Source organism: Girardinichthys multiradiatus, chromosome X (assembly GCF_021462225.1).
Source record: "Girardinichthys multiradiatus isolate DD_20200921_A chromosome X, DD_fGirMul_XY1, whole genome shotgun sequence".
Taxonomy (NCBI): Eukaryota; Metazoa; Chordata; class Actinopteri; order Cyprinodontiformes; family Goodeidae; genus Girardinichthys; species Girardinichthys multiradiatus.
Window position 1 is genome coordinate 36,193,389 of NC_061817.1, and position 576,716 is coordinate 36,770,104.

Genomic DNA, 576,716 nt, shown 5'->3' on the forward strand with positions numbered 1-576,716 from the left:
AATAGTTGCAAAGAGCAAGTGCATGTTTAGACTTTGATAAAATTAGCTTTCAATCTTCAGAAAAGATATATGTCAGTGTCATTTTCTTGATTCTTAATATATGAACTGGATTTAACTACAAACCGTCTTTAGTTTTTTACATTATGTCTGGGTTTGATAATACAAGTCCTTCTCAAAATATTAGCATATTGTGATAAAGTTCATTATTTTCCATAATGTCATGATGAAAATTTAACATTCATATATTTTAGATTCATTGCACACTAACTGAAATATTTCAGGTCTTTTATTGTCTTAATACGGATGATTGTGGCATACAGCTCATGAAAACCCAAAATTCCTATCTCACAAAATTTGCATATTTCATCCGACCAATAAAAGAAAAGTGTTTTTAATAAAAAAAACGTCAACCTTCAAATAATCATGTACAGTTATGCACTCAATACTTGTCTTAATACGGATGATTTTGGCATACAGCTCATGAAAACACAAACTTCCTATCTCACAAAATTAGCATATCATTAAAAGGGTCTCTAAACGAGCTATGAACCTCATCATCTGAATCAACGAGTTAACTCTAAACACCTGCAAAAGATTCCTGAGGCCTTTAAAACTCCCAGCCTGGTTCATCACTCAAAACCCCAATCATGGGTAAGACTGCCGACCTGACTGCTGTCCAGAAGGCCACTATTGACACCCTCAAGCAAGAGGGTAAGACACAGAAAGACATTTCTGAACGAATAGGCTGTTCCCAGAGTGCTGTATCAAGGCACCTCAGTGGGAAGTCTGTGGGAAGGAAAAAGTGTGGCAGAAAACGCTGCACAACGAGAAGAGGTGACCGGACCCTGAGGAAGATTGTGGAGAAGGGCCGATTCCAGACCTTGGGGGACCTGCGGAAGCAGTGGACTGAGTCTGGAGTAGAAACATCCAGAGCCACCGTGCACAGGCGTGTGCAGGAAATGGGCTACAGGTGCCACATTCCCCAGGTCAAGCCACTTTTGAACCAGAAACAGCGGCAGAAGCGCCTGACCTGGGCTACAGAGAAGCAGCACTGGACTGTTGCTCAATGGTCCAAAGTACTTTTTTCGGATGAAAGCAAATTCTGCATGTCATTCGGAAATCAAGGTGCCAGAGTCTGGAGGAAGACTGGGGAGAAGGAAATGCCAAAATGCCAGAAGTCCAGTGTCAAGTACCCACAGTCAGTGATGGTCTGGGGTGCCGTGTCAGCTGCTGGTGTTGGTCCACTGTGTTTTATCAAGGGCAGGGTCAATGCAGCTAGCTATCAGGAGATTTTGGAGCACTTCATGCTTCCATCTGCTGAAAAGCTTTATGGAGATGAAGATTTCATTTTTCAGCACGACCTGGCACCTGCTCACAGTGCCAAAACCACTGGTAAATGGTTTACTGACCATGGTATCACTGTGCTCAATTGGCCTGCCAACTCTCCTGACCTGAACCCCATAGAGAATCTGTGGGATATTGTGAAGAGAACGTTGAGAGACTCAAGACCCACCACTCTGGATGAGTTAAAGGCCGCTATCGAAGCATCCTGGGCCTCCATAAGACCTCAGCAGTGCCACAGGCTGATTGCCTCCATGCCACGCCGCATTGAAGCAGTCATTTCTGCCAAAGGATTCCCGACCAAGTATTGAGTGCATAACTGTACATGATTATTTGAAGGTTGACGTTTTTTTTATTAAAAACACTTTTCTTTTATTGGTCGGATGAAATATGCTAATTTTGTGAGATAGGAATTTTGGGTTTTCATGAGCTGTATGCCACAATCATCCGTATTAAGACAATAAAAGACCTGAAATATTTCAGTTAGTGTGCAATGAATCTAAAATATATGAATGTTAAATTTTCATCATTACATTATGGAAAATAATGAACTTTATCACAATATGCTAATATTTTGAGAAGGACCTGTACATAAGAAATCTTAACATCATGGGGAAAGGAACGTGGAGAACGTTTGAAAACTAAAGTACATTGAAGCAAAATCCTCTACAGTTACTAACCTCGCCAGAGAATTTCTCTGGGTTAGGTGAGGTGACGTCACGTGAATGAGGAAGTTGTTGGGATGATGGTGGTGCAGCAGCGCCATCTGCATGTCCGGAGGACTGAGAACTCAAGGTTTGCTGAAGCATGGAAGTAATCTGTTCTAACTGTTGATGTGTATGGCACTGTTGCTCTGAAAGGGAACGAAGAGAGGTGTCATGAAAATGGATCTGTTTAGCATGTTCAGATAATGTTCTTTGGAGTGCTTCTGCTGGGTCTTGTTGGCAAGAGTGTTCTGTCATTTTCTTCGAGATAGATCTGACCCACATACAGAAGAACACTCAGAACAACAACAACTGAATCAGTAAAAGGTGTTTTATTTACAAGAAGTGAAACTGGAACATGAACGGTAGAATCATCAACTGTATGAAAAGAGGGGGAAGAGAACTGGTGAAAACAAGAACTAAAATGTTGCGGAATAAATGAGAAGTAACTATGATTAACAGTTGAACGGCTTACTAGGTGAGTGTAGTCAGGTCGTCAGGGGTAAAGGGAGTCAGGACCCAGGTGTGCAAAGCAGAGAAATCCAGATGGTTTTACTTGAGCTTTAGAGTGAGTTCTGGTGAGTTCAGGAGTTAATTCACTGTTCAGGTACTTGCGTTGGAGGGTGGACAGGGTACGCTTCTTCCTTGGTTAAGGAGACGGAGGATAACAGGAAGCTGCCAGCTTGGTACTTGGAAACGAAATCCACCAAACATAGGTAATGTTGATCGTCAAGAAACTTCTGGAACCGAAGTCAAAGTTCAACGAAGAATGATCAAAAGGTTTAGGTTTCTGCCTGCGAAGGAACATGAACAACATCAGCTTAGAGACAAAGAACGAAGCCTAGCTTAGAAGTGGCTGAGCTTGTTATCACTGAAGGCAAACACTCTGGCATCGATGTGCTGGCAGCCTCCTGGTTAAATACTCCTCCAATGCAATCAGCAGATCAGTTGCACCTGTCACCCAGCACACCTGAGAAACTCCAGCATCATCTGGAAACTGAAAACAAAAGTGCAGACAAAATACAAACACACACACAGAAACCAAAACCCAGACAGTCTGCTGGACAGTCGTTGGACACTCCTGAGCTGTTCTCCACAAAAAAAGCTTAGATTAAACCAGAGGAAGGATCAAATATGTTCTGCAAGATAAGCCTTCAATGACTGAAAGATGTGTTTGTTTGGAAAAACAATTCTTTGCTAGTCTACTAGAATTGGTTCTAGCAATAGTTGATTGAGTAGTGGTACCACTTTGGTTGAAAAAAGTTGGACTGTTTCCTTATTTTTATTTCAAGATTAAAAGTAAAATCTATATATTTTTACCAGATGGGTACCAAAAAAAGCAGCATGTCTCGGGAACCAAAATAAGAAACCCTTTTATTTGAGGAACGTTTTCAGAGTTTAATTCTATTGAAACACACATGTATTCACCACCATTAAGGCAAACCAGGTTTAAGCTCTTTCTCAGCCTGCGTTGGGGTTATAATATTCCAGAATAAAATAAAAAAATCTAATCTTTCTGAGACTGAAGTTGGGTCATCGTTCAGTTTTAACAAGCACCACTCATGTCAGGACACAGCTTAAGACATTCCTTTCATAATTCAAGTCATTATTGGCTTCAGGATATTAAAAGTAAATGTTATATTGACATTTCAGTAGCTGTGCTTTATTACCTTCACCGGGAAACTCAGAGGTTATCTTTAGACTTTTGTTTCAGGGATGCAGGAGAAACGCAGCCTATGAATAGAGGTGGAAAACTTCCTAATAAGACTGCAAATTACATACACAATGCAGAAACATATAGATTTCTTCTGTTTTTGTTTCTCATTTACACTTAAATGTTTTAGATAATCACATCAATTATGATTTCATCTATTAAGGGAAAAAGCTATCAAAGCATTGGGCTAATGTGTGAACCTAATTTCTGGTTGTACCATCCTTGGCAGAAGCAGCTGCCATCAAGCCTGAATAATAACTGGCAATGAGTCTTTTACATCCCTGTGAAGGAGTTTTGGTCCACTTTTACTTTGTTGACTTATTATAATTTAGCCATGTTGGAGGGATTTGACCCGGCCGGGTCGCTCCTCGTGGGACCCGGAGACGCGAGGCCTTCCCCCAGTGGGCCCACCATCTGCAGGGGGAACCGTGAGGGACCGGTGCATAGAGGATTGGGTGGCAGACGAAGGTGGAGACCTCAGCGGCCCGATCCCCGGATTTTTAGGCTGGCTCTCGGGACGTGGAATGTCACCTCGCTGGGGGGGAAGAAGCCTGAGCTTGTGCGAGAGGTCGAGAGATATCGACTAGAAATAGTCGGGCTCGCCTCCATGCTCAGCGTTGGCTCTGGAACCCATCTCCTTGAGAGGGGTTGGACTCTGGAGTGGCCCACAGGGAGAGGCGGCGGGCTGGTGTGGGTTTGCTTGTTGCTCCCTAGCTCAGCCGTCTCGTGTAGGGGTTTACCCCAGTGGATGAGAGGGTCGTATCCCTGCGCTTTTGGGTTGGGGAGAGGTCTCTGACTGTCGTCAGGGGACGGCCCAGGACACGCTGGAGGGACTATGTTTCTCGGCTGGCCTGGGAACGCCTTGGGCTCCACCCGGAGTAGCTGGAGGAGGTGTCTGGGGAGAGGGACGTCTGGGCATCTCTGCTGAGTCTGCTGCCCCCGCGACCCGGTCCCGGATAAGCGGAAGACGACGAGTACGAGTACGCCTTTTCAGATCATATCACAGCATCTCAGTCAGATTTATGTGGTGTTTTAGGGGCAATTTTACAGTTAACTTTGAGGTCATATTTGCCCAGCTATCAAAATCATTTTTCTTGGCAAATGTCGTAATATACATAAAATCATACCTGAGTTATACAGATAAGTGTGTTTGCATGTATGATAAATATTCTAAGATGGTTGATCTCAGGTTAAATTCAATTAAATTCAATTCAGTTTTATTTATATAGCGCCAATTCACAACACATGTCGTCTCAAGGCACTTCACAAAAGTCAGGTACATACATTCCAATTAATCCTAACCATTGAACAGTGCAGTCGGAGTTAGCTTTTTATTCAAATTGGATAAAACGTTTTTCTATCTAAGGAAACCCAGCAGATTGCATCCAGTCAGTGACGTGCAGCATTCCCTCCTCCCGGATGAGCAGGTAGAGACAGTGGACAGTCACTGGCGTTGACTTTGCAGCAATCCCTCATACTGAGCATGCATGTAGCGACAGTAGAGAGGAAAAACTCCCTTTTAACAGGAAGAAACCTCCAGGAGAACCAGGCTCAGTGTGAGCGGCCATCTGCCACGACCGACTGGGGGTTTGAGAGAACAGAGCAGAGACACAAAGAGAACAAAGAAGCACTGATCCAGGAGTACTTTCTATGGGAAGGAAAAGTAAATGTTAATGGATGTAGCTCCTTTAGTTGTTTCACCTTGAAAGAAAGAACAGATAAACTCTGAGCCAGTTTTCAAGGTTAGAGTCTGAAAGAGAGCACATATAATTAGTTACAGTTAAGCTCAGTCAATCGCCTTGTCTAGGAGAGAGAAAGGGTTAAACACTGAAAGACAGGGCTATGTGGATCATCGGTAGAGGGTGAGCAGATGTTTGGACGATTCCCCTCTCCAGAAAGGTGTCACGGGTAGACACAGAGCCAGGCCAGGTGTAGCTTCTAGGAAGAGAATAGAGATAACAATGTTGAAAGCTGAAATAACAGCAAACAATGCAAAATTGGAGAGTAGTGTGAGAATGTAGCGAAGAGGGTGAAAGTGGTCGTTATGTCCTCCAGCAGCCTAAGCCTATAGCAGCATAACTACACAGATAGTTTCAATTCAGATTATTTGTTGGTGAACCTCAGGGTTCTTTGGGTCCTTTGTTTTGTTTGTAGATTAATGTCTTCCCTGAAGATTGTCCTTTTTATGTTACTTGTCAGATGTATGCAGATGACACTGTTGTATATTTACATGCAAACGTTAGATGTCAGGTTAAAGAAAAACTATCTCCTATAAGAATTAAGATCTCTGCCTGTTTGTGTAACTATTGTCTGCATCTTAATGTTAGGCATATTCTTTTCTAGGTCTGTAAGTAGAGACCCAGTTGTTACAGTAGCAATAGTATAGGATCATGAATACCTTGGTCTCAATGTGGATTCAGTGCCTGAGTAGAAGGCAACTGGACTTCTGTTGTTTTATAAGGATGTTTCGCCTCTCATTCAAAAGGCTTCTTCACTTCTGAATATGGTTGGATGTAAGAGGCTCATAAGTTGGAGTCAGAGCAATCATACTAATAGGGCCATTAAGGTCACTAATGGGGCAATTGGGACACTTGAGCCGATGGCCCTAACCTCAATGTTTGGGTCGTTCTGGCCTGACCAAACCTGTCCCTAACAATACCATGTGAGTTATTATGGTCTCATGACCCTAGGTGTGAATTACTGCAAAACCACCTGAGAGATGAGACAGGGCTTCAGAGTATTCAGAAAGATCAAATCTGAGGCCACAGGGGAGTACTCCTTTCCACTGTCGCCACTTGCATGGGCAGGATGCTGCTGGGTTTCTTTACATTTAAAACTTTTAAATCAATTTAAATAATAAACCGAACTTGACCATATTATTCGATGACTAGGACCAATTTGGAATTTTGGAGTGCTTGACTAGGAATCTGTTTGTGATGATGTGTTGTAAATAGGTGCTATATATACAAACAGATTTGAATTGTATTGAAGTGATGGAGCAACAGATGGCTGGCTGGCTGGCTGGCTGGCTACCTGTCCAGTCCTGCAACATGCCAAAGTCAGAATCCATTCTTTTTTACCCTTTTCCAGACCTAAACCATTATGATATGTATGATAACTGAAGGTTATTTAGGTACAAGATTTACGTTCCTTTGATAAAATGCTACCAAGCTGCTGAATGCTTTTAACCTGCAGTTAGAAGAGTTTACAAAAATCCAGCCGGTGAGATCAAAGCAAGGTTTTATTGTGAACACAAAGTTTACCAAAATGACGTGACTAGGGAATTTTTCATTTCTTGTTTTCTGCCTCTGCACTACACATCCGAGCATAAGATGATTGCTTTATTAGAAAATATGTCATTTTTTTGTGCTTGTTTATGGAGCCCTTGGTTTCTCTTCCATCCTTAATAAACCAGCAGTTCCTCTCAGTCTCTGCCCAGTGACAGTTTCCAAAGCAGTGACATTTATATCCAAATGGTAATTGATTCACAGGAAGCTGTTAGTATGCAGCTACAATTTAGCAACCCTCCTTGTGGGAAGGCGGAAGACTCAAGCTCTGGAAAAACAGAAAGAAAATCCATGTTTTGCTCCCTAACTGGACACACAAACACATGGAGATTGTGTGAAGGAACGCCGCTGAGGCTCTTATTGATTGGATGACACAGACAGAATGGACTTTGTCACAGGCAGTACTCCCCACTCAAGCTGCAGGCTGTGTTTACTGGTGCGTTCTTTACCTTCGAAGTCAGGGCACGAACATCACCGCAACAAACAAGCAGCAGTAATCCTCCTCAAATACTGCAAAGCCTGCTGAACAGAAATAATGGCACCACATCCTGGGAGCCAACTGCATGCAGGGCCTTGTAAAATTGGCAGAGTTGTCACTCATGATTAGAGCTCTGGCCACGGACAGTTACAATTATGACACACTTAACGAGAACAAATGAAGCAATGATTGGCCATATAATGTGACCTCTAGCAACTGCCAGCAGAGCTCATTGTGCGTCCTCGTCGTGCGTTTGCTTTCAGCAGCTGCTAACATGAATGAAGGTAATCGCTCATCATGAAAGACTCTGCAAAACCACACACATACCGAAAACTTAGGAGTGTAAAAGGATCCACTGAAGTGCCCAAGGACTGTTGTGTTCATTACAGCAATCCAGGGCTTCTCAGGAACAGAAGCAATTTGGAGCTGTGCTTTTGCAGCAAAGGTGAAATGAGTTTAGCTCTACAGTCTTACAGCTAAACAAGACGAATGTGTTCTGCAGTTTACAGCCTGCAATTTAGCCTGTCCGTCATGTTCGCAGAAGATAGGTGATGAAAAGGAAGCAATTCTCCTGCTATTCAAGTTGGGAAGTTGTTTTCTCTCCATCTTTCTTCACATTTACAACACGAATGATGCAGAACATAAAATATATCAGCAAGCAACAACATCCATTTTTACCTGCCCTCTAACTGACAACCAGATGTTGGTTTTCATATAACATCTGCTTGTACAAGGCTCTCCAACATGCACAGTCTGCTTCTCTGCTTTCAGCTTTAATAACTGCGCTGCAAGCATCGATCTTCACAGAGAAAATTTGAGTTCTACTCATTGCTTCTGTACCAGCCTGCTGTTATAACAAATCATGCCTTAAAGCTTTCACTTCCCAGGATCTCACTCTGTGTTCTTCAAGAATTTACCAGGTATTTTTTAACATGCAAGTTATCTGGTCAGTGTGGTCCAAACCGTGTGTTTCAGTGCTGCCATCGATCCTTTTCTGTTCTTCCTCAAGCTCTGAGGTGTATCAAACTGATATAAATGACCAGAATCAAAAAGCAAAGTCCTTGTGGTCCTTCAGCTTTAAAATGTTTCATGTGAAAACAAAAATGTCTTTTGTTTGGTATGATGTGTTTGTTCTGCTTTATTCACTTCAATTCAATTCAATTCAGTTTTATTTATATAGCGCCAATTCACCACACGTCATCTCAAGGCACTTCACAACAGTCAGGTACAAACATTCCAATTAATCCTAACCATTGAACAGTGCAGTCAGAGTTAGCTTTTTATTCAAATTGGATGAAAAGTTTTTCTATCTAAGGGAACCCAGCAGATTGCATCCAGTCAGTGACTTGCAGCATTCCCTCCTCCTGGATGAGCATGTAGAGACAGTGGACAGTCACTGGCGTTGACTTTGCAGTAATCCCTCATACTGAGCATGCATGTAGCGACAGTGGAGAGGAAAAACTCCCTTTTAACAGGAAGAAAGCTCCAGCAGAACCAGAACCAGGCTGAGTGTGAGCGGCCATTTGCCATGACCGACTGGGGGTTTGAGAGAACAGAGCAGAGACACAAAAAGAACACAGAAGCACTGATCCAGGAGTACTTTCTACAGGAAGGAAAAGTAAATGTTAATGGATATTCACGTGTAGAATATGTTGCTCTGTTATTTTGATCATTTTGTGGGGAGCCGAGGAGATAAAATTCTTAGTCTTTGTACAAAAATGGATGTTTAGCAATGTCTTAAATCCTAAAATGTATGTGAGCTAAATCTTTTAAAGACCAAGTTATGAAAATGTTTGATTCCTTAATTACTTTAGTTTGAAGTAAAACGTCTGACAACTCCTTTACCCTCTACCTTTTTCTCTGTTCATTCCTTGTTGTTTTTGTCTATGATGGGGTCTGGTGAATATTTTTAACTGAAAGAAAGTCCTTCACACTCCTATACTCCTATAAATACTAGGCACTTTTATTCAGTATCCACATGTTCTCCTTAGCTGACATTATAGAGCATTGCAACATCTCTTGCATTATATGTAATGTCTAAAATGTATTTAGATTATTTTAATATATCTCTTATTTTTATCTATTTAAAATTGTTTTTTGCTCTGTTTAAAGCTCTATTCACAGAGTTAGTCACTATGACTCTTTTAGAAAATGTTTGACAGTTGATTGGGAAGATTTTGCACTGAGGCTTCACATATTTAATTATTCCCTGCAAGACAGAAGAAACACTTTCAATGAAAAAGGGCAAGAAATCAGATATCTTCTCATTTTCATAAGATTTAGTCAATAATTCATCAGATCGCCAAGCTCTTCTTCACATGGGAATATGTCTGTGTGACATGTGAGCCGAACAGGCTCACTTAAAATGCACCAAGAAATGTATCATTTAAATTATAAATTAATGCAGGGCTTTGTTTTGCATCAGCAGGCACTTGAAAATACCTTTGAGCAAGTCAATGGTCAGTCTCAGTTTTATTTCAAATACATTCCATTCATGGCTAAAAACAAAAACATAAAACAGGAATATAAAAACTGCTTGAAAACATTGTATGTCCCTGGGAACCAAACTTCAAGGAAAGAGAGACAAGGCAGGTATAGTTAAAAAAAAACAAGGCAGAAACAATGCAGACAGCATAGCATCTCATCGACAACAAGAGGAGAACACGTTTGACTTCAATATCCTTTCCAGTGGCCTTGAATACAAGCTTTGAGAAGTTTTGCCCAGCTTTACGATGCCGTTTTACATTTCAACAGTAGTTTTTAATGTTTTCCAAGCACAAAATAAAGCCACTAAGAAATCGTTTAGTGAATAATAAAACTGAAAAAGTATCTGAAAAAATGAGTAACAATTTAAAACTGCTACATTTTCAAATTCATTTTTTTAAATTACTAAAATTGGGATGGATGGATGGATGGATGGATGGATGGATGGATGGATGGATGGTTCTGTGTTAAAAAATGTCTAAATCTTAGGCCTGTCAAATCTAAAGTGGATTATTGACTAAAAAATACAGATTATCATAATTTGTTATCTGATATCTTAATTTGTTAGTAAAAAATCCATAAATTAGGAGTATCAGAGGTTTGTGTGGCTTCTAGGCCAGTAACAGTTTAGTTTAAGGCTCCAGTTTGAAACCCAAACTTAGAGGTTCCAGAGACACAAAATAAGGAAAATGGACCTTTTAAGTTAATTCAATTCAATTCAGTTTATTTATATAGTGCCCATTCACAACACGTTTTCTCAAGGCACTTCACAACAGTCAGGTTCATACATTCCAATTAATCCTAATCATTGAACAGTTCAGTCAGATTTAGTTATTTATTCAAATTGGATAAAAAGTTTTTCTATCTAAGGAAACCCAACAGATTGCATCCTGTCAGTGACTTGCAGCATTCCCTCCTCCTGGATGAGCAAGTAGAGACAGTGGACAGTCACTGGCGTTGACTTTGCAGCAATCCCTCATACTGAGCATGCATGTAGCGACAGTGGAGAGGAAAAACTTCCCCTGAACAGGAAGAAACCTCCAGCAGAACCAGAACCAGGCTCAGTGTGAGCGGCCATCTGCCACGACCGACTGGGGGTTTGAGAGAACAGAGCAGAGACACAAAGAGAACAAAGAAGCACTGATCCAGGAGTACTTTCTATGGGAAGGAAAAGTAAATGTTAATGGATGTAGCTCATTTAGTCGTTTCACCTAGAAAGAAAGAACAGATAAACTCTGAGCCAGTTTTCAAGGTTAGAGTCTGAAAGAGAGCACATATAATTAGTTACAGTAAAAGCTCAGTCAATTTCCATGTCTAGGAGAGAGAAAGGGTTAAACACTAAAAGACAGGGCTATGTGGATCATCGGTAGAGGGTGAGCATTAAGTTGTTGCCAGCAGAAGCTCGGACGATGCCCCTCTCCAGAAAGATGTCACATGTAGACACAGAGTCAGGCCAGGTGTAGCTTCTAGGAAGAGAAAAGAGAGAACAAGGTTAAAAGCTGAAATAACAGCAAATAATGCAAAATTGGAGAGTAGTGTGAGAATGTAGCGAAGAGGGTGAATGTAATCATTATGTCCTCCAGCAGCCTAAGCCTATAGCAGCATAACTACAGAGATAGCTCAGGATAACCTAAGCCACTCTAACTATAAGCTTTATTAAAAAGGAAAGTTTTAAGCCTAGCCTTAAAAGTAGACAGTTTGTCCATCTAGAGCCCACTGATGGTCATTGTTATACTAAAAACCACAATGATTGGGATACCTCTCTCTGTCAGACTGATTATAACCATTGGAAAAGAGAAGGGGTCATACAGGTAGCAGAAATGGAGGGTGTGTTTGCACCTCAACCATAACTGAGCCAGTTTAGGCTAAACCTGACTCCCCCTTACTCCAACCAACAGGGAGGGAGGAAGATGGAGGTAAAAATAAGGAAGATAACTCAGGATAACCTAAGCCACTCTAACTATAAGCTTTATCAAAAAGGAAAGTTTTAAGCCTAGCCTTAAAAGTAGACAGGGTGTCTGCCTCACGGACTAAAACTGGGAGCTGGTTCCACAGGAGAGGAGCCTGATAACTAAAGGATCTGCCTCCCATTCTACTTCTAGAGACTCTAGGAACCACCAGTAAACCTGCAGTCTGAGAACGAAGTGCTCTGTTAGGAACATATGGACCAATCAGATCTCTGATGTATGATGGAGCTAGATCATTAAGGGCTTTATATGTGAGGAGGAGAATTTTACTGGTAAAGTATCTAACATAGATATAAATCAACATGAAAATCAGTGCTGTTTTTCTAAAATTCACATTTTTACATTTTATATATTAGGATTAAGGATAAAATTAGTCTATTTATTTACTATAACCACTTGTCCTAGCAGCATCTTGGAGGTGCTGGTACCTATCTGCAGCGTTCATCGGGCGAGAGGCACTGTACACCCTGGACAGGTCACCAGTCCAACACTGGACGACACAGAGACACACAGGACGAACATCCAGTTATATACACTCATCCCTAGGGGCAATTTACACAGACCAATTAACCTAACAGTCATGTTTTGACTGTAGGAAGAACCTGGACTACCCAGAAAGAACTCACACATGGATGAGGAAAAAAACTCAAACTCCATGTAGGAAGCCCCCAGGCCAGGATTCAAACTCAGGACCTTCTTGCCGTGAGGCAACAGTGCTACCAACTGTGTCCAAGAATAAAGAGTAGAGACAGAAACCTTTTTAATTTTTTTTATATTCCCATGAAGACTTGGAAAATGATAATATCAGGTATCATATTTTTTTCTAAACTGCAGAATGCTTTAGGTAGGTCATTGGTGGTTTTCACCACTTGGGTCAAATCAAATAACAAAACAAGATCATGGTGAAAGCTCATTTATGCTATAAATAGTAAAAACAATATATGCATATATTAGTTCCCTGTAAAAACTGACAGCCCCCTTAGCTTAAATGCACTTATTTTATCTGATAATCTCCACTTGTTATGAAGAGGTTTTTACACAGAATGTATGTTTGTATGTTTAACTTATAGTTAGTAAATTGTCCTGACTGATCTTAAGCTTGTCAGATTTGAGACCATGCAAATCTTAAAGTTGACTTTACTGATATTTTTGAACTTTCGTTTCAGAGTTAACAAATAAAATGTATAACAGTGATGCTGTTCATCGCCTTTTTAACCCAGTTTTCAGGAGTATATTGACTTGAAAGTAGTAGCTGTATTCTCAACCAGTAGGTGGAGTCACAAGTCTCTTCCACTGATACTTTCTGGGTTGGAAAGTGAAATGTGGGAAACAATGCTGTAGCTAATATGGAAGATAAATAATTGTCAATAGTTTACTTGGTGCAAAAAAGGCTTTTTTCACTAACACGTACAAAATAACACCATCTGTTTTTATTTAGCACTGCATTTTCTCCTATCATTCTTTTGACACCATGTATGCAGTTTCTGCTTTTGCATCACGGCCGAATGTATAACTTAAAATCAACCAGTGTTTCCAAAGTTAACTTACAGGAGATTTGATAACTTAATAAAGTTTTTTTCCTGATTCTTCCATGGCTGATTATAAATCCACACCTGCTCTATGTTTGCCAGATAAATGAAAAATGTTCCCAGCAGCTCAAAATCACACAACCAATGGTGCAATTGCATTTGTATTCATCACAGAGCTTTTAAACCATGTTGACGCTGCCTGGCTCATTAACTAAGACAACAGAACGGACCCTTGAACAGGGATGATGTCAAAGGAGAGTAATTCCCCTCTGCACTTGAACTGGGGCAGGCACTTTGGTTGGCCGAGCAAAATCTAGACCCAAATAAAATCCCTGATTGAAAGATGAAATATAGACCAGCCAGACATAAGTGCGGGAATGTGGGGCAAATATCCTTGATGATAATCAACATGACAATTACAAGGCGGGTGCTTTCAAGAGCTTTCCTTCTGTAAAGCAGGAGGCTGTAATGCATTCCCAGCATGTTGTTTTGTGATGTCTGATGTGGAAAAACAAGCCAGGAGCTCAAGATTTCTTCATTTATTATGTTATTTCTTTGTGAAAATAGGGCTTCATTAGTCTTCAGCCCATTCCAACCCCATTGTTACCTGTCAGAGCTTTTTGCTGAGACCAGCTTTACACATTCAGACCTGTTTAACACTCATCGACAATCCTTCTTTTTGTCTCCAACCTGCTTTCTGATGTGCTATTTTGACTGACAGAGAAATTTAGAGACAATTTGCAAATACTGCCTTCCAGGGCATCCACAGTGGAAGGAAATTTGTCAAATGCCTTTTTTCTTGTCTTCCTGTCATATTATCAGGTTAGTGATATGGACCTAGACACATTTCTCTCAAAGACCTGCAAGGTTGGATTCCTCTAATGATGTACTAGCTGGCGATTAACGTCCAGTTTCTATTCTTCTTCTGTCCAGACAGAAAGGCTTTGGACAGATAAAGTCAAGTAAGAGTGTACAGTCAAGGTAATACTTATAATTATGATGATGTTTAAATTCATCTGTCAGGAAAGAATTGTTAAGAACAGGGATGGACTGGCCATCAGGACATTTCCTGGTGGCTTGTCCCACTTCTGCGATCGCTGAGGGGCGGGTCATGGTTCGGTTCGGGTCATGCTTAAAAAACAATCCATGCCGTTCATGTGGCTCACTCGGTTATCTGCCTGGCTAAAAACTCCCACAGACTGCAGTAGCGACAGATAAAGACAGACACACACACATTGCTTTTTTACTCAGGCTGTCTGACACAGCAGTGCAGACACACAGCAGGCGGCGCGCCGGATGACTAGACTATGTAAAATGGAGCGAGAACAACAGTTAAAGGAGGGTAGCTCCACTTTGAGGAACCAAGGGAGTCAAAACTGACTTAATAAAACATTTCAACTGCAAATTTTAAAATATGGTTAACGGAAAGGATCTGGAAAAAATATTTATTTAATGCTAAAATGTCCAGGAATTCAGTTTTAGTGTTTCCTTCATAAACTCCACTAAGAAATTATATAAATGTTGAAAACTTTTATTTTATTTAACCTTTATTTAACAAGGTAACATCATGTTGAAATTAAGAAAATATTTGTTGTTATATAAATATTGCCAATGCATAAAAATAATCAGTTAGTGAATTTGAATAGCTGGGAAATTATGGGTGGATTTTGGATTTTTCTTTGCAATGGTGGTGAAGAAAGCAGCGTCAGTACAGTGAGCAGCACTAGAGCTGCAAGAGCTCCTGCTGCCATGGAGGTGGTGGACAGCAGCTGTAAGGAGTGAGAGTGGGAACCTTTAGGTACAATTTAAGAGCACAAAACACACCTGCAGGCTCCGCTTTTAGAAAACTTTGTGACTCACTCATATTGGTCTGAATACAACTAACTTTACAAGCATAGATTATTTAAAATGTTTCATTTTGCAGAGCAGCCAGAAGTACGAATAATTCCAAATCATTTGTTGTATGATACTATGATTGACTGTCCTATTAGTGAGTTTGAAAGGGTTTATACATAGCATAATGTAGGGAAACATAATTTCAGGTCATGTTATGTGAGTACATGATATTGTATCACAGCAGAAACATTTATTTCGTAGGTATTCAGCTGATGATGTGTACAAACGTTGTGCTCAATTTAACTCAGTCTTGGTGGTTTGCCTTAATTGGCTGGTGGTGGCCTGCTGGGATGGTATTAATTTCCTAGTCTAGATTGTTGTCCCAGTCCACCACTGGTCAGGAGGACCTTTTTCTATCATCTAGTTTAATGAACTATTCAACTATCTTTGACAGATTCATTTCAGCAAAACCTGATCTGTGATTTTGTTTTACTGCACCGACATTTCTTTACGCACTTCAGTTTGTTATCTGTAAATTGCCACAAAAGCAAACCTGTAAACCTGCTTGTTGCTTAAGAAGCAACCGGCTGCATTAGGATCACCAAGAAGAAAGCACGGTACATTAAAAATGGGAAAATATGTTCAGCACAAGTGATTCGTATCATGTGCAGTCATCGCAGTGCTCGGCAAAGGCCCTTCAACTTTTTCATAGTTGTCATGTTATTACAACAAACTTTAGGCTACTTTATTAGCGTTGTATGTGGTGTTGTAAGTGGAGAAATAATACACAGATAACACGAAAACATGGTGTTCATTTGCAATTAGCCTCTCTGAGTCAATACTTTGCAGACCAGACTGGCGCTGACCTTTCACACCAACTACTGCTGCAAGTCTTTTAAGATCTCTACAAGCTTTGCACTTCAACAGACAGAACATTTGGCCCATTCTCTACGTCAAGAACAGTTGGATTGGATGGAGAATCTGTCAGGTGTGCCGCAAATTTTCAATTAGATTCAGGTCTGGACAGATATGCTCCAATTCAGACCATTTTATCGTAGCTCTGGCTGTATTTAGGGCTCTTGACCTGCTGGAAGGTAAACCTCCACCACAGTCTCATGTCTTTAGCTCCATTCCCCTTGCCCTCACCTCTGATCAGCTTCCCTGTCTCTGCCTAAGGAAATAATTCCCTCACCATGATTATGCCACCACTATGTTTCACTGTGATGATGGTGTATTCAGGCTGATGTGAAGTGGTAGTTTTTTGCAACATGTATAACTTTGTATGTTAGACAAAATGATAACTTTTGATCTCATCTGACCAAAGCGCCTTCTTCCACATGTTTGTTGTGTCCCCTGCATGGTATGTTGCAAAATGCAAGCAGGAGCTTTATAGCTTTCTCTCAACAATGGCTTTCATTTGCCACTCTTTCAAGTCTAATAAAGACTAATAGTTGTCTTGTCAACAGGTTCTCCAATGTGAGCTGTGGATCGCTGCGAGTCCTCCAGAGTCGCCTTGGACCTGTTGGCTGCTACTCTGGATAATGCTCTCCTTCACCAGCCTTTTCGTTTAGGTGAATGATTAGTTGATTTCTCAAGGCGATTTGTTTACTGTTTGAATTTTAAATAGCTTTTTTCTATTCATTCTGACTTTACACTAGAGCCTCATTCACCCACTCACAAATGCGCAGACATTCGTACACTGACACAGAGGCAACGACAAGTGCTCTGCAAAGGATATTAGAGTAATGGCAGCCCACTTTTCAGATTCTTACTGGTAAAGAGTTTTCAAACCATGAGACATTTTCCTTCAGCTTCACAATTATGCTACTACTTCGCGGTCTTACACCTAAAGTGGCAACAAATACAGAGGCATTTGTGGTTGCAATGTTCAAAAGGTATTGATACTTCTGCAAGGCTGTAACAACCCAAAGTTTGGACTCGGCTTTATATTGATGGATAACATGATAAAAATAATGATCTTCATTTAAAAAAATCAAAACAAAGTATATAAATGTTCTTACCTGAAAATTCAGGGTTCATAATAAAAACAGGCTCTCAGAGTTGGGCAACATTTTCTTTCAGAAGAGAAACGTAAACTTAAATCCTGTTGTTTAGCTGCTTGTTCTCCAAACACATCTCAGATGCGATATTTTAGGACTTACCTTCCATACAAAAAAAAAAAAAAAAGATTTGTATTTGCTTGCTTGTTCAAAAAAATTTCTTCCTGAACACAGCGGTAATGGAGATAAAGTAGAGATAAATATGTCTAGAATATGAAAATTAGATAATCATTGCTTTGAGAAAAGGAAAATAGCTTAATAAGTCCTGACATTGGTAAGTGGCTGAACCTTCACTTCAACATTTTTTTTTTTTACTTATTTTTAATGGTTTCTGTTCTGGCATTCATGGCATTTCACTAACTGTAGTCAGACAGCCTGGGCAGATAATAGTCTGCAAGGAGAGGTCCAACGACAGGTCCAAAGGCACAGACTGGACTGCGGGCCAGCTAAGCAGTCCAGTGGCCCATACTGTCATTTTTTAAATATAAAAATTGCAGATAGACCAAGACAAAGTAGTGCATCATCGCGATGTGGAAGAAAAAGGTTTTTCAATATCTTTTACATATAAAAATCTAACAAGTGCGCCTTGCAAAAAATAACTTTCTTCTTCCCGCTTGTCCATAAAGGCCAGATTTGTGGTCTGCATGATTAATATTAATGTTGTCCTGCCAGCAGCTGGATTTAAAATAGAATAGAATAAATATCAAATATAAACATAATCTGAGAAATAAAGCAACAGCTACTAATACGAAGGTATTTGGGATGTAAAACAGACCCCTCCCACTCATATTGGTTCATAACATTTGCTTCATTTCAACAGAGTTTAGTTAAAATAAACACTGATTATTTTAATATTTGCCTGTTTTAAGAAAAATCTACATTTAATAAAATAAATAGTTGACATAAAGTAGCATAAAACATTTGTCTAAAGACTGAAAGGGGCTGGTATTTTAACAGGATAGCAGGTAAAATGTGGGCTACTAGGGTGTGGGGGAAATTTGTTACCCCATCCCTGAATATATAGGCTATAAAGAGCAAATAATTCTGATTTTGTATTCATAAAATCAAGAAAAAAACTGTTTTCAACACTATATTATTTACTATTTAGTATACAGGGCTACATTATTTATAATATTTGAATTTTTCCAAATTTTACATGGATTATTAAAATTATTTACTCCAGTCCATCATGACCAAGTGACACAGCAGACAGGTCAGGGAGAAAATTGTGGAGAAGGGAAGTTTAAAACAGGGTTAGATTATAAACAATATACTAAACATCTCAACAAATATCTGGAACAGGGTTCTCTATCCAGACTGAACTATTTGGCCTCAATGTGTAGCAAAAAATCTAAAACTGCTTGTTAACCTGAACAAAAAATCACCTGGGTAAAATTGGCAAATTTAAGTCTCTGGATGTGCAAAGCTGCAGAGACACTCCCCAACTCACAGTTTAGCACTACTTTGTGTTGGTCAATCAAATGCAATCTAAATGAAATACATTAAAGTTGGTCTTTGTAATGCATCATCATGTGAAAATGTTTAAGGTTGTAAGAAACTGTGGATAAAAACCTGAATGTTTTTGCTTATGATGTTGTGCTCACTGTAAAGTTTTAACTAGTGATAATTTATTGTACCTGCATACAGATAATGCACTCCTGTTAATTGTTTATTTCATTTAATATTTTAACTACAAAATGGTGAGTTAAAACAGATTTAATGAAGGAAGCTTTATTTAAATTTGTTTTGAAGAAAATACTCTGAACCTCTTACCTTCACAAGACACCATGCAAGTCTTCAAAACAACTCCTCCTTGCTGAAGGACCTTTATGAGGGTTCTAAGTTTGACACATTGAATGTTGGAGAACATCTTATCAAATATTTCCTCAGTTCATCAGTGCGGTCAAAGTAGAAACTCTGCTCTGTGAAGTAATAACTGCAGACCTTGGTTCAACAGCATTCACCTTGCTCAAAGAGCGCTCAGGCTGGCTAAAACAAATAAATCTCAGCAGTGGCTTCAGTCGGCACACCAGATGGATGAGCTTTGACACGTCGCATAATAACAGAGTGAGTGAGGGCGCGGACTTCAGAACAATGACAGCAAAGTATTTCAAAGTCAATTTGAAACAACTTCCTTTCTCTGTCAAAATGAGCTGTCTGAGTGTTTTAATGTGGTCATTTCTACCATCTGGTGCAGCAGGTTTTACCAGATTAAAACATATTTGTGGATGTCATTAAACCTCCATCAGAAACTGAAAAAAAACTGCCCTTTATTAACTCGTTTACCCTTCAGCTACAACCAGCAGTTCTCCAGGGTTGGCCATTAGGGCATGCTGTGGTATATCAATGTAAAGTACAGAAGTTTTTAAATATATACGATATGACTACAAACCATATTGAAACATACACTTCTAGGAAAACATCCACAATTGTGAGCTAAGCTTAAAGTCACGGTACTGATGCCTATTAACAATCCTGGTGTGAAAAATATCAGTTACATTGAAGCTGTGGGAGGATATTTGGCTGGGGAACCTCAGGGTCTTACCTATGGATCAAGTGGTTCTACTATCTTCAAGCTAAGACCTTCACTGTGCACTGAAGTAAAATAAAACTGGAATAAAAAACAGCTCTTCTAAATCTTAGACCTTTTTTCCTAAGTCTGAAGATGTTGGAGTGCTGCTTTGGTCTGTTGTGATGAAGAATGAGCTGAATCAAATAGTGAAACTCTTTATTTACAGGTCCAGCTACATTCCAACCCTCACCTACGCTTTGGAGACATGTAGCATGAACAAAAGACAGAGATCCTGGATACAAGCAAATAATTTAGCTCTTTAGCTCTGTGAGGAGCATAGGGTAGAGCTACTGCTCCTCCACATCAAAGGGTGTCTGGTAAAGGTGATGCAGGTATCTGATATGTGCACCTCCTGGACAGCTCGATTTAAAGGTTCTCCACGCACATCCGTCATGGGGGAAACCTAAGGGCAGACCAAGAACACACTGAAGGGACTATTTATCCCTTCTGGACTGGAAATGACTTTGGATCCCAGAAGAATGAGCTGCAGTGTTGTTGGGGAAAGGGATGTATAACTTCCCCTTGATGCCACCATCTGATCTTGGAAAAGTCGAAGGCTATGTAGAACTTTTTTAAGAAAGCAGAGCAAGATGAAAGCTCCTACACCACACTAAGGTCATTTTCCCGAAGGTTTTTAATGAATTCTGGGACTCATTCAATATTATGAAATTAATCAAAAATGCAAAAAACAGGAGTCTGGATGCTTGTTAAAAATTAAAAGTAGAGCAGTTTAGGAGCCACTTGCAGCTTTTGCAAAATTTTATTTGAAACAGTAGCAACAGAGCTGCATTCACTATCAACACCTTTTTTTAAAAGTTACATTTCTAAGTCTCTGGAGAATTAAATAACTTCACCCAAGCTTTTTTCTTTGCTAATAATAATAAAAGGAACATCATGAACATGTTTTCCTCAAGGTAAAGTGGAGCTAATAAGAATTTAAATACACAACATTTTTTGATTACTCTAATGCAAATGAATAAATCATGTTTCAAATGGAGACATTATGCTGGCAAATACTTAATCTAGAGCTACTCAGATCAATGTTGGGAACAGAAAATCTTGAATGGGATTTAAATCCCGCAATCCAAAAATGCACCAATCAGGCCTTAACTGGCTGACACAAATTTTTGTTCTTCCATCTAATATTTCTAATGCATAAACTAATTTGTGTAAACGTTGTTGCTTTTCTATGATAACATATAACAAATATTGATTATATAGCAAGAAATGTGCATTAGCTTCTTGATAGAAGTAATGGAGTAAAGACGGAAATTCAATCCGGGAGACTCACCCCTCCTCCAGCTTCACCCAATGGCTTCTCCGTGGGTCTCCACGCCAACCAATCAGCTTCAAGTCTACAATAATGCTCAGCCAATGATCCTTCAAGGCTCCGCATTTAAAGTCTCCCATTCATGGATCTCTCTGCTGTCAGTCGAGCTTCGACCCTCCTCCACCCCATCGCCTCCATCGGATTCTCAGTTCCATTACCATCAGGCCTCCTCTCCATCACCAGTACCAGATCCGGGGGAAGACAATTCTAATTCTTGTCCTAAGACGTTCATCAGTTCATGCATTATCAGCATTCATGTCTTCCTCTGTGGTCTGAGCGCCAAACAAATAAACATCCACTGTGTAACTTCTCTAATCGCATTTTGTGTTTCTTATTGTGAGTCTCTACAGGATTGAAATAGTTATCACTCCTACAGGAAATGATTTCCCCAATAATGAATTAAGTTCCTTGTCTGGCAAGGGCCCAAATGCAGTCATGAGGCAGGCAGGAGCATAGATATAAGGTAAAATGTTTATTCAAAAGGGAAAACTTAGAAAAATCACAGTCCTGAGCAGGAACAGGAACAGAAATTCGGTCAGGGAGAATAATTACTGGGACAACAAACAGGTGAGACTGATGGACTAAATATGGATCAGCTGTAGAGGAGTATGACCAGAAAGGACTAAGGGAGATAAATGAAAAAAAACAAAAACTGCATTTTCAACTAACTACACAGGCCAATTGCTCTGTGCATCCGTCATAAAAGAAAGAGTGATGGTTTGATTTGTGTTTAGACTGAACGATATGAAGTTAGAAAAATGTGCTAAGCCTCAAATATCGTTTGGGTAACACATCAGGGACAGCACTTAAGAAAAGGCAAATAAATCCACATCCTATAATTATTAAAAACGATAGGTTTCAAAGGGCAGAAACAGTTTTTTTAAACTTTGATTTCACTGTATATTGCTGGTGTAGATATAAGTTTGTGTCACATTTAGAAAACATGTCAGCTTGTCTTAAATTTAACCCAACCACATTATCTGTCTGCAGCATGTTGCAAAATTTGCATTTTCTAGATACTCATTTATCTGAAAACAACAGCAAACTTTCTGTAGGCACAAAAGGAAATATGCCTCCTACTTAAATACATTCATTTAAAAGTTGTGTAACAAGCTACATGAATAAAATCACTGGTTCCAAACTATACCCAAATACATTTCCCTGGAACGTAGGCCTAGTCCTGCAACTTCAGATTTTGTCACATCAGAACTATTGATCCGACTCAAACCTGATTCCTAAACTTCGACAGTAACCAAATGCTTTTCGCGAACCCCTCTGCCCTCACTTGGAAAAGTATTGATTTATAATTTCCAACACACACAAACTGTGTGTGCACCCAGATGAACGCCTCCTCTCTTCCAAAACACTTTTCTTAAGCACAGCTATTTTCCTGTTTTTTCCACCTCGTCGAGTTATCGAGTAAAACCTGCAGGGACGCGACCGAAAAACCGCGGAGGTGGATCCTGGGGTGAGGGGGTGATTGGGTAATTAACGGGGGTAACTGAACTGGTGACGCTGGCGGTGGGTGGAGGGAAGACCGCAGAGAGAGAGGAGGCGGGCCGGAGAGGAGGGAGGGAGGTCTTGGCTCTTGTCTTACGAAGGCGCTTTGATTCAGTAGCTGAGACGGCGCGACGCTCACCGGCCACTCCGAAGCTTGTAAGTCTTCTTCTACTTTTCATACATCTTCAGCTTTTTGTCTTTTATTAGAGAATCGATAAAGATAAGGTTCAGTTGTTTCAGGAAGTCTGCAGAACTGTAAAAATCTGAAGTTTGTGCGTAAAATGAATTACGCGCAGTTTTATTCCTCATGTACTCCATGCAGGAGTTTTGTTTATTATCGAGTGAGATGCATAAATTACAAATTTTAGGATGAATTAAGAGGAAACCGAACATTTAATCAGATCATGTTGCGATCCAACAAGCGTAATGGGGACCTGTGCGCTATCCGTGGTGCTTAAAGTACTCGGAGTGTCATTTTACAGTTATTCTTTCTTTAACAGCCTCCAATGAAGTTAATCTTAGCGACGTTTTAATAACAAACCTCTCACCCTTTTCCACAGTGTAACCCCGAGCCTTTACAGATTCGGACAAAATAGTTTTCCCCAGTTGACATCTGCTCATTTTCGCCTCTGTGCGCACAGTTTCCAAAAAGAGACTTGCCAGAAATTAACGTCCATCTAAAAACGTCCCATGTGTTGTGATCGCCAAAGTGTCAGAAGATGCCTAATGAAGGAAAAATCAACCACTCAGGGTCCGCGAGTGTGAGCTTGGCACAAACGAGAGCACATAAGGTGAAGAAAAGCGCAAGAGGCTCCACTCGATAAGAAGTAGAAGAGTGAATATTCAGAGCAGAGAAACCAAAAGAGAGTGGAGGTCAACAAGCCAACACCAGCGAGTCCTCAAATGATGGGGGTAAAACACCTCCTGCTTCTTTTGATTTACTTAGACCCGCTAAATGTCCTGTGCGCCGCTGCCACCGCCAACAAGAGAAGCAAACCCCCTCCGAGGAGGAACCCGAAGGCGAAAGAGGAGAACGCAAGCACCACTGCTTTCCCCGCCGCCATCCCGCGGAAAATCACCCAAGTTCAAGCTCCCTCGGTGGGTCAGCACGATACCTGCATGGGCTACTACGACGTGAGCGGCCAGTACGACAAGGAGTTCGCCTGCAACAACACGGACCACCGCTTCTGCTGCGGCAGCTGCTTCCTGCGCTTCTGCTGTGCAGACCGCGGCAAGCGGCTGGAGCAGAAGAGCTGCACCAACTACAACACCCCGGACTGGATCAAAACCCAGTCTCCCTCACCAGCGCCCACGGGGGACACATACGACCCAGAGCTGGACCAGACCAACACCACGGTGTACATCACCTGCGGGGTCATTGCGCTCATCATCGCCATTGGGATTTCTGCTAAAGTTGCCTATGATAAAGCCACGAAGCCCCCTCAGGAGATGAATGTGCACAGGTAAGATTGTTCTGAGTATTCCAACTCATTCTGAGCGAGTGCATAGAGTGTCTTGCAAAATATGAACCTTTTCGTATGTTGCAACATCAAAACAAACTTTAGTGTAGTTCTCTGTAATGTTATGTGACACACCAACAGAACGTAGTGCAGAATCTTTAAGCGAAAGAAAACGGATACATGGTTTAATTTTTCTTACAAACAAAAATCTGAAAAGTGTGGCATGCATTTGTATTCAGCCCCCCTGAGTCAATACGTTGTAGAACCAGCTTTTGCTGCAATTAAAGCTACAGAACATTTTGTTTCAGCCTTGTCAAAGATTCACAATTCGATTACCACCACGCTATTCTAACACATGCTTAGTCTAACCCATATCATTGTAGCTCTGGCTGTAAGGTTGTTGTTCTGCTGGAAGTTGAACCGCCACCCGAGTTTCAAGTCTTCTGCAGCCTCTAACAGCTTTTCTTCCAGATTTGTCCTGTATTTAGCTCCATCCATCTTCCCATAAACTATGACCAGCTTCCCATTCCCAGCTGAAGAAAAGCATCGCCACATCATGATTCTGCCATCACCTTGTTTTATTGTGTGGATGGCGTGTCAGGCAGTTGTGAAGTGTTAGTTTTCCATCGTACAACGTGGCAAAGTTTAATTCTCATCTGGTGAAAGCATATTCTCTTACTTGTTTGTTCAGATGTTCAAAACTAAACCTGCTTTAAACCTCTCTACAACATTCTCCCTGACCTGTCATTTCTTTGGTCTTCATGATGCTGTTATGCTGAGAGTACTTTACAGATTAGGTGCATTTTGTTTACTAATTATGCGATTTCTGAAAACAGTAGGTTGTAGTAGATTTTATTTAGATGTAAAACAATAAAGGGTGCCGAATATAAAAAGGTGCCACACTTTTTAGTGTAAAATATTTCAAAACCATGTATGATTTGGTAAATTCATCATGTTGTGTTTCTCAAAATCCAAATAAAACACACTAAAGTGGGTGGCTATTACAAAATATGCCTTTTTTCTTTATCTTTGCAAGCAAAATCAGAATAACTAACAGATACAATTGTACCCACACCTTTAATGTTAGGTCCACCTAACTTATTTGAAACCAGTTTTAATGTATAAGGTAAGGATGAGTCTGTTTTCCATGGTTTACATTTATATCTGTCCTAATGTTTAGTTTGTGTGATTTGACAGCAAACGAGCTTCAGAAGAATGAAAAAAATGCCACAGAAAACAGTATGAGTGAAACTCCCAGATGGGAGTGGTCTGTTCTACATCGAGAAAATCTTCATCAGCAGCTGAATCAACTAAACTGTCGAAGTGATGCTGTGAGCAATGCTAACGCAAATATTTGTCCCCACTAGTTTTCATCGTAAATCAAACCTTCCAGGACCCTTTCAGTTATTTTCTTGAGATCTTGCAGGTTGTACAGCAGTGTTTCCTGAAGAACAGGGTCATAAGACCTCTGTACATTTTATTTAATCAATAGCTAAATACCCTCTGAACTCATTGAAAGACAACATTTTGGAATAGCTGCAAACTGCACATACCATACCTCCTTCTACACAACTCCTTCCATTCTTATTTGCACCCCTGATGTGTGTACTAAAACATAAAATTAATTAATATTTATTGCAGAAGCCTGATCTCACACTGAAAAATGGTGAAAACAATCTAACCTTTAATTTGACTACATTTCTTCAGTGGGGGAAATCCCATGTTAGGAAATAATAGGTTATTACTATTGAAATTAATACTACATAATGTTATGAATAATGATATATAATATTTTAATAATATCATCCTGTAATTGTAACTGATGATAAGAGTATCTTGATGTTCATAATATATGAATATTATTATCAGTATTGTTAATGATATATTGATAATTATATGTTCATTTTAATATCAACAGTTAAAATTATTATCCTTTAACTATAACTGCAAAAGCTCTTTTTGCCAATAGGATAGCACTCAGTGTCCTATAACCGTTTAGTCAGTTAGAGCATACAGAGCGAGGGGATCTTTGCACCATTCGTCTCTTTCAAACTCCACCCCTGAAGGACCACTGTTCCAGAACGTTTAGATGGTGACTCTGACTCAGTAGGAAGATTAGTCGTCTTGCAATCTGAAAGTTGCCGTTTTGATTCCCTGGGCAAGGCACTTAACCTCAAGTCGCCTACTGATCCACATACTGGTGTATGGATGTGTGCCTGTTGGGTGAATGCAGCTCTGGTGTAAAGCACTTTGAATGGTTGGTAAGACTGGAAAAGTTCTGTAAACATTTTGTCCATTTACCATGTTTATCTGCTTGAAAACACCTGAGTTAAATGAGTTAGTCATTAGCAGGTCTCTGTAACTGCATGCTGAGGGAATATTTTTGATTTTGTTGCGTTGGACCAGGGATGCAGCAAAAAGTTGCAGAACAGCGGCTTTCTGAGGACTGGCACCTGAGACCTCTGCTCCAAATGGTCCAGAGTCCCGGTTCCTCTTTCTTGGTCTCTTCTTGTTAACTCAGCCCATTAGGTCTTTGGACTGAGATGGCAAAAAGAGAGGGTTGATATTGTGTCCGCTGAAGCATTTCTGTGTTGATCTAGTCTTATGTTTTGAGTCCTTGAGTCTCACTGAAAGACCTGGGATCACACGTTTTCAGTTATTAGGCCAGCAGATTTTAATTAAATGTGGGGATATTTTAAAGAGTTTCTGATGTAATGAACTCTAAAAAGGTTTCCATTGCATTTAAAAAACAAACTGAAGGCATTACAGATCCTTCATCATGCTTAACAATGGGCATCAAATACTTTTCTACATATTTATCCTTGTTGTATGCCAAACTCATCTGAAGTCTTTGTTGCTTGAAAGCTCAATCTTAGTCAATCTGACCAAAGCTCTTAGTTCCAGTTAAAGTCCCAGCAGAGTTTCCACATGTTTATGTCTGTGATGGTAGGACAGAAAAGGCTTTTTCGTGTCCTCAACAACTGCTAGCCATATAATTGGTGTCTAATTTTATAGAGACTTAAAGACCCTAAGATGCCACTCTTTGCAGTTCTGCCATACTTACAGTCCTCCTCACTGTGCATTTTGGTGAGTTAAACATAGGTCAACACCCTGCCTTGCTAGTGGCTATGAAAAATCACATCATTTTTTATGACATAGATCTTTTTCCTCATTCAGGGACCCCAGCTTCCTGATATTCTGTTGCTTTTCAAATCAGCTTTAGGCAGAGGGACTCGTTTATGGGCATAAACTTGTGCCACCAGAAATTAAATTTGAGTTGCTCAGACTGAATCTCTATTTGTGTAATTTGAAATCAAATACATTGGCTTGAAAATGAATTTCACTAAATCAAAACTGAATTTAATGGTTTTAGATCAAATGTATTTGCCTTAAAATGTATTTAAATTCCAGTTCTATTCTTCAATTTCAGTTCTGAAATTCAGTTTTTGTTGTGTCACACATCCAGGTCCTTGAGAAAGCCAGAGTAATCCAACACAGATTCACTGATTTTCGTTTACATCAGGTAAAACTTCCTTTATAGCATTTTAAGCTGGAGCAGTGCAGCGTGCATGAGGTTAGCAGATGTCAATCACCAAGTCGAATCACCATCTATAAGGAGCGTCATGTAAACCAAAATGATGGACTAATTGTAACAACTTTGCTACTTATAGCTATCATGTTGTTGTGTTACATCACTCTGCGTTTCCCCATCGATGGGGAACTACAGATCTAATGGGATTTTAAAACTGGGTTTGTTTTATTTGTAATGTTTTGGTTTGTTCTATGATTTTAAATGTTGTCTGTGGCTTGGTTAAAGATTTTCTTTCTCAAATATGTATGAAGATACTACAAAATCACCCAAGTCCAAGAAGATACAAACTAAATCGAAATAAAAAGGATTTTAATTGTATAATTTTAGACAAAATCACACAAAGGTAAGAAAGAACATCAAAACTACAGGCCCTCCACAATTACTGGCATTCCTGGTAACAATGTGTAAAAAGCCCTTAAAATGAATTCACTTTTAATGCAGGAGCATAATCTTAAACTGAAAATCTTAAACATCAAACCTTTTATTTTAGTAGTTTAACTCATCAGGAAAAAATGTTTCTTTAACAAATTCATTGGTGCCACAATTCATCATCGATGATAATTCCCAAACAATACTCGCCCGTATAAAAAGTAGAGCAATAATAAAAATGTTAAAAAGAGCTGAAGATGTTGCAAACAAAGTTAGATCAAGACCAAAGATTATCTTATCACCACTCACAGAGAGTTTTTTTTTTTGGCAAAGTTCATTGATAGAAAGTTGCTGGCATTACCAAGTCTTCATAAAATCATTAATAAAGTATCAATATGACCGATGGTTGTTTGGGAGGCATACCAAGAAAAGGCTTTTTCTATCCTACCATCAAAAACATAAAAGTGTAGCTTGCCAATCTCTACTCAGAATTTTACTGAAACTGGGCCATGGTCAAATAGGACAATGACAAGAAATACTCCATGTGGGTCTGGTCGAAACAGAGCAGAATATGTGGAAAAACCACCTTTATGCCCAAAAGGATCCATGATGCTGTGGACCTAATTCTGCATTGCATCATGAAATGTTTGAAATACCAGAACATTTTAAATAATAATAATATGAGGATATTTTATATAAAGATCTGGTGGCCTTTGTCTGAAAACTGAAAATGGGTCATTGTTGGGCCTTTCAGCCGCACAGTGATCCAAAGCATCTCGCCAAATCAACAGAGAAAAGGTTTACCAAACACAATGACAATCCCCATCCACAGACCAAAAATCCTATAGAAAACCTGTGGTGACCCAGGACTCTGCAAAGATGAATGGCGATGATCCATCTCTCTGTCTGCTGCAAACCTGCAGAAATGTTTTAGCAGAAGACTAAGTGCTCTACTGCAAATAAAAATCTTTTATTTTGTTAAACACATTTTTTAAACATGGTTTTTTTTCCCATGCACTCAAATTAAACATTGGGTTTTCTTTACCAGGGGTGCCAATAATGTGTGGGGGGTTCTGTAAGTGTTAGTCATGTACTTCTTGCTTTTATTCATGAGCCATTAGCGTCATCTCGTTCTCTGGTCCATTTTGTGAGAAGCAGGGGAGGACTCAATGCTTCTCAGCCGGAGCCTAGTAGTTGACTTAATGATTTAAGGACAATCAAACATTGTTACGCTGCGGTCATGAAACTCGCTGCCTGCTGTTCTCAAAATGTCAAGGAGATTACTCAGCCTTCTCTCTACGAAAAACAGCTAGAAATTCAAGGATTCAAAACTAAGTTTGGAAATTCTTCTGGTGGTTCGGTTTTGGATTTAATGCAAGCTTTAGAAATACAAATAGCTTTGAAATAACCTCATGAGGATTTAAACTAGAAAAACAAAAAATGTGTTTAATTATTAGTAACTATCCTTTTGTCTTGAAATGGGGTGGATGACAAAGTGGATGTGCTTTTATTGCTTCATTTTGAAGTGAATTGACTGTTCCACTTCAAGAAAAGCTCCATCCATCCTACTTCAGAGTGGAGGTAACTTGCTGGCTTGTTGCTCAGCGAAATTTCATTTTTTATTTTAAGTTAAACATTTTCAGTTATGGTAAAGATGTGTAGGAAAAAGACCTCAGATGCTGACAGCAGACATTCAGCACAAGTCCTGAGACACAGGATTAGCTTAATATTTGGCAAGGATCAGCTCGTAAAAAATGGGATCGTCTCTGTTAATTTCCGGTGCTTTACTAAAGCCATTTAGACTCCCACCTCTGTGACTGATGGAGGACTGTGAGCAGAATACTGAGCTGCTGGCAGACCTTTGTTTGCTCTGTGACCTTCACTGAAAACACAAGAAATGTGAGTGAGCCTCCAATTCGAAAGGGTTGTATTGATCACTTTCTGCAGAGCAAACTGAGATGCAATTTATGCCTGGCAGGTGGTGAGGAGGGGGCTTTTGTTCCCTAATTGCAGCACGAAAGAGGCTCCACCAGTCTGCTAAAAATGAAAGATCTGAAAGAATATGAGTCATTTATTTATTATTTTTTGTTAGAATCACATTTCATAAAAACAACAAAACTAAATGTTTTAGTTTCATTCTTTGAAGCTCCAGGTCTCTTTGTGGCTTGAAGGCAATTGAGTGAAACAGACATAGTTAAAGATTGAGCTTAAATCTTAATGTTTAGCATTTCAAAAAGAATGCATCTTCTTAATCTGCTTTTATAAAAGTTGGATTATATATCAATAATTGTTCCATCATACCAGTCCTATTATTTATAAAGTCCTTTTAATGGAACAGCAGAGAAAGTGCAGAGTGAGTGGAGTATTCTGCTGCTGCATAGAGCATAGTGTAGCATCAAGCTCCTCCTTCGCATATCTCTTGCTGTGCAAGACCAAAGGGACTTAATGCAAAAGATTTTTATTTGTAAAAGAGTTTGGAAACCATGCATCTTTTTACATCTCTTTAAAATTATATTCTACTTTGTGTTGGACTGTCACATAAAATCCCAATAGAATACATGGAAGTTTCTGGTTTTAATGGGACAACATATGAAAAAGTTCAAGGTGTATGAATACTTATCCTATGAATGGCATCTATTTGAATTGGTGTTTGAATGGTCAGTACAAAGTGCCATACATAAAAAAAAAAAAATCTTTTTATTCAGTGAAAATGTCCTTACCTTCATATCAAGGTCATGTTAATGGGTGAAAAAAACATTATATTTCATCATTCAAGCCTTTTCAACTTAGTCAAACAGGCTTATTGTGACCTTAGGTCTTATTATGTATTCCTCGAGATGTAATAAAACTTTCTATCAAATGTAATCTAGATGGATAGACACTGCAACAAAAGGACAAGACACTCTTAGGTCTAGAATTAATGCAATTATTGACTCTAATTATTGCAAGACAGATAAACTACATTTTTGCAGAAAGCAATACAATCTAAGTTCTAATGTTAACCCTGACTGAGAAGCACTCTTAAAAATGCATAAATCCTTAGTACATAATAATCTCAGCTACAGCTGATGTTTGACCCAAACTGAGTCATCAACAGGGCAATGAACTGAAACACAGCTGGAAATCTACCACAAAATGGCCGAAATAGAAAAAAAATGAAGCTGTTGCGATGGCCCAAAGTCCAGACCTCAACCTGATTTAAAAGCGATGGTGGGACAAGTACTGAGCTGATACGAAGCCCTGCAAAATTCAGTTAACTGAACTACAGTAGAAAAATGTTGTATATCTTGTTTTCTTGCTTTAAAAGTGTGCTTAACCTTTGTTCTACTTTTTTACCGTTCTTCAAAGTTATTAATGAGTTTACTTAGAGAAGTGCTCTGAAGATTAAGTTTAGCATGAGAAAGTAAACTGCAGGAAATATTTTATACCAAAGACTTCACAGTTTCCAAGTAGCTCGGCATTGATGAAAAGTGGTTTTGTATCTTTTTCAGCTTTATAATTTGTTGCCATTCTTTTCCAAGATATATGGTGAAAGCTGCTTCTGCTGCACACGACGAGGCAGTCAACTGGGACGAGGCAAAATCAGGTCGTCTCTGTCTGCAAAAAGGAATCGGCAAAAGTGTGCTCGCCCTGGAAGGGAAATGCTATTAATATACCGCATATCTCCCAAAGTCACCAAGTTATAGAAAGTGGACTGTGTGTTTGCATTAGGCTGACATTGACACAGTTAAAGTGACCTTTTATTTCCTTTAAGAAAATGCTGTGCCTGTCACCGTGGCTTTGGAAATCCGGGTGTTATTTTCCCTCACATCACGCTTAATAAATGGGACGAGAGGATGAGTCCAAAGCAGATGATACTGAAAACCCAATTCCACTGAAACAGTGGTTGTCTTTAGGATTTCCTTTTCATTATGCTTCCTAATCTCTGAGTCAAGTTATAACATAAAGTAGTGGAATCATTACAGGTTTGACAATGATTCATATTTTTGCGATTTCCTTTCAGAGCTCTGGCGGACATACTGAGGCAACAAGGACCAGTTTCCGCATCGCAGTTTGAACATGAAAACATGGCAGCCATTGATGGTTCTCCTAAAGATGAGACACCAGTCAGAACCTCGAAGAATCACTACACACCCGTTCATGCAAAGACATCGAACCACGGTAGGCGACTCCACTCTGATTTTATACAAATTAATGACTCTTAATGTGAGAATGTTTTTGATTTTGAAGGCTAAGCAACCAGCTCATCTCTAGATAAATGAGGCGGACATATAAAATCCTGCTTGATACTGTTCTGTTACGTTTTGATTTGCTGCCTCTTTTTCCACTTAAATAGATGCATTTTTCTGTCTTTCTTATGGGAATTTGTAAGAAATAGTATAGAGTTCTTCATTTCAGTCCCATAGGTCTACTTAGCATTGGTTTAAAATTGATACACCAGCTTTTACCTTGAATGACCAACAGAAGCTTTTAGTCCGGAGATAATTCAGCCTTTTACCCTACTTTGCTCCGGTGGGTCTGCAGGTCCCTGCTCCAGGGATCAGCTCACTTTCTAACTGACCCAGTATGGTGTCCCAGATTCATCGTCATTCTTCTGTTCATCAGCAGCTCCTTCCAGCATTGATTTGAGGAGTTGATGCAATACAGCCTCTGATCTTTCTGATATGTTTCTGGAGCAAAATGAATTATTTTACTGGTGTTAATAGTTAAACTAAACTAAACTGGTTCAACTGGATGAAAACAATGGTGCATCTCATTTATAGGTATCTGTCAGCACAATTAATGTCCCCACCATGCATAAGACAAGAAAAGAAACCAATACAGCATAAAGCACAATCATCAAAATAGCAAAAACATAATAACCCAGTATTAGAGTGGGGTAATGGGCTCGTTCCAGTCCCAGGATTTAAGGGAATAAGCCCGTCTGATGTGATCCTGTTGGTGTCTTCAGGCAATGACATTCAGCATGCACCGGAGCAGTACTGAGCCAAGTAAGTGGATGGGATGCGCGTTATCCTAATTCTTCCTAATCCAATGTTAACATTAATTTGAAGTCAAAATAGACCAAAGAAGATCAAGCGAGAAACAAAAATTATTGAAAGAATCGTACAAGAGGTGGGCCATGACCCAACTTAAACCTGATTAACAAAAACCAAAGCAATGTTCTTTAAGTTTATTAAATGAAGATATTGACCAAAGTTCCTAAAAAATAAATACCCCTTAATTTAATAAATTAGCTTCCTAATAAGGGCACGGTGGGAATACCAGAAAATGAATGCGCTCTTTTTGCTGCACCACCATGCCTTCTATGTTTTCTTCAGTGAGTCGTTCAATGTCCAGCTTGTCACCTGGCCCACCAATTACAGCCTGATTATAGCACGTTAGCGTACAAACATCAATTACACACTAAGTTTGACAACATTAGTCATTAAAGAACAGCTAATTCAGCAGGAAGCCAGAAAAACATAAATATAAAATACTTAATATTGATAGGGTCAAGGGAAAAAGACTTAAGAAGATTTTAAAATGTTAATGTTATTGTTCTGTTATGGTTTAAAAAACAGCAGGACGTCACACTGAAGTGATGAGTGTCTTTGAATCTGAGGTGTTAATGGCGAGACGTGACTCAAATCACACATTTGGACAAGAATCTTATCAACAAAGTGAAGAAATATTCACTTTATCACAGCTTATTGCCTTTCCCTGAAACACTCCAGCTACTGTAAGTGGATTTTTCAGAGGAAGTTGGATTGAAACATAAAATATGAATATTTAGAGTGGTTTAACTTAGACTACCAAACACATCAGAATAAAAGCACATTTATATTATTTGAATATGTAAAAATACTGGAGGACATAATATAGATTCAGCAACTATTGATAAATTTAACAAGAATATGGAAACACGTTTCTGGGTGTAATAACAGACCACAAAATCTGCTAAAACCCTCAAACAAAGTAAAGTAAAATTAAAAATAGAAAAAAGTATTGCTGTTTTAGGGAATTCCACATATTTGCTGGATTAGAGGTCAATGAATATGCCTTATAATTTATTTGTACTACCGGATCTTACTTACTGTGCAAAAGTCTAAGGTAACATAACCTCAACAAACATAAAATTATTAATCATATTTGAAAAAGGAGCGACCATGATAGTAAATAACGTGAGAAAGAGGGAACTCACAAACACTGAGATGGGTCAACTGGATCAAATCTTAAATTATGTTCAGGCAAGAAACAGTTCACATCCAGGTAATATTCAAAAGTATTTAGTGACAGAAATGTGGGTTACAATTTAAGATGCAAGTGGATTTAAATAAAATATGAGCTAGCTTGGGTGATGCTTGAATCAAAGCCAAAATAAACACATAAAAAAATTTATTTAGGGCAAATATACAGCAGAGGATGGGTGGCAGTGAAGTTTCATCCTTGTACCTTTCTGTCATGTGGGATTTAAACTTTGGTTGTTATAATTACAAAACTTTACTGTGTAATATTGAAATTGGAAACTTGGGATGGCAGTGTTTATGTTTTATTTGGGATGTAGATGATTTAGGGAAGTGATATAATTAAAAGGGGTTGAGCAATAATATGTTTTTAATTCGACCTATTCCTTTAATTCGACCTACGTCTTTTATTACGTTTTGTTTTTGCTTTATTTTTGGCCTTTAACTTAATTTGTTTGAAACAAATTAATAAACTAAATAGGAGTTTTACACCTATGTTTTTACATTTACAATATTTCTACATTTCTACACCTCCAGAAACTACATTCATGTATTTATCTTCTCCAATCTCGTTATGAGCTTCTCCTTACGTAATAATTAACCTTTAAATAACTGTATTTTTACACAAGATGGACAATTTTAAAGTAAAAGTCAATCAGAAAAGATCAAGATACTCACCTGGTGACAGGTAGCCCTCATGCTGTACCTATTTATATCATATTTTGTGTTCTGCCTGATGCTGATGAAACCCATCTTCTGCTTCGGATAGGATGGCGCTTCCTCTTAACGTTCCCAGAGTGAACATAATTTCCCAGAGTCCTAGTCTGTTCTCTCAGCTTGTCTCCTGCAATTTTTATTTTGCTGTGAAATAAGGTGATAAATGTCTTCCACACATTGCCGACAGTGAATGAAATCTTCCCTGCAGGACTTTCACAGCAGCTGAGCTCATATTGGTTTCTATGGTGCAACACTGGGATCAAGTGTTCAAATAATAAGATCAAAATGAGTCATTTTGCCTGTTAAACTGGAATTGGAGACTTTTCGTCTCTGTGTTGTCTCTGAAAGCTTCTATTATTACAGCCAGAAGAATATTTGTGGTTTTTAGTTACTATTTTGGAAAGTAACCCAGTCTTTTCCTCGGATCCTTTCCCAAATAAAATTCAAAACATCTTCTGTAATCTGAAGCAATAATCTCCACATTTAGAATGGGAAATAACCAAAGATGAATTTTAGTTCACTCTTGCCTACTTTCCACCTTCTCTTGGTGATGTTATTTTATTTTTAGTACTTTTACATTGGGCATAAAAAAATGTGGGTCATGCATCTTAAGAGGAAACAAATTTGTAGTTAGGGAGAGAGACGTTTAGGGTTACTACTGCCCTCCCAGTTCTCCTCCCAGTGGGACATGCCGAGGAGGCATCCAAACAGACGCCCGAACCACCTTAGCTGACTCTGTTGGATCTGGAAGTACATCCAACACTCCGACTCCCCAGAATAATGGTGAACCTCACCTTATCTATGAGGTTGAACATAGCTACCCTGAACATGAACGAGCATGAACAAGCTAATTTCTGTGACTTGTATCTGGGATCTCGCTCTTTCGGTCATGAACCAAATCTTGTGACCATATATGTAGGTCAGAACATGAACAGATCAAAAAATGTAGAGCTCTGTTTTTAGGCGCTGTTCATTTGTCATCACAACAGACTGGAGCAACTCCAGTTTTACTCCAAACAGGGCCCAGATCCATCAGTCCTTCTCAGGCTCCACCCTATCATCACTTGTGAGCAAGACAGCAAGATATTTAAAGTACTTCACTACGACCTCTGAGGGATCAGCCAACTATTCCCCGGGTACCTTCACAATGGCTACTTCACCCTCAGCTGAAAACTCTTCCAATGGATGGTTAAAGTACATAAAACATAACCAGATCTACAAAAAGCACGAGTGACCGAGGTTCCCTCTCTTATGAGGTTTCTGGAGGTTCGAGATCATGATCATGAACATCTCGAACAGGATTGGTAGCAAACTTGTTTATATAGGAACTATATAATCCTTCAAAGCATCCCCAGTACCCCATACTCCTGCAGCATCCGGCACAAAATGCTCTAAGGAACACAGTCATCATCCTTCTCTCATCCACAAAACACATGTGGGGCAGACTACCAAACTTTTACGAGTGTCACAGAACCAGCAAATAGCATAAGCTCTATTGGTTATCATGAAGCACAGCTTACATCTACTCATGAATCCAGCTTTGTGACTATTTCAGAGGTGTTGCAGTTGCAGGTTATTCTCAACCAGCAGTCCCCACATAGACCTGAAAAACATGTTTAGATTGCAGCTTGAAAGTACCTTCAAAAACATGCTATGGACAGTTAGCCTGAGTTCATATATATATACATACATATACAGTTCAGTTGTTTTTGCGGTTTTTATTTAAAAGTCTGTAGATGGTAAGTGATTTATTGTTCGTCCCGTCCTAACGAGTGGCGTTTTTTTTAATGTCAGTTCACCACCTGTTTAAAATCTCCCTGTCCATTAAATCGAACGCACCGATCCCCTTGGCAACCGCTCCGTTTTGGAGGTAAGCGCGTATAGCGCTCTCGTGTAGTGTATGTGAAATCTCTGGTCATAAGCGGTGTTTTCGAGCTGTACTGTGTTGCTGTAATTCAGCAGAATTACATGAAACACAACTAGTTTATATCCCTTTGCTTTTAACTGGGGTATTTATCAGCAAGCAGACAGACATTAAACGTAACAGTGCTCATTTTAAAGGCTGGCCGTTCACAACAGCCTCGAGCTCCGAGGGGAGAGAAGCAAAGCAGGAGCATTGAGTGTCCAGCATAGCAGAACAGTTCAGAAACTATTTCAAATGAGGGGAAATAGCTATATTTATAAACAGATTAAGTCGTGTTTTAGACTGCCTATTGGTAGCGGATCTGATCTTCTTTGTTTGCTCGTAAATTTTTGCAGCCGTAACAGGTTCTGGCTGATGGCTTCATACCAGACAGCCGTTCTTTTCTCTTCCCGGTACTGCATACCGGCGCAGAATCTTTTAGTGGTACGCAGTACCGGACCGTACCGGCTCACTTTCACCCCTGTATAATACGCTTCTTCTACATTAGTTCCTCTAAGAACATTTTATTTTAAGAGATTTCACTGACTTGTTCGAGTCCTCCATTTTGCCTCTCTGTCTCTCCAACTCCCGCCTCTCGATCTGTCAATCAGCCGGGCTTCAAGTCATTGCCCCCATGTGGTGGTGGTATGTAAACGACGCTGTGGGTGCAAGAAAGCTAAGCCCCTAAAATATCCTATTTTTGTATTGAGGAGGAGCTACGGCTCATGTAAAACATATAACAGCAGCCCATGGGCAATGGTTTCTGCGCCCCCAGAGCAGAAATACGAACCAGACAACATCCATGGATGAAACGAAAGTTTACTCATCATTAACTATAAAATACTTATTTTTCACATCTAAAAAAATAAACATATTATTTTGAGGTAATTTTAATTTAATATTTAATTTGTATTACTTTTTGTTTTTTTTTACTTTCACTGAATTGTGGTGGGGCAGCACGGTGGCCTGTTGGTAGCACTGTTGCCATGCAGCAAGAAGTCCTAGGACTCCAGGCCGGGCGTCTCGCTGCATGGAGTTTGCATGTTCTCCCTGGGCATGCATGGGTTCTCTCCAGGTACTTCGTCTTCCTCCCACAGTCCAAAAACAGTCTCTATAAATATCCACTGAGGTGTGAATCACTGGTTTTAGTAAACAGTGCTCTGTAGCGCCACCTGAAGGTAAAACTCTAAACAGTTTATGTGCAGGGTGTGTGGGGTCTGCAGAGATTTTAGCAGCTCTTTTCTTGACCCTAGACCTGTATAAGTCCTGGATGGAGGGAAGGTCAGCCCTGATTATTCTCTCTGCAGTCCTGATTATTCGTTGCAGTCTGGACCTGTCCTGTTTTGTGGATGATCCAAACCACACTGAGATGGATGAAGATAGGACAGACTGAATGATGGCAGTGTAGAAGATGACCAGCAGCTCCTGTGGAAGGTTGAACTTCTTGAGTTGCCTCAGGAAGTACAGTCTCTGCTGGGCCTTCTTTCAAACAGTGTCTATGTGTGAAGACCATCTCAGGTCCTCAGAGACGGTGGTTCCTAAGAACCTGAAGTGGTCCACGGCCGATACAGGGTTGTTGAGGATGGTGTATGGGGGTGGTGTTCTCCGAAAGTCCACCACCATTTCCACAGTCTTGAGTGGGTTCAGTTCAAGGTAGTTCTGACTGCACCAGTGGACCAGCCGATCCACCTCCTGTCTGTATGCAGACTCATCACCGTCCTGGATCAGTCCAATGACAGTGGTGTCATCTGCAAACTTAAGGAGTTTCACGGACGAGTCCGATGAGGCGCAGTCATTTGTGTACAGAGAGAAGAGGAGTGGGGATAGAACACACCCCTGGGGGGCACCAGTACTTATTGATCTGGATCGGGAGAAGATGCTCCCCAGTCTCACCTGCTGCTGTCGGTCTGTCAGGAAGCTGTTGATCCACTGACAGGTGGAGGCTGGGACGTTGAGCTGGGTGAGCTTCTGGTGGAGGATGTCTGGTATGATGGGGTTGAAGGCCGAGCTGAAGTCTACAAACAGGATCCTGGCGCCCTGGGTGGTCGAGGTGTTGCAGGATGAAGTGTAGACCTAAGTTAACAGCATCATCTGCCGACCGGTTTGCTCGGTAAGCAAATTGCAGGGTGTCCAGCAGGGGGCCTGTGATGTCTTTCAGGTGCTTCAACACCAGCCGCTCAAAGGATTTCATGACCACAGACGTCAGGGCTACAGGCCTGTAGTCATTTAATCCTAGGATGGTGGGTTTCTTGGGAACCGGGATGATGGTGGATCGTTTGAGGCAGTAGGGGACCTCACATTTCTCCAGTGATTTGTTGAAGATCCTTGTGAAGATCAGAGCAAGTTGATGTGCGCAGGCTTTCAGACATGATGGGGAGACGTTATCAAGTCCTCCAGCTTTCTTTGTTTTCATGCGCTGAAAGAGCCTGTTTACATCTTTAGTGCAGACAGAGGATCTGATGGTGGGGGGTTGGTAGCTTTGTGGGAAGAACTTGTTCCTGAATGGGATGTGGAGGAGATGATTTGAGGTGTGAACGGATTCCTGTCATGTCTGCAGTAGAAGCCATTCAGACGGTTGGCCAGACGAGGACTCTGTTCAGGATGGGTGGAGGGGCTCTTGTAGGCAGTCAGGTTTCTCAGACCAGTCCATACAACTGAAGTATCACCAGTAGAAAGGTTGTTCTTCAGTTTCTCACTGTAGCTTCTCTTAGCTGCTTTGATCTCCTTTGTTAGTTTGTTCCTGGCCTGCCTGTACCGCGCCCAATCTCCACTGGTGTGAGCTTCTTCCTTTTCTCTGCGCAGATTCCTGAGGTGTGGAGTAAACCATGGCTTGTTGTTCCCAAAGGTGCAGAAGGTCTTGGTCTGCACACACATGTCCTCACAGAAACTGATGTATGATGTCACCACATCAGTTAGTTGGTTTAAGTCAGTGGCTGAGGTTTCAAAAACAGTCCAGTCTGTACATTCAATGCAGGCCTGTAGCATCTGCTTTGATTCCTCAGTCCACTTCTTAACAGTGTGAACCTTGGGTTTGGAAGCTCTTAGTCTCTGTCTGTAGGTTGGGATGAGGTGGATTAGATAATGATCTGAAAAACCCAGAGCAGCCCTGATAACAGCATGATATGAGTCCTTTAAAGCTGTGTAACAATGGTCCAGTGTGTTTTTGTCTCTGGTGGGACACTTAATATGCTGTCTGTATTTGGGAAGTTCATTGGATTTGCACTGTTAAAATCTCCCAGTATTATGATGAAAGAGTCTGCATTTTTTCTCCACGTCTGTAATCAGCTCAGCAAGATGTTTTCCAGCAGCAGAAGTGCAGCCATGCGGTGGAAAATATGAGCCGATTATTATAAACGAGGAAAACTCCCTTGGTGAATAAAATTTACAGTTTATATAAAATGACTCCAGATCCGGACTACATGTTTTTCCAGCACTTTTACGTCTCTGCACCAACTTTCATTTATATAAAAGCAGATTCCGCCTCCTCGCTTCTTCCCCGATAGCTCCGCGCTGCGATCCGCTCTGAGCAGCTGGAAGTCCGGCATCAGCAGTGCTCGGTCCGGGATGTTTTCACTCAGCCATGTCTCGGTGAAGCAGTGTTTTTATCGGTGAGAAGAAGCAGCTCGTCCATCTTGTTGTTGAGAGAGCGGACATTTGCCAGATGGATTGAAGGCAGTGGTGTGCGAAGTCCTCTTTGGCGGAGCTTTGCCAGCGCGCTTTCCCCTCCGATGCTTTCGGCGCAGTATCCCATGGAGTGCTGCGGCTCCGCTCGCCAGAAGCTCAGTGAAGCTCGGATCGTTGAAAGATGGTGAAAAAATCCCAAGAGAGGACTCTCTGATGTTGAGAAGTTCCTCTCTACTGAATGAGACCACAGAATTGTGGCTCGAAAAACATAAAAACACACAAAATACAAAAACAAAGAGAGAGCGAAGCTCCGAGGCGGCCATCATCGGCGCCATCTTGGTATTTAGTCCAAAAACAATCTCTCTAAATATCCCCTGAGGTGTGAATGGGTGTGTGCATGGTTGATTGGCCTGTGTGTCTCTGTGTAGACCTGCGATGGACTGGCGACATGTTGTACCCCGCCTCTCAGCCGTAGACTGCTGTAGGCGCCAGCCCCCCACGACCCTGTACGGAAGAAGCGGATTTAGAAAATGGATGGATGAATTGTGGTGACTGGTTGTGCGGTGCCCTAGCACCTTCTATGGGCCAGCCGCCACTGCTCTAAACTAAAGTTAAACAGAACTGACAACAATCTGAAAAAAGCAGTCAGTCAGTCATTTTCTACCACTTATTCCATAGTGGGTCACAGAGGAGCTGGTGCCTATCTCCAGCAGTCTATGGGCAAGAGGCAGGGTACACCCTGGACAGGTTGCCAGTCCATCACAGGGTAACACACAAACAACCATGCACACACTCATTCATACACCTAAGGGCAATTTAGAGTTACCAATTAACCTAACAGGCATGTCTTTGGACTGTGGGAGGAAGCCAGAGTACCCAGTGAGAACCCACACATGCACAGGGAGAACATGCAAACTCCATGCAGAAAGACCCCAGCTGGGAATTGAACCCAGGACCTTCTTGCTGCAAGGCAACAGTGCTACCAACTGCGCCACCGTGCAGCCTGAAAAAAAGCAACATAAATTTAATAAAACCCTTTAATTCATGAACATATTTTCAGCCCAAATACAACACTGAGGGTGTTTTCACACCTGAGGCATTTAGTCCGTTTGAAACAAACCCTGGTTCCTTTACCTACTTGGTGCAAGTGTGAACACAACTGAACTAGGGTGTGGACCATTTTGCATTAAAAAGTACCCAGACAATACTAATCAGAGGATTACATTCTCCATGTTTCTGACCAGCTTGGAAAACAGCATCTGCTCTCTGTATTTACATTTGGTACTCCCGCCCTAAATATCCGACCAATTGGCAGACTCAGCGTTCTCCCTTGGCTTGTAGTGCCAGGTTTCATTCATTTGGAGATTTTCTGTTTGAAAAGAAACTAAACCCCAGAAAAGCTACAAATCAACAAACTCAACAACTGATTTTCACACTTAGTTTGTGAAAACATTTGCTGTGACCTTCTCTTTTCATTGTGGAGTGTGGACAAGGTTGTTCTGATGATCAGCCTCCAGCGATGAGAAGCTATGGATTCATGTTTCCACCTGGGAACAATTTATGTAGCAGACAGTATCTCCAGCAACATAATTTTAGCCCCATGTTTTATCCTGTGAGGATACACAAGTTATGAACAATAAGCTATTTAAGCTGGAAATGATCAAATGTTTTTATTATTATTATTTCTAAATTAAAAGTTATGGTCACGACGCAAATAATTTTTAATCATACACTGGGTTTTATTAAAAAAGAAAATAAACAAAGGAGCCGTACTGCTGAGGTGTAAAATTGTGGTGTGATGAAATCCAGGCGTTATGGTCCCCAGGTGTTTCTTCTCATTATGATAATTTGGATTGCTGTTCGATCTCAGCTTCCCCAGGCACAGAGGTATGAGTGATGTTATTGACTCTGAAGTGGTTCCATGGAGATGGAGGCATTTAACTGTTGACTGGTTAATATAGAACAGGTCTCACGGAGAGCAGAATAGAAAAAAGAAAGGTGACTTGTTGGACCTTCTTCTCACATTTTTTTTGTCCTCTTTTAGTCTGCTGGATGCTGCATTCTTTAATTTCCTTACAAGTCTTGCTTTGTGATGGACAGCTCAATTGAGTGCTTCTATTGTAGAAGCCAGCACCTTGTCTTGCCTTTGTGTTTATACTGGCCTTTCACAGTTACAGCACTTTTTTAGAGTTACAATGCTATAGTGCAAATTGCAATTCAGACATTTACACACAAGGGAAGTCCAAAAGAGGGGCACTTATGTGTAGTCAGTTTTTACCAACTTGTAATCTAACAAAAAAAACCTCATGAAATCAAATGTATCTATAAGCTAAAAAGCTGTTAAAATATGAGACAAAAACTGACAAATAGGAATATGGCAGCTGTGAAATATGCTGATGGTATTTCTGGCATCCTCTGTAATAAATATTGATGATTCAGTATTTCCACCTAAGACTGAATTTCATCGGTAATGCCACTTTAGTCCCGTTTAGCATACTTATCATTATCTTTGGATATTCCTAAAATGGCAGAACGAAGAGGGGATTGAGAAAGATTCTGTTTACTTTAAGAAACCAGCTTTTAGAAATGCAAGTAAATCTATATCTTAAAAAGATGGATTTGTCTGATGTGATAAAATCCAACCAGTAAATAATCTGTCTCCAACATGCCAGAGCCTGTCTTAACATGAAACTATAATTCTTTAATTAACTTTACAACTTTACCAAGGCACTGGTACCTCAGTTGATGCTGCACCTATGTGTAAATCAGGGGCTTTAGGTCAATTAATGCCTATTTGTACCCCCAACTTCCCCACCTTCATATTTTTAGGCTGTCTTTATTAGTATACAATTTGTTGCCAGGATCTGCTGACACAGTTTGTGTCATTGTAAGTTTTAATGATTTTAACCCATCACACTACTCCATATGTGACTTGTGTATCAGTTGTGTAAGATTATAGTTTAAGGAAATAATGCTCCCATGTATCTTTTCTACACATCTGATGCTGCAGCATTTTCATTTCCAGCTAGTGATCCAGGTGCCATTGATATTTTTTTCAGCAAAAATCCAAAATTACAGGGTGTAGTAGCTCAAAGACACCATAAATGCAACACTGCTATAATTTTTGTTAACTCTACAAATGTTGCAGCAAACACCTGTTCACAATAATTAAACTCATGCTACTTTATGCAGACCCTCTGTCTGCACTGATAAAGATTTCATTCACATCTACATATTTAATGCTTGACGTGGCTGACATGGCAGGAAGGCTTGTCTTATTTTCTGATTTATTCAGCTATTTATTTTACCACTTGTTGGCACTCAGACAACAAAACAAGACAACAAATGAGTGAAAAGTAACATGACCTGACCTAATGTAGTAGAACAATGTGAATTTGTGAATTTTCCAATACACACGCACTATACAAAATGGGATTGCATCATGAGGAATAAACATACTTTACAGTAGTGACAGGACATGATTTTTTGCTACTTTGCTTCATTTCTTCATGTTTTGACTCATGTAAATTTTATTTTCTGAACCAACATATGTGGTAAAGTGAGATACTGTGAGAGCAGCTGCAGTGGATCACACCTTAGATTTTAGATAATCTGCATCTAAAGCAGGTTTAGGGGAGAATTATGACATCATCCCATACTTTGTGCTTGGAGTCAGTTGCTTTGTGTTGATATTGAGTTTTGTTTGTCCTGCCTGGTTTGTCTTCACCTTTTTTAATATTACATCTGTGTGCTGGAAAATGTAATTATACTGTAGATAAAAAAGTCAGACAAGAATGCATGTTGTTTCTCTGTAATTTAGTGCTGTTAATCTGGCCACCTACTGGTACAAATTCTTAGCTTTCCTTTTTAAATATATTATTGGGAAATATTGTTCCAAAATGCATACAGTGATACTTCATGAAATAAAAAAATTTATCTAACAATGTTCATTTACCACCCTTTGTATCTCACCAGGTCATTACGGGAAGGAAAATCTGCGTACCGGAGGACAAGACATGCACAACTTCATCTCTTCTGGGTTTGTCACACTGGGACGTGGCCACTTGAAAGGTAACCCATCCTCTTCTTGTTTTTTCACTTCACAGCTTTATGTCTAAGTTCAGAATAATGATGACTTCACTGTGTCATGCTGCCATCGTCTTTCTGCCAAATGACTGTGTACAGCACTGTGGCATAAGGAAGAAAAAAAAATTAAAAGAATGTGACTTTTGTTTTCGAAAAATGAAACTTGGACATTGCAGTCCATAATGGCTTACAGTGACATCTTGCAAAGTTCTTACACATACTTCTAAAGACAAAGTAACACGTCCACACGTTGTGGGTAGACAGTGTGAAAGGCAGCATGGCGTAGTTGTAGATTTCCATGTTATTGTCCTCTTTATTTTGAATGTATCAGAAGTTGTGTGAGATGTTGAGTAATGCCTAAACAAGAGACCTGTTTGTTTTTCAACAGCGCAACAATCCATAGACGAATCGGGGCAGATGTCCTGGCAGGGTGACCTGGACATTCCCGTATCCTACGGTATGTTATCCAAACATTTCCACCTGGTAACTGCTCGCACCCGATAAGGGAAGTTGTTCGCATTTCACACACACAAGCAGATCAGCGGAGTGCCATGGTCAATGGTCCAAAATGTTTCCACTGGTGGTCGCTTGGCTAAAGGTCTGAATGAATGCATGAATCTGTCTGGAAGGATTTCTGAAGCTAAGTGAGGATGTCAGACATAAACAGCACTACTTTAATTCGGCAAGGTGAGGATTAAGGCCGAAGACAATTACGTGTGCAAAGCAGACCTACTCTAAACAATGGTAATATTTAAAATAGTTTTAAGAAAACCGCAGGTTAATAATAATTCCCAAATGGTAACATTTGAGCTTATATCAATATATTTACACCTGGGAGCAAATATCGACCAGCTGACTTAGAAGATGTTTCTTTTTTTATAAACCAAATAAATTTAGATTTTCCAGACATTTTACGAGACAAGCAGTCTGTTCTGACTGTAGCAGTCTCCCCACTTCCTGTCCCTCTCAGCTGACACATATTAGTGCCCTGATTACAGAAGCTGTCTCTTCAAAGCGGAGGTCTTGTCAGCTTCTTCTGTCGCTCATGTCTCGGTTTAACATGGAGCCGCTGGCGACCACGCTGACCTCACTCAAACATCTCCTGGCATGAGGAAGGAGACTGACAGATGTGCACGGAGTCACAGAGGACAGCATCCTGCTCGCCACATCTGCTCTACAAACATTCAGTGACTCTAGTGCTCATCAGTCATTAGGGTTCATAATTTAGATTGTTTAGTGGTGGGGTGAGCTGCCCTGCAAAAACTATTCATACCTCATAACTATTTCAAAGGATCGTGATGCATTTTATTTGGATTTGTTGTGATAAATCAACAAAATGCAGTCTAAACTGTAAAGTGCAATAAAAAGGACGGTTTGTAATATTTATTTTTACAAATAAAACTATGTAAATATTAGATCAGTGCTCTACATAAATCTAGCCTTTATGTGGTGGCAAGAAGAAGAAGCATTGTTGAATGAAAAGCCATAATACGTCGTATTTGGAGTTCAGGCCATGTAGGGGATGGAGCAAACATGTGGGAGAAGGTGCTCCGCTCAGATGAGACCAAAATTAAACTTTCTGGTCTACATGCAAACTTTTCTATGTGCCAAAAAACTAACAAAGTACATCTCCCTGAGCTCACCATCCCCATTATGAAACATGGTGGTGGAAGCATCATGCAATGGAAATGCAGCAGGGAAAGGGAAGGTAGTCAGAGTTTAGGAGAAGCAGCAGCTAATTATAGGACAATCCTGACCTCCAAATGATACAGCAGGCACAGCAGATAGAAAAAAAGATTAGAACAATGAAGCTGGTGAACAAAGAAAAAGCTTCACTTTAATATAAACTGTGTTGGTGTATCTTGGTTAAAACATGATTGTCTTTCATCCAGTGAACTTACTTGTGGTGGATAGAGTAGACAGAAACTTTACTGAGGTAAAAGTAGTGTTACTTCATAATAATGTTACTCAAGTAAAAGTGAAAAATGAACCAAAGGTACTGATGATTTTTTTTTTCAAAAAGTCAGTGAAGTAAATGTAACTAAGTAAATGTAACTAATTACTACCCACCTCTGATTTTCACTTTCCAAATTATTAATTATGTGATAATTCGCATCAAGAACAAGTTGCAATTCAGTCTTTAACAGTTTGTTAACAAATATTTACACCCCCTCACAATTTTTCTGATGTTCTCACATTACGACCACAATTTTCAATGCATTGTAAGAATCATTGTGTTTATTAAGGCAGCTACTGCTGCAAAAAAAGTCATAGGATGTCATGTTTACAGTTTGCCTCGAACCATGTTGGGAGCAACACAGGGAAGAAGGTGCTTTGGTCAGAAGAGACAAAGATGAAACAGTTTAGCCTACATGCAAAGCCCTTTAACCCTGCACGTTTCCATGGTTATACCATCTCTGTTGTTTAATATGGTGGTGCCAGCATTATGCCGCAGGGTTGCTTTTCTTCAGCAGAGGCAAGGAAGCTGGTTGGGGTTGATGGGAGGATGGATAGAGCTAAATACACGACAATCCTGGAAGAAAACCTGCTAGAAGCTAAACATACAGCCAGAGCTGCAATGGGTTGATTTAGATCAAGAGATATTCATGTCACATTTCTGTCATAAGCCTCCTCTGAGCTGCTTCTGGCTATTCCTAAATCACAAATGGAAATGGAGGTATCCTGGACAGTTGTGAGCTTTTAAAAGTGAAGCTGGCAATGTTTGATGACATGAAGTGAAGAGCAGCATTGACGTCTATGCATAAAATCTGTTGGAAGTGACCCCCAACCGTTCTTTTCAAAGGTAGGAGCAAATGCTTTAAATTTAAATTATATATCTGGCCTTCTTACTCTCCTCATCGGAAACAATTTATTAATCTAGATCAACTCTTTAGATTTGCAAAGCTTATAAAGACATACTGCAAAAGACTTGCAGCTTCAACCACATCAAAAGCGGGTGCTACAAACTGAACAGCTTATATGCTATGTTCTGTTGATCTGTCACATGAAATCCTAATAAAATACAGCGATGTTTGTTGTGGTCAGGTACAAAAAGTATGAAAACATGTTCAGAGCATCTTAGATTCCAGCAGGTTTTTTTTTTACAACAAATACCAGAGCAGAACTATTTGTCAAAACTGGAAATTTACCCTAAAGGGGTGGAGTATTTTTCAAGGCTCATTTTTATTAATTGCAGGGTATTCTGTCTTTTTCCTTTTCAAAATAAGGAACAGTAGCCAAGGAAAAAAAAATAAAAGGGAAAATTGTCTTAACAGCCAAAGGTGACATCTTTGTTTGATTACACGTTCTAAATCAAGTTTATCTTAATCAGAAAAATGTCCATTTATGAGTTTCCCAGAAGAATCCATCATTTTAGTCGATTTAGTTTAGCCGCTGCACCTCAAGGCAAATCAACTCCATTTAAGTTTTCCTAATTTACTAAAAGTTTCTTCAGTGGACCCAAGACATAATATTTTACATATACATTTCTAAAATGTCACCTTTAGCAGTTACAATGATGACATTGTGGCTGAAAAAAACAGAAAAGTATCTGGAAAAATCTTTGAGGTTTAACATTCCCACTGTGCATGTTTAGAGAACATCTCTCAGGCATCTTGTATACAAACAGTTTACTCAGCCTCAAGGCTTTTTCTGCTCTCTCCTCGCTTTCCCTGCTTGTGGCGTCCACCGATGTGCATCCTGCTTAATTACTTTTCATGAGTTGTCCCCCTGGTTTCCTCTAAGGGAATAGCATCAACCACTCCTTACACACAAACATTCCCCCAAACCACTTAGGGTCACCTTGTCTTATTGGAAAGCTCTGCTCTCCTGCACCCTACCCATGCTGTAATCCCCTCGGGCCACAGTGTCTGTCCATGTAGCAGAGCATGGGTGCAAATGGAGGGGTGTCAAAGTGTGCCAAGAAGGTATCACTTGCCCCTTTTAACCTCCATTACTGACTGTTTTTGGTTCTCCATCTTCGGTTTGGTACGTGAACTTGAGGAGACTGTAACTTTAAACTTTGAAGATCACAGATCGATGAAATCATATCATGTGAAGTCATCAGCTCTCTGCAGCTTCATGTTCACCAACCTGACTGTGATGCCTCATATTGATTCAGTCTAAAAGAGGTGAGTCACACTCTTTGTTTTGATCTAGAAACTTTAAATTGCAGCTGCCTAAAAGCCACTTTGATATTTTATGATTTTATCTGAAAAAGAAAAAGAAGATGTCAGATTTATCAAATTTAGACACGGGTCTAAATTGAGTCTTTCATGCAGCCTTTGCAGTTTGTGCATCAGCATTTTGTAAAGTTTCAAACAACTTTTGGGCAAGTATCCAAGCATTCGTCTATCCCTGCTTATTCGTGGCAGGGTCGCAGTCTCATGGAGCTGTCATTGGGCAGGAGGCATTGTGAAAGCATGCAAACTCCCTGCAGAAAGACCCCAGTTTAGGAATCCTACACAGGACCTTCTTGCAAGGCGACATGACTGTGACACCATGTAGCTCGCAAATATCTGAAAGGACATTTAATTTTTACTAAATAAAACCATATTTGCAAAGTCGTAAGTCATGGTTTTATGCAGTTAGTTTACTAAAACAAAAGTTAAAGCAAAGCCCCCTTGGTTGTGGCACTGCACAAGTCAAATCACTGGAATACTGAATAAATTCAGATATTTCTGCAGGTTTTCCTCCATAAAACCTTCAAAAACTTTGACGTTTTTGAAGGAATTCAGGGTATTCTAATGCATCAGGTTAGTGTGTGTTTCTTTTTATTTTTACGTTCTTTTTTTTCCAACTCCATGATCTCCTAATAAAAGTTAATGCTTTGTGAACAGTTTATGAGGACACCCATGTGCAGAAAATAGGATAAACTCCCCAGCAATGTCAACAACCCCAAGCATACAGCATCCTGAGGTGAGTTAATGTTCATCAATACAGACAAAGCCTGTCTGTAGCATTACCAGCTATTGCTGGTAAATTTAAGTAGAACTGAAGTCAGTTCTGTTGCAGTGGCTCATATGTAAAGTATGTTTGGCATCTTTTGACATGCCCAAATAATCTTATCCGAAATGTCTTTGATAGTGTGATGAGATAACCTGTTTTTTCTTCTTGTATATGGACAGATCTACAATGAATATAACTGTCATGGCAAAAAAAGAATAAAACAGAAAACTCCACAAAGTGAGAGTCTCACTGTCAGCAGCCCCTCCAGATAACTAGAAAGTGACTTTATACTCAAGACACTTTCTACAGTTTTTAAACCAATGGTGCGAGTTGATGGTCACAGTTGTTGGTAAGAGTTGATGTAACCCAAATTACTAATTGGTGAAGAAATTCCATTTTGTTATTTTGAACTATGTTTACAACAACTGCCTCTATTAGAACATCTCTGATAATGTTTATACTGGATCCTCTGAAACCTGTTACCTCTTCTGGTAACATTTTCTGTAGCAACTTCACTGCAACATAAGCTCAGCACTATCTGATAAAAGTGTGTTTAGTTTGAAAGAAATAAGAACAAGTTAGGGTGGCCTTTTTTCCTTTTCCTTTTTTTTTCTTTTTCCAATTTGTTGCCATCAGATTGTCTCAAACACCACAAAGAACATCATCCTGAAGGACATCTTAGTCAATGTAAGTCATAATACAGAAAGTGTTATTCTGCTTAACGAACGAACACAGGCCTGATGTCACAAACACACATGGATCTCTAAGTGTTAGCAAAGTAATATGATAAATATCTCAGACAAAGACACCAAACAACAAAAATCTAAAATATTAACAAAACCTTTGGTAAAAAAAAAATAAAAACCAAACCTAAATAAGAACCATACAGACATGAGTTATAAAATGGTCATAATAAAATGCACTGTACCCAAAAGAAAAAAAGAATGAGTAAAAATATGTGCAAAAGGACCAAGATGATGCAGAAAATCAAATTACACAGGACCGGACACCCAGAATATTCAAAAATAGATTTCATTCACAGAGCAGTTCACACCCTGTGGCTGTTCTGAATCAGCAGCACAGAACTCACCATGCGAGAAAAACAGAGGAGCAAACACATCTTATTGGTCATGGAGAAAAAAACTTTTATTTTGTGAACAGCTGATTTACTTACAAACACCGCAGCAAATTTACAACAGAATAGCTGAAAAACTAAAGAACCAGAGATGTTGAAATGGTCCAAAAAACTGGAAAGCATCAACTCTAGGCTTTTCTAGGATATAATGCAAAACACTACAAATTATAACAGAATGCATGTTTAAACTTCTGTAAATTCAAAGAATTTGCTGTTTGGATAAATTAACGTAAAACTTTCATATTTCCAAACTCCAATAATAAGATTTAACCTTGGACGTGACCTTCCTGATCTGGGAGTCTATGTAAACACTTTGTTGCTGCAGTTTTCAGGCCTCATTAACACTGTGATTGGCCTTTATCAGGTCATTTTAAGTCAGTGCAGTATTTGCCAAAGTGGCAATTTCCGCCTCTTTCTCAATGAGCTTGATTCATACCAGCGGGGAGAAAGTCCTCTCACGGTGCACAAATCTGCAACCACCAAATGCACAATGTGAACTGATTCGTCTCCTCATCTCCTCTGTCCGTTAAATAGCGGGCTAATGAACCTGATTAGGCTGGTTACATGAAACTCACACACTGAGAGTCCCACAAGTCTTCCAATCACACAGGCACGTCTGATAATTGAAATTCATTCATTGCATCCTGACACACACGGAGATAGCCTCTTAACACTCTGTCTCATCCAGTGTCTCCTCATGCATTATGTAGAGCATGTTTACCTTTAGAAATCTCATCTGAAGATTTCACTGTAAGGAAGGTCAGCTCGTGTTATCTCCCTATATTACACACTCTTATCTTAAACTAGAAATACATACAGTCCATTTATATTCAGCCATTCATTTAGCTGTCTGCAAATACTTTTGTTTGTGCTGTATTAGAAACTCATGAGAAAATACCAACTCTGCTACTTTAACCTTCATATGACAACATTTATTTACAAATATTACATTGTAGCCGATTTTTACTTAATACACTTTTGGGTTCAAAGCTGGGTTTTTGTTGCATTAAACTGCTTCCAATCAAGATTTAATCCTTCAAACAAATAGTGTAATGAATGTGGAGAGTTGAAAGAAAAGTGAACAAAAAGATGGAGCATGGCAAATTTGTTTACCAACCAAAACTGTTTCAAAAGTGCTGAACAGAACAAATATGAGTGTGAAGAATTACGCAATCTTCAGATGTGCAAGTGGTAAAATTGCTTTTCATGGAGCTGTAGATGAGTGTTAGCATCACTTATCTCTCACAAAAGTTAGCTCAGAATAAAATCCTTTAGTTCTCCATTTGATTTTGTGAGAGGATCTATGATTCGGCAAGCTAGGAAGCTTTTCTATCACTGCAGTGCCTTGCAAAACAATTAATTAATCTTAACCTAGTTTACATTTTGTCATGTAAAAACCACAAACCTAAATGTGATTTTCCCTTTGAAATTAAAATCTCAAAATTATGGTTGCAGCCTTCCTCACTCTCATATTCCTAAATAAAATCTAGGGCAACCAGTTGCATTCAGAAGTCTCTTAATTATTAAACAGAGTCCATCTGTGTGTGATTTAATCTCAGGATGTACCCAACTGTTCTTTGAAGGCCTCAGAGGTTAATTAGAAAACATTAGAGAACAATCAAATCATGAAGACCAAGGAACACAGCAGATAGGTCATAGAGAAAGTCGTAAAGAAGTTAACTCAGAGGTTTAATTAGTCATCTAAAAATGGGAAGGCACAAGGAAAAGGAGAGCACTAATCAGTGAAGCAGTCAAAAAGCCCGTGGTAACTCTGGAGGAGCTGCAGAGATCTACAGCCTAGATGGGAGAATGTAAACAGGGCAGCTGTCAGACGTACATTCTACAAATCTGGAAGGGGCAAGAAGAAAGCCATATTAAAAAATGTAATAAAAAGTCCTGTTTGCAATTTAGTTACTTATGAAGGTATGTGATCTGGTCCAATCAGACCAAATTGAACTTTGAACTGGTTCACATGCAAAAACGTTGCATGTAACACACCATCCAACCATGAAACATGGTGGTGGACGCATCATGATGTGGGGGCAGAGACAGGAATACTGGTTAGACTTGATAGGTTAATCGATGGAACTACATGAAGAGAAAAGCTGTCGCAGACTTCAAAAAACTTCAGACTGGGGTGAATGTCCACCTTCCAACAAGTCAAAGACACTAAACATGCAGTCAGACATACAGTAGAATGGTCTAGATCAAAGCATATGCATGTATTAGAATAGAGTGGCTAAAGTTCAGAACGAAATCCACAAATTGGTAAAATCGAAGTTGACAGATGCTTTTTTATCCATTCTGACTGAGTTTGAGCTGATTTGCAAAGAAGAATGGGCAAATGTTTTAGTGTCTATATGGTATGTGCAAAGCTGGTAGAGACACACTCCAAAAGGCTTGCATCTGTAACTGCAGTGAAAGGGTGAGTATTGATTCAGACTGAATACAAATACCCTCCACCCTTTTCAGTTATTTATTAAGGAAGCATTTTAAAGCCATGAAGAATTTCACTTAAACTCCACAAGCACTTTCTGTTGGTTAATTACATAAAATCTATGTGTTTGTCGGGTTGCAAAGTTTAAATGTAACTGAACAGCAGGTAAGATAAGATGAGGTGACTAAAAACAATAATGGTTTATAGCTAAAGTAAGTCCGTACAGGTTGGATGATAAATTAGTAGCTCTAGTTTCCAGTTTTACAAACTTCCTATCAACTTTTGGCCCACTGATTGGTTATTTTACAGTGTACAGTCCTCTCACCACAGTCTGTTCCCTCGAAATTCACCTTCCAGCAGCAAACAAAACTGTAACTTGTCAATTTGAGAAACTTCAAGAAACGATCGTGTGACAATTTCCTATTTTTATAGTCTTTCTTGACCACTACAATGTCCGTCACATAATTACTGAAAACTCAGGGTGAATGCAGACTGTTGAATCCGTATGTTATGAATCTTGCATATTTACCAGTTTATCCCACTATCTTTATTAAAACAAGTTTCCTGCTGCTACTGCTTTATTGGGGCAGCCTGAGACTGTAGATCATTAAAACTTTTACCAACAAGCCGGTGTGCTTCACCACTTCTATGCTTCACCACAAATAATGATGACGGGTAAAATTTGACCTTTTTCCGTTGGTGACTCAGGGTTGTGTTTGACAAGAGCATGGAGGAATGTTAGTCTCTTTAAGCAGGCATGTTAGAGAAGAACATATCAAAATAAACATTTTAACCTTTTTTGTGTGTTTTGGCTACAGCACTTTTTTTTACACTGGCCCAAAAGATCAAAATGTTTAAGAAATAAATTAAACTACTCGGTGTGGGCCGCCTTCGTTCAAGACTGGTGCACACACACTCATTTAGAAAGACTAATTTGCCTAAATGTCATGTTTCTGGACTGTGAGAGGAAGCTGGAGTATGTGGAGAGAACCCACACAATCATGGGAGAAACTTGCAAACTCCGTGCAGTGTAATACATTTCATGTCTCTTAACTTAGAAACAAAACTTGAAAAGCTGCGTTAAAACTATGAGTAAAGGGAACTTTTATATTTGCATGGTCTAAACTCTCACAAGCTTAAGAACAGTCAGGACAATTTACAACTATCAGTTAAACACTGAAAAACACAAACTTACATTCTGTGTAGAAAATGGATTATAACAGGTGGATTTTAAAAGAAAAAATAGTGCATTTTACCTAAGGGAGCTGTCAGTTTTTACAGCTTGCAGAAAAGCCCCTGGCTGGGATTTGAACCAGGAACGTCTTGCTGCAAGGCAGCAGTACTAAGAACTGCACCACCTAAAAATTATGAGCATAATTTACTCCCTCAACAATTTGTTCCAGTATTTGTCACCCAACATGTTGCCATTTCATTCCTTCCTACATCCCTTTCAAACCGTTGTCTTTAAACTGTTGTATTTCAGCTCAGGGTTTTTTGTAGTTTATTATTTTTGGATTGATTTACTAAGAGAGAGAAATATGTAAATGGTAAAAACTTTCCGTTTTTTGACGTAGCTGGTAGACACATACCCCAACTAAATACATGCTGCTGTAATTGCAGCAAAAGATAAAAGCGTTGACTCAGAAGAGCGGAATATAAATGCACAACACAGTTTTCAGTTTCCAGGCGTATTAATATAGATGGCACAGAAGATGAAGACGTTATACAGAGGAATTTTGGACAATAAAAGGCTTCTAATGAATCACAGAAGGCATTATACACGATTTCAAGAGGCTGTGAAAAGTTCAAACAGCATCTCCAGCATCTTTATTGAAAGAATAATGGAGTACTTTAATTATAAATGTATTTTTATCCCATGTGCTAATGAACCATATGCCAAGTTTAATACGCATTAGTTCACCTGCCCAGCTGCAGCTCAGAAAGCGGAGGCATGAATGAGTCAAGCTGCACTTTCACGTCCTTTTCTGTGAAGACCGCGGGCTAATGCACCATGAAATGCTGTTAGCAGCATAACAAAGTGGGGAACTGAATGGCAGAGCCATGAGAAAGCACAAAGTAACGTGTTAAATCCGTTTAGGATGCAGATTGTCTTTTTCTGTGCTCCACCTGTCAATACCTCTCATATCTCAATATGTCAATACCTCCAATCATTGGAGGGAAAGGATGAAGCAGAGCTGGACATGGAAACGCCGCACAGCTCCCCCAATCACAACCAATGCTTGTATTGGGATGAGGAGAATTAGTAAGGAGGCTAGATTCATGCAAGCCTGAGGCAGAGAGGCATAGTGTTATTTATTTGGAAAAGAGTCTTCTTTGATTATGCAGAGGGATTGGATTCAAACCAGGAAACTTCCAGAATGTAGTAAATAACGAGAGCTGGCAACGGAGATGATAACTGGAGTCTAGAACATGGACTAGAATTGAGACTTGACAGTGACTTGCACTCCACTGATTTCTTTAACCTTTTTTTTAACCAGATCAGAAAAAAGAGAACTAGTTCTCATTTCAAATCTGTACTGGGCAAGAGGTCGGGATGTAAATCCCAGATTTGACTTTGACTTGAGGTCAAGGACTCAAGTTTCATGAAATACCAGTAAATGTTCTGGATGGGTTGCGCAGATTTTTCTGTGAAAGAAAGCCTTTGATTTTTTAGCCAAAGATTTTTGCAGAATCTGGGCTTTTAGCACTCATACCAACCTGTTTACAGAGGTCCCTCAAACTGAACGTTGTATTAAATGACTTCCGGCCAGTTAAAAGATCTGTAAAAGATCTTTAGATCCTGCAAGGTACTTCATATGAAGGAGTGGACATGGCTGCATTGTTAAAAAATTACCCCGTCCGGATACCAGCTGGAACCAAAAAAGAAGAAAACTTTGACTCGTTCATAGCCTGACAACTCCTTCCAACTCAGATAGTTTAAATATTTAAGATATTTTCTCAAATCTGTACCTTTTCTCGTCGGAAAACACAGATTTGATACAAAACTCTGATTACAAGTAGACAGAAAGTCTGTCTCTCATTGCCTGATGGAAACGATATTTTAATCAATCCTGCCGCCTGTGCAGGCTGTGCGATGACTCATGCCTTATCTATACTATACACGTGACATGAAGTCAGTGCCTTTGCATCAGTTTCACATATTTCAGGCAGGCATCAGCAATTATCTCAGAACACACAACATGACACTGTAAACACATCTTGCAGAAATCCACTCAGAAGACCAGATCACGCCCTGGTTTGACCACCACGAGTCTAACATTTCCTTAGTTGGATGTGATGAGTTTTCTGGAATGATTTATTATGATTTCTGTTATTAATGCGGACAGTCTTTCTTCATAAAATAATTTTTTTCTGTAAATAGAAACCCAAACTCAACAAATTTTAAAGTATTAATACCCCATGAATGTTTGCACATTTCGTCACATTACAACCACAAAAGTCAGTGTATGTTACTGTCAGGTTAGGTGGACGTCTTGGTTGGTCTGCAGGTGGTTCATCCTCTCTCCATGTCCAGATGATGGATTGAACAGACCTCTGGGATAAGTTGAAGCCTTGGGATATTGTTCTAGAACCTAACCCTCCTTTAAACGTCTCCACAACTTCCTCCCTGACCTGTCTGCTGGGTTCCTTGGGCTTCATGATGCTGGTTGTTCTGTAATGTTTTCTAATAAACCTTTAAAATAACATTTCTGTTTATAATTAGATTCAATTACAGTCAGGTGGACTCTATTTACTGTTTCATGTGACTTCTGAAGGCAATAGTTTGGATCTAACTTAGTGATGTCAGAGTAAAGAGGACTGAATACCAACAGACACTAAATGTTTCTGATTTTATTTGTGAAAGATGTTGAAAACCGTATATCAGTTTGCTTCCACTTCATAATTATTCACTACTTTACAAGTAAAACTGAAGCTTTTGAAGCTTAACAAAATATGCAAAAGTTTAAGTAGATTAAACACTTCTGCAATGCACTGTCAGAAAATGAAAACAAATTAAGAAAAGTGATTAAAAAATGGGAAATTCTATGCAAAATGTGTTTAAAAAACCATATACCAGATAAAAATCAAAACGCTCAACTGAAAAGAGAAAACCAGACTTGTCTTGGTAAAAGACTTAGTAATCATTTATTCAATTCAATTCAGTTTTATTTATATAGCGCCAATTCACAACACATGTCGTCTCAAGGCACTTCACAACAGTCAGGTTCATACATTCCAATTAATCCTAACCATTGAACAGTGCAGTCAGATTCAGTTATTTATTCAAATTGGATAAAAAGTTTTTCTATCTAAGGAAACCCAGCAGATTGCATCCAGTCAGTGACTTGCAGCATTCAGTCCTCCTGGATGAGCATGTAGAGACAGTGGACAGTCACTGGCGTTGACTTTGCAGCAATCCCTCATACTGAGCATGCATGTAGCGACAGTGGAGAGGAAAAACTCCCTTTTAACAGGAAGAAACCTCCAGCAGAACCAGAACCAGGCTCAGTGTGAGCAGCCATCTGCCACAACCGACTGGGGGTTTGAGAGAACAGAGCAGAGACACAAAGAGAACAAAGAAGCACTGATCCAGGAGTACTTTCTATGGGAAGGAAAAGTAAATGTTAATGGATGTAGCTCCTTTAGTCGTTTCATCTAGAAAGAAAGAACAGATCAACTCTGAGCCAGTTTTCAAGGTTAGAGTCTGAAAGAGAGCACATAGTTTGTTACAGTAGAAGCTCAGTCAGTAGCCATGTCTAGGAGAGAGAAAGGGTTAAACACTAAAAGACAGGGCCATGTGGATCATCGGTAGAGGGTGAGCATTAAGTTGTTGCCAGCAGAAGCTTGGACGATGCCTCTCTCCAGAAAGGTGTCACGGGTAGACACAGAGTCAGGCCAGGTGTAGCTTCTAGGAAGAGAAAAGAGAGAACAAGGTTAAAAGCTGAAATAACAGCAAATAATGCAAAATTGGAGAGTAGTGTGAGAACGTAGCGAAGAGGTTTGAAAGTGGTCATTTTGTCCTCCAGCAGTCTAAGCCTATAGCAGCATAACTACAGAGATAGCTCAGGATAAGCTAAGCTACTCTAACTATAAACTTTATCAAAACGGAAAGTTTTAAGCCTAGCCTTAAAAGTAGACAGGGTGTCTGCCTCACGAACTAAAACTGGGAGCTGGTTCCACAGGAGAGGAGCCTGATAACTAAAAGATCTGCCTCCCATTCTACTTCTAGAGACTCTAGGAACCACCAGTAAACCTGCAGTCTGAGAACGAAGTGCTCTGTTAGGAACATATGGACCAATCAGATCTCTGATGTATGATGGAGTTAGATCATTAAGGGCTTTATATGTGAGGAGGAGAATTTTAAATTCTATTCTGGATTTAACAGGGAGCCAATGAAGGAAAGCTAAAGTAGGAGAAATATGATCTCTCTTTTTAATTTTCATCAGAACTCTTGTTGCAGCATTATCATTCCATTAATGTAAATTTGGATGTTTTCAGGTGAATAATAAATAATCTTAATTACTCATTAAACGTCTGTGTATGTTTCAAGTCGAAGAACACTTTTGTCGGCTGTAGCATCTTTCTGTAGTCTCAAACATCTACAATAAGAGCTGATTCCAGTAAAATAAAGGTCTTGGTAAAAGAACAATAAGCTTCATCAGAATTTCTTACATGTAAACAAATCTGCATCATATTATATATGGACCTGATTTTGTCTCTTCCCCTTACATGAAACTGAAACTCTTTCACCGGCCTCTCCACCCAGCACGGGTGCTGCTTGAGTGTCAAATTGCGAGCAGCGGCGAGAGCTTTCGCGGCAGGCACAAATGGATGATAATTGTATGCAAAAATTACAACCGCAACTTGACGACACAGGTGGGGACTCCTGTAAATGCTTCATTAGTGAGCGCCTCGGAGTGTTTATCGTGAAAGGGAGAAGCTAAGCCGCCCACAGATTTTCTGTGACCCCTCGAGCTGACCGGCAATCACTTGCATCCTACATTCACTGAAAGTCATTGATTGAAGCTTTACAAAGAAATAACCATAGATGGAAAATAAAATCATCTTCTGCACGATGGTAAGCTGTGACATAATGATCTGAGGCTGCAGGCTTTCTGCAGAGCAAGTCTGAATAGGCCAGAGGTGTGAGAGCTGAAAGAGTGTCTCTGTGATTAGAGTCGTCCCATGTGTGTTGTGCTGGAAAAGCAACCAGCACTCACTGGCCTGCTCAACTGAAAAGACATTAAAGATGTAAAAGCAAACGGGAGCATGGCTTTTCTACAGCCGGCCATCCATCAGGGATGTTACAACAACCTGTGCGAGCACATTTCGTAGCGCTCATTAGAGGCGACGCCAGCTGGGCGGAGGCAGGAATGCAGCATGGTTCATTATAATACCAGCAAACATTGCTCTCATTGTGTGTAATGTTGGCAAAGCGCGATCAGCGTCAGATGGTTTGTGTAAATTTAGAAGATTGAAGCTCACAGCAGCTCTGCTGCCTCACACTGAAGAAAACTGAGCTTTTCTGCCTGTCTTTGAGGATTTCTGTGACATACTTGTGCTCAGATTTGTGCCAGTGATCCAGAAAGTTTTTACACCACAGCAGTGTCCAGGTCGTTCTCCTGCGCCTTCATGGTCAGGCTCCAGTAACACTGAATGGGATAAGCAGTATGGAAAATGGACGGATGGATAGACAGCAGGAGTCGGGAGGTCATATCTGCATTTTGTCACTAACCGGCTGTGAGGATACGCCACGCACAAGTGAAACCAGGTCACCCTTGAAACAAAGTCAATCCCAAGAGGAAGGCCAGCAGTTTGAGGATATATGACCAATAAGTTTGATTTAAGCAAGTTTTTTTTTCGTCTGTGACTTTAGAAAAGTTTTGGCTTTTTGACACTTTGTTTTTCCCTGTCGTCTACTGTCTGTGTTTAAACTCACAGAGCTCTGATTTTTAAATATTACTATATCTATCTACACAAAATGTGTTTTAGACAATATAACTTGATTAAAATATCACGCATAAAAATAACAAGATACAGCAATTTAGCATATGGAACCAAACAATATGCAAAGCACGATGTCGGACAGAATCAGATTGTTAAAGTTTATTGCTAATTTAGTTTATGTTTATTTTTTTATACAATATCCTACATCTAAGCAATTATCTAGTCAGTTATTTTAAGGACAGATTCAAAAAGAAGGTATTGAACAAGATTTCAAATCATTAGATAAAACTATTTAAGTCATTTTGAAACAAAAATCTTGGTTATCGTCTTTTGCCCTGACTTGAGGTTTGATTTAAACATTTTGAAAACCTGGTAAAGACAAGATCATTTTTGTAATGAACAGATACATAAAATCCAGGAATTAAAAGAAGCTGTACATTTATTAACCTAACTTTGTACGTTTTAAAAGGTTAGCATTTAATGACAGATTAAAACAATAGTTACAATTTGTCCTGTTCTGCAGAACAGAAAGGTTTCACACAAGCTTCAATTTTTTGCTAAACTTAATTTCTCATTTATTTATGAAATACCATGTTGTCCTACATCATCTCATCATATCTTTATAGTGAGGTAGAAACTATAGGTTACAGGAATGTAACAAAAGTGATAAAAATCTGTTGCTCCTGAAGAAACTACTTTAAAAGAAACACATCAGTCTATAAAAGCTACTGAAGCTGAATATTAACCTCTTTATCCTTTTTGTGATGAAAATGTTTATATCCACATGTTGACATGAGCTTAACTTTGGCTCATGTTTGAATCACTTCTGTATGAGATTACATCTCATTCCTGTAACAGATCTGCAGAGTGTGAATTAGCTCCTTAATGACCTCTACTTCCTGCTAAATTCCAACATTTCAGCTGAAGGAGGTGGAAGAGAGGCATCTTCACACAGCAGTAATGATGCATGCATCCGTCTCATCTCGCCTTATCGTCATGATGTGAGTTTTAATATGCTGCAGAGCCATGGCGCTATCAGATCGGCTGTGGCTCCGAGCTATTGAAGCCTTCATGAGAGGAGGGGATGAAGAGGAGGAGCAGCCAAGCGGTTGTAGCTCTGGTTGCGACGTATTCTTCCTATTTCTCTCCACTTCCAGACAACAGGCCCCAGTGAAATGACTGCGGGTGCTGCCAACTGTGAAATTAATTGAACTTGTGATCCAGAGGGTAGAAACCAGTATCCGGCCCAAGGAGGCGAGTGTGCATCCGTGCTTACATTTGGCTGTGACAAAGGAACAACGGAGCCCGGAGGCGCTGACCGGATCTGCGGTCAGTTTCCTCGACAAGATGTCTTCAGACGCGACTGAGCTTCACTTGACTTGTGTGACATTGCAGCTGATTGCGTGAGACGTGCTGTCACACTGTTGGCTCTTGTTAGAGGCATTATTTTGGAGAGCAATTGGATCTGTTCACAGATCCAAGATGCCAAGCTGATGATAATCATGTTGGGTAACAGAATTTCAGACTAGAGCCTGGGCACGAGTTTGCCAACATCCTGAGCCACTTTACATAAATATTAGTGCTTCTCTGTAGTAACACTGTTGCTGATGTTCATTAATGAGTCATTTTAGCTGTGTTGCCAAAGAAAGTCACCGGAAGCAATAAGGCAGATTAGAGACAAAGCTCCAAGTCAGCCAAACTTCTTTACAAGCAAAACAGAGGCAAACGTCATTTTCTTGCAAGGTTTTCGTTTTATACACCGCAGTTTTCTTGATGATTCATCTTCCACCTACTTATACAGTGTATCTGTTAGAGATTTTTACAATTCAGGGGTGTATGAACCAGAGTGAGGTCAAAAGTTAGAATTAATTTACACTCAATGCATTTAGGCTGACTCACTCTTCAGTGGTTTGCTGTTTTCTTAAGACTGCAGGTGATTCCAACACAAAACACTCAATAAATTTAAAATCCACTGTCAGAAATGCAGCATAGAAAGAAATAGCAGACGGATGGCCATCTTGAAGAGTAGTAGAGTAGAAGGAAACTAGACTTGTTGTTTTAGCTCTTGAAGATGTTTCTCTTTTTATTTAAAACATTTTTTCAGGACAAACAAAAGGTTATAACTCTCAGTAGTTTTGATGCTTTGAATCTGGTACTGTGCTCAGTTTGATGCCATCTATGATTCAGGAGGCATAATCATCATCCTGTCTGCGTACACTGAATATCGTTCTATGACCAAGTTCAAAGCACAGGCCAGCTGAGAAATACACTCACAGACTACTTTATTAGGTGTACCTGATAAAATGACAAATTATATGTCAATCATATGGCAACAACTCCATGCATGTTGAAGACGACTTGCTGAAGTTCAAAGAGAGCATCAGAATGAAGAAGAACGAGGATTTTAGTGACTTTGAACGTGACATGATTGTTGGTGCCAGATGGGCCGGTCTGAGTATTTCAGCAGCTGCTGATTTTCAGGGATTTTCACGCACAACAATCTCTGAGGCTAAAATTCACACAGGCCCATCAACATTGTACTCCAACTGATTGGAAAAATAATGTTTGCACCAATAAGGTTTGTTTTCAGCTGCAGCAGTCACACGGTAGGGTCAGGATTTGGCTTAAAAACATAAAAGCACGGATCCATCTTGTCTTGTATCAACAGCTCAGGCTGCTGGTGGTGGTGTAAGGGTGTGGGGAATATTTCTTGGCAGACCTTGGTCCTGTTAGTACCAGTTGATGATTGTTTGAACTCCCCCCCAGACTACCTTGCTGACCATGTCCCTCTCTTTATGACCATAATGTAATCCAACACCTTCCACAGTCTCCAGATCTCATCCCAATAGAGTATCTTTGGGATGTGGTGGAAGATGAGTTTGACATTATGAATGTGCAGCAGGCAAATCTGCAGCAACTGTGTGATGATAGCATGTTGATATAAACCAAAACCTCTGAGGAATTATTCTGACAGCTGGTTGAATCTGTGCCTTGAAGAATAAATTCAGTTCTGAAGGCAAAGGTGGGATCGGACCCAAGAGTAACAATACCTAATACAGTGGCCGGTGAAAGTGAGTGATTCAACACAATGTTCACTTGAACAAAAGGTCATCCATTTGATGATTAGGATGATGTCCGTAATGTGTCCTTATGTCTCCTAAAGTTTCATTGTGATTGTTACTATAATACAGCCTGTGTTTCCTTTCAGCTTTAGTTAAACATTAAGACATTAAGACCCACAATGGTGCAGGTGGTAGCAGTTTTATCCTGCAGCTAGAAGGTCCTGGGCTCAAATCCAGTCTTGACTTTCTGCACAGAGGTTGCATGTCCTCTGGCTTCCCCCTACAGTCCGAAAAACATGCAGAATTGATTAACTGGCCACTCTAAGGTCACCTTAGGTCTAAGTTGGTGCATCCATGATTTATTTTTCCTGTGTGTCATTTCGTTACCATGTAACAGACTGGCGACCTGTCAAGGTACCCCGTTACTCATCCAATGACCTCTGGAGAAAGGTGTCAGCATCCTATCCACCCACAAAGGAAATAGATGGATGTTGTCCTTTGGGAAAAAAAAGTACATGCTTTCTGGGTTTTTTTAGGATTAAAGAAAGTTAGCAACAGCCAGATAATCAAAGGCATTTCAATCATTCATCATTAGCAAATGTTACCAATTAAAAAGCTGTAGTTTTGGGAGTTTGGCTTTATCTTTGTTTAAGGGTGGAAGTATAACTATGGCTGTACCAATTCTCTTTCTATGCCTGTCACAGATAATCTTGTAATTAAGATCTGTATAGTCAACTCTGCTGCCTAAATTAATCAATAAAATCTTATTTTTACTGCTCACCCTCATGCCGATAACTGGCATTTATTACTGCTCTACCTGCACAAAACCTTGAGCTTCTATGTTCCTCTCTTGCGATTTGGTTTAGGCTGGTGTGCTCACTAAAAGGGACAAAAGTGGATGCAGGTAATTAATCTCATTTAGCCTGGTTTGCAACTCTAGTCAAGGAGGAACAATTACAGATTTAGAGTGTTTTTGTAAATTACCAATATTAACAAGTCTTGCCAATTTAACTGCAAGATGTTAAACCTATAAATACGCAGGTTAAACCACATCTGGGTTCATGCTCTGAGAAGCTGTAATCTCTGAGTGCTCCTGAGTTTTGATTTGATTTAATTGTTGCAGAGTGAACATGAAGTAAATTTCTCTAATTTTCCTTTTTGGTTCTGGCTGGAAGCCGAGTCAAACAGACCCGAGGCTGTCAGGATGTGACAGAATAGACCAGCTCTTTAAGCGCTTTGGGTCCCTGAAGTACAGAGATACTCAGCCCTGTGGATACAATGCAATCTGTGCTGCCCCACATTAGATAAGTATCCTCCAAGTTTCATCCAGGTCACATTGCATCACACAGCCTCCTACATTCAGCTGCTGCTGCTCAGGTGAAGACAATCCTGCACACGTGACTAAGAGCCTGTTGTTCAGCCAAATTACAACAACACAACTCCTAATCACCGATTCATTGGGCAAAGATTTTCTTTCTGCAAGCATCCAAAATCATTTCTAGCATGTCTGTCTCTGCTATACTCAAAGTTCTCCATCTGTTAGATGTTGTCTTCTGTTTCAAGCTCATTAACAATTATTATTTCACATTGGCAGTCATCAAACCGAGTGTTTCTGAAAGTTTAGAATTAATAGCATGAAAAAATATAATTGTTTGGATTTTTGCTCTTAACATATTTTTTATATTTTTTGACAATAATCAGCTGAAATGCAGCGTTCACTTAGTCATGGCTCATTAAAACTGTTTGATTTCTTTGAACTCACATATCCAATATTGTTTAGTGGTGTTTAATAAACAAGTCTCTAAAAAGAAGCGAGATGTAAAAAATAGATTGACAGAAGAAGAGCTATTAATGACATGACTTTGTTTTGTACTGAAATTAATGTTTTTACTTTAAAAATGCTACACAGCAGTAGCTGAGTTTATTGTGGTAAATATTCTATCCATGGCACCCTTCACATTTACTGGCACTGCAGGTAAAGATGCGTAACATAAATTCATCCTGTTTTACAGTAGCTTAATGTGACACCAAAACATTAAAACATCCAACCTTTAATACGACTACATTTATTCAGTGGAGAAGATAATCCCTTGTTATAAAATAGTTGTTTTTATTGAATCACTAGTGCTGCACTAATTGGATAATCAAGAAAACTCTTGTTAAATAAATAGGGGTTAATGAACTTTAATGTAGTAATCCAGAACTTTTCCTGGGGTATAAATATGATGCAACTCTGGGGCCCATTTCTACCAGCCACCCTTCAAAATGAGCAAGACAAGGCAACATGGCTACAAAACCACAGTTATAAACTGCATCAAAGAGAGGGATGTTGGGGTCCACATCACAATGGTTTATTTGAGAAGCATCCACCCATCCATCTAGTCTAAATCCATTAATCAATGTCAGGTCGTGGGGAGCCTTAACCTATCTTCAACACAGAGCTAAACAACCATGCAATCACACACTTACCTCCTATGGACACTTTAGAGACCAGTTGACTTTACATACATCTTTTGGGACTGTGGGAGTACCTGGAAAGAACATACGCATGCACAGGGAGAACATAAAAACTTTGTGCATTAAGATCTCAGGCTAGGATTCGATTCATATAGAAAATCTGTAGGGTCAGCTGAAATAAACAGTCCAAAGAGGAATAGTCAGTTTTCCACTGAGTAAACTCTCATTAAAGAATGTATTTTTTCTATTTTTTTCAGTAAAAGACTTTGCTACTGCAATAAAAGATTATTTAAAAGATTAATGCCAATGAGAGTGCAGGATGCTATAAAGATGCTGTTACACAGAAGTCCTAACAGCAATGCTGGTAGCTTGAATATGTTTGGCTGTCTACTAAAAACTTAACTTACTGTGAAATGCTCCAGTATTTGTATTTTTTGTAATTTATATTGAAGCTACATTTACTCCTTTAGCAACCACAAACAGGAATCAAGATATGTATACACCGGCACTATTAGCACATAGGAAATGAAATAAAAACTCATAAAATGGAGCCCTTTTCAAGGTTCTCTGTTTCGCTGCTTTGTTTAGGTTTTTCATTGCATATAGTTTGACATGACCACAGGAACCGTTCTGCACCATCTTCAGGAGAAGCACGTGAGGGCATTTAGTAGTGAGCACGTTTCACCACAGAAAAACTCAGAAAAAAATTCTTGCATCAAACCCTGAAGTGCATGAAAACCTTTTCCAATAGCTGTGACAAACTACTTCTGTGGAGGTTGCATTGCATTTAGGAACCTCAGCATGCCCAAGTATTGTTCTATTTAATTAGAACAAGCCGGATACGTCGTTCAAATATCACGACCTTCAAATAAAAGAAAGCGCCGTCTGTGTTACAAAGCGGCGTGTCGGCCTGCTCGCCTTAATCAATTAAATCTGTAAGCTTATAAGCTCATTCCTCTTGATATCTGTGATATGCATAATAATTACCTCATTACTGCAGGCATCAGCTTTGTGTTGGGAGAAGAGCATGCACAACACATTTTTATCATTTGTAGTTTATCCTTCAGTTGGTATGTGGTGGAAAAACCCCAAATGGTTGGGACTGAGGGGCTGAGATGTAGGAACCAGACACCGTGTAAGATTGAAACTGGTCGGAGTTATTCCAGGCATGAACTCACATCCAACCACATATAGCACCGCCTGAGTCATCAGCCCAACACTGACAGCAGGATACACAAAAACACTCTTGCTTCAAAGCCCTGCTGTTATCCTACATGGAAAACCTGCCACCTGCAACCTTTAGACAAAAAGGTGCCTAAAGGAAAAAGAAATGTGACCTTTCTACAGAAAAACAGACCTCAGGTGTGCTTTTTTTTTAATCTGCACTTTATTTTCAGGTGTTTCTTTAGTGGTTATAGTGACCTGTCAAAGTGCAATCTGCTTGTCTGTTGTTGTTTTTTTTTTAATTAGATGGTGATTTGGAATTTGCCATCCTTAAAGGAGGCATGACTCAGACAGCTTGTCCTTCAGGAGTTTGGAACAAAAAGTCAGGAAAACTATTAGCTTTTTGATACCTGGTGAAAAGTTCGCTAATTGTTTTATTTGATGATAATTGCGCTGAACATGTCCTGCATTTGAAAGCATTTTGTAGACTGACTCATTCATTGTGTAATAGTGAACAGACTGAATGTCAAACATAGGTGTAAAAATCATTGAGGGAAAAAATGTTTCCGTTTGTTTTTATATTTCTGCAAATAGTAATTGTCGTCATCCCTAGATAATAAATGAGACCTTTGACCTCTGAGGTTGTCTTATCCCTAAAGAAAGTTGCATGTTTTTTCTTGTATGTTTTCTGCACAAACAAAATCCAAAACCTTTTATAGAAATAATTTTCAGTTCAAAAATAAACATATTTAAAATATAGATTGAGCATTTCTATTTAGTTCAATTCAGTTTATTTACTGAACACCAAATTACAACAACGTCACCTGAAGGCAGCTGACAAGACAAACAAGTCCAAGTCATTTCCCATTACAAATCATTTAAAACAGTTCAGATCAATCTGATTCATGCCAATAAACTCCAGCTTTATAGTCAGATTCAGATGTAATAAGATTCAGTCCAATTCCATCATAACTACAGTACAGAGAATTCCAGGTCAGCTGATCATGGTAACTGGTAAAAGTTTTTTTTTTTTTTACCAAAGGATGCAAATTCAGTTGCATGAAGTCAATAAGCAATTCCTCATCCTGAGCAAGCATGTGGCGACAGTGGAGATAAACCATTTAGGCAGAGAGAACCCTCTAGCAGAACCAGAACCAGTATGTGTGACCATCTGTTGTGGCCCTCTAGGGGAATAAAATATTCAATAATTCTTTGATCTACAGAGGATTTCATGGTTTACTAAATGAATGTGAGATGCCTGCAGTTTAAAACCACCATGTTTGACAGTAAGTGGAGGATGTTTTTGATGTTAAGCTGTTCTTTGTTTTTTGCTGGACTTTTCTACTTTACACTTAAGTCACACACAACTTACACATTCAGAAATATGTCTGAGCGTTGCAGGTCTAACATTGGGGTGGATTTTCTGGGACATCCGTTCCTGGGAAGATTGGAATGTGTCTTAAATTGTTTTCCATTTAAAAAAAATCTTTCTCACCGTAGAATAATGGACTTTAAATCATTTGGAACAGGTTTTATAATGTTTCCCAGATAGTTGGGCTGCAGTATTTTCCTTACTTGGGTGTTTTTGTCTTTGTGTTACTGGACATGTTTAAGGCCCAGACCAGCAAAACCAAATAGTGAAATTCATTTGACTAGCAGCTTCTGGACGCTTTTTTCGCTCTTTGATTCTTCGGATGCAGCAAGGGTAACCTTTTTTTTCACATGCTTCTCCATTTTGGCTTTGTTTCAGTTTAATAAATTATGATGATATGGAATGTGTTATGTGTTTTTGTACATTTGAGATTTGAAAAGACCAGAACATTTTTATTTAGTCCATATACCCAACATACTAGAATTTAAGGGAGCTATATTCTTATCTCCTGCAGAAAGACAGCCACATCTTGCAAGGAAAAGATAGAAAAAACTGTTTGTCCAAGATCTTCCTCTGCTGTTTCCCTTTTGTTGCTGTGGTTACAGAATTTAAATGTAATCGTGATCTTTCTGAGCACTGCAGTTGTCCCGTCAGGATCGACTGCAACACACAGATGGTGTTTCCTCTCTGACACCTTCCTCGTTGGCTTGGGAGACGCTTTTGTTTGTGCAATGCCAGATAATGCAGGCTCCACCTGCTGTTTCCGACACAACTTCCACTTTGTGCATGCAGATGAAGACCATGGCTCCTTATTAACCTCAGCTTTTGAATTCTCTTCGGTCTTGAAGAGGAGAGATTCTGGTTAATAAGTGTTTTCTAAAGAAAACAAAGACTTAATGTCTCTCTTTTACCTGCCAGTGGGAACTTTGCTCTCCAGACATCTCCAGACAGGTATTTCAAAATCAAAATTAAACTGTGGCAAACACAAAAAAGCACTCAACATGCTGATCTGTTAAAGCTTTTAAAAGTTTACTGAAAGTGATAGTTTCATGCCGAGCATTTAAAATCCAGCTCAATTTATATCAGCATATAAACCACTAAATTACCTTGGTAGAAAATTTAATATTTCCTACCAAGGAAATATTAAATTATATGTTGAAAGAGAAGCCCAGTCTAACTTGCACTGTCTGCGTATAATTATTTCCTCCCTGCTTTATTACAAAGGGCTCTGCAGAAAGTGATGAGGGTTTTGTGTTACCAGCAGCCATGCATACCACAGCTGCACTCTATCATCATAGATGTCATTTGGACTCATGTTTGTGTTTTCTGCAGCAAGGTGGAGGGCCAAGGACCTGCACATTTATCTTTTCAGATGAACCAAACCAAAGAAAAGTCTGCTTACTTCAGAAAATCTTTAAAAATCACTTTGTATTTTAATGCACGTGGGTTGTGCTAGGCAAACAATAAATCCCCAATGTGAATTAGAAAACCAGAACATCAGCAGACAGACTTCAAAAAAGGAAAAGCACAGTTTCCGTGCTAAATGGAAACAATTCAAGCCAACCACATTTAAGAATCATTTCTACTGGTTCATTTAACAGGAAGTTAGGTCATGCATCTTTTATTAGCTTTAATCTAAATGTTCAGTACTGGAAAATCTCATCAATGACCTGCCAAGATGCAACACATTTTCATTTAAGTGTGGCTGTGAGACTAAATAATTGAATGGAAGATTACAATGCATGATATGCAATGACAAAGGCTCCACTTTAAAAAGCCCATTTGCTAATAACTAGAACATGCTCGTTTCATCAAATGCTAACATGACAAACTGTATTAGTTATGTTGTGGGAATTACAGAAGAAGAATTAATGAAAACCGAGTCATGCTTTATCATTTATTGAATTTTATGGATGTCCATAGCATTTAAAACTTTTCTATCTATCATTTTGTTGGAAAATAATTGAGCTCATGTTTGTAGTTTACCAGATCCCAACTAGTTCAAACACAGTTTTTCAGATAAAATCTTCATAATATACGTACATGTCAAACTAATGACACGATTATTGGGTGTTAGGTTTTGTTTGTGTTTTCACTATCTCCCTGTGGTTTATTAATGTTCTTTAGTTTTTGCCATTTTCAGTGTTCATTAGTGTTAGAAAGGTGTTGCCTTATTAGTTCATTCCTTCGTGTTTAGTTTCTTAGTGTATTATTGTGTTCTGTTCTTTGTCCATTTGGATTTGTTTCTGTTAGATCCCTGTTTGACTTCCTGTTGGCTTTCTTTGTGGCTCAGTATCCCTTCTGCCTCAGTTGCTCCACCTATGATCAACACACCAGTATCCAGCTATTAAGTGCATTTTAGGTTACACTCTAACAGCTGCAGAACTAGCCATTGAGACACAACTCCACATCCACTTGCAGGTTTGATGGTTAGGGTCTTCTGTTTTTATGGTTTAGTTAAAATGGTGGAGAAAGCCATTTATTTAATCAATAATGGGCCGACCCAAATATCAGGAGTGTGTAGAACAGCTCTGATTACATGACCAGATCTTGCCCTCAAAATGAAGTCGATCTTCTACAAGAGGTGACATATAAACAAATCTTATTTTGTTTTTCAGCAGCAATTCACACCTAAACAGAACCCTGTTTTATGTTGCCAGTGTGAGCTGTGCTCAATGCAAGTTCCTGAGTTTCAAAAAGCTATGTGAAGTTGAAAGGTTATTTAAATTTTAACACCACTTATGAACCTGCTTATGCTAGTTTGTTTAATTGATGCCAGGTCCACACGTCAGGATTTTATGCAGATTTTTGCCCCAATCGTCCCCTTCCGACATGCCCCGATAATCGTGATGGCTTATAAAATAATCTTATGAGATAATCCTGGTGTGTGTGGTGTGCTAAGAGTGATCTACTCTGCTCGGAAGGACCGCTCCAACCTCAAATCGGGATATTCAACATGTTGGATTGTCTTGGCCTGATATCCTGAGTAAATGGCACCTTTAGATCTCCTCAAACACCCCGCCCTCTCACCTTTGTTATGTCACTGTAATGCTCGACTGCATTCTCCACAAAACAGGACTTATCATCTGTTAAAATCAATCTTGTGACACCAAAGTTCAGTCAGGTTGATTGCACAGGCTTGTTTGAGGTTTAGCAACACTTGAGTGTATTAAAACCAGATGAGATTCATTAGTTCAACACGTATCTTTAATGGAAAACCACCCTGAGACAAAGAGCACAGGAATCATACTGCATCTGGGTTCACTCTTGACACATTTTCCTTCTTCATCTTGATGAAGTGCTCAGGAACATCTAATTAAACTGAATATAGCATGCCTCATTTGCACACAGATCAGTTGCTATACATCCCCAGTCAGCCTGGCTGGCTTTGCATCAGCCTCTGTAAAGATTCAAACAAAATTCCCTCCCTGCCTCTTGAAGGGCATCTAAAGTACATTACATTTTAATCAAACCTTCAAATAAATATTTTGCACTTCTTACTTTTTTCAGACACCTAAAACACTGTTTGAACAGAATAATGTGATAAATTAAGTTGTCAGCAGAGGTTATTAATATAACTTTACATTTTTATTAAATTTCAAAGTATTTGCCTGTAGAGGAATATATCAGAACAGAACTGGTGTACAAACAGAGCAACATCCTAAAACTAGGTTAAAATGTAACTGAAGCAGAAGCTGAAGTAATTTTTTTATGTTTTACAAATAATAATTTGAGATGTTGGATATCCTGCTTCATAATTAGATCAAAGCTTCTCCTACTGCAGTGTCAGTTTTCATTTATTTGGTTTGCTGATGCCTTTCATGTCCCTGTGTTGTGGATACTTTCAAACTGGCTTTTTTTGCTGTGACGCATGTGCGGTTATTGTAGTGGCAATTAAAGGCATAACAAAGAGAGAAAGGGCTTTCAGACCAGCAGCACAAGGCAGATCAGTGAGCCATCAGAAAGGAGATGAAATTCACTCCGAGAGGTGGCACATTTAACACTTGACCCCAATATGGAGAAGAAGCAGGGAGGTGTCTTTCACTTTTATTGCCCATTTTGCTCATGCTGTTAATTTCAGAAGATTACATGATATTTGGTTGGCCTACTTTCTGCCTTGATACCAAAACTGTCAAGGTCAAACTGAAATCATAACCTGTGCATTTTTTCCACTGCTTCATTGAAACCATCATCCTGTATGTTCTGTCATATTCAATTCAATTCAATTCAATTCAAAAATACTTTATTAATCCCAAAGGGAAATTAAATGTTGTTGTAGCTCATATTATGAAGGTTTCTTCAAAGAGCCGTTGTAGATGCTGATGGTTGTGGGCAGGAAGGATCTCCTGTAGCGCTCCGTCTTACAGCAGATCTGAAGAAGCCTCTGACTGAAGACACTCTGTTGTTGTAGGACAGTCTCATGAATATTCTGTAATATTATAATAATAATAATATTCTGTAATCTATCCTGAAAGCTTTCAGGAAATCAATTATTATCAAGAGTTGAAATACCAATCTGTTGGTAAATCAAGCATTAGAAGTTAAAGAAAGATCATAGTGTTACAGGATGTTGTACTAAAATTTCAAATGTGTTTTTGTTAAAGAGCTGCACTCCTTGAAGTGGCCATGCATTTAAATACGCAAGCAGAAGTTTTTAAAAATAAAACTTGAGACACCGGAGTTTCAAAGCTAAAAATTTAAATGCCTGTATTTTCTCCTTCAATGGGAACTGAATTATTTGAGCTCAGATATGGCCTCACTGACGTAAAGATGTCGAGTCCATCTTTTTACCTACTTTTCATCCATTTAAAATGCATTTTTTTTTCTGAAATCAGAAAGAAAGAAAGAAAGAAAGAAGATTTATTTTTTTTGTTTTGGGATATTTTTTCAAAGATATAAAATATTTGTATGATGGAAATTTGAACTTTAAAACACTTTCAATAATTTATTGGATATCTGGGGGGGAATAAAACTGGAGCTTCATAAGTTGACTCGATCCGCCTAATTTGTCTTGGCTTTCATTATAGCAACATATTTGCTGGTCAGCTCTCTTGGTGACAGTGAACAGCTGTGGTTAGCAAAACTTTGGGACAAACCTTAATACAAAATGAGCCCCAATATTTTCCTTTTGAGGGCAGATTCTTGCTATCTGCCCTGAAAATTCTGCACGCTACAACACACACATATTTTCTTTGTGAAGGGCCTGTTCTTAATAAAATGCTTTCATAAAAACTGAAGGTTCTTGCATGCTGCATGCACCTTCTCAGAGCCCAGCCACAGAATGAGTACAGATCTTAGAATGTTGAGATATTGATCCTTGATTACTTTTTCTCCTATTAAATATTTCTGAAACATCATGACAAACAAGCTTAATTTAAGTGGAAAATTTGGATTTTATTGAAGAACATCAGCCTTGCAGTGCTTTTAAAGTGATTTGTTTAAACAAATTATACAAACATGTAAATCCTGCTGTATTTAGCCATTAAAAGCATTGTGATCATAAAATAGTGGAGATGACCGCCAACAATACTCAGGCAGGCTGCAGTGTTTAGATAATGCTCAGTTGCTAATAAAGACAACTGTGGCAAGATAATATCCCCCACACCATTATACCACTACCACTTGCATGAACTATTGATACAAGGCAGGATGGATCCATGCTTTAATGTAGTTTACACCCTATCATCTAAATGATGCAGCTGTTATTGAGACTTATTGGACCAGTAAAGGTTTTTCCAATCTGTTATTGCTGATGAACTTGTGTGAATTGTTGCCTCATTTTCCTGCTTCTAGTCGCCTTTCTGTCATCTTGAACCAACTCATTCTCCTCTGACCTCGTTTGATTTTGTCTTCTTTTAGGACAGTTCTCTGTAAACTTCAAAGATCACCATGTCTGGATGCCTAAATGCATTCAGTCGCTGCCATGTGATTGGTTGATTCATCATTTGTGTTATAATTAGCAATTAATCAGGTGTACTCAATAACATGACAAGTGAGTGTGTTCATCCACTATATTGCAAAAAGTATTGGCAATATCAAAGAATTCTGGTGTTCCAGTCACTTTCATGGCTTCAGGTGTGTAAAATCTGGTGTGGAGGAACCTGACTGGCCTGCAAAGAGTCCTGACCTCAAGCTTTTTTAACACCTTTGGGCTGAATTTAGAGCAGAGGCTGCAGTTCTGGTTTTCTCATCTACCTATGAACACACTCCTAAACCTCGTGGAAGATGTTTACAGAATAGTTAAAGTTGCTTTTGCTGACAACGGTGCATCCATCAACAAATTGGACGTAGAAGTAGAAGTACTTTTGGCAAAATAGTGTATATTAGAATTCAGTCAGGGCCAATTCATCCCATACTTCAGCTTCTTTACTCACCTAACACCAAAATATATGTAATATGTAATTTTTCCATTTTGTAAAATTCCCGGTCTGGGTCCACAGAGAGAAACAGGGAAACACGTGTAAATCATCAGGATCAGACTGCAGATCAATCTGATTGGGACCAAAAAAAACACCTGACACATTTACTAATTATAGCGGTTCTTTACAAGTATTTGCCTCGTGACAAATTTAAAAAGTAACATGAATTTATTTCTTTTAAGACTGTGAGTTTAGGTCAAAATATTTAAGAGGTCAACCATCAGCTGAAACTTTTTGTTTGTCCTGTGAAGGTTGAACTTGAAGAACTGTGCCTGTTTCAACACTTCCTGTTAACTCTGGCATATTTATGTCTATCCTCCTTCAAATTCCTTCTTTTGTTCTATCTGACATGATTTTTCATTTCCTTGTGCTTCTCTGAACATCCATGTAATTCTCACACTTTCTAATAAAAGTATTTTGCAACACGATTTAGAAAAGTACATTTAAAACTTTTAGATGTTTTTTGTAATTCATGGGGAAATACTGAGAAGCTTGTCTATCTTATAACCATGGCAACACAGCATTTGTTGTAGAGCTGGGGGAGGAGGTTAGGCATGATGCACACGGAGGGTGAAATATGGACATAGGCTTCACACTGTGCATCCATCCTAATGTCTGAGAGAAGCTGAGCAGGCCCCGAGGCATTCTCTGTCTGTTTCAACTGAAATCTCTCCATGTTTTAGATTTTTATAAAGCCGAAAAAAAAAAAAAGAAACAGCTAAACAAAGGTGTGGAGGTGGTAACAGCGCCCTTCATGCTGCTTGAGAAAGTAAACACTTTATGGTCAGATGGTTTTTGGTTGTTTATGCCTGGATTTACTGGGTCTGAGGGGAAAATGTGAGGAAACAAGCTGATTGACTGAACTACCTCTGAGGGGAGTCTGCTTGAAATTCCTGTATTTTTCTGGGTGAAGAAACTACCTCTTGGCAACATTTTTAACTGTCAAAATAAGGTGAGATCTTTCCATGTAATCCATGCAACATTTACTAACTGCTCACAGTTAACTCCATAAAAGTTACAATAAATATCCTTATGTGTAATCCATGCAATAATTAGTAAAACACACAGTTGAAGCAGTGGGGAGTGAAACGAGCATGTTCTCATATTCTGGAGCTGAGAGACTGGAGAGGCCTGTGTGGAGCCACATATTATCTGCCACATGTTATCTGTATTATCTTTTGCAAAAAATATAAACAAGTATATTCAAAGAAATTATGTATGATGATTATACATTCTTTCACATGTATTAAATGAAATTAGTAATTTTGATTAACAAGTTAAAAGATGTATGATTGAAATGTGGTTAAGAACTGAGAATTAGAGTAAAAAAAAAAACATTAAGGTTTGACATTCTCAATCAGCTTTATATGAAAGAGATATAACGTTAATCATTTGTGAGGCATGAATAAAAAGAATGAAGGGATGGTTTTGTAACTGTGTTTTAAAGTAAATGCTGAAAGCTGAAGAATGAAATGTGTAATACTGTGTAAAGTTTAAAACTGAGCAGATTAGGGAAAGAACTGGAGGATGACTAGGAGTGACGAGAGCCGGCTGCATGCTGACAGCGACGGGAGGATGCGACTACAGACCAGCGTGGCTATTATTGGGCATCTCCAAGGCTGAGAAACAGAATCAGTAGGTCACAATGACCATGACTAAAGTATTGAGCAATAATCAAGAAGCTGAGCTGAATAGGTTGCGCAATAACTAAGAAGCCTAACAAGGGGCTGACTGGTGAAAGCATCAAGCACCATAAAAGCAATGCTAAGGAGGGAACGGTGGTTGTTTCCTCGCAGAAAGACCATCGAACGAGAGTCGACAGAGAAAAGAAGCTTAGATGGAAAAGGAACAGAGACACACCCCAACTGATCGACTGCATTAAAGAGGATCAACCCGTGGGATCAACCCGTGGGCCCAGAAAGGACTGTGCCTCAAGATTAAGAATCTGATTTCATCTAAAGCCTTTTTATCCAGACAACAGAAGTGAACTTGATCGATGAACAGCTGATTGCTCTAAGTTTCCGGCTTCTGGAAGTCCTGAATCAACTTCATTTATGTCTCCGGATTTCCTTCAACTGTTCAGCCTCTGGAAACTACTGTCTTCTGAGAAATATGACAACAAAGATCCTGTTTAACCATCAAAGCCTGGAGCATCAGTGCCTGCCACTTAAAGGAAGAAAACTGAAGATTAAGTCGTATTCCCTTCAAGAAACCTCTCGTTGTTACCAGAAGAATTTTCTCCATCAGGTGGATGGATGAGCCTCCGTCTTCAAAGCCTCTCCAAACCCACTAGTTTCAGCATCAGGGACAGGTTGAGTTGATTGATTCATTTCTATTATTGAAATTATTTTGTGTTGCCGAATTTAAGCTGTTACTGACCCCTGCAAAAGCATTACTAATTAAAGAAAGTTTATAAAATTCTAGTTAAATTGTGGACATTCAATTATTTAAGTCACTGTATTGATGGTTTTTCATCGGTGGTAAAAAGTATTGTTGCCTGGTTCTAAGATATTTTAGGAGGTTTTTATAGGTTGCCTTAGTCAAGTTTGTTAAAACAGCGCCCTTGAGGCTCATGCCGAGCCACTAAAATTAACCTAGCCCATATACCAAGAGCCAGTTGTAAATTAGGGAATGAGCAGCCGTGAACGAAAGTGACTGTTGGAAGTGTGGATGACTGCAATAGGCTACTCAGTCGTCCAGACCACCAGTTGAAGAAGGGCGAGACTTTTGGATGAAAGCTGTCAGAGGCTAGGCGAGTCATTTCCCGACACCAGCTTAAACAGAACTTTCAATAAACCTGCTTAGTAAGACCTTTCAGGTTTAGGGAAGTCCGGACCCGTTAGATGGAGAGCTGGATTGAGCAATCCCTTTAGACATAGGGAAGTAGGAGGGAGGGGTTAGCTCATTGGACAACAAAGAAAGCCTTAAATCCGGTTGCAGGCATTTCAGTAAAAAAGAACTTCATGAAAAAGCTACTTGATTTTAGTAAACCCATTCAGAGTGAAACTCATTTATTACACACAAAGACACATTTAAAAAGTTCATTTGTTAACTTTGATGATTCTGTCTTACAGCTAATGAAAACCCAAAACACAGTTCCTTGGAAAATTTGGCTTTTTTACAATGAAAAAGTATTTTGAATATATAACTATAGGTCTACTGAATGTTCACAAGGTGTACAGTGTATGCACTCTATACTTAATCAGGCCTCTTTGCCACACCGCATCAATGCGGCGTGGTATCGAGGAAATCAGCCTGTGGTTCTGTTGAGGTATGACAGAAGTTCAGGTTGCTATGATGACTGCCTTCAGGTCATCTCCATTGTTGGTCTGTGTGTCTCTCATGTTCCTCTTGACAGGACTCCATAGATTATCTGAGGGCTTCAAGTCAGGCCAGTCTGCTGGCCAGTTAAGCACAGTAACACCATGGTCATTGGACCAGCTTTTGGTACCTTTGGCAGTATGGGTTGGTACCCAGTCCTGCTTGAAAATGAAATCAGCATCTCCTCAAAGTTTGTCAGCAGAAGGAAGCATGAAAGAATGTGACAGTCATTGCCAGTTATAGACATGGATATGTCTGTGTATTGCTTGCTCTTGAAGCTCTGACTCCTGCTGCAGTCCACACCTCATGAATTTCCCCTAACCCTCACCCTAACCCTAACCCTCCACAATCCTCTCAAGGCCTACAGTTATCTCTGTCACCCATGCACCTTTATCTACCACACTCTTTCCTTCCACTCAATTTCCTATTATATTTTCCTATTATGCTTAGATACAGGACTCTATGAACAAACCAACGTCTTCAACACCAAATGTCTGCTGGACGACCACTAAGTCTTCACCATGACTGTGTTGGCGGTAACATAACATTACTGCATTAAAAAATTAACTTTATGCGGGCTGCTCAGTGGCACAGTTGTTAGTACTAGTACATTCCAGCAAGAAGGTGGTGGATTCAAATCCCGGCCTTGTATCTTCTATCATGGAGTTTGCATGTTCTCCCGGTGTAGGTTTTCTTTTGGTACTCTGGTTTCCTCCCACAGTCCAAAAACCTGAATGTTTGCTTAGCCGGTGTATCTAAACTGGTCTTAGAGAGTGAGATTGCACGCATGGTTGTTTGTCCTGTGTGTCTGTGTTGACCTGTGATGAACTGCTAACCAATGACCGGTGGAGATAAGCATCAGTGACCCTGAACAATTAACCGGGTACAGACAGTAGATGGATGGATTGTTGAATTTTGGTTTGTCATTAACTAAAAGCCATAATCATCAAAATTAACAGGAATAAATGTTTGAAATGTTTATTACTCTTTGTTAATAAATCTATATAAAATATTAGTTGAAGTAAAATCGATTTTGGGAGAGCTGAACCCTATCTAGATAACAAATCTTTTTTAACCCAGAGATAATTAAGGCATCCTGATGATCCTAAACTACGGATAAAAACTATCTGGAACTGTCTGAGGCAATGCAGAAACCTGGAGCAGAGTCTGTTCCTGGCCCCATTTTTTCTCCTCTATTGGTTTTGATATTGTCAAGCTGGGACAGCTGAAAATTGCAATGCAAAATTAGTTGTTAGTTGTTCCTGCGAGCTGCACACCCCTGGATGTAAAGAGGATTGTCACTTTGTTTTGATGCTAAAAAAAAATTGCTGCATTCCACCGCGAGTTGTGAAAAGAATAAACACTGATCAGAAGAAATAAAATCGAAGAGAAAACTCAAATTTTTAAACTAGTTTTGGAGGTGAGTCTAATATTTTAGTGTAAGAGGTCAACGAGTGGTACACAGCAGCAGAAAAGCCCCTTATTAAGAGATCAGAGGTTTAATAAATCAATTCAACCCCCATAATTCTCATTTGTTTAATAATGTTTCATATCCTTTCATGCTTTCAAATGGCTTAATATCAAGCTCAACACATCTGCTTCAATTAGTCTTCGTACATCTAAAAAATATGCATGTCATTCTCACCTCTCTTACTCATCCACGTCTCCCTACAGCTACAGGGCTGCCTGCACTGCTGTCATTATGAGATTAACCTAATGCCGATTTTTACTGAGAAACCTCTGATTTATTTTCCAGAGGGACAGAAAGACCCTAATTTCTGTTTAACGTCAATGTGGAAATTCGGGAAAATGAGGAGAGCCCTATTTGTGGTCATTAATTTTAGTTAATTAACGTGGCTTTTATCCATTTTTTCTCTGCATTACAGTGACCTGTCAAGCATACTGGCTTGCAAAAGTGTTCCTACCCCACAATTATTGGGATTTTGTATAATATGCGCACACAAAATAGTCCATTATTGTGATGTGAAAGGAAAAACATATTTACTGGTCAAAGGTTTTAGATACACTTTCTCACTTAATGGGTCTCTTTATTTTCATGACTATTTACACTGTAGATTCTCACCAAAAGTAAAAACAAACTGATGAATGAACAGACATGGAATGATGTAGTAAACAAAAAGTGTGAAATAACTCTAAATATTTTTATATTTTAGATTCTTCCAAATAGCTACCCTTTGCTCTGATTACTGCTTTGCTCTCTTGGCGTTCTCTCCTTGAGCTTCATGAGGTGGTCGCCTAAAGTGGTTTATCAAGGAGTCTTGAAAGGACTTCCCAGAGGTTCATTGAGAGACGGCCAAAGGTTAATATTTCAGTCACTACAGCAAAGGCCGCCTACTTTAAGGAATCTAAAATATAAAACATATTTAAAGTTCTTTTACAATTTTTGTTTTCGATATAATTCCATATCCATTCACTGCTTTGAAGCCTTCTGTGACAAGCTATGTACAATATAAATAGTCGGAAACATAAAGAAAACCATTAAATGAGAAAGGGTGTCTAATACGTTTGACCAGTAGTATATCATTTTAAAAGACTTTAGAACAAATTTTTAAATATTCATCTCCCCCAAGTCAATACTTTATAAAACCACCTTTTGGTGAAATTACAGCTGCAAGTATTTTGGGGTCTGTTTCTACCAGGTCTGTACATCTGCAGACTGTTCAGTTTGATTTTATGGTGAGCATCTGTGGACATAGATTTTCAAGTCTTGTCAAGTCAGACTCTGACCTGGATTTAGGTCTGAACTTTGACTGGACCATTCTAACACATGAACATGGTTTGATCTAAATCATTCCCCTGTAGATCCAGCTGTGTGTTGAGGGGGCTGGCAGGTAAACTGCCGCCCTATATTTGTAGAGTGTTGGACTATTAGTTGTTCTGATTGATTGCCCCACCTGAACAATGGATCTTCACAGCTCCTACAGAATTGCCATAAGGCCTCTTGGCTGTTTCTCTGAAAAATGATCTTTGTATCCGATCTATCAGTTTAGGCGGACGGCCGTGTCTTGGCTATTTTGGAGTTGTTCCATCCTCTTTCCATGTTCAGATGATGGATTGAACAGAGATGAAATTACATTCAGAGACTGTTTACTTATTAGTTACCTTCTGAAGGCAATTAGTTGCACTGGATTGTATTTTGGGTTACCACAGTGCAAAAGCAGGCCACACTTTATATATATTTTTGTAAGAAATGTTGAAAACGATTCATCATTTCCTTTCACTTCTAAACTATGCACTACTTAGTGTTGGTCTATAGCATAAAATACCATTAAAATAAAATATAATTTGTGGTTGTAACATGACTAATTCTGAATCTCCGTCCCTGAATGTCAAACATTAAGGAAATTAAGGAATTTAAGATTTTGATACATTGGTCAAAGACAAGTTAATAGAAGCAACATTTGTTTTATGCAGGTTGGAAGCAATGCAGTTACAGAACAATACTACTCCATTTAAAGTCTCCAAATAGATAAATTGATTTCCCGTTAAGCTGAGTCACCAGAAGCAACCTGTACAAATAGAAAGGGTGGTATTTGGGTCAATCTTACTGTAGAAATATGACACGTTGCTTGAACCCTACACCTCTTGTGTTAAATTATATCCATAATACTCATGTTTTTCTATAAAAGATAATGCTTTTAAGGTGTTATATATGCAGAGAGGCATCAAGGGGAGGTGACAGGAAAGCTTGTGCTGCATTGTATAAAACAGACCATTACCTGGGCCAAAAGGAGCCAGAGACCTCCATGACTCACGTTAGATTAGAACACGCTTCTTTCATTGGTCCCTGGGGCAACATTCATCTTGTGGCAGTCACCAGATATTGACTGTAATGGTGACAAATGTGGTCTGCATAGTACAACTCTTTACTGCTTACAGTCTGCCCAACCCCCTCCTGTATAAGGCCAGTTCATTACTTGATTTCATTATATGTGCAGGACAGGCTGCTGCAAGATTTGAAAGACAGCAATTTACTTTTAACAATATGCAAGGCTCCCCTAATCCCTCACTGCAGCCTTCATTAGTGAAACGTATGGCTGTGAATATAGAGCCCATGAATCTTTAACCATTCTGCTCCATTCAGTTGTTTTAACAACCTGGCTGAAGAAGTTGCTTCTGCTGGCAGAGCTGAATTTCAAAGTTGAAGCTCTGGAGTTAATCCCTGTGCTTTGTACTGTACCTGCTCAGTCAACTGGGTCGCCTGGGAGCAGGTGAGAGATGGCAAATTCAAACCTAATCACTCAAAGCCCCTCAACAGGAGTTTTCTTTATCAGAGGCTCCAGTTAGAGGGAACCTGCAGTGCCTCATTTTGCTTTATGTAACTGGTGTCCCCGTCTGTGTGGACAGGTTCTCTATGTGGCGTGCAACACCCTGAGCCTTGAGCATTGGCCTAGTTAAAGGGGTATTTTAAGACTTCCCACACGGGTTCATTTGCCCTTATCTCCTTCTCAAGTTCAGCTGTTTTCCTCTCACAGCTCAAGTGTCAGGCCACAGGAAGGAAACCAAGCTAGATGCACCAATGTGAAGGTGAATTTCGTCCAACATGTTGCAGTCTAAATTGTTTTATTATTATTTAAGGACTAAGTAGGTCAATCAGCTTCTGAAGGAAAACAATTGCCTGGGTTTATTGTAGGCACCAAAAATAAGGAGAAGATGGATTTCATGATGTTAACTAATCAGAATTATATCCAGATTATTTAAAAGGTTATGTAAAATATAGGTTTCTGTTCTATTTTTCTAAATCCGCAATTTTTCTGTTGAGTTTCTTCAAATTTTGGTGGCTAAGATCAAATAAGCTTGACTGTGTATAAGTTCCATTATATCACGTTAGGCCAATCAAATAAGTGGTTTAAATGTAAAAAGGATTGAGCAGTTTACATCTAAAATTTGCTGTTGTCCTGATTTGTACCTTCGATATGAATACTGTTTCTGAAGGACTGGTTAATAGTTATCAGCCGCTGTGAAAAAACCTTCTGGCGGATCGACCACAATCTGTCAGGATTGGCTGCCATTTTTCCTCCATCATCAGTCTCAGTAGCGGCGTTCCACAGGGCTGTGTACTGAGCCCCCTCCTTTACTCATTATAGACTCATGACTGTATTCCAGCACTACCAGAAAATCGTATAAAGTTTGCCTATGACACCACTGTAGTAAGACTCATTTATCAAGAAGATGAGTCTACCTACAGAAATGAGGTGCACAATCTGGCTGGGTGGTGTTCAGTGAGCAATCTCTTAATATATTTGGAAACACAGCTCAAACCTGACACTCCTTTATATCAATGAACAGTGTGTGGAGAGATTGGAGTCATTTAATCAGTAACAATCTCACCAGGTCTATAAACACTCCAGCAGTGATGAGAAAGGCCCAGCAGCACCTGCAATTCCTGAGGATCCTCAGAAAGAACAACCTATGTGATGAGCTGCAGGTACAGGTCATCACACAGCTCATAACTGCTATTTTTTTCAGGTTCCTGTCCTCTTTTGCAAAAGGTTTTTGTAACTTTGCCGTAATTATTTGAATATGAGAGGATTTTCCCCTGAATGGGTATATACTTCCACAATAAATTGTGAACAAATGGTGTCAGAAAACCTTTAATTTGCAGCACTATTTGAGGAGCAAGTCCTCCTTTGTGAGGACTTTGTGGATTGGACAGATGCTCAAACTTTGATTTTTGGAAAAATGCATGAAGGAAGACAATGTTATGTCAGTGAGCTTGTTACCTGCTATCTATAAATATATTGAGTGACTTTGTAATATTTCCATATTCTTGGTCTGTTATACAGGAATGTCTTTGTTTGGACCTTCTGCATCAGTACTGCCAAATTGGAGCGTTGCATTATCATAGTGTAAACGATTCATTGAAACAGGACTGTTTACACACAAAAACATAATTTGCGATGATGGGACAGTTTTGTGGCCATTGGTAGCTTGCATGTTTTTTTGTTTTTGTTATTTTTGGATAACATCAAATGTCTGGAAGAGATTAATTTTAGTTTAACACAGAATCAATGAAAACATAAGCACAACATTAATGAAAAATAAATTATAAAACAGCCCTGGATGCTTGGGCAAGCATGGTGCCCCACATTCTGCTTTAACACCCAATAAATGCTTCAGATTCTGCAAGAGAAACTGGAGTATCATCAGGAACAGCTTTATAAATTATACATCTGTCCTCTTCTACAGCACAGCTATCTGGATCATTGCTAAACATGTAGAAAAAATGAGTGAAGAAGTGAAGATTGTGCTTTGAAAGAGAGGATGAGTTGGTTCTGCAGGAAATAAGAGAAGATGCTGATATAATGACGTGACCCAGCAGTGGCTCCCTCTGTTTCCGCTCCGCACCGCTTTTATCATCCGAGGTGATTTAAACGAATGCAATCACAATATGGCTTCACTCAAACAGTACCAGAGTCGTTTTAATGGCTTTTAGATGAATTTAATTAGCAGCGTATCATTTGAGATCGTCTTTCCCTTGGCGTTCTGTTATTTGTGTCTCTGTCTGCACGACCGTGTAACAACCTCTGCTCCCCTCTTCGAACTGGTTTCTGTCAGATGATGATCTCCAGTTGAGCTTCATTCATCAGATTCTCACTTGAAATGAGAATTAAATGTGCATTGTTTATGCTGAATTGTTTTAATCTGCTGTGGGGTGGGGGTCTGGGAGGAGGATAATGGGTTTTGATTCCCATCAGGAGAAAGAGGTACCAGCTAGTAAATAATGGAGGCTCATTATTTTCCCCAACTCCTAATCAACTTTTCTGATTGTGATTAAATTGAAATCCGCACTTTCAACTGCGAGAGGAAACATGAGCTTGTTGCTTTGTTACCAGGATCAGATTAAAGGTTTTGTTCCGCTGCTGAGCAACGACATTAAAGAAACTGCACACAACCTTACAGGCAATCAGCTGGAGTAACAACATTTCTAGTTCAATGGGTCGATACAAATATACAACCTATTCTGGGAGAGGAACAGAATTATTATTTTCATTTTATTTATTTTTCACATTTTATGCATCAAAACTAACATCTCTGGGTTGTTTGTGAACCAACAAGCAATGCTGGCAAATGTTTTGCTGAAAAGCTCAGGCACGTTTACAGTGCAAGTTTCAACATTTTGCAATGTTACAACCACAAACCTTTATGTATGTGATACACCAACACAAAACAGCACATACCTGAGAAGAAGAAGATAACTAATACATAGTTTTAAAAATATTTCTGCAAATGAAAATCTGAAAAGTGTGGCATACATTTGTATTCAGTCCCCTTTGCCCTGATATCCCCCCAAATAAAATCCACCAACACCAATTTCCTCATGAGACACCTAATAGGTAAATATATTGCACCTTTGTGTAAATAATTCTCAACCAAGAGGTCTACAGCAACTCTTGAGGAGTTGCAGAGATCCACAGCTCTGGTAGGAGAACCTGCTGAAAGGACAACTGTTAGACATGCAAGCTACAAATGTGATGAAGAAAGAAAGAAAGAAAGAAATGGGGGAGCTCCTCAGAGTTTATGGGAAGAAGGATGGAGCTAAATCCACGACAATCCTGGAAGGAAACCTGTTAGAGGCTGCAGAAGACTTAAGACTGGGGTGAAGGCTCACCTTCCAGCAGGAGAACAACCTGAAACATACAGCCAGAGATACAATGGATGGTTTAGATCAAATCATATCTTGTCTTAGAATGGCCCAGTCAAAGTCCAGACTTGAGCCCAACTGAGAATCTGTGGCAAGACTTGAACATGATGTTCATAGACACTCTCCAAGAAGTCTAACTGAGTTTGAATAACTTAGCAAAGAAGAACAGGCAACTATTCCAGTCTTCATGGGTGCAAAGCTGGTGGAGATATCTCCCAAAGACTTGGGGCTGCAACAGCAGCAAGAGGTGGTTCTACAGAATGCAAATGTACAGCCCACTTTTTTATTGTAAAAAATGTCAAAAACTAAATATCCTTCAAAATAATGTATTATATTGGGTCGGTCTGTCACATAAAATCCCAATGAAAACATAACTTTTTTGTTGTAACGTAAACAACTCTAAATGGGCAGGAACAGTTTTATTTATTTAGTTATTTGGTCTTTGGTCTCATTTTATAATCTGTCTGGATGTTCTTTGCAGTTGCTGTACTATTGTATATCTTATCTTATCTTATCTTTTTTTTTTTTCTTTTTTGAGGTGAAACAAGTCAGCTCTGCATTACGGACTGTGGCAGCAGTACAGTCGTTTGTGGATTATACGGTTCCTTTTGGCTCACTAAAACACTCAGTTATTCCGAATTCCCATGGACTCATTTTCCGATTTTCTGTTGTTTTGCTTCCTAATTTTGAGTTCAGGAGCAAAAGTCAGAAAAGTGGGAGGTCTTGAGACAATAACGAAATTAAAGGAAAATGTAGAAAGTTTTGCTTTTTGCATACTTTCACTATATTTGCATGTGTAAGAAAACAATAACAAGACAATAATGTCTCTATGTTATGTTATAAATCTCTGCTTCTCAGAAGTTATTAACTAATTTATTTTTTCAGATTCATGGCTTTTGAGAATTTTATGACAAGTTAATGGTTTATTTAAGCACCCTGTATATGTAAGGACCTCTCCGGAATTAAAGGACATGCAAATATCATTTCTAGATTTAAAATAACTTGAAACTCAACACAACATATCATTATGCACATGTTGCAACAAGTTTGCACAGGAAATTATTCAAAAATCACACAAAGAGCAGACAAAACAAAAGATTTAAAAGGCTCCCTGCTGTTATCAGGCATCATCAGCAGCTGGAAATGTGAGTCAGGACTTCATTGAAATCAGACCCTCCTGATTTATGTTTGATATATTCATTTCCTGGTTATAAAAAAAACAACACATTTGCTCCTGTCTTCAGCCTGTCGTTGTAATTTTAACGAAGTGCTTGTTTTGTTATGTTCCACTGTCAGGAGCAACAGAGACAGACACCTAGATCAAATGAATTCCAGTCATGCAATGCCCACCAGGATTTCATCTCTACCCAGTCATAACCTTTGCGAACGCGCAGACAGATGTGTCTGGCACCCAGAATGAACAGAAACGGCAAGAGGTGGTAAAAACGAGCCACTCTGAGGGCTTGTTAAAGCATCACTCCATTTTGTGAGAAAAGCTAGGATGTTGTGTGTTTTTTGTAACTCACCCATAACCACATATTCCAGAGCATATTGCAGAGTTTTGGCTCACTTTTAATTTAGTTCTTCATCCGTCAGATCCTCAAAGCGCAATTTCCCTTGTTTCTGTTTTTGTAATTTATAAAATGCTGCCTGTGTGATCATCACAGTGTATTAACCATGGGCCTGTGTCTGCAGTAAACACAGAAAATTCTCATCTAATGCTATAGTTGCATCTTCTGTTAAGATTACAAATTATTCTATACAGAAATATATGCATCTATGCCTTGGGTCTAATTAAAAAGGAGATCTTTTTAGTCAAGGGGGAAAGAAAGTGGTGAAAAACACGAAAGCAAAGATCAAAATGTCTTCCAGGAGCTCAGACCATTTGTTCTGATACGTTTTTGTCAGCCAGTGCTTTTGTTTTTGATTTACTTAGATGTACATTCATTAATATTTTACCAGCCTTCCTCCCACAAGCTTTTATGTAAGTCGCATAATCACCCTGAATGAGACCCGCTGCTTGTGAAAGAAGCCAACCTATAGAAAATCTGAGAAAAATGTTCCTGAAGTCTTTTGTGACCAGAGTTTCTGTTTCTTTGGGTTCTATGACATAGGAAATGTGGCTGCTAGATTTTACTTCAGCACCTGCATCGTAGGAATTTCAGACACGCAGCCACATCTAAGAAATGTACATAAAACGCCTTTGTTCACCTTTCAACTCTTCTTTCAACCTTCCAGCATGTATTTGCTATCTAACCACTCATTTTAACCGGCGTTCACCTCACCATCTGAATGCATCAGGCTTTTTTTTTGTCCCTTTTCCTGATAACAGAAAAAAAAGTTATCGACCAAAAAGCTCTGTTGAAGTATAAAATTTCATCCTCATATAAAGTGACATGTATCATGTTTAATTCAATTCCTAAAAATTTAGGAAATAATTTAAATAAAAAAACTGCAATAACCTGGTTATAAAATGTGCACACTTTTAAACTAATACTTGTTGTAGAGCCAGCCACCAATAATTTGAGAAAAAAGGGGGACACAGAGACACTACAAAAGCTTTAAATTTCTGAAAAAGATAAGAATGAAACTGGACTGCGAGGCTGTCAGCAATGCTGCAGGAAGGACACATTCAAACAATATTTGAGGGGATCTTTTGTTTTAGTCTTTGTCTTGGATGAGTTGAGCTTAAATCCTTGGAGAGATTGACATCTTGACCTCTCTGATGGACCCACATTCAGAAAATGTCATGCAGCAACAGAAGGGATGTGTTTTTCTCTTCTCTTTGTTTGGTATTGTGGGATTCCTGCATGTGTGTCTTATGACAGACAACCTATTCTTACCTTAGCTCCTTTCTGACCCGTCTATTTCAATCCACCAGACAGCCCTTCAAAAGATCTGATACAAAGCTTGACAATCACTTCAGCGTCTCGTCCACAGTCATTCTCCATCAGTCCTCGCTTTCATCCCCGATCAACCGTTCTATATTGTTTTCTTTTGAACTCATCTTATCTCATCCCTTCAGATTTTGTCACAGGACTATTTTCTTTATTATTCAGCAATGTTTGCTAAGCATGTTTGTACTTGTTGCCTTAAAATGAATCTTTTCTGCTCTGAAATCTCACCTTCATTTCACCTTTATGTTTAGCTTGAACAGTGGGTCTGATCGGTCTTGAAACGCCCACCTGGCTCAGGTCAAACATTACAAGACAGCCTCTGAGATTGGTTCCTCTGCTGATGTAGAATTAGCAGTCAGTCCTGCAGGCTGAACTGTGGGGGATGTTTTCAATGAAGGGGCTGACAACCAACCACTGGGCACACACAGAGAGAAGAAAAAGACCTCCCTGAGAAGTGAATCAATTAACCTGTCTCATAAAAGATATGCACTCGCCACCGTAGGTATACATTTGTTTTTACTCTTTTACCTTCATGATCAGACTTAAAAGAGTTTTACAGGAGGATGCATATAGTAAAAGCACAATTATTGGTTTTTTTAGCAGAAAAATCCATATGGTGTCTCTTTTTGGACAAAACAAGGAGTTTAGAGTCATGGGACAAAGAAAGTTTCCATAACTGTGAATTTAATCATTCAGAAACACACTAAAATTTACTTGTACCACCTTTGGTATCAATAAGTCTCAATAGTTTTGTCTGCTTGACTTCTGCTTTTCTTTCTCATGTTGCTTCAATTCATTTAGCTTTGCAGACGTTGGTTTCTGCACAGCTCTCTTATAGTCCCACCACAACATTTCCATCAGGTCAAAGTCTGGACTTTGATTGGGCCATCGCAACACCTAGCATGTTTGTCTTTTCAGCAGTTCTGTTGTAGATTTGCTGCTGTGTTCGGGATCATTGTTCGGTTGATGACCAAGTTTAGACCAAGCTTCATCTGTTGGACTGATAGACTCATATCAGACTCTGGGTTTGGTTTTCAGAGGACTTCATGGTTGATTCAAGACTGAAAGGTGCGCAGATGCTGTGGTTGTGAAACAAGCAACTCATTATCCTTATTGTTCTGTCATGACCTTTGACATTTAACATGTTAACTAAAACCTGTAGTCTAGCATGGAGCTCTTTTGTTTTTTTGTAATTGTTCTCAACGTTTTTCGATCTGAATTTGCTGAGGATGTCAACCGGACGTTTGACAGCTATCTAAAATGTTTCTATTTGTAAATAATATTTCTAACTGTAGAATAATGACTTCAAATGAAAACCACCTTATAACTCTTACAAGATTGCTTAGCTAGGGTCATTGTTGATGTATTTTTACCTTGCTATTTATTTGACACACACCTGTTTGTTCCAGAGCAGCAAGCTGCTGTGGTTACAGTAATCCAAGTAAATTATTTGCAGCACCTGGTACCCTGCCTCTTAGTTCCCAGAGAAGTGGTAAGTCAGCTTAGCTTTTCCACTTAGATTTTTTCAATTTCATCTTCACCTTCACTTTCTAAATAATCCCTGTGTGGTGTCTGTTGTGTGTTTTTGTTCACTTAAAGTTAGATTTAAATTATTTTAGATCCTGGGAAAAAAACATCATAGTTATTGTCCTGACACAGAAAACCCAAGGATTAAAAGAGGGTTAGCTTTGTTTTTTTAATGACTGTAATCACATTATTCACGTATCTTAGCAAGCTAAACTTTGAAAGCATGCTTAATACACATGCAGAGTGGAATAAATATCCCGACAAGTTTGACAACACGTACCTTTATACAAAAGATTGTGAGAGATAAGGTGATATATAGATTTACACTAACATTAGAATCCAGAGACCTGTTGAATTTGTAGTTTCTGATCCTTTGACATGTGCTGCAAAGCCATGTGTATTTATTTCTCTCCAAGTGGGTTGAGGTAGACAATACATAGTATTTTTAATGTATGCCAGGGTATTCGGTTTTGGACTCATCTGACCAGAACACCACCTTCCATATATGTACAGTGTCCTCTTCATGGTTTGTGGCAAACTCCAAACAGGAAGTCTTACGGCGTTTGTTTTTTTTTGCCACTCTTTTATAAAGGCCAAATTTGTGGTGTCACACCTTATAGTTGCCCTGTCAACAGATTCTCCCACTTGAGCCGTGGATCTCTGCAGCTCCTCAGGAGCAACAAGGGGCCTCTTGGTTTTGTTAGACGTCCACTTCTCGGTAGAACCGCAGTCGGTCCATCCTCTCTCCAAGTGCAGATGATGGATTGAACAGAGCTCTGGAGGGTGCTGTTTTAGACTCTAACCTGCTCTACCACTTTGTCCCAGACTTGTCTGCTGTGTTCCTTGGTCTTCATGGTGCAGGTTGTTCTCTAATGTTCTAACAAACAAAACAGCTGTAGTTAGACTCAACATAAATTTCACACAGGAGAACTCTACTAAATAGGTGAGTACTAGATTTTATTTATGGCTGTCAGAGTAAATTGAGCTCATTAAATATGCAAGCAATTGATTTTATCTGTAGAAAAACCCACCTTTTCACAAATTATGCAGTACTCTGTTTGTATATCACAAATAAATTCAATACACTGAAGTTTGTGGTTGCAATGTGACACAACATGAAACATGTCAAAGGGTCTATACCTGCTGTCCACTGATAAGCTGCTGTCCTGTAAAATCCGGGGGTTTTGTGGACTTCAAGGTATGTTTGCCACAAGGCTGCAAAGGGTAAACAAATTTTATCAGCACTTCAACCCAGGGGCTTCAGGAAGGGCCTGTAGATATTATAAAGCACAGTGGGAAAAGGGACAAAACATTGATTATATGTTTGAATCATAAATGCACATTAAAGACCTTTTCGCAGTTGTTATGAAAATGGGGTTCGTGGCATCTATTTAAAAAAGATTCCCTTGTTTTAAAACCCTTCGGGCTTGTCTTGACATTTCAAAAAGTCCCGCAGCGATAAAATTTTAACGAGTGCTGACATTATCACTCAAGTGTTCATTTGAGATTCTTATGAGGGAGGTCGATATTTTGGATGACAGCACCTAATCAATTAAGCCTGTGGCCTCTTAGCATGTGGTGCTGCAGTCATTCTGAGTCTGCCACCAGGAAAAAAAAAAACAGATCTAACTCTGACTTCCTATGAAGTCGAATTAATCACAAGCCTTCTAATAAATACTGTTAGATGCAGTTGTAGTGTCTCTCAACACGTAGTGCCTCACGTTGTTCAGCCACTGTTAATTACCATCATCATCCACAATTGTTTACTTGTTGCAAATGATCATTTAATTAAGTAACTTCAGAACGAGGATCCAAATATTATGGATGGATCACAACAAGATCAGACGCAAGCAACTCCGGCAGCCGCTTAAGGAAGCTAAACTCTGTAGGACAAGTATCAATCACATTTATATGGAAATAGATGTAATTATCTGTTGTAATCGTTACACATCGCTCATGAGGCCTGGGGAGAAGGAGGCTCTTGTTGCTTTGAGTCTGTGAAGTGGAAGTTGAGTGAATGATACAAGAAAGGAGCAGCTCAACAAAAACGGCCATTTGAAATTCCAGAGAAAAGAGTTTCAGCAAATTAATTGGTGCAACTCTTAGTTCTTCCTCCTCAAAGGAGTGTGTCTTTTGGGAATATTGTGATCTATGAAAACAAGCAATGATACATTTTATTTTGTTTTTTTTGTTTTCCACTTATAAATATTCTTGCTAACTGTAGAATAATTTGCTCATGTTGTTTATAGATGGCCTTATATCAGCAATAGTTGCTTTTCTAAGTTCATTGCTAAAATGTTTCCATCTTGGCATTGTATTACCACAGTCTGGATGTCCCAACGCAGCGAACTGACAAAACTGACTAAAATCAATTAATTAATTTTAATAAACCAATGTATTGAATTGACAAACATGAACAATTTTTTTTTTGGTAAGACCTATGTGTACAATGGTCATTAAATAAAGCAAAAAATTAGTTAATATATAGTTAGATTATAAATTTGTATATAGTCAGAAATTGGACAAAGTATACTATAGGTAAATGTTTGTAACAGCCTGACCATCGGCCCAGATGACGTCCCAGAGGAAATATGTCGTCATTTTTTTCACAGTTCAGCTTCATGCCCTTTACAGAAAATATAAAAGCCACACATGAACACATTTTTGCAGAACTTTCTTCAGAACTGATTTTGAATATAAAACAAATGTTTGTCAAGATAAATTATTATCCGACATGAACTCAATTAGTATCAGGTAAAAAAATAACACATCTGAAGCTTAGACTTAATTGTTTATTCCAGCTGAACTGTGAAAAAATGACCCATACGGGTTCACTGTAGAGAACATGAACAACCAGGAAAACTATTTTTTGCAATAACAACAATTCAGGCAATTAAACAACAGATGTTTTTTTTTTTTAATCTTGTTTCAAAACTTCAAAAACCTACATAATACTGGCATATATATATATATATATATATATATATATATATATATATATGTACATTCCTCATTTGTAATTGCTGTTTTTTAGCCTGCTGGGTTTTTATTCTAGTTAGGATATCACAAGGTCATCTAAGAGGGGAAAACAGCAGACTGTGTCTTGTCTTGACTGTAAAAAAAACATGCCAGGCATGCATGATGCATTCAGGAGCTGTGACATACTATCCCTAATCAATACTAGAAAAACAAAGATCCTCTGCCTTGGGGGCCACTACTGGGAAGTTGATGTGTAATGCCAAGAAAGTCGTCATGGTTTTCCTCCCTTTGTTTTTAGTTAGAGGAGGACAGGAGATATCTGACCTGAACAAAAATGTCACAGAAAGTGAGAAACAAGAGAAAAAATACAGAGGGCTAGAAGTTTCATAATTCAACGCATTATTAAATTATTATAAAATAAATAGATGTATTAAAGGTGTCAATAATTAACTAAATATAAAATGAAATATTTAAATGAGAAATGTAAAACATTTTCAATTGATACTATGTAAAGTTATATATTCATAAAATTTATTTATTAATTTTATTAATGATTAAGAAGATAACTGAGAAAATATTGATGTCAAAATTGAAATTATTATATATAAAACTGTGTTTAGTACTTTATTGTTCCTGTGCTGCAAGGCTAAATTAAATCATTTAAACCTCTCAATGGTTGATTGCTTTTCCTGCACAGCAGATCCAGTTTAGACCAATCATCTTGACCGAAGCAATGTTAGTCCCGCCTACTGACTTTGACAGTTGAATGATCAAATAAGCTCATGATGTCTTGAAATAATTAATGAATTTGAAAAATAATTACACTGCTATTAATTATTTTAAAATGTTTTAATGATACCTTTTTCTGTTTAGTTTTTAATAATGAACGACTCATTTAGGCACTAAGCTCTAGTTTTATTTATTTAAATAGTTGAGGCACATTTGACCTTCCATAAAACAACTCACTGAAAGACAACCTCTTTTCTGTTATTCCAGATAATTCGCACATTACAGGCTTAAAAAATATGCTTTTCAGCAATTGGTTCAGGGTGGATTCCTAGTTCTTAATCAATTGAGCTGCACCTAAAGTGAAATTTCTTCCCAATATTGGATGTAAACAATAAGCATTAGCATTCTAAGCACTCTCCATGAAATGCCACCAAGCAGCAGAGCTTGACTCATAATTACAAAGTCATTAAAAGATCTCAGTTGCAATTTTCCAGTTTGTGGTGTCTTGACAAAGCCCGCCTTTTCTCCTCCATTTAATCGCTCCATCACCCTGCTTATCTACAGTTGCTATATGCCAAGCAGCCAGTGTAATTATGGGAAAACATGGAGCGTAATTATAGAAAATAACTAACGGGGTAATTCGTTTTAGAATACTTGGCTGCATTTTCTTCACGCCCATTAAAAGAAGATGCCCCAAGAACGATTAATATGCCTTTATTTAATTGCTCCTGATCAGCACTGTGTTCTACTTCTGCCCTGAGCCTTATTGGATAAAGGTTTGACCACAAATGCAATTAATGTTGGTTTTCAGCAAGAGCACCAATGTAGGAATAATTTCCACCAATTTGTTCAATGAGGTAATATTATGGTTTGCAAAGGGGAAAGGAAACGCATTAAAATAGTATTTTAATTTTTTTATACTTTCATGAATGCATTTAAATGTAAGTTGTTTTCTAAGCTGATTCATTCTCATGGAAATATTAACTATTATTGCCCAAAAAATGCATTTCAACACATTTGCCATTAAAAAATGCATTTATGCCCGTTTGTTAAAATATAAACTCAGGAATCCACTCCAGCTCCCTGTTTAGACTCTGAAACCTTCTCAGGTGAACTTTTTCTGTGACTTTATTTTGTGCAGAGCTCAGTGTTTGTTTCTCTGAGGCCGGAAACAGCCGCTGTAAAGGAATCCAGTGTTGTGTATGTCGTGCCTGACAGCGCCTCATGTCCAGAGCTTTCACCTATGAATGTTTTAATACAGCAGTCCCTCCTGGATTCAGTCTCCGCAGATTGACTTGACGCTACATGCTACACAAGCCCTTTATGATTTTTCTTTTTTTTTTTTTTTTAGCCTTTCTGAAATTCTCTGAGTTTCTCAAAAAGACAGGAGGCTGACTGGATTTGTTCATGCAGAAATGGGATATGTCGCGATAAGTTAGAATATTATCTAAAATGTAACTTATTTCTGTAATTCAGCTCAAAAAGTGAAACTCATACAGGAGCAGTACATACCGTTATGTATTCCAAGCATTTATTTGTGTTTATTTAGATGATTTTGGCTTACAGATACAGTTACCCAGATAATTAGAATATTAGATCTGACCAACAAATTAGCATTTTTTTTACGAATAAAGAACAAAAATGTCCATTTGCCATAAAGAAATGTAGTGTTCCTCAAAAGTGTCCATGTGCTGTACATGCACTCACTACTTCATCAGGGCTCATTTTGCATGAATTACCAGGACTCTGGGACTCTAATTTTCAAATGAAATGCAAATTTTACTTTCACCTGATAAGAGGATATTGGACCTCTCAGCAACAGTCCAGTCCTATTTCTCCTTAGTCCGGGTAAGAAGGTTTTTATATTGGTTCATGAGTAGCTTAATACAAGGATTGTGACAGGTGTAGTCCATTTTCTGAATATATCTGGGTGTGGTGGTTCTTGAAGCTCTGACTCCACTTGCTGTCCATGCAAATTGTTGAATGGACACTGCTTCACTATGCTCTCCAGGCTGCTATTATCCATGTTGCTTCTGCAGCTATTTTACCATTCACTGAACTTTCCATCAACATACTTGAATACAGCACTCAGTGCTTCTCACGATATGATCATTTGTGTCTTAAACTCTATGTGGAGGGTTTCACAGACTGTTGGAAAACTGTTGAGTCAGAGGTCCTCCCCATGATTGTGAAGGCCATAACAGAACATTTCTGTGTTAAAATCCCCAATAATCAAACTTAACAGAAATCAACATGTGAAATATATCATTCTGTGGGTAATGAATCTTTAGAATATACTGTCAAAAAACTATCAAATAAATTCACCTGTTCAGAATATTTTTTACTGAGGTGGACCTGTTTATTATGCATAAAATAGGTTTAAAATAAGCCGATTTCACAAGTCATAACATAAAACGTCTTAAAGAGATTTCTAATTCTGATTGTGGTCTCCGGTATTTATTAAGCAGGTTTCTTTCTTCTGGGAACCTTCACGTTATACCTACTCTCAGCTGCTTACTCTTCAGTCTTCCTGTTTTCCGGCCAGCTGATCCATGGTGTCCAGTATTCCACGGCAAGGATAACGGCAGCTTTGTGTGATGTTACTTCTGAAGTATCGAAGAAGACATCAGATAAATCTGTGCTTATCCTTGTTAGTAAAACGCAGATTCCGAGAAGCTTCCCGAGGCAACGCCGTCAGAGAAGATTGTGACAGTTCACTGGTAAGACTCAGAGAGACTCTGTGGATCATTGCTTTCTGTTGCACATCTGTGGAAATGTCAGGTTGTCACACTTACAGCAATGAAACAAGCATGGTGGAGTCTCGTCCACATCTGGAGTCCATGAGGTGGAAAATTAACAACTTTAAAACAAAATAAATAAATCACAGACTGACAGTTCTATTTGTTTTTCTTTGTTAGAAGTTTTTTTACTTATTGGCAGAATTGGAATGATTTAGTATGCACAGAGGAGGGCCATAATTAAGCTCAGTGCACAAAGGGGAAAATCCAACTAACAAATAAAATGTTTTTAAATACCCAGAAATTTGACATTAAGAGGCTTTGAAATGTTCCACTGAAGCAGAGAAAGCAGGAAATGCTCAATGAGAAACCAAAAAAAGTAGAAAAATGATCATTTAAATCTTTGGTCTTCTCAGTATTTAATGATACATGTGAGATTTCTGCTCATAAAACCAGAAGTCGTGTTACATATATTTATTTGTGCCTCAGGATTATGTTTCAAAGACGCACAGAAATGTACATCTACAAGCATGCCTATCCAGTAACTCTGGAACAGGACTTTTTCTTTAATGTCTGCAAGAATGTTTTTTGTTTTGTCGTCATACTTAAATTATTAAGAACATCAGACTAGTTTCTATATCAGACAAAGAAAACCCAAGTAAAGTCAAACATTTGTGGTAACTGCCAAGGAGTCTTACACATTTCTGTGGAGGAATTTTGACCCGCTCTTCTTTGCAGAATTGTTTTTAATAAGCTACATTGGAGGGTTTCACAGCATGAACGGCCTGTTTAAGCAACCGATTTAGATTTATTATTCAATTTCATTAGTCAAGAAATAACTAAGATAGAACCTGTAAGATAACATGCCCTAAATAAATCAAAGAATGGATATGAAAAAATGCCAGCAAGAGAGCATCATACTGACAGTCAACAAGATGCCAGTAATGCAATAGTAGAGTTTTACTTTGCTGCTTCAGGACCTGGACAAATTGCTGTCGTTCACGGAACCATAAATCCTGCCCTCTTGCTGAAAAACCCGAAGAAGAACGTCCATACATCAGTTTGTGTCCTTAAGCTCAAGAACACTTGAGTAAGCTGTTCATTCTTAAAAACCCTCCTGGGACGACCAGTTGTTGGGTTTAGGGGCAGGTACTTCTACATAGAGCCAGGTTGTAATAAATAAAATCATAATTCGAAAGATGTTTTTTGTATTTGCTCAGATTATATTTGTCTGATATTAAGATATGATTGATGATCTGGAAGATTTAACTGTGTCAAAAATGCAAAAACAGAAAAAATGCATTTTACATCACTGTGCATAACCCTTCTGGACTGAGAACACTGTGGGATAACAATTGATGAGCTGGACTGTCAGGAAGAGGAACATCTGGCTTTCATTCATGTTTATGCAGAGAGAGAGGATGGGTGGTATCAGTATGAAGCCACTTTAATATTAGGATCTAGTTCTGAGTTATAAAAATGCTGCTTTGATTTTGTGCTTTTAACTGTATGACATGCAGCATTTGGAATTTATTTGTGTTTTTATGCTTTCTAATAGTTTGCTTGGACACTCTTGATAAAAACGGCCAAACTGTTTCTTTTTCAACTTTGCTGAAATATTCTATGGTTGTGCAGAATTATAGCTTCGATATGAAAACCGATGGTGGCTCACTGCTTCCTCGTGCTGATTGATCTCGTGTTGAACCTGTGGTCATGTGATGATAAATCCACAGACATGATTAAGGGCTCATTTCCACTGAATGTGGCTTTGAGTTCTTGTTCTTTCTGCTCTCTCCTCTGTTATATTTATAATCACCAGTCACCATGAGGATTCTGTTCTGTTCTGAGACATCAGTAGGACTAAAAAAATGTCTAAAAACTTACATTTTCTGAGGTGTTGAATATGTTTTTTAGCAAGAGCAAAGTGCACAGTTCCTTCTACAAATTATTTCAGCTCTCAATTCCAAATGCTCCACTCTGATGCCGCTTCCCTTCTCATAACTGGTAAAAGGTGAAAGAAGCTGCAAAGTGAGATTTTCTGTCAGGCGCACTTCTGCACAAGGGCAAAATGAGGTGATCTGTTGCACGATGCTTACATGATGCCTTACACTGTGCCAGCAGAATGACCGCATGGGCTCTCACCGTAGCCAGCATCTGTCTGTCAGCTTCCCCAGAGCGAGGCGTTTAAAATGGATCTGGGTCACAGTGGGATCCCCCTCTGTCCACCGGCTGGAACCTGAAAGCACTTCATTTGTGACATTGCTGCTGACAGTCAATGCGACACACTCTACTATCAGCCAGGGCTGCTGCATTATTCATTAATACATAGTAGGTTGTTGCTGTTGCAAATCTGCTCTATTCTATGACAACTGGGAACTCGGAAAGTTCAGTGTTTTGAACAAATTTAGAAGAAGCTGCACCAGACGTCAGGTTTGTCAGAGGGAGATTATTACCAACAAATGCAGCTCATAAGGTGAGATGGATTGATCCAGATTACTGTTAAAGTCATTTCATACACCGATCCGTCCGTCCATCCATCCATTCTTCTTATTTTTACTCTACCTTCCTATTTCCTCTACACTTGCTTATCTGTGTAGGGTAGCTGGTGCATCTCTTAAGTAGAAAAGACTCTGGAAAAATAAGGAAAACAAAAGCTCCACATACTCAAAGCTACAGTTAGTCCCAAAACTATTTATACTCCTGGCAGATTTCGGTTTAAAGTAATCTTTTAATTTGATCAAAATTTGTAATCCAGCTTGAATTACTATTTCTGTTTTGGAGTGGCCCAGCTAGAGTACTGACTTGGCTCTGATAGAGAAGCTGTGAAGGGAGCTAGGGATTAAGGTGATGGCTGTTAGGCCTCCCAATCTCAAAGATTTCATCCAAGAGTTTATCATCAAAGATGAATCATCAAAATCCCAGTAGAAACCTGCAGAAAGTTGCTCAGCAGTTATAAGAAGGCTTTAGTTGCTATAGATAATGCCAATAAACATGTTTCCATTGGTTATGGAAAGGAGTAGAAATAAGTTTCATCATTTTTAACAAAAGATAGGTAAAAACATAAATAATTATTTTCCAGAATTGATACTTGCATTATCTTAAGAGAGCTGCCTAATTACCTGTCAGAAACAAACTGAATAATTTTGGGTTTAACTGTAAATTAATTCATGTTTAATGTTCACATCATAAAACATATGAGCTAAATTCATGTTCACATAGATTTCACATGCTTTAAACGTCTCCACTGCTTTCTCCCTGCTGTGTTCCTTGGTCTTACGACCATCAAGTGGAATCTCTTTACTAACTGGAAGAAGGCAGTTGCTTTGTTCTGGATTTATTTAGGGGGGGCAGGGTAAAAGGACACTGAATACAAACGCACACCTAAACAAAATTTGAAAACCATATGTCATTTCCTATCACTGCACCATTATGTGCTTCCCCACAAATTACTTCAAATTTCGAGGTTATAACTTGACAAAATGTATCAAAAATGTAGGATTTTTCTAATTGAACGCTAACTTTCATAACTTCATGACCCAAATAACAGTTAAAGGTTTAAAGCATGAAATACTTAAAGTGATCTGGAGCATAAAGAAACATATTTTCACTGCGTTGTGACCTTACAGAGAGAGTTTTAAATGTGAATGCATGCCCCCATGGTCAGTTCAACATTTTCCACTGTGTAACACCTTTCCTTCCGCTGCTTCTCAATTGTTGTAAATGTGCATCAGATTGGCTTCATTTCATTTTTCCTCTCTTGTAAGTACTCCCGATCTGGGATTCAGTCATTCCCATCTGCTTTAGGTAACAATATCACACATTCAAGCATACTACTGTTGGTCTTCTCAGATGTCTTTGTCCTCCACTGACCGAATAAGAGCTAAGAGTGAATGTGTTTGGCGTACGTTTGCTCCATCTGACTGATTTATGTTGAGACTGTTTACTCTGCGATGTCTAAACCTTTCCTGAAATCTTGTGTTGAATTCAAGGATTAGAATATTTCTCGTTATTTATTGGCCAAACATTTTATTTTGTTTTGTGGTCTGTTGAGCATCACAAATAAGCCACATACTGTGAAACAGTTGATTAAATCAGGTATAAAACCACAAAACTGACATTTTTCCAAACAAAAGCATCCTCATCAGCTTCTAAACGTTGGGTTTGCTCTTGTGGTTAATTTTATAGAGCTACATTTATTTTTGTTTCCGTGCCTTTTTGCAAAAAAAAAAACAATTGCTTCAAAGATCCAATATTTACTTAATCATAAAGCATCTGCAGGGAGAACAAACCAAAACTGTTTGTTCATCTGTTGTGGCTGCTTTAAACTAGTTAATGATAGGAGCGTTCACATTTTAGCAACATATTTCCATCTGGATCTGAGCAACACTCAACATTTGTCAGAAATGTCACATGCACCCAGAGGAAAATAAGCCTGGTGACATACAAACACTGATCTTTAACTAAAGCAGAACCCGGCCCCTTGTCATCATTTCAAAGCTTTTTAAAGAGCTCACGCAAAGCTCTCTGGGGCATTCAGAGTACACTTTCTTTTGTCTTTCTGCTCTTACTGGGTGACAAATGAACATAGTTGAATCCAAACTGGGTACAACTGTCACATGCTTTGTGTGTTGTTTAGAAAAAACAGTTTTCACACTGGAGAATATCCCTCTGCAACTCAGACGCTTTAGTCTTCAGTGAGTCAGACCAAACATAACAATATTACAGCAGAAGCAAATGACTTGGAGCAACAATGGATCGCAGTGAGCCGAAGCTGCTTCCATGTTCCTGTTAAACAGGCGATGATCAATCATTTCCCTAAAGCAGTGGAGAAAGGTGGAGGAAACAGTGAGTTTCTAAAGGAGTAATGGCTTCTTGCCCACTTGAAACACTGAAAAAAACAAATATTTCATTTAGAAATGCTGCAAACCTCTAATAGACTGAAGGAAATTTGTCTGATTGTCTGAAATTAAACATACATACATACAAATTAAACGACAAGTTGTCATCATTATGGCAGACATCATCTGAATTTCCCTGGATTCCCACTAGTGAAATGTTATCACACAATGCTGAGCATCTGAGGATTGGAGTCTTGCATTAAACATGACCTTTTTCTGTTGCATCTAATACAGTAAAATATCATCAAAAAGTTAATGTATTTTAGTAATGGATCCATCCATCCATCCGTCCGTCCGTACATACATATGTACGTCCGTCCATCCGTCCATCCATCCATCCATCCATCCATCCATGGTAATAGTTGCTCAACCTGTTTAATTCTTTTCTAAAGGGAGATGTTGGAGATCACACTTCTCAGCCTCTCAGGGGATGTCTGTGGTGCTACAGAAGGAAATCCCAGTGATAGTCCAGTCGATATTCTTCCTGTCAATAAAACACCGCTTCTTCTCACACTCATCATGCACTTTATTGACTTCAGGAAGGGTTATAACCATGTCCCTCATGGTGTCCTGTGAGGTGTATTTCATTTGTAGCATTTTGGGCTTCTCATTGAGGCCCTTTTAGTCTTTAGACAACAAAAGAGGTAATAGATGAGAAGGGAATCCCAGACATGATCCAAATCTGACTCCTTTTGAGAAGCATCTGCTAATGACGGAACTCCTTACCCTACCTTAAACCCTGGTTCCAGCAACTCTATGGAGGAACCCTATAACAAGTGGCTTGATAAACAGCTTTTTATGGCTGAATATGGTTCCTGATGAGTGTTGGGCTCTGCCAGGGTTGCTCTTTCTCACTGATTCTGTTCCTACCTTTGAGGGACGGAATTTCGGGGTGAAACCACTGGGCTCCAGTTCAGGGGATGGTTCGGATTTCTGTGGAGCTCTTTGTGGATGCTGTTCGCCACATACCTTCAGGTCCTTCAGTAGACAGTACAGTAGTATGTAGCACCTCAAAGTCTGGAAAATTTCATCTTCTGGTTCGGAATGAGCTGTTTCTCCCTGTTTGACTGGAACGGGTGATTGGGACACTGATTTAGATGCTGTACTGATCCATTGTAATGAAGAGAAAGTTATGAAACATTAAGCTTTAATCTAGCATCCATCCCTCCTGAACTGTGGTTAATGACCATGAGAAAGAAATGAAAAATACATCCAAGAGGGGGCTTGGATCACCCTTAGATACATACTGAGGGGTTTGGTTGTTTTGACACACTCATTATAGAGTCTTTCCACATTTTCATGGAAAACAGTCAATTGAGGTAGTTGGCACATCTTTAAAGATGCCTTTTGAATATCTTACAAATACACTTTCTTCTGGGAAGCTGTTGCCTCTATGACCTAGTCTTGGATATGTGGTACAAACACCAGTCCTTGAGAGCCAATGTCCTACAACTTTTAAATGAATCCCTGTTCCAATACACCTGAATTAAACTAATGACCCATTACCAGGCTCCTGCAGAGTCTGATGTCATGCTAAGGAGGTAATTCAGCCATTTCATTCAGGTGTGTTGGAGCAACAACGCATCTAAAACCTGCAGCCTCCAAGGACTGGATTTGGAGACAACTGAAATACATGTAGTCTTTCAACTGGCAGGAGTACATGTTATATGGCATTAGCCTAAGGTTGTCTTCTTCAAACAGACCACTAAGTTGAGGACACCTCATCACAATGGCAAGGATATCACGTAGAGTCCAGATTTGCAGGTGAAAAACAATGTGTTCCTGCTTTAAAATAAGTACTTCGCTCTAGATGATATCGTCTGGGGTTGTTTTCTATTAAAGTTGCTCAGGGCATCAGAACAGATCAAACTGACCAAGTTTGCAACGTCATGTGTTGTCTTTATGTCTGAACTTTCTTGATTCGCATGGGAAAAGAGATGCAGGAATCTTTTAAAATATTGGATTTCTTGTCAACTGATGTGTAATTATTGTAAGCAGAAGAAAACCTGTGGCTGTACTGAAATTGTCTTTCCACTCCATTATATAAAACACCTCAATAAAATTGAGGTACATACTTTAGAATCAAAGCACAACAGTATAACAAAAAACAGTTCTTCAAAAGTGACCTTAAACACACTTTATGTCCTTTTATTTTCAAATACTCTTATTATCTGTGATTTATTCGCTAACACATCTGACTGGTGCCTTATGTGGTTGCAACCAGGGTATCTTAGCACCAACATCAAATAACACCCAGTCCATATCTCTGAGGTGCAATAGCCTTCAACTAAACAGCAGTATTTGATATGGATCTGAGGGATGTTTGGTTAGCCTGCATCATATGTAATTACTAACAATGCTGGATTAATTACTACTCATTCCATGAAGATTTGTTCATAAGTCAAACATAAATACCTCTTTTTTAAACATAAGAGAGTAAATCTCTAAATGAATTATATCTGCAAGAAGGGAATAAATCAGTAATTTTCTGACTCTAATTGTTGTAAATAAATAAGCACGGGGAAAGGTAGCGACAGCAGATTTTCTTCCCGTCTGCCATGTCTTGACTGAGTTTTATTTGTCTTCTCTTTTTGTCTAATAATAGGAAACCACCACCATGACTACCAGCACAGCCACCTGGATCTGACTGCGCTCACACCCAAACTGGGTGAGTAAACACAGTAAAATGATCCTGCACAGGTGATCTTAAATCCAAACTGGTGCAAAAATCCATTTTACTGGATGTGATTGTTTTCATTTCCTGAAGTGATTTTCCAGAAAGCAAAATGATATCCTTATCAGACTCCTACTAATTTCATAGACAGCAGTATCTTTCTCACAGGGAAATAAGAAACAGTATGATAACCAATGAATCATCTGTGCAGTTTGTTCTCGTTGTTTAAACCCCAATTACTGCTTCCAGTCTATTTCTCTAAATGTGATTTTGTGTGAAAGTGGATCTTTTAACATGGAACTATACTGACTAGTCCTCCATCTCAGTCACAATCTAATGAAACACCATTAAATTGATAAACCAGTGAAGTCTGATATATTTTCCACCACAAAGATCCCCTTTTGGATATTTTTGATATTCTGGCCATGCTTTGGAGGTTAGAGCTAAGAGATCGTCATTGGGTCTTTGTAGAAATGGAGCGCTGCAGTGCACGTCCTGCATTTGCTTGTCTGCCACTTAAACAGGATGGCTTTTCTCTGGGAAAATGGGTTTCAAAAGTACTTTCAGAGCCAAATGAAACTCTTCAAACAGCACTTTTGAAGTCTGTTTAGCTCCTGATGAGGTTCATGGCCTCGATGCATTATTCAGATTTTGCTCTTTTGGACCTTGTGTTAACCCTTAGCAGCAGTCTTGGCATTTTCCAAGGGCAAACTCTTGTTTAGAAGCTTTTGTTGAAGCATTTATTGTTAATGGTCCTCTCTTTCTCACTTGGATTTGTTAGCCCACAGACAAATGGGATACGGTAAGTGATACACATAGTGTTTGTGTGTTTTTTGTTTTATCCCTTTTTGTTCAACATCTCTCATAAGCATAAAGATTCAAATTAGTTTTCTGGGGGGATCATTTTTGTTCTCATTTTAGTTTTTTTTTTTTTTTGAGTGCTTGTGTATTCTTTGCAGTCACAAAATGTCAAGCTGCTGCATTTCAATACATGACCTTTAGTCCAATCACGAAATCTTTTCTTTATTTTGCCTGTTTCACTCCTCCCTGCTGGCTCTATCTTCCCCACAACCACCACACAAAATTTCCTCCTCTGAGTGCCTCCCCTCTGCACCATATGTTCTTTAACACAGCGTCTCTCTTGCTGCTGCAGTGGCCCAGCCCTATTTTTAAAATCGCACCCACTGAGCCTCCTGACCCATGACTGGTCGTCCCAAATAATGAAGCTGCAGGAGCTTCGCGCAGTGCAGAGAGTTGTAATGGTGTCATAAAATGATTTCCTGAACTGAACCGCACAAGGCGACGTGCTCTAAACTGTTGCTTGAGCTGCTTTGTGGCAGTTTTGTAATGCAGTTTTAAAATGAATTAAAACTGCAGTGAAGATAAACTCATCAGCGATGCAACAACTTCTAACAACTAGTTTATGTGAGACTTCGGTCACTTTGTAAACTGAGAGGGTTTGATGTTTCTAACAACACTTGATGGCAAATTTAGTTAGAAAAATAATAAATATACAGCAAGTCCTAATACAGGTCCTTCTCAAAATATTAGCATATTGTGATAAAGTTCATTATTTTCCATAATGTCATGATGAAAATTTAACATTCATATATTTTAGATTCATTGCACACTAACTGAAATATTTAAGGTCTTTTATTGTCTTAATACAGATGATTTTGGCATACAGCTCATGAAAACCCAAAATTCCTATCTCACAAAATTAGCATATCATTAAAAGGGTCTCTAAACGAGCTATGAACCTAATCATCTGAATCAACGAGTTAACTCTAAACACCTGCAAAAGATTCCCGAGGCCTTTAAAACTCCCAGCCTGGTTCATCACTCAAAACCCCAATCATGGGTAAGACTGCCGACCTGACTGCTGTCCAGAAGGCCACTATTGACACCCTCAAGCAAGAGGGTAAGACACAGAAAGACATTTCTGAATGAATAGGCTGTTCCCAGAGTGCTGTATCAAGGCACCTCAGTGGGAAGTCTGGGGGAAGGAAAAAGTGTGGCAGAAAACGCTGCACAACGAGAAGAGGTGACCGGACCCTGAGGAAGATTGTGGAGAAGGGCCGATTCCAGCCCTTGGGGGACCTGCGAAAGCAGTGGACTGAGTCTGGAGTAGAAACATCCAGAACCACCGTGCACAGGCGTGTGCAGGAAATGGGCTACAGGTGCCGCATTCCCCAGGTCAAGCCACTTTTGAACCAGAAACAGCGGCAGAAGCGCCTGACCTGGGCTACAGAGAAGCAGCACTGGACTGTTGCTCAGTGGTCCAAAGTACTTTTTTCGGATGAAAGCAAATTCTGCATGTCATTCGGAAATCAAGGTGCCAGAGTCTGGAGGAAGACTGGGGAGAAGGAAATGCCAGAAGTCCAGTGTCAAGTACCCACAGTCAGTGATGGTCTGGGGTACCGTGTCAGCTGCTGGTGTTGGTCCACTGTGTTTTATCAAGGGCAGGGTCAATGCAGCTAGCTATCAGGAGATTTTGGAGCACTTCATGCTTCCATCTGCTGAAAAGCTTTATGGAGATGAAGATTTCATTTTTCAGCACGACCTGGCACCTGCTCACAGTGCCAAAACCACTGGTAAATGGTTTACTGACCATGGTATCACTGTGCTCAATTGGCCTGCCAACTCTCCTGACCTGAACCCCATAGAGAATCTGTGGGATATTGTGAAGAGAACGTTGAGAGACTCAAGACCCAACACTCTGGATGAGCTAAAGGCCGCTATCGAAGCATCCTGGGCCTCCATAAGACCTCAGCAGTGCCACAGGCTGATTGCCTCCATGCCACGCCGCATTGAAGCAGTCATTTCTGCCAAAGTATTCCCGACCAAGTATTGAGTGCATAACTGTACATGATTATTTGAAGGTTGACGTTTTTTGTATTAAAAACACTTTTCTTTTATTGGTCGGATGAAATATGCTAATTTTGTGAGATAGGAATTTTGGGTTTTCATGAGCTGTATGCCAAAATCATCCGTATTAAGACAATAAAAGACCTGAAATATTTCAGTTAGTGTGCAATGAATCTAAAATATATGAATGTTAAATTTTCATCATGACATTATGGAAAATAATGAACTTTATCACAATCTGCTAATATTTTGAGAAGGACCTGTAGATACATCAGTGACCTAATCAGTTAATCAACAAATTCAAATGTTTTAAAAAAAACATCCTCACCCAAAATGCATTTGATTCACCTCTAAATGTTCAGGTACAGCAGTTCTCAAAAATCCAGGTATGTGTGACATGAAAAATGAAACCATGATAAATCTTTTCAGAGATTTTTCCACCTTTGATGTGAAATTTATTCTGCACAATTCAACAAACAAACAAATCTGCTGGGAGATCTTCAGCTTTCTTCAAGGTTTTGGACCAGAATTGACTGATGTTTGGAACTGTTCAAAAACCCATGTTCTGTTAGAAGAAATGTAACCCCAGGCCATGATGCTGCCACCACCATGTTTCATTGTGGTTATGTTTTTTGTTGTTGTTGTTTTGTCATTTTTGTGTGTGTTGTGCAGTGTTGTTTTTGCAACACACCTTCACGTTGTCACCTGAAAGTTCCAGTTTGAGTTCATCAGCTCAGAACACATTCTTCCCCAAGGTTTTTGTGTGTTTTTTTGTCAGGTCTGAATGTTTTTATGGGAGCAAAGGCTTCTGTATTATAACTACTCCACACTGTGGAGAATACAGATGGAAACTGTTGTCACATGTAGATCCCAACCAGTAATTGGTGGAGATTTGTTCACCATTTCTTCTCCATTTGCTGATAACTCTCTTAAATGTGCCATTATAAATGACTGTATATACAATTGCTGTTGTATTCTTTTGTATTTTCTCCTGACTGATACATTTGCAAACTGAGATCCTGTAGATTCAAATGCTAATGAGCAAATGTCAGGAAAATCCTACCAGGACAGCTGAACTTTATTTGTGGTTAATCAGATTCCCCATAATTGATGCTAGGTGCAAACTCAAGAAGACTTTGTTTTTAAGGATCTTCATGTGTACAACAAGGTTATTCGACCTTTAATATTTTGTTATATTTTTCCCCTGTAGCAGATTTTTTAGTTTGTTTTAAATCAAACCTTGACCCAGCTTCAAAGTATGCAGGCTGTATTGATGTAATAGTAATAGCAAATAAATCATTATAGGTTTCTGTTTAGGAGAAACTATTTACTATATTGTGAAGAATCCTAATACCAGAAAAATAGAGTCACAGAACAGAAAATGTCGTCGTCGTCTTCCGCTTTATCCGGGACGCGGGGGCAGCAGACTCAGCAGAGACGCCCAGACGTCCCTCTCCCCAGACACCTCCTCCAGCTCCTCCAGGGGGAGCCCAAGGCGTTCCCAGGCCAGCCGAGAGACATAGTCCCTCCAGCGTGTCCTGGGCCGTCCCCTGGACCTCCTCCCGGTGGGACATGCCTGGAACACCTGCCCAGGAAGGCGTCCAGGATGTCATTTTGTTCATATTTAACTTCCAACCAAAGTGTGTCTAACGATTTAACATGCAGCAAACGCATATAAAATCTATTTCTACAGTAGCGTTTCAACACCCCTATTAAAATATTAGGGTTCATTAGTACTAATTCAACTGAAGAACAAACACATCTGCCAGGTGGAAGAAATTTACAAAATAATCAGATTGTAAAAGTCTTCACACCCTTAAACTGACTTTCTGCTGCAGTCCTTCTTCTGTTGATGTAGATGCATGTTTGAACACACTGCCATGCTGAAAAATAAAATCACTCTTCTTATGCGTTCTAACAGACAACTGAAGGTTTTGGGTCCGAACTGATTGGTATTTCCAAAGTTCGTAATTTAATCTACCTAGAAAAAAACTAAGATTCTTTTGAAGAAAAGGAACTGCAGAGCATGATACTGCCACCACCATGTTTTACTGCATGCATGGTGGTCGTTTGGTGATGTTCGTGGCTGTGGAAATTGCTGCAGCTCATCAGTCATACTGTCAGCCTCTTGGTTTTCTCCCTCACCAGTTTTGTGCAATTACATATTTTTGATCTTTTATAACCTCTCTGCAAGTTATGGCTAAATAATGCAAACGAACATGAATTAAAGGCAAGTGTAAGCTCAAGAACAATAGTAAAACTAGCAGAAAGGTGCTTGAACCAAGTATTAGTTTAAGGACACTCATCCAACCAGGTTATTGCTGCATTTTTTATATATACAGTATTTTCTCCATCACGATGTGGTTGTTTTTCAGTTGACTCGTATATTATTTTTGTTCTGCAAGATAATTGTCCCATTAAAGGTGAAAAGGTTGGGAATGATTTATCACGGTCTCTATGTCTCTTAACATGCTCAAATTTGACCTCAATTTTCCCTCAAAAAGATAAAAAATAACAAACTGTTAACTACTGGAACTTCAACCTGCATTAATTTATTTGGTTCAGAAATGCTGATATTACAACAGCTTCACAGGAATGTAACATATTATTAACATTACTGTTTTACGTATTTACATATAGCTTTAAAAACTGTGTAAGTTTTAGTTTAAAATGTTACTTCCTGGTTACTTCCTGTTGTCGAGCAGCCTGGGTTCCTGGAGTCTTGCTTGGCGACATGATTTTGAATTTTGCACAAACGCCTTCTGGCTGTTGTGTAGATCGATTCAATCACAGAAGGAACCATAGTGGGTCAGAGGAAAACAGAGTGCCAATATTCACCTGACAGCAGCTCGGTCAGCCGCTGGTACCGCCTCCAGCCTTGGATATAAAGAGCTTTTGTGACTGGTTTAGAGTCCAGTTGTAGTCAGTTGTATGTATTTCACTGTCTCTCCAGACAGATTATTGTTAGTGGTAAACAAATGCAAACCTCCCACACAAGTCACACCAAATGTAAATGTGCAAACTGTGCAAGCAGAAGACTGTAAATAAATCTCAACCTTTTTGGTTACTACGTGTTTAAAAGCAGCTGACCACTGCTAACATGTAAGAAAATTAAAATGTACAGCTGTTTGATTTAATTTAACACATGCAGGATTAGCCATGGATTGTATTTTAGTTTCATGTTAATCCTAATTTAACAACTCAATAAGTACAAATTGTTCTTTACAACACCAGCCTGGGAAGAGGCCAACTTTTTTGAGGGTAACTGTTACATTAAAGACATGACTGTTCTGTTTTTAAATCAGATCCATGTTCACTCAAAGTCCTGCTTCTGTTTGAGCAAGTAGAAAAAGCAGGAGCTTCTCAGCTGTTTTCCAGCTAAGGGACATTTCCTGCTGCATCGCTCTTCTTCCCGAACCTCCTCTCCATCATTAAACACTCTTGGGGTATAACTCATCCTTTTTGGCTGATTGCAGTGCACCACTTCTTCCCTTGTCCCCTGCAGATAGGCCCCAGCGGATGAACAACATCCTGACCTCAGCCACAGAGCCATACGACCTGACTCTGTCCAGATCCTTCCAGAACCTGAGCCACCTGCAGCCTTCATATGAGCTGCCTCTCAAGCCTGACTTAAGTAAATACTCTCCTCACAGACTAAGTAGGTGATCCTTCATTTGTCCTCCATCGCTGTCTGAAATGAGCGACGTGGAATGGCGTCACCTTCATGCGCATTAAAGGGTTTCCACGTTCACTGCATGCAGCCTGATGATACATCTCCATGTCCATTACAGAGACATGCCTTATGATAAGTACAGGTTCATCTCTTGCAAGTTAGAAAGTAATCAAATTCATGTTTGCACACTAACAGACTTCGATGTTTGGATCAGCAAATACATTTTAGCATAAAGTAATTGAAAGATAACATGGGTAGATACCAAAATACACTTAATTTCTAAAATTGTATTTATTAAGGGAAAAAGTTGTCCGCATCAATTTGATTGTGTCACTGGTTGTGCCACTAGCTGCCATCAATCGGCTTTAAGTTAAGACTTTGACTAGGTCACTCTAGAACCTTTATTTTTATATATTATTTATTTTTGGGGTTTATTTTGGAGATTTTCCTCTGAGCGATGATGGTTATCTTAGCTGACTTTTTACTGTGAATTTGGTCAATTCTCAGTTTCAGGTCTAAAGAACTACAGGCTAGTTGTTGAAGTGGATGTTGTAGGCTGCACAAGTTGATCTACTTCCCCGCAAAACAAACGTCTGTTTTGGTTTTGTATCTTAGCTTCAAACACAGCCTGCAGCCAGTCAACAGGTCCATAGCATCTCCACTACAGCCTGCAACAGAGAGCAGGGTGTTGTGACTATGAATCTGAATATATTATTTAATATTAATACTTTAATATTTTATCAAATAATATTTCAGTCTGTTAAGGGTTGTCCTGTGAATACCAGCCCAGTAAGGCGATGGTTTTAGGACAAAATCGAAAGGGATGAGCCAATCTCTGACATTATTGAACAGCATAAACTCTGCACACACATGGAATGAATTCACACAATTTCTTAAAATACAAGAATTTAACAAAAATAAGTCAACTCAAAGTCAAACATATTTCAATCAACAAACTCTTTACTTTGCTAAAACAATCCAACTAAACTACCAAGCAGAATTAAAGAATAATGAAGACTAATGGACTATGTACAATATAAACAAGTTGATTAAAGATGATTAGAAATCATGACCAAAAGAGTGATGCAACATTACCATGCAATGTTTATGTTTGAGAACCAAGGATTATCTTGAAGAATCTGGAAGTGAAGTTAAGTTAGTCTTGGAACTAATTTAGGAATAATCAGCAAACGTTTAGACAACCATTCACAATGCAAGATCAGATCATTTAAAGAATGATCTGCTGAATAAAACCAACCTTCTGGATGACTAATTCTCAACGCTGCCTTTACTTATTAAAATAATATTCAAAGAAATATTATTAAAGAAATGATAAAATATTTAAGGAAATATTTTGGAAAAGAGCCTAATCTTTCTGGAGAAATGGGGCTTAATGGTATTTACTTAGTTATCAAGTCTAGCAAAATAATGTTTAGGAAAATATTATTTACTGGATTGAAAACTAACAACCTTTCTGGATAAATATTCTTTAGGAACAAGCACGTGTTCTTAGCTGTTAGCAGTGAAAGCTAACAAAGCAACTGATAGCTTAGCACCAGAATCAAACACACACCTTTAAAATACCGTCAATAAAAGGGTTAAAATGCATAAGCACGGACGGCGCGTTATGATCAATCTTCTGTGTTTAAAATCACCCTTAAATAGTTTGTCTTAACTTTAAAAACACACAAACACAGAACACAAAACTGAGCACGTGGTGAGCAGATAGCCTGCTAGCAACAAGATAGCTGAGTTCAACACAAACAAAACGAAACTTCACAAAATAAAAAACCTTCAGATCATTTCACCCTAAATCTTTCTCTGCCCAAACCCTAACCTCGTGTGAACCGTATTGAGGAGGAGTTGTCCGGGCGACGACGAAGTTTGAAGAAAGCTCGGTGAACAAAGGGTTAGCTTCAGCTAACCTCCATAGCTGTGGGTGAAAGACGGCTCGTTCTGTCCGCCAACCAACTGCACAGTTACTGTAACCACCGTGATGCGGTGCCGGTGTCCTTCCTTCAGACTGGGAAAATGGCTCCACTCGGCTTCGTGGAGACAGCGTCTCTGCAGGGAACTCTCTGGAACACAGTTTGCTTCTGCAGGCCTCAGAGAGAAAATCAGGCAATTCTTGTACCTTAATTATTCCTGTTCTTGAATGAATACCGGATACACATACAGCAATTCATCCGTACTTAACTTTATGTAAATGATCGATGATCGTATCACACCCTTGGATCCAGTTGAAGAGTTATGTCTGTTTGCCGACAAAGAGACATTAGCGCGCTGTCTCTCCGGCCAACCTCGCAGCAGAGTCTGGATGGAAGAGGCGACTGTGGCTCAGTAGGAAGAGTAGTCGTCTTGCAATCAGAAGGTTGTGGGTTTGATTCCTCCTGCCATAGGTCAATGTGCCCCTGGGCAAGGCACTTAACCTCAAGTTGCCTACTGATCTGCATATCGGTGTGAGCGTTAGTGAGTGCAATTGGGTGAATGTGGCTCTAGTGTAAAGCGCTTTGAGCGGTCTGTATGACTGGAAAAGCGCTATATAAGTTCAGTCCATGTAGCAAGAGCAGTGCTTTTATTTGGACAGTGACGTCACAGGAAGTCCGCAGTTACCCCGTTTCCTGGCTGTGCCGAAAGTAGGTTAATGCAATTTATTTTGAAAGTCTGTACTGGCCTATCACGTTGTAACCATGGCTATGGTCCCAACAAGGGCATCACTGCGGTGACACTTTGCAGCCTGTAGAGCACATATGGGTGAAGACAAGGTGCTCAGTGAATGTGCAAACAAATAAGCTTCTGTTCTCAACCAGATAAACAAAACTATCTGTAACTATCTGTGACCATCTTCTTGAATAACCATCTTATACTTAAGACTTACAACTAATAAAGACCCATGAGAATTTAAATATTACATGGACCAATGAAGAACAGTCCGGATTTAAAACCAGTCCAGCAGGTAGTCACTGGCAACCTCCACAAGGAGGGCATGCCAAAAACGGTAACTGCTAAACATCCTTACTATTCACAGGGTTCTGCATCCAAGCATGTTAGTGGAAAGTTGAGGGGAAGGAAAGTGTGCATTTTATTTGCAAATCAAGGTCCCAAACTCTTGGAGGAAGAATGAGGCGGAACAGAAACTAAGCAGCTTAAGGTCCAGAGTGAAGTTGTTAGTCAGCAGTGGTTTTGCGGAGCCATGTCATCTGCTGGTGTTGGTCCACTGTGTTTTATTCAAGTCCAAAGTCTGCACAGTTGTCTACCAGGAAATTTTAGAGCAATTCATGCTTCACTCTGCTGACAAGCTTTATGGAGATGCTGATTTCATTTTCCAGCAGGACCAGCCCACACTGCCAAAAGTCACAATGCCTGCTTTAATTGCCATAGTGTAACTGGGTCTGACTGGCCAGCACAATGGCCCGACCCAAACCCTACAGAGACTTTATGAAGTATTGTCAAGAGGAAGATGAGAGACACCAGAACCAACCGAGCTGAAAATATTAAGGCAACCTGGGCTTCCTGAACACCTCAGCAGAACCACAGGCTAATCTCATCCAAGCCATGCTGCATTGATCCAGTAATTCATTCAAAAGGAGCCCAGGCCAAGTACTCAGTGCAGATACTATACAGTACATGGACATACTGCTCAGTAGGACCAGAATTCTTCATCAAAAACCCATTTTTTTATTGGTCTGTTGTAATATTAAATTATTTTATTTTTGTTTTCCATCACCCGTGAGCCATAATCAATAATATTAACAGAAACAAGCAATTGAAATAAATCAATGTATGTAATAAATCTGCATCTTATGAGTTTCACTTTTAGGAATAAATTACTGAAGCAAATTAACATTTAAATGAGATTCTAATTTACTGAGATGAACCTGCATTTGCACGTCTGCTGGCTGATCATGCAGAATGTCCCCTCACCTTTTCCCATTTTTTAGAAAAAACAATCCCCTTGAAATGCACGACGAAACGCTTGAAGCCTCCATGCTTGTTCCCATCGACTCCGTTGACTTGTCTACTGGCTTACATATAATTGCCGTGTAATTTGTTCCCATCTGCAGCCGATGTTATGTGACTAATGTCTGTTAATGACATATTAAGAGCTTTTTTTTTAGCAGAATATACTTAATATGTCAACGCAATGGCACCTTAATATAACAGCAATACCACAGTCCATTATCCTCAATGTGAGATTAGCAGTTTTATTGTGATGTGGTTTGACCAGTGCATGCTTCATGTCTTTCCTCTATTGATTTAATTTTATTGAAGCAGCAGGTCGTCTGTATAGCAGAGCAATTATGGTTGCACACAGTAGCAGCAATGGCACCCCAGTAATTAACAGAACTTACATATAGCCTAATAAGGCATTATAAAAGACATTATTTAACATACCGCTTCCTAAACGAAATGTGTTTGAATAAACTGAACAAGGACAGACATGATGGTTTAAATTATTCCATTTCCGATCACTTTTTACTATAGAACCCGGTCATCCATTGTGTTTTGTTTGTTTTTGGTCTGACAGTTGTCTGAAATAGTTGAAATTTATCACAACAAATGTTAAAATGAAATAGGGTTGAAAATGATCACATGGTTTGTAATCCAGGGGTCAAAAGTCAGCACACTTCTCTTTCAAGACTGTTTGGTTAGTACAACTGCTGTAAATTGTATTTTGATCTAGACTAATTTGTAAAAATTGTAAATGGCCTTCACTTCATGAAGTCAGACAATCCGAAAGCGCTTTACACTACGATCAGTCATCCAGCCATTCAAATACACCTTCACACACTGGCAGTGGTAGGCTACCCAGTGACAATCAGCACCACCATGGCCCTCTAACCACCAAAACCATTACCTCCTGAGCCACCATTGCATCTTGACTAATTTAAAATATTTGACAAGTGTAGCAATTGCAAAAGCTTTGGAGAGATTATTCTTACTGTAGCATCTTTTAACAACTTCAGACTGTCATCGTTTTACCAAGCTTTTTGATCCACATGCTGAAACTTTCAGGAGACCAAGGAAGTTTAAGATATTTATTTTAGAAGAGGCAATAACATGAATGAGGAATTCAGGACTGCTCCAGTGGTTCGTCCTCTGGGGAAGGAAAGCAGACGGTGAGCAAGGTTTCTTGAACGTGGAGGCAAAGTCAGAGTGACGAAAGCGTACTGTTGCTGGAGGATTTAGGAGTCCGGGAGGGGAGGTCAGCTTTGGTGGACAGGTCTGTGTTTCTCCAGAGGTAAGCGGTTCATTGGAGGGCGGACAGGATTTGGTGGCTGAGCGTCTAGAAGCCGGTGGCAGTCAGCCTGCAACCCAAACGGGAAACACAGGAGGTAAACGGGATCAGGCTGCACCGGAACCACCGGAAGGATCCAGGGAGGCACCACAAAGGACGACACTCAGACGTCGAATGCTCAGCAACCTTCTCCTTAAAAAACTTCCTTAACGAGCCTAATGGGTGACAGGTGTGAGACGGCAGCACACAGCTCCACCCTCCAACTGAACCTGCTAAAAAAAACAACACAGAAGAGACACACAGACAGATCCTGACACAGACTAAATAAACTGAAAAAAACATTTGGAGACGACGGTCAACATAACGGCTGATCATGACCTCACCAAGACCTACCTAGGTTTCTATGACAGTAAAAAAAAAACATTACAATCTCAAAAAATTCATAGCAATACATTCAAACCTCGAGCTTTACATCAGACCGTATATGCATGGAGGTTTATAGTTAATACCACTGAAAATTGTGTTGGACCGTTAGTCATCGCTGCTTGAAACTCTTTTTGCAAAACAAAAGATGTTTTGAAGCATCCGACTGCAAGCGCCACTGACTTCAAACATCATACAGGGCTTGAACATGTCATAGTTTGTTGAAGAACCAAATGACAGCAGGACAAACAGATGTGCATGGCTGAGTGGAGGTTTTATTTTACAAAAATGACAAAACCAGGGTGAGACCAACAGTAGAATCCAGCAGAGAATGACAGAAACTGAGAGACTTAACTGGGGAGTGTGAACACAGATGGGTCTAACTAGTATTATACATGTCAGCTGTGAGGGGAACATGCAGAGGTTACCGAGATAAAAATGAGGAAATAGGAGAAAATGGCTGATGGAGAACAGAGAGAACCAGAGAAGCGAAGACCCAGAAAGCAGAAAAGAACAAACCAGAAACAGGGCACAACCTAAAATAATGAATCAAGATTCAAACCAAGGGGGACAAAGAAATTCATAAATAGGAGCAACAGGAAACATGAATTAAATACGGAGTTCATGGAAAGATTTGAAAATAAAACAGGAACTAAGATGTACGAACCTAAATACTGCAACTCAGAGCAGAAAATAAATACAGAGAAAGACATGAGGAATCTTAAAACTAAGGAATGAACTGAATGACAAAAGCAAAGAGTGACTGACACCACAATAAAGCAAAACACAAAACCACAGTCCCAAAGATTATGACAGCACTTGGCACAATGAAGTCCTGATAGTAACTCCGTGAAGAAAGGTGCCAGATTGCACAATTTGATGCTGCAGCAGGATTCTGTTAAACAGGTCTAACAGAGATATCAGTCGATCAGAAAATGGACGGCTAGTGTTGGGTGTTAAAGGCTCTTATCATTAGAGAGACACTGAGAAGAGGAAGGACAGCTGTGGAAGAGCTCATACCTGGGAAAAACTGGACAGTCATCCGAGGTATGAAGATGAGACCAGCGATCACACTACATGACTTTCCCAGAACATTTCTGACACTGCTTCATATTTGTTTCAGGTTGTCTTTGGTCGATACTAAATCAGCTGTGAGTGTTTGAGTCACTCTGAACAAGCAGAGATCACCAGTTGTCCGATAATCACACAGTGTGATCCCAGCTCAAGGTCTTTTCAAGATTCACTCTTGAGTTTAAATATTTGCTGTCACATAATAACCACTAATTTAGAGACCATAAGATTATAAACAATTTTTCTTTAGTGTGTGTTTGAACCGAAAGGAACTTCTGACTGGCAGGGCTTAAGAGCGGCGTTGAGTCTTCATCTGCAGATGATCAAACATGTTTAGTCAGGTTTAAAAGTGATTAACATGAAATAAACTAATATTGTATGCCATTGATTGCGTGGTTTAAAACCTGAGACTGATATGTTATGCTCAAAGTTCTCAAAAACAGATTATCTTAATGTACATATAGCTTCAGTCTTTGTTGTCTGGTCCTCCCAAATTCAACTCTTTGTCTTTCCGACATGTACAGCACTTTAGCTTTACGAGATAAGAGACACTAACTGTAACTGTAACAAAAATAAGTCTTTTACTACAGGAGTAGGTGCAGCTTTTGAAATAATTTCAATATAGTCCCAGCAATGGACGAAATTCCAGCGATGCATGATATCCCCTTTAGGGGAGACAAATTTCAAGTTCCTCTTAACATAAATTCAAATTCTTAAAATTTTTGCTTTCAGGCGCAGCATGTGGTGTAGAGCATGTGCACCATATACAGAGGCTATGAGTCCTCGACACAGCTGTCCTGGGTTCAATTCCCGACCCTGGGACCCTTGCTGCATGTCTCTACCCCTTTCATCTCTGCCCATTTCCTCTCAATATACTATGAAATAAAGGAAACTACTGCCACAAAAATATAAAGATATATATTTTTGCATTTACTGAGTGACACACTAGAGTCCAATGAATTAGCTTCATTGGTTTTTAAATGCAAATCCATGAACGCCCACACACATGCCAGAAAACAGCTTGTGGTGACTACTAGGCATGAAAGGGTTAAAATTGATTTTGGTGCAAAGCACACTAACAATAACTGTGTGGATGTTTCAAAGTATGATCATTACTTTTTTGTTTGGTTCGTCTTCACCTTTTAACTCTCCTTGAGAGGATGGCGACTTTAATCAACCACACATTTTGTTTTGCCCTCAGCTTTTATCTTAAACAGTTCTGCTTTCAGATGCACATAATTTATCAGACTCTAAAAACAGATAAGCAGAGCTGCTGTTTGCCATATTGTTGCTGATTTATCAGTCAAGTTATGCAAGCACCGCAGTAGAAACACATTTTGCTTATGTTGTTATCACATTTAACAGACTTGTTGAGTGTAAATCTTTTATAAAACCCTCTTCAGTCCAAAAAGTAATTTAGCATTCAGCACGATTTTTCAGCAGAAACATTACCAAACTCTTTATCAAACACTTCAGTTGTACTTTCTCTTAAAAGCATTCTTTCACTGGACTGAATCTAGGGTAGAAAAGGTTTTTAAAGCCTCCCCTCTACTCAAGGTCTGAATGCAAAGAGACGTTGTACACCGACAGAAAGCTATTTAAACATGTCATTGGTCATTTATTTTTTTCACTTCCTTGTTGTTTGAATGAAAAACGTGCTTTGGTCAAATTCCCATTTTCGTGCCTTGCCGTTTCTGTCTCTTATCAACTCAGGGCTTCGCTCTTATCTGGTTTGAGGTGTGTTCAAAACATAACATATGTACTGGGCTAAACTACAAAGGGGCAACAGCTATGGCAAAAAAAGTACACCCTCTTTCAGCTTCCAAGGTTTTTCATATCAGGACATAATAAAAATTATTTGATCATTTCCAGGTTGTAAAATTATTAAACCCACAAAAACACACAACAGATCCCACACTTTCATTATATGTAGAAGAAAGAACACGCAAATGAAAAAGCTGTGTGAAAAACTAAGCACAGCCACATTCACCATTTTGGAGGATTTTTGGCTCCCTCTCCTTTGAAGTGTTGCTTTCTTTCTTCAACGACTCTATACCCAAATCACCAGATAGCCATCGTCGTGCTTGACAGTTGGAAAGAGGTTTTTCTTCCAATATGATGTTTGATTTTGTCCAAACACAATGCGGTCCAAACAGCTCTTCTTTGGTCTCATTTGCCCAAAGAACATTTTGGCAGGACTCTTGTGGAGTCTGACTTGGACCCCCTGGGCTTTTTGCTATTTCTTTCACTCTTGCATGATGTGACCTGGAGACTAATTTGCTTGGATGTCCAGTTTAGGAAAGAATCACAGCTGTCTTAAATGGTTTTCACCTTTGAATAGTTTTTATTTATGCAGAATGATGACCTCAAATAGTTCAGAAATAGTCTTTTACCTCTTCCCAGATTGAAGTTGTCACATTGATGATGATTAGTTTATAAGTGCCATTTAATTAACAGGACCTGCCCGCTACTTTTCTGAATCCCTGCAGAAGTAGCAAAGGTATACTTAATTTTTCAGACACTGCGTTTCCATTTTTGAAATTTTTTATACAGTCTTTTGTGTGTTTTCTACAATTGAGTGTAGTGTTGGTGAACTAACATAATCAGTCGAAAATCTGGCTGAAGGATGGACTCTGGGCTCTGAACTCTAATTATTTCATTAAGTAAACATAAACACACCCAAATTAAAAACCAAAATGCTAGAATAACTCTACAACCATAAATGAAAGGTTAAGCTTTTTGAATGAGAATTTTAAACATTCAGAAAAGTAGTTTATTGGTCTCTCTGGAGTTTAAAAACGTGCCTTGCAGCGTAACGTCTGAGCTACCTATACCTAAAGGTAATATCATGGGAAGGTTTGTGTGAAGGAAAACAAGGAGGAAATATTCAAAGTTTTAGTACAACCTTTAATCTGACTGCTTTCAACACCAGAGCCACCAAATTTTAAGAAACAAAACATCAGAACCGCCCACAATATAACAGCAAATAACAACGTCTTCTTTGTGGTCTGGAATCCGGCCATTGCCTCGTGCACGAGACCGACTAAATCACTCCTCTCTCTTGGCTCAGTGAGCCGGATAAATCTTCCCAGTTAGTTTGTTAGTTTGTTCAGGCCTAAACATCACCAAGACTGTAAGCCTCTTGGTTCTGGTTCAGTTCACTAAATCTCTTTGCAGTTCCTCAGTGAAGGTTCAGAACCATGAAGTACAAATGAAAAATGAAATGACATTTTTGCAGGAATTTCACACAAGATCAGACTTATGTAGCAAAATCTGGACAAATTAATCAGAAATCTTGTTCTCTCAGTGGGTCAAAACCTCTTCATGGTTCTGATTCCATTTGTATCTCCTGAGTTAGTCAGAACACGGGTCTGCTCAGCTCTCGGCAGCCAGAGCTTCCAGGTAAGGAGTCATCATGAGGTGTGAATCAACCAATCAGAAGCAGACTTGGTACTAAACTGCTAATAATTAGGATAAATTCTATTATTTTAGATGAAAAACATAATTGCACATAAACATATCTCCAGGCTGAAGCTGTGTCAAAGTTTTAAACATGCAATCATTCTACTAAACAAAAAGGCAAGTTCATGTTAAAGGTTTAGGATGATAACCAAAATTTTCAGTTATGACTAGTCAGTCATTTTCTACTGCTTATTCCATAGTGGGTCACAGGGAAGCTGGTGCCTATCTCCAGCAGTCTATGGGCAAGAGGCAGGGTACACCCTGGACAGGTCACCAGTCCATCGCAGGGCAACACACAAACAACCATGCACACACTCATTCATACACCTAAGGGCAATTTAGAGTGAACAATTAACCTAACAGTCATGTCTTTGGACTATGGGAGGAAGCCAGAGTACCCAGTGAGAACCCACACATGCACAGGGAGAACATGCAAACTCCATGCAGAAAGACCCCCAGCTGGGAATCGAACCCAGGACCTTCTTGCTGCAAGGCAACAGTGCTACCAACTGCACCACTGTGCAGTTATGACTATTAATGGATTATTTTAAAAGCTTATGAGAGACTCATATGAGAGACCATTACAGTGATTGGCAGGCATTCAGACAACTTCTTGAGGTCAAGAAGAGGTCAATATGTAAACATTCATACTTTGAAGATTCAGGGCATCAGTTGCGAGGCACTAGAGCTTGTTGAGGCTAAATCCAGCAGGTCCATAAAGTACATTTTCAAAGGCTTTAGAGGAAAGCAGTTTTTGTATGTCAGAAGAGGTAAAAAGAATGTACTTCTTTTAATGTATTTAAATCTTTTAATGAGGAAACATGCCAAAAATGATTATGATTAGTTCTTTATTTAATAAAACCATCTGGAAAGATAATGATTACCAAATTAAATTAGTATGGTTTATTTCCAATGTATAAATTAGCAGATTTAAATTACTGTGTGTGTGTGTGTGTGTGTGTGTGTGTGTGTGTGTGTGTGTGTGTGTGTGAAAGAGAGAGAACACCAGAGAAACTTTTCCTCCTTTTTGCCCTTCGCCGTTAACAAGAGAGAGATAGAGCACGCTGCAGAAATGCTGCCTTATAGCTGTGATGTCACCTTAAACACCCTAAAAGGGATTAAAACACCAATCTGGATACTGAAGGTATTTTTAATCCCGACCCCTCCTCTCAAATGCATTTAAATTGCAAGTCTGCTGTTCCAAACCTCTAAAGATCACTTTATAATCAATGTTCCACCAGTTTCATAAGTGTTAGTGCATTACATGATTACAGTGTTTTGTGATCAACATCTGATATATAAATATACTGGATGGACAGAATGTAATTTAGTAAAGTGGGAGCTCGAGTTTAATTAGCTGTTTGTGGCAATTTAGTGTTTGCAGCTCTGATTCCAATTTGGGAGCCTAATAGCAAAGTGCGGTGCTGTGTTTTATCATTGTTGCTGGGATGATATATGAGCATAGTCATCCTTTAATTATCTTAGTTGTGTTAAGTGTATCTTGCATGGCATTTGTATGCTCATTACAAATAGGATATTAATCAAATGGCAGTTCACTCAGACAACTCACATGTAAGTGCTTAAATATATCAGCTGATATAGTAGAAGTTTTTGGACGAGATTTAGGCTTCGATTTCACCACTCCATGCCCACGCTGCTTAATATGTGTGTCATGGAGTAATGAGTGCATCTTTACCCCCTAAATGTGCTTTCTGCATGTCAGGTAAAGAGGGAGGATCTCTGACCTCTGGGAAGGGTGATGGAGTGGGGGAGGGAACAAAGACAAGCAAGCTGAACCTGGCAGACTCAGACGCAGCCAGTCAAGGACCAGTGTATGAAATGCAGAGTGCAACTGAAGTTTTTGCAGCTTAAATAGACCAGCTAGCTCATCAGGGTATGCTTGACATATTCTCCAGAGTGTGAGAATGATCATGAGTGGAGCAGCAGCGTAACTTGAGTTCACTTCCTGAACTAGCTCAGGTGTTGTCCATTAAAGTGCATTCAATGTAGCATGCATTTGTAGGTAAACTGGCCCAAATATGAATACATAAACCCAAATGATTCATACCCCTGGCAGATTTGGGTTTAATGGTGTTTTCATTCAACCAGAAGTTTGTTTCAGATAGGAAATAACAGAGACATCAGAAAGTAACAAGACAAACTGCAAAAAAATATTCTGGTTTTATTTACATTTCAAGAAAAAACAGCATGTTGAAAATATTTGATCACTTATTCTGTAATCAATTAAAAAAAAAGCCTTTAATGGCATTACAGCTAAATGCCACTGGGCAGCTTCAAGCACGTTTCCAGTTGCATTTTTGACCATCATTTTTATGCAATAAGTTCCAAGTCTTTGAGGTTGAAAGGCCTCCTTGCCATCACCCTAATCTTTAGCTTCCTCCAAAGATTCTCTGTTGGAATCTAGTCAGGATTCTGGCCTTACCAATCCTAAATATTAATATTTCCAGACAAAAGAAACTATTGGTAAAATTAAATATACTTAAAATTACTTATCTATATCTGACAGAGGTATGAATATTTTTTTGTTTTTACTGTATTAAGAGATCATTTAAAGTCTATATTTTCCTTCCTCGTGTGAGTACAGGGCTATTAAAAATGCTTTAAAAATGAATATCTCCCTCTGACCAATCGCTGGAGCCGAGGGCCAACGATTGGTTGGTTCTCTCTCCCCTGCTGATGTGCATCGCCACAGGTCAGAGTTGGGTTGTCTTCATTAGAAATGCACAGGCAGATATGGTGACCTATGTCATCCAAGCCTGCCATCTGTGAGAAAACAAAGATCATTTCAAAAACAAAATAAAATATTATTTTCTTTATTATTTTTGCTGTCAAGCACGCTTTGAATCAGTCATTATCACCAGCATGTCTTAAAAGCAACAGAAAAATCTACCAAGTTATTAAATAACTTGATTAAGAATCATTTCTTTGGAAGCCTAAACTTACAGGGGAGTGGTGGCCTAGTGGTTAGAACAGGAGGTTTGTGTTCTGGAGGGGACACAAGGGGCCAGGTTCCAATCCCACAGATATCCACTTTAGGCCCCAGAATGCTCCCCAGGTGCCACACAATGGCAGCACACTGCTCCCTATAAGGGATGGGTTAAATGCAGAGGACAAATTTTGTTGTAATGTACATGTGCAATGACCAATAAAGATGATTATTATTATTATTATTACTGTAGGCCAACGAAACAAATTAAACTGCAGTTACCAATTTAGGTTTAATCCCATTAAATAACACATTTAACGAGATTAAACATATCTGTAAATCTGTAGCTTCACATAGCTATAGCTGTATAAGCTATTAATAGGTGTAGCTGTCAAACTAATAATCCAGGACATCAGAAAATATTGGAAACCTAAAAATGAACTGTAATTATTTTTATATTATGAACAAAACAATGCTGAGTAATACCTTTTTTATATCTAGTGCTGCTTTACAAACAGATTATAGCTGTCAGTATAATTCTGTCTAAGTCCATGTTCTTTATACGGAACCAGTGTCATTTCAAGGGACTTTACAATCCAAAAGCAAACCCAAGTTCAATTTAAATCCAATTCATACCTAATAAAATTCAAATTATGCTGCCCTGTATCCTTTTGATGTTTCAAATGTTATCTGTATAAGGAAGCCGACTGCATCAAGTCATTGACTTTGCAGAAATTCCTCATCTTCAGCAATAGGGCAACAGTGGAGATGAACCATTCTCTTTTAAAAGGAAAACAACAAATCTGCCATGAGCAGCACGTGACTAAGAAGACAAAAAAGCGAAAAGGAGCACTAAAGCAAGGGGCACTTTCTTAGTAACCATGGTTTTTGTTGTATGTCCTGATCTGAGAAAAACTTAACTAAAATAAGGAGCTTTTCCTGTACTGTCCAGTCACCTCCACCGTGGGGGTTAGAACACTTTTTAAGAATGCTTGTCAATGACTCTTTTGTTGTTTCTTTGTGTTATTTAACATGATGGATAGATTTAAAATGACCGTTTTGTCAAGCCTGAAGATATGGCTTTGTTGTTGCTTTTAAATAATATTTGTGTAAATAGTTTTGATTAAAATCAAATCCACTGTCTCTTGTGCTGGGAAGGTCTTAACATCATTGTCAATTAAACTCATTCTAGACTTCAAATAAAACTGTATTTAAGCCAAATAGCCTCGAAGCAATAATGATATATATCATACTGGCTGTTACGACCGACCAAATGTCAGTGCATGGACAGTGTGTAATGAATCCAGATTCTGGACTTTTTCAGGGAGAATCTATGAATGACTTTATGCATGATCGCAACCTATTTGAGGCATATATTTAGGATATGTCAGCCACTGGAGAAGTGGCTAGTAAGTGGTAGTAAGTTCAATATGAACTTATTATAAACACTAAAGCACATCAAATCCTCAACACAGAACTTGTTGGTATGTGTCTTCTAGTGTGCAATATTTTACTTACAGGAGACATTTTGTAGGAAAACTGTGGGTGCCTTGTTCTGTCCCTTAAAGATTCCACAAAATGTGGAACTTCTAGTTTTTAGGGCTAAAATGTTATTTCCAACAGGTTCTAACACCATTACAAAACAGGTTTTTTTATTTATTTTAACCAAGAAAATCTTGCGTGTCTCTTTCTGACAAATTGATATCTTTCTACTACACAGGTGACAAAAACATGGATGATTACTACCCAAGAAAACATCTTCATCCTGACTTTGGTGGCCGGGGTCCAACCCACATGGTGAAGCTGAATGCTGAACCCCACCAGCACCAGCAACACCAGCAGCGGCAACGTCCCCGACGGGTACAGAGGGCCATGTCCCAAGACCACGTCCTGTCTCCTCCCAGGACACCACGACGTGGAGATTACAGCTTATCATCATATGGCGCCATGGCAGCTGCAGCATATGGAAGCAGCCGCAATCTCTCAAATGAGCAGCTGCTTTCGGCAGACCGCCTACACTCCCAGGATCCACTGCTGTCCCCGGCGATGAGGCGTGACAAGTTCCGGGAGAAGGCCATGGCACGGGCAATGTCACATGCTGACATGCTAATGCCTACCACACCAGTCATGGACCGCCACAAGGTGACAAAGATGCACTCCCAACCCAGTGCCTCCAATGACTCGTACAACACGCTGATGGTCAACCATCATGCTGGCACGTCCACGTCTAAGAGGCAGGCGTTTGCTTCTCGACGAACACACACGGTCGACCACCTACAGTACATTCCCGGGCACCACCACACATACCGCACTGCCAGTAAGAATGAGGTAACTGTTTAACGACAGTGTTAGACGATTCTTGAAAGGCAACACAAATGTGAACGAACAATATCAGCATCTGTCATTAAAACTATTCTTGTTGTTTTTTAGCACAAGCTTTCTGTTTGATCCAGAATTTGGATGACTAGGAAAATCCTCGGCAAATACTTTTTTCACTGAGAGTATCATAAGGGCTTTGCGCTTTGACACAAAGATCCTTCTTGCCGGACATATGACAGAGTGAAGAAAATATTTTTTAAACTTGACATAGGACTCGAAGGGAATTGTATGACCTTTCTAACTATATAAATAAACTATATTTACTATTTGTATTTTCAGTCTTTGTTATAGCTTTAGAGATACTCATTATCTGATGTAAGCACTTCGATTGGTGCCTCTTAAAATTGTCCCATTTCAATAATGAAGGGGATTTGTGGGTTGAAAAGCACAATTAATGAATTCCCATTTTTTGGATTAAGTTTTCTCTTCTTCTTTTACAAACAGCCAGAACATATCAGCATAGACTAATAGTGAAAACAGGCTATTTTGTTGCACATTATAGATCATTGTAAATAGGCTATTTTAGCTGCATAATACAATAAAAGTTGGCCCTCTGGACTTTTTTCCAAAGTGAAATTTTCTGGGCGTTTCCATTTATTAATTTTTATTTTAGATAAGGAAAATTCCCAGATTAGTATTATTTCCACCGATGTCTACAAATTATGTGGATATAATATGTGCATTGGGAGTATGTTTTTGTTTCTTTTCAAATCCTGCTTGTTGAATAGAATGACTCTGTGTGAAATGGCTGATTGAATTTGCTTGACGTTGATTCTTTGCTCTGTTCTTAATTGGCCACTTGATCCATCTCAACAAATCAGGCCTTCAGCGTTGTGAATTATATAGGCCGAATATTCGTATTCGGTATTGAGTTTGACAAAACCAATCAGTATGAAGATGGCGTCACGCTTGATTGACGAGATGTCACTTGCCAATCAAAAAATTTATTAAACTGTGAAATGTTTGTCCAGTGTTTTTCATTAAAGCAATGCCTTATTGTATAGAATGCCATAAGCTCTTAAATCAACAATCATGCTTTGTCATGTTTTGTTGTCTCAGTTTCTTTGTGCAGTATTATTGATAGGAGCTACCAGCAGAACCAACAGGCAAGTGAAGTTTCTTATTGAGTGTAGTAAATTCAGTTTAAGACAACTGAAAACTGTAAGCAAAAATAATCATTAGTTGAGTCATTTCTCCGACTGTTTTTGAAAATTTGTTCAACTGCACACATTATTTGAATCATAGCTTTTGTCAAAAGCAGATGTTTGAAGCGGAACATTGAAAAATTCCAAGCTTTGGTTCATATCACAGTTTTAGGGTCATAGTCTTCAGTTTGGTAGATCTTTTTCTGTTTTCTGTCTAGAAATAGCATACCTTAGCAATAGATAACCGACAGTTTACAATCCATTCATCTAAACATATATCCATTTATCCATTCTGTTCTGCTTATCCAAGATCAGGCCACGGAAACAAAAGGTCCAGGGTGAAAACTACCTATCTCTCTCCCCTGTAACACTCTCAGTCTAATTCTGAGACATCCCCAGCTGTTACCAGGCCAGAAGAGATAAATAACTACTCCAGCATGTTCTAGGTCAGCCTCCTGGGAACCTTCTATTAGAATCACCTCAGCTAACTCCTTTTGATGTGGAGCAGTTTTATAACAGTGTCTACCCAAGCTACTTGACCTTCTAAGACTGAGCCCAGCAGCTCTATGGAGGAAGCCTTTTTCATCTGCTTGTATTCAGGATTTTGTTCTTTTGGTCATGATCACAGTGAGCATCAAGATGTGGGTTGACCAGCAAATCAAGCACTTCTCCACCCAAATCCGTAGTGCCCTCATAACTGCTGCCATGGCCTCAGGTTTAATGGAGCTGACTCTCATTCATGCTGTTTCACACTAGCCTGAGAACCGATTCAGTGTATGCCTAAATTCACGGATTGAAGCTGCAAACAGAATCACATCATCTGCAAAAGCAAAAATACAGCCCTAGGGATACCCAAACCAGACATCCAGATCTGGTCCACGAACCAGAAACAGAGTTACTGCCATCTGCAATTGGATAGACCCTACAATAACACAGCACTGCCCCTCCCCCACCCATTGCCATGCACTCAGTGAGCTGTCTAAAAGAAGGTTCCTACACAAGTCTTATTTAAGGGCAAACATGATTGGCAAAAACATGGATAGTCATGGAGGGAAATCTAAAATAACACCATCTACTAACATTATAAAGATTTTTGTTACCTATTGTAAAAAAAATATTGCCTGAATCCTGTAAAATTGTGCTATTGTTGCTTAAGTTTGTCATAGCATGCAATTCTCAGACCAGCCCATTGCATAGCCGCTGGTTATAACCCTATCACAATATTGTGTAGCTTTTTTTCATATCAGTGGTGTAGAAAGACCTAGTACCATAGAAAAATAACACCTAGCTATGCATTTAGAACTGTTGCATCATTATTTTTCTAGGTAAGCCAGACTGTCACTGATTCTTTGGACATATGGAAAAGATGTTGCTACACTTGTAATTCAGCTTTCACATGCCATGTATACCATGCATGTGCACCACTGATACAGAACCGACAGAACCAGGACTCAAATATCAGAGCAATTACACAATAATGACATCACTTAATCTTACACTATGCGATCTTGTCCACACTGGTGAAGGTTCACTCAGCCCAGCATGCCAGATTCTTGAAACTGAAAGTGAAACTGGCAACTTAACCTACTTTATAACTATCTGACCAATTCGGGGCAGTAATACTTGACATTTATTTATTCCCAGATGGTCAATTAATCCTTATACGAAAAAAAAAAACATAAAAAATATTGTATGATGATTTTATGACAGCTTTAATGTATCCGGATGCAAAAACACCCTGTGAATTCCTAATCCCTGATTCCAATATAAATGTCCTATTTGGAACGAGAGAGCATTAAAAGCAGCACATTCTTCTAAGAGGGCTTGACATTCCACAAAATCCCATTCATTTCCTCACATTTCAGTATGGCATCATTCTTGGCAAGATAAGTTACAATGTTAGTGCAGCTTTGATGACAACAAAGATAATCTAACCCTGGTTTTAATAGTCAAGGGGATAGAGATGAAGGTGGAAGGAAATTGGTGAACTAGGATTTGTCCAAAGTGATATCCTCAGCAGAAGAAACATGAAACTAAGAAAACTGACAAAAAATGCTAAAAGAATGAGTGATGATATCTGGCTCAGGATTATTTCGTCCCAGGTCATTTAAAATTGGGCATGAATCAATGCCAAGTTACAGCCCAATGCTTTATTTAAGTTAATAAAAACAATGACATGAATATGCTTGAAACCTTTGCAGCTTTAAGGTAAAGTAAAACATCTCATCAGTAAAAGAGATGTTCAGGATGATACAGTCTCTCCTATTCTTATACAATAGATATTTTATCCCAGCCAGAGTTTATGCACAATGGTTAGCACAGTTAGGACAACCGATATAGTGTTCTGAAAACACGGTATATTGTGTTTCTAAGTATATACCACACTTCACACACACACAGCTATACTCTTTAATAAAACCCGTCCTGCTACTGCCGTTTTTTATGTTGTGCAGTTTAGTGCTAGGCTGGCATTAGCATGTTTACTCCCTGTTTTGATATGACTCATTGATCATTTAGTTTGTAACATTTCAATGCAGTTTCAGTTGTGTGCAAACAAAACTTGCATGAAAAAGAGTTCTTTGGAAATCTCACTCTTGAATTTTGTAAAACTTAATGACTTTTGCTTCTGCAGTGCACAGCGAGTAAAACAGGTCACATGACGCAGATAGGTTATTGTAAAGTGTGAAAAAAGGCTTATATTCTCAGTGGGACACCAAGAACAACAAAATAGTATGCCCAAAATGTGACCTTGCATCTCGCTGGGGATGCCATTGCCGTAATCACAGAGAGTACACCAACAACAGGTTTCAGGAGCTGAGCTTTGTAAGGGACCACTGGGACCTGAAAATACTGTGACTGGAACCCTGGGGAGCCTTAGCAGATACTGAGATTGGTTTGGGACATTCCTAAAATACACAAGTGAGGGAGGCTCCACAATAAAGCCAGATTCCAACTCTGGTGTCTGGCATGATAAGTTCAAATGGAGTGTATTTTATATGTGCTCCTGCTTGATTTGATGTTTCACTCAAACATCAGATTTGATGTTTGAGTGAAAGTAATTAATCCTGAATGTGCACATTTGTCCAGTGTTATTATAACCCAATCAAATACAGTATCTGTTGCTTTAATCCTGGCATATCCAAAAATTGGAGACTTAATCAGTCTTGAAATCTTCAAACCTTTGCAGTTTCTACTCCCAAAATAACAGGATTATAGATTTGGGCTTACAGATGAAAGTAAATCAAAAGCAAATACTGCTGTTTTGTTACTACCTAGCTTCTGTATATACTTGAATAAAATGTTATTTGTGATTTGAGCATTGTAATTTTAGTGGCAGAAGAGCAATCTATCGTGACATATTATTTAAAGGGTTGCTCATCATTTATAGAACTGTTTTTTTATCGACCTAACTTTTGAAAAACCAATGAAGAGATTATCATTTTTAAGGATTTGGATTGTTGGCCAAATGTACCTTGAGTTTAATAAATGTATTTCTTAAACTTGATGTGCCACATTACTTTTTATGCCAGGTTTGCATTCAATGATGTCAGTTATACAGGTCCTTCTCAAAATATTAGCATATTGTGATAAAGTTCATTATTTTCCATAATGTAATGATGAAAATTTAACATTCATATATTTTAGATTCATTGCACACTAACTGAAATATTTCAGGTCTTTTATTGGTCGGATGAAATATGCTAATTTTGTGAGATAGGAATTTTGGGTTTTCATGAGCTGTATGCCACAATCATCCATATTAAGACAATAAAAGACCTGAAATATTTCAGCTAGTGTGCAATGACTCTAAAATATATGAATGTTAAATTTAGATTATGACATTATGGAAAATAATGAACTTTATCACAATATGCTAATATTTTGAGAAGGACCTGTACATTGTTTTCTGTGAAATCATAATTTTTGTGCTCATAATTGCTTCTTTCTTTCTTTCTTTCTTTCATTAGTGTGCTTGCAAAAAATTTGATCTCTATGGCCAACGAAAGGTGTTAGCTGGTCTGCGGTCTGTCATAGGCAAATATCCGCATTCACTTAATTTGAGCAGCTAATCCCTGAACCTTCTGCTCCTTCCTTAATAATGATGTCATCTCAAAAGCCTTTTCTCTATGTGCAATATTTTGTTTTCATACTGAATAATTCTGCTGCCACTTATTTCTTGTTGAAAATTGTGAGATTCTTTTGCTGCCATGAAAACTTTCTTGTCCTTTTAAATAAATAAGGACTGTTCTGTTTCTTTGTAATTTTTTATAAGAAATACAAATTTGGTATGAATGGAAAAGGTATAAATGTTACTGCACAACTAACTATAAAACTACAACATATGACTGTTCTTGTGGATTTTGGTTGTTTTTACAAATAATTAAAGATCATTATGAGTGTTATACAGACGTATTCATTCACTTGTGCATTTCATTTATCATGAAAAACTGTGTTATCTCGTATTTAGTGTTGACTTGTATGAAAAGACATAACCACTTTTCCCCATTGCTTGACATTAATAAGACTAAACTTTTCTTATTTTTTGTAAGTTTGGGTTAGCAAAATTATTAATATTTGCTACATACAAGAATATTGACAAATAAAGTTTTTTAATCATTCTCTTTAAATCAGAAGTCCACATACAACAAGATTGCTATGCCTTTAAGCAATCTGGGGAAAAAAAGGTCACGTGTCTTTTTACAGAGTGTATGTAAACGTCTGGTTTCAGCTGTACATTTCATGTCCAATTTATCAACAGAGTGAAAAAGAAAATCTGATCTGTTTACTTACACAAGAGTTTCACCTTTCATTTAATGAAAGGTAACAGTGGCCTTTATTCTCCTGGATTTGAGGAAAACAATAATTTAATTTTATTCCCAGTTTGGTTCTTCTGTTCCCTTCACATAGCTCCATCTATGGTTATTATGGTTATGAATGCAGGTCGATACCTGTGACCTTCTGAAATGACTGTGAGCTTGATGCTGAACGGAAAAAATAAGCAGCCGTCTGTCCAAGAAGAGGTCTCATTATTGTAGAGGAGCGCTTTGAAGGCCGTAATATCCCCCAAATGTGTTGCGACATTGGAGCAGAGGTAAAGAGCAACGGTGTATGGCAGTGGTTTCCAATGGTGGTTCCTGGGGGCCAGTTTCATTAATATCATTTATGGGGTTCTGCAGAAACTGATGGGATGTTGCAGAAGTAATTCAGCTTTTTGAATGCATTGTGTTAAAGCAAGGACACATATGAAACATGGAGGACAGTGAGGACCATATGTAGGACATGGTTAGTAATTATCTACCAAGGCAGAAAATAAAAACAGAAAAAAGGATCATTTAGATGGTCTAATAAATTCTTTAGATTCTTTCTAATAAAATAAACATGAGATGAAATACATCCAAATTAAATATTTTCTCTCAGATTTTGTTCTAGAGATTAAATAATCAATGAACTAATGTTTATTTACAGCAATAAATCATATTTTGAGGAACCAGCCAAGGTTGAAAAACTTTGCCAGATTTATTGACTTGCAAAACAAAGTTCTTTCAACTATTTTTAATTTTTGTAACACTGAACAACCAGATTTTGTCTGTTCTTCATCAGTGCTTCTTTGGTTCTACTTCTCATCCCTTTAAGGTTTACCACAACAGAAAGTTCTCCTATCCCGACCATTCTTCCCTATCATTACATCCATTAACCTTGTTTTGTGATCTTCCTCCAAGCGGCTCTAAATTCAACATCATTTGTCCAATATATATGCTGTCCCTCCTCTACATGTGTCCAAGCTTAAAAGCTCACCTCTCTCATCTTGTCTCCAAGCTGCTCAACCTTCGATGTCCCATGTCCAATTTGGTCCCTCAACAGGCCATGCCAAAGGCAAAGCAAACATGTGAAAGAACAGAATCTATTAGTGGTTGAACATGTTATTGGCCTACATGCAGTATCAGTATCACTTCATTATTGTCCTCATAGCGAAAGTTAATTGCAGCCGGAGGAAACACATAACAACACAATCACACTACAACAGTTGCCAGAAAACTAAAGAAAACTCAATGGAAACTATCAGTACAAATATCAATGAAATTTTAGGGTGGTGTTTGGGTATCAAACCCCACCTCCTTGGGAATTCCCTGTGATGTCATTGTCTCAATCGACAAGCACAGGAATCTGTGCCATCTGCCATCAAATTTTTTAGGTGATTGTAGAACCTGAATTACATTTGTGGATTAAATTATTTTCTAAATGAAGGATTGGTGAGTCTCACAGAGGTGTGTGTGTGTGTGTGTGTGTGTGTGTGTGTGTGTGTGTGTGTGTGTGTGTGTGTGTGTGTGTGTGTGTGTGTGTGTGTGTGTGTTGCAGCAAAAGGTCTTTTGAAAATTAAAGCCCAATGACGTGATGAGGATGTAGACCATGGCAGAGATCGTGGACGCCACAGTGGAAACACAACTATAGTCCCACAAAATATACAATAAGCTGCTCCAAAATAAGATGATTCTGTCCTGGGGATTCGTTGTAGTCTCAAATAGTTCAGACAGTAAAGAAATTAGGGTGAAACTTCCAACAACTAATAGATATACCACACAAACGTACAACCCCACACACAGTTTTCCACCTGTCGTCGGTCACTACAGGAGCAGCACCCTCCTTCATGCATGCCACACTTTTCTGATTTTTATCTGTAAAGCATTTTAAAAACAATGAATCCTTTACTCTTCACTTTATAGGTTTAATCTACTCTGTGCTGGTCTATCAACCATAGTCCCAACGAAATACATTTAAGTTTGAGGGAAAGAGCATTGTCTTTATTCAATCCTAAAATTGTGAAATAACCATAATCGCTGATACATTTTCCAACCACCTTGTATCAGACGTCCTGAGGACTGTAATATGATGACCTTTTCATTCTGGCCTGAAAGACAGAAGCAACTTTTAGCCAGGAGGATGCCTACAGTTTATTTTGTTTTATTTTGTTATTCCTGAATTCTGTCAGTGGGGTTGACACTCAGAGTCCAGCCTTCCAAAAGTCTACAGCTGACCTTATGTATCACAAGTACCATGATTCAATCAGAAAATCTGCCACCTAAAGGGGGCCAGCCTTCCTCCAACTGACTGAGGAGGATTTAGTGGAATTGAATGACTCGGAAATGGAAAAATGGATTCTCTCTCTTTTCAGTGCAGGATCCTGCTAAACACAATGGAGGGGTTTGCAGAGTGTTTGTGAACGGAGGAGACTGCTTGTGTTTACCCTTTTCAAAACAGATAAAAAGGGTAAAGATGTTTTGGTGCAACACAATTTGTAATTTTGTAGTTTAAATGGCTGAAAAGGTCTACAATTATTGAAGAGAAGGTGGCTTGTATTGAAGCACAAAATATTAATGATGTTGTGCTGAATTTTGAAGATGGACATTAAAAGGCTGTTTCATTGTTTTTCAAAATGGGTCTGACACTCCATTAACATGAAGTTGCATCCCAGATCCGACCATCACCTAAAACACATTTACTAGATGCATCCAAATGAGCCCATTCACGGGTTGTGTTAACGTTATAGAGAACTTTGAATTTAATCATACCGTTTGTGCATAATGAACTTGATCTACTTTCCCTGGTGTAATTAAACAATTTTTTGTTTGGAGGTTTATAAAAAAATTAACCTGAGTGTGTTTTGAGGCAAACTATGACTACTTTATGCAGGAAAAGCCACAGCATTTCCCCCCAGACGCAATAAACTGTGTGTGCACACACGCTGCAGATCAGGCTTTATGTTATCTGTGTAGGGACTTTGGGATATTGATAAGATATGCCTCTCCTCTAGATTTTGACTTGTCTGTACTGCCTTGCTCTTTGCTTTAAATTTAGTTATTTAAATTGAGTAAAAGTGATCATACTAAAGCTGCAGTTACAGTTTCCAATCTTGTCTTTATGCACGTAACACCAGTTACGTGGCTGTAAACATGAGGAAATAAAAAATATTTAGTAGAGCAGCAAGTCCTTTCACATCTTTGAAGTCTTTGTGTTTCTATTTACGTCCTCCCTTTCTGAACTGTGTGTGTATACATAGATCAGTAGGGTTGAATTCACAGTGTCCTGCTGTGGTATGACTCTGTATGAAACTTTTTCACGATATAACTTTTTTTTTTTTTTTTTTCTCATGAGTGTCTCATGAGCTCAGATAAATATTGGCCAAATTAATTAGATACATTAATTAGATACAAGTCTGACTTTTAGTTTTAATCATCCAGTATCCTGATGTGAGTAAAGCATCTGCACAACATAGTGTCATATTAAATAATGTTATCACTGGGTCACTGCTGCAATAGTCACAGTTGCACTGATTCTTCTTGTGAAGACTGCAGCGCTCATTCATCATGGCTGATTTTTTCTTCTGTCCAAAAAATCTGATTCGGCTTATGTGGGATCAAATTTTGTATGCTACAGTGAAAAGTGCGTAGGAAGGTGATGAAGGTATTTTCCTGTGGCATTATGGCTTCCAATGCCATTGAAACACAAGCCTGATATGCCTTTTGTTGATAGTATGATAAGGGCATACATTTTTTGTTGCTGTTGTTTGTTTTTAGTGCAGTCCAGTTTTGTTATTACTTGACAGAGCCTGCTTCAGACAAGGACTTCACAAGACTTGTTGCAGATGAATAGGAATTAAACGAAAGTTTTAATGAACTCAATTCACATCTAATTTTTCTCTCTGACAATTGTAAAGGCAAGGATAGTTAAAATAACAGCTCAGGTGTAGCCCTTAATTCCCTCAAGAAAGGATTTTGTTTTTCCGACATGCTTAAACAAAATTAAGACTTTTGTGGCCACAATCACAAATGTAGTCTTAAAATGCCACCGTTATAATTGCAAGCATATTTTGCTTAAACCTAAGAGCTAATGCAAGGAAATATAAAACAGAGAGCAGTTTTATTGGGAATCCAGGCAAAATCATATATAGTTTCTGTTAGCAGGAAGAACAGGGAAGATAATTTACTGACACACATAAGCTGGCAGAGACCAGGTTGCAAATCCTGCATGAGATAATAGATATGCCAACTGGCACCTGACATCATTGATATATTTTGGACAAAAATGGGGAATAAAAAACAATGGTTCATGTTGTTTGTGTGAATGTAGTTAAAAAAATGTAGGTGTGGAATAATGAACAGGAGTTTTTACCTGTGTGAATCGAACTTAGAACTGATTCTTGTTAAGAGGGAATTTGCACAACATTGCATGGATCACTGTGAGCTGGGCGCCTTAATCCAGGGAGGAGCTTTGTGTGTCATGTTTTTTATGTCCAAGTGGCCTTTTGTGGGTTAGTGGGTTATTTATTCACATTAAACGCTTGGGTTGTACATTCCAGCTCCAGGGTGACATTCTGTCGTTTACAAGCACAGCAGCAGAGACACAAGGCACATAGCAGCTTAATGTGGAGTGCTGTCCACCCAGGCTTGGGCATGATGAGGTTGTAGCCTCAGCATGAGGACACTGGTCCAGGTTCATATTTTCTGATAACTTAGCCATTCAGGTGCCCAACTGCTACATCTGCTGGTGATGCTGCCACTGCACCAACACCACACCCATGATACGGATGTACTGCCCCCTGCGTCATTTAATACCACTATCTCAAAACTGACAAGAAACTATTACCCTCTATCACATATAATGCATTTTTTTGTTGCACTCTATAAGAACTCTCCAAGACCTTGCAGAAGTCATCCATGGTCTGGCTGATTATTAATGTTGTGGTGAAGGTTTAGTCAGTGTAGGAGTGCAGGAGGCCCAATCAACTGGGTTAAATTAAACAAGTTTTACTTTTTTTTTTTGGTTCGTTTTTTTACAGTTAGTTTGGCTTTATTCTTCAGACACCTCAACATGCCAAGAGCCATTTTCCATGATAAAACATTTTTAACATTTTGTTTACTGAGTATTTCACATATCAATGTGCTCAAAAATACATTGGGTACTAATGCTCTCTCTTCACTCAGCAACCACTCCCATGCACGTGCTGTTTATAACTTTAGATGAATAAAAAACACATTTATAATATTATATGTCATTATATCTCTGCTCCATTGTACCAGCCTTTCATCCTGTTTTTTCAAGTGTCTCAACTTTTAAATATATTAGTAACTTTTCTCAGACTTGTTATTCTCATTCAGTCTCTTTATTTGTGCAGTTTCATTCAGCACTTTGAGACTTTTCTCCTTCTGACTATTTGCATTCTGCAAACCCTCAATTTGAATGTATCATATTTAAAGCTGAACAAAAAAAATCTAGTTTTAGGATGTACAGAAGTTTCAACAGCAGTGAGATAATTATTAAATAGCCAATATTTACCCCTGAAATTAGCAGCAGTACAATAAAGAGGAAATGCTTAAATGATAAATGTACTTTGCTCCTTTCCACTGCTGACCATTCACATCGGTGTAAACAGGAGCCATTATCTGAGCTGCAATTACACCAGCAGCATCCAACCTGAGCAGAAATTGGACAATTTGTGCAATATATGGTTCACTGCTAGAGCTCTTGCCTCCAGGGAGAAGTGAATGGATGTGAGCATCAAGTAAATGCAGAGACTTAATAGAGCAGGGTGCTTAAGGAGGCTCTGTAAACACCGTGGCATTGAACGGTGACCGTACCACTGTGGGAGCATGATGATGGCTGCAGCTAATAGGTGAACGCTGGTCTCATTGCACCCTACACACACACACACACACAAGCACACAGAGGGGGTTCTTAGGAGGCTGGTATTGATCCGTCAGGCATACTGCCTCAACTTTGCCTAAATGAGAACGGTCAATAGCAGAGTTGTAGCCAAAACAACTGAGTGTTTTAGCAGTGGAATGGAAATTTGTGGAATGAGGAAGGGAAAGAAATATTTAAGTGAGGAAGTTTATACATTGGTGCAAAGAAAACAAGTAGGATCAGTTGTGTCTCCTTATAGATTTTAAACGTCTGATTTGATCTTATTACATTTATGAGCTACTTGACTTTTATGGGTTTTACAACACCCTTTTTCATTTCACAGGAATAATTCAGAATTTATGGAGTGAAGTGTTTTTTATGCACAAATATACAAGCATAATTTGTACATTTTTTCATTTATCCTTCTAAGTGTCACATTTTTAGAGCCTGGGTAAGCTATTTTTAATAAGCTTATAGTAGTTTTTCTTATGTTTTAAATTCGCCCTGACTGTATAGTCTCTTGTTTTTTTTGTTAGTATTGCTTTTTTTATGAGAATCTGCATGCTTCCGTTTTTCTGTCACTTTGCTGCTGGTATACGTGAATTTCCCCACTGAGGGGCAATAAAGGGTATACTGTACCTATTCTTTTCTACTCTATTCTATTCTATTCTACTCTATTCTGTGAAGAGGTTATAAGCAGACAAAATCAGAACAGACCAGGTTTGCCTTGCCTGGCTCAGATTGGTAATAAGCAAATCAATAACTCAAAAATCTGAATTTAATAAATGTATTAAAACTAAGAATCTCAACATTTTTAGTTCATGAACCAACAGCATTTAGTATAATGCACCATTTTCATTTTCTTTTAACAAAAATCAGATAAAGTTTAGGTCTTTGAATCAAAATGGGGATATTCTTGTAAGTTTTTATATTAATATAACCTTCAGCAAATCTTATTGTTTTATTTATTTGATTCCTCAGAAACATAGAAATTGTTCCAAATCTAAATTGGCAGGTCAGACCTCAAAGAAAACAGAAAATGCCTGATCGGTGCAACTCTAGTTATAAGTAGTTAATACCTCATTGGTATCTTTGTTTAGTAAACAGTTGAACCTCTAAGTACAAGCATATTTGAACATGATTTTTTTTCCAAATGTGATTGGTGCGTGACTTTTCTGAACATAAATTCTCCTCTGCACACAAACATGCAAGATGCCTGCAGGAAAGTGTGAGACATTGCACAGAAAACAGTTCAAGCTTAAACATTTTTACTAAATAAAGAGTCACTTCCACGCTTCCTGCAAACAGACTATATTTAACCATTTTATAGGCAAAAGACAAAAAGGGTAAATTCTGCAAAAGATGATCTGTTATCTCTGTAAGTAAATAATGATCTTATTATCTTACCCTGATAGTATTAATAATTACCTACAGTGAGGCCAAATCGCACTGCATAAACTGACAAAAGTCAGAAAGATAACTAAAGTATAAAAAACAGAGAAATCTTGATATTTTACCAAATGTTTCTCAGAGATACAGCTCTGGTTTTCTTATCACATTTCATCCTGCCTAAAGCCACTCCTATCTCAGCTGTCATCAGGTGATATAGACCCTGGAATTTGTCACCTCCTGGGATAACACAGCGAGAGACTCGACCGTGCGCGTTCGCAGCAGCTGTGAGGCTGGTTTAACATCACCAATTAGTCTGAAGGCACATCTTTAGATTGTTGGAGCACCTGGAGGAAAAACACACATGGAGAAAACCTGAAAGCTCCACACAGCTTCTCCTTTTACTGAAGAAATAACGTACCGGTGTGACACATGAATACAATGAAGTCACAAAAATTAGGCAATTTACAAATTTTTGCACTTTTTTGATTCATGCTTTTACATTATTTTTACTTTTTTGCTTCACTGTTAGATGCTGCTGTTTTTTTAAATTGAGTTAAGTTTGTTTATTTTTGCACAAATTTAGTGCTTTAGGTATAATAAATTCAGTTTATAATGCAGACTAGTAAATGTTTATATGTCTAAGGTAGCCGAGGCAGTTGCATTGGGTCATTGACTTTCCCTCCATGGGTTGTCAGGGCTCAGCCTTAGAGTTAGGGTGAAGAGCTCCATCATCTAGAGCCGCTTCTCCACCACATTGAAACAAGTCAGATGAGCAGATTCAGAAATCTGATCAAGATGCCTCATGGGCACCTAATTTTGTAGTTTTATTACACACATCCCACTAGGAGGAGACCCTGGCGAAGACCTGGAACACACTAATAAGACAATATATCCCTTCTGGCCCAGGTAACACCCTGGGATCCCCCCAGATTGAGCTTTATGCTGGCGCCAGAGAGATGGATGGATGGATGGATGGATGGATGGATGGATGGATGGATGGATGGATGGATGGATGGATGGATGGATGGATGGATGGATGGATGGATGGATGGATGGATGGATGGATGGATGGATGGATGGATGGATGGATGGATGGATGGATGGGAATTTAAAGCAGGATTAGCTATGTTTTGCTTGGGGCCACCTTTTAGCACGTCATTGCATCTTGACATAGTCCAAGAGAATAATGCAAGACTAAAGCTTGTGACCACAGTTTTCCCCTCCACTCAACCTTCTATTAATATGCTTTGGTATAGCACTATGTGAACAGCCAACTGCTTTGACAATGACCTTTTGAGGTTACCCAAGTCAGCAGAGATTCCTATAAGCGTCTTGGACACAACGCAATGTGCATTTGTATTAAAAAGCCTTTTTATTGGTCTCTTGCAATACTCACATTTTTTGAGAATTATAACCATGTGTTTTCATGAGCTGTAAGCCACAATAATGTGTCTAATGAATCTATAAATGAATCTGTATATGAATCTGAAGTAACATAACTGTTTACAGAGATTCTAATTTACGGAGATACACCTGTATACAAAAACGTCTGTCCTATAAAGATAAAGCGTTGCTCTGTCTTAGTTGAATATCCTATTGTTAAAAGTAAAAGGGTACATTTATATACATGCACTATTTTTGATATTTATTAATTTTTCAAGATCAATCCACAACAGCAACAAAATGTCAGAAACGCTAACAGAGTTAAAATGATTTGTAGACATTTAAGTCCCTACACTCTTGTTTATTTTAATTGCAAACTTCTCTGAGGTTCCTCGAAATTAGCTCTTTCTGTCCCTCTAATCTGCAGCCAGTGCATGGGTATGAAGTGGCTACCTGCAGGTAATAGCCCATAACTTCAGCGTGATTAGAGCAATTTCCTAATGAAGCTTAACAAAACACTGCTGGACCACTGCTGATCAGCTGTGCACCATGAATGACCTCAGAACTCATCACCTTGGCCATTTTACACACCTAGAGAAGCTATGAACATCAGAAATAGGGTCTCTGTCTGGAAAGTAATGATAATAACCATCATAACAGTTATCACATCAATTATGGAAGCTGTTCTGAAATCTTCCTCAAGTATCAGAGAAATGCTCCAGTCTGGGAACTATGTATTACTAGGAAAGTCTGTGTCTTGTCTGATTAGAGTATTTTCCACAAGATTTTATTCTTCCTGTTTATAGATTCTTTAAATCCGTTTTCTTTGTTCTTTGTTAAAGCAATTAAATTTTACGGCTCTACCATAAAAATCTGCATTGCCTTATATGGGTCTTTTGTTTAGACATGCTGTCTTTTAACCATTCTCTAAATCAACATTAAAATTTAATTATAAAAGGTTAAGATGCTCAAATTGAAAGTAACAATTACAACGAAATGAATAAGGCAAAGTTTAGTAATTAAATAAATAAGCGTTAAACATCTGAAAGAACAGAACAGGAAGTGCTTTTATTTTGATAGTTTTAGCCGGAAGTGTCCTTCTGCGAGAGAATGTCGCAGGTAGATTTTGTCCCGAAATGATCCAAAGCCATTTATTATAGCTTTCAGTAGGAGAAACATCCATGTGGTCATTATGATGAAGCTACAGCTAACATGAACAGGCTGTTATGAGCCATTAACATCCCATAATAATCCACCAACATGGCTAATAGTCAAACTCATCCTACAGTAAAACATGCAACAGCTGCAGTCTGGAGCTCACATACCGGCTTCTGTTCACTCTTCACTACAGGAGATAAAAACTGGTACTAAGGCTCGAGTCTCGGACCGCAAGTCCAAGTCAGGTCTCAAGTCTTTAGGGTACAACTCTAAGTCGAAGACTTAAGTCATTCCTGGGTAATATGGCTTTATGTTTTATAATCCTGTTTCTTGCTCCGTTTTAGATGAGCTTAAACCTCCAGAAGGATGTGGACATGCACAAAGCTCTATTTCAGTGTGATATCAAACACCTAAATGTTTAGATTAACCACTATAATAAGAGTGAGCAGTTGTTTAGGCTAACCTTGGTTTAGAGGAATTGTCCTTGATGCTGAAGTATTCAGTGGGTTAGCTGCAGATCATCTTGTGTAAAATGTATTTTTCTTTGCTGTTTCTGACATTGAACAAACTTTCAGCTGCACGCTTTTCTTTTTCTACGTGTTCCACATCCTGAGAAAACCCTCTCCAATTATAGACAGAGCTTCCTGCCAGACTGATGAATTAATATCCCACCTGCATTGTCTTACCAACACTCACCTCCATTAATCACAACCCTGCACACACAATTCCTTCTCCATCTGCTTCAAAGATAACAATGGCAGAGTTTTGTTAAATTCACTCACTCTGGATTCTCACTCTTCTGTCATTCCTCGCTGCCTTTCTTCCATACTGATGTTTTCTCCCTACATGTTATATTCAAAGTCACTTTCAGGTTTTATCTTTATTTCTGTCCCCCAAACTGGACTCCAAGCAGAGCAGATACTCCACATTTTTAGACGGTTCAGTTCACAGAGCAGATCAGAGCGCGCCTCATAAGAGATTAGGTCAACTCCAGAGACAGAGAACGAATCCTGGGTCCATTTGATGGAATGGCAGCAGAGATATAAATAAAACAATAAGAGAGAACACCTTTCAAAGCCTGTTAACAATAAAAGCAGTCAGGGTTTTATAAAAAGTGTTCACGGTTTATTTGCTGTCAAAACACAAGGTCTACCTTTCAGTTTAAGGATAAAACAGCAAACAGCTTAAATCTTTACTGACAGTTCAATTAAACTGAACTGAAATTTGATTTCTGATGTTAAATTTACTCTAGATTTACTAAAGCAAATCTGTGAAAGTTTGCATATGCAAGGTGAGTATACAGCTCCTTCAGTGACAGACTGCTGCATCCTAGGTGCACAAAGGAGAGTTGTCACAGATCCTTCCTCCCAGCAGCTGTTAGACTTTATAACAGTCACTGGTCCCAACAAACTCAATAAGTTTTCACACCCCTATTGTTTTTGTGCAGTTTTTACATGTATTATAAATAGTCTGTTGTTTTTATGGACAAATAAATACATGCACATATTGTACAATTGTTAAATGAACTTACTCAGTCATTTTCTTTGAATCTTAGTTTGGCATTTTTTAAACTGCACAGTATTTTTTACTGATGCTGTAAATTTGCTCTTACTGTACAGTCTTATTCTTACTTTCTGTTTTTATATTGTTCACCTACGTGTGAATCTGCTTGCTTCAACTTGCCTCCCTGTTACTTTGCTGTTGGTGCACCTGAATTTCCCCACTGAGGGACAATAGAAGCTATTTCTATTATATCCTACAAAGACAAAACACATGGTCCATGGTGCACTCCGCCTCTCAACCAATGACCGCTGCTAGGCCCCAGTGAACCCTGCAAGGATAAGTAGGTATAAAAGATAAGCTGAATATAGCATGAGAGTCAACTTTCTCCCTGTGTCTATTCCTTACCCATCCTCCTGCACATGACCCATTTAGAAACCAAGAGAGGTTGTAAGAGAGGTCTATCCCTGAAGTTATTAACATCTAATTTATTATATAATTTACTGTTGTAAATACAAAAACAACAGTTTAATGTTGGCAACAATGCTGTTATTTTTATATTGACTATATGGTCGAAGTGGTCAGACACCGCTCTCTCTGCTTTTTCTGAATGGGTCATCCAAGGTGTGCATTGACTTGTACTGTACATTGACATGTAAATGATGCAGAGTCAGTAGGTTTTAATCCCGTTGCAATCTGATTTTCTTTCTGTCAGTCAACAAATCCAGTCTGGCTTAAGTTTGGGTCATAGTACCAGAACAGCAGCTATGTTGGTAACAAATGATATTAATGCTTTAGAAAGAAAGCAGTCATGTGCTGCCCAGTTCATTGATCCATCTAAGGGATTGGGTTTAAAAGTTACAACAGTAGCTCAAACAATTTCTTGTTACAACAGAATACCATCTCTGAATGCACAACACGTCCAACCGTGATACAGATGGGCTACAGCAGCAGAGGACCACATCAGGTGCTACTTCTTTCAGCTAAGAACAAGAAACTGAGGGTCCGATTTACAGAGGCTCACAACAATGGACAATAACAGATTTGAAAAATATTGCCTTCATTAATCAACAGCTGTCCTCATGGTCTCTTCATGTTAATAAGTAGATCTGTTATTAATTGCTTAATGCATGCGTCGGATTTAACTAAAGCTCCATTTACTTCTTAAACTGTGCAGATTGTTATGAACTGGTTAATGTGATTGAATCTGAGAGAAATTGATGAAACTGTTAGCAGTAGAGGCACTAATGGTGGCTTACTTTGTAGCTATGGGTCAACCACCCAAAGCTGCAACACAAGAGAGGTGAAGCAGTGAGACTTTTAGATCAATGACATCTTCTCACATTTTGCAGAGAAAATGTCAATGTTTTTCTCAGTAAATATATTTCTACTCATACTTGTACTCGTACTCGTCGTCTTCCGCTTTATCCGGGATTGGGTCGCGGGGGCAGCAGACTCAGCAGAGACGCCCAGAAGTCCCTCTCCCCAGACACCTCCTCCAGCTCTTCCGGGGGGAGCCCAAGGCGTTCACAGGCCAGCTGAGAGACATAGTCCCTCCAGCGTGTCCTGGGCTGTCTCCTGGGCCTCCTCCCGTTGGGACGTGCCTGGAACACCTCCCGAGGAAGGCGTCCAGGAGGCTTCCGGTATAGATGGCCGAGCCACCTCAACTGGCTCCTCTCAATGTGGAGGAGTAGCGGCTCTACTCCGAGCCCCTCCCGGATGGCCGAGCTCCTCACCCTATCTCTAAGGGAGTGCCCGGCCACCCTACGGAGGAAGCTCATTTCAGCCGCTTGTATCCGGGATCTCGTTCTTTCGGTCATGACCCAAAGTTCATGGCCATAGGTGAGGGTAGGAACGTAGACCGACCGGTAAATCGAGAGCTTCGCTTTTCGGCTCAGCTCTCTCTTCACTACAACTGACCGGCACAGCGCCCCCATTACTGTGGCAGCCGCACTGATCCGTCTGTCGATCTCAAGCTCCATTCTTCCCTCACTCGTGAACAAGACCCCGAGATACTTAAACTCCTCCACTTGAGGCAGGAACTTCCCTCCAACCTGAAGAGGACAAGCCACCCTTTTCCGGTCGAGAACCATGACCTCGGACTTGGAGGAGCTGATCTTCATCCCAGCCGCTTCACACTCGGCTGCGAACCGCCCCAGTGCATGCTGTAGGTCTTGGCTAGATGGGGCCGGCAGGACCACGTCATCTGCAAAAAGAATAGACGAAATCCTCTGGTCCCCAAACCAGACCCCCTCCGGCCCTTGGCTGCGCCTAGAAATCCTGTCCATAAAAGTTATGAACAGGACCGGTGACAAAGGGCAGCCCTGCCGGAGTCCAACATGCACCGGGAACAGGTCCGACTTAGTGCCGGCAATGTGAACCAAACTCCTGCTCCGCTTGTACAGAGATCGGATGGCCCCTAGTAAAGGGCCCCCAATTCCATACTCCGGGACCACCCCCCACAGGGCATCACAAGGGACACAGTCGAATGCTTTCTCCGGGTCCACAAAACACATGTGGACCGGTTGGGCAAACTCCCATGAACCCTCGAGTACCCTGTAGAGGGTATAGAGCTGGTCCAGTGTTCCACGACCGGGAGGAAAACCACACTGCTCCTCCTGAAGCCGGGGTTCGACTATCGGCCGGACTCTCCTCTCCAATACCCTGGCGTAGGCCTTACCAGGGAGGCTGAGGAGTGTAATCCCCCTGTAGTTGGAACACACCCTCCGGTCACCCTTCTTATGTAGGGGACCACCACCCCAGTCAGCCAATCCAAAGGCATTGTCCCCGTCTGCCACACAATGTTGACATCCAAAGACTTGAGGTACTCAGGGCCGATCTCATCCAACCCCGAAGCCCAGCCACCGCGGAGCTTTTTAACCACCTCGGTGACTTCAGCCTGGGTGATGAAAGAGTCCAACCCCGAGTCCCCAGCCTCTGTTTCCACCATGGAATGCGTGATGGCAGGATTGAGGAGATCCGCGAAGTACTCCTTCCACCACCCGATAATGTCCTCAGTTGAGGTCAGCAGCCTCCCACCCCCACTGTAAACAGTGTTGGCGAAGCACTGCTTCCCCCTCCTGAGACGCCGGACGGTTTGCCAGAATCGCTTCGGGGCCAACCGGTAGTCCTTCTCCATGGCCTCACCGAATTCCTCCCAGCTCCGAGTTTTTGCATCTGCCACCGCCCGGGCCGCGGCACGCTCGGCCCCACGGTACCCGTCAGCCGCCTCAGGAGTCCCACAAGCCAACCACAGCCGATAAGACTCCTTCTTCAGCTTGACAGCGTCCCTTACTGCCGGTGTCCACCACCGGGTTCGGGGATTGCCGCCGCGACAGGCACCGCAGACCTTATGGCCGCAGCTACGGGCAGCAGCATCGACAATAGATGCAGAGAACACGGTCCACTCGGACTCTATGTCTCCAACATCCCTCGGAATCTGGTCAAAGCTCTACCGGAGGTGAGAGTTGAATACATCCCTGGCCAAGGGGTCCGCCAGACGTTCCCAGCACACCCTCACTATGCGCTTGGGCCTGCCAAGTCTGTCCGGCTTTCTCCTCCCCCAGCGGATCCAACTCACCACCAGGTGGTGATCAGTGGACAGCTAAGCCCCGCTCTTCACCCGAGTGTCCAAAACATGCGGCCGAAGGTCTGATGATATGACAACAAAGTCAATCATTGACCTCCTGCCTAGGGTATCCTGGTGCCAAGTGCACTGATGGACAACCTTATGTTTGAACATGGTGTTCATTATGGACAATCCGTGACTAGCACAGAAGTCCAATAACAAAACACCGCTCGGATTCAGATTGGGGAAGCCATTCCTCCCGATCACGCCTCTCCAGGTGTCACTGTCGTTTCCCAGAGCCCACGCTGTGTGTGGAGGCGAGCCCGACTATTTCTAGTCGATATCTCTCAACCTCCCGCACAAGCTCAGGCTCCTTCCCCCCCAGCAAGGTGACATTCCACATCCCTAGAGCCAGCCTCAGCATCCGGGGATTGGTCCACCTTCGTCCGCCGCCCAATCCTCTTTGCACCGGTCCGTCATGGTTCCACCTGCAGGTGGTGGGCCCACTGGGGGATGGTCTCGCGTCTCTCGTTCGGGCTTGGCCCGGCCGGATCCCGCGAGGAGCAACCCAGTCACCAGGCGCTCTCCGACGAGTCCCGACCCCAGGCCTGGCTCCAGGGTGAGAGCCCGGCTCCGCCGTACCGGGCAACGTCACGTGCCTCGATTTTGTAGCCGTCATGAGGGGTTCTTGAACCGCTCTTTGTCTGACCCGTCACCTAGAGCCTGTTTGCCATGGGAGACCCTACCAGGGGCATTTAGGCCCCAGATAACATAGCCTCAAAGATCATTCGAGTACTCAAACCCCTCCACCACGTTAAGGTGGCGGTTCAATATATTTCTAATGTAATAAAAAGTCAAAAAGAGTCCGAAATTGGTCAGTAATTAGAAAGCAATCCTGATCCCTATCAATGTAATTTAAAAACCAGCTAGTTTAGTCCTAATTGATGGCCAGTACAAAAGGTTTCATGTTGGGTAAAAGCAAAGAGCTCCCTTTTTAATCTTACTGATGCAAAACTTACTGATTTGGTGTTTTGGTTACAAATATATTTCATAATTTCTGAATGTTCCAGTAAGTTTGGCCACAATATTTACATAGAAAGGAGCATAATGTTTCTGGAAAGCACTCATGACCAGGTGCTGCTTGCAAAACGTTTGGCAGAGGAGTCAAAGAGTAACCACAACAACCATGGACTACTCACAGAGAGCTTCAGAAAGAACTGTATTAAGCAGGCACAGGTTGTCTGTAAAAACTATAAGTAATGATCTCAGCTGCAATCGTCTTTATGCACGCTCACTGTGCAAAACTCCACTGCTGAAGAAAAATAACGACGAAGCTCTGCAGATGATTTGGACAGGCAGACCAAAGGTTTATATGGTGTCAATACACCTGACTGATAATGTATAGAAAAAAGTGAATATCAGAGTATCAGAAACTTCAAGATTTGAACTGAGGAAGAGTGGGTCAAAATCACTTTCAATTCAATACTGATTCTCTCAGTTCTTCCATTTTTTATGCAGAACTTCATTTAGTGACTACTTTGAATTATTTTTCTTGTTACCAAAATATGATGTGAATTCAAGTTGCCTTATTATATATCTATTTAATGATAAAAACATTAACATGTTCAGTGCTTATTTTCCATGCTTTATGCAAGTCAAGAATGCACTGGGAACTGATTCATCCCAATACTTTTACACTTCGCTCAGGAAACAAGTTAAAAAAACAACCTATTTTGTTCTCAAAAAGTGATTGTTAACACAGAGTTATTGGATCAAAACATACACCCACTGTCTTTCTGTCCAACTGAGATGAGCTCCATGCCTAGGCATCTCTGTGTTGTTTCCTTTATCGCCTTATCTGCAGAGAAATAATTTTCCTCCACAATGAAAGTTGCATTTGAGCTCCAGCTGACCGCTCACAGGCAGAGACATAATCTGGGCAACTCTGCTGAAGTTTGCTTGTGGGCTACCGAGTAGGGAAACAAAAGCAATGGAAATACTATGCTCTGTGATTTGCACAGTAGTAAACAGGACCAGTTGGTTTGCTGTGCAAGAGTTCACAAACATAATTCATCAATCAAAAACACCAGTTCTGCAGTCGCAGCCACACGGGACTCAGGGTCAGATCACTGCTTTCGGGGCTGTTTGTTCATAGATGTCAGGATTTCTGCTTAAACAAATTTAGCTTCTTTTAACTTTTTTAACCATTCTGTTTCTTGCCTGTCCAGCTATGAAGTTTGTAACAGTGCAGTTTTATTATAAGACAGTGGAACAGCTTGTCTCACGAGGGGAGCTGTCCTAGATTTAAAAGACGCTGCATGACCTTCATTTCTAAACCTGCTGATTTCCTTAATTCCAATAGAAAAGCCTTACCTTTTGTTTAAGCAGCACAGTGTTAACTGGTTCAACCTGCTTAAGCATGGGAACAGCAGAGAACATCTTTATTTACACAGACAAGGAATCTGTTGGACTCTGAAAGTAAAAACAATTCTGGCATATTTGCATGTGTAAGATCTAGCGAGCAAACAAACTCTTTAGCTCATTAACCCTCCTCACTAAGCGGAGTCTTTAGTCTTGTCTTAATCCTCTCATCTGTATCAACTCAGCCACAGGCACACAGCTTTTCCTCTGAATCAGTGCCAGCCTCTCTGCAGGAGTCCCGCTGAAAACAGAAAAAACACACTGTTCAAGTGTAGCAGCATTTTTCTTATAGGGTCCTGAATTTAAAAAAGTAAAAATGAAAGCATCTGTTCTCCATATAAGCAATTTTAAGCTTCTTTCAGTAATAAATTACTCATATATTGAAAACCTCGCTATAGATGTAAGGAGGGTCACAAGAACTCTTGCTAAAAATGGATGATTATGGCTGAAATTTGGGACATGAAAACAGGGTCACGAGAGATAAAAAATTTAAAGATGGGGTATAAAATCGTTTCGCATAACGAGGCCTCACAATTTGTTGAATGACAAACTCAGTTTTTGATTTCTCCTAGGTGGAAACCAGGCTAACTGCTAACCTAATTAACAATGTTTTCCCTGATGTGGGGTTGTCTAATCAGAGGCTTATAATTTCACCCAGCATTGCAAAGAATAAAGCCAAAGCAGAGTCTTTTTTTCATTGAACTAGTGTGTATTTATGAACAGGTCCCAGTAATGTTCAGCAATGTTGGATGAAAATATTCAGCATGAAGACAGCTCAATAAAGGAGTGTCAATTTAACTTTTTTTACAGATGTGTGGAGAAAATAAGATTGATTTTTGTATCGTTTGAGAGTCCGTTGCGGTGCTTCAGGGATTCAGAGACTCGGTTCAGCTACAAGAGCAACCTAAAGGTTTACAAGCTCAATACTAGCCTCCTCCAAAATGTTCCTGCTGCAGGTTAAGAAATAGTGGATTGACAGTTTATATCGATTATTATGACAGGTTAACATTATAGTGTGCAGGACTCTCTCTTGCAGCCAAATCAACTCTGATTTGTTGATGCATTGATCTCAGAAGATGTCTTGTCCTGTTTGGTGCCTGGATGATGGAGTTGTGCAGTGGGACCTGCACTGATCAGGCTTATTTTATAACAACCCACAATATGCTTGATCTGTTGGAGATCAGGAGGGTTTTGAATGCTGCATTAGCATTTTTATCATGTACCTTTTTTGCAAATGATGTGCAGTGGCCTATCTTTGGCCACACATGAAAGACAGGATACACACTATGTATTCCTAGAGTCAAAGAATAGAATAGAATAGAATAGAATAGAATGCTTTATTGTCATTGCATTGTCAATACATATTTGTAATGTAGACTTTATACATGTGCAAAGCAGACCCAGGTCAGTTCATTATGTCTTTTCAGTGTGTTTCAGTGTTTGTTCAGTGCAACCATGGCTCTGGGGAGAGAACAGATTTTTTGTGTGTGTGGAGGGCTTTGTACCTCCTGCCAATGGCAGCAGTTCAGATAAGTGGTGGCATGGAAGAGTATGATCATTTTAGATGCTGTTAGCTTTCCAGAGGCATCAAGCATTGTAGATATCCTCCAGCTTTGGGAGCTCGGTGCGCTGGAGACGATGCGCAGAAGGGTCTTTCCATGTGGAGATGCAGCATGTTGAAATCCTCTCAACAGACCAGCGGTAAAACGTTATCAGCATCTCCTGTGGCAGTCCAGTCTTTTTCAGCATCGTAAGGAAGAAAAGTCGTTGTTGCACCTTCTTCAACTGAGTAGTGGTGTTGATGGTCCATGTTCTGTACGCTCCCAGGAACCTGATATTGGACACCCTTAAGATGGAGTTAATTTTCACACCACTGGCAGATTTATGTTTAAAGTAATCTTTTAATTTTACTAACATTTTTATTCTGACTGGAGGTATTATTAGTAACTGAGAGTGTTGTAATTAACAATTAACAAAACTAAAGATTATAACAGCCCACTATATTCCAGTTCAACTCCAACATCCCTAAAAGCTCTTTGCATGTTGGTATTTCTCAGTCTATAAAATATAGTATGAAAACATTCTATATCTATGTTGACAGATTAGCACTGGAAGCTCTGCTCTGCTTTGCTATCTTGTCTGATTCCACTCACTGCGGACTGGTTGGGGGCTGTATACCTGATACTATCACAGTTTTGATTCTTTGCCCTCGGATTTCTGGCTTTGCAAGAATCTCTCACAGTCTCACATATTGATCTCAGTGTAAAAAGAAACGTCCTAAAATTCTTGGGACAGTTCTTGTTCAGCTTGATAACACACTCTTGACCTTAACCAGTGTGTTGCAAAGAGTAAAGGTAACAGTGTGAAAAGAGCAGTCTCCTTAGTGATTCAGGCCTTTTAACTGTCCTGCAAAACCCAGCGGTTTACCCTCTAGAAAATAAGTAAAGAAAAGCATGAATGTTTTGATTTTAAACGGCAAGAGGGCTGAAGCGTTAAGGTCAAACCCCTTTGTGTTTCTTCCATAATCTGGGGAGGCTGCAGAGCAATTAAAATGCAGCGTGACAGTTTGGAGAAAGCAGCAACACATTCAGGATGAAAACACCACACTTATGAATAATTCAGATCATTTTTCAAGCGTACAAAAAAGTAAAGCTGACTACAATGTTTAAGCCAATTACAAAATAAAGGCATATTCCAACATATCTAATTATGTAAAGAAATATGTACATACTATATGCATTGAGATCTTTCTAAATCAATGGGTGTAAATAGTTTGACGATTCTCATCAGATCCACAGGCCAAGAGTCTAACTGCGCGATAAATATCTTCAGGCAAACAAGCATTTTGAGAGGAAAATTTGTAAGTTCTCCTCTGAGACAAAGAAGAACCTGTAATTATAATCCTGTTCCTCTTCTGAAATGAAGTGAGTTAAGAAAAAAATCAATGGCTGTCTGGATAGAGAGATGAAAATGAAGGTGCAAAAATCAATTGTATTGATGCAATCTGTGAGAGTAAGTGTTTGTCTGCTTGTTTGTCAGGGAAGAACTGAATGAAATCTTTAAAGCTAAAAAAGCACAGAGGAGGTGAGACTTCCACCAGCAGACAAATAATTCGGTAAAAACTTATATCGACTGAGGAAAACCAGTCGGCCAGGAAACCATCTGGTCTTCAGACGTGAGTTAAGCGGGAACTCTGTCTACAGCTGGGATAATAATCTACTGTCTCCATCATGAGCTGTGAACGCTGCACGAGCATTATGGAGTGCTGACTGTAAAATTTGAGCCGTTTATATGTGAGAAGGGACAGAGGTCTGGCTGTACAGCTTTTATCCCTTTGACCCCAGATAGATTGCTCTTATTTCCCATGGTTCAGGAGGCCAGACCCCCTTGATTTCTGAAATTAGATGTCAGTCCCTCTTGTCATAACTTGCTGTACATTGCTCCATTTGAAGTGCCCTTCGACTGTTTCACGGCAGATATCATTAGAGTTTTATTGCCTCGAAGAGAAATAAAGGAAAGTTCGGCTTGTGAGGGATTTTTAAACGACAAACTGTGTGCAAATATGAAAGGTTCTGTTCTATAAAAATGTTTTTTTCCTATATCAATGAAAAATCCAGAGGTTTATAAGCCATGTTCATCATGTTAAAAAATAAAATAAAATAATATAAAATATCATCCTTCTTTCAGGCATTCCATCTGAATCCAAGCTTGCAAGTTCAAGCTGGTGCATCCGTGCAGAAAAAAGGAGAATCACACTCCAACAACCTGACGGGATCTGAGATGACAAGCTGAAAATTTGCTATTCACAGCGCAGGTTCAAGCGTCTGCTGCAATTTTCCTATAATTTCTGCTCCAGGTAGCCTCAAATAATGGCAATTTCCAAATATTTGTTAAGAAAACGAATCACAAGTGAAGCGTCTCATCTTCTTCGTCTGAAAGGTCTCATCAGTTTTAATATTTTAATTTATCGTTTAAAACAAAAGCATTTCTCTGAAGCTCAGCTTGCTTTATCTAACTATAGTCATACAATCAGCACTGAAGCAGAATCATGCCAGAACCTCAAGAAAAATCCTGTCCCAACGTCGTCCCACTCAGTAGTGCCCGGGCCCAGACTGCAGTCGTTTTGTGTCCTATAAAGTCTGATAAATGAAGACAAAAAAGGCAAGTGCTCCTTAATACAGGAAGTAGTCTTATCTACATGAAGATTTATGTGGATGCATTTTTTGGCACAAAAAGCTCATTTTAAACCACTCTTCCACCCTTTCAAATGTGCTTCAGATACTTTTCATCAACAGAAGGACCAACAGAGCACTTCCATATGGCCCAGATTAAAGTGATTCTTCATATTAAAAACACTATCCTCCACCCCAAACCAGGAATGTTAGGTGCGCACCAAAAGATGACGTCCTAGTTCTCCATACATAAAATATATCTTCTGCTCTTTGATGAAATCTGCAATGGAGTTCAAGCTTAAAGCCTGAACAGAGAGGTAGCGGCTGCTAATTTTAGATGGAAAGTTTCATCATCCGACACTCTGTTGGCAGCAGACGTCCAGCTATGATGAAATCAGTCTGACAAATATCGAGCTGTGAAAAAGAAAAAGTTAGTGTTTGCTCTTCATTCAGCATCTTAAATCACATTTCTCTTCATAAAGAAGTTCTCAGTATCGTGCTTTTCTCTACAGGCTAGCAGATCTCTCTTAAGTGTCTTCCTCTGAAACAAAATATTGGACTCATTATTAGGGAACATTAAATTATTAATTTCAAGTGTAAAACTGCCTTTGAGTGGATTCATCTGGACTTGAGGGTTTTCCAGTCACATAAAAACTGCCCTGTTACCAGAAACACAGCAGACTGGGGTGACACTTTTAAGATTTCCATCCTAATTTTACATTTTGGTAGCCTTTATTTTCTTTTTTCTGTTAATTCGTCTTGCTCATTCCATTGTATCTCTGGCTGTATATTCAGGGTGGTTGTCCTGCTGGAAAGTGAAGTTCTGTCCCAGTCTCAAGTCTTCTGAAGCCTCTAACAGGTTTTCTTCCAGGATTGTTCTGTATCAATTCATCTTCCAATCAACTCTGGCCAGTCTTTCTGTTCCTGCTGGAGGAGAGCATCCCCACAGCAAGATGCTGCCACCAATCTTTTGCATAAAATCTCAATGAAATACATTATACAATTTGGAGAAGTCCTAAGGGTGTGATTATCTTTTCAAGACTTGCTACATTTATGTGAATAATGCATTCAAACTGTTTGGAATTCTGTAATAAAAACAAAAATCATTTGAATGCCTCAATCCTCTGTTTTTTGTGGCAGCAGCAGATATTTCTCAGAAACAACACCCTTACTGAATGAGTGTATTATGCACCATGAATTCACTCAAAACTGTTGCAAATTTCTTCTGGTAACAGGTTTGATTGAAAAGTGTCAAAAAAAGATGCTGATATTTTAGCATTTGCATGCAGCTTAATTTCATCCTACGTCCATCCATTTGTCCAGTGGGCCTATGGGAAATTGTTCAGGGTGACATTAGAATGGAGAGGCACAAACATACCATGTTAAAAACAAAAAAAAAAACAAAGCAGAAATCTGAAGAAATTGTATTGTTACAAACTTGGGCCATTAATATAGATGTTTGTATCATGGAAGCACCTGGAACCCAGGGCACCATTTATGCTGGAACCACCACTCTGTTTATCTATAACATCTAGCTCTAGATGTTATAAACTAAAGCTGCTTTCACGTTCATTGAATTTAATACATGTATGTTCAAAATTCTCCAAAACGTTCATTAATTTGTATTGATGATGACCTCTTATTTTTCTTTATGTGTGTATACACTCTTTTTACTTTCAAGCAGTCCTTCTCTCTATATGTTTTTATGGACAGTCATGGACAGCAGAAGCTTAGCTGCCCAGGTCATGAAATCTTAATGTCAGCCTGCAGCAGATCATGTTTCTCTTAGCATTATTTCCTTTTATATTATATGAATTTAGGTAATCCAATTCGTTTTTGATGATTTTGGAAGCACACTGACAAAGACTGGTACATTTCAGGTGACTCAAATCTAGCTCAGAAATCTTAGCTGTGTGTCTACTGGCCAGTTTCAACCTATTTCCACTGAGAGCTGAAAGAACTCCAGTGAGCTCAGGGAAACCACCAACCATGAAGCATCAGGTTTGCAGGAGCATGCCGCTCTTTGTACTTTGCCCAATTATCGGACTGGGGGAAGAAATCTGTCCGAAATGAGACGTGGCTGCGCTATTGATCTGTTTATGCGGTCCACATTTTTTGGCTTTCCCAGAGCATCCCTCCATGCTTCCTTTCTCTGTCTCTTACATGCCACAGTAGGGGAGGAAACCATGCAAATCATTAGCAACATGAAGGCAGAAGGACCCTCGGAGAACAGCATTGGGCTGTGAATCCTGGGATTCTCACCTGCCTGTATCCTGTTTTAGGGTTTTGAATAAACTAGATGTGCCCCAGTATTTACAGCTGTTTTAATTTTAAAAGATTAAAGATGCATTGAGAATGAGCAACTGTTAAGCTGCTGCAAAGAGAACCAGACAGATTAAACATACTAGATGAACTTGCCAAAACGCTCATCAGTTTCTTTTACTTAATCATAAAACATTGCTTCATTTAAACACTACAGACTTTAAGAAATGAGTGCCAGTGCTCTTTGCAGTTGCCTTTTGAATGGCTGATGTTCATATTGTCTGCAAAACTGACTTTAAATGTGTTCACACCATAAAAATGTGTGATCAAACAACCAGCCAAGTATAAGTGGTCAAAGACCAGAAGATCAGGGCTTGATGTTGTCAAGAAAAATAGCACAAACATATTCTTTGAGAGCGCTTTGTTAAAAACAGACTTCATGTAAAGCTCAACACTGCAGCACCAGCGTGGACAATGGTTTGTATCATTGTGACGTCCCAACGCCTGCCTGCATGTGAGCCTCAATCTCCATCAATATACCTACAACAAATGCCACTCTATGAGTATGTGCGAGCGAGATTAATTAGTATGATAATAACAACACTAGAATAAAAATTAGATTAGATTAGATTAGATTCTGCTCTTCCTGGAAAATCAATGACTCGGTGCAGTCATCTGGGCTTCCTTAGATAGAAAATATTTTTATCTTTCGGCATTATTAACTGAATCTGACTGCATCGCATTAAAACTGAACTGGAATCTGTCTATGTGACTAAATTGATGTTATTGTATATTTCTGTATACAGATTGGATCTGTTGGTCTTGATCTTACCATGAGATGACATCTGTTGTAAACTGGCACCAATTAAATCAACTATTAGTCTGCTTTAAATGTTACCTAATGCTACGTTTCTTTAACAAATCACTGTTTCCCATTTAAATTATTTTATCACTATACAACAGTGTAAAAATATACAGCTTATATATATATCTTTTAAAACTAAAAATCTATAAATATAGATCTCTTTGTTCCAATTTAAATATATATGTTAAATCATGGCTGTAAATCTTGAAACATACAGGTCCTTCTCAAAATATTAGCATATTGTGATAAAGTTCATTATTTTCCATAATGTCATGATGAAAATTTAACATTCATATATTTTAGATTCATTGCACACTAACTGAAATATTTCAGGTCTTTTATTGTCTTAATACGGATGATTGTGGCATACAGCTCATGAAAACCCAAAATTCCTATCTCACAAAATTAGCATATTTCATCCGACCAATAAAAAAAAAGTGTTTTTAATACAAAAAACGTCAACCTTCAAATAATCATGTACAGTTATGCACTCAATACTTGGTCGGGAATCCTTTGGCAGAAATTACTGCTTCAATGCGGCGTGGCATGGAGGCAATCAGCCTGTGGCACTGCTGAGGTCTTATGGAGGCCCAGGATGCTTCAATAGCGGCCTTTAGCTCATCCAGAGTGTTGGGTCTTGAGTCTCTCAACGTTCTCTTCACAATATCCCACAGATTCTCTATGGGGTTCAGGTCAGGAGAGTTGGCAGGCCAATTGAGCACAGTGATACCATGGTCAGTAAACCATTTACCAGTGGTTTTGGCACTGTGAGCAGGTGCCAGGTCGTGCTGAAAAATGAAATCTTCATCTCCATAAAGCTTTTCAGCAGATGGAAGCATGAAGTGCTCCAAAATCTCCTGATAGCTAGCTGCATTGATCCTGCCCTTGATAAAACACAGTGGACCAACACCAGCAGCTGACACGGCACCCCAGACCATCACTGACTGTGGGTACTTGACACTGGACTTCTGGCATTTTGGCATTTCCTTCTCCCCAGTCTTCCTCCAGACTCTGGCACCTTGATTTCTGAATGACATGCAGAATTTGCTTTCATCCGAAAAAAGTACTTTGGACAACTGAGCAACAGTCCAGTGCTGCTTCTCTGTAGCCCAGGTCTGGGGAATGCGGCACCTGTAGCCCATTTCCTGCACACGCCTGTGCACGGTGGCTCTGGATGTTTCTACTCCAGACTCAGTCCACTGCTTCCGCAGGTCCCCCAAGTTCTGGAATCGGCCCTTCTCCACAATCTTCCTCAGGGTTCGGTTACCTCTTCTCGTTGTGCAGCGTTTTCTGCCACACTTTTTCCTTCCCACAGACTTCCCACTGAGGTGCCTTGATACAGCACTCTGGGAACAGCCTATTCGTACAGAAATTTCTTTCTGTGTCTTACCCTCTTGCTTGAGGGTGTCAATAGTGGCCTTCTGGACAGCAGTCAGGTCGGCAGTCTTACCCATGATTGGAGATTTGAGTGATGAACCAGGCTGGGAGTTTTAAAGGCCTCAGGAATCTTTTGCAGGTGTTTAGAGTTAACTCGTTGATTCAGATGATTAGGTTCATAGCTCGTTTAGAGACCCTTTTAATGATATGCTAATTTTGTGAGATAGGAATTTTGGGTTTTCATGAGCTGTATGCCAAAATCATCCGTATTAAGACAATAAAAGACCTGAAATATTTCAGTTAGTGTGCAATGTATCTAAAATATATGAATGTTAAATTTTCACCATGACATTATGGAAAATAATGAACTTTATCACAATATGCTAATATTTTGAGAAGGACCAGTATTTCTAAGTTTGACAGAAGCAAGCCAAATATTTACTAAATAGAGACTGTTAGTAAGAGAAAGTGGACTACCAAAATAAAATAAGGGTGAAGAGAACCCCTATATAGGTTCTAGAGAGCAGGGGTCTCTAAACGCAGTCCTCTAGGGCCAACAACGTTTAGAAGGGAGTCTGCTTCATCCCACCTGAATGAAATAATTGGGTTATCAATATGACTTTGCTGAACTTGGTGTGTTCTGGATATGTTTTATTTGTGCTTTTTAAGAGGGTTATTGGATGGGGGGACCTGTTTAGTTTTTAATCTGTAAAGCACTTTGTGCTGCTGTTATTAGAAAAAGTGCCATTCAAATACAGTGTTATTGATTAATTGATATTTCATGAACTAAAAGGTGTTGAAACCAAACCTTAACCATTTAGTTCTGCATCAATCATACACACATTTAAAAAGATTTAATCACTACAAAAACCTTTTAAAATATTAGCTTTTTAAAGTTGCATGAAAACGCAACCAGTTATATTCGCAGCAATATTACACCGAATGACAAGGGGAACAGTCAGAGGACTGCAAACATCATCTTACCTTGATTACAGAGGGAGCAAGAACCTGCATGCTACAGCTGTTTGAATGCCTCCACCTCTGGCTTTACTCAATAAAAAGCTGTAAATATGCAAAGCAGATTAATTAGTTTCCCAAGGTCATCTGTGCAGAGAAGTGCTCTGTGTGTCAATAAATCAGCAGTATCTCAGCTGCGACGTAACCACACGAGTTGCTGCAGAGGTTTTATTGATATTTTCCCACAAGTTAACGAGGCTTTCTGTAAGGCTTCATTTGGCCAAAATGCATTTGCCTTTAATCAACGGCCTTGAAAACTCGCAAGGGTCTGAGTTGTTAGAGCATCTTAGTTCTGGTGGCTTTAACTGGAGAGTGTGTGCAGTGCACCTCAAAGTCCACAGCTCATTTGAATCCAGGCCTAAACCCTCATGCCAAACCAAAGTCATCATTCTGAAGCAAGCCAAGGCTTATTAGGTCTAATCCCTGGCAGCTTTCCGTGTTTGTGTCATCAAATAGGATTAGACTAACACCTGGATCTTAGTTTACTAATATATTTTATGTTTTAACTTTTAAATGATAAGACATGACGGAATTTTCTTTTTAATAAGGACTCAGCTCTTTTCCTTCTTATCTTTGGATCTATAGGATGGTGACAAATAAGGGGAATGAGATGATTGCTCATCATGTTTCTCACAATGCACCAACGCCTCTGCATGACTTTTATCAAATTATTACAACTGAACACAATCTGCAACCAGTTACACTACATACTGTTCTTTGTCACAATCATTGTGTGTAACTGGTCACTCAGAAGGTTTTTTTATAGGAAATCGTCAAACGTTTTCCAGCAACCAGCAAAGTAGACTTGTGGGCAACTTGGAGGCGTGTGCGTTCTTCCACACCCAAACTTTCTCACATGCTTTTTTCCAGAGGTGGGATCAAGTCACTGTTTTACGAGTCACCAAAACGTCTCAAGTCTTGAGTCAAGCGCTAAGAAAAGATGTGCAGATTCCAAGTGGAATCAGAAGTCAAAACATGCATGTTCTGAGCCAAGTCGTCGAGCCAAGAACTTTTCATTTCAACAACTATTGTGAGCAAGTATATGATTTAATGACTTACAAATCATAAATGTTTTCCAAATATTTTTAATTATCCCTAAAAGTTATATTTATTTATCAGAATAAGCAGTAACAATACTCGATTATAAAAACAAGCCATGATGTTGCATTACACAGTAAATGTTAATCTATCACTACAATAGACTAATTTTCTGTCCTTTTCACTTTACTTTACTTGTCTATTGTTAAAAACAACATCTCTTAAGGAAAGTACAGTGTTTCGTGTTTTATGTCTACAGTAAGCAGAGAACAATAGATGATTTCTTGGAATATAAACTCACGACAGCTTTCAATTAACTCATCATTTGAAAACTGAATTTCACTCAGTTTATCTTTGCTTCAAATTAGTATTTTGATTGGAGACAAACCAGAAAAAATCTGTAGGGGATAAACCCTATTTCACAGCTCTGAAAGAAAGCTACAAAGAAAGACGTTGGATGTTGTTGCCTTTGCCCATAATTCTATCAACCCTCCCACTTTGAATCCCACTGTTCATTTCTTATGAATCACAGGTAAATTTATGGAAACCAATGAAATTATGTCTGTTTTTTTCTTCTAAGCCTGACGGTCAGTAACATCTTGTTACCTTCTAATGCTTCTCTTCTGTATCTTGAGTGCATGTTGGGTTAGATCTCCAGATTCTGGGCAAAATCTTTAGGCATGGAGGGCCTGAATTGTTCCTTCCTTTCTGCTTGGTGAAATTATTTTGATTGCAGCTACAGCCGTGGCGGACCAAGATGAGGATAGCTGCCCGTGTGCCGGGTTGTGAAATTGTAGGGTTTGTTGCATGTTTGTGTCTTTTATCTGGATTTATTTGAATGCTTTTAAACTTCAGGTCAGTATTTTTAAGTTCTCCCTGTTGATCACCCACTGATGAGTAAAACCTGGGGACTTGAGTAACCAATGGGGAGTCAGCAGACTGGCAAAAACCAATTGAGTTATGATAAAGATAGGGATTCAAGAAGGACCAAAAAGAGACATCTCTCTCCTTTAGTTTGTACTTTTAGGGTTTTTAAAGGACTTTTAGCTGCTAGACTTTTATTTTTTATTTTCTTTTGTATTGTAAAAAAAAAACGTATTTTTTTTAAACTGTGGGGCTTGCATTGCTTTCTCCACCAGATTAGGAATTAGTAACCAATTATAAGGCCTCCCAGCTCCACATGGATAACCCTGATACGCCCTACCACAACAATAAACCACCATGATCTCTATATGAAAGTTGGAGATGTGATTTTGCAATCTACTACTTTACATTGGTCTAGCACATACTGTATAAGCCAATAAAACTTTTTGCTGCTCAGACTCTGTTGATGGTGTTAAAAACCACCTTAAGACTTGTCTTAACAGGCTGTTACTACCAACAACTGTTTTTATTGCTTTATTTATTTTCAGTGATTTTCACTTGTGTTTTATGTGTTTTGTATTTCGCTGTGAAGAACCTTCTGACTTTGTTGCCTAAATCGCATTCAAATTTGTGGTTATAACATAAAAAATGTTTTTTAAAAACAACCCAACTCTTGTTAATTGCTGTAATTCCCATTTTATTTTATTTTCCAGAGCTATCTGATGAAGTTTAACCTACCAAAATGTCTTTCTCTGGGTAAAAAAACTCTTCTCATTTCAGACTGACTTGCAACATAAGATGTTTACTTGCCCTGAGTAACTTCGACCTTAACCCAGAATGAGCATCGAAATGACTGAATTTGTCCAGCAGCCATTAAAGAGCATCTGCTGCAAAAGTCCAAAAAATCTCAGACGCACACACACACACAGAATCAATAAGGCCAGCTGCCTTCAGGCTAAAGACACATGCCTCCGTCCTTCAGGACCGAGTGGGCCGTGTCGTGTCTCATTCCCACATCCCTCAGACTCGGAGCCTTAGCCAGCCTGGGGCTTGGGATCTGTTTTCAAGCAAATGTTACCACATTGCTTTATATTTTCCCCTATGTAGACTCTTTTAAGGCAGACATTTTGAAGCGGAATGGTATCAGCTGATCAGGTTAATTAAAAAGGAAAGAATAATACTTCACTAGTTTACACCAGTTTATACTGTTGATGTAGAAAAATGTCACAGTGCAAAGGTTCAACTTTCATCTGATGCTTTAACTGTTGACTCTGCGTGGAGGTTTTATTTGTTTGTTTTTTCAGCCCTATTTCTTTATGTTTGTGATGCTGCACAGACCATAAGTATGGCACGAGAGAGCATTTTTCTCAGTCCAAGCTCTGCACAGTTCTTCTGAACTCTGCAGGTGGTTCACAGCTATGAAACATAGAGGCACTGAAAAAAAGATCTGCAGTTATCTCTATGCCTATGAATTATTTAATGTTCATAGTTTTCATTCATTCATTCATTTTAGTACTTTTAACTTTAGAAAACAAAAGTGAAATTTCGACAAAAAAGCAGTCTATTCACGCTGTTTGTATTTGCAGTCCCTTTGGAATGAATTACTCACATTTAGTGAGAAGGGATATAGCAGGTGTTCTTAGTTTTATTATTTAAACTTTAATACACAGTAAAAACATTTTATCATACTTTCATACTGGATAAAGATAACTGGAGTAAAGACAAGAAGCTGTTTTTAAATGAGGATTTCATTTATATGCCCCACACTTAATCAACACTGCATTTTGTATCTACTTAGGTTATCTTTGATAGTAAAATATGTTTGATCATCTGAAATGTTTAAGTGTTATGAAAAGCAAAAACAGAAGAAAATTACTTTTAACAGAATAGTACATCTACTCTAGAAGTTGCCAAACATTGTGTGAAGAAAACAGTTCTGTCAGAAATACAGTTCTCAGTATAAAATAACATTTTATCACATGAATCAGGGTGTTTTCTTATGAGCCATTACTTTCAGTTGACATAAATAAAAATCTTGTAGAGAAAAAAAAACATTGACCGGCTTATTACGTTTGGATCAAAATTAGCAACAGTCCAACTAGTGGACATTTCAAGAGAGATACAGGCAAGAAACCATTACATTCAGATTTCATCCAGCTGTATAATGAGCAGGAGAAGGAAGCAAACCATGTGAAAGCATGAAAATAACTGATAAATTAGTTCATTCAGCATTAAAATAGTCCACTAAAGACTGTTTTTTTAACAGAGAAAAGATGCAGGAGCAACTGTTCAGTTAATAAGCCACAAGTTGATGCTCCCCTCTGCTGGATAATAAATGGCATCACAAGTTCAGACATTATTCTGCTGCACAGGAGTACAATGTCTGACATTGTGCACACTTTCAGAAAGTGTGTACAACTGGTATCTAAGTCACAGCTGTAATGTCAGAGCTGTTTAGTGCAAGCATAAGTGTCATATTGCATTAACATCCCACAGATGGATTCCCTCTTGTGCATCTATGGCAGGAAATGTCTGAGGCTGAACAACAGGATCTGAGGAAAATAAGTCTCTTTTTAAGAGTTAACTTTGCACCACAGATCTAATTGATTCCACGTTCACTGAACAAAAGTACAACTTGCAGATAATTGCCAGGGGCTGCTTTGGGATCAATGAATGCCAACATGTTGGAAAGTCTGGGTGTGGGTGGCTGCCTGCTGCATCAATCTGGATGTAATACGGAGTCATTTCCTGGTCATTGCCCTGCTCTGCTCTGCTTCTGTCTGTGTGGAAAAAGTTCCATGATCGAACATAAAGAAAGCTCTCAAACTGTTGGGGCGTCTGTTTTAGAGCTTTGTTTTAGACTCCTTTGGGTGGAAACGGGGGTCTATGGGTATCCTCTGGAGAGCCAAGCTTCTCAGCCTGGATGCAACATCAGGATGGAGCGCCCGTGATGGTGTGTGATGGTAAGACTGTGGTGGTCACAGGGTTTTCTTGGAGGAGGTGGAGAAAACACAGGAGGGTGGGCAGTGGATTGTTCAGGGAAAATCTGTGGTGATGCTTTTTACTGGTTTCTCTGGTCAGGCAGTGGGAGGAAGATTTTCTCAGCTTATTATTTAGCTTTCTGAGTGTTTTGCATCTTTGTGACTCTAACCTGCAAAAACAAGAAGACTTGATCCGGATCTTAAGGGTAAGTTTGTCTGTTTATTGCATCTTGTTTGACTGAGCTAAGGCATCTGACTGTAATTTGTAAGAAAAATTAAGATTTTTTATAAAGATGTCAATTTTTATTTTTAGTTACTGTTTTGATACAACTAAAATCCTCTTCAGATCTTCGTTAACCTTACTATTGCTAAGATGCAATAATTTTTCATCCATATGTATTTTGTAATGGAGGGTGGATGGTGTGGCCTAACAGGATCAATAGGTCTATCAAAGACTTAATAATTGATAGGGAGCTTCATTACCTCCAGTAAAATAAGCCTGTCCAAATAAGCCAAGCACAATTTAAAAATGATAAATTATTTAGAGGGATGCAACACTCCTAAAATAGTTGATCTGCCTGAAATATAACGACCCGGACAAGAGTCAACAAGCGAAAAGAAACACATAAAATAACTTCAGGTTATTAGCAAACTAGAAAAACAGACTCTGATTTCTCGGCGATCATCGAGGATTAGACAGTATGGAACTTTTTGGGAAGGAAATTGACTGGAAGCCATAGGCTGCTCCAAACAAACGGATGTAGCCATCATGATGTCATTCATTGATTCGTGGAATCACATTTCAAGCAGTCTTCTCCTGTTTTGACTGGAAACTGTAAGTGATCTGCTAATCTCATCATGAATGAGCTCAAAAAATAACTTTGAATATAACATTAAGTCTAATTGGTCCAAAATGTAAAAAATGTTATATTTTATTGCAGTGGCTCTCTCAAGTATGAACACCCCTGTTACAATGCCAGATTTTGTGATTTAACGTAATTTGACTTTAATAAATTCTTTTTAAACATTTTCCACCTGTAATGTGGCATATATACTGTACAATTCAACTGGAAACCAAGCAAATCTATTAGAGGAAGAATCTAAAAGTAAAAAGCTGCAATAACTGTGTTCTTTAGATGTGCACACTTTAAACTAAACATTGCTGAAGCGCCCTTTAATTCAGTTCCAGCAATCAGTCTTCCTCAGTTCACACCTGTCATAAACTATATAAAATCCAAATTAATGTAAAATAAATTTCTGTTCCAGCTGGATTCTCCTGAGATTTACCCAGAGTTCACTGAGATGGTTACAAAGCCTCAAAGGATCTATTTGTGCAAATGTATCAGTCAGGATAAGAAGACAAAGAAAGTCCACAGAATTATAATAACACCGTGACAAAGTGAAGTCACTTGCCAATATTTTTTAGAAAATATAAGAGATACAAAAGCTGGACATTTCAAACAAAAAGATAAGACAGAGATTGGTCAGGGAGGCTTCCAGGATGCAGCACTGTAGGAGCTGAAGGAATTTCCACCAGGTACTGGTTTGGTTCTACATGTAGGCTTGAGAGACAGAATTAATTTATTCCAAAGAAAACATTCAGGCCTGCCTAAAGTCTCTCAAAACCTTGTAGGAGAATGTACGTATGTCTGCTGAAATCAAACTCGGACATTTGGGCCACAATTTCAAATGATTTGTTTGGCACAAAGATAACACTGACCATCACTTGATGAACACTTTGCACACAGTGAAACATGGTGGTGGCAGCATCATGCTTTGGGATTGCTTTTCTTCAGATGAAACTGGGTTTTTGCCAGTGTGGATGAAGTTCTGAATAGCTTCAAGTACTATTCAGTTTTAATCCAAATCCTGCATCAAAGTGAGTCCAAGCATACATACAAATCAACAACAGAATATCTTCCTCTGAAAAGTGTGGCGTGTATTTGGATTAATACCCTCTGACATCCCTAAATAAACTCCAGTGCAACCAGCTGCCTTCAGTAAATTGAGTTAACCTGTGTGTTATTTACATTCATTACGCAGGTGCATATCAGTAAGTTAAACACTGTACATAACCCTGAACCCACCAGGCAACTGACAACCCTAAACATACAACCAAGGCTTTAGTGGAACGGTTTAGATCAAAGCATATTCATGTGTTAGAGTGGCCCAGTCAAAGTCCGGGCCCAAACCCAATAAAGAATGTGAAAAAAAAAAACTGGAAATGGATGTTCACAGACACTCGCCATCCAATCCGACTTATCTTTAACAATTTTATAAAGAAGAATTACGTTTTCAGCTACAACTGCAGTGAAAGGTGATTCTACAGATCGTTGACTCATGGTGGCTGAATACAAATATTTACCACACACATTCTTTTAAAAACATTTTGGAACTACAGACCAACAATATTGTTCATCAAAAAGCTAGAGAGGATCTGTCTTACAGAATAGCATATTCATGGATTAAAAAGTTATCTAAATAACCAAATTCATGGTTAGATAAATAATGTTGACTTTGATTAATGGAAATTTTCTTGGTGTACCATAGGGTTCTGTGCTTTGTCCTATACTTTTTTACTATATTCCATACATGTAACAAAGAAAAGTATAAAGTATGTAACAAAGTGTAATACAGGTCCTTCTCAAAATATTAGCATATTGTGATAAAGTTCATTATTTTCCATAATGTCATGATGAAAATGTAACATTCATATATTTTAGATTCATTGCACACTAACAGAAATATTTCAGATCTTTTATTGTCTTAATACGGATGATTTTGGCATACAGCTCATGAAAACCCAAAATTCCTATCTCACAAAATTAGCATATCATTAAAAGGGTCTCTAAACGAGCTATGAACCTAATCATCTGAATCAACGAGTTAACTCTAAACACCTGCAAAAGATTCCTGAGGCCTTTAAAACTCCCAGCCTGGTTCATCACTCAAAACCCCAATCATGGGTAAGACTGCCGACCTGACTGCTGTCCAGAAGGCCACTATTGACACCCTCAAGCAAGAGGGTAAGACACAGAAAGACATTTCTGAACAAATAGGCTGTTCCCAGAGTGCTGTATCAAGGCACCTCAGTGGGAAGTCTGTGGGAAGGAAAAAGTGTGGCAGAAAACGCTGCACAACGAGAAGAGGTGACCGGACCCTGAGGAAGATTGTGGAGAAGGGCCGATTCCAGACCTTGGGGGACCTGCGGAAGCAGTGGACTGAGTCTGGAGTAGAAACATCCAGAGCCACCGTGCACAGGCGTGTGCAGGAAATGGGCTACAGGTGCCGCATTCCCCAGGTCAAGCCACTTTCGAACCAGAAACAGCGGCAGAAGCGCCTGACCTGGGCTACAGAGAAGCAGCAATGGACTGTTGCTCAGTTGTCCAAAGTACTTTTTTCGGATGAAAGCAAATTCTGCATGTCATTCGGAAATCAAGGTGCCAGAGTCTGGAGGAAGACTGGGGAGAAGGAAATGCCAAAATGCCAGAAGTCCAGTGTCAAGTACCCACAGTTAGTGATGGTCTGGGGTGCCGTGTCAGCTGCTGGTGTTGGTCCACTGTGTTTTATCAAGGGCAGGGTCAATGCAGCTAGCTATCAGGAGATTTTGGAGCACTTCATGCTTCCATCTGCTGAAAGCTTTATGGAGATGAAGATTTCATTTTTCAGCATGACCTGGCACCTGCTCACAGTGCCAAAACCACTGGTAAATGGTTTACTGACCACGGTATCACTGTGCTCAATTGGCCTGCCAACTCTCCTGACCTGAACCCCATAGAGAATCTGTGGGATATTGTGAAGAGAACGTTGAGAGACTCAAGACCCAACACTCTGGATGAGCTAAAGGCCGCTATCGAAGCATCCTGGGCCTCCATAAGACCTCAGCAGTGCCACAGGCTGATTGCCTCCATACCACGCCGCATTGAAGCAGTCATTTCTGCAAAAGGATTCCCGACCAAGTATTGAGTGCATAACTGTACATGATTATTTGAAGGTTGACGTTTTTTGTATTAAAAACACTTTTCTTTTATTGGTCGGATGAAATATGCTAATTTTGTGAGATAGGAATTTTGGGTTTTCATGAGCTGTATGCCACAATCATCCGTATTAAGACAATAAAAGACCTGAAATATTTCAGTTAGTGTGCAATGAATCTAAAATATACGAATGTTAAATTTTCATCATTACATTATGGAAAATAATGAACCTTATCACAATATGCTAATATTTTGAGAAGGACCTGTATTTATATATTAATAACAGTATAAAGTATGTACTCTTCTGATAAAAGTAGCAAAACAAAATCTGTTAAATAATAACAGGCAAATAAAAAAGAAGGTATGATGAATACTATTGAAAACTGGTGTGGAGAAACCAGTTCTAGTATGAAACTAGTTTCTTTGAGAGAATTAATTGACAAGTTATTTTGAAAGCTTCATATCAACAATTTCAGAAGTAAAATGTCCAATACTACGTAAAACCAAAGTCATTTGGGAACATGTTTTATGCATCACATATTGTTCCCTAATAGTCCCATACATGTGGTGCGAAAACAGGTGAAAATACTTATAAAACTAACAATTACTCAGGTTTTTAATGCTACAGACAAAATCTTTAAGTATTATAAATAGTTCAGATTACTATGATCCTGCTAAAAGAATATTCTTAAATGCATGTCTTAAAATGTTATAATAGAAGTCAATACTTATCTCAAAATGTATAAAGCATACAATAATCTTATTCAGTAGTTTCTAGAAATAATAGTTTTGAAATAAGTGATGAGAAATCAAGTTTTGCTTATAATGAAGATTAGAAATATAAAATAAAACATGTGGTTAATAAATATAAAGGTGGGGTTCGATTATTACCGTCAGTGAGACATGATCTGTCCCAAAGTTATGTATGCTCTCAGTACTATATCTGTTAATATTTTGTTATTGGGTTGTTTTATTTAAAAAAAATATTCTGCTATACATGTAAAACAGAGTAGCTGTGACATATGTCTTGTATTAAATTTTATTTCTGCAAAGGTAATAGTGACCAAAGTAAACCATATCATATCTAAATACTACATTCCTGATCAATGCAGAAAGATTCTGTATCATTTATGGTCCTGTTAATATTTTCTCTGGTACAGAATCAGCCACATTGTCCCTGACAGATTGATTTTTAAACTTCTGCAGAGTCACCCAGGAGGTCATGCCAGGCAGCCCAGAGAACATCCCCCTGGGAGAGTGTACACTTTCCCAGTCCCAGGATCAGCTGACACCCCCGAGCCATGCAGCGAGCACAGTTTTCACTCTGTCGAGAAGCGAGTCCCTCTGGACCACGGACCCCCCACAGAAAACATGTGAAGTCTTCTGGTTCCCCATTCACTTCATGTCCACCGGGGGAAGCTTCCTGGCCTGTGGCATCATCATCAGCGGCCTGTACTTTGCCGGCCAGTGCAAGAAGGTCACCAACATCCTGGGACCGGCCCTGCTCTCCATAGGCTTGATGATTTTCGTGGTGGGAATGGTCCTTATCCCAATCACCAAGGAGAACAAAAAGCAGTCGAACATGAAGAGGCCCCTCAGTTATTACAATCCTCCAGTCTTTAATGTGTGATGCCATGAGTGATTTCCCAGGAAACTTCCGTGTTTGGGAAAACAACTTTCAGCATGGGATTATATCCAGAAACAATGTATGATGTAACTCAACGTGGAGACATTTCTGTTTGCTTCCTGGGTCAACAGGACTGACCTTGCTATCTTGAGTATGCATGACTACATCTGCATCAGCTGTTGAAAAAAACATGAGCGCCAGTAGACAATAATGTGAAGTTTAAAATGCAATTATTCACACATTTACTAACATTTTAGCTCAGATGACAGTGAGCAAAGAGACTTTTTTAAATATTTATGCAAGGAAGAATTACACAAGCAAAGTTTTCTAAAGTTGTACTGAACCTGCTGACTCATGAATAATTAAACTGTTTCATAATTATCTCTTTCCATTTTTTGTCTTGTTGCATCCATGAAGATGCTTGCTGTTAAACAGAGGCCTGAAAAATAATATAGCAAAAGAAATGGATTCTGTCTTGAATTATGCAAATGATTAGACTTTGACTAGAGCAACTCAAGAGCACAAGATTCAAAAAAGATTTAAAATAGTGACAAAAAACACATGCACTAACACTTCCAGGCCTATTTTCAACTGCAATAAGCATTCAGTAATATACAGAATGTACCCTTTCAGCAGGGTTGTTTATAAGAAAAACTATTAATATTTATGGATGAATGAGTAAAATAATGAATAATTCACACAGTCACAAAGTGAAGTACAATATAAGATATAAAAATAATAAAACCCTTGTCCTAGTTTTTTGGGAAAGGGGTCCAGAGAGTCATAACAATCAACAGATAAATTTTCTCAGCGTTCCCGGGGAACATCAGAAGTGAAGAGTGTGGAAAAAGAGGCTGATCGAATCTTGAATTCAGGAATCATCTGGCTTTTTCTAGAGTTGCTGAGAGGGTCATGGGAGTTCGGCTGTCTGGCCAACATGTGTTTTCTGCAGAAGGCTAATGGCTTTAGTCCCCGAGGTTTTTGTGTGGAGGTGCTGTAAGAGTTGCTTTTTAAAGGGGCCATCTGGTACTCAATCCATGAGCTGAGCAGCCCTTTGTCTTGGATCAGGTTTGTGGTGTTCATGGACGGGATCCAAGGCATAGATGTTGGAGTTGTCTGGCTTGTGAACCTTAGGGTCTCATCTTTACTTGTTGCAGATGATTTGGTTCTGTTGGTGTCATTAAGTCATGACCATGTCACATATCCTATGGAAAAATTCATTTTAATGCTGCATGTTCTTGGACCCTGGATGAGTCTAGTGCACCATAACTTTATGGCAAATCATCTTTATGTCTGGATCGCACCGGAGGAGAGCTTGTATATAGCCCAGAAATGTTGGTGCAGATTATGGTTGTATGCTGTATGTTCCACAACATAATGTCCTGAATGTGGGGAAAAGGATCTCTGCACAGGACAGAATAATGCAGCGGTGCACCACATACTGGCCAATCTGATTCCAAGCACTTTCTCTTGAGCTATTTGAGGTATGCCTTTTATTTAAAAAACAGGTGTGTGCCTAAACATTTTATATTTCCTTCAAAATTCCTTCTGGGATTCCAGAAACATCGACCTGCTGGTCTCATGCAGGTCATGAAAAGTGTAGCGGCTGGAGCCGCTGGCCCTGCACTCCACACTGCATGACGGCACAGCGGAGGGAGGGGCGAGGCAGTGGCTTGTGCTTGCCATGGGCGGTGCAAGGTTGTTGCACTCAAATGTCCGTGAAATTTTATTTGGGGGGTAATTAATGGCAGAAAGGGATACTTTTTTTTTTTATATATTGAAGAAAAAAAATGGGCTCAGGCAAAAAGGGCACTTTTCTCATCCAGGTCAAAAGGTCAGGTGCTTGAGCATCACTAGGGGTTTGTCTGTGCCTGAATGTATCTAAACTCTCCATGGTGACAGCAGCACATGCAAGATCCTCATTTAAATAGGGCTGTCAGCACCATTTGTGCATCTTAAAAGATCACCAGCAACATGCCACTAATTAAATGCAAATTTTTTTGTTTGCACAAGCAATTTAGGGCATCTCATTTGGGATCTTAGATTAGACCCAGAATAAGGAGCTCCATGGTCCGGAGGGAGCCAAGAGAGGAGCTGTTGCTCATCCACATTCAATAGAGTCCGCTGATGTAGTTCTGGCATCTGATCATAATGCTTCCTGGACAACTCCCTTTGGGGGTTTTCCCGGCACATCCCACTGGGAGGAGATTCCAGGGCAGACCCAGAACTTAAAAATACTGACGGGCACTGGCCTATTTCAAATGTGGACCGGGACCCGGACTGGATAAAGGAAGAACAAGTGAGTGCTGAGGAACAACCAGACAAGGAGGGGGATTCACACGATGTTTGATGGTTGTTGTTACATAATAGTCCACAGTGACAGATTTGGATTATTTATATCAGCAGAATATGCTTGAATCTAATACTGCTACTCTCCTTCCCTGTGAAAGAAGCTTTTCATTATTTAAATGACTTAAACATACCTGAGATCCACCATGTTACAGGACAGACTGCCTTCTCCTGCTCGCATTGGCACTGAACATGAGGTCAGGGAAACAATGGACATGGATGCACTAATAGAAAGGTTTAGAGAGGCCAAAGCCTGAGGGTTAAATTCAAATACCGATCACTAATACCAGTTAAATAAACTAGAAACATATCTTGAAGGGGCCATGAAGAAGAGAAATATAACAGTAACAAGAGCATAAGGGAAAACCATAAAGGAGAGGTAGAGGAAAGAAGAGACAGCAAATAATTTCACAGTACTTTTCTTGTAATGTAGGTTTTTCCTTTGCTGCACAGTCTATTGTAAATGTTGCCACCAAGGGATGATAAAGTAAATTCAGTAAAAACAAAGTACACCACGGTTTTTTTTTCACATCAGTGGACCAGTAAGAACTAACCATTATCCATACTAACCTGCTAACTACATGATTATTATCTGCCAACTCCATTTAACTTTATCCTGTTATTCCCATGACTCTTATCATACTTTATGACTTTCATTTTTATCTTTACATTTCTGACCATTCTATAATTGCATTTCCACTTATTCTCTTTACTCTCTTCAGATTCATATGTTGTGTAAATAGACAGTTAGGGGTGCTGAACTTTATTATAATAAAACAACGTTTTTTCCAAAGTACTTTAATGAGTAGTTGTGTTTTATTATAGTAGGAATTTGGTAGTGCCTGGTTCACAGTATTCCAGTATGAAAAATGCCTCTTTGGCCCTCTTTCACCCTCTTGGGGAGGGCCCCTTTACTAAGATATGCCTGGGGCCCCCACTGACTGAGACTCTGCTTGATCACGTGGGGCGTGAGAGTCAGGTTGGTGGCTGCAAAACATGCTCCTCTTCAGTCTGAGACTTGGAGCCGTTGGCGGCACAAACTTTCTTTTCAGGTTTAATCCATAATCCAAAAACAATGTCAGTAATGTCAGCAAAGGACATTCACAGGGAGGCAGAAAAGGCAATACTCACACTGTCCTGTTATCAGATTTGCAGAGAAGAGCCGTCATGGACAAGGCAACAGGGATAATATCCATGGCCAACAGGCAAGGTTGTTAACAAGGTAACGCTGGACATTGGCAAGTGTGGTCAATAATCAAGCGAGGAGGCAGAGACTGAGGGGAGCATATATGCAGCAGATGACAGGTGTGGCTGGGAGGTGATCAGGTGAGGTGCAGGTGAACTCGATCTGAGTAATTACAGCAGAGGCAGGCATGGTGATGCCTCCCATGCCTGAGGCTGACATGGGAGGTATGGCGATGATTCAAACAAAAACAAAGCATAGCTGGAGCGTGAATCATGACAGATTTTGAATTAAAAGAATATTGGTAATTATCAGCCAGTCAGTCTTTTATCAGAGTAACACAGTGACTGATGTGGTTTAAAAAACACACACAACTGAATATCATTTGCATAAAAATAGAAAGATGTGATTAAAAGATTGAATACTACCTTCAGAGGGATGTGCATGTCAATAAATTATCACTGAAATGTCAATAATTCAACTGAAAAAGGAGAACTCATAAAGTCACACAGAGTGACTTCTAATTTATATTATTCATTGATTACTTGAATAGTTGAATAATTCTGTTTCTAAGACCATCATGGGGAAGAAGCTGTCTGTTCTTTTTTTTTTAAAACAAGGATACTTAAGGAAAGTTCAGTGGAAGAAAAAAATGTGGTAGAGAAAGCTGCACAAGCAACAAGGATAAACACAGCCTTGAGAGGCTTTTGAGGTAAAGCCCAATGAAGAGTTTGACGGAGACACACAACATGGACCACAGATGGAGTCAGAGCTTCAAGAGCCACCGTACACTGATGTATTCAGGACACGCGAGATAACTGTCACATTTCTCCACTACTTAGCCAAGGAGGAACAGAGGAAAAGGCACCGAGTCCAAGCTGCTTGAGGTTCAGTCTAAGGTCAGTGATGATTTGGGGGAACCATGTCATCTGCTGGTGTTGGTCAACTGAGTTTTATCTAGTCCAAAATCAGCGCAGCCATCTAAGAGGGATTTTTAGGCGCTTTATGCTCTTTTCAGTAGGCCAACATTTCTGTATTAAGAATCTTTTTCTATTGGTCTTATGTAATGTTCCAATTTTCTGAAAAACTGATTTTTGGCTTTTCATTGGCTGTAAGTTATAATGATCAAAATAACAGAAATAAATGCCTAAATTACATCACTGCATGTTTTACATCTATATAATATGGGTTTCTTTGTTGAACTGAATTACTGAATTAAAATGAAGTTTAAATAAATTCTACTTTATTGAGATAGGCCTGTAAAAGAATGTTGGGAGTTATGATTATTGATTGATAAATCTTGATCAATAATTATAATTAAAAATCACAATTTGACAAAATCAATTTCTTAACCAAAATCCTCATTTATGAATCGAGACCAGAGATGTTTCTGGTGTTGTAATTGTGGCTCAACGCCTTTGACAATTACAACTGTTAAATATTCCGTAATAATTAATAAGTATTGCCGGAGATGTCACTGTTTAATCGACCGTTTCTGTCGAAACGTGTGGAACTTTAACCTTATCTTGACTGACGAATCACTTTCGCACACAATGAACACAAAACGCTCTCTTTTTATCTATGTGAATATTTATTAATCTTCACCTACTCAACATGCAAAATTCTACATAACAAGGGTAACACATTTAACTAAGCAAAAATAAAGAAAACAGCAGTGGGCGTGTATTGAATCAACCAGCAGTTATGGCAAAAAGAAGGAAAGAGAATATGAAAAAGGGGTGTGGTGGTGAGAGGAGAGTGGGGGGCGCAGCTCCAACTGTAACTCAGTTATTCTGAGTCATAAAACTTCCCCCAACTCCTGAGCGGACAAAGAGTTATAAAGCTTTTGGCGGCAGCTAGCCAGCAGTGATATTGGAGACAAAGGAAAATGGAGAATTTCACCATGAGGTTATTTTAACAGTCCAGTCTTACCGCGCACCTGCGTTGACTCTCAGATGGTAAAACACGCACAAAGCTAGGAACGCAGCGGCTCCAGATATCAAAATAACACATCAAAGTTTCAATAAGCAAGGTTACATGCACATATCGTTCAGAACACATGAGATCCTAACTAGCGATTCTGATCGCTCTACCACCTCTGACCCTGCCCAGGCCTTCTAATAAAGAAATAAAAGATTAAAATAAAAGATGGGTTTTACTTGGTGAAGCTTCCTTCTGGGGCAGCGAGCGAGAACGGGGGGGGGGGGGGTGTTTGAAGCGTTGCTGCGCGTCCGCAGTTAAACTCCAAGAAAGCGGTCAGTCCCCGTCCTTTGGCCTTCTTGACGAAAAGGAAAAATAGAATCTGACCATCAGCAGTCGACTAGAACCAAGCAAGGAGGGAAAGTTGCGTCTCCTTGAAACTCCGTGGTTTTGGTTACGTGTTAAACTCACGTCTTCGATCGGCAAAGTGAAATTTCTGGCCTTCTCATTCCAGAAACCTCTTTCATGAATTTTTCGTTGGCGAACGAAGGAGAATAGATGAAGACTCCACGTGGGACCTCCTCTTCTCCAGAGGATTCTTCAGTTGCGTGGTAACCGTGTCAAGGTCTCCAGCTGAAAGCGTATGTTCAAAATGGGCGCCTTCATATATAGCGTCCTGTGACGTCAGACTTGGGACGCCCAGTTATATCAGTCGCAGTGCTCGACGGGATATGTAGTAGCGGGCTGTCCTGCATACAAAATGGCCAATGCCATTGAAGAGGCACAGTGACGTCCAACAACGTGCAAATAGTCCAATACTCAGCAAACAAGTGGTCCAACAAGAACAATGGGTCACGTATCTGTCAGGATCAGCCATTTTGTTCTTTGTTTTTGTTTACTTTGCCGTTAAAGGTTTTCCCTGTTCCTTTGATTAGTAGTTTACTTTTGTTTAGTTAATAGCTGCTTACAGCCTTGTGCTTTTACATGTCCTTAGATTTAGTTCTTTCTAGAGTTACTATTTATGTTAGGCTATGTTGAGGTTTCTTTTCCCTGTTCCTCCCAGTTAGTTTAGTGTTTAGTTTCCCCTCCTGTCTCAGCGTCCCCTAGCTCCCGTTGCCATAGTAACTTATTCCCTCAGTTGCCTGCAGCCTGGTCCACACCAGTTACATGTTTCCTCTGATTACCTTCCTCCCTGTCTCATTGGTCCACACTCCACTTCCCTCAGTTTATAAGCTCTCTAGTTTTCATTGTTCCCCGCTGGTTCCTCACGTCAACTACCCTTCTTGTCTTCCCGAGTTCCTCCTTGTGGTTTGTTTTTCTGTTTGCCTCCTGAACTTTGGACTTTGGACTTCCTGCCTGACCTCTGTACTGTGCCTACCTGCCTGTTAGTCAGTGTTCCATCATATTAAAACTTAATCTACTCACCACGCATCCTCCTCGCCATGTTCTGCTTCCAAACCCGCAAGCCTGACAGTAAGAACCAGCCAACATGAGGACCAAGCAGCAGGCAAGGAAAGAATCACGCTTTGGGACTATCTCCGGCGTGAGGCGGAGAAAAGTGCGCGCCAAGCCAGAGAGGCGAAGGAGCAGCAATCCCCGGTCTGGGGCACACAACTGGCGTTCCCTCTGCCTGGTAGACGGAGACTGTGTTGGGCGCCGCACACTTCCTCTGTCCGGTTCAGGACAGACCTACGCATCCGCCACAGTCTTTCTGCCCGCTGTCTGACTCCGGGCCTCGACTTTGCTTTGTGGTTCCCAGCCTTGCTCCAGCGATCACCCAGTGCCCCCCAATGGCTCCCGGGGGAAGAATTAAGCATCCTCTGCTCCCTCTGTGCAGTTTGGAGCAGCTGTACAAACTGTTTCACGTCCCCAACGTACGTCCGCTGCCCCTTCATGGATTTACTCCTGTATCACTGCTGCACCACTCATACCAGGTCCCCAATGTACTGCGGCACAGCCAGCAGCCTTAACCGCACACCATAGACGACGTCATAAGCCTATCGCTCCAGCTCCAGTCTCCGCTGGGGGTCAGCCTGTCACCCCATCTCCAGGGCTCCACTGCAGATCTTTAGGACTCAGTTGCAGATCTCAGGGCTCCGTTGCAGCTTCTCAGGGCTCACCGGCAGCTTCTCCGGGCTCACCAGCTGCATCTGAGGAGTCACCGGCTGTATTCCCTGACTCTAGTGGTTTCTGTACCACCTCCCAGAGTTTCAGCAGTTCCCACACCGCTTCCCAGAGTTTCAATGGTTCCAAATCTCCAGTGTCTCAACCGGCAGCCAAGGCTCTTACGTCCTTAACCCTCTCAGCTCCTGTTCCTGACTCCACTGAGGGTTCTGCAGACACTCCAGCTTCGGTCTCCGCTGGGGTTCAGCTAAACGCTCCAGCATTAGTCTCCGCTGGAGGTCAGCCGGAAGCCCCAGCACCTGTCTCCGCTGGAGGTCAACCAGACATCTCAGTGCCTGCTTCAGTGCCATCTCTGTCACCATCTTCACCTCCTTCTTCAGCTGTCTCTAAGGGTTCTGCAGACACTCCAGCTTCTGTCTCCACTGGAGGTCAGCCGGACGTCCCAACACCTGTTTCCACTGGAGATCAACCAGACATCCCAGCATGCAGCTAAGCCTCCAGAGCCCCAGCATGTGTCCAAGTCTTCAGACATGCAGCCTGACTCCAAGTCTTCAGACATGCAGCTTGACTCCAAGCCTCGGAGTTACACCGAGGTCGACTCCCTGACCTAGTTCCTGGAGGGTCCTCTACGCTCTGCAGCCGACCTCCAGACCCGCTGTCCCGAGGGTCCTCTACTCTGCTCTGCCGCGACAGACCTTGAGACCTCCTGCTCCGAGGGTCCTCTACGCTACGTGGCAGACCTCGAGACCTAATGCTCCGAGGGTCCTCTATGCTGCTCAGCTACCGGAGGCCCCCCGACAAGCATCTTTGTGGGTCCTCCTGGTCTAGGCGCTGGCCTCCCATACTCCTGCTTTGGTGACTATGCTCTGCCAACCTCCTGACCGAGGGTCCTCTACTCTGCTTGGCCCCCACTGGTCGTCCAGGTTACTGCCTGGTCGTCTCTGATCACCTGACTGCCGGCTCCTTCGCCGCAGACCTCCAGGCCGTCAGCTCCTTCATCGCCGGCCTCCAGACCATCAGCTCCTTCGTCGCCAGCCTCCTGGAATTTGTTTAGTTTGGACTTTGGATCTGCCCTTGTGGACTCATGGACTCTAGTTTTTTCCCTATTGAGTTGTTTTGTGTTTTTGGACTCTTGCCCTCCTTCCGAGGCCCCCTCCGCCCACTCTGGTTGGGTTGTTTTGTGTTTTGGACTCTAAAGGTCATCTGGTATCCGACCTTGAGGGAGGGGTGATGTCAGGATCTGCCATTTTGTTCTTTGTTTTTGTTTACTTTGCCGTTAAAGGTTTTCCCTGTTCCTTTGATCAGTAGTTTACTTTTGTTTAGTTAATAGCTGCTTACAGCCTTGTGCTTTTACATGTCCTTAGATTTAGTTCTTTCAAGAGTTACTATTTATGTTAGCCTATGTTTAGATTTCTTTTCCCTGTTCCTCGCAGTTAGTTTAGAGTTTAGTTTGCAGTGTTTTGTCTCTGCGTCCCCTAGCTCTCGTTGCCATAGTAACTTATTCCCTCAGTTGCCTGCAGCCTGGTCCACACCTGTCACGTTTTCTCTGATTACCTTCCTCCCTGTCTCACTGGTCCACACTCCACTTCCCTCAGTTTATAAGCTCTCTAGTTTTCATTGTTCCCCGCTGGTTCCTCACGTCAACTACCCTTCTTGTCTTCCCGAGTTCCTCCTTATTGTTTTGTTTTTCTGTTTGCCTCCTGACGAGAAGACAGGGTTCGGGAGAGCCCGCTTGCCCGGACGGGACATTTTTCTCCGGATACACGATGGACTCCTGGCAGAAGTGGAGGATTGTGTGTTTGTCGATAATGTCAGTCGAGGATGTGGAAGATGTGTATATAATTGGATGTTTGATATCAGGATTTCTGCTTTTTGGAGTCGGCGGTTACCTGGCATATCGAGAAATTCGGAGAATGTCAGCAGCTGTTCTGGCCATTGTAAGGCTGCCTGGCATGTGTGATGGGATCTTCAGAGCGATCAACACTCAGACTGAGATGTTACGTGAGCTGAATCGCAGACTGGATGTGATCCTTATACAGGATGGCAGGCAGGTTGTGGTTCCTGGACTCAGGGGTGAAATGGTATAAATCTTGGAGAAAGTTGTTCGCTTGGATCTGGCAGAAAGACCAGGAATTTGGCTGTTTGGATTCGCCTTTGAGAAGCACCAGCAAGACTCTCAAGGCTGACAGAAAATTAAGAGTCAGCCTAACCCAAATAATTATTGTTTTTGTGAATCTGGCTCCCCTGCGCGGCCTTGATGGCTGGCTATCTTCAACTTCTCCTGGAAGTTATGTAAACATGACGCTCTGCTCCCTCTGCCCCCTCCCTTCCCTGAGGACATCTGTGGACCTGCTCAGAACTTTGTGGCCGGTTGATGAACCTTCCAACGTACCATCAAGGACAATGGCCTCGGTGACAGTGCTTCATGGACTTACTTGCACACACTCACTCACACACACACACATGCTCAAGATAAACATATGCACCCCCTCACACCACCTTCACCGTTCCCGGCATGATGTTGTTTTGTCAACTGTTGCTTCTTTGTGCTGAGGTTTTTTGCAATCTCAAACTGTATCCTGCTAAGGATAAAGTGTGAAATATGATTTTTTTCCCTCTACTTACCTAATGTGGCCTCTTTTCTCATCTAACAAGGGCAGCGCCTGTGAGTGGGCAGCAAAGCTTCGGTGACCCGTGTCCCTTGTCTTGTGTCATGATGTATGTTTGGATGGGTTGTACTGGAATTCTAATTTCCCCTCGGGGATCAATAAAGTATCTTTGAATTGAATTGAATTGAATTGAACTTGCATTTTGGACTTCCTGCCTGATCTCTGTACTCTGCCTACCTGCCTGTTAGTCAGTGTTCCATCATATTATAACTTCATCTACTTCATCTACTCTCCATCACGGACCTGCTTCCAAACCCGCAAGCCTCACAGTATCGAACCTTGGGGATCCCCAGAGGTTAAAGGTTTCACAGAAGAGTCGCTACCATTTACACAGAAACTCATATCTTTCAAACAGCAGGAAAACCAAAACAGAGCAAGAAACCTCAGCCAGATTATTAAGCCTGGTGAATAAAATACTGTACTAGACTGAGGTCGAGCAGCACAAACACAGAACAACCCCCAGCAATGACAGCCATCAAGAATGAATTCAATTCACATGCTAACTCAAGTCTCCTTATATACAAGTCTAATTCTTTTGCAGTTGTATAAATTTCATTCATGCCTGAAAACCAAATTAAAAAGGATCTAAACTCTATCCTCTAAAATCTTTTCTGAGACTACTTTTAACAGATCTGCTCCTGGTAATGAAGGCCCCTCCTCACTATTGCCTTAAGTTCTCTGGAGTATTGTAGCCTCTCTGGTTACCACATAACATTATTTTTTTCTCTCACTGAAGGGCTCACTCAGGCACCATTAGAAGCTCATGGTAAATTTCCCTTGGAAATTTTAATGCAAATCTAGGACTGACATCACTCCCAACTTCACCATGCTGCATGGCTGGGCTTACTAGGGCAATTCCAAGTAAAACAGTAAATAAAAAATTTTTATTTCTCAGTGTTTTGTACATTTAAACACAGATAGTGTTTCTATTTTTGCTTTATTGTCCCCTTAAAGGTTTTCAGTTTTTAATATCACAACAACCCAAGTAAAACAATTTTTAGAAGATTTCATTTATTTAAGGAAAATGCTATTCAAAAGAACCTGTCCATATGTGAAAAAGTAACTAAAATAATAAAATAAATCTAAGTTCATTTCACAAGCCACAACCAGGCCTGATTACTACCTGTCTGGCAGAATGAAGTAGGCAAAAAGATCTCAAAAAGCGAGACATCATGCCTCAATCTAAAGAAAATCAGATTAGAAACAAACTCACTGGCATCAATCAGTCTGAAAAGAGTTACCAATCCATTTTTAAGGCTTTTGGACTTCAGTGAACCACAGTTAGAACCACTATCTACAGAAAATCATGTCAAGATCGACCAGCAGATCATAAAAGAACACAGAACAACATTTAAAGCTCTGCAGGCCTCACTGGCCTCAGCTAAGATCAACGTTCACAATTCAGCAGTGAGAGACTGGGCAAAATGTCGTCCATGGGAGAGTTCCAAGGTCAACACCACTGCTCACCAGTGCTTGTATGTGTATGTAAACAGGATCGGCAGACAGCATTAGCATCATATGAACATATAATTTGCTTGTCAAATACTAATGTAGAAACGGCACCTGAAAACTTGAAAAAAGGGAAAGAGCTATATGTCTCTTCCTCCTTTCAGCTATATTTCCTCTGAAATGAATGCACACACTCACAAGCTGGGCCAGACTTTAAATAGGCCTTGAAGGGGCAGTAGCCCAGCGCCCCGAGTTTTGGGGTGCCCCAAAGATTTTTTTCTTTTTAATTAATGCATGTTTTGCAAACATTTTACTTTATATAAAACTCATAGGCCCATATGAGGTGAGGCGTTTGAATATTGTTGGATTGTTATGAATATAAACAATAAAATTAAATCAATACCACTAGAAAATCATGAAGTTAGAGCAAATCTTTTTGGGAACAGCATGAAGCCATCTGCCAAGAGTTTAATCAAGCCGTGCTTCAGTTCATACCCACTGATGTGTAGGCCTGCCAATATACTGTAATTTGCATAAGTAAAATATTTTTTGTGGATAGGTCACCAAAAATGGCTCCAATTTAGCAGGCATGTTTGCATATCTAACCATATTAGTACTACTGTGTATTGACTTCTACTCATTTTACTAAATCCATGTGTGCCCAACCATGGAATGTCAGCCATGCTTTATATCATTCTCAATAATTCAATGAAATATCTATACTGGCGTTACAGAAATCAGAACTACTGAGCAGGTTTTATGTGTTTCCACTGATATTTTAATAATTTATTTTTGCAGATGAACTCCAAGGTTGAATGGCCTCCTTGCCTTCATTGATTCTCTATCAGATTCCCGTCCAGACCCTGGATGGGCCATTACAAAATGTTATTAATACTTCCAGAAATGTGCTGGTTAAATTAAAAGATTACTTGCTAAACTGTGTGTATGCTAATAGATGTTTGCATGTATACACACAAACATAATCATTCACAAAAATGACCTCTTTTATTTAAACACAACAGCTGTTCCTCCCACCGGTTTTCTTTAGGATTTATTTCTGTGGACAGGGGTGGGAATGAAAGGCTAGTTTTGTGTCTTTTGAGGAAAGAATAGCTGTAACATGGCTGCCAGAGAGGTGTTTCCCTCCTGCTGAATCATTTGACAAGCAAATAATATGTTCATATGTGCGCAGCTCCTTGTTTGCATCCTGGAAGCCACGCAGCTGACTGTTGTTTTGGATGTTCTCAGGCTTCAGTGGTGTTGTGTAAAATAAAGGAGCTGCCTTTAACAAACTGCGCTCCGTGCGGGTGTCGCTGTTTATCTTAAGGTGGGGCGTTTCTCTGCAGGTGCGCAGCCCCGATCAGTTCAGGTACAAAGGATGGAGCGTCCTGCCGTTACTAAAGCCTCCTTCAGCTCTGATGTCCCCACGATGGATCTCATCAAGCGCGTCGGAACCTGCCTACCATTTTTTTTCCTCGCCGTCACTTTTGACATCCTGGGCCTGGTTCTGCTTTTCGTCGGGATCTTCGGCGACCTGCGCGTCAACGGCCTCTTCTATGGCGACTTCTTGATCTACTCGGGCTCCCTGATCATCTTCGCCAGCCTGGCCTGTTGGCTCATGTGGTACGTGGGCAACATCCAGGTGTCGGAGTTTGGCGGGGAGAAGAGGAACAGCATCGTGCAACTTGCCAGGAAAATATCGGAGAGGTTGAGTCAGAAGGTGAAGGGGGAGGACTGCATGAAATGCGTCGTGGAGGATGAGGACTGCAGCCGGGGGGGGACACCTCCACTGAAATCAGGCAAGGTGACTTGGGGCAAATCCACTACTGCGTACTTCAATGACGGCTATGACAACTCTATGGACTCTCCTTCTGCAGAGCAGCCAGTGAACTGATCGATCCTCTGATTCAGACAAAAACACCCGGATCCGTTTTAATTTAGCTGCTTTAATAGGATCCACCCTCGGCTTCAGATATATGAGGGAAGAGCGGTTGAACTCTACGATGACTTGGAGGTTTATAAGTTAGACCTCCAGGAACATGACTGAAGACAGTTATTTCATGAATGCATTCATGCAGCTTAAAGTTGTCGAAGGCTTTAATAATACCTCATATTTCAAAATAAGGGAGATGTACAGTTTTTGGTTAATAATTTCAAATGATGCTTTAACCAGATTTCTTTTGGGTCACCACTGAACTAATTCTGGCTTTATTAGAATAAATAATATATATTTTGTCGTTTTTTCTCATTATGTCAACACTTATGATAGTGAAACTGACACTGGTCCAAGCTTTTCTGATCTAACAAGGTATATTTTGTTTGACCTCAGCATAACATATATAATGACAGATGTGGGTTAAGTTAAATTTACCGTGAGAAGAAGATTAGGGTGATGGCTTGGAGGCCTCCCAACCTCAGAGACCTGGACCTTGTAGCCAAGGATAAATCATCTAAATAACAGTGGAAACGTGGAAAAAGATGAACAGCAATTGTAGGAAGACTTTGAATCCTGCAAACCCAAAAAACATGTTTCAACTGATAAATGAGAAGAAAATTAAATTAAACTTTCAACATTCCATTTTTATTCAAATGTAAATAAGAACAGATAAATTATTTTTTTGTGAAACGATATATGCCTTTTATATTGTTTAATAATCTTTCATTTCAGAAATAAACTTATTGGTTGAAAAAATGTGATCTGAATCTGTCGCTGGTGTAAATAATTTATTTTCTAACAGAATATTTTTGGCTTATTTAACTGTTTCTAGATTTGTTAGCCCCGTATATTTCAGTTCATTTGTTGAGTATAAAGCTGTATGATGGGTCTGTTTATTTCTTTCTTATACACCTTACATGTACAGATTATGTAATTCCAGACACACCCACGGTTTAACTCACAAAAGACAGAATAATCTGGTTTAATTCAAATAATCAAGCTGAAGAGATGGCTTAGACTCTGTAATGATTTGTTCTCGAATTAATGGGATGAAATTTAATTTACAAAACATAAAGTCTTCCTTTTTTTTTTTTTTACTTTCATTTTAAGTGTCTGTGCTCCATGACACAGAAAAGGCAAGTTATGTTTCCTGCTTGGTCTCAGTCGCAGCTACTGGTCAGACTGGTTTGACTTCTTGGTGTGCTTTTGTTTGTTGTGGCCTACACTGAGGCCTGCTGACCATATGGGAATGTTCTCTGAAACTAAAACTAAGAGTCAAGGTGTGTCCGTATTTTAGAAATCCTGTAAAACAGTGGTTTCGATGTTTGACCTCCGACTGAAGGAAATGCCACCTTTTTCTTTAAAATCAGAGCCAAGATGTTGTTACAGTAAATAAATTGTCGTTCGTCTCTGACGTCTCACTTCTTGTAAGAGAAATCAGAGTAAGGAGGGACAGATAGCAGTGGTTGGACTGGTCAAACAAGGTGTCTGCGGATAACTTTTCATTGCATCCATTTCCTCTTTGTGACATTCACCTAACAAACATTATCATGATGGTGGTGAAGACCTGATAGTGACTTGTTAAAAAATTCTCAAACTCAGTAAAATAAATTTTCAAAGACTTAAATATGTTCCTTTTGTTTTTTTATATGCCATGAGGTTCTGATTAATTGTACCATCTGATCTGTGTGGCACAGAATGAGCTAGAATACATAACTCTGTTCCCCCTCTCACAGACAATAGGTTGCTGGTTCACAACAATGAGTTTAATAGATGCAAAACAAGTCAGTCAGGCAGGAATGAAACCGGACTTTCAGCTGAGAAGTACAACCCATAGATGTTGCAGGCTACCGGTCCTACGACTGAGTCTTCAGCTATGAGAGAAATGTAAGGCGTGCTTTCAATGAATAACAATGTTCCCTAAGACCAGAAAAGCGCTTTTCTTGAGAGACCGGCTCTCACTCTTGTCACACCATCAGCCGACGTCCACCTGTCCGAGTCACCTGGCCCATCCATGGAGCAGGGCAAGTGCACCACCTTCTTCATAGGTCTGGCTATATGTTTGGACATCGTGGGCCTCCTCCTGCTCCTTATTGGGATCTTTGCTCCACTACCTTACTGGGACTTTTTTGTTTTCTCCGGGCCTCTGCTCATCTTCCTCAGCCTGGTCCTGTGGATATTCTGGTACCTTGGGAATCTCACTGTGTCGGAGGAAGAGCTCAACCTCATTAAACCGGACATATTGTGACCACCCCGGTTTGCCCCAGTTTGGATGAAGGCAGACTGTGTTAAATCGGGTCTGAGGCACCAGGTTCCTGCAAACCTGTCACCTCATGATGAGGAGAGGAATGAAGCGCCCCGGAAATGATGACTTTGTCAGCTATCGCCTTTCTAGAGTCTCATTAAAGGATGTGGGATAAATCCTTGAAGGACCAGGAACACAGCTAATGAAACTCTTCAGAATAAAAACATGTTGCCTTCAAATTGGACCGCTGTGATTCTCGGACATTGGTGGAGTGGGAAAATGACTTTCTCTGCACTTTTATTTGTAGGAAGCTTTAAAGAACTGAACCTGGTTGTAGAGTTCTGTCTTTTGATCCAAATGTTGTGAATTTGTATTTAAATTTCAGCATTTCTTTGCACATGTATGTATGAAGGACAATCTCCTGAAATAAGTAATTAAAAATGGTTTTAAAATGACTTCTTTGTGTAATTTATGATGCTGTTTCTCAAAATAAACCAGCCAAACTGGATCTGTTGGTTCTTTTGTTGAGCTTAAGGTTAACTCACCAAAAGGCATTTGGATCTATTGAGGTACAGTTCTAGTTGCCAGTTTACATCGACTGATATTATAGGCATAGACGTCTTACTCTATTTGGGCTTTTTACTGATTTGTTCTTTCTCATTGGTGACATTATTAAGCAACAAACAGCTGCAAAGGTTTTGTAATTTAAAGCAGGAAACAGGAGCAGAAGTTTGAATTTATGGTGGATTTTTTTTATTCTATACAAGGTCAAAATTAGACAAACAGGCTCAAATATATACATACACTCCCATGACTATTTGGTTAAATGTCCATTACCAAGTTGCACCATTTTAAGCTGTCGGCACGGATCTAACATGGTTCTGGGAGGTTATTTGACCTCCCGTTTAGGCAGAATTGGTCAATAAAATTTCAACTGTCTGATATCTGGTTTGGCATGCAGGCTTTCAACAGGGTTTAGATCAGGTGTTTTGGGAAAGCCATTTCAGAAGCTTGGTGCTGGCCTGCTTTATCCATCCCAAACCCAGTTTGGATTTGTGTTTGGGATCAATGTCTTGCTGAAACAACCAATTGTGTCCACATTTTAACCACATACCTGCTGATTTTCTTTGTGAAGTGAAAGAGTTTTGAGTTGGTCCCTCCTCATTATTTCATTTATATCACTAGCACTGAGGTAGCCCATAGCATGCTGCTGCTAATGCCATGCTGAACAGTTAGTCCAGCATTCCTAGGCTTAAAGGCCTCATCTTGACAGCTCCGAACACTTTTCTTGTCCATGTGAGTAGCTGCAATTTACAGTCCTGCTTGAGGATGCTGATTTTGAAGTAAGATCTTCTTTCTTGGTCAGCGCCCATTTAGTCCATGGGGATGTAAAACTGGCTTCCGGGTCATGGTGGGCTAAAGCCTTGGCAGTTCCTGTGTTGTTCTTGAGCATCCTAACCAAATTCTTTCATCTGAGAGAATACGCTTTGGGTCAGAAGGTTGAAAGCTGGACACAGATAGCTGTTGAAACAATTTGTTGATCCCAGACATACATTTAAGCTGGCATTTTAATGGATAAATCAAACTAGCATTTCACTTCTAGGATGGCCTTACAAAGGTCACGACTTCAGTCATGTTGAAATTTTATTTGCTATGCATAAAATCTGGATCAATCAACTTATTTAAATCAATTCTACAAGAAAAAATAAATAAATAAATTCTACTAATTCTGCCATGAAGAGAGGTCCAAATATCCAGCCAGTGTTATGCCAAACCCTCAAACATTCTGCACCCGGATACTGTTTTTAAAAATCCCTGCAGTTGTATGTTGTATAATTCTGCCACCCTGGAAAAAGAACAGGTGAAATGCATCATCGAAAGCCCTTAAATTAATATGATGTTTAATGATGAGTGCATCTAAACTTCTAACCGCGATGGTTTGTAGAGAAGCTGAGAACAATTACAAGCCAGCATCTAGCTGCAATGTTTGGCCAATTAAGCACCCCTAACAGAGCTTCAGTTTGAGCACCATGAAAGTCAACAAGGAGACTGAAACTAATACTCCTCCTCCATGCCCAAATCTCCCCAGCCTTAATCAGCACTCAAGGCACCATTAGCTCCATCAGAGATGGGGTAAGTGTTATTAATGCATCCATTTGGTTGCTGCTCCTGAGAGAGGAAATGTAGAAGAGGAATAATGGACCTCTCTATGCAAAGAGCTCCAACCCCTGCTGTTCAGCCCAGCAACTCCCACAGGACGTCTCTCCCTCTCAGCTTGCATTGATTCTAGATGTCGTTACAAATATTAATCACAACTGTACACGTTTGTGCCCAATAGCTGCTCTCGTGAGAGATTCAGATCACGAGAGGCTTCTCTGCGAACAATAAGGCTCAGATTTCCACGCTGCCCTCTTAGCAAAGCATGATCAAGCATATACTTGGTGAATCCCAATTGTGTGGTTGGAAAGAGGTTTGACAAGTGGGATGAGAGCAATTAGTGGTGGTTACTTCCTGGACTGGGAGGGAAATGGGATTGGCTGTCACCACAAGGCAGAATGAAAAACATGAACAAGAAGAAAAAATTGGGATATTTTTGGGGGGTATTTAGTTTTTGGAGCAAAGGAGCTTCTTTTAATGATCTTTGTTACTTTGGATTTTATTTAAACAACACAACTTGTTTAAATCACACAGCTGGTAGCAATAAGGATATTTACTAGCTCAGAAAACCTGCATGCTGCTAAATATAATAAGATCATAGATGTATATTTTAACTGTAGACCCATAAACCGGTATTTATGTTATAACTTCTCTCATTAAGCCTAAAAGCTTAAACACATGATGACCTTATGATAGCTTAAAGCACAGAGGTTGTGGAAAGATAAATGTCTCCCTCTAGTGGTTGCTGTTTTAGGCACAGAATCAACATTTTATTTCCTCAAGTTCAAAAGTTAAAAAAGGAAGAGAAATGGATGGATGGATGGATGGATGGAACCCAATCTCTTCACTAATTCAGTCGGTCTGTATTAAGAATCCTCTTTTTTCCACACATTTCTGTAAAATCAGGTTAAAATATTTATTTTAAAGTGAACTGATTGTTTTTAAGATATTAACAGATTAGGAAGAAATGAAATAATGTAAAGTATGACCTTAAAATCAATGAAGATGTAAATTAACCTTCAGCTCTGCTCTGTGCAGGATGACATGAAATGTGTTTATGGGTTTATCGGCCGGTTAAAGTATGCAGTCAAGAAATCCAACATTAGTAACTTTTCCATCAGCTGATAGCACTGTTGCATTGTGGTAGGATTGCTCTGGGTCCAAATCTGTGCTGGCTTCTTTCTTTCTGGAATGTGCGTGTTCTCTTTGGGTTCCTCAGCTTCCTCCTACAGTATAAAAACATGCGTGTTAGGGTAACTGGCCACTCTGAACTGCTCTTAGAGGGGTATGTGTGCGTTCATGATTGTTTTTGTCCTGTGTGTGTCTCATAGGTGTCATCAGCTGCGATAACCACGTTTCCCAGGATGTGCTATGTCACGTTTTCCACATCAAATGTTCCAGAACAAACGATCAGATTGATGCATCATCCTTTGGTGAATCATCTACTGTATGCTAAGTTTTACCCAGCATGTCTGGGTAATGGGTTTTAAAACGTTTCTGTCGCCGTTCCTGTACAAATGAACAAACTGTGGAAACTTATTGTGATGGACCAAATCAGTAGAAAAATGGGACAGATAGAATACATAGCATAAAGAAAATAATACATAAAATATAAAAGAATAAGCAAAGACTGCCCCTGTATGTTTTTATGTCTAGCAACCCCTCTGGTGCCTCAGGGTTGCCCTGTGATGGACTGACAACCTGTCCAAGGTGCACCCCTGCTCATGTGTGTTCTCTAGAGATACAGTGCCTTACAAAAGTATTCACACCCGTTCAATTCCTCATATTTTGTCGCATTAGGACCACAACCCCAATGCAAACCAACAAAAATGCGCTGCTGCCTTCTCATTAAAAACTATACAAAATTAAATGTTTCCAGCTTTGTACATTTATTTCATGTTTTTACATAAATTCCCTTCTAAAATGATCTGTCAGCTATAAACTGATAAAGAGCAACATTAAAGGGAGTCTTCAGGTTACTTTTCAAACATTTATTTTAGAATCCTTTGAGTATTTAAATCATGTTCTGTCTGGTAGGAAAACTTACTGTGTTTCATTCAGACCTACAAAGTACATCAGTCCTTCCCATAATCCCTTTCTTTCTTTGCCATTACACAACGTCCTCACCACTATCCCTGAGCTTTAGCATCTGGTGTGGACGTTAAGGGCAGTTAAACTCCATCGATCTGGACTGATATGTTACAGATATATTCTACCAAAGCAGACCTTTGAGATTGTGGTATTGCATGCAAAGATATTGCAATAAATATTGTGATTCGATTTATTGTGTGCAGTTCTTAAAGTGCAGAACTATCTTTTGTCAAATTCAATTTGCAGTTTACTGTAATGTTTCAAACCATTTTGCTTTTTATGGTGTTTTAAGTCATGTTTTAATCCTCAAAAGCCTTGTCAAGGGTTGCAAATTAGCCTTGTGTGCATGACCTTGACTTTTTGTGTAACATATGAAGCAGCTCTCACTACATTTGTCTCTGTTAAATAAAAAGTTCTATAAAATGAAATTTGAGGAACGGCTGCGTGGTGGAGCAGTTGTTAGCACAGTTGCGCTGCAGCTATATGGTCCTGGGTTTGAATCCCAGCCTGGAGTGTGCATGTTCTCCTTGTGCATGTGTTGATCTCTCCAGGTACTCCAGCACCTTTCCCTAGACCAAACCCATGTTAGATGTTAGATTCGTGAGTCTATCTCAATCGTCCTTAGAATTTGAATGCATGTATGCATGGTTCTTGCCCTGTAAATTACAACTGACCTGTCCTGGGTGAACCCTGCCTCTACCTGCATTAGTAAACGAGATTAGGTAACAGGAAGATAGAGAGACTAAAATGCAATGCGACATCTTTCTGGTTATTTTTCACAAAACCTGCAGCTGAATCATGGAGTAATTGTAGTGGAAGTGGCCTATAGATGACGACAGTTTTGTGTTGATTATTAAGATGCTGCAGAGATTTGTTTAAAACCAGACATGGGTTCTGCAGTGGAGTGCCGTCATGCAGCGTGGCTATGCAAAGCTGTGCTGTAAAACACGAGGAGAGCCTTATCACACACACTCCCACAATCACACACAATTTATTAGATGATAGCAGAGCGAATCTGGCGCTGCTGTCGAGACACGCTCTTGGATTATCGGTTACCTTTAAGTGTAGGCTGACAGCATGTGTTAAAAAGTATCGATCCACTCTTTTTCTACACCGTTTGAGTCCGCCTCTTACCTCAGCCCAAATCATAGACATACAAATGTAGACGCTATGTGAGTAATCCCTGAAGACCTGCAGTGATTAGATACAACTTTTAACTTTATGTCACATATTAAACAAGCTGGCTCGACAATAATCCCAATAATGATGATCAATAAAATTATAGGAGTTATAAAATAATAATAACAATTCTTGTTTTTTGTAGTAGTATAACAAGCATCTGAAAAACGATTGAAGGGTGTCACCTCGAGCCTTTAAAAAGTCATCTTTGGAAAACAAAATAGGTACACAAAGTACAGTTTATTATTATAAATGAAAATAAATGAAATGTTATGAGATATTTAAGAGGTAAATTAAGGTATGTCTAGGAGAATTTCAGGCATATAGTGTTTGATTTATTGCTCTGTCTTTTCCTTAGAAGATATTTTTTAGTTTTTATTTCAGTGGTCACTATTATCACTACTATTATGGACATGAACTGTTGAAAACCATGTTTCTAATCTTACTGATATCGGTTTTCAAGGAGGTTTGCCACTAGCAACATGGCGGACGCGCTGACGGACCGTCCCTGCTGGGCAACGAAGCAGAGCGACGTCTACTCCTCTACGTCTATGGTCCCAATAGCATATGCACGTACAGCTACACACCAACCGACCTTGAATCTGTCCTCTGTTTAATACTTGCAGATGATTGGCTGTAGCGCCGGGGCTCCATCGCCCTCCTGCATTTTCATTGGAGAACTCCGCTGACAGTTAAGCCATATCCGCCTCTGGCCTCATTTGATTGGCTCCCTCCGCTCCCCTTTCTCTCGGCGGTGGGTCGGAGCCGCGGTCCCTGGCCTCGCATGTTTCCCTCTGGATGCCTGTTTTCAGTTTGATGCCCCTCTTGTAGATGTGCTCCATTTGAACGCCTTTGAAGGGCCACAGTCGGGCGTCCGTGCAGTGGTGTCAAATTCCCCCAACCATTTTATTTTTTTTTAGACATTTCGAGGCTTCAACCCCGAACATGGCTGTTCAAGTTAGCGGATCGTCTGGGCCGATTGCCCGGCTCGAGGGCCGTGAATTCGAATACATGATGAAGAAGCGCTCGGTAACCGTCGGCCGGAACTCTTCTCAGGGCTCCGTGGACGTGAGCATGGGCCACTCCAGCTTCATCTCGCGGCGTCATCTGGAGGTCTTCACGGCCAGCGACGACGGCACTGGCAGCGGGGACTTCTACCTGAGGTGTCTGGGTAAAAACGGGGTGTTTGTGGACGGAGTGTTCCTCAGACGGGGCGCCCCTCCTCTGCAGTTACCACGAATGTAAGTGCCCCTCCAGCACCGCCACCACTCAGGGGAACATGTGGGGGATTAGCCGGAGCATCCGGGTAGCTGAAATTAACATTTGATTACATTAGGTTTATATTTGCGAACAAGGGTCGAGAGGACCACGTGTTTTAGCATGTTAGCAAGAAGTCCGCATCCTGTTTCCCTAAAGCCCTTCTCTTTGTTGACATTCCTGTTAGCAACCGTGTTCACGAGCCTCCCGCCGTCATTCCACGCACATTCCACAGCCCACCCGTGGGTCAGCTTAGGGTGTCTCTCCCCCACCCCTCCGCGCTTATATTAGATTAGCTAGTTGGTGAAATAACACACCTTCTGGGGTTTATGCGGCTTTTCTCGATCATATCATTGTTTTTTTACACACTTACAACCAGAAATATGCTGTCACGATGCTGCAGTCTTCCCAGTTTGTGGGTGTTTCCCCAGTATGGATTGTGTGTATTTGTTGTGAATGAAGCTCTTCTCGACCCCTGAACGTAAACAAACCAACCGGTCCTCGCCCTGCACAGCACAAGCCATGACCTCCAGTCCCATCTCCTGGTGGTCAACACGAATTAACGCCTGATGGTTACATTTAAGATCCACAATGCACTTTCTGAGCAGTTTTGTCCCGTTTACAGATGAAGATGTATAGTTGTGAGATCTCTACAGAAAATCTGAGGAATCTGGTTCTCTTCACTTTTAGATTGAAACATTTTGTTATTTCACCGTAATATATGTGTGCTCATAAATAATATAGGATGAGGAAATATCTCAACCATAAATGATTACTCCATTTTATTCATCTTCAAATAAGAAGAAGAATAAAATGTTACTTTTTTTAAATTTTTTTTTTTTTACTTTGGATAGCTGTCAATAAAGAATCTTTTTGAATTTCTGACATTAATTTGATTTTGTTCTAAAATGTAAAACAACTGGAAAGTATAGAACTGACTGGAGATTTGATTGTATTATTTCCAATGAATAAAGTAGTATAAGCAGGCATAGCCACTACCTGGATTGATGTTAAGACATCTTTAAATAAGACTGTGCCCATATTAAGACGTGTTTTAATATCCCTCGAGCTGATTTGATATTTACTTAACTTAGTGTACCAGCTGGACTTGAATGCACCACGTCCATCCATTCCCCTCTCGCCAACGGGTTTGGTCTGATTGGATGTCACAGGAAGCCGTTTGGACGTCAGCTGATTTTTCTCCATGACCAGTGATGATCGCATCCAGCGTGACGTTGAGAGCTAACTACATTTTCGCTGTTGAAAGATGTGTATGCCAACCATAAAGTTCTGGTTCGGTCCACCTTTCTTTCTCCCATGTAGCTTCTTAATGATCCCAAATAGTAGAGCCCAGTGATAGCTGAGAGTCCTCTCTGTTTTGTTTTGGTGCCCCTTTTTAAAGTTGCCCTACAGAACGGTGTGTTGCCCAATTAGTTCCACACAGAAACATTCTGCATGTGTTCGTTCAGTACACAGAACCGACCGGGCGGTACGGATGTTGTCCGTATGAAAACCGTTACACTCGTAGTAGTTACGTTTTTTTCTTGACTCGTAAGTCATTAAAATGTTGATTTTTAATTTTTTATAATTTAATTGTATACTATGTTTTTTGCTAATATTCTATTGATCAAATTCCAGTGGTTATTGAGGTCAGTAGTTTCTTTTAAGAGTTCCAGATTAAACCAAAATAACTCAGTGACTCCCTGCTGATAGATATTATCGCCATATGGCAATAATATTGGTATATGTTGCGATGACGATCTCATCTGTGCTTCCGTCACTCTGTGACCTTTAGCATTCTGGGTAATGTCACCTGTGTCTGCTGTGAACATCTGCTGCTGTGGGCCTCTGTCCAACTAGCTAAATATGACATTAGTTTGAAAAATGAAAGTAGGAATAAATTAGCCAACCATTATTGCACTGCAAGCAGACGTTTACGATTTGAATATTGGATAAACTGATATTGGGATGGAGATATTTTTGTGGTATATTGTGCAGCCTTATCTAGGGATCAAAAAAACCACATCTTCTTACTGTAAACGATGACTTGGGGTTCTGGGTTGTCATTAGGTACAAAATGTCCACCTGGTGGTTATGAAACGATGCACAGTTTATTATTATTTTTCTTGATGTTTAACTATTTATTGGCAGTAGAGGCCGGTGTTAAATCTTGCAAAGAAATTACCTTTGTTTATTTAACCTCTTTTTTTTTTTTTAAGTGCAATTATTGTAGGAGGTTACATCATTTTATAGTTCTTCTCGTTTTTTGTGCTTCTAGGTTTCTATCATTCCCTACCTGTTAACCACTGGTTTAGTGGGTTTTAATGAACACTACAATAAGCTAAAATAAGTTTATTTCAACTCAAAACATTTGTATATTTTATGACTAACTTGTCACTCTTCCTCCATTTTGCTATTTTATTCAACTCTTTTGCCCTGTACTCTACGTTTACACTAAATGTTTGTACAGCGTAAAAAAATGTGAAAAATCGTTGAAATCCGGGTGTGGAAAAGTCTGGAATATTGACGTGACAAATGGGTGGAAAATCTAGAAAATCTAGAAAATCCCAGGACTTAAAGAAAGTGCACGATAGTCTTACAAGAAAAATCTAATAAGATGCGTCAGATGAGATGAGTAGAAAATGCTGCGCACTAAATATCTACATAACAGAACATTTCTAATTGAGATCAAATGACCAGTTGAATGAAATGAAACATCACTCTGTGTTGCATAATTGAATACATGTTTAACTACAGCAGCCGATGTTTGTGGGATCACTCTGCCATCAGCTTTGCTTGAACTATTGGCAACACAGAGGCTCTAATGCAGCTCAACATGCATCTATTACTTTGCTTTGGTTGCAAATGAGCCAATTTTCATTTGTCGATCTGAATATTTGCAGCATTTCCAGCCAGTTTTCCTCGGATTCCAACAGCCTTATAACTCCAGCAGCGTTGTTTACATTTTGTTCCGGCTGATTTGTTTGGAATCCCGTCGTGCCAAAATAATGGTTGCAGTTTATTCACAGAAGTGCCCTGCCATGTAAACAAGCCTAGCAGCTCCTGCCAGCACTATTCAGACTTTGCACACTGCTCTCACATGTTGCACAATCTCTCAACATGAAACCATTTTCTTACACGGAGAAAACAGCGGCTTGTTTTGACTTGATGCCGTTTCCGTCTCGGGTTAATGTTTCCCTGCATAAACTCTCCTGGTTCACAAATACACATGCACGAGTCCTCAACCTGCAGGTACAATAAGTGCATTTTAGATTCGTTTATCAGCCAGACTGAGAGGAGCTTTTAAGCGTTTTATTTAAAGGAAGCGGCTCTCAAACAGCTGAAGAAGCTGATTGGCAGCATGAGGGAAGTCAGGCCGGTCGTTTTCCTGGGATGGATTCCTCTCCGGTGATGTAAACTGGAGCCTGCAAAGAGGAACGACCCTTTTCCCATTCCCTTCCTCCCTTGTACCCCTATCCTCTCCCACACCCACAAATTCTCTATAAGCTGCAGCTCTTCCTATCTGTCTGTCCTCTTTTGTTTACATTCTCTGCAGCACGGTGGGTGGGGGTGAAATTCAAGTGAAAGCTTTCAGTTGAACAAGCTTTGTTTGTTGCCGTCCTCACGGCTTAGCAGCGTAGCAACTGTGTTTTCTTTATCCTAGTTTTTTAGTTTGTCTCGTTGTTCTGGTGAGGGGAAGAAATGGGGTTATAAAGAGGGTTTTGTGTTGCAGACGGGAGGGTGTTCAGAAACATCCTGAACTCCACTTTGATTCTGTGGTCCTCATCCAGACACTGAGATCTACAGGCAGAACTTAAAACCAGCAGATTCTTCCCCATCTGGACTTTCCTAAAGCTTACAGCCTCTGTCTTCATTGGCAGACTTTATAGCAACTTATTTTTGCTTGTAAGAGCAATGTAATGTTTTAAACGTTGCTGTTGTTCTGCACAGTATTTTCACATCTGATATTGGAGTCCGGGAACGGGAAAAGTAAGGATCTTTCCTTAACTTTTTCCCAAACATCTTTAACAAACATGTAATTAAACTTCCATTTCATAACCTTAAGTTACTTCATGTAGTTTGATAGAAAATGAACAGTTTAAATCGTTTTATTTAACAGAAACGTATTATTAAAGATGCAGCAGTCAGATGTTTTGGCCGATTCAATGAGGAAAGACAAACATAGACCATAAAAGTTAGAAGTGTTAATGTTCCTCTTCTGTTTGGCTTTTTATTGATCGATTTCCGGTTTTCTTTGAGGTCCGATTTGCTGATTGTGATGAGAAAAATTATCTGTAGGTTCATTAAATGAATTAAAATGTTAACCCAGTTTATGCATCAGATCATAAATCCCTAACATGATATCTACCAAACAGGGCATCAAAGAACATGCTGTTTGTTGGTGCATTCACAGTCTGAAAAAAGTAGGATAATTCAGTTTTGAACTGGGTTAGAGTCATTTTTTTCCCCCGGCAGATTTTTGAGTGACTGGTGCATCGCTACTTGGTCGTTTCACACCATTGACTGTAGGGCTGAAACAGTTAATTGGATTAATCAATGATTGAAATAATCGTCAACTAATTTAGAAATGGAAACATTGTTCACTGGAGTATACAGACTCTAAAACCTGCTATTTGCAGAGCAATAATTAAGCCGAAACTGTATAAAAAATCTATACGTTTTGCATATAAGATGAAAAAAACTTTTCTCTGTAAATATGCGCTATCCAGAACTCCTCGAGTAGAACAGCCTAAACATCACCTGGTCAAAATTCTGTAATCTCCGATTAACCACCTATTTCTTTCTGATTATTAATCGGTTAATCAAATAAATGGTCAACAGAGTAATCGATTTAGCAAATAATCATTATTTGCAACTCCTAGTTAACTGTAAGATTAGGCATTTAAAACAGGATCCCAGTTCGATGAAATGGCCCCGATCTCCTGTGTTTCTCATACTCTGAAAGCATTATGTCAGGATTTTTCTCAAGCAGCACAAAGTAAAAAGTTTTTCTGACAGTGATGCACCAATCAGCCGGTGAGCAAAATCAACCAGTTTTTCATTGATCGGCAGGTCAGGCCCTAAAAATCAGTATGCATCAACAATGCGCATGTTGTTTGACATCGTTTTAAGTTCAATGAAAATAAAAACAAAAGTTGGGTAAATAGGATTTGATGCATAAATGGGGATAATCTTTTAATTTCTGTACTGTTGGCTTCAGATCTACTGCCTGTCTGTTAGGGAACAAACCAGGCAGCAGATTACATTTTCTTTTATGGTCAATGATTGTCACCAGGGCTACATTTATGTTCCTCACAGTATCAGTGAATGCATTACCAGTAATGCAGGAAGCTGCCTGGACTGCAGTAAATGTGGGGTAGTAATCCTCCCATCAGCCAGTGATTGAAATGAGACAGTTTCTCCTTGATCGGTTCTGACGGCTGATTATCTTTATCAGCCAGTAGACGCTAGATCTGTGCACTTTTAATTAGAGCTAATCATAAATGCTCTACGCAATAAAGCCCCGCCTGCCAATAATGGGGAATGCTAAGTATAGTATTATGTTTTAAAGAGGCAGAAGATGCTTGTTTTGATGAAACTATGTTGCCATTCTGCTGGGTCCCTTCGTGGTTTAGTGGGGTAAGTCCACGCCTTTGATTCGGGGTTCCTGGGTCAGATTCCTGGTCGGGTCAGGAAGGCATCTGGCATAAAAAAGCTGCCAACTCTGTGTGCAGGTTGTACCGACTTGTTTCGATACCTGAATGAAGAAGCAGCCAAAAAAACGTCCCCATGTTGCCACTCAACTAAGTAGTTTTATTGCCCAAACAGCAACTTTAAAATGTCGGAATGGAGAAAATGCATTGATCGATTGATTGAATTTTGATCTTAGCTCTCGTAGAGGAAAATCTTGAGTTCCTAAGTTGGATCAAAGCAACATTTGTCAATTTTCTTGATAATTTGACAGATTTTAGTTTTTTCTGTCAAATTAACATCAACCACTCCTAAAGCGTCTAAAACCATTGATATATTTAAAAAAAAAAATGTTAAATTCACTTTCAGCCACATGATGTAAGACCTGGTAACGTCTAAAACAGGCTAACTTAAAAGATTTGACCTTTTTCATTTTAAAATTACAGATATTCACAGTGGTAAATGTAGAACAAACACCTAAATTTAGCATATATGCTTATTGTGCATATTATCCTCGTTGGTTTTTCTTCTCTTTATAGAGTAACACTGGTGGTCCCAATAAGCTAATGTTAGCCGGGCCATCTGCTCATGTTGTGACCGCAGCCTGCTGCCCAACACTCCGACCACTTGGCACGCTGAATGTACTTTCAGAAAGCACGGCTTTAATTACAGCGATGGGCGTCACGCCTTTAGTGTCCACAGCTGATCTTATGGTAAACCTGAGAAATGACATGTGGTGTGCAGAAGCAGGTAGGGGAGGGGCAGCACGGCCTGAATCTGGTCAAAACGTTCCCATTATCAGGGCTATCAGGACTTTAAATGGTAGCAGTTTGACAAACGTTGAGTGGATTTTACGCCGTAAACCAGCTCATGCCTTAGGAACCATGTTGGAACCTTAAAACGTTACGACAAACAGCTTTTACGTCTGTACACTGCTACCAGAAACCCTAAACATGGCAAAATAAGGGAGAAATACCCCACCACACACTTCTAGTGGGTCATAATGTCTGAGAGGGGTCGGTTCTGAGTCCAGTTTTGTCCTGCTTTTCTGAATATTCCAGATAATCTGCTGTGAAGCAAACAGCTTACATGTGTTACATGATCCTTCTGATTTTTAAAGATAATAAGTTTAAACTGGCAGTCTCTGTCTTTTTCCTACCAAACTGTGATTATTTCCAGTACTCCAGTATTTTTGTGTCTGCGTTCATTAACAGCAGGGTGACATAAAGAAGCTGGCAGTTTATTGATGTATATTTAGATTTCATTGTGTGCTGACAGTTGTTGGATAAGTCTGGTGTTATTTTTATCACATCTGCAGAGAAGACTCGAACCTTCCTGAGTTGCTGCAGACTTAATGAAAACATGTGACTACAGGAAGTGCTTCGGGCCCCTCCTGTGAACACTAGAGCTTATTTAAGACGAAGGTGGCGGGGATACTGTACTCACAGCTAATGCTGGCTTTGTGAAAGCCTGGCACAGGAAAACTAAAATGCTGTTCCTGACAGTCTTCAGCTGAATGGAAGTCCAGCTTTTTGTGTGCCTGCGCCGTCTCCAGGGTGCCGAGCAGCCTAATCCCAACAGGGAGCTTTGTTTCTATTCAGCTGCGCCCCAAACGTTCCAGTCTTCCACCAACAGTTTGTCTTTTACATCCTTCTTAACTTCTGCAGCGCTATGGAGGACCAATCCTGCCATAATTAAGAATAAATACAGAAATAAATGAATGACTCAGTAAAATAATTACTGGGCCACAAAGTAGCGAGAAATATAAATTAGTGCATAGTAACCATCAGAATACCTTATGATGCCAGTTTCTGTTCGGAGGGATTTTACAGTGGATCCTTTTGGGCCTTGTTTTACTTTACAGTGGATTAACCCTTTATGACCTACCATAGAACAAGTTCGCCAGAGCATATTTTTACATTTGTACATGCTGAAGAGCCATTTTTTGGAGAATTTCAATTTGCTATAAATCAATACAACCATTACATCCTAAATTTTAATATTTTGTATATAATAACTCCATATTAAGTAAGTAAATTGCAAAAAAGTGCAATTAACCAGAAAACCAGCAAAAATTAAAATCGTTTTTTTTTTTTTTTGGCACATATTTTCCTAAATACAGAAATATCATAGCTGTCTCCCTCAAATATTACAATATAAAAAAGTTGCACAATTTATTTGGAGTGTTTCCATAACTTCATTTTTGAAATACACAAATATTTATGAACAGAGACAAAAACGAACATAAAATGTACATTGTGAACAGTTTGAGAAAAGATATGTCCATCAAAATAAACTATTTACAGAAGTGTAATTAAATCTCTAAAGATGCGTTCACACCAAACGCGATTTCTGCGAAAGGAGCGACCAATTTACATGTTATCCCTATGTAGAGGCGCGTTCAGGAGCGGCGCGGTGCGGAGGGCGCGGCAAGCCAAGCGGGAGCGGAGCGGCGTGATGGACAAGTTGAAAAATCTGAACTTTTTCCTAAATTTGCGTTGCGTCAACCAATCAGGGACTGGATGTGGCTGTGACGTAGGGTGAAGGACTGGTTATGTTTAGGCACAAATATCTTATATTTAGATGTGGACATTAAAAATCGGCTGGTTTTTTTTACTGAGCTGAGATTTATTTATTCACCGAAGACAGATGGACAGGTGTTCAGCAGCGGGGATACAGCGGCGGTAAACCGCGGTGAAGTTAGTTTGAAGTTGGATGTTCAAGCTCCGCGGAGTTAGCGGCATGTAGCTCACGGTTGATCCGATTCAGGCACTCAGATTTTCCACAATTGTTTGGTTCAAAAACTTATTGACGGTCCTTAGTGAACCACCGCACGTCAGAAGAGGGAGCAACAGAGAGCAGCTAGCCGAAGTCTGGGTGCCTGACTCGGATCGGCCGTGGGCTGGATGCCGCTGGCTCCGCGGAGCTTGAGTGTCCGATGTCCGGCTTCGGGCTGGCTTCACTGCGGTCGCCGGTAGTTGGTGTCCCGGAGGCCGATTCATCTCCCAACGCGGGGCAGCAGATCTTCAAACTGGGTCCTGGATAGACGGAAGTACTGCTGAAATCGACCGTCATCCAGACGCAGCTCCTGGAGTAGGTGGTGGTGATCTCTGAACTGTTCCCGTCCCTGAAGAATCTGGTGAACCCAGGGACATTGATGTCGGCGGCGTTTTTCGGCTCTCCACAGGTAAAACACCGTGATTATCCGTGAAATCCATGTCCGCCATGTTCAGTTGAAACCAGCAAGCAGCAGATGGAAGCTCCTCCTATTTGATGACGCGGCGAAGCGTTGCCGCTTGTTGCCAAATGCCAACGCGGAGTTCACGCAGAATGTGAAGCGGGCATAAGCACACAAATGAGGCGAAAAACTCGCAGAAATCGCGTTTGGTGTGAACGCACCATAAGTGTGCGAGATACCTATGAGCACACATATATGTTCATAAGACCATCTTCAAACAATAAAAAGTCCAAAAAACAACGAAAATGAAAGCGAAATTATGAGCGAAGTTTACTGTGGAAAAACTACCAACTTCTGGGGAAAAAAAGACCACATCCAGGAAATGACATCACTTCTGGTTGTTGCGGGCATTGGTGTGAAAGAAACCATGTGATAGTTCATCCACCAACGCCATCACGCATATTCCGATGTAGGAAGTACTCTTTGGTCTGGATTTTAATGTTTGTCTTTTGCGATTTTTTTACTGGTTTTCTGAAACAGTTTCTGGAAAATAAAAACGGTGCTCTGGGACACGTGAGTAGAATATTTAAGTTAAACTCTTCGGTTTCCTTTGCAAAAAAAAGTGTTGTTCTAGCTTATTTGGTCACAATTCTGCAGACGTTTAAAAATAGATATGCAAATGGAAGCGCCGGCGCTCCCGCCGGTCATAAAGAGTTAAATGCTTCTTTTCTGGGCTTTTTATCCGGTTTTTAGTAATTAGAAATCTCCTCTTTTTACATGTTTTGGTCCCTTTTGCCACAAAAGTCAGTTTAAATAGTGGATATCGTACTTTTGAAATAAAAAAAAAAGCAATTGCACAGCTTTCTTCTGAGTACCATAATGAAGATGCAAATAATTTTGTCTTAAAAACATAAGCTACAGCTAAATTAGACAGTTGGCAGCCGTGGCTAATTTAATGTAGGCCACATGGGCTGTTGCCCAGGGTTGTATTAAAAGGAAGGAAGGGTGGTGGCCATGGCAACAGCTAATTGAATAAACAGTGTTTTTATCTTCGTTATATGAGTTTAGCATTGTTGATTTGCCTGTACAATCAGTGGAGAGTTGGCACCCCCCTGTGTTGGGTAGTTTCACACTAACTGCCCACATTAAGTGAACAGGTTACCCGGCTATTACTGAGAAGCATTTTCTCCTCGTCCCGCATCTGACTGGCTTTTTATTGGCTTTCAGGAGGTTTGGTTGAGTTGGCTGAGGGTAAGGCCCATTGACATGTTCTCTGCCATTGGTAAGATTGTTTCACGCTACATTTTAGTATATGGAGGAGCCATTCGTGCAAGAACTACCACGTTATCAGCATCGTACATTATGAAACCTTATGCATTTTGTCGTTTAGTGCCAATTCAAGCCTGCCATAGTCATTTGTGTTCATTGTTTGAATAGCTAAATCAGCCTAATTACTTGCCTGGGCGAATACCTGCAGTTAGTTTGTACAAAGATTGTAGAATTACAAGAACATCAACATTTATGCATCAAAGCATATGTCCCCAATATTTATCTGATTTTATTTTTTTAAGAAGTGCACGCAGTTAGTTTTATTTATAGATAAAAATGGTAAGTTCTTCATTTTGAAAATTCCGGTTTTTCAGCAAGTGATCGCCTAGGAGCCGATCTAGTCTGTGGCAGAGTGATTGAAAGCTGCCTACCAGAGGTGTCCACGCAGTCAGTTAATGAACTAGTTCAGTGTCACCTTCAATGCTGTCGTTGCCATAATATCAGAAAATGTTGTCTGATACGGATCTTCTTTGGCTGCTGGGTTATTAAAAAAAAAAAAAAAAAGTTAAATCCAGACATGGCAACATGGGCAGTTGCCCCGGGCGACATTGGACAAGAGGGTGATGTGCCTTTTATGCCCCTTTTGTTAACCTAGAATCAGAATTATAATTTTTCTTAAGTATCTAAGCTGATATTTCATTAAAAAAAGTTTATATCAGCCTAATTAGGCTTACTATAGAGAATGCTGAGCAGCATCCTGTAGCAAATAGTTAAAAAATGTATTAAACTAAATATTATCTAGTTAAAACGATCCCTCCTTTTAATTAAGTCCATACACTGTAACTTATACAAACAGAAAAATGTAACTTAGTTACATTTAAAGCTGAACTCAAACCAACATTAACAGGAAAAGTAGACTTTTCCACTTCAAAGCTGGCTGTTCTTAATCTCCATCTGATTTTTACTCCTCCCAACCTGCCGTTTGTTGCCGCTTTTCAGATTGAGAAAAAGTGGGATATCCTAGTTTAGATGCATTTAACAAACCTGGAAAATATTTTAGATTTTTTACATTTTCAGATCGATGGAGAATCGGTCGATTTTGATCACTGGTTAGTTGATTGCTGCACTTCTCTTGGGTTGATACTTTATTTGGAGAGATTCTCCAATGTAAATGAGTTTTATTGGTTACTTTCTTCTCATTTTGTTATGAGTTTATAAGTTGATTAGTCAACTAACTAAAGTAAAACAGTCCATATTCTTCCTCAGTTTCTCGTATCTCTAGATAATCCACCTTAAGTATGACTTTCGCTGTTCTTTGTCTTTTTTTCTGCAGGTGCACATTCAGATTTCCCAGCACAAACATCAAGATCAACTTCACGGCCCTGTCCAGCGGGAGGAAAGCCAAGCGTGAGGCGCCAGAGTCCCCAGTGAAGCCAGTACAGCCCCAGATCTCCCCCCTTACCATCAACATTCCAGATAACATCGCTCACCTAATGAGCCCCCTGCCGTCACCTACTGGCACCATCAGGTACCTTCACTTCACATCCAGGGTCATGTTCTACTTTGGATTTGCATTTAAGGTTAATGTTCTGTCTGAATTAGCAGGTTAAAGGATTTTGTTTCTTATATTAAAAACCTGAGAACTGAGGGAAGTTGTGGAAATTTTCGCAAGCCTTGTTCACGGAATCCCTGCTGCTTTCTGGAGGTAAACATTCAGCTGATCCAGGGTCAGTGTCTGTGGTTAATAAATGTTCCTTTCACCCCAGCTCTGCTGGACCTGGAGTTATCAGCTGAACTTGGCAGGTTCCCTGAACGGTGATCAGCTTAGGCTTAGTTCTCCGTCAGCAGAGCTAAGGGTGGATGGCGACTCTTCGATCCTTTCAATCCCAAAGCCTGAGCAGATGGTTTAAAGGGAGAAACATCAGGGCAGGTTTCTCCTGTCATCACGTGCTGCAGTAATCTCCAGAGGGACATTAATTTATGGAAATGATCTTTTACATCAGTATGTCTCATCCCGTTGCTCCTGAAGTGATTGCAGTATTCCCACAAAGTCATGGAGGTAGGCTAATTTGCATAGATGTGTCACGGCAGCACAGACTGCAGATGAACTGTTTTGGAGCAAACCAGACCTGTTGTATTTTAAGCTCTGAATTAAATCGTTTTGTCCTGATTTGGTTAAAAAACTCAGAGTAGCGTCCTCATGAGCTGATGGTCTTGTTTCTGGTTTCCCTTCACAGCGCTGCTAACTCCTGTCCCTCCAGCCCACGGGGGGCGGGCTCCTCAGGCTACAGGATGGGTGGTCGCATGGTCAGCTCTGTGGAGCTGCAGCTAATAAACGACAACTCGCAGCCTGAGAACGACAAGGAGGCCTCTGGAGGGGACAGTCCCAAGGTGAGGGCCAGCCTGCTCTGCCCTTCTCTGCTGCATCGGTGTAAGGAGGGATTTAGGAATGCTGGTGCAGAAAGCTGGCCATGAAAAAAACCGTCTGGTCTCTTTTTTTATATTATTTATTTTTTTAAGTCATTTAAAACTGTTCATCATAAAATTTTAATCAAATGTCTTTCAGCTATTTGGTTTTTTTTTTTTCGGTTTGGTGGTTCAGATAGAGGGATCTTCCTCCAAGTTAGAGTAAATGAAAAAGGGAGTCCCTCAAGGTAATGTGCTCGGTCCATCATTAGTCTTGGACAAAATATTTCTATGCGAATGATAAATCCCGTGTTTGACGAAGTTCATGACGTAGCAACTCATGCTACGTCATGTCACAACAAAATATATGTTCTTTACCACCTGGAAAACTGAAGGATCAGAACAGACACGTTCAGTTGGGAGCCTTTATGTGCCCGCTGCCTTGGTCACGGATGTATGTTCAAATAAAAAGCCATTTCAGTTATTTGATGTGTCTTAACAAAGAAACATGGTTTCTAAAAGGCAAGAAATAATTTCTTATTTTTGGCACCAAATGCATGGAATGCATTACATGATTCAAGCTCTTATTTTTTTAAGTCATTTAAAACTGTTCATCATAAAATTTTAATCAAATGTCTTTCAGCTATTTGGTTTTTTTTTTCGGTTTGGTGGTTCAGATAGAGGGATCTTCCTCCAAGTTAGAGTAAATGAAAAAGGGAGTCCCTCAAGGTAATGTGCTCGGTCCATCATTAGTCTTGGACAAAATATTTCTATGCGAATGATAAATCCCATGCAAATTACCTTGAGGGACTCCCTTTTTCATTTACTCTAACTTGAATAAGATTCAAGCTCTTATTTTGAAAGACTTGAAAGTATGGTAAAATTGTTATTTTCCACCTCGTCTGCGCGTTTTTAGTGTAAACAAGTTTTAAAGTTATTGCTTAGAATAAAACTCTTGTTGACTCTTGCTAGAGAAAAGCTTTGATCCCAATGGGACTAACCTGGTTAAATAAATTAACTCTGATTTAGTTGTTGAAGTCCTTATTAGAATTACTGTATTAACATTCACCAGCTTAGCTGCTCTGTCATTCCTTATCAAACGGCAGCGAAGATGAAAGTGGGTCTTGGTGACGGCTGAAAGGTTTCCTCTGGTCTGCTCCGCAGGACGACTCCAAGCCTCCGTACTCCTATGCACAGCTGATAGTCCAGGCCATAACTCTGGCTCAGGACAAGCAGCTCACACTAAACGGAATCTACAATCACATCACAAAGAACTACCCGTACTACAGGACCGCAGACAAGGGCTGGCAGGTTAGTCCGGACCTGGTGGTGTCAGTTGGTCATGCATCGCCTCGGTTTCACTTTTTTTCACCCTTTGCCGTTGCAGAACTCGATCCGTCACAACCTGTCGCTGAACCGTTATTTTATCAAAGTGGCGAGGTCGCAGGAGGAACCGGGGAAAGGTTCCTTCTGGAGGATAGACCCGTCCTCTGAGGCCAAACTTATCGAGCAGGCGTTCAGGAAACGAAGGCCTCGGGGGGTTCCCTGCTTCAGAACCCCGCATGGACCCCTCTCCTCCAGGTCTGGCCCATATTACATGATCCATGCAGTGGTGTGTCCTCCACAGATAAACTATTCACACCCCTCTAATTTTCCTTGTTTTGTCACATTATGACCACAAACTTCAGCTCATAATATTGGATCAGAGGAACACAAAGTAGTACAAACATTAGAAGTGGACGGAAATGATCCATGTTTAGGAAAGTCTGGTGTTCAGACCTTCTCTGATACCCCTAAATAAAAGTACTACAGTAACACAGCAGACAGGTCAGGGAGACAGTTGTGGAGAGGTTTGTAGCAGGGTTAGGTTCTACAACAATACTGCAAGCTTTGAACATGTCCCAGAGTTCTGTTCAGTCCGTCATCTGGACATGGAGCGAGGATGGTCCAACTGCAGCCCTACCAAGACCTGGAGGTCCACCTAAACTAACAGGCTGGACAAGGAGATTGTTAATCAAAGAAGCAGCCAAGAAGACCATGGTGACTCTGGAGGAGCTCAGAGATCCACAGCTCAGGTGGGCGATGACATCTGTTGACAGAACAGTCATCATTTTCACTAATCAGGCAAGAATAAAAACATAGATCCTGAATGCAGCTTGCATCAAGCCATGAAATAGACACAGTAAACATCTGGAAGAAGTTTACTGCTTAGATGAGACCAAACTGAAATTTCTGGGCCAACATGGAAACCAACCCTGCACATCACCGTAAATTCAACATCCCCACAGTGAGACACGGTGGTGGCACCATCATGGTGTGGGGATGCTTCTCTTCAGCAGGTCAGAATGGATGAGGAGATGGAGATAAACACAGACTAGATCTGTTTTACTTGTAACCATAGAAAATCATTTATCATTTTTCTTCTACTACACAATTTGGTGCTACTTTGTGTTGCTCTGTTACATGAAATGTTGCTGAAATACTCTGACGGTTGTGGTTGTAAAGTTGTTTTTCCCCATAATGAAATGATACATATTACATATCTGATATGAAGTCTGATTTGATAAACAGAAACGTTCACACCTGTACTTTGTAAAACTACTGGATAAGGAAACGTTTGGATTTATTGGTCTAAATTTTCTATAAATCTTTGTTTTTTCTGTATGTAATAGTAACAGTTTAATATTTAAAACACAGTTTGTCTGTTTAGACGCATTATATCACTGCTCTATGTTTTATGCACTGATATTCTTACGGGATCTGAGAAAAAAGAAATAAACATGTCCTCATCAAGACAACAAAACAATTTATTTTGGTTGATTTAAAAAAAAAAAAAAAAGTCTTATAACCTGCAGTTTGCCTGATGACCAGCAGGGGGCGAATCTTGCATCCCTACATGGCATTTTTTCTTCCCTGCTTGCCCCAGGGAACATTTCACTGTTGTTTGTGTGTCAGTCTTTACTTTATGCGAGTTCCGATCTAATATGAGGATAATTGGATATATTCTAATCTGTTTTGGTAAAAATTAATTAGTCTCTGTCATTTCTTTCTCTGACCTTTTTAGGAGTGCTCCAGCATCTCCCAGTCATTCAGGGGTGCTCTCCGCTCACTCCAGCGGGGTCCAGACCCCAGACAGCCTGTCTCGAGAGGGCTCCCCGGTCCCCCTGGAACCAGATACCTCCTCCACTCCCACCCCAGTGTCCACCACCACAGTCCAGCCCAAACTGGCAGTGATCCAGGAAGCACGTTTTGCACAAAACACACCAGGTGCAATGCCTTTTATTTTCTACTGGCTTAGAAACCTCTTTGGATTATTAGTTTGCTTCCTGCTTCAGTGTTATCCAAGTGGTTTCATTTGTCATTCTACAGCTAAATCAGTTTTAATTTATTTTCTAGGGGTTTTTTTTGTTGTTGTTGTGGAGCACTTTGCCATTTTTATCTGAGAAACATGCACATAAATTCTTCAATTTCTTGTTCCAGGCTCGCCTGGCAACCAGTCGGTACTCATAGCAGTCCAGCACCAGTTACCTCAAACCATCAAGCCAGTGACTTACACCATGGCCTCCCCAGTGAGCACCAGCAGCTCCCAGCCCGCTGTCCAGACTGTCCATGTCCTGCAGCAGATCCCGGCCATGTCCACGGTCATCGCCCAGCCCGCCACCATCATCAAGAGTGAGCCGCAGGAGAATGGGGAGCACACAGAGGTCAAAGGTGAGGCACAGATACCAACCATGACAAGGATATCAGGCCCAAAATGCTGACAAGTACCTTCCAGGCTTTTTTTTTTTTCTCACTGAAGTTTCGTTTGGACTGCAGGAACCCTGAACCTTCAGGGGAGGAGCCAAGCATTTCTGATTGGTTAAATTTTCCCAGTGTTTGTTTTTGTTGTGAGTTAAAACTTCCCAGCAGTTCGTATCGGTTAACCTAAAATTTTCACACAATTCCTGCAGGGACTTAAAAGTCTAGAATTAGATTTGAGCATTTTCCAGGTCTGGATAAGTATGAAAAAATATTTGTACTTTGTGATTTTATTTTCTGTCCCATTTTTTAAAACTTTGGCCTCATTTCCTTCTTGGTTTCACTTGACTTTTAATTTTCTTAACTCCTTGTGTCCTTCTCTACTTCCTTATTTCTGTCCTTCATTCCTTTCTTTGTGTTCTTCTTCTGTCCTTCATTCCTTCTCTCCTTTCTTCCTCATGTCTTACCTCTGCTCCTTCCTTGCCCTTCCTTTTTTTTCCTGAAAGATTATGGCTTACAGATAATAAAAACCCGGAATTCAGTGTACCCTACAAATTTAAATATTGTGAAAAGTTAAATATTGGAAACCCATGGTGTCCCACTCTAATCCACTAAGTAACTCCAAACACCTGCAAAGGTTTCCCGAGCCTCTAACTGGTCTCTCAGTCTGGGTCAGTAGAAGACACAATCATGGGGCAGACTACTGACTGGAAAGAGGTCCAGAAGACAGTCATGGACACCCTCCACAAGGACGGTAAGCCCCAAAAGGTAATTGCTTCAAGAGCTGGTTGTCCACAGAGTGCCGCATCCAAGCATATACATAGAAAGTTGAGTGGAAGGAAAAAGTCTGATTTCAAAAAGTGCAACATAAACCTTTCAGCCTTGAGAGGATTATCAAGCAAAATCCATCCAGGAATTTGGGGAAGCTTCACAAGAAGTAGGCTAAGGCTAGAGTCTGCGCGTCCAGAGCCACAATGCACAGATGAATCCTACACTTGTGCTACAAGTGTCTTACCTGGGCTAAGGAGGACCAGAACTAGATGGTTGCTCAGCGGTCCAAAGTCTTCTTTTCAGATGGAAGTAAAGTTTGAATTTGATTTGGAAATCAAGGTTCCAGAGTCTGGAGGAGAGTGGAAAAGCACAGAATCCTCGTTGATTGAAGTCTAGTGTGAGGTTTCCACAGTCAGTGGTGATTTGGAGTGCCATGTCATCTGCTGGTTCTGGTCCACTGGGTTTTCTGTTGACCAACAATGCAGATGATCTGAAGGTCGCTATAAGAGCAACCTGGGCTTCCATTGATCTTATGCAATTTTCTCAGGCACTGAATTTTGGGTTTTCATTCTCTGTAATCCATAATCATCATAATTACAAAAACAGGCGAGAAATATGATGAATATAAAGAATGAGTTTCACTTCCTGAAATGAGTGACATCAAATATTGAACTTTTACACAGTATTCTAATTGTCTGTAAAATCTCAGTCAAACAGATTGGTTCTGGTTGAAGCAGCAACTTTATTAGTTTGACCCAAAGTGATTCACAGAAACACAACAAGCAGGCAGAGAGGTGTGGAAGCCTCCAGAGTAAACTGTTCAGGGTAGATTAGTTAAAATACACAAAGAGTTGAATAAACATTACAAATATAATTAAACTGTTCATCTTCATTCCTGATTGTTTCTTCTCCTTTCAGTCAAAGTAGAAACTGTTTCAACCATCGGTTCTGTGGGCGCCTCCAGTCGCATCATCCAGAGCTCCCAGTCAGCCACGCCCCTGCAGACTGTAACCATAGTGCAGCAGGCCCCTGTGGGTCAGCACCAGCTGCCCATCAAGGCCATTACACAGAATGGCACCCACAGCATCACCACTGCCCTCCAGGCTCCTGCCAGCTCAGGTGAGATGTTCAGAAACCAAGTTGAAACCCAGATAGCAGCTTCAGTAGCAGGACACACTGTTAACTCTTCTTCTCTCATTCTCCAGCTGCAGCAAGCCCCCTCCACCTGCTGGCGACCCATGCCTCCGCCTCCGCCTCCCTCCCCACCAAGCGGCAGAACGGAGACCAGCTGGCGGGCGAGCAGCCTGACGCCAAACGCGTGAAAACCGGGGAGGAGATGGCCCCGGGCGCCGCGGCAGAGACGGACTCGCCAGCAGCCAGTGACCAACCAAATTAGTCTGTCCGACCTCGCACCACAGCGCCCCACCACGTCCCCCCCTTCACCCACTGTCTCTCTTTATCTCGTCCCCGCCGTTTGTTCTGTTTCTCCTCCTGCCACTTACGACCAAGGTGCCAAACGGAGATCCTTTCCCCTTTCAGTTTGGTGAGAATGGGATGAGAACAAAGAAACTTGTAGGTTTTCCGTATGAGCCGTGACTGAAGCACGACCACAGGAAGCCTTAGCAACAACAAACCCTTAAACAAGCCGGCCTTTGACCTCCAAGCAGGAGAGGCCCGGAGTCGGCTCGGGCTGGATGCCGCCTTTCTGACGCATCTACCTCAGAGCAGATCGGAGCCTCCGGCAGCCAGTAGGAAACGCCCTCCCTACCTGACCCGTCGGAACGGATCGGGACAACGTGACCAACCAAGCGACGAGTACGATGAGCATTCAGCATTTAATTTTTCCGTTTTTATGTTCCTTATTAATTATAAAAAGTCAAAGGGATCAACTTGGAGCCAATTTTAATTCCTGGCAGCTAGCCTCTCACATTACTGACCCTCTTAATCACAGCTGTACGTAGATATGCAGTATTCTGTTGTTCAAGATGTGGAGCATAGCAATTTCTTAATGTATTTACACTTAACTAGAAAAGTAATAAATAAATTACAGGAAGCGTACAAAGCGGTGACATTTCAGAAACTAAGAGACATTTTTACGCGAACTTTTCATTTCTGTTTGGTGAAAAGTGTGTAACCGTTTTTGGTAAACTTTCTTCTGTCCCCCCTCCCCTCCCTGTTGTTTTGACATATCTTAACCAAATTGCTTCATTATTCCTTCATATTTCAATACTTGCACAGATATCCATGTGTAGTTCCAGGTGTTGACCTTGCATGTATCGGACAACAGAGAAGTCATTAACAAAAAGAGAGAGAGAGAGAGACCAGATCTGCACTTGATTAAACGTTTTATTTCTCTTCCTCCTGCTCCTCTTCTCTCCTTTTGTTTCTGTCACATCCTCCTCCTCCTCATGGTCCCTCCAGGCTGTGTTGATGTTGTGGTGTTGGCAGACCCCTCTACTCACACATCCATGCTTGATTACGTATTTTGCTCTGTTCAATCGACCTGGCGAGTCTGTTTTTCTGATTGTACACGTTCCAAACAATAGTAAGACAAGAATTTGATGTTTGTTCTGCTTCAGTGGAGAAATGCTTTTTTTTTTTTTTAAATAAATTAATTTAAAGTCCTTATCTTTTTTTTTAGTTTTGGTGAAATTTGTTTCGTCCTGGGGGTAGTTCAACAGTAATCCTCAAGAGGGCAGTATATGTTCATTTTCAAGATGGCCTGATTTATAAAAACAACTAGAAACATTAATCATTTTTCTAAAACTGATTGACAAAGTCTTAACATTTTATGTGCTAACAGAATCTTTATTTGAATACATGGAACCTATTAAAGCATATGTAAATACATTTCAGTTTTCTCAACAAGTTGGCCTTATTTGAAACTGAAAGCAGGTTTAAAATAACCTTTTTATTTCACCATTAAAAACGTTAATATTGACGTTTTTAGGGGGCCCAACCAGAGTCCTTAAATCAATTTCATTGAGAATCTGTGGTGGGAACTAAAGATTAGGGTGATGGCAAGGAGGCCTTCCAGCCTCAATGGCTTCATCATATAAATCGTCAAACTAGTTGAAACATGCAAAGCACTGGTCAGCAATTATAAGAAGGCTTTGATTGCTGCAATGCCTATAAAGATTTTTCCACTGATTATTAAATACTGTTTAAAACTGAAGTTTAGAAGATTTTAGATTTTTAAAACTGACTTTTACATTGATTTATTGTATTTTTTTCAGAGATGCCTGTCTCATTTCCTCTCAGAAACAAACTTCTTGCTTCCTGGTTTAACATTTTTATTTCACATTCAAATCTGCGGTGGGAATGTATTTATATATTTTTGTCTGTTTATAGTATATAAATTACGTATTATATTAAAAAAAAAAAACCAGTGTGTCAAATATTTGTCTTTCAAGAAAAAAAAAAGTACCACTCAACATGGCAGAGAAACACTTTCAGGCAGAATTGCATTCAGGAACAAAATAGAGCAGGGCCTTAAACATAATGAACATATATGAAAAACAGACATAAAACACAAAGATTAAAGTAGGATGACTAAAATAAAACTGTTTTTACTGTGTCTGATACCTTTTCTACTGGCTGGTATGTTTCCACAATTAGTTATAGGGGAGAAGCACAATTTCAACTTTCAACTTGAATGGTGTGAGTGAATATAACTGATTATATCATCTACCTGCATTAGGATGGAATTCACCCATTGAAATGACAGTGTCCTTTGGGAGGTTATCCTGCTAAAAAGAAAGATTATGTTCATTTTTAAACGTCTTTTATGACTTGACAAACGTGTGCTCTATAATGACAGTAGGGGGCAGCACTCAGCGGTTCCGTATGTAAATTATTAGAAGAAGAATTGCAGATTGCAAACCCGCCATGTGAAACAAGGAGTTGTTTAGAATTATAATTAATTAATTGAGGTAAATATCACAGGTTATTATTGAAAACGTTAATAGAAACCCAGCTAAGAGACCATGCGTGTTTTTTTTTTACCGGCCCTGTGATGTTTGAGACCTAGCCGAAGCTTAAATGTTCCGCTAACACCAACTGGTTCGGGTTTTGGTGAAAAGGGAGTCCGAAAATGGAGGAAATGGTGGTGGAATTGGACTCAGGGGAAACGTCTGGAACCGGGTCGGATCAGCAGGTCGCCAATGCGTGGGCATCAGTCACAGCAGCTTTGGTGAGTGGAGCAGATAAAAACAGAAACGTCCGGACCAGAACCCCACAGAACATCTATGGCGTGTTGTCAAGACAACCAACAATGCAGATGACCTGAAAGCTGCTATCAGAGAAGGCCTGGGTTTCCTGAACATCTCAGTAGAACCACAGGCTGAGCTCCTCCATGCCACGTTGCATTGATGCAGTAATTCATGCAAAAGGAGCCCAGACCAAGTACTGAGTGCAGATTCTGAACAGATGGACATACCTTCCATTAGACCCCTATTTCTGTACTAGAAATTATTTTTTATTGGACTGATGGAAGTATTATAATTTTCCAAGAAACTGAATTTTGGATTTATATTATCTGTAAGAAAAACTATTAACATCAAGAGAAATGAAGGCTTGGAATATATCGACTTGTGTGGAATTAATTTATAAGAGTTTCCCTTTTTGACCTGAGTTACTGAAGTTAATTTCTGGCCCATGGGGGTGGGGGGGCACCCTGCCTAAACTGAATGGTTCAGGAGCACAAAAACGTATGGCATAATTTCTTTGGCATGTTCACAGGTTCACAATGAGACCCTCTCCAATCATCTCCAAACTGAAAAATGTAAAAAAAAATTAGACCTTTCTTCTATAGTTAACAAATAATATGGATTTCTTTCAACCAGTATCAGGTGCTCATTGAATTATTAAAATGTATGAACTTATGATGATACTGTCATTTATCAGGATGCACCTAGTTACTGCAAGGCAACAGATTGGACCAAATACTGATTAAAGACGCGTTCCTGCAGAAAGATGCAGAATGAGCAGAAAAAAAAAAACCCATCTGAATATTTTGATGGAGTTTTCTCTCTTTCGGGCCACCTGTAGGTTTCTCCAGGATGTTCGCAGTCGGACCAGGACCTCTTAGACTCCCTGGCTCTGCTCGGCTATCATGGTTTGAGTCGTCTGCTCGGTGTCTGGCTGCTGGAGACTCTGCAGGTGCGTCTGTCGTCTTCAGTGGTTCCAGAATTCTGGTCAGGGCTGAATCAACCAGAGAACGAACTAGAAGAACGCGACAGAACGAGTGTTTTACTCACCACGTTCAGGACTCTGCTGGACCGCCTGGAACCTTTCCTGAGCAAGTAGAACAAACAGTCCTGTCCAAATCTCCTAATCCAGCCCTTCTTTCTCCTTTCAAGAAGCCGGACTTCCTGAAGAGGGAGCACTGGATCTAGAACTGTCCTTAGTTTGCTCTAAGCTTTAAATTTCCTGTCCTCACACAGGTGGTTTGGAGAATCTGGGGGTGTGGCAGGAGGAGGGCCGTGGTGGTCTGTCTGGTCCGGGCCCCAGGGCCCTCCAGGAGAGGGCATTCACCACCATCAGGGCTCTCCTGCTCTTCTCCCCGCCTGCTGTCCTGCAGGAGCGAGTGCTGGAATTTTATAGCAGGACCTTCTCCGTCTACATGAATCAGGAGGGGGGAGAGGATGGGTCCGAGGCTCCAGATGGCCCTGACGGAGGTGCCTGCCCAGGCTGTGGAGTCCTGGTGCAGCGGTGTTGGTGTCAGGAGGCCCTGGAGCAGCTGCAGGACTTCAGCCTCATTCTGTGAGCAGATCAGAAAACAGATTCCTGAATGAAATGCTGCAGTTTGTTCCTGCTGGTGTTTGATGATCTCTTTCTGTGTGTCTGTAGATCCAGGCTGCAGCTGCTGGAGTGGGTCAGCTCCGAGGCCGTCACCTCCATCCTGCACAGACTCATTGAGCAGCGTATGGAGCAGCACTGCCGGGGCGAGTACGAACGCTCCTTTCTGCTAGAGTTCCAGGAGGTGAGACAGTTTTACACAAACAGGTTCTGCCTCTTGTCCCAGCCTTTCGCTCTGAATCTGTTCGTTTCTGTGGTTGGAGCAGTGGTTGGAGCTGGTTCTGGGATGGCTGGGCAAAGTGTTCGCCAGCAAGAGGGATGGAGATGCTGCAATCACGCCAGCTGCCAATGTTCCCAGTATCCAAGGCAGCCAGCCTGCCAGCTCGGTTCTGAAGCAGTGGAGGTGCCATATGCACCAGTTCTTCTGCAGGATCTACGTCAACATGAGGATCGAGGAGCTCTTCAGTATCATCAGGGGTGAGTAATAGTCCAAATGAATGAAACATACTTTATTAAAGTTGGAATGTTTCTGCTGCTGAATGCCAGATTCAAGCAAATCCGTTTTTCTGAGCTTTTCCTTGTTCGTCCTGGAATTTCTTAGTAGTAGTATCTCTCCTACGACCATTACTCCTTTCTGATTGGAGAACAATCTCTTCAGAACCTTCCAGTCAGGTTTTCAACCACAGCACATCACTGAGACCACATTGATAAAGGTTATGAATGACGTACTCTTTACATGCGTTGCATTTTTAGATTCTGTCTTGATTTTGCTTGATCTCACTTCTGCATTTGATGCAGTTCACCATAATATCCTGATGACTGTTCTGGTTCTGTTTCAGATATTATTTTGCAGACCAGGACACCTTTGTGTCATTTGGTATTTATGAATTTAAGCCAAGAACATGTGGGGTACCTCAAGGCTTCATTCTTGGGCCATTTTTATTCAACATCTAAATGAACCCTTAGCTCAGATTAGGGAGTACTACAACAATCTCTTACAATATCTATGCTGATGACAACTTTATATTTCTGTGTAACAATATGGCTACAACCCATTACAGCCCAGTGTCCATAATATCAGTGAGATGATGGGGAAAACAGTCCTCCGGCGTAATGCAGACAGAACTCACTTCTTTTGGTCCCACAAACTATCCTCGCCTTGCAGCCTCCGTCACCTGACCTCGGATAGGAGGACAGAGACGTACAGATGGGCGTGACCTTTTTTTCTTCTCATTTCTGAGCATTTTTATTTTTTTCTGTCTCCCAGATTTCCCAGAATCCAAACCTGCCATTGAGGATCTGAAGTTTTGTCTGGAACGAACCAACCAGCGTCAGCAGCTCCTCACCTCATTAAAATCGGCCTTTGAAAGCCGTCTGCTGCACCCAGGTCAGTTTCCAGGCAAAGCAACTCCTTAGTTTACCTGCAGATCCAGAATATGTTTATCATAGTTCTGTTTTACAAACTTTAACCCGAATCCAAACTGTTTTTCCAACCAAAGTCGGAAATTAAAACAGGATGAAACACTCGAACTGGAAATTTTAAAGCTTCGTGAACGTGCATGAAAGCTTCACCAGACTGGATCTGTGCCTCCTTCAGGTGTTCACACGTCGGACATCCTCACAGTTTACATCTCGGCCATCAAAGCTCTGAGGGAGCTCGACCCATCCATGGTAATCCTGCAGGTGGCCTGCCAGCCCATCCGAAAGTACCTCCGGTGAGTCCAGTCTTGTGCCCCCAGATCCGAGTTAAACAGGCTGAACTACGCTTCAGTTTTTCTGGCTAAATCCAGCTCTGTTATTCAGAAAAACAAGTTAGTATCTGCTTTATGTCTTGGTTTTATCTCTTTTGTCTTTTATTTGGGCAAACTGGCTGTTTTTTAAATAAATCAATTGGATTTGGATTTTTAACAGGACGATTTTTAAATGATTTTCAGTTAATGTTGGAAATTACGGGTTCTTTGATTGTTGTTCCAGGACTCGGGAGGACACGGTGAGGCAGATCGTCGCTGGGCTGACAGGAGACGCCGAAGCCTGCACCGACCTGGCCTCCGAGCTCTCCAGGGGAGACCCGGTGACTCTGGAGATGCAGGACAGCGACGACGAAGGCAACGACCCTGAGGACTGGGCTCCGGATCCGACCGACGCCATGCCCGGTCAGTGGATGCATCGATTCCTAACTGCAGAAGAATGAGACAAATTTCTCTAACTTCAGGTCATTTACCAGATAAACTAGGTTCCAAGCGGCGTTCGTCCGACATCATCAGCCTGCTGGTCAGCATCTACGGCAGCAAGGACATCTTCATCGACGAGTACAGAGCCGTGCTGGCCGACAGGCTGCTGCACCAATTCAACTACAACACGGCCAGGTCGGACCCAGCGGAACCTCCAGATAACTCCAGCTGATGGTTCCTCTCTAACATCTGAACTGCTGTTTGTTTTCAGGGAGATTAGGAACGTGGAGCTGCTCAAGCTGCGGTTCGGAGAGTCTCACATGCATTACTGTGAAGTCATGCTGAAGGTCAGTTCCCCAGCCTCAAGTCCTCCTTGGTCTGTCACAAGTTTGTAAGGTGCATGAATACTTTTGCGAGCTTATGTACTCAGACCTGTGAAATCCTCCCTCTGCGTTGGTGTGCAGGACATGGCGGACTCTCGCAGGATCAACAGCCACATCCGTGAGGAGGAGTCGAAGCTGAGTGAGGACGAGCAGCCGCCACTCGCTCTGTCGGCCATCGTCCTGTCGTCTGAGTTCTGGCCCACGCTGAAGGAGGAGAAGCTGGAGCTCCCTGCCTGCGTCTGCCGGGCAATGGAGGCCTACACGCGCCGCTACGAGAAGCTCAAGGTGGAGTTGTGTGTGAACCCCCTGATCCAGAACCGTCCCTTTCATAGATTTTTCTTCCCATCTTCTTTTCCCTTGGTTTTAGTCCAGATCAGTACATTATGAAGTACCTTGAGACGACATGTGTTGTGAATTGGCGATATGTAAAGTTTGAGGAACAACATCATTTAAGTTTTTTTATCTACTACAGAATCGGAGGAGCCACAGAGGATTTGTTTCCTGACCCTGGTGCTTTCTTTGTGTTCCCGGTTATTTCAGGCCATGAGGACGCTGAGCTGGAAGCCTCACCTGGGCTCCGTCACTCTGGATGTGGAGCTGGAGGACCGAACCCTCACCAACCTCACAGTGTCCCCCATCCATGCCGCCATCATCGTGCATTTCCAGGAGAAAAGTACGTCTCTGAGTTCAGGCTCGGGTTTGACCTGAGTGTAAAAAGAATCATCTGCCCGCAGCTTGACATTTAAACTGAGGAGAAACAGTTTTAGGTTCATTTTCTCTTTCATGTTTCAGTCTCAACTTAAGAACATTTTGCTTTCTGTCATCTAGTCTGAATACTATTAAAAAATCTTTAACAAGAGAAAAATTGGCCCTGTGGACATAATATTTTCTGCTTTAGTTGATGGCAAAAAACTTAGAAAGTTCAGCTCCAATAGTAGAGATCTGCAGCTCAGGTGGGACAGTTTAATTCAATTCAGTTTTATTTATATGGCGCCAATTCACAACACATGTCGTCTCAAGGCTCTTCACAAAGGGTCTGGAATGGTGCAGGGTTGTTGGGGAGGTTAGATTAAACTACTGAGTGTGAGTTTGGCCATTTTAGAATGGGCTATGTGTAGGGGTACTAAGTAAAATAATAAACTGATCAAGTTTGTCCATCTAGAGCCCACTGGTGGCCATAGTTATACTAAAAACCACAACGATTGGGGATACCTCTCTCTGTCAGATTGACCATAACCGTTGGAGGGGTCATACAGGTAGCAGAAATGGAGGGTGTGTTTGCACCTCAACCATAACTGAGCCGGTTTCAGCTAAACCTGACTACCCCTTACTCCAACCAACAGGGAGGGAGGAAGGCAGTGTCAACAGGACATAAATTAATCCACCAACCAGGGTTTTATAGGAAAGTAGCGAGATGAAAGCTGTTGTTCAGACAAAAACGCTGCACCTCTGCAAGTCACCATAAACACACCATCTCCTTGGTGCAACACGGTGGTGGCAGCATCATGCTGTGTGCTTTTCATCATCAGGGACAGGGAAGCTGGTCATAGTTGATGGGAAGATAGATGGAGTGAAATCCAGGACAATCCTGGGAGGAAACCTGTTAGAGGCTGAAGACTTGAGATTGGGGTGAAGGTTCACCTTCCAGCAGGAGAACCACCCTGAACATACAGCCAGAAATACAATAGAATGGTTTGGATAAAAGCATAGTCCTGTTTTAGAATGGCCCAGTCAAAGTCCTGAAGGGGCTAAATACAAACGCACGCCACACTTTTGAGATTTATCTGTATGATCTCCTTTCACTACACTAGTTTGTGTTGGTTTGCCACATAAAAGCTCAATAAAATGCACTGAAGTTCATGGTTGTAACATGATACAAATGTGGAGAGAATGGGAATACGTTTGCTAGTTACTGTGAACAAAGTTATTTTTCTGAGTATCAGTATGTATGTATTTTAATTTCTGGTGCGGAAAATTAAATCTTTATCTAATATAACTTTTGCAAATTAACCACCGTCCTTCCTCATTGTCACATCTCTAAACTAAGCAGAAATTTCCTACTTATTAAAAATCGGACCTTCCCGTTAAGATGTCATTTCAGATATCACTTCCTCCTGCTGCTTCTTCTAAAACTGACTGCAGCTTATTAATCCTTGTCGTCTTTAAGGTTCGTGGACCCTGGAGGAACTGAGCTTGAAGCTGGGCGTCCCAAAGGAGCTGGTGCACAGGAAGCTGGCTCTGTGGCAGCAGCACGGCGTTCTGAGGGAGGAGGCAGCTGGCCGCTACTCCGTGTTGGAGATGGGCTCATCCAGGGAGAAGGTGGACAGAGGGATGATGCTGATCGACAGCGACGAGGAGAGGGACTCCAACACCACCACCCAGTCTGAGCAGAGAGAGGAGAAGCTGCAGGTCTGCCCACGGGGTTTCTGCCTCTGTAGGATGCAGAACATCTGAGAAATTATTTAACCTTTACTGGATTTAGGAAGATCATTTCTGTCCAGCTGTAGGAGGTTTAATAGTTTGTTTTAAATCAATTTTATTATATTAGAAAACATGAAACTAGTTTAATGTTTATAAACCATTCGGATGTCTGAAGGATGAACAGTCAACAGCTTTCTGTGTGTTTCTAAGAGTTTAAGGTTAATTTAGAATCAGCACTAGTCAGCTAATCACGAAAATGTGTTAGTAATCAACCTAATATCTACTGGTTAAACACAAAACAGCAACTAATTCATTAAAACACTAATTAAATGGAAAATGTCTAATTGGAAGAGAACATTCAAAATACTATCTAACCTGATTAAATATCGGACATTTAATAAGAGTTGGCAAGTCTGATTCAAATACCAACATTAACCTTAGAGGGAAAAGGAGAAAACGGGTTAAAACCAAGATTTCAAACTAGCCTTGATTCAACGTCTTTCAGCGCTGGAAGCATCAGTAGAATAGCGGGCCGCTATGCTGAATATTGTCACTGCTATGCTGAAATTTAGGCCAGTACGCTCATTGTTTATGAGCGTACTGGCCCTTCAACTGACATCTGGCCTCCGACCGTGTGGTTTTTATGTCGGCTTGAGTCTGCTCCCGCTTCCTTTCAACCTGTGCGACCGCTAATGGTAAAGCTTTCTGAAATCATGTCAGCTTCAACATGCTCATAAAAATTCCTGGAGAGAACCCTGTGGAGGGACAGTCTGCTTTTCTGGTCAGCTGTACTGGACCCAGGCTTTTGACTGGTTAGGGGTTCCTGACTGTGGATCACACAGATCACTGATTAAAAAGGAAAAGCACCCAAAGAAAGTATCTAAATGATGCTGCGAACACATCCAAGATATAGATGGAACGGGAACTTTACTCAAACATTAGAAATGTAGCGTATGATGCAAACAAAAAACAGTTTTTAGCCCCAAATCTTCAGTGAAGGTTTTAATGTGTGAAAAACGGTCCCTAATGATGAACAAACTGGGGACCAAGCTATCTGAAGGACAAATGAGAAATTATTTGAGAATTCTATAGCACTAAAATGTATGATATACACTAAAGGTTTAAAAGCATTAAACATATACATTTTAGCCCAGCAATGATATCACTACACACAATCTTAACATGATAAAATGGAAGCAAATGAAGCACAAATGAAACGGGGCAAATAACAGAACCTTGTGGAACTCCATGCTTGAGAGTTAAGGAAGATGATTTAAAGTTCGGTTTTTGCCACAGAAGTGCCTCCGAAAGATAAGATACAAACTAATCCAGAGCTGTACCAGATGCATCTCTTTGTAACATTTCAGTGTCCTGATTAACGCTGATGATCCACAGTGTCATTGGTTGAGTTCAGGGTCCCCAAGTCTGCAGATTCCCCTGCATTTCTGCACAAGAACGGGTCACCACAGAGTCAGGGAGGAAAACCGGACTCTCATTATTCAAAACGTCTGCCTTCATCAGATAACTTGCTGCTGTTTTTAAGTTCTCTTTGCGTTTTATAGACCTCAGAGAAGAAAATCTGAAATAGTCAAAAGGTCAAAATCTGTATCGGCAAGTCAGACCTGGTATCAGCCCAGAGAGGTTCGATCAGTGCGTCTGTGGTCAGGTACAACTGGACTGAAAATGAGAGGAAAATCAGCCTCAGACCAGAGAAAAACTTTGGGAGAACTTTGATCGAGGCCATTTTAAAATGTTAAAGTAAAGAAAGGAAAAAGCAACAAAGTGGAAGCTGTAAATGTGAACCTTGAGTCAAACTGCTGCTTCTCACAGACCAACTCTTGTTGTTCCCACAGCTGTTCTGGGCCTACATCCAGGCCATGCTCACCAACCTGGACAGCATGACGCTGGAGCGCATCCACTCCATGCTGCGGATGTTCGTCGCCACGGGACCCGTCGTCACGGAGATGGACATCAACGAGCTGGAGGCCTTCCTCCAGAGGAAAGTCAGAGAGCACCAGCTGATCGTGTCCACAGGTGTCTACAGACTGCCCAAAACCAACTGATGGAGGACGGTGGGTTCGGGTGAACCAGAAAATTACAGAACTGAAAAAACTGCTTACTGCAGACTCTGAGAGCCTGAGTGTAAAAGAGCCAGAAGTTAGTAAGAGAAAAATGATCAAATAAAAAGTCTCCAGCCTGGAAAAGAGTTGTCGGTATTTTTCTACTGTGACATGAAAGCAGCAGGAGTTAAATGTTGTGATCGGAGTTATTCTATTATTAATTTCATGTTTCACTCTTTGGCTGCTGAAGTTTAAAACTTGATGCTGTTTATGAAGCTGCTGCTGATGTCTGAGTCGTGAAGTGGGACAAGGAGGGGGAGATCATTTCAGTCTGACAGGAATCTGTCGGTCTAAAAAGCTGCTTCAGTTCATCTGGTGTTAAATCCTCCATTCATCCCTCATCTATGGTAATGAGATCTAGGTCATCACCAAAAGAACTAAATTCCAGATACAAGAGATCCACTCTAGAGGAGCTGCAGAGATCTACAACTCAGGTGGGAGTTTGACAGGATATCCAGTTGTTCACTCAAAACTGGCCTATGGACTGATGACACCAAGATGTATTCAAGATACTTAGTGGTGGCGGCATGCTGTGGGACTGCTTTTCTATCGTAGGGAGAGGGAAGTTGGTGATAGTTGAAGATGGATGGAGCTAAATATAAGACAAGCCTGGAAGAACACCTGTTGGAGGCTGCAGAAGACCTGAGACCTTTCTTCATCCTTGGAGGTTTAAACATCGTGCTCATTACAACATCTTTGGATTTCTGATATTTTTAATAAGAGCTTTGAGTCATTGTTCCAGATTAAGCTCTTCACGCATTGAAAGCACATTTTATGTCAGAACTGTATTTTCAGATCCTTACCAAACAATTTTTCCCAAAAGTCTGACTCTGCTTCATTAAATCGTTATAATTGTGCAGCCAACATTTGGACCTTTCAGGTCTGCTGATTTCCCTGAACAGAGAGAAGGCTCCAGTCAGCGTTTACTCTTGATTTCTCAGGAATCATCTGAAAGAAAATGTTGCATCTATAAATGGTTTATTTTGTACTCGAGGCATCACGAACACCAGCGAATGGATGAATTTTTAAATCATTCCAGGCAGAATGTGTTAACCTGTCTTACACAATATTTCTGTAAGAACATCTTTTAGTTCAGTCACAGTTGAATACAGAAAAAACTACTAGATTTATTGCTTTATTTGGATTTAAACATTCATGGTAGCAAACATTAAAAAATAAAACTCACTGGGGATTAATCCTGTACACTGAAATATGGCAGATTACTAAACTCATCACACCCTAAAGAGTTAGTTTAGTAACAAACTGTTCCCTTTTGGAGGATATTTGTTCTGTTTTTAAGTAACAGGTTCAGGAGTGAAGTTAAAGGAACAGACTGGTGTTTTTACCCGTTTCAGTTACAATCAGACCAAATGTCTGGAAACTCAGATTATCACAGTACGAGTGTCAAGTCTGATCTGAAAACCAGAAAGATTGTGCAGGCATCACTTCAACAGAATATGGTTCTTTTTTAAGGATTGTTAGTCAAAACGTATCTGCACACAGAAGTATTTAATGCTGAATTTAGTGTTGGAAGGGGGAGAGATTTCCCAAAGCTTCAGCTCTCATTAAATTTTAAAATCAGCTAATTTGATGCAAACCTCCAAAAACCTTCAAACAAGATGCTTAGTTTCATTAATGCAGCTTCAGGTGAGAAAGTCAAAGCTTCATATATTACTGAGAATGACTTTATTGATATTAAAGCCGATCATTTCATGTCCAGTTTTGTCCTCCATCATGCTCCCAAAAAAACCCACAACCTGTCTCCTGTTTTTATCTTTTAACTTGGAACATAATATTTCTGAATGAATTGGGATATGCAGCGGTAAGGATGTTCAGCTCATATTTCCTCAAACATCTGCATGAAGATGAAGACAGATCTATCAGGAACATTTAATGCAATTTTTAGAAACAAACATACACATCATGAGGGCCCAGAAAACATTAAAAACACCAGAGTGCTCCTTTAGGTCCTCAGAGCCGCTACTTGTGGTCAGTGCTGCAGACTAAATCCCTCAGGTTAAACCATGAATAACGACCAAAACAGTCCCATCTGTTATCTGTCTCAGCAGCATTTCTTCCCTCTCTTCCGGCGGTCACGGTCTCTCTGGGCATTGATGTTGACAGTGTCTTTCTCGCGCTCCCGTTCCCTTTGAGCTCTGTCCTGACATTGCTTCTTGGCTCGGAGCACCATGTGAGTAAAAGCCATAAACATCTGATAAAACAAAAGTAAAGAGTACATTTTTACATGAACTAGCAGGAAGCAGAGGCCCATAAACCACAAGTGTTTGTACTATGGACATTATTGTAGTCACTTTTTTTTTTTATTACTTTTTATATTTTTTTTTTACCTTTGCACTATTTGCCTTTCACCTTGCTGCTGGTACGCCTGAATTTCACCAGTGTGAGAGAATCAAGTAATTTCTATTGTAGCTAACGCGACAGTTCTAGTCACATTAGCTAATAATGCTAAATGCTACCAATAGCGTGTTGCTAGTGACAGCAGAATATTACGCTAACAGGTAGCCAATGTTAGCCAATATGCTGCCAATAGCTGAAATGCTAACAGTAGTTTCTGCTATGCTACAGCAGGGAGAAGAAGTATTTGATACTCTGCTGATTTTGCAGGTTTTCCCACTTGACGTCTTTAATTTTTAATCATAGGTACTCTTCAACTGTGAGTGATGAAATCAAAGACAAATATTCAGAAAATCCCATTGTGTGATTTTTAAGTAATTAATATGCAACAGTAAATTAGGATACCTTATTGATCAATATTGATTTTTATCCATTTTCCTTTAAAATGATACACGACCCATTTTTTCTCATCTTGAGATGGGGTGGGGCCAGAACCACTATGCTAAGAGCTGCTTACATGCCATAACAATTACAAGCAGTAACATTAGCTTGTTTGATTCCAAGCTCAGACTTTAAAAAAAAACATTTTATCAACAAATTCATTTTTTGGACTTTCGACAGATATTCAGTCCAGTACTTGGAGGATTTTAGGAAACATTTTGTTTGTTTGTTTAAACTCCTTCTCTAACTGACAAAAACATCCAACCATTCAGAGTTTGACAGACAGAAAATGTGATTTTAGCTCAAACAAGTTGATTAGTGGGTAAAATGTTCTACAGGAGCATGTGAGAAGATGAGGAAATCTCTCACCTCTTCTACATTTATATTTTCTTTGGCACTTGTCTCGAAAACACGAACACCCACCGACTCCCCGAATCGCATTGCATCCTGGGTGTCCACCTTCTTCTTGGCTGGGTCGTCGTTCTTGTTTCCCACTGAGGAAAAACAGACAGGCACACTGAAAAAAAATAATAATTTGCTCTGCTGTAGACCCCCTGCTGGCCTAGAGTTTAAAATGTAACTCCACAAGAAATTTGTCTCATCATAAAGAAATCTTTTATCCCTTTGATAGGTTCAATCCTTTTGTTCCAAAGCGGCCATATTAAGTGAACAAACAAACACATTTACAATTTAGCTGCTGTTGTGTTTCTTCTTAGCTTATCATGAATGTTCACTTATCTAAACATGGTTTATGTGGGTCAATAAATAAAGAGATGAAGCGCATTTTGTTAAAACATAGTCCTTATACATTTATGACACATGTATAGTTCATGATAGGCCCCCTTTTCATTTATTACATGGTTATTGGGGTGAAGGGTGTAAAAAGTACATATGCGAGTTCATCAGGTGGGAGTAGGTCACTTTTTCTTCCCTCCATACTTCATGATCACCTTACCATCTTATAATAAAAGTTCAATGCTCCACATGCAGTTTTTGAGTGGTCATAATTAGCTGAATTAATTAGAAAATGGTTCAGATTCTCCTTCCTTAATAGGCACTTATAGCGTTTGGTATATCAAGGTGATTGAATCTTCCTGAGAGCAGACAGAATGTCTGCATGGTACAACAAGACATTAAGGGATGTTAACATAGCTGCAATCCAGATTAGGACATGTGTGAATTCAGAAGCAGTGGTGCTAAATAATTAGTTATATTAGTTATAAGAATTGTGTTATATACCCCTCAAACTTCTCCTTTTTGTCAGATGACAATCACAAACCTAAATGTATTTTATGTTACAGACCAACACAAAGTGGTTCATTGCTGTGAAACAAACAAAAAAAAAAAAAAGATTTTCAAATCTTTTTACGAATAAAAATCTGCAAAGTGTGGCATGCATTTATATTCAACCGCCCTTAGTTGCAGATCTTTAGGATTCGTCTCAACCAGCTTTGCACATTTAGCGTTGCCATTTTCTGCCCACTAAAACTGTACCTCAAGTCATATTGAATGGAGAACACTGGAACATCAATCATCAAGTTGGTTTTCCGTTCAGCCATCTTCCCCTCTACTTTGACCAGTTTCCCCGTCCCTGCTGAAGAAAAGCATCCCCAAAACCTGATGCTGTCAACACCGTGCGTCATCATGAAGATGCACTGTTCAGGGTGATGTGCTGGTGTCATCTGACCTAGAACCTTCTTTTATACATCTGCTTTGTTCTTTGGCCTTCATGATGCTGTTTGTTCAGTGATGTTCTTCAACAAACCTCTGATGCCTTCACAGAACAGCAGGATTCCTACTCAGACTGTATTAAACTCAGGCTATTTACTGATTATGTGACCTCTGAAGGTAGTATTATTAACAGGCATCAGAGTTTAGAGGGCTGAACATAAATATACATCACAGTTTTCAGATTTTTGTGTGTAAAATATTGAGAAAGCTGATTTTCCTTCCTCTTCATAGTAATGCACCACATAAAAGCGCAATGAAATACTTTCAAGGTTTGTGGTTTGTGAAAAATCTTAGGGGTGTGCACACTTCGCAGAGTGCTGAAGTATTTTTGGTCCAGCTTGCAGCTGACCTACCCAGGATCTTGCAGACAGTGTCACAGTTATCAGAGATTTCGTTCAACCACCTCTTCACGTTGACAAACGACTCTGGGTTTGTTACGTCGTAGACAATGATTACACCGTGGGTGTTCCTGTAGTACCTGTTGACACAAAAGATGCAGAATAAACATGACAACTCTGCAGACTGGCTGTGCATTCGGTCATGCAGTAAAACTGAAAAAAATAATGACTCTTTGTTACGTTGAGGTGATGGTTCTGAATCTTTCCTGCCCTGCCGTGTCCCAGATCTGCAGCTTCACACGCTCTGCGCCGATGTCCACCGTTCGGATCTTAAAGTCCACCCCGATGGTGGTGATGTAGCTGCCTGCAGGAAGTTAGCAAGTAGTCACAAATCACAGTTTATGATTTTTTTCATCAGTAAAGCAAAGCGCCAAACTCAATAGACATGAGAGGCGTCAGGTAAACTGAAACTGAGAACCAGCCGTCAGAGGATCAGCAGACCTCCAGAAAGCCTCGCGGACTACAGATCAATCCCACTTTAACCCTCCTGGGTCACTGGAGATTTATTTTGAAATAACTTCGGTTGTTTTGATGCAAACGCCCTAAAGTTTGATCAGGTTTTGTATTTTGTTGTGAATTTTAATTTTCATGCTTTTTATTTCCTTCAAGTTTTTTTATGTTTTTTAAACTAAACAAGTACTCCCATATAAATACTATAATTTAATTTTTATTCAACTCTCATTTCTTTAAATGTTTTGTTTTGCACCGGGTGAACATTCAGAACCAATGTTTCTGTTGATTTTTGGCACAAGAACACACAAAAAAAAAAATGAAGGTTAAGAAATGGAAAGAAATGAGGACCAGATATGAAGCACTGTAGATCTGTGTGTTCCAGAACTGTTCAAGCAGATTCTACGTGCACGTCTAATTTCCAGTTTTTCTACATAACCATTCATCACCCTCTAAAAAGCTTCACACATGTTAGGACAACTCTAACAAACCCTGAAGATGAGATGTCTGAACTTGATCAAATGCCTCTACTTCTGAGCTGAAAAAGAAAGTAGAAGCTGTAGCAGCTCACCAGAGAAGGAGTTGTCTGCGAAGCGGAGGAGGAGGCTGCTTTTCCCCACATCTGAGGGAGGAACAGATCAGAGATCAGATTACTAAGTTTGTAAAACCGGTCTCAAGAAAGACCAGATAGGGTGGCATCGTCAGCCTGCTTCCAGTGAAACCAGGTGGGAGGAGACAAGAAAAATAAAACAAAGACAACTGGAGCCAAAGTTTACATCAGATATACATACACACACATACAGGGGTTGGAGAATGAAACTGAAACACCTGTCATTTTAGTGTGGGAGGTTTCATGGCTAAATTGGACCAGCCTGGTAGCCAGTCTTCATTGATTGCACATTGCACCAGTAAGAGCAGAGTGTGAAGGTTCAATTAGCAGGGTAAGAGCACAGTTTTGCTCAAAATATTGAAATGCACACAACATTATGGGTGACATACCAGAGTTCAAAAGAGGACAAATTGTTGGTGCACGTCTTGCTGGCGCATCTGTGACCAAGACAGCAAGTCTTTGTGATGTATCAAGAGCCACGGTATCCAGGGTAATGTCAGCATACCACCAAGAAGGACGAACCACATCCAACAGGATTAACTGTGGACGCAAGAGGAAGCTGTCTGAAAGGGATGTTCTGGTGCTAACCCGGATTGTATCCAAAAAACATAAAACCACGGCTGCCCAAATCATGGCAGAATTAAATGTGCACCTCAACTCTCCTGTTTCCACCAGAACTGTCCATCAGGAGCTCCACACGGTCAATATACACGGCCGGGCTGCTATAGCAAACCTTTGGTCACTCATGCCAATGCCAAACGTCGGTTTCAATGGTGCAAGGAGCGCAAATCTTGGGCTGTGGACAATGTGAAACATGTATTGTTCTCTGATGAGTCCACCTTTACTGTTTTCCCCACATCCAGGAGAGTTACGGTGTGGAGAAGCCCCAAAGAAGCGTACCACCCAGACTGTTGCATGCCCAGAGTGAAGCATGGGGGTGGATCAGTGATGGTTTGGGCTGCCATATCATGGCATTCCCTTGGCCCAATACTTGTGCTAGATGGGCGCGTCACTGCCAAGGACTACCGAACCATTCTTGAGGACCATGTGCATTCAATGGTTCAAACATTGTATCCTGAAGGTGGTGCCGTGTATCAGGATGACAATGCACCAATACACACAGCAAGACTGGTGAAAGATTGGTTTGATAAACATGAAAGTGAAGTTGAACATCTCCCATGGCCTGCACAGTCACCAGATCTAAATATTATTCAGCCACTTTGGGGTGTTTTGGAGGAGCGAGTCAGGAAACGTTTTCCTCCACCAGTATCACGTAGTGACCTGACCACTATCCTGTAAGAAGAATGGCTTAAAATCCCTCTGACCACTGTGCAGGACTTGTATATGTCATTCCCAAGACGAATTGACGCTGTATTGGCCACAAAAGGAGGCCCTACACCATACTAATAAATTATTGTGGTCTAAAACCAGGTGTTTCAGTTTCATTGTCCAACCCCTGTATATACACAGTAATGTAGATACAGATGCATCTCAATTAGAATACCATCAAAAAGTTAATTTATTTAAATAATCCAGTAAACTAGTTAGTTTCTGCCACACTTTTACCTTCCACTCAACTTTCCATTAACGTGCTTGGACACAGAACTTTGTGAACAGCCAGTTTCTTTAGCAATGACCTGCTTATCCTCCGTGGGGAGCAGGTCAACGACCGTCTGTTGGACAAGTCAGCATGATTGTTTGGACCCGTCTGAAACTGTCTAACAAGTACCACCAATGGTAGTCTGAACAAATGTTGGGATTAGTTATTTAAAGAGGTAAAGATGATCAAATTAACTGCGATACAGAGCTAAAATGAACCTAGAGCCAAAGATGATTTATTCATGAAAGCAGATCTCTACTTCAGACACAAACAGATCTAGAAATGACACCAAATGTAACCAAGTTCTTGATCCAAGAGGAGAAAGTTCTTACTGGAACTAGTAAGGTTTATGGAGGTGGTTTTGTATGTAGAAGTTTAGGAATTACTGTTGCAGACCATAACATTTGAATTTTTGGTTTTAATTAGCTGTACACCATAATGAAAATGCCAGAAATGCTTGAAATATATAATTATGTGTGTAATAAATCTATACGGGTTTTACTTCGACCAAATTACTGAAATAAATAATTTTCTGATGATATTCTGATTTACTTACATTTACATGTTGAGGTAACAGACTGTCGACAATGAACTGTTCAGAAACGTCGTTTTTAGAAAATGCCGACAGTAAAACACGAAGGCTTGTCAGGATAATGACTCAACAGTTTTCTGATCACACTGAAACCATTTCCAGATTTATAGGATCTTTCTGAAGCCTCGTTTCTGTCTGGATTCTGTCAGCTGCAGTCTGAAACAGAGTCTGGACAACATGATTTCCTGCAGGGACCAACTGACTGTGACTAAGCTGCTCCTCCAGCTGGCCTGAAAATAGCTGGTCTAAGATTACCAACATCTAAACACTGCTTCAATAACAGCTCTATAAAAAACAGGCCATTTCTGCACCTATAAATGTACTTTATGTAAAAACTAACCTGCACGTTTTATTAAAGTTTAAATAATTGATTTGACGTTTTCTGAATATTTTCTGCTCCAAGCTGAAAAAAACCCCAACAGGATTTAACTAAAAGCTTCTGCCAGATCATTTTATCAGCAGCTGCTGAATAATCCAACATTTATCCAACAAGCGTGGTTCTGTGAAGCGGTTCAGAATCATCAGTATCTTACCTGAAGTAGATGCAGATCTGGTCAGAACTTTATACTGTATTAAGACATAAATAAACTTTGCTTGTCTAGAAACATAAAAAGCAGGAAATTCCTCCTCCTCATGATGAAAACTTCAGCCCAACCAGCTGCAGGTGCTGCAGCTAGTTGGGCTGTGGTTAGTTGTAGGTGGTTTAGACCACAGGGACGATCTAATAATGCATCTATTCTGTGTCCGTCTGTGGGCTCCCCTCATACTCTGTACTTCAGGAGAAACTAAACAGCTTTGGGGGGAAATTAACCTGATTCTGACGTAAATGCCACTGAAAGGGACCAGAAATGAATCGTTTAGCCTTGTGGCTCCACATCCACAGAAACTTCATTTGCAGACGAGTTTTAAAACAGTCAAAACATACTAACTGGAGTCTCCAATGATGAGCAGCTTAAAGAGATGATTGTAGTCTTTTCCTGCCATCTGAATGGCCTCTTATTGACTTTCCCAGTAAAACCAGTTTCATATGAGGAGGTGACCTTTGCCTTCTCCAGGTGCACATGCACTTTGTGTTTACTTCCACCTCCGAACGTCACCAGCTTCAGGGTGGGGACATTTCCAGTAGAATCTGCTGCACTTGTTCCGCTTGGCTTAAGTTTCACATCACTTCCGCAGCGCCGCAATGTTTAAGATTCGTGGTCAGGAGCTGCGGCGGGCAGCATGTTTCCACGTCAGGTTACAGATCCATGCAGAGGATTTCCACTTGAGTCACAGCAGGATTCTGGATCCACACTTACTCCATCACTGAGGCATTTTCTAGTCTTGGTAATGAATTTAAATCACTGCTCCAGCATCGTTTCTTTAAAGCATCTACAATGAGGCGTTCCTCTTTCTGTTCCTTCAATCAATCCCTTTATTTCACTTCACTTTCTCTTGTGGTGAGCTGAGGTCACTCCGTTTCCTGTTTCTAGACACGAACAAAGCTCTCGCTTCTTTAAGGCAGGATGCAGAGAACCTAAAAAAAAAAAACAGGAGAGAGAGAAAAATAGTTTAGTCAGATCAATGTGATTATTGGTTCATTTTTAATGACTGTGTGCTGCCTGTGCCCCTCCTATCCTCCCAGGCTGCTTCTCAAGCAGCAGCTGAGTCACTAAATATAACTTCCTCATTCTGCCCGTACTCTCAGCCCACTGACTAACTGGAACACGTACTCTGATCTAGGAACCAGCAAGAAGATGGCAGGGCACAGATGGCTTTCAGGGTTCCTGCACAGACCTCAAGGGCAGGAAAATACAAATATTTTCCATTTAGATGAGTATTAAATATCAATAATACACTTTATTCTATCTTCTAAAAGAGAAAAACTTAAACTGGACCCATTTTGTGCCTTGGGATGACTAATGTTTGCTGTATAAAACTCATTGATCAGATTGTTAGAATTCTTCTTCTGGTTGACAAAAATGAAGGTTTTTAGCCTCCATGTTTTCCTTCCAGGTGCATTTCATTAAATTAAAGATTGATACAGGAAAAGTCTGTTTATTTTGGTAATTTCAAATAAAAAGTGAAACTTACAATCTGAATACACAGTTAAATATTTCAAGTATTTCTTCATGCACTTTTAATAACTAAGACTTAAATTTAATGAAAACAAAACTCTGCTGAGGTGTTCGGGAATTCCAGCTTGTTTTGACAGTGACCTTCAGGTCATCTGCATTGTTCTGGTGGTTCTGATGTCTCTCATCTTCCTCTTGACAGCAGTCCATAGATTTTCTATGGGGTTCTAGGCAGGGGAGTTTGCCGGCCAGTCAGGTACAGTAACACCGTGGTCATTGAACCAGCTTTTGGTACCTTTGGCAGTGTGGGCCGGTACCAAGTCCTGCTGGTATATGAAATCAGCCTCTCCATACAGCTTGCCAGCAGAAGGAAGCATGAAGTGATCTAAAATCCTGGTAGATGGTTGCATTGACTGCGGACTTCAGAAAACCCAGTGCACCAGAACCACCAGATGACATGGTTGGACATCGCTGACTGTCGAAACTTCAACTGGACTTCAAGAAACGTGGATTCTGTGCCTCAGACTCTGGGACCTTGACTTGCAAATGAAATGCAAACTTTACTTTCATCTGAGAAGAGGACTTTGGACTGCTGAGCAACAATCCAGATCTTTTTCTCCTTAATCCAAGTAAGAAGCTTCTGATGTCTCTGGTTCAGGAATATGACAGCTGCAGCCCATGCCTGGTGAAGCTCCTATAAACCCTTGAATGGGCTTTGTTTCACAGTCATCTCAAGGCTGCAATTATCCCCGTTACCTGAACACTTTTTCCTTTCGTTCAACTTTCCGTTAATATTGTGGGCTAGAGCGCTCTGAACAGCAAGCCTCTTCAGCAAAGACCTTCTGCGGCTTACTCTCCTTGTGAAAGGTGACTGTCTGCTGGACAACTGCCAGCTCAGTAGTTCTCGCTGTTATTATGTAGGCCAGAACAGAACATTTGTGGAATAAAATACTGTAATATGCTGAATGCTATAATCTTCTAAGAAGCTGAGTTTTCATTAGCTGTAAACCAGATTCATTGAAAAACAGAAGTCACTGAAACATAAACCTCTGTGTTTAACTCTTAACATGAGTTTCACTTTCTGAATTGAATTATTGACAAATTAACTTTGCAATGATTTTCTTCAATATCGAGATGCATATTCAGGTTATAGTGCCAGTGTTTGTAATGACTATGTAATTGAATATTAATTGGACCTGTGCATCCAATTAATATCTCTAAACTAACTGAACGTGGTTCAACTAACAGCAAACGATCCATCTCCAACTACAGCAGATCAGTGAACTCTGGCAGCGTTTCCCTGGCTGACGGAGCATCAGGAGGCTTTCTTCACCAAAAACTAGAATCACACAGGAGGTTTAAATAAACGTTTAAAATAAAAGCCTTACAGAGACTTTTACATATGGCTGTTTGTTTTCGGAGGTCCAAATGTGCCGCAATTTTAGAAGTCATTAATTATATCCATGATCCATTAATCAAACTTTAAAAATACACACTTTATTGAATATGTAATGAATTAAATATGTTAATAAAATAACTATTTTACTTAAAAAACTGCATTTGAAAATATTTGACTATTTGACTATTTCTTGGTTGCAGGCTGCAAATTAAGACATTAATATATCTGTTGTCCTTACTGGAGTCAGTGGGCTGAGCGGACACTGAAGTGGACTCAATACGCAGGTTAACCAATCAATTGTCCGGGTCTATTTGACAAGCAGCAGTGGCACTTCATAGACACTAAATCATTTTTACGTTTTCCTTTTCGGTTGCATCAGTTAAACAAAAATAAACGAGGACAAGGCCACCGAGAACTCAGACAAAATTTGCCAAAAAGTTTGGAAAGGCGAACTCTGATATAAATGCATGACACAATGGTCGCCTCGAAGGACAGCAGTAACTGCAGAGTCTCAGGCTGAAAATCTGAACTCATAAAAGGAATATTTCTCCAGGGAGCAAGAGGACTCGGAGACCTAACAAACTGGGAACCCATGAATGGTTTTAAAGCACTGTGTGGTGAGCCCAGTCCTACTGTAGTTACTTACAGTAGTGAACAACCACTTGTGAAAAAAAACAAAAAACTGTATTAGAAACATAAAAATTCTGGCAGCATTAAGATAAACTCAACTTTTGCTCCACTTCTGACCAGCATCAATCTCATGTGGACTGACAAAGGCCCTCCTATTGCCTCTTCGTTAAAATAACACTTTATACTTGTGAGTCATGTAGCAACTGTGCAAGTCTCACTTTTCTCCAAATAATCGGTACACATTTTACTTGTTAAGGTTTAACTACACCACAATAATGCAGCTGTGAAAAAGATATTCAGACGATCATTTCTGTCACGCCAAAGTTTACCCACAACGTCACGTGGCCCTACAATCCATTTTAAGCTAATACTAGACACGGGGTGTTGAAGTTAAGATACTGTTATAAACGAAGACAGCAGACACAGTCAAACACTCAATTAGCTCAGATGCTGTGAAAAAAAAAAAGAAAAACTGGATGTTGAAGCTAGTTATGATGGCTAAACATGAAGAACTGATTGGAGAAAGTGGTTAGTGTTTTACCCTGATCTGTGGACAAATGCAGACATTTTGCACTAAACATATAAAATAGCCAAGACCTACAGCATGCGCTGTGGCGGTTCGCAGCCGAGTGTGAAGCGGCTGGGATGAGGATCAGCTCCTCCAAGTCCGAGGTCATGGTACTCGACCGGAAAAGGGTGGCTTGTCCTCTTCAGGTTGGAGGGGAGTTCCTGCCTCAAGTGGAGGAGTTTAAGTATCTCGGGGTCTTGTACACGAGTGAGGGAAGAATGGAGCAGGAGATCGACAGACGGATCGGTGCGGCTGCTGCAGTAATGGGGGCGCTGTGCCGGTCCATTGTGGTGAAGAGAGAGCTGAGTCGAAAAGCAAAGCTCTCAATTTACTGGTCGGTCTACGTTCCTACCCTCACCTATGGCCATGAACTTTGGGTCATGACCGAAAGAACGAGATCACGGATACAAGCGGCTGAAATGAGCTTCCTCCGTAGGGTGGCCGGGCACTCCCTTAGAGATAGGGGGAGGAGCTCGGCCATCTAGGAGGGGCTCGGAGTAGAGCCGCTGCTCCTCCACATCAAGAGGAGCCAGTTGAGGTGGCTCGGGCATCTATACCGGATGCCTCCTGGACGCCTTCCTCGGGAGGTGTTCCAGGCACGTCCCACCGGGAGGAGGCCCAGGGGACGGCCCAGGACACGCTGGAGGGACTATGTCTCTCGGCTGGCCTGGGAACGCCTTGGGCTCCCCCTGGAGGAGCTGGAGGAGGTGTCTGGGGAGAGGGACGTCTGGGTGTCTCTGCTGAGTCTGCTGCCCCCGCGACCCGGTCCTGGATAAGCGGAAGACGACGAACGAACAAATAAAATATTAAACAAAATAAAGAAAACATTTTTCTACTTGAAAATAACTCATCACAACAGTCACTTTTTTAGCTTTGTGGTCTGGCTGTTGACTCCCTGCTTGAGCTATTTGTCATAGCATGAACAGCATTGTGTCCTCTTCCCTTAAATCGGATAGCAACGTTGTTATTGGCAAGACCAGTTTTGGTGAGTGAGGAGAAATACATTCAATTAAAGTTCAATTCGGTTTTATTTATATAGCGCCAATACACAACACATGTCGTCTCAAGGTACTTCACAAAGCAATTCAATCAAACCATACAGATTTCAAGTCACGTACATCCATTCCAATTAATCACGACCGACTGGGGGTTTGAGAGAACAGAGCAGAGACAGAAAAAGAACACAGAACCACTGATCCAGGAGTACTTTCTATGGGAAAGAAAGGTGAAACATTAATGATTGTAGCTCCTTTAGTGGCTTCATCTAAGAGAAAAAGACAGCTAAGCAGAAAAACTCTGAACCAGTTTTCAAGTGTAGAGGATGAAAGAGAGCATCACAGCAGAAGCTCAGCTAGTAGCTATGTCTCGTTGAGACAGAATGAAACACTGAAAGACAAAACCAAGAGTATCATCTGTATAAGCTGAGCATTAAGTGGTTGACAGCAGCAGCTTGGCTGATTTAGGAAGGTGCCACTGCTAAACACAGAGCCAGATCAGATGTAGCTTTTAGAAAGAGAAAAACAGTTAACTGAAATAACAGCAAATAATGCAAAATTGGAGAGTAGTATGAGAATGTAGCAATGAGGGTGAAAGTGGTCACTATGTCCTCCAGCAGCCTAAACTAATAGCAGCATAACTACAGAGATAGCTCAGGATAACCTAAGCTACTCTAACTATAAGCTTTATCAAAAAGGAAAGTTTTAAGCCTAGCCTTAAAAGTAGACAGGGTGTCTGCCTCACGGACTAAAACTGGGAGCTGGTTCCACAGGAGAGGAGCCTGATAATTAAAAGATCTGCCTCCCATTCTACTTCTAGAGACTCTAAGAACCACCAGTAAACCTGCAGTCTGAGAATGAAGTGGTCTGTTAGGAACATATGGACCAATCAGATCTCTGATGTATGATGGAGTTAGATCATTAAGGGCTTTATATGTGAAGAGGAGAATTTTAAATTATATTCTGGATTTAACAGGGAGCCAATGAAGGGAAGCTAAAATAGGAGAAATATGATCTCTCTTTTTAATTTTCATCAGACCTCTTGCTGCATCCTCTCTGTGTGTCCACAAACGTTCACCCAGGTTTTCTGCATCGATGAAGCAAAAGTGTTCACTACGTACTTTTTCTGTGGCCACAAATCCCTTCCACATAACCCTGGAAAAAAGGTCTTTAATTTGTCCAGAAAAGAGTTTGTTCTGTGATTTCCGTGACAGATTTCGATACAGTTCTGTGACACAGACCAAGTCATCGCCCTTACATGGAAGTGCATATCCGGTTTATAGGGTGTGACCCAACACTGTGTTAGAAAAGTACTTATCACTTTGAAAATAAAACAATGGAAAGGTTGATTATTTATACTTTCAAGAGATTTTCAGGCTCTAAATGATGAGATTTGGATTTTTAATTGTTTCCCCAGCACTGCAGCACAGGAACCAAAAAATTCAGAAATAATTATATATTTGGTTTTAACATAATTTCACACTTAAATGAATTTCACATTTAAATATTTAATTATTAGCACATCATAAATATGAAATAATTATTCATTCATTAAATGCTCTTTAAACTGGTTGGTTTCCTTACAGTCCATTAAAATAAACAAACATTAACAGAATAATTTAATGTTTTAATGAGAAACCCTGAACATTAAACGATTAAAAATGCAGATTTACATATTTCTGATGTCTGCATGGTTTTCTTTCTCTGAAATTGAACCAAACTTGTAGTGGAACTAGTTCTCCATTTACCAACATGTCACTGCGGACTTTTCTGGATGTGAAACTGCAGTTTGGACCAACGGTCAAAAGTTTCAGCTACGAACCGGTGGGTGGTCGCGTCTGATCGGTATGAAATCCTTCAAATTACAGCCTAATGTTAACAGCGAGACAGTCCGGCAGGAATAACAAAGATCTATGTAAATGGGTTAAGCGGAGTTTGCTGGAGTGTGTCGAAACTGATAGAAATATCCAGGTTTGTTTTTTTCCAGCCAGGAATGACGGAGTGGGCCCTGAATCTGGCGTGTCAGGAAACTTCCAACTCCCCCGGACAAACTCTGGAGCTCCTGCGGTAAAAAAAATAAAAAATAAACCACTTACTTCGGTCATCTGGTGGACTCGGTACTCATTGTTAACAGGCCCCGCGGCAGACGCTAGTTTTAGCCTCGGTGGAGCCCGCTGGAACAGCCCGCTGGAACAGCGCTCTCTCCGGTCGGAATGCTTCCCACCGCGGCGGCCACACCTGACTGACTGACGGCGGCTGGTGATGAGCTGCTCATCTAATGCCGCGTTCAGGAGGGTGGGACAATCTGAGATGAGACAGCACTGCAGCGTCCTCTAAACCGTCTGGTAAAGAAGTCGTGTGTAAAAAAAAAAAAAAATACCTGTTACTAAACTGTGACAGTTTTTGGTAAAAGTCACTAAAAAAACAGAACACTTTTTACATGAGTCAGTGTTTGGAAAACCTCCATTTGAGCAGCCTGTGTGCAAATCACAGCTTCAATTTTTTGCGTACACGAAACTTTACATGCTAATGTTCGTATTTGGTTTGACTCGTTTTAAAAAAAAAAGGCTTTTTAGAGCTTGTAAAAAATCACCATTTAATATATCAGAACTCTGTAAAGTTGACGAAAACCCTGCCAGAATGTTCTGCTACTGAATGACGAGTTTTTAATGCGTCCTTCTGAGGATATTTTCCATAATTTCTTTACCCATATTAACACTTTTCTCTTGTCATTGCATATAATTATTTGTGCCAAATATTGGCTCTACCAACCCGTCTGGTAAAGAAAATGTATAAAACATCACTGTTTAATCAATAACTGTAAATGTTGCTGAAAAGGCCATCAGAATTACATATTTTATAACAGGAAATGGCATTTTGAACGCTTCCTTTTTGACAAGTGAGAAGAAAAACGCATCGTTCTGTCATTCAGCTCCACTTTTTATATCATGCAGCCGTGCAACCAATGTCTGTCTATAGCTGGTAGAAAAAGTGCCATTCACGAACCCGCTAGATTTGGCATTTATGGCTTGCCATACCTCCCCACCAGTTGCGCTACAGCATTACTTGTACACTGTTTCATCACTGCGGTGCATTCAGGTCAACTCGTACACAGGATTATCCACAAAACAATAAATTCGTCATATAAAACGTATCATGGACATTAAAAATACACCGGAGTCTTATTTGACATGTCATAATTTACCATAAATAACGTTCTCTGATTATTTACAGATACTTTTGCTGGTGTATAATTTCTATGTTAAATGGTCAAATCTAATCTCTGGTCAGATTTTTGTTCATACGACTACATAATAAAAATAACAGTCACATAATTTAAATGTGATCTTAATCTACACCTCTTTGAAAGCAAAATTTTAACTGAAATACATTTTAAAATATAGTTTTTAAAATCTAGTATTCCTTGATACCAGTCACCAGTTCACCTTAGCACTTCTATTTCAGACTGTAATCAGAGTGTTTTGTTTCTTTGAAGTATTTTCATAAATTATGTAGATGGTCATAAAAAAGTTGAAATGTCACATATAATTTTTCAGAAATCCTCAAAATGCACCTTAGTTCTATTTATTTTGGATCTTTCTCTACTTAGGCCAGTTGACTATTAGGAAATATGATAGACCATGACCACTCAAACCAAAATAACTACAAGTTACCACTTGCCTGTAGATATTTGTTGAAGTTATATAGCCTTAGAGTGCTATATGAGCAGAACATAGAAAACTACATTGTTGGACGTCAAAGCAGGTATGAAATGCCGCCATGACGGGTCCAAATTGATGCATAGTCACCATGAAACATGCTGTGGTAGATGGTTCCATTTCCTACCAAAACAACAGGGTACAAAACCACTAAAAATGCAGCACAGAATGCATGAAGGAACAAAATGACCAGCACCTATAGTTAATTCATACATTTAAAGCCATCCTGTTTTACACTTGTTGCTTTAATGTTTAAAATCAAATAAGCACAAATAGCCACATACAATTACAAGAGAGCAACAAAACATATTGTAGGAAATATGATCTTAGTCAAAAATAAATCAAAGACACACGAGCATAAAAGAGGTAGATGTGTAGATAAAATAAAAATCTGAAAAGAAAACCTGTTACAGGCAGCAAAAGACTTGAGACTGGGATGGAGGTTCACCTTCCAGCAGGACAACCCTAAACATCCAGCCAGATACAATGAAATGGTTTTGAAAAAGATCATCCATATGTGAGAACGGCCCAGTCAAAGTCCAGACCTAAATCTGAGAATGTGAGGTAGTACTACAATACTGATGTTCAAGACAGGAAGCAAAAAAGCTTGCAGGAGGTTGTTTATGTAAAAAGTTCCAGTTTCATTCCAAGATTGAAATAAAACAGCAGAAAATTCTGAATTTCCAACCAGATCTGAGCTGTGTTGTTGTTCCTCTCTGATTTGAGATGACAGACACCGATGTGGACATCAGCTTCCTGTATTGCTGCATCGGGGAGTTGCGTCCTGTCACGGTTAAGGTTGAGAAACATTCCTGTCTCTGAATAGTGTTTCCCGTTGAAATGAATTTATCAACAAGTTGCCTGCAGAAATCAACAATCGTTGTTGCTGAAATTTGCTCCTGTGTGACAGGATGATGTGACTGATGAAGATCAGGAAGTCACATTTTTTTCTCAGACTGTAAATCTGGAAGATGAAGATTCTCAGTGGAAACATCTGGATTTAATTTGGACTCATCTGATCCAAACGTGGTTTAAAAAGACAACCTCCAGCAGATTAATTCTGTACAGTCTCCAAACTCTGTGCTGTTTTTCTTCCTCTTCCTCGCCAGTACGACTCTTCCACCTGAATGCAGATTTTTCAGCTGATGATGAAAAGCTGTGGAAAGCTTAAGGACACCGGATGACCTTTAAACTACAGTTATGTTCAAAACTAGAGCTGAGTGATTTTATTTCCATTCAACCATGTATTAAATTTAATATCAAACATAATCAAATGGTTAGAACCTGAACCATTCAAGCTTTCGGGTGTTTTCCAACTGATTCATGATCCCTGATGTGTGATAAATAGGCCTGACTACATGGCATGATGCCTCCACCACCATGCTTCACAGATTAAATTCAGTATCATTGAGTTGTCCGAAAAAATATCTATGACCCTTTGACCCAGAGAGAACATTGTGGCTTTCCTCAGTCCATTCAGTGTTGATCCATTTCTCTTTAAGCCATGAAATGTGTTCTTTGGATCCTCTTCATATAGATGTCTAGATGCAGGCGGTACACTAACAGGTCGCGGTAGATCACCTGTGATCACCCTGGAGTCATTGACTGAGTCTTTGCTGCTTCTTTTTGAAGGGTAGTTTCCATTTTAAAGAATTTAGGATCATTATGTGCACTCCTCTATAGCCACAGAGGTGGCTTCCCAGCATCTCTTAAATATGTTTTTATGACATCAACAGTTATGCTCAAAGAATTGTCCCTCAAAGGCTGCCATCATGTCAAAGTATCTGTTTCATCTGATTCTATTTGGTTAATTTAGTCCTATATGAGTGTGTGATGTGACTTTTGTCTGTTTCTTAGACTGAAGCTGAGATAAAACTTCAGAAAGCTTCAACAGATCATCTGCACCGACAGATAAAACTCATGATAAAACTCATAACAGTTGCCGTGATGTTCTTCTGCATAACGTTTAAGAAAACGTCCACCCAAATAAAATGTACAATTACTTTTTATTATTACCATGAATTATTTTCAACAAAGAAATTACCCAAGTTTCAGTTTCTGCTCACCTTGCATGGAATCATTTACCTGTTATATAATAATAACCAAAATACAGACAGCTCATATCTACAGGAAGGACACGACATTCAGCACAGGTACAGAGTGTTGGACTGTGGCGTCTTCGGCTCATCGATAGAAACAGCAGCCTGCGACGTCTTGGCTTAAAACAAAAAACTGATTACTGCCAGAGGAGTTCTCCAAAAACCTCATATCTACTGACCGCTGGCTCCAAAGTCCAGGCTGTAGTTGTGTTTAAGCAACACAGAAGAAGAAAGAGGGACAGGTTTCTGATATTCGGCTCATTTTCTTCGCCTGCTGCCCGATGAGGATCCCAGCGACTGTCTGCTTCCGCTCCTGCCAGGATAAAAAAAAAATAACTAAAATAAAAAATCATGTCTCAGATCAACTTTCACACAACTAGCAACCTTAAACAGACTGAACAACATGATATAGTAGAATAAAGATTTACTTATAGAGAACTGCACCACAACCTGTGAAACATAATGAAAACCTAAAGAAAATCAGTAAAACCAGTATGGGCCACATCAGAAACTGGCCACACAATTCTGATCGGTGCATCTTGTTTCTGTCTATAGCATGCGACTTCATTTCCCACTGAGAACACCGTACAGAAAAAGTTGAATAAATAACAAAAACAAAGAACAAAAAGTGGAACGCCCTCTAATTCAGGCAACGTTTTCACAGTTAGAAATATAATTAAAGAGTTCAACCGCATTAAATAACAGATATGTCAGGTGCTGATGACGGTCTGCAGGAGGAACCCACAATCTTAACAGGACTGAATGTCATGTGTCTGAGCAGAGAAGATTTAAAATACTACTTAAAGTTCAGACGCACGCTTAAGGTTCGAACTCTGATGGTGTCTCAGTTCATCTCATTTTCTGATGCTTTCAGAGAGGAACTAAATCCCAAGTAAAAAATAATTCTGCCCCCCCCCGGCAGGAGCGAAGGGGGTTGAGCAGCGGTGTGGTCAGGAGGACGAGGGATAGCAGCAGCTAGCTTGATTCGGTACATTGAAACATGGAGTGAGCAGAGCAGAGCGATGCTGGTAATTTCACCACAGATAGATCGTTTGAGGTGGAGGATTGTTCACCCCCCTCGTCACCGGAGGTTGAGGGAGGCTTTATGGAACCCAGCGGGCCTGAGCCTCATCAGGTGGAACCGCCGAAGCTGGCGCTGCAGAGGCAGCGGAGGAGAGTCTGAGTGAGATGGTTTTATACCCGAACCAGGGCTGTGACGTAGAAATGTGCCAAGCTGTAAACTTTAAATAGGTAAATTCAACTGCAGTAACCACCTTTCACCCTGAAGAGGGCAGCACTAAGACAGTTTTAGGACAAATATTGCAGAATTAAACAAGTTCACATGAAATTTAAAAAAATAGCACAGTAACATAAAGATAGGGCCCTTAAGGCCCAGTTTATACAGTTTATCTGCAGAAAAGGTTAATTTGGGGTTTAGTTCCTCTTTAACAAAACCCAAAGCATTGTGGGACTGCTTCAAGAGAAAAAAAGCTTGGTTTTAATGTTTTGCAAAGTGGAAGCAGACTATGAAACTATGACTGCATCAGTTTTGACGAAACTGGTAACTATGGGGAAGAGTTTTAGAAGGGCTGATAAGCATCAGTTTTCAACTACAGCCAGATTCTGGTGACCGTTTAATGTCGGTTCAGGAGAAGTTAAAATGATCCATGCAAATGACAAAAATTAGAATAAAAATGGACAAAGTAGGGGAAAAGATAACTTCGGAAACGATTTCTTTCATTCATTCTTCATACTTGACTCTTAGACTAGTTCTGATTATAGTTTGGTTTTACAGCATTTCAGTGCTACTGATGGTTTTTTAAGATGTCTCTAAATCACATTGGAGCTGAAACCTTATTTTCTGTCAAACTGTTATCAATGAGAGTTTTTAGAGGTCAAACTATAGAAATGGGAAAACAGTGTTTTTTTTTGATGTTCTGCTGGTAAAAAAAAGAGCCTAAAGATTAGACTGAAAATGAAATCTTTTCCAATTTGTTCTGTTGACAGTACAAGTTTATCTGTAGAGTTTAGGAAGCGTTCTGTATTTAAATGAGTCATGAATAAGAGTTGAACAGCTGAAACAAACATCACTGTGAAAATGAGCAGGAATTGAAACGGAGGGAAAAAGCTGGAGTTCTTCGCTACAGAGAGAAAATGAAGAGCTGATACGGACCTTCGACCGGGTGAGGACCGAGCAGCTCGGACGTGTCTGGGAGGAGAATAACTGAGTGAACGGGAATCTCTCAGAGAATCGGCCGGGACTCGGTCAGGCCTCGCTGGGCTGTGAGTAAAACACAACGTGCTTTAAAACTCAAACATTGTATTTAAATAACCAAACGAATACAAAACAATTAAATGTAACGAAAACAGGTCTTCCTGTTGCAACTTCTCCTGAAGAACATTACCTCTTTTCTTTGTGCCTTTTTCATCACTGGATGAGGAAGATGAGGAGTGAGAGCTTTGGGCTTTCACTGCCTTCCTGTTAAAACGGAAACATTAGGAAGTCAGCAGCTTTTACACATCGTTAGACCCAATCAACTTCCATCTCCTGCTCACCCTTTCTCTTGCTCCACTTCAGAGTCAGAGCTGTCTGATGATGAGGATGAAGATGATGAGGAGGAGGATGATGACGAAGAAGAGGAGGATGATGAAGAGGAGCTAGAGCTGCTGCTCCTGTTGGCTTTCTCCTTCCCGTTTACAGCAGTATCTTTCCTGACAGCTTTGTCCGGCTGCTGGCGGGCAGCCGGTGACAATGGCTTTCTGCCCGGACCTTGAGGCGGATGTCTACCGTCTGACTGGCTGACGGCTGGAGACCTTGTGGGAATTTCATCAGACCGTCGCAGGTCTGATGGGGAGCTTCTCCTCCCTGATGCTGCAGCATGGGAGGAGTCCCTGGAAGGAGCCTGTGATGAGGAAGAACGACTCTTTGGCTTTCCGTCGTCCTGAACTGGCCTCGGATCTCTCTCCACTGCAGCCTTTACATCTTTTTTCTCTTGTGTTGGTGAGGGAGAGGATGAAGAGGAGGAGGAGGAGCTGGAGCTGGAGGAAGATGAGGATGAAGAGGATCTTCGGGGTGGGGAGACAACCTTTGCAGGCTGCCTCACTTGTTGTGCGTCCCTCTGCCGGCCCCTCTCACGCTCCCTTTGCCTCTCTGCGGAGAGGGAGCGACTGGTCCTCCGGCGTCGCTGCGAAGAAGAAGATCGGCGAAATCTGGAGGACAAAAATGACGCTCAGAAGCTGGAACATTTTCGGTCTGATCAAGTGCTGATAAAATGACTCATCTAATAAATCATATTTCTAAACAGAATCGATTAAACTGCCTGGCACACAACGACTCAGTTACACAATAAAGCTTTCACACAGAAGAACTGCTTTCCTCCAGGTGACTTCAAAACGACTGCTGGACCTCAGATTCAGTCAAAAGCTGAATATTTTTATCCCTCGCACCAGTGCTATACTCAAAATAAGCTGCCTGAATTTCTGTCAATATAAGTTCTCTAATGAGAGATTTTATTCTTTTAATTTAGAAAAACAAAAAATCCATAAATTATTAACTATAAATACTGAAAACCAGCATAGATTGTTTAAATTATTGGTTTCTTTCCAGTCTGAATAATGTAATTCAATATAAAAACATAATAAAGTCCATTTTAATTTTAGTGTCTGCCTAAAGTGATCCATTTCTTGCACCAGATTCTGATTGGTTGATAAGCACCTTGTGACGACTCCTTTCCCAGAGTTTGCGGGTTTTCGAGGCAGCCAGTTCTAAGATGGTCACAGAGGAGACCAGATGCAACAAGAAGGTTTGCCCAGTTGGGTCAGAGCCAGGACCACTCGGCTCTTGAGGAAACAGCTGCGATAAAGGTTTCAGTCTCGATTTTCTCAACCGGTGTAAAAGTTCTGCATGATTTGTTTATCTTTTGTGTCAACCAATTCCAGATCCGAAGTGGGGAATTTCCAATGCATCCAAAAGCCAGCACTAGGAGAGGCCAGTACCATTTGCCTTTTCCAGAATGATCTCTGGACAGACGGACAGAACTGCTATTGGAGCAGCAAGAGAGAAACAGAGGTGACAGATCCCTAAAGCGTAGGCACAAGTTGTCCAGAGAAACTGAAAAGCTGTTTCTGACCCACATTAGGGACTCTGGTTTAATCTTTAATCAGGTTTTGGCGTTGAAGCTGATGGATCGGCTGTGGTTCTGAAACTTTGAATTTCTCCTTCTTCCATAGAACTTAAATGTCTTTAAACTGCTGAGAGAACAGCAAAGCTTTGATTATAGATTTTTAATCATCTGAGATACTGTTGATTTTTATTTAATGAGACTTCCCTCTCTTTGTTTTTATTGGTAAATTGTAGAGTAAAATTAGCTTAGCCTCTTTGTTCTTTAGATCCATTTGTTTGTCTAGTTAAATGATTAGTAAGTGCACCAATGTCTGTTATAATCGTTAATTTATGTTCATTATTTTTTCCAAAATCTTAAATATTTATTTGATTTTAAGCTTTGGGACATTAAATAGCAATGCAGCCAAATACTAAGACATGCATGAAAACCACTGACTTTGACGAAAGTGTCTCAATATTCTGGCATGTAGCAAATAGAAATGCTTGGAAATTTTTACTGACATAAAAGTTTAGTCTGATTTAATGTGAGACAATGTGGAAAAAAACAGTACATGCAAATATCTAGTGTGATTTAGTCTGATCCAAGTGATTTAGGGTAAATATGTCAAATTTCTGCCTGTTTTACAAAAACTAATTTTATTTTGCAAAGTTAGTTTTATAACAGCCAGGTGAAGCTCACCGTTATGACATCCTGAGACCAGCAGGTGGCACTGTTAACATTAAATTTACCTAGCCAAAAAGCTTTTGTTGATAATGTTGACATTTGCACCACAATTTGAGATTTTGGGATAAAATTGTGAACTCGTGTCGTTGAGTCCTTACGTTTGACAATAATATTATCCCTTGAGAGTGTTTATTGTTTATTCTGGAATAAGGCAGATGAGAAGTGTTGTTTTTCTTAAATGTGGAGGTGTAGAACCACTACCTTTTAGTTGCTCTGATTATGTCTACTATCTAAAACAACGGTAAGACATTAAATAAAAGCAATAAATATGTTTAGCATTTCTTACACCACTTTACTTTCTATGTTTCTCTAGATAAAGACACTCAGCATAATCAATTTCACAGTATGTTCTTTTCATAAGATTGTTTCCTTGGGGAGAGTCCCACAGTCATGAATAACATCTAATGAAATAAGACTGTGGTTTAATAACCTTTAAAACAATGTTCTAATCAGTTTCATCAAAGTGAAAAGAGCAGGTTCTGTTCACTTTAAAAAAAAATTTTAAAAATCACTTATAAAATACAAACTTATCCTTTAAAGTCCAGCAAAGTTTAAAGCTTTGTATCAGCATTGCATGTTCATGACTGCTCCTGCCTTACCTGCTGGGGGGACTTGGGCGCCGGAGGAATCTTGACGTAGATCCGCTGTGCTTCCTTGGACTTCTGGTTCTAGACCTAGTGCGCCTTCTCGGACTTTTAGGTCTGGATATAGGCCTAGACCCACTGCGCCCTCTGGGCCTAGAACCGCTGCGCCTCCTGGGGCTTCTGGGCCTAGATCTGCTGCGCCTCCTGGGCCTAGATCCGCTGCGCCTCCTGGGGCTTCTGGGCCTAGACCCGCTGCGCCTCCTGGGGCTTCTGGGCCTAGAGCCGCTGCGCCTCCTGGGGCTTCTGGGCCTAGACCCGCTGCGCCTCCTGGGGCTTCTGGGCCTAGAGCCGCTGCGCCTCCTGGGGCTTCTGGGCCTAGAGCCGCTGCGCCTCCTGAGACTTCTGGGCCTAGACCCGCTCCGCCTCCTGAGACTTCTGGACCTGCTCCTTCTGCCTACTCTCCCCCATTCCCGCCGCTTGTCCCTATCTCTGTCCCGGTCTGACGGGGCTAAAGGCGGCGAAGGTCTTCTAGACCGTGATGCGGGTTCTTGATACTGCCTTGGAGGTGTGCGGGCAGCTGGTGGGATGTTGGAAATCCTCTGGGGTGGAGACTGTGAACTCCTTGCTGTGGGGCTTGATCTTGTGGTCCTCTTACTGGCGTCCTTGTCCTTTGCCCTTTCCCTGTCCCCAGGTTTGGTCTCAGAAGGAGAGTACCTCCTGCCTCTGCTGTTTTCTGGTCTGCTGGGTGGGGAGGGAGATGGGCTGGGGCTTTCTACCTGTGTGGGGCTGTAACACTCTTGTCCTTTTGCTTGAGTAGGGTGATCTTCTGCATGATCTCTGAGAGGCGGTCTTTCACGCTCAGGTTTGTCCACCCTAGGTTCCCGGTCTCTGTGGGGCCGTCTGGCTCCATCACCTTCAGAAGCAGAGCCTTCTTTCCTCCCGTTGGCCAGAAACCTTTCAACAGCAGCTCCAATGGCAGATGGAGCACTTCTCCTGGGAATGCTTCTTTCCTGTTCTGGTGATACAGCGTTATTGGTATTACCCTCATCTTCAGAGGAAGACGATGAAGATGAAGAGGAGGATGATGAGCTGTCACTGTCACTATCGCTGCTGCTGCTGCTACTGCTGCTGCTGCTGCTGCCACTGCTGCTGCTGTCTTGTTGCTTCTCAGGTTGTTTTATTTTGTCTTCCCGCCTTTTCGCACTCACCAGGCTACTCAACTTCTCCTGCCCTTGGCTCCGCGATGCCTCTGAAGGTCTTGACCCATCTCTTGTACCCTCTGCGGATGACTGGATCTGGGCCTCTTTTCTGCGTTTCTCACCACCCTCTTCCTTTTGCTTATTCAAAGACCTGTCAGTCAAGCTTTCCTTGTTCGTTTCTTGTCTCCTCTCGTTCTCCCTCTCAAGCTGGCTTCCATTGGTGAAGGAGGTGGGCGACGGGGATTCATGGGCCAGACGCCCACCTCTTACCCTGTCTCCTCTCTGGTGGCGAGGAGATGGTTGTTTATCCTGCCGCTGAGCATCATCTTTCTTGATGTCTTTTTCATTTCTTGTCCGAGCGTTTGACTGAATGTCCTTCTCAGTTATATGTTCTTTATCTCCACTCCTTCCTCTCCTTGCCATTTCCTTTTCAGGAGGGGATGGAGACGAAGAATCGTGTCTTGTCGTTCTGTGCCGTTTGTTCTCATCTTTTTCCCGCTCAGGAACTCTGCTTCTTTCCCCCCTCGTTTCCTGTCGAGGAGGAGGAGATGGAGAAGGGGACGAAGAGGAGTCCTCTCTGATCCTCAGAGGTATTTTCTCCTTTCCTTTGTTTCTGATTTCTCTACTCTTTGATCGCCTCCCTTTCTCAAAGTCATTGCTTCTAGATCGTTCTCTTTTATCTACCTCTACGCTCCTAGAACGCCTTCCCCTCTCCATTTCTACGCTCCTGGAGCGTCTCCTCTTCTCCATTTCTACGCTCCTGGAGCGTCTCCTCTTCTCCATTTCTACGCTCCTGGAGCGCCTCCTCTTCTCCATTTCTACGCTCCTGGAGCGTCTCCTCTTCTCCACCTCTACGCTCCTGGAGCGCCTCCTCTTCTCCATCCCCACATTCCTTGAGTGCTGTCTTGGGTCCATCTCTATTTTCCTGGTCTGCCCTTTTTCTCGGTCCCTTTGTTTGCTTCTAGATCTTCTTCCTCTCCCCCTATCAACGTTTTCTTCTTTTTCTGGAGAGGGAGAGGGGGATGAGGAGTCATGTCCCCTTTTGGTCTTCTCCGTCTCCCTACGTTGCTCTTTTTCCTTCACAGGATTGGGCCTCCTCTGCATGACAAGGCAAAAGTATGTGTGAAACATTTTTATTTTACATGGTGTCAATGGGAATAAATCTTTCCAGAAACGTTCCTCTTCAGGAGCTGTGCAATCTCTTCACGCTTTCCTCTCTCTATTTAGCATTTCCGTGACCCCTCTAGTCCTTGAGCAAACTGAAAACCAAATTAAACCAATCACAGTTGCTCCTCGGATGTAACTGGCTCTCTCATTGGTTAGATAGCCAACAGTGTTGTGACCCAAGTGTGGCTCTTTTCAAATCGGATTTCTAATTGTATCATTTAAATGTAAAATTTGAAATGATTGCATTTCTGTTTCAGTGACTCTCTTGGTCCTCCATACAAACTATGCATTTTATCTTGATTTTATTTGACAAGCTAACAAGAAGTAGTGAATATTTAAGAGTGGAAGGAAAATCACCCATGGTATTCAAATAAAAGACCTGAAGTGTGTTTTGCAATAGTATTCAGCTCCCCCTTTACTGTGATACCCCTAAATAAGATCCAGTGCAACTAATCGCCTTCAGAGATCACCTAATTAGTACATAGAGTCCCGTTGTGTGTAATTTAATCTGAATATAAATCCAGCTGTTCTATAAAGGGCTCAGAGGTTTGTTAGAGAACATTAGAGAACAAACAGCATCATGAAGACCAAGGAACACAGCAGACACATCAGGGAGAAAGTTGTGGAGCATTTAAAGCAAGGTTAGGTTCTACAACAACATCCCAAGCTTTGAACATCTCCCAGAGCTCTGATCACTCCATCATCTGAACATCTAGAGAGGATGGACCACCTGCAGACCTACCAAGATATGCACATACACCTAAACTGACAAATGAAATAGAGATATGAGGAAAGCCATAGATGATAGAAAGCCACAGACTATGTGGGGGACACAAAAAGCACATGAAAGAAGGTGCTCTGGTCAGATACGAGCAAAACCTTTCTTCTTTTCTGACATCTGATCATATTTAAGACATACGTGTTGTTGTCATTTCCGATTTATACAAGATTCACATTAGGTGCACTTTTACAATTACAATGTGATACAACACCACATTCACATCCAGCCATAGCTACAATGATATGGTTTAGATCAAAGCACAGTCATGTGTTAGAATGGCCAAGTCAAAGTCCAGACCTAAATCCAATTCAGAATCCGTGGCAAGATTTGGATGTTGAAGATCAAAGATGATTCCATCTGATCTGAGGTTCATTGTTCTAACTTGATTTTTATTATTTAGCCAATATTTACAGAAGGAAAAAGTTGGCCAATTTAGAGAAACCAGTTAACCTAACAGTTATATATTTGGACTGTGGGAGGAAGCCGGAGTACCTGGTGAGAACCCACGCATGCATAGGGAGAACATGCAAACTCCATGCAGAGAGACCCCTGGTTGGGAGTTGAACCCAGGACCTTCTTGCTGCAAAGCAACAGTGCTACCAACTGCACCACCGTGCAGCCAAGATTAAAATGTATTATTCCAAAAGCGACCATGACAAAGTTAAAGAGGTATGAATACTTTTACAAGCTTTTTTCAAAGATCCGTTAATGCTACACATTTCCTCATAGGTTGGAAGGATTATAGTTTTGTTTCAGGGTAACGTCTGGAGGACAATCTAAAGTTATGGCTCTGGAAGATCAGATGCGTTTGGAGTTTCGTTCATCTTCACTCCACCACTAAAGTGACGGCAGAAACATGCTTCCGTTAAATACATTAAACTCATTACAGTTAAGCCTTTGAGTTTTCCCTTTCTCCCCAAAATAATCGGCAACACTAGGCAGGCAGCAGTAGGTTGAGGAGAGCGACTGTCTCAGCATCAGCAGATGTGATTTACCCAAACAGGCAACAACTCAGCGGAGACTAAGGGGTTCAAGGGTGGCATAGTGGAAACCTTCTGAAAGTGGACAATCGTTATTGTACCAGTAAACTCAGGCTTACCCCTTCGCCTACTCGACGTTGTGGACTGTGCTCCTCAGAACCACGCCGCCTCCTGTTTGGCAACCTCTCCTTATTACCTTCAGGGTTTTTCGCTGTTTGGTCCTTTAGATGTGATCTTGATGGAGGAGGAGGTGGAGACTGGCTGCTGTCAAGAACAAATACACACACATTTAACAAAATGTTTACCATCCTCTACAATTTTGGTCGTTTACAGCACTGTACAAAAGTCGGGCATTCTCATAGTCTTTCAAAGTGAGCTTCATGAATAGTTTTATTTAAAAAAAAATTAAAAATACTGACAAAAAGATCACTTAAAGGGGAGCTTTTATGCAAAATTCACTTTTTGATCGTTTTTATACTTCCATTTGGGTCTCTAATGCTTCTACAAACAGTCCAAAGGCGAAAAAGAAAAGAAAGGCCTTGAGCCGTTTTTTGGCTATAAATGAATGTTTTATTTTTTCTAGAAAACGTGTCGATTGAAAGGATGTGTAATTGTGACATCACAATTACACTGGCACCTAGCAGCGAGCGTTACCTGAGTCCCGCCCCTGACTAGCAACTAAAGTGGAGCTCCACCCCCTCGATTTTCAGTAGAAGATCACGTCTCGCCAGCTGCTTTTACCTTACAGGCACTTTACAATGGCTGCCCTCAAAGGCAGATGTTCTGTGGTTGGTTGCAAAGACCCACATGTGTCCATGCATTCTCCCACTGTTGGATAACAGATTCGTGGCTTCATTTTATTTTTGAGGGCAATGTTCTAGTCACATTGCCAAAGACGGCACTAGTTTGCACGAATTACTTCACCAGAGGCTGCTTTGAGAACTCACATCATTACATGTCAGGATTTGCAGAAAAAATTCAGTCCCTACTGTTCATGGCCAGTCTGCAGATGACAGAACTATAAGAACTTATTGTTGTGTCGTATATGTTTCGTAATGCTGTTTGGCTTGTCCTGTTGCACATCTGCTGGCAGCCATTTTCAAATAGGGGGAACTGAGGAGATTTTGTGCAAAGCCCAAAGACCATCTCCCAAATGTTTAGAAGGAAGTATAATAGGTCCCCTTTAAGTAATTCAAAAAACTAATTTTACAGGTTTATTAATCAGACTGACATATTTAGGCCCTTATTTTTGATAATTGTGAGGATTATGGCTTAGAGCTGAATCATTTTATTCGTCTTGTTTAATTGTGCAACAATCTATATGATTTAAAGTTTTGAATTGAATCGTTGAAAAAAATTTATTTTTCAATTACATTCTAAATTTCTTATTGTGATAGCACTTGTTCTCTAGACAGTCTTTTCAAACCACCAGAGTAAATTTCCACAAGAATCAGTTCTCCAAGTGTCATCAAAGGCGTGTGTCAATCATAACCAGGCTTTCCATCATCAACGCCTTTCAGGATCATAGAAAAGACACCCTCTCCAAGGATTTTGTTTGAAATGGACCCAGTTCTGGTATTCGATCATAAATTAGGGTAGTAGTGATTAACTGCAGTCAGGACAGACCTGTGATCTGAGCTGGAGGAGACGCTTCTGCGTCGACCCGACTTTGCCTTTGGAGGACTAGAACTTTGACTCCTTTTTCTTTTGTTCTTTGAGACCTTCTGCTTCTCATCTGAGGAACTAAAACACAAAAGGATAGAAAATTAGACACCAGTTTACAGATGAACTCAGTACACAAGTACAAAATAATAAATGTTTATGAGCTCAAAAACATATACCTGTCATCTTCCTCTTCCGATACCTCCCTGAAACACACACAATCACATCAGGCATCATAAGAAGTAAGCAGAGCAGGAGAAATGTACAATTTAAATCTGGTTGAGGAGTACCGTTTCTTTTTCTTCTTTTTGGATTTCTTCTTCTCCTTGTGAGGAGATGGGGACGAACTCTCTGAGCTGCTTCAAAAACAAACCAAATCATGTCAGATGGCAGCTCCCCTCATATTTATGTCCTTCCTTTTTAATAAATCAGTATCTTTTACTCACCTGTCTCTGTTCTTGTTTTTCTTTTTCTTCTTCCGACTTCGCTTCTTTGGAGGAGAATCAGAGTCATCTGAGTCTTCCACCAAGCTGCCAAACAGAGAGACATTAGAAAAGTTGGGGATACTAAGAGGTGACTCCTTTAGCAGTGAAAATCCCAGCAAAGGTAAATTCCCACTGTGAGTGTTTCTGCGTGTCCTGCTCACGTGTATTTCTGCTGCTGCAGCCTCTCCCGCTCCAGTCGTTCCTGCTCTCTCTTCTCTTTCTCCTTCTCCTTGCGGTCGGCGTGGAAGGACGACCCATCCACGTAGTCGCTGGAGATGCCAAAAGCGGCGCGAAGACGGTCGTTTTTCTGCTGGTTGGCTGCAGCCAAGGCGTGCGTTTCTGTCACACTGTAAGAACACAAAATCAGCTACAGCTTTAAAAGCAGAATATGAACAACTGGGATTTTGCATCTCTGCAGACAAACAGACACCCTAATTTCAAATTGTTTGCTTGCCCATTTACAATTCGTATAAAAAATGTCAATACCTTCATTAAAATACCAGGGTTTTTAATGTAATCAAACTACATAAATCATTTCAGAAGTTTCTCCTCCTTTAATATGATCCATCTCCTGCACAACACAATTAGAAAACAGTCTATTGGGGAAAAATAATAAAAACGCACCTCACATAATCTGGTTGCATAAATATGCACATCCTGACACTTCTAGTTGCTAAATGACCATTTTAATTTTACTCAGTCCTTTTAGTTTGGAGTGTATCCACAGGGCACATCTTGACTTGGCAATATTTTCCCACCGTCGGGTCAATGTGGTGCTGAAAGATGAAGATCATCCTCATCTTTCTAGGAAAGGCCTGGAGTTTTTGTTGACTGGTATTTGGAGGGAATTATGAACATACTCCTTCCACCATGACTAAGGCCCTAGTTCCAGCTGAACAAACAGCCCCGAAGCATGATGCTGCCACCCTCGTGCTTCACAGTAGGTATGAGTATTGTTGTTTCAGCATTCTGTTTGAATGCTAAAAATGCCTCAGAGAATTACAGCCAAAAAGTTAAACTTGGTTTCATTTTCCTCACATGTTTAAATGAGACTTCAAATGTGCTTTTGCTCAGTTTAGCTGGACTTTTATGTTTTTGATGCTTTAATGTTGCTGTGATTCTCTTGGCAACCTGACCAGTTTTTATCATCTTGTCTTTTCTTATCAGTTTTGGAGGCAAATCCAATTTTTTAAAGCGGCGATATGGCGCCATATTTTCTCCACTTGATGAACGCTGATTTCGATAAGGTCCATGGTGTGTATAAAGCCTTGGAAATTATTTTGCTCTCTTCAGACTAATTTCGTAGGATCTATCAGACAAGAGCTAAAATCATGAATTTTTAATTTTTTTAGACTTCTTATTTCCACATCAGGATATTTCTTTTCCCCCCAAGCAACCATCATGTCACTGCAGACACGTGTCAACAAGAAACTCATCAGTCAACACCACTATCCTGGTGCTTACAACCTACAAGTAGCTGATTTAAAGCTGAACAATCCAAACTGCGCATCAGGCTTTGAACATTTGAGTCTACAGACATGGATTCTTACCCGAGGCCACATAAACAGACTGTGTACATAAATGAGGTATTAGTGTCATGCTTACGTTGGTTTCTGAGCAGCAGCGGGAGGCGGCTCCTCCTTCTCCTGCAGCATCATGCGGAAACTGTTCACCTTCTCCTCGATCTCCTCAGCAGAATATCTGAGCATGAGAAGGTACCGAGGTCAACGCATTAAAATGCAAAACCAGAATTTACATTTTCAGATTTGAGATCAACAAAAACCTAGAAAAAAAAAACTTACATTTTTCAAACATCAAATTAGAATAACATATGGAAAAGCAGGAGAAGTTATAGAAAATTGTTTTCTCTTATAATTTCTTTTACCCTTGCTCCTCCATCATGTCCTGCAGTTCGGCACATTTGACCTCCAGCTGCCTCTTGCGCTGGTGCTCCAGGATGTCGGCATTGGGCTGCCGATTGAGCTGACTCTCCAGTCGCTCACGGTCCTTCTCATCACGCTCGCCTCCACGCTCATCTCGTGGCCTCTTGACCCGCAGGCTCGACAGGTTGCGCTGCACGTAGCCATTGGTGCCACTGCCCCGAGGAGTCGTCAGGCCAATCCCATTGTACATGGCTCTGTACAGATGAAACAGGTTTAGCTAAAACAGATGTTAACCTGTTACGCTGTGAACCGACAACAGGGTAAACATTTGAACAAAAACTATTTTCTTGCGGTTACGCGACTCCAATAAAGAGTACATATCAGCAGGAAGTCAGGTGGTTTTATGTTAGTTAAATCAGGGGGTGATAATCTGTCATAGTTCATCAGAACCAAGTGGTCCAAACTGGGATTAGAAACAGTCAGTAGAAATGTACTCTATGTCAACACATTCTTTTTGTGTTTGGATTAGTTTTTATCTTGCCATACCCCAACACCTTGCATTTTTTTTCCTGTCTAGTCACAATTGATCAGTGCCAAACTAGTTTTACCCTATTAACATGTATGTTACCATCAGTAAGTCTGTGGTGGCCATTTTTTCTTAAATTGCTTGTTTGGTGATAACACTACTAGCTGTGCTGGATGCAGTTTTCAGAATGTCCTAAAATAAAATCATGAAAACATAACTAAAACTTCATTTGTTGCCTCTTTTTTTATATTCCTTTTAACAACATAATTATGGCTCATTGTTTGTTTTCTTCAATAAAAACATGTTTACATTAAGATTAGTAGAACTTTTTTTTTAATAAACTGAACACTGTGCTAATGTTTTTAAGTAACTATATACAACAAAAAAATCAACTGGTTTAAGAGAGATCACTGATTCCAAGAACTCTGGAATTAAGATATATGTCATTTCTAATCTCTACTTTGAAAAATAATGTAAAATGAATATTATTTTATTTCAATGATGAATGGTCTTTGTCTCAGTTTTTAAATGGTAAAATTCTGCCATGTACCAAAGGTGATCTTTTTAGACTGGATAAAAGGCCCGCTACAAGCCAAATGGGAGTTATTCTGACCAACAGGAAAGGCAGAACATTCATTAAGGATCATTTGTTGAATGTTTTAATACAATATGCAAATCATTTTTTGAAATTAAGCAATTTCTGTGAGTTTGGGTTACAACTTTTACTGTATTGAATGTGAATTTGAAAACATAATACCCCCAGTATTCTAGTATTTTTAATACTGTCGCTGTTTGAATCTACACACAGTTAAATCCAAAACAACGTATTCCCCTGGCAGATTGAGATTTAAGGTAATCTTTTAATTTTAAACAACATGTTTAGTCTCACTGGAAGTAATGTCAGCGTTTTGGAGTGGCTGGACCAGAGTCCAGACTTGTATCCGATCCAGGAGCTAAAGATTATGGTGATGGCAAGGTGGTCTTTAAACCTGAAAGACTTGAGACTTGTGGAAAAAGATAAATCGTCAAAAGTACTACTGTAGACAAAAAGCTTTTCAGCAATTAAGAGCAGCCTTCAAAAGTTGTACCAACATTTTCTTCAAAGCCTAATTTTCTTTCACCAGTAAAACATTTGAATAAATTAGAAATTTAGCGTATAATTTATTTTGTTCTCAACACAGATCACTGTGATACACCGCACACAACGTCCAAACATTTAAAACTATACCCACCCACCTTTCACACACTTAAATTTAAAGATTTCAGCTGCTGAAGGTTCAGAACTAAGAAAATCTAAAACATCTCCACCAACCCTGAGCTGACAATAATTCCGGGAGACATTTTGTTGACAGTTTCCTTTGTGCGGTGTGGCCTTCAGATACCGAGACGCTGAGGACATTTCAGTCTTTCTGAGCCTTTTTAAACAAACACAGCAATTATACATTTTGATTCTGGTCTTAAAAAACTGCGATATTTGTCGCGCTTTAACACGTGCGTCAAATCAGGCCTTACGGAGCTAGTTTTCATAAGTTACGTTGAAAAAGGGATCTCGGTCGAAACAAAATTGACATTTAACTCATCTCATATATCATCCTTAATGAATACTTCTCTAAACAGCCAAAAACTGTTACTTTTAGGATATATTTTGGTCTTGTAAGAAAGAGGCCTTAACACATTCAAGCAAAACTATTTTTACCACCTAAGCTAGCTAACGTAACCATTACGTACCAGCGTTCTTTCTCCGGGAGAGACGGAAAAAAACGGTTTGTTGAACAGTTTGGTATTCGATAACCTCCCGTAGAACCACACACCAAAACTAACTTTAATAACAACCGTTTGTTTAAAAGTGTGGGGGGAAAAGACAACCCTGTTAGCCTCAGCTAACAGCTCCGCCTAACACCTACAGGATGAAACGCAGTTACGTCAAACGTAAGGTCGCGCGTTTAAACTGAGGCGTTCAAGTGCTGGAGGAAATTAGACCTCTTCTTTAGTTTGTAGTTTAAAAAGTAGGAGTGGTTCAAATAATTTGAACAATGTTGACCTTGTTTAAAATTGCCTGATAAATAGAGTTCGAAGTGTCTATCTTTTAATTAGTTTTTTAGCAGCTGGGTTTTGTCCTAAGAGGTTTAACGAGATCACGAGGACTTTCACCAGAGCTGCATAAACTTATTAATATTATCTCGTAAAAACAAAATAGTGTATCATAAACAAAATAGTATATTTTAATTGTGAGATTTTTTTTTCTTTTTGTGTTAGTGTCGAAAAAGGGTTTTACACCTATATGAACTTCGGTTGCAGTAAAAGAAAAACTTTACATATGTGGAAAAAAAAAAAAAGTTGAGCTTGGTTGCTGGATTTTTGGGTTTGAACACAGAAAACTGCGTTTCCCAAAATGCACCACGAAGAGGGTGTGACGCAGTCACATAAAAATTCCTTGCGTGAGTGCGACCGTTAGAGACGCTGCAGCAGCAGGTGGAAGGTGTTGAAATCTCTCGTCTTTTGGGCCGTTTCTCTGGAAAAGAATTTGATAAAAATTCACTTTACAAACCCGAACCGTTAGCTTCAACGACAATGGCTGAAAGCGACAACAAGAGCGCAAATGTTTTAGTAAGTATGATGGCATTTTCTTCTGCTTAATCGGCTCCGATCTGAAAGTGTTAGCAGCGTTAGCCGCCACTACGGCTAATCTATCGGTTCTCTCGCTGCCGAGGCTGGTCGTGGGTTTGTGCAACTGGCTTGAATTATGAAACAGCTTTTTTTTTTTTTTTTTTTTTTGTCAGAGACACATAGATGCATATCACATCAGGTCATTATCATAAAGTCATCAGCCACAGAACTACCGCTCGCTTTTGACCGCAGCTAATGTGAGCATGCTCGGTAGGTTTATCTTTCCTCTCGGAAACGTTACCGATTCGGTTTTTCGACTTTTGTCTCCACTTTAACGGTTGAAATCGAGTTGGTTCGGTTTTTCCAGATATAATTTCACTGGTTTGCTTCTCGTGGTTTCTGCGCCTTTATGTGAAAGTTTTTTTTGTTTGTTTGTTTTTTATATCGCTGCTTCTCCCTAAAGGCCCACACACCCAAGAACACAACTTTAGACCAAAAACAGCTCTACAACTTTGTTACAAATGTACCGAGTCATTAACAACGATACAGTTGACCACCTTTCTTGTTTTTATTTATTTTTTATTAATAATTTCTCCCTAATATTCAAGGAGCTTGCGTTGGGGCCTAAATAAGCACATTTGTTTTACTGTAATTTTAGTTATAGAACATTATTTGCCATCCAGTTTTTAATGTAGGCCTGGGAGCCATCAGCATACCATTAAGAAAACCCTTGGCTATGTTTTTTGAATGAGTTGGGGCAAGGGTAGCATTATGCAGAGAAACAAGGACTAGTCCAAGGTTCCTGTGGGAGCATTTCAGGAAACTTATTGCCAAACTTTCCAAAACTGTGGGTTCGATAATTAGCAGAGGAGCCATTAGAAAATCTTGTCCATTTTCCTAAGTGGATTAAATGAGTACAGTATGTTAAACTGTATTAAAAGCGCCTGTGAGATCCAACAAAACTACGGCAGTTTTTTTACAAGCTATATTGAGATCCTTGTAACCCTGAAAACCAAAACTGTTTCTCAGAAAATTTTAATATCACATCTGAGAAATATAAAAAGTTTATTTTTAAACAGAATTGTTCTGTTACAGCCTATCAGTCAGTTGTCCAGCAGACAGTCACTGGCACCATCAGAAGGAGTGTATGCAGGAAAGGTCATTGCTAAAAAAAAGTGGTTGTGAAAAGTGCTAGGAAGTTGAGTGGAAGGAAAAAGTGTGGTGAAAAAAAAAAAAAAAAAAAAGAGCATGAGGAACAGGAACCACCTCGAGAATGTCATGAAGCAAAACCTATTCGGCAGTTTGAAAAGCGTTGAGTGCACCACCACACACAGATGCATCCAGGAAATGGGCTACAGCTTTCCTGGTGTCGAGCCACTGCTGAGCCAGAGACGATGTCGGAAGCATCTTACCTGGGCTGCTGCTCAGCGGTCCAAAGTTGTCTTTTTGGTTGGAAGTAAATTTTGCATTTAATTTGGAAATCGTCACCATCAAGGAGTGGGGGAAGAGTGGAGAGACGGAATCTGCACCGCTTGAGGTTCATTGGGAAGTTTCTACAGCTGGTGACGATTTATGGAGCCATGTGATCTGCAGGTGTTGGTCCATTGTGTTTTATCAGGTCCAAAGTCAGCGCAGCCATGTGCAAGGGCATTTTCTTTCTGCTGACAAGCTTTATGGAAATGCTGGTTTCATTTTTCTACAGAACTTGGTACCAACCCACACGGCCAAAGGTACCAGTACCTGCTTAAATCGCCATGGTATCACTGATATCACTTGATTGGCCAGAAAACTGACCCGACCTAAACCCTGCAGAAACTATGGATTACAGAGAAAGAAGAGACACTAGAACCAACAATGTAGAAGAGCTGAAGACCACTATTAAAGCAACCTGGGCTGCCTGAACACCTCAGCAGAACCACAGGCTGGTGTCCTCCATGCCACGCTGCATTGATGCTGTAATTCATCCAAAAGAAGTGCGCATTCTGTACAACATACGGATATTATTAAGTAGGCCCGCATTTCTGAATGAACCATCCTCTTTATTGGACTGGTCTCATATATTCATGTTCTGAGGGATTGAATTTTTAAATTTTTTTTTTATCTGTGGACCAGAAACATGAAGATTAACATAAATAAATGTTTAAATGTAATATGAGTCGTTTTAAAATGCGCGTTTTTAATGCGTGGCTTTAATTTAGTAATGTTTCATTGTTTTGTTCAGGCTCAGGAAACGGCCCAGCTGGAGGAGCAGCTGCAGGGCTGGAGGGAGGTGATCCTAGCCGGAGATCGGGTCCTGCGCTGGGAGAAGCCCTGGTTCCCTGGAGCCCTGATTGGTGTTACCACCGTGGTCTTCCTGTGAGTCCAGTTTATGTTTAAACACACAAACACACACAGTGCATAAAAGGCATCACACTCGTATTTTCCAATCTAGGACACATACTGAGATATTTAGACACTGGACTTTTTTAAGAGGTTTTAAAATATCTTTGCTGGGTTCTGGTATTAACTCAGTTTTACATTTCGAAATGTTCACACCTGTAAAAATGTACACAATTTCTCATGATGTTACTACTTGAGTGTTGTCTAAGGATTTCAGACTAAGTTTGCATTTCATTTAAAAAGGTTCTTTTCACTTGATCTGGTCCTTGGTTAGCTTTAGTTCATTTGTTTTGTTCTTCTATAGAAGTTTAGATGATTTGTTTTGCATCACTTTATACTCGCTGCATAATGAAGTGCTCTACAGTGGTGTCTAACCAGAACAGTCATAGTTGGCCATGAAGAAACCTGTGAATGAGCAAAGTTTGCTACAAAAAAAGCTTTAGTTTTTCAGATTTTTTTAAATGTGTGAATTATTTGTGCACAAAGTGTCTCTTTATGTGCTTTCAGTTGCTCTGTGTGCGCTGCAGAAAGTTGCTGACTAATCCTAGCTTGGCTTCTTTGTCATTACTTGTAGTTTCTTAGTTGCACTGAAGAAGTTGAAGAAAATGTTGTTAATGTTTCCATTAAAGAGCAACGCCTCACCCATGATTAACCGAAGAACCGCTAAGATAACCACAAATTTGGTGTCTAACTAACTGGTGGATTTGTGATACTTAAATTCAAAGGGTATTTAAAGCTTTTTCTCCTTACTGGAACAGTAATCCTGAAATTGAAAGGAACGTGGTTCATTCCAGGTTGGATTTGATGTTGTGGCGTTCCTCTGTTAAAGTTCTTCCATTAAAACGATGACTGAAGTGTCGAGTTTATTAGTTAAAGTAGGAAGTTCTCGTTTGATTCTCCACCCTTCTTAACTGCTGGCTCACCTTCAGTCACGTTCGAGTTGCATCATCAGAAGCAGATCATTGACAGTAAACTGCTGCTTTGGTTCCATTAGAACCTTCCAGGGTGAGCCATGCTCCTGATAACGACTGCCTGTTTGCTCTTCAGGCTGATTTACTATCTGGACCCATCAGTGTTGACTGGACTCTCCTGCACCGTCATGCTGCTCTGCCTGGCTGATTACTTCGTGCCCACCCTCGCTCTCAAAGTGTTTGGCTCCAATAAGTGGTAAGAGATGAAGGATCATCAGGTCACTGGTTTTCTACCAGTAAAGGTTGTGTTCTGTGTTTTGTTCTCTACATTTTGTAATAGAAATTGTAAAATGGCTTCTTCAGTTGGACTAAAATTTTCACCAGATCAAAGATTCTGCAACAAAAGGAAAATGTCCCAGTAAGAAAGTTTCAGTGCAAAATTGTCCATTTTTATCACCTCTTCTGCTGTTTTTAATGCTGTGACCTTAAATCCGGTCTGTACAATGATCCGGAGCCTCCGTGTGCTTTGACTTTACTCTGTCGGTACTGAGCTGCCATATGGCTGCTTGTGTGTATTAAAGGGTGAAAACCAGACACCCAGGAGAGGATAGAGTTGCAATCTGCTGGACATTCGTCCTCCAGCTGTCGTCTTTAGACTCTTGATATTTAGCCCTACATCAGCAGAGCAGGACCTGCAGTGCTGCACCTTTCTGCAGCAGCAGACATGATGTTCCTGTTCATTCAAACTAGTATGAAATGAAACTTTTATTGATTACAGTGATTCAGATGCAGTGTTTATTTCTGTATATTTGATGATTGTGGCTTACAATCAATAAAAACCCATAATTCGGGTTATTAGAATATTAAATAGTACAGGTTTGTTTTAGATATGTCCCTACTGAAAGGTATGTCCATCTACTGTACAGTATCTGCACTCAGTACTTGGTCTGGGCTCCTTTTGCATGAATTACTGCATCAATTCAGTGTGGCATGGAGATCAGCTTGTGGTTCTGCTGAGGTGGAAAGGAACCCCAGGTTGCTTTAATGGTGACCTTCAGGTCACCTTCATTGTTGGTTCTGGTGTCTCTCATCTTCCTCTTGACAGTACTCCATAGATTCTCGGTAGGGTTTGGGTCAGGCCAGTCTGCTGGTGTTCCACCATCTTAAAGCAGGTAATGGTACTTCTGGCAGTGTGGGCCGGTACCAAGTTCTGCTGGAAAATTAAATCAGTATCTCCATAAAGCTTGTCTGCAGAAGGCATTGAAGTGCTCTACAACGTCACCTTGATTTCTAAATGAAAAGCAAACCGTACTTTCATCTGACGAGGACTTTAGACCACTGAGCAACAGTCCAGTCCTTTTTCTCCTCAGCCCAGGTAAGACTCTTCCTACATTGTCTGTGGTCAGGAGTGTGTTTATATAACGGTTGTAGTCCATCTCTTTGATACGTCTGTGTGTGGTGGCCTTTCAAACGCTGACTCCAGGTGAATGTCCCTCTTCTCTTGAATGGGCTTTGATTCACACTCCTCACAGCTGCACCTTTTTCTACCACACTTTTCCTGCCCTGAAATTTCTATTAATGTTTGAATTCAGCGCTGTGTGAACATCCCGCTTCTTTTGCAACGGCCTTTTCTTGTTACTCTCCTTGGAGGGTGTCAGTGGCAGTCTGCTGGGAAAACTGTCCAGTCAGCAGTCCATAACACCAGTTATGTATTAAAAAATCTGTTTTTTTTATTATTGGTTTTTATGTTTGAATCAGATTCTCTGAGAAACAGTTTTTGGGTTTTATTAGCTGTAAGCCTTCAAAGTAAACAGAAGTAAAGGCGTGAAATCTGTCACTCTGTGGTGGATTGGTGATTTTGACCTTCTGCTGGAGTCAGGCACTCTGAGCTGAAAGTGGAGCGAACTGTCCGTGGGGGTAAATGAGCCGTCTGGTCACGGTCCCTCTGGGCTCATTTACAGCAGGGACTGAAATAGTACGGATGGCTAAGCAGAAATAAAGACCACTTATCACCCAGCAGAGCTTTTCTCTCGCCGTCCTCAGACCTGTGAGATGGAAACTGACTGACGGGTCAATAGTTGGTTCCTAAATATGTGAGAATGTTGGTTTTCATCCTGTGTCTCGTTGTAGCATTTATGAAATCAAACTGAAAGTATGCACACTGGGTTGGTCCACATTTCTTTGTACCATTTTGCAGCAACCAGACTAATGATATTTTGATCTATTTGTTTGTTTGAACTTTCTTGTTGGTATCCTACGATTACGCTTTAATCACCTTTTGACCCGTTGGTGTGCAGGACCACCGAGCAGCAGCAGCGTTTCCATGAGATCTGCAATAACCTGGTGAAGAGTGAGCGTCGGGTCGTCGGCTGGTGCAAGCGTCTCTGCAGCCTTAAAGAGGAGAAGCCCAAAGTGGTACGCTTCTTAAAACTTCGCCGTGTAAACCCCGAACACACACAGTGTTCTCCCTGAGAGCCGTGTGCACTTCTGCAGCACAAAGAGGAGCTTTTCTGGGCTTCAGATAAAAATATCAGCTGACTTGGTTCAGCTGCTCTATTTAGCAGAACTCAAACTGGGTTACATGCTGCGGGAACGTCGCCCTCTACAACCACATTCAGTCTAGAGTTTATGGCTGAACTTTAACATGACTGTTTGATGTGTTATTGAAGAACCTCAGTTTTGATGGATGTGAAAGATTCTTGATGTGGTGTCAGTAGAACATGTCCTGTTTATTCTCTGCAGTACTTTGCCTCAGTGATCAGCGGCCTGCTGGCGGTGGCCTGGATCGGACAACAGGTCCACAATCTCTTCCTCACCTACCTGATTGGTGAGTTTGATTTTGTCCCCACAGTCACTTTAAGATGACGTTCTAGAAGAGTTAAAGTTCTTCTTGTGACCTTTGTCATCATGCTACTGATTTCTGGTCTAAAATATGATTTACACGCCCTTTTTAAAATCTGCCTGTCGACTATGTTTACTGATCTGTAGCTCTGTAAAAATGCTCTCGTTCCTGGATCGTATTACCTGCCAAGTGGCTACTGTGACTCAGACTGCAGCTTAAGGTGCTATTGATGATGAACCCACCTTCCAGTAACAGTGGAGCTTCTGTCTGGGCAGGGTGTAGTCCTCAGCTGCATGTGCTCAGGCATGTTGGCTTTTAGAAATGAAATGAGTTCAGACATCTTTTTTATTTTTTTATTTTTTTTCTTAAATCACTTGTTTCGTAAACCTTCAGGAAGTGGGTCGATCGAACAGTGTGCCCTCTGAACCATCCAACTGAGTAGAGCTGCATTATATTCACAAAGCAGATGAAAGAAATAGTTGAATTTGTTTTCATGACATGTTACCATCTACACTACTGGCTGCTCCATTCCATTTGAAACAGCTTTTTATTTGGTTAAATAAAAGGACTATTAGTTGTTCCCTGATATTTGTTTAAAGATTCTCCAGTTACCACCATACTGCCAGCGCTGTCTGTCGAATAAATGATTGTTGCTCTGTTGGTACTGCATGCTTAGTTTGAAAGATGCAGTTTATGTGGGGAAGTAATTTGGTGATTATAATTTGTCACCAACCCTGACCTCAACATCAAAAATGGCTGCCATACATTTAAGCCATTGATACATTGATGCCTCTGACAGGTTGTATATCATCAGATCTGTCACGTGTGGGCTGTAGTCAACATGGTAGTTTAAAAATATAAACTTCTAAGGAATATATCGGCTGGTATTGCTGTAGCTGTTAGCCAGTCACAGCACATCAGTTGGAAACTTCCAGCGTTTCTAATTGGCTACTAGCAGGTTGGGCTTCATGTCACACCTGACCAGAGGCTACCATTTTAGATATGAATGAAATGCAGCCACAAGCACTTGGCCCCGGCTTCCTTTATCACTTTCAGTTCTCAAAATGTTCTTCACTGCACTTCTCTTTTGAGAACTTTCTGTTTGAAACAAGGATTGATGTGCTTGAGCAAGTAATCAGTTATATTTGTTGTAATTTAAAACAAAAGGCAGCCCATGTACTACCAGTGGTACTTTTACTGCAGTCTGAGAACCATTGGACTGTTTAAAGTTGGTTAACTAGCTTCATTTATTCTAACCACCAAAAGGCAGAATATTCACCTTTTAAGCATTTCCTTGAAATATCGTAACTTTAATTTCACGATTTTGATTTTGATGTGGGCTGTTATTTAGGAGGTGTCTTGGTTCCAAGACACGGTGTCGGTAAACGGCCCGCACTTGTATAGCGCTTTTATCAAAATCAAAATTCATCTCCTAGATTTAAGCTGCTAAACTAATAACATAAATTACCTCAAGATTTCAGCTTTTAAAATGCAGCAGATCTTCTCTTCTTTTTTTTTTGACTGTTTACCTACAAAGACTGTTTGGTCATGAAGGTGGAATATATTATCTGCATACGGAGTGTTAACACATAGCTGTTGGAGTAACAAAGCCAGTCAGATATTACATCCAGACGGTCCTTTCCAATGTTGCGTACGTGGAGGTTATGATGACTGTTCAATTTGACATACTGTGCAGCTTTAAAACTGAACCATTTTAGTTGCTTAAGCTGATATCTCCCAGGGTTCTGTAACCATCTCCCATTTAGGGGAAGGAAATGAAAAAGTTGATTTTAAGCCAGCTTCTAGATTTGACCAATCTAGACGCTTAACGTTTTAAATGTAACTTTCTCTGCAGTGAGCTTTCTGCTGCTGCTGCCGGGCCTGAACCAGCATGGTGTCATCTCCAAGTATGCAGCCATGGCCAAGAGGGAGATCAACAAACTGCTCAAGCAAAAGGAGAAGAAAACCCAGTAGAGGAAGTGTGCAGAAGGGGAGGAGTGTCCAGGAGAGTGAAGAGAAGAACGTTTTTAGAAAAGAAAGCAGAAACCAGACGTTTGTGTCAATGAGCAAAAAGCACTTTTTGTTTTCACACATTGGCTAAGTTGTATTTCTTCACATCTCCCACCGTGTGACATTTAAACTTCATCACCCCTAAACCAGGCATGCAGGCACCACATGACGTTAATCACGAGTGAAAAATCCTTGTTTCGTAGATCAGCTGCTTTGTTTTACAGCGTCAGCAATGCTTTAAGCCATTCCCTCGGATTAGATGGTGACTACTGAGCACTTCAAGCATTGCTGCACCTTTTAACCCTGTTTATTCACAGTAATAATTTCTTCCTGGGGGGTTGGTTTGTGTAAAATAAGGATTATGAAAGTTTTTATGTTTGTGCTTAATGTTACTTTGTTGTATTTGAACACCGTGCTGAAAAATAACTGGATTTAAAGCTGAGCTAACCAGGAGTTGAACTGCTTGAAGATGGAGGTTCTGCTGTATCTGCTGGCTGAATATGGATCTGTTGATGCTTTTTAAACCCCAGTGAGTTGTGATGGGGGGGGGGGGGGGTGGGGGGTCTCTGTGTGAGGCTGTCCTCTGTCCTGTTAGAAATTTCTTTTCTTATTTATGTGTCTGATCTCGTTTCTGATCTTATTTTGTCTTTGTGAGAGACCCCCAGCCATGAATAAAGTTTAATTTTAAACCATTGGTGTTTTTTGTGGATCATTACTGCCTGATTTAAAAGATGGACCTACTTTGATTTTTTTTATTTTTTTTGTCTCACATTTTAACAGCTTTTAACGTTCATTTCAGCTCTGTAGCACAAATCAACATCTGAGGATTCCTTTCATTTTTCCTTGTGAAGTCGTCCAGTTAGCTTAGCACTAATCAGAGAAACAGTCAGGATGGTAACTCTGGAGGAGCTGCAGAGAACCACAGCTTAGGTGGGGTACTTAAACAGGACAATAGTCATACACTACGCCTTTTATGACAGCTTCTAGAAGAATGCCAGTTAAAATCGATGACTTTGCCACGGTCTGTTGGAAAACTACATCAAGCTGCTCCAAAATCACCCTTTTGCAAAGACCTGGAGCTTTTGGTCTGGACAAAACACTGGTTTTATTTTGCAGCTCTTTTTAGTCTGTTTTAATATTGCCTTGTCCGTTGCCATGGTAACCGCTCCGACGACAAACACATTTTGTATCTTTTACTATGAATACAGCTAGTAAGAAAAGGGGCATGCACAACCTGTCTTTGTGAGAAATTCAGCAAAGATGAACCTTGAGAAATAAAGTTTTCCTGTGTTCTGAGTTTAATAAATGCACCATGAGCCAAATCCTTTGCTGCTCTCAGGAGGCACTGAATAATTGATCCTAAAGTCTAAATGGGTCCAGGTTATTTGTATTGTGTTGAGTGTTGTCTTGTGCATTGTTCTCATGTTTTTTTAACCACTACTGTAAACCAAATTTCCCCCTGAGGGGCAATAATGGTCTGAACTGGAAGCCAAGTCCCATTTGCAGTTGGCCACAAACCATGAAGCAAACATGGAAACAGGTTCTCTGATCAGATGAGAGCAAAACGAAACGTAAGGCTTTTCTTCAGTAGAAGATGGATGGATCTAAATACAGGACAATCCTGGATGCTTATTTCGACACCCAATACGAGCATGCAACTAGTATAAAACCAAATAACACTAAAACAACAAAAACTGAAATACAAAATAAAGATAAAAGAATGAAACCACAATATGTATAAAAATACATACAAATCATGACCAACATACCACATATAGTACTTTAGCTTGTTCTTGAAAGGACATCACATTCTGAATGTATATTAAGTATTGCAGCTAAATAAGTCATCACAAGAAAAAAACTTAAGACAAAAATAATGGATCAAAAAATAAAAGATTGAACCTTTTTGTCGTGGACATAATCGCATTCTTTCAGATAACAGGACGGACATTTTGCATTAAGTCTGTAACAGATGGGAATTGTATCTTATAACCAGAAAGTCTGCTTTTGTACTCTGCGTGCACTAATTTTCCTTTGTGGACCCACTACATTTAATCATTGAATGTGTTTGCAGAAAATAAAATGTGGTTGCAATGTGGCAAAATGTGAAAAGGTTTAAGGGGTGGGAATATGTTTGCAAGGCTCTGTAGTTCCAAGTCATTTGTCTTTGGCCAGGCTCAGTAACAAATTTCCACTAAATCTTTAAACTAGTTAATTTCTAACAAATGTTACCTTAAAGTTGCCAAAATTCAAGCAGATATATATTGTACACATCTAGATCAGTTTGTAGACTTACATTAGTGTAAATGTAACTGCTTTTCATCCTTTTCTGAGGCAGCAGAATGAAAGGCTGCAGAAACGGGTTTCTTCTCTTCCTGGTTCCTGCTGCAGCTTCATGCCACACCTACCTGACTCCATGAGTTGTTTCCCTGCAGGGCTGGTTTTAATTTGATCATTAAGTTCTCAGAATTTGTTACCAACACACCCAAATGAATATCTGTGCAGAACAAAATCCAAAAACAACCAGCAGATGTATTGCTGCTGAAGGTGGTTCTGCAGCGACATGATCATGGGGTGTACTTTATAGAAATGTTGTTTTTAGTTTGTTTTTGTTGAACAATGTAGTTTATAGTTATGCCGACCTGAAGACAGAAACAGAACTAGCTTAGTTCTCAAATAAATACCAATTAGCATCAGAGGATTGCTGGAAGTCACTTCCTGTCAAAAGGAAAACTGTTAGAAGGGACATATAATATTTACACATAAACAGATCTGAGACATTCCTAATCTACTGATCTACAGGAGAGATGTTTTCTGTTCTGTTGATGCTGCTTTTAATACTTTGTATGATTTTTTTATTATTTCTACATATTTCTTTAGTTATATTATTCATAATATCCATGTTTGCAATGGAAAAATATAAACCATCAATATAAACCAGTTGTGTTGTTTTTATTGTCCTAGTACCTTCCCTTCCTTTGTCATTTCTTTATTTCTTCCTTTCTTCTTTCCTTGAGTCCCATCCCGTTTTGTGTCCTTTCTTCCTTGTGTCCCTCCTTTGTTTCTCTTCTTCCTTTTTTCTGTTCTTCTTCTTTGTATCCTCCATTCTTGTTTCTCACATTTGCATCCTTCAATCCCCGTGTCCTATTTTGTTGTTCTCCTGGGTCCACATTCCTTTATACTATTTTGTGTCTTACCTACCACCTTCCTTTCTTATATCCCGCTTCCTTCAATCCTGCCAATCTGTCCTTACATTCCCTGGCTTCCCTCCTCCCTTCCTTCCTGCCAGCACGCCTGCTTGCCTGCAGAAATGTTTGCCATAGATTCATAGTTTAGTGTTTTAAATTTTAAAGAGAATTCAGAGGACTGGGAACTCTGGAAAGTGAGTCTAGAAAAGTGAAACAAAAATTGTGCAGGAACACTGACTTTAAGAACATATCTACATTTCAATGTGATCCACATGAGAAATTTTAATTCAAACAAGAGTTTTAGTTAAACTTTATGAATAACAAAATTTACCAAGAGTAAAAAATGAAACAAATAAAAACAAGGTTAACCTAACCTATTATTTATTTATTTCAGCCTTTCAGTTTCCAGTGAAAATGTTCTCCAACGCGCCCCCTGGTGGACAACAATGGCACTGAGGCGGAGCACGGTTCAAACATCCAGCTGCAGGAAGCTGGTTGAAGGCAGGATTTCTCCTCTGTCCAGATGGCATCTAACGGTGAGAAACACATTTACTGTCAAAAGACATTAGAGAAGCAGTTAACAGTGACTAGCAGTTATCTACGCATTTTCTTGTTTGAATACTCTAAAGAAAAGGTGATGTTTTAATTTAATAGTGGAATCTATTTAACTTTCATTGCCCTGGCGTCTACATGTTTGTCTTCAACCATATGAGAAGATGCTGATGTTCCCTTTGCATTTTCACCATCAAAGACTTCAATATACAGGTCCTTCTCAAAATATTAGCATATTGTGATAAAGTTCATTATTTTCCATAATGTCATGATGAAAATTTAACATTCATATATTTTAGATTCATTACACACTAACTGAAATATTTCAGGTCTTTTATTGTCTTAATACGGATGATTTTGGCATACAGCTCATGAAAACCCAAAATTTCTATCTCACAAAATTAGCATATCATTAAAAGGGTCTCTAAACGAGCTATGAACCAAATCATCTGAATCAACGAGTTAACTCTAAACACCTGCAAAAGATTCCTGAGGCCTTTAAAACTCCCAGCCTGGTTCATCACTCAAAACCCCAATCATGGGTAAGACTGCCGACCTGACTGCTGTCCAGAAGGCCACTATTGACACCCTCAAGCAAGAGGGTAAGACACAGAAAGAAATTTCTGAACAAATAGGCTGTTCCCAGAGTGCTGTATCAAGGCACCTCAGTGGGAAGTCTGTGGGAAGGAAAAAGTGTGTCAGAAAACGCTGCACAACGAGAAGAGGTGACCGGACCCTGAGGAAGATTGTGGAGAAGGGCCGATTCCAGACCTTGGGGGACCTGCGGAAGCAGTGGACTGAGTCTGGAGTAGAAACATCCAGAGCCACCGTGCACAGGCGTGTGCAGGAAATGGGCTACAGGTGCCGCATTCCCCAGACCTGGGCTACAGAGAAGCAGCACTGGTCTGTTGCTCAGTGGTCCAAAGTACTTTTTTCGGATGAAAGCAAATTCTGCATGTCATTCGGAAATCAAGGTGTCAGAGTCTGGAGGAAGACTGGGGAGAAGGAAATGCCAAAATGCCAGAAGTCCAGTGTCAAGTACCCACAGTCAGTGATGGTCTGGGGTGCCGTGTCAGCTGCTGGTGTTGGTCCACTGTGTTTTATCAAGGGCAGGGTCAATGCAGCTAGCTATCAGGAGATTTTGGAGCACTTCATGCTTCCATCTGCTGAAAAGCTTTATGAAGATGAAGATTTCATTTTTCAGCACGACCTGGCACCTGCTCACAGTGCCAAAACCACTGGTAAATGGTTTACTGACCATGGTATCACTGTGCTCAATTGGCCTGCCAACTCTCCTGACCTGAACCCCATAGAGAATCTGTGGGATATTGTGAAGAGAACGTTGAGAGACTCAAGACCCAACACTCTGGATGAGCTAAAGGCCGCTATCGAAGCATCCTGGGCCTCCATAAGACCTCAGCAGTGCCACAGGCTGATTGCCTCCATGCCACGCCGCATTGAAGCAGTCATTTCTGCCAAAGGATTCCCGACCAAGTATTGAGTGCATAACTGTACATGATTATTTGAAGGTTGAAGTTTTTTGTATTAAAAACACTTTTCTTTTATTGGTCGGATGAAATATGCTAATTTTGTGAGATAGGAATTTTGGGTTTTCATGAGCTGTATGCCAAAATCATCCGTATTAAGACAATAAAAGACCTGAAATATTTCAGTTAGTGTGCAATGAATCTAAAATATATGAATGTTAAATTTTCATCATGACATTATGGAAAATAATGAACTTTATCACAATATGCTAATATTTTGAGAAGGACCTGTATTTGTGTAGAGGAAAGCTACACCATCTTCGTGCTGAAACATGGTGGTGGCAGAATCATGCTGTGGGGATGCTTTTCTTCTGCAGCAGCTGAGAAGCCGGTCAGAGCTGATGGGAAGATGGACGGAGCTAAATATGGTCTTGGAAGAAAACCTATTAGATGCTGCAGAAGAACCGAGACTGCGGTGAAGGTTCAACTTCCTGCAGAAGAACCACCCTAAATATACAGGCAGAGCTGGAAATGTTTAAAGCATACTCATGTGCAGTGAAAGGAGGCTCTACAGCATGACTCAGGGGCTCTGAACATAAATTAATGCAGAACTTCCCAGATATCTGCAAAAATGTTGAAAACCATGTATAATTTAGATTTTGGTCTGTCACATAAAAGTATAACAGAGACATTAACATTTTTGGTAATGTGACAAAATAAAAAAAGCAGGGATTATTCTATAAATAAACTGTAGTGTTTATTAAACAGGTTGAACTAAGTCCTGCAGTCGGCTCACATTCAAAGGAAACATGACGTCGGTAGACAAGAGGAGACTTAAAACAAAACACAATGTTAGAAAAATAATCGGCTTACCTGCAGAGAAGTGATAAGATTAAAGTTTTTAGGTTTCTGAAGAGCTGATCTGATCGGAGACTTAGAAAAAACATCTGAACAGTAGTACAGCCAGGAGAGCAAATTCTGAGTATCAAAGATCTATATTTCATCTTCACATCCTCTGTGTGAGGCAGCTGAAGCCACATATTTAACTGTGACTGTCTGTAATGCTGAATAAATGAATTACAAAGAATAAAAAGATTCATTTTCTCAGCAGAGGTGGTTGGTGACTTGGCTCCTTGACCACTTCAGATGTTTGCAGCTTTAATATCTTTGGTTCCTTACTTTTGTCAGGATGAAATTGATCAGCAGACAAGACAGCCGATGATTTCAAGTAATCTGCCCACAGTAAAGAAACTATAGTTTTTAAATGTTTTTTTAAAAAAATGTCTAAAATAATCTGCTGTACACCAACACCTGAAAGGCTCCATTCTCCCAAAAATGGATTAGAAGCACAACAAAGGCCTACTATTAAATATTCATAATAAATAAATCAAAATAACTATAAGTGAGATTTGAATAGAAGGAGAAACCTTCAAACATAGATCTTTATTGTTTTGTTGAATGCTTTTATTAAAGTAATAAACAGAAAAAGTGACAAACGCTCCAATCTGTACCACAAATGAAGTAATAAGAACCCATCAGTAAATAATAATAAGTTACATTTATTGCTCCTTTCTTATTCCCGTATATTTCGAAAGATCAGTGAAACCTCAAAATCACAATCACAATCTTGTTTTTCTCTGCTTGAAATATAAACCCCTTGTTCAGAGGCAACTTGTGACATAGAGAACTGTGAGAAGATGGCCACAGGAAGCTGAAGAAGCCCTGAGAGGTTGCTTTGAGGCTACAGACTGGGACGCACTGTGCCAGCCACAGGAGAGGACATCAATGCCATGACTGAGTGTGTAACCGACTATATGAACTTCTGTATGGATAACATCATCCCCACCAGAACCGTGAGATGCTTCCCCAATAAGAGAGGGAGTTGGGGAATTATTGAGGAATATACAGAAGCAACTTAAAGTCAAGAAATACACAGCAATGAGATGTATAAGAAGAAGCTGGAGAGCAAGCTCCACCAAGACAATATCAGAGATGTGTGGTCAGGGATGAAGAAGACCACAGGCTTCAAGCAGAAGGACAATCGGAACAATGGATGTCTGGACAGAACCAATGAACTAAACACATTCTTCAGTAGGTTTAGTTCAGATCAAACTCAGCATCCTCCTCTCCTGCCTGTAACCAAACAGACATCCCATCCTCCTTTGACCCTCAGCTTTCCTGTCACACCTCAAATGTTTTATCTTCCACCTCAGCCATGGACCCTTCTGCTTCTACATGCTTGCCTTCAACAAAATCAGAAACGTTGATGCTCCCTTCTTGAGACACATAGGTGGAAAGGGGAGGCTGGCATCTTTTCCATGCCCACAGGATGTGTCTTTCGACATGGTTGTTTAAGAAATGAGAAGATACTATTGCATAAGCTGGGGTTAAATACGTTTTTGCCAGCTGAAAGATAATCGCCCATGCAGTAATTATCCAATAGGGGGCTTGTATCCATTTTCTTCGTTAAATCTAGTTGGTGAATTTGTTTATGGCCAGACAGTGTTTATTACCAGCATATACTGCCGGTGTCGGCTACCGGGTTCGGGGATTGCTGTCGCGACAGCACCGCAGACCTTACGGTCCAGCCACGGGCGGCAGCATTGTTGGATACAGTGGTTTAAAGCAGGGGTGTAAGGCAGGAGGGTGGTCCTGGACTCTAGAGCAGTGCAGGCGCATTCTCTGGAGTGACAAATCACACTTCTCCATCTGGCAATACGATGGACAAGTCTGGGTTTGGCGGTTGCCAGGTGAGCCATCCTTGTCTGACTGTATTGTGCCAAGTGCAAAGTTTGGTGGAGGAGGGATTATGTTGTAGTACTGTTTTTCAGGGGTTGGGCTTGGCCCCTTAGTTCCAGTGAAAGGAACTCTGAATGCTTCAGCATACCAAGAGATTTCGGACAATTCCATACTACCACCTTTTGTGGGAAACGTTTAGAGATGGCCCCTTCCTTTTCCAACATGACTGTGCATCAGTGCACAAAGCAACGTCCAATAAGACATGGATGAGAGTTTAGTCTGGATAAGCTTGACTGGCCTGCACAAAGTCCTGACCTCAAACCGATAGAACACCTCTGGGATAAATTAGAGGGGACACTGAGAGCCAGGCCTTCTCATCCTACATCAGTCTCCATCTCGTCCAAATAGTGGACCGATGCCATATTTAACCCTATGAATTAAGAATGGGATGTCGCTGAAGTTCATATGCGAGTCAAAGCAGTGGAGCAAATATGTTATATATTATATGATAGTCTGTCTGTCTTACCAGCAATAGTAACTTTATCTATTATGTGAACATCTTCCTCATGGTTTAGGAGTGTGCTCATAATTAGAGAAGAAAAGCACAACCGCAGCCTCCGCTCTAATTCATCCCAAAGGTATTTAAGAAAACCCAAAGCAGAAAGAAACGAATCAGGGAATGACGCAATGACGATATGTACAGTGGCCAGGAGGTGCAAACCGACATTATAAAATCTGAAACACTTACAAGTCTCAAAACACATTTAAAAATGGGCGGGCTTGGAGGTGTGCTGCTCTGCTGGCTGTCTTGTCCGAGGGGGGATCGGGGCGGTGGACTGGGGGGTGGCGTGGAGGGGCTGCGGCCTGTGGTGTGGAGGGGTTGTGTCCACTTCTAGGGCGTGGGGTCACTGGCGTTTGGATCGGCTGGGCGGCGATGGTGGAGCTGAGCTGGATAGTGTTTCTCCCTGGGCGGTCGTTGCAGTGGCAGTGATGTAGTGTTTTTTGTTGCTGAGGGGGGCGTGGTGGGGTCACTGGCCCTGGGTGCCTGCCGCTGGCCGGGGACCTCTTGGTGGATGAGTTTGTCCCGTCATGGTGTGGGCGTCGGGGGTCTGGTTGTGGGTGCGGTGCTGGGTGGGGTCTGCCCTGTTGTGCCAGTGGGCGGGGGTGGCGTTGCGCAGGGCCCTTGCCTTGCCGTTGCGGCGCGCTGTGTGGTGGGGGAGCGGGGTGTGGCGGGGTTTCTTAGAGCGGGGCTGTGTGTGGAGCCTGCGCTGTGTGGGTGTGGCTTCATCGGCTTCTCGGCCACGGAGTTCACTTGTGGGGGTGTGCCCCTGTGGGGGACCGGAGCTAGTTGGGGGGTCGGGACTGCTCCGGTTGGCAGGGTTGCTTTGGGCCATGTGGACCCCTCTTTTGTACATAGCCCCCTCTCCGGAGGTGGATGGGGGTTGTTGGGGACTGGGTTCGGGGTGGGGGGACGGGAGCTGGGCCGGGGTCACCCGGGTCTGGGCAGTACCGGCGCTGTCTGCCTGCCTCTGCCCCAGGAGGGAAGGGGACCACCTCCTGGGTCCGGGGGCTGGTTGCCCCGAGGGGGTACCGGCGCCTGTACCTGGGAGTATAGAGTATGCAAGGGGAGTGTGAGTGAGTGTATGACGTCCATCGTTGTTTATCCTTACGTTGGGTGTGAGTGATTTTATGTGTATGCATGAGGGTGGGAGTGGATGATTGTGACTGTGTGTGCCTATTTTTTGTTTTTTTTTGCGACAGGTTGGGTCTTGGACTGCTCCCTCTCCTGGATCAGCTTCCTCCCCGCCACACCGCGTGCCGGTGGTTGGAGTCTCTGCCCGCTGGTGTACTGGTGGTTCTCGGTGTCCGGGGCTGGGTGCTTTGCTGTGGGCTGGCTCACTCCCGGTGGCTGCTTGCCGGGGCCTGGCCCCCTGGGCTCTGTCGGGCCTCTGCTTGGGGGGTGGTGTGTCCCGGGGTCTTGGGCCTCTGGGTCCATGGCTGGATCTGCTCGGGCGTGGATGGCTGCCGGCGGGGCCTGTGGACTCGTCGCTGCGGCTCCCTGGGGCTTCTGCACTGTCGCTGCTGGGTGGTTCCCCTGGGACTCTTCATTGCTCTTCTCTGGGGGGGTTGCGGTAGTCCCGGCGGTGGTTCTCCTGGGGTTCCTGTGCTTTGAGGGGCCTTTAGATGTCTGTGGCTCGGATCTCCTCAGTGTCCGCCCAGGGACCATGGGGCAGGCCTGTGGGTCCTCACACTCGCTATTGCATATTTTTGTGGAGAAACCTTGTATACAGGAGCGCGTCCACACTCATACTCACAGGTGTTAAGCTTCAAGTGTTGACAGATACACAGATCTTCTATATTGGGCTGCACCTCTCACTAAGTACATTTTACATTCAAAATTATCGTGTACTATTTCGTTAAAAAAAACAAAAAACAGCTGCAGGTGTATATGCAAGCAGGGTGTAATCTTGTATTCTCTTTATCCTTCTTTCTCTCCTCCAGTCTTTCCTCCTTTTCTCCCCTTTTTCCCCATCTCTCTCTTTTTTGAGCTTCTTTTTTCCTTTTTATGTCAGTCTCCGTGTCCGTAACAATTTAAATATTCCCAAAGAAGTTTATAATAAAGTTTATTTTATAAATATCAAGCAGAGCTTTAAAGCATTAGCTGTGATGCTCTGCTTGTGAAAGTAAATCTGTTGGGCAATTTCTTGGCACTCAGACAACAATTCTGAGCGATATTCTGCTGGACAGGACACGGTAAAAAAACAATAAAAAAAATGAGAAAATCAAGCGGAAAGGGAATGTACCAACCCCAGAGGCTGTAAAAGACTTGTAAAAGTGTGTCGCATGTTAAAGTGTTTCCTGAAATGTACATTTGTTTTCTCAAATGTTAATTTGTTTCCGGACTTGTTAAAGTGTTTCACGTCTTGTTAAATTGTTTTCTGAAATGTGAATTTGCCTCAAGCTATGTAGAAGTGTTTCAGATTTTGTAATGTTGGTTTGCACCTCCCGTCCACCGTACTTTTGATAAATGAACAAATAATTAAACGATGTCTTTCAGCTTTGGGTTTGTTACAAACACAGACCCAAAATATTGGGTCATCTACCTACCTTCTGGAAATAAAACATTTATTTTCATCTTAACAACATGGTTTAATAATTTTTTTAAAACAACAAGCATCACCAAATTTATAAAAGTGACATTAAAAGCTGGTGTTTAAATGATGTTTAAATATAATATTGTTTTAAGTTCAAGTAGTTCTTTGCATTATTAATATTGTGTACATTACGTAAATCTTCTATGATTTCATTTCTAAGATTCTATACAGATGAAAGACACCAGACCCAACAATACAGGTGACATAAAGGTCACTATAAGTATCAGATAAATCTATGAGTATATCTTATTAAAATTAATTACAGAAATAATTCAATTTTTGGTGATATTCTAATTTTTTGAAAGTGCACCTGTAACATAAATAAGATCGGTCTCCTGTTTTTCTACTGAAATCCTAGTTGGTTTGACACTTTAACTTAGCAGCATAAATCAGATTTCATAACGCTGAAAAACACAAATTCAAAACTCTCCATAACCCTCAGATGGGTGACAGATATTGCCTTGTACCTGCTCCAGAGTAAAAGTTGCTGTGCATATGCTGTCAGTTGTTGCTGCATTCCCACAATCTACCACTGTCGCCTTGAACTGCTGCAGAGCCTGCTCCTCTAAAGTTGGGTGAAATAAGAAAGCTGTCATTTCTGGTAAATTGACTTGATTTGCATTGGTCCTCGTGACTAAACGTTGCACAAATATTAACATTACTGTAAGCCTTTAGCTATTAGGCTCACCTCCTCCTCTTCCAGAGCTCCAGCCAGCAGCCCAACATACTGATCCCACTGGGAATGTTCTTTTGTTGTCCAGGCAGATGGGCTGGATGTAGTTGTGCAGGGTGGGTTTGGATGACAGCTTAAGCACTGCGATATTGTTCCCTGTCAGGTTGCTCATAGAGATATTTACCACATTCAACGACTCCTCAAATTGGTTAGACCCGTTCTGCTTTAGACGACCCAACACGACTGTCCACTCAGACACATCAAGGGAGCTGAGGGATAGAAGAAGGATTGAATAAGAGCTAAAGAGATATTTAGGTACCTGGCCAGTTTAAAAATGCTGTAACTATCTGGATTCAGCTTCTCACAATTCAGTTAATGTTTAACATAAACTTTGCAGCAGTGTATTCATCTATCTCTTAGAACCTTTAGTTAATAATACTTCTGAACCTTTATTTAATAGACCGACATGAAGTTGGTTTCTGATATTAACGGTAACGTCTAATGCTTACGTTTTTCTTCTCATCAAGTCAAACGGACCAAACAATCATCAAGTTTACCCATCATCCTCAGCTTCAACTTACCCTGAGAAGCAGTCAGTGTTGGTCAGCACAGAGCTCTCAGACACTAGTGTCCCTCCACACACATGCTGGCCACGCTTCTGCAAGCTCGCCATCCAGGGCCACTTACCAGCAGACTCCTGTTGTCCACAGAATACAGCTGGAGGAAGAAGACACAGGTAAACACAATAAAACATTTCTCAAAAATCTGATTGGTGAAGCTTAATTTGCACAGATGTCATTCAGGCTTTAAGAACTTTATCTGAAATCTCCAAAGGTTTCCAAAGATGTCATTAAAATGTGGAAACGTGTGTAAAATAATGGTCCAGCCATCAGGGATCATTCTGCTTAAGGGGTAATAAGGGCATTACAATTAGTCATTACAGTTACAGTGAGTGCAATAATGAGATTGCAAATGTTTTTTTTTTTTTTCACCTATCCCGTCCAGCATTTGACATTCAAGAAGATGTGATTGATAGCTTTTCCAGTACCTTGAAAGTTTTGCTCTGCAAAAGAGGAGTCTAAAATGCTCCTCCTTTTTTCAACCTTTATTATTCTTAATTTATGAAGGACATTGGACAGCATCGACTGAAGAGGACACAAAACGATAAGACAACAAGGAACGAGGGGTAGGGGGAAAACAGAACAAAAGCAACAAAATCAACACCAAGAACAAAAACCAACTTACCAAGCAAACATACTAAATAACCAACAATAAGTTGATGATCAATCACCTAATAAACCAAAACAGAGCAATTCACTAAAAACTATGGCAACAATAATGAGGCAACAAAAGCCACAGGAATTTCACACATACTTGCAAATTAGCTATAAACAAAGCATGTGCAGGCGCATAATAAACAGGTAGTTTATTGTATGTATTGTCATCTATGTTTAAGCGTACTTTGGCATGAGCCCATGCACATGTGGAGAAGAAGAAATAGTTATCTGTTGGTTGCCAAGAATAGTTCTGTGAGGAGTCCCACCAGCGCCCAAGCTAAGGAGTGATTGGCCCAGCACAGGACCAGACAGCGACCTGGACCCAAGATGGACCAAAGAGGTCTCCACCCCGGAGAGACCGCAGCAAGGATCCCAAAGCAGGGATGTATGGGTATCACAGGCCCAAGGAAAAGCCTCAGGTGGCACGAGAAGATTTAGCCTTATCAGGGGCTGCCCGCCGAGAGCAACGAGAACCTACACCAGTAACTCGCTCTGCCTCAGAAGCCCACCACGTACCAGGAGAAGGAGGTCAGGACACCAGGAAAACAGGGAGGAGTCCCTTGACCCGCCACCCAGCAAGACTTGTCAGAGCCGCTTGGGGAGTCCCAACCCACAAACCCATGACTGAACTGAAGGTAGCAGAGAACCGCTGAACATCCCACCCAGGGATCAATCCCCAGGAAGACAGACAAGATCCAGAGCCCAGCACAGCTAGAGACCAGGCCCGCAGACACAAGAGAGAGCCTGGCAGCATCCAATTTGCAATAGTACATTTCAATATTTGGTAGGCTGTAATATTTTAGGTGTCGTGCATTAAAACTCTGCTTGTCTCTCAGCTGCCAGAGAACTCCAGTCAAAAGAGAAAAGGATAAGACACTATCAGTGCAGACAAGACAGACAAGAAAAAGCTGGATTTTTCCGAAGAGCCCAAAAAGGACCAACTGGGGACACAATGAATAAAGAAACTTAGCTGCTCTTTTCCATTTGTGAGCAAAACAAGTTTGCACCAGAATGCATTTAATAGACTGATAACAGAGCAAAACACTGGATATAGCACAGGGATGCATCAAGCACATGGTTAACCTGAGACCAGAATGGACTGGATTTGGTGCTGGATCAAAAAATAAACATTAAAATCAGAAGATCCACACACCAAACAGAGCTCCCATATTGATACTTTGTTAAATGTGACATTTCGGGAACACAGACCTTCGTCAGATTGACAGCACATGTAAATGCAAAGAGTCACCATCTATAATTACTATAGGCCTGACCTGCAAAAACTGTTTTCCCTCTTTTCCTTTGGAAGTCAATAATAATTATAGCCAATTTGAATTTAGGTATTATAAACAAATATAAAGTTCAGTGGATGATGATCACCTATTACACACATGAGACTAGCTCCTATGATCCCTAACATAGTGGTAAGTTTTGACAGTTATGACAGTTAATATTTTATTTTGGTATTTTTACCCGAGAATTAATCAATTCATGACTCCTAGTATTTTTTTCTTTAGATAATGAAAAACCTGTAGAACCTTACTCACGTTCAGGTTTAGTTGGTGTTGCCAGGGTTGTTGTACAGGAAGAGCTGAGGTCACTGTCAGTCCCGTTGGACATGAAGGTAATGAAGCCCGGCTGGTTGGTGTTGATAACACTGTTGATCCAGTTCTCATACTGGGATACTCTGGTGTAGACTCCTGGGAAGTTTGGCTTAGCACATCCTACTCCAAAACTTACGATTCCTGCTTGAATCCAGCGGCCACCCTGCTTGCTCACCATTGGACCTCCTGAATCCCCCTTGAAGACCAGAAAACATTTTCTTAGATTAGACAGAAACTAATGTCTTCAGACAACAAACTGATGAAAACTGATGACTTACAAAACAGGGTCCCTTCCCTCCTTCACGAAACCCAGCACACATCATGTTGTCAGTATTCTGGTTATCAGCTAGTGAACCATAATCACATCTGCATTGGGCATTTCCCACAATCTCTGCCTCCACCTCCAAAAGGTTTCCTGGTGAAGGAAGGGGGTCTGAAGGAATCACAAATGTAGTTTGTTAACAAAGAACAAACTTTAAAACAATTAAGAGAACAAAATAATTGTGTGATGGTATCGGGGAACTGCCAGCAGCATTTTAATGTCAGTTGTTGGAATTATGATTATTGATTTAATAATCTTGATCAAAAATTATAATTACAAATCATAATCTGACAAAATCAATTTCTTAACCAAAAATCCTCATTTACGAATCGAGACCAGAGATGTTTCTGGTGTTGTAATTGTGGCTCAACGCCTCTGACAATTACAACCGTTAAATACTCCGTAATAATTAATAACTATTGCCGGAGATGTCACTGTTTAATCGACCGTTTCTGCCGAAACGGGTGGAACTTGAACCTTATTTTGACTGACACATCACTTTTGCACACAATGAAACACCAAACGCTCTCTCTTTATCTATGTGAATTAATTTTCACCTACTCAACATGCAAAATTCTACAAACACAGGGGTAACACATCTAAATAAGCAAAATCAACAAACGGTAGTGGGTATGTATTGAGTCAACCAGCAGTTTATGGCACTACAGACGAAGGGAGAGGGGGAAATGAGTGGTGGGGGTTATCGCGCACCTCCGACTGTCCTTTATGGTCTTCTTGATCATAAAACTTCCCCCTAACTCCTGAGCACAAAGGATTGATAACTTTTGGCGGCAAGCTAGCACAGTGAGACTGAAGACAAAGGTAAAATGGAGAATTTTACCATGAGGTCGTTTTAACAGTCCAGTCTTGCAACGCACCCGCGTTGACTCTCAGATAGTAAACACAAACAGCTCTGGGAACGCGGCGGATCCCGATATTAACATAACACATCAAAGTTTCAACAAGCAAGGTTACATGCACATATTATTCAGAACACATGAGATCCTAACCAGCGATTCTGATCGCTTCTACAACCTCTGACCCTGCCCAGGCCTTCTAATAAAGCCAATAAAAGATAAAATAAAAAGGTTGGTTTTACTTGGTGTCGTCTTCTTCCTGAGCGAGGGAATTTGAGCGAGGAAAAGTGGGGTTAAGTTAATGTGCGTCCACAATTAACTTCAAGGGAGCGGTCAGTCTTTGTCCTTTGGTCTTCTTGACAAAAAGGAAAAATATGATCTGACCATCAAAGTCGACTTGAAAATGAAACACGGTAGCGGTTCATCTCTCCGAAACTCCGTGTCTTCAGTTACGTGTTAACTCACGTCTTCGATCAGCAAAGTGAAATCTCTGGCCTTCTTAGTCCAAAAACTTCAGTTATGAATAGTTCATTGTCCAACGAGAGAGAATGAATGAAACTCTGCACAGAGTTCTTCTCTTAAAGTGACGCGCTTCAGTCGCTAGACCGGTTTCTAGCAGAAGGCGAGTTTTCAAACATGAGCGCCTCCTATATAGCGCCCTGTGACGTCAGACTGGGGACGCCCAGTCATATCAGTCGCAATGCTCGATGGGATATGTAGGAGCGGGCTGTCCTGGGTACAAAATGGCCGATGCCATTGGAGGGGCACAGTGACGTCCAACAACGTGCAGATAATCCAATACTCAGCAAACAAGTGGTCCAACACAGTCGTTGTCCAGTTTTGTTATAATTTTATCTACAACACTGTCGTCAGCACTGTGTTGATGGGTTCTCACATCATAAATAGAAGTTAGTTATTTTCAACTCACCAAAGAATCCAATGTTGCCCCAGCCAGTGACCCAGGATTGAACCCCGCTGTAGAAGGTGCTGCCTGAGGCGGCCAGGCAGACTGGTGAGATATAACTGGTTAAATGCACTGGTACAGACAGCTTCAGGAGGGCGATGTTGTTGTCAGTAGCAGAAAGATTGTAGTTAAGGTGAGAAATGATCTGTGATACTGTCCGATTGACTTCGTTTGGGTTGGGTCCCTTCTGACTCTGACGACCCAGACATACTGTTAAGCTGCTGAGCCTGTCAGAAGAGTCAGAAAACAAAACATGAAGATAGTTTTATATTTACCTAAACCACCAGTGTGATGATAGAGACCTGTAACGTGTTGCAGATAATTAGTGTTTGCATGATGCTGTCTACTATAGACCAGTTCTGTTAGCTTCAGCTCTTTTCTATTAAAGATAACAGGCAGCAGTGTAAAAACATTGGGACGCTTCATGATGATCTCTGATGAATCTTCATCTATTTCCAGCCACTGAATAGTTTCTGAAACCAGCTTTATGTTTGTAGGCTACTTGTTTTCTCCACCATAGATATTTTATATTATGGTGGTTTGTTGCTGAAATGGAGCGGCAATGGTGCCAAACTTTAAGGGTTTCTTTTCTTTCATCTTAACATTTGCTTTACCAGACAAAACTTTATGCATACAGGCACTTCTTAATATTAGTTTTCATGAATGCTATATTGTATACACTGTGTTTGTAAATGCTGTATAGAGGTGTTTATGTTTAGATACATATGAAATCTTATTCCTATGTTGGGAAAAATGAACCATAAAATGAAGCTTTTGGTTCACCACCACCAAACCCAAGATTTAACCCTGCTGTAGAAGGTGTTGCTTGAGGCTGCAAGGCAACCTGGTGAAATTCACAGGCAGGTGATGTCATTGCCAGTGGCTTAAGGATTGTAGTCAGGGTGAGAAATGATCTGTGATACAGTCCCTAGAGATTTCGTTTGGGTTGGGTCCCTCTGTGCTCTGATGACACCAGATAGACCCTCAGACCAGCTGAATTACTACCAAGACTAAGAAATGAGAAAATTAGAACTTTCAAAACAACTTTTTAGCTTTAAAATTCATGATTTACCTGAAACATCAGTTAGATGTTAGAACTTTTTGTGTGTAGTTGGCAATGCTTAGAAAACATTAAAGCTTAGGTTTATGAAACTATTTCATACTAGGGTTGTCAAAATAATTGTAATATCGATATTTAAAAAATACTTATTGAAAGATGTGAATTTGAACCAAAATCAATGTGGAGGAGCAGCGGCTCTACTCTGAGCTCATCCTGGATGGCAGAGCTCCTCACCCTGTCTGTAAAGCTGTGCCCGGCCATCCTGCGGAGGCCGCTAGTTTCGGCTTCTTTTATCCAAGATATGGTACTCAGAATTTGTTACCAACAAACCTAAATGATTATCTGCGCAAAACCAAATCCAAAAACAACCAGGAGTCATTTCTAGTTATTCATCTGAGGTTTGCTTTAGCTCATTTTAGTCTATGGAGCAGATTATACTGACATAAGGACACAAACAGAACTAGCTTAGTTCTAAATCTCAAAATAAACACCTTTATAGAAATGTCCTCAATTCATGTCAGTCTGTAATTCAATGGAAAAACAAAAAAACAACGGAAATCTGTTAGAAGGGACAAAGGACATTATTTACATATAAACAAACTTGAGGCAGTCCCTTATCTGCTGATCTACAGGAGAGATTTGCATGTTTTCTGTTTTGTTGATGCTGCTTTTAATACTTTGTATGATTTTAAAATTATTTACATATATTTCTTTAGTCATAATAAAGGTAAACTATTCATAATATCCATGTTTGCAATGGAGAAAATATAAATCATCAATGTAAACCAGTTGTGTTGTTTTTGTTGTCTCGTGTCCTATTCCCTTCCCTACTTGTTTCATTTCTTATTTGCTTCCATCCTTCTTTCCTTCCTGTTTCTCATTTTACCAGCATAGTTGAAGTCAGCTTCAGAAATGTTTGCCATAGACTTGCACCCATGGCCAACCTTCTCACCCTATCTCCAAGGGAGTGCCCAGCCACTCTGCGGAAGAAGCTCATTTAAGCAGCTTGTATTAGAGATCTTGTTCTTTCGGTCATGACCCCCAGTGTTCATGACCATAGGTGAGGGTAGAAATGTAGACCGTGCAGTAAATTGAGAGCATCGCCTTTCAGCTCAGCTCTCTCTTCAGCAGACTGGCACAGCGTCCGCATTACTGCGGCAGCCACACCGGTCCGTCAGTCGATCTCTTGCTCCATTCTTCCCTCACTCATGAACAAGACCCCGAGATACTTAAACTCCTCCACTTGAGGCAGGAATATATAAACTGACTGATTTTTATTTGCTCAAATTGTCTCACTTCTTTTGGATGCAACACAGAGTCTCAGCCCCTTCCCTCCCTGAGCTGCAGCTAGTGTTGTATCGTCCTTGAGTGATCATTTGAGTGGAAGAAATTTGTCGTTTCTTTCTCAGTTTTTGATGTCAGGTGCCAGTGTTGCCTTCTGTGACTCTCTTGACTCAGAGACAGCATGAACAAATCACACCCTGATTCGTGCAGTACGCAAGTGAGCGACACAGCATTGTATTGTATTAAATTAAGTGCACGACTGAATCAAAGATGAAAACTTGCATAAAAAACTTTAACACTTAAACTAAGTGGTATCTTGTCTACTGTAAGAAGTGACACTTAAATGAAATATTTTCCTAAATGTATTGTCTACTACTTATTGGTTTTGCTCTAATACAAGAAATTAAAAATATTGTCATATTGTAACATTTTGTTCTCTTAACTACACAATTTAACTTCATAATTGCATAGAAATTTGTGTCGAGTATTTTTCTTAGTATCAGTATTGAGTTTGAAATTTTGGCATTCAGACTACCCTATTTCATACACCATCATACCAGTGTTAATTAGTCATAGATCTTTAAAATTCTTCTGCTTGGCTTTATCTGAGAAGAAACCTCACAATAAAGACCAGAGCTAAACCTCATAACTATTTAAAGGGCAATGTTATGGGATCTGGATCAGTTGATGAACTGATCAGCTGTCTGGCTCTGAGGTGAGGGGTTTTCTCTAGTCTTGTTGCTTACCCTTCGACACAAACAGCAGCAGTCAGCACCCACTGGTCGTTAATCAAAGATCCTCCACAGAAGTGGTCAGAGATGTGCAGACTGACCTGCCAGGGCCAGCTGCCTGGAGGAGCTGCATCTCCTCCAACAATCCTGGTGTTGAGTGATGGCTGACCACATACTGAGAAAGGAAACAGACAAACCTCTGGATTTTTTGACTGCTCTATATCACACCAGTAAACCTGTTTATTGAGTAACTGCAGCAAAACTGATTTGATTTGTAAAATTGCAGAGAAGATTTGACTTACCAGATAGCTGTGAGTCACACTCTGAAAGAAGAAAAGAAACTTTAAGAACACAAGTTTTTAAATATTTTTTATTTGTCCTTCTGTAACTGTTTTCTACTAAACAACAGAAATAACTACTTATTTAAGGATACAGCCTTACAGGGAAGGGGCGTTCAGGACACAGTTCTCTGACATAAATACAGCTGCTATCAGGAGTGGAGTGGTGGAGGACCGCAGATTGCAGATGGACAGGCATCTTAACCGTAAGTATAGACGGTTTATTTTAAGCAAAGCGAAGCACTTACAAAAAGAGGCAGGAACAAAACAGGTACAGGCACAGATGACAGCAAGAGGTAGTGATGTTTCTGCGATGAGTAAACTGAATGATTGTCTATATATGGAGTATGGTACAGATGAAATGAGAAGACTGATTACATGATGCAGGTGGACCGAATGAAGCTGATTGCAGGTTGACAGATGCAGGGAAAACAAAACGTGACTAGGGCAAAACAGAAATCCAATAATACAAACTAGTCAGGAAAACATGAACTAGAAAACAATAATAAGAAACTAAAGCACAACCAGGAAAATAATAAACAGGAACAAGATCCAAAACGTAAACTGAATAGAGATGAGTTGATCCAAAATATTTCCACAAAGAATGAACAGGATGAGGGTGTACATGAATGGCAAGACACAGGTGAAAACAAAACTGATTAACATAGTGCAGGTGGGCCAAATGAAGCTGGTTGCTTAACAGACAGGAGAGAACAAAACGTGGCAGGAGCAAAACAGAATGTCAAGGATGCAAAGTAATCGGGAAAACATAAACGTACAGAACCTGAACTGGAACACAATAAGAAACTAAAGCACAGCCTGACAAATAATAAACAGAAACAAGATCCAAAATGTAAACTGGAAATAAAAATATCTTGAACCCAAACAAATACCCAAATACCCTCAAATCATGACAAGCTGCTTAGTATTAATTCATCAGTTCATCAAAAACCATTGTCAGGTTCCTGGGTTTTATTGGGTCATACGGTTAACCTTGGAAACAAACTTGCTAACAAACTCTTTTTTTCACCCTTTGCAGTCCATTGCATAAATCTTCATACTTTTTCACATTTTGTCATGTTACAACAGATTTTATGTGACGGTCCAACACAAAGTAATGCATTAACCAATACAGTGTTTTCTAAATGTAATCAGACAGTTGTGGCATGTATTTCAACCTCATTTAATGTGATACCCCCTGAATACCCCCAGGGGCAGACTGACTTCTGTCAGCTGTGGCTACAATGTAGCTCACAACTGTCTGTGTGAATGTGTGTATGACTGATTGTAGTGTAAAGAGCTTTGTGGTCTTTGGAAACTTGATAAAGCGCTATACAAGTGCAGGCCCATTTACCAAATAAAACCCAATACAACTAGTTGCCTCCACAGGTCACTAATTAGTTAATAAGGTTTAATTGTATGTAATTTCATCTCAGTATACAATTAAAACCAGATGTGTTTGGGTTAATTCACAACATTTGAGTTAAATAAAGGCCAACCTGTAAATGTCAGGATCTGCCAGTTTTGGCTTAGTTTTGGTTTTGCTGTGAAGTGTTTTTTCCTTATGTTGTGCTTCTTAGTTTGGTTATAGTTTCTGTCATTTATTATTTCTGTGTTCTTCTTCATATTTATTAGTCCACCCACTCACTGGTTTATTTATGTCCTTCTGTCTTCCTGTGTTCTGACTTTCCTTCACTTGTGCCCCTTAGTAGTCCCTCCCCTTGCCCTTAGATCCCCTTCAGTTATTGTTTACTCAAAGGTTTGTTTCCCTTTAGATTAGTTGTTCTCCCCAGACTTACTTCTAGTATAGTTATCTCTCGCTTAGTTCTTCATGTTCATTTTCTCCCTTCCCGGTTTATTATTCTAGTATAGTTCTCTGTGTTAGTCCCTTCTGTTTCAGTTCTTCTCTGGTAGTTATTAGTATTTGATAATTTTTTCTTGCTCGGTTTAGTTTCAGCTTATTGTTTATGTTTTAGTTATCTGTTATCTTAGATCGTCGCTCCCCCCTCCTAGTTCTGTATTTATTGTCTCTTTCTTAGTCTCCCATTTACTGGTTTCTAGTTTGTTTACGTTTTCAGTCTAGTTTAGATCCTCGTGTCCCTTCGTTCCTCAGCATTAATCGCCATAATTACCATCCAATCCGTCAGTCTCCACAGCCACTTCCCACACCTGTCCTCACTTCTCTTCTGATTACCTTAGCTTCCCTCTCATTGGTCCATTCTCCTCCTCTCTCTGCTTATATACCTGGTTGTGCTCATTATTCCCCAACGGTTCCTCACGTCATGCAAACCATGTCATGTCACGTCTCTCCTCCAGCTCCTTGTGTTTCCCTGCAATGTGCTAGCAGGGTATTCTCTGATTCTCCAGCGATCTTGTAAGTGCTGACTACGAGCCTTTATTAAATTGATCTTACTCTACAACATGCAGAACCTTAGTCCCTGTTTGCATTTTGGTCCAACACAACCTCAGAACCTGACAGTAAATATATTTTAAGGTAATAACATAAACATACTTCTGCCTTGTGTGATATGGAAAAATCATATATTTTAACAAGAGTCAATAGTGGACCTCCACAGGTCCAGTTTATTCTTTGGTCCAATTTTCAGATGTCTGCAGGAGCCATATTTATCTGTTCAAATAATTATAAGCCAGTATAAACACAATGGGAAGGCCCAGCCATCATACGTTCAGAAAGGAAAGGGGTTCTGTGTCCCAGAGATGAATGTGTTCTGGTAAGAAATCTGCAAATCAACCCAGAACAAAAGCTAAAGACCTTGAGAAGATGCAAGCTAAAGCTGCTAGCAGAGGGTCATTATCTGAAGTGAAACAAGTCATAAACCTACATGGGTTGAAAGGCCACTCAGCAAGAAAGAAGCCATTACTCCAAAGGCAACTATAAAATCCAGAGAACAGTTTGCAAATGCACTCAAAGACTAAGTCTTGAAAATATTGAAAATTACAGAATTTACTTTTTGCAATTTCCATATCTGGATTAAGTAAATTGATTTCTTAAATCATTTTCAGGCCAATTATATGTAACAGATGATGAATCAGATCTAAAGTCCCCCTGTTATTCATTTTGATGTGATTTTCTTGACGGTTGAGTTGGCCATGTTGATATTTCAAGAGACAAATTAATATTTTGAGATAAACATGTTTTTATGGAGCAAATGTGGGTGATTTTGCTTCTCTGATCACATGATTCTCCACCAGAGACAAGTGGATTGCTCCCTCCAGGATGGGGGTCAATGCCCGAAAGGGAGGAGGATTTTTGGAATGCCCTCCAAGTGTCGTTACCCTGCGATGGATGGATGGATGGATGGATGGATGTCATGTTGCATGTAGTGTAAACAGAGCCTAATTCAAGAGGAGCTCTAAACTGTTGGTGGACCTTAGCAGATCCATGAAAACCACTTTTACTGAGCTCTTCAGGACTGAACAGTGACAGTGATACCATCACTGTTGTATGTAATTTAATACCCAAGGCAACAAGCACGTTGCATCTGATATTCAAAAGGTTTGCATGTACACAATCACATGCAAACTGGGTTGCGTGTCCAAAGCTGATCTACAAACCATGTATAAATAGAATTGCATGTGTAAAATCTGGGGAACAACGGGTGCAAACCTTTTAGCGTGTTTGCCTTCATGAACACGCAAAACAGAACATAAAGACCTAATCCCGCAAATTAATGGGAGGGGGATATGCAAATGTAATTCCTTACCACCTGGAATGTGATTTATCAAACTTGAAATGGATTGCGGGTGCTGTTTTTGCGTCTAGATTTAGCACGTTTGAAATGCAGGTACTAACTGGGACACAAAAATGTCTGCTGTCACTGTGGCGAGAAGGAGGCATAGATAGAATGACGGATGACAGAGAGAGAAAATCATCTGTACACGTGTCAACAGATTTCTAATGATTTTTTGTTGCATGTCATTTACTAAAAAGCTGTTATTACTAATTTACTAGTAATAACAGCTTTTATTTAGGAGGAACTCTGGTAAAAAATATCTGCCACCAGCATTGTTAGGATGTCTTGGTTTATAGGCTCTTATAATGTTGTATTGGTCTTTGGACCTGGGTGACAGCCACCATTTTTAAGAAACAGAACCTATCGTGGTTTATTTGGCCGATAATTTATTTGTGCATTAATTTCCTGAAAGCTGTAAAAGAATATATTTAAATATTATAAATCTCTTTTTTTTACCGAGCCCATGCATCACACCCTGGTGTTCACATTTTATTTCTATGGTAAAACAAATGATAAAAATCCCTGTTTCAGATGTTTTCATAAGTTAATTCATAAGTATTAAAAACACATGGAAATTTAACTGGTCAGCGATCATTCCTTTAGGCTCAAGCAACCTTTATAAGTAATTTTAGACAGCAATGAGACAGGAAATGATGTGGAAAGAGCAGGGTAAGGGAGCTCAACGGGGCAGGATTTGATCCCTTGACAGTCCGGGTCGAGGACTAAGGCCTCCTTTACTCCCTGCACCACCACCTCTGCACCCAGCAGCGAATTTCTAATAGGTTATGCCTTAACAATAACAGCTCTCACTATGAATATATTCCTATGAAAATATTTTATTCAGTATTGAAATTTTTAAATTTGCTTTGTAAACCTTGTGAAATGGCACAGAAACGGCTGCAGAAACAAATAATTTTTTTTGTCACTTTCCACTTGTCACAAACAGTAGAACAAGTAATAAGCACAAGGAAAATTCAAATTAAGTGACTTGAAACTAAAGAGATGTTATTGCCTTGAAGGAGAACATTAATACTGCAGTTACACTATAAAGATATTGGAAATGCACACAAAGACAAATATTTAAAAACCAACTAACTGCACTGGGTCTGTTCACCTCATCAATAGTTTGTAGTCATAGAAATAGTCAAAACTGATGGTCAGGTTAACTATAAAAAAAGTGTATAAAACGTTTCTTCATCTGGTGCTGCAGATAACAGAAGAGAAATAACTCTTCCTACTATGCAAATAAAACAAATAAAAAAACAAAATCCCCAAATAATTCAGATGTTAAAACAACTTCTAAACACTCCAGAAGATGGTTGTAGAAGACAGCTTCAGGTAGTCGTTCTTGTCTGCAGGGATTCTTACCTTTGGTCAACAGAGTCAGCAGAGCCGCCACACAGATCAGCTTGTTGAAGGCCATCACTGTCAGCTACCTCCAGCTGTTCTGCTCTTGTTTAAATAGTCAACATGCAGCTTTTAAATTACACCCACAAAGAGTCACCTGATCAGCTATATTCAACTCACCTCATTTACGTGCAGGTATATGCATCCTATGTGTATGTTTTTATTCAAATAAATTTGTAGAGAAAAATTATCTAAATGCAAAGGACTGATGGACATTAAGACTATGATAGAAAATAGATAAAGTTTTGAAATATTCCAGGTTCTATAACATGCTGAGATCACATAATATGTCAAATAAACAGGAAAAAGAATCAGGAAGTGTCAGTGCCTCTGGGAGGGGAACTTTCGGCCTGCAGGAGTCTCTCTACAACGCTGGAACCTTCTTAAGGGCCAGGCTAAGGTTGAAGAGGTGCTGCAGAATCCCACAGAGCTGATCTGCACAGGCCTTCAGGACTGACACCATGTGGACCTGCAGCCTTGTTACAGTTCAGTCTTTCCAGTTGTCTCTTCACCTGACTTCTTGAGACACACAGGTGGAAGGAGGAGGCAAAGGGAGCATCAGCCTCTTCTTGTACACCTCCTTCCTGTCTCTTATCTAGACTTTAAGTTGCTTCTGTAAACTCCTCAATAATTCTCTGTCTCACTCCCTGAAAGCTCTTTTATCTTGTTAAGCAGATCCTTCAGGTCACTGGTGATCCAGGGTTTGTTATTAGGGAAGCATCTCACCGTTCTGGTGGGGATGATGCTATCCACACCACAGTTTATATAGTCGGTTACACACTCAGTCATGGCATTGATGTCCTCTCCATGTGGCTGGCACAGTGCATCCCAGTCTGTAGCCTCAAAGAAACCTTGTAGGCCTTCTTCAGCTTCCTGTTACCATCTTCTCACAGTCCTCTTTATTACAGGTTGCCTCTGAGCAAGGGGCTTATATTTTGAGCAGAGAAAAAGCAGATTGCGATCTGATTTGCCAGGAGGAGGTCTTGCTTTAAAGATGTATGAGTACTTGACATTTGCATAAAACAAATACAGCGTTTTGTTTTCTCTGGTAGAGCAGCTGACAAACTGCCAAAGGCCTTCTCAATTTTCTGCTTTGACAAAATGTTGCTTCTTTGTATAGGATTTAATACCCCATTAATATTAAATGAAATAATTTCCAGAGGTACTTCTAGCATAAAAAATAGGATATGGTTGAACACTACTTTTTCTTTTGCAGACAGTCTATTAGTGCAATATGAAAACAAAACATGAACAATTGGAAACTGCAACAAACAATATTAGCAAATAACACAATCCTCTTCTGATTACTTCCCTCCACACGCTCAACTTTCTGACCCACTCCAAAGTTGAGGGGTAGCCTCAGCTACCTGCTTGCGGTAGAGGTCCCTCCACTGCAGCAATAGCAATGGTGAGTTCTATTTTCCCTCTTTAGTCCTGTTACCTTACTACACCAAAGTCTCTTCTAATTAACGTCTTAAATCTCTAGCTTATACATTTCAATCCTTACCAGTACCATGCATGATCTTATATTCAACACTGCCACACTTCCACATGTATTGTCCGCTGGTGTGCCTCTATATACTTGAAGTCCTTCCTTAATTCGATGCCCTCTAGATCCTCTCAGTTATCGTCATTGGTTGTGGAATAACTTTCTCTGTTGGAATAATTGAATAAAGATTTATCTTATATTTTCTCCTATTCTTTAACTTGACTATTTGATATTATAACCTTTCATGATGTATGTGTGAGTAAGGATGTGATGAGTTTGTCTGCAGGCAAAGATCATAAATGGAACTGAGAAGGAAGCAGCCGCAGTTGAGGAGGTCATAAAGATGAAGGCTGATTGTGCTGAACAGAAGACGCACTGATCTTAAGATGGAGAGACCGTGGAAGTGTGTTGTTGAAAGATAATGGTGTTTATGACCTGTTTACGATGCAGCTGTTTTTTCCCATCCTTTAGAGAACAATGTCTTTGTAATTAGGGACTCCCCGAAAGATAATAAAAAGAGGGGTGGACAGATGTTTTTCAGAGTGGTAGGAGATTTGTAACTGAACACATCTCTCTCCGTTCTCCTCGCAGCGAGTAAATAACTAATTCTTTGTCTCTCTCTTCTTTTTGTGATTTTATAAGTATTTTAGGTTGTTTAAACCTGACATTCTCTGAGCAGTTTCTCTATCATTGACTTACGCTCCCCCCCAGTCAGCCTTCCTAGGCAGTCAGTTTTTTCTGAAGTCACTCTTACATCATTAGCATTTGCGCTAGCACCTCATCCACATTTTGTAGTTTCCCTTCAGTTCCCAAATTCTTGCCTCAGCATCATCCAGTCTCGAGGTCAATTTTGTGATTTCACCTTGAATCGTTTTCAGCTTATGGTTGTTGTCTTGTTTAAATTCTCTGAGTTCCCTTAGAATAAGGGACTGACTCGTCGATTCTCCACCATCACCTGTATCTTCGGCTAGGCTAGCAGTAACTGGATAAACGCTGCAAAGGTCGTGCTTCTCGGTTTCGAAGCCATCTTTTACCCTTTCTGGATATTCTGAACTTTGACAATGCGACTATTGGGGAAATTCCTCGCTTTGGGTCGGAGACTAAGCTCTACACCGCCATTTATTGGTGACCCAGAAGTCAGTCCCCAATTCAGTTTATTTATATAGCTCCAATTCACAACACATGTCGTCTCAAGGCATTTTACAAAGTCAATTCAATTGAATCTTGAAGATTTCAAGTCTTTGACAGAACAGAGTAGAGACACAAAAAGGACACAGAAGCACTGATCAAGGAGTACTTTGTATGTGAAAAAAAAGTAAAACATCAAAGGCAGTAGTAGCTAGTGGCTTCATCTGGGAGAGAACGACCGCTAAGCAGATAAACTCTGAGCCAGTTTTCAATTCTAGAGTATGAAAGGGAGCACATACAGTTAGTATGAGCAGCAGCTCAGCCGATGCCCCCCTCCAGAAAGATCCCACAGCTAAAACAGAGCCAGGCAAGATGTAGCTTCTGAAATAGGAAACAACAAAGAGAGAACATAAAGTTAAAGCTGAAATAACAGCAAATAACGCAAATTGGAGAGTAGTAGGAGAATGTAGCAGAATGAGGGAAAGTGGTCATTATCTCCTCCAGCAGCCTAAGCCTATAGCAGCATAACTACAGAGATAGCTCAGGATAAACTAAGCCACTCTAACTATAAGCTTTATCAAAAGGAAAGTTTTAAGCCTAGCCTTAAAAGTAGACAGGGTGTCTGCCTCACGGACTAAAACTGGGAGCTGGTTCCACAGGAGAGGAGCCTGATAACTAAAGGATCTGCCTCCCATTCTACTTCTAGAGACTCTAGGAACCACCAGTAAACCTGCAGTCTGAGAATGAAGTGCTCTGTTAGGAACATATGGAACAATCAGATCTCTGATGTATGATGGAGCTAGATCATTAAGGGCTTTATATGTGAGGAGGAGAATTTTAAATTCTATTCTGGATTTAACAGGGAGCAAATGAAGGGAAGCTAAAATAGGAGAAATATGATCTCTCTTTTAAATTTTCATCAGACCTCTTGCTGCAGCATTTTGAATCAGCTGAAGGCTTTTAACTGCATTTTGTGGACATCCTGATAGTAAAGAATTACAATAGTCCAGCCTTGAAGTAACAAATGCATGGACTAGTTTTTCAGCGTCACTCCTGGACAGGATATTTCTAATTTTGGCAATGTTCTGGAGATGAAAGAAGGAAATCCTAGAAACCTGTTTAATATGGGATTTAAATGACATGTCCTGGTCAAAAATAACACCAAGGTTCTTTGCTGATGTCAGTTTAATGCTGTCCACATTAATTGATTGCCTAAGCAGTTTCTTTTTCAAAAACCCCAGTCCAAAGACGACAACTTCTGTCTTCTCTGAATTTAGAAGCATAAAATTTAAAGTCATCCAAGTTCTAATTTCTTTAAGACATGACTGTGGTCTATCCAACTGGTCGGGCTCATTACGATTTATAGATAAATAAAGCTGAGTCTCATTAGCATAACAGTAAAAATGTCTCCCAGGCTGCCTAATAATTTTACCTAATGGGAGCATATATAAGATTAAGAGAACTGGCCCAAGTACTGAACAATGTGGTACTCCTCAAGTAACCCTTGAGTTTGAAGAATGTATGATGTATCATTTACATGAACAAACTGGAATCTGTCAGACAAATAAGATTTAAACCAGCCTAGTGCTGTTCCCCAATCCCTTAATCATATCTAAAATGGGGCTGGTAATCAGAGGAAACACTTCCTTAAATAATTTGGTTGGGATTGGTCTAACATACAAGTTGAAGGTTTAGATGAAGCTAATGTTTTTGATAACTCAGGAATCTCCACTGCATCAGAACAGTCCAAACATAGATCTACAGTGCTGTATCACTTACAGCACACCCTGCACAAACATTGTTCAGACTTTTACCTTGAGGCCGCCGCTACAGAGCACTGTTTACTAAAACCAGCCGCCACAGAGACAGTTTCTTCCCCCAGGCTGTTTCTCTGATGAACATTTAATAAAGTAGCAAACAACCTCATACTGAAGTCGCAATTCCACCTCGTATGTGTGTATTATATATATGCATTTAAGGACACAAAGATATATGCAGAATATATCTTAAAACGCAAAAAAACAAAAAACCCAGAGAGCAAATTGTACCGGAGTCAAATTCCTTATTTGTTGTATGTACGAACTTGGCAATAAAGCTGATTCTGATTCTGATTACTGAGGATGACGTTATCATGTTTGGGGGTATGCCAATTATTATATTTTTAATAGAATCAATGTTATTTAAAATAATCCCATAAAGTCATGACTGCTAAGAGTTAAGGGAATGGATGGCTCAACAGAGCTATGACTCTGTGTAAGTTTAGCAACTGTACTAAAAAGGAACCTGTAAATATCTTCTATTATCTTCTATTAAAGATGAGAAATAAGCTGTTCTAGCTTGGTGAAGTGTCTTTTAATACAACAGTAGGCTTTTTTTCTAGATTAAGTAGGAATCCTTTAGGAGTGTAAGAGAGACTAAATGTACATCCTTCAATCAAACGAGGTGTGAACGTTTTGACAGGTGGGCGGGACTTCCGGTGGCGTAACCGGATGTCGTCATTAACCGGATGTTGACATCACAAGGAAGCGAATCTTTCTAATTGTATGTTTTTAGATGTTTTTACATAAAAAAAAACAACATGTAGTTTCTCCACTTTAAAGGTCACTCAGGTTAAAGCAGGCACGTCACACAAAATTCTGATAAAAAGAGGGAACCTGACAGAATTGTAAATTCATTTTGTTTTAACGCAGGGGTTATTTAGATGGATGTTTTTACATCTAAAAAACATGAAGACAAAAAGTAGATACAGAACCTTTCTTCCTCTGGTCAAATGTTTGAGTAATCTAATCTGCACCAGCAACTTGTAGAGATGATCTAAAAACAGAGAAACAAATGAACTGAAAAAATAGTTAAAAAGTAAGCCAAACATGTAATTATCAAAACTGAGTGCTCAGTACGCTGTTTCCAAATTAGAAATGGATTCTACAGCTAAAAGACTTTGTTTGGAATCATGAGAGACTCCATTTGGTAAAATGGATGATAATTTTAGTTACATTAAGCTTTTCTTTTTTCATCTTAGAGCAATAGTTATTGAGGATTTAGAGAAAACTGTTTTCTCCTCATCCCACGTGGGAGCCAGAGGTTATATCCTGTAGGTTTGGTCTATGTTAAACGTCACAAGAAACTGAAAAATAAATAAATAAAAGTTATAAAGCCCTCAGACATGTCACTGTTTATTGAATTAAGGCAGATATCCACAGCTGTTTTTTGTGTATTGTCTCAGACAAAGTCTTCACACCGACTGTAGTCAAAGTAATTAAGAGGACTGTGATCCTTCCTGGCCCAAAGTCTCGAGCATTGTCTCAGTTAATACACATCCACCGTTTATTGAATTAACGCATCTGCGGCTTTGCTGAGGTGTCTCGGGGGGGTGTGACCAAGGGCGTAACCATGCACGCTGATCGGTCGTCGTCATTACGGGGCGAATCTAGAATCAACGAATTAAAAAAACAGAGGGGTGTGCTTCAGTGTTTGTTTTAAATACTAGCAGAAAACGCAACAATTTACCTGCAGCATTCGCTGGAAAAGAACACTCGTTGAACAATGGTTAGAGTTAAGAGAGTTTTTCATCAAACCGGGGAGAAAAGCAAGGTGTGCCGAGATGATGAGCAACCATCTACATCATCTATTTCCTCATCTGAGATATCTATCGGAATTCTTATCGTAACATACTCTGCAGATGATGATCCAACTTCACCAACAACAATGGATGAAAAACAGGCCTCAGGTCAGCTGAGATGTACGTCTCTTCTGTGTGAAACCCCAGTAACCGTCTACAGTTTCGTTGTCCGATGAGCTAACCCCTCCCTCCTACTTCCCTATGTCTAAGGGGATTGCTCAATCCAGCTTTCCGTCCAACGGGTCCGGACTTCCCTAAACCTGAAAGGTCTTACTAAGCAGGTTTACTGAAAGTTCTGTTTAAGCTGGTGTCGGGAAATGACTCGCCTAGCCTCTGACAGCCTTCATACAAAAGTCTCACCCTTCTTCAACTGGTGGTCTGAACGACCGAGTAGCATATCGCAGTCATCCACACCTTCAACAGTCACTTTTCTTCACGGCTGCTCATTCCCTAATTTACAACTGGCTCTTGGTATATGGGCCAGGTTAATTTGAGTAGCTCAGCACAAGCCCCAAGGGCGCTGTTTTAACAAACTTGGCAAAGGCAACCTATAAAAACCTCCTAAAATATCTTAGAACCAGGCAACAAGACTTTTTACCACCAATGAAAAACCAAAAATAAGGTGACTCAAATAACTGAATGTCCACAATTTAACTAGAATTATATATGCTTTCTTTAATTAGTAACGCTCTTGCAGGGGTCAGTAACAGCTTAAATTCGTCATCTCAATCAAGCGAAGGTTTCTTAAGTAAAGGTTTAATTACAGCTACCATAAAAGCTTGTGGTACATATCCATTTACTAAAGATAGATTAATCATATCTAAAATGGGGCTGGTAATCAGAGGGAACACTTCCTTAAATAATTTGGTTGAGATTGGGTCTAACATACAAGTTGAAGGTTTAGATGAAGCTAATATTTCTGAAAACTCAGGAAGCTCCACAGGATCAAAACAGTCCAAATACAAATCAGGTTCAGCAGTTACTTCCAATGTTGTCTCACTTGCTGAGGATGAAGTAATCATCTTCAGGAGTATGTCAAAGATTTTCTTTTTAATAGAATCAATTTTATTTAAGAAGAATCCCAGCTAAGAGCTAAGGGAATGGATGGCTCAACAGAGCTATGACTCTGTGTAAGTTTAGCAACTGTACTAAAAAGGAACCTGTAATTATTCTTATCTTCTATTAATGATGAGAAATAAACTGTTCTAGCTTGGTGAAGTGTCTTTTTATACAACAGTAGGCAATGTTTCCAGATTAAGTAGGAATCCTCTAGGTGTGTAGAGCGCCATTTCCCTCTAATTTTCCAAACACCGTGCTTTAAAGTATGCAGCTCTGAAATAAATCAGGGAGCCAGCCTCCTATAAATAATTACCTTCTTTTTCAGGGGCTGCATTGTCTAATGCACCATGGAGCGAACAAGAGAATCAATTTGTAAAAGGAATGAAACAAAATAACTGCCCTCCACTATGTTTCCCTGTGAAACTGAGGACATTAAAAATAGAACAGATTCTCTAAAGGTTGTTACAGCATTGTCTGATAATGATCCACTATAGTGAAGCTTATTGTTTGCGTGGAGTACTAAGTTAAATTAAACTAAAAGGGTATTAATAAATGGTCAGAGAGAATGGGATTATTAGTAAATATTGTTATGTTAAGTGGTGGTGCCGATTGTATGGCAGCGTTACTTCTGTCAGTCTGCCCCAGGGCAGCTGTGGCCACAACGCTAGCTTACCCCTGCCAGAGTATTATTGGGTGGATGACTGATTATAGGGTAAAATACTTTGGGGTCTCTGGGGTCTTGATAAAGTGCTACACAAGTGCAGGCCATTTACCATTTACCATTGTTTACACTCAACACTATATGTCAGCGCAAGGTCAAGAGGATGAAGACAAAGGTAGGTAGGTTTGCTAGTGTTTTGAGCAAAGCCAATTTAGTCTAAGATAGCATTTAAAGCTATATTTTGGTGTATTAAAAGTGTTAAAATCCCCCACTATAATGACCATATTCATATTTAACACTAAATGAGACAGGAAGTCTGAGAACTGAACTAAAAATTGACAATAAGGGCCTGGTGGACGACACAAAACAACAAACAAGTGGTTTTAGTGCTGTGAAATTTGGAAGAGGATATCTAAGGATTAAAGATTCGAAAGAGTTGTAGCTCTTATTTGGTCTCAGACTAATTGATAAATCAGACTGAAAGATAGTTGCCACTCCACCTCCTCGCCCAGTATTTCAAGATGAGGTTCAGTAACAAATGTTTAAAAATCTTTAAACTAGTTAATTTGCAATAAGTGTTGCTTCAATGTGGTCAAACTTCAAGCAGATATATATATATTGTATACATCTAGATCAGTTTGTGGACTTACATTAGTGTAAATGTAACTGCTTTTCATCCTTTTTTGAGGCAGCAGAATAAAAAGCTGCAGAAATGGGCTTCTTCTCTTCCTGGTTCCTGCTGCAGCTTCATGCCACGCATGCCTGACTTCATGAGTTGTTTCCCTGCAGGGCTGGTTTTAATTTAAGTTCTCAGAATTTGTTACCAACACACCCAAATGAATATCTGTGCAGAACAAAATCCAAAAACAACCAGGAAATGTATTGCTGCTGAAGGTGGTTCTGCAGCTATATGATCATGGGGTGTATTTAGTTATGTAGAAACATTGCTTTTAGTATATTTTTGTTGAACAATGTCACAAAGAGTGTTTAATTGTGTAGTCATTCATCCGAAATTTGTTTTACCTCATTTTATTCACTAGAGCAGATTAATGCTGACCTGAAGACACATAAAGAACTAGCTTAGTTCTTAACCTCAAATAAGCACCAATAAGCATAAAATGAATCCTGTTTATAGAAATTTCCTGGTAGCCACTTCATGTCAGCGTGTAGCTGAATGGAGGTGTTTTCAGTGAAACCAGCACTGAGGTTCGTCTCCCAGAACCTCACTGGCTACAGCTGCTCATCTCTGGTCCTTCTCCTGGGCTTCGCTGAAGCAGCCGGCTGGTTCTGATCACTTGCAGGTAGAAAAGTGGAAAAGAAAAAATATCTGTCGCAATTATTTCAAAAACTTTGGTCAGTATTTACTTTTAGTGGTAATTGAGCAACAACAATAAAGCAAAGGAAAAGAAAACTGTTAGAAGGGACAAAGAACATTATTTACATATAAACAAACATGAGACAGTCCGTTATCCACTGATCTACAGGAGAGATTTGCATGTTTTCTGTTCTGTTGATGTTGCTTTTAATGCCTCGTAAGTGTAAACCAGTTGTGTTGTTTTCATTGTCTCGTGTCCTTGTGTCATCTCTGTATTTCTTCCTTTCTTCTGTCCTTGTGTACCATCTTGTTTCTTGTGTCCTTCCTTCCTTGTGTCCCTCCTTTCTTTCTTGTCTTTCTTTTTTCTCTGTCCTTCCTTCTTTGCATTCTCAATTCTTGCTTCCCTTCTTTGCGTCCTTCTGTCCTTTCTTTTTTGTTCCCTTGTGTTCACATTCCCACTGAATGTCTGCCCCAAAACAGCTGTGGCTACATTGTAGCTCACCACTGTCAGCGTGTGAATGTGTGGATGAATGGGTGGATGACTGATTGTAGTGTAAATGCTTTGGGACCTCTAGGGACTTGATCAAACGCTATACAAGTGCAGGCCATTTACCATTTCAAACTGTCTGCTACCATGGCTAAAGGACCCTTCACTGTGTGTGCAAAAACCAATTTATTTGGCCTAAACCTTGTGCTTTCCTGCGTGACCTCCTGGGCCGCCAACATCAGCCAAGTCAACCTTTCCCCCCAGTTGACCCCCAACTCTGTGCAGTCAGCATGCAGGAAATCTTCAGCGACTGATGAAAATGTTGTAACGCCCCCCAACTCTATGGACGATATGTTGTTGCTTTACTGTGCCATACTCTAAGCTGTTTCAGGACCTGCCTGAAGAAAAGTGATGAAAAATTGGTACCTCGGTCTGAATGTATCCCTTTTGGAATGCCAAACATCGAAATTAACTGGGTAAATGTGCGCACCACCCCGCTACCAATTATTGCGCGTAAGGAATAGGCAGTTGGATACCAGGTAACTTGACACATTGGTGTAAGCAGATGGAACGACCCAGGCCTTGAACAAGGTAACGGGTCCACACAGTCAATTATTAAGTGCTCAAATGGACTCAGTGGAAACGGCTTCAAAACCAGTTTGGCGTGGCAGTGAGATGACGAACATGACATATCCTAATGTATGATGAAATGTACTTTTTAAGACGCGGCCAAAAAAAAGGTCTTCCCCACACCAAGGTGCCCAGACTCATCATGTGCAACCTTTATCACAGCAGAATGAAGTTAAGTGGGCACAGTGATTTACACAGGATCACCAACAACGCCAGCATGTGGCAAATATTTTCTCACCAACAGCGAATCCTGAATGAAGTACCCACACACAAAATCCAAAACTTCACTCGCTGGGCGCACCTGATCAAAGCCTGTCTTGGACTCACTGGACAACAGTAACACATCGGCTCGAATAAAGGAGACAAACGCCCCTGTGTCTCTCAGTATCCTGAACAGCACATTTTCAACACTGCCCACCAATGACACATACCTCTCACGGATGAAAGGCAGATAGAAATTACACAACTCAAAAGAACCAACGCCTTTCGACTCTCATTTCACAGCATTACGCATCAGCGCAGCTAAACCAACTCTTTTTGGATTATGTCCTGGCTTTGAATTTGAGCAAATGACACTCCACCTTAACATGTCGGTGTCTGAGCACTGTCATGTAAAGCTGAATAATTAACATCAAACTGTCTCACCCCATGTGGCTGACCCACATTCTCAACTTGCCCATAGGCCTACTAGGACTGACATGCGAAAACTCCCTATGAGTCACCACATACTCGTCTGCCAATACCGCAGCATCTGATTCATTCACAGTCTTGCGTTGACTGTAGACTTCAGAAAACCCAGTGGACCAACACCAGCAGATGACATGGAACCCCATATCATTACTGAATGTGGAAAATTCAAACTGGACTTTTAGAAATGTAAATTTTTCGCATCTCCACTCTTACCCCAGACTCTGGGACCTTGATTTCCAGATGAAATGGAAACTTTACTTTCATCTGAACAGTCCAGTGCCTTTTCTCTTTAGATCAGACAAGACACTTCTGACATTGTCTTTAGTTTAGAAGTGGCTTGACATGAGGAATGTGATAGTTAGAGTCCATGTTCTGCATATGTCTGTGTGTGGTTACTCCTGAAGCTCTGACGCCAGCTGCTGTCAACACTTTGTGAATTTCCCCTGACTCTTGAATGGGCTTTGCTTCACAACCCTTTAGAGTCTGTGGTTATCCATGTTGCTTGTGCACTTTTTTAAGCACACTTTTTCCTTCCACATTACTTTCCATTAATATGCTTGGATACAGCACTCTGTAAACAGCAAGCTTCTTTAGCAGTGAACGATTGGAGGGCTTTCCCTTCTTGTAGAGGTTGTCAATGAACCCAAAAAATACAATGATTGTGTAACCCATAACATAACAATTCTCAGTTAAAGATCTTTAAAAATTGGTTTGTGTAACATTTTCAGTTTCTGAGAAGCTGAATTTTGGGCTTTCATGACAAGTAAGCCATAATCATCAAAGTGACCAGAAATAAGCCTTTCAATTGTTTCTGTGTGTAATGAATAAATGTCATAAACTAATTTCCCTTTTCTTTCTAAATTACTGAAATAATTCACTTTTTGCACCTGTATCTCACATGATGAAGCAGCCGCAGCTCATTGGCTGGATGCTGAACAAGTAATGATTATTTTCTTATTTTCAAGGGGTAGTAGAGGCTGTCCACACTGAACTGTCCACCGAGGACAAAATGTCTGATTGTTCCCACATCATTACAAACACACTGGGTCCACCGGTCTCACCTTTGGTAAAACATTAATCCTCTTAGTTCAGTGTGTGAACTCATGTGCAGGTTGAGAAAAATGCTTTAATACCACCAAACCAAAGCATGCAGCTGAAGTGGGCAGGGGGACAAAGAGTCTTTATTAAGTACTCCTACTCGTCGTCTTGTGCTTATCCGGGACCGGGTCGCGGGGACAGCAGACTAAGCAGAGACGCCCAGACCTTCTTCACCCCATGCACCTCCTTCAGCCTCCAGCTCCTCTGGGTGAAGCCCAAGGCATTCCCAGACCAGCCTTCAAATCAACAATGCAGGTAGTGATTTTTTCAGATCTTCCAGATAAGGCATTATTTAGAGAATCACAGAGTTAAAGAACAACCATTAAACTTTGAACAGTTTTAAATAAACGGTAACTGAGGACAAAAAACGACCTACGAAAAGTAATTTTTATTACATACATAAAGCTACATACCGAACAAGATGAAGGACCACTGGATGTTAAAAAGAAATGGGACCTAGAGATTAATACAGCAACTAATGATGCTTGTTGGGAACATTCCTGGGAAAAGTGCTATAGATGCCTTAACAGCTTAAATTGAAGAGAGTTTAGTTGGAAATTAAGCATGAGGTTCTTTAAAAGTCCAGTTGTTACAGCACGTTATGACAACAGCAGCCCCCTCTGCTGGTGGACGTGTGGTCAGATACGAGATTTTTCTCTCATCTTTTGGAAATGCCTATTCAAGGGATACTGGGAGAAAATTAAAAGGGACATTAGGTAGATAATAAATGTGAACATTACATTAGATATATAGCAGTTATCTCATAAAACAATTACATTAATTTAGCTAAAACCACATCCAACAACATTGGATGAATGGACAGAAAGGCTGAAATCAGTGAACTGTATGGAGGACATCACAGCAACTCTGCCACTAAGAAAGGACATTTAATTGAAAAAATGGTCTTCTGTCATTTTCTATGTACAAGAAGGTTCTTAATCTTTTGAGTTTCTGTTGTGCTATTTTTCACACTCTGAGAGTTTTTACAGTTTCAAAAACAACTGTGGATTTATGACCAGTTTGGCTCACCTGGCTCACTGTTTAAACTGGTTTCACATCAGAGAGAAGTAATTAGTCTCTGAAACTTCCACACATTGTGGATTATTTTACGTCATCAGGGAGTTTTAATAAGGAGGAGTATCATCTGAGCCAAAAGATTCTTTTAGCGGTTAAACCATGCAGATAATTCCACCATCATAGTCACATACAGCACATTTTGTGTCCCTTTCATATTTTGTCATGTTACCATAGCAGACTTCGATGTATTTGGGTGGAGGAAAGCTAACTAAACATCACCCTAAACAAATCATCATCATGGTGAAACATGGTGGTAGCAGAATCATGCTGTGGGGATGCCTTTTCTTGCAAAGTTTTTACTTTACTGATTCATAAAGTTAAAGAAAAAAAAAACTGGTTTCTGAATAGCTGATCCCAAAAAATGGATTAGAAGCACAACAAAGGCCTACTATTAAATATTCCATAAATAAATAAATTACTATAAGTGAGACAGGAATAGGAGAAACATTCAAATATAGATCTTTATAGTTTTATTTAATGATTTATGAAAGTGATAACAGATAGGTAACATACGTTCCAATCTGTAAGAAGAATAATCAAGCTACATTAAAGTACATTTATTGCTGTTTTTTTACACCCTTATATAAGTTTAAACAACTGTTTTACATTGAAACCAAAATATATTAATCAGCATCTGGGTAGCATTAAAATTAGAAATTTCATCAAATGTTCATTTGTTTCAATAAAAAAAAAACACAAAACAAGTAATGTTAACAATCTGTAACAATAATCAGGAAAAGAAAAATCCCACTTCAGGACACCTGGATATGAATAAAACCTTCTTAGAAACAGCCCCATCATCTTCATGCTTCATGATCAATAAGTTAATCGATAAGCCAAAGACAGAGACAAGCTCTAAATTATCTGGGGGAATATTGGACTAAAATAAAAACACCACCACCAGCTTCCTCAGTATGTATCATATCTTAACAGACAGTTTAAAGGTTGCTTATGTGAAGGCCTGAAGGCATAAAGCAAAGAGAAGAAGATGGCCTAGGAGGAAGAAGGAGGGGTGAGAAATTGGAACCCCACTGGTTGTCATGATTGTGGTGGGAGCTGTGGGATCTGTGATGTCAGTGGTGGAGGCTGGAGACAACAACGTTCCCAGTGTATGAGTCAGGAAGGACTGGAAACGGTCCAGTTTTTCAAAGGTCATCATGGGATCAGCTCGTTTTACTCTGTTGGAGGTTTTTACAAGTGGCAGCACGACCGACTGGAACCAGGAGTTGCCCTGCTTACACATGAGCGGACCACCAGAGTCACCCTGAAACACAGGAAAAACTTATTATCTGCCACATATCCTGAGATTTCGACAGACTGAACTCAGACTTTCAAACCAAAGATTATCTTAGAAAATGCTAAGCTTTCCAGTTACCAACCCTTAAAACTGCCAAAAAAAGACATTTTAACCACAATCCCTCTAAGGTTTTTTTTTTTCCTGACATTCACACTGGAAGTAAGAAGCCTCCAGAGTAACATCTGTATGCTAACAGCACACGGTTTAGCCGCATGTGTTTCCAGTCGGATCAACACTTACTTCACAAGATGGATTAGTGTCAGCTTTCCATGTTAAACCTACAGCCTAGGGAAAAATGTTTTTCAGTGTAAAGCTGTTTTTTTAGGGAAATTTTGTTTTTCTGAGGCTACAGTGGCTCCGTTTCCTTGTTCATGTGGTAAAACATGCTTAAAAGATTACGTTAATTTATTTTGTAGCTAAATTATTATTTTTTTTCGGGGGTTAGGGTTATGCTCAATCAGGGTTTGTCTAATGAGTTTAAAGTAAAATAAAATTTCTAATAAGACAAACAAGGATCTGAAATCAGCATACAGAACATTTCCTTCCTTCCTTCCTTCCAACATTAACAGGAATAAATGCTTGAGGTATATCACTGTTTAATTAATCTATGAGTTTCACTTAATAAACTTAATTACTGAAATAAATCAAGTTTTTAATAATATTCCAATTTATCAAGATGCACCTGTAACATAAATAAGATCGGTCTCCTGTTTTTCTACTGAAATCCTACTTAGTTTGACACTTAGCAGCATAAATCAGATTTCATAACGCTGAAAAACACAAATTCAAAACTCTCCATAACCCTCAGATGGGTGACAGATATTGCCTTGTACCTGCTCCAGAGTAAAAGTTGCTGTGCATATGCTGTCAGTTGTTGCTGCATTCCCACAATCTACCACTGTCGCCTTGAACTGCTGCAGAGCCTGCTCCTCTAAAGTTGGGTGAAATAAGAAAGCTGTCATTTCTGGTAAATTGACCCTGATTTGCATGGTCTCGTGACTAAACGTTGCACAAATATTAACATTACTGTAAGCCTTTAGCTATTAGGCCTCACCTCCTCCTCTTCCAGAGCTCCAGCCAGCAGCCCAACATACTGATCCACTGGGAATGTTCTTTGTTGTCAGGCAGATGGGCCTGGATGTAGTTGTTCAGGTGGGTTTGGATGACAGCTTAAGCACTGCGATACTTGTTCCTGTCAGGTTGCTCATAGAGATATTTACCACATTCAACGACTCCTCAAATTGGTTAGACCCCGTTCTGCTTAGACTACCCAACACGAACTGTCCACTCAGACACATCAAGGGCAGCTGAGGATAGAAGAAGGATTGAATAATGAGCTCTAAAGAGATATTTAGGTACCCTGGCCAGTTTAAAACTGCTGTAACTATCTGGATTCAGCTTCTCACAATTCAGATAATGTTTTACATGAACTTTGCAGCAGTGTATTCATCTATCTCTTAGAACCTTTAGTTAATAATACTTCTGAACCTTTATTTAATAGACCGACATAAAGTTGGTTTCTGATATTAACGGTAACAACGTCTAATGTTTACGTTTTTCTTCTCATCAAGTCAAACGGACCAAACAATCATCAGGTTTACCCATCATCCTCAGCTTCAACTTACCCTGAGAAGCAGTCTGTGTTGGTCAGCACAGAGCTCTCAGACACTAGCGTCCCTCCACACACATGCTGGCCACGCTTCTGCAAGCTCGCCATCCAGGGCCACATACCAGCAGACGCCTCCATAACTCCATCCAAAATACTGGAACCCAGTGGGGCTTGTCCACAGAATACAGCTGGAGAAAGAAGACACAGATAAACACAATAAAACATTTCTCAAAAATCTGTTTTGTGAAGCTAAATTTGCACAAATGTCATTCAGGCTTTAAGAACTTTATCTGAAGTCTCCACAGGGCATGCCCCCAAACTGTGCATAGCACAGAGATAACATCAAGCACATGGTTAACATGAGACCAAAGTCCAATATAAAAAAGGTACAAACATCAGAAACTCCACTGGACTTGGTGCTGGGTCAAAAAAAACAAACATAAAAATCGTAAAAATAAATCCACACACCAAATAGAGCTCCTGTTTTGATACTTTGATAAATGCGACATTTTGGGCACACAGACCTTCGTCAGATTGACAGCACGTGTTTAAATAATATAGGGACGGATCAAGCTTTTGCAGATCAAAGAATCTTAAATGTTACATATTGAGTCAAATAATGTCTCATAGTTATAAATGACCCTCTGTATCCTTGGAAGACCACGCTGATCTATCAACCATAAGGTAAGAAGACAACTGCTTTAAAAAAAATCAACAAGGGTCACGTTTACTGTAAGCTCAGTGGTGCAGTATGTTCCAGCAAGGAGATGTTTCATAAACGGACCAACTGGAAGGCCTTTTATCTCCATCATTGGATCTTTAATGGACAAAATAACAGCTTTTGTGGACCATCATCTACAGCCCTTGCTTTCGTATTTACCATGATATATTACTCTGTTGACTTCATTGAAAAACATTCAGTTGATTCAACATTAAGAAGGGTCCCATATTCTGCTGACTATGGACATACCAGTCTTCCAATTAATCAAGCAATCTTGGAGCTGCAAAGGTGTTTGAAGATCGAAGAGAAAGATGTTACATAGGTACTCAGTGCTTCTTGGATTTCATCTATGTAATACTGTAAGTTTTAATATATGGCAATAATTGAGATGAATGAATTCCTTCAGTGCATCTCTAACTAGAAGAGAAACTTAGGTTATGTCATTTTCATTTGAACAGGGTCAGAAACGTCTTTAACTTTAGATCCTAAAGAAGATCCTAGATTTACTGTATCACAGTGTTGTAGATAAAGGAAAACAGTAAACCTAAAACGTGTTGGTACAGAGAAACGACTGGTAAAAACTCCATCCTTCATGGGAAATCCTATTATCTTACTAGGATTAGATATATTTGCAGTTTAGATGAGGATTTCCAGACACAACGTGAAGAACAATTTTAGATATAGTGAAAATAGGGAAAGTAGGATTTAAGACTCTGCCTCCAGATTTTCAGACACTACACAAGCTGAAATGTTTTCTGCTATTATAAAAGAAGTTAAAGAATAGTATGTGCAATTCAGTATTTGCCTTTTTCTATGACAATAGAAAACATGGTAATGCAGCATTTGCATATTGTAGACTCTGACCCAGCACTTAAAGCTTGTCTTCCTAACCATCCGTGTTTGTACACCAGAGACCCCCTAATTTATTCAACATTCCTCCCGTCTGGGAATTATCCATGTCCATTTTGAAAGACAAAGCGCAGCCCACAGACCCCTTATGATGAATGCCATAAATGGAAACTGTGTTCCCTTGCCCGGACGCGGGTCAACGGGGCCCCACTCTGGAGCCAGGCCTGGAGGTGGGGCACGCGGGCAGGCGCCTGGTGGCTGGGCTTTCACCCATGGAGCCCAGCTGGGCACAGCCCGAAGAAGAAATGTGGGTCCCCCTTCCGATGGGCTCACCGCCCATAGGAGGGCCCAAAGGGGTTGGGTGCAATATGGCATGTCACCAATTCTGTTCATAACTTTTGTGGACAGAATTTCTAGGTGTAGCCAAGGTGTTGAGGGGATCCGTTTTGGTGGCCTTAGGATTGTGTCTCTGCTTTTTGCAGATTATGAGGTCCTATTGGCTTCATCAGCTCGTGATCTACAGCTCTCACTGAAGCTGTTCGCAGCCGAGTGTGAAGCGGCCGGGATGAGAATCAGTGCCTCCAAGTCCGAGGCCTTGGTCTTGAGCCCGAAAAGGGTAGAGTGCCTTCTCTTTCAAGTTCAAGTATCTTGCAGTCTTGTTCACAAATGAGGGAAAAAAGGAGCGGGAGATTGATAGACAGATTTGTGCTGCGTCAGCAGTGATGCAGGCACTGTACCGGTCTGTTGTGGTGAAGAGAGGTAGGTAGGTAGGTAGGTATAGTGTCATGATAACCCTTTTGTTCAGACCAGACCTACCACATGGTATAAGCAGCCCTTACGGGGAATCCTTTATTGTCGTTAGACCCAAAACTCACGCTCACACACACATTAAGATGATCTCTAGTAACTCTACCTCTTGTGAAAGGCAATGTAGCTAGTAGTACAGCAGTGTGTGTTGAGTGTAGTATTGTGTAGTTTTTGTCTTGTCTTAAATTCATTGCATTGTACTGGTTTGTTATCTTTTTTGTGTGTTATGGTGGCTTCTGACTGAAAAGTCAACATTTTAATCCAAATATGCAACATAGGTGTCATATCTGTTAACACTGCCATATGCAAGCTAGCAGACATTTAAAACTGATGCTATCACTGTTATTAGTTGGAGTTTATAATCCAAAGAACAAGCTGGGGTAAAAAGACAATAGTGCAAATGTACATTGTGTAATACAGTAGATAGTTGGATTTAAAATATACAGATTGAAATTTATAATAAAAAAAGATATGCAGGATAATTAAAGCCAATTTGAATTTAGGTATTATAAATAGTATCTACAGATATAAAGTTTGACAGATGATCACCTACTACACAGATGAGACAAGCTCCTACTACGCCTAACAGAGTAACTTTGAAAATTACGCATGTTTGTATTATTAGCCGAGAATTAATTTGTAAATCCTTCTGTTTTTTTCTTTAAATAATATTAAAAAGGTACTCACGTTTAGGTTTAGTTGTTGTTGCCAGGGTTGTTGTACAGGAAGAGCTGAGGTCACTGTCAGTCCCGATGGACATGAAGGTAATGAAGCCCGGCTGGTTGGTGTTGATAACACTGTTGATCCAGTTCTCATACTGGGATACTCTGGTGTAGACTCCTGGGAAATCTGGCTCAGCACATCCTTCTCCAAAACTTACGATTCCTGCTTGAATCCAGCGGCCACCCTGCTTGCTCACCATTGGACCTCCTGAATCCCCCTTGAAGACCAGAAACATTTTCTTAGATTAGACAAAAACTAATGTCTTCAGACAACAAACTGATGAAAACTGATGATCACCTGACAGGAATCCTTCCCTCCCTCTAGTAACCCGGCACATAACATGTTGTCAGTAATGCCATTCTCCCCATAGCTACACTTGCACCGTCTGTTCCCCACAACTGGCACCTCCACCTCCATCAGGTTTTGAGGAGACGGAAGAGGGACTGAAGAGAAAAAATCCAGATTTAATAAATAAACACATTCAATAAATCTGTAAGATTTAAAAACTGGAGTTGTGTCTTCATTTCTCTGTATATATTTGGTTTACAAACTACCTCCACTTCCAATGGTGCCCCAGCCAGTGACCCAGGATTGAACCCCGCTGTAGAAGGTGCTGCCTGAGGCCGCCAGGCAGACTGGTGAGATATAACTGGTGAAATTTACTGGTACAGACAGCTTCAGGAGGGCGATGTCGTTGTCAGTAGCAGAAGGATTGTAGTCAGGGTGAGAAATGATCTGTGATACTGTCCGAATGACTTCGTTTGGGTTGGGTCCCTCCTGACTCTGACGACCCAGATATACTGTTAGAAAAGCAGGGTCGCTGAGCCTGTCAGAAGAGTCAGAAAACAAAACATGAAGATAGTTTTATATTTACCTAAACCACCAGTGTGATGATAGAGACCTGTAACGTGTTGCAGATAATCAGTGTTTGCATGATGCTGTCTACTATAGACCAGTTCTGTTAGCTTCAGCTCCTTTCTATTAAAGATAACAGGCAGCAGTGTAAAAACATCGGGACGCTCCATGATGATCTCTGATGAATCTTCATCTATTTCCAGCCACTGAACAGTTTCTGAAACCAGCTTTATGTTCGTAGGCTACTTGTTTTCTCCACCATAGATATTTTATATTATGGTGGTTTGTTGCTGAAATGGAGCGGCACTGGTGCCAAACTTTAAGGCTTTCTTTTCTTTCAGCTTAACATTTGCTTTACCAGACAAAACTTTATGCATACAGGCACTTCTTAATATTAGTTTTCATAAATGTCTTATTGTATAAACTGTGCTTGTAAATGCTGAATAGATGCATTTCTGTTTAGATACATATGAAATCTTAATTCTGTGTCAGCTATCTGGCTCTGAGGTGAGGTGTTTTCTCTAGTCTTGTTGCTTACCTTTGGACACAGTGAGCAGCAGTCAGCACCCACTGGTCGTTAATCAGAGATCCTCCACAGATGTGGTCAAAGATGTGCAGACTGACCTGCCAGGGCCAGCTGCCTGGAGGAGCTGCATCTCCTCCAACAATCCTGGTGTTGAGTGATGGCTGACCACATACTGAGAAGGAAACAGACAAACCCCTGAATTATCAGTCTGCTCTGTTTGCTGCCAGATAAACAAACATCAGGCTGATCCAGAGAGAGTAACAGCATTAAAACTGATCTGAGGTCAGGATGTTAAACTGGTTTCAAACTGCTTGTGTGTTTCCATCAAATTGTTGACTACAGGGTTTTGAGGGTAGTACCTTCAGATATGTTTACTGTTATTGGGGTGAAGGTGGGTGTTGTACAGGAAACATTGAGGTCACTTTCAGTCCCGTTGGATATAAAGTTGATGAAGCCCGGTTGGTTCCTGGTGATGTGACTGTTGATCCAGTTATTGTACTGGGACACTCTTGTGTAGACTGCTGGGAAATATGGCTTGGCACAACCAAAACTAAAACTCACAATTCCAGCTTGAACCCATCGACCACCCTGCTTGCTCACCAGTGGACCTCCAGAATCTCCCTTTAAGACCAGAAAGATTTTGTTTAAAGCAGGTGAGGAGAAGGAATTGGTGCAGAAAGTAAAATATGATCAAAATAGTTCAGACTTACAAAACAGGGTCCCTTCCCTCCTTCACGAAACCCAGCACACATCATGTTGTCAGTATTCTGGTTATCAACTAGTGAACCATAATCACATCTGCATTGGGCATTTCCCACAATCTCTGCTTCCACCTCCAAAAGGTTTCCTGGTGAAGGAAGGGGGTCTGAAGGAATCACAAATGTAGTTTGTTAACAAAGAACAAACTTTTAAACAATTAAGAGAACAAAATAATTGTGTGATGGTATCAGGGAACTGCCAGCAGCATTTTAATGTCAGTTGTTGTCCAGTTTTGTTATAATTTTATCTACAACACTGTCGTCAGCACTGTGTTGATGGGTTCTCACATCATAAATGGAAGTTATTTTCAACTCACCATCATATCTAATGTTGCCCCAGCCAGTGACCCAGGATTGAACCCCGCTGTAGAAGGTGCTGTTTGAGGCGGCCAGGCAGACTGGTGAGATATAACTGGTGAAATTTACTGGTACAGACAGTTTCAGGAGGGCGATGTCGTTGTTGAGAGTTATAGGATTATAGTCAGGGTGAGAAATGATCTGTGATACTGTCCGATTGACTTCGTTTGGGTTGGGTCCCTCCTGACTCTGACGGCCCAGATATACTGTTAGAATAGCAGGGCTGTTGAGCCTGTTTGATAAGACAGACAAAAGTAAGTCTTAACAACTTGCTTCTTATCCAAGTGTTTCCTATATTGTTGAGGCTTGCAGAATGTTAAAGCTAATTTTATTAATTTCATGCTCATACTGAGTAGAAAAGTTTCTCTGTGAGGAAAAAGTCCTCTGGCTCTGGAGCCGCAAGTGAGTCTTTAGACCTTCCACAATGGCTCTTAATAACTTTGGCTAAAATAAAAAAAGAACCAACTAATGTTTTTAAATATACAGTAAAGACCAAACGTTTGGACACACCTTCTCATTCAAAGAGTTGTCTTCATTTGCATGACTATGAATATTGTAGCTTCACACTGAAGGCATCAAAACTATGAATTAACACATGTGGAATTATATTCTGAACAAAAAAGTGTGAAACAATTGAAAATATGTCTTATATTCTAGGTTCTTCAAAGCAGCCACCTTTTGCTTTGATTACTGCTACACACACTCTTGGCATTCTGTTGATGAGCTTCAAGAGGTCGTCACCTGAAATGGTTTTCACTTCACAGGTGTGCCTTGTCAGGTTTAATAAGTGGAATTTCAAGCCTTATAAATGGGGTTGGGACCATCAGTTGCGTTGTGCAGGAGGTGGATACAGTACACAGCTGATAGTCCTACTGAATAGACTGTTAGAATTTGTATTATGGCAAGAAAAAAGCAGCTAAGTAAAGAAAAACGAGTGGCCATCATTACTTTAAGAAATGAAGGTCAGTCAGTCCAAACAATTGGGAAAACTTTGAAAGTGTCCTCAAGTACAGTCGCAAAAACCATCAAGCGCTACAAAGAAACTGGCTCACATGAGGACCGCCCCAGGAAAGGAAGACCAAGAGTCACCTCTGCTGCGGACGATAAGTTCATCCGAGTCACCAGCCTCAGAAATCGCAGGTTAACAGCAGCTCAGATTAGAGAACAGGTCAATGCCACACAGAGTTCTAGCAGCAGTCACATCTCTAGAACAACTGTTAAGAGGAGACTGTGTGAATCAGGCCTTCATGGTAAAATAGCTGCCAGGAAACCACTGCTCAGGACAGGCAACAAGCAGAAGAGACTTGTTTGGGCTAAAGAACACAAGGAATGGACATTAGACCAGTGGAAATCTGTGTTTTGGTCTGATGAGTCCAAGTTTGAGATCTTTGGTTCCAACCACCGTGTCTTTGTGCTGCACAGAAGAGGTGAACGGATGGACTCTACATGCCTGGTTCCCACCGTGAAGCATGGAGGAGGAGGTGTGATGGTGTTGAGGTGCTTTGCTGGTGACACTGTTGGGGATTTATTCAAAATTGAAGACATACTGAACCAGCATGGCTACCACAGCATCTTGCAGCGGCATGCTATTCCATCCGGTTTGCGCTTAGTTGGACCATCATTTATTTTTCAACAGGACAATGACCCCAAACACACCTCCAGGCTGTGTAAGGGCTATTTGACCAAGAAGAAGAGTGATGGGGTGCTGCGCCAGATGACCTGGCCTCCACAGTCACCGGACCTGAACCCAATCGAGATGGTTTGGGGTGAGTTGGACCGCAGAGTGAAGGCAAAAGAGCCAACAAGTGCTAAGCATCTCTGGGAACTCCTTCAAGACTATTGGAAAACCATTTCAGGTGACGACCTCTTGAAGCTCATCAACAGAATGCCAAGAGTGTGTGGAGCAGTAATCAAAGCAAAAGGTGGCTACTTTGAAGAACCTAGAATATAAGACATAGTTTCAGTTGTTTCACACTTTTTTGTTCAGTATATAATTCCACATGTTTTAATTAATAGTTTTGATGCCTTCAGTGTGAATCTACAATATTCATAGTCATGAAAATAAAGAAAACTCTTTGAATGAGAAGGTGTGTCCAATCTTTTGGTCTGTACTGTAGATATAATAACTGTTTTTCAGTTTGTTTCATGGAATAATTGCATTGAATTTCCACAAAATTGGAACTAAAAGTACCAGTAATATTTTTATTATCTATTTTTCTTGTCATTAAGAAGGAAACTATGTGCTTTTTTTATTAACATAATTTTTCACAAATACCAACATCCCATACAAGAAAATGTACCCTCTTTCTAGGTTTAGGTTTTATTGTTTTTCCATTATTTTAAAACCTAAAAAACAATTCTTTGAAAATCACGACAAATATCCTTTATCAAAAAATATAAGTTGTCAAATGGTCGTGTGACATCTGGAGCTCTGTGGATTGTAAAGGTTGCAGACCCCTGCCCTAATGAAAGACAGACATCTTCTGGACATGTGTAGGTTATTATTATTATTATCAGACTTTTGATACTTTCTGTTTGAAATAATAATTTTGATGTAAAATAAGAGTCATTGACAAAGCAGCATCTCATTCATTAATTCAGTTTCAGTTCAACTCATTATGTTCATTTATTGATTGAAAAGTTTAGTGCTTTGGCTGGAATTAGTTCCTTGGCCAAAGTTGGACCCTTTCCCTGGAAACTGTGCTGCTGAAAATTCTTGTAAATGTTTTCCCAGGTTGGATGAACATTTTTTGAAAGGAAGTGTTGTGCATACCCTTGTGGCTTACCATGAGACACAGTGAGCAGCAGTCATCACCCACTGGTCGTTAATCAGAGATCCTCCACAGATGTGGTTAGAGATGTGCAGACTGACCTGCCAGGGCCAGCTGCCCGGAGGAGCCGCATCTCCTCCAACAATCCTGGAATTGAGCGGTGCCATACCACACTCTGACAAAAGGTGAAAGTAAAACCCTTGGTTATCTGTCTGCTCCCAGGAAAACAAACCTCTGCATGATTTACAGCTGTAAAATGTGCTTATTCCCTCAGTTATTAGGATTTTGAACTGTTGTTTTTTTTTTTCTGTCAGACCATAACTATATCAAAATGTCAGCAATATGAGTAAAACTGCAAAGATGCTGATATACCAGAAAGGTATGTCATATTCTCTGAAACATAAATGTGAAAAATGCTAAAAATAATAAATCCCTGATAATATACAAAATTAAGACAGTGGAGCTTTTTTTGTTGTTTCTTGTTTGGTTTTTCTGATCTGTAAGCTCTATGAAATCATGTCTGCCTGAGCTCAAGGGCTCGGCTTCATATGTCATATTCAGGTGTTAAACAAAATAAATTTTTTAGGGTTGTACAGATATGTTTACATAAAACTGGTAATGAGTAAAATGTATCATGTCTTTTGGCAGCAGAATATCCCAGAATAAAAGATAGAAATAAAACCCTGGATCATTCGTCTGCTCTGTGCGCTGACAGGAAAACAAAGGTCTACATTATTTACAGCTTATTTACAAGTGTCTTGATTTCATGAATATGACATAGAGATAAATACAAACATGAAAAGCTTTTACTTACCAGATAGGTATGTCACATACTCTGCAGAATACATTAGAAAAAAATTTTACAAACAGGAAATTACTGGTAGTTCTTACATTTAAGACGCTGCATCCTGTTTTTTTTATCTTTTTTGTGTGTCATGGTGGCTTCTGGCTGAAAAACCCTATTTCAAACCATGACAAATATGTAATATAGGTGTCATATCTGTTAACGCCATATGCAAGCTAACAGACATTTAAGACTGATGCTATTACTGTTATCAGTTCCTGATTCATACACTCATTTAGGTAAATGGGTAGTATGTAGGTATTGTCATGGTAGCACTATATTAGTGCAAACAGAACAACAACTTAAAGTATAAAACATTATGTACGAAAGTTGGAGTTTATATAGATGTGCAATTTAAATAGTGAACCTAAGACAGAGCAGTAATCCAAAGAACAAGCTGTGGTAAACAACATAGTAGTGAAAATGGCAACAGTATGTACATGATTTAGTACATAGTTGGAATTAAAATATTGAAAGTTATAATAAAAAAAGACCCCATGAATTTAGGTATTATAAATAGTAGATATAAAGTTTGGCAGATGACCACCTGCTACACAGATGAGACAAGCTCCTACTACGCCTAACAGAGTAACTTTTGAAAATTATTTCAGTTAATATTTCATTATATCATTTTTGTATTATTAGCTGAAAATGAATTTGTAAATCCTTCTAGTTTTTTTCTTTAGATAATATTAAAAAGGTACTCACGTTCAGGTTTAGTTGGTGTTGTCAGGGTTGTTGTACAGGAAGAGGTGAGGTCACTGTCAGTCCCGTTGGACATGAAGGTAATGAAGCCCGGCTGGTTGGTGTTGATAATACTGTTGATCCAGTTCTCATACTGGGATACTCTGGTGTAGACTCCTGGGAAATCTGGCTTAGCACATCCTTCTCCAAAACTTACGATTCCTGCTTGAATCCAGCGGCCACCCTGCTTGCTCACCATTGGACCTCCTGAATCCCCCTTGAAGACCAGAAACATTTTCTTAGATTAGACAAAAACTAATGTCTTCAGACAACAAACTGATGAAAACTGATGATCACCTGACAGGAATCCTTCCCTCCCTCTAGTAACCCGGCACATAACATGTTGTCAGTAATGCCATTCTCCCCATAGCTACACTTGCACCGTCTGTTCCCCACAACTGGCACCTCCACCTCCATCAGGTTTTGAGGAGACGGAAGAGGGACTGAAGAGAAAAAATGCAGATTTAATAAATAAACACATTCAATAAATCTGTAAGATGTAAAAACTGGAGTTGTGTCTTCATTTCTCTGTATATATTTGGTTTACAAACTACCTCCACTTCCAATGGTGCCCCAGCCAGTGACCCAGGATTGAACCCCACTGTAGAAGGTGCTGCCTGAGGCGGCCAGGCAGACTGGTGAGATATAACTGGTGAAAGTCACTGGTACAGACAGCTTCAGGAGGGCGATGTCGTTGTTAAAAGTTGTAGGATTGTAGTCAGGGTGAGAAATGATCTGTGATACTGTCCGATTGACTTCGTTTGGGTTGGGTCCCTCCTGACTCTGACGACCCAGATATACTGTTAGAAAAGCAGGGTCGCTGAGCCTGTCAGAAGAGTCAGAAAACAAAACATGAAGATAGTTTTATATTTACCTAAACCACCAGTGTGATGATAGAGACCTGTAACGTGTTGCAGATAATCAGTGTTTGCATGATGCTGTCTACTATAGACCAGTTCTGTTAGCTTCAGCTCCTTTCTATTAAAGATAACAGGCAGCAGTGTAAAAACATCAGGACGCTTCATGATGATCTCTGATGTCTTCATTCTCTGGACCTTGTGATGACATATGCCATTGAGTGTAAAGTAAAATATTTTCTCATAACACTGTCCTGTCTGACCATTTTTTAATAACCTTTGAGTTTAATTTTAATACACCTGAAAGAAAATTTTATTATAATAGATCATTATCAGACAATGCTGTAAACCTTTAAAGAATCTGTTCCACTTTTAATTTCCTCATTATCACTGAAAAGCACAGTGGAGGGCAATAATTGTGTTTCTGCCCCTTCACAAATTGATTCTCTTGTTCATAGTGTTTCTTCATCATTGCGTGATGCTTTAGACAATGCAGCCCCCTTGAAAAAGAAGGTAATTATTCATAGGAGGCTAGCTCCTTGGTTTAATTCAGAGCTGCATACTTTAAAGCACAATGTTAGAAAATTGGAGAGTAAATGATGCTCTACACACCTTGAGGATTCCTACTTAATCTGGAAAAATAGCCTACTGTTGTATAAAAAGACACTTCGCCAAGCTAGAACAGCTTATTTCTCATCATTAATAGAAGAGAACAAGAATAATCCTAGATTTCTCTTTAGTACAGTTGCTAAACTTACACAGAATCATAGCTCTGTTGAGCCATCCATTCCCTTAGCTCTCAGCAGTCATGACTTTATGGGATTCTTCTTAAATCTTCTTATCTGTCTGACAGATTCCAGTTTGTTCATGTAAATGATAAATCATCTTTAAATTCCAGGGTTAATTGTGGAGTACCACAGGGTTCAGTACTTGGGCCAATTCTCTTTACTATATATATGCTTCCAATAGGTCAAATTATCAGGCAGCATAGAATAAATTTTTACTGTTATGCTGATGATACTCAGCTTTACTTATCCATAAATCCTGATGAACCCAACCAGTTAGAAAGACTACAAGCATGTCTTGAAGACATAAAAACGTGGATGACTTTAAATTTTCTGCTTCTAAATTCAGACAAGACAGAAGTTGTCGTCTTTGGACCGGAGTTTTGAAAAAGAAACTGCTTAGTCAATCACTTAACCTGGATAGCATTAAACTGACCTCTGATAATAAAGTAAAAAACCTTGGTGTTATTTTTGACCAGGACATGTCATTTAAATCCCATATTAAACAGGTTTCTAGGATTTCCTTCTTTCACCTCCGGAACATTGCCAAAATTAGAAATATCCTGTCCAGGAGTGACGCTGAAAAACTAGTCCATGCATTTGTTACTTCAAGGCTGGACTATTGTAATTCTTTACTATCAGGATGTCCACAAAATGCAGTTAAAAGCCTTCAGCTGATTCAAAATGCTGCAGCAAGAGTTCTGATGAAAATTAAAAAGAGAGATTATATTTCTCCTATTTTAGCTTCCCTTCATTGGCTCCCTGTTAAATCCAGAATAGAATTTAAAATTCTCCTCCTCACATATAAAGCCCTTAATGATCTAGCTCCATCATACATCAGAGATCTGATAGGTCCATATGTTCCTAACAGAGCACTTTGTTCTCAGACTGCAGGTTTACTGGTGGTTCCTAGAGTCTCTAGAAGTAGAATGGGAGGCAGATCCTTTAGTTATCAGGCTCCTCTCTTGTGGAACCAGCTCCCAGTTTTAGTCCGTGAGGCAGACACCCTGTCTACTTTTAAGGCTAGGCTTAAAACTTTCCTTTTTGATAAAGCTTATAGTTAGAGTGGCTTAGGTTATCAGGGAGGGAGCCTTCATCCCTCCCTGTTGGTTGGAGTAAGGGGGAGTCAGATTTAGCCTAAACCGGCTCAGTTATGGTTGAGGTGCAAACACACCCTCCATTTCTGCTACCTGTATGACCCCCTCTCTTTTCCAATGGTTATGGTCAGTCTGACAGAGAGAGGTATCCCAATCCTTGTGGTTTTTAGTATAACAGTGACCATCATTGAGCTCTAGATGGACACCCTGTCTACTTTTAAGGCTAGGCTTAAAACTTCCCTTTTTGATAAAGCTTATAGTTAGAGTAGCTTAGGTTATCCTGAGCTATCTCTGTAGTTATGCTGCTATAGGCTTAGGCTGCTGGAGGACAAAATGACCACTTTCACCCTCATTGCTAAATTCTAACACTACTCTCCAATTTTGCATTATTTCCTGTTATTTCAGCTTTTAACTTTATGTTCTCTCTCTTTACTCTTCCTAGAAGCTACACCTGGCCTGACTCTGTGTCTACCTGTGACACCTTTCTGGAGGGGGGGCATAGTCCAAGCTTCTGCTGGCAACAACTTAATGCTCACCTTCTACCGATGATCCACATAGCCCTGTCTTTTAGTGTTTAACCCTTTCTCTCTCCTAGACATGGCTACTGAGTGAGCTTCTACTGTAACTAACTCTATGTGCTCTCTTTCAGACTCTAACCTTGAAAACTGGCTCAGAGTTTATCTGTTCTTTCTTTCTAGGTGAAACGACTAAAGGAGCTACATCCATTAACATTTACTTTTCCTTCCCATAGAAAGTACTCCTGGATCAGTGCTTCTTTGTTCTCTTTGTGTCTCTGCTCTGTTCTCTCAAACCCCTAGTCGGTCGTGGCAGATGGCCGCTCACACTGAGCCTGGTTCTGGTTCTGCTGGAGGTTTCTTCCTGTTAAAAGGGAGTTTTTCCTCTCCACTGTCGCTACATGCATGCTCAGTATGAGGGATTGCTGCAAAGTCAACGCCAGTGACTGTCCACTGTCTCTACATGCTCATCCAGGAGGAGTGAATGCTGCAAGTCACTGACTGGATGCAATCTGCTGGGTTTCCTTAGACAGAAAAACTTTTTATCCAATTTGAATAAATAACTGAATCTGACTGCACTGTTCAATTGTTAGGATTAATTGGAATGTATGAACCTGACTTTTGTGAAGTGCCTTGAGACGACATGTGTTGTGAATTGGCGCTATATAAATAAACTGAATTGAATTGAAAATTGAATTGATGAATCTTCATCTATTTCCAGCCACTGAACAGTTTCTGAAACCAGCTTTATGTTCGTAGGCTACTTGTTTTCTCCACCATAGATATTTTATATTATGGTGGTTTGTTGCTGAAATGGAGCGGCACTGGTGCCAAACTTTAAGGCTTTCTTTCAGCTTAACATTTGCTTTACAAGACAAAACTTAATGCATACAGGCACTTCTTAATATTAGTTTTCATAAATGTCTTATTGTATAAACTGTGCTTGTAAAGGCTGAATAGATGTATTTCTGTTTAGATAAATATGAAATCTTAATTCTGTGTCAGCTATCTGGCTCTGAGGTGAGGTGTTTTCTCTAGTCTTGTTGCTTACCCTTGGACACAGTGAGCAGCAGTCAGCACCCACCGGTTGTTAATCAGAGATCCTCCACAGAAGTGTCTAGTTTTGTGCAGACTGACCTGCCAGGGCCAGCTGCCTGGAGGAGCTGCATCTCCTCCAACAATCCTGGTGTTGAGTGATGGCTGACCACATACTGAGAAAGAAAATGGACAAACCCCTGAATTATCTGACTGCTCCATAACCCATGATTCACAGCAAATGTTCCCAAAAAATAACAGCAGGAAAACTGCTTTCATTTGAACAACTGCAGAGAAGACTTACCAGATAGCTGTGAGTCACACTCTGAAAAATGAAATTGAAACTGTTATAAACAAAAAAAACATTGATGTGTCCTTTTGCTAGAGTTTTCTACTAAACAGTAAACATACTATGACTACTGATTAAAGGAGCCTTACAGGGTTGGGACATTCTGGACCTACAGTTCTCTGAGATAAATACAGCTGCTTTAATTCATCAGTTCAACAAAAAGCAGCAGATGTCAGATTTCTGGGTTTTATTGAGTCATAACTTATAAATATCTGGTTTCAACTGTAGACTGAGATTAAATTACATATGGTTGAACCTTCTTAACTAATTAGTGACTTGTGGAGGAAATTTCTTTTTTGTATTTTATTTAGGGGCATCAAAATTATTGAGGTTGAATAAAAATATATGCCACAACTGTTTGATTTTAGTTGTAAAGAATTTAGAAGACAGGTTAATGCTCTACTTTCTCTTTGACCATCACATGAAATCTCAATAAAATACTCTGACATTTGCTGTTTTACTGTCAAAATGTGTGAAAGTATAAAGCATTTTGCTATCAACATCTAGGATGAATGAAAGTGTTAGGATCTGCCATTTTGGACTTTGTTGTGGTTTTGCGTTTATTCTTCAGTTAAGTATTTCTATTTCTTTTGGGTTTAGTAGTCATGTTTGTTTATTTTCTTCTGTTTCCTGAAAGCTTTGTTTTCTCTCCTGCCTCTTAGTTTTAGTAAGTTCTTTCTCCCCTCGCCCATAGTTCCTTTGGTGGTTACTTTCTCATTTATTTATTACATAAAATGGTTTTCTCCTGATTATTATTATTATTATTATTATTATTATTATTATTATTACAGTTCCATTTGCTTCTTTGTTTTAGTTTCCTGCTTACTGTTTCTATGCTTGTTTATTTTAAGGTTATTTGTTCTTGCTGTACTCTTCTATTTTATTAATTTATTTTCCCTGTTCCTCCTCTTGTCATTAGTTCCCCTTCAGTTATTTATTCATTGTTGGTCTTCCTTTATGTTTGTAGTTCTTGTTGTGGTTTTCTTAGATCTGTTTCTCTGAGTTTGTTAATTAGTCCCTTCTCCCATGGTTTAGTTTTGTATTAGTTTCACCTGTCCTTCAGCCTCCCTGCTTGCCACGTCACACCTGTCCCTAGTTCTAGTGATTACCTGTCTTTTGTTCCATATTCATTTCCCTCCGTATATTAGTTGGTCTGTTTTCCTTGTTCCTCGTTGGTTTGTTTTATCAACTTCTTCATTTGTTTCTTGTACTCTGTCTGACCTGGATTCCTGTAAATCTTTCTGTTACACCCTGCCTGCCTGCCTACTGTTTAGCCGGAGTTTGGATTTAAATAAATCATCGTTCTGCTCGCCATGTCGTCTTCTCACCTGCCTCTGCATTTTGGTCCACATAAACCCTCGAATATGACAAAAAGAGTCTGTTTGCAGGTTTGTCCCCACAGTTAACTGTATTTCACAACATTTGAGATAAATGGAGGCAACCTGTGAATATATTTTAAGGCAATAACTTAAACACACTGCTTCCTTGTGTGATGTGGAACAACCAGAAAAAATCATACATATCAGGAAGAGTCCACTATGGACCTCCATAAGTGCAGTTCATTCTTGGGTCCAACTCCCAGATGCCTGCAGGAGCCATGTTCATCTCTTTAAGCAGTTATAGCCAGTATAAAGAGCATGGAAAGGCCCAGCCATCATGCAGTTCTGGAAGGAGACGGGTTCTGGTAGGAAATCTTGAATCAAAGCTACAAAAGCTACAGACCTTGAGAAGATACTAGCTAAAGCTGTTAGCAGAGGGTCATTATGTGAAGTAAAACAAGTCATGCACCTATATGGGCTGAAAGGCCACTCAGCAAGAAAGAAGCCATTACTCCAAAGGCAACAGTACAGTTTGCAAATGCACTGAGAGGCTAAGTCTTGAAAATATGGAAAATTACAGTATTCTGGCATTTTCAGTGCCTGAATTAAGTTGATTAAGTTTTGGAAAAAACTAATTTCCAGACTGTGTGTGTGTGTGTGTGTGTGTGTGTGTGTGTGTGTGTGTGTGTGTGTGTGTCTGCTGTTAATCGACTGGAGCAGATCTCTGATCTCACCCAACAGTGACAATGGCTCTATCGCTTTAAGTTGTTTTCATTTGCCTGTCCTGAACTGATGTTATCAGTTTTCATACCAAGGGCACAGAGCACTTTTTTTGGCAGGTTTAGTACAACCGGATTGTATCTTGTCAGACAACTTATGAATTGTTCTGAAACAGGCTTCCTGTTCTACTGGTTCATTTCTGCAGACAAACTGTCATCTGAAAGGGTTAGGGTTAATAAAGCTGTCTTAACAAATAAAGTAAAAAAAGCAGACAAGCTGAAACTCTGTTCATTTTTTGTTGCATATAGCAGTATTATTAACTCAGTACTGACAGCAGTTATTTAGGACAAACTCTAGCCAGTCTGGAAAATGTATCTGCCACAAGCATTGTAAGGACATCTTGGTTTATAGACTAACAATGTTGTATTGGTCTTCAGATAAAACTTGGAACCTGGGTGGCCGCCACCATTTTTAAGAAGCAGAACCTCTCAATGGTTTATTTAGGAAGAATTTCATGGATAAGCTGAAAGATATTTAAATGATCTAAATCTCTTATTGTTTTTAACAGAGTCCATGCATCACTCCCAGTTGTTCACATTTTATTTCTATGGTAAAACAAGTGATAAAAATCCCTGTTTTAGATTTATTTTTTATTTATTTGTATTGAAATAAATTTAAAATTTAACAGAGTATTGGTCAATTTCAAAAAGGTTGCCTTAACAAATACAGCTTTCAATATGTACAGGTCCTTCTCAAAATATTAGCATATTGTGATAAAGTTCATTATTTTCCATAATGTCATGATGAAAATTTAACATTCATATATTTTAGATTCATTGCACACTAACTGAAATATTTCAGGTCTTTTATTGTCTTAATACGGATGATTTTGGCATACAGCTCATGAAAACCCAAAATTCCTATCTCACAAAATTAGCATATTTCATCCGACCAATAAAAGACCTGAAATATTTCAGTTAGTGTGCAATGAATCTAAAATATATGAATGTTAAATTTTCATCATTACATTATGGAAAATAATCAACTTTATCACAATATGCTAATATTTTGAGAAGGACCTGTATTCCTGCAAATTTTATTTAATATTGAAATGTTGAATTTTGTTCTATAAATCTTGTAAAATGGTACAGAAACAGATGCAGAAATAATCATTATTTTTTACCACTGTGCACTTGTCACAAACAGTAGAGCAAGTAAAAGTCTCAAGGAAATATTTAAGTCATGTCATTGCAACTAAAGAGATGTTATTGCCTTGAGGGAGAAAATTAATACTTTCGTTATAGGTGTAAAAATTTTTGAAATGTATACAATGAAAGCTTAAGAAAATCCTCAAAAAAGGCCTTAGAGAAAAAGAAATACTAAAAAAAATTTGACTGCACCGGGTCCAATTTACCTCATCATAGAAATAGTAAAAACTGATGGACAGGGTAACTTTAGTGTATAAAAAACTTTTTTAAAACAATTTTCTGAGGAGCAGGCTCCATGTGGTGCTGCAGATGACAGAAGAGAAATAACTCTTCCTACTTCACAAATAAAAGCAATAAAAGAACAAATAATTTCGACATTAAAAAAAACTTTCAAACACTTGGTTGTAGAAGACAGCTTCAGGTAGTCGTTCTTGTCTGCAGGGATTCTTACCTTTGGTCAACAGAGTCAGCAGAGCCGCCACACAGATCAGCTTGTTGAAGGCCATCACTGTCAGCTACCTCCAGCTGTTCTGCTCTCATTTAAATAGTCAACATGCAGCTTTTCAATTACACCCACAAAGAGTCACCTGATGAGCTGCATTCCAACAACTCACCTCTGAAACAGGCAGGTACAAGCATCCTATGTGTATGTTTTTATTCAAATAAATTTGTGGAGAAAAATGATCTAAATGCAAAGGACTGATGGACATTAAGGCTTTGATGGAAATAGATCCATATATATATATTTTGTTTTTATAGATTACAGGTTTTCTAAAAAAATATCAAAAAACAGGAGAACGTGTTTGTGCTGCTCAGAGGTGACATTACGTTATGCAGGAACTGTGCCAACATTTGGGTGCTGTCTGTCTGATAAAAACACGTCTATCTTTTAATCTTAAATATTATTATCTATAAACATTATTTAATTATAAACCAATTCAATTACATTTAAATCTAATTACGTCAGATTTAATTCTAATTATATACTTTTCCATTTAATCATGTTATAATTCAGCAAGTCATTTTTTATATTTAGCTTTAGAAAAGTTAAAACCAAAAATGCATGCTAACAACCAATTGATAGTTACTAAAAAACTATGTAAATAACAATAATTAGACAACTTAGTGTCATATAAACTGTGAAACTGAAGAAACCCGATAACAGTAGTTAACTAGATGCAACAGGAACAGATATACACCAGATATAAAAATAACCCCCTTAAATTATACAACTAAAAAGTATTTTAACCGTAAAACAAATAGATATAGGGCTGCACAGTGGCACAATCGGTAGCACTGTTGCTTCACAACCAGAAGGTCCTGGGTTTGACTCCCGGCTGGGAGTCTTCCTGCATGGAGTTTGCATGTTCTCCCCGTGCATACGAGGGTTCTCACCTGGTACTCCGGCTTCCTCCCACAGTCCAAAGACATGCCTGTTAGGTTAATTGGTCACTCTAAATAGTGCTTAGGTGTATGAATGAGTGTGTGTGTGCATGGTTGTTTGTGTGTTGCCCTGCGGTGAACTGGTGACCTGTCCAGGGTGTACCCCGCCTCCTGCACATACACTGCTGGAGATAGACACCAGCTTCCCTGCGACCCACTAAGGAAGAAGCGGTATAGAAAATGATTGACTGACAAATAGATATATAAATTTAATTTAATTTATGATTAAGTCTTAAATAGTGGTAAAAACTGAATTAAAAGGGTAATTATAATAATAAAGGCAATAGGATCAAAATAAAACTGCAAGAGATACAAAGGAAGATCGTCATGCTTTGCCATTTTGGAGTTGTGTTTTTATTTTTTGTTTTCTTTTGATTTGCGTTCTCCAGATTTTTGTCATTTAGTATTGTTTCCTCATGTTTGTTTTCTCCATCAGCAGTCTAGCCTCGTTTGTTGTAATCGGTCACCTACCCTCAGTTTTCCTCTGCACCCAGTTCCACACCTGTTATCATTTTCATCTGATTACCTGTCTGCCTTTTTCATTGGTTCACACTCCTCTTCCCTCAGTATAAATATTTGGTTATTTTCATTGTTCCCTGCTCGGTCCTCCTGTTTACTTCCTTGCTGATTCCTGTTCCATGTCATTGCTTTAACCTTCGGAAGACTTGTGTAAGTTTATCTATTTTTTGTTTTTAAAGAAGAGAGATTCTTAAAACCAACTGTGCTGCTGCCAAGCATTTTTCTGCACTCCGTCTCCGTTCAACCAAACATTATGACAAAGATAAACTTAAAATTTGATCAAAAACCAATTACGCTTTTATTATTTAAAAAAAAAACAGGAAGCTGTTCCAAAGGTGAGGACCGTAATAGATTATACACATATATAACATATATCGTACTCATCGTCTTCCGATTCATCCAGGACCGGGTCGCGGGGGCAGCAGACTCAGTAGAGACGCCCAGATGTCCCTCTCCCCAGACACCTCCTCCAGCTCCTCCGGGGGGGAGCCCAAGGAGTTCCCAGGCCAGCCGAGAGACATAGTCCCTCCAGCGTGTCCTGGGCCGTCTCTTAGGCCTTCTCCCGCTGGGACGTGCCTGGAACACCTCCCGAGGAAGGCATGCAGAAGGCATCCAGTATAGATGCCCAAGCCACCTCAAATGGCTCCTCTCGATGTGGAGGAGCAGCGGCTCTACTCCGAGCCCCTCACCCTATTTGTAGGGGAGAGCCCGACCACCCTACGGAGGAAGCTAATTTCAGCCGCTTGTATCCAGGATCTCGTTCTTTCGGTCATGACCCAAAGTTCATGGCCATAGGTGAGGGTAGGAACGTAGACCAACTGGTAAGTCTAGAGCTTTGCTTTTCAGCTCAGCTCTCTCTTCACCACAAGGGACACAGCGTCTCCATATGTATGTGTATATATATATATATATATATATATATATATATATATATATATATATATATATATATATATATATATATATATATATATATATATATATATATATATATATATATATATATATATATATATATATATATATATATATATATATATACACATACATATGGATATATATATATATATATATATATATCCATATATATATATATATATATATATATACACATACATATGGAGACGCTGTGTCCCTTGTGGTGACACAGCGTCTCCATATACATATGGATATATATATATATATATATATATATATATATATATATATATATATATATATATATATATATATATATATATATATATATATATATATATATATATATATATATATACCTCCTCCTGGAGGGAGCCCAAGGAGTTCCCAGGCATATATAACTGGCATGTCTTTGGACTGTGGGAGGAAGCCGGAGAACCCACGCATGCACGGGGAGAACATGCAAACTCCATGCAGAAAGACCCGCGGCCAGGAATCGAACCCAGAACCTTCTTGCTGCAAGGCAACATGCATCCATCCTTTTGAAAAGGTAAATGAAATATTGTGTATTATCCCCGTGTAAATAAAAAGGTCATCATCTGCCCCAATAGACAGCGTGCCTGATTAAGCTTGGATAGCAACATGTTAGCATCATCAATTTTATTTGAATGGCCACCACTTACTCCCTACTGTGCCTTTGATCATTTTTATGTCAACTTGCTCTTTTCTCACTGTGGTCTTTTTCAATGAAAGAAGGCGCCTCATGCATGACCCACAGAACCATCAAATAGCAGCTTTATGAGACTGTTGCAAGGATTCAGTAGTGCTTTCATTTTCTTTATCTTCCGGCTCCTTGAATGCTTGTGGTGTTCATCATCTTTAAAAATGTAAAATGTTGAGTTTTTCCAGTAAGAAACATCCTGCTGGGAATGACTGTGGAACTTGCTAGGTGCATAGTTTTCTGTGAAAGGTTTGTTAGTCTTCAGACAGAGAGCTGAAGAAAGAAACTAAAGTTGCTACACACATATGAAACTAATTTAACTGGTTCCAATGAGTCATGGTTTTAAGTCAACAGGAAAGAAGTCCAGAGCTCCCCAAAATGTGTTTAAATAATGTGAACTAGAACCACGGAGAATAAAATTAGGCTTTAAAATTTCAGGTTTGTAGAAATGAGTTGTGGTGAAGAGAGAGCTGAGCTGAAAGGTGAAGCTCTTAATTTACCGGTTGGCCTATGTTCCTAGCCTAGTCTATGGTCATGAACTCTGGGTCAAAGCCGAAAGAACGAGATCCCAGATACAAGCAGCAGGAATTAGCTTCCTCTGCAGGGTACTCCCTTAAAGATACGGTGAGCCATCCAGGAGGGGCTCGGAGTAGAGCTGCTGCTCCTCCACATCGAGAGGAGTCAGCTGAGATGCCTTGGGCATTTGTTTCAAAGGTGTTCCAGGTGAGCCCCAACGGGAGGAGGCCCAGCGGACGGCCCAGGACACAAAGGAGGAACTATGTTTCTCGGCTGGCATGGGAACGCCTTGGGCTAACCCCAGAAGAGCTGGAGGAGGTGTTTGGGGAGAGGGAAGTCTGGGTGTCTCTGCTGAGACTGACTGAAAAAGGTCACAATTAGATTTTCTATTATGTTTCAAATTGATTAATTGATTGAACCACATTTTCTGACACAAAAGGCTCATTTTGAGTCCCGTCCTCCAAACAAACAATGTATTTCCATATTTGGATGATGATGCAGCATCTGTTATTGCAGTCACTGAAAGCCGGTCACTGTTTATGGTCGTAATGAGAAGATCGTGTACGGAGGAAGCATGGGAGACCTATGTGAAAATATCCAGGTGACGAGAATGAATTTACTTTCTTATCCAGAAAGCTACCAGAATCCCCTTGGAGTTAGAGCTGCCTTCATTAACTTCAGCGATTGATTTGTATGCTTCTATATTTTTTATTTTCTGTAAATGACAACTGTGAAGTTTTCCCCAAACTGATATTCTCCATTTTCCTTTCAGGCCAGAGGGCTGAAATACAGTCAAGATTTTTTTGTGCTTGTTGCCCTAAAAATGAAAAACTGATCATATTTTGTCATAGTCTGTTTGTATTCTCATGAGAACAGTTTCATGATTTATTTAACACTTCAGATAAAATGGAATATTTACCAGCACCTAAAGAGCTAGTAGTTTGAGAAGGTGTAAAGATAATACAAACTGACATTAAAAACACTTTTGTTACTAATGAAAACAATGAAAATTGTTCTGCATGAAAATCTCAAGCTTCTTTAAGCTGTGTCTCTCTTACAAAGACGAAACCGAAACATGACTGGAAACCAGTTTCTGTGCAGTCATGCACACACATCGCAGATTAAACGTTTCACTTGTCTTTTTCCAGACCTTTCTCTTTCTCAGCGGCTTCACCATTAAATTTGCTCCAAACAAACTCATTCCTGAAGTTAATGAGATGGGTTTTTTAAACAATTAAGGCCTTCGTGACCTTGATTATTGCTTTTCTCCTCCTGTCCCAGGCCAGCTGAGAGACATAGTCCTTACTTCTGTAAGACTCACTGTTACACCCTGCCTGCCTGCCTTCTGTTTAGCCGGAGTTTGGATTTAAATAAATCATCGTTCTGCTCGCCATGCCATCTCCTCGCCTGCCTCTGCACTTTGGTCCACAAAAACCCTCGACTACGACAATAACTCAGTGTAAAGTGTTTTAGTTACCTGAAAATAAATGCAAAGAAAATAAATACATTATGATAAATAAAAAGTACAAAGATGTCAACATTTTTATTTCAAATCCACATTTCCATTGGTCTGCTTTAATTTAGGCACTTTGTTTATTCCTACATGTATTTAATTAATTTAATTAGTTTGCATTTGTCCTTTTTCTGTAGGTTGTAACCATCTTATTAACACGTCTCAGTTAATCTAAGCCAACAGGACAACTTCAGGCTGCAGTCATAGATGTTTGTTTTCTCCAGTTTAGCATAAATAATTAAAATAATTGAACGTTTTTGGTTTTCAGCTGATCCCTTTTTTCCTCCTAACTGTGTTCATTCTGCAGATCTTGGTGAGTTTGTACTTTTACAGCTCCCTGACATGTCACTTTCAACCAGAAAAAGAAATTATTAGACCTTCACAGAGCTCCTCTGGATGTTAGCTTGTTTCTTTTGTTGGATTGAAAACCCACAAAAACAACTGGAAAACTAACGAGTTCTTTTGAATTCAGAGTTAATTAGTTCATTAGCTTCAGTAATCTGGTTTAAAAGGCAAAACTCAGATTTATTGCACAAAGAGTGATATATTTCTAGTATTTATTTCTATAAATGTTGATGATTCTGCCTTACAAGTAATGAAATCCCAAAATTCAGTTCTTTGGAAAATTTGAAGCAGTCTTCTCCACAACCATGGAAAAGACTGCTGAGCGGACAGATGTCCAACAGACTGTCATTGACAACCTCTACAGTGAGGGTAAGCCAAAAAAGTGTTTTTTAAAGAAACTGGCTGGTCTCAAAGTGTTTTATCCAAGTATAATGGAAAGTTAAGTGGAAGGAAAAATTGTGGTAGAAAAAGATGCACAAGCAGCACTTCTTTTCATCCCTCTGCTGATAAGCTGGTTTAGTTTCCAGCACCACTTGGTAGCTGGTATCACTGTGCTTGATTGGCCAGCAAACTAACTTGACCTGAACCACATAAAGAATCTATGGAGTATTGTCAAGAGGAAGATGAGAGACACCAGAACCAACAATGTAGACGAGCTGAAGGCTGCTTTTAAAAAAAAAAAAGGGTTTCCTGAACACCTCAGCAGAACCAGAAACTGATCAACTCCATGCCATGCTGCAGTGATGCAGTAATTCATACAAAACGATCTGAGTGCTGATACTGTATAGTACATCGAAATACTGGTATGTAGGCCCACATTTCTGTATTTAAATCCTTAATTGGTCGGATGTAATATTTAAATTTTCTGACAAACTAAATTTGGGGTTTTTATTAGTTGTAAGCCATAAGCATCAAAAACAAGTGTAATAAAATAAATATATCACCTGTGTGTATTAATCTTTGTATCAATCTCACTTTTTAACAGACTTACTGAAATAAATGAACTTCTGATGATATTCTAATAAGGGCTGGAACTAACATGTATTTTGCTAATTGATTAATCTGTTGATAATCTATTTTTTAATTAACTGATTATCAGGTAACGAAAGGTACTTAATAGGAGATTTCTACAGAATATGAACCAGGTGAAGCTAAAGCTATGCCACTTGATGAATTCTGGATAGATCATATTAACAGAAAAAGAAAGTAATTCATATTAAATGCAAAATGTACATATTTTTTGTACAGTTTTGGCATAATTCCTGCTCGGGGTAGGTTGTACTTTCAGCAGATGGCATGTTTGCCTGTATACTCCAGTTGATGATTATTCATTTACTAAATTCGTTAAGGATTATTTCAATAATCGATTCATTGTATTCACCTAATTCTAATTCCTGACATATAAAGTAGAACACCAGACCGTTTAAGTTCATCATAGAGGCATGAAGGCTGCTTTCATCAGAACATTTACTCAAGTCGACTGTTTCTACACCATTTGTCCACAAGAGGGCGCCCTATGTAAGCTGAATGAAAAGCCTGCTGTGTTTCTGTTTGAATCAACGAGGAGTGTTAACCAGCTGTTCTCTTTTATCCCTTCTGGTTTGAAAGAAACATTTTTGTTGGGCAATAATTTCTGAACCGAAACATGTAAAAATTTACCTTTTCTAACTGGGGGTGTGTTTTTTAACCCGGTATCAGTTGGTCGGAATCCCACCATTTGGACTATAGCGCAGAAATAAAAGACATCATAGTTTCATCAATGAGGTTCTTCTATGGTCGGGATCATTTAATGGTTTAAACAGCCGTCAGAAACAAAGGCACACATTTTCCTCCAGAAAGCAAATCCCAGATATCTGCCTTTCAAATCCTTTCAAATCAACTACACCGAAAAAAACCTATTTATATAAACCTTTGAATAAATTACTTCAGCAGTTCTTAGATGTTTGACTCACACACACAAGGAAAAAAACTGTAGTAAAGATTAAGATGAATGGACGGCTCACTTCAAGTTTGAAGGATTTTAAAATAGCACAAAAAAAAAAAAAAAACGACGTTCACACAAGACAGAGCCGCTGGAGTCCAGGAGGAAAAACTTTAAACAAGTTTAGAAGATAATTAATTGGAAAGATCTCAGACATTTTATTTTGAGTTAGTGAAAAAATATCACTTTTAATATCTCACGGTGATCTGCACTGATGTATTTTTATTCATCTGCTCGTAAAATATCCCAACGGTGACCACAGCGCTGTAACTCCAACACATCATGAAGTAATCATGTCCTGCCAGCAGGTGGCGATCATGGCAACATTCTGTGCATGGTGTGTACAACAGCAGTAGCTCTCTATATTTGACACAGTCTTTATATAAATAACCTCCAGCACACAGTCCGGGTGAGGCAGGAAAACAACGTTTAATTTGCTGTTGTTTCTTACTTCTCCCTGACTCCAGTTTGACTCTGTGTGAAAACGTCCAGAACACAATTCCTGCTGAGTCTGGAAAAGGGATAGAATTTGATTTAATTACTTTCCAGGTCTGGATAAGTAAAAGAAAAGTATCAATCCCTCCATTTTCCTCCCATTAATCTGTCCATCAATCTATTCACTTTTCCATCCATCAGCCTATACGTCTGTGCCTCCATCATCCATCCGGTCTAGTTTCTGCACGTCTGCCCTCTAAAAATCTTTGTGAACCTGTACATTTTTAAGTGGCTTTTATCTGAAAAACCAGATAAGTCTGGAAAACAGGAAACAGGAGCTGAAAAAATAATGGATGGTCTGTTTTCTCCATTTAAATCTTTAAACTTCCAGTAAATGTTGGCACCATGGTCAAGCTTTAATTATCAGACAGCCCATTAAATCTTCACATCAGAAACTTCAGTAAAGTCATTTTTTTTGTTAGATTTTCTAAGACTTACAAAGCTGGTTTTTCGTGAAAATATTGTTTTTGTGAAAAATTCAGACAAGTAATTTACAGTATCTGGTCTGGACCGATGTTTCTACCTGTCAAGTGTGGTCCACCTTTACATGTAGGTGCCACCAGGAGGCGCTCTGGTTTCTGTCTTCACTCACTTGTTCTAAAGGCCTAAAATAACTCACAGTTTTATCTGCTAATAAATAGATTACTGAAAATACTATTGGTTTATATTCTGTGAAATACTAGAAATAAATTCACTTCCATACATCCCGAATCTGTTCAGGAACCCTGTAAAAACCCAACAGGCCCGAAGTTGTTGGAAATGCCAGATCAGAACAGATTTCAGTTTAAACATTAAATCCTGTCTGCCGACGTCCAACTAAATAAAGAAATAAATCGGATTTTCTAGAAGATTTTCTGCATCCAGAGCTGTTTTCAGTATTACAATGTGAAGCAGCTCTTTCAGCAGGGAGACTCAACAACAAGAGGTATGAAGTTCTGGTTCTGACATTCATTCGCTCCGCTCAGCAGCCACATGATCCCAAAATAAAGTGGGATCAGACCGAGTTTGGATTCTCTTCCACTGTTCCTGCAACCTTTAAATAAATAAATATCAGACACAAACGTGTCTTCCTTCATCCGTCCTCTCCTGTCCATCTGGCTGCTACCTGATCCGTCCGTCCTCTCTGGGTGTGCTCAGTTCGGATTTTGGGTCGGGGCTGGCAGAGCTCCACGTGGTGAGGGGGCAGCTCTGCATGACGGGGCAGGCGCTGGGGCCCAGCGAGCAGACGTCTGAGGCGGACCAGTGGCCCTCCAGGAGCCCGTCCAGCCAGCGTCTCAGCGGCGCCCCCGTCAGGCCAGAGTTCGCCTCGGCTTCCTCCACAGCGCTGAGACTCACCGGCAGCCGCAGCACCGGGTTCAGACCATGGAAGCTCTGCTCCATGTAGGAGTTCCGGGCCGGACCGGCGTGCAGCCGCAGGGTGTGCTCTGGGTGGAAAAACAGAGGAAATTAAATGTATTCAGAGGGTAGGAATATTTTCTCAAGGAACATTATGAGTCATTTAGAGCCATCTTGCCTCAGTTTTCAGTGTTTTTAAATCACCTAGTTTGACATGAGTTCTTACTTTTTCTCCATCAAACAAGACTTTTTATTGGATTCAGCTAAAGATTTGGAACCATTGTCTTTTGACAGGATGTGGGTTCTTGTCTGTTCTACGCCCGGACCACACGGTCCACCCCTTGAGTTCAGCAGCCTTTTTCTGTCTTTTACGTCACCGGTCTTACTTAGTCCTGCAGTTATGTCTGGAGAACCACATACCGCCTGATGAGGAGGGGGAGGCTAAATCAGACAGAGGTGACCGTGTGCGTCCATGACAGAGAGCCAGGATGTGCTGACACTATAAATATGTCTGCATGTGTTGTTGACAGCTGGGGCAGCAGGGCCCCCAATCGCTGTAGTTTGTATCTTATCTCCTCTGAGCTGCAACAACCCATCTAAACCATTTTCAGAGTTCAGAGTTTCTGCATCAAATAAATAATGTGCAGGATTACATTTACAGGTCATGTGACTTCAGAAAGCATGAATTACAGTCTGATGATGCCCACCTTTCTGAATAGGCTGCTGTCGGTGGAACTCCTGCGGAGCTACGACGAAGCTGGTCTGACCCATCAGGTTCCAGTGGTGAAGCACCCTCAGCGTCCAGACGCCCGGCCGCAGTGGCGAGGTGAGCGGTGGCCGGTAGTGGGTGACCTCAGCGGACGCGTCCACTAAGATGTCGTAGGTGGCGGCGATGACGTTGGTGGGGTCGATCCAAACTATGGTGGCAGTCAGGTTGCTCTGGCTTCGGCTCCAGTGCTGCACGGCCACCGGCTCGTCTTCGGGTCCCAGCAGACCCCCCCAGTTCCTGAAGAGGCGCTCCTTTGGATCCCAGTCTGACCCAACCTGAAACGAGAAGATCTTGAGTTTAGATCTCTTCAATTTTAACTGAACAGACACTTTATTAACAGATAAATCAGAACTTCATGTTGGAGTTAGATCTGGAGTCCTGATGCCACCTGACCTGAATGTGCTGAAGTCTGTTGCTGGTGTGGGGCTGGCTGGCCTGGGTGAAGTGGTCTTTGGGTGTCACCCAGGTCTCCAGGGTCTCCATCTGGGTGGAGGCTCGGTTAGTGGCCACGTGACGCACCAGGTAGCCCTGGAACTGGTCCGACAGGAAGTAGAGGTGCACGGACGTTGGGTGGCTCATGGCTACAAACCTGAGAGATAAAAGTGAACAAAGTGTCTATCTCTAGTAAAGTGATGCTTTTTCTCCTCAGATGCACAATAAACAGGAGTGAAGTCAGATGGTACTGAACCCTAACGAACAAGAATAATATCCCACAGCATCTTCTGCCTTTTTAATTTACTTTGAATAAAAACATCACAGTGAAAATAAAACCTCTAAAAGATGTTTACATTTATTGACTTAGGGCACTAAATATGGTTAGGGCTGGTTCTGCTGGGTCTGGGTCCAATTTGAGAATTATTACAGGCTGAATATCTTATTAACCCTTAGAGATAGGGTGAGGAGCTCGGCCATCCGGGAGGAGCTCGGAGTAGAGCCACTGCTCCTCTACATCGAGAGGAACCATTTGAGGTGGCTCGGGCATCTATACCGGATGCCTCCTGGATGCCTTCCTCAGGAGGTGTTCCAGGCACGTCCCACCGGGAGGAGGCCCAGGACACGCTGGAGGGACTATGTCTCTCGGCTGGCCTGGGAACGCCTTGGGCTCCCCCTGGAGGAGCTGGAGGAGGTGTCTGGGGAGAGGGATGTCTGGGTGTCTCTGCTGAGTCTGCTGCCCCTGCGACCCGGTCCCGGATAAGCGGAAGACGACGGGTACGAGTATCTTATTAACATGCAAAGTGTGAATTCATGACAACCAACTCGTTTTGCACTCCAAACTGTCCTTTGCAATATTATTAATGTAGTCTAATTATGAAAATGTGTTGCAGTCCTCTCTGAAGTCCATCTATTGTTAAACTCTAGATTCTGCACCAGTCTGTTTCTAACATGAGTTGACGCTGGTGCCCTCACGAGGTGCAAACAGAAACAGCAGCAAAAAAGCTGTTTTTTCAAAATAAAAGCAGTGTGTTTGCAGGTTTGATTCTATACTGACCACCTTAGGCCAACATGAGAGACAGGAGAGAGGAAGAACCCCAGGAAAACCGTTGGACTTCTGTCTGACATTTAAAATCTAAAAGGCTTCTGTCTCTGATGAAATGAGTTCATGCAGGTTGGAGCAAGAGCTTTTAGGTGAGAGGATGTCCAAGAGTGTCCAGCAACCTCCAGGACCATCTCCTGCACCTAAGGAAGGTGCAATAGAAGTGTTTTCACCTCTGCAGAGGTTGCTCAGGTGGGTATGAGTGCACAGTGAGAAGACTTTAGGACAAGGATGGCAGAAAGATGCCACTTTGTCCAAGAACATGATCAAGGACACACTGAACCCCTGCAGGAAGTACCAGGATGGACAACAGAAGACTGGAGCAAACTTGTTCTCTCTAATCAATCCACCTTCTGATCGTTTGGGTCATCTGGAGAAGAAAAGCTGAGAGATACCATGAGTCCTGGGTGGTGCCAACTAAAAGCACCCTGATCCAATCCATGTGTGAGGTGTCTTCTCATCCAAGGGAGTAGGCTCCTCTGCTCAAGAACACCGGCATGGATAAACGAACAGTTTGGTGATGATATGTGGATTTTCCAGCACAATCTGATACAGTATCACAAGGTTAAAGTGATAAAGTGGCTCAAAGATCAGAACACTGTGATTTGGATCAGAACCCAACTGAGAACCTGGGGCCCGTTTTCAAATAGAAAGTGAGGGAAAAAACCCAACAAATTGGGATCAACTCTCAGCACCAAGAAGACAAGAATAGCTCATCACCAGTCAGGATTTGGTCCAGAAGCTCAAGTCAGAGAGAATTAGAAAAGTTAGGAAGAAGGTAAACACTGAGTCATCTACAGGTCCTTCTCAAAATATTAGCATATTGTGATAAAGTTCATTATTTTCCATAATGTCATGATGAAAATTTAACATTCATATATTTTAGATTCATTGCACACTAACTGAAATATTTCAGGTCTTTTATTGTCTTAATACAGATGATTTTGGCATACAGCTCATGAAAACCCAAAATTCCTATCTCACAAAATTTGCATATTTCATCCGACCAATAAAAGAAAAGTGTTTTTAATACAAAAAACGTCAACCTTCAAATAATCATGTACAGTTATGCACTCAATACTTGGTCGGGAATCCTTTTGCAGAAATGACTGCTTCAATGCGGCGTGGCATGGAGGCAATCAGCCTGTGGCACTGCTGAGGTCTTATGGAGGCCCAGGATGCTTCAATAGCGGCCTTTAGCTCATCCAGAGTGTTGGGTCTTGAGTCTCTCAACGTTCTCTTCACAATATCCCACAGATTCTCTATGGGGTTCAGGTCAGGAGAGTTGGCAGGCCAATTGAGCACAGTGATACCATGGTCAGTAAACCATTTACCAGTGGTTTTGGCACTGTGAGCAGGTGCCAGGTCGTGCTGAAAAATGAAATCTTCATCTCCATAAAGCTTTTCAGCAGATGGAAGCATGAAGTGCTCCAAAATCTCCTGATAGCTAGCTGCATTGACCCTGCCCTTGATAAAACACAGTGGACCAACACCAGCAGCTGACACGGCACCCCAGACCATCACTGACTGTGGGTACTTGACACTGGACCTCTGGCATTTTGGCATTTCCTTCTCCCCAGTCTTCCTCCAGACTCTGGCACCTTGATTTCCGAATGACATGCAGAATTTGCTTTCATCTGAAAAAAGTACTTTGGACCACTGAGCAACAGTCCAGTGCTGCTTCTCTGTAGTCCAGGTCAGGCGCTTCTGCCGCTGTTTTTGGTTCAAAAGTGGCTTGACCTGGGGAATGCGGCACCTGTAGCCCATTTCCTGCACACGCCTGTGCACGGTGGTTCTGGATGTTTCTACTCCAGACTCAGTCCACTGCTTCCGCAGGTCCCCCAAGGTCTGGAATCGGCCCTTCTCCACAATCTTCCTCAGGGTCCGGTCACCTCTTCTCGTTGTGCAGCGTTTTCTGCCACACTTTTTCCTTCCCACAGACTTTCCACTGAGGTGCCTTGATACAGCACTCTGGGAACAGCCTATTCGTTCAGAAATTTCTTTCTGTGTCTTACCCTCTTGCTTGAGGGTGTCAATAGTGGCCTTCTGGACAGCAGTCAGGTCGGCAGTCTTACCCATGATTGGGGTTTTGAGTGATGAACCAGGCTGGGAGTTTTAAAGGCCTCAGGAATCTTTTGCAGGTGTTTAGAGTTAACTCGTTGATTCAGATGATTAGGTTCATAGCTCGTTTAGAGACCCTTTTAATGATATGCTAATTTTGTGAGATAGGAATTTGGGTTTTCATGAGCTGTATGCCAAAATCATCCGTATTAAGACAATAAAAGACCTGAAATATTTCAGTTAGTGTGCAATGAATCTAAAATATATGAATGTTAAATTTTCATCATGACGTTATGGAAAATAATGAACTTTATCACAATATGCTAATATTTTGAGAAGGACCAGTATACAATTAGCTAGCAAAATCCTTTACAACATAAATGTTTTTAATCCTTCAGAAAAGCAGAGAAACACGTAAAAACATCTAAAAGATGTTGAAACCATGAAGCTTTTAGCCATGACTTCATATGAAGAGCTGAAAGTGTCTTCTGATACTGCTGTCATGTCGAGGGAAACAATGTGGTCCTTTCTAAGCAGCCGCTCCCCTCCTGTCCTCATACACGGTTCTTGTAAAGCTGCCTCCACCCATATTAACCACCAATCCCCACCCAAAGCCCAGTAACAAATACCTCCTTGTAGAGTCTGTGGGTCTCCGCCCACAGCACACACACAGAAACTGTGACTGGGCAGGAAAAAAAACAGTCGAACCAGAAACTGAAGCCTAGTTGTACCTCAGCACAAGCAGTCCTTATCTTTTAATTTAATTTGGACCGAATAAACTCTGCCTGCGGTGAGTTTAGTGGAAAAATACGTCTCATTGGTCCATCTTCCTCCCCAAATCAGACTGGAACAGAACAGCTTCTCTGGAAAACCACTGATTTTACAGGTTTATTCACCCTGAACTAAACCTGTTCATCTGAGAATCTGTGCATTTTTGTCCTGACGAATAAAATTATCTGAGTATTAAATAAGACTTTCCACCACCTTTTCTATACATCACTACCTGAACCTTCATTAGATTCTGATTTTGATAAATATGGCTAAACAGCAACTGAAATCACCAAATTCGGTTCCTCAGAAAATAAAAATCTTGCCTCAGATTTTAAACAGAAATGTTCTGTAATAACAGAAAATCAGAGGGGGACACTGCTGACTTCACTGCTGTCCAGCAGACAGTCACCGCCACCCCCACAAGGGGGGTCAACTACAACAGGTCATCGCTAAACAAGCAGGCTGTTCCCTGAGCGCCGTTTCCAAAATATTAATGGAAAGTGAAGTGGAAGGAAAACGTGCGTTAGAAAAAGGTGCACCAGGGACAACAAAAGAATGAGAGGGTCGTGAAGCGAAGCCTATTCGGGGGCTGATTCTCAAGGAGGGGACTGCAGCTGTCAGAGCTTCAAAAGTCCTAAACACAGAAGGATCCAGGACATGAGCTACTACATGTGGTAAGCCGAGACAATCTGGCAGAAGAAGCGAGAGCCACAAAATCCAATGTTTCCAAAGTCAGTGATAATTTGGAGTGCCAAGTCATCTGCCGGTCTTTGTCCACTGGGTTTTATCAAATTCACAGTCAGAGCAGCCATCTACCAGGACATTTTAGAGCACTTCACAGTTCCTTCTGCTGACAAGCTTTATGGAGATGCTGATTGTCTTAATACGGATGATTTTGGCATACAGCTCATGAAAACCCAAAATTCCTATCTCACAAAATTAGCATATTTCATCCGACCAATAAAAGAAAAGTGTTTTTAATACAAAAAAACGTCAACCTTCAAATAATCATGTACAGTTATGCACTCAATACTTGGTTGGGAATCCTTTTGCAGAAATGACTGCTTCAATGCGGCGTGGCATGGAGGCAATCAGCCTGTGGCACTGAGGTCTTATGGAGGCCCAGGATGCTTCGATAGCGGCCTTTAGCTCATCCAGAGTGTTGGGTCTTGAGTCTCTCAACGTTCTCTTCACAATATCCCACAGATTCTCTATGGGGTTCAGGTCAGGAGAGTTGGCAGGCCAATTGAGCACAGTGATACCATGGTCAGTAAACCATTACCAGTGGTGTTGGCACTGTGAGCAGGTGCCAGGTCGTGCTGAAAATGAAATCTTCATCTCCATAAAGCTTTTCAGCAGATGGAAGCATGAAGTGCTCCAAAATCTCCTGATAGCTAGCTGCATTGACTCTGCCCTTGATAAAACACAGTGGACCAATACCAGCAGCTGACACGGCACCCCAGACCATCACTGACTGTGGGTACTTGACACTGGACTTCTGGCATTTTGGCATTTCCTTCTCCCCAGTCTTCCTCCAGACTCTGGCACCTTGATTTCCGAATGACATGCAGAATTTGCTTTCATCCAAAAAAAGTACTTTGGACCACTGAGCAACAGTCCAGTGCTGCTTCTCTGTAGCCCAGGACTGGGGAATGCGGCACCTGTAGCCCATTTCCTGCACACGCCTGTGCACGGTGGCTCTGGATGTTTCTACTCCAGACTCAGTCCACTGCTTCCGCAGGTCCCCCAAGGTCTGGAATCGGCCCTTCTCCACAATCTTCCTCAGGGTCCGGTCACCTCTTCTCATTGTGCAGCGTTTTCTGCCACACTTTTTCCTTCCCACAGACTTTCCACTGAGGTGCCTTGATACAGCACTCTGGGAACAGCCTATTCGTTCAGAAATTTCTTTCTGTGTCTTACCCTCTTGCTTGAGGGTGTCAATAGTGGCCTTCTGGACAGCAGTCAGGTCGGCAGTCTTACCCATGATTGGGGTTTTGAGTGATAAACCAGGCTGGGAGTTTTAAAGGCCTCAGGAATCTTTGCAGGTGTTTAGAGTTAACTCGTTGATTCAGATGATTAGGTTCATAGCTCGTTTAGAGACCCTTTTAATGATATGCTAATTTTGTGAGATAGGAATTTTGGGTTTTCATGAGCTGTATGCCAAAATCATCCGTATTAAGACAATAAAAGACCTGAAATATTTCAGTTAGTGTGCAATGAATCTAAATATATGAATGTTAAATTTTCATCATGACATTATGGAAAATAATGACTTTACCACAATATGCTAATTTTTTGAGAAGGACCTGTATATTTCTCTAGTTCGGATATAATATTCTAACTTTCTGAGGAAATAATTTTGAGGTTTTTATTTGCTGTAAGCCACATTCATCCAAATGATCAGAAATAAAGGCTTGAAATAAATCGCTCTCTATTTAAAGAACCTGTGTTTGATACATATGTTGCTTTTAGGAATTAAATAAATGGATAATTTAAGAATCTTTGTCCTGTTAAGACTAAATCAGTTGGTGTTTTTAAAGCTCAGAGCAGATAGAAATTACTGAGAAGGTGAAACATGCTGTAATTTCGTGATCTCTTCCACCTGCTCCGTACCTGCAGCTGTGATCATTGGGATGTCCCTGCATTGACCCGGCAGCGCGGGACAGTCCCATACGGGCAAAGGCGTGGTAGTGGCTTAGCTTGGAGTCGGACAGGCTGGAGAGTCCGTCCGTCTCCTGCTCATAGATGTTCTCCCAGTAGGCCTGGAGGCCCGGGGTGCTGGACGGATACGCTCCATACAGGAAGGCGTCCAGCTGGCTGATGATCTCCTGGCTGACGCTGGCCTCAAACTTCCGAGCAAAGAAGGTGGGTCTGGAGGTTTGCTGCAGTCGAAAAATGATTAAACTCATTTCAGTTTAACAAAAGAAGGCAACTTATCCCAACCAAGTTTTTTTCCTATTTTTGTCAATTTTTCTTGCAGTTTATTTCATGATTTTATGTAACAGTGTGTGTTATCATGTGTGTGGTTGTGAGCATGACATTCAGTCGCCTCTCAATGTCCAACCCTGACATTACAATAATACCAACCCTGCAAACCTCAACAGCTCCGAGCTACAAGGATCCAAAAATACCTGCAGCCTTGGGTCTACAGCTGCCTCCAGGACCAGAGCTTCTCATAGAACCCGTCCACAGACACTGACCTCAGGTCTGCCACTACAAAGACACCGGAACCGCCCAAAGCCAGTGCCGCTAATTTGTGAATGCAGAGCTATTCTGGGCTCCTCTGCCAGCCTCCAGAGGGACCGAAGGCTGCAGGAGTATCAATTTCATCCCAGTGAACCCAGAAACGACAAACGTTCTGTAAAGTTCTGTCAAGTTAAAAGGTATATGGGTTATAAGAATGATGCTTTCAATAGAAACTGAGATTTTCTCACTTCTCTGTGTGAAACTAAAAAGCTGGCAGTGATGTAGAAATATTAAAGCTACATTCACAATTTCTTGGATTCCCTTATTTTAAATTAAAAGTTATTCAGTCAGTCATTTTCTACCGCTTATTCCATAGTGGGTCGCAGGGGAGCTGGTGCCTATCTCCAGCAGTCTATGGGCGAGAGGCGGGGTCCACCCTGGACAGGTCGCCAGTCCATCGCAGGGCAACACACAAACAACCAAGCACACACTCATTCATACACCTAAGGGCAATTTAGAGTGACTAATTAACCTAACAGGCATGTCTTTGGACTGTGGGAGGAAGCCGGAGTACCCGGTGAGAACCCACGCATGCACGGGGAGAACATGCAAACTCCATGCAGAAAGACCCCCGGTTGGGAATCAAACCCAGGACCTTCTTGCTGCAAGGCAACAGTGCTACCAACTGCACCACCGTGCAGCCCTAAAAAAAAGTTATTCAATGTTTTTTAAAGTTTAGATCTTACATAAAACAGTCTGAAGAAACCAAACACAACTATTGCAGTTAAATAATAAAATCTACCAGTTATGAACCAGTTATGAGTGTGGAGTTTAATTGTATGTTTAAAGGGTTTGTTGCTGTTCTTCAGTTTAACCTGCTGGGGGCGCTGGTTTAATTCCAGCAGAAAGTCTTCATTTTTTACTCTCACATTAAACAGCTGATGCTGCTTTGAACGTCAAAGATGACATTGGAAAACTTTTCAGGTCCAGAATCAGTCAGAACCTTGTTCTGTTCATGGGGAAACATTAGTTCCCAGTCCAGTTACAAATGTTGGATTTTTTCAGACTAAACCAAATATTTTTACATAATTAATGCTGAACTTAATTATTATTTGGATGCATTTTTAAATTAGCTTCTGTCTGTATTTTGAAACTTATTTTACAACAGTAGAAAGTAAAAAATGGTTGTTGTGATTTGTTTTGGTTTGTTTACACTTTTTATTTTACCATTTACCAAAAACAATGTTCTTTCTGTTCAAATAAGGATGAAAACGTGTGTATACTCCTCTTTCAAACAGAAACAACTTAACTGAAACAAATAACTTTAACAGTTTTTTTTTAATCGTTTAAAATTAGTTCTTAAATAAATAACGTCCTGTTTCCTAGTTTAAATATATGAAATGGAGGCCCAATCATCCTAACCACTCTTCAATGTGGGACAGACCGGAGAACCTGTCAGTGTAATAAGACGATGTGTGTCAGTTTTGTCCACATCTGCAGACAGAATAATAACTAAACAGATTAAAACATCTGGAACAAACAAGGCTGAACCGAAGATCCACATTAACCTCATCCTCACACACATTCAGGATGGTTGTTAAACGGACTAAAGCGGGGACTAACATCTGGGGATCACCGTGTCTCCATGACAACCATTGGACCCTATCTACATGTGTCACCAAACTGACTAAACTGTTTTATCCCAGATTTCAGGTGAGAGGAGGTAAGCAGGCAGATTCTCACCTGGAACCGGGGCAGGTCTGAAGGCTTGAAGTCGTTTGGAGAGCAGCCGCACCAGTCCACTATGTGCTTGTACTGGCACTTACATCCCAGTTTGCGGTTCCAGTTGGTGAGCCTCAGGTTATTGTCCACCATGGTCTCACAGTGGACGCTGTTTTCCAGGACAGTGTGGAAAAATGACTGCCAGAGAAGGAAAAACAAGATCTAGTTTATGAAGCAAAACACGCCGACAAGCCTCCAGAGGAGATTTTGTTTCCTCCTTCAGCCGACGATGCAGCGAGGAAAACCAATCAGAGACAATGAGCGCTTTAATTATCATTAATAACCAAGCTTTTCATTTAATAATCCGCAAGAATATTACAAACAATAAATGACATCTTTAGATGGTTTTTAAATTTTTCTAGGAAGTTTTTAAATGCTAAGGTTTAGGTTATTCAATAGAAAAAAAAAATCTGAAATATTCCCAATTTTTTCTCCAAAATGTAGAATTACAAATAAATTGTTAAGGTTTAGTTTTAATCCAATCTTATTGCATTATTTTATTTTAGATTTGAACATTTTTATAATAAATGTTTAACTGATATTTTTCTAATTGTCAATTTAAAAACCCTTTTTTCAGTTCTATTTTTATGTTTATTTTAAGATAATTTAGAAATAGATAATACCATTATTAATTTATTAATGAGTTTGTGTTTTATTGGATTTAAAAAAAATAATGTGTAAATCAGCATTAGTTTTATAATACATATATTCATTTTGTTTTTATTTTAATTTAAAGATTTAATGCATTCTTTTACATCGCCAATTGAAAAATATACTTTAAACTAAATGTTTATATTTAGTTTTAATTTTATTTTAAAATAATTTACTATTTATTGAGTGTTAAAATAAGACATTCTTAATGGTTCTGAGATATTTTGAAAATATTTTCTATTTAATAAAATCAAATGTCTAATGCGTAAATCCACATCGTTAAGAAATTCTTCCTCATCAAAACAAACTTTATTAGCAGAGTAAAAACCTAAATTAAAAATTAGCCAATGGAAAAACAGAAATGTACTTTTTTTCTGTACATACTTTATTTTAAAATAATTTAGAATAAAAAAAGGATAGTTTTATTGGATAAATTTAGTTTTTAATTTAAAAAAATAATTATTAATGTCTAACTGAGCAAAGAAAAAGAGCAAAAAATAATTTCCTGAGTTTATTCAAAAGCTTTTCTAACATGCTGTGTTTGACCCGGTTAAGGTTCTGTGGGTCCGGTACCTCTGCCGGCAGCAGCGTGTAGGCGTAAAAACGCTTCATGTTGCTGACCAGCGCGTCCCTGGAGTTCACGACGTAATCCACAAACGGCCGGCTGAGCAGGAACCAATCAGAACCTCCGTCTACGGACACGCCCTCCGGGATCTTGCGGTCTCCAAGACGCCACATGTGGGTGTCGCACTCGTAGAAGACTCGGTCCAGACCCTGTTTACGGATGAAACTGGGAAGAGATAAACAGCCTGGAGTTACGATACTTCCAGCATGTTATTGATGGGAGAACGAAGCTTAAAGCAGAAAAGCAGTTTATAAACTGTTCCAGAATCTAAACACACTGGTTTATTAGAATCATTTGGTTTTTTTTTTTTATTACTTGAAAAACAAAGATCACTTTTGTTCAGGTATTAAGATCACTTGTGTTTAAAGGTTTTCCCAACCTCTGGTTTAACTAACATTTTTTCGTTTATGTGGATTTTTTTTGTCTGCATGTTTTTCAGAGATGCTTTTATAAATCTGTGGTAACAAATTAAAATGCTTTAAATTTTCAACTTCCTTCTGCTTGCAGAAAGACATTTTTACAAAATGCTGGTTTGTTTCTAACTTTTTTCACACTTCCTATACTAGATCCAAAGCAGCTTCAGTAAAATGAAGCCCTTTTTTTTTTTGAAATTATATTAAAAATGTATTTTATGAATCTGCTGCAGACCTTCCTGCAAACAACACCCAGTGATACTCCACAGATGTTTATAGGGCTTCAGATCCTTCATCTAAATTAAAATATCCAGCAAATTTGACGCAGAAACAATTTGAAGAAACACAAACTGCTTCCTGCGTCCTTACCGAGCGTTGTCTCTGCCGTGAGACTTGATAAAGTTCATGTTGCGGTATTTGGACAGGAACGCCACCAGCTGGTCGTTGGACCTGAAGAGAAAAGGCAGATGCTAATAATCTGTTTACTGAACAACAAACTCCACCTGATCCGTCTGGGTTCAAATAAAAGATGCAGAAGACTCAAAACTTCCTAATCTATAAAATAACTCCAGTGTTGACCTCTATCCTACATCTCTGCACTTTAAACCTCTTTTTTAGCTCGGATAGAAATGATTTCCTTGACCTCATCGCTCAACCCCAGGGGCTGAAATGTCATCGGCTGAGCAACCAGGAAGTACAAAGAAACCAGAAGAAATGTAAAGAGATGTATTTGGGTCTGTACCGCCAACCTGGAAAGATAAATATTTAGGCAGAAAAAAACTGCATTTGAAAAAGACGGATTTCCCTTTAATATTTCACACATCGTTTATTTGATTGTTGTATATACGACTCATTGAAACTGCATCTCCGCGCAGCCCTGCTGTAATACTAGAGAACGTGATGTAAAAGATTTCATCTAATAATAAAAAAGACAATTCATGTTATCTCGTCTGTATATCATAAGGTGCTTATCGTTTATAGATACTTGTTGCTTTTAAATGTGGGCTCTTCCCTGACCAATATGGCCGCAGTGTGAAAGCAACGTGTTGACATGTAGAATAACGCCTCAGGATGAAGGAGAAGTGTGTGAAACCCGACAGCTGGTCTTCTTTCCGTCTGCCTGATGATTCTGAAGTGGAATTTGACTTTAATGGACTCGACTATAAGCAGGATGCAGCTTCCTCTCAAGGAAGCGTCTCCAGGTTTAAAAGCAACGAAAACAAGCCATCATTAAAGGGAAGTGTGTTTCCTTGTTTGGTTGCAACTGGACTGATTTATTTCATTGTTTGCAGAGCGAAGCCCGAAGAGGAGACGGAAAACTCAAACAAACACTTCCGAGTCCAGAGAAGAGAGGAACGCCAGTCGGATCACCCTGATTAAATCCGATTACAGCCTGCAGGTGTTACTGTGTGACTCTGCTGTTCTATTTGAGGACAGATGGAAGAAAAACAACTAAAGGATGTTCTTATATGTTCTTTCTTCAAGAAATAGGAATTCTCTGCTTCCTTTCTTGCTTCCTTCCCTACACTGTCTGGAAAAGATAGTTTGTTTGAAAAATATTAACATTTTATGTTCATGTGCAATTAAATGTTAAATCCACCCATTCTGTTTCTTCGTGCTTGTTTCCCATTTTTAAGCCAATATAGAAATATCTGCAGTAGATGCAGGGAACTGGGAACTCTGGAAATTTGACTGAAAAATGTTTAGGAACCCAGTTTAAAATGGGATGTATTGTTTTGTTGACCTGTAGATAGAAAGCGTCCTGTCCTGTTCTATTGACTTCTGCTCCATGAGCCTCAGTGACCTCACAGCCATTGATGGATTGATGGATGGATGCATGGTGCTGACGCTGCGGCTCTGTTATGGATTTTAGCTGGAAGCGTGTTCAGACTCACGCTGATGATCAGTCTGTTTGATCTGTTGTTTTTCTCTCTTTATGAGGACAAACCACTGGGATGAAACAGCGTGGAAAAACCCAAACAATGAGCAGCAGCATGCGGCACGGATGGGTTTCTGCAGGAAAAGATCACTCTTCAATGCAGGCTTAGGAGTTTCATTCAGAAAACAGCAGCTTTCACTGATTGCCGGATAAACAGCAGAGCTTTAAAAACAAGGAGTCACCTCCAACTTTCCCAACATCAGTGTTTACGGTGTGGGTTCCAGCATCAGGCACTGTTTGCTTTACCTTCCTTGTTTTACTTAAACTAATGGCGTCAACAGCAGGCGTAACTCCTGCTTTATCCCTCATTTTTTTTATACTTTCCTTCCATGCAGCCAGAGTTTTCTCCATGTTTTTTATGCATAATTTGGTTGAATTATGATGCATGTTGGTCAGCATCAAATGTTTACATATATTCTATGTTCTGCTGTGCTGTCTGTTTTATGTTTTTGTTGTGAAAAAAAAATGCATCCTTCCATCATATCCACATGTCCATGCCTGGTAGCGGGAGGTGGGGTGGGGGGGTTCTCTCCAGCAGTCATTGAGTGAGCCGGGGTTCACCCTGGACTGGTCACCAGGTCATCACAGGACACAACCATGATCACACTCATACCTACGGGCAATTTAGAGAGACCAATTAACCTAACGGTCTGCTTGTGGACTGTGGGAGGAAGCCAGAGTACCCTGAGAGAACCCACACATGTATGGGGAGAACATGCAAACTCCATGCAGAAAGACTCCAGGCCAGGATTCGAACCTAGGACCTTCTTATTGCAAGGAGCAATTGGTCCACTGTGTGGCCCGAATATGCATACAGGTGTACAATAACAATAATAATAAAAATAATAACAATATGAATCCAGATACAAAAGGACATTTGGTATCAGTTGTAACATATGTAAACATACAGTCATGGTCAATAAATTAGAATATAGATCCGATGAGGCTCGTTGGTCAGGTTAAAAGTACCTTTTGAAAATAACAACCTTAATGCAGGTATTAAACATAGCTTTCATTAAGCCCACATTTATTTAGTCAGTCAGTCATTTTCTACCGCTTATTCCATAGTGGGTCTCAGGGGAGCTGGTGCCTATCTCCAGCAGTCTATGGGCGAGAGGCAGGGTACACCCTGGACAGGTCGCCAGTCCATCACAGGGCAACAAACAACCAAGCACACACTCATTCATACACCTAAGGTCAATTTAGAGTGACCAATTAACCTAACAGGCATGTTTTTGGACTGTGGGAGGAAGCCGGAGTACCCGGTGAGAACCCACCCATGCACGGGGAGAACATGCAAACTCCATGCAGAAAGACCCCAGGCCAGGAATCGAACCCAGGACCTTCTTGCTGCAAGGCAACAGTGCTACCAACTGTGCCACCGTGCAGCTCACATTTATTTATTAAAATATTTTTATTACTTAATTTAATATTCTAATATTAAATTTTGTTTTTATTGATTGGCAGCAGAAAATCATCATAATTAACAGATATAAAGGCTTGAAAACATCAGTTACTGAAATAAATTAACTTTTTGATATAATTTATTGAATGGCCCTTTAATATAGTGGTGAAAAGGGTAATTTTACTAATCCAGTAATATTTTACAGTGAATTGTTTGTTTTGCAGTAGTTCTCTGGGCTCCTTGAAGTGTTTCTTTTCATTTTGGGTTTTTCTATATACTGATTTTTAGTCTCACCTTTTCTGCCTGACACTTTCTTACCTCTATTTATTCTCTTTCCTCAACAATTTTCCATCCGTGGCAAAAATCCCTGCAAAGACTGGACTGAAAATGAGTGAAAAAGCTGCTAAAATCCAAAGAAAATAGTTTGAAAAGGTTCAGAAAGCGTGGAGAACTATTCTGATCACTTCAACAGACTGACTGGAGGAGAGAAAAATATAATGAACTTAGAACCGGATCATGATTGTATAACTCAAAACCACCCAAAGGAGCACAGATAAGTGTGATACCTTGTAGCCACATGCTGAGATGACCTAAAACATTTCTCTGAGAAGACACTTGAAGATCAACCTCAGGTTCTGTTTCCTGGATTAAATCTAAAGTTTATCATGGACTTATTCTCTTCTTAGCCTGAAACTCCTTGTGTGGAAAATAAAAACCTATTTTAAACTGCAGCCTCTCACCTGATGGGGTAATCGGCAGCGCTGAGGTTGATGAAGAAGTCCCAGGACCAGTCTGTCATTTTGAGGAGGTCGTCCATGCTCTGCAGGTACATTGTCAGGAGACTGGCTCCACCCCAGATGGTCGCCATTCTCCAGGGAGTGACTCTGACGTTAGGGAACCGACCCACCAGAGACAGAACCTCTCTGTGGAGGTAGTCAGACCTCTGAGAGGACAGAGATAAACAAGCAGAGGACATTTAAATCGTTGCATTAAAGGCATAACTAACAGGCCTACAGGTTAAACTGATGCTGGGTGAAAAACTATTCATACCCCATGAATGTTTCTAGTAGAAGCAACAAACTACAACAAATTCTAGTGGGAATATTTGTGAAAGATTAGTACAACGTGATGCATAACTGTAAAGTGGAAGAAAAACAATAAATAGTAATAATGTGTTTTTATAAATGAAAATCTGTAAAGTCCTCTAAATAAAATCCAGTGTGGTATGAAGTCATCTAATTAGTAAGCAGAGTCCAGTCGTTCTTTTTCTGGCCTCAGAGGTTTGTTAGAGAACATTAGAAAACAAACAGCATCATGGAGACCAAGAAACAGAGCACAGTTCAGCGAGAACGTTGTGGAGAGGTTTAAAGCAGAGTTAAGTTCTATAACAATATCCCAAGCTTTGAACATGTCCTAGTGCTCTGCTTAATCCATCATCTGAACATGGGGACACAAATCAGAGAAGCAGCTAAGAGGCCCATGGTAACTCTGGAAGAGCTGCAGAGATGCACAGCTCTTGTAGGAGAACCTGCACTCCACATACCTGGCCTTTAGGGAAGAGTGGCAAGAAGAAATCCACAACAAGTCCTGTTCTCAGTATCCAACAAGCCATGTAGGAGACTCAGCAAACATGTGGAAGAAGGAGCTCTGCTCAGATTAGAGCAAAATGAAATCTCTGGCCAAAGGAACAACCTGTGTGAGGATGTACATGGGTTCCCCCTGAATACGCCATTCCGACAGTGAAACATGGGGGTGGCAGCGTCATACTGTGGGTAGGCCTTTCTTAGCCAGTTACAGGGAGACTGGTCAGAGTTGATGAGAAGATGGATGGAGCTAAAAACAGCACAATCCTGGAAGTAAACATGTTAAAGGCTGCAGAAAACACTGAGATGGAGGTTCACCTTCCAGCAGGACAACCACCCTTAAGCGGAATCATTTAGATGGAGGGATTTTCATGCAGTGCAATGGCCTAGTCAAAGCTCAAGACCTACATCCACTTGAGAAGCAGTGGCAAAACATGAGAATTGATGTTCACAGATGTTCTCCGACCAATCTGACTGAGCTTGGACTGTTTAGCAAAGAAAAAAGTAAGTAGTAAGCATTTCAATGTGCAGTTCTGCAAAATGGATCCCAAATGACTCACAGCTGTAACTGCAAACAAAGGTGGTTCTACAAAGTATTGACTCAAGGGGCTGAATACAAGTGCATGCCACACGTTTCAGATTTTATTTATAAGAAATGTCCAACACCATGTTTTATTTTCCTTCCATGTTTTACTTTGTGCTGGTCTGTCACTAAAATATCAATAAAATACGCTGAGGTTTCTGGATATAAAGTAATATTAATACTATTTGGATGTATCATTAAATGTATACAAGAACATGACCATGATGTCCACCTTGGGTCACATTTATAAGGGGTACCCGCTGATTTAGAGAGGATTTTAGACTCAATAATGTGACCTGTTCATCTGCCGTGAATGTTTTCAGTAAAGGCAATAAACATGAGATCTGGTGTGATGGTGCTGGTCCCACCTCGTCTACATGGACGTAGTAGAAGTGCGAGGTGTGGTAGATGGCTTTGAAGAGCCGCTGAAACTGGCGTGAGGCTCGGCCGTGGACGACCAGGACGAAGGCGACGCGAACAGGCGGAGAACCATCAGAGGCTGCCCTGTCGTCCCACTGCACGTTCACGCTAGCTTTACCTGGACAGAGAGGGGGTTCAAAGGTCAGTTAACATAAAAGCTCAGTGTTTTTGACATAACTACTTTTACTCTAAAAACGAAATTAACTAAAACTTAGTAAATGTAACTTTTTGTCTAATAATTAGGAAAAAGGTGGTACTGCTCTAGCCCATAATTTTCCGAAACATATTGTAGTCTGATGGGTTCTGCCACCAACCCATCAGATAAGATATGCATCTTGATACTCTACAAAGGATCCGATCCACTTTAGATGGAAAAAATTATTCAATGCAATGCGATTCCTCCTCTTTCAAGATGCAGTTTGGGTTACTTTTCTTAGGGTAAACAGGTAGGTAGGTAGGATTCATATGGATTCAATGAGACAAGACAGCTGAACATAATAAATTACCTTAATGAGACAATCTTTATCACTGAGGCTTAGAGATAAACTATTAAACCTGCAGATGTGATTAACTCAGCAGTGAGGAACAAAATGCATTTTCTATTTCTTGAACAATAAAGCTTATTTAAAAGAAGAATCTTTTATGACATCCTGATTTCAATGCTACTGCAAAGTAGCACCAGTGTCACTGATGAAATAGTTTTGTCTCAGCTCTGAGACATGGAGGAGGTAATAAAAATGGAGAAAACATGGTGTAGGGCCCTCTCTCAGGAACACCCTACGGCTGGATATCTTTAAAGGAGGTGATTGCATCTAGTTGTCTCCAAAACTTAGGAGTTTTTCATCCCGTTCTTTCCTTCAGCTCTGCTCATTTAAAGACGAGGCTGAACCTGAGGCAGGTGAAAGCTGGGTTACAGGTGGACCTCCACACTCCCAGCATGGTGCTGCTTCAGGTGGACCTCCACACTCCCAGCATGGTGCTGCTTCAGGTGGACCTCCACACTCCAGCATGGTGCTGCTTCAGGTGGACCTCCACACTCCCAGCATGGTGCTGCTTCAGGTGGACCTCCACACTCCCAGCATGGTGCTGCTTCAGGTGGACCTCCACACTCCCAGCATGGTGCTGCTTCAGCGGACCTCCACACTCCCAGCATGGTGCTGCTTCAAGTCGGACCTCCACACTCCCAGCATGGTGCTGCTTCAGGCGGACCTCCACACTCCCAGCATGGTGCTGCTTCAGGCGGACCTCCACACTCGGCTTCAGGTGGACCTCCAAACTCCCAGCATGGTGCTGCTTCAGGTGGACCTCCACACTCCCAGCATGGTGCTGCTTCAGGCGGACCTCCACACTCCCAGCATGGTGCTGCTTCAGGCGGACCTCCACACTCCCAGCATGGTGCTGCTTCAAGTGGACCTCCACACTCCCAGCATGGTGCTGCTTCAAGCGGACCTCCACACTCCCAGCATGGTGCTGCTTCAAGCGGACCTCCACACTCCCAGCATGGTGCTGCTTCAAGTGGACCTCCACACTCGGCTTCAGGTGGACCTCCAAACTCCCAGCATGGTGCTGCTTCAGGTGGACCTCCACACTCCCAGCATGGTGCTGCTTCAGGTGGACCTCCACACTCCCAGCATGGTGCTGCTTCAGGCGGACCTCCACACTCCCAGCATGGTGCTGCTCAGGTGGACCTCCACACTCCAGCATGGTGCTGCTTCAGGCGGACCCACACACTCCAGCATGGTGCTGCTTCAGGTGGGACCTCCACACTCCCAGCATGGTGCTGCTTCAGGTGGACCTCCACACTCCCCAGCATGGTGCTGCTTCAGGTGGACCTCTCCACACTCCCAGCATGGTGCTGCTTCAGGTGGACCTCCACACTGCCAGCATGGTGCTGCTTCAAGCGGACCTCCACACTCCCAGCATGGTGCTGCTTCAAGCGGACCTCCACACTCCCAGCATGTGCTGCTTCAAGTGGACCTCCACTACATCGGCTCATTCAGGTGGACCTCCACACTCCCAGCATGGTGCTGCTTCAGCGGACCTCCACACTCCCAGCATGGTGCTGCTTCAAGCGGACCTCCACACTCCGGCTTCAGGTGGACCTCCAACTCCCAGCATGGTGCTGCTTCAGGCGGACCTCCCTTCCACACGGCTTCGGGGACCTCCACACTCCCAGCATGGTGCTGCTTCAAAGCGGACCTCCACACTCCCAGCATGGTGCTGCTTCAGGCGGACCTCCACACTCGGCTTCAGGTGGACCTCCAAACTCCCAGCATGGTGCTGCTTCAGGCGGACCTCCACACTCGGCTTCAGGTGGACCTCCACACTCCCAGCATGGTGCTGCTTCAGGCGGACCTCCACACTCGGCTTCAGGTGGACCTCCACACTCCCAGCATGGTGCTGCTTCAGGTGGACCTCCACACTCCCAGCATGGTGCTGCTTCAGGTGCTCAGTCAGATTGGACAGAGAGCAGCTGTGAACATCAGTTTTCAAGTGTTGCTACAGATTCTTAACTGGATTTAAGTCTGGGCTTTGACTAGACAATTCTAGCTCATGAAAATGTTTTGATCTAAATGTTGTATATTTGGGGCCATTCTCGTGGGTCTCCTTTTAGTCTCCTCTTAGCAGAGCATCTTCTTCCAAATGTTGCCATGTCCTCTACATTGATAATGGCAAACTCCAAACAGGGCTTGCAGTAACTTTGTTTTCATCCATAAGGGCCAGATCGGTAGTTGTCCTGTCAATATCTTCTCCCACCTGAGCTGTGGATCTTTGCATCTCCTCCAGTTATCATGGTCCTCTTAGCTGCTTCTTTGATTAATCTTGGACGTCCATGTCGCTGTAGGTCTGCAGTTGGTCCATCCTCTCTCCATGTTCAGATGATGGACCGAGCTCTGGGATGTTCAAAGCTTGGGATGGTGTTTTAGAACCTAACCCCAGAGCAGCTGTATTTATACTGAGCTTAACTTTCACACAGGTGCTTCTGAATCGGGTGCACTAGGTTTTTATTTAGGGGTATCAGAGAAAAGGAAAGCTGTTTACAAATGCATGCCTCAGTTTTCAGAACTTCATCTGTCCATGTATGATTTTCCTTCCACTTCACCATGAAGCACTACTTTTTGTTGGTCTATCACATAAAATCTTATTAAAATACATTAAAGACTGTGGTTGTAAGGTGACAAAATGTGGAAAAGGGGTGTAAATACATTTGCAAAACCCTTTAGTTGTACCCTTAGCTGTTTCCACATGCTTCTATGCCTGACGTTGCTCCACCTTCTCACTAAAATGGGACGGGTCGAGGTTTGCCAGAACAAATGAGTGACCTCTTGGCTGTGGGCCACACAGGGAACGAGCTGTAATCAGGAGGTTCAGCTGAGCCATGTACGCCCTTTGACGTGGACTAAAATGCCTAAAAGAAGTCTAAAGAAAATCAGAAACCAGCGTCAGTCTTTGGACCTAATGACCACTGTATCATCAAAGGAACCCATAATCATATAAATTAACCCTCAAGCGGCCCTGGGGTGGTTCTAAGAATGAGTCATTAGTCAGGCCATCCAGAATAAGACTACAAACGGGTTGTTTAATTAGGGTGTAATTACCCTGAAAGATTGGCGTCCTCACTGTGTCTCTTCATACTACACACCCTGAAAATAGAGCTGGTGACCACAGAGATGGCTCTCTCCTTCAATGGTGCACCCTCTGCTAAATTTGTTCCTTCAAGGGTAAATTTAGAAGGAAGAAAATCTGAAGCCACAGCTGGCTCCAAACTGTTCTTCCATTTAAAACTCAAAGATGGACTGTTTCCTGCCAGATGCTCTCACCTTCTATGGGGCAGAAACGAGGAACCTTCTCAGGCATCAGCGCCCTCTCTTTGTGCTTGCAGTATACCTCAACTATCTGCTGCCGGCACTCCCGGCTCTTGGCTCTGGACAAAGCAGAAATTGCCTCTTTCCCGCTGATTTCACACTGTGGCTGCTCCTTATGCGGCTCCAGACCCGGTGGCAGCGGAGGTGAACCGGGCGTCTTCGTTTGGAAGAACAGGGGATCCTGATTGGACCCCTGAGCCGGCGCTGGAAGAGTTTGGAGATGTGGGAGGGCCTTCTGGATGTGGGTCTGGTTGTGAACTTTAGGAAGGTTGGGAATGTGCTTTAGGACTTCGTTTCCCAGCATGCTTTGGTTCTTTTCCAGCTTTCGTAGTCGCTGACGCTGCGATCGCGCTCCCAGGTTGCTGTTGCTGTCGATGGTGTCGAAGTCTTTGGGGACAGAGTTCTCGTTGTTGTTGCTGTCCGGATGGAGCTTCTCTTTAGGACGAAGGGGATGGTGGACATCCTGCAAGGTAGAAGAAAAACTGTAAAACACGTTAAACTTTTCTCAAAGCATCAATTAAACACAAATATGAGTAACTTTCATACGAGATTCAGAAGTCTCCAACAACAACTAACAGCAGGAAGTTAATAAAAATAAACAAAATAAAAAGGAGAGCCACAAATCAAGACTAAACCCAAACAACATGGTGTTGGAACAAGAAATTGCATTGCCCAGAAGTTTCTGAGCATTGAAAAATAAAGTTATTTATCTTAATTATTGTTTAGGTTTTATTGAACTTATTATTGTGTAATTTACAACAAGGAAACAAAAAAAACTATTAGTAAGTTTTGGGATTAAACTATTGTGTACTTCAGCTATGTAAGTCTCAACAGTGTGTCTAATGTTTTTTGTTTTTTTTATTGGTATTTACTGTATTTGTATCGAAAGATATTTAGTTTGTTTTGTTCTGTTTTACATGTTTGTTTGAAACTGAATTCAAAATGTTTTTATAGGTAATCTCAGGTAATTTCTCCCAGGATGTGACACAAAGAGGCCCAATTTTAACAGGTCTTCCAAGACTTCAACTTTCTAAAGGACGGGAAGTGACACTTATTAGACGAGGCCTGCAACAATGACTCCAACCTGGGCCTCGAGTGAAGGAACGCACGTTATTAACCTCCTTTCAGGGTGTCAACATCTTGTTGTCAGGAAAACTTAGTGCTGCTCCAACTCCTCAGATACGGCACTGCTCCGACAAGCGTTTAAGCTGAAAGATGCACCGCTGCTGGACAAGGCTCACCGATCAGTTTCCAGTACCAAAACGGGGATATCCACAGAGAGGGATTGCCCTCCTTCACCTCGCTTGGGAGAAACATTGGATCAACATTACTGGCATGACCATTTCAGTCTTCATGTATTACATGGCTAAAGCAACATGGAGGTACTATCCTCCTTACCCCACAACTTTCTCACTTCAACCAGATGAAGGCAGTTATGAACATGGAAAATAGATGTTTGAAAAGCCACTTCTATGTAGAAACTTTAATCTTATCAGCATTTCAAATATCTCTTTAAGTTGTCAGTCACCTGAGTTTTTCTGGACATTTTGTTTCGTGGTTTAGTTTTAGTTGTATGTCTGTTAAACAGAATAAAAATCCAAGTAAACACAAATGACTAACATTGGCCGATACTGATGTTAATGCCGATATACACTCACTGGCCGCTTTATTAGGTACACCTGTCCAACTGCTCGTTAACGCAAATTTCTAATCAGTCTATCACATGGCAGCAACTCAATGCATTTAGGCATGAAGACATGGTCAAGACGATCTGCTGCAGTTCAAACCGAGCATCAGAATGGGGAAGAAAGGTGATTTAAGTGACTTTGAACGAGGCATGGTTGTTGGTGCCAGACGGTCTGGTCTGAGTATTTCAGAAACTGCTGATCTACTGGGATTTTCACGCACTACCATCTCTAGGGTTTACAGAGAATGGTCCGAAAAAAAGGAAATATCCAGTGAGCAGCAGTTCTGTGGGCACAAATGCCTTGTTGATGCCAGAGGTCAGAGGAGAATGGCCAGACTGGTTCGAGCTGATAGAAAGGCAACAGTAACTCAAATAACCACTCGTTACAACCAAGGCATGCAAAAGAGCATCTCTGAACGTACAACACTTCGAACCTTGAGGCAGATGGGCTACAGCAGCAGAAGACCACATCGGGTGCCACTCCTGTCAGCTAAGAACAGGAAACTGAGGCTACAATTTGCACAGGTTCACCAAAATTGGACAATAGAAGATTGGAAAAACGTTGCCTGGTCTGATGAGTCTCGATTTCTGCTGCGACATTCGGATGGTCGGGTCAGAATTTGGTGTCAACAACATGAAAGCCTGGATCCATCCTGCCTTGTATCAACGGTTCAGGCTGGTGGTGGAGGTGTAATGGTGTGGGGGATATTTTCTTGGCACACTTTGGGCCCTTTAGTACCAACTGAGCATCGTGTCAACGCCACAGCCTACCTGAGTATTGTTGCTGACTATGTCCATCCCTTTATGACCACGGTGTACCCATCTTCTGATGGTTACTTCCAGCAGGATAACGCGCCATGTCATAAAGCACGAATCATCTCAGACTGGTTTCTTGAACATGACAATGAGTTCACTGGACTCAAATGGCCTCCACAGTCACCAGATCTCAATCCAATAGAGCACCTTTGGGATGTGGTGGAACAGGAGATTCGCATCATGGATGCAGCTGACAAATCATGTCAATATGGACCAAACTCTCTGAGGAATGTTTCCAGTACCTTGTTGAATATATGCCACGAAGGATTAAGGCAGTTCTCAAGGCAAAAAGGGGTCCAGCCCGGTACTAGCAAGGTGTACCTAATAAAGTGGCCGGTGAGTGTATTGTGCAGTTCTAGTCATTCTACATGGTAAAGTCATTTATCTTGTTCAGGCCCATTAAAACGAAAGCAACACAATTTAATGCATGGAATTAAATTAGTTTCACGTTTACATAAACGCCACCAAAAAGATGTAACATGAATTAAAGGCGAGAAGACGTGCCTCAGTCCATTCAAACCTAATAGTTTGTTTGTCCGCAACAAAGCAATGTGACCTCCATGTTTTTTTCCTAATCCCACAAATCGCCCCATTTCTGTCTTTTCCAGAGATAAACAATGTGTTTCTGAGTGTGTGTGGGAGGAAGCAGTGAAATCAGCTCCGACCACCTGCTCCACAGACAGCTTCTCATTATCTCATCTCTAATATCAGCTTAGAGGAATGTGTGTTTGCAGAGAGCTACGGTGAATATTTCCAGCTCTCCGCACAACATTGCGAATAAAACAAGAAGTGATAAACAGCTTTCACACACTGAGGATGAATTAAACCCACTAAGTGTTTATTCTCTCGACCCAAGGTTTTATAACCTGAATGTTGTCCTTAAATTACCTCCAGTTGGCAGATATTACTTAATGGAGTCATATAACCACAATTCCTTACAGCACCTTCACAAAACCTTACTTTAAAATATTAGTTGTAAATGCAACCATGAAACGTCCACTTGGTGGTACAAACTGATGCAACAACCAAAACGGCAGAGGCTGAATAAAAACGAGGTGAACGGACTGATGAACCTTGTGAAAAACCTTCTCAGAGGAGCTGAAACTGCTGTAGCTGCAAAGGGTGGACCAACATCATTTAAAGCCTGTGGATTAAGAACAGGCTGTCACTCAAGTTCATGTCTGTATAAAATATGAGCAAACGGTGATTAATAAGAATTTAATGAAGAAAAACTTCCAGGTCGGCACAAGGAGAGCAGGATGTGGAACCAGGGTGGACACAGCAGCAGAAGCCAGCTGCTGTGTCTGGAGGTCTGTTTTCATGCCAGGACCACGTCCCCTAGTAGGGTGCACGCAGAACTGGGCATACATGTGTCATGGCTGAAGCTTGGCCTCTCAGTGTTTAAAGTTAGGATGTTTTAAAGCAAGAAGAAACACGTGTATTTTATCAGCAACAGCTCCAAACAATTACTGGAGCGTGCTCCTAAAACAACTCAGATGTTTAATGTCCCAATGAGCTGCGCTCAGTTTACGTTCCTCAGGAAAAACACAGCCTCGTGAATTTCTAAGTACAACAGAAAATAAATATTAAAGCCCACCATGAAGGCGTTTTTGCACAACATGGAGATTTAAACAACTAAAGAGACAGAAAAGCGGACATCCAGAAATCAGAATCAATGGAGACAAAACAGAATCGCTGAGAGAACTTGAAGGACTACAGATACATTCATGAGCCCTCAAATTAAAAGTAGAGACAACTGCCAACCAAAGGGACTACAAGATGACAGACATCAGGTGGTTTTAATTCGTTTGTCATTTTCCTCCTAGTTGAACTTCAATCAGAGGAAAGAAACAGGTGAAATTTGGTCGTTTATAAAAGAAACTGTTTACAGTGTGAAAACCTAAAACCAGAAAACATGTTTTCCTGTCTCTCACTGATCTCCACACAAAGAAAAGCAGTGCGTTTTTTCCCAGAAGGCCGTGCAGTCCATGGAGACGGTCCACAGCTAAAATACCAGCACTCACCTACAGAGACATGTCTCTTTATTCTAACACAGACCAGACCAGAGTACTTGCTGAGGAGACGCTGGGCTCGCCTCCTCAGCAGGTTCCTATTGAAGCCGAATTCGCTGCAGTCAGACCTCCTGCCAGTTTAACACAAAGGCAACAGGAAAAAAAAAAAACACACTCTCAGATGGAGAAATGAGTCCTGAAGGCAGACAGACCAACATTAACGGGGGGACGAAGACAACAAGGAGGAAACACGAGTATTTCATACGATAAATCAGAAAAGGCTCGCTTGCTTTCTGGGATATGTGTACCAATAAGTGTTGAGTGTTCTTCATACAGTTAAGACCAATATTATTCATACCTGCTAGCAGATTTAGATTATTAGGATTTTTAGTCAACCAAGAGGTTTGCTTCTTTTGCTGGAAATGAAACATCTCCCAAAAGAAAAGAAAATGTACAGCAGGTTTTCATTTGAAAAAAAAAAAATCCCATGTTAAAATGATTTATACCCAATAATCAATTAAATGGCCTTAATTGGCACAACCCCAATCAAAACCTTAATCTAATTGCTGACCAGCTGTCTGCATGTTTTCACCGGTGTTTTTGCCCATTCATTTTTTGTTGATGAGCTCCAAGTGTTTGGAGATGGAAGGCTTCCTTGTCATCACCCTAATCTTTTGCTCCCTCCACAGATTCAAGGCTGAATCCAGACTGATCCTTTCTAAGATGTTCATATATTACTTCCAGTGAAAAAGACATGTTGGTAAAATAAAAAGATTTGTTAAATGTCAAACTGACAGGGGTATGAATAACTGTGGCTTTAACTGTAGAAAGTTTAAACTTTAAAATAAGCTTGTACATAGCCTCGCCCAACAATACCTGCAATGATTGTGCATCAGAGCATTTATGTTTTAGACATGGAAGCAAAAACAATCTGAAGTAAGGAGTAGCATCCATGATTAGGAATGAGAGGGAGACAGGTGGAGGTGGGTGTTGTTACCTGGGTTCAACCATCCAAATGAACAGGCAGTGGATAAAGGCATGGGAGGAAGAGAGCACAGGTAGGGTGGAGAAGGTGATCATGAGTGTCAGGGGGCACAGCTGAAAGATTAAACGTTGCATGGCACCACCAAAAGCACAGGTGGTGGAGCTGCAGATGTTTAAATGAATACATCCAACAATGCCACAATCTATGGTTTAGACCAGAAAAAAGGCAGGAAATCTAGCTAAAAAGATGACATACTTTCTAACTTATAATAACTAAGCTCAGTTGAAATTTCTAGGATAAACCCAAGACATAAATGTGTTTTCATGGCAAAAACAACTGCAGATAGAGTGAAAAATCAGTCAGGGAGGGTATAACTGCTTCGTAGCAGCAGTTATGAAGTGTGTTCAGTAACGGAAAGTGAAGGTAAACATTCAGTTATGCCATAATGAGCTCTTTCACTGAGCCGTACACTGCAGCTCTGTAAAGGACCGATGCATTAAACAAGTTCCTGTGACAACGTGTTTGCACTCCGCGATCCTGACGGTAATGAAAACAGTCACATTCAACCCGTTTACAACTCCATACTCGAGCTGAAACACTCAGGAAACAACCTGGCTGAGGACATTAGACCCTCAGGGTTCCCACAGACCAGAGGTATTCCTCATTTTTAAATGCATAAATGCACATTATCGTCACTAGACATGAAACCTGATAAAAATCGGAAACTAAGACCGGATGGACAGACAATTTATTTAGATTTAATGTGCATCAGAATAAAAACACATCCGTGTTAATCTGCATTGTGAAGCCAGCTCTTGGATTCTTAGATAATTATAAATGTCTTGGAAAAAAACAGGAAGTGTCAACAAAACGAGACAAGATGAAGACAAAGTAGGGATTTCCTCCTTCTCAGATTTAAATAATCTCATTAATTCAGGATAATGGACATAAAACATCCCTCTTCCAGCAGCAGTGTTGAGTGCAACAATGACGAGATAACATGACCATTACATCCCTGTTCTGATGTTTAGCACATCTGGCTGCAAACCAGCAGCCCAGGAGGACATTTTTCCTCCTGAAGGAAAACCAAGCTGCAGAGACTAGATGAAAACAGAGGCAGATGGACTCAGATTGAGCTAAATGGACTATTTTAAAAGGTCATAATGTGACGGTGAGATCTTCCTGAAACAAGCAGGGATTACAACAGGGATTTCCATCTATGCCAGATTTAGAGAGAATTATCTGAAAGAAATCAGAAAAAAACCTAAAGCAGCTTTCTGGTTTTAATGTCGGTGTTTAAAACGAAATCACCAACAATCCAGTAACAGCATTCCACAAACAAACCTCTAGTTTCATGACCATGCAGAACAACTTCTCCTTTTCTAGTCACTGTTGATTTTATCAACAGATTGTTTTTCATTTACGCTGCAGGCTGAGCTAAAATGTCAAACCTTTTCAAGGCCCCTTCTTCCTGTAATGGATTTCAAATCTGAACCAGTCTAAATCCAGAGTACAGTAGCTCCTGAATCAAGTTAACTTCCCATCAGGTCCCTCTCAATAAAGTAGAATATGATGGAAGATTTTGTTTTTATTTCAGTAATATAGGTCAATAACTGAAGTGTGCTTCTACTATAAAGTATCTGCACTCAGTGCTTGGTCTGTAAGCCATAATCTTCACAATCACTAGAAGCAGAGGCTCAAAACACATCACTGTGTGTATTTAATCTATACTAGTTTCACCTTGATTTGAACTTGATTAACCTGAACTATTAATCTCCCATGTTTTTTTCTGAAGACACACAGAGAGTCACTCATCCTCAGTACTGCAGAAATGTTGCCGCTTCGAACAGAAGGTAGTCGATTAACTTCCAGTTAGAGCAGGAATACCTGTCAGGATGTGTAGAGGAGCCTAGCCCTAACCCTAACCCAAATCTCAAAAATTAGACCAATTCAGCTATAATCCCAGGGTGTAAATCCCAGTTTTTATAATCTCAAACATCAGTATAAACAATCAAACTTTGTGCAAATCTGTAATTGATATATTTTAAATGTATTGCCCCGATCCCAACATTCCATAAAGCTGCCTCCCACAGGCAAAAGTCTCTTATTTAAAATCTATTGTTTTTAAAGTGAGCAAAAATATGAACCAGAGGAGTTTTAACTGAGATGATTGAAGCATAATGCAGATAATATTTAACCAGAGACGTTTAGCACCATCCCTCTCCACAAAAAGCTCCGCCCCAAAGGTTCTGGGTCTTATTAAAAGTTTATTTGCACACATTGACATTGTGATGACAACTGCAAATCAACATATTGAGCAGGTCTATTTAAATCAGGGGAGTCAGGGGAGCACAATCTCTACCCCATAGGCAGCCAAAACCATGTTTCAAACCATTAAATCACAAGAAGAAAATAATAATGTTGAACATAAATGTAGTGATTGAAAATGTTAAACCCAAACTAATTTAATGCTCTAAACAATGCACTATCATAAGCCAAAACTCTAAGCCTCCAAGCTTCTTGAATCTCAGCATCGGGACATTAAACCCAGTCTGAAGCTACTGTAATGTGAAATTGTTCAGTGTTTTCTGGTTGCCTGTTTGAGTTTTGTGTGACTTCACTTTATCTGGACTCTGCTGGAATCAGTTCATATTATGTTTAAACCATATCAGTTTTTAGGGTGATCACCACCATGGTAATCTTTTATAGAAAGTGATTCAACTTTCTTGACTTATTTTCATCAGTTCTTTCTCCAGTTTTGATGAAAAAAATCTTTTTTAGGGTGAAGCAAAATTCACAAATGATTTTCAGAGTACACACTAAGTATTTAAGGATTACCAATCTAAGCTACACTAGAAAGCAGTAATCCCATCAGTCAAACCGGATCTGAAGCTATTCTTTAATCCGCTCAGACCTAGCTGTCAGGATGTGAATGGGCTCCGATATGTCCTCTTCATAAAGGCCTTACTCTTTGTGTGGAGAAACTCCAGTCATAATGCTTCCACTGCAGCTCTATGAGGGCCAATCAGTTTCAATCGCCCTTAAAATACCAACAGTGATGAGATGATTGTGCTTCTTATTCTATCTTCACAGCAGACATGTATGCTGTTGCACAATCCTCACAATAACTCACCTTAAAGGTGTGACAAAACCGCATTTTGAATATGGTGCAAGGAACAATTCCCACATTATTCAGAATCAGAATCAGCTTTATTGCCAAGTCTGTGCATACAAACAAGGAATTTGACTCCGGTACACTTTGCTCTTTGGTTTTGTTTTTGCATTACAGAATATACATATTTACAATTCACAATACTGGTCCTTCTCAAAATATTAGCATATTGTGATAAAGTTCATTATTTTCCATAATGTCATGATGAAAATTTAACATTCATATATTTTAGATTCATTGCACACTAATTGAAATATTTCAGGTCTTTTATTGTCTTAATACGGATGATTTTGGCATACAGCTCATGAAAACCCAAAATTCCTATCTCACAAAATTAGCATATCATTAAAAGGGTCTCTAAACGAGCTATGAACCTAATCATCTGAATCAACGAGTTAACTCTAAACACCTGCAAAAGATTCCTGAGGCCTTTAAAACTCCCAGCCTGGTTCATCACTCAAAACCCCAATCATGGGTAAGACTGCCGACCTGACTGCTGTCCAGAAGGCCACTATTGACACCCTCAAGCAAGAGGGTAAGACACAGAAAGACATTTCTGAACGAATAGGCTGTTCCCAGAGTGCTGTATCAAGGCACCTCAGTGGGAAGTCTGTGGGAAGGAAAAAGTGTGGCAGAAAACGGTGCACAACGAGAAGAGGTGACCGGACCCTGAGGAAGATTGTGGAGAAGGGCCGATTCCAGACCTTGGAGGACCTGCGGAAGCAGTGGACTGAGTCTGGAGTAGAAACATCCAGAACCACCGTGCACAGGTGTGTGCAGGAAATGGGCTACAGGTGCCGCATTCCCCAGACCTGGGCTACAGAGAAGCAGCACTGGACTGTTGCTCAGTGGTCCAAAGTACTTTTTTCAGATGAAAGCAAATTCTGCATGTCATTCGGAAATCAAGGTGCCAGAATCTGGAGGAAGACTGGGGAGAAGGAAATGCCAAAATGCCAGAAGTCCAGTGTCAAGTACCCACAGTCAGTGATGGTCTGGGGTGCCGTGTCAGCTGCTGGTGTTGGTCCACTGTGTTTTATCAAGGGCAGGGTCAATGCAGCTAGCTATCAGGAGATTTTGGAGCACTTCATGCTTCCATCTGCTGAAAAGCTTTATGGAGATGAAGATTTCATTTTTCATCACAACCTGGCACCTGCTCACAGTGCCAAAACCACTGGTAAATGGTTTACTGACCATGGTATCACTGTGCTCAATTGGCCTGCCAACTCTCCTGACCTGAACCCCATAGAGAATCTGTGGGATATTGTGAAGAGAACGTTGAGAGACTCAAGACCCAACACTCTGGATGAGCTAAAGGCCGCTATCGAAGCATCCTGGGCCTCCATAAGACCTCAGTGCCACAGGCTGATTGCCTCCATGCCACGCCGCATTGAAGCAGTCATTTCTGCCAAAGGATTCCCGACCAAGTATTGAGTGCATAACTGTACATGATTATTTGAAGGTTGACGTTTTTTGTATTAAAAACACTTTTCTTTTATTGGTCAGATGAAATATGCTAATTTTGTGAGATAGGAATTTTGGGTTTTCATGAGCTGTATGCCAAAATCATCTGTATTAAGACAATAAAAGACCTGAAATATTTCAATTAGTGTGCAATGAATCTAAAATATATGAATGTTAAATATTCATCATGACATTATGGAAAATAATGAACTTTATCACAATATGCTAATATTTTGAGAAGGACCAGTATAATAAAAAGGTGCATTTGCAACATCTGTATGCTGTTGTTTCGTACTCTATTAAATGTTCAACAGAGTGTTGGACCACTTGTTTGCTGAGTATTGGATTATCTGCACGTTGTTGGACGTCACTGTGCCCCTCCAATGGCATCGGCCATTTTGTACCCAGGACAGCCCGCTCCTACATATCCCATCGAGCATTGCGACTGATATGACTGGGCGTCCCCAGTCTGACGTCACAGGGCGCTATATAGGAGGCGCTCATGTTTGAAAACTTGCCTTCTGCTAGAAAACCGGTCTAGCGACTGAAGCGCGCCACTTTAAGAGAAGAACTCTGTGCAGAGTTTCATTCATTCTCTCTCGTTGGACAACGAACAATTCATAACTGAGGTTTTTGGACTAAGAAGGCCAGATATTTCACTTTGCTGATCGAAGACGTAAGTTAACACGTAACTGAGAACACGGAGTTTCGGAGAGACGAACCGCTATCGTGTTTCATTTTCAAGTCGACTTTGATGGTCAGATCACATTTTTCCTTTTTGTCAAGAAGACCAAAGGACGAAGACTGACCGCTCCCCTGAAGTTAATTGTGGACGCACAATTAACTTAACCCCACTTTTCCTCGCTCGAATTCCCTCGCTCAGGAAGAAGATGACACCAAGTAAAACCAACCTTTTTATTTGATCTTTTATTGCTTTATTAGAAGGCCTGGGCAGGGTCAGAGGTTGTAGAAGCGATCAGAATCGCTGGTTAGGATCTCATGTGTTCTGAATAATATGTGCATGTAGCCTTGCTTGTTGAAACTTTGATGTGTTATGTTGATATCGGGATCCGCCGCGGTCCTCGAGCTGCTTGTGCTTTTACTATCTGAGAGTCAACGCGGGTGCGTTGCAAGACTGGACTGTTAAAACAACCTCATGGTAAAATTCTCCATTTCCCCTTTGTCTTCAATCTCACTGTGCTAGCTTGCCGCCAAAAGTTAGAATCCTTTGTGCCAGGAGTTAGGGGGAAGTTTTATGATCAGAAGACCATAAGGACAGTCGGAGCTGCGCTCCAACCCCCACCACTCGCCACCACTCATATCCCCATCTTCCTTCGTCTGTAGTGCCATAAACTGCTGGTTGACTCAATACATACCCACTACCGTTTGTTGATTTTGCTTATTTAGATGTGTTACCCCTGTGTGTGTAGAATTTTGCATGTTGAGTAGGTGAAAATTAATAAATATTCACATAGATAGAGAGAGCGTTTGGTGTTTCATTGTGTGCAAAAAGTGATGTGTCAGTCAAAATAAGGTTCAAGTTCCACACGTTTCGGCAGAAACGGTCGATTAAACAGGCAATAGTTATTAATTATTACGGAGTATTTAACGGTTGTAATTGTCAGAGGCGTTGAGCCACAATTACAACACCAGAAACATCTCTGGTCTCGATTCATAAATGAGGATTTTTGGTTAAGAAATTGATTTTGTCAGATTATGATTTGTAATTATAATTATTGATCAAGATTAATCAATCAATAATCATAAACCCAACAAGAGAAACAGCCTGGGGGAAGAAACTATCTCTGTGGCGGCTGGTTTTAGTAAACAGTGCTCTGTAGCGGCGGCCTGAAGGTAAAACTCTGAACAGTTTATGTGCAGGGTGTGTGGGGTCTGCAGAGATTTTAGCAGCTCTTTTCCTGACCCTAGACCTGTATAAGTCCTGGATGGAGGGAAGGTCAGCCCTGATTATTCTCTCTGCAGTCCTGATTATTCGTTGCAGTCTGGACCTGTCCTGTTTTGTGGATGAGCCACACCACACTGAGATGGATGAAGACAGGACAGACTGAATGATGGCAGTGTAGAAGATGACCAGCAGCTCCTGTGGAAGGTTGAACTTCTTGAGTTGCCTCAGGAAGTACAGTCTCTGCTGGGCCTTCTTTCGAACAGTCTCTATGTGTGAAGACCATCTCAGGTCCTCAGAGATGGTGGTTACTAAGAACCTGAAGTGGTCCACGGCCGATACAGTGTTGTTGAGGATGGTGAGGGGGGTGTATGGGGGTGTTGTTCTCCGAACGTCCACCACCATTTCCACAGTCTTGAGTGGGTTCAGTTCAAGGTAGTTCTGACTGCACCAGTGGACCAGCCGATCCACCTGCTGTCTGTATGCAGACTCATCACCGTCCTGGATCAGTCCAATGACAGTGGTGTCATCTGCAAACTTAAGGAGTTTCACGGACGAGTCCGGTGAGGTGCAGTCATTTGTGTACAGAGAGAAGAGGAGTGGGGATAGAACACACCCCTGGGGGGCACCAGTACTTATTGATCTGGATCAGGAGAAGATGCTCCCCAGTCTCACCTGCTGCTGTCGGTCCGTCAGGAAGCTGTTGATCCACTGACAGGTGGAGGCTGGGACGTTGAGCTGTGTGAGCTTCTGGTGGAGGATGTCTGGTATGATGGTGTTGAAGGCCGAGCTGAAGTCTACAAACAGGATCCTGGCGTACGTCCCTGGGTGGTCGAGGTGTTGCAGGATGAAGTGTAGACCTAAGTTAACGGCATCATCTGCCGACCTGTTTGCTCGGTAAGCAAACTGCAGGGGGTCCAGCAGGGGGCCTGTGATGTCTTTCAGGTGCTTCAACACCAGCCGCTCAAAGGATTTCATGACCACAGACGTCAGGGCTACAGGCATGTAGTCATTTAATCCTACGATGGTGGGTTTCTTGGGCACCGGGATGATGGTGGATCGTTTGAGGCAGGAGGAGACCTCACATTTCTCCAGTGATTTGTTGAAGATCCTTGTGAAGATCGGAGCAAGTTGATTTGCACAGGCTTTCAGGCATGATGGGGAGACGTTATCAGGTCCTCCAGCTTTCCTTGTTTTCATGCACTGAAAGAGACTGTTTACGTCTTCCTCGGAGATCTTTAGTGCAAGCAGAGGATCTGAAGGTAGGGGGTTGGTTGTTTTACGGGTCAAATTTGTTCCTGAATGGGATGTGGTGGGGATGATTTGAGGTGTGAATGGCTTCTTGTCATGTCTGCAGTAGAACTCATTCAGATGGTTGGCCAGGAGACAACTCTGTTCAGGATGGGTGGAGGGGCTCTTGTAGACAGTCAGGTTTCTCAGACCAGTCCATACAGCTGAAGTGTCACCAGTAGAAAGGCTGTTCTTAAGCTTCTCACTGTAGCTTCTCTTGGCTGCTTTGATCTCCTTTGTTAGTCTGTTCCTGGCCTGCCTGTACTGCGCCCAATCTCCACTGCTGTTAGCTTCTTCCTTTTCCCTGTGATCTTAGTGGCGGTGTCTTGAAGACTGACGCTCTCTATGACTGTAGATGAATAACAGACTTTTCTTGATGAAAATAAATTTTTTATAGGAATATATCAAATGCCACCTATTGGTGACACAGAAAAGGAACCAGATCACTGAGGCAACTGCAGGTGTTGTTTGTGAGCACAAAGTTTCTTAGATATAAAAAAATGCTCTCTATAACCGTTTATAAACTCTAGCAGCATAATTTTTTCTCTGTGTCTGAGCTAAACGAAGAAGAGAATGTTGACTGCAGCTCCCATCCACCACATGTTTAGCAGCAACTTCAGGCGACTTTCTAAAGCCAAACAATATTTTGTTGTGAGAAAACTAACCACAGACAGGCTTATAAGGTTTGAGTGGAGTAGAGTGAAAGACGATGTTGACAGAATAGTATTTTGAAAGCTGCAACACTGTAATGCTGGTAAACCATCACGAATGAAACCCAGACAGATTATGTGACTGGCAGAAAAACTACAGTAACGATTCTGGTCAGAACTGGAGCAGAAATGACATCCATCGGAACGCTGCCACAGTTTTTGTGATTTAAATTATTCTTTTTGGAAAACACTGTAGTTCATAACTGTGGTGAATTGCAGACAGACTGGACTCTCCCAAGAGCTTTTTTAAATCCTCGGGCAGGCTATCAGTTTGTTAGTTCTTCAAGCTACTGTTAATAACTACCACCACACTGGATAAATTTGCATAAAACAAACTTTATGACTTTATGACCTCGAATTTTAGCTGCAGACTTTGCAATCACTACATCTTTCTGGGGTATACATTGTCTTATACACGGAGGTCCAGGCTCAGCTTTCACATGGCAAACAAATCTTAAATACTAAGTGATTTTATCTATGTTTTTAAACTAGAATTAAAACACCTGTTTAAATCATTGCTGGTTGGCAATGATTTCAATAATCAGAAGAAAATGTTTTTAACTTCTGGGAATTAAAGCATTAAGACCTAAAAGCTTAGACGGGACTATTTGTGTGGTAATGTTGTTTATGCTTACTTAGATATTACTATAAGCTGTAGGTTATACCTTTTCTGATTATACTGAAAACATTTGAAACTGAGATAAGGTCCAGAACTGCTCCATAAAGCCCACCATCATCATATCTGGTCAAACTGCTCTCTAATCAATTATTTTCTAGTAAACCTAAATTCCAAAAGTAAAACAGGGTCTCAGCACTTAAATGCAGTCAGGAAGGCCCGACAGCGTCATCCGGACAAATTGGTTCTGATATGAGTCTGAACTCGCTATGTTTATGTTGGGGGAGTTCCCGCTTTTATTTAGCTGCTTCCAGTGACTGTTTATTGGAAATCGGATGCTCCTTCCTGCCCATAAACACACGTGCGGTTTAAGAGAGCAGACTGTGAGGTAGCCCTGAATGCATTAGCATATCTATTGGTCAAATAATAACCGGATTACTTTTTCATTAGACTAATTACAAAAATACAATGAAATGCACTTTAAGGGCCTTTCCAATCCCAGATAAACTTAGCAGTATTATTAACATCAGGAATTCAGAGAAGATTATTTACTAAAGGTCCTGCTTTTCTATCTGGTTTCCCTTTGACTTCTCAGCTAACTCTGAGTTGGAGAAATTAATGGATTTAAATCAACTAAAAAGTCCAACATGTTTTTTATGACAAAATTACAAACTTTACCATTCCTTTGTGACCCATTTTAAACTTGAAATGCAATTTTTCATTGATGGACAAAAGAATGAATGAATGGAAATTTTTCGCAATAAGAAAGATAATAAATACAAATATTTTCCCTAATCCATTTCTTTTGCAATGCTTATCCAGACTATAGAAATAATCACGTTCCATACTTTTCCAAACAATCTGGGAACTCTGTAAGCTACAGTAGCCCTCCATGTGTCTTTGACTTTTACCACATTCACAATCTGAACAGATTACAGTCCCTAAAAATAGTCGAAAAGCAAAAATATATCATCTCAGTCATTTAATATTCAAATTAAACTGTTTTACCAGACAGGTAAATCAGTTAGGTTAAAATGTCTCCAACAGGAGCAGCATTACAGGAATATCTGACTTACCTGAAAACTTGTTTCAAATATTAGGATAAAATCCACCAATCAGGCTTGACATAGATTTCCGGTTTTCTTTGAGGTCCGAACTGCTGGTTACAGTTTTATTTCAAACAACTACAACACATCCAAAGCTCTATGTGTTCAATTTGTTTTAACTCATTGAATGTAAAACATAGGGATGTTTTGATCTGAAAATCTGGGCCGATATCGATGTCCGATATTAATATTGATGTTATGGCCAATAACCGATATTTACGGATATTATATATTTTTCCCTACCCTTTTAACACCGCGAGAAAAACGACCGCACCACTGACATTGCTTCTCTGCTTCAGTTAAACACCCACAATCCTTTGCTGCATCACCGCCACGATTACATGACCAAACAGAAACCACATGGCCAACCCCACCCTCAAAAATAAAGTTCCTAGTGAATATTTTGCTGAATATATTTTTAATACATTCTTTATAAAAACAGAAACACTGAAAATAATTGGATCTTTTAGGTTATGCTAACAGGATGAGAAACCAAAGTGATTTTTAGAGCAATCATTTAATGATTTAATTATTAAAACCATGAGTTGTATGAGGCTTTAAAGGGTTAAAGTTCTGATGCTAACAAGATTTTGTTTAATATATAAAGTTTCTCAGAACCAATCCTTTCTACTTTTTGTTTATTCAGACCAATTTTACAACCAATGTCTCGACACCTAATTTATTCACGTACATACAATGAAATCCAGTCATATGGACAGATTCAAAGTCGATAACACACATTCCAATTCAATCCTAGTTATAAAACGATGCAGTCAAGCCCAGTTTATTTGTTTTATATCTAAGGAAACCCAGACTAAAACTGGCAAATGTTCAACCTGACTGATGCTAAATTTCTAAGGTAAAAAAATAAAAAACAAAAGTAATTTATAGAAAACTAAGCTTACCAAATATAACGACTGAATTCTGCATTACGGAGATAAAGTACAAAACCAACTCATGAGGACAGAGCACATAGCTTGCAGCCTTCACATCTCCTTCAAGCTTGAGTATCTCCAGATACTTTTTGGAGAAATGTTTTATGACCAGATGAGACAGAGATTAAGCTGTTGAGCCACAATGACAAGAGGTATGTTGGAGGAATCCCAGTGAACCTTTTGAACTATCAAGCATGGTGGTGGCGGCATTTTGCTGTGCGGCTGTTGTGGTGCATTGCCCAGAGAGGATGGAAAACAGAAGGATGACTATCTCCAAATTTTACAGCTTCACCATGAATCCACAGCTAGAGGGTTGTCAGTTTCTTTCTCCCATGATGCTCATCCTTCAACACACCCGGGTCCAACAAACTCAACATCACTGACAACAGATTCACCTTCTACCCAGACTCTTCTTCACTGCTGCCTTCATTTTATTCCACCTCCCTGTATCCACTCCTATAATAACTGCTGGCATCAATCTGGAGGATTTTAACTCTCAGGGCTCAAAGTGGGAAGATCACAGGCACAACTGTATAATGAAGGGAGAGAAAAGTGGATCCCTGCAATAAGGAAGCCACCTTATTTTTACTCTTTAGTCCCACACAGCAGGGCTTACAGTAGATTCATGTCCTGACAACACAGAAACACCTGGAAAACACAGTGGAATCTGCTTTGAAGCATTAAGAGGAGGAAAACCACATAAAACAAACTGTTTAGGCTTGCAGGTCCATATTTTCACCCATAAACACAAATCATATGTTCTTTAACAGCCTGATATCACTGGGGACATTTCCCAAAAACTAAAACAAGGACCCTCAGAGTCAGACTGAGAAAAACATAAAGGGTAAAACTAACGTTGACGCCATGAATCCTGGCATTTCACATTAAAACCGTGATTCAATGAAATCTGCATCACTTCTTCATGCAGCATCTGTTTGTTCTCCATTAGAAACAGCAGCTTTGTTGCTCCTCACAGATGAGGGTGATGTTCCTGCCTCCATAAATAAGATGCTGTCTGGCCTAGAAGCGGCAGAACAACAGCAGCTGCAGCCGAGCAGCAGCATCACACATGCAGACACGTCTCCACGCTAAACACGCGTGTAAATGTCTGATATCAGCAACACTCATCACTCAAACCCACCGCCCGCAGCTTGTGTCGAACAGCCGCCTTCCCGTGCAGCAGCTGCGGGTCTTCCTTCTTCTGCAGCCCCCTCCACCGGCGCTCCTTGTCGGCTTTGTTGAACCCCCCGGTCCGGTCGTCCCTCTTCTCCCGGCTCCTGGCGCCGGTGTCCCCGCCAGCAGAGTCCAGGCTGCTGAAGTTCCACACGATGAGAGTCTGGATCAGCAGGACGGACACAGCGGCGAGCAGCAGGGCTGAGCGGGAGCGGCGGGCCAGCCTGCGGGCACACGGGTTGCCGTTCATCTCCCTCCGGTTCACGAAGAGACTGGGAGCCCCGTCCGCTAAACGCAGACAGCGGGGTGTGAATGCTCCCCTCCGCGGCCTGAGAGGGGCAGACAGGAGGGAGGAGGAGGAAGAGGAAGAGGAGGGGGGATCTGGCAGAGGATCGCAATGAGGAGAGAGGATTGGAGGCGGCGGAGAGGACGCAGAGAGGAGGCCCTCATGTGGTGATTCAGGAGCCAACAACTGAAGGAAGCGTTTATTTCAGATGTAAATTACGTCCTGGAGGGGCCACATTCAGACTGACCTCCTGGGGGGCACAAATGTCCCGATGAACCCTCCCACTGAACATTAATCCCGCATCCAACCAAAATCCAAGCGGCTGGAATCATCAGTTCATGATGATTTAGAATATTACTATTATTATTGTGTTAATAATAAAGTGGTGACATTGCATTATTAGTAAATTGTAATAAGGATTTATTATCATGGGTACTACATGGTTGTTATATTAGTGTATTACAATAAATATAAAAATGAGAAGATAAATAATTTGGCATTGGATAATTATTAATAATCAATTCTTTATCTACACCAACTTCCTAAAGTTCATGGTGAGTAGAGAGAGAAGAGGACATGAGTTAGCTGCAGTCAATATCTTCATCTTCTCAATTTTGAAATGCCTGCAGCCCAACCAAAATAAGGCTCCTATCATGTTTCTGTCCACATGGAAAACTACAGACTCTCTAATATCAAGCAGTCTAATGAGATGATTAAAGCACAAGTGTATTAAAGCTTATGCATAAGGAGAAACAGACAGATCACAGCATGTGCATCAGTGGACCTGCCATGACCAACAGTTATTTGTCTCTTTTATAGGTCCTTATCAGTGGACCTTCTTACAGTCAGTCGTCATTCCTATCCCAGAATTGGTGTGACCAGCAAACCTGCCAATAAAGACAGGAACAGCACTCAGGCCTGGGGGTTAAAAGGGTCAGAGAGATGACTATATCTTGTTACAGTATTAATCTGCTGTATGCACAAAGCACTGTAAAATTTTCCATTGCACTACCTTTAGGACATAACTTCCTTTCTGTAAGACTGCTGAGGTACTGAATGCACTAAACACCTCATCAGCCTACGTCTGTCCACCCTTTTCCAGTGATCCACTCAGAGATAGAGTATTGCCCTTCAGATAACAGGTGTAGGGGTGGTAGTTAATATCTGACTTTAAAGTCTGTCTGCACAAACACACTTAACTCCATAATAACTAACATCAAACCAAAAGGGAGGCTTAAACATCTAAATGAAATTATATTGGCAAATAAAGAGAGATAAATAATAAAAAATAAAAGTACATTCTTTTCTTTGGTTTCTGAATAAGAACCAAATAAAAACTAGAAATCTATCATGTTTTAAAAACCATTTGTAGCTACTTATTCATTATTAAAATTTAATTTGATTTATTTAAGCATTTTTAAGCTAGCATGTTTTGTTTTTTTTTTGACTCTGTTAACAACCTGGTAAACTGCTAGCCAATTGAGCTAAATGCAGTTGTTAATAATGGAAAGTTTGCTAAAATTAGCTTGCTAAACTGCTAGTAGGTATTCCTAAACGCAACTGTTTCTAACAGGCAACATTAGCCTAGCGATGCTAATGTTAGCCAGCTAAACTGCTACCTGTCAACAGATTTTGTGTTTATTGTATTTGTTGAGAGTTTTACATTAGAAAAATTTTAAAATAAACTAAACAAAAAAGAAATAAAAACACCCATAATAAAAATTACATCCAGTCTTCTCTGACATTTAGGTAACATAGAGAGCGATAGATATTGCAATATAACAGAGAATCAACCAGTTTCACTCAAAGCCATCTATTCCTGAACCTGTGTCAAGGGTTGATTAAAGAAAAGTAAAAACAATTTCCAAGTCTGCTCAAATTTCTTTTCAGAGCCTCTCATCACACATCTGATTTTCTCCCATTTTAAACTGGATAACACTCCCTTATCCAGTGATACTGTGGATCTACTTCAGAAGGATCAATCGACGTGCTAACAAAGCTGAAAAAGCAATAACCTTGTGCCCCCCAACAGGTAATCCCAGCCCTTCAAGAACAACCCCAAATAGCCCCGAGTGGATTTAGAGTCATTCAAACAGCAAGCACAGCAGAAAGGGCTTCACAAACACCGCTGTAAAAGTGTTGTATTTTAGGGCATAACCAAAACATGTATCAATGTGGCTTTCTCAGCTTTACATCTATCTGTGAAGCATAGACATTTAACGCATTCACTCTCCTAAACAAGGAAAGTGGAAGAGGAGACCATTTAGCCAAATCCTTTTGAAATTTAAGTAATAATTTATCTGTTGTTTTTTCGAAGATCAGAGAAAACCTTAGTTCCAGTAATACCTAAGTATACACAACTATGTATAGCAATCTTAAAAAGTACCCTTAAGTTCACAAGAGCAGCATTATCCAAAATCTGACTTTTTTGTTGGTTTCATGTATACTCAGAGGTTTTCCCAAACTGAGTAAGAATCTCCAAAATAGAGGCAAAATCTCTGCCTTGGAGACATAACGCAAAAGGTCATCAGCATAGAGTGATAATTTATGCTCCATCCAACAGATTTTGAGAACATCAGATTACAATTTAATGTTAGCTGGCTATATTGCAAGCTGCTAACAAATTGTGCTATAGATCAGTTCAAGGTTGTTACTTATAAAAAAATGTTAGGTTATTAATTCTACATTAGCCAGCTAGACTGATAACTGCTAAGACAGTCTACTAATGTCTTTTTACTGCTTATGCATTCACTGCTAGCTTCCAACACAGAGTGCTAACGTCCCTTCACAGCTGCTTCTAATAGCTTAGCAATGGTACATTAGCTAACTAAACTGTCATTTGGATGTTATAAAATATATTTTAAAAAATGAGGAAAATATACATAAATCCATCCATTCATTTTCTATGCCCACTTCTTCCATAGTGGGTCATAGGGAAACTGGTGCCTATCTCCAGCAGTCTACGGGCAAAAGGCAGGGTGCACCCTGGACAGGTCACCAGTCCATTGCAGGGCAACACAGAGACACACAGGGCAATTTAGAGAGACCAATTAACCATGTTTTTGGACTGTGGGAGGAAGCTGGAAAACCCAGAGAGAACCCATGCATCCACAGGGAGAGCATGCAAACTCCATGCAGCAAGAGCCGGCCTGGAATTGAACCCAGGACCTTATTGTTGCAAGGTAACAGTGCTACCAACTAAGCAACCGTGCAGCCTCACACAGTACCCTGCACAGCAGCATCACACTGCTTTTAAACGACCAAAGCTTGTTTTTCACAGTATGAAACCATGTACCAGCACTACTATTTCCAGGGCTTGTCCTTCCCTCAGCATCCAGAAGGCAGGCAAAGGCCTATAGCTGGGCAGCATGGAGAAGGGGCAGGAGCCCACAAGGGCCATCACAGCAGAGCCTTTCAGCAATACACAGAAATAACATTTTATAAATCTATTTACTAGAGTTGGTTTAGTCAACTTTAAGGGGGCAATTATTTTATTCCTAAATAAAGGAACTGTAATGTAAAAGGAAGGGAAACGAGTCAAATATGAATAGTTTCAGCTCTCCTGTCCATTGTTTTATTAGGGGGGTGTCACTTACTATTTAAATGAAATCACCCCCTGATATTGGTTCATTTGAAGATTCTCTTTATTTTATACTTGACCTCAAAGGCCTTCCTCTGTTTAATTTTTTTTCTCTGTAAACTTTCCTTATAATTAAAATAGGTATTTACAGCTTCAAACCTTAAGTTTACCTTTAGAAAGAGAGAGAGATTGATAAACCTTTGATAAACATAATTCTAATCAGCTGACACTAAATGTTTGTTCTCAGTCCCTTTTATAATTCCCCTTACACATTACTAAACATTAATATTTAACAGAACATTTAGTCAGTTCAAATTTAGCTAATTAAAATGCAAAACGTGACAGAATTTGACCTCATTCTCCTCACTTTGAACTTATAAACTGTTAAAACATGCAATTGTTCTGTTGGAGACAACGGCAGTGATTTTATTTCTTCTTTAGTTACTGACAGAGATTAAATTGTACAGTAAGTTGTAATTTTGTTAAAAAAAATTCATTTTGCCACTGCCACAAGCAGATATGTTTGGTGAAATCGTGTATCAGGTTTTTACAGATGAATGCAACAGTTTAAACACATTAACATAATAACAAATGAGTATTTAGGCAGCAGGTTCATGACAGCATGGCATGCAAACAAGACAACCTGTAGATTATTTTGGCATTACAGTGTCTTCACATTCCCCGTTTACCTTTTCATGAACTGGAAGCTGTAAAATAGTCACAAGTGGCTACTTGTTAAACAGTAAAGTGCTGCAGCATCCTAATATTTCCTCTTTGTGCTCCTCTCCACAGCATCAAGAAGGAAAATCAGGGGATGTTTCAGCTTCACAAGAATGTGAAGCTCCTCTTAACACTTTTCTGTTAAATGTGTTTCCAAACAGAGACACAATGGTTTCTTTTCCAGTTTTCAGTCAACATGTTGACTCTAATGAAGAGGCCCAGGGGTCAGGGTCATCTGTGACCCCAGTGTAAAGGTATAGATAGTCTCCTTCCAGTCTGACTCAGCTTCAGTTATTTTGCTACGGAGAAGGAGCAAAAATCTACATCTCAAGATGTACAAATCTGGAGAAGACCTAACTCAACAGACATGTAGCTGTAACTCTAGTGAAAATGTGAAGACGTGGTATGAATACTTTCACAAGTTACTCCATGTATTTAGATTAAATGAGGTCAGGAATGTAATTAGCTTTTAACAACAGTAAATAATAAATTGATTACTGCATGGTTGTATAATTATTGCACATGTGTTAACCTTTGTCCACATTTATCAGTGTATAACTCACACAGAGGCTATTTATTTAACTTTTACACTGATTAACTTTTACACAAGCTATGCCTCCCATTTTTTTAATCCTCTGGAAGAACAAAACCCTCTAAATCAGAAGATCACATTTAGCAAAATACTATGATAAAGGAGGGATTAGACTTCGGATCAATGGTAGGAACTCCTAAGATTAATTGGCTCAGAGCTTGTCTCAACTTGACTCCATGTGGTTTCATAAACATAAATCTAAATATAGAAAGATTTTGTAGTTAATTATTAACTGTTCATGTAATAATTTATGTCTAAGGACAAACAGTACAGGTTTATATTCCTATCCTACAGTGATGCAGGGTTAAAGGTGACCTAGATAGTGTGGATTTGATGAGAAATGTTTATTTCAGCTGTTAGAGACTTGAGACAGAATCATTCAAATTTCCCACCAATATACAGTTAAAACCAGTTGTTTATATGCACTTTAAGACACATAACGTCTTCTCCTCATTTACTGAGACTAAACTTTACCTGTTTTCTTGGGACTATTTAGCAAACAGAAATAACTTTGGTAATCGTCTGACCTAAAATAGGAAATATTTGGGCTGATTTAATGTTGGGCAGAGAAATAACACACTATCTATGAAATTACCGGCAGGTAGAATTGTAAACTACAGCTGGGTCAACCAACCCTACAGGGTAGACAACAGGAGAAGCAAAAGTGAAACAAAATAAGTCCACATTCGGAGTTTCCACCTGAAGGTTTTAATAAGAAGCAGGACGAGATGCAGGCAGCATTCTGAGGTAAGTCAGGATCCCACAAACTTTCATATTTCTCTAAAAGGGGTGAATTTATACAGGAAATATGATCAGCAGATGTTCAAAATCAACCGTAAACTTCCTAAAAGATAAAAACAGATTAATGTCGCCACATTTCATTTCCTTTCCTTCATTTAACTAGATGAAAACCCTGTTGAGGTCAAGATCTCATTTGCAACGGGGACCTGGGCAGAAAGTCTGCAGCACACATCAAAAACGTTACACAGTTAAACACATTTTAAAAGATAATATGATCAAAATATATACAATAATTAAAAACATCCACACTGATTAATAGATTATTGCTTATTTCTAAGAATGGTTTGAAATAAATCAGATCTACTATCTTGAGCTCAAACTGGTGATGATTCCATGTTATGGGAGCCGTAACACTAAATGCCGGTGTCCCTTTTCCTGTTTGAACACGTGGAACAAACAAAGGGAAAATGACATTGAAGGAAAGAGGTTAGCCAGTAGTAGATTTTTGTAGCAGTGCATTTAAGTATGAAGGAGCCAGGCCAAGCAGAGTTTTATAAATCAAATGATTGCATCTCTGTACACTCAGAGGAGGCCAGCCAGCTTTGGTGTAGCGCTCACAGTGATGCGTGAGACATCTGCAGCCGGTTACAAACCTCAAGGCACAGTGATAAGCAGGATTCAGAGACGGAAGACGTTTGGTCGAGGCGTTCATATACAGAACATCTCCATAATCAAGCAGAGGCAAAAAGCTAGCTGAGACACATTTTTATCTTGCTCTGAGAGAGAAACAAGATCCATTTCGGTAATTAATCCCAATCTTCACCCTCAGCTGTTTTTTTTTTTTTTTACCAAATTTGCAATGTGCATTTTAAAAGAGAGCTTTTTATCCAATATAAAGCCTAGTTATTTATAAGTAGCAACAAACTCAATTTGTTTACCCCAGGCACAGTGGTAATAAATGTAGAAATTTCTGACAGGGAATGCGAGAATACCATGGCTTTCAGTTTGTTCATTTTATGCAAAATGTTTCTATTCTTTCACCAGATCAAATTCAGGTTAAAATGCAGGTTAAAAACTCCAGCAGGCCATGCAAATATCCTAACAACAGGAAGTGTTTCAGACTACCCATATCCTGTCATTAACACAGCCTCCTATCACAGCAGCCTGTTTTAAATAAAACTTCACTCTATTCAAAGCAGCAGAAGAATCAATGCCTGTGATGGTCACGATTCACTGTAAAACAGAAATCTGCAGGGTGCTGAATTCTTAACACTTAAATGATTCAAATGTTACAGCATTTTGAACAATTAATTAGGAACTGAAAAATATAATAACAAAAAGATAAAGTTTGTTTGTTTGTAAAGTTTGTTCATGTGTTTTAACTCATGAAAACTAATCAAAATTTAACTAATTTGGGTAAAAGTAAATACATTTGAGGCCTTCGCAGTTGGTAGCACCGTTGACTTGCAGCAACAAGGTCCTGGGTTCGACTCCTGGTCGGGGGTCTTTCTGCATGGAGTTTGCATGTTCTCCCTGTGCATGTGTGGGTTCTTTCTGGGTACTCCGGATTCCTTCTGCAGTCCAAAAACATGACTGTTAGGTTAATTGGTCTCTCTAAATTGCCCTTAGGTGTGAGTGGTTGTTTGTCCTGTGTGTCTTTTTGTTGCCTGGTGATGGACTGGTGACCTGTCCAGGGTGTACCCTGCCTCTCACCTGTAGACTGCTGGAGATAGGCACCAGTCACCCCGTGACCCACTATGAAAGAAGCGGTACAGAAAATTCCTGAATAAATAAATTGAAGAAGCACTGAAAGTTAAAACAGTTGAAGTTCAAGACGTTTTTCAGCACATGTAGCAGTTTTTTTTCTTTTTAATTTTATACAGACTAAACCAGGGATTTAAAACTCAAACACACATTGGGCCAAAATTAAAGACTTGGACAAAGCCTCTGATATTTATTGAAAAGATTTATAAGTTATATTACTTGGTTACAGATATATTGGCTCAGCACAATCAATGTTCTGCTTCCCATCTGTCCAGAAAGCTTCTGTTTTCCACCTTTCATTTGGACATTTTTTGGAGGGGTGGCCTAATGTGTGGCAGTAGCCTGAAATCGCTAATGGATGTCAACAGAGCGGACACCCATATGGGTCCTGATTGACACACCAACGCGCCAGCAGAGTATCTGGGATTTGTAATATTTGGCCAACTTTCACAACCTTTGCCCTAAATAAATACAGTGCTGATCCAAAGCTGACTGCAGGTAACTGTACTGTCAGCAGGTGGCAGAGATGTACCATTTAGTTCAGTGGGGGCCTAGGGCCATTTGCGGCCCTTGGAACTAACCTAAATTCAAGAATGGTACAAATGTGGCCCTCCACTACCGCGTTTGTTGCAGATGGACACAATTTCTGTTTTTTTAGGGGGAGATTTTCACAAAAATGACAGAAACTTCTTAAAATGGAACATAAGCAAAATACAACTTTGTTTAAGAAAGAAAGACTCTGGTTCATGAGAATAATAGCAAACTTGCGACACCCTTTTAACGTTTCTACAATGATTCACTGATCCTTTTCCTTCAAAAATATGACTATGTTGTTTGTTTTATTAAAATATTGCATGTTTAATTTACTGCTAAACAGGTAAAAAAAAATCACAAAATTATTATTAAAAAAAAGAAAATCAAAGTGTGAACTTTTTTAATTTGGCCCAAAAGTTTGGACACCACTGAATTACTGGTATTTAATTGAAACTTAAAAAAAATAAATAAATTCAGGAGCAACATTGGTATAAAATATGGATATAATAAAAAATGTTGCTTAGTTTGATGAAACTATAGAATAGAAAAACTATTTTGGCATCATTTTGACATTAAAATACAGGAATAAATTCATCCGTAAATGTTTCACCTTCTTTCCTACAGGGATTCTGATACCAACATGAGGAGGTTACAGTGGACTGAAGCTGACTTCGATCTTCCTATTGGAATACTTAGGTTGCTTACCCTGCTGCCGGCTGACAAACGAACCTACATCATGTACCATGGCACCACCCAGAGCAGAGCTCAGAGCATCCTTGCCAATGGTTTCCGTCAATCTCAAGGTGGGATGCTTGGTCCTGGGGTCTACCTCAGCAGAGACCTGGAGAAAGCCAGTCGATATCCTATTGGTCACCCTGAGTGGGACAAGGTGGTCATCAAGGTTAAGGTCAATGTGGGGAGGGTTAAAGTCATCAATCGCAAGAACCACCCTCTGCAGATGACCTGGCATTATTATGGATATGACACCGCCTGGGTGCCGCCCAACTGTGGGATGGTGAACAGTGGCCTGGAGGAAAACTGTGTCTGGGATCCTCGTCGAATCGAGATCATCCAGCTCATCAGACCCACTGTTAACCCAGTCCAGCTGGCTTTTCAGATTCTTCACATAGTTACACGTATAAACAATCTATAATTGATACATTTCTACAATCAAATATATTTTGATATATTTGGATAAAAATCATTTTGTACTCTTTGTTATTTTGACCTGAGAAATAAAAGTTTTAAAGTTGTGACTCTGATCTTAAATTAAAATACATCAGTCTCTGACATCACGGAAACTAAAAGCATGTAGTTGTTGATAGCTAAAAGAATGTAAAATACATTATAAAAATTATATTCTGCAAGATCAAAAGTCAAAAGCCTGAATCCTTCTTGATGTTTCACATCAGCCTTGCTGTTCATTACAAAGGGAATTTACTAAAGTCTCTGCTCTAATATTTCCACTATTCATAGTTGTTGGTCTCAACAGGATCTACCACTTTAATCATCCAGCCGACATTCACGTATGAGGCCCATACAGGTAGGAAACAGACTAAAATGTGGGCCTCATTAGGGATGTTTCATGTGCTACTGTATGCAATCATGTTAAGTGTCAATACCGGGATCCTTTTTGTGCTGATTTTCTTACTTTAAATCATAGGTTGTCACAACAACAAGCATCCCACTAATGGCTATAAAACATCCCATGGCTCGGTTAATAGTCCCTAAAAAGTCAGGTGTGAAAAGACTAAATTGTTTCCATTTTTACTTTTAAAACACGTGTTATGGAAAATTTTAGTGCCTTGCTTTCTTTTTTACTAGCTACTCTGCAGGATCTGATAAAAGTATTCAAACCCTTCTGTGTTATTCTCTTCTGCCTCCTGGGTTAGGACAGATGGTTCTGTTTAGTCTTACAGAGATGGTTTTTCAACCTTCTCCTATTCACTTGTATGAGATAACATGTATGCCACACTGTGTAAGGTTCCATTTCCATTGTCAACATGTCTAGGGCAACAGGGTTCACCTCGTCTCTCTGGGTCTCATGAGGGTTACCTTGAAAACTGTTGTAGCTTATAAGGAGAACCTTTGCTTTGTCTGGTCAGAACGATTTGGCAGCACTACTGAGCGCATCTCCAGTGCTGTAAAAAATCCTTCTCTCTTGCAAGATTATAATAAAGCTGATTCTGAGTGACAATCATCGGTCTCTGTCTTGGTAAAAACCAATTTTTCTACAACACACATGTGAATACATGCCCTGTCACATTCATTATTAAGCTCCAGACTCTGCCAGTGGAAATGCCTCTATTGTATCATTGTACATCCAACTCCAGATGAGTCTGTGCCTCACCAGTCATTAAACCCTCTTAAGATTAAGTGGCTCAGAACGTCTCAACTCGACTCCATGTGGTTTCATAAACAGGACAAACAGTACAGGTTTGTATTCCCACCCTAGAGAAATGCAGGGTCAGAGGAGGCCTTCATGTTGTGGATTTGATAAGAAATGTTTATTTCAGTTGTTAGAGACTTGACTCTGAATTGGGGCGAAAGACTTGAGACTTGACTTGGACTTGCCCCTCAAAGACGAGACTTGAAGTGAAGTGGGAAACAAATGACTTTTAAACATTTCTGGTGTCTGGTTGAGATTCTGGTCCTGGTCTGCAGCTAGATGCAGAGTTGTGCTACTCAATGAGATTTAACTGTAAATGTTTCAACAATAAGAATACATAATTACTTCTGCTTTACTAAGTACTACACTCTAGTAAAAAATGACTTTTTATGAAAAATGCTACAGACATATCTTCAGCAACATTTATACATTACTTGTCACTAATGGAGGCCAAAACACGTTCAGCCCTAATATATGTTGTAGCACCCAATCTTCTTTTTACACTGCTATACTAATAAACACTGAATACACAGGCTAAAACACAGAAGACTAGATTAATCTACACAGTAATTAATGACACAGAGACAGATTTTTTTTTTGATGTTACCATGTACTAGAATAAACAAAAAGTAGTGACAATAATGTGTAAAATAAACAACATCAATAAACCAAATAGCATAAATTATGTACATGTTGCTGCAACTCGTAACTTCAAAGTTATTGCAATGGAGAGTTTGGGAGCGAAGCGGTCGGATCTCTGAGCCGAAATAATTAAAAAAGTACTCAGAAATATTCTCTCCTCAAACAATACTCACGAGAGGGTACTTTTATTCTTCAAAAAGCGCACAGTGTCATATCCATCACAAATTCCAGAAGTCACCCTGGCCTCCAGTCTGTGCAGGGTGGTTTTTATACAGATACAAAGCATTGGTGTGTATTTGGGCCTTCTTAACCAATTGAAATCATTCTTCTCCTTTACATAACATTCCTTGGCACATTCACACTGTTATCTCTACTTTTCCAGAGAATACACTCCGGCCCAACATCTGGAAAACATTAGATTGGCGTACGTGACAACACATAACTCATGACTTTATTAAGATTGCTAGGTCAGTTGATCTGGCATTGTTCACCAGTTTTCCTGGTTGCCTGCAATAACAAGTTAATTTGTCTTTCCTCTCGCCAAGAACTTTCCTCTAATGTAATCTGTTTCCCAGCTTGCATGTCTCCACTCAGAGTGAACTTATCACAGAGTTTATTTTATTATGGTAAAGACAATAATAACACTTTTGTCTAATTAAACAGAGCTTTACGCCTCCACATATCCCCCCTAATTAGGTGTTAAGCTAATTAACAGCTGAGAGAGGTCTTATATTCATATTGTAAATATCCTGTGAGTATAAGTGATGTAGTAAAGTGATGAAACGAATAAAAATGTGAACAATTATAAAAGAAATTGAAGATACTCTATGTACAATATTAAGCAACCCTAAATGATTGTTCTTGTTTAGGTCTGAAATTTCAGATTCAACTAATTAATTAAGATCCTATTTAGAGCTTCTATTGCGCACATTATTTTAACTGTGTTTGACTTTGCTAAACTAAACCTATTCACTAATTAGACCAAATCCGGCTACTCTGTAGCTCTTCCCAAAAGTCTCCTTCAGGAACACATCTAATCAACTCACCCATGGAAAACATCCATGTCAGTCAAACTCCCAAGCTTACGTATCGATGAAGGGGACGTTCAGGTCGGCTTAGGTCACACCAGTCGAAAAACCCACCTGTCCTAAAAGGCGGGGAAAAACGTCTGGAGGCCTCAGAGAAATCCCATTCTCGGCCAATCTGAACGAGAGATCTCTGTTTTGAATCTAAAATGTGTCATTATCATCTATTTCATGGACCTTTCATGCCAATCAGGTCCTGGTTCATCATTCCTATTCACCACAATATTTGTAACAGAAAACATTGACCATGTTGAACCTCTGGAGCTGAATATCACTTGAATGGATGATCCCATTCTATCACAGTGCATAAACAGCTTGAATCAATTCAGAACATTAAAGCGACATAAAGACAAATTCAAAGTTATAACAGAAAATAGAAAAAACATCAGTAAAATTCTCAGCAGAAAAGCAGTGTAGTTCAGTCTCTGTCCTTGGTCTTCCTGAAACCTTCTTTAGTCTCTGCGATTGGTCTTTTCAACTTTATTGTTCTGCCATCGCATTTATCCTGGCCCAGGGTCCCACAAAGTCCTCATGTGTCCATAGGTCTCTGAGTCCCAAAAAGGTTACTTGTACGGCCAGTCTCTGGATTGGCGTCATTCTGAGAAGACAGAGAATACTGACCAGTATCCTGCTAACCCGTGACATTAAAGTACCACATGTCTAATTAAACATCCTTTCTTGATGTCTCCACAGTCCGATTACTGTTTGTGTCCTTTTAACTCTTCCACATATTTCCCTCTAAACCATACAAAGCCCTATAAAATCACCGAATATGAAACCAACTAATGTACTTGGTATTAAAACTGAAGTTGTGCAAAAAGGAGATTGTTGTAACTTCAGGGTTAACCCAGGCCAAAATAACAACCAAACAGATCTGCCTTTAATGGATAAACCTCACCTGATAAAAGAAATTGAAACCAAATACATTAATCTTACCTTCCTAAATTAACAGAAACAGGAGAAAATGTTGTTCAACAAAAATGGCAGTTAAACCCTTACTAATCTCCTCTTAGTTACTACATCATACATGTTATCCAAGCATTAGACGTCAGGGAACTTGTTCAGATCATAGTTGTAACAGAAGTATCACATGTAAATTGGGTGTTGTTGCATCGGTAGCATCACCTTTTCTGTATTTCCTTAGTGTCTTTTTTCTGTATTTCCTCAACGTCCTCCGTTATCATAGTCCAATGCGAAGATGACGTTAAAAGGGGTGTGATAACTTTCACAGTAGTGCTCAAACTCCAGCCCCGAGTACATAGGAATCTCAGAAAACAAAATAATTATGAGCAGAAATGAAACTTCGAACCCAAATTTAACAAGTTAAACTTCTAGAGTAAAATTGTGCTGCAGCAAATATAAAATACATAAAGTTCTTAAGAAAATAAAATAAATGGTCAAACCATTTTCCATTCAGAAAGAACTTTCTTCTAAAAGCTCTCTGAACGACAACCCAGGTCCAGCCTCCACATCAACGAAGGGTAACGTTCTGTAGGTCAATTTCTCTCATCACCTTTAAAAGGCTATTAATAGAGAGATCTGAACTGCTCCTTTTAGCAGTCATAATCAATTATATTTGCTCAGGGTTTTCATGCAAAAGATAGAAACAGAAGTCAACAAGGATAGTTCAAGCAATCACCTTTTCCCCTGGAAGCATGAAGTGCTATTCTACCTCGCCCTATCAGCACAGATATTGTTCTAAACTATGTATTTCTCAAACATTATCCTGAAAAGAGATAGATTGGCATTGCTAACTACTGTGTTTTGGTACAGTAAGTAAAAATAAGTTAAACAGTCTTCAATTTGATCCAGTGCCTAAAAATAGTATGCCTGGTGCGCATTTTATTATCATTCAGAAATTAGTCATTTTATAAAACCGTGTGTGACCTCACGTCATGTGTTATTTTTCTTAAATCAATCTCATAAACTTCTGACTTAACCCCCCTTTGATCAGAGAGATACATCAGAACATTTAGATGTGTTGTTCAGGCTTCATAGATAAGCTCAGGTTTCCCTCTTATTTAACTGAAGACATGAGCCTTGTCACTTATGTACTTCAAATGGTCGTCTCACTCACAGATAAATGCATCTTTTTTTATATTAGATGCTGTTTTTAAATGAGAGATGCATGTTTGAGATGATGCATCCCAGTTTCTGCTATTTTGTTAATGTATCAAATTTCAGCTGATATTCTATAATCAACGTCATCCTGTTACAGCAAACTTTCAAATGAAGAAGACAGTTTTCAGCATTCAAAGTTTTCTTGTTTATTGACATTCTTTGTCCTTGTATGTGTGAATAAAGTTGTATCTTCATGATACTAACTTAATTAACCACTGCTTCTGCACAAATAATAAAATGTTATGATACTTTGTCTCGCCTGCCAGTATTGTCAGTTTCCCTTCAGTTAACCGCTGGCCTCCAGTACCAGAGATCCCTTTTCCGTTAGGGTTGGTTCCTTCACACATTCTTATCTAAAAGATAAGTTTTAACTTCAATGCCAAGTGTTTAGCCCTCACTTCTGTGTATTCAGGGTGCGAATACTTAATGGATTCTGCAATTTTGTGCTTTGTCCAAGGAATGTGATGTTTGGCATTGTAGAGACAACGCCTGGAATTTATCAAAACAGAAGATAACCAATTCCAAAGGAGGCAGTTCATTCCTCCCTCCTATGATATAAACCTCTTAGTTTGCTAACACTCTGAGACCTTGTTTTTAGCCACATCCAACACCGCTGCTGTTTTCAACTAACAAGGATTATGTTAATTTATTATTGTCTGTACACACATTCAAAAAGTTCCCCATATAATTATTGAAAGACATCCAGATCACGTGGCACTTTCTCTGTTTGCGAAAGAGATGTCAAAGCTACATTTTGCCTCAAAGGGAACATTGCTTTTCCCTAAGAGTTTCCCTACAGTAACTAACATTTGATAAAATCCATTGTTTAATGAAAACAAGAAACCTATTTTATTTTGTACATATATACTACCATTGTGCATCTCAAATACTCATTTATCTGTGAAAGACTTACTTGCGAAGACTTAGAATCCAGTATCCTTTACTGTAAAAACCTTTCAGTCGTGCAGGATTGTACATTTATTCAAGTTCTTGTTTTAAATTCTTTAAGCAACTTTTCTAAGTCAAAACCCTGTTCTTTATATACTTATTATCTCTTTCTCTGTTCTGGGATCTAATCCAAAAAACATTTCCTAACTACTGGCCTTCTGAAGAATGTTTCCTGGACTTACATTCTCAGCTAATATGTTAGAGGTTAAACTTCACACAGAGTTTTTCTTGGGATCTATGGTAACACCTTCAGTCATTAAAAGTGTCATTGCCATTACTATCATTTGAACTTTGTTGTGCATTTGTATTCCTAGCCCTAACTTCCTTTATTTTCTCATCCGTTAGTCCTTAACATGTAGTGTAGTGAGATTGAGCCAAATGTTGTCTGGCTCCAGTTGTTGTTGGACGACTGGTAGCACAAAAATGTTCATAGTTTCTCAGAGTTCTGTCTGTCACTGATCAGTATCCTTAAGAAACCTTATAATCACTAACCATATGTTTGATTTTGTGCATAAATCATTGTTTGTTCAGCTTTTTCCAGTTCATTCATTCCTCAAAATAAGTTGCATATTAATCATATTGGTTTTGCAGTTAGTTCCCGGTGGTGGTTTGTAAGTAAAGGCCTCTAAAATCTATTTTCGCTTTACATCTAAAATACTCTATCAGTCTCCTGAAGATCAAATTTCAAGGTTAAATTTGTAACAATAAAGAGCTAAATTCCTTTCCCAGCAATCCTCAACAAAAACAAATAAATAAATAAATCTAAATATATTTGCACAGTTTTTAGTGGGTGAGAGTAAATACCGCTGTATAATGTAGGGCAGTATAAGATGCGAGAGCGGTGCAACAGTGCAGGTGAAAGCAGAAGTCCAAGCTGAGCGTTAATGTAACGCATAGAGTTGCAGCAAAAAAGGGGGGGTGTGGGGGAAAGGGAGAGTGTCAGGGTGGTTTCCGGGCTTTGTTAACCAGGCTGGTGGCAGATGGGAAAAAACTGTTCTTGTGGCGTGAGGTTTTGGTCCGGATGGACCGCAGCCTCCTGCCAGAGGGGAGAGTCTCAAAGAGTCTGTGACCGGGGTGGGAGGGATCAGCCAGAATCTTCCCTGCTCGCTTCAGGGTCCTGGAGGTGTACAGTTCCTGGAGCGACAGTAGACTGCAGCCAATCACCTTCTCAGCAGACCGAATGACACGCTGCAGCCTGCCCTTATCCTTGGCTGTAGCAGCGGCGTACCAGATGGTGATGGAGGAGGTGAGGATGGACTCAATGATGGCTGTGTAGAAGTGCACCATCATAATCTTTGGCAGGTTGAATTTCTTCAGCTGCCACTGGAAGAACATCCTCTGCTGGGCTTTCTTGATGAGGGAGCTGATGTTTGGCTCCCACTTCAGATCCTGGGAGATGATGGTTCCCAGGAAGCGGAAAGACTCCACAGTGTCAATTGTGGAGTCACAGAGGGTGATGGGGGCAGGTGGGGCTGGGTTCTGCCTGAAGTCCACAAGATGAATGAATGAAAAAATTTTGTATTGACTTTTAGAGCTTTTAATAGACAGGGCCACCAATACATCAACGAAATGTTGATCCGTCATTCTTCAGGTCGCACTCTTCGGTCCTCTGCCCAGAATTTCCTGAAGGTCCCTAAGACCCGGTTCAAAACTAGGGGCAACCTGTTTTTTCAGTCAGTAGCCCCTAGGCTGTGCAATGCCTGGCCCCTGCAGACTCTGTTGACTCCATTAAAAAGCAGCTTAGGACACTTTTATTTAGATAATTTTTAAGTTAAATGTTCTAATTGTTTTATTATCTGTTCTTGCTGTCTCTGTTTTATGTTAAGTCTATATTTGTTTCTATTTTATTTGTACTCTGTAAAGCTCTTTGTGATTTTATCTCAGGAAGGTGGTATATCAATAAAGTTTACTTACTTACTACTTACTATTTTTGGTCTGATCCAAGACAATTATGAGTCTGCATACTTATCAGCTGGATACAGGTCGGCTGGTCCACTGGTGCAGTCAGAACCACCTGGAGCTTAACCCACCCAAGACAGTAGAGGTGATGGTGGACTTCCAGAAACTTCTGATTGCTTAACTTTCGATTCTTAGGAGCTACCATTTCTTGGGACCTGAGATGGTCGTCACAAATAGACACTGTTCAGACGAAGGACCAGTTGAGCCTGTACTTCCTTCAGCAACTAAAAAAGGGACTACTTGTCATCTTCTACACTGCCATTATTTAGTCTGTCCTGTGTTTATCCATCTCAGTGTGGTTCGGCACATCCACAAAACAAGACACATCCACATTGCAATGAACAACAGGTCTGCAGGGAAAATCATCAGGGCTGCCTGTCCCTCCATCCAGGACCTGTACAGGTCTAGGGTCAGGAAATGGGCTGTCAACATCTCTGCAGACTCCACACACCCTGCACATAAGCGGTTTGTTCCTTGACCTTCAGCGATACAGAGCGCTGTTTGTAAAAACCAGCTGCTACAGAGATAGTTACTTTCCCCAGGTTGTCTCTCTGATGAATACAATGAACACCTTAAAACCTGAGAAGTCAGCTACTCTGCTGGAAACAACAAGCACTTTTGCACTATTTTAACTGGTTTTAAAAAAATGGAAAATAATCTCATCAGGATCATCAGGAGGTGTTTAAGACCAGCAGGAATTCCTAGGGGAGAAGCCTGATTGTTTGCTCACATAGCCCGGTAACCAGGCCAGGTCTTGTTGACTCCTTCATAGAGAATTCTATCATTGATGTTACCTTTACCTCCTTGCTTACAGGGTCACAACAGCCAGCATCAGATTCCTGCTTAGGTGGATGCTGCTCCTCCGGTTTGAGGACTTCCTGGAAAGATCCTTCCTCAGGCAGCTGCTCTCAGTCTCCTTGCTGCTCCTGGGTCTCCTACTGCCCAGCTACCCTGTGGCTCGGCAACCCATCGCTCACCTGCCTGTCCACCCTCAGCCTGCTGTGGCGCTCCCATCAGTCTGACGCTGGACAAAGACAAAACAGATGCTCAGCCAGCACAAGCCTCTCAGACACCCCAAATCTGTCAACCTCAGACTCAGAGTGTTACTCACCTTCCCCGGACCTCTACCTACATCCACAAACAGCAAGCAGCACCTCCAATCTTCATCATTTTCCACATTCAGCAATAACTTACCTCCTATTTATTATTATTGGTCTTCTTATCCTAGTAAGCTTTTAGCTCATTGAACTTCTCATGAGTGGTCTGCCCGTCTCCACCCGGAGGGAAGGGGACCACCTCCTAGGTCCGGGGGCTGGTTATCCCTATGGTTTATCGGCACCTGGACCTGGGAGTATAGAGTATGTATGGGGAGTGTGAGTGAGTGTACGGCATCCATTGTTGTTTGTCTTTACGTTGGGTGCATGGATGTGAGTGTTTTAATGTGTACACATGAGGGTGTGAATGTGTGATTGTGATGGTATGTGCCTGTTTTTTGTGTCAGGTTGGGTCTTGAGCTACTCCCTCTTCTGGATCAGTTTAGGCTCCCCATCAAATGTGTGCCCTTCTCATGAGTTTGGCCAGTGAGGAGAATGAATAAAACCCATGTGTGAGTTTCTTGTCCAGAATGATGCGCGCCTCCTTTGCGTTGTAACCGCGTCTCGATTTACAGCGCGAGAAAAAGCAATGGTGGAACGTCTCACGTGTTCTTATATGTGACATCAGAACTGCAACACCAACTTCCTGTTAACTGCAATGCATGCTGGGATGTGTTGTAGCAGAGGGTGCCGGGAGGTGTAGTAGCAGACGATAATGGGAGGTGTAGTAGCAGACAATGCTCCAACAGTGGCATGAGCAGGAGCTAAAGTGTCGAGGAAACCCTCAGTGGCATTGGCCGGACCCCCGATGACCGATGACTGGAGCCGAGGCGTTGGCCGGACCCCCGATGACTGGACATGAGGAGGCATGCCTGCGGCGGCGTCTGCGACATGTAGAAGTGGTAGAACCCGATCCCTTTGCGCTTCTTTGAGGACCTGACGTGGGCTGGGCTGCAGCAGCGCTCTGGAGGTCTGAGGTGGATGAAGGTGGCTGGCAGAAAAACTGCCTTACTGCTGTCTGGTAATTCTCCTCCAATTCTCTGACTTCCTCCTCTAACAAAGGAGAAGGATGTAAAAGAACAGTCCTTCTAAAAAGCTTGAGTTTGAGAGCATACATCCTCAGCAGATTCTCCAGCTCATCGCAGCAGGCATGGGAGATGGTGCTGTGGCAGACGAAGGCATAGGAAAAATTGCTGCAGCTGTCCCAGCAGTGGACACAGGAACCTCCCCATGGCCGGCTGAATGGCTGGGAGTCACTCCACACCAGCATTTCTTGCGGCGGGAGAAAGACGACGGCTTTGCCGCCCGATGAATGGGAGGGGTAGATGAATGGCGACTAAGGGGACTTGTCCCCGGACATGGAAACGCCAGCCTGGAATCATCATAATCCGGCTGCGGCACAGACAGACCCAGAGCACGGCGTAGCGTCTTCTCCGCCTCCCTTCTGTGAAGCCCTGGGAGCTAAATCCTACCTGTCTTCAGGATTCCACCCACAAACCATGGATCAATGTGAACGATTAAATCAAGAACTAGAAAACACTTCCTGCTGCATCTGCACCAACAACCCTACTTCCTGAAGCCAGAATCTCATCTATGTCAAGTACTCTCACAACTCCCTGCTGCATCTGGTCTTTTTCCATTTGAAGCATCATTGGGCTGCCAACCTTCACTTCTCCCAACATAATTTTCGGACTCCACCATCGCAAAGTCTGGACCAAACTAAGACTGCACTTGAACACACCTCTGCACAAAATAAAAAAAATTGCAGACAATAAGAAAGTTCCAGTTCCCACCTACTCACCTGTTCAGGAAGTTTGGCTCTCATCCAAGAACCTTCCCTTTAAAGTACATTTCAGAAAACTGTTCCCTCAATACCTTGGCCCGTATAAAATTGAATCTGTCATCAGTCTGTCCGCTGTTTTCTTCAAGCTTCTGCCAAACCTCCGCATCCATCCTACCTTGCATGTCTCAAAGATCAAATCTGCTCCAGCTCTCTGTGCCCTCTGGCCAAATCCCCTCCACCCCCCCGTGTTGTGGATTGACATTCAGGATAAGGACCAGAAGAACGCTCATGGGTTCCCAGGTCTTTTATTTTAGATCCTTCTCTCATCACAGACTTCGAGCGTTCCACTCCTTTAACATCTGGACTTTCACCAGGAGGCGTCCGTTGAGGTCGGAGTTGCTTTTGCACTCTGAGCTGTGCGCAGCTTTGTGTAGTGCTTCTCTGTTGTCTTCTCTCTGTTCTTCAGCAGGGTGCTACAGGTAGTCCCCGCAGCTGTAGCTCATCAGGATCACCGGGAGGTGTTTAAGAGGAGCCAGAATCCCTGACACAGATTGTTTGCTCACAGAGTGCGGTAACCAGGCCAGGTCTTTGCTGACTCCTTCATAGAGAATATCATTGATGTTACCTTTACCTCCTTGCTTCCAGGGTTCTGTCACAACATCCAGCATCGGGTTCCTGCCTCGGTGGCTGGTGTTCCACCAGTTTGATGACTTCCTGGAAAGATCCTTCCTCAGGTGACTGCTCTCAGTCTCCTCGCTGCTCCTCGGCTGTCCTACTGCCTAGCTACCCTGTGGCTCGGCAACCCATCGCTCACCTGCCTGTCCACCCTCAGCCTGCTGTGGCGCTCCCATCAGTCTGACGCTGGAGAAAGACAAAACAGATGCTCAGCCAGCACAAGCCTCTCAGACACCCCAAACCTGTCAACCTCAGACTCAGAGCGTTACTCACCTTCATTGGACTTCTAACTTCATCCACAGCAACACCTCCAATCGTTCATCCTTTTCCACATTCAACAATAACTCACCTTCTTTCCTTACAGTTCGTCCTGATACAGTGCAGAAAAACTGAAGTCCTCCAGTTGTGTTTCATAATAAACCATTCTAACTGTCAAACGTGTGTGTAATTATTGCCTGCATCAAAGCTGTAAAACAGCATAACAATGGCAGCACATAAATATGAATGTTGATTTATTTTATCACTATTTACTTTCATCTCCACCTGTTGTACAAATGAAATGTGATCACAAGGCAGGATTATTTGCAAGCTAAAAAATACAGAGAGAGGATCTGAGCTGTATTTGTTCGCTGCCACAAAGGGACTGAATGAATGGCTTTGGCTTCAAAAATAACCAGCACCACTGCCATCATCATCCTCTCCCTCTTCCTCTTTGTTACCGTTGCTTTCCTAAACAGCTACATGCATACTCTGCGCTAACATTTCCCATTGCTTGGCGGGAGCTAGCAGCAGGAAGACACTTGCCAGACATGAAGGGTTGAGTTGGTGGGAAGGAATTTGTCAGCAGAACACATGAGGCCACAAGATTCTTCCTCTCCTCTTGCTCCTTTTGTTTTAGTGTGCCCGATTTGTGTTTTTTCATAATTAGGCCTTTTAAGCCAACACACAGTAACTAACTAAGGCTGACTACACACTTAGAGACCACCGTGAAAAAGACCACCCATGACTGCGCACTTCAGTCAGATGTCACTTTCTGTCAAAGGCACATAAATGCACAGTGAGTGAGATAAAGATGGCCAGACAGCACAAGAGAGGTTGACATGGCAAGTATGATGTCACATTACCGCTTAATCTTATCTCAGAAACGCTCTGATCTGGACTGATATTTCCCCATTATTTACACTTACTGTACATCCTTACAAATACAGCAGTAAGAAACTGACTTTACTTTTTTTTTTTACCATCAGTCTGGCGGTGGGCAGCATGGGACCCTTCGCAGCAGTGGGCCCAGGGCAGCCGCACCCAAGTTTACATGAAATTAAGAAAAATAGCACAGTAATATAAAGATAGTACCTTTAAGGCCCGGTTTATACAATTTATCTGCAAAAAAAAGTTGATTAGGGGTTTAGTTCCTCTTTAAGAAACATAACCTTTTCTCCTCATTTACTGAGATTCACTCAGACTAAACTGTATCTGTTTTCTTGGGACTATTTAGCAAATAGAAATAGCTTTGGTAATCCTCTGACCTAAAACAGGAAACGTTTGGGCTGGTTTAATGTCAGAAAGAGAAATAAAAAGTCATTCGTCTTTTTATACCGTGTACCCTAACCTATGAAGAGTCTACACACATGGATATGGAAAATGTAGAAGAGAGCAGTTGGTTCAACAGATGCAAGATGTTCTCATCATGAGCATGAAGGTCATAATGTTTTAAACATTGATTTGAACCGCCATCAGGGTTCAAATCAATGTTTCCAGGGTGTAATGTTTACACTGCAATGACTTAAAAATTATCATCAACATTTAGGATTAATTTAGTTTTTTCTCTAAATCACAGAGGCTCAAATTTTTCATACAGGCTCAAATATTTATGTGTAAATATTGGGGCCCCAGTCCTATAACTCTGACAGACCATTTTCTGAGCAGACCATTGGCATGATTCATAGAAAATGAAACTTAAAATATACCTGAAATCTGATTGGACAGGATTTTCTGTGGATTTTATTTATTTTTTTACTGTTACTAATCTTATCTGCTGCAGCACATTGAGAAACATTTAAATACGTCTAACTGGTATAAGAAATCTGGAAAGTCCTGAGGGTCCCACCCTATCTATGAAATTACCGGCAGGCAGAAGTGAAAACTACAGTTGGGTCAGCCACACCTACAGAGTAGACAACAGGAGAAACAAAAGTGAAACAAAATAAGTCCATATTTGGAGTTTCCTCCTGAAGGTTTTAATAAGAAGCAGGATGAGATGCAGGCGGCATTCTGAGGTGGACGCAGCCAGAGGTAAGTCAGGGTCCCACAAACTTTAATATTTCTCTAAAACGGCTGAATTTAAACAGGAAATATGATCAGCAGATGTTCAAAATCAACCGTGAACTTTCTGAAAGATAAAAACAGATTAATGTTGTCGTTTACAGGATGTAACAATGAAACTTTTCCACTGAGTTAGAGAAAAGAGAAAATCTGCTGAAATCTGTGTTTTTATTAGAATTTAAGCGAAACTGGATTAAACTGATAGATAAAAGGCTCCGTTTCTTCAACAGGTATTAATAAAGTTTCCTAAAACATTTTCTGCAAACTTTGGGCTTTCTGAAACAAAGACAAGATGTTTTTATTCACTTTCACAAGATCAAATTCAGCTCTAAAAAAACTTTAGACCCAATTAAATGTTTTTTAAACGTGTATTTAATTTTTTTGAATCTGAAAATAACTTAATAAAGTTACCGAGCCATGTAAGAGGCATAAAGGAAAATGTTTTTATATATTTGTGAGAATTCGGTTGGGTTCATTGGCATCAGGTGACAGGTGCATCACGTCCGATATGTCTGTTTACCTACGTGGCCTTGTTGGCTGAAGGTGAGAAGATGGACGAGAACAGCAGAAGGTTAAAACCTGCAGCAGCTCATACAAAGAGCCTAACAGGAAGTGTTTCAGACTACCCATATCCTGTCTTTAATGCAGCCTCCCATCGCAGCTGCCTGTTTTAAATAAAACTTCCCTTTATTCAAAGCAACAGAAGAATCAATGCCTGTGATGGTCACCATGCACTGTACAACAGAAATCTGCAGGGTTGTGAATTCTTAACACTTAAATTATTCAAATGTTCTAGTATTTTAAAACAATAAATCAGCAATTTAAAAACATAATACTAAAAAGTTTAAGTTTTGGGTTTTTTTACCTCATGAAAATTAGTCAGAATTCAACTAATTTTGGTAAACGTTACATACTCAAGAAGCACTAAAAGTTAAAATAGTTGAAGTTCAACACCCTTTTCAGTGTATGAAGCAGTATGATTTCATTCTAACTTTATCCAGAATAAAGCAGGGTTTTAAAACTCAAAAACACATTGGGCCAAAATTAAAGACTTGGACAAAGTTGTTGATATTTATTGAAAAGATTTTTACGTTATATTACTTAGCTACAGATATGTTGGCTCAGCAGATGTTCTGGTTCCCACCTGTCCAGAAAGCTTCTGTTTTCCGCCTTTCATTTGGATATTTTTGAAGGGGTGGCCTAATGGATGTCAACAGAGGGGACATCCATAGGGGTCCTGACTGACACCCCAGTGCACCAGCAGAGCATTCTGGGATTTGTAATATTTGGCCAAATTTCACAACCTTTGCCCTTAATACATTGCTGACAAAGATCTCAAAGCACACTGCAGGTACCAGTTTGCGTCAGCAGTTGGCAGAATTGTACCATTTAGTGGTACTTAATTGAAACTTTAAAAACACATTTTTGGAGCAACATTGGTATAAAATAGGGATAAAATAAAACTGTTGCTGAGTTTGATTAAACAATAGAATAGAAAACTATTGGCAACACTTTTGACATTAAAATACAGGAATAAATTCAGCCTTAAATGTTTCACCTTTTTTCCTGCAGGGATTCTGACAGCAACATGAGCAGGTTACAGTGGGCTGAAGCTGACTTCGATCCTCCTCCTGGAGCATTTCGATTGCTTACCCCGCAGCCGGATGACAACCGAACCTACATCATGTATCATGGCACCACCCAGACCAGTGCTCAGGGCATCCTTAAAAATGGTTTCCATCAATCTCAAGGTGGGATGCTTGGTCCTGGGGTCTACCTCAGCAGAGACCTGGAGAAAGCCAGTCGATATCCTATTGATCACCCTGAGTGGGACAAGGTGGTCATCAAGGTTAAGGTCAATGTGGGGAAGGTGAAAGCCATCAATTACCAGAACCACCCTCTGCAGAAGACCTGGCATGATAAGGGATACGACACCGCCTGGGTGCCGCCCAACTGTGGGATGGTGAAGAGTGGCCTGGAGGAAAACTGCGTCTGGGATCCCAGTCGAATTGAGATCATACAGTTCATCAGACCCACTGCAGTCCAACCTGGCTATTGTATGTAATTGATACATTTCTACAATCAAATATATTTTGATATATTTGGATAAAAATAATTTTGTACTCTTTGTCATTTTGACCTGAAAAATAAAAGACTTTAAAGCTGTGACTCTATTCTTAAATTAAAATACATCAGTCTTTGACACTGAAACTAAAAAAGTGTTGTTGCTGATAGCTAAAAGAATGTAAAATACATTATTATAAAAATGTATTAGCCAAGATCTTAACTCAAAAGCTTGAATGCCTCCTTATGTTTTACATCGGCCTTGCTGTTTATTATAAAGAGACAATATATCCCCACCCAGACTCACCTCCTGAACTCCCAAACCATTCCTCATAACTCCCAGTTTGTTGTGGGAAACATTCACATATGGGGCCCAAACAGGTAGGAAACAGGCTAAAAATTGGGCCATATAAGGAGTGTTTCATGTGTTCCTTCATGCAATTACACTGAGTGCCAATTTAGGGAGAAAAAAGTTGGACCCATGTGGCACCTTTTTGTCCAATAAGGACCTACTCAAGGTCTCCAACTGATCATCCTAAAATGTGCTGAATTATTTCCTTTCTAATAATTGAAGTTGAATCCTTTAAAAGTTCATCACGTTTTAAAATTAAAATCTGAGTTTTCTGTGAACTTACAATTAGATTTATCTGAAATCTTTATGTTAGTGTCTGTTTAATGTTCCCATCAGGTTTTTAAGCCACCCTGAGGCCTTGGTTTGACTTTATTCCTGAGACTGGAAAGATAATCAGTAAAATGCTTCGACATCCTTGAAGTTCCTGTCGTTTGAACAGTTTTAATATAGAACAGGTCATCAACTCCATGACTCATTCTGAATCAAAGCGCTGCTCACATGAATGAGCAGGAAATCAAAATTTGTCGTGTGCTTTTAGTTCTGCTCCAGTTTGAAATGTCTCTTCAGCTCAGAGTAACACTGGGTGTTTCCCAGTTAGACTAATGCTCCTCTCAACACACACATCATCCTGTTCACACCAGTTCCTATTTATTTTTACAAAAAGTTGAATGTCTTTTCTATTCTGTGTTTAATTTATTTTCAGGCCGCATCTATAATTTATAGATATTTTATCACATTTATTTGGCTTAACAGACGTTTTTTTTTCTTTGACCCTGAACACTTTAATAAAAAGATTTTTTCACAGGTTCAAAACATGTATGTCAGAGAGACTTCTGCACTTTTTATACTACAAATTACCATTAAACACACTTATGAACCTTTTACTATTAGATCATTTAGAGAATATTTAAGAGACATTTATCTGATATATTTTAATTTAAAAACAAATGGAAAAAAAATAATTAAGAAGCTGCATTAACCTAGTTGCATAAACTAGAACGTTGTTGAAGCTTTTCTGACTGGGAATTCAGTCTTCTTTGGTAGGAGTCGTCCCACATGGTAATAGTTGCCCATTCTACCTCGACAAAGTTCTCCAGTTGGTGTGGTGCTGTTTGTGTGGGCCACGTTCTGGACTGGTGGGCTCCTGTCGGGTGACCTTTGGCTCCCAGTGATGGTGCCCCACATCACTGCCAAACAGGCACTGGGTAAAATGAAATGCAAGGTTCTCCAGATCACTCAGATTGTGGCGAAGTCTTTTGTCCACAGGCCTCTTCAGATGGAAGCAGAGAATTAGTTCTGGACTTTGGCTAGATGATGCCAAAACTTTCCTCACCTTAAACAATTATTTAGTTATTATTTAGTTGATTTGGTTTTATGCTTTGGACTCACTGATGCTGAAAAATGTAAATCCTTTTCATCTTTAGCTTTGTAGCAGAAACCTGAAGGTTCTGGGTCAAAAGTGATTCATATTTGGAGCTGTTCATTATTTCAGTTATGAACAGTTCTACCAGAAGAAAAGTAATACCAGAACATAATGATACGACCACCATGTTTCACAGGGGGTAGGATGTTCTTTACGTGAGGCTCAGTCTTGTCACCTTGTTTAGTGGCACATTCTTCCACAAAACCGTGAACCATTAAACAATAACTAACTGCTAACAATTATCCAGCAGCTCCTGTGTTTTAATTTTGCACTAAATTTAATGGTAAACTAAAGTACATTAGGGCATCAGTAATGCACAGCTAGCAAAAACAGTTGTACTGTAAAATCAAACAGTAACTTAGATACTTACGGAGGAACAAATTACAGCATAAACTGTTAAAAATAATTATATCTGATGTTACAGTTCTATTGAAAAAGCAAGTGCATCTATATATTAAGATAGGGTTTTATGAAAGTGTATTCGATTATGACTTCATAGAAGTATAACAAGCTTTAAGGATTACTGAAACAAAACAAAAAGTAAACGTTACAGAGACTGAGCACTGGCTGGTTTATTCTGCAGATTTATTGGTATTTTAATCTAAATTATAGCAGCGTAGAATTTTCCCATAATGCATTGTATATCTGCAGTAACATGCATGATGTTTGCTGTGAAAACCACCAAATCTGCAGCAACATTCGGCCCACCACTTTGACAGTAAAGCCCTGCTGTGAATTCAGTTATTTTACTGGTAAACCAACAGAAATCATTGGGTTTTGTGAAGATTGTGGGAGATTATAGACACGTATGAATGTTTCCTTTGGAATAAAATGCTTCTGTCTTACAACCCGTCTCCTTCTCTGAGGAATGTGAAGAATGCAGGATGTTGTTGTCACATGTAAAACAAGGTCAGTATGCGTGGAAGTACCTGCAGCTACTTCAGTGTTTCTGTCGGCCTCGTGGCAGTCTCCATTTTCCTTCTTGTCTTTTGGATTTGCAACCTGTTTTAGGCAAGCTGAAGCCCCCTATAATTCTAGCAATAATATGCACCATTATTATCCGTTAAGGCTATGACTCAAAAATAAATTACAATAAAACTTTAATTATTTCATTTTATGATTAATTGGTTGTTCTGGTCTTTTCTTCCGACGTTTTTCTAGTCAAGGGGTCATTAGAAGCCAGACTCAAGGGGCAGATCGTTAGTCACACTGACAAGGAAATGCAACATTGTGCTGTGGGGCTCAAACATAGATTTAAACATCTCAGTTAGTTTGTTCTCTTGACGTGGCAAAAACAAGGATAAAGAGCTGGAGAGCTACTATCATGCAGGTTTTAGATGCATTCCTTCTCCAACGTCCCTGAATCAAGTGAATGGCTCCTTATCAGGCCTCTGCAGAGCTGACTGACTGAACGCTGATGAGTGAATTCAGGTGTGTTGGAGCAGGGATGTATAAAGTTGGAAGATTTGTACATGAATTATCATTGCTAAGTTTAAAAAGATTCTTTATCCTTATGATTTATCATTAAAAGACATTTTCATTTATTTAGTTGGGTGAACTTTGATAGAAGTGGTTTGAATACTTTTTATATTTATCTTTGAAGTACTTTTATGAACTATTAACAGAATTGTCATCTTGTCTTAGAGTTGCATTTGGGTGGTTGCTTTGCAGACTGATGTTGACTCTAATGAAGAGGCCCAGGGGTCAGGGTCATCTGTGACCCCAGTGTAAAGGTATAGATAGTCTCCTTCCAGTCTGACTCAGCTTCAGTTATTTTGCTACGGAGAAGGAGCAAAAATCTACATCTCTAGATGTACAAATCTGGAGAAGACCTAACTCAACAGACATGTAGCTGTAACTCTAGTGAAAATGTGAAGACGTGGTATGAATACTTTCACAAGTTACTCCATGTATTTAGATTAAATGAGGTCAGGAATGTAATTAGCTTTTAACAACAGTAAATAATAAATTGATTACTGCATGGTTGTATAATTATTGCACATGTGTTAACCTTTGTCCACATTTATCAGTGTATAACTCACACAGAGGCTATTTATTTAACTTTTACACTGATTAACTTTTACACAAGCTATGCCTCCCATTTTTTTAATCCTCTGGAAGAACAAAACCCTCTAAATCAGAAGATCACATTTAGCAAAATACTATGATAAAGGAGGGATTAGACTTCGGATCAATGGTAGGAACTCCTAAGATTAATTGGCTCAGAGCTTGTCTCAACTTGACTCCATGTGGTTTCATAAACATAAATCTAAATATAGAAAGATTTTGTAGTTAATTATTAACTGTTCATGTAATAATTTATGTCTAAGGACAAACAGTACAGGTTTATATTCCTATCCTACAGTGATGCAGGGTTAAAGGTGACCTAGATAGTGTGGATTTGATGAGAAATGTTTATTTCAGCTGTTAGAGACTTGAGACAGAATCATTCAAATTTCCCACCAATATACAGTTAAAACCAGTTGTTTATATGCACTTTAAGACACATAACGTCTTCTCCTCATTTACTGAGACTAAACTTTACCTGTTTTCTTGGGACTATTTAGCAAACAGAAATAACTTTGGTAATTGTCTGACCTAAAATAGGAAATATTTGGGCTGATTTAATGTTGGGCAGAGAAATAACACACTATCTATGAAATTACCGGCAGGTAGAATTGTAAACTACAGCTGGGTCAACCAACCCTACAGGGTAGACAACAGGAGAAGCAAAAGTGAAACAAAATAAGTCCACATTCGGAGTTTCCACCTGAAGGTTTTAATAAGAAGCAGGACGAGATGCAGGCAGCATTCTGAGGTAAGTCAGGATCCCACAAACTTTCATATTTCTCTAAAAGGGGTGAATTTATACAGGAAATATGATCAGCAGATGTTCAAAATCAACCGTAAACTTCCTAAAAGATAAAAACAGATTAATGTCGCCACATTTCATTTCCTTTCCTTCATTTAACTAGATGAAAACCCTGTTGAGGTCAAGATCTCATTTGCAACGGGGACCTGGGCAGAAAGTCTGCAGCACACATCAAAAACGTTACACAGTTAAACACATTTTAAAAGATAATATGATCAAAATATATACAATAATTAAAAACATCCACACTGATTAATAGATTATTGCTTATTTCTAAGAATGGTTTGAAATAAATCAGATCTACTATCTTGAGCTCAAACTGGTGATGATTCCATGTTATGGGAGCCGTAACACTAAATGCCGGTTTCCCTTTTCCTGTTTGAACACGTGGAACAAACAAAGGGAAAATGACATTGAAGGAAAGAGGTTAGCCAGTAGTAGATTTTTGTAGCAGTGCATTTAAGTATGAAGGAGCCAGGCCAAGCAGAGTTTTATAAATCAAATGATTGCATCTCTGTACACTCAGAGGAGGCCAGCCAGCTTTGGTGTAGCGCTCACAGTGATGCGTGAGACATCTGCAGCCGGTTACAAACCTCAAGGCACAGTGATAAGCAGGATTCAGAGACGGAAGACGTTTGGTCGAGGCGTTCATATACAGAACATCTCCATAATCAAGCAGAGGCAAAAAGCTAGCTGAGACACATTTTTATCTTGCTCTGAGAGAGAAACAAGATCCATTTCGGTAATTAATCCCAATCTTCACCCTCAGCTGTTTTTTTGTTTTTTTACCAAATTTGCAATGTGCATTTTAAAAGAGAGCTTTTTATCCAATATAAAGCCTAGTTATTTATAAGTAGCAACAAACTCAATTTGTTTACCCCAGGCACAGTGGTAATAAATGTAGAAATTTCTGACAGGGAATGCGAGAATACCATGGCTTTCAGTTTGTTCATTTTATGCAAAATGTTTCTATTCTTTCACCAGATCAAATTCAGGTTAAAATGCAGGTTAAAAACTCCAGCAGGCCATGCAAATATCCTAACAACAGGAAGTGTTTCAGACTACCCATATCCTGTCATTAACACAGCCTCCTATCACAGCAGCCTGTTTTAAATAAAACTTCACTCTATTCAAAGCAGCAGAAGAATCAATGCCTGTGATGGTCACGATTCACTGTAAAACAGAAATCTGCAGGGTGCTGAATTCTTAACACTTAAATGATTCAAATGTTACAGCATTTTGAACAATTAATTAGGAACTGAAAAATATAATAACAAAAAGATAAAGTTTGTTTGTTTGTAAAGTTTGTTCATGTGTTTTAACTCATGAAAACTAATCAAAATTTAACTAATTTGGGTAAAAGTAAATACATTTGAGGCCTTCGCAGTTGGTAGCACCGTTGACTTGCAGCAACAAGGTCCTGGGTTCGACTCCTGGTCGGGGGTCTTTCTGCATGGAGTTTGCATGTTCTCCCTGTGCATGTGTGGGTTCTTTCTGGGTACTCCGGATTCCTTCTGCAGTCCAAAAACATGACTGTTAGGTTAATTGGTCTCTCTAAATTGCCCTTAGGTGTGAGTGGTTGTTTGTCCTGTGTGTCTTTTTGTTGCCTGGTGATGGACTGGTGACCTGTCCAGGGTGTACCCTGCCTCTCACCTGTAGACTGCTGGAGATAGGCACCAGTCACCCCGTGACCCACTATGAAAGAAGCGGTACAGAAAATTCCCGAATAAATAAATTGAAGAAGCACTGAAAGTTAAAACAGTTGAAGTTCAAGACGTTTTTCAGCACATGTAGCAGTTTTTTTTCTTTTTAATTTTATACAGACTAAACCAGGGATTTAAAACTCAAACACACATTGGGCCAAAATTAAAGACTTGGACAAAGCCTCTGATATTTATTGAAAAGATTTAAAGTTATATTACTTGGTTACAGATATATTGGCTCAGCACAATCAATGTTCTGCTTCCCATCTGTCCAGAAAGCTTCTGTTTTCCACCTTTCATTTGGACATTTTTGGAGGGGTGGCCTAATGTGTGGCAGTAGCCTGAAATCGCTAATGGATGTCAACAGAGCGGACACCCATATGGGTCCTGATTGACACACCAACGCGCCAGCAGAGTATCTGGGATTTGTAATATTTGGCCAACTTTCACAACCTTTGCCCTAAATAAATACAGTGCTGATCCAAAGCTGACTGCAGGTAACTGTACTGTCAGCAGGTGGCAGAGATGTACCATTTAGTTCAGTGGGGGGCCTAGGGCCATTTGCGGCCCTTGGAACTAACCTAAATTCAAGAATGGTACAAATGTGGCCCTCCACTACCGCGTTTGTTGCAGATGGACACAATTTCTGTTTTTTTAGGGGGAGATTTTCACAAAAATGACAGAAACTTCTTAAAATGGAACATAAGCAAAATACAACTTTGTTTAAGAAAGAAAGACTCTGGTTCATGAGAATAATAGCAAACTTGCGACACCCTTTTAACGTTTCTACAATGATTCACTGATCCTTTTCCTTCAAAAATATGACTATGTTGTTTGTTTTATTAAAATATTGCATGTTTAATTTACTGCTAAACAGGTAAAAAAAAATCACAAAATTATTATAAAAAAAAGAAAATCAAAGTGTGAACTTTTTTAATTTGGCCCAAAAGTTTGGACACCACTGAATTACTGGTATTTAATTGAAACTTAAAAAAAATAAATAAATTCAGGAGCAACATTGGTATAAAATATGGATATAATAAAAAATGTTGCTTAGTTTGATGAAACTATAGAATAGAAAAACTATTTTGGCATCATTTTGACATTAAAATACAGGAATAAATTCATCCGTAAATGTTTCACCTTCTTTCCTACAGGGATTCTGATACCAACATGAGGAGGTTACAGTGGACTGAAGCTGACTTCGATCTTCCTATTGGAATACTTAGGTTGCTTACCCTGCTGCCGGCTGACAAACGAACCTACATCATGTACCATGGCACCACCCAGAGCAGAGCTCAGAGCATCCTTGCCAATGGTTTCCGTCAATCTCAAGGTGGGATGCTTGGTCCTGGGGTCTACCTCAGCAGAGACCTGGAGAAAGCCAGTCGATATCCTATTGGTCACCCTGAGTGGGACAAGGTGGTCATCAAGGTTAAGGTCAATGTGGGGAGGGTTAAAGTCATCAATCGCAAGAACCACCCTCTGCAGATGACCTGGCATTATTATGGATATGACACCGCCTGGGTGCCGCCCAACTGTGGGATGGTGAACAGTGGCCTGGAGGAAAACTGTGTCTGGGATCCTCGTCGAATCGAGATCATCCAGCTCATCAGACCCACTGTTAACCCAGTCCAGCTGGCTTTTCAGATTCTTCACATAGTTACACGTATAAACAATCTATAATTGATACATTTATACAATCAAATATATTTTGATATATTTGGATAAAAATCATTTTGTACTCTTTGTTATTTTGACCTGAGAAATAAAAGTTTTAAAGTTGTGACTCTGATCTTAAATTAAAATACATCAGTCTCTGACATCACGGAAACTAAAAGCATGTAGTTGTTGATAGCTAAAAGAATGTAAAATACATTATAAAAATTATATTCTGCAAGATCAAAAGTCAAAAGCCTGAATCCTTCTTGATGTTTCACATCAGCCTTGCTGTTCATTACAAAGGGAATTTACTAAAGTCTCTGCTCTATATATTTCCACTATTCATAGTTGTTGGTCTCAACAGGATCTACCACTTTAATCATCCAGCCGACATTCACGTATGAGGCCCATACAGGTAGGAAACAGACTAAAATGTGGGCCTCATTAGGGATGTTTCATGTGCTACTGTATGCAATCATGTTAAGTGTCAATACCGGGATCCTTTTTGTGCTGATTTTCTTACTTTAAATCATAGGTTGTCACAACAACAAGCATCCCACTAATGGCTATAAAACATCCCATGGCTCGGTTAATAGTCCCTAAAAAGTCAGGTGTGAAAAGACTAAATTGTTTCCATTTTTACTTTTAAAACACGTGTTATGGAAAATTTTAGTGCCTTGCTTTCTTTTTTACTAGCTACTCTGCAGGATCTGATAAAAGTATTCAAACCCTTCTGTGTTATTCTCTTCTGCCTCCTGGGTTAGGACAGATGGTTCTGTTTAGTCTTACAGAGATGGTTTTTCAACCTTCTCCTATTCACTTGTATGAGATAACATGTATGCCACACTGTGTAAGGTTCCATTTCCATTGTCAACATGTCTAGGGCAACAGGGTTCACCTCGTCTCTCTGGGTCTCATGAGGGTTACCTTGAAAACTGTTGTAGCTTATAAGGAGAACCTTTGCTTTGTCTGGTCAGAACGATTTGGCAGCACTACTGAGCGCATCTCCAGTGCTGTAAAAAAATCCTTCTCTCTTGCAAGATTATAATAAAGCTGATTCTGAGTGACAATCATCGGTCTCTGTCTTGGTAAAAACCAATTTTTCTACAACACACATGTGAATACATGCCCTGTCACATTCATTATTAAGCTCCAGACTCTGCCAGTGGAAATGCCTCTATTGTATCATTGTACATCCAACTCCAGATGAGTCTGTGCCTCACCAGTCATTAAACCCTCTTAAGATTAAGTGGCTCAGAACGTCTCAACTCGACTCCATGTGGTTTCATAAACAGGACAAACAGTACAGGTTTGTATTCCCACCCTAGAGAAATGCAGGGTCAGAGGAGGCCTTCATGTTGTGGATTTGATAAGAAATGTTTATTTCAGTTGTTAGAGACTTGACTCTGAATTGGGGCGAAAGACTTGAGACTTGACTTGGACTTGCCCCTCAAAGACGAGACTTGAAGTGAAGTGGGAAACAAATGACTTTTAAACATTTCTGGTGTCTGGTTGAGATTCTGGTCCTGGTCTGCAGCTAGATGCAGAGTTGTGCTACTCAATGAGATTTAACTGTAAATGTTTCAACAATAAGAATACATAATTACTTCTGCTTTACTAAGTACTACACTCTAGTAAAAAATGACTTTTTATGAAAAATGCTACAGACATATCTTCAGCAACATTTATACATTACTTGTCACTAATGGAGGCCAAAACACGTTCAGCCCTAATATATGTTGTAGCACCCAATCTTCTTTTTACACTGCTATACTAATAAACACTGAATACACAGGCTAAAACACAGAAGACTAGATTAATCTACACAGTAATTAATGACACAGAGACAGATTTTTTTTTTGATGTTACCATGTACTAGAATAAACAAAAAGTAGTGACAATAATGTGTAAAATAAACAACATCAATAAACCAAATAGCATAAATTATGTACATGTTGCTGCAACTCGTAACTTCAAAGTTATTGCAATGGAGAGTTTGGGAGCGAAGCGGTCGGATCTCTGAGCCGAAATAATTAAAAAAGTACTCAGAAATATTCTCTCCTCAAACAATACTCACGAGAGGGTACTTTTATTCTTCAAAAAGCGCACAGTGTCATATCCATCACAAATTCCAGAAGTCACCCTGGCCTCCAGTCTGTGCAGGGTGGTTTTTATACAGATACAAAGCATTGGTGTGTATTTGGGCCTTCTTAACCAATTGAAATCATTCTTCTCCTTTACATAACATTCCTTGGCACATTCACACTGTTATCTCTACTTTTCCAGAGAATACACTCCGGCCCAACATCTGGAAAACATTAGATTGGCGTACGTGACAACACATAACTCATGACTTTATTAAGATTGCTAGGTCAGTTGATCTGGCATTGTTCACCAGTTTTCCTGGTTGCCTGCAATAACAAGTTAATTTGTCTTTCCTCTCGCCAAGAACTTTCCTCTAATGTAATCTGTTTCCCAGCTTGCATGTCTCCACTCAGAGTGAACTTATCACAGAGTTTATTTTATTATGGTAAAGACAATAATAACACTTTTGTCTAATTAAACAGAGCTTTACGCCTCCACATATCCCCCCTAATTAGGTGTTAAGCTAATTAACAGCTGAGAGAGGTCTTATATTCATATTGTAAATATCCTGTGAGTATAAGTGATGTAGTAAAGTGATGAAACGAATAAAAATGTGAACAATTATAAAAGAAATTGAAGATACTCTATGTACAATATTAAGCAACCCTAAATGATTGTTCTTGTTTAGGTCTGAAATTTCAGATTCAACTAATTAATTAAGATCCTATTTAGAGCTTCTATGCGCACATTATTTTAACTGTGTTTGACTTTGCTAAACTAAACCTATTCACTAATTAGACCAAATCCGGCTACTCTGTAGCTCTTCCCAAAAGTCTCCTTCAGGAACACATCTAATCAACTCACCCATGGAAAACATCCATGTCAGTCAAACTCCCAAGCTTACGTATCGATGAAGGGGACGTTCAGGTCGGCTTAGGTCACACCAGTCGAAAAACCCACCTGTCCTAAAAGGCGGGGAAAAACGTCTGGAGGCCTCAGAGAAATCCCATTCTCGGCCAATCTGAACGAGAGATCTCTGTTTTGAATCTAAAATGTGTCATTATCATCTATTTCATGGACCTTTCATGCCAATCAGGTCCTGGTTCATCATTCCTATTCACCACAATATTTGTAACAGAAAACATTGACCATGTTGAACCTCTGGAGCTGAATATCACTTGAATGGATGATCCCATTCTATCACAGTGCATAAACAGCTTGAATCAATTCAGAACATTAAAGCGACATAAAGACAAATTCAAAGTTATAACAGAAAATAGAAAAAACATCAGTAAAATTCTCAGCAGAAAAGCAGTGTAGTTCAGTCTCTGTCCTTGGTCTTCCTGAAACCTTCTTTAGTCTCTGCGATTGGTCTTTTCAACTTTATTGTTCTGCCATCGCATTTATCCTGGCCCAGGGTCCCACAAAGTCCTCATGTGTCCATAGGTCTCTGAGTCCCAAAAAGGTTACTTGTACGGCCAGTCTCTGGATTGGCGTCATTCTGAGAAGACAGAGAATACTGACCAGTATCCTGCTAACCCGTGACATTAAAGTACCACATGTCTAATTAAACATCCTTTCTTGATGTCTCCACAGTCCGATTACTGTTTGTGTCCTTTTAACTCTTCCACATATTTCCCTCTAAACCATACAAAGCCCTATAAAATCACCGAATATGAAACCAACTAATGTACTTGGTATTAAAACTGAAGTTGTGCAAAAAGGAGATTGTTGTAACTTCAGGGTTAACCCAGGCCAAAATAACAACCAAACAGATCTGCCTTTAATGGATAAACCTCACCTGATAAAAGAAATTGAAACCAAATACATTAATCTTACCTTCCTAAATTAACAGAAACAGGAGAAAATGTTGTTCAACAAAAATGGCAGTTAAACCCTTACTAATCTCCTCTTAGTTACTACATCATACATGTTATCCAAGCATTAGACGTCAGGGAACTTGTTCAGATCATAGTTGTAACAGAAGTATCACATGTAAATTGGGTGTTGTTGCATCGGTAGCATCACCTTTTCTGTATTTCCTTAGTGTCTTTTTTCTGTATTTCCTCAACGTCCTCCGTTATCATAGTCCAATGCGAAGATGACGTTAAAAGGGGTGTGATAACTTTCACAGTAGTGCTCAAACTCCAGCCCCGAGTACATAGGAATCTCAGAAAACAAAATAATTATGAGCAGAAATGAAACTTCGAACCCAAATTTAACAAGTTAAACTTCTAGAGTAAAATTGTGCTGCAGCAAATATAAAATACATAAAGTTCTTAAGAAAATAAAATAAATGGTCAAACCATTTTCCATTCAGAAAGAACTTTCTTCTAAAAGCTCTCTGAACGACAACCCAGGTCCAGCCTCCACATCAACGAAGGGTAACGTTCTGTAGGTCAATTTCTCTCATCACCTTTAAAAGGCTATTAATAGAGAGATCTGAACTGCTCCTTTTAGCAGTCATAATCAATTATATTTGCTCAGGGTTTTCATGCAAAAGATAGAAACAGAAGTCAACAAGGATAGTTCAAGCAATCACCTTTTCCCCTGGAAGCATGAAGTGCTATTCTACCTCGCCCTATCAGCACAGATATTGTTCTAAACTATGTATTTCTCAAACATTATCCTGAAAAGAGATAGATTGACATTGCTAACTACTGTGTTTTGGTACAGTAAGTAAAAATAAGTTAAACAGTCTTCAATTTGATCCAGTGCCTAAAAATAGTATGCCTGGTGCGCATTTTATTATCATTCAGAAATTAGTCATTTTATAAAACCGTGTGTGACCTCACGTCATGTGTTATTTTTCTTAAATCAATCTCATAAACTTCTGACTTAACCCCCCTTTGATCAGAGAGATACATCAGAACATTTAGATGTGTTGTTCAGGCTTCATAGATAAGCTCAGGTTTCCCTCTTATTTAACTGAAGACATGAGCCTTGTCACTTATGTACTTCAAATGGTCGTCTCACTCACAGATAAATGCATCTTTTTTTTATATTAGATGCTGTTTTTAAATGAGAGATGCATGTTTGAGATGATGCATCCCAGTTTCTGCTATTTTGTTAATGTATCAAATTTCAGCTGATATTCTATAATCAACGTCATCCTGTTACAGCAAACTTTCAAATGAAGAAGACAGTTTTCAGCATTCAAAGTTTTCTTGTTTATTGACATTCTTTGTCCTTGTATGTGTGAATAAAGTTGTATCTTCATGATACTAACTTAATTAACCACTGCTTCTGCACAAATAATAAAATGTTATGATACTTTGTCTCGCCTGCCAGTATTGTCAGTTTCCCTTCAGTTAACCGCTGGCCTCCAGTACCAGAGATCCCTTTTCCGTTAGGGTTGGTTCCTTCACACATTCTTATCTAAAAGATAAGTTTTAACTTCAATGCCAAGTGTTTAGCCCTCACTTCTGTGTATTCAGGGTGCGAATACTTAATGGATTCTGCAATTTTGTGCTTTGTCCAAGGAATGTGATGTTTGGCATTGTAGAGACAACGCCTGGAATTTATCAAAACAGAAGATAACCAATTCCAAAGGAGGCAGTTCATTCCTCCCTCCTATGATATAAACCTCTTAGTTTGCTAACACTCTGAGACCTTGTTTTTAGCCACATCCAACACCGCTGCTGTTTTCAACTAACAAGGATTATGTTAATTTATTATTGTCTGTACACACATTCAAAAAGTTCCCCATATAATTATTGAAAGACATCCAGATCACGTGGCACTTTCTCTGTTTGCGAAAGAGATGTCAAAGCTACATTTTGCCTCAAAGGGAACATTGCTTTTCCCTAAGAGTTTCCCTACAGTAACTAACATTTGATAAAATCCATTGTTTAATGAAAACAAGAAACCTATTTTATTTTGTACATATATACTACCATTGTGCATCTCAAATACTCATTTATCTGTGAAAGACTTACTTGCGAAGACTTAGAATCCAGTATCCTTTACTGTAAAAACCTTTCAGTCGTGCAGGATTGTACATTTATTCAAGTTCTTGTTTTAAATTCTTTAAGCAACTTTTCTAAGTCAAAACCCTGTTCTTTATATACTTATTATCTCTTTCTCTGTTCTGGGATCTAATCCAAAAAACATTTCCTAACTACTGGCCTTCTGAAGAATGTTTCCTGGACTTACATTCTCAGCTAATATGTTAGAGGTTAAACTTCACACAGAGTTTTTCTTGGGATCTATGGTAACACCTTCAGTCATTAAAAGTGTCATTGCCATTACTATCATTTGAACTTTGTTGTGCATTTGTATTCCTAGCCCTAACTTCCTTTATTTTCTCATCCGTTAGTTCTTAACATGTAGTGTAGTGAGATTGAGCCAAATGTTGTCTGGCTCCAGTTGTTGTTGGACGACTGGTAGCACAAAAATGTTCATAGTTTCTCAGAGTTCTGTCTGTCACTGATCAGTATCCTTAAGAAACCTTATAATCACTAACCATATGTTTGATTTTGTGCATAAATCATTGTTTGTTCAGCTTTTTCCAGTTCATTCATTCCTCAAAATAAGTTGCATATTAATCATATTGGTTTTGCAGTTAGTTCCCGGTGGTGGTTTGTAAGTAAAGGCCTCTAAAATCTATTTTCACTTTACATCTAAAATACTCTATCAGTCTCCTGAAGATCAAATTTCAAGGTTAAATTTGTAACAATAAAGAGCTAAATTCCTTTCCCAGCAATCCTCAACAAAAACAAATAAATAAATAAATCTAAATATATTTGCACAGTTTTTAGTGGGTGAGAGTAAATACCGCTGTATAATGTAGGGCAGTATAAGATGCGAGAGCGGTGCAACAGTGCAGGTGAAAGCAGAAGTCCAAGCTGAGCGTTAATGTAACGCATAGAGTTGCAGCAAAAAAGGGGGTGTGTGGGGGAAAGGGAGAGTGTCAGGGTGGTTTCCGGGCTTTGTTAACCAGGCTGGTGGCAGATGGGAAAAAACTGTTCTTGTGGCATGAGGTTTTGGTCCGGATGGACCGCAGCCTCCTGCCAGAGGGGAGAGTCTCAAAGAGTCTGTGACCAGGGTGGGAGGGATCAGCCAGAATCTTCCCTGCCCGCTTCAGGGTCCTGGAGGTGTACAGTTCCTGGAGCAACAGTAGACTGCAGCCAATCACCTTCTCAGCAGACCGAATGACACGCTGCAGCCTGCCCTTATCCTTGGCTGTAGCAGCGGCGTACCAGATGGTGATGGAGGAGGTGAGGATGGACTCAATGATGGCTGTGTAGAAGTGCACCATCATAGTCTTTGGCAGGTTGAATTTCTTCAGCTGCCACTGGAAGAACATCCTCTGCTGGGCTTTCTTGATGAGGGAGCTGATGTTTGGCTCCCACTTCAGATCCTGGGAGATGATGGTTCCCAGGAAGCGGAAAGACTCCACAGTGTCAATTGTGGAGTCACAGAGGGTGATGGGGGCAGGTGGGGCTGGGTTCTGCCTGAAGTCCACAAGATGAATGAATGAAAAAATTTTGTATTGACTTTTAGAGCTTTTAATAGACAGGGCCACCAATACATCAACGAAATGTTGATCCGTCATTCTTCAGGTCGCACTCTTCGGTCCTCTGCCCAGAATTTCCTGAAGGTCCCTAAGACCCGGTTCAAAACTAGGGGCAACCTGTTTTTTCAGTCAGTAGCCCCTAGGCTGTGCAATGCCTGGCCCCTGCAGACTCTGTTGACTCCATTAAAAAGCAGCTTAGGACACTTTTATTTAGATAATTTTTAAGTTAAATGTTCTAATTGTTTTATTATCTGTTCTTGCTGTCTCTGTTTTATGTTAAGTCTATATTTGTTTCTATTTTATTTGTACTCTGTAAAGCTCTTTGTGATTTTATCTCAGGAAGGTGGTATATCAATAAAGTTTACTTACTTACTACTTACTATTTTTGGTCTGATCCAAGACAATTATGAGTCTGCATACTTATCAGCTGGATACAGGTCGGCTGGTCCACTGGTGCAGTCAGAACCACCTGGAGCTTAACCCACCCAAGACAGTAGAGGTGATGGTGGACTTCCAGAAACTTCTGATTGCTTAACTTTCGATTCTTAGGAGCTACCATTTCTTGGGACCTGAGATGGTCGTCACAAATAGACACTGTTCAGACGAAGGACCAGTTGAGCCTGTACTTCCTTCAGCAACTAAAAAAGGGACTACTTGTCATCTTCTACACTGCCATTATTTAGTCTGTCCTGTGTTTATCCATCTCAGTGTGGTTCGGCACATCCACAAAACAAGACACATCCACATTGCAATGAACAACAGGTCTGCAGGGAAAATCATCAGGGCTGCCTGTCCCTCCATCCAGGACCTGTACAGGTCTAGGGTCAGGAAATGGGCTGTCAACATCTCTGCAGACTCCACACACCCTGCACATAAGCGGTTTGTTCCTTGACCTTCAGCGATACAGAGCGCTGTTTGTAAAAACCAGCTGCTACAGAGATAGTTACTTTCCCCAGGTTGTCTCTCTGATGAATACAATGAACACCTTAAAACCTGAGAAGTCAGCTACTCTGCTGGAAACAACAAGCACTTTTGCACTATTTTAACTGGTTTTAAAAAAATGGAAAATAATCTCATCAGGATCATCAGGAGGTGTTTAAGACCAGCAGGAATTCCTAGGGGAGAAGCCTGATTGTTTGCTCACATAGCCCGGTAACCAGGCCAGGTCTTGTTGACTCCTTCATAGAGAATTCTATCATTGATGTTACCTTTACCTCCTTGCTTACAGGGTCACAACAGCCAGCATCAGATTCCTGCTTAGGTGGATGCTGCTCCTCCGGTTTGAGGACTTCCTGGAAAGATCCTTCCTCAGGCAGCTGCTCTCAGTCTCCTTGCTGCTCCTGGGTCTCCTACTGCCCAGCTACCCTGTGGCTCGGCAACCCATCGCTCACCTGCCTGTCCACCCTCAGCCTGCTGTGGCGCTCCCATCAGTCTGACGCTGGACAAAGACAAAACAGATGCTCAGCCAGCACAAGCCTCTCAGACACCCCAAATCTGTCAACCTCAGACTCAGAGTGTTACTCACCTTCCCCGGACCTCTACCTACATCCACAAACAGCAAGCAGCACCTCCAATCTTCATCATTTTCCACATTCAGCAATAACTTACCTCCTATTTATTATTATTGGTCTTCTTATCCTAGTAAGCTTTTAGCTCATTGAACTTCTCATGAGTGGTCTGCCCGTCTCCACCCGGAGGGAAGGGGACCACCTCCTAGGTCCGGGGGCTGGTTATCCCTATGGTTTATCGGCACCTGGACCTGGGAGTATAGAGTATGTATGGGGAGTGTGAGTGAGTGTACGGCATCCATTGTTGTTTGTCTTTACGTTGGGTGCATGGATGTGAGTGTTTTAATGTGTACACATGAGGGTGTGAATGTGTGATTGTGATGGTATGTGCCTGTTTTTTGTGTCAGGTTGGGTCTTGAGCTACTCCCTCTTCTGGATCAGTTTAGGCTCCCCATCAAATGTGTGCCCTTCTCATGAGTTTGGCCAGTGAGGAGAATGAATAAAACCCATGTGTGAGTTTCTTGTCCAGAATGATGCGCGCCTCCTTTGCGTTGTAACCGCGTCTCGATTTACAGCGCGAGAAAAAGCAATGGTGGAACGTCTCACGTGTTCTTATATGTGACATCAGAACTGCAACACCAACTTCCTGTTAACTGCAATGCATGCTGGGATGTGTTGTAGCAGAGGGTGCCGGGAGGTGTAGTAGCAGACGATAATGGGAGGTGTAGTAGCAGACAATGCTCCAACAGTGGCATGAGCAGGAGCTAAAGTGTCGAGGAAACCCTCAGTGGCATTGGCCGGACCCCCGATGACCGATGACTGGAGCCGAGGCGTTGGCCGGACCCCCGATGACTGGACATGAGGAGGCATGCCTGCGGCGGCGTCTGCGACATGTAGAAGTGGTAGAACCCGATCCCTTTGCGCTTCTTTGAGGACCTGACGTGGGCTGGGCTGCAGCAGCGCTCTGGAGGTCTGAGGTGGATGAAGGTGGCTGGCAGAAAAACTGCCTTACTGCTGTCTGGTAATTCTCCTCCAATTCTCTGACTTCCTCCTCTAACAAAGGAGAAGGATGTAAAAGAACAGTCCTTCTAAAAAGCTTGAGTTTGAGAGCATACATCCTCAGCAGATTCTCCAGCTCATCGCAGCAGGCATGGGAGATGGTGCTGTGGCAGACGAAGGCATAGGAAAAATTGCTGCAGCTGTCCCAGCAGTGGACACAGGAACCTCCCCATGGCCGGCTGAATGGCTGGGAGTCACTCCACACCAGCATTTCTTGCGGCGGGAGAAAGACGACGGCTTTGCCGCCCGATGAATGGGAGGGGTAGATGAATGGCGACTAAGGGGACTTGTCCCCGGACATGGAAACGCCAGCCTGGAATCATCATAATCCGGCTGCGGCACAGACAGACCCAGAGCACGGCGTAGCGTCTTCTCCGCCTCCCTTCTGTGAAGCCCTGGGAGCTAAATCCTACCTGTCTTCAGGATTCCACCCACAAACCATGGATCAATGTGAACGATTAAATCAAGAACTAGAAAACACTTCCTGCTGCATCTGCACCAACAACCCTACTTCCTGAAGCCAGAATCTCATCTATGTCAAGTACTCTCACAACTCCCTGCTGCATCTGGTCTTTTTCCATTTGAAGCATCATTGGGCTGCCAACCTTCACTTCTCCCAACATAATTTTCGGACTCCACCATCGCAAAGTCTGGACCAAACTAAGACTGCACTTGAACACACCTCTGCACAAAATAAAAAAAATTGCAGACAATAAGAAAGTTCCAGTTCCCACCTACTCACCTGTTCAGGAAGTTTGGCTCTCATCCAAGAACCTTCCCTTTAAAGTACATTTCAGAAAACTGTTCCCTCAATACCTTGGCCCGTATAAAATTGAATCTGTCATCAGTCTGTCCGCTGTTTTCTTCAAGCTTCTGCCAAACCTCCGCATCCATCCTACCTTGCATGTCTCAAAGATCAAATCTGCTCCAGCTCTCTGTGCCCTCTGGCCAAATCCCCTCCACCCCCCCGTGTTGTGGATTGACATTCAGGATAAGGACCAGAAGAACGCTCATGGGTTCCCAGGTCTTTTATTTTAGATCCTTCTCTCATTACAGACTTCGAGCGTTCCACTCCTTTAACATCTGGACTTTCACCAGGAGGTGTCCGTTGAGGTCGGAGTTGCTTTTGCACTCTGAGCTGTGCGCAGCTTTGTGTAGTGCTTCTCTGTTGTCTTCTCTCTGTTCTTCAGCAGGGTGCTACAGGTAGTCCCCGCAGCTGTAGCTCATCAGGATCACCGGGAGGTGTTTAAGAGGAGCCAGAATCCCTGACACAGATTGTTTGCTCACAGAGTGCGGTAACCAGGCCAGGTCTTTGCTGACTCCTTCATAGAGAATATCATTGATGTTACCTTTACCTCCTTGCTTCCAGGGTTCTGTCACAACATCCAGCATCGGGTTCCTGCCTCGGTGGCTGGTGTTCCACCAGTTTGATGACTTCCTGGAAAGATCCTTCCTCAGGTGACTGCTCTCAGTCTCCTCGCTGCTCCTCGGCTGTCCTACTGCCTAGCTACCCTGTGGCTCGGCAACCCATCGCTCACCTGCCTGTCCACCCTCAGCCTGCTGTGGCGCTCCCATCAGTCTGACGCTGGAGAAAGACAAAACAGATGCTCAGCCAGCACAAGCCTCTCAGACACCCCAAACCTGTCAACCTCAGACTCAGAGCGTTACTCACCTTCATTGGACTTCTAACTTCATCCACAGCAACACCTCCAATCGTTCATCCTTTTCCACATTCAACAATAACTCACCTTCTTTCCTTACAGTTCGTCCTGATACAGTGCAGAAAAACTGAAGTCCTCCAGTTGTGTTTCATAATAAACCATTCTAACTGTCAAACGTGTGTGTAATTATTGCCTGCATCAAAGCTGTAAAACAGCATAACAATGGCAGCACATAAATATGAATGTTGATTTATTTTATCACTATTTACTTTCATCTCCACCTGTTGTACAAATGAAATGTGATCACAAGGCAGGATTATTTGCAAGCTAAAAAATACAGAGAGAGGATCTGAGCTGTATTTGTTCGCTGCCACAAAGGGACTGAATGAATGGCTTTGGCTTCAAAAATAACCAGCACCACTGCCATCATCATCCTCTCCCTCTTCCTCTTTGTTACCGTTGCTTTCCTAAACAGCTACATGCATACTCTGCGCTAACATTTCCCATTGCTTGGCGGGAGCTAGCAGCAGGAAGACACTTGCCAGACATGAAGGGTTGAGTTGGTGGGAAGGAATTTGTCAGCAGAACACATGAGGCCACAAGATTCTTCCTCTCCTCTTGCTCCTTTTGTTTTAGTGTGCCCGATTTGTGTTTTTTCATAATTAGGCCTTTTAAGCCAACACACAGTAACTAACTAAGGCTGACTACACACTTAGAGACCACCGTGAAAAAGACCACCCATGACTGCGCACTTCAGTCAGATGTCACTTTCTGTCAAAGGCACATAAATGCACAGTGAGTGAGATAAAGATGGCCAGACAGCACAAGAGAGGTTGACATGGCAAGTATGATGTCACATTACCGCTTAATCTTATCTCAGAAACGCTCTGATCTGGACTGATATTTCCCCATTATTTACACTTACTGTACATCCTTACAAATACAGCAGTAAGAAACTGACTTTACTTTTTTTTTTTACCATCAGTCTGGCGGTGGGCAGCATGGGACCCTTCGCAGCAGTGGGCCCAGGGCAGCCGCACCCAAGTTTACATGAAATTAAGAAAAATAGCACAGTAATATAAAGATAGTACCTTTAAGGCCCGGTTTATACAATTTATCTGCAAAAAAAAGTTGATTAGGGGTTTAGTTCCTCTTTAAGAAACATAACCTTTTCTCCTCATTTACTGAGATTCACTCAGACTAAACTGTATCTGTTTTCTTGGGACTATTTAGCAAATAGAAATAGCTTTGGTAATCCTCTGACCTAAAACAGGAAACGTTTGGGCTGGTTTAATGTCAGAAAGAGAAATAAAAAGTCATTCGTCTTTTTATACCGTGTACCCTAACCTATGAAGAGTCTACACACATGGATATGGAAAATGTAGAAGAGAGCAGTTGGTTCAACAGATGCAAGATGTTCTCATCATGAGCATGAAGGTCATAATGTTTTAAACATTGATTTGAACCGCCATCAGGGTTCAAATCAATGTTTCCAGGGTGTAATGTTTACACTGCAATGACTTAAAAATTATCATCAACATTTAGGATTAATTTAGTTTTTTCTCTAAATCACAGAGGCTCAAATTTTTCATACAGGCTCAAATATTTATGTGTAAATATTGGGGCCCCAGTCCTATAACTCTGACAGACCATTTTCTGAGCAGACCATTGGCATGATTCATAGAAAATGAAACTTAAAATATACATGAAATCTGATTGGACAGGATTTTCTGTGGATTTTATTTATTTTTTTACTGTTACTAATCTTATCTGCTGCAGCACATTGAGAAACATTTAAATACGTCTAACTGGTATAAGAAATCTGGAAAGTCCTGAGGGTCCCACCCTATCTATGAAATTACCGGCAGGCAGAAGTGAAAACTACAGTTGGGTCAGCCACACCTACAGAGTAGACAACAGGAGAAACAAAAGTGAAACAAAATAAGTCCATATTTGGAGTTTCCTCCTGAAGGTTTTAATAAGAAGCAGGATGAGATGCAGGCGGCATTCTGAGGTGGACGCAGCCAGAGGTAAGTCAGGGTCCCACAAACTTTAATATTTCTCTAAAACGGCTGAATTTAAACAGGAAATATGATCAGCAGATGTTCAAAATCAACCGTGAACTTTCTGAAAGATAAAAACAGATTAATGTTGTCGTTTACAGGATGTAACAATGAAACTTTTCCACTGAGTTAGAGAAAAGAGAAAATCTGCTGAAATCTGTGTTTTTATTAGAATTTAAGCGAAACTGGATTAAACTGATAGATAAAAGGCTCCGTTTCTTCAACAGGTATTAATAAAGTTTCCTAAAACATTTTCTGCAAACTTTGGGCTTTCTGAAACAAAGACAATATGTTTTTATTCACTTTCACAAGATCAAATTCAGCTCTAAAAAAACTTTAGACCAAATTAAATGTTTTTTAAACGTGTATTTAATTTTTTTGAATCTGAAAATAACTTAATAAAGTTACCGAGCCATGTAAGAGGCATAAAGGAAAATGTTTTTATATATTTGTGAGAATTCGGTTGGGTTCATTGGCATCAGGTGACAGGTGCATCACGTCCGATATGTCTGTTTACCTACGTGGCCTTGTTGGCTGAAGGTGAGAAGATGGACGAGAACAGCAGAAGGTTAAAACCTGCAGCAGCTCATACAAAGAGCCTAACAGGAAGTGTTTCAGACTACCCATATCCTGTCTTTAATGCAGCCTCCCATCGCAGCTGCCTGTTTTAAATAAAACTTCCCTTTATTCAAAGCAACAGAAGAATCAATGCCTGTGATGGTCACCATGCACTGTACAACAGAAATCTGCAGGGTTGTGAATTCTTAACACTTAAATTATTCAAATGTTCTAGTATTTTAAAACAATAAATCAGCAATTTAAAAACATAATACTAAAAAGTTTAAGTTTTGGGTTTCTTTACCTCATGAAAATTAGTCAGAATTCAACTAATTTTGGTAAACGTTACATACTCAAGAAGCACTAAAAGTTAAAATAGTTGAAGTTCAACACCCTTTTCAGTGTATGAAGCAGTATGATTTCATTCTAACTTTATCCAGAATAAAGCAGGGTTTTAAAACTCAAAAACACATTGGGCCAAAATTAAAGACTTGGACAAAGTTGTTGATATTTATTGAAAAGATTTTTACGTTATATTACTTAGCTACAGATATGTTGGCTCAGCAGATGTTCTGGTTCCCACCTGTCCAGAAAGCTTCTGTTTTCCGCCTTTCATTTGGATATTTTTGAAGGGGTGGCCTAATGGATGTCAACAGAGGGGACATCCATAGGGGTCCTGACTGACACCCCAGTGCACCAGCAGAGCATTCTGGGATTTGTAATATTTGGCCAAATTTCACAACCTTTGCCCTTAATACATTGCTGACAAAGATCTCAAAGCACACTGCAGGTACCAGTTTGCGTCAGCAGTTGGCAGAATTGTACCATTTAGTGGTACTTAATTGAAACTTTAAAAACACATTTTTGGAGCAACATTGGTATAAAATAGGGATAAAATAAAACTGTTGCTGAGTTTGATTAAACAATAGAATAGAAAACTATTGGCAACACTTTTGACATTAAAATACAGGAATAAATTCAGCCTTAAATGTTTCACCTTTTTTCCTGCAGGGATTCTGACAGCAACATGAGCAGGTTACAGTGGGCTGAAGCTGACTTCGATCCTCCTCCTGGAGCATTTCGATTGCTTACCCCGCAGCCGGATGACAACCGAACCTACATCATGTATCATGGCACCACCCAGACCAGTGCTCAGGGCATCCTTAAAAATGGTTTCCATCAATCTCAAGGTGGGATGCTTGGTCCTGGGGTCTACCTCAGCAGAGACCTGGAGAAAGCCAGTCGATATCCTATTGATCACCCTGAGTGGGACAAGGTGGTCATCAAGGTTAAGGTCAATGTGGGGAAGGTGAAAGCCATCAATTACCAGAACCACCCTCTGCAGAAGACCTGGCATGATAAGGGATACGACACCGCCTGGGTGCCGCCCAACTGTGGGATGGTGAAGAGTGGCCTGGAGGAAAACTGCGTCTGGGATCCCAGTCGAATTGAGATCATAGAGTTCATCAGACCCACTGCAGTCCAACCTGGCTATTGTATGTAATTGATACATTTCTACAATCAAATATATTTTGATATATTTGGATAAAAATAATTTTGTACTCTTTGTCATTTTGACCTGAAAAATAAAAGACTTTAAAGCTGTGACTCTATTCTTAAATTAAAATACATCAGTCTTTGACACTGAAACTAAAAAAGTGTTGTTGCTGATAGCTAAAAGAATGTAAAATACATTATTATAAAAATGTATTAGCCAAGATCTTAACTCAAAAGCTTGAATGCCTCCTTATGTTTTACATCGGCCTTGCTGTTTATTATAAAGAGACAATATATCCCCACCCAGACTCACCTCCTGAACTCCCAAACCATTCCTCATAACTCCCAGTTTGTTGTGGGAAACATTCACATATGGGGCCCAAACAGGTAGGAAACAGGCTAAAAATTGGGCCATATAAGGAGTGTTTCATGTGTTCCTTCATGCAATTACACTGAGTGCCAATTTAGGGAGAAAAAAGTTGGACCCATGTGGCACCTTTTTGTCCAATAAGGACCTACTCAAGGTCTCCAACTGATCATCCTAAAATGTGCTGAATTATTTCCTTTCTAATAATTGAAGTTGAATCCTTTAAAAGTTCATCACGTTTTAAAATTAAAATCTGAATTTTCTGTGAACTTACAATTAGATTTATCTGAAATCTTTATGTTAGTGTCTGTTTAATGTTCCCATCAGGTTTTTAAGCCACCCTGAGGCCTTGGTTTGACTTTATTCCTGAGACTGGAAAGATAATCAGTAAAATGCTTCGACATCCTTGAAGTTCCTGTCGTTTGAACAGTTTTAATATAGAACAGGTCATCAACTCCATGACTCATTCTGAATCAAAGCGCTGCTCACATGAATGAGCAGGAAATCAAAATTTGTCGTGTGCTTTTAGTTCTGCTCCAGTTTGAAATGTCTCTTCAGCTCAGAGTAACACTGGGTGTTTCCCAGTTAGACTAATGCTCCTCTCAACACACACATCATCCTGTTCACACCAGTTCCTATTTATTTTTACAAAAAGTTGAATGTCTTTTCTATTCTGTGTTTAATTTATTTTCAGGCCGCATCTATAATTTATAGATATTTTATCACATTTATTTGGCTTAACAGACGTTTTTTTTTCTTTGACCCTGAACACTTTAATAAAAAGATTTTTTCACAGGTTCAAAACATGTATGTCAGAGAGACTTCTGCACTTTTTATACTACAAATTACCATTAAACACACTTATGAACCTTTTACTATTAGATCATTTAGAGAATATTTAAGAGACATTTATCTGATATATTTTAATTTAAAAACAAATGGAAAAAAAATAATTAAGAAGCTGCATTAACCTAGTTGCATAAACTAGAACGTTGTTGAAGCTTTTCTGACTGGGAATTCAGTCTTCTTTGGTAGGAGTCGTCCCACATGGTAATAGTTGCCCATTCTACCTCGACAAAGTTCTCCAGTTGGTGTGGTGCTGTTTGTGTGGGCCACGTTCTGGACTGGTGGGCTCCTGTCGGGTGACCTTTGGCTCCCAGTGATGGTGCCCCACATCACTGCCAAACAGGCACTGGGTAAAATGAAATGCAAGGTTCTCCAGATCACTCAGATTGTGGCGAAGTCTTTTGTCCACAGGCCTCTTCAGATGGAAGCAGAGAATTAGTTCTGGACTTTGGCTAGATGATGCCAAAACTTTCCTCACCTTAAACAATTATTTAGTTATTATTTAGTTGATTTGGTTTTATGCTTTGGACTCACTGATGCTGAAAAATTTAAATCCTTTTCATCTTTAGCTTTGTAGCAGAAACCTGAAGGTTCTGGGTCAAAAGTGATTCATATTTGGAGCTGTTCATTATTTCAGTTATGAACAGTTCTACCAGAAGAAAAGTAATACCAGAACATAATGATACGACCACCATGTTTCACAGGGGGTAGGATGTTCTTTACGTGAGGCTCAGTCTTGTCACCTTGTTTAGTGGCACATTCTTCCACAAAACCGTGAACCATTAAACAATAACTAACTGCTAACAATTATCCAGCAGCTCCTGTGTTTTAATTTTGCACTAAATTTAATGGTAAACTAAAGTACATTAGGGCATCAGTAATGCACAGCTAGCAAAAACAGTTGTACTGTAAAATCAAACAGTAACTTAGATACTTACGGAGGAACAAATTACAGCATAAACTGTTAAAAATAATTATATCTGATGTTACAGTTCTATTGAAAAAGCAAGTGCATCTATATATTAAGATAGGGTTTTATGAAAGTGTATTCGATTATGACTTCATAGAAGTATAACAAGCTTTAAGGATTACTGAAACAAAACAAAAAGTAAACGTTACAGAGACTGAGCACTGGCTGGTTTATTCTGCAGATTTATTGGTATTTTAATCTAAATTATAGCAGCGTAGAATTTTCCCATAATGCATTGTATATCTGCAGTAACATGCATGATGTTTGCTGTGAAAACCACCAAATCTGCAGCAACATTCGGCCCACCACTTTGACAGTAAAGCCCTGCTGTGAATTCAGTTATTTTACTGGTAAACCAACAGAAATCATTGGGTTTTGTGAAGATTGTGGGAGATTATAGACACGTATGAATGTTTCCTTTGGAATAAAATGCTTCTGTCTTACAACCCGTCTCCTTCTCTGAGGAATGTGAAGAATGCAGGATGTTGTTGTCACATGTAAAACAAGGTCAGTATGCGTGGAAGTACCTGCAGCTACTTCAGTGTTTCTGTCGGCCTCGTGGCAGTCTCCATTTTCCTTCTTGTCTTTTGGATTTGCAACCTGTTTTAGGCAAGCTGAAGCCCCCTATAATTCTAGCAATAATATGCACCATTATTATCCTTTAAGGCTATGACTCAAAAATAAATTACAATAAAACTTTAATTATTTCATTTTATGATTAATTGGTTGTTCTGGTCTTTTCTTCCGACGTTTTTCTAGTCAAGGGGTCATTAGAAGCCAGACTCAAGGGGCAAATCGTTAGTCACACTGACAAGGAAATGCAACATTGTGCTGTGGGGCTCAAACATAGATTTAAACATCTCAGTTAGTTTGTTCTCTTGACGTGGCAAAAACAGGGATAAAGAGCTGGAGAGCTACTATCCTGCAGGTTTTAGATGCATTCCTTCTCCAACGTCCCTGAATCAAGTGAATGGCTCCTTATCAGGCCTCTGCAGAGCTGACTGACTGAACGCTGATGAGTGAATTCAGGTGTGTTGGAGCAGGGATGTATAAAGTTGGAAGATTTGTACATGAATTATCATTGCTAAGTTTAAAAAGATTCTTTATCCTTATGATTTATCATTAAAAGACATTTTCATTTATTTAGTTGGGTGAACTTTGATAGAAGTGGTTTGAATACTTTTTATATTTATCTTTGAAGTACTTTTATGAACTATTAACAGAATTGTCATCTTGTCTTAGAGTTGCATTTGGGTGGTTGCTTTGCAGACTGAGCAGGAACTTGCGTGTGTGGAGTTCTGGGAAGCAGTCTGTTCGCCTCCCATCTAATCTACGTGTCCTTGAGTGCCAGAGGTGGACGTGTGGGCTGTATCAGTATCTGGCCAGAATCAGTTTTATTCAGCTGGACTTGTTTTTGTGAAACTGTGTGTAGCCACACCTACAATGCTGTAACATGAGTGTTTTTTCCTTTCTTTAACAAAAGCTGTGACTCAGGGCAGCTCCTCTGGGAGGATGGACTGGCTCTCCCTGGCAGCCAAAGACAACTTTGACTCGCTTGTTTTCATTGCATACCTTCTCTGAGTTTATCATTATGTCTAACTCTGACATATAAAAACAAAATAACCTTTTATTTCTTCACTGTCCGACCCTAAATAAAACTAAACTTACCTGTTGTGGGTTAGTAATGAGTACCAAATTATTTCTATTTGATAAATGCTAGACCAGGAGCCTGGAACCTGTGGCTCCTCAGACCCTCAAATCTGACTCCTAATAACTTAATACTAAAGAATTGAGGAATGTTTAAAAATGTAAATGCATTAGCAATTTTTCCAAGGTGCTTTCATGCAATATACACTGCTCAAAAAAAGGGAACACTCAAATAACACATCCTAGATCTGAATGAATGAAATATTCTCATTGAATACTTTGTTCTGTACAAAGTTGAATGAGCTGACAACAAAATCACACAAAAATCATCAATGGAAATCAAATTTATTAACCAATGGAGGCCTGGATTTGGAGTCACACACAAAATGAAAGTGGAAAAACACACTACAGGCTGATCCAACTTTGATGTAATGTTCTTAAAACAAGTCAAAATGAGACTCAGTATTGTGTGTGACCTCCACGTGTCTCTATGACCTCCCTACAACGCCTGGACATGCTCCTGATGAGACGGTGGATGGTCTCCTGAGGGATCTCCTCCCAGACCTGGACTAAACCATCCACCAACTCCTGGACAGTCTGTGGTCCAACATGACGTTGGTGGATGGAGCGAGACATGATGTCCCAGATGTGCTCAATCGGATTCAGGTCTGGGGAACGGGCGGACCAGTCCATAGCTTCAATGTCTTCATCTTGCAGGAACTGCTGACACACTCCAACCACATGAGGTCTAGCATTGTCCTGCATTAGGAGGAACCCAGGACCAACCGCACCAGCATATGGTCTCACAAGGGGTCTGAGGATCTCATCTCGGTACCTAATGGCAGTCAGGTTACCTCTGGTGAACACGTGGAGGGCCGTGCTGCCCTCCAAAGAAATGCCACCCCACACCATTACTGACCCACTGTCAAACCGGTCATGCTGAAGGATGTTGCAGGCAGCAGATCTCTCTCCATGGTGTCTCCAGACTCTGTCACGTCTGTCACATGTGCTCAGTGTGAACCTGCTTTCATCTGTGAAGAGCACAGGGCGCCAGTGGCGAATTTGCCAATCTTGGTGTTTTCTGGCAAATGCCAAGCGTCCTGCACGGTGTTGGGCTGTGTACATTTGTGGACGTCGGGCCCTCATAACATCCTCATGGAGTCGGTTTCTAACCGTTTGTGCAGACACATGCACATTTGTAGCCTGCTGGAGGTCATTTTGCAGGGCTCTAGCAGTGCTCCTCCTGTTCCTTCTCGCACAAAGGTGGAGGTAGCGGTCCTGCTGCCGGGTCGTTGCCCTCCTCCACGTCTTCTGGTGTACTGGCCTGTCTCCTGGTAGCGCCTCCAGGTTCTGGACACTACGCTGACAGACACAGCAAACCTTCTTGCCACAGCTCACATTGATGTGTCATCCTGGATGAGCTGCACTACCTGAGCCACTTGTGTGGGTTGTAGAGTCCGTCTCATGCTACCACGAGTGTGAAAGCACCACCAACATTCAAAAGTGACCAAAACATCATCCAGAAAGCCTCGGTACTGAGAAGTGGTCTGTGGTCCCCACCTGCAGAACCACTCCTTTATTGAGTGTCTTGATAATCACCAAAGATTTCCTCCTGTTGTCTTTTTCATTTGAACAACATCATGTGAAATTGATTGTTAATCAGTGTTGCTTCCTAAGTGGACAGTTTGATTTCACAGAAGTTTGATTTACTTGGAGTTATATTGTGTTGTTTAAGTGTTCCCTTTATTGTTTTGAGCAGTGTATTTATATAGTGAACCGTCCAATGAAGAAAATGTTTTCATTAACTTTATGTAGAAGTCTTTATTTAAAAAATAAAATTGCTCTTTAATTTAAAAATAAAATCAATTTCCTATAGTAGATATTGTTAAAATAAGCTATTTTGTTTAATGTAGCTTTTTTAGATCTAAACAAATGTTTTGCTGGACCAAAAGTGAAGATGGCTCTCAGGGTTGTGAAGGTTGGTGACCCCTGTGCCAGAATAATTCAGCAGATAACTTATATTTCTTTAGTATTTAGCAGATACACCTTTTAAACTTCATTTGGGTTTTCTTTCACATCCTCTTCTAATAGTTTTAAAGGATTTTCTGCTGTAACTGAAGAACGTCTGTAGCTCTGCCCACAAATGTTCTAGTCCCATATTTATAAGGTCTGATGCTTTTTCCATCACTTGTTGAATCTAGTTTTCAGCTGAACAAGCAAAGATGATGACTGATGGTTTAATTTCTTCCACCATGTCATCCGATGACACACAAACCTTTTTTTTCTGCCTCAGCTTAGTTTTAAAACTCAAATGACCTGAGAAATGCATCATGAGTCAAAGATGACATTTCTTTCTCTGCACTCATGTTTCCATCACCCATCCATCCGTTTATCTTCTGCATGTCCAACTTATGGAGGCTACAGATCCGGGAGGAAAATTCAGACATCCTTCTCCTCAGGAATACTCTCCAGCGCCTCCTGGAGGAACTCAGTGTATTCACACGCAGGCCAGAAGGGATTTACAGGTCCTTCTCAAAATATTAGCATATTGTGATAAAGTTAATTATTTTCCATAATGTAATGATGAAAATTTAACATTCATATATTTTAGATTCATTGCACACTAACTGAAATATTTCAGGTCTTTTATTGTCTTAATACAGATGATTTTGGCATACAGCTCATGAAAACCCAAAATTTCTATCTCACAAAATTAGCATATCATTAAAAGGGTCTCTAAACGAGCTATGAACCTAATCATCTGAATCAACGAGTTAACTCTAAACACCTGCAAAAGATTCCTGAGGCCTTTAAAACTCCCAGCCTGGTTCATCACTCAAAACCCCAATCATGGGTAAGACTGCTGACCTGACTGCTGTCCAGAAGGCCACTATTGACACCCTCAAGCAAGAGGGTAAGACACAGAAAGAAATTTCTGAAGGAATAGGCTGTTCCCAGAGTGCTGTATCAAGGCACCTCAGTGGGAAGTCTGTGGGAAGGAAAAAGTGTGGCAGAAAACGCTGCACAATGAGAAGAGGTGACCGGACCCTGAGGAAGATTGTGGAGAAGGGCCGATTCCAGACCTTGGGGGACCTGCGGAAGCAGTGGACTGAGTCTGGAGTAGAAACATCCAGAGCCACCGTGCACAGGTGTGTGCAGGAAATGGGCTACAGGTGCCGCATTCCCCAGGTCAAGCCACTTTTGAACCAGAAACAGCAGCAGAAGCGCCTGACCTGGGCTACAGAGAAGCAGCACTGGACTGTTGCTCAGTGGTCCAAAGTACTTTTTTCGGATGAAAGCAAATTCTGCATGTCATTCAGAAATCAAGGTGCCAGAATCTGGAGGAAGATTGGGGAGAAGGAAATGCCAAAATGCCAGAAGTCCAGTGTCAAGTACCCACAGTCAGTGATGGTCTGGGGTGCCGTGTCAGCTGCTGGTGTTGGTCCACTGTGTTTTATCAAGGGCAGGGTCAATGCAGCTAGCTATCAGGAGATTTTGGAGCACTTCATGCTTCCATCTGCTGAAAAGCTTTATGGAGATGAAGATTTCATTTTTCAGCACGACCTTGCACCTGCTCACAGTGCCAAAACCACTGGTAAATGGTTTACTGACCATGGTATCACTGTGCTCAATTGGCCTGCCAACTCTCCTGACCTGAACCCCATAGAGAATCTGTGGGATATTGTGAAGAGAACGTTGAGAGACTCAAGACCCAACACTCTGGATGAGCTAAAGGCCGCTATCGAAGCATCCTGGGCCTCCATAAGACCTCAGCAGTGCCACAGGCTGATTGCCTCCATGCCACGCCGCATTGAAGCAGTCATTTCTGCAAAAGGATTCCCGACCAAGTATTGAGTGCATAACTGTACATGATTATTTGAAGGTTGACGTTTTTTGTATTAAAAACACTTTTCTTTTATTGGTTGGATGAAATATGCTAATTTTGTGAGATAGGAATTTTGGGTTTTCATGAGCTGTATGCCAAAATCATCCGTATTAAGACAATAAAAGACCTGAAATATTTCAGTTAGTGTGCAATGAATCTAAAATATATGAATGTTAAATTTTCATCATGACATTATGGAAAATAATGAACTTTATCACAATATGCTAATATTTTGAGAAGGACCTGTATAGTCCCTCTCAGGGGGTGCTGGGTCTGCCCCCAGTGGGTCGAATGACCGGGCAACAATCGCATTTAAAAGTCTCCATTTGATCTTCACAAACAGGTCTAAGACAGCAGGTTTTAAGACTTTATAGGACCTACATGAATTATAACAACACTTTTTTGGTAACTTCTATTTTCTAAGTCAAGTTAAATATAACTAATTACTTGTCTTGGTGTTTTTGACCTGAATCAGTTACTTCTGTGGAAAAGGCTGAAGCAGGTGGTGTCCTCAAGGATCAACGTCCTGCATGTTTCAGATGAGGTGGGTCATCAGCAGGCCTCTGCCATTTGAATCCACTGTGGTGGATACGGACCTGCAGGACTGGAAACTCCGCTGGGCTAAATGGCCCCTCTGGTCCGATTGCTGCCCTGAATCACAGAATAACAACATCCAGAATGGACAGACAGCAACAATGGCCTTATGGGCAAAATGTTGCTCAATCTGGGAAGGAGTGTTAGGCCATTTCCAAACTATTTGAAGTCCATCGTTGTACAGAAAGAAAGATTACCCAGAAAGCCACCCGTCTTCCAGGGAGTGGACGTCCCAGCAGATCCAGCCCAAAGACAGAGCGTGAAGCTCAGAGATTACAAAAAATAACCCCACGAGCTCCATCTCAGACTCTACAGGCATCGGTTAGCATGACGGGCGTTAATGTTCATGACAGGACAATTAGGAAAACACTGAACCAGCACAGTTTCACTGGAAAAGTTTCCAGAACTACTGTTTGAAAAGAACACGGCAGCAGGACTCAGGGCTGCAGCTCCTTATAACAAGTGCAAGGCATGGCGGTGGAGGGCTGATGATTGGGGCACCTTGCAGCCACTGAGTGGACCATGATTTCCACTGCTAATGAAAATATTCTGGAGTCAAATGTGAGACCATCTGTCTCGATAGCTGAAGCTTGGTCCAAACTGGATCATCAACTGGACAATGATCCAAAACAGCAAGAAATCTACAACAGAATGGCTGAAAAAGGATCAGGCTGTTGGCCCAGTCAAAGTTCAGACCTCAACCTCATTGAAAAGCCTTGGTGGGACAAACATCTGGAAAATACAATGAATGGAACTGAAGTTAAAATAAAACCAACACTGCCTCAGAAAACATTTTCAGCACAGCTCAGACAGCAGAACCACGGGTCGGTCCAGGATGCGGTCTCGACCCGGCTGCTCTTGCCTCTTTACTTTGTTTCATTTAGAATTTTCTTCAAATAATTTTTATTTCAGCCATCAAGAATAAAATAACAGATTATTTTTGGGATGCATTTAAAAGAATCTGAATTCACTCCAAGAACAAAAAAAAAAAACATGAAATCATATTTCAGAAAACTTTAATAGGCTGGAAAACCTGGAAAAAGACACGACCTGAACCACCTAAATGGACTCCCTTCGATGAGGAGCAGCAGCGGCTCTACTCAGAGTCCCCTGCTGGTTGGCGTTTACTAGTGCAGGAATGTATCCGTTTGCTCAAGGGGGAATTAACGTTGAATCATCCGGTGATAATAAGATATGCCAGGAGAACCCTGACGGTAGGATTTGAATTTTTCTGGTGCTGAAGACAGGGTGAGCGAGCGGTTTTATAGATTCAGCACATTTCTGGGCACAGTGTTCAACTTGTTCATTTAGTGTCCCTTTGTAATCACTTTCTGCCGGCTAATGGAGGCCACAGAGGAAAAGAGGTTCCAGGGACCCAGCACACTGTTTTAAGCCTCGACCGTTCATCCAAAAATCACATCAGATCCAGCTCATTTAGGGGATCCCAAGCCAGAAGGAATTTATGGTCATTAGATCAAAGTTCTGGTTCTGCCCAGGAGTCTCCTTCCGAGGGAATGCCCAGAAAACCTCTAAAAGGCGGCTTCCTGAGGCTGGAACCACTTAAACGGACTCCCTTCAATGCAGAGAAGGAGCAGCTCCTCACCTACTCTTTAAGGCAGAACCGGGCCTCCCTAAAAAGGGAAGATTCGTGGATCAGTCTCTATGATCCTGATCCACAACAACAGTTCTGTCTTGTAGACGTTTTTACATCTTTGGATATTTTTGTTTCTTATTTTTACCCCACATGACCGTGTGCTGGTCTTGGCCAGTCCACCACTAGAGGGCGACACCGTATCTTTGCCTGGTTTAACAGAAAAAACTTCAATCCTTTCAAGAAGAAATGTGGGATTTCCTCAATAACTTCATTCTTATGTTCTGCGGCTTTAGACACATTTTTACCAATTATCATAATTATTAACATACTATCAGTAATGTACACACAATAGAGGTTCATAAACTCACTAAACTGTTCTGTTGGATTCATGCTTGAAATCCAATCTGAAGTTTTGTCAGTTTTGGGAGTCGAACATTTTAATCTTCCAGCTTTTTCCGAGACTTGTCTGAGGTGTGGATCTTCATCATGTGGAGCCTGACGTAGGTCTTCCGGTTGAAGGTTTTTCCGCACACCTGGCAGCGGTGCCGTTTCTCTCCGGTGTGCGTGTTCCGGTGCTGCGTCAGAAAGCTGCGGTCACTGAAACCACGGCCGCACACCGTGCACACGTACGGCTTCTCTCCCGTGTGGCCCCTGGCGTGTCGCAGCATGTTCTGCCGGAAGTTGAAGGACTTCCCACACTCGCTGCAGGCGAAAGGCTTCTCCCCCGTGTGGACCCTCAGGTGCACCTTCAGGTGGCCCTGAGAGTCGAAGCACTTCCCGCACACGTCGCACACCCTCCTGCTGATGTGAGTTTTCAGGTGAAGTTTGAGGTTTTGCTCGGAGTCGAACTGATTGCCGCAGACACCGCAGAGCTCTGAGGCGTGGCTTTTGGCATGATTGACCAAAGAAATCGTGGAGCGGAAGGTCACCCCACAAACCTTACATGTCACCTGTGGACGTTTGGGAGTTGAACCGGTCTCCTTGTCGTCACTTGGAGCTGCAAAAGGGCTTCCTGGACTGCAGTCTTTGATGTGGATCAGTAGGTGGCGCTTGTGAGTGGTGTAGTCGTTGAAGCTTTTGTTGCAGAAGTTGCAGGTGTACGGCCGCTCCCCAGTGTGGATCCTGCTGTGCCGCACCAGGTGGGGTCGGGTGGTGAAGGATTTCCCGCACTCAGTGCAGACGAAAGGCTTCTCTCCAGTGTGGATCCTCATGTGGATCTCCAGGTGTCCCTGGCTGTCGAAACACTTCCCGCACACCTCGCACACCTTCCCGTTTTTGTGAGTGTCCAGGTGAACTGCAAGGCTTTCCGGTGAATTGAAATTATTCCCACACACGCAGCAGAGGTCCGTCTCGTGTTGTTTGCCGTGATTCAACAGGGAAAGCACGGAGTGGAACGTCATACTGCACACCTTACACACGGCTCGCGGTTTTCTAACAGATGAACTCTTCCGGTCACCGTTTTCACGCGAAGACTCCCCGAGGCTGCTGTTCTTCACGGAGTGGACGAACAGGTGGCGTTTCAGGGTGGTGTAGTCGTTGAAGCTTCTGCTGCACACTGTGCAGGTGTACGGCCTTTCCCCGGTGTGGATGCGGACGTGCCGCACCATGTTGGCTCGGGTGGTGAAGCACTTCCCGCACTCGCTGCAGATGAACGGCTTCTCTCCAGTGTGGATCCTCATGTGGATCTCTAAACCGCTGCAGCTCGTGAAACACTTCCCACAAATGCTGCAGCTTTCTGCCTTCACGTGCGTTTTCAGGTGGGCGTCGAAGCTCTCCTCGCTGTTGAAGTGTTCCCCGCACACCCCGCAGATGTCCTTGGAGTGAGCTTCCATGTGGTTCACCAGAGACACGGTGAGGAGGAAGGCTCTACCACAGACTTTGCAACAGATCTGAGACTTGTTCTTTTTGGTCGGGTTCAGTTTGGGGGCCACTGGGGGACGAGGAACCTTCTTCTTTGCCTTCTTCTTCTTCTTCTTGCTGCTACTCTGGCTGTGGGATTTGGAGTTGGCCCTCCACTCCTCTTCACTGTCAGCCTCACTGCAACTTGTGGGGTCTCCATCAGCCACATCCTGCTGGGTCGAGGTGCTCGGCAGAGGATCCTCTTCTTCCTCTTTGACAACCGCCTCGCTGAAGCCCGTTGGACTGATGACGTTCCTCACATAAGGAGGCGTAATGTTGACCTTGATGATGCTGCTCTCCTCCAGTTCCTGACTCCTCCCACAGGGACTTGAGGGATCCCGGTTTGAATCCGAGCTCCAGTCTGGCTCTTGGCGCTCTTCTTTCTGCTGATGATCTGAGGAAAAGTCCTCATCCCAGACACACAAGGTCAACTGGGGTTCATCTGCAAGAAAAAACTGAATAATTAAAGTTGCTTCAAAAACAGATTCAGCTGATGATTTGCAACTACAAACATTTTCAGTAACGACAGTAATAAATAAGGCAGACATCAAATATGAGGATTCATTTCTGTCATGTTATCCTCGGGTCTGATTGCTGGTTTGTTGTTGTTTGGAATGTGTGTGTTTTCTGGTGCAATATGTGTGTTATTGAACAACTGAGCGATATGAGCATTTTCTGAGTTAACTGTGGTGTAAATGTGCAATTTGTGTATTAATTGTATTTTATGTTTATCGTAGCATATGCAGTCCACGACAAATTTCCCCCAAGGGGACAGACAATAAAGTGTGTTGTTGTCTGTTTTGCAGGTTTTCTTCCAGGACTGTCCTGAATTTAGCTCCATCCACTCGGACCAGCTTCCCTCTGCTGCTGAAGAAAAACATCCTCCATGTGATGACACATGACACAGCTCCCACTGTGTTTCACTGTGGGGTCATTAGGTCATTAGGGTTTGGTCTCAGCTGACCAGAGCGCCTTCATCAACATTCACTACGTCTTCTGTGGCAAACAGAACCTCTTATGCTTATGGGATATTGTTTTAGAACCAAACCCTGCTTTATACCTTCTCCCCTCTCCCTGTCTGCTGTGCTCCTTGGTTTTCATGATAATAAAATGTGTAATTTAAAACAGTTTTTAAATCGAGTTTGGAGCACTGATCATTTTTACCACAGTGTAATGACTGGATCTGCGCATTACGAGTAAAGTCTTTCTGTAATGAGATTTAACGTCAGATTTGGTCAGGATATTAAATGACATATTAAAAGAATTGGACAAAAGGCGAAACTGAACTAAAAACAGATTTCTATTGTTCATTAGTCAAACGAAAATCAATGACGGGCCTCCTGCTGCCGGGAGTTAGACGGAGCCGCAGTTCTATCCGGAGGCCTGTGTTAAAAACACACCGACAGCTCACCCACCTGGGTGTCCACCTTGGCTAGCTCGAGACTCGGCCACCCCCTGGAGCATCCGACGCTGCCGGTAGAGTTCCTGTTTGGAGAGCAGCAGCTCCTCCTCGTAGCCCGAGATGGTTTTCCTCACCACCTCGAAGATCTCGTCTGCGGCCGCGGAGAGCCGCTCGTTAACCAGCACCCGGAGGAGCTGGATGCTGGACATGATGCGGACGGAGATGTTTAAAGCGAGACGAAAATCTGCAGGTTTTAAACTGTTTTCTTGGTGGTAAAACAGAAATACGACGTTAAACTGCAGCCCCTTGCTTTTCCTTGGGGTCTATGCTGCCACCTAGCGCACCGGAGGAGCATGACAGAATGTAGCTCTGGTCTGACTGAGCTTCATCAAAGGTTTGAGGAGACACGCATGTTCAGTGGCTTCTGAGTTTTAAAACTTGGCGGGAATTAAGCTCTGGACCAAATCCTGATTCATGGTGATCCAATGTTTTCTTCTTCGGAACAAAGTGCCTTAAATAAGCTCCTCTAAAGGTTTTTACTCAATGAGCCTGTGTGTGTTAAGAGACCTGCTGGACATCCTCTGTGAGGTCCTGCATTTTAATATGAACAAAAGCCACCTTCACACCTAACATCTCCCACGTCCTACTATAAAAACTCATTTTCTAGTCAGGAAGCACAACGAGGAAGTGAGCATGTGGTTCTGCTGGCCTCTTTGAGCCTCAGATGTAGGAGAAGCAGAGTGGCTTCCATCCTGAAGGGGTACCAGATCTTTTCCCTTGAATGACCATCTGGGGGTTCTGCAGCGGGATGAAATCACAGGGATGTTTTTAACGGTTATCTGGTCCTTGCACAACCAAAGTAAGAGCTGTGTCCACATTCTCAGCAAATACTCAAGCTTGTTCCCTGCAAGGTTTGGACTCCATCAGGGCTACCTCTTGCCCTCAAGCGGGAGATGGATAGACAGATTCAGGCTCTCATGGTGACTATCTAAATTCCCTCAGCTGTGACCATGAGATCTGGATCTTGACCAAAAGCACCAGAATCAAGATACTTTTTCTTCTCAGCCCAGATATGACACTTCTGATGTCTCTGGTTCAGGAGTGGCTTCACATGAGGAACATAACAGTTGTAGTCCGTGTTCTGAATACATCTAGGCGTGGTGGCTTTAGAACCTCTGATTCCAGCTGCAGTCCACACCTTGTGAATCTCCCCTAACATCTAGAATGGATTTTGCTTCACATCCCTCTCAAGGCTGCAGTTATCCATGTTGCTTGTGCACGTTTTTCTACCATACTTTTTCCCTCCACTCAACTTTTCATTTACCTTGACCGTTTGTGGCTTTCCCTTCTTGTGGAAGGTGTTAGTGAATCTCTGCTGGAGAGCTGTCAAGTCTGCAGTTCCTTCCCCACAAAACGAATGAACTGATCATGGACCTCAGGAAGATCAGACAGGACCACACTCCCCTGCTGATAGACAGAGAACAGGTTTAAACTTTCACCACCTTCAGGTTCCTGGGCACCCTCATCTCCACACACAACTCCTGGACCAACAATATCAGAGCCCTGGTAAAGAAGGCCCAACAGCGGCTCCACTTCGGGTTCGGAAGGCGGTGCAGAGGGTCATAAACACAGCCCAAAAGATAATCGGCTGCACAAATTCACTGTTTACTATTATATGGTATATATTTTCTGTTGAACACATCATGCCTTCTGCAGTGTATATTTTAACTTCATCTATCATATCTCTATTTTAAAAGAAAATCTTCTTAAATGCCTTATTTAGTTTGTTTATCCTACTGTGGTGTATGGTAGCCCAGTGCAAACACCCTCAATTTTGTTGTAACCCCCTATAACGACAATAAAGACTATTCTATTCTATGTAGGCCATAACAGAATAGTCTTTTATTAGTCTTGTTTTATTTTACTGTAAAACTGAATTTTAGGTTTTCATTAGCAGTAAGCAAGAATCACGACGATTGAGACATTAAACATACCTCTCAACGTTGTAATTCAGTTAAACCTGAGTACAGATAGTTTTATTGAAGCTTAATAGAAATCCTATTATTTCAAACTGCTGTGATTTATTGCTTCCTGGGGCGTCCAGCAGATGGCAGCATTCTGCAATAAACCCATTGAAGCACATGGTCCATTCAGATGTAGCAGGAGATGAAGTTTGTTGTAAGATCAGAGTAAAATCAACACACATCAACTCTGACATTCAAGTTTTATTGTGAAAAAGTCTCTTCATACACATTGCCTTGAACTGTACAATCAATAATTTAAAAAGACCATAATGTTTCTGATTACTCAGCAGCTTCAGGGAAAACAAGACAGCAATGAACAGGAATAGTGTCTTACAGGTTGGTTCTCCTATAAACGGTCCGAACCTCCAACAATCAGCTAAAACCCACAACCCTGCAGACAAGACCAGGAGAAACCAGTGGGATGGTCCCAGAGAGCAGGAGGGAAAACTGTGGTTATAGTGTGATCTGTGGTTGGTCGGGAAAACATCTGCAGACTAAAGGAACATGAGGAGCAGAAGCTCTGGTTCTGGTGCTGCCAGGCATCAGAACAGCAGTACTTTCACAAACAGGAAGATTCATCTTTAACTTCATGGATCTAGTCAGTTTTTACAGAATCTTACCCAACAAACCAAATATTGAGCTTCCTGGTGGACCTTAAGCATTAGAACCAACAGAACCAGAACCAAGCATACTCTGAGGACTGGGAATCTTAACGAGATTAATGTTGGCATCTTATGTCTATCCAGACGGAACCGGCTCACATGCTTTCCCACACTAATAATCTAAAAGAAACAGAACCAGGTCGGGAGAACCTTCTTATGGATCAGATTTATTTCAGTCCAGAAGAATGTTAAAGGCGACTGTGTTTGAATTGGACATTGATTCTAATGAAGCTGGAGGTTTATTTTACACAGAAAGGTTTGGATTCAGACATCCAGAACATGTAACTGTGGTTCTGGTTACTGAGACCTGGATGATTCTGCATCTGATCACTGCGCAAAAAAAGTCAGAACCTGCAGTTTCCTTTTTTCCTGGGAAAACCTTTAATAACGGGATTAGGAAAACACGATTTCCATCGGTTGCTTCCCCTTCTCTCCCAAAGAAAAGTCGGGTTTTACTGGTTCTATGTCAGAATAAAATATTCAGCTACTTTTGCAGCCATCTGCTTCTAGCACGAACAGATCTGGACCGGGGCAGTTTAATCTACAAAGAAGAAAACTGGGTTTTAACTATAAAGAATTCTTACAGAACCCGGAGCATCCCGAGTAAATCAGATTCTTTCCAATCAGGAGGTTTAGAATGGATCTCTAGTAAGACTGAAAGGGCGCAACAAAGGAGACAAGTTTCTGTGTAAGAAGTCAAATCTGGAGCCTGAAATGTAACTTTTCCCACCAATTAAACATATTTACAGAAATCCAAACTTTTAAGCTGTTTTTTCCATCATGGAGCCATGATTCAGCACATTTATGGTTTAAAACTTCAGCATCATTCCAAGGAAATCAATTACAAACTGAACCTTTAGGATTAATTTGTTCTGTTGAAAATATGATCAGTCCTGATGGTTTTCCAGGATAAAAATCAATAGATTTGAATACAAATACGTTAAAACAGCCTGAGGTCCATAACTGTGCTGAATCTGCAGGAAAACGTTGAATAAAAAGAAAATAAAGGGGCTGAAAAACAGCAGGAATCGTTCCTAACCTCAACCATAAAAGGAAAACAAAACACAGAGAAATAAGGCTGGTGGGATGAAAGAGCAGCAAGGAGAGATGGAGACGAAGCCCTGCAGAACATCTATTATTAAACAGCTAGGAATCATGGGACAGCAGGCTGAGGCGTCGATGCAGATCACAGGGAAGAAGAGGAGAACGTGCTGCGTTGGGTCTCTGGGGAGATTCATTTGGAACAGTTTGGAGAATGAAAACTAGCGGCTCGGAAAAGTTCGTGTTTATGAACTTGTTTGGATCAGAAAAACACAGAGATGGAGACTGAAACATCCTGCGGCACCTGAAGGCAGCGCAGGGAGGAGATAACGAGAAAAATAAGAGACTGCTGGAATGGGGAGGGCAGGAGGAAGAAAGGAAAAGACAAGCCAGGATGGAAGCCAAGGAAGGAAGGAAGGAAGGAAGGAAGGAAAGAAGGATGAAAGGTAGACATGTAGACAACGGGACGAAGAATAACATCTGAAAGTAAAAATATTTTGAACTGATAAAAATGAAAGTTGCACATGAACTCTGTCATATGGACCATCAACAGGAATTATTAGCAGTTATTTTGGCTTCATTTGATTTTAATTCATGTTTCTGGTTTATTGTTGAGGTTAAAAAGAAACTGATGATAAAATCTGTCATTCACTGTTTTAAAGCCGGTTCCGTCTTTTATCTCTAAAATTATTCATATGGATCCTTTTAAAGGACTCGTAGTGGAGCTGATGAAGGAAAAAACTGACCAAAACATGGGTTAGAGTTTACCGTCAATAACACCTGCCTCAGTCTGAACCCGTCCAGCTACTCCGACCCGTTTCATTTCCCTTTAGAGTCGATGTGTGGAAAACAGGAGGCAGCAGGGAGCTCATCCAGCAGCTAACTTATACTTTTCATGGAGGTATTTCTAAAGCTTACAGCTGTAAATACTGAATATGTTCAGTTCTAAAAGGGTGAAAACAGAACCTGTCTGCAGGACGGATCCAGAAGTTTAGGGCGCCTTCTGGAAATCCAGACGATAAATGAAACAGTGAGTGAAACTGAGCTTTCTGCTGCCGGCTGGGAGACACCAGGAAGATGAAGCCGTTTCTTCGTCTCTGCCGGGTCTCAGAGGAGAATCATCTCCTAATCATCTACACACAGACAGGTCCGTCCACCCAACAAGAACCGAGACATTCCCAGTTCCTCATATGAGCAACTCTGTTTCATTGAAACCAGTGTGGACTCTGACCGGGTTGGTTCTGATGACAAGATGCTTCAGTTAATTGAGAAATTAAAATCTGAAAAGGTGAAAGGACCTAAAATCCCAACCTCGTCCTGTCTGACCCATTAAAACTGAAATACCGGACCCTGTTTGTCCTCCAAGAACCAAAAGAACTCTTGGATCAAGGCACAAAAACAAGCCTGGACCTGAGTCTGCTGCAGCTGGGGTCCATTGGGTTTAATGGTTCTGTAGTGTTTGAAACGCTAGCTTATGGGTCATTGAAACAAGAACAGGCAGCAGTGGGAACAGAAGAGGAGGAAGAGGAACAGGTGAGGACCGCCGTGATATTTCTGTACATGTAGTGAACCTGACAGACAGCAGAGCTTCTGGAGTCTGTTTCTCCACCTTGTAGTGAGAAAGAGTCTGTAGCTGTTCTCTGGAGTCTTCAACATCCTTTCCACCGTCTCCCAGCCCAGCAGCAGTTAGGAGATCTTACAGTTGCTGCGGGTGCAGTTCTGCGGCGGGCTCTGGGGAGGGCGGATGGACTTGGAGCGCTTCAGGCTGTTGCCTTTGGAGCCGCCGGCCGGGTTGGCCAGTGAGTACGAGCGTCCGTGCATCATGACGGCGTTCATGCCGTTGGCCATGGAGAAGGACTTGAGGTGAGACTTAATGGCGACGGGCAGCGGGAGCTTGTCGATGAGGTGGACGGGCGTGCAGGACACGATGGCTCTGCAGCAGAGGTCCTGGAGGCTGAAAACTGAGAGGAAGAGAAACAAGCTGATTATGACAGGGCAGGATTACAGTACCACAGTCCTGACAAAGTCTGTCTGCGGATGTACCGTCCATCTGCCAGCAGACGAGCTTCGTCAGCTCGCAGACCTCAGACATGGTTTTCCCACCTCCATCCACTCACCTCTGTTGGGCCTCCAGAACTTCTCCATGCCGTGCCTCATCAGGACGATGCGCGACAGCTCCGTGAAGGACTCGATCACGTTGAAGTTGCACAGGGGGCTCACTTCAAAGAAGGTCATGCCGTTCTTCTCGGCGTACGCCCTCGCCTGCTCGGTGGGGACCTGCCGCTTGAAGGCCAGGTGAAGACGGTTGCCGACGAGGATCCGAGGCACGCCTGGAGCATGCTGAAAGCGGAAAACATCACAAGACTGTTCAGTGGTGACATTTAGATGGACCAAATGGAGCCAATCAGAGTCATTCTGTTCACACAAAGCAGCCAGCAGAGATTTGTTATTAAAGTTTCTCTGATTCAGCCTCATCTGTCCTGAAACACTGAGAGAAACATGATGATCCTCCTTCGCTCCGCCTGCCTGTCACCACTGATCAGCCTCTTCGCCGAGTTCCCTGCCTGCTGTCTTTTCCCGCTCAGAACCGCTGCTGGGCTCAGACTGAACGAAGCAACAGCAGCAGAAGAGACAGAGGTGAAGAAAAGGTTTGTGGAATCAGACGTTCTAACAGGTTTTAAAACTTTTTACTCATGTCTTGTTTCCTCCAAGCAGACACACCTGCCTGCAGTCATTAAAAGTTCTCCATGTTTCTTAGGGTCCTTCACAGTGTTCTTAGGCTGCTTTTTCATTGGTTTTTGTGCAGTACTCGACCAACTTCAGAGGAATGTATGAGATTTGCTGCAGATCATCAACATCAAGCATGAAGAATTTAGCCCGGATTTAAATCTTTAATCCTCACTGCGTGCATCAGGCTCCAGACATTGTTCGGCTCTACAGAAGATACATCCTGGCAGATAAATCATCTGATTCAAAAGATCAACAATATTTAAAAATATATATATAAAAAAAAAAAAAGAAAACAGGACTGTTTTTCACAGAAAAGTTTCAGTAATCTAACATCTAATAAATTGTTTAAAGGAATCTGTAATCAGTGCAGAATAATTAAGTCCAGGTTTAAGCTTCTCTCAATCAAATTTAAATAGTCCTTTAACTCTGTGCTGAATGAGAATCTAGAATAGGATGAACTTGTTGGCACGAGGTTCAGCCAACAGAGGCAGAACTTCGCCACGCATGCTTGTGCCACCCCCTGGTGGAGTGGCACTCTGGGCGATAAACCACATCTGACTGAATGATCAGGATGAGAAAAGGTTTTTAACGTTTTCCAATGCTGAAGGGGTTCAAAGCATGGAATAAAATCCAGTTAGGCAACATAAAAGCGAAGCTACTGATGAGCTGAAAGCAAAGATAAAATCATTCTGAAGTTAGAAGTTTGTGAAGGATGAGGCTTTATGCAGCCACCTGCATCAATTTTCCTTCAGCTCGCTTTAATCTCATTTAACTGTGTAGCCATGTGAAGGTCTTAGATGTTTCCCTGCTTCAACACACCTGATTCAGACAACTGCAGTTGAGCAAAAGCCCGTTAATCTACAACCACTTGGAATCAGGCGTTCTGAGGCAGGGAAACTCTAAAACACGCAGGATCAATGTGCCTGGAGGACCAGGATTGGAAAACTCTGGTGGAGATAATGTTCATGTCTACGGAGAGAACATTAAATCCAGAAAAACCCATGATTAATTCATACAGGTCACATAACTGTTGGAGCTGAACTCTTGACTGAACTGAAGCCATTTGTCTTTATTTCCAGTTCAGTTTCATCATATTTAACCTTTATTGACAGGGTGGAGATTCAGGTTTTTTTTGTAAATGCATAAACAAAAAAGGCTTCATTTGATTCATTTTTGCCATGTTGGATGAGGGACTTTATATGTTCATTTTGTACCTAAAATGTTGTTGACATTGTATTTCAGGATGTTCAATAAATACCAAAACTATGACATGATTTTCAGATCCAGATCATCTGCTGGAGATGAACTTTTATAACGTTTCATCCCCATCCTGTTCAGATAAATCAGGATTTTAAAGATCAGGCTCAGATATGCCGTGTTTTCAGGCAATATTTATTGGGAAAGATCAGAAGTCCAGAAAACACCTTCAGAAATCCTGCAGATCTGCAGATCAGGACCACGTTAATGTGGAAAAACCTAGAATAGGACCTGATAAGATATTTCCTTAAATTTCTATTAGAAAAAACGATTCTAATAGAAAAATATTTTTTTTTATTATTAATAATTATTAATGTGGATGGAACATTTTTACCCCCAGATTTCTAAAACTGAAACCTTCTGCTTTATTTCATTTGTTAAAAGTGTTTTAGCCATTCCAGCTGAGGTGGAGCAGGAACAGGAGAACTGGAGCACACATTCCACAGACCACAAATACCACACACACACACACACACACGACTTCCTCTTTGTTTCCATGTCAGCGGAAGGACACAAAGGCTGCCCTAACAGTGCCTGAATGTCCCGGTTTGTGCCGTTTAATGCTGCCAAGCAGTAATGTTTGGTTGAACTTAAGGCTGCATAATTTATCACAAGTTTATCATCATTGCTGTTTCACTTCCCCACTGGTCCGCCGTAAATATTAGTTAATTAAATAAGCAGCTTGCATTCAGGCTCTGTGTGCCTGTAATATATTTAATGACTTGTTGTTTCAAGCAGTATAAGAATGTGTAACAGGAGAAAGAGGCAGTAAGGGGGTCAAGTCATTGAGAAAACACAACCAAGCAGACGTCGCCCAATCGCCGCTTTACAATAAAACTTGTTGAGATGGAAATAATAAATTTTATTCTAGTTGTTGAACAGACGACTCCCTATCTGGGGTCTATGTTTGTTATTAACCCAAAGCTGGAAAATCTTTTTAATTATTCATTTATTTATTAATCATAGGTCAAAATCATTGTCACACATTTCTCCATGATTGCCTGTTTTTCTAATATCCTGCAGCCCTAGTGGAACATGTATCTGACTGGGTCAGCAGGCGGGAAACATTTACATCATTGATGCTCGTCTCCATTCAGTACTGGTACCAGAAAGTGGAGACTGTGTACGTTTTAGTCGGAAAAACACAATTTTCCCAAAACCCATGAGCGATAATCCATACATAAGCGTTGAGCATGAAACATTAGCACTGGTTTGATGATTACTGGTACAGCTTTAATCAGATCCGATCAGAATCACCTCATCGATTTCCCTGATCCACCTGTCGATGCCATCAAAGGACCAGCGGTTAGTGATGTCATACACCAGCAGGATCCCCTGAGAAGAGACCAAGTCACACTAAAATCGGCACAGAATCTCAGCTGCTGAACATTTGTTAAAGATGCGCCGGTGCTTGACCTTACCTGAGCCCCACGGGAATACGAGCGGAAGATGGTGCAGAACCTTCCCTGACCCGAGGTGTCCCTGTGCAGAGCAGAAGAGATCAGCAATCAGCTCAGATTTACACACTTGTTTGGAAACAAGGACGGTGTTCAAAAGACTTAAAGGGGGGAATTAGCAGCCAGGGGCTTCAGATCAGAAGCACAAATTAATTGTTCATCATCAGTGTTGGCACCTTTAGAAAACCACGCATCGCTGCACCAAGCGACGTGCACCAAGCGACGCTGCACCAAGCGACGCTGCACCAAGCGACGCTGCACCAAGCGACGCTGCACCAAGCGACGCTGCACCAAGCGACGTGCAACAAGCGACGCTGCACCAAGCGACGCTGCACCAAGCGACGCTGCACCAAGCGACGCTGCACCAAGCGACGTGCAACAAGCGACGTGCACCAAGCGACGCTGCACCAAGCGACGCTGCACCAAGCGACGTGCAACAAGCGACGCTGCACCAAGCGACGTGCAACAAGCGACGTGCACCAAGCGACGCTGCACCAAGCGACGCTGCACCAAGCGACGCTGCACCAAGTGACGCTGCACCAAGTGACGTGCACCAAGAGACGCTGCACCAAGAGACGCTGCACCAAGAGACGCTGCACCAAGCGACGCTGCACCAAGTGACGTGCACCAAGAGACGCTGCACCAAGAGACGCTGCACCAAGACACGCTGCACCAAGCGACGCTGCACCAAGCGACGTGCACCAAGAGACGCTGCACCAAGAGACGCTGCACCAAGAGACGCTGCACCAAGCGACGCTGCACCAAGTGACGCTGCACCAAGTGACGTGCACCAAGAGACGCTGCACCAAGAGACGCTGCACCAAGAGACGCTGCACCAAGCGACGCTGCACCAAGTGACGTGCACCAAGAGACGCTGCACCAAGAGACGCTGCACCAAGACACGCTGCACCAAGCGACGCTGCACCAAGCGACGTGCACCAAGAGACGCTGCACCAAGAGACGCTGCACCAAGAGACGCTGCACCAAGAGACGCTGCACCAAGAGACGCTGCACCAAGACACGCTGCACCAAGCGACGCTGCACCAAGCGACGTGCACCAAGAGACGCTGCACCAAGAGACGTTGCACCAAGCGACGCTGCACCAAGCGACGCTGCACCAAGCGACGTGCACCAAGAGACGCTGCACCAAGAGACGTTGCACCAAGAGACGTTGCACCAAGCGACGTGCACCAAGAGACGCTGCACCAAGAGACGTTGCACCAAGAGACGTTGCACCAAGCGACGTGCACCAAGCGACGTGCACCAAGAGACGCTGCACCAAGCGACGTGCACCAAGAGACGTTGCACCAAGAGACGTTGCACCAAGCGACGTGCACCAAGAGACGCTGCACCAAGAGACGCTGCACCAAGAGACGTTGCACCAAGCGACGCTGCACCAAGCGACGTGCACCAAGAGACGCTGCACCAAGAGACGTTGCACCAAGCGACGCTGCACCAAGCGACGTGCACCAAGCGACGTGCACCAAGAGACGTTGCACCAAGCGACGCTGCACCAAGCGACGTGCACCAAGAGACGTTGCACCAAGCGACACTGCACCAAGCGACGCTGCACCAAGAGACGCTGCACCAAGCGACGTGCACCAAGAAACGCTGCACCAAGCGACGCTGCACCAAGCGACGTGCACCAAGAGACGTTGCACCAAGCGACGCTGCACCAAGCGACGTGCACCAAGAGACGTTGCACCAAGCGACGCTGCACCAAGCGACGCTGCACCAAGAAACGCTGCACCAAGCGACGCTGCACCAAGAGACGCTGCACCAAGCGACTCCCCAACCAAAAACAGACTTTAATATATACAGACAAACATTTCACAGCTTAAATTAAAAGAAGATTTTATTTCTCTGGCTCTACGTGAGACAGTAATTATAAAAGGAAGCAACAGATTATATTAATCTGTGGAATAAAATGAGCTGAGTCAGTATGAATGACTCTGACTCATTATGGGATGTGAATAGAATAAAAAAGCTCAGATATCCTTTAATGTCTGTCTGTTTGCCTCGGAGACTGAACGTCTGAGTCATTAAAGAGAGAATAAAGGGAAGATTAAGATGAGGACAAATGATGGAACAAATCATATAAAAGACAATACATTAAGCTGAGGAAGAGGAGGAGAAATCAGGAGGATTCTGCTTCACACTGGGCTCAACCTAACCTAAAACCAGGTGCTGATCCTCCCCAACCAGACACCAACCAGGCCTGGCGTTGAACTGCAGGGAGTTTTAATCTCAACGGATCAAGTGGGAGACGTTTCTGCAGATCTTTGCCTCTCTAAAGTAAACAGATATAGAGGGTTTGTGTACAAAACAAGGCTGACTGCATGCGTCGACCCACTGCAGAACTCTGGAGGCCGACGCTGCATCATTGATCGATTGGTGTTCAGTTCAAACACCTGCTCTCAAAAGATTCATTCAATTTTAGAGACTTGGTTTTGGGGCAGCAGCATTTAAATAAAGTTGTTTTATGCTTTCATAGCAAACAGCATCATTCAGATGCAGTTTCACCAGGTTTATTAAAACAAATCAGAGCCTTCTGACTCACTGTTAGCAAGCTGCACAGCACAGCGCTGTGAAAAAGTATTCCTACCCTATAACAGACTTCTTCCATTTTTTCTTCTCTGTCCTACACAAATGTTTCATATCAAACTAACATTAATATCAGACAAAACTAACCTGAGGAAATCCAAAAAGCAGTTTTAAAACGATAAATTCACGTATTAAGGAATAAAAGCCCAACCAACTCGGCCCTGTGTGAAAAAGTAAACACGCCCTGATTAAATTGTGAATTAATTATGATTTTATGAGTTCTGTTTCACCCAGGTCCGGTTGCTGCCAAGCCTGTAAAATCAAGAAATCCTTTAAGTTGAACCTGTCAGACAACATAAAGTAAACAGCAACGCATCATGCACCGATGAAGATGAAAAAAGAAGTTCAAGATCTGATGAGAAACAAACTCGTTGACTTCCATCAGGCTGGAAAGGTTTACAGAGCTGTTTCTAAAGCTCGGGGACTCCAGAGAACCACAGAGAGAACCATTATCCACACCAGGAGACAACATGGAGCAGTGGAGAACCTTCTCAGGGTGGCAGGTCTACAAAAATCCCTTCAAGAGTTCGTCACCGACTCATCCAGGAGGCCACAGAAGAACCCAGAACAGTTCTGTAGTACTCACTGCCTCAGTTAAGGTCAGAGGTCATGATCCAACAATAAGAAAGAGACATTGGGCAACAATAGCCTCCATGGTAGAGTTCCAAGGCCAGAACCACCGCTGACCCAAAAGAACACAAAGGCTTGTCTCAAGTCTGCCGAAGACATCTTGGTTCACAAGACTCCTGGGAAAATATTCTGTAGACCGACGAGACAAAAATGGACCTTTTCAGAAGGTGTGTGTCATGTTACATCTGGTGGACAACTAACATTTCCAGAGAGGAACATCATACCAGCAGTCAGACATGGTGGTGGTAGTGTGATGGTCTAGGGCTGCTTTTCTACCTTGGGACATGGACAACTTGCTGCAATTGATGGAACCATAAATTCTGCTCTCTGGCAGAAGATCCTGAAGGAGAATAACCCACCATCAGTTTGTTACCTTAAGCTTAAGCAGACTTGGGTTCTGCAGCAGAAGAATGATCCAAAGCACACCAGCAAGTCCACTGCTGACTGGCTAAATACCATCAAAATGAAGGTTTTGGATTGGTCTAGTCCATGTTTGGAGTTAAATCCGATTAGGTGCTTTGGCATGACCTCAAATAGGCTCCTCATGCTTTAAAACCCTCCAGATGTGGCTGAATTAAACCAGTTCTTCAAAGCAGAGTGGGTCAGAACTCCTCCACAGTGAGGTTAAAGACTCATTGCCAGTTATAACAGACATTTGATAGCAGTTGTTGCTTCCAATGGTGACACAACCAGTACAAGAGGCAATTACTTTTTAACATGGGGCCATGTTGGTATGCACAAACAGAACGGCACAGTGATTTAATCACAGGCTCCTCTACTGAGAGACCGAGACGATATTTTCTCCAGAAACATGATCTGTTTGCTAAACATATATACTGTTGTTGATGAACATTTTCCAGCCTCTTCATTCCGTGCAGTTTTGAAAACAGAACAGCAACAGTCAGCGCCTGTATGTGCTCACCAAAGCTCCAGCTTCACCCTCCTGCCGTCCAAAAGGATGGTGGTGGTTTTATAGTCGATACCTGAACAGAGACGGAAAGAAAGCAGACAGAAGCAGCTGTTAGAAAAGCAGAGACGTCAGTCGGGAAGACAGGAGATGAAAACAATGACTCGTCATCAACTAGAAGCATTTAAACATCAACAGGACAGGTTGTTCAGCAACGACACAACAAAGACTATCTCCACTGATTGTGATGCTATAATCATCTAAAAAATGTCCACACCTCTGTTAAAATACCAGCTGCTGTAGTGCAACAAAGTGATGAATCACCTCAAACCTTTCTGCATATTATAGATCTACGTATAAATCTGTTCAAAGGATTTTTTAAATTAAAAGGTAGAATAATCAGGTTGTTTAGGTAAGCTCAACCTTCCACTAATTGAAGGAAAAGGTCTTCTTCTCTGGTTTCTTTAGGATGTTTCTCATTTAAAAGGCGGCTTCTCTGGTTTTAAGTAACAGGCTTATAAACTGTAGACAGAACAGTCACACTAATAGAGCCATTAAGGTCACTAATGGACTGGGAAGACGGGTGGTTTGAGAGAGGAGTGGAAGATCCCATTTAATTCCCCTTTTCCACTAGTCCCTACTCAGAGCGGTTCGTTACGGCTCAACTCGCCTTTTCAGCTTTTCCATTAACCAGGTACCAAAAATAGTACCGATTACTTGGAACCGGTACTATTTTTGGTACCTGGTTGCTTGTGGTTCTGAGTCATCCTGAAAACGCGACCTCAGAAGATGTCGCCTACTGATTGGTTAGGTGGCAGCGTCACTAGTCGCAGCCTAATTCAGTAACTAATATTTTCAACTGTTAAACTGTTTTACGCTGGGCTTATTGTGTACATGAGCACTATTATAGCAGGCTAGCATTAGGTAGCGTTATCTTACCCTCACACATCCTTCCCTCTCTTTCCTGTACTGATCCACAGTGCTTCAGTCTCACTGCCCAGAACCTTCTCTGGTTCTCTTCTTTTCCTCCGAATCTGACAGTGATAAACGGAGCAGCAGGCTAGGCTGTTGTTGTTGGTTTTGTCTCTACATCACATCACTTGTTAAACCAACCCGACTAGATGAGGTACTAGTGGAAAAGGGGCATATGTTACACATGAAAAACCAACACTACACAGAGGAGGTGGCCTCAGATGTCATCTTTTTAAACACCTACACCGCAACCCTGACTTGTCTCTCCAGGCGGTTTTCCGTATTTTGCACCTCGGGACAAACTTACATGGTATCGACACTCCAACCTAAAAGCCCATAACTTCCAACCATGTTCAGAACTGAAGACGCCTTTTGGACGAGAGGTGAAATGTCTTCAGAACAACCAAGATTCACCAAAAGAACTTTTCACCCACAATAAAAACAGCAACATGATCATCTGGGGTAGCCTTTCTTCAGATGAATCTGCCGTTTTAATCAAGATGTATGAAATTATAAACAATTTGAACCCAAAACCTTCATGTGAGTTTGATTTTATTTTCTGCATACCTGGTCTGAACAGGGCCCAGGTCAAGATGTAGGATACCGACAGACTAGAACCAAACAGGACTGAATGCTGAAACTGGATCGGGAACCTCAAGGCATTAGTTTAGTCATGTTTTGAATGAGATTTTTCTCGTTTTTCAGTTGAACTGTAGAGAATATGTGTCAACAAGGCAGAAGGTTTGTAGTTTAGGCTCAGTTCTCATTGTTTAGAACCTTGTTGGAACATGACGTAAAATGTTCAGAAGCAGAAGATTGAGATGGAAATTCAACAAGCTGAAACCTTTCAGTTCAATCAGTGACGACACCAGCAGTTTTCACAGGAACCTGGATGTTAAAAACAATCCACTTTCCAAAGCAAATGTCCGTGTTGTCCAGGCGTGTGACGCATGTTCACGCTTTCCTTCTTCTAAACTTTCACTGCTGCTGACTCATTAGAACAGAGGCAGTTAAACCTGTCTGACTGCCTCACCTCCACCTGCTGCACACACCAACGTGTTCCTGCGGGTTTTATGAAGTGCATTAACACCCGAGGATAAACAGGTGCAAAGCAGAGCATCCGTCCTCAACCAGGGACAAGATGTTTATCTAAAAACCCCAACAGGTTTGGATGGTTGAACAGAGCGAGGAAGACTCAGATATTTTCAACGTGAGAGAGCAAGATGTTCTCTTTTATTCTTCCAAAGAGCACACGGACTCTGGATTAGTAAAGCTAACTGTGCTAATTAATAAAAGATTAATGTTAGTTTCTTGCTGTAATTGTTTTTAAATATTTGGGAACTTATGTTTAGCTGCAGAGCTGTGTAACATCAGCTGCTCTCTATGAACAACACAATGTGATGTATTTAATGGTCATTCAAAAAAAGCTTAAGTTCAATTTGTGGTCACAAGGAAAGAACGACTGATTTAAGAACTTAACATAAAACCAATCAGAGGGTTTTCCTCTCTTATGCTGAACTGGACAACACCCATATTTATTCTGTAGAAATAAACTTCATATCTTGTTATACGGTACATATTACTTTATATTTTTCATGTATGCAAACATCCATCTTGTTAAAGAGTAAATTATATTTGCTGTGTTGAGTTGTGGTTCATTTTATACCTCTGTTCCATAGCCTGGAGGATTATCCCGTGTTTACAGATTTCCAGTGACGCGGAGAACGAAAAACTGTAAGTTTAGGCTATTTTTATGAAAATATATTGTTTTATTTTGCTATAAATGTAATATTAAAACAGTTCTATCAACTCATCTAGAAAATCAGTGAGGTCAGATTTTTACAAAATTTGTGACCAGAAAAAGGACAAAATCTCTGATGCGTTTAAAGAGGTTCAGATAAACCAAAGTCTAGTATTTATTGTTATGAGTGAGGACGGGTAAATTTGCCTCCCAAAGTGAGCTGACTGGGTTATCAGTTTAAATGAGGCTGGAGGAAGAGGCTGCTAAAAGGGAACAGATTTCATTATGAAGGTCGTTGCAAACGTCTACAGCTCTGATGGAGAAAAACGTCACGAAGTTCATAGTTCTCAGATTGACTGAGCTTATTGTTGCAGCTAGCTGCTGTTCCACTACAATAAAAAGGTACAAAACTGTCAGTTCAACCCTCAGATCCCCTGAGATTGTTTCCTCCATAAACTATTACCATATCAACGTAATAATACATGAGGAATCATAACGAAGGCCCTGGAGGGACCACGATGAAAAGTGGCACCAGTAAAACTGGTGCAAATCAGTACAAATCAGCCAGTGAACAAGTGAATGTCACAATGTGTCCTAGGATGTAATCATTTAACCAGAGACAAACCAATCAACCAGTCACAGATCTGAACTGGTTAATTTGACCTTGATTGGCTCTGATCGGTGACTGGAAGATCAGAGAAGCTGGAAACGTATGTAGACCATCTCTGCATTCAGTGGAGTTTTAAAAACAACACGTCAACAACAAACATTTAGCTAATCACTGTAAAACTCCACTGCATCGGGCTCTGATGGGTCACAGCTGCTGGTTAATGGCATTAGCAACATCTTCCAATTTCCAGGCAACTTAAAGCTGGAACTGACTTTAAGTGCTGAGCTCGGAGCCCTAATCGAATTGGAGTGAGTGCAGGGCGGTGTTCCAAGTGCTTCCTTTCCCCTTGATGCCGGACCTCACTTAAAAATCCTAGATAATCGATATTCTTCTCTGATGTCTTCACTCAAAGTGCTGCTTCCATTCAGGAGGCTGGCAGGCTCCGTTTGTTTGTAGATGAACGTAAAGTTCAAGAGTTCAGACTGGATCTGCAAGGAGCTGATTTAACTTAGTGCCTATTTTAGACTTTAGACATTTTTAAATGTAAAAAATAGAGCTATCTTAAAAACGGATTAGTCATTTTAAAGACCTCCAAAGAAGTGCTTCCGGTAAAGCAGAAAGTACTTGCATATGGATAATGACGTACTGGCTGGAAAACTCTCACAGTAATCCCAGAATGATTATTTCTTCTAATTAAAATAAACTTTTGACGTGAATATGTTGAATGGATGACCAAAAGTAGACTCTCTGTTGGAAGAACGTTTCGCACCCGGAATGTGAAACTGGATTCTTGGATTTAAGGGAAACAACAACAAACCTGAGAGAAAAGGACGCAACAAATTTCGTACTACGGCTATGACAGACAGCCCAAGCAGGGAGTCAGCAGCCAGACCACACATGCTCAGATGCTCTGGGCTGTTTCTTCTGTGTCAAATAAAAGAGACAATATTTTCTGATTGGATACTGGAATCTGACAGGGAGTATCTCAACTTCCCCTTCCAACCAGCACATGTGTAGCATTAGCTTGAAGTGACATTTAGTGCTAAATAACAAGTTGCTGTGAGAAACCATAGATGAACTGATAAAGAGTTTGAGTGGCCAGACTAATGTTTCAACTGCTTGTTATTAGAATATGGCGTTTTGTTCCTAACGTAACGTTTGACACTTTTTTCATTTGCATGGAAATGAATAAAACCACTGATTTACAACTCTAGACGTACAGTAGCTGAAGTGGAAAACAAATGCAAGTAATTTGATTTAAATACTTTTATTAGGCACACCTTTTGATTAAACAGATCAAAATGTTATGATTTTATCAACCTATTAATGTTTCTCATCAGAAATCAATGAGGAAAATATACATTTCTGGATAATCCTTTTTGCCTTTTCTATAGAACAGGAACCCCAGTACAGAAATGTCTTCTGTGGTTTTTCTGCCTCCACCATGTGTGGTAATAAATTAAATCAATGTTCCATGTGAACAGGATGGAGCTCTTCACAGCCTGAGAAGTCTATCTTGAAGAACAAAACCTGGAATCAAGCGGTGCAGATTCTCAGGAAAGTCAAGAAAGAAAAGAAATGGAGGCAGAAAAGGAGGAAAAGTGGAGCGACTTCATAAACAGCTGAACTGAGAACAGACGGTGTGTTGTTGGCTGCATCTGTAAAGAGGATTAGACCACGTTCTGCTTTTGATTTAACTCCCAGCTCTCAATTAAACCCACCAAAGCCCCTCTTTTACTCCAGGACAGCAGTATGGGGGGGTTACTGGTGAGTGGGCCAGCATCCAGCGATAAATGCCACCAAGCAACATCTCAATCTACAACTGAACAACGGAGCACCAAGCCAAGCTGACCCTGAGGGAATATTTGCCGGTATGCACCAGGAACACATAGAATCTTAGTATCTTTTTTGCAGCAGGTAAACTGAAAAGTGTCTAACGTATCTACCTTTATGAACAGTATTTGTACCGGGATCACTGGGAGAGATCATAAAAATATTGTGTTTAACTGCATCATACTGATCGATGTTTCCTGGAGCAGTTTGGGGCGGTGCTAGCTATTTTTTGTAGGAAACTAACTGAACATATTTTATTTCTGCTGCTGAAAGCCTGAAGGAACATTTACTGGTTAGTTTCAGGCCACACAGATGTAAAACATGAGCATCCATATTTGAGAAAGTTCTGATTTGGATCTAATCTGGTCCACAGACCACTGATGTGGATGAACTGATCCTGTAATGGCCACCAGAGGGCGTACGTGGAGCCATTTACAACAGGCATCTACCCAAGCATCTGACAGCTTCTGGGTAGATGCCTCCATGTTCCTACTGGTTCCATCATCAGACCACTGTAGTCAGCTTCATACAAACCCAACATTGTGACCTCTAATAAACTCCATTCATTGCTGATAGTTGTCTAATGTGTCTATAAGGCATCCTCTCTGACTGCTGACCTTCACTCAGTTATAACCGACTGCTCCAATCACATGGCAGCAACTCGGTGCGTTCAGGTAACTAGACCTGCTGAAATCCAAACGAAGCATCGGAATGTGGGAGAGAGGGTCTTCGATTAGGGCTGCATGATATCAGGAAACATGTCATAACGTTGGAGAAATGCGCGATGATGACAAGACTTGCGATAAATAGATAAATATTTAGAAAGCGTTTCTACCTTCTGCTTTGGGTTATTAGCAAATAGCATATTTCAGAAACTGATGGTCTGCTGGGATTTTCCCACACAACCATCTCTCAGGTTTACAGACTGTGGGCAGAAAAAGATCCAGTGAGCAGAAGTTGTGTGGACAAAAATGCCATCCTGGTGTCAGGAAGTCAGGCAAGCATAGAGATCATCAAAAGGAAACTGCAGCTCGCGTTAAACCTAGAAGCAGACGGGCTACAGCAGCAGGCAACCACACCACATGCCACTGCTGTTAGTTGCTGTTAGAACAGGAAAGTAAGGCAACAATTCAAACAGGCTCACCAAAACCAGATAACAGATCAGAAAAAAGCTGCTTGATTTCATGCAGCCAGGTCAGATGGTTGGGTCAGAATTTGGTGTAAAGCCTGGATCCATCCTGCCTTGTAAAGACAGCTCTGGTTGCTGGTGGTGAACTGGTGTGGGAAATGTTTTCTTGGCACATTTGGGCCGGCGTTGTACCAACTGAGCATCATTTGAACCTCACAGCCTGTCTGAGTCTGATGCTGTGTGTCTATCTTCTGACGGCTGCTTCCAACAGGATAATGCACCATGTCACAAAGTTAAAAACATCTCAAACTGGTTTCTTTCCCATATTCCAGTGGCCTCCACAGTCAAAGGATCCAGATCCAAAGGAGTATCTTTGAGATGTGGTGGAACAGGGGATTCTGGACGTTGAGCAGACTAATCTGCAGCAGGTGTGTCAAAATGGACCAAAACCTCGGAGGAATGTTCTACGACCTGGTTGAATCCATGTCTTCTGATAAAGTGAGGGTTTATGCTGCATCCACATCGTTGTCAATACCAAGTCTGGAGGCTCCAAGATGGATCAAAATCTGGTCTGCAGCCAAAAATAAAAGTATTATAAATAATCAGACCTGGACCATTTCAAAGGAGAGTAAGGTTGAGGCTGTTTGAGAGCTTCTAGTGTTGGAGCTAAATTCTTATTTCTGTCACAAAATTATCTCTGGATTTTACAAAGATTCAAGTAAAGAAATTAGAAATATGATAAACGAGAACAAGAAATCTATATAAGGCTGGTTTGTTATGTGTCAACAACACTGGTTCATCCTTTTCAGTTTAGAAGAAGGTTCTGAATGGTTTCTGGTTTGGAGTTCAAAGACTTTCTGAAGAAAAGCTCAGGTAGAAGGACTGAAAAGAAACTAAAGCATAAATAGAGACTGGAAAACGTTCAGAATACCAGAACAATTATTGATCAAGACCACTTTAAAAGAAAGACAAAGTTTGTATCAATTGATAGCGTTGGGTTTCACATTAAAACACACAGTAAAAATGGTTTAAGAGTAAAACATTACTGACTTTAGAGCTTCTGGAAACATATTAACACTGGAGACGCACCAGTTAACTGGCCAGTGATCAGAATTGGCCGGCTGAGTCTCGATCGGCTCTGATTGGTGACTGCCGACTCAAAAACAAAAAAAATGCCATCAACCATTTTCAGTCCTACAGTCTGATGCACCTCCCTGGAGTTTATTACAGAGGTTAGGGACATATTATTTGATGCATAAATAGGAATAACTTTTTCCTTCCATTCATTTTCTTTTGGATTTAAAACTAGTATCGCCATCAAATCCACTGCAGCGCATAAATCATACCAGAATAAGCAGATCAGACCTGAGAAATCAGTATGGTCCAGGAAGAGGCTGATCGGTGCATCTCTAAGTAACATCTTATTAGCAATGATATAGAAACGACTCATCTTCAAACATTTTAACATTAGGCTTTAATATTTTAAAGCCTCCTCAGCTTTAAAATAACACTGAGGCTGGGGGAAAAAATAAATGTGTCTTATTTTCTGCAACAAAGATGTTTTCACCAACCCAGAGGCACTGATCAATAATCAATAAAGCACTCAATGCTTAGAGGGACACGTCTCAGCCAATTCTGACTGGCTCCCAGTCATAGCCTCAACCAATCAGAATCTGCTGTCCTGAAATATTCAGGGTACACAGACGGATTCCCAACACCCACACCTTCTTTGGTGGAGAGATGATGCCTGCACCAGCGCCTCTGTGAGTGTGCTCAGCTGCGATCCGTTCAGTTTGATCTCATTGCTTCCTGCTGGGTTTAGATGATGATCTGGTTTCTGTTCTGGTACTTTTAGTTATGTGTTGGAATAGGGAAATTATGCAGAAACTTTCTGAACTCCATATGAAATGCAAACACAGGAAGGGCGAAATTATCTGCGACATATACTCAGTATTTTTATCTAAAAAGATTGGAAACAGGAATATCTTCTCCCTTTATTAAGGAATTTTCTCTAATAGTAACCAAAAGAAAACACTTTCAAAGTGCTACACATGTGAGTCACAGTTTAATCCGAAGACTGAGCATTTATCAATCATACTCAAACCATCATTCATAATAAATGAGCATAAAATAATTAGCCTGAAGTATAATCCTCTGTTAGCTCAGGATTTTAGGCTACCAGATTACCTGACAAAACTAAAAACAAAGAGGCAGTAGCCTGAAAAAACAGAGCAGTTCAGCTGAGGCCTTTTCTACGTTCAGACGCTGTTTGTGCTTCCAGAAAACGTGTGTGTGTTTGTGTGTGCAAACACGGGACCTGAGGGAGGGTCTCCACACAGCTTCCTTGTGCCAACAGGCAGCTTAACCCCTCGGCTGAAAAAAGGATGACCCCTTTTTTCATCGCTGCAGAAAAAAGGGGTCATCCTGCTGACTGATGTATTTTTATAAACTGTTGCTGTTGTTGCTGAAAGGAGGAGAGGGGAATCTGAAGAATGACTCATCTGCAGCAGCATCTAAACCATAAGGAGTCGGCATGTATTTCTGCACCTAAAACTCTGACATCAGTGACTTAACGAGGAGGAATTAAGACTAATTAGTCTGAGTGTTTGTCCAGCTGTGTTCCAGCTGCTCACTGCATTCCTGAATGCTTTCCTGCCTTCTGAGCTGCCAGAAGGATCATATCATCCAGTTTTCCTGATAAAAATCAGCCAACAGATATTTAAAAGCCTGGGTCTAAGTGATCTCGTCTGAATTATAAAATGTATGATTTACATGATTTTATGTCTTATTTGGACTAACTAGTTCAAACTATCATCATATTTTTATGACAACAGGAAAACATTCGATATCTAATAAAGTTTGCGAATTTCATGCTGACAAACTCGCGATACGTCTCTAAACAATGTGAACATCTGTCTTTTCTGGGTTGATTGCAACCATAGACCCGGGTTTGTACCAGTCGCCACTGGGACCGTTTCATCCCTCTGAAGAACAATTAACCGTCCCAGGTCGATACCATGCATGTTTGCAATAAATCAGCCATGTACATAAATAGTTACAAAAAAATGATGTCCCTTTTTAAATACATTTGTATTTAAATTGTCTTCATAAAGATAAAAGTGGAACTGAAGTCAAATTCCTTGTTTGTGTCACAAACTCAGTGAATAAAGCCGACTCTGATCAGGTGGAAATTTCACCCTCTTTTGAAGAGTAATTTTCAGGTTAAAGCAACTGAGGAAAGTCTTTCAGAGGCAGCTGCCCAACATGAGCATCATGGGTCAATGACTTCCCCACTGTGAACCACTGAATGTGACTTTATACAGACAGCCAGGAGAACCTGCTGTGATCTCCACACACAGCACGAATGTTCAGGACTTTTTCCTGAAGCATGACACATCAGAAATGAGGGTAAACAAGCAACAGAGATCCAGCTGTGACTCACCGCTGCTGTAAGCATACGGAGACTCTGCTGATCCATCCTGCAGGCTGTCCAGGATCTCCCCTTTACCCACGTCGCTGTCTCCCACTAGGAGGAACTTCAGCAGGTAGTCGTAGCTTTTCACCGGGCTTCCCTGGCTGCCCATCTTCACCTCCAAGCCCAAGAGGCAGACTTCCCACCCTTATATGTTCTTTCCTTCTGCCTGGCTTGATCCAAAACACAGTCTGTTATGCCATGAACTACCTGGATATGGGTCCAGCAGGGGTAGGCTCTGTTTTACCCGCTGAACAGCTCGATATTTCTGGCAACAGCTTTAAAATAAAGCGGGTGTCATAAATGAGCTCAATGTTGTGAAGCTTGATTTAAACTAGTGCACACTGGGAGAAAAAAAAATCCCATGCAAACAACTAATGATTAAGACATTATGTAATCACAAACTGAAGCTGAGTCTGCCTTTAAATACCGATTGAAGGAACTGATAATTACTCTGTGAATCCAGTCCGAAACTCTATATAAGGAGCAAAAACATGTCTGCAGTTTTAATAAACGTGTCACAGCTTTGTGACGATTCAAAGCTCATAGGCGTTGTTTTAAAACGCCTCTCACTGTCGGCTGAAAGCGATCAGACCAGAAGCAAGTCGTCTTTTTTTCATTTTAAGAGACGCTTTCTTAGCAACAAGAAGCTAGCTCTGCGTGGGAGCTAGCGAGCTAGCCTAGCTCTGCCACAGCAGCTCTCAAATCAAAATTAAATTTACATAAAGACGGCTTCAGGATAAGAAACTTAATGAGTTCAAATGTGCTTCTGAAATGTATCTAAAAGACTTAGAGCAGCGCTATTTCGGCTTTTTTCCAGCTAGCCCAACTTCCCCCAACGTCTGTATAATTTCAGGCCCCCTTCTCTTCATTTAGTCCGAGAACAAAACAATCCGTCGCCGGAGAAATGCCCGGAAATCATGCAGCCGAAGGGTTGTTGCATCCAGTTTAAATCCGTGTGGCTGCAGTCGGTGATCTCAGCCCGCGATGTTTCCATTTCTCTTCATGGTTCTCTGTCATAATCACAGATGTTCCTCCTCCTCCTCAAAGCTCCACAATAACACTGCTGCTCCGCCGCTCTCCCGACACAACTCTAACCACGCCTACTCGCAACAAACGCTCCGCCCCTTTCCTGCATGTGATTGGACGCTTAGTTCGCGGGGGAAACACACAGCCGCGTCCATTGGCTAAGCGGTATGTCTATCACGCATTGTTGTCAACAATGCGCAGATGGTGAGAGGGTATGTGGACAAAAAGATGCTCCATTCTTCTCAGAATGCTGTTGGAACAAAGACGAAGATATCTCATCATGTGGATAAACATGATGTTCTACAGGGTCATTTAGGATCCTATTTAGATTATTTTATTCTAAACATTCTTCATTTTCCAGCTCATTAAAGAACTATCTACTTTTAATAATCATTATCACAATGAGCAAATATGATCAATTCTAAACAAAGGAGATCATAATTCCCTTAAATGTATTTTTATTGTGCCTGATCACAGAGCGTTTTAATAAAATAAAATAAAAAAAAACAGTTCCCTTTCAAATCCTGTTGCAACCAAAAAAATTTAATTGAGTCACATTCATATTCAATCCAATAAAAAACTCAAATTCAAATAAATAAAAATGAGATTCGAAAGAATCAGATTCAGCCCAGTTAGTCAAATATTGCCTATATATAAAAACCGGTTAATTGCACTGAATCTTGCCTCATCTGCAATTTAGCATCTAGAGCAAGAACAGGGTGACAGTGTGGAGGAATGACTCCCTTAGAACTCCTGTAGAACCGGATCCACGATTAACTGTCATGTGGCTCACCAAGGAACCAATAGTAAACCTGCAATACAGGAGCAAAGTGCTCTGTTAGGAACACATGGAATCACCAGCTCTTTAATATAACACAGAACTGGATTATTTAATTAATATTAAATATGATTAATATGTCTGTCTGTCTGTCTGTCTGTCTGTATCTATGTATGTATACCACCATGTAACAGTTCAGTAGTGCTACAAGAGGGCTTTGACTTTGTAAGCTTGTTATAACAGCAAATATATATATATTTTTTATCCATATGCACTGCATGGCTCCTATGCAAGGTGATGCAAAGCAGCCATACTAGTTTGCATTGAATTAAGCCATTCACACACACAGTACCAGAAAACGTCCTCTAGGAAAACTGCTGCTACAATGTTTGAGTAGTACAAAAATCAGAGAAATTCAATGTTATTAGCTTGTATTGCTAATAGTAGTTAGCATGGTTAACACATCCCACTGGGGTTTCATCCTACCTTGGAAACTTCCGGTTTTAAGGTTTTTAACCCTGGTTTAGTTGGGTCCGATGTCACTTCCTGACAAAAAGCTCCAACTTCAGAGGTAAATGAAGGCATCATAAACGAACCATTAGCACATGCTCCTAAGTCTGGCTCACTTTGTTGAGCCGCTTAGGCAGCAAGCATGTGCTGCTAGGTGTGAGTCCAGCAATTTCCAGATTTTTCAGTCTGTCCTGTACACATCCATAACTGTGTAGATTGTCTCACCCACAAAACAGGACAGGTCCAGACTACAACACCTAATTATCTCTGTAAAGAAGATCATCAGGGCTGACCTCCCCTCCATCCAGGACTTGTACAGGTAGTCAGAGATAGAGCAGCTAACATCTCTGCAGGTCCCACACATCCCGGACACAAAGTTTAGACTTTTATTTTCAGGTTGGCGCCACAGAGCTCTGTTTGCAAAACCCAGCTGCCACAGAGACAGTTTTCTCCCCAGACTACTTATAGCCTGAGTAGTCAGCTAATCTGCTGTGTACCACAACCTGTCTTTATTTAAAAAAGGGGAAAATAAACATTGGGTATACATACAGATACATGTACATATTTTTTAAACTTTTATTTTATTTCCTCTAAAGTTTATATATTTATACATAATGGCTGTACACTGTGAGCACATGAATCTGAAGTCAAAGTCTTCACTTGTGCACAAAATCTTGGCCAGTAAAGCTGATTCTGATGGGATCACCTACTTCAGTTCCTAATGGCAGTTTTCTCACCATACTTCTCAACAGACAAAGATTGATTTCTTGTAAATCTCATCTTTTTGGGTATTGAGTAGTTATTAGCTCTACATCAGAAGCTAATTTGTTTGCCTTAACCTTCTAAGTCCCATTGAAGGTGGCCAATGTAACAACAGGCAGCTCTCCTGTACTGTTGTTGCTCTGCCACAGAGCTTTAAAAACACCTCAGGATCCGCTGTCATAGTGTTAACTCTTACCTTCTCCTCAGAAGAGATTGATTAAGAAGATGCTCAGAATGTTCCTTCCACACTATCCCCCTCAGCTTTCCAATCAAGTTGGTATCTCTTAACTTCACACATTGTTCCAGCTCATTTGTGGCCAGTGAGCCGACACCCTATATTTGTAGAGCCAGATTATGATGGCGGGGAATCAGCATGCCCAGGCTCATTGCCCTCGCCAGCCACCCAGCTCAGATAGCACCCGACCTCAACGTACCTACCTGCTGGTGGTGGTCCCACATGGAGCGTTAGCTTCCACCTGTGTGCAATCAATATTTATATCATCATGACTCATCTCTCTACCTTCAGCTCTGCCAGAACACCTACACACATAATGAATAAACCATGCAAACCTGTGCTGACAGCAGCAGCTTGAACAAGACTGTTGAAGGAAAATATAGGAATTAAGCTGCAGTTAGATCGGCAACAGCTTTATTATTTACTCTACAAACCTGTTTGATTTCTCTGAGTGAGCAAATAATGAATCAGACGTTCTGTGTTGAGCAGAAAAATCTCAGGAAATACAGGTCCTTCTCAAAATATTAGCATATTGTGATAAAGTTCATTATTTTCCATCATGTCATGATGAAAATTTAGCATTCATATATTTTAGATTCATTGCACACTAACTGAAATATTTCAGGTCTTTTATTGTCTTAATACGGATGATTTTGGCATACAGCTCATGAAAACCCAAAATTCCTATCTCACAAAATTAGCATATCATTAAAAGGGTCTCTAAACAAGCTATGAACCTAATCATTTGAATCAACGAGTTAACTCTAAACACCTGCAAAAGATTCCTGAGGCCTTTAAAACTCCCAGCCTGGTTCATCACTCAAAACCCCAATCATGGGTAAGACTGCCGACCTGACTGCTGTCCAGAAGGCCACTATTGACACCCTCAAGCAAGAGGGTAAGACACAGAAAGACATTTCTGAACGAATAGGCTGTTCCCAGAATGCTGTATCAAGGCACCTCAGTGGGAAGTCTGTGGGAAGGAAAAAGTGTGGCAGAAAACGCTGCACAACGAGAAGAGGTGACCGGACCCTGAGGAAGATTGTGGAGAAGGGCCGATTCCAGACCTTGGGGGACCTACGGAAGCAGTGGACTGAGTCTGGAGTAGAAACATCCAGAGCCACCGTGCACAGGCGTGTGCAGGAAATGGGCTACAGGTGCCGCATTCCCCAGACCTGGGCTACAGAGAAGCAGCACTGGACTGTTGCTCAATGGTCCAAAGTACTTTTTTCAGATGAAAGCAAATTCTGCATGTCATTCGGAAATCAAGGTGCCAGAGTCTGGAGGAAGACTGGGGAGAAGGAAATGCCAAAATGCCAGAAGTCCAGTGTCAAGTACCCACAGTCAGTGATGGTCTGGGGTGCCGTGTCAGCTGCTGGTGTTGGTCCACTGTGTTTTATCAAGGGCAGGGTCAATGCAGCTAGCTATCAGGAGATTTTGGAGCACTTCATGCTTCCATCTGCTGAAAAGCTTTATGGAGATGAAGATTTCATTTCTCAGCACGACCTGGCACCTGCTCACAGTGCCAAAACCACTGGTAAATGGTTTACTGACCATGGTATCACTGTGCTCAATTGGCCTGCCAACTCTCCTGACCTGAACCCCATAGAGAATCTGTGGGATATTGTGAAGAGAACGTTGAGAGACTCAAGACCCAACACTCTGGATGAGCTAAAGGCCGCTATCGAAGCATCCTGGGCCTCCATAAGACCTCAGCAGTGCCACAGGCTGATTGCCTCCATGCCACGCCGCATTGAAGCAGTCATTTCTGCCAAAGGATTCCCGACCAAGTATTGAGTGCATAACTGTACATGATTATTTGAAGGTTGACGTTTTTTGTATTAAAAACACCTTTCTTTTATTGGTCGGATGAAATATGCTAATTTTTTGAGATAGGAATTTTGGGTTTTCATGAGCTATATGCCAAAATCATCCGTATTAAGACAATAAAAGACCTGAAATATTTCAGTTAGTGTGCAATGAATCTAAAATATATGAATGTTAAATTTTCATCATTACATTATAGAAAATAATGAACTTTATCACAATATGCTAATATTCTGAGAAGGACCTGTACACAACCAGTCAAATGTTTGGACACACTTTTGTCATTTAGTAGTTTATTTTTATTACCTTCTACATTGTAGATACATAATGAAGAAACCAAAACTATGAAGCAAAAGTATGTAGAATTATGTAGCAAACAAAAAATAGAGAAATAACTGAAAATATTTTTTATCATTTTCCAAATTGCCCCCCTTTGCTTTGATTACTACTTTGCAGGCTCTCACATAAATGCCACCCTGGATGAGCCCCTGGCTTTGCACCCAGAACATCTATCCGATGAATACATATCAGGTGCAGATGGAAAGGCAGCATTCGTGCAAGAATCCCACAGACTGGTCATGACAACAAGCAACAACAGAAAAAATGATCCGGGTGCAATTAATAACTTTTTTCTTTCAAAGACTCATGCCACCCTGTGAAGAAGTGCTACCCTGGATGGTGAGCCATATCACTCATATTACAGAAGGCGGCAGAAAAAGATTCTGCCTTCTGATTCCTGATGATTTTTCTTGTTCTGTAACAGTAATTTACCAAGATAATAACTGTTAGTCATAGAAAAACAAGACAAAAATGTACATTTTATTTAAAATACGTTTATTACGTTAGAGTAATTGATTAATTATACACAACACCAAAGAGGACAAGCTTTGCATAATCTGAAGAAGGTAAACTTATATAATTCAGCTCTATAATTCAGTAAAATAAATTAAAATATTTCATTTACTGTCAGCAGTTAACATCTGTTTACCTGGAGGGCTGAGAACCGCAGGTGCTACTCGATGAAGATGAGGGAACGAATTTAAAAATCATTTAAAGCAAACTAGGAGTTCAAAGAAGAAAAATGCACAAATGAACAAGTTCTGGATTCCAGTTAACAGCTGAAAGATAAACTGAAAAATCCTTCAGGTTTCCATCACCTCTTACTGGAGCTCAACATCAGAACCAGCATGTCTTTCCACAGATTCTTCTCTGCATCAGTTTCAGAGGTTTTCTAGTGTATTCACTCCAAACCAACCCCTGAAACAGCCTGAATGTTAACATCAGGAGCAGAGGGAAGTCCTTTTCACATAATGTTTGCAACCATCATTCCTTTTAAGAAATAATGCAGCAACCCTGCATCCCATCCGCAGCAGAATGAACCAGAACAGGTCTTAGAGCAGCTTTCCTACCACAGGGTTCCTCCACATCTTCGTCTGAAAGTTCCTGACTCAAATTTTTAGGTTTAAAAAGCAAACAATTAAAATGGAAGAAAAATAAAAGTAAAAAAATTAAACGATGCAAATGAACAAATGTTAAACTTAAGGCTTTTGACTTGCAAGAAGTCTGTTAACTTTTAATACTTAGCGTTAAGTTACATTTTCACAGACAACAACCAGGTTTCTGCATTTATCAGCAGAGATAAAAAGATCCACAAACATCCAGGAACTTCTACTCAGAAACAGACTCAGGCTAAGAAAACAACCCCAAGAATTAGGAACCTGTATGCCCGACCCTTTTTATGTTTTGCAACTACAATCAATTACAATTAATAATTATTCATTTCTCCTTTATTGCAGCAGGATAATCTCAAACTAAAAAATATGGAAAATCCAACTTTTTATCTGAATATTTAACCAGTGGAGAGATAAATCCCATATCTTATTTCGCAACACCACTGGCGCCACACCCACTGCTGATATAACTTTGTACAACAGGTTAGCTCTTTGTATAACATTTCATAAGGTTGGAGCATTCAGAGAGATCTTTGACCTTTCTTCTTTGTACAATCTCTCTAGATCGGGGGTGTCCAAGGTGTGGCTCGGGGGCCATTTGCAGACCTCGACCACAGTACAAGAAGTTGATGCAGATACATGCCTAAAAAATGTCAGAGTGCAATTAAAATCTTCTTAAAATGGGAAATATAAGGTGCAACAGAATGTGTTCACCTTTTATCCACCATGTTTTTGCTTTTAATTTTAATTTAGGACATTTTATGCTGTTTTTTAACGGGCCAGCTCTGAGACCATTTTTATGTTTCGGGTCCACAATGATTTACAGATCCCCTTTCGACAGACAAGACTACTTTACTTGGTTTATTAAAATGTTTTGTGTTTAGTTTATTGTGGAGCATGTAAACATATTTCTAAGTGGATGTTTTCTAGCAAAGAACGCCAGGTTTTTGTTTAAAATCTCCTGATATTAAATGATTATATTAAAGAGTTCATGATGCAATGAACTTTAACAAGGTTACAAAGACCTTTGGAAGAGTAACAGGCCCACAGCATCATAGATCCTCCACCAGGAATAGCTTTTTTCCATGCAAGCATGTGTATCCAACAGTGGTTATGGAGACTTTGTGACTCCAAGACGCCACTCTTTGCTCTAACAGTGAGCTTCAGAGAAGTTCCTCCTCACTGTGCATGATGCCAAGTTGAACTCAGAAGTTTTTAAAAACTTTTTAATGAATGCTTTGACTAGATTTGGGCAGGTGTTAGATGAGTGGCTTTTTTCTTTTAACCATGTCTTCACATTAAGATCAACACACATCTGAATTACTGGAATGGCATGTTCTTTTGTCTTTCCCATCTTGAACAGTGGCTAAGAGACGTGGGGCTCTGCGCCACGTCATATTTATATCCTGGGGATCAATAGTTAAAAGTTCCTAGACACACTGATCATCTTAATTATAAATAGAGGACTTGTTAAGGTTGCCAGTAACTATTTAACAGGTCATTTGTAACCTAGGATTTTTTTCCTCCACTGAATAAAATTACGCAAATTAAAAGTTGAACTTTTACTACTTTTTTCATGAACCTCACTGATTTGTTCCAAAAAGTTTAGTGTAGTGTCACATGACCAGGCCTTCCCGGCCTCTGATTGGCTGAGACGAGTTGAAGAGGACAGAATGATGGAAAAGCAGCAAACAGTTGGAAAAAGCTGTAGGTACCAATCTCTCAGTGTTCCAGTGAAAATATAACTTTTAAGTAAAGAAAATATTAAAAATGGATCTAAATGTGTGTCTTGGTCCTTTTAAAGAACTAAAAACTAGAAGAACTGGGCTGAACCCGGACCTCGACTCATTTCTAATCAGAAATCATCTTCAGTTTTTTATTTTTAAAACATTTTTCAGCTAAATCTGCAACATTTGTTCTATTAGGACAAAATCCTTTAATTTATCTTCATTTTAATCACATCAGTGAGGAAATTAAATGTAAAAAGTATTATTGTTCAACGACTCTTTAGCATTTAAACTACATGAGGAGAGTTTCACATCTTTTATAAGTATCGACAAAAATGAAAAATATGGAGTATAAAAGATGGAATGAACAAAGGAGTGTTTATATTTCTGTTTTTTTACGTTTCTGGGCTCATAATTAATCATTACAGCTTTCCAGAATACTTCACAGTTTAACCCCCTCCTCTCTGGGTCGGACCTTCAGTCGGTCTTGGTGCTTTTGTGTCTCCAGGGATAAATTAGCTCCCCGACGAACAGCTTCTTGACGAGCGCGGCCCACGAGTCTCTGGGGTAGCAGCTGTTGGTCGGGGTGCGGTAGGTCTGGACCAGAGTGCTGCACTTCAGAGGGTTAATCTGAGGAGGAACCACACCGTGAGGAAAGAGACACCAGCCAATGTCCTATGACAGAGTTTCAAACAGGGACGGCATGGGAATTCTCACCTCCATCAGCAGGTGAAGGGCGGTGCCGGGCTCCTCACACAGCACTCTGAACTTTACCCCCTCTGCAAATGGAGAAAAAAAAAGCAGCTTTATACAGTTTTCCAGCATGGCTTCATGGGAAAGTTCTAACATCTCAGCACATAACAGAAAAACATTTTTGTTCCCGTTTCTGGAAACTTTCCAGTTCTGCAAAATACTAAAACCCAATTTGATATCTTTCCAATCCTTTCAATAAATTGATCGAGCTACTGGACTCCAAGATTCAGCTTTGAACAAATGATTATAGGACGTTTTGGCTTTTTAGATGTTCTGCATCAGGATTAGGATCGGGTCAGATGAGGGGATTTACCTGCCAGTCTGTATGGCCGACAGATCCGCAGAGCCATGGCAAACAGAGGGAAGGAGTTGATGAAGTCCAAGCTGAGATGAAGGACGCCCTGGAACAGCACCACCACCAGACGCAGCTGCCCAACACACGGAGACACAAAGGTGTGGAAAAACAAACCAACCCCACAGTTTTATAAAAAGATTCTGCTTGTTCTGAGAAAACCAGCAAATAAAAACGACCTAATTAGTTAAAAAACAACTGAAATGATATGTGAATAGTTTCCAAAGCTGTCCTCTGGGATAACTTCAGGAAAACATTAATTTTATGATCCAATCGGGTCCTGAGTGGACCACTGAAGAACACCAAACAGCAGCAGATTCAGTTAACTGGATTCCAGTTAAAACAAACTGTGTCTGACTGGACCAGAACCACAAAAACTCTCCAGGGCTGGACAGGAAAAGAGAGACGGCTGTGGTTTGATTTATTTATAATCACATAAAACATCATTCACTAAAGACCTCAGTGGGATAAAAACATTTTTCATTCCTTGCCTCAGCTTCTCTTACCAGGGTGAAGACCAGGTAGTACAGCGCTGTGGTGGGAAGCAGGAACAGCAGGATGGTGAACAGCAGCATTCCAATGAAGAGCTGCAAGAAAGACACAAAAACACTGAAAATTACTAAACCAACCTCATAATGTCTGACAAACTGTTGATCATCGTTAAAAGATTAAAACAGAGTGTGAACATTTAGTGGGGACCAAATACACCCCTGATCTGACCTTTCACTTACTTTAACCAAGTCCCTTTAAAAGGTCATGGCTGGACTCTTTTTCACATGGATTTTGTCCAGAGTCCGTTCTGCATGAAAGGGTGGTCTAGTTTAAAAGCTTGTAAATGCTCAGGAGTATTTAAAAATACTCCTTTCATACCTTTAAACAGTGATTCATGTGCTACACTCAGAAAGTCTCAATGTCTTTTTATTATTTATTACAATTATTACATGTTTGAAACCCTGAATGTGAAGCAGCTCCATTCTGCTTTTCGGCTGACTCGCTAGAGGTGCGTCCTAAAGTCCTCATCTGATTGGCTGTCCAGGCTCTTGTGACGGCTCCAGCCACCGGCTCTTTGTCTTCTTCTTCTTCTCCTCCTCCAGGTAGACAGTGCATAAACCAGTGCATCATTGCCCTTTAAGAGGCTGTAGTGAAATCTCTATACATATCTTTGAGTTTGAACATTATTGATCAGCTGAACTAAAAACCGAACGAACGGGGGCGAATGCTCCACACATTCACTCAGAGGCATGTAAAGGCCTTGAGGAGGGACCTCCAAGCAGATAGAACCACTGTTGTAGCTGAAGCAGAACAACAGAACAGAAAGGCAAGTGGTTCAGATAAAGTAATCTGACCCACAGCAGGAACTGTGCTTTTTCTGCTCTGCCCCTGGTGTTCTGGTTCAGGGTTCTGGAGCCTCTGGCAGCCTTTAAAGCACAGAGTTACTTCCTTTCTTCCCCTTTCCCAGACCTTTTCCTCTCAGATTAACATTAAATATAAGATATAGAAATTAGCCCGTAAAACCCTTTATTTAAACTCCTGGGAGAGCACTAAACTCTGGATCCAACTTAAACATTTAATCAGCCTAAATAATATTCATAATCTTCATGTTTTACTCAGAAAACTTTAATGTTAGCATCATGTTTTTGTGTTTTTACCTAATTAAATCTTTTGGAAATAAACCTTAGTGGGATTAATATTAACTACAAGCATAAATAATCTAAGAAATATTAAAAAATCATTCTTGCTTCATCACATCAGGACGTTTAATTGATTATGTGATGAATTTGAAGTTCATATTGCACATCACAAAACCTCTTCCTCAGCATGATCAATCTTGCTGGTTAAAATCATTAAAGAGAGAACGTTGTGGGAGGAGTCACCTGGTCCAGGTCGTAGGAGCACGAGTCGACTCTCTGCCGCAGGACGTTCCACTTCTTCCCCCTGAAGAGCCTCCAGAGAGACGAGAGTCCGTAGATCTTCAAGCAGTACAGCCTGACGGAGACACAGACACACCACAGCATCGGTCAAACTGCAACATCAGAGGAGCGAGATCAGAGTTTCCAGGTGACAGGAGCAACATCCACACAGTTACCGTCCCAGGTTTCCATCCACAAATCCTGGACATGAATATCAGCAGTTCTGGACCTTTAGTTAGTTTCTGAAACGTGGTGGAACAACTACACAAGAAGCAGCCAAGAGGATTTGTTTATAAAATCCACCCTGGGTCAAAACTATGCATACACCCCCACTAATATTTAGACACAGATGCTTTTTGTAACTGTCAACAAGCTGGTTGGCTTCCCAGCATGGGTCTTTTTTCCTGCCCTGATCCATTTCATAAACGTCAAACTCAGAGGTTAGCCTTTCAACTCAGCTTCTTCTCAACAAAACAGACTATAGCAGCTACTTAATTAGTGCAGAGAAAGCCTTGATCCATCTTTCCCTGAGGTTCTCAAACCAGACACCCTCCTGTCCATGAGCACCACAACCAGATCAGTGACGAGGGACAGTTCGGGAAGGTCCAATCCAGACTGGGAACGAGCTGCACTTTAAGATGAAAATGCAGACACCGGCTTTCTTGCTTTAGTGACACAAAGAACAGAGCGCCGCTAAAAGCAACATCTGACATTTCTGGGTCGGTTTCAGAGAACAACAAACATTTTCTCTGCTCTGGAAGTGTGGATAAACTCACAAACCAGTACAGCCAGCATCTCCAGCACAGTATTTTTCCTGTTAAAAAGTCCATATGTCTCACACTTCTGAACTGATGCATGAAACATCGTGGAGATCTGCTGATTTTCTGTGGAAGAACCTTCCATTTGAAGGCAACTGTTTAGTACGAAGAGCCTGAGGAGAACTGCTTCAGTAATTAAAGTTTCTTCTCTGACCAGAGGCCACGTGTCAGTTGTCCTTCAAAAGAAATGCCTCTCAAACTTTCATATAAATGAATGTTTGAGATTTTAGTTAACTTCCATATTTGGGTCATTGGAGTTCCTAAAGACGGACAATCTGCTCCTAAAACACATCCATAAAATAATCATTATGAACTAATTTCCCATGAAGCTGCCTGAAGTCAGAGAGAGCCCTGTTTCTAATGCTTAATCTGAAGAGTAATGGTTTCCTTCTTCATCTTCCTCTGCTGAGATCACCGCAGGAGATATTTTTAGATTCTGTAAAATACTGACAAAACTTTTCAAAGTGAAACTTAAAATGTTGGGAGATGATGGAGCCTAAATATGCAGCAGGAAAAGTGGAAAAATATTTCATTCTGGCACAGACAAGGGAGTGCTATCTTTAGACCAGATGTATAATTTAGTCGTTCCTTCCTCCCCTCTCTGCTTTCATCACAGTGTTCAGATAGACGCTACTTCTCCAGAACATAATTACTCAAGCAGGATTTACCAGATGTACTCAGGAGGATTGTTTTTATCCCCTCCTGTATTTCAGTAAATGGTATCGGATGAGGGGGATATTTACAACTTTATTTTTCTTTTTGTTAAATCTTTTGGTCAAAACAGACCAGGACTAACGTAACAAAATATCCATTGACTCGTGCATCAGCCTACCCATCTATCCTGCAACCATCCATGCACCGGTCATCCATCAATACTTCCATCCAGCCAAGCAGGCCACCCATTCAAGCACCCGTCAATCCATCCACGCAGCCATTTATCCTTCCGTAGGCAGTCCTGGAAAAACGTGTCCCTCTGATGTTCAGGATGCATCTTGTTTCGATGCACAAGTCACCTCAACTGACTCCTTTGACCTGGAGGAGCAGCCAATGATGAAAGGTCTCCTATATATACTTAAGAAGCTTATTTGAGTCCGATCATTTATCCAGAATCTTGTTGTTTCAATCATGATCAATATCTGATGACCAGAAGAGAACACTGGAAGTCAGATGAGCAGTAAATCAAAAGCTTTACCTTTCCACTCTATCAGACTGAAGCGATGCGCTCACTACTGCAGATGACACTAGAATCTACCAGGAAAAATATCCATGACCTCCTTCACTAGAAGCAAAGATTCACCCACAGGCCAGATGAAGTAATCAACCTTTCACGGCTTACAGATACCAACAGAACCACATTATTGGGTCATTAATCTTTTGCCCTTCTTTCCTGTAAGCTTCTTTGGTTTTCACTCAGCTTCCAGTTTCCAAGAATGCCAAACTGAGCTGGTACAGTTATCTGGAAACATGACAGACTGGTGACTGGATCCACATCTTAGCAACTGAAGGTTTAATGTAAAACATGCTAAGAATGGACATCTGAGCTTTGCTTTATTTTACAGTTTTTTATATTAAAAGTTTTCATCTCAGTTTACATGATGGATTTGGTCTTGACTCCTTCCGTCAGCATAGAGGCTAAACAGACTCACTCACTTGCATCACCACTTTTCTATTTGCTCCTGGTGGCTTTGAGTATTATAAACAGGAGGGAAATATCCCTCATGGTTGGTAAAAATCTGTTCTGGGCGAGCATAGCGTGCACCAGCTGGGCCGGGCCCAAATAAAAAAACAAACGTGAAAAAAACATGCAGCTGTGGAGGTCAGATTTGCTGCAGAGCCTGCAATTACAGATTCAACAACAACTATGGTTCTGTGTGTCTGCCTCTGCAGGATAAAGTCAAATAAGTCTAAAAGAAAAAATTATTTTCATTTGTAAACATTTAAAATCCTCTTGTTGAGTTCTGACCCAAAAATAGATGAAAAGTTTATTTTCTACCTAAAGAAAACTGTTTATAAATCTTTCTAATTAAAATGTCTGAAGAAACACTGCCCCCTTCAGGCTTTCAAACATATTCACAGCTTAGTTTAAACTGTTGACGTCCAATCACATTTCAGGCTGCAAAACACTGCAAGCAAAGCTGAGGCAGTTATTTCTAACATGTGACTGTAAGCCTGATTTGGTCCTAAAGCAGAATCCTTGAACATATCTGTGCATCCATCCATCCATCCATCCATCCATCCATCCATCCATCCATCCATCCATGCATCCATCCATGCATCCGTCCATCCATCCATCCATCCATGCATCTGTCCATCCATCCATGCATCCATCGATCCATGCATCCATCCATGCATCCATGCATCTGTCCATCCATCCATCCATCCATCCATGCATCCATCCATGCATCCATCCATCCATCCATCCATGTGTCCATCCATCCATCCGTCCATGTATCCGTCCATCCATCCATCCGTCCATGTATCCGTCCATGCATCCATCCATCCATCCATCCATCCATCCATCCATCCATCCATTCATCCATCCATCCATCCATCCATCCATCCATCCATCCATCCATCCATGTGTCCATCCATCCATCCGTCCATGTATCCGTCCATCCATCCATCCATGCATCTGTCCATCCATCCATCCATGCATCTGTCCATCCATCCATCCATCCATCCATGCATCCATCCATGCATCCGTCCATCCATCCATCCATGCATCTGTCCATCCATCCATCCATGCATCTGTCCATCCATCCATCCATGCATCTGTCCATCCATCCATCCATCCATCCATCCATCCATCCATCCATCCATCCATGCATCCATCCATGCATCCGTCCATCCATCCATCCATCCATGCATCTGTCCATCCATCCATCCATGCATCCATCGATCCATGCATCCATCCATGCATCCATGCATCTGTCCATCCATCCATCCATCCATCCATGCATCCATCCATGCATCCATCCATCCATCCATCCATGTGTCCATCCATCCATCCGTCCATGTATCCGTCCATCCATCCATCCGTCCATGCATCCATCCATCCATCCATCCATCCATCCATTCATCCATCCATCCATCCATCCATCCATCCATCCATGTGTCCATCCATCCATCCGTCCATGTATCCGTCCATCCATCCATCCATGCATCTGTCCATCCATCCATCCATGCATCCGTCCATCCATCCATCCATGCATCCGTCCATCCATCCATCCATGCATCTGTCCATCCATCCATCCATCCATCCATGCATCCATCCATGCATCCGTCCATCCATCCATCCATGCATCTGTCCATCCATCCATCCATCCATCCATGCATCCATCCATCCATCCATCCATCCATCCATCCATCCATTCCCAAGTGACACAGATGTTAACTTCTCCTGCCTTGGACTTGTATTGATCCGTATAACTCAGGTGTACCTGGCTCCATAGACGTAGAAACAGTAGATGTGAAAGGTGAACAGCGCCACCATGTCCGAGAGCAGCGAGAGGGCAAACTGTCAGGCCGAGGCATGCCAACAGGCCGCCGTACCACAGGATTCCCTGGATGAACGGAGACATCAGGTGGATGTAGCCTGCAGGGAAAAGATGTTTAGATCACGTCTCCAGGGGGGACGTTGGTAAATCTTAATTTGAGTGTTTTTGTGCTGCGACTCACTGATCCACAGGTGGATGTGGTAAAGGAAGAAGCGACCCAGCACCTGGTCCAGTGCCCGGTTCATCTTCAAGCCGGCCGGAGCTCCCATCAGCCACTGCAACAGTTCCTCCAGCTGCCGAGCCACTCGCTGAGAAAACAAAACAGGGAATGCTGGGAATTTATTTAGCTACGAATCACAGGTAACAAGATTTACAGCTAAAGCTTATCAGTAACTGAGGAAAAGCTGCAGAGGCTTCCTAAAGATATTTTATGCAATCTGGAAATTCAAATATCTTTTCTATGATCCATTTCCTTTTTGCACACATTTCAGACTAGAAAAATATTAAAACTCCAGACTTTTCCAGACCCAACAGGAAGCCTGGAGGCAGAAGCCTTGAGAGTTTCTGTTTCTTATAAAGCTGCACAGCTTCAAGAAAATTATGGAGATAATTCTGGATGCATTAAATGTTTCTACACTGTCCTAATAATCATCCCATTTTGATGCTTCATTTCTCCAATCTCTGTATTTTGTGTTGTTAACAGATATTTTAACAAGTTTAAATCTTCTCTAACAGATGATGACCTCCTCCATCAGTCATCACTCAGACTGCTCAAAGCTTCCATGTTAGGAGGACGTGAGCGTTCAGATTTCCAGGGCAGACTCACATCAGCAGCAGGCACCAGAGTGTTGGCCAGCATGGCGATGTGGTTGTCTCTGTAGAGCCACCACATGAGCAGAACACCGAGCGCCACGTCCACCAGGACCGATACCAGGATGTGGGCTTTCCTGCCGACAGAGGAGGATATGTGAAATCATGAAAACAACCAACATGACTTCACTCTGAGCCAGCAGAGGAGCTCGGAAAGAAAGATCTCCACACCTCATGAAGTCCATGTGACCGGCGGCTGCTTTCGATGAGCTGAGCATCCTCATGTGTTCGGTTCTGTAGCTCAGCTGGATACATGTGGACAGTTTGGAGGCCAGGAAGCGCAGCGGGAAAACAGTGAAGATCCTGCAGGACAAACAACAGAATAAAGGTAAAAAGAGCTCATCAGAGGAGAAGCAACTTTCCAGAGAGACACTCAACCTGGAGAACAACATGCCAGAACACCAGGTCCAGGACCTGATCGGGTCAGCACAGCAAAGAGAGTTTCTCCATAAAACGTAGCGATGAGGAGTTTAAAAATCTCTGAAAGCCTCAAGGATAGCAACCTGTACCTAGATTAACAGAATGTAACTAAAACCTCCTTATTTCATCAGATTTGTCCTTTATTCTGCAAATGATGAGAGAAATCCCATTTTTAATATTCAATGAGTTTATTAATTTTAGTTTATATTTATGTACCAACTGACCAGGAGATAAAAGAGATAAAAAAGCTCAAAAACAGCCAAACAAGATTTGTTTAACTTATTAAACAATTATTTCTGTTAATAAAATGTAATATATTTTTAAATAACTGAATTCATTAGAACCTTTTTATTCAAAAGAAAAATGATAATAGACATGGACCAGTATGATAACCTTGAATATCGATTTACTCTTGATTTACTGGTCGGTCTACGTTCCTACCCTCACCTATGGCCATGAACTTTGGGTCATGACCGAAAGAACGAGATCACGGATACAAGCGACTGAAATGAGCTTCCTCCGTAGGGTGGCCGGGCACTCCCTTAGAGATAGGGTGAGGAGCTCAGTCATCCGGGAGGGGCTCGGAGTAGAGCCGCTGCTCCTCCACATCGAGAGGAGCCAGTTGAGGTGGCTCAGGCATCTATACCGGATGCCTCCTGGACGCCTTCTTCGGGAGGTGTTCCAGGCACGTACCACCGGGAGGAGGTCCAGGGGACGGCCCAGGACACGCTAGAGGGTCTATGTCTCTCGGCTGGCCTGGGAACGCCTTGGGCTCCCCCTGGAGGAGCTGGAGGAGGTGTCTGGGAAGAGGGACGTCTGGGCGTCTCTGCTGAGTCTGCTGCCCCTGCGACCCGGTCCCGGATAAGCGGAAGACGATGAGTACGAGTACAAAACAAAATGAACGAGATGATCTGATTGTTTTTAGTTAAAACTGAAAAGCAATAATTGTTGCTGCAGCTGCTAAATTAACACAATATGCTGATAATTACAGTTATACTAATAACTGACTTACATGACACTTACCATATATGGTCATTTAAGCTAGTTTAATACAACTTAGTCAAGTTAATTATGTTTTTATAAAAAATCCCTGTTTTCAAGCCATCTCTCATCTAATATGGATCCTCCTAAGAAGAATGAGATGTTGAAAACGTTTTGATTTTAATTCGCAGATAAACTACATTAAGCCTCCTTCAGGAGCAGATAGGTAACATGCAACTAGGATGTACTTTAAGGCTTAGAAAATGGAAAATCCAGACAAAATTGTGACTTTTTCAGGCTGAACACCGAGACATCTGAAGATTGCAGGAACCCTGTGTTAGCTGGTTAATTAGTGGGGCTATCTGCTCATGGAGAGCTGCTTTTTAAGCATGCCACTCATAACGCTGAAAACTGTAGCCATCATTTTCATAGTATAATAGCCTTCTTAATGCCAGCTGATTGGCAGTGTGCAGGAACAGGTGGGGGAGCGTAATCTATACACCTGGAGAAGCTTTTTCTGGCATCTCATTTAAAGGATTTGAACCGTAGGAAAAATATGATGGAGAATTTTACCCATTTTCAATCTGCAACTTTTTTTAAACTTTCTGTACCTTGATGCCAGAAACCAGCCCATTCCTAACTTGTTCTTTAGTTTTCTGGCTGAAAAAACATGGAAATCTGACAGTTTTAGATTGCATTTTCAGCCATTTTCACAGAACAATCACATCACTGCATTTTTATTTAAATGTTTGAGCTCTGTCTTGTTCTTCTCACCGGATGTTGCAGATCCATGTCCACAAAGAAAGCAGCCAGCTGATGAGGACACACAGCGGCACTGAGGCCTGTTTGAACAGCTCCACGATGATGCTGGCCTCTCGCCCTTCGGACTGCCAGTGGGTCGACTTCAGTGGCCCGTCGTCATACTTGTCCAGGAAGAAAAGCGGCTGGCTGGAGGCCACCGTCCCGAACATCTGCACAGCGAGGAGAAGGTGGAGGAGGAACGGTGTTAGTGAATAAAAACAAACCCTTGTACCCTCATACTGACCTTTCTGGGAGCTAAAGTTCCCTGAATGATTCATACAGCGCCTCGCAAAAGTATTTATACCCTTTAAAGTTTTTTTTTACTACTATTTAATGTGAAAAACCAACACAAAGTTGTGGATCACTGTGAAATTGAAGGAAAGTGATACATGATTCTGTATTCTGACCCCTTTACTTTGACACATAATACAGTGCTTTCAGAACTCACATAATTAGTTAATAGAGTCCACCTGAGTGAGTTTTGCTAAACTGTGAACCAACTAAGACATGGCGGTCCACCTGAACCAACAGGCAGGTTTCAAGGAATGTGTGGAAGAAGATCTGAGCATTTTGGTCTACATAAAAAATGCTATATATGGTGAGACATGGTGGTGGCAGCATCATGCTGTGGGGATGGTTTTCTTCACCAGGGACAGGGAAGCTGGTCAAAGTTGATGAGAAGATGGATGGAGCTAAATTCAGAACAATCCTGGAGAACTTGTTAGAGGCTGCAGAGGACCTGAGACAATCACATGAAGTCGACAGTGTCTTTAAACATATTAGAAAGTCTACTTTTATTAGGTATTCCATGTATTTGGTCAATATCTGCTTAGAATTTACCAGGAGAAAGACACTAATAATAAAATGTGTGTTACTGTTTTGTTTTATCATTTGTTTTTGTTGTTAGGTTGAATCTGAGCTTTTATACTCAGTTCCATTCAGGCACTTAACTGTTCTAAAAACTGAAAATACAACTAAACAGTGGTTTAATTTAACCTTAAAACAAATTTATACTTTGAAGGCATTTGCAGAACATAATATGCTAAATTTGTGGGTTTTGTAGGAACGAGGACAAAAATGGCTCTTTGGCTTGCAAAGGTTGGAGCCCCCTGCTCTAAAGGTTCAGAGCTGGCAGAGAAAAAAGCCAGCAGCAGTTACAGCTGCAACTGGATCGGCACCAAGGGGTGGTTCTACAAAGTACTGGCTCGGTTGGGTAGGCTCCACACAAATGCATGCCTCACTTTTCAAGTTTTCATTATTTTGAAATGATACGTGTGGTTGTAAAGAGGGAAAGGGTTCAGAACGTATGCAAAAGTTTGAAAGGGCTTGTAGGTCAGCATAAAGTAGCTTCCTCTGAAAAGGGCCTAGCAGTTGGCTGAAAATCAGTAATAAAGCAGCCAAAGTCTAAAGAAAAACTCTGTAAGACCTTCAGAAAGCCTAGACAACCTCGATCATCAGAAACAAGATTAGAGGGAAGTCTGTTGGATGCAGTGAACCCACAGAGAATCATCACGTGGTACCTGTCTGAGCTCAGACGGAGGTTCGGATTTGCTCTCAGAGTCTTGGATCTCGATGGGATGAAGCTGTGACAGCATCACCTTCCTCTGCTCATAGTGGACGAAGATCACCTTCTCTTCATCCTCCTGCTCTCCATCTCCACCGTCCTCTTCACTCTTCTTCTTCTCTTTTTGTGGAACTACTTTTTCACCTGAATTCTTACTGAAAACTGAAGGAGAAGAGTTCACAGACTGATCAAGAAGTTTTGAAATATCAGAGATAATTTTAACTTGTTTTAAAGGATAAAACACATAGTAGATTTTATTAAATGCTCAATTGAAGATCAAGTTATCAATAAATATCCTTAATGACTGTATGTTGTTTTTGTTTTACACCTTAAAGCACAAGATATTTAGATATTCTAGACTGAAATCCATAATATAGATACTGGATGGTAGAATTTAATAAGCATCGCCTTCTACCTGCTCCTTCTTGAACTGAATATGAGGGTTTTATCTGATTATTACTCTCATTTTTATCACATTTTCTTCATGTGGACATTTGTTGTTCATGTGTTTGAAACAAAGAGTTCATCCATTCATAAAAAGCTCAGGGTTCCTACACATATTTCATTTTTATTTTCCAGTCCTTTTCACCTATTTTAAAATATAAATTACAAATTTCTCATGAACTGGATGGAACCTGGCAAAAATGATACAGGAATGAAGGAAGGAAGGAAGCTGGGTTGGTGGGTGGTAGGAAGGAAGGAAGGAAGGAAGCTGGGTTGGTGAGTGGTAGGAAGGAAGGAAGTAAGGAAGGAAGCTGGGTTGGTGGGTGGTAGGAAGGAAGGAAGGAAGGAAGGAAGCTGGGTTGGTGGGTGGTAGGAAGGAAGGAAGGAAGGAAGGAAGCTGGGTTGGTGGGTGGTAGGAAGGAAGGAAGGAAGGAAGCTGGGTTGGTGGGTGGTAGGAAGGAAGGAAGGAAGGAAGGAAGCTGGGTTGGTGGGTGGTAGGAAGGAAGGAAGGAAGGAAGGAAGCTGGGTTGGTGGGTGGTAGGAAGGAAGGAAGGAAGGAAGCTGGGTTGGTGGGTGGTAGGAAGGAAGGAAGGAAGGAAGCTGGGTTGGTGGGTGGTAGGAAGGAATGAAGTAAGGAAGGAAGCTGGGTTGGTGGGTGGTAGGAAATAAGGAAGGAAGGAAGCTGGGTTGGTGGGTGGTAGGAAGGAAGGTAGGAAGGAAGGAAGCTGGGTTGGTGGGTGGTACGAAGGAAGGAAGGAAGGTAGGAAGCTGGGTTGGTGGGTGTTAGGAAGGAAGGAAGTAAGGAAGGAAGCTGGGTTGGTGGGTGTTAGGAAGGAAGGAAGTAAGGAAGGAAGCTGGGTTGGTGGGTGGTAGGAAGGAAGGAACAAAGGAAGCTGGGTTGGTGGGTGGTAGGAAGGAAGGGAGGAAGCTGGGTTGGTGGGTGTTAGGAAGGAAGGAAGGAAGGTAGGAAGCTGGGTTGGTGGGTGGTAGGAAGGAAGGAAGTAAGGAAGGAAGCTGGGTTGGTGGGTGGTAGGAAGGAAGGTAGGAAGCTGGGTTGGTGGGTGTTAGGAAGGAAGGAAGTAAGGAAGGAAGCTGGGTTGGTGGGTGGTAGGAAGGAAGGAAGTAAGGAAGGAAGCTGGGTTGGTGGGTGGAAGGAAGGAAGGAAGAAAGCTGGGTTGGTGGGTGGTAGGAAGGAAGGAAGGAAGGTAGGAAGCTGGGTTGGTGGGTGGTAGGAAGGAAGGAAGTAAGGAAGGAAGCTGGGTTGGTGGGTGGTAGGAAAGAAGGAAGGAAGGAAGCTGGGTTGGTGGGTGGTAGGAAGGAAGGAAGGAAGCTGGGTTGGTGGGTGGTAGGAAGGAAAGAAGGAAGGAAGCTGGGTTGGTGGGTGGTAGGAAGGAAGGAAGGAAGGAAGGAAGCTGGGTTGGTGGGTGGTAGGAAGGAAGGAAGGAAGGAAGGAAGCTGGGTTGGTGGGTGGTAGGAAGGAAGGAAGGAAGGAAGCTGGGTTGGTGGGTGGTAGGAAGGAATGAAGTAAGGAAGGAAGCTGGGTTGGTGGGTGGTAGGAAAGAAGGAAGGAAGGAAGCTGGGTTGGTGGGTGGTAGGAAGGAAGGTAGGAAGGAAGGAAGCTGGGTTGGTGGGTGGTACGAAGGAAGGAAGGAAGGTAGGAAGCTGGGTTGGTGGGTGTTAGGAAGGAAGGAAGTAAGGAAGGAAGCTGGGTTGGTGGGTGTTAGGAAGGAAGGAAGTAAGGAAGGAAGCTGGGTTGGTGGGTGGTAGGAAGGAAGGAACAAAGGAAGCTGGGTTGGTGGGTGGTAGGAAGGAAGGGAGGAAGCTGGGTTGGTGGGTGTTAGGAAGGAAGGAAGGAAGGTAGGAAGCTGGGTAGGTGGGTGGTAGGAAGGAAGGAAGTAAGGAAGGAAGCTGGGTTGGTGGGTGGTAAGAAGGAAGGTTGGAAGCTGGGTTGGTGGGTGTTAGGAAGGAAGGAAGTAAGGAAGGAAGCTGGGTTGGTGGGTGGTAGGAAGGAAGGAAGTAAGGAAGGAAGCTGGGTTGGTGGGTGGAAGGAAGGAAGGAAGAAAGCTGGGTTGGTGGGTGGTAGGAAGGAAGGAAGGAAGGTAGGAAGCTGGGTTGGTGGGTGGTAGGAAGGAAGGAAGTAAGGAAGGAAGCTGGGTTGGTGGGTGGTAGGAAAGAAGGAAGGAAGGAAGCTGGGTTGGTGGGTGGTAGGAAGGAAGGTAGGAAGCTGGGTTGGTGGGTGTTAGGAAGGAAGGAAGTAAGGAAGGAAGCTGGGTTGGTGGGTGGTAGGAAGGAAGGAAGTAAGGAAGGAAGCTGGGTTGGTGGGTGGAAGGAAGGAAGGAAGGAAGCTGGGTTGGTGGGTGGTAGGAAGGAAGGAAGGAAGGAAGCTGGGTTGGTGGGTGGTAGGAAGGAAGGAAGGAAGGAAGCTGGGTTGGTGGGTGGTAGGAAGGAAGTAAGGAAGGAAGCCGGGTTGGTGGGTGGTAGGAAGGAAGGTAGGAAGCTGGGTTGGTGGGTGTTAGGAAGGAAGGAAGTAAGGAAGGAAGCTGGGTTGGTGGGTGGTAGGAAGGAAGGAAGTAAGGAAGGAAGCTGGGTTGGTGGGTGGAAGGAAGGAAGGAAGGAAGCTGGGTTGGTGGGTGGTAGGAAGGAAGGTAGGAAGCTGGGTTGGTGGGTGGTAGGAAGGAAGGAAGGAAGGAAGCTGGGTTGGTGGGTGGTAGGAAGGAAGGAAGGAAGCTGGGTTGGTGGGTGTTAGGAAGGAAGGAAGTAAGGAAGGAAGCTGGGTTGGTGGGTGGTAGGAAGGAAGGAACAAAGGAAGCTGGGTTGGTGGGTGGTAGGAAGGAAGGGAGGAAGCTGGGTTGGTGGGTGTTAGGAAGGAAGGAAGTAAGGAAGGAAGTTGGGTTGGTGGGTGGTAGGAAGGAAGGAAGGAAGGTAGGAAGCTGGGTTGGTGGGTGGTAGGAAGGAAGGAAGTAAGGAAGGAAGCTGGGTTGGTGGGTGGTAGGAAGGAAGGTAGGAAGCTGGGTTGGTGGGTGTTAGGAAGGAAGGAAGTAAGGAAGGAAGCTGGGTTGGTGGGTGGTAGGAAGGAAGGAAGTAAGGAAGGAAACTGGGTTGGTGGGTGGAAGGAAGGAAGGAAGGAAGCTGGGTTGGTGGGTGGTAGGAAGGAAGGAAGGAAGGAAGCTGGGTTGGTGGGTGGTAGGAAGGAAGGTAGGAAGCTGGGTTGGTGGGTGTTAGGAAGGAAGGAAGTAAGGAAGGAAGCTGGGTTGGTGGGTGGTAGGAAGGAAGGAAGTAAGGAAGGAAACTGGGTTGGTGGGTGGAAGGAAGGAAGGAAGGAAGCTGGGTTGGTGGGTGGTAGGAAGGAAGGAAGGAAGGAAGCTGGGTTGGTGGGTGGTAGGAAGGAAGGAAGGAAGGAAGCTGGGTTGGTGGGTGGTAGGAAGGAAGTAAGGAAGGAAGCTGGGTTGGTGGGTGGTAGGAAAGAAGGAAGGAAGGAAGCTGGGTTGGTGGGTGGTAGGAAGGAAGGTAGGAAGGTAGGAAGCTGGGTTGGTGGGTGTTAGGAAGGAAGGAAGTAAGGAAGGAAGCTGGGTTGGTGGGTGGTAGGAAGGAAGAAAGTAAGGAAGGAAGCTGGGTTGGTGGGTGGAAGGAAGGAAGGAAGGAAGCTGGGTTGGTGGGTGGTAGGAAGGAAGGAAGGAAGGTAGGAAGCTGGGTTGGTGGGTGGTAGGAAGGAAGGAAGGAAGGAAGCTGGGTTGGTGGGTGGTAGGAAGGAAGGAAGGAAGCTGGGTTGGTGGGTGGTAGGAAGGAAGGAAGGTAGGAAGCTGGGTTGGTGGGTGGTAGGAAGGAAGGAAGCTGGGTTGGTGGGTGGTAGGAAGGAAGGAAGGGAGGAAGCTGGTTTGGTGGGTGTTAGGAAGGAAGGAAGTAAGGAAGGATGCTGGGTTGGTGGGTGGTAGGAAGGAAGGAAGTAAGGAAGGAAGCTGGGTTGGTGGGTGGTAGGAAGGAAGGAAGGAAGCTGGGTTGGTGGGTGGTAGGAAGGAAGGAAGGAAGGAAGCTGGGTTGGTGAGTGGTAGGAAGGAAGGAAGGAAGCTGGGTTGGTGGGTGGTAGGAAGGAAGTAAGGAAGGAAGCTGGGTTGGTGGGTGGTAGGAAGGAAGGAAGGAAGAAAGCTGGGTTGGTGGGTGGTAGGAAGGAAGGAAGGAAGGAAGCTGGGTTGGTGAGTGGTAGGAAGGAAGGAAGGAAGCTGGGTTGGTGGGTGGTAGGAAGGAAGAAAGGAAGGAAGCTGGGTTGGTGGGTGGTAGGAAGGAAGGAAGGAAGGTAGGAAGCTGGGTTGGTGGGTGGTAGGAAGGAAGGAAGCTGGGTTGGTGGGTGGTAGGAAGGAAGGAAGGGAGGAAGCTGGGTTGGTGGGTGGTAGGAAGGAAGGAAGGAAGGAAGCTGGGTTGGTGGGTGGTAGGAAGGAAGGAATGAAGGAAGCTGGGTTGGTGGGTGGTAGGAAGGAAGGAAGGAAGGTAGGAAGCTGGGTTGGTGGGTGGTAGGAAGGAAGGAAGCTGGGTTGGTGGGTGGTAGGAAGGAAGGAAGGGAGGAAGCTGGGTTGGTGGGTGTTAGGAAGGAAGGAAGTAAGGAAGGATGCTGGGTTGGTGGGTGGTAGGAAGGAAGGAAGGAAGCTGGGTTGGTGGGTGGTAGGAAGGAAGGAAGGAAGGAAGCTGGGTTGGTGAGTGGTAGGAAGGAAGGAAGGAAGCTGGGTTGGTGGGTGGTAGGAAGGAAGGAAGGAAGGAAGCTGGGTTGGTGAGTGGTAGGAAGGAAGGAAGGAAGGAAGCTGGGTTGGTGAGTGGTAGGAAGGAAGGAAGGAAGCTGGGTTGGTGGGTGGTAGGAAGGAAGGAAGGAAGGAAGCTGGGTTGGTGAGTGGTAGGAAGGAAGGAAGGAAGCTGGGTTGGTGGGTGGTAGGAAGGAAGGAAGGAAGGAAGCTGGGTTGGTGAGTGGTAGGAAGGAAGGAAGGAAGGAAGCTGGGTTGGTGAGTGGTAGGAAGGAAGGAAGGAAGGAAGCTGGGTTGGTGAGTGGTAGGAAGGAAGGAAGGAAGCTGGGTTGGTGGGTGGTAGGAAGGAAGGAAGGAAGGAAGCTGGGTTGGTGGGTGGTAGGAAGGAAGGAAGGAAGGAAGCTGGGTTGGTGAGTGGTAGGAAGGAAGGAAGGAAGCTGGGTTGGTGGGTGGTAGGAAGGAAGGAAGGAAGCTGGGTTGGTGAGTGGTAGGAAGGAAGGAAGGAAGTTGATCAACTTTGAGTTTTCTGTCTATTTCTAATATATTAATGATGTTAATCAAAGATGAGAAGCAGATCCTGTCCTGAGCTCCTGCTTGGTGTGAACATCAGGTAGAGGTTCTCACTCTGATCTCTGCTGAGCACCTCGCAGGTGAACCCCGTCTTTCCGAACTGACGGCTGATCTGGAGCCAGCGTTCCTTGGGGAAGATGGTGCTCAGGTCCTTGAGGAAGCTCTCCATGCCCTCCTGCCCGTCTTTGGGTAAACTCCAGGAGCCGAGAACCGACAGCTCCACGCCGCTTTGAGCCTGGATCTTTGAGGAGAAAACAGAAGGAAGTCAAGTCAAGACATGTTGATTTTGTCTGTGATTTAATCTGTGCATTACTACAGCTGTTCTGTTTATGGCCTCGTTAGAGAACATTAGAGAACCAACGGCATCATGAAGACCAAGGGACTTAGCAGAAAGGTCAGGCAGAAAGTTGTGGAGAAGTTTAAAGCAGGGCTAGATTTGAGCTTTGAACATCTCACAGAGCTTTGCTAAATCCATCATCTGAACATGGAAAGAGTATGGACCAGCTGCAGACCGACCAAGACATGGAGAACATATATTTGGAGAAGCAGCCAAGAGGTCCATGTTAACTCTGGAGATCAACAGCTGTGGTGGGAGAAGCTTTTGACAGGACAACTGAGTTTAGCACTCCATAAGCCATTAAAAGAAGTCCCGTCTTCAGTTTGCCGTGTAACCTTGTAGGAGACACAGCAAACATGTTCAAGAAGCTTCTGTGCTCAGATGAGACCAAAATGAAACTCTTTGGTCCGCATGCAGAATGCAATGTGTGGTAGAAAACTATAACTGGATATCACCCTGAACACACCAACCCCACAGTGGTACATGGTGGTGGTTCCATCATGGTGTGGGGATGCTTTTCTTCAGCAGGGACAGGGGTCAGGGTAGATGGGTGGAGCTAAAAAAAAGAGCAGTTCTGGAAGAAAACCTGTTAGCAAAACACTTGGAACTGACTAGATCAAACCATAGCCATGTCCTAGTCAAAGTAGAGACCTAAATCTAATTTCGAATCGGAGCCAAGACTTGAAAATTGATGTTCACGGAAACTCTCCATCCGATTTGTCTGAGCTTGAGCTGTTTTGTAAAGAAGAATGAGGGCGATGTCTCGATGTTCCAAGCCGGTAGAGACAAACCTGAAGACATTGAGGTTGTCTGAAAGTATTGATTCTGAGGGACTGAATATAAAAGCATGCCTCATGCAGATTTGTATTTATAAAAATATTAAAAACTATCAATTATTTTCTTTCACTTTACAACTACATTCTCCTTTGTGCTGGTCTATCACAAAAAAATCACAATAAAACACACTAAAGTTTGTGGTTGTAACCTTTAAAAATGACTCAATACTTTTGCAAGGCGCTGTAAATAGGCACCCTTAAAGGTTTAAAAGCCTTTACTGGTTCCTGCAATTGATGGAAAAATAAAATTAACTTTCACTTACTCAGACAAAGTATTTTTAAGTTATTTTCTAAAATTAAAACATTGAATCAATCACACAAAAATGGATGTAAAAAACATCAAGAATACAGAAAGATTTGAAGAATCGAAGTACTGAGGGCTGAAAATGTAAGTCAGCGCATACAGATATGATATATACAAGGTGATCAAATAAGACAAATACTGAAGAGAATTCATTAAATTAGTTACTGAGGCTTCGTTAATTGACCCCTGATAGGACTAATGCTAATTCAACTAAACAAGTCTTAACTGGTTCCTTATCAATCATATTTGCAATAAAAAGGTCTCAACTGTGCGTAGAAACACCAAGTCAGCAAACATAGGTTGCAAATCAGTTCCTGAAAGTATAATTAAGTAAAAGTTTGAAGGTGTATTATTATTTTTGACCACAATGGAGTAACGTAGTGTAGCACCGACCTGCTGGATGTACTGCTTCACCTGTCCCGGGATGAACGGATAGTGGATGACTGCCAGAACCACAGCTGAGCCATGACTGGAGATCCAGCGGCCCACTAGCAGCCCGCTGTCCGCCCGGTTGCAGCACTGTGGGAAGAAGATCTTCAGCACCATAACGTCAGCAGCTCTGAGGACACACAGCAGGAAAAATTTCATAGAAGTTTTAATGTCAACAAAGCAAAACCAAGAATCACATTTTAGACTGGAATGAAGGATCACTTCGCATATTGCACATTTCATTTAATCTGACTGTACAGTATTTTTTTTAACTTATGCTGTAAATTTTTCTCCTACTGGACAGTCTCTTATTCCTAATGATTATTTTTTTTTATGTTTTTTACCTTAGTGTAAATTTGCTTTCACTTTGCTGCTGGTCCCCCAAATTTCCCCACTGTGGGTCAATTAAGGATATTTCTATTCCATATTTTCAAAGGGCTTCTTAGGGTATCAACAACCCTCTACAGGACAAGATGATCTAGGCCATAACATAGCCATTACTGGATGTGTATGTCATATAAATCCTTTTTATTTTTTATTCAAAATCTTTGTATTGATATTTCATTTATCAAAAAAGGAAGATTCATCAAAATTGGGAATAAAAGATTTGCCTGTAAACCTTGATGAAAACCTTAACAAAAGTCAATTTAGACCATAACACACACAGTACATAAACTATAACATTAAAACGGAAAACAATCCCTCACTGCCAAAAAAAGGAAAAGAAAGATTGTTCTTTGTAGTCAAGAAGCTCCATTGCTTCCAGTAAATTGTGTGGTCAAAGACACTGGAAAGGTTTCAGGAAAGGTTTCGAATTGACCCTCATTCTGTTGGGAGTGAGAGTCTAATTTTCTCCAGTTTTAAACAGGACATGATGTCATCCAACCACTGAATGTGAGTAGGCGGGGACGCCTCCCTCCACCTGAGCAGAATGGCTCTTCTGGCCAGCAGAGAGGAGAAAGATAGAACATGATGTTGGTTTTTATTTAGATTCACCACTCCCTCTGCAACACCAAATAGAGCAATCGACGACTTAGGGCTCAGACGTGTGTCCAATACACATGACAAAGTCTGAAAGATTTCCCACCAGTGTTTGTTCAGACGTGGACAAAGCCAAAACATTTGGATGAGGGACGCTTCAGCATATTTGCCCCTCGCAGAGTTCAGACATAAAGAGGTTTAGAGATGGGAGCTCTGTGCACCACTTTAAACTCAATTAGGCAATGCCTAGCAAACAAAGAGCTGAAGATAACCCCTCAGGTCCAGGAGACCCCTGAAATAAAGGAGCCCTGAAAACGAGAGGTTTATTATTAAATAAATCATTTTTTTTTGGTCTGTTGTAATAGTCTAATTTCTAAGTTAATGATTTTTGTTTTTTTATGGGCAGTAAGCTATAATCATCAAAATGATCAGAAATAAATACTTTACATATATAACTCTGTGTGCAATAAATCTATATGATTCCATTTTTGATTTAACCAACCGTAATAAATTTACTATATTCCAATTAAAAGAGATGTATCTTTTGTTTCCTTTATTTTTGTACGAAACTAAAGAGCAGAATTAGTGTGAAAAAACAGGACAATTGCCCCTGCTTCCACTGGACAAAAACTGTAGATGTCAAGTAAAAAACAGTTGCTGAAAATCCTTTTAGAGACATCAAGAGGGTCTGTCGATTCGGAAACAGAAATGAGATTCAGATGAGGATTTTCAAGAGTTCGTTAAATAAATGACATTTTACAATCAGAAAGAAATGCCGCATCAAATATTGGAGTCACGGTATTCAATCACTAAACTAACATGGACGGTGTCTTTTGACAGATAAACCCAATCCGAGAAAAACCTCTAAATCAGGCAGTGTTTGAGGGGACTTTGGGGAGATATTCGGCCTCCTTCTTTCGCCCTTCACGCACCAGGGGTGGTTGTCATGGCAACACGGAGAGCCCGGAGCAGGAACGTCATTGATTTCTGCGACAGTGATCTCGATTTTACAACCCACGAGCAGAAAGTAGGTTAGCCGTTGTGCTTGCTGAGAAAAAAACATACGCAGTTATCACCACGGAAGAACATTTATAGTAGAAGCGATTCAAATAAAAAGCTAATGGTTTATTCTGTGCTTCCTGTCAAACTCCTGCTTGAAGCTCGTCGACTTTAAGCGCTTAAAGCTTCGCCGAATTAAAAGGCTGAAGCTCTTTTAAACCTGAAGACTGTTAAACATATAGAAAACAAAATTTAATCGAGGCGCGAATGTGATAAATGTATTTTACCTCCCTTAATTTAACCTTCATAAACGCCTTCACATTCCACTTGAATCCTGTTCCTTTACTTGAAGCCCATCGCCATTTTCTTTGTTTATAATCCGTCCCTTAAAGAGTTCGGTCAGAAACAGGCGTGTTTTTTATGTTCCACTCTGTATGAATTACCCTGAATTCCCAGTGAAAATTAATCGAAAGTGTTTGGTGAAAGGCAAAAATATGCCGTCTATGGCTGGTGATGTCCAACCATGAACCTGAATGTGTTTAATTGTCGTTTTATGTCCGTTTTATCAATTGTGATGCGCAAGGAAAAATATTTTTCAAACATAAACATTCCAAGTCTTGACTTGAGAATCTTAAAGATTCTCAGTTGGATTTAGGTTCAGTTCAGTCAATATGTTCTAAATAAAAAACAACTAAAAAAGCAAAACAATGGTGAACACAGCATAGTTATGTACATATTCAAGGGGGCAGTTAGATATATAAACTTATTTTGTCCCACCCCTCCTCCAAACATTATCAGATTGATCATTTCCTGTGTATATAATTATACTTCAATTTTATCAACTACAATGCAGTGCGTATGAATGTATATATGTATCCATAACAATATATTTTCACAAAATTTAATAATAACATGTACGGGCAAAAATAATTGTATAATATACAGCACTTATTGACACTAGGAAATCATTCTCATTATCATCGTTATTGCATTAGTAATAAAAATAATAAGAATTATAATAATAAAACGGGTATCATAATAATAACATCTATATGCCACAATTGGTAATAAGAGTCTGACCTAATAAGGGTCGTATTTTGACTGGGCCATTCGAACACATCCATAGTTTTTGTAAAGTGCAGCATAGTGGTTCGAGAATGAAGCCCTGTGGAACCCCACTTGTGATGTAATGTCTGTGTTCATTTACTGACAGCAGTATATTCCATAAGCTACATTATCTGCTACTTTAGACCAAGACATAGTGGTGGAATTGAGATGGAACTGTTGATGAGTCATGTGACTGCATTACAGGAATCACATTATAAGAATAAATGACACAATTTGACATCAGCCTGAATATTTGCTTCTTCGTTACAATGTATTTCATTATTAAATCCTTGATTGAATGTTATTTATTGATAATTTTTTATTATGATTATTTGTATATTCTTATTATCCAAGTTCTTATAGTTATTTTCTATTTTACATAGGTGTTTATTGAGTTTGGTTTTTCACAATTTATTAATTGCATTTGTTTGTATTGTCTTTGACTTCTCAACATTATTACTTATTATTCTATTATTTTAAACTTGTTTTTATAATTTTGTATTTGTTTATTAAAGCTACTTTTATTATTATTATTACATTTATAAGATATACAGTTATTTATTATTTACATATTGTATTTCAAATTTTTTGTATTTTGTTTTTACAGCTAATTATTTAATATAATCCCTATATTCTTTATAGTTACTTTTATTGTTTTATATTGGATTTACATTTTTATTATTAATTTTATTGTTAATTTCAATTCATTGTTAATTTCTTATTAGGTTTGAATCGGTATTATTTAAATTTTATTATTTAATTTTTGTTTATTTTAATCATTTTATTTTTATGACTCATTATTGTATTATTTGGTTTACATCACGCTAGTTTTATATTTACTTTTGAATAATAATAATTATACTAATAACCTATTGTTTCTCTACTTAATAAACATGGAATCGAACCGTCTTTAAAACAGAAAACTGTAATATTATACAAAACAATAGTTTTTAGCATTTACCAGCAGATAAATGATTATAATTATATTATGTTTAATCGTTCCGTGTTAACTGATTACTTGTGTGCGCCATTTTAAGGTAGTTGCGTTTGTTATACAGGATATCTGATATTTAATTTACTGTAAAACTGCATAAGAGCTCAAATACCACTTCTTCTTAATACTGTATATGAAAAATATATGAGTGGTAAACAGTTTTCAAATTTAGGCCGAACAGAAGAAGAACTAGAAAGATTGATGTGTTTTTTACTCACCAGGTCAGGGTGTTGCTGCTGTTAACATCCAAACTGTAAAGAGGTTTATCTCCTCCCGCAGTAACACCGCAACAAAGAGCGGGAAGGAAACGTTCAGCTGATAAAAAAAAAAAAAAAAAAAACCTCTAAAAGCTGTTTTTTGTGTCTGTTTCTACTGTCTCTTTTTCACTTTAGATCTGTTTTTATTTAAATGTCAATACTTCATTTTATAGACTGATCAAACATTTGAATAGTACTCTTTTCCTATTTTAAACATCCTTGGTGTGCCATTCTGATGTAAATACAGACTATTTAATCAAATTTTAACTACGTTACCCAGCAGCTATCGCATTGAACTGTGGGTAAGCAGGAAGTAAACAAACACACGTGGAAGATGGCGGTTTTAGAGCAGAAAGAGAAGAGGAAACATGTGGATATTTTAAGGGAATTTAGAGCATCGTTTTTCTCCATGAACCGCTTGGCTTCCTTTCCCTGGACTGTGAGTATGAGGCGCCACCAAACTCCGTTAAAAATGTGCCTGATTCTGCTGCAAAGCGTTCATTTAAAACAGCCGCAGAGAGCAGCTGGTTGACATTAATCACATATTAAACATCTGGAGGCTTTCGGCTCCAGAAACACCCAGCAAGGTGTCCTCTGGCTGGACATCCTACAGGATCCCAAATCCTCAGCTCTCCACCCCAGGGCTTCACAGCCGGTATGAGGTTTGCTGATAAGATTAATCTTTTCAGATTTGGTCTCATCTGTCCAGAGGACAATATCCCAGATGATTTGAGGTTAATTCAGATGCAGCTGGAGTCTTTTTCTTTCAACTATTCCAACTTAGCCATACTTGTTCACGCTTTTTCCAATCTTTCTTTCTGCAGAATGACGGACTTGATATAATTTGTAAATGACCTTGTGATCCATCAGATTGATGGTCAGCAAGACTTGCTTTCCTAAACTGATTGCTGATGTCTTTCCATCTTGGCATTGTGTCAACGCTGGTCTGAATGCTCCAGTTGTTTTAAGAACTGCTCAGACTTGTTAGTAATCTTCTAAACAATTTCTGATGCCTCACATTGACTGTTTCTCCAACAGTTTATAGAGACCGAGCTGCAGAACAAGTCATCAGAGTTTACCTCAGAGCTGCTAAAGCAGGTGAGATTGTCCTCTCACAAAACTTTATGTTAAACAGTTGCAATAATTAGTAAAAAAAAAGAACCTAAATGCTAAATGTTTTTGTTACAGACATGTCTTCATCCTCTGTGTGAGACGTTTCCACCATCAGTCCGATTCAGGAGGCTGTTCCTCACTGAGCTCATCAAACGGGTCAGTGTTCACTTTGTTCAAATTATAACACATCAATGATGATTTAGCAGAAAAGAATCATGTCATTTCTGCTACAGTCCCCTTGATCTACAGACCTTCACTGTGGTTCCAACATGCTGGGTAGTAAATGTTCTGTCTCTGTGCAGCAGGAGGCTGCAGGCTGCGACCCTCTGGATGAGCTGTACGATGCCCTGGCTGAGGTGGTGGGGGTGGAGGAGACCCCCGACTGCTACAAGAGCTACTTCCTGGTACAGAACATCTCCATCACTGAAGCACAAGCAAATGACTAGTAATTTATACGTGTGAAATCAAATGCAAAAAATATTTTATTAATAATTACTTGAGTGCGTCAGTTTACAAATCATTTTATCATAACATTTGCACAGATGTTTTTTTGTATATTTAAGACATTTTAGAATTTTATGTAATTTATTGCATTATAAATATGTATAAGTACATAAATATGTACTTATACATATTATTTATGTATGATTGTAATGTACACTTAATTCTACATATTAATGGTAAATACTACATTTTATATATAAACAGTTGTACTAATAAGTGAGGAAAATTGACTTTTTTAGATATTTAATAAATGTTCTAATTAGATATGTGATTTTTGTTATACCTACTTAATTTAACTGGTTTAAGGGACTTTTGCCCTTCATATTTGAAGGTGTTGCAGTATTGACATCAAAATTCACTCAATTCCCCAGCAGGTCGGTAAGTAAAGACGAAAACACATTAATGTTCCAGTTAAATAAGAGGATAAGTATTGAACATACTGGTCCTTCTCAAAATATTAGCAAATTGTGATAAAGTTCATTATTTTCCATAATGTCATGATGAAAATTTAACATTCATATATTTTAGATTCATTGCACACTAACTGAAATATTTCAGGTCTTTTATTGTCTTAATACAGATGATTTTGGCATACAGCTCATGAAAACCCAAAATTTCTATCTCACAAAATTAGCATATCATTAAAAGGGTCTCTAAACGAGCTATGAACCTAATCATCTGAATCAACGAGTTAACTCTAAACACCTGCAAAAGATTCCTGAGGCCTTTAAAACTCCCAGCCTGGTTCATCACTCAAAACCCCAATCATGGGTAAGACTGCCGACCTGACTGCTGTCCAGAAGGTCACTATTGACACCCTCAAGCAAGAGGGTAAGACACAGAAAGACATTTCTGAACGAATAGGCTGTTCCCAGAGTGCTGTATCAAGGCACCTCAGTGGGAAGTCTGTGGGAAGGAAAAAGTGTGGCAGAAAACGCTGCACAACGAGAAGAGGTGACCGGACCCTGAGGAAGATTGTGGAGAAGGGCCGATTCCAGACCTTGGGGGACCTGCGGAAGCAGTGGACTGAGTCTGGAGTAGAAACATCCAGAGCCACCGTGCACAGGCGTGTGCAGGAAATGGGCTACAGGTGCCGCATTCCCCAGACCTGGGCTACAGAGAAGCAGCACTGGACTGTTGCTCAGTGGTCCAAAGTACTTTTTTCGGATGAAAGCAAATTCTGCATGTCATTCGGAAATCAAGGTGCCAGAGTCTGGAGGAAGACTGGGGAGAAGGAAATGCCAAAATGCCAGAAGTCCAGTGTCAAGTACCCACAGTCAGTGATGGTCTGGGGTGCCGTGTCAACTGCTGGTGTTGGTCCACTGTGTTTTATCAAGGGCAGGGTCAATGCAGCTAGCTATCAGGAGATTTTGGAGCACTTCATGCTTCCATCTGCTGAAAAGCTTTATGGAGATGAAGATTTCATTTTTCAGCACGACCTGGCACCTGCCCACAGTGCCAAAACCACTGGTAAATGGTTTACTGACCATGGTATCACTGTGCTCAATTGGCCTGCCAACTCTCCTGACCTGAACCCCATAGAGAATCTGTGGGATATTGTGAAGAGAACGTTGAGAGACTCAAGACCCAACACTCTGGATGAGCTAAAGGCCGCTATCGAAGCATCCTGGGCCTCCATAAGACCTCAGCAGTGCCACAGGCTGATTGCCTCCATGCCACGCCGCATTGAAGCAGTCATTTCTGCCAAAGGATTCCCGACCAAGTATCGAGTGTATAACTGTACATGATTATTTGAAGGTTGACGTTTTTTGTATTAAAAACACTTTTCTTTTATTGGTCGGATGAAATATGCTAATTTTGTGAGATAGGAATTTTGGGTTTTCATGAGCTGTATGCCAAAATCATCCGTATTAAGACAATAAAAGACCTGAAATATTTCAGTTAGTGTGCAATGAATCTAAAACATATGAATGTTAAATTTTCATCATGACATTATGGAAAATAATGAACTTTATCACAATATGCTAATATTTTGAGAAGGACCTGTATATGTCAAAGTGCTGCTGGTTAAAAACCCTAAAATAGTGGCGATGGCAGCATGAAGTTGAAATAACGTGCATCCTCCTCATCCATCATCATCATCCCAGATATCAGTAGTTTGATGATTGAATATAAAGTGATTCAGAGTTTGGATCTGATTCATGTTCTCAAGCCTAATGGAGACGCCATCAGCCTTCTGGAAAGCATCGCTCTGATATCCGAGGGAACGACTGGTCTGGTGACCTGGGAAGCTGCTCTTTACCTGGCTGAGTGGACTCTGGAAAACCAACAGGTGTTCACCGGCAGGTATTACCTCGCCTAAATCACGGTGTAGATTTACTCAGAAGCCTGAAAAGTTTTTAACTAATTTGTTCCTGTAGGTCGGTTCTGGAGCTGGGAAGCGGTGTCGGATTAACAGGTATCACCGTCTGCCGCTCCTGCAACCCGCTTAGATTCGTCTTCAGCGACTGTCACTCCGCAGTCCTGGAAAAACTCAGAGAAAATGTCCGGCTGAACCGTCTCGGTGAGGAAACGTCTCCTGCCATCAGAGTGGACGAGCTGGACTGGACGACAGTGACGGAGGAGCAGATCCGAGGGATAAGAGCCGACACGGTCATCGCTGCAGGTCTTAAATCAGGCTGGGTGGTTCTTCTCTGATGGAACAGGTCATTCTCAGCTGACTGCTCCTGTCGTTGCCGTTTCCTGCAGACGTGGTGTACGATCCTGACGTCGCAGGAAGTCTGGTGAAGCTGCTGTTGAAGATCCTGGACTGTTCATCAGCGGAGGCTCAACCAGAGATCTACATCTGCTCCACCGTGAGAAACCCGGAAACGTACGGCGACTTCAAGCTGCAGCTTGGTGAGAATCCACAAAAGCAGCTTCAAATGAAAACGCTCCGGTTTACTGTATCCTGGTCTGTTCCCTACAGAAGCTGCAGGACTCAACCATGAGGTGATGACCGGACCTGTCGGCGCCGTGTTTCCCTACAACAGACTGGCTCCATTAGAGCTTATGAAAGTGTTCAGGTGACCAAACGTAGCAGAATAAAGGTTTTATTTACACATCTACATCATATGAAAGAATGTAAAGAAGTCTTTCTTCTTCTCTCGGAGTCCAGGAAGGCTGAGAGCTCATCTTCATCTGTGAGCTGCCAACAAAGGCAGGACGTTCTGGTCCCAGTTATCCTCCCAGCGCTGCCCCCTGCTGGCACGCAGGTTGCTCCTGAAAGTTCCCAATCTGCCGTCTGAACTGGGAAACTCTGAGAGGAGGGACTGGAAACCAGCAAGAAGATGACAACATGAGACAAAACAAAACAGGAAATAGATTCAGTCAATTCCTGGGAGCTAAAAGGCAGAAGTGGGAACAACTTTACTCAAATAAGGCCTCTTTGAAAGGAACCGGACAGTTATTAACTGTTCTGCTTAAAATAAAGTAGTTTTTAAAATTGTACAAACGCCGCACATTAGAAAATCTCTCTGTGACCTTCAGCATCTTGGAATATGTCAGGTGTGGGTATCTACTGCAGTGAGACTCTATCCAACGGGCTGAACATCTTATTGCTAAATGTGGATTCCCAACAGTCCTTTGCTATATTAACACTGATACACTATGTATACTTCCAGCTCCTGCCACATTTTTCAGACTTGCATCATGTATTTCATCCACTGTAAGTTCAGCGTGTGTCGCTGAGACGTTGGTGCAGCAGCACGTCTCACCTTCAGCTGCTCTGCGAGCTCTGCAGAGTCTCTGAAGATCAGGCCGTTCTCTTCGTGCTTCACCAGCTCCTGTAAGCTGGAGAAAACAAGAGTCACAGCTGATCTCAGTGACATCATCCTGGAGGATTTCTCTGAAACCTTGTCTGGACCTCTTACGTAGGAACCCCGGGGTTCTGGCTGACAGGATCCGATTAAAGGTTCTCACCAGTCAAATTGGATGGCGCAGACGGGAAGACAGCAGCCAAACATGTCCACCACCTTCATGGGCAGGTCCAAACCGCTGGATGACTTGTGGAGACAAACTCCCAGGTCTGCTGAACCTGCACAGCGAAAATTTGCAATGAGGGGCTTGACAGGAGGACAACCGCTGCAGTAAATAATGTCGTTGTATGTTACCAGCTGACAACTATTATTCTCTGACCCCTGATCAGACCAAAATAACTCTGAGTCACCTGCTGATTAGGGATGTAACGGTACACAGCAATCAGGTTTGGTACGTTTACGGTTCGCTTCAATCAAGAGAAACAAAAAGTGGTCACTTTAGAACGGACGGATGGACGGACGAAACCATATGAACACAATCAGTGTTGTTTTTGATGTTTTAATAGGACAAATTAGACATCTGAGAATAAAAAGTTTTAAATCACCATGGAAATGTTTGGTATTAACAGTCCAGTTTACCAGAGGTGCTCGAATCCACCATAGAAGCTGCTGTTGGGAAATCCGCTCTAGTGACGGTACCGTGTTTTGGACCACTTCAGTGCTACAGGCAGCAGGATTTGGACCTTAGTTGATTTTTCTCCACATACCTTATCGCTGTTAAAAGATACGTACACTGCCATAAAGTTCTGGTTCGGTCCACATTTCTTTCTCCACTGCAGCTGCATTAGAACCCTTAATGTTCCCGATAAGTTCAGTAATAGCTGGGAGTCCTCTCGGTTTTGTTCTGGTGTCACTTTTAAAGTTGCCCAACAGAACGATGCATTGAGCTTATAATTCCTTATATAAACATTCTGCGTGTGTTCCGGTAGAAAATAACACCATATTCGCTCGGTACCGAACCAACAACGCTGTACCAAATGTTTTCGGTATGAATTCGTGGACCGTTACACCACTACTTCTGATAGTAGATAATATTTAGGCTGGTAATCGTCACGGTTAGTACCAGATGTCTCGTGGTATTTGGCACTAAGTTCTCAGAAAATGTACTGCTGGACCGGGCCAGCCTCCTGGGCTACTGATGCTGGATAAGAACTAACAATTTGTACCGACTCAGAATGAAACATTGCATACACTTTGTTTTCTAGACTAGACAAGCCTCATTTTAATCTGAACGTCAGGCTTTTTCCTACCCAACAAGAGCGGGTAGTCTTCAGCCTCCAGCCACGGCGTGCAGATCTTCACGTGCTCTAAATTCAAAGAGCTGATGAGCTTCTTGTAGTGTTCCTTCTGTGGACCTTTCCCTGCACAAACACACAATCAGACTGGAGACCAAAGCATGAAACTGAAATGCTTCTGCTACATTCAATGAAATGTAGTCGGTCTGAAAATATTAGTTTACTGAAACGTCTGCATATTTTCTTGCATCTTCATCTGAGCGACTGTGTTCAGGTTTTACCTGTGATCACGCAGACCAAGGACGGTAACGACGCTCCTCCTCTGATGAAGTCTTCATACTCTGAAACAAGCAGGCCGACATCAGATAAATGTAAAAACATGTTTCAGGTGAGCTTTCGGTGACATCTTGTACCTTCCAGAGCTTTCAGCAGGATGGAGAAATCTTCATCCTCTGCAGAGAGAAAACATGAAACCAGAGACGTCAAACTGTCAGGATGTTTGAGTTTAAAGGTCTGAAGTTCTTCCGCAGACAAAGGTAGAGATTGTATTCACCTGTCCAGCTGGTGCTGCTGATCAGCAGAGCCGGTCGATCCAACCTCAGAGTCACGTCGCCGTTGCCCAGGTTACGGACGGTGAATACAGTCGTCTCTGCCTCCATTTCCTTCAAGTCAGACCTGAGAATGGATCAGAGAGGACATTTCTACAGGCTTTAAACATTAAACCTGGAAAAACTACAAACTGGATGGATGTTCAAGATCTGCTCAGTTTCAAGGAATACGAAAACAAATGGATGCACGGATAAGTAGATGGATGAACATATGACCGAACGGATGGATAAACTGATGGAAAGATGGATGGAAGGACAGATGGACAAACAGAAGAAAAATTGATGGACGGACAAAAAGATGGATGGATGGACACGGAGAGAGTGATGGTTGAGCAAACTGGTAGAGGAACAGATGAAAACATTCAAGGAAATATGGATGGACAAACAGATGGGAAGATGTAGGGAAAGATGGTTGGACAAAATGATAAATGGACAGAAGGATGGATGAATGACGGATAGATAGACAGTTGGATGGATGGACAGTCAAATGAATAATGATGAGCCAAGGCTGTGAATATAAATCTGATCCAGAACCTAAAAATACTGAAATGAAATTTCTTCTCCAGACTGTTTAGAACCTCTGTGATGATTAAAGAGCTTCAACTGCAGCTCGGTGCTGCTGATATGCAGATTGTTGTGTTTCACTTACAGTTTTTCCTAGTTATAAAACAAAATTTCTGATCATATTGATGATCCAAAAATATAAAAGGGATCTAAGGAACAGATACAAGAAGAGAAGAACCCTGCAGAACTCCTGATACATTCCTGATTAGAACTCGTTCGGACACCAAAGAGCCTCATCGGCGCTCACCCTGTGGCTCTGAACTGCGGGTGAGACTCGGCCAGTCTGACGAAGAGCTCGTGCTGCAGATCCAGAGGAGTCTCTCTGAAGATGGAGGCCGGTCGGTCGTACAGAGTGGTCGCCCTGGAAACACAAAACAGTCAAACTCTTTCTGCAGCCCTGCTCTCTATCTTTAATCATCTACTCTTATTTTAAAAGGATCATGCACACAAGTTACCAATTATTGGAGGAGGCATTCAATTCAATTCAATTCAATTCAAAAATACTTTATTAATCCCAAAGGGAAATTAAATGTTGTTGTAGCTCATATTATGAAGGTTTCTTCAAAGAGCCGTTGTAGATGCTGATGGCTGTGGGCAGGAAGGATCTCCTGTAGCGCTCCGTCTTACAGCAGATCTGAAGAAGCCTCTGACTGAAGACACTGTTGTTGTAGGACAGTCTCATGAAGAGGATGCTCAGGGTTCTCCATAATGTTCTTCATTTTATGAAGAATCCTTCTTTGCACAATGATCTCCAGAGGTTCCAGAGGAGTCCCCAGAACAGAGCCAGACTTCTTTATCAGCTTGTTGAGCTTTTTAAGTCCCTGGCTCTGATGCTGCTTCCCCAGCAGATGATGGTAGAAGAGATCACACTTTCCACAACAGACTTATAGAAGATATGCAGCATCTTGCTGCAAACACCAAAGGACTTAAGTTTCCTCAAGAAGTACAGTCTGCTCTGTCCCTTCTTGTAGATGGCTTCACAGTTGCATCTCCAAGGAGATGCAAAGTGAGGGTGACTCAGTTTAACAAACATTTTCTTGTTTCTCTAAGATTCCAGTTTTTGTCACAGAAACCTGCACATCTGTGCTGATGTGAAACGTTAATTAGAACGGTAAAAGTTCTGATCTGAAGAAACTGAAGCTGGGACCAGTGTGTAGCCCTGCGAACCACACACCAGGAGGCTAATCTGAAGCAAACAGAGAGAATCTTACTTGATCCCCCAGTTTTTCAGCAAGTCCCCCTTCATGGCGTTCGTCACACACAGACTGTGAGAGGCCAGAGGACCAAAAAGGTGCTCGTACCTAAACAAAGAAAACATGCGTCTTAGATCAGAAAAGGTTGGAAAAGAACAAAATTATTTCCTTAAAACATTCAGAATTACAACATTTTGTTTCTCAGCCTTGTTTGGTGTATTTCAGCCATTCCTGCTTTTCAGGATGCACCACAGTGCAATGTTCCCAATTCTTCTCCCAACACCTTAAATCCGCCACAAAGAGTTTCAGGCCATCCCGTCACAGTACCTGGCTGCAGATGGCTTACAACAAACTGGACCCTCCTTTTCTCCAACAAACAACAGGAATACTGTTAGGAATAACCTTAATTAATATGCTCATAGCTGTTTTTCCCTTTTATACTATAGTGAAATAAATATAAGCTCTAATGTTTCCCTTTTGTTACAATAGGATAAGAAGCTCATAAACATACAGTACAAGGATAAATGGCCCAAGGTTTGTCATGAATGACCTGAAGCTGGGGCACTGGGTTTGATGGTGGAGCAGCTGGTATAACTGGGTTGATTAGAAGGGTACAGCAACACTTAGATTAAGTATGGACACCCTCTACTACACAATCTAACAGATAGACACCACAATGGTGACACATAGTCTACTGATAATCACTGAGGGAGAGAACATCCATTGCATTGGAGAACCAGATATAAAAACTGTATGTGACCTTCTATCGGGGCTCTTCGTCATCCTCTAACAGACGGCGACGGTCCGAGACGGGAGCCTCAGCGCTGATCTCTGTGATCATTCCACTGCCTTCATTTAGATTAAAAGAGCTAAAAGTTAGAAACTGTTTGAGATTCGTTCCTTTAAGAGTCTTTAGATAAAGCGAGTGACTGTTTCCGGGGTCCAAGTACCGGTGGAGCTCCGAGCCGTCTGACCGCCAACAGGGTGCAATAGCTCGGACAAATTGGTGTTCCCGCCCGCGCCCCGGAAGCGGAAACCACTTTTGGATAGGATAGGGTTGCCACGGAAGGACAACACATCACCGCAGCAGCCGCAAACAGGTAAAGAGATACCTATTAAAAATCTCCAGTGTTTTTAAAAACACTCTGGCTGTGTTGTTAGTTCTGAGTGAGCTGTTTTTGTAATTCTTGGAGGCAGAGAAATGGTTCAGAATAATTGTTGCGTACGCATTAATAAGTGATAAGACGTGTTAAGTGGTGCGATTTTAACGGTGACAGCCCGGGAAGAACGGTACAATCTTCCAAACTTCGGCTAAAATCTAAGGGTGTAGGTTTGGAGTTCCTTTATTGTATGCAAGGGAAGATCGGTTTCCCTCGCACACAATATAAAAGCTAACCCCCTGAATGAGGCACCATACTTGGCTAAGGTTTGAACGGATCCTAAGTTCCTCTTAACGGAATTTGAAAGCGCCGCCAAGGGGGAAAAATTAGGTTTCGTTAGCTCCTTGGGCTTCTCTTAAAAGCCCATAAAGCTGCTAATTTCCTTGTGAGTAAAACACGCAGAGATAGATGCGCATCCTCGGCATGGTTTAAAGGTCCTGCGGTTCTCTTAAAGAACACAAAAGCGCCACCGAGAGGGGGTCTTGAGTTTCGATAGCTCTCTAATTTTTCCATAAGAAAAATTTAAACACTGCTGGCTCCTTTTTGAGTAAACAGCTGTATAAATATAAAAGTGTAACATCAACTGGCCAGTGGGAATGTGTGTGAGTCGGAAGTGAGTTGACGGAAGTGACGGGGGACATATTACACTGACGAACCCTGACTGACTGCTACATGCTAAGCTAACATGCTAAGCCGACACACCCTAGCTCACTGAATAAACTGCTGTGATAAGCTTTGGTGTCTGAGAGACAACGGAATAAGCTCTCATGTGGACCAGGAAACGTTGCTGTACCGCCTGAGTGTGTGAAAATGTGTGTGAAGTGAGAGAATGACTGAGACGTCACTAGAAAATGAGCTCCCTGCTTGTTCTGTAGGAGCAATGCTTGGAGACAGGGAGGAGAAATATATTAGCAAGTTTCAACCACAAAGACGCTTTAATAAGTTAAAACAACAGTTTGATGGAGCTTGTTTGGGTCCCGGAAATAATTGTCGATTCACCAGAAAAGGGTAAGAAATAATTTTTAACCATTAAGTGACAAAGTGGTTCCACTCTAAAAATGCTGTATTTACGGGGCAATCGAACTTTTTATGTGGCCATTATGTCTGTCTGTTTTTGTGAAATGAGTGTCTGTTTCATGCTATGTAAAAAAGTAGGCTATATGTGACAGTATACATTTAATTTAAACTGTTTTCTGATATGAAACTAATTGGAATTTTGAGTTATTCGGTCTGGAGAAGCAGTCCTGACCATGGACCGCCTGCTTGAAAGGTAAAAACATTTTAAACTGTCTGACCTTCTGATCCTCAGCAGTAGTATAATAATGTTAGGTCAGTTCTTTATAACACCAGAAAGGGACAACCTCTCCCCTCAAAACATGATTTTAACAGACGGTTTGACCTTTTCCAGTCAGAATGATCAAATTAGACTCAAATTTAACACAAGATAAAATTCACCTTAACAGAATTACTGGACTGGACTGAAATGGAGAAAACTTGAGTTAATTGAAACAAACTTTGGTTACATGAAATAAATACAAAGTGTAATTAAAAGAGAAATTGTACAGTGTGTTTATAAAACTGGGCAAGACAACTAAGATTATAAGACGTAACATGCCCTTCATTTTTGTGTTCATCAATTTCATTAAGCCTTCTAAACGAATAAGTTTTTCCACAAGACTCAGTTACAGTTAAATGTAATTGAACCAGATTTTAAAAAAGGGTATCTATGGTTCAGATTTAATACTTACATTAACAATTAAATGAACACAATACTCTAACCCTTTTTGATGCCTACACTACACATAAGAATAGACCCATCGAGGTATGGAAAGAGATTAAAATAAGCACTAGAACTAATGAAATTAGCATTCGCATTATTAGAACAATAGCAACTAATAAAAACTAGTGACCCCATTCTTAAATATAATAAGGACTTACTGCATTAAAAAATATAGATAGATCTAAATAAAGCTAGATTAGAATAGAACATTTAGTGCCGTTATAATCTTACTGAGGAATACCACAAACATTGTTATGGGACCAGATGATTACGAGGGAGCAGCTTTATCAGGGCCAAACAGAAACATTTACAGGGAAGATCCAATGTCCTTCGACCTGATTTTGACTTTATTTAACCCTATCATTCCCCATTTTATGTATGGAAATAAATAAAAGGTATAATTGGCAGCACTGACAACTGATTATTTCAAGGGTAACCCCTTGAGATGTACCATCTCATTTTTGAAAGGGTCCTTGCAGAACAGAAGATAAACGACAGTAATACGAATCAAACAAATGTGAAAAAAAAATCACACATTCTCACAACCACCACCAGCATAGCAACTGCATGACACATATACTTAACATCAAGACACAAAATAAGACAACACATACAGATGCAGAGTTCATGTTTATATCTCTGTGAGGATTAAGTCCAGAATAAATGAATCTTTATTCTTACTGAAAGCAAGAGCAAGATGTTTTACGATAAAGTAAGTAAACGTTTGAGGGGATGAAGATTATTTTCTGTGGCATGGCCATAAATAACATCAGCGTGTTCTGGGATTGGCAGCACCAGTTGTGGAAAACTCTTTTACGAGCTGGAAGGAAAAACATTCTCAGAAAGATAATGTGACAATTTTGAGGCAACAGGCTTTCAAACAATATTAAATTTAGGATTTTACCTCGACCAGTTAGACTCAGATTTTATCAGACTCCAAAGGATGATTTGTTGAAAACTTTACAACAAATAATTGCAGAGATTAAACTTGGAAAAACTTTCACTCATTTAATACTTACAGCAGGAGGAAAAATGCTGTTAACGTTATATAATTTGAAAAGAATAAATTCACCATTGCCTTCTGACAAGATTAAAATTAATGTCATATATTAAAACTTGGTTTTCACCAAAAGTAGTAGTTGCATTAAATGATAGAGTTGATTTAATTACAAACAATAAAATCCCTGGCGGATTATACATACCGATTTAAGTCACACATTGATTAATGTGAGGTGGGTTTTTTCCCACCTCAACAGGGGGATTGTAATGGATGTATGATTCTGTGGCCTTTTCTAATCATCTCTTTGCTGCCTTAAATAAATATATCTGCCCTTGTTGCTCATCTGCTGCACCGCTCACTGCTACATCTTACACAACATAACTGTTGATTTCACATAAGATGCAACACATAGTCAAAGATAAACTGATACAAGAGGATGACACCCTTCAGGCTCTCATCCTTAGGGGCATAACTACAACCATGGAGTTCATGGACTCAGGGGATTCGGGAGTGCCAACTGCCTGTCAGATGCAAATAGTTAAGGGGTCGGGCCCCACAAATCAAGGATGTAAGAAAGAGGGGGCTGTGATCAGGCTCACTGGATTGACGGAGGATAACCCGTAAGTGAAAAGGGGGACCGCCGTCTGACCCGATATCCTTTACAGTGATTTCTGTGACTTAATGAATAATGTTGATATTATAGGAATCAGAATATTTGATTTAATGGTATGAATGATGTACCAGATATGAGAATGAAATGAGTTAAGCACATGTCATGAAGGAAAGTATTAATAGGACCTCGCAGTTTATTTTTGGTTATGTGTTCACCTCCATAGGTTGATTTTTAGGACGTGTGTTAGGTAATGAATGGAGGCTGCTTTAAAGTAAAACGTTTTCTAATTGTGTTAAACAGGTACATTGTTTTTGATCATGATGAAATATTTTTGACTAAGATCCATTTGATTAAGCCACTATGTGGCCTGCTTTAATGATAATAATAGTAGTTGATAATTACCTACAATTGGGTGTAATTGGCCCGGTATGAACATATGATTTTATATTTCCATTTTAAGACTAACCTTTTCAGGTAGCTGAACCTGCCAAAAGACGCTTGGGGATGGATGTCCCTCAGGGGGCAGAGAAGATGGACGAAGACAATCAACACTTAGGGTCTACATTAACTGATTCACATGATGTTAGACAGATGTTTCTGCTGTGCTTCAGGCTGTTGTCCTTTCTCTCTCTTTTCTCTAAATCAACACATACAGGTTTGATGGGGTTAGACTTATCTCCACTAGGTGGTTCAACTGTTGCTTAGATACAACCAGGGGATGGCGTTGCCACATGACAGCTGGAAGGAGATTCACTGGTCATATCTAGGTTTAACACACATACAGGGTTGAATGATTGTTTCGAGTGGTGGGTACCCAGTTGTAGGTGGTCCACTACCCAGTGCCTAGGGGGTTAACTGATCTAAATTAGTGAGGTGCCTTTAAATGACACCTCATCAGGGGGGGTTGTTAGGAATAACCTTAATTAATATGCTCATAGCTGTTTTTCCCTTTTATACTATAGTGAAATAAATATAAGCTCTAATGTTTCCCTTTTGTTAGAATAGGATAAGAAGCTCATAAACATACAGTACAAGGATAAATGGCCCAAGGTTTGTCATGAATGACCTGAAGCTGGGGCACTGGGTTTGATAGTGGAGCAGCTGGTATAACTGGTTTGATTAGAAGGGTACAGCAACACTTAGATTAAGTATGGACACCCTCTACTACACAATCTAACAGATAGACACCACAATGGTGACACATAGTCTACTGATAATCACTGAGGGAGGGAACATCCATTGCATTGGAGAACCAGATATAAAACTACATGTGACCTTCTATCGCGGCTCTTCGTCATCCTCTAACAGACGGCGACGGTCCAAGATGGGAGCCTCAGCGCTGATCTCTGTGATCATTCCTCTGCCTTAATTTAGATTAAAGGAGCTAAAAGTTAGAAACGGTATGAGATTCGTTCCTTTAAGAGTCTTTAGATAGAGCGAGTGACTGTTTCCAGGGTTTCAAGGACCGGAGGGGCTCTGAGGCGTCTGACCGCCAACAGGGTGCGGTAGCTCGGACAATACTGATCCGTCAGACCATAATCCATGTTCTCTCTGTGTACTGATCCATCCCAGAGGCTTAGCTCTGAGCCGAGGTACACGGACGCTGCCTCTGATAAAGGTTAACTTCAATCTTCTCTGCACAGCAGAATGTGTGAATGTAACTCCATAATGTAGTGCCCAACAAGGTAATGCCTTTTGGTTCCAGGAGCTGTTGATGAAGCTACAGCTAACATGAACAGGTCGTTATAAGCCATTAACATCCCATGATAATCCACCAATGTCACTGGGTAATAATCAAGCTCATCCTTTCACAGTAAAACATGCAGCAGCTGCATTCTGGAGCTCATATACCGGCTTCCTTTCACTCGTCATTACATGAGATAGACTCGAGTCTCAGATCACGAGTCAAAGTCAAGTCTGAAGTGTTTGGTTTTTGCAATGTAAGTGAGAGTCTTGCACTCATGTCGCCAACTCTTGTGTGATGATGAAAGCTGAAAAGGATGGTGGGTAATAGTAATCGATTTCACTGCCAGATTTTCATTGATTTCAATGCCTTCCTCACACATTCGCCGTCAAACCAGAGACGCTATGAACATCTCTAGGCGAGATCTGAATTGTGTTAAAAGTCTGAAATGCAGGAATGGAGGAATAACAAAAGAAAAAAAAAGCATGAAATACAATTTGGCTTCGTATTGTCTGATATTAATTAAAGTCAAAGAAATTAAAAGAATCACTTTAGTTGCCTGGTTTTATAGACCCAATGTTTCCTCTAGCAACGGTGTCCAAACTTTCTGCACCGCCGGCCAAACTCACTCAGGTGCCATATAGATTTGGCTTTTATTAAAAAGACTAAATAATTGAATTGTGAATCTTTCCTTTTTATCTGCTCAGGAATAAATTAAACATCCAATAGTTTATTAAAACAAGGAAGAGAACAACATATTAAAAGGTCTGAAAAAGGGTCCCGGATGTTAGCTCTAACAAAGGAAAGGCGCTCAGTTTCCTTTTTGGGTCAAATATTTTCTATTTTGTTGGTCTAGAAAATGTTTTTAAGTCTATTTTTGGTAAACCCTTTCTGTATTTAGCCAGGTTTAATTAGTGGGTGAGCCCAAGTCTGTGTTTGAGTCAAAGGTCACTGGATGTTTGTGACCCTACTTACTATTGTGTCAAAATAAAGGTGAAAGAACCATGGCCAATAAAGATACTTTGGGTTAATGCTAACCTTTTACATTAAAGAAGACATACGTCTGCAACGGCTCCATTTGCTGGAGAGTCATTCTTGAACTGCGGTCGAGGGCCACACAAATGCTGCAAATGGCCCCTGGGCCACACTTTGGGCACCACTGCTCTAGAGGTAGGAAATATGTTTACCAGCAACCAGTAAGCAACATAAAACCGAGGATGAAAAATGAATGTTGAAGGGACCGACCACTTAGCGAGTCGGACCACAGGATGCGACGCTCCGAGGCTCAGAGCCATGATGGTGTAGCCGTAGTTGTGCCAGTCGATAATGAATGTGCTGCCGCGCAGGACGCACACGACCCACGCCACTGCAACCCCGGGCAGCCCAGGAGGATTCTGGGATCCAAACACGAGAAACAAAAACGTTAAATTCGCAAACCTGTAATGAAAACTGCAGCACATTCAGAGCAAAGTCTCCTCCTCTTCAACAGTGACTCAGAATAATAAACCTGATAAAACGTCTGAACCTACCTGCATCAGGATGTGGGCCTGCAGCTCCATCGACAGCAGAACGTGAAGAATCTGCGCAGACTGAACGATCGTCTTCGTTACGTATGTCAGGAGTTTGGGTCCAGCTGGAAAAGCAGCAGGAAGTTTTTGTGTCGGCACTTTTTAAGGTTTATGCAGTAGGACAACTAAACACAGCTCAGTTTACCTTGAACGCCTTTCACCTCAGAGATGGCAACTATCCGGATCTTCTCCTCACTCAACACGTCCTGATGAGGCTTGGAGTCTGAAAAACATTTACTGTCACTCTTAGAGTTGAAGGTGGTGCGGCGGCCATTTTGCCCTCCAGTCATTTTACCTATCGTGTCTCTTTCTTGAACAATCCTAACTATCTGGCCTACTCATTTGGCCTGTGTTTGTGTCTGCTTGAGGTAAATCGCTGATGTTTTTCATCCAATCAATGGGAAGCAAACAGAAATTTGACTGAAGTCAAGATGGAGACGTCTGTGAACATCAATTTTCAGGTCATGCCACAGTTTCTCAAACATTTATGTCTGGACTTTGACTAGGCCATTCTAACACATGAAGGCACTTTAATCCTTCCATTGTAGCTCTGGCTGCATGTTCAGGGTTGCTGTTCTGCTGAAAGGTGAACCTCCAGCCCAGCCTCAAGTTGTCTGCAGCCTCTAACAGGTTTACCAGGATTCTTCTGGATTTAGCTCCATCCATCTTTCCATCAACTCTGACTAGGACCCCCACAGCATGATGCTGCCACAGCCATGTTTCCCAGAGGGGATGCACCTTAGTTTTCAGCGACACAGTCTTGTATGTGTTCGAAAAGTTAGATTTGGGTCAGAGGACCTTACTCCACGTTTGCAGTGTCTCCTACATGGAATAAAATCATTCTGCAAACTGGATGTCTTGCTTTTAACTCTTCCTAATGGCCAGATTTGTGGAGTGTTTTACTAAGTTTTCTTGCTGACAGGTTCCCCTACCTGAGCTGTGGATCTCTACATCTCCTCCAGAGTTACTGTGGACCTCTTCACTGCTTCTCTGATTAATGCTCTCCTTGCCAATCTTGTCAGTTTAGGTGTTCCTGCTCAAGAAAAGCATTCTTACAGCATGATGCTACCACCACCATGTTTCATGGTGGGGATGGTGTGTTCAGGGTAGGTTTGCAGTTGGTCCTCTTTCCATGTTAAGATGACCGTTTGAACAGAGCTCTGTGAGTTGTTTCTTTTTCCACGTTTATAGCATCTTCTGGAGACTTTTTTCTCCTTTAGACTTTGTAAGACATCTCAGTCAGTTACATTTTACTCATATTAACTCTGTAAACTTTTATGTCTCATTTGTTCTGTGTTTTCTTGGCAGCAAGTGAATAAATGACAGTATGGAGCTATGTTCCAGCGGGCCATATTCTCACCTAAAAACCCCACAAAGGTGACCTGGTATCCGTGTTTGCTGAGGGACAAGGCGTGATACTGCATCCGAGGACTGCGTCCGATGTCCCCCAACACCAGCACGCACACCCGCCGGTCCGAACCGCCGTCCCGCTGCCGCAGCCTCCGCAAACACGTTAACAGGATCCCGGCAACAACAGCCAGACAAACACCCGGACAGGTTAAACCGGAGTCTGTCACAAAATACGAAGGTAAACCCGCAAAAACGACAGCAAGGACCGCGAGCAGCGCCACGGTGGAACCGCGCGTCGCCATATTTGTTTGAGAGTCAGGAAGAGGTTAGGGGGCGGGGCTTCAGATTTAAAGGGACCGCAGCGATCAGAAATACCAAAATAAAGCTGGATTCTGAGCATCACTGTGCTCGGCGTTTTATGACTCATTGCAGCTATTGTGTACACCACTGTTCTTTGTGTGCTACAGCAAATTGTCCATCTCTGTCTCTTCCACTTAGTGTTTTTTTGTGTATAAATGCGATTGCCCTTCTAATCTTCAGGATTTTCTCAGTAAAGAATTTAGCAAATGAATTGCAGGCCTTGTTAGAGTGGAGTTCAGATGCTAAAGACGCAGGAGGGTTTGTTAACCTGTCGACCGTAGCAAACAAGGCATTATCATTAATGATGTTATTATTGATTATCACAGGGAACAAAGAAGCTCTTGCATTCTTTAGCTGTAAGTTATATCTGTGAAGTCTCTCGTTGTAGATATCAAAGTTAGTCTGTGGCCACCTCTGTTCGGCTTTTTCATTTCTCACTGGTGGAGCATTTCCCCACGGAGATTTCTTTTTACCAGAGACAACCTGCACCTTAGAGGGAGCAATGAAATCAATGATGTCTGAAGTTTTAGAATGGAAGTTATCTTCCAGCTCATTTATTGAGTTACAGAACAACGTGGAAATGGAAGAAAAAACTTGGTTAAAAGTTCGTAAAAAGATTTTTCTTAAAATATCTCCTTGGCTAATTGAGTCGGAAAATTATACTTTTAAAGATAACAGAAAAGTGGTCAGATTGGGTAACATCAGCTAAAAAGTCCAAAATACAAGTCCTTCTCAAAATATTAGCATATTGTGATAAAGTTCATTATTTTCCATAATGTAATGATGAAAATTTAACATTCATATATTTTAGATTCATTGCACACTAACTGAAATATTTCAGGTCTTTTATTGTCTTAATATGGGTGATTTTGGCATACAGCTCATGAAAACCCAAAATTCCTATCTCACAAAATTAGCATATTTCATCCGACCAATAAAATAAAATGTTTTTAATACAAAAAACGTCAACCTTCAAATAATCACGTACAGCTATGCACTCAATACTTGATCGGGAATCCTTTGGCAGAAATGACTGCTTCAATGCGGCGTGGCATGGAGGCAATCAGCCTGTGGCACTGCTGAGGTCTTATGGAGGCCCAGGATGCTTCGATAGCGGCCTTTAGCTCATCCAGAGTGTTGGGTCTTGAGTCTCTCAACGTTCTCTTCACAATATCCCACAGATTCTCTATGGGGTTCAGGTCAGGAGAGTTGGCAGGCCAATTGAGCACAGTGATACCATGGTCAGTAAACCATTTACCAGTGGTTTTGGCACTGTGAGCAGGTGCCAGGTCGTGCTGAAAAATGAAATCTTCATCTCCATAAAGCTTTTCAGCAGATGGAAGCATGAAGTGCTCCAAAATCTCCTGATAGCTAGCTGCATTGACCCTGCCCTTGATAAAACACAGTGGACCAACACCAGCAGCTGACACGGCACCCCTGACCATCACTGACTGTGGGTACTTGACACTGGACTTCTGGCATTTTGGCATTTCCTTCTCCCCAGTCTTCCTCCAGACTCTGGCACCTTGATTTCTGAATGACATGCAGAATTTGCTTTCATCTGAAAAAAGTACTTTGGACCACTGAGCAACAGTCCAGTGCTGCTTCTCTGTAGCCCAGGTCTGGGGAATGCGGCACCTGTAGCCCATTTCCTGCACACGCCTGTGCACGGTGGCTCTGGATGTTTCTACTCCAGACTCAGTCCACTGCTTCCGCAGGTCCCCCAAGGTCTGGAATCGGCCCTTCTCCACAATCTTCCTCAGGGTCCGGTCACCTCTTCTCGTTGTGCAGCGTTTTCTGCCACACTTTTTCCTTCCCACAGACTTCCCACTGAGGTGCCTTGATACAGCACTCTGGGAACAGCCTATTCGTTCAGAAATGTCTTTCTGTGTCTTACCCTCTTGCTTGAGGGTGTCAATAGTGGCCTTCTGGACAGCAGTCAGGTCGGCAGTCTTACCCATGATTGGGGTTTTGAGTGATGAACCAGGCTGGGAGTTTTAAAGGCCTCAGGAATCTTTTGCAGGTGTTTAGAGTTAACTCGTTGATTCAGATGATTAGGTTCATAGCTCGTTTAGAGACCCTTTTAATGATATGCTAATTTTGTGAGATAGGAATTTTGGGTTTTCATGAGCTGTATGCCAAAATCATCCGTATTAAGACAATAAAAGACCTGAAATATTTCAGTTAGTGTGCAATGAATCTAAAATATATGAATGTTACATTTTCATCATGACATTATGGAAAATAATTAACTTTATCACAATATGCTAATATTTTGAGAAGGACCTGTATGTCCCCTTTTGTGTGTTTGCTGTGTAAGATAGCTCTTTTGCTCCTTTGTCTTGAGGGGTGTCAACATGGATGTTGAAGTCCCCCACAAGGATTAAACAGTCCTAGTCAACACATATCACAGATAGAAGGTCAATTAAACCATTGAAATAGTTAGCTTTGGGTTTTGGAGGCCTGTAAACATTCACAGACCAGGCTGGCTGTCCAGGCCTTTACCTGGACAGCCAGATATTCAGGAGTCAAATTTGCCCAGGAACACCTTTTTACATTTTTCTGAACCATGAAACAAAGTGGCTACCGCTCCTCCTCTGCGATGCCCCCTGGTCTCACTTAGAAAATTGTAATTGGGAGACTTTGACTCTATTAGTGAAGGTGTCTCAATATTTTTATCCAACTATGTTTCTGTTAAAAACATAACATCAGGATTATGCTCAGTAATGAAGTCACTGATTAGAAATGATTTTCCTGTTAAAGACCTAATGTTTAATAAAGCTGGTTTTGGCTGGTAATTTTTCTGTGGCAAGCTGCGCATGATAAGTAATAGATTTTAATTTTTATTTCTGTCTATTGATTCTAATCTTACTCTTTTTTCTGATGAATATTAGCACAGAGATATTGCAGCATTCTCCCATCGGGGGCCAAAGCTTTTCCTGGAGATAATCATTGCTGGTGGTCTTATCACATGAGCCCTGAACACGTCACAAATATGGTTCTGGAACATCTACAAACAGGCTTGTCATAAGATTGTCCTTTAGAGGGCTGTTCTATCAGCAGTTTTGACCCAGGCAGCTGGTGTCTGATTCACAGAATGGAAAACATTGGAAGTGAAGAGTTGTACTTCAGACCTATTAGGACAAAATCCATCTTTCTTAAAAAGATGGTTTCTTTCTGTGAAAACATTAAAATTGTCGATAAAGTACACTCAGTATTTTAAAGGTAGAAGGATCAGATCACATACAGTAAATCTGAATGTAAATTACGCCATTAATCTACTTAAAACGTACATGTAATACGCACCTCAGTGGTTCTGTGCTGCAATATTTGTTCATTTTAAACTTTAAATTAGGGTTGAAACAATTAATTGGATTAATTGTGATTAATCGTCAACTAATTTAGTAATCAAATAATCATTAACTACAGTATGCAGACTCTAAAACATGCCATTTGCTGAAAGAACAACCCACTCAGAGCAGTAATTAAGCCAAAACTGTACAAAAAATATACCTGTTGCACTTTAGATAAAAAACCTTCTTTGTCTGTAAATATGCTCTATCCAGAACTCCTCAGGTGGCAGTTTTAGCTTCATCTGGTTAAAATTCTGAAAAGATCTCCTATTAAGCACCTTTTGCTATCCGACTAATAATCAATTAATTGAAAAAACAATTGACAGATTAATCAATTAGCAAAATAATTATTAGTTGCGGCCCTACTTTAAATTGGGCTTTATGTGCTTACAGCAGTGATACGTTTTATGTTATTGCCCTTAAATGGTGTCCCACAATACCAGGAACATACTGTCCCATTTTACCAGAGATATGCTGTCTTAACCTTCCTAAACATGCTGTCCCAACTTACACGAAACATTTTTTTCCATCTTGTCTGAAACATGTTATCCTGACTTAGCTGAAACATGCTGCCACAAATCACCTGTAACAAAAGGCAGGGTCCACACTGGACAGGTCGCCAGATCATCACGGGACAATACAGAGACAGACAGGAGAGACAACCATGCACACATTCATGGGTAAGGGCTATTTAGAGAGACCAATCAACCTCACAGGTCTGTGGGAGGAAGCCGGAGTACCCAGAGAGAACTCGCGCATGCATGGGGAGAACATGCAAACTCCATGCAGAAATGAATTTGAACCCTGGATTCACCTGAAACATGATGTCACAGATGGCCGCATCACATTTAATAATTTGGGACAAGAAAATATTTTTCTGCTAATAAAAAATCTAAACATAATTTCCCAGTTTTGATGCACGATTACATTATATGTGTTTTCTACCATTATTGTCTACAGAGGGTAAGTAATACACATTTTACAGCCTTGTATTAAAATCCAACAGAATCTCATGTTCATGTTTAATGCTGACCCTTCAACTCTGTGTGATGTCACTGCAGTTATGTCACATGTCATGGTAAATACTTCTAGGCAAATGAATTGGCACCGTAAGGCTTGAATCTAATTTTCAAGACAAGTGTAAAATGTTTTTTTTTTTCAGGGCCAAATTACCTGATGACCCAGTCAGTGGTGGTTCTAGACCAAATTTACAGTTTTTTACGTGATTTTTCATGGGGTAACTGAGCAAAAGAATAAAACAAAAACAAGGCAATATTTCATTGTTTAATATATTATGTGAGCCACTTCTGGCTCTGGAGCTGTAGGCCCCTGATCTAGGAGATTAAAACTGTGATCCTATCTCAAAAGGACTGAAGCTAAAAGTGAAACTTTAATTTTTAATTAAGTTAAACTGTAAAGGTAGAAAATTAAATTGGTCCAAGGGACCATCATAAGAAGGTGATTTTGTTTTACGTCTTCAGTACAGTGGTCGTAACAGGGGCCAGGACCAATTCTACAGGGTCACTGGCCCCTGTTGGCCCCTACCTATTAGTACCTGTAGACCCAGTATATTTGAGCTGACCTCATCAGAATTTCAGTTTGAGAATCTTCAACTAACTTTAACCTAGGAGTTGTCCATGTGTAAAACAAGATTTCACTTTTTCAGATCACATAAGTTATGAATAAATATATGATTCCATTAATTTAAGATTTGTATATACTCTGATATTTTATGATTACGGGTGAGCTGCTTTTTTCAAATCAAATTGCGGAAACAAACAAGACACTACAAAAGGACTACAAAAACCTAGGGCGGTGGAGGTCACGTGTTTCCGGTGTTTATTTGTTCCCCCCCCCCCCGTCCTAACACCTTTCTAATCCCCCACAGAGGAAACTGGGACACCACATCCTTCTGAGACGATTCATGTAATTCCTGTAAATAGTATAATTATCTCCTATATCTAATGTTGGAATTTCAGGGAATATCTTCTTTACCTTTCCTGTTTGGGGTTTCAGGTGTAAGATTTGTACTTTTCTCGTGTGTTTTCAGTTCTACACAAAAAATAAAGTTTGGCATTCATTTGTTATTCGTTATGAGTTAGCTAAACTGAATATTAATAATTTGATCATATGTGATGGTCCGCCTGACGTCAAAGCTGACCCACCCCCTCTGAGAGGACAGCAGACCATCTGTCCTCCTGGTTATTGTCTCACCGTCTGTCCCGGAGCCTCCAGGCTGCAGAGGAACATGCGGACAGCGGCGCTCCTACCGGCCGCGGCGCTGGCTCTGTTTGCCGCAGCGCTGTGCGCCACACGGGCCGAGGTGATCGATGACATCCTGGGCAGCCTCTCCCGCGGCGTGTCCTTCCTGGAGCGGCAGCATGAGCACATCAACCTGGACGGGGCGGTGGGCTTCGTCATGATGCAGGGTAGGTCTGCAGGAGCGCAGCTGGAAAACCTGCGCAGCTGTTGTTTTTTGATACATCCGCAGCGTCAGGGGGGAAATCTACATGTTATAACATGTTTCATTAAAATAACAATTATGCTAGACATGTTTAAAGATCTAGATTATTAAAATATTAATTTATGAAGCCGATTTTCCACTTATTTCGTTTGTCTTTGTGTATTTGGGAATAAAGCACCGAGCAACTTATATCTTAAAAAAACAAAAACGTTTCAGCATAATTAGATTTTGTACAGCATTTCTTAAAAATGTCTAGGTTTATTTTAATCACAGCTCCAACTACAAAATCCTTAAATAATCACATGGATCGCGTAAAATCAACGCACATTTAAGTACTAATTTGGGTATCAATTTACAACAATTCAGTTCATTAAATATTTAAAATTGGTTTCTTCGGACATATGCAGATAATAAAAAAATAAAAGCACTAAAAACAACAAATGTGGTAAATTTCATATTTAAAACATGCCTTTCTATTATTATTATTACTATTACTATTCATTATTATAAGTCACCTATTTCATGTCTATATGTAGGTATAATACGTTAGAACACATTTTTATTTAGAAAAACTACCCTTTAGAAAAACTACCCTAACTACAATGATGTAAAGAGTAACAGGACCCTTGCAGATTTCTCCTGTTTTTTATTTTATCAAACATAAATGTTTAAGATCATCAAACATTTTTAATATCAGACAAAGACACCCTGAGGAACCTAAGCAACCTCACCCTATGTACAAAAGTAATTGTCCCCTATTGTTAAATCATAAATTGTGAATCATTTTTTGGAGCCTGATTACTGTAGAATCAAGAAATCACTTAAATAGATCTGTCTGACAACATGAAGTAGGCTAAAATGTTTTAAAAAATCACATTGTACCCTGATCTGAGGAAATTCAAAAACAGATGAAGAGCAAAGTTATCAGCTTGGAAATGTCCATTTTAAGGCTTTGGAACTCCAGTGAATTACAGTAAGAGGCATTATCCACAAGAAGAAAAGAGGAAACAGTGGTGAATGTTCTCAGGGCAACCAAAATTACTCCCAAGAGCTCATCATCAACTAATCTAGTAGGTCACAGAAAAACCCAGAACAACATGTGTGTCCTTTTACGTCTGGCGTAAAACTAACAGCTTTTCACATGACTACGCCAAAACAAATTCCTTGTATGTCCAAAAACGTACATGGCAATAAAGCTTTTCTGATTTCTGATGAAGAAGATCATCTAACAGTCAGACATGCTTCTCAAAAATCCTCTAATCTGGCTGAATTGTCCTCTCATATTAAAATTTGATCTGAAAAATTTCACTGTGACAAAAAAAAACAAAACAACAAAAGAAATCCATTCAGAAAAATTCACTGACCAAATATTTCAAACAATCCAGGAGATTTAAGTTAAAACTACAAAAACAACATCTCATTGTGACACTCGAGCATCAAACTGAAGTTTATTCCTGTGGTTGGATTTGTAATTTCTTTTGTCTCAGCTGAGCTGAAGGAAGCAGTCCAGACTTGGCCTCACACAGACTCGGTCAGCTGGGCTCAGAGGACCACCACAGTCGCTCTGCTGAATCGTCTCGATCAAAGCCTGGAAAAGGCTGTCACCGCTTTGAAGCTGAATGACCCCAAATACTACAGAGGTGAGAAAGCTAAGAAGCGGAGCTGCGACACCGACACCATTCATTTTCTAAAGCAATCTAACAAGTACTCATATGGAGTTGGTTATAATAAAATAAATGTGGGGTGTGGGAGAAGAAAGTTTAAAAATAACGAAGAGACAACTGGTTTCCCCTCAAAGCCGACGCGGGGGACCTTTTATTCAGAACATATCTCTGAATACATCTTCATACAAAATCCCAAAAATCCCAAATCCCTGACCAGGTCAGGATATATATATATATATAAAAGTCATATCGTTGTTGTGTATGTGAAACTTTTAAACCAATCAGATATATCATTTACACTTACACACATTTCCTTGGCACACACAACATTGATTCTCAGGCTACCAAACAAAGCTTTAAGCTCCCACAGGGGCGTGTGGCATAGAGGCAGAGCATGCGACCCATATACGAAGGCCTTAGTCCTCGACGCAGCCGTTTCTGATTTGAGTTTGGATCCCAAAGACCTCTGCTGTGTCTTCTACCTCTTTCCACCTCACTTCCTGTCTGTCTACTTTGCAAAAATACACAATGGCCCCCATTGTCACAAAATATATTACAAAATAAATTGAATATTACTACAACATTTTTTCACTTAAACTTTGCTTTTTTAAGCAATCGGTCATTTTCTACTGTTTCTTGCATAGTGGATCGTGGGGAAGCTGGTGCCTATCTCCAGTAGTCTATGGGGGTTCACCCTGGACAGGTCACTGGTCCATCGCAGGGCAACACAGACACACACAGGACAAACAACCACGCACACACTCATTCACACCTGAGGATAATGTAAAGACACCGATTGTGGGAGGAAGCCAGAGTACCTGGACAGAACCCACGCATGCACGGGGAGAACATGCAGAAAGACCCCCAGCTGGGGATCGAACCCAGGACCTTCTTGCTGCAAGGCAGCAGTGCTACCAACTGTTCCACCATGCAGCCCGTCTAAAAATGTAATAATCAGCAGTCCGTGACTTCCTGCTTCCCTGGGGTATAAATATGAGGTGACACACAAGCCCATTTCTATTAGCCACTCTTCAAAATGGGAGAGACAAGAGAATGTTTATCCAAATAAGTTAGGTGTTGACCTACTAGTCAAAACCTGTCCATATATAGAGTCAGAGTGATAATCAATAAGTGTAAATTAGCTGGAACTCTGACAAACAACACTGGATGAGGACCAGAGTTCAAATTGACACCACATACAGTGGAGAGGATTGTTAGGGAGGTTAAAAAAAATCTCCAAAGCTCATTGGTGAAGAACCAAAGTAAACAGCGCGGTCAACAACAGTCATTAGAAACAATCCGCATGCCAACAGGATGTTTGGAAGGAATACCATGGCAAAAACATTTTTCTGTCCTACCATCTTAAATGTAAACATGTGGAGTTTGCTAAATGCCTGGACTAAGATTGTGTCATGGTAGACTGGGGCAATCCAGAGCAACTGAAGGAGGGAGGCTAGTGAACACACATGAGCCATATTTATTTCTCGCTGCAATTTTGTCCAAGCTCAAGTATGCCTACGCTGAAAGAGGATAAGTTTGGTTCAGTTGTTGCGTTATTAATCCACACAATAAATTACACCGTCCCCAGCATCAGAACCTCTTCAGACGAGTTCTTCAGCAACCTCCTCCAGTATCAAGTAGGATTTGCTGAAAGACTTCATCTGATTAAGAGGTCAGTTCCTTCTGTCTATGGAAGCGACGGACGCAGCAAAGCAGTAAGCTGCAAATAACACTAAAATGACAGCAAACTTTATTTTAGACATGAATTTATGGTGTGTTGATATGACGTGTGCGGATTTTAGCTCCTCTGGGACATAAATGTGCTGCATGATTTGAAAATTGTTACATAAAAAATTTAGAATTGTTTTTACCATTTTTGTCTTGTTTCTGTGGCGCTAGATAGCTGTTATCAGACTACAAAAATGGGCAAATGGGTCAAAGTGGAGCACTCTTTGACCTGGAGAGGGGCGAGGTGTGAGGTAGCATTGAGAGAGACGGCACCAAAACTAGCTGTTCTCAGATGCACCTCAGAACAGGGTTAAAAGAGGGACCTGTGGAGCTACAATAACAAGGAATTCAGACCAAAGCATTGCAGTTCCACTTTATATAGACCACCAAGCATGATGTGTCCCCTTTAACACACACAAAATCGATCTTCTTCCATGGCCAGCTCAGTCTCCAGACCTAAGTCTGTAGAAAACCTGTGAGCTGAGCTCAAGAGCAGAGAAGAGCAGAGAAACAGAAAAGACTGTGCAAAGATAAATGATCAAAGATCTCTGTATGCACCAGAAAAACACTAGAAGCTTTCCTGTTGACAAAAAAAGGGGGTTGTACAAATTATTTACAGCAAAGTGTACTGAGATTTATTTTCCCACTGAATAAATGTTCTTAAAACTGAGGTTGAATGTCTCTGCAATTTTCAATAAATAATATTTTTATTTTCTTTCTTTTCAGAGTTTGAGCCCCTGCTGACTTCGACGTTTTGGATGATTCCTCAGGAATGGCGCTCCACAGATCCCAGTCTGGTTTATCCCTCCACCTTGACATCCGAGTGTTATGATGAGCAGCTCAGCGATAAGTGCCTGACGCTGCTGCTGGGGACCTGGTACGACCAAAAGAGCTTAGATACATTTGAAGGTTTTTTTAACCCTGGGGTTTTTTTCAGGCAATTTCTCTGTCCTTCAATTTCTATTCTAAGAAGATATTCAGATAAATTTGAATTGTAGGTTGGAGTGAATTTTAAAACAGCCTTGTATTTTATTCATGTGTTTCTGGTTGAATAGGAAGATGAACGGGACGCCCTGCATTGTCACCAAACCCTGCCGGGACACCATGACTCATTTTGGTTGTCCACATTACTCTCTGTCCCACCAGCTCCTCTACTTTATGATTGGCCGAATGGTAAAATCCTCAAGAAAACACATAAAAATCATCTTAAGTCATTGCTTTCTCAAAACAATAAATTTAAATCTAATTGATCATTGATAAAAGTGTGTATACAGTGAACAGCAGTGGACCAACAATGGAGCCCTGAGGAACTCCATAGGGAGCAGCCTATTGTTTAAATAGGCAACTTAGAAAGATTTCCATCCTAATACTACGAACCTTCTTCATCATGGATCTTCTTCAGATTCTAACTGGTTTGTATTTCTATCGCAGAGAGGGTGTAACAACTTGTTGAAAGGTGACACTCGAGCATCCCGAACCAACATGACTGAACAAAACTACCAAGACATCTTCTGCTCCAACATGATGAAGGCCAACCAGGACATCATCGCTAATGGTTTAACCGAACAAACGGTCGACATCTTCATTGAAAACAGTAAGTATATTCCTCCACCTAAACACACAATATGGTCGACAAATATTTGTCTAATGATATTTTCTAGATTTTCTCTAAAACCTGCTACTCTCTGCCATAATTGTTCTCTTAGAACAGATGTAATGTCTATCCAACTATACCAGAAACGTAAAAGGTAAATGGTAAACTGGTAAACTTTAAAGGCAAATGGTTTTCATAAATATTAACGTAGTGACTGCAGAAAAGTTAGTTAATTTCTTTTTTTACACTCCCTTCATACTGGACAGAGACCCCACTATTCTCTCTATAACCAGACCGTGAATTTCAGGAATCTTTTTATTATTTTTCCAGAGATCCGCTGGGAATGTGTCAGCAGCTCATTCCCATGAAGATCCTACCACATATTCACATAATCATCCCATGCACTGGGTCCTGGCCTAAGAATTATCCCTCTGAACATCACATCAATTTGCTCTGATCTCCCCCTACATATGGGAGGTTTCTGCACCTGCACCGTCAATTTCAGGCAACTTTACGTGATGGGATTTTTACTGGTCCTGCTTAAATTTTCTCATGAACACAACACACCTGTTATGGTGCTGTCATAATTTCAAACAACCAGTGTTTTGCTTTGAAGGGTCCCCTTAAAGATTAGAAATGTCCACCACCCATCACCTCACCAAGACCATCCACAATTTTTTATATCACAGTGCATCTTTATCCAATGTGAAGGATTTGTTGCAGAAAATACTTTGAAGAAATGTCAAATTAAAACTTTGCTCCCCATCCATTCTCTTCGTTGACAGTCATGATTTGTGGATTAGTTGGTTTCTCTGACTTCCACAAAACCGACTGGCTGCAGCACATTCTCAGGCTGCAAGACGATGAAGTCGGCTGTTTCGGGAGGGACAGTGAGTACCTGGCACAGTATTGTATAGGAACAGTTGGTTACATTTAACTAAATATACAAATATAATATTTTAGTCGCAATCTGATGATGGCAACATAATAAATCTTGTTCCGAGATCTGTTTAAGGTGCTATAAATATGTTCTGCATTATAAGGTCAGTCTGTTTATGCAGATTAACAGGAACGTCTGGTAAACAAGACTGGTTTCAAAGTGGTTTAAATAATTAGGGCTAGGTTTAAATCTGCATAGAATAACTTAGTCTATTGCCCATTTGATGTTTAAAGAACACTAAAAAAATGAATCTCTTGCTTTTGGTTTAGAAATGTTAATTATTTCTGCATCCAGTAAATAAATTTTACCTAATTAGGTCCATGGAGAGGATCAATCAGGACCGCCGAGATTTTTTTAACTGTAATTTTAGTTCCTGAAGTGCTGATTTAATGTCACTTCATCTGTTTTCACTGCATGAACTTTGTTTAATGGTTTTAGTTTGCTTTTAAATATCCCTCAATATCTATCAGCATCTGTTTGTTGCATTTGGGATGTCTCTGTGAGCAGTTTCTGTTTCCCCAGAGAGCTTCGTCTCCCAGGTTATTGGAGATGAGCTTCTGGAGCAGCTGCAGCCTCACAGGAGAGTAAAACGGAGGGAGAAGATACTTCCAGGTGAGTTTCTTTTCTTCCCTGATTAAAGTTATTGAATCACAGCAGCAGATTATGAGCATTTATACCCATCCATGCATTCATCCTTCTATCTATCTATCTATCTATCTATCTATCTATCTATCTATCTATCTATCTATCTATCTATCTATCTATCTATCTATCTATCTATCTATCTATCTATCTATCTATCTATCTATCTATCTATCTATCTATCTATCTATCTATCTATCTATCTATCTATCTATCTATCTATCTATCTATCTATCTATCTATCTATCTATCTATCTATCTATCTATCTATCTATCTATCTATCTCCATCCATCCATCCATCCATCCATCATCTATACCTGTTTGTCCTTGCAGGGTCATGGGGAGCTGGGGCCCATCTCCAGCGGTCATTGGGTGGGAGGTGTGGTACACCTTGGACAGGTCGTCAGTCCATCAGGATTTTACAGGACAAACAACCGTTTACACACTCATACCTAAGAACAATTTAGAGAAACCATTTAACGTAACAGTCATGTTTTTGGACTGTAGGAGGAAGAAACAAAAAAGAAACCGTTTCAAATGCTCTCCTGGTTCAAGACTGCGTGTCAGATAATAGCATATCGTTTAAAGGCTTAGAGTGGTTTATGTTTAGGGTTGAAATTATGGCATTAAAGTTAGGTTTAGGTGTCAGGGCAGGAAAGTGTTATGTATTGGGGTTTGATCACCTTCAAACTGCTATGTGAGAATGCTCCTGGAAGAAGACTTTGTTGAAACAGACAAAGTTGAACAAAGGAAGATATTTCAACCAGGCCCAAATCAAAACTTACAGATCTGTGCATCGATATGGAGGAATCTTAAGCCGAATGTAGGAGAAATCCCCTCTATGAATACATCCGGTTTTTATTATTCAATTCAATTCAGTTTTATTTATATAGCGCCAATTCACAACACATGTTGTCTCAAGGCTCTTCACAACAGTCAGGTTCATACATTCCAATTAATCCTAACCATTAAACAGTTCAGTCAGATTCAGTTATTTATTCAAATTGGATAAAATGTTTTTCTGTCTAAGGAAACCCAGCAGATTTCATCCAGTCAGTGACTTGCAGCATTCCCTCCTCCTGGATGAGCATGTAGAGACAGTGGACAGTCACTGGCGTTGACATTGCAGTAAACCCTCATACTGAGCATGCATGTAGCGACAGTGGAGAGGAAAAACTCCCTTTTAACAGGAAGAAACCTCCAGCAGAACCAGAACCAGGCTCAGTGTGAGCGGCCATCTGCCATGACCGACTGGGGGTTTGAGAGAACAGAGCAGAGACACAAAGAGAACAAAGAAGCACTGATCCAGGAGTACTTTCTATGGGAAGGAAAAGTAAATGTTAATGGATGTAGCTCCTTTAGTCGTTTCATCTAGAAAGAAAGAACAGATAAACTCTGAGCCAGTTTTCAAGGTTAGAGTCTGAAAGAGAGCACATAGAGTTAGTTACAGTAGAAGCTCAGTCAGCAGCCATGTCTAGGAGAGAGAAAGGGTTAAACACTAAAAGACAGGGCCATGTGGATCATCGGTAGAAGGTGAGCATTAAGTTGTTGTCAGCAGAAGCTTGGATGATGCCCCTCTCCAGAAAGGTGTCACAGGTAGACACAGAGTCAGGCCAGGTGTAGTTTCTAGGAAGAGAAAAGAAAGAAAACAAAGTTAAACAGCGCTTATTTACAACAATGTCGTCTCAAGGAACCCCACAAAGAGTCCCACTGGTGGTCATTGTTATACTAAAAACCACAAAGATCAGGATACCTCCCTCTGTCAGACTGATTATAACCATTGGAAAAAAGAAGGGGTCATACAGGTAGTAGAAATGGAGGGTGTCAGGAGACAGTTTCTGAGGTAGAACGGGCGCCCCAGACCACCATGAGCCCCAGGATGTAAGTAACTGGCCAGTCAGACATCCGCTCCTTGCTTGGATACTTTTCCACCTTGGGAAATGTATTCTGGGAAACTCCCAAGGAGGAGCTGGAGCATGTCATCAGGGAGAGGGCACATCTAGGTTCTCTTCTTGGAGCTGTTACCTCCATGACCAGATCTGGGATAGGCAGAAGACAGTGGATGAATGGATGTCATTTTAAGTTTGTTCTTTATATCTGTTTCACCGTTGTCATGTTTGCTGTTATAATGTGCTTATTGTTTCCTAAATTATTGCTGTTTTGGTTTCTTCTTCAATACTAAACATTATTATAATGTTGTTCATGTTACTGTTGTATTTTCTGTTTATTATTTCCCAAGGCATTCCCAGGCCAGAAGGGAAATATAGTACCTCTACAGGGTTGCCTGGTTTCCCTCTCGATGTTTGTTATCCCTGTAACCTGAACTCAGGTCAATAACAGACAATGAAAGTATTGATGAATTAAGCTACTGTTTTTTACAGATGGCTGTTCCAGTCACATGACGGCGGTGGCGGTCGGCGCTCTGGGAGGATACCTGAACTTCCATCTGACAGAGCAGGACATAACGAAGAGGCCTCTGTCCTGAACCGCAGGGGGCGGAGACAGACTGTTGACTTATTTTATGAACATATTTGTGATGATGATTCTTTAAAAAAATGCTGGCAAGTTTGTGTCTTTTTTCACATAAAATAGGATTAAATTCAGCTAAATTAAAAGTAAAACATATCTTAAACAATAAATATAAAAATATTTGTGTCTGTGAGAAACGTTTCAGCTGTGACATGACAAATAATCCAGATTGTTACCACATTTCTGCATGCGCCCACCCTGACGGCAAGTTTATCGCGTTTTAATTCAGTGCTTCAAATTACCGTAAAAAAACAGCAGTTTTCCTTCTCCGACCAGCTTGGTCAGAGTCAGATGTAAAAAGGTGCAGAACATGTTTTATTTTTTATTTACTGAAGAAGCAGAAATGTTTGTAATATGTGGTGTTAGATGGAGTTTAGCAGAAAACATCTTCAGGAATTTTCTCCACCTTTAAACTAATTTCAGTTCAAACCTCCATAGTCATGTTAAAGCATCTGTATTTGAAATGCATATTTTATTTACATTTACCCACACATACGACTTGTTATCATAATAACCTGTTTATTCTTAATAAATGATTGTTTTTCTTTACACATCAACATTTATTTGTCTGAATTTAAAGTTACAAAACAGTCTGAAACGTTCCGGCAGCAGCAGGAACCTGAAAAGCTGCATAAAGGATGAAGCTGTTATCATGTAAACGGAATAAAAGTCATTTCTACAAACCTTTTTACATATTTTTCAGAGCAAGGATCATCTCTAAAACATTAAAAGCTGCCTGAAGGGGGAGGAAGGCTGTAAATATTTGGTTTTCAACCACTTCCTAAAATCCATCAAAGGTTTCACTTGTTCCAGCCGATGACCTCGTAGAACAGGGCCTTGAGCAGCCGGGCCTCGTACGTGACGGTGTTTTTGCCGATGTGACCGTGGATCTCCTCCAAAGGCTGCTCGATGATGGCCGGCACCTCCTTCCCGTAAACTGCAGGGAGACGAGGAGGAAACCGTTACAGAGCTGCTCTCTCTACACCCAGCAGTGCAGCTGGTTTTTCTTCCTGCTTCTCCTGAGTCAAACATCAGAACCACCTTTCAGACTCTGACTGCTTTATGCTAAATCAGTGTCTCAACGGGGCCGTTCGAAAATAAGTTGCTGTTTGCTTTGGCTGTAATCATCTTAAATATACAGTGTTGTGGAAAAGTATTTACCCCCTCACAGATTTATCTCTGCTTTTTTTCAAACCTTAATGTTTCAGATCAAATTTTAATATGAAATAAGGTTAACCTGAATAAAAATAAAAAGCAGTTTCTTGGTAAATGTGAGACGGGCCTTCATGTCCTTTTGGGTCAGCAGTGGTTCTGGCCTCGGAAATCTCCTACATAGAGGCCATTGTTGCTTGGTCTCTCTTTCTTAACATTGAATCATGGACTCTGACCATAACTAAGTCACTGAGGCCTGCAGTGATTTAGATGTTGTTCTGGGTTCGTCTGTGACCTGAATGAGTCGTTGATGAGCTCTTGGAAAAAGTTTGGTGGGCGGGTCTCTCCTGGGTGGGTTCCCCACTGCTCAATGTGTGGTTTCTAAGACAGAAGCCTTAGAAAGTGACTTATGTTCCTCATGATGTGTTGCTTTTGATATCTTTTAGCCTGCTTCGTGTTGTCAGACAGGTTCTATTTACTGTTACTCTCAGAGTTATTGCTGGTAAAGGCGGTTCTAAGCTATGTCTTTTTATAATAAGAGTGTGGATCCTGTTGTTTTTTTCACACTTGATGTTGGATTTAAATAGTTTTAGAAGCTGATAAAGACCAGGTAGTTCTCAACTTGTCCAAAAACATGAAGATCTAGAAATGAAAGATGGTGCATTATTTAACAAGATCTTAAATAGAGCCAAAAGTTTTCTGTGGATGTTCAGTTTTTACAAATATTATGTTTGAGGTTGTTGTTCTGAGATAAAACGTGACTCTATAGACATGTTTAAAGGTCGTTGCTAGGAAGAGAAGATGGCTGGTGTGTAGCTGCTGCTCACCCTCACAGTGCTCCAGGAACTGAACACACTCCTGAACCACGGCATCGCGCAGCATGACCATGTGTTTGGACATGTTCTCCAGCAGTGAGAGGAAACAACGCTTGGCGTAGAACCAAGTGTCCGTCCCCAGCTAAACACACACAAACAAACACAAATTACCCAAAATAAACGTATTATTCACATTCATTTTGTAACTAAACTCTTTAGTCCTTTTACACCTTTGTGTGAAATACCACCAGTTTTCCTGTTGTTAGAAGTTGGAATGTGTTTAATCAACTTCAGATTCCTGACATCCCTCCTGCTTGTACTGAGAGTGTGATCATTGTGTTTTCAGCTGAATCTTAGTGGACTCAGCTGCAGCCAGAATCTGGACGGGATCAAGACCCCAAACAGAACCGCTGTCTCTGAGTCCTGCAGAGCTGCTCATTAAAAATGGAAAATAATCAGACCTGAGGCAGAATTTTAGCCTCCGATGCACGAAAACAATTGAGTTCAGTTTTATGTAATGAGGTATTTTACATCAGATATTATTTATTGTATTAGAAAGTATTTTAAAAGTTGACTTAAAAAAACAAAACAAAACAAAACAAGGCAGGTTTTCAGTCATTTCTGCCTCAATAAACCCAGTCTAAACTAGCTCCTGAATCTGAGGGGCAAAGTTTTACAGTTAAAGCTAAAGAAAAGGATAATAATAAATATTTATGGCACAAAATACCTGAAATCATAACTTGATGAATAACATATTTATTTGTTGTTCAATTAATCATTTGCACCCAACCTTCTTGCACAATGACTGCAATATTTTTTTCATAAAAGAAGATCGTCATCAACAAAGAAGAATACTTGATCAGAAAGAGGTGAAAAAAAACCAAATAATTATTTTTGTTTTAAACGTTTTGCTCTTAAACTGTGATCTATGTAGCCTTGTTGAAGGAAAATCTCTGTCACCTTTGGAAACGGAGGGTAAAGTAAACGTATCGATCCATGTATCCACTTTGCACATGCTCACTCTGGCTTTCTGTGCAAGAAACCACAGCACCAGGGAAGCACATTTTTGGATTTCTCCGCATCCATCTCATATTGACTCTGCTGCTATTGAAGTTCAAGGATGAGCTGAAGCAATTATGACTGGGAGAAGCGTGTCCGCTTTAGCCATGCTCAGGATGTTCTTCTTTTAAATTTTTACGTAGTTAATGTTGACGTTACCGCCACCTGCAGCGAGGTTGTCTCAGGCTATCGGAAAACGGAGCGATGAATAAATAATAATGAATAAAATAATGAACCTTCTTATTATAAGGCTCCAGGCTCTTTATGACTCGAGAGATGCCGAAGTCGTAGTTCCCTTTGGCACAGTACAACGTCCTGAAAAACAATTGACAGAATGAGTTCATTAAAGCATCCTCCAGCAGAACGACCAACAAACTTTCAATCTAACTCATTACATTCCTGCTACATGCATGAAGTCCAGTGTCTTCTCCTGTGTGATCAGACTGACCCAATGACCAAGTTGACGATACAGAGGTGGAACACCTTTTTGTCTGGATCATCATAGGAGATCTGCTCCTCCTCTTTCTCAATCTTCCTCATCAGCTCTTCAGCCTGATAAGCAGCACAACATAAAGAGAACTGAGCAGATTAATGCATTGGAAAGAAGTTTATTAGCTTGAAAAATGTACTAATGATCAGCAACCTTCATGTCAGCGTAGTCATATCATCAGCACAGGTGAAGCTGTACCTGTATCCAACTTAAATCATTTATTCAGTCTTACTCAGCAGACTGACTTCTCTGAGAGATGGGCGGATGAACTGAAATTATCGTCTTCTTGAGTTTGCAGTTGCTACTTCAACAGGAAAGCGGCAGCCATCATGACTAAGAATATTGAAGCTCAAGAACTTCAAGGTTCAGATGTAGAGTAAAAGACTTGAGGACACCCAGGAGGGTCATTCAAACGAGCGTGCTACACAATCATGCTGCCACCAGTGCAGAGCTCGCTCAGCATCAGCAGCAGGTGAGTTTAAATGCATCTGCATGCACAGTAAGGTGAAGACTTTTGGACAAGAAGGGCAACAAAGAAGCCACTTCTTTCCCAGGAAAGGACCTCCTGTCCCATCAAGGACCCCCAGAATTTCTGCAGGAAGTACAACGATGGACAGCAGAAGACAGGTGCCAAGTATCCTTCTTCTGGTTGCTTGAAACATCTGGAAAAGAAAAGATGAGAACTGTGTGGTGCCAACAATCAATGTGGAGGCTTCCTCCCAGATCTTCCTAGGAATACAACCATGAATGAACAGTGGGATCAAAACATCCTTCAAGATCAACAATCCAGGAACAGTTTGGTGAGTATCTGATTGTCCAGCGTGATGGAGCACCATGTCACATGGATACAAACAAAGCAGAGACAAACAAAGCAACTCAAAGATCTTAACATGAATGTTTGGACCTTTGGTCAGGAAACCCTAGGAGAACCTGTGGTCAACTCCAAGCTCTACAAAGACAACAATGGATCATCATCAGTTAGGTTTGGTCATGAAGGTGATATCCAGCAGGTCGGGGAGAATTACAGAAGTCAAGAAGAAACAGAATCAACTCTGGGAGTATTCATACTGCACAGAAATCTGATTCGATTTAAAGTGAAAGGATGAAGAACATTAGGGAGCTGTTTGTCACCTCTTCATTTTGGCTCGTCATGATGTAGGACACACACAGGTTGGCCAGAACCACAGCGCTCACGTTCAGGATCTACAGCATGACACAGACACACACTTCATCATTAGCAGGTTGTTTGAAATCATTCAACAAAACGCAAACAAACTGTTTCAGAATCAGAAACTTAAATATTGACACAAACACAGCTGAAAAACCTGTCCTTTTATTACTACACTCTTAGAAATGAAGGTGAGTGCTGTGAACATCAATCGACCTTAAGCCTTTAAATTTAACCGGATTTAAAGGCCAAATACCATCATATTACAGGGAACTAAAACCTATTAACAAGTATGAAACATCAGTGAATCATAACTGACCTTTCCATTGGTCTTGAGAGAGGATAAGTAATTTAAAAACATTTGACAATGAAAAATCCTTCATAGCCACAACTCTGTAAGAAGTGAATACCATATATGGATGAAGACGTGTCCTCTGGATCTGCAATGTCTAATGAACTACAGCTGTTCTTACTGGTGACACTAAAAAATAATCCAATGTTTATGGATGAGTACACAGCAGTTTGGCCATGGAGCACAGCAACAGAACATCGAAGGTGACCACAGCTGTTGTTTGTAAGCATAAAGTTATCGGCTAAGAAAATGGCTTCCTTCACAGTGCACTTTATTTTGATCTGTCCTCTGTTAGGACAAAGCATCTGCTGATGCCTGCAGGACACATTGAACCAATAACTGGTCTCTCCAGCATGTTTAGCCACAATAATTAGTTTTAGCTTTGGTAATTAGCTTTTTTCCTTGTGTCTGAGCCAGTTGAGCCACAGACTGACTGCATATCATTATATTATTTTTGGTTCCTATTTCAAACATAATATCATCTCTTTTTGTCTGCTCTCCATTACCTTATTATATATATTTCTGTTCTTCTGTCATGAAAATCAATAGAGTAGATGTAAAAATGATGATATATGCCCTTGATGTTGAAACTGAACCTGCTCTGAAGAAAACTCTGAATGCTTGTATTTAATGTGCTTTCTCCTGATCCAAGGTTATGGTTATCCATTTAAAACCGGACCAAAGGAGCATAAGAAACACCACAGCAAACAAACAGAAGTCACACTCAGAGGTGGAATCACTGCAGAGGAGTGAAAACAACCATTTGGTCTTTATTTTACCGAAGGTTTGCATTTGCAGGGACACTCCTGAATGTTACACTGCTCTACCTGCACAGAAAGGCAGGCTGTTATCGCCCCCCAGCTTTACAGAATCTCCCCCCACCCATCCATTCCTCTGGTCAACTTACGGAGTCATAGTGCTTCTTGACGATGGGCTCGTAGAAGCTGATGGCTTCCTTGTATTTGTTCTGCATGAAGAGCACGTGAGCCACGTTCAGCTTCCAGGTGTCGTCATCGTTGCAGAACTCCACTGACTTGCGAAAAATCTTCTCCACCATCTGGAAGTTCTCCCGGTTCCAGTAGATCTTTGCCTGAGCCATGAGAACCACGATGTATCTGAGAGAACAACCAGCCCAGGAAAGACAAAACTGAACTGACACTCTCTAATTAATGGAAAAGGAAGAAGGCAGATGTTTAAGAAGGATTTGGGGGTGTTACATTTTAAAATATTTCATTGAAAACAGCAGGAAACAAAGCTGTTAACTGCTCTGTCATTAGTTAAACATGGGCTTTTAATATTCTTATCCATGTGCTGTTTTGCTGCTGCGTTCATGCATGATGATAAAAAATATTTGGAGAATCTGCTGTGATGTAATGGCAATGTGAGCCTGTGTGTCCTCACTTCTCCTGCATCAGGTCGTAGTCCTGCAGGGTTTTGCTTTGGACCTCGTCGTCTCGAATGTGTCTGGTGTCCTGAACCTGAACAAGGACAAAATTCAGTCCTCTAAATTAAACATTACTTTACTGTATTTTTTATTTTGCCTTTATTAAACCAGGATAAACAGACAACACTACAGGTTAAGACAAGGACAACTTGGGTCAAATCTCATTTGTGGTAAAATGGCCAAGACATAAATCTAATTGGGTATTTTTGTCCACTTGATGTTCGCAGATGCTCTCCATCCAATCAGACTGAGCTTGAGATGTTTTCAAAGAAGAATGGAGATAAATTTCAGTCTGAAGACGTGCAAAATTGAGAGACAACCCCCCCAAACTTACAGCTGTAACTGCAGTGAAAGGTGCTTCTACAACGTAACAAAATGAAGGGACAGAATATAAACATACGCCACACTTTTGCTGATTTTTATTTGTAAAGAAATATTTAAAAAACATGAATTATTTTGCTCCCACTTTACAATGATGAGGTAATTTGTGTTGGTCCGTCACATACTGTAAAACCCTGATAAAATAGACTGAAGCTTGTGCTAACACAGGTACCATAATGGTGACTCATCTGAACAGATCTCTGTAAAGATCTCTTCATCCTTTGAGGATAAGCTGCTGAGCATTAATGAGAGCTTCACTCCACATCAGCTTCTGTGTAAATTTGCAAAGTTTCTGCTGTAACTCAGATCCACTTGCTTATTAAACGGGATCTACTGGATGTTTCAGTTGCTGTAAAACAGGTTTATGGTTTGGATTTAGAAAGAAGCAGAGGAATAATAAACAACCTGCTTTGCCAGCTTGCGAAGTTGTTCTGTAAGTTTGCTGTTCATCTCTTCAAACTTTCTAAACGCCTGTAAGAGAATCAGAACAAGAAAATACATGAAAGTAGGTGATATGAATACAAATTCTGAACCTTGAGGACTAAATATGAAAATCAAGATGCTTTCAGGAAATGAAGCAGTAAATGAACATGCTGTACCTCCTCTGGTGCCGTCTGGCATGTCAACAATGCATCCAGAAACTCATACATGTACTGCAGAAAGCATGAACATGTGAGAGCAGGTTAACATTTTAACACTGAAGCTGAAAAACATCTCCTTTCTCCTTTAGAGAAAAACATCAGGCTCTTGTTTAAGCAGGGAAAACTCACCGGGGAGAGGAACTTGTAGGTTAGATGAGCGTTTTCTGCCAGGACGTCGGCTGCCAGGTCAAAGTACTGTGAAAGAGATCCAGCAGAGACATTAATCCCATTTTTATGAAAGGACCACACCTTCTTGCCGATATTTCACACCATCAACCCAAAGCCTCTGAAAAAGGTGCACAAACAACAGGGATGACCAAGGCCTTGAGAAGACATGAGCTACAGTCACTCCTGAACCAGGGATGTCAGAAGCGTCATATATGGAGCAGAAAACAGACTGGACTGTTGCAAAAGTTACATTAGGAAATCAAGGTCTCAGAGTCTGGAGGAAGAATGGAGAGGCACAGAATCCATGTTCCTCAAAGTCCAGCAAGACATTTGCTGGTGTTGATCCACTGCCTTTTTTTGAAGTCCAAAGTAAACACAGCCATCCACCAGGACATTTTAGATCACTTTATGCTCTCTTCTGCTGACAAGCTTTATAGAGATGCTGATTTCATTTTCCAGCAGGACCTGGTACTGTTGAGGCTTAAAGCTTTGTTTCGGTAGATTGAAAGTGTTATTATTGTGTTTACCATTATAAGATGAATTCTGTGAAGAATTGTTCACTCCGAGTAAACATGCAAGCCTTCTGCAAAACAGAATACACTAGGGAAAAAGGTCCTGGCATGAGGAATGACTGATGGACAATGTTTATGTCCTGGCTAAAGTCGTGGTTCCAAGACAGGCATAGGCCTGTTTGATAGAGTGCTTGGAGTTATACTGATTTCTCCTTGTGTAGAAACAGCTATTTTATATATATAAAAAAAAACGTTATAAAAGGCACGTAGTGGCCTTGAAAATAAGTAGCCGGTAGTTGATATCTCCCGACATCCCGCACAAGCTCAGACCCCCCCCCCCCCCCCCGGCGAGGTGACATTCCACGTCAAGAACCCCTCATGATGACTACAAAATCGAGGCAGGTGGCGTCGCCGGTACGGCGGAGCTGGGGTCCCACCCTGGAGCCAGGCCTGGGGTCGGGACTCGTCGGAGAGCGCCTGGTGGCTGGGTTGCTCCTCGCGGGACCCGGCCGGGCCAAGCCCGAACGAGAGACGCGAGATCATCCCCCAGTGGGCCCACCACCTGCAGGGGGAACCGTGAGGGACCGGTGCAAAGAGGATTGGGCGGTGGACGAAGGTGGAGACCTCGGCGGTCCGATCCCCGGATCCTGGTAAAAAGTATGAATGTCAAATGCCGGCATATGTCCGTCTAAATGTTTCTCTAAATGTCTGTCCATGTGTCTGTGTCTGTGTTCATCTAAATGTTGAATCCGTCTGTCATACATGTGGGATTATTGTGAATAACATTTGTTTATCCAATTCTTTCTTTTCCTTTGTTCTTTATTTTTTATAATTAATTCACAGAAGTAAGACAGGTTTGTAGGAACTCCTTGGGTGCGTGCCTCTTAGTGCTTACAAAGTCCGGACTTATGATTGAACAACTGAATAGTTTAAATTCAAGTGAGCGCGGAGTGGTCTGCAGTTACCTTGGAGTCTAAATTACTTTAAAAATGCGCAAGAAATTAATAGAATGTCTATAATTGAAGTGAGAATCCAGGTTTTATCTAATTTTTTTCTTTTCTAGTCGAAGCTCAAATGTTAACTGCCTGATGCAGGCAGACTCTTGTGTAAATATAAAGTAGGGTGTTTATATTTTCTTAACCATCAAAGGACAACCGGTATGTTTAAGTCTTTATGGGGTTTAACTGAATGTTTAAACGAAGAACGTTTCTGAAATGGAGGAAAGTGTTGCATGTCTGTGAAAGTCAGTATGAGTGTGTTGGGAGGAGGAGAGAAAAATCAGGGGGTCCCAGTTCCCCTCCACAGGGACGTCGTTCAAAGGGGGCCGGGCCCAGAGTGTCGAATGCCTACTTTTCATTTTACTGTAGTTCATTAATGTTTTACTGATAAAATGGGTCACATATCATTTTGATTTGCCTTCTATAAAGAATAAGGAAAATTTAATCATGCAATTTATTACACATTTTGTGAAACATTTGATGGAAAGAAATTCTCTAACCATAGAATCAGAAATTCTTTTTTATCAATGTATATTACTTGGTTTTTTTTGACATATTTCGAGTTCTTAGATTTTAAAAAACACGAGAGAAAGCATCAACTTCAAAAATATTCTTGTGGGTGGAACAAATTCTTGGATCAGGTTCAAACTATTTCATTAGCCTTAATGGTGGGATAATACAATATGACAGTCTATGCTTTATCCTTGCTTAGTTAGTATGTAAATGTGTTTTTAGTGTAATATGAGGTTATGCTATTTTATTTTGTCAAACAATGTAAAAGTCAGAAAGTGAGAGGTGTAAAAAACCAAGAGGAAGAAATGAAAAACAGAGAATACAGCTTGATTTAATGATTAATATCAGACAGACCGGTGAAGAGAAATGACTTGTGATTTGACAGGAATTAATTTATTGTAGGAAAAAAAAAGATTTTACTAGAGATTTGAGTTGGACCATGCCAGTACTGTTGTTTCTTTAGATGAAACATTAGGGTACAGAGTGATACAATGACTTAATGAAAAAAACAAAAACAAATAAGGAACAGTTAAAAAGGAATATGAATAGCAAGTTACTGGCTTATGATATGTGCTACATCGCCTTATCATTTAAAAATTATAATGGTAATGTTATGGATTTTGCTATTGGGAGAACTTTGCCAAGTTTTGCCAAGTACCTCAACAAAATTAATATTAGAACGATGAAAATTTAACGTGTTTCTCAAAGTTTTACAAACAGTGGCATGATAATTTATAAATACAAAGTTTTTTATGCTTAAATAATAAATAAATAAACAAACAAATGAACTCATCTTGCAGAAACAATAATGCAGCCATTAAAGAATGGAAATGTTCTGTTATGGCAGAAGGGTTAAAAATATTGTGTCTTTCGTATCGAGGCAAAGTCTCATGAAGGAAGCTGCGCGGTATTTTGTGACTTTCTGACTGATTACTCAGCCGATTACAGTCTGTTAATTTGGAGAACCAAACTGAACATCCACAGCAGAGCCTGCGTGGACAACGGAGCACTGGCGCAAGGCCTGCTCAGACCTCAGATGACAGAGAAGAACCCTGGAGCCGACAAAATAAAAGGCCGAGCAAAGGAATGGTCTCCACACACGTTAACAAGGCTTTGGACAGAGCAGCACAAAGCCTCACTGAACAGATCAGACCAGAGGTTGTAGAGATAAAATGCAAGATGTGCTACAAAGATTCACTTAGATCAATTAAATTCATTTTTCTGTTTACAAAATATAGAAATAACCAAGTATCTCTGAATCTTTCAAAAAAAAATAAAAAAATAAAATAAAACAATTTGGCCAAATTTGTTTATTAATCACTTGGAGACTAATAACGTATTTCTGAAATTAAATTAGAATAAGCTACAAAATTAAACAGCTACTGAACAAAACATTGATGGCCATCATGAGTTCTTTCCTTAGCAAAAATAATTCATTGCCTTTTGAGCTCCAATTAGATGATAAATACAATTTCACTTTATAAAACTATATACGTTAAAATGGGACAAATTAAAAAGCTCAAAGTAACCAGACATTTTAAACAAATTAATACAGCATTTGAGCAAATACTGTAATGGGAATTAGGAGTCTAGCAAAGTCAAAAGTTGCAAAATCGTTGACGCCCCGCTCACTAAGACATGTTCAAAGGGAGGCGGAGGAGAGCCTGAGAAGCTGTATATAAATGTATATATAATGTTAATAGACAGGTTAGGTTACTACTACGAAACACACTTGCTATTTAACAGAAATGTTTCACTGTTGATGCTTTGACCTTAAAAAGCTGAAAAACTGATATCAGAACAGTCTCTATGAGTTCAGAAGCAGATTAGCTGTTGGTTGGAAATTTAATATATATCTTTGCATTCAATTTGAAGCTCATATTTTCAGTTTAATTCGAATCCTTTGTTGTTTGTTTAATTTTTTAATTTATGGGAATCTTATTTTAATAAAAAAAGAAATGTGAATTTCTGCAAAGCTTCGTTGTTAATTAATTTCTTTACTTTGTTCTTTCTGCATAAGAAATAGGTTCATGTCCGACGTTACCATGATCTCCTTTGAAACTATCAACTATGAACTATGTGCAGCGACACAGATGAACATTACTGGACCAGAGATGATTCATGGTGGAACAGATTCAGCCTCACTATTAAGTAACAAAAACAAGCCCAGGGTTTCATTGCATGAGTTGCATTTAAAATCTGACTAACAAATAACTAACTGTATTGCTTTAAGTTTTCTCTTTTCTTTTTTCCAGAAGCTGCTAATCTTTCCCGTTCTACCCACCTTGTTCCAATGGAAGACATACAAATGTTATCAAATGCTCTGTTACATAGGGGAAGGTAAGGTCCAGAAACAACCGTAATGTTGCCTCAGGATTTATCTAATTGAAACTAGAGGTGGCCATAGGGAAACCGATGAGTCATTCCTACGAAACAATACATGTGTCGAGTACATTTGAACAGTAAAGCATTCACAAACTTAGGACATCAAGTGAATGAAGGGACATTTACAAACGAGTTACAGTTGCTAAGCAGACTAAATACCAAACTAGGCGTGGATCACTTAAAATATTTGACTTATTGTAAGAAGTTTACTGGGTTGCTTCAAAGAATTACACTTTTGAATATTCTACCTTTTAAGTATTTGTGCTGAATGTAAAATTGCTGAAAAACATCAGTGTTGGCAAACATTAGTTTTCCTAAAGATTAGAGGCATCAAAAAATGTGTTGAGGAAGAGAATTGTGGAACATTGAGAAACATTTCACAACTTCAGATAGTTGTTTATGATCTTAGACTGGAGGTGACTTGCTTAAAAATACGCTTTTAGTGGATAAAATTCAACAGAAAATGTTTTGTTTCAAATGACAGAACTGGCAGTTTAGAGTCTTTGGTCGAAGGAGTATTTATTTATTTGATTTTTTGAGGACTTACTTACAAACCACCACCTGGAATTAACTGCAAAATCAATATGATTAACATGCAACTTATTTTGAGAAATGAATGAACTGGGAAAAACCTGAACGAACGATGATTTATGCACAAAATCAAACGACTTTATACACTACATGTTGAGGACTAACGGATGACAAAATAAAAGAATTTAGGGATAGGAAGACAAATGCACAATAAAGTTCAATTAAATTATTATAACAATAGTAATGGGAAATTAGGACAGTTTTAATGATTGAAGGTGTTACCATAGATCCCAAGAAAAACTCTGTGTGAAGTTTAACCTCTAACATATTAGCTGAGATTGTAAGTCCAGGAAACATTCTTCAGAAGGCCAGTAGGGTCAGGAAATGGTTTGTGGATTAGATCCCAGAACAGAGATAGAGATAAAAGCAAATAAAGAACAAGGTTTTGACTTAGGAAAGTTGCTAAGAAATAAAGCATCACCAGGGGAACATCGAGTACGAGTACGAGATTCCTACGACATAAACATTAATAGTGGATTTAATTGCATTGAATGTACTTTAAATGTCAAAAAACTCGAATCAGCAGAATATTAGAACAGGAAGAGGACGGAAGTGCTTAGAGAATCTAAAACTGGAACTTGAATACATTTACAATCCTGCAGGACTGAAAGGTTTTTACAGTATAAGATACTGGATTCTAAGTCTTCGTAAGTAAGTCTTTAACAGATAAATTAGTGTTTGCGATGCACAATGGCAGTCTACATGTACATAATAAAATAGGTTTGTTCTCTTTAAACAATGAATCTTAATAAATGTTGTCAATGAAGGGAAGATCTCAGAAAAAAACAATGTTCCCTTTAAGGCAAAATGTAGTTTTGACATCTCTTTCGCAAATAGAGCAAGTACAATGTGATCTGGATGGTGAACTTTTTGACTGTGGGATGTTGGGGTCATCCATTTTGGTCGCACATTTTGACATGCGCAGCTCAACAGACGTCGCAGCTCTGACGTCACTGGAAGCATAAACCGGCTGAGATGCAGAGTTTCGTTGCCATTTCCTGCCTGTCTCACAGGACATCGCAACAGAGGCGCATATCTGGAGAGACAAGAGCTCGCAGGCGAACTTTTGCTCCATAAGGCCATTCCTGGAAGAGCTTGAAAGCTGGAAATCTGTCTGATACATGAAGATCAGGAGATTTATTTGCCGATCGAAGACCACGCCGACACCCGGCGCAGGTGGAAACCCACAGAGGTTCTATGTCCAAGGAGATGAGTTTTCCTTGTTGTTATTCTGTCAACCAAACGGTCCATCGTTTCCCCTCCTGGACGGATGAGAAATTACCGGGTTTTTTTTCTGTAATTTGATCACGGACGCATGGTCCCCCTCTCCTCATTTTTCGTCAGACCTGATCCATCCTCAACGGTGGAGAGCAGAAATAAACGTCAAAGTAATTTCGTTCATTTCATATTAAACCGGATTGGTGCATTTAGAGGTCTGGGCCGGATGAGGCATAGTGAAGGTGATGTAGGATCACCAGTAGTTAATCTAAGGTATCAACTTGTTGCATGCAATATTGATGGAAGTATTTTATGCAAGCGCTGCTGAATCGTGGTTAATGTTTGTCCGGCTGATCTCAAATCAGCCAGGAGTTAGAAGTTGGACTTTTAAACGTTTTTCATTCAAAGCAGCTGCAGTCTGGGCCTCGCCTGATCACTCTTTGTTCCAGTTTTATTGCTGGAGTTTTTCCACTGAGTTCCTGCCTCAGAGTTTTATGACTCTTTGTTCAAGATTTGGGGCGATCAGCTGGTTGTGGCTAAAGGGGCGTGGCCCCACCGTTTCATCAGCTGATCACTGCGATCGAGACATCAACACCAGGAGGATTTCTTTCCATTTAACCCAAATTACACATTTTGTCCATAAAACTGCTGGTTTAATCTTCATAGACACTAAATGCACTTATATGTTTTTCTTTAATTATTATTGTTAGGTAGTCATTTTTATTCCCTTTGTGTAGAATAGTTCTTGTTAGTTAGGTGAAAGTTTTGGACCAGAATAATGGTATATCAGGATTATTTGGCTTCAATAAATCTTCATATATATAATTAAGAAAAGCGTTTGTGTTTATTTCGTGCAAGAGTGATTTATCTGTCAAAACAAAGTCGAAGTTCCCCCACCTTCGGTGAAGCGGTTGAATAAACAGTGACAGTTGGTGGCTTGGTTAATAATTTGTAATTATTAAAGAGCTTTGAACCCATAATCACAACACCAGAGGACATCTCTGATTTCTATTCATAAGTAATGATTTTTGGTGAAGAAATACATTTTTTTTTCAAATTATGATTTTAAATTATAATTCTTGATGAATATTAATTAATCAATAATCATAATCCTTACAGGGAACAGACAATTATAAATTAACATAATCTTTGTCTCTTCATCATTTTAAATTAGTAAACTTTCTTCTCCTAAAGTACCGGCCCACCCCGTCAAAGGTACCAAAAGGTGATTTATTCACCATAATAACCAGCAAACCTGTCTGACCTGAACCCCACAGAGAGTCTAGGGGCTGATGTCGAGAGGAAGATGAAAGACACCAGAGCCAACAATGCAGATGACGTGAAGGCCGCTATTGGAGCAACCTGAGCTTCCTGAACACCTCAGCAGAACCACAGGCTGATCTCCTTCCTGCCGCATCACACTGATGCAGTAATCTACGCAAAAGGATCCCAAACCAACTAATGAGTGCACATACTGTGTAGTACATGGACACAGATTACAGCAGGGTCACATTTTTGGATTGAAAATCCTTTTTTATTGCTTTAATGTAATACACACATTTTCTGAGGGACTGAATTTTGGTTTTTTTTAGTAGCAGTAAGCTGTAGTCATCAAATTGAACAGAAGTAAAAGCTGGGAGTATATGACTGTATGGAATAAATCTGGTTTCACACTGACTGTAAAAACATAAAAGACTAATAAACTGAAGGAATGACTTCTTTGTTGGATTTCTCTGTACCTCGTGTTTGCAGTAGAGCAGCAGCAGATTTCCAAAGGTGACTCGTGGGAAAGAGGGCTGCTGAAGGAGAAATGCCATCTTCTCAAAGCCCTCTGAAGGCCTCAAGTCCATATTCACCAGAGCCTGGTTGTGTAGCGTCACTGGGTCCAGCTCCTGGCAAACAACATGCATGTTTCACAGAGCAGCACCACATTCATTTAAATTCTGTGGCACTAGTGGCTTTTATTCACAGTAATCAGACAGGAAATGGGCAGTGAGGAAAAAAAGACATGCAGCAAAGGCCCTACGGTCAGAATTAAACAACCTGTAGAGACTAACAGTATACCGCAGTATAATCTGTACATGGGCTGCCACATCGCCCCACGTTCATGTTTCTGCTCATGTGACAGATTATGTTTTATAAAATTACTGATTTAAGACTTTTGAGGCTTTCCTTTAAATATCCAACGCTACCACCAGGAGGCAGTATTGGACAAGTCATTTCTCAGCAGCATCACTGGGTGAAGCAAAGCACTACATTTATCTTAATAGGAGCATGACAAGCAAATGAAATGATCATTACTGCCACCATGTAAGCCTTCCCTCCCATGTATCTGATCTTATATTGAGCTGTTGGAGGAACAAGTCCAAACAGCCTTGGATTAGAACTGAACCACATGAACTCTGAGAGAAGCAGAAGGAGATGGGTGATGATGGTTACCTCCTCTGATCTCGGGGGCATGTCTGTCAAAGCCTCCTGAGCTGCTTTCACTGCAGGAATCCACATGAAACAACAAGGAGAGAGAACACCAAGCATGTCAGAGCGTTTCATTACAGGATGGACCTTTCAAACCACGTGTGAAAACTTCATTCAGGACAAGAAAATCTTTCTTTGATGTGAAAGCACTGCCACGAGTGTTCACAGAAATTATCAACAGTTTGGCTGCATAAAAAGCAAACTTTACCGTTACTCAGACAAGTCTGTTCCGCCTCAGACTGGCAGGAGGCTTCCTAAAACCTGTTTTTTTCTCCATATCTGAGATTGTAGCTTTCTTTCAGCCAGCTGACTGATAGGGTGCAGCGACTGGTGGGAGAGGGGCAGCACTGTACTAGTCTATGCCCCAATCTGTAACATTTTTAAATCTTGGTGAACCTTGATGTCAGTAACTGGGCCTTGCTTAGTCACATGTTTTCACCCTAAATGAATTCAGGTTCTTACCATTCTTCATCTGATATTCAATGGCTGCTTTGAGGTTAAAGGCTTCGATCAGAGCAGACTGATGCAGGACCAGAGTGTTCCCCACGCTGTGAACATCAATGCCTTCTGTGTTCACCCCAACGTCCAGCTCTGGTGCACAAACAAAATATTCCAGTCAAACAACTGACAAAGTTTAGAATGGACAGAAAGCAAAGTAAATCTGAGTTTAAGTATGTTTAAACCTGGATGTTCCCTCATTCCTCGGTCTATGATCTCTGTGATGTGTTTCATGGCCTGCGGGTAGTTCTTCAGGCTGTAGTAGGTCAGGGCGATGTTGTAGGACAACGCTGACACAAAGAACCAACGTGAACAAGGATGGAGTGATGTTTAGGAGATTTATTAATTTATTTATTAGTAATGAAGTGACAATTAAACTAGTCCTGCATTAATCCAGAGTGAAGGAAATAAGAACTACCATTGAAAAAAGTTTTACATTTCTGACTTTTGAACAGCAAAGCTGTCGCCTAATGTTTGATGGCTTTTCTATTGTCATTCAGGAAGTTTCCTGTGGAAAAACGAGCCTCTACAGCACACTAAGGTTTGGTTCTGCGCGCTCGGCTGATTACCTGGGACGTATCCCAACATCTGCATGGCTGTCATGAACTTCTTGCAGGCGTCCTCATACTTGCCGTCCTGGTAGAGCAAACAGCCCATGTTGTAGACGTAGTCTGGGTCATCCTGTGGCAGCTGCTCCAACAGCAACTGTCAATATAAACAACCAGAGAAAGAGACTCAGTCTCCGTGGATGGAAGGAGAATGACTAAAAATGGTTATACTGGGCTGACGGTTTAATGTGAAAACAAACTCTTCACCTTGGCAGCAGAATAATCTTCCTCACAAAATTTGATACATGCCTGCAGCTTCACCATCTGGTTTAAAAACAGGAGAAATCAAAGACAGAACTACTTAACATGCAATTATAACCATACAGACTTGGTTCGTTCATTATTACACAGAAAGAGGAAGAAAAACCTGTAAAGAAACAAAGTAATACTAAGAAATCAGTAGTTAGACCATATGGGCCGGTTTTCTGTTCAGCTGGTGCTGACTGCTGTTAGGCCAGTCAGAATTTCAAAAATCCAATCTTTTTCCAAACAGTGAACGCACCAGATCGCTCCGACAACAACACTCTTTGGTGTGGACGCTGTTACTGAGGGAAGAGACTCAAAGTGACATATTTGCAGCATCAGTGAGGTGTTTAAAATGAAGCCAGAGGAAGCACAGGAATGTAAGAAGTTAATAAAAGGGGACTATTTTTCTACAACATGGCTAAATATATCTGAGATTCATTCAGGCGTCAAGAGAGCGAGACATAAAGCAGAAACCAGGAGGGCTCTGGTTTATCCTTCTCATCTTTCCACCTCTGTCAAACTTAAAGAGCCATTCAGCATTAAATGTATTATTACACTTTGTACCATAACTTAAAAATCAGTACAGATGTATTTATAGGTAATAATGTTGATATAGCAGTGAGGGAAACATGTCTAGTAAAACATGTTTTTTCCTATGATGCTTATTTGAATTTCCAGAAGATGCCAACTGTAACCCAGACCCAGTTTTTAGGGCACGCTGAGCTGAGGTAGAACAGCCAGCTATGTGGGAGAGACCTGATCACAGTCCTGATGTAACATTAAACACTGATAATTATACCATTCAAAACAAATTCTTTAGTAAGATCATTACTGATGGCACACAGTATAAATGTTAGGTTTATATCAAAAAAGTTTTACAGGAAGATTTCTTTCCTATTGGCCAACTTTTATGACAAACAGACCAACAAATAACAGAAAGACATTTAAAAGCTGTAGGAAGACGAAATCTGTAAATGAAAAAAAATCGTAAATGAGTTAGAATAAGTTAGGTTTTTCTATTTAACCGTTGAATTTTATGCATTAACTAGAAAAAAAAAAACAGTTTTAAAAAATAAAACAAACTTCAAACGGCCCTTGTGCCGGAACTCAGTTGTTTAAATGTTATATTGTTATGTTGCACTTTAAGTTTATTCACTTCGTCCATAAAGGAACTTTCTATGTCTAGGCAACATAAATAATGACTGCTCTTGGCAGGAAGACCTGAACATAATATTCTGTGTGCTCTTCTTTTATTACAGTTCTTAAAGGAATTGGATTTGGTCAAAATTGGGATCGCCAGTTCAGAACTTTCCAATAACCAAACATCAGAAATGGTCACACGTTGTACCTTGGTGTGGCTGCTGGGGTTGTCCAGGACAAAAGAGGCCCTGGTGGCTTCAGGAAAAGCCCCAGCTTTGTACAGGGACTGGGCGTAGTACAGCTTATATTCCTCCACCTCCGGGTGCAGCTGGGTGAGCTGCTCATAGCACTCTGCAGCGCTGCTGAAGTCCTGGATGTGATAATAGCAGAAACCCAGCAGAGACAGCGCCGCCCTGGACTGAGATTCACAAAAACTCTGAATTACTCAGAAAATCACCTGATGGGAAAAACAGCTAGCTACTTTGCTTTATTTGTACATGTTCAGGCATTTACTAAACATTTATAACATGAAACAACACAATGGAAGCTAAATAATCCTAAATAACACAGGATTTTATTTGAAGGGACAGACCTTCAGAGAGAAACTCACAGATGTGTTATATTTGATCCACATCTGAATTTCTTACATCACAGTAAAAATATAGCAATGTGTTTTATCCTCTAAATTACACTGCCAGAGTTCGATGCTGTTTCTCTCAGTCCATTGCAGAGATGCACAATGCAATACATGCTTTTACAACCTGCCAGACTGACGACTGTAACGCTCTGCCTTCTAAGAGGAGCATAGCTATACTACAGTCCAGAAAGAGAGCTCACATCAGTGATTTTAAAGTTTCTTCATTGGTGCATTTTAAAAATAATTTTAGGGTGCTTTTAAAAAAGGTTTTATCTGATTAGCTTTGCCCTTACAAGCCATTCAGAGCCTTCAGGTCTTCTGCTGAAATGAAAACTAAAACTTAGGTGTAATTCCTTTATCATAGCCCTCACCTTTGGAACAGCCTTCCAATGACCTCACAGCAGCTAAGTGTGAAAAACCCCCATCTAATTTGAAGATGAAGCTTTCAATTTACTAGTCTGTCTACTTTACAGCCAGCATCTATCGTCATGAGACATGGATCATTATTGAACGAGATTCTGGATGTAAGTGGCTGAAATGGGCGTCCTCTGTAGGGTGTCAGGAGTTAGCCTTCGAGATAAGGTGCGGATCTTCAACATCTAATCATGCACTATTTTATGATATTTAAAAAATATTGTTATGTGAAACATCTAAAATAGAACATCAACCTCAAATATAAATGTTTCTTTTTTGTCTCATAATTTATCTTGTTTCTTTTGGCTAGTTTATTAATCCTGAAAAATAAAACTTTCACATTGTTTCTGACAACAAAATTTCATGGATTTCTTGAAACGTTCAACCACTTTAATATCCTATGATTAGTATTTCTAATCCTGAATCCCTACTCCATGTCAAGTTAAAGATTCTGAAAACTACCATAAAACCTTAACCAGATGAAGATTTCTGAACTTATTTTCAACACATAGTTGTTTACCCTGTTTGCGCAACTTGGGTCAGGCAAACTGATGTATTATTTATTGACACAAAGAAAAGAAACATGTAGAACAATTAACTGGGTTTGTAATTATTTTGTTTTCACATCGCTCCCATAAATCTGTTGGCACTTTCCCAGGATCACTGAGCCCCTTACTGTTGTGTGTTTCTGAAGTTGGCCGTTGAGAATGTGAATTGCCTCCACATATTGGCCGTCTTTAATCTGAAACAAATAAAATAAACTGAGATGAGTTTGTGGTCTAATGTCTATCGACAAATTTTTATAACATGCTATTAAATTAATGACAGATACACATTTGGTTGGATTAAGTTAAATAATCATCATCATCATCATCCAATTTGCGTCAAGCCTCTGCAGTGGAACATCTTTCATTTACATTTGTAAAGCCGAATTACAGACATAATAGTTATGATTAAGAAGAAAAGTGACCAAGTTGTGTTTTTCTTTTTTAATAACCGACTTGCGCTAAATTTGGTACAAATTTAAACGAGGTTTGGTCTAGCTCTGTCGCTGCTAACGTAGCCTTTGAGCCGAGAAGGTAAGTTCTACCCAAACAGCGAAATTCTCACCAGTCTGTAGATGGTCGCCGTGTACTCTCCATCTTTAATCGCTGCCATGGCTTCCAACAAGCAGCTTTTTAAAGCATAAACTGCTCGTTTTACTGTGTAAACCGTAGCTGTTTATCATAGCATTTATGCTAGCTTCTATTCAGCAGACGGGGCGGAAGGTATAGGAGCTGTTACCTAGCAACGACGTAGACCTGAAAGAGAAGAGTTGACAGGCGTCGGCGACAACCAATCACGTAAGATAACTGTCTTGCAGGTCCAACCCCGTTTTGCTTTGTATTTCAAAAGCATATTTAACTATATACTTTATTTTACCCGTTAATAGTCCTATGCTACCGCATATTGTGAATTTATTTCATTGGTCAACCTTATCCATCAATGTGAGTGGGCGGGATAAACACTGCTGTCGACGAAGTGATTGGTGTACAGTTGAGTTGCTGTGCAGGTTAACCAATCAGATGTTAGGCTCTTTTTGACAGTTACATTTTTAATAATGCCGCCGGAGATACAATGGGAGGTTTAAGATTTCTGGCCAAGCAATTTCCAATGTAAATAACTATGGAGCAAATAACCTGGAGTGTTGAGTTAATAAGCATAAAATGTCAATGAGATAAGTGATTCAGACACATTTACAGGTCCTTCTCAAAATATTAGCATATTGTGATAAAGTTAATTATTTTCCATAATGTAATGATGAAAATTTAACATTCATATATTTTAGATTCATTGCACACTAACAGAAATATTTCAGGTCTTTTATTGTCTTAATACGGATGATTTTGGCATACAGCTCATGAAAACCCAAAATTCCTATCTCACAAAATTAGCATATCATTAAAAGGGTCTCTAAACGAGCTATGAACCTAATCATCTGAATCAACGAGTTAACTCTAAACACCTGCAAAAGATTCCTGAGACTTTTAAAACTCCCAGCCTGGTTCATCACTCAAAACCCCAATCATGGGTAAGACTGCCGACCTGACTGCTGTCCAGAAGGCCACTATTGACACCCTCAAGCAAGAGGGTAAGACACAGAAAGAAATTTCTGAACAAATAGGCTGTTCCCAGAGTGCTGTATCAAGGCACCTCAGTGGGAAGTCTGTGGGAAGGAAAAAGTGTGGCAGAAAACACTGCACAACGAGAAGAGGTGACCAGACCCTGAGGAAGATTGTGGAGAAGGGCCGATTCCAGACCTTGGGGGACCTGCGGAAGCAGTGGACTGAGTCTGGAGTAGAAACATCCAGAGCCACCGTGCACAGGCGTGTGCAGGAAATGGGCTACAGGTGCCGCATTCCCCAGGTCAAGCCACTTTTGAACCAGAAACAGCAGCAGAAGCGCCTGACCTGGGCTACAGAGAAGCAGCACTGGACTGTTGCTCAGTGGTCCAAAGTACTTTTTTCGGATGAAAGCAAATTCTGTATGTCATTCGGAAATCAAGGTGCCAGAGTCTGGAGGAAGACTGGGGAGAAGGAAATGCCAAAATGCCAGAAGTCCAGTGTCAAGTACCCACAGTCAGTGATGGTCTGGGGTGCCGTGTCAGCTGCTGGTGTTGGTCCACTGTGTTTTATCAAGGGCAGGGTCAATGCAGCTAGCTATCAGGAGATTTTGGAGCACTTCATGCTTCCATCTGCTGAAAAGCTTTATGGAGATGAAGATTTCATTTTTCAGCACGACCTGGCACCTGCTCACAGTGCCAAAACCACTGGTAAATGGTTTACTGACCATGGTATCACTGTGCTCAATTGGCCTGCCAACTCTCCTGACCTGAACCCCATAGAGAATCTGTGGGATATTGTGAAGAGAACGTTGAGAGACTCAAGACCCAACACTCTGGATGAGCTAAAGGCCGCTATCGAAGCATCCTGGGCCTCCATAAGACCTCAGCAGTGCCACAGGCTGATTGCCTCCATGCCACGCCGCATTGAAGCAGTCATTTCTGCCAAAGGATTCCCGACCAAGTATTGAGTGCATAACTGTACATGATTATTTGAAGGTTGACGTTTTTTGTATTAAAAACACTTTTCTTTTTTTGGTCGGATGAAATATGCTAATTTTGTGAGATAGGAATTTTGGGTTTTCATGAGCTGTATGCCAAAATCATCCGTATTAAGACAATAAAAGACCTGAAATATTTCAGTTAGTGTGCAATGAATCTAAAACATATGAATGTTAAATTTTCATCATGACATTATGGAAAATAATGAACTTTATCACAATATTCTAATATTTTGAGAAGGACCTGTATTTTTGATTTAAACAGATACAACCCAGAGATGAAACTCCCAAAACAGAAAATAAACAGTTTATCACCACAGCTATGACAGTGTTTTAAAAGAATATCGGCCATATTGGATTTTGAGGCCATGGTTGGTGAAATACCTCTGTCTTTCTATAGTTATTACTTCTATTCTTTTTCTGTTGTGACAAAACACAACAAACAGAAAAAAAAAAATCAAATTCCTGCTGCAGAGCAGTTAGAGCTTTTCTTCACAGTATGGTGGTACTTGAATACTGGAAACATATTACTCTTATGTTAGAATGGCCCAGTCAAAGTCCAGACTTAAATCAAACTGAGAATCTGTGGCAGCAGATGCTCTCCATCCACTCCGAGTTATTTGCAAAGAACAATTGGATAATAGTTCAGTCTCTTGACGTTCAAAGCTGGTGGAGACATACCTCCTAAAAGTCATGCAGCTGTAATTACAGCTAATGTTGATTCAGATTATTTAAAGATTTTGTAACATTAATTGCCTTTATTCATCATTAGTCTGACAGAAGGTCAGAGAGAGAAGGGAAAGACATGCAGTAAAGGCCTGAGACCAGGAACTGAACCCAGCATAGCTACTTTGAAGGAAATAGCTTCCATATATGGTGAGGCTGCTCTATCGAGTAGGTCAGATTTTTAATTAAAAAAATTTAAAAACATGTTTAATTGTCCTTCTAGTTCCTAATTATGGACAACTCTGCATTATTCTATCATATAAAAACAAAACGAATTACTTTGAAGTTTGCAGTTGTAACTAGGGCTGCATGATATCAGGCAAACATTAACATACAGCTACTAAATATTGTGATGACCATGTCAGTTGCAGTCAATCCAAATCTACAGCTTTATAAAAATATACTTCCACTGTGAGCATTGATGGGAGTGGAGGTCCATCCAACAGGTCAAACATGTTACTGGAATACAAATTGTGCTGTTGGGTAATTTAAATAAAATATTTGACCACAAAATGCATCTAAACAGTCCTTTGTAAATGCAATATTGCAGACATGGGTATTGTAATGATGACTGCTATTCAACATATTCTGCAGCTCTAGTTGTAACATGACAACATTTTAAAAAGTTCAAGTGTTATGAATAATTTGCAGGCCACTGAATGTCCTTTCTATTAGTCTAGCTTTCTGCCTCCTCACTAAACAAATAAATTTTTTATAAATGAACCCATCTATCAATTATTTCTCCGATGTACTCCCTAGTTTTCATACATCCTTTGTCAGACATTGTTCTTCTCAGCTTTTGTACTTTTCTGAGTTTCTCCAGCTGTGTTGGAGTAAATGTTTGGTCTTCCAGCTTCAGCAGCAGCTCTGATTCCTGTTCAGTAAAGCAGTTTTTCTGAGCCAGCTCTTGTGAGGCCTGTTATTTCCATTGCTCTCAGCTTAATGGAAGTCATTCTGCCTGTATTATTTGATATCTTTGCTGTGTTTGGTTTTTCAGTGGGAAATGGTCATTATCCACACAGTTTTAATCTTCCTGTTTTCATCTTATTTTCTCTAACAACAGAGCACAAGAACAGACTGGTAAGCTCCGCAAATATGATCTCATGAGTTAATCATGAATGACTTGACCTCATTCAAAGGTTTATACAAAAGAAGAACGTATACACACACACATACACACACATGAAAATAAAACAAACCAAGGTGCTGGAGGTTTGCCTCTGACCCAAACCACACTGCTGACCACCGGGCCTCCATAATGATGGGGGAACGGGTACATGCCGTGTGAGTGTGCTTGAAGTGAAAGTTTACATTTTGGTGTGTGTGAGTGTGTATGTATTTGCAAGAGCATGCATATTTGCAAGCTGCAGGGTTGTGTGTCTCTCCTCTGCCGGTCTTTTTCTAGCTCTTTCTGCACCTCCTGCACGCCCATCACTGACTTCTGTTGGAGCAAACTGGAAGCCTCACAGTAGAGAAGCTGCAGAACAAAAGGTACTGATCAATGATTTCAATATTTTGTAGATTGCTGAACCATTGGTGGTGGGAGGTTGGACTGCATGAAAGCATGAGTTCAAGAATTTAAAAGCATTCAAAATATTGAAAACCTCAAAGGATTTTTGTAATTCTTATGATTTCATCGAAGCTGCTTACAGCTAATCTGATTTTTATGTTGCTCATGATGGAGGCAGGAACATGTTTTTGGGGCCTGAATATTTATGGTTGTGTTTGTATTTGAGGACTTATGTTGGCTTGCGAAAGTGTCAAAGTACTGAACTTGTTCCACATTTTGTCTTGTTACAAACAAAAGTTTTGAGTATTTTACAATGACTTAGAATGACAGACCACCACAAAGTGATGCTTAACTGTGAAGTGCAAGGAAATGTCTCCACGGTTTTTAAGAATGTTTACAGATATAATCTGAAATATCTGGTGTGTATTCGTACTTGGTCTGCCTGAGTTAATACTTGGTTGAAACACCTTTCAATGCTATTACAGCTGCAAAACCTTTGGTGTTTGTCTCCTGCGGACTTACAGCCTTGCAGTCCATTCTTCTTTGCAAAACAGTTCAAGCTCATTCAGGATGGATGGAGAACAGCTGTAAGAATCAGTTTCCAAGTCTTGCCACAGTTAAGATTTTGGTCTGGATTTTGATTAGGCCATTCTCATACGAATCTGCTTTGATCTAAACCACAGGTGTCAAACTCAATCAATGCAATTTGCATCATTTGTGAAAGAACTCGTCTGGATGTATTAAGTGACTGTGCCTGGGGGGACCTGCTCTGGGTAGGGCGGCAATGTAGCTGAGGGTGGTGGCCACATGCGAAGCATTGGTGGAGTAGGTGTCTCTTGCCTGGTGTTGTGGTGCAGGATGTGGGATGCACTGGGCACTGGGTTGTGTGGGGACTGCTGATCCATTCGATGCTGGTCTTTGCTGGTGTTGTTGGCATTGTGGAGTTTTGTGGTCAACAGGACGAGTTGCGTTTGTTTGGTTCTTTGCTGGTTCTTGGTTCTGGCCGCAGGACCTTGGTGGGGTCTTTCTCTTGGCTTTAGGCAGCAGGAATGCTGTAGGTGGAGGGGGTGGCATGAGACTGTCCCATGGGACTCAGCCAGCTCTTGTTGGCCCTTGTCCACTTTTTGGTTCATACTGAGTCTTTGGATGGCTTTTTTGTTTTTGTCCGTGACTTTTGGCTTGGGGGGTATCACTCTGGGGTTTGCTGGGGGTGCTTTTCACTCCCTCTTTGGCTTCTCCTACAATTTTACTACAGACAACCTCTGCTAAACACATTTACACACACACACACACACACACACACACACACACACACACACACACACACACACACACACACACACACACACATACATGCATAAGTGGTAGCAGGCACAATCGCTCCATTACATGCACATATAAAGAGCATAAAACATCTGGATGGAACTATGTATTACATTTGCCACGACTGTGGGTGAATAAGGATTTTAATAGGGGAAACAGCACCAAAGAAAACAGAAACACAACTGGGAAACAGGCTGACCACATCAGAACATTTGACAATGACTGACTGAAGCGAGAAGTACTCATGCCTTGATTACTAGAATACAACAACGGTAAAGTAATTACTGGATGAGGAACAGCTAAGGGAGAGCAGGAAGCTGAGGCACTGCTGAAAAGTGTTTAGTAAAAGAAATAGACTGGGAAGAGAAAATAAACCAAGCTCAAAACCTAAACATCATGTCAATAATGTTGTTTTCCTCTGTTTGTTTTTCTTCCTTTAATAATTTTTATTGTTTGGATTATTTTTGCCATTTCTGGTCTGTTTTTCTCCTCTTTCTCCTCTCTGTCTCTTTATCATTGTCTCTAACTGCCTAAACCAGATACAGCTTGTCGTGAAATTACATTAATAAAGTCAACTGTGCAGCAGGCGGAAGATCCATTTTTCCCCCTTGAGCAAAACTGTTACTGACACTGTTCGTTAACCAGTCCCACCATGTGTCTTATTTTCATGCTATCTCTGGAATCTGTTTTCGAGATTTTGCCAGGATTTTGCTCTATATTATTCTTAGAAATGTCTTTACCTGGTCATTTCTTTGCTGCAGCTACAGTGGATTCACCTCTCAAACACATGAGTTTATTTAACACACACACATTATTTAACATACAGCTCTGTAGAGTCTGCTGCGGCTTCTGTGTATTATTGTTGGACCATCCAGAAGAAACACAGAGATGAAGGTACAGTTTTACTTCAACAGGCCACTGCATCTCATTTCTGAAATTTCCAATCAGTTCAGGTTCCCTGACTGGCGTTCCATAATGTGAACTGAGTCCAGGAGCTGGGAGTTTTTCAGCCCCAGGGCTGCTGCCTCTTTTTTAACCTCTGAAAGCCTCTGAAGTGTGTAGAACAAGAAATTAAATGTATTTTCCTTGGCTTTGTAGCCACACAGACTCCCTCAAGCAGTGTAAATCCCCACAGACACCTGACTGAAGTAGTTGGGTACAAAGATCAGTTTCTAAATGTTGCCTAAATCAACAAAACAAAGCAGAAAACATACTGATGTGTGCTGATGATGATTCGAAGCACGTAGAAACATCAAAAGTATGGATTTAGTGTAACTGCACCTCAATCTTCATTAAAACGTTTCTTCCAATTACTCCTGGAATCAGCCAGTGGAGCAATTAAGTTTTACTAAAAATTCTAATTTAGAAGTAAAATATGTAAGCATTCCTCAAATTGACTTTTGATAAAGATAGTAGATGATATATTTTATGAGACTGAGGTAGATTTTTAATGCTTAAATATACTTTCAGTAACTTTATCATTTTCTGTTGATTTCCTTGAATATTTAAGGAGGAGAAATGCAGTTGTTTTTTTCAACCCATTTCTAAACAACTTCAAATTTCAAGACTAAAAGTTGAAACAAGCACAGTCAGTTAAAGTTGTTTTGATATGTCACCACTTTTCCATGGTCTGGAAGAAGACCCAAACTGTCCCACCCAGAAGAAAGGGAAGTGGTGAGGATACTTAGCAACAACCCAGAAACCGCCAATCCTTGAGCCTGTGATGAACTGGGAACCACTGGAAGACCCAAGTTACTGTCCACAGTGAAACCAGTTGAACTGACCAAGAAAGTAGCATTTGCTCAAAAGTTAACACCTTTAAGCTGAACTAAAATCACAGGATGCCCACAAGAACAAGCCAAATGTCTTCTGGACTAATGTTTCATGGTCAGAAGATCAAGTTATTTGGCCTCTGTAGCAAGACATAGCCTTGCAGGATTCAAGCTAAGAACATAGTACCAATTGTCAAGCATGTTGGTGATAGCATCATGCTGTGGGACAGTTTTCCTGCCAGGGTTATTGATGCACTGCACAAATTGGATGCAAAAAAGACGAAGGAGAGCTCCTTCTAAAGTCTTTTTCTCAAATAAAGAGCAAGACTGTTGACATTTGGACTCAACAGGACGATCATCCTGAACACACATTAAACTGCTTTTGGATTGGATAAAACAGGCCAATGTTAAGCTCTTGAATTAACCTCTGACCTCAACTCTGTTGAAGAGGTGTGAATACTATGCTTAGAGTCAGATCTGTGCCAGACATCCAATTTAAATGAATTATACCAATTATCCCAAGAAGAGTGGTCAAACAGTGGTCAAAAATTAGTCAAGCCGACAGAAACACAGAATAAGGTTTCTATTTCATTAACACACATCTAGTCTCTCCCTTTAGGTGCTGACCTCATAATGACCTTCAAACTCAGCGTGCTGCTGCTGGTACTGGCCGTGGTCACAGTGCTGGTGACGGCCCAGAGGCGCCGCCCAACTTCCAAGACCAACGATGAATGGAACTACAGGGATGGAGGTTAGCACCTTTAGTTTACTCTCTATCTGTACAGGTTTAACGTTCAGGTTTAAAATGAAATGCTGATTTTATCTAATCCACAATGGGTTACAATTATACATACAGGCTCAAATATTTACTTTAATTCCCCCAAACCTTTGGGTTGTCCTGAAAGTCCTGAAGTTGTCCTGAAAGTATGTGGAAGGTCTACTAAAAAAGTGAAACAAAGATAAGATTATTGATGTGTGACTCATTCAGTTAACTGGGAAGTATTTGTCATTTGCAAAATAGGTTCTGGTTGTGTATGACAAACCATTTTATACTTTATGTTAAAGGTTTTGAGTTCTCTGAGGTCTGATTTTGAGAATCCATTTATGACTGACAGGATTAAATTTAGTTTACCAAATTTCGATTTATTGAAATTAAAAGAGATACCCAAAATATACTCAAAATGTTTAAAAAGATTAACATGTGAAATTGTCCTGTATAGCTGAGCGGGTCAGCATGCGAGGCGTGGCCAACCTGACTCAAGTTTTGGATGACTGGAGGTTTGACATCCTGAACCAGATGAAAGGTCTCTTGCAGAACGACCATCAGTCTTTGCTGCCGGATTACGGCAGGTAAGAAACAAAAGCCCGCTTTCCACCGAATGTTGCGGGATTTAAATCCCAGGGACTTTTCTTACCTGAGTAAAAGGAATCCTATGTTATTTGTGTGCTTTCTGTTTCCACTGCTCTGAAACGGTGTAGAAAATGTATTTAAATTAGACTAGTGAGGTTTGAGGAACTTACGAAGAAAACTGCACTGTACCTCCAGTCCATCAGGTGGCGGTAATAAGAACAAACAAAACCCAAGCGAGAAGCCTGTATTCCGCCATTTGTTTACAAAATAAGATGGAGAGCTGGCTTTTTTGCTTGTGGTGTTGTACCACATTGTCCTGGACCTCATCGTCAGTCCACCTATCATATGCCCTCTTCTTTTGGTCCATTTTCAATCAGAAAAACTACACTAAAATATGAATGTTGTATAAATTGGAAACAACAAACGGGTCTTAAATTTGGCGGGTGAGCGGAAGTCAGAATCAGAATCTGCTCTATTGCCAAGTTTATACAGACAAACGAAGAATTTGACTCCAGTACACTTACAGGGGTTGGACAATGAAACTGAAACACCTGGTTTTAGACCACAATAATTTAGTAGTATGATGTAGGGCCTCCTTTTGCGGCCAATACGGCATCGATTCGTCTTGGGAATGACATATACAAGTCCTGCACAGTGGTCAGAGGGATTTTAAGCCATTCTTCTTGCAGGATAGTGGCCAGGTCACTACGTGATACTGGTGGAGGAAAACGTTTCCTGACTCGCTCCTCCAAAACACCCCAAAGTGGCTCAATAATATTTAGATCTGGTGACTGTGCAGGCCATGGGAGATGTTCAACTTCACTTTCATGTTCATCAAACCAATCTTTCACCAGTCTTGCTGTGTGTATTGGTGCATTGTCATCCTGATACACGGCACCGCCTTCAGGATACAATGTTTGAACCATTGGATGCACTTGGTCCTCAAGAATGGTTCGGTAGTCCTTGGCAGTGACGCGCCCATCTAGCACAAGTATTGGGCCAAGGGAATGCCATGATATGGCAGCCCAAACCATCATGGGAGGCGACTGTGGCTCAGTAGGAAGAGTAGTCGTCTTGCAATTGGAAGGTTGTGGGTTCGATTCCAGCTTCCCCCTGCTGTATGTGGATGTGCCCCTGGGCAAGGCACTTAACCTCAAGTTGCCTACCGATCTGTGTATCGGTGTATAAATGTGTGAGCGTTAGTGAGTGCGATTGGGTGAATGTGGCTCTAGTGTAAAGTGCTTTGTATGACTGGAAAGGTGCTATATAAATTCAGTCCATTTATCACTGATCCACCCCCATGCTTCACTCTGGGCATGCAACAGTCAGGGTGGTACGCATCTTTGGGGCTTCTCCACACTGTAACTCTCCTGGATGTGGGGAAAACAGTAAAGGTGGACTCATCAGAGAACAATACATGTTTCACATTGTCCACAGCCCAAAATTTGCGCTCCTTGCACCATTGAAACCGATGTTTGGCATTGGCACGAGTGACCAAAGGTTTGGCTATAGCAGCCCGGCCGTGTATATTGACCTGTGGAGCTCCCGACGGACAGTTCTGGTGGAGAGTTGAGGTGCACATTTAATTCTGCTGTGATTTGGGCAGCTGTGGTTTTATGTTTTTTGGATACAATCCGGGTTAGCACCCGAACATCCCTTTCAGACAGCTTCCTCTTGTGTCCACAGTTAATCCTGTTGGTTGTGGTTCGTCCTTCTTGGTGGTATGCTGACATTACCCTGGATACCGTGGCTCTTGATACAACACAAAGACTTGCTGTCTTGGTCACAGATGCGCTAGCAAGACGTGCACCAACAATTTGTCCTCTTTTGAACTCTGGTAGGTCACCCCTAATGTTGTGTGCATTTCAATATTTTGAGAAAAACTGTGCTCTTACCCTGCTAATTGAACCTTCACACTCTGCTCTTACTGGTGCAATGTGCAATCAATGAAGACTGGCTACCAGGCTGGTCCAATTTAGCCATGAAACCTCCCACACTAAAATGATAGGTGTTTCAGTTTCATTGTCCAACCCCTGTAACTCTCAATAGTAAAGAATATCTTTTTTAAATGTACATATATACACAATTGACTTTACAATGGAATATAACGTGAGATCAGTCAGATCAGAACACTACAAGAATGGGTTCACCAATCATCGATGCTCAGCAGAAAACCCTACCCCTCAACAATCCTGGGATAATCTGAAAGTCCTACCCGTTGCACTAAAAAATATTTCATCTATACTCTGCAGCCCTGACTTGCCTTTTTCAGCAATTCACACCTTGAGACTTGAGGCCAAAATAACTTAGATGGTATCATTAAGGACATGTTTGGAAAGTCAGGCAACGACAACCCAAACATTGAACTGAATAGAGGGTTGGGTCAGTAACCCCCGTGTCCTAAATGCCCCATTTGTGACCTTAATGGCCCTATCAGTGTCATTGTTCTGACTCCAGCTTAGACGCCAGTTACTTCCAACCAGTGGCAGATGCTGGTCTTTCAAGGAGGGGAAGCTCAATTTCAAGATCGCTGATTCAGCCTCAGACAGATCATCCAATCATCATGCAGAAGCTGAGCATCGGGGCCAGCCAAGGCCAGCCCGCTGCCCCATAGACCCGCAGAGACGCTGAGCATCTGATGGGCAGGACAAGGCCAGCATTTTTGCTTCGCTATTGAACTCACTGCTTAAAGTACTGTGAAGCTGCGGGAATGAATGAGAGGAAAGCCGCGTCGTTACCAAAGAAAAGAAGCTGATTCTGAACAAAGGTTGAGCGCGTTGTAGCGCATATTTAGTCAATGACTTGTACACACAACAGTATATATTTGATCACTTATTTTTTGACATTTTAGGGGAAGCTGAGCTTCCCTTGCAGTCTTAGAGCAATCACCACTGCTTCCAACCATCTCCAGAACTGAAGAAGCCCTTTAGATGAGACGCTAAATGTTTTCAAGAAACAAAAGATGTCAAGTTGCCTTCTACTTAGGCACTTAGGGTTAAATTAGGGAAACATATAAGAGAAACATAAATAACATGTAAGAAAATGTTGGCCTTATACCAAACATTTGTTCCAGGGTTTTGTACTTGTGTGTATTTTGAGCAGACTATTTTTAATTACTTAAATAAAAAAGCCAAGACGCCAAGATTCACCACAGGAATTTGGTTTATCCTGTGGTTGAAAGGGAAGTCTCCATCTTTTTTCTGCAGCCAGTGTCATCATAAAGAGCTGCAAATCAAACTACAATTTAAACCTAAAAATAGAAGCAAGCGGGAATTTTCATGTGGAGGCCTGCTGTTTCTGGGACGTCACTACAGTTTAGAAGTCAAATATTTAAGTATTGAAGAACTCATTTCGACTTTAAGAGAGTCGGTTTTCTTGTCCCAGGCTAATAATTATGAAAGTAAACCAAACTAAGTAAATAAAAAGATCTACTTGTAATGATTATTAGGAACCATTTTATTCGGTTGTGTTTGTTGCTGCAGCCTATCCCAGCAATCAGGAGCCCATAACAGAGCCAACACAGACACACACAAGACAAACATCTATAAAGTCTATAAAATTGCCCATTTCATGGGCAACATGCATGTTTCTGGACTGGAAACAAGGGAATGCCCAAAGAAAACCCCAGGGGTGGACTGGGACAAAAATCCAGGCCGGGAAATTGATACCATCCCAGCAGGCCACCACCAGCCAATTAAGGCAAAGCACTAAGACTGAGTTAAATTGAGCACAACGTTTGTACACATCATCAGCTGAATACCTATGAAATAAATGTTTCTGCTGTGATACAATATCATGTACTCACATAACATGACCTGAAATTATGTTTCCCTACATTATGCTATGTATAAACCCTTTTAAACTCACTAATAGGACAGTCAATCATAGTATCATACAACAAATGATTTGGAATTATTCGTTGAGTTGTCTGATTTAGGTGGTACTGAACTATAAACCCAAATCCTTGGAATCAGGGCGGGAAAAATAATCAAATGGCTTCTCTTGACTTTAATGACTTTCACTGTCCTTATCTTTCCTTTCCCCATCTCTCTCTCTCTGTACTTCTGGCTGCTCTGCAAAATGAAACATTTTAAATAATCTATGCTTGTAAAGTTAGTTGTATTCAGACCAATATGAGTGAGTCACAAAGTTTTCTAAAAGCGGAGCCTGCAGGTGTGTTTTGTGCTCTTAAATTGTACCTGAAGGTTCCCACTCTCACTCCTTACTGCTGCTGTCCACCACCTCCATGACAGCAGGAGCTCTTGCAGCTCTAGTGCTGCTCACTGTACTGACGCTGCTTTCTTCATTTCAACATGATGTTACCTGGTTAAATAAAGGTTAAATAAAATAAAAGATTTCAACATTTATATAATTTGTTAGTGGAGTTTATGAAGGAAACACTAAAACATTAACTGCTATGTGTCTGCACGGCTATGTCAGATAGCCTGAGTAAAAAAGCAGTCTGTTGGGGTCATCCATTTTGGGCGCACATTTCGACATGCGCAGCTCAACAGACGTCGCAGCTCTGACGTCACTGGAAGCATAAACCGGCTGAGATGGAGAGTTTTGTGGCCATTTCCCACCTGTCTCACAGGACAGCGCAACAGAGGCGCATATCTGGAGAGACAAAAGCTCGCAGGCGAACTTCCTCCACAAGGCCATTCCTGGAAGAGCTTGAAAGCTGGAAATCTGTCTGATACATGAAAATCAGCAGATCTATTCGCCGATCGAAGACCACGCCGACACCCGGCGCAGGTGAAAACCTACAGAGGTTTTATTTCCAAGGAGATGAGATTCCTCCTTGTTATTCAGTCGACTAAACGGTTCTTCATCTTTTCCCCTCCTGGACAGATGAGAAGTTACCGTTCGTTTTTTTTTTTTCTTAATTTGATCACGGACGCATGGTCCCCCTCTCCTCATTTTTCGTCAGACCTGATCCATCTTCAACTGGTGGAGAGAAGAAATCAATGTCAAAGTAATTTTGTTCATTTCATATTAAACCGGATTGGTGCATTTAGAGGTCTGGGCAGGATGAGGCATAGTGAAGGTGATGTAGGATCACCAGTAGTTAATCTAAGGTATCAACTTGTTGCACGCAATATTGATGGAAGTATTTTATGCAAGCGCTGCTGAATCGTGGTTAATGTTTGTCCGGCTGATCTCAAATCAGCCAGGAGTTAGAAGTTGGACTTTTAAACGTTTTTCATTCAAAGCAGCTGCAGTCTGGGCCTCGCCTGATCACTCTTTGTTCCAGTTTTATTGCTGGAGATTTTCCACTGAGTTCCTGCCTCAGAGTTTTATGACTCTTTGTTCAAGATTTGGGGCGATCAGCTGGTTGTGGCTAAAGGGGCGTGGCCCCACCGTTTCATCAGCTGATCACTGCGATCGAGACATCAACATGACAGGAGGATTTCTTTCCATTTAACCCAAATTACACATTTTGTCCATAAAACTACAGGTTTGATCTTCATAGACACTAAATGCGCTTATATGTTTTTCTTTTATTATTATTGTTAGGTAGTCATTTTTATTCCCTTTGTGTAGAACATTGCTTGTTAGTTAGGTGAAGGTTTCTGGACCAGAATAATGGTATATCAGGATTATTTCTCTTCAATAAATCTTCATATATATATATATATATATATATATGAAGATTTAATTAAGAGAAGCGTTTGTGTTTATTTCGTGCAAGAGTGATTTATCTGTCAAAACAAGGTTGAAGTTCCTCCATCTTCGGTGAAGTGGTTGAATAAACAGTGACAGTTTGTGGTTTTGGTTAATAATTTGTAACTATTAATGAGCTTTGAACCCATAATCACAACACCAGAGGACATCTCTGATTTCTATTTCGTAAGTAATGATTTTTGGTTAAGAAATGAATTTTGTTTTTCTCAAATTATGATTTTAAATTATAATTCTTGATAAATATTAATTAATCAATAATCATAATCCTTACAAGTGGGTGTGTCTGTCTTTATCTATCGCTACTACAGTCTGTGGGAGTTTCAGCCAGGCAGATACCCGAGTAAGTGGATTGTTTTTTAAGCACGACCTAAATAGAATCATTGAACTAATTTTTACTCTTTATGTACCACACAAAAAACGAACAATATTTAGGATGAACAGCATACAGTGCATCACAAAAGCTTTAACAGTCTATTATGTTTTTTAGACTTTACCACCACAAACACCGCTGTATTTTGTTGAGATTTAATATCATTATTTCATGATTTTTAACATGACATTAAAATCTGAAAAGTGTGGTGTACATGTAAATTCAGCCCTCCCAAATCAATACTCTGTAGAACCATCTTGAACTGCAATTCCAGCTGCAGGTGTTAGGATCCTTGGATGTTTGGGTTTTCGTTTCCATCTGTGTTTCCATTCCTTGTTTATGTGTATTCTTTAGGTAGTGCCATATTCAGTTCATTTCTCTGTGCTCATTATTGTCAGTAAGGTGTTTCCATAATAGTTAATTCTGTTTTGTTTAGTTTCCTTCTTGTTTTCTTTCCTTTTTGCATTCTAGTTTATTCTCTTAGATCTGATTTCAGTTCCCTTTGTGTTTATTATACTTCCTTCCTCAGCCTTCCTGCCTTCATTCTGCTACAGCTACTCCACATCTCCTCTGATTAGTTCATCTGGTTCTTTTGTCATTTTCCACCCCTGCCTCAGTATTTAGGCTCCTGGATTTTCATTGTTCCTTGCTGGATTACTTTGTGATACTGCAGGTTTCTCTCTCTGTCTCTCTGTTTCTCCATGTCCTATTCGCCCTGTTCAAGACTTGTAGGTTTTGTCTGCTCATTATATCCTTCACCGTGCTCATCCTCAGTTCCTGTCTGCATATTGGTCCCAACTACAACCTACAAAACATGACAGCAGGACTTTTAGGGTGCATTGCTAACAGATCATCCAGAGACCGAAACATCTAACAACCTGATCTTTACAAAACAGCTCAAGCTCAGTCTGACTGGATAGAGGGTATATATGAATATCAATTTTCAAGAATTGCTTGAGACTAGCTTGTCAACTGGATTTACCTGTGAACTTTGACTTGGCCATTCCAACACACAGATTTGCTTTGATTAAAACCATTCCATCGTAGCTACTGCTGTTCAGGGTCATTGTCCAGCTGGAAGGTGAACCTCCACTCTTGTCTCAAGTCAGCTGCAGACTCTAACTGGTTTTCCTCCAGGATTGTTCTTTATGTATCATTTTCTGCTGATGAAAAGCACCACCACAGCAGGACGCTGCCACCTCTATGTTTCACTGTGGGGATGGTGTGTTCAGGGTTCTTCCATAGTGTGGTCCAAGGTTGGATTTGTGCAATGTAAAAAAATTTGTTGTCCAAATTCTCCTGCCTGAGCTGCTGATCTCTGCTGCTCCATCAGAGTGACCATGAGCCTCTTGGTTGCTTCTCTGTTTAATGCCCATCCTCACAGTTATGCACTAGTTTGTCATAAAGTCACAATAAAATATATTGAGGTTAGTGGATGTAACGTGACAAAATGTGAAAATGTTCAAAGGGTATGAATACTTTAGCGAGACGTTGTAGATGTGTTAGTAACGATTTAATCCCTGAACGTTCAACATTTAAAGTAGGCTAATGAATAAGAACATATTTAGCATACCTCAATACCACTTTTTTACCTACTTTTCAGTACAAATCACCATGAGTCCAAAAAAGTAACTTAAAGAAAGTTTAATAAATAACTTGAAGGTCCAGTATTTTTCCATCATCTGTAATTTACCAGCAGATATTCTTCTTTCTTTTGTTCTATGTTTGGTATTCCATCCAGTTAGGGCTAAATGTGGCATGTAATTCAGGCTTATGGTTTTGTCTAGCAAACAACCTATTTCAGACAGTTTTTGGGCCATTGTGGAAAACTTTAGCATCTCCCAAACCAAAAATGCTGTCAGGAAAAATTATGGTAATGAATAACTTTACTGCTGAAACTGTTCTTTTCTCTCACTGAAATCCTAGAGACATTTGGTCCCTGTTTTTTCCAAACCTCGTCAGAGTTTTGAGTGGTTTTGTTCATGTATTCTTGTGCAACTTATGACGTTACTCTAGAATGGATCATTTTACTTCAGAGAATGAATTAGCTGTTTTATCTGACAGTTTCAATTCAATTCAAAAATGCTTTATTGATCCCCAAGGGGAAATTAGATTTATTATTATTTGTTTAGCCCCGAAAAGAGGACGTTTTTTTGTTTTTTTATTACACACACATAAAGCAGGGTAAGTGTGACATGCTTTTTCCATGCCAAGCCATTTTAATAACCACATTTAGATTGGGCCAAGAGGCAAGTCATGCATCTTGCTCCACCCATTTGCTTCCTGCACCTAGCTTCTATTGTTATTATTATTTATTTATTTATTTTACTATTATCTGGGGGGTTGTTGTCTTTATCATTATTGCTGCTCATCGGCACAAACATAACATAACAATGAACTTTGCAGCAGTATTACCAGAACGTATGTAAATATGTTAATATTTCTGGCTCTCATCACCATCCAATATAATCTGACCACCTAATGCAGTTTACCATACTTTTTACTGTGCTTCTCCAAGCTGGCAAAATTGATCAGTTTTATCTATTAGGAGCTTTATCAAACTCTTCCTGTCATCTGTGTTGTGACTTTCCCTTGTTTCCTGAACTTTGGAATGAAGGAATAAGCTCTTGACCTGCTCTGGTTTGTGGTTTAGGATTCTGCCGCTGTCTGAGGCCTTAGATGACCTCTACAAGGAGTTCAACGCCCTCAAAGAGCGCCTGGGTGACCTGACGGAGAAGTTCACCGGCATAGAGAGTTTTATTGATGAAGTCAAGTCCGGCCGTGCCAACAACAGCGGTCCGGCTACAGGTCCTGCTCCAGCTCCGGCTCCAGGTCCAGCTTCTGGTCCGATCCAAAGGCAGGGAGGAAGGAGGGTGTTAAGGAAGAAAACCACCACCTCCACTTAAAAATAAACTCTGATTCTTCCTTCCTTTCAGCTTTAGTCTCAGCAGAATATTCCACTCTGTTCTCATTCCCAAGGCATTAAATACTGTAATTTTATCAAAACTCTTACAGCCTTATTTGTGTCATTTTCACACTTTCTAACAGATGAAATGTCTGTCAAATGGAAGGTTGTCCTATTTCCACTATTCCTGGAACCCTTTCCAAAGTGTCCTGAGGTCAGGGTACTAAATTGTGTACTTTGAATCCTTATAGAGAAAATCATCTCAGTCGATGTTTCCGTTTGTAAGGAGGCGAAGCCTTTGATCATCAGCTTGACTAAAAGCAAGACGTGGCACAACACCTAATGGCCTTAAAGTTCTGCAGTACTTAAGTTTAAATCTTGTCTTTAAGGCTGCAGTTTGTGAAATTTCTCAGTAGAAGGAACTTGGGAAGCAACAGAAAGGGTTAAGAATAAAAAAGTCCTAAATTAGTCAAACACTAAGTCAAGTGTATGGTTCTGTTCCACTCAATGTCTTCAGACTCAACATTTGTAGCAAGTATTGCTTTTTTCTGAGGTTGTTGAGGTAGGTGGTCGCAAGAGTGGTCACAGCTCCTAATTCCTTCACATAAACAACTTTCCCTGATCCTAAAGACTCGGACTGATGCTCTCATACTGAAAACTGATTGGTTTTACCTGCCTGTAAGACTGCTTGCAGCTCATTTTCAGTCCTCTTTGGCCAAGTTAAAAGCTGTTCAAAACAGACAGTTTTCCTTTTTATTGTCTTACCCAACATGGGTGTCCCCTAGAAGCTAATGTTAGTTAACGCCTACGTTGGAGCCCTTAAAGTAGAGCTTAAACATACCTCTTCAGGCTCTCAGAGCTTTGTTTAAGCAGCAAAATGGCTGACAGTATCTGATGCCTTGGGAGTGATTACAAAGTACAACTTCATCCTCCTTAGCTGTTTTTTTCCCTCCCCTATTTCCAGAAGCCTGTTCTCTCTCATTCATTATTAAAAAAGCTGAAATTAAACTGGAAGAACAGCCAAAAAGCCCAATTAGCAATAAGCTTTAGAAAGCTGTAAAGTCAGCTTCTGTTGCAGGGTTTATTGCAGCCAGTTCCTATAAAGTCTAAACAATATGAACAGCATGTTTTCTTTTAAGGTTTACTAATTAATGCAGCCAGGGGACACAAAAACCACAAGTGCTGCATGTTGCAAATTCACTCCTGCGAAAAACAATTTATAAGTTGAAATGATTGCAGGTATTTTCTGCCTTCACTGTATATTAAATATAAAAAATAAAGGCTTTCTTTGCATAGCATTTGCTCAATATAACCTGAAACTAAATCAAAGGCAACAAGAAGAAGGAAGAATCATAAATAGTGATGAGCATTTATGAAAAACATAAAATGACATCAAATTCCTTCTACTTTTCAGGTTTCTGAAATGTTCTTGAGATCTGCGTCTTGTCTCTGTTCTGCAATATAACCTAATAAATACATTTGTTGCATTCATGCGTAAGTTCAGTTGCTTCTTGGAAAAGTTGACTTTGATCTGAAATGTGAAGAACCGCAGAGGGCTAATGACGTGAAGGCAGATAAAAACCCCAGCCCACAGGACAACCTTGGCTGCATCAGAGGAACGTGGCTCAAACGTCAGAGGAATAAGGAATCCGTTCATGTCTGACATTCAGTCGTTGCAAGAAGGTGCCGGATTTTGGAGAGTTGACCAAAACAAGGATAGGGTCAGGATTTGTGACCTGAAAAAGTACAAAGCTTTATGGGGCAAAAATATAATCTATCAGCGGCTTTTGCTCATAACATTTTGCAATAATAACAATAGAACTGGATCTCAGAGCTGTGACCCAAATTACATCAGAAGATTCCCCCTCTGGTACAAGATGCATGAAAGTACCATGTCCATCTGTTCAGAAATGTAAGCAAACTTAAACTTTATAGGAATATCCAGCCATCAAATGGATCAGGAAGGAGACGGGTTCTGTGTCCCAGAACAAAAGCTAAAGACTGCAAGAAGAGGAAGAAGCCATTACTCTGAAAGACACATAAAAATGCAGTTTACAGTTTAAAAATGCACTCTAACAAATACTTTACATTTGTCCTAGTACATCTAGAAGTACTTTTTACTTCTACTTAAGTAATATTATTTAGAAGTTACACTTCTCTTATTTGAGAAACATTTGTGGCTACTCTGCTCACTTCTAGTTACTTCACTAAATAAAGATTAATCATGTTTTAACCAAAAATGCGCCAGACACAAACACACCAGCACAGTTTATGTAAAAGTGAGACTTATTGTTATGGTAGCGCAAGATTGTGGGGTGTTTAACTGAAGTAGAGGAGCAATGTCAGCGTTTGTCTATGATGTAAAAAGGGTAGAGACAAATATAAGATATATACAACATTGGTAAATATCAGTTATCCAGAGCCATTTTAATTTAATCGGATATCAATATCGGCCCACTGACAGACGTTTTCAAGCCTTTATTTCTGGTAATTATGACGGTTTTCCGCTTACAACTAATGATGAAGATTTAAGATTAGAATTACCTAGTATAAGTAGTGGTTTCAAAAGTTTTATGTTAAAAAATGTATTTCAAAATGTGTTTGTTTTGCCTTAATTTATAAATTTCTATGTATGTGATTTATTTTTATAAAATTTTTCTATTTACGTTTTTAAATACCAGAATTTGCGCAAAAAACGTACATCTTTTAAATTTTTGTCTGTCTGTTTACAGTGTTTTGTTTATTAAATCAGATGCTATGATCAAATAGTTAATCTGTACTTCTTTTTACCAGATACTTTTTTACCCTTACTTGAGTAATTCTTTGGATGACTACTTTTGACTTTTAATTGAGTAAAAGTAAATTAAAGTAATACTACTTTTACTGAAGTAAAATTTTTGGTTACTCAACCCACCTCTATTATGGACAAAGAGCGTAATTACTAGAAACATGTCCTGTGGTCTGATGAAACTAAACTTAAAGTGTTTCATCAACATTAACAGTGTTATAGTTGGAGGAAAAAATTGGAATCTTGCAAGCCTGAGAAAACCATACTAACTGTGAGGTACAGAGGTGGCAGCAGCATGATGTGGGGTTGTTTTAGTGCATGAAGGACTGGTGCACTTCACAAAAAAGGTGTCATCATGAGGAAAGAGCATCATTCTGACTGAAGTTTGGTTCTTGGAGAAAAATGCAGGCAGCGTTGTAGGAGTACCATGGTGAGTTTAAGGATTTTAAAGAAGCCAAAGAGCAAAAACTTACACAATGGCACAAGAAGGACAAGACATGGACCACAGATAGGTACAGGAACAGAACAGAAGGATCCAGCGGAGAACAGTGACCAACAGGCAGCTACATGTGGGTGCAGCAACAGGTGGGTGCAGCAACAGGTGCAGACTATGAAGAAAATGAGGCGGCGCAGGTGAGCAGAGCCTACTAACTGCAGAGGGGCTGTGGCAGAGGGGCGGGGGTGGGGGGGCTTTCTCTACCACCCGGACTCCGTGCGAGGCTGGCCGGGGAGACAGCGCGCTAATGTCTCTTTGCTGGCGAACAGGCATAAACTCTTCAAACTCGATCCAAGGGTGTCATAAGATCACGCGATCATATGCACAAGTTAAGTACGAATGAATCACAGTTTGTGTACCTGGTATTCATTCATAAAAAGGGTAAATTAAGGTATAAGCATTGCTTGACTTTCTCTCTGAGGCCTGTAGAAGCAAACGGTGTTACAGAGAATTACCTGCAGAGACGCTGTCTCTACGAAGCCGAGTGGAGCGGTTTTCCCAGTCTGAGAGGAGGACAACAGTAGCCACATCACCGTGGTCACGTGCAGTTTGGTTGGCCCGTCAGAGCGGCCGCCCAGTCACTGCTCTGGAGGTTAGCTGAAGCTAACCCTTTGTTCACGGAGCTTTCTTCAAACGTCGCCGTCGCCCGGACAACTCCTCCTCAACACGTTTCAAATGAGGTTAGGGTTTGGGCAGAGATATTTAGGATGAAATGATCTGAACGTTTTTCATTTTATGATGTTTGGTTTTGTTTGTGTTGAAGTCAGCCATCTTGTTGCTAGCAGGCTATCTGCAGCACATGTGCTCAGGTTGTATTCTGTGTTAGTGTCTTTTTAAAGTTAAGAAAAACTTTATTTAAAGGGTGATTTTAACACAGAAGATTGATCATAACGCGCTTATCCATTTTAACCCTTTCATTGACGGTAATTTTAAAGGTGTGTGTTTGATTCTGGTGCTAAGCTATCAGCTTCTTTTGTTAGCTTTCACTGCTAACAGCTAAGAACACATGCTTGTTGCTAAAGAACATTTACCCAGAAAGGTTGTTAGTTTTCAATCCAGTAAATAATATTTTCCTAAACATCATTTTACTAAATTTGATAACTAAGTAACACAATTAAGCCCCATTTCTCCAGAAAGATTTGGCTCTTTTCCAAAATATTTCCTTAAATATTTGATCATTTCCTTAATAATATTTCTTTAACTATCATTTTAATAAATAAAGGAAGCTAATTAAAAACCGTTGAGAATTAGTCACCCAGAAGGTTGGTTTTATTCAGCAGATCATTCTTTAAAACATTATTTTAATAAAATATTTTATCTGATCTTACATTGTGAATGGTTGTCTAAACGTTTGCTGATTATTGTCTAAGTTGGTTCCAAGACTAACTTAACTTCACTTCCAGATTCTTCAAGATAATCCTTGGTTCTCAAACATAAACATTGCATGGTAATGTTGCATCACTCTTTTGGCCATGATTTCTAATCATCTTTAATCAACTTGTTTAAATTGTACATAGCCTATTAGTCTTCCCTATTCTTTAATTCTGCTTGGTAGTTAGTTGAATTGTTTTAGCAAAGTAAAGAGTTTATTGATTGAAATATGTTTGACTTTGAGTTGACTTATTTTTGTTTATAAATTCTTGTATTTTAAGAAATTGTGTGAATTCATTCCATGTGTGTGCAGAGTTTATGCTGTTCAATAATGTCAGAGCTTGGCTCATCCCTTTTGATTTTGTCCTAATACCATCGCCTTATGGGGCTGGTATTCACAGGACAACCCTTAACAGACCGAAGTATTATTTGATAAAATATTAAATTATTAATATTAAATAATATTTTCAGATTCATAGTCACAACACTCCTTTGATTATGACCCATATCTAATGAAGAGCTGGAATATTGATGGACCTTTTAAATCCGGCTCTTCTTCTACCACAACAGACCAGAGCAATATCCTCACTGCTGAGGGTGAAGCTCAGTTCCATCTATCCCACACAGAAACCTTTAAAATCTCTGTTCTACAAGTCAGAAAATTAAAAGGTTTTAAAGCATCCAGGTAATAAAATTTTTTGTGTTTATTTCTAAAGCTCAAACAAACTTAATTAAGCTGCAAGTTTACCAGGGTTTATTGTTACCAGGATTACAGCTAATACCTTCCCTTTTCCTTCTATCTTTCTGTCTTGGGATTCACCTAAAGAAATAGGAACAATTAAAGCCATTGTGACAGATTACTGTTGACAAAGAGCCTAAAGACCCAGTTTAAAATTGGTTGAACAAATTTAACATGATGGGTCTCTTGCTTAAACGTACAGCACCTTGCAAACGTTTTCATACCTCCTAAACTTTTTCACATTTCATCATGTTACAGCCTCAGACTATAATGTGATAGTCCAACACAAAGTAAAGTTATAAATGATGAATGATGAAGTCAGATGAAATGTGTGAAGTGCAGTTTTATTCAGCCCGGTTTAACTTTGATACCCCTAAATAAAAACCAGTGCAACCAGTTGCCTTCAGACAATACCTAATTAGTAAACAGAGTCTGCTTCCTTGTAACTGAATCTGAGTATACAATATATACAGCTGTTCTGTTTCTGGCCCGGAGGTTTGTTAGAGAACAACCAGCATCATGAAGACAAAGGAACACAGAAGTTTAAAGCAAAGTTAGGTTCTACAACAATGTCCCAAACTCTGAACATCTCACAGAACTCTGTTGAATCCATCATCTGAACATGGAAATGTTCAGATGATGGATGGACCAACTGCTGACCTACCAAGACATGGAGATCCTCCTGAATACACACTGGGCAAGGAGAGCATTAATAAGAGAAGCAACAAAGATGCCCATGGTACCTCTGGAAGAGATGCAGTGATCAACAGCTCAGGCAGATGAAACTTGTCAACACAACAACTGTTAGGTGTGCATTTTGCAAATCTGGTCTTAATGGAGGAGTAGCAACAAGAAAGTTGTTTACAGCATATCACAAGCCGTGTAGGAGACACAGCAGACACGTGGAAGAAGGTGCTCAGGTCAGAGAAGACTAAAATTGAACTTTCTAGTCTACATGTAAAATGCTATGTGTTGTGGAAAAGTAGCACTGTATATCACCTTTAAAAACCAAAATCCCACAGCGAAACATGGTGTTGGCAGCATCATGCTGTGGGGATGTTTTTCCACTGCTGAAACAGGGAAGCTGGTCAGAATTGAGGGAAAGATGAATGGAGCTAAATCCAGGACAATCTTGGAAAAAAACCTGTTAGATGCTGCAGAAGACCTGAGACTGGGGTGGAGGTTCAGCTTCAGCAAGATAACCTACATAAATCCCATATTAAACAGGTTTCTAGGATTTCCTTCTTTCATCTCCAGAACATTGCCAAAATTAGAAATATCCTGTCGAGGAGTGACGCTGAAAAACTAGTCCATGCATTTGTTAGTTCAAGGCTGGACTATTGTAATTCTTTACTATCAGGATGTCCACAAAATGCAGTTAAAAGCCTTCAGCTGATTCAAAATGCTGCAGCAAGAGTTCTGATGAAAATTAAAAAGAGAGATCATATTTCTCCTATTTTAGCTTCCCTTCATTGACTCCCTGTTAAATCCAGAATAGAATTTAAAATTCTCCTCCTCACATATAAAGCCCTTAATGATCTAGCTCCATCATACATCAGAGATCTGATTGTTCCATATGTTCCTAACAGAGCACTTTGTTCTCAGACTGCAGGTTTACTGGTGGTTCCTAGAGTCTCTAGAAGTAGAATGGGAGGCAGATCCTTTAGTTATCAGGCTCCTCTCCTGTGGAACCAGCTCCCAGTTTTAGTGAGGCAGACACCCTGTCTACGTTTAAGGCTAGGCTTAAAACTTTCCTTTTTGATTAAGCTTATAGTTAGAGTGTCTTAGTTTATCAGGGAGGGAGCCTTCCTCCCTCCCTGTTGGTTGGAGTAAGGGGGAGTCAGGTTTAGCCTAAACCGGCTCAGTTATGGTTGAGGTGCAAACACACCCTCCATTTCTGCTACCTGTATGACCCCCTCTCTTTTCCAATGGTTATAATCAGTCTGACAGAGAGAGGTATCCCAATCGTTGTGGTTTTTAGTATAACAATGACCATCAGTGGGCTCTAGATGGACAAACTGTCTACTTTTAAGGCTAGGCTTAAAACTTCCCTTTTTAATAACGCTTATAGTTAGAGTGGCTTAGCGTATCCTGAGCTATCTCTGTAGTTATGCTGCTATAGGCTTAGGGCACTGGAGGACATAATGACCACTTTCACCCTCTTCGCTACATTCTCACACTACTCTCCAATTTTGCATTATTTACTGTTATTTCAGCTTTTAACTTTGTTCTCTCTCTTTTCTCTTCCTAGAAGCTACACCTGGCCTGGCTCTGTGTCTACCTGTGACACCTTTCTGGAGAGAGGCATAGTCCAAGCTTCTGCTGGCAACAACTTAATGCTCACCTTCTACCGATGATCCACATGGCCCTGTCTTTTAGTGTTTAACCCTTTCTCTCTTCTAGACATGGCTACTGACTGAGCTTCTACTGTGACTAACTCTATGTGCTCTCTTTCAGACTCTAACCTTGAAAACTGGCTCAGAGTTTATCTGTTCTTTCTTTCTAGGTGAAACGACTAAAGGAGCTACATCCATTAACATTTACTTTTCCTTCCCATAGAAAGTACTCCTGGATCAGTGCTTCTTTGTTCTCTTTGTGTCTCTGCTCTGTTCTCTCAAACCCCCAGTTGGTCGTGGCAGATGGCTGCTCACACTGAGCCTGGTTCTGGTTCTGCTGGAGGTTTCTTCCTGTTAACAGGGAGTTTTTCCTCTCCACTGTCGCTACATGCATGCTCAGTATGAGGGATTGCTGCAAAGTCAACGCCATTGACTGTCCACTGTCTCTACATGCTCATCTGGGAGGAGAGAATGCTGCAAGTCACTGACTGGATGCAATCTGCTGGGTTTCCTTAGATAGAAAAACTTTTTATCCAGTTTGAATAAATAACTGAATCTGACTGAACTGTTCAATGATTAGGATTAATTGGAATGTATGAACCTGACATTTGTGAAATGCCTTGAGATGAAATGTGTTGTGAATTGGTGCTATATAAATAAACAGAATTGAAATTGAATTGAATTGAACACACAGTCAGAGATACAATGAGATGGTTTAGATCAGGCATGTAAAGCTCAAGACCCAATTTCACATATCTGTGAGTAAGATTATACAGTGCTCCCAGACACACACAACTCATCCAGTAATGCAGGTAAACATCTATCTGCTGGCCCAAGACAAGGGTGCTGATGCAGTGCTTGTCAGCTGCAGCAAGAGAACTTGTGGCACTTTTCCAAAGTAATGACAAACCACCTCCACTGTGTTAGAAAACAGTCATTATACTGATACACTGATCATATCGTGCCAAGAATTTTAATGCCAGCGACAATCTCTCAACACTCCCTCCTCAATGGTCAAATAAGCAACTGTTCTCTGTGATGAATATAAATAAGACAGCACCCAAAAGCTGTCTTACTGATGCACAACTCCAAAGTATTCTTGGAGCTCAGAAGTTAACACTAAACACTAATGAACTTGTTGTCAAGTAATGAGGCTGAAACTCCGGCAGCAACGAAATGACATGAATAGCAGAGAAACTTCAATGTTGTATTGTATATTCTGCTTTTGCTTGAATGTATATTTTTAGCAAAAAAACATTCATCACACCTGCTCAATTGCTCCATTTCTAATTATTATTTTTCTCCGAAATGAAGCGACTTTTTGGAGGCCCTATTATATACGAAAACACACCAAACTTTACCCAAAATTGTCCTCAGCGTGAAATTTTTGTATTTTAATGGGACCAAAACTGGGCGTGGCCAAACGGCTCTACATTGCCCCCTAAAGTAAGATAGGCCAACTGGTAAGTCCTAGAGAAATTAAATTTAGTACATAGGTAGATCGCTCTAAATCACTTTCACATAAATAGGCTCAGTTACACTAAACCAGCTATTGTTAATCCCTCTTAGGTGACCAACGATCCTGTGTGGTCAAATGATGACATCATCAAAGCCATGCTCCCTGAGAGCAGGAAGTCACTTTTTTTACTTGGGAAGGTCCCTCTCTGACCCTCTTCACCCAATCAACTTGAAAGTGTGTCAGATAACATGTTGGTCTAACTTGATTTGACTGTACGATGGAGAGTGTGGCCCTGGCGGCGTGGCGAAGTCTGAAGTCTTGCCATGGCCTCATGTTTAGCTCTAATTTACACATGCTTGGTCCGATTTACTCCAAACTCAACATGGTTGATCTATGTCATCCCCCAAACAGCTCTACTGGATTACATTGGAATTTGGCTTTCCCTCATACATCATCCGATCCACTTCAAGTTTTGTATGTATCATCGTGGACAAATGGTGAACATGTTGGCACAGTCAAATTATGAATTTAGCCCCGTCCACTAACAACCACAAAAAAACAAAGTGAGTGCAGCTTCCATCAGGAAGGTTGGATTTCAGCTAAATTTTAAATGCTTCTTGCCGGAGCAGAACTCTGCATAACCTAAGATCGTATGAAAGCTTGCTCACAGTGTCACCTAGTGGCAACATGCAGAACTGAGCGTCTGTGCCATAGAGGTGGCAATGCCAGACACTGCGGCACTGAGCCACCCAATGCTGCTTGCAGCTTTAATTAAATTTTGTAATTTAATAATTTAATAATTCTGACATGACCTAGTCCATATTCAAAGTTTTAGCCTCTTCTGTCATTAGATTCAGCACCTCTAGTTTAGATAAAATCACAATCATGTGGTAGAATGGCATAGTCAAAGTTCAGACCTAAATCCAATTGAGAATCTGTGGCAAGACTTGAAAAACGATTTTAAGAGATACGCTGAATGCAACCTGACTGAGATGGAGCTGTTTTGTAAAGGCAAACGTTTCAGTCTGGAGCTGTGCAAAGGTGGTAGAGAAAAACCCTAAAAGGCTTGCAGCTGCCATTGCAGCGAGAAGAGGTTGTACAAAGTATTGACTCAGGGGAATGAATATAAATGCATGATACATCTACACTGTAGATATTCACTTGTAAAAAAGTGTCAATGCCCAATAAAACACATGGAAGTTTGTGATTGCAATGTGACAAAATAAGTAAAGTCTGAAGGGGTGTGGATACTCGTGGAAGGTTGGTATGTGAAGGAGATCTGGTGGTAAATGCAAGATTTTATCATCTGGCTGGAGAACAGAGCATGCTTTCTGTCTGCAAATGGAAAGATTGCTTCATTTTTCCTGGTGATGTTTTTTCACAGTGCGGAGTAGAAGTCGATTCAGTGTAAATGACTTGACTGAAATAGGAATATTAAATCTTAGCTTGATTTGTCAATTCTTTACACAACAGGATTTATTCTTTGGCACTGTTTGTATCTCTTTCTGAGAGCCTTCTATGATTAAATTAGCTGAGATCTTGTCTCTGGCTCTTTTCTGGTGTCTCTTGAGGCCCTCTTCCTTGTCAGTTCCTCATCCTGTAATCCTTCTGTGAGACGCATAGTGAGTCCACCCAATTGACTATGCTGCTGCTGACTTAAATTAGATGAAAATCTGCACACCTTTCTGGGGAAAAATGGTAACAGTTTCAGTTTTTAGATATTTGGGCAATTAAGTAGTTTTACCAATTATTTAATTACATAATCTGTTAAAGTTATCCAGCTGTTGTAGATGTTGGTGCTGTGGGCAGGATGGATCTGCTGTAGCAGTCAGTATTACCCTGGATTCTTCAGTCAGAAGAATCTCTGACTGAAGACAGACTGTATTACAGTCTTGTGAAGTGGATTCTCAGGGTTGTGTCATTGTTTTTGTAATAGATCTGACCCACATACAGAAGAACACAACTGAATCAGTGAAAGGTGTTTTATTTACAATAAGTGAGTCTGGAACATGAGCGGGTGAATTGCCAACTGTATGAAAAGAGGGGGAAGAGAACTGGTGAAACAGGGAACTTATAATATTGCAAAATAACAAAAGGTAACTATTGTAGTCAGAAGAGCGGCTTACTGGGTGAGTGTAGTCAGGTCGCCAGGGGTAGAGGGAGTCGGGACCCAGGTGTGCGAAGCGGAGAAAATCTAGATGGTTTTACTTGAGCTATAGAGTGAGTTCTGGTGAGTTCAGGAGTTATTTCAATGTTCAGGTACTTGTGTTGGGGGGTGGACAGGGTACGCTTCTGCCTTGGTTCAGGAGACGGAGGATAACAGGAAGC

General features: G+C 40.7%; 17 protein-coding genes and 4 long non-coding RNA genes across 25 annotated transcripts; 9 read left to right on the plus strand and 12 right to left on the minus strand.

Annotated features, from left to right (window-relative positions):
- Positions 1 to 22,856: 22,856 nt before the first annotated feature.
- LOC124863584 (protein shisa-6-like) lies at positions 22,857 to 127,176 on the plus strand. 4 transcript variants are annotated; one of them, XM_047358030.1, is made up of 9 exons: positions 22,857 to 22,958; positions 23,363 to 24,265; positions 32,227 to 32,384; positions 44,670 to 44,765; positions 45,169 to 45,237; positions 104,082 to 104,144; positions 104,932 to 104,952; positions 110,524 to 110,676; positions 125,554 to 127,176. In XM_047358030.1, the coding sequence occupies exons 2-9, from the start codon at positions 23,706 to 23,708 to the stop codon at positions 126,171 to 126,173; spliced, it is 1,740 nt and encodes a 579-aa protein (XP_047213986.1). In that variant the 5' UTR covers positions 22,857 to 22,958; positions 23,363 to 23,705; the 3' UTR covers positions 126,174 to 127,176. The 4 variants fall into 4 exon arrangements, with proteins under 4 accessions (XP_047213986.1, XP_047213988.1, XP_047213987.1 ...); XM_047358032.1 differs by having other exon boundaries at positions 110,524 to 110,652; XM_047358031.1 differs by lacking the exon at positions 104,932 to 104,952.
- A 36,916-nt stretch (positions 127,177 to 164,092) lies between these two features.
- On the plus strand, positions 164,093 to 170,020 carry LOC124862565 (phosphoinositide-interacting protein-like). The gene is made up of 2 exons (XM_047356549.1): positions 164,093 to 164,241; positions 169,219 to 170,020. The coding sequence occupies exon 2, from the start codon at positions 169,235 to 169,237 to the stop codon at positions 169,640 to 169,642; it is 408 nt and encodes a 135-aa protein (XP_047212505.1). The 5' UTR covers positions 164,093 to 164,241; positions 169,219 to 169,234; the 3' UTR covers positions 169,643 to 170,020.
- Positions 170,021 to 191,332: 21,312 nt separating this feature from the next.
- Positions 191,333 to 211,879, plus strand: LOC124863103 (forkhead box protein K2-like). The gene is made up of 9 exons (XM_047357349.1): positions 191,333 to 192,182; positions 203,670 to 203,864; positions 204,574 to 204,727; positions 205,907 to 206,053; positions 206,130 to 206,323; positions 207,807 to 208,009; positions 208,223 to 208,453; positions 210,170 to 210,370; positions 210,457 to 211,879. The coding sequence occupies exons 1-9, from the start codon at positions 191,887 to 191,889 to the stop codon at positions 210,645 to 210,647; spliced, it is 1,812 nt and encodes a 603-aa protein (XP_047213305.1). The 5' UTR covers positions 191,333 to 191,886; the 3' UTR covers positions 210,648 to 211,879.
- Positions 211,880 to 213,101: 1,222 nt separating this feature from the next.
- LOC124862802 (anaphase-promoting complex subunit 2-like) lies at positions 213,102 to 222,229 on the plus strand. The gene is made up of 14 exons (XM_047356932.1): positions 213,102 to 213,443; positions 214,301 to 214,550; positions 214,696 to 215,014; positions 215,102 to 215,234; positions 215,317 to 215,527; positions 216,318 to 216,437; positions 216,648 to 216,765; positions 217,025 to 217,203; positions 217,275 to 217,416; positions 217,493 to 217,568; positions 217,686 to 217,889; positions 218,145 to 218,277; positions 219,772 to 220,013; positions 221,879 to 222,229. Exons 1-14 carry the CDS (start codon positions 213,345 to 213,347, stop codon positions 222,086 to 222,088), a joined length of 2,436 nt encoding a protein of 811 aa, XP_047212888.1. The 5' UTR covers positions 213,102 to 213,344; the 3' UTR covers positions 222,089 to 222,229.
- Positions 222,230 to 223,264: 1,035 nt separating this feature from the next.
- Positions 223,265 to 238,249, minus strand: LOC124862803 (ras-related protein Rab-35-like). The gene is made up of 7 exons (XM_047356933.1): positions 238,065 to 238,249; positions 231,252 to 231,838; positions 228,092 to 228,142; positions 227,251 to 227,374; positions 227,026 to 227,150; positions 225,311 to 225,435; positions 223,265 to 224,357 (listed from the first exon to the last, which is right to left on the minus strand). The coding sequence occupies exons 2-7, from the start codon at positions 231,304 to 231,306 to the stop codon at positions 224,208 to 224,210; spliced, it is 630 nt and encodes a 209-aa protein (XP_047212889.1). The 5' UTR covers positions 231,307 to 231,838; positions 238,065 to 238,249; the 3' UTR covers positions 223,265 to 224,207.
- A 3,425-nt stretch (positions 238,250 to 241,674) lies between these two features.
- On the minus strand, positions 241,675 to 244,188 carry LOC124862831. The gene is made up of 2 exons (XR_007037019.1): positions 243,960 to 244,188; positions 241,675 to 242,099 (listed from the first exon to the last, which is right to left on the minus strand). It is a non-coding gene; the product is annotated as an uncharacterized LOC124862831 (long non-coding RNA).
- Positions 244,189 to 244,195: 7 nt separating this feature from the next.
- On the minus strand, positions 244,196 to 257,836 carry LOC124862491 (serine/arginine repetitive matrix protein 2-like; the record flags this gene model as incomplete). The annotated part of the gene is made up of 12 exons (XM_047356446.1): positions 257,629 to 257,836; positions 255,377 to 255,628; positions 255,097 to 255,192; positions 253,653 to 253,838; positions 253,453 to 253,536; positions 253,297 to 253,365; positions 253,186 to 253,212; positions 252,971 to 253,087; positions 251,464 to 251,608; positions 247,233 to 249,514; positions 244,343 to 244,996; positions 244,196 to 244,265 (listed from the first exon to the last, which is right to left on the minus strand). Coding segments are annotated over exons 2-12 (3,978 nt in total), but the record flags the coding sequence as incomplete, so codon positions are not given.
- Positions 257,837 to 258,340: 504 nt separating this feature from the next.
- On the plus strand, positions 258,341 to 267,341 carry LOC124862243 (ADP-ribosylation factor-like protein 6-interacting protein 1). The gene is made up of 6 exons (XM_047356061.1): positions 258,341 to 258,507; positions 260,729 to 260,862; positions 261,934 to 262,053; positions 264,095 to 264,212; positions 264,540 to 264,624; positions 266,495 to 267,341. Exons 1-6 carry the CDS (start codon positions 258,472 to 258,474, stop codon positions 266,611 to 266,613), a joined length of 612 nt encoding a protein of 203 aa, XP_047212017.1. The 5' UTR covers positions 258,341 to 258,471; the 3' UTR covers positions 266,614 to 267,341.
- A 10,848-nt stretch (positions 267,342 to 278,189) lies between these two features.
- LOC124862492 (transmembrane protease serine 9-like) lies at positions 278,190 to 326,607 on the minus strand. Its single transcript, XM_047356447.1, has 18 exons — positions 326,493 to 326,607; positions 322,750 to 322,770; positions 322,462 to 322,621; positions 318,711 to 318,982; positions 318,454 to 318,599; positions 318,121 to 318,373; positions 317,383 to 317,403; positions 316,584 to 316,743; positions 313,758 to 314,029; positions 313,393 to 313,547; positions 313,042 to 313,303; positions 312,695 to 312,854; positions 311,856 to 312,127; positions 311,599 to 311,744; positions 311,266 to 311,518; positions 308,218 to 308,389; positions 278,459 to 278,712; positions 278,190 to 278,335 (listed from the first exon to the last, which is right to left on the minus strand). The coding sequence occupies exons 1-18, from the start codon at positions 326,545 to 326,547 to the stop codon at positions 278,190 to 278,192; spliced, it is 3,180 nt and encodes a 1,059-aa protein (XP_047212403.1). The 5' UTR covers positions 326,548 to 326,607.
- A 1,485-nt stretch (positions 326,608 to 328,092) lies between these two features.
- On the plus strand, positions 328,093 to 331,681 carry LOC124863602. Its single transcript, XR_007037165.1, has 3 exons — positions 328,093 to 328,153; positions 330,675 to 330,759; positions 331,440 to 331,681. It is a non-coding gene; the product is annotated as an uncharacterized LOC124863602 (long non-coding RNA).
- A 2,095-nt stretch (positions 331,682 to 333,776) lies between these two features.
- LOC124863600 (xylosyltransferase 1-like) lies at positions 333,777 to 375,921 on the minus strand. Its single transcript, XM_047358055.1, has 11 exons — positions 375,250 to 375,921; positions 357,371 to 357,878; positions 353,498 to 353,667; positions 351,704 to 351,906; positions 347,989 to 348,069; positions 347,155 to 347,371; positions 345,892 to 346,068; positions 343,576 to 343,844; positions 336,990 to 337,185; positions 336,535 to 336,871; positions 333,777 to 335,916 (listed from the first exon to the last, which is right to left on the minus strand). The coding sequence occupies exons 1-11, from the start codon at positions 375,529 to 375,531 to the stop codon at positions 335,594 to 335,596; spliced, it is 2,763 nt and encodes a 920-aa protein (XP_047214011.1). The 5' UTR covers positions 375,532 to 375,921; the 3' UTR covers positions 333,777 to 335,593.
- Positions 375,922 to 385,983: 10,062 nt separating this feature from the next.
- On the minus strand, positions 385,984 to 387,444 carry LOC124862638. Its single transcript, XR_007036966.1, has 2 exons — positions 386,703 to 387,444; positions 385,984 to 386,197 (listed from the first exon to the last, which is right to left on the minus strand). It is a non-coding gene; the product is annotated as an uncharacterized LOC124862638 (long non-coding RNA).
- Positions 387,445 to 398,343: 10,899 nt separating this feature from the next.
- On the plus strand, positions 398,344 to 424,649 carry LOC124862493. Its single transcript, XM_047356448.1, has 8 exons — positions 398,344 to 398,486; positions 400,089 to 400,577; positions 408,088 to 408,599; positions 409,799 to 409,901; positions 417,424 to 417,625; positions 420,132 to 420,220; positions 422,606 to 422,713; positions 424,056 to 424,649. Exons 2-8 carry the CDS (start codon positions 400,105 to 400,107, stop codon positions 424,546 to 424,548), a joined length of 1,980 nt encoding a protein of 659 aa, XP_047212404.1. The 5' UTR covers positions 398,344 to 398,486; positions 400,089 to 400,104; the 3' UTR covers positions 424,549 to 424,649.
- LOC124862637 lies at positions 405,112 to 407,126 on the minus strand. Its single transcript, XR_007036965.1, has 2 exons — positions 406,881 to 407,126; positions 405,112 to 406,741 (listed from the first exon to the last, which is right to left on the minus strand). It is a non-coding gene; the product is annotated as an uncharacterized LOC124862637 (long non-coding RNA).
- A 9,201-nt stretch (positions 424,650 to 433,850) lies between the features above and the next one.
- On the minus strand, positions 433,851 to 438,183 carry LOC124863529 (zinc finger protein 83-like). Its single transcript, XM_047357942.1, has 2 exons — positions 437,760 to 438,183; positions 433,851 to 436,786 (listed from the first exon to the last, which is right to left on the minus strand). The coding sequence occupies exons 1-2, from the start codon at positions 437,953 to 437,955 to the stop codon at positions 434,883 to 434,885; spliced, it is 2,100 nt and encodes a 699-aa protein (XP_047213898.1). The 5' UTR covers positions 437,956 to 438,183; the 3' UTR covers positions 433,851 to 434,882.
- A 1,773-nt stretch (positions 438,184 to 439,956) lies between these two features.
- Positions 439,957 to 461,893, minus strand: LOC124863159 (ras-related protein Rab-40C). The gene is made up of 6 exons (XM_047357422.1): positions 460,786 to 461,893; positions 451,074 to 451,134; positions 446,882 to 446,942; positions 446,718 to 446,795; positions 443,591 to 443,813; positions 439,957 to 443,434 (listed from the first exon to the last, which is right to left on the minus strand). Exons 1-6 carry the CDS (start codon positions 460,925 to 460,927, stop codon positions 443,160 to 443,162), a joined length of 840 nt encoding a protein of 279 aa, XP_047213378.1. The 5' UTR covers positions 460,928 to 461,893; the 3' UTR covers positions 439,957 to 443,159.
- Positions 461,894 to 467,494: 5,601 nt separating this feature from the next.
- Positions 467,495 to 493,317, minus strand: LOC124862747 (phosphatidylinositol N-acetylglucosaminyltransferase subunit Q-like). Its single transcript, XM_047356845.1, is given in 15 exon segments — positions 467,495 to 469,764; positions 469,852 to 469,913; positions 470,201 to 470,315; positions 470,746 to 470,826; positions 472,114 to 472,225; positions 476,408 to 476,481; positions 476,483 to 476,562; positions 476,646 to 476,772; positions 477,291 to 477,411; positions 477,506 to 477,637; positions 479,510 to 479,706; positions 481,057 to 481,262; positions 486,896 to 487,082; positions 488,712 to 488,877; positions 493,047 to 493,317. Coding segments are annotated over 14 exon segments (1,800 nt in total). The 5' UTR covers positions 488,865 to 488,877; positions 493,047 to 493,317; the 3' UTR covers positions 467,495 to 469,611.
- Positions 490,675 to 497,732, plus strand: LOC124862494 (protein-lysine N-methyltransferase EEF2KMT-like). The gene is made up of 9 exons (XM_047356449.1): positions 490,675 to 490,755; positions 493,390 to 493,524; positions 494,124 to 494,183; positions 494,274 to 494,354; positions 494,501 to 494,602; positions 496,876 to 497,009; positions 497,084 to 497,328; positions 497,412 to 497,561; positions 497,632 to 497,732. The coding sequence occupies exons 1-9, from the start codon at positions 490,675 to 490,677 to the stop codon at positions 497,730 to 497,732; spliced, it is 1,089 nt and encodes a 362-aa protein (XP_047212405.1).
- Positions 497,733 to 497,739: 7 nt separating this feature from the next.
- LOC124862748 (chitobiosyldiphosphodolichol beta-mannosyltransferase-like) lies at positions 497,740 to 511,608 on the minus strand. Of its 2 annotated transcripts, XM_047356846.1 has the most exons (13): positions 511,286 to 511,608; positions 510,071 to 510,148; positions 509,887 to 509,990; positions 509,603 to 509,751; positions 502,139 to 502,228; positions 501,175 to 501,288; positions 500,309 to 500,430; positions 500,169 to 500,207; positions 500,037 to 500,096; positions 499,771 to 499,881; positions 498,624 to 498,738; positions 498,419 to 498,494; positions 497,740 to 497,974 (listed from the first exon to the last, which is right to left on the minus strand). In XM_047356846.1, the coding sequence occupies exons 1-13, from the start codon at positions 511,575 to 511,577 to the stop codon at positions 497,840 to 497,842; spliced, it is 1,485 nt and encodes a 494-aa protein (XP_047212802.1). In that variant the 5' UTR covers positions 511,578 to 511,608; the 3' UTR covers positions 497,740 to 497,839. The 2 variants fall into 2 exon arrangements, with proteins under 2 accessions (XP_047212802.1, XP_047212803.1); XM_047356847.1 differs by lacking the exon at positions 497,740 to 497,974 and having other exon boundaries at positions 498,420 to 498,494; positions 498,575 to 498,738.
- A 5,337-nt stretch (positions 511,609 to 516,945) lies between these two features.
- LOC124862495 (UPF0764 protein C16orf89 homolog) lies at positions 516,946 to 527,107 on the plus strand (the record flags this gene model as incomplete). Its single annotated transcript, XM_047356450.1, has 8 exons — positions 516,946 to 517,417; positions 518,940 to 519,092; positions 521,571 to 521,721; positions 521,900 to 522,017; positions 522,276 to 522,438; positions 523,224 to 523,328; positions 523,901 to 523,990; positions 526,403 to 527,107. Coding segments are annotated over 8 exons (1,356 nt in total), but the record flags the coding sequence as incomplete, so codon positions are not given.
- On the minus strand, positions 527,053 to 547,708 carry LOC124862651 (tetratricopeptide repeat protein 30A-like). The gene is made up of 19 exons (XM_047356698.1): positions 547,566 to 547,708; positions 547,132 to 547,197; positions 545,613 to 545,822; positions 544,226 to 544,282; positions 543,980 to 544,115; positions 543,596 to 543,700; positions 543,375 to 543,503; positions 542,877 to 542,926; positions 542,177 to 542,329; positions 534,182 to 534,247; positions 534,011 to 534,064; positions 533,817 to 533,882; positions 532,988 to 533,064; positions 532,494 to 532,701; positions 531,198 to 531,269; positions 530,025 to 530,128; positions 529,813 to 529,891; positions 528,530 to 528,659; positions 527,053 to 527,487 (listed from the first exon to the last, which is right to left on the minus strand). The coding sequence occupies exons 1-19, from the start codon at positions 547,611 to 547,613 to the stop codon at positions 527,351 to 527,353; spliced, it is 1,947 nt and encodes a 648-aa protein (XP_047212654.1). The 5' UTR covers positions 547,614 to 547,708; the 3' UTR covers positions 527,053 to 527,350.
- Positions 547,709 to 576,716: the final 29,008 nt, after the last annotated feature.

Coding starts and splice junctions, on each gene's coding strand:
- LOC124862802 (XM_047356932.1), top strand. CDS start 213,345: ATGGAGGAAATGGTGGTGGAATTGGACTCAGGGGAAACGTCTGGAACC. Junction 214,551..214,695: donor CCGCCTGGAACCTTTCCTGA/GCAAGTAGAACA, acceptor GTCCTCACACAG/GTGGTTTGGAGAATCTGGGG. Junction 218,278..219,771: donor CGTGCATTTCCAGGAGAAAA/GTACGTCTCTGA, acceptor GTCGTCTTTAAG/GTTCGTGGACCCTGGAGGAA.
- LOC124862493 (XM_047356448.1), top strand. CDS start 400,105: ATGAGCAGGTTACAGTGGGCTGAAGCTGACTTCGATCCTCCTCCTGGA. Junction 400,578..408,087: donor GTCCAACCTGGCTATTGTAT/GTAATTGATACA, acceptor TCTTTCCTACAG/GGATTCTGATACCAACATGA. Junction 409,902..417,423: donor AAACAGGACAAACAGTACAG/GTTTGTATTCCC, acceptor CCTTGCTTACAG/GGTCACAACAGCCAGCATCA.
- LOC124862565 (XM_047356549.1), top strand. CDS start 169,235: ATGCCAGGCAGCCCAGAGAACATCCCCCTGGGAGAGTGTACACTTTCC.
- LOC124863529 (XM_047357942.1), bottom strand. CDS start 437,955: ATGTCCAGCATCCAGCTCCTCCGGGTGCTGGTTAACGAGCGGCTCTCC. Junction 436,787..437,759: donor TAGCCAAGGTGGACACCCAG/GTGGGTGAGCTG, acceptor TTTTTCTTGCAG/ATGAACCCCAGTTGACCTTG.
- LOC124863584 (XM_047358030.1), top strand. CDS start 23,706: ATGATGGGGGTAAAACACCTCCTGCTTCTTTTGATTTACTTAGACCCG. Junction 32,385..44,669: donor TGCAAAGACATCGAACCACG/GTAGGCGACTCC, acceptor GTATCTCACCAG/GTCATTACGGGAAGGAAAAT. Junction 110,677..125,553: donor ATACTCTCCTCACAGACTAA/GTAGGTGATCCT, acceptor TCTACTACACAG/GTGACAAAAACATGGATGAT.
- LOC124862494 (XM_047356449.1), top strand. CDS start 490,675: ATGGCAACACGGAGAGCCCGGAGCAGGAACGTCATTGATTTCTGCGAC. Junction 490,756..493,389: donor TTACAACCCACGAGCAGAAA/GTAGGTTAGCCG, acceptor TGAACTGTGGGT/AAGCAGGAAGTAAACAAACA. Junction 497,562..497,631: donor CGACTTCAAGCTGCAGCTTG/GTGAGAATCCAC, acceptor TGTTCCCTACAG/AAGCTGCAGGACTCAACCAT.
- LOC124863159 (XM_047357422.1), bottom strand. CDS start 460,927: ATGGGCAGCCAGGGAAGCCCGGTGAAAAGCTACGACTACCTGCTGAAG. Junction 451,135..460,785: donor TCCGTATGCTTACAGCAGCG/GTGAGTCACAGC, acceptor GTCTCTGTTCAG/GTATCGACTATAAAACCACC. Junction 443,814..446,717: donor GGATCAGGGAAATCGATGAG/GTGATTCTGATC, acceptor TTCCGCTTTCAG/CATGCTCCAGGCGTGCCTCG.
- LOC124863103 (XM_047357349.1), top strand. CDS start 191,887: ATGGCTGTTCAAGTTAGCGGATCGTCTGGGCCGATTGCCCGGCTCGAG. Junction 206,054..206,129: donor CCGCAGACAAGGGCTGGCAG/GTTAGTCCGGAC, acceptor TTGCCGTTGCAG/AACTCGATCCGTCACAACCT. Junction 206,324..207,806: donor CATGGACCCCTCTCCTCCAG/GTCTGGCCCATA, acceptor TGACCTTTTTAG/GAGTGCTCCAGCATCTCCCA.
- LOC124863600 (XM_047358055.1), bottom strand. CDS start 375,531: ATGAACGGCAACCCGTGTGCCCGCAGGCTGGCCCGCCGCTCCCGCTCA. Junction 347,372..347,988: donor CACGGCAGAGACAACGCTCG/GTAAGGACGCAG, acceptor ATCTCTTCCCAG/TTTCATCCGTAAACAGGGTC. Junction 336,872..336,989: donor ACAGACTTCAGCACATTCAG/GTCAGGTGGCAT, acceptor TTCTCGTTTCAG/GTTGGGTCAGACTGGGATCC.
- LOC124862243 (XM_047356061.1), top strand. CDS start 258,472: ATGGCTGAAAGCGACAACAAGAGCGCAAATGTTTTA. Junction 258,508..260,728: donor ACAAGAGCGCAAATGTTTTA/GTAAGTATGATG, acceptor TGTTTTGTTCAG/GCTCAGGAAACGGCCCAGCT. Junction 262,054..264,094: donor GTGTTTGGCTCCAATAAGTG/GTAAGAGATGAA, acceptor GTTGGTGTGCAG/GACCACCGAGCAGCAGCAGC.
- LOC124862492 (XM_047356447.1), bottom strand. CDS start 326,547: ATGGCCTTCAACAAGCTGATCTGTGTGGCGGCTCTGCTGACTCTGTTG. Junction 322,771..326,492: donor GCTGACTCTGTTGACCAAAG/GTAAGAATCCCT, acceptor TTCATTTTTCAG/AGTGTGACTCACAGCTATCT. Junction 313,548..313,757: donor GGGCAACATTAGATATGATG/GTGAGTTGAAAA, acceptor TGATTCCTTCAG/ACCCCCTTCCTTCACCAGGA.
- LOC124862651 (XM_047356698.1), bottom strand. CDS start 547,613: ATGGCAGCGATTAAAGATGGAGAGTACACGGCGACCATCTACAGACTG. Junction 531,270..532,493: donor TCAAGAAGCACTATGACTCC/GTAAGTTGACCA, acceptor GTCATGCTGTAG/ATCCTGAACGTGAGCGCTGT. Junction 530,129..531,197: donor TGACGAGCCAAAATGAAGAG/GTGACAAACAGC, acceptor GCTGCTTATCAG/GCTGAAGAGCTGATGAGGAA.
- LOC124862748 (XM_047356846.1), bottom strand. CDS start 511,577: ATGGCGACGCGCGGTTCCACCGTGGCGCTGCTCGCGGTCCTTGCTGTC. Junction 500,208..500,308: donor CAGCAGCACCAGCTGGACAG/GTGAATACAATC, acceptor TTCTCTCTGCAG/AGGATGAAGATTTCTCCATC. Junction 499,882..500,036: donor CTTGGTCTGCGTGATCACAG/GTAAAACCTGAA, acceptor GTGTTTGTGCAG/GGAAAGGTCCACAGAAGGAA.
- LOC124862803 (XM_047356933.1), bottom strand. CDS start 231,306: ATGGCAGGAAAAGACTACAATCATCTCTTTAAGCTGCTCATCATTGGA. Junction 228,143..231,251: donor GCTCATCATTGGAGACTCCA/GTTAGTATGTTT, acceptor TTCCTCCCTCAG/ATGTGGGGAAAAGCAGCCTC. Junction 227,151..227,250: donor TTCAGAACCATCACCTCAAC/GTAACAAAGAGT, acceptor TTGTGTCAACAG/GTACTACAGGAACACCCACG.